Raw genomic sequence first — 576,716 nt, forward strand, 5'->3', positions numbered from 1 at the left:
TTTAGCAGTAATACTATCTCCAGTCACAAACTACACAACAGTATACACAGGCCAAAAAAAAATCTAAACTGTGCATACTCGGCTTGAAAACCAGCCAGTCCTAACATTTTTCAGCTATGAAAGTGTTTTCCATATTGTAGCTGACATTTTTTATGAGCAATCCATTAGAATTTGAAAATCTTTTTCCAATGGTGGGGGATGTTTTTCACCTGACAAAAGTTGCATTGCGGTGTGCAGGAAGTTATCTCAGTGGATGTGGCATAGACAATGCGTTTAGTGAGGCTGAAAACGCTGGAAGCAAAACTGTCCAGTCAGTATTGAGCAGAACTCATAATGTTAGTTCGATATAACTTATGCTCATCATTTTTGAGGCTATAGAAACATTGTGTTGGAATGCTTTCAGGAACCACAATGACAAATTAGGTTTTGCATATCTTATCTCAGAAGTGAACAAGGCACAGGGTGCACTTCATTCAAAAGAGATAATGCAAAGCCAGGCAATGTTCAATACATTCAGTTCAAAATCAGAAACTCTTAAAACGAAGTTCATAGAGTTTGTCAAAGAATGTAAAGAAAAGTCAGAAGTTTGCAAGTACTGAGGAAACGTTTTACACATGATAGCTCCAATAAAAAGCTTGGTATATTTTGATTGGGATGGTGACTTTGAGCTACACGTGAACACGGGGGAGTCACTGATTATTGTGTTTCAATAATTTGATTACATAAACTACCTGAGGTTTGGTTCCTGGTATTTGGAAACAGTGAGGAAGCTAGAGGTGGAAAAACCATACCTCTATGAAAATTTATCCAAATATGTTTTGTGTTGAAAGGCAGAGAGGGAAAGTACTGATTGTCACATTTGATGGTCTTTAAAGAGATCAGTGGGAGACTTTCCACTAACATCATATTCAGTGAATGGACACATTAAAAGAGCATTCTACTTGATCAGAAGATGTGTAAATGTTTTGATCATGCATCTGTAGAGAAAGATCCATGGGAAATCAGTTGGGAATATATTGATGGGGTGCTAAAATCTATGAAATTTCTAAGGCCTTGTAGGAGGCTGGCCTGGCTTATAGTGGGTACCTAGTGGTACTTACACCTTGTGCCAGGTCCAGTTATCCCTTATTAGTAGATTAGAAGAGTTCTAGCAGCTTAGGCTGATAGAGGTAGCTATAGCAGAGCAGCTTAGGCTGAACTAGGAGACATGCAAAGCTCCTGCCATACCACTTATATCATACAGCACTAAATCATAAGAAAACACAATACTCAGAGTTACTAAAAATAAAGGTACTTTATTTTAGGGACAGTATGCCAAAAGTATCTCAGAGGATATACTCCCTTAGCAGGTAAGTAATATACACAAAATATACACACAAACCAAAATCAGGTAAGTAAACAGTTAGAAGAGTAGTGCAAATACTGTAGAACACAATAGAATGCAATAGGCGACAATAGGCCTAGGGGCAACACAAACCATATACTCCAAAAGTGGAATGCGAACTACGAATGGACCCCAGGCCTAGTGCAGTGTGTAGAGGGTTGCTGGGAGTGTAAGAAAACACTAAGGGTGTCCAAGACACCCCACCCCAAGACCCTGAAAAGTAGGAGTAAAGTTACCCTACTACCACAGAAAGACAGTAAAGTCGAGATAGGGGATTCTGCAAAGACAACAACTGACTACAAAGCACTGAAGACGGATTCCTGGAACTGAGGACCTGCAAAGGAAGGGGGCCAAGTCCAAGAATCACGCAAGTGTCCAGGGGGGGCAGGAGCCCACTAAACCCCGGATGAAGGTGCAAAGGGGCTGCCTCCGGGTGGAAGAAGCCAAAGATTCTGAAACAACAGAAGGTGCCAGGAACTTCTCCTTTGGTCAGAAGATGTCCCACGGCGTGCTGGAGGATGCAGAAGGACCACAAACAAGCCTTGCTAGCTGCAAGAGTCGCAGTCGAAGATTTTGGGTGCTGCCAGGGCCCAGGAAGGACCAAGAGGTCGCCCCTTGAAGGAGGAGACAGAGGGGGCGCTCAGCAACACAGAGAGCCCATGCAGAAGCAGGCAGCCCCCTCAGAAGCACCTGAAAAGGCGATCAGAAGATCTGAGTACGGCAGTTGTCTCAGCACAACAAAAGCAGGTCCCACAAAGTCGGAGTCCAACTCAGCGAGTTGGGCAATGCAGGACGGAGTGCTGTGGACCTGGGCTAAGCTGTGCACAACGGAAGTCTTGCAAAAGTGCATAGAAACCCTAGCAGCTGCAGTTCACGCAGTACACAGGATTACTGTCTGGTGTGGTGAGGCAAGGACTTACCTCCACCAAATTTGGACAGAAGGGCCACTGGACTGTCGTGGACACTTGGACCCAGCTCCTGTGCTCAAGGGACCACGCTCGTCAGGATGAATTGGGGACCCAGAGGCCCGGTGATGCAGAAGTTTGGTGCCTGCGTTGGCAGGAGGAAGATTCCGTCGACCCACAGGAGATTTCTTCTTGGCTTCCGGTGCAGGGTGAAGGCAGACAGCCCTCAGAGCATGCACCACCAGGAAACAGTTGAGAAAGCCGGCAGGATGAGGCACTACAATGTTTCTGGTAGTCTGCTTGCTACTTTGTTGCGGTTTTGCAGGTGTCCTGGAGCAGTCAGCGGTCGATCCTTGGCAGAAGTCGAAGAGAGAAGTGCAGAGGAACTCTGGTGAGCTCTTGCATTAATTATCTGATGAGAAACCCACAGGAGAGCCGCTAAATAGCCCTCAGAGGAGGATTGGCTACAAAGGGAGGTAAGCACCTATCAGGAGGGGTCTCTGACGTCACCTGCTGGCACTGGCCACTCAGAGGTCTCCATTGTGCCTTCACACCTCTGCATTCAAGATTCAACACTGGAGGAGCTCTGGGCACCTCCCCTGGGAGGTGCTGGTCAGGTGAGAGGTCACTCCCCTTTCCTTTGTCCAGTTTCGCACCAGAGCAGGGCTGGGGGGATCCCTGAACTGGTGTAGACTGGTTTATGCAAGGAGGGCACCATCTGTACCCTTCAAAGCATTTCTAGAGGTCAGGAGAGGCTACTCCTCTCAGGCCCTTAACACCTATTTCGAAAGGGAGAGGGTGTAACACCCTCTCTCAGAGGAAATCCTTTGTTCTGCCTTCCTGGGACCTGGCTGCCCAGGCCCCAGGGAGGCAGAAACCTGTCTGAGGGTTGGCAGCAGCGGTAGCTGCAGAGAAAAGCCCATAGAGATAGTTTGGCAATAACCAGGCTCTATGCTGGTGCCCTGGGGATGCATGGAATTGTCCTCCCAATACCAGAATGGTATTGGGAGGACAATTCCATGATCCTAGACATGTTACATGGCTATGTTTGGAGTTACCTTTGTGACACTACATATAGGTTGTGACCTATATGTAGTTCACACATGTAATGGTGTCCCGCACTCACAAAGTCTGGGGAAATTTCCCTGAACAATTTGTGGGGGCACCTTGGCTAGTGCCAGGGTGCCCTCACACTTAGTAACTTTCCACCTAACCTTCACTAAGTGAGGGTTAGAAATATAGGTGACTTATAAGTTACTCAAGTGCAGTGTAAAATGGCTGTGAAATAACGTGGGCGTTATTTCACTCAGGCTGCAGTGGCAGTCCTGAGTAAGAATTGTCTGAGCTCCCTATGGGTGGAAAAAGAAATGCTGCAGCCCATAGGGATCTCCTGGAACCCCAATACCCTGGGTACCTAGGTACCATATACTAGGGAATTATAAGGGTGTTCCAATGTGCCAATGGGAATTGGTAAAATTAGTCACTAGCCTGCAGTGACAATTTTAAAAGCAGAGAAAGCATAAACACTGAGGTTCTGGTTAGCAGAGCCTCAGTGATACAGTTAGGCACCACACAGGGAACACATATAGGCCACAAACATATGAGCACTGGGGTCCTGGCTAGAAGGATCCCGGTGACACATATCAAACACACTGACAACATAGGGTTTTCACTATGAGCACTGGGCCCTGGCTAGCAGGATCCCAGTGAGACAGTAAAAACACCCAGACATATACTCACAAACAGGCCAAAATTGGGGGTAACAAGGCTAGAAAGAGGCTACCTTCCTACAGGCCTCTACCCACAGAACTTACACCTACAATTATTTGCAAAACCTGTGCTACAAAAGGATGTTCTTGTCGATATGCTCTTCTCAAATGTTCAACATTCTGCAAATGTACCACGAGCAATTGCCAAAACAAATAAATACAGTAAACTATGAACATGTTTCTAAAACAGGTGTGATAAACATTATCTTTTTTCATATGCAGATCATAAACATTGTTTTGTGTTTGCATAAAAGGATTCAAAACTTTATTATGTGTTTTATTTCTATATATGTTTTTCTTCCTCTATTTTAGCCTCCGTTTTAGAAAATGGTGGAAGGGTTGCTCTGAGGAGTTATTTTCTGTCTCTATAGACTACTTGACCCCCAAAACCTATGTTTTGACACCAAAATGAAGTGTATAGGTCTCATGGTTCCTGAAATACTACATCATCTCTGCAACTAAACTGCCATTTTTAAAAATGTCCTCCAGAAAAATTGGGCCGGATCAGCAATGTCTACCTAAGCTAAATTACTTCTTTAATGATTCAAAAACACAAATCAAAAATGAAGGTCTCTGGACAACAATTTTTTTATGAAGGCATATCAGGAGGCCGGAATTAACAAATGAACTATTTAATCTAATGGATACTCTCATGCAGTGAATGGTGGATGTGCCCATGTGCATGGCCTGATCATACCAAAACAATAATTAAGTCTTGCAAAGAGGCAAATCAACAGTTTGGTTGGAGAGACGTGCTAATGCTGGGGAAATGCATATGGGACGCAGTGATATTATTGAATGAAGTACAGGCCCTGTGAGATTTTCGTGAAGGGTATTGTTAGCCCTCTCAGTTTCTGCATTTTTTCTTCTGGCCTCCTAGTTTGATCCTGTGCTGATTTTGTTTTTGCTAGCCTTAGGACTCTGGGCACTTTACCACTGCTGACCAGTGCTAAAGTGCAAGTGCTCTCTGTCTTAATTGTATTGGTGATTGGTTTATCCATGATTGGTAAATAAGCTTTACTAGTAAGTCCCTAGTAAAGTGCACCAGGTGTGCCCAGGGCCTGTAAATCAAATGGTACTGATGGGCCTGCAGCACTGATTATGCCACCCACCTGAGTAGCCCTGTGAACATGTCTCAGGCCTGACATTGCAGTGCCTGTGTGTGGAATTTTTAACTGCCATGTCGACCTGGCAAGTGCACACACTTGCCAGGCCAAAACCTTCCCTATTACTACATGTAAGTCACTCCTATGGTAGACCCAAGGCAGCTCCATGGACAGGGTGCAGTGTAGTGAAAAGGTAGGACATGTACTGGTGTGTTTTCCATGCCCTTGATAGTGAGGGTAACCTGGGGATTGCCTTGAAATATCTTTTAAGTGTAATTTCCCATTGTGAGAAGCTAGAGATATGGAAGTTGAGGTATCTGAATTCACAATGTGAAAATACATATTTTGGTGAACTTTTAGAAAGTGGGCATTGTCTTGCTTAACCATTCTGTGCCTCTTCCTATCTGAGGATACGCTTCTAGGTCAGGATAATAGTTGGGCTGTTTGTGCATTCACTCTAGACATTCACACAAAGAGAGTTGAGGTGTGGCGGTCATATCCTGATGTCCCATCACCAGTCTTCCTGTGAGTCTGGGATAAAAAGCAATTGGTATTAATGGGGAACAGTGGATCAATGAGATATCTACGTCTTGGTATACCTTTTTACAAATGAGTTACTTGACTTTTGCCATTTGAAATGTATCTTCATTCATTTTTAAAAAAGTACTCCCAGCTGCTGGCACTGGCCACTCAGAGGTCTCCATTGTGCCTTCACACCTCTGCATTCAAGATTCAACACTGGAGGAGCTCTGGGCACCTCCCCTGGGAGGTGCTGGTCAGGGGAGTGGTCACTCCCCTTTCCTTTGTCCAGTTTTGCACCAGAGCAGGGCTGGGGGGATCCCTGAACTGGTGTAGACTGGTTTATGCAAGGAGGGCACCATCTGTACCCTTCAAAGCATTTCCAGAGGTCAGGAGAGGCTACTCCTCTCAGGCCCTTAACACCTATTTCAAAAGGGAGAGGGTGTAACACCCTCTCTCAGAGGAAATCCTTTGTTCTGCCTTCCTGGGACTGGGCTGCCCAGGCCCCAGGGAGGCAGAACCCTGCCTGAGGGTTGGCAGCAGCAGTAGCTGCAGAGAAAACCCCATAGAGATAGTTTGGCAATAACCAGGCTCTATGCTGGTGCCCTGGGGATGCATGGAATTGTCCTCCCAATACCAGAATGGTATTGGGAGGACAATTCCATGATCCTAGACATGTTACATGGCCATGTTTGGAGGTACCATTGTGACACTACATATAGGTTTTGACCTATATGTAGTTCACACGTGTAATGGTGTCCCGCACTCACAAAGTCTGGGGAAATTTCCCTGAACAATTTGTGGGGGCACCTTGGCTAGTGCCAGGGTGCCCTCACACTTAGTAACTTTCCACCTAACCTTCACTAAGTGAGGGTTAGAAATATAGGTGACTTATAAGTTACTCAAGTGCAGTGTAAAATGGCTGTGAAATAACGTGGGCGTTATTTCACTCAGGCTGCAGTGGCAGTCCTGTGTAAGAATTGTCTCAGCTCCCTATGGGTGGAAAAAGAAATGCTGCAGCCCATAGGGATCTCCTGGAACCCCAATACCCTGGGTACCTAGGTACCATATACTAGGGAATTATAAGGGTGTTCCAATGTGCCAATGGGAATTGGTAAAATTAGTCACTAGCCTGCAGTGACAATTTTAAAAGCAGAGAAAGCATAAACACTGAGGTTCTGGTTAGCAGAGCCTCAGTGATACAGTTAGGCACCACACAGGGAACACATATAGGCCACAAACATATGAGCACTGGGGTCCTGGCTAGCAGGATCCCGGTGACACATATCAAACACACTGACAACATAGGGTTTTCACTATGAGCACTGGGCCCTGGCTAGCAGAATCCCAGTGAGACAATAAAAACACCCTGACATATACTCACAAACAGGCCAAAAGTGGGGGTAACAAGGCTAGAAAGAGGCTACCTTCCTACAGGCCTCTACCCACAGAACTTACACCTACAATTATTTGCAAAACCTGTGCTACAAAAGGATGTCCTTGTCGATATGCTCTTCTCAAATGTTCAACATTCTGCAAATGTACCACGAGCAATTGCCAAAACAAATAAATACAGTGAACTATGAACATGTCTCTAAAACAGGTGTGATAAACATTATCTTTTTTCATATGCAGATCATAAACATTGTTTTGTGTTTGCATAAAAGGATTCAAAACTTTATTATGTGTTTCATTTCTATATATGTTTTTCTTCCTCTATTTTAGCCTCCATTTTAGAAAATGGTGGGAGGGTTGCTCTGAGGAGTTATTTTCTGTCTCTATAGACTACTTGCCCCCCAAAACCTATGTTTTGACACCAAAATGAAGTGTATAGGTCTCATGGTTCCTGAAATACTACATCCTCTCCGCAACTAAACTGCCATTTTTAAAAATGTCCTCCAGAAAAATTGGGCCGGATCAGCAATGTCTACCCAACCTAAATTACTTCTTTAATGATTCAAAAACACAAATCAAAAATGAAGGTCTCTGGACAACAATTTTTTTATGAAGGCATATCAGGAGGCCGGAATTAACAAATGAACTATTTAATCTAATGGATACTCTCATGCAGTGAATGGTGGATGTGCCCATGTGCATGGCCTGATCATACCAAAACAATAATTAAGTCTTGCAAAGAGGCAAATCAACAGTTTGGTTGGAGAGACGTGCTAATGCTGGGGAAATGCATATGGGACGCAGTGATATTATTGAATGAAGTACAGGCCCTGTGAGATTTTCGTGAAGGGTATTGTTAGCCCTCTCAGTTTCTGCATTTTTTCTTCTGGCCTCCTAGTTTGATCCTGTGCTGATTTTGTTTTTGCTAGCCTTAGGACTCTGGGCACTTTACCACTGCTGACCAGTGCTAAAGTGCAAGTGCTCTCTGTCTTAATTGTATTGGTGATTGGTTTATCCATGATTGGTAAATAAGCTTTACTAGTAAGTCCCAGTGAAGTGCACCAGGTGTGCCCAGGGCCTGTAAATCAAATGGTACTGATGGGCCTGCAGCACTGATTATGCCACCCACCTGAGTAGCCCTGTGAACATGTCTCAGGCCTGACATTGCAGTGCCTGTGTGTGGAATTTTTAACTGCCATGTCGACCTGGCAAGTGCACACACTTGCCAGGCCAAAACCTTCCCTATTACTACATGTAAGTCACTCCTATGGTAGACCCAAGGCAGCTCCATGGACAGGGTGCAGTGTAGTGAAAAGGTAGGACATGTACTGGTGTGTTTTCCATGCCCTTGATAGTGAGGGTAACCTGGGGATTGCCTTGAAATATCTTTTAAGTGTAATTTCCCATTGAGAGAAGCTAGAGATATGGAAGTTGAGGTATCTGAATTCACAATGTGAAAATACATATTTTGGTGAACTTTTAGAAAGTGTGCATTGTCTTGCTTAACCATTCTGTGCCTCTTCCTATCTGAGGATACGCTTCTAGGTCAGGATAATAGTTGGGCTGTTTGTGCATTCACTCTAGACATTCACACAAAGAGAGTTGAGGTGTAGCGGTCATATCCTGATGTCCCATCACCAGTTTTCCTGTGAGTCTGGGATAAAAAGCAATTGGTAGTAATGGGGAACAGTGGATCAATGAGATATCTACGTCTTGGTATACCTTTTTACAAATGAGTTACTTGACTTTTGCCATTTGAAATGTATCTTCATTCATTTTTAAAAAAGTACTCCCAGCTGCTGGCACTGGCCACTCAGAGGTCTCCATTGTGCCTTCACACCTCTGCATTCAAGATTCAACACTGGAGGAGCTCTGGGCACCTCCCCTGGGAGGTGCTGGTCAGGGGAGTGGTCACTCCCCTTTCCTTTGTCCAGTTTTGCACCAGAGCAGGGCTGGGGGGATCCCTGAACTGGTGTAGACTGGTTTATGCAAGGAGGGCACCATCTGTACCCTTCAAAGCATTTCCAGAGGTCAGGAGAGGCTACTCCTCTCAGGCCCTTAACACCTATTTCAAAAGGGAGAGGGTGTAACACCCTCTCTCAGAGGAAATCCTTTGTTCTGCCTTCCTGGGACTGGGCTGCCCAGGCCCCAGGGAGGCAGAAACCTGCCTGAGGGTTGGCAGCAGCAGTAGCTGCAGAGAAAACCCCATAGAGATAGTTTGGCAATAACCAGGCTCTATGCTGGTGCCCTGGGGATGCATGGAATTGTCCTCCCAATACCAGAATGGTATTGGGAGGACAATTCCATGATCCTAGACATGTTACATGGCCATGTTTGGAGGTACCATTGTGACACTACATATAGGTTTTGACCTATATGTAGTTCACACGTGTAATGGTGTCCCGCACTCACAAAGTCTGGGGAAATTTCCCTGAACAATTTGTGGGGGCACCTTGGCTAGTGCCAGGGTGCCCTCACACTTAGTAACTTTCCACCTAACCTTCACTAAGTGAGGGTTAGAAATATAGGTGACTTATAAGTTACTCAAGTGCAGTGTAAAATGGCTGTGAAATAACGTGGGCGTTATTTCACTCAGGCTGCAGTGGCAGTCCTGTGTAAGAATTGTCTGAGCTCCCTATGGGTGGAAAAATAAATGCTGCAGCCCATAGGGATCTCCTGGAACCCCAATACCCTGGGTACCTAGGTACCATATACTAGGGAATTATAAGGGTGTTCCAATGTGCCAATGGGAATTGGTAAAATTAGTCACTAGCCTGCAGTGACAATTTTAAAAGCAGAGAAAGCATAAACACTGAGGTTCTGGTTAGCAGAGCCTCAGTGATACAGTTAGGCACCACACAGGGAACACATATAGGCCACAAACATATGAGCACTGGGGTCCTGGCTAGCAGGATCCCGGTGACACATATCAAACACACTGACAACATAGGGTTTTCACTATGAGCACTGGGCCCTGGCTAGCAGAATCCCAGTGAGACAATAAAAACACCCTGACATATACTCACAAACAGGCCAAAAGTGGGGGTAACAAGGCTAGAAAGAGGCTACCTTCCTACAGGCCTCTACCCACAGAACTTAAACCTACAATTATTTGCAAAACCTGTGCTACAAAAGGATGTCCTTGTCGATATGCTCTTCTCAAATGTTCAACATTCTGCAAATGTACCACAAGCAATTGCCAAAACAAATAAATACAGTGAACTATGAACATGTTTCTAAAACAGGTGTGATAAACATTATCTTTTTTCATATGCAGATCATAAACATTGTTTTGTGTTTGCATAAAAGGATTCAAAACTTTATTATGTGTTTCATTTCTATATATGTTTTTCTTCCTCTATTTTAGCCTCCATTTTAGAAAATGGTGGGAGGGTTGCTCTGAGGAGTTATTTTCTGTCTCTATAGACTACTTGACCCCCAAAACCTATGTTTTGACACCAAAATGAAGTGTATAGGTCTCATGGTTCCTGAAATACTACATCCTCTCCGCAACTAAACTGCCATTTTTAAAAATGTCCTCCAGAAAAATTGGGCCGGATCAGCAATGTCTACCCAACCTAAATTACTTCTTTAATGATTCAAAAACGCAAATAAAAAATGAAGGTCTCTGGACAACAATTTTTTTATGAAGGCATATCAGGAGGCCGGGATTAACAAATGAACTATTTAATCTAATGGATACTCTCATGCAGTGAATGGTGGATGTGCCCATGTGCATGGCCTGATCATACCAAAACAATAATTAAGTCTTGCAAAGAGGCAAATCAACAGTTTGGTTGGAGAGACGTGCTAATGCTGGGAAAATGCATATGGGACGCAGCGATATTATTGAATGAAGTACAGGCCCTGTAAGATTTTCGTGAAGGGTATTGTTAGCCCTCTCAGTTTCTGCATTTTTTCTTCTGGCCTCCTAGTTTGATCCTGTGCTGATTTTGTTTTTGCTAGCCTTAGGACTCTGGGCACTTTACCACTGCTGACCAGTGCTAAAGTGCAAGTGCTCTCTGTCTTAATTGTATTGGTGATTGGTTTATCCATGATTGGCAAATAAGCTTTACTAGTAAGTCCCTAGTAAAGTGCACCAGGTGTGCCCAGGGCCTGTAAATCAAATGGTACTGATGGGCCTGCAGCACTGATTATGCCACCCACCTGAGTAGCCCTGTGAACATGTCTCAGGCCTGACATTGCAGTGCCAGTGTGTGGAATTTTTAACTGCCATGTCGACCTGGCAAGTGCACACACTTGCCAGGCCAAAACCTTCCCTTTTACTACATGTAAGTCACTCCTAAGGTAGACCCAAGGCAGCTCCATGGACAGGGTGCAGTGTAGTGAAAAGGTAGGACATGTACTGGTGTGTTTTCCATGCCCTTGATAGTGAGGGTAATCTGGGGATTGCCTTGAAATATCTTTTAAGTGTAATTTCCCACTGAGAGAAGCTAGAGATATGGAAGTTGAGGTATCTGAATTCACAATGTGAAAATACATCTTTTGGTGAACTTTTAGAAAGTGGGCATTTTCTTGCTTAACCATTCTGTGCCTCTTCCTATCTGAGGATACGCTTCTAGATCAGGATAATAGTTGGGCTGTTTGTGCATTCACTCTAGACATTCACACAAAGAGAGTTGAGGAGTGGCGGTCATATCCTGATGTCCCACCACCAGTCTTCCTGTGAGTCTGGGATAAAAAGCAATTGGTAGTAATGGGGAACAGTGGATCAATGAGATATCTACGTCTTGGTATACCTTTTTACAAATGAGTTACTTGACTTTTGCCATTTGAAATGTATCTTTATTCATTTTTAAAAAAGCATAAAAAGTCAAATGTGTTAAAAGATGCTCAAAGCATCTGCATGGACAAATCCCTCGCACTTCTGACCTCCAGATCATCACATTATCATCCAAATCGTCCAGGATTCCATATCATTCCCAGTCCTTGTGATGTGTTTGAATGATACATTCCCTGGATTTATTTTCTGAACACAGCCCATAAATACGTTTTCTAGACTCTCTGGTAGGAAGAACTCAATGTACCAGCCTGAGACAAAAAAACAAGTGGTCTGCAACCACCATGCAAACCACTAAGCATTACTTGAGTTACATGTGTTCTTAGGTAACAATCAATCCTGTAAGATCTCACAGAGATAGTGGAACCCAAAATCTCTTTCATCATGGAAAGGCACACTCAAGAGCACTGGGAAACAACACATATTTGAAGAGTTATTCAAACCCATAATTATTTTCTAGTGCATACAAAAGAAAAGGCAACATATAAAATACACAAAATAGTGGCAATAACACTTTTTTGGAATCATGCTGTTGGTTTTTAGACTCTAAACTGACCTAAACCTTCATTTTTAAGATCTAAAAGGCATCTAAAGAGCAGACCCTAAGGGGGTCATTCTGACCCTGGCGGTAGACTACCGCCAGGGCCAACGACCGCGGATGCACAGCCAACAGGCTGGCGGTGCATCCATGGGCATTCTGACCGCTGCGGTGCAGCCGCGGTCAGAAACGGAAAACCGGCGGTGTCCCGCCGGTTTCCCGCTGCCCTGGGGAATCCTCCATTGCGGCGCTGCAGGCAGCGCCGCCATGGGGATTCCGACCCCCTTACCGCCAGCCTGGCTCTGGCGGTAACGGGTGTCGCGGGGCCCCTGGCATGGGCACTGCAGGGGCCCCCTAACAGGGCCCACCAAGATTTTCAGTGTCTGCCAAGCAGACACTGAAAATCGCGACGGGTGCAACTGCACCCGTCGCACCCCTTCCACTCCGCTGGCTCCATTCGGAGCCGGCATTCTCATGGAAGGGGGTTTCCCGCTGGGCTGGCGGGCGGCCTTTCCCAGCGGGAAACTCAGAATAACCGGGGTGGTCTTTTGACCGCGCAGCGGTATTCTGGCGGTTCCCGCTTGGCGGGCGGCGGTGTCTATATGGCACAGTGCCTGGTATTTAAAACGTAGGACACGTACTCAAGTTGTTCATGCCCTAGAAGTGAAAAATCTCCAACGTCTTTTTTCACTGTAACTTGTCTGGCTCTTTTATAGAAAAGCATTAGGTTATATTATAAAATCTTATAATCCTTGACTTAAGTTTGGGAATCACTAGAAAAATGATTCAAGGGCTCAAATTAATTGTCATTTTAAATCCAATTTAATGCTCAAGTTGGATTTTTAATTTCTATATTTAAAATGTGGCTTTTAGAAAGTTGGCATTTTCCTGTCTAACCAAAATGTTCCTTCTGACAGTGTTTAGTGTCACCTGACTGGCAATGGCTTGCCTGCGGTGAGATGCATATTGCTACCAGACAGTGGACAAAAGGCTTGGGTGTGGAGATATGCTTTTTTCCATGACAAGATGGGCTGTGCCTAGGAACGTTATTAAATTTCAAAACGTACCTACCCTGTCACAAGCAGATGTTACTTGCATACAGGCCTACCACTTAATTGTCCTGCTAGCCAACCAAACACCATTAACAGTGAGAAAGGGGCTGCCCCTAGAACCAGCTTTGAGTGACCACAGGGTGGGGGGGTTTGCCCATTATCCTAGCCACACCTCTAGATGCCCACACCCACAGGGAGCTCTGCACAAGGGAAGACATGTTCTGCCATGTTGGTTTTAGGTTGAGAAGGATACTATGAGATATTTTACCTAATGACCCGGAGCAAGTGTGGCAAATTTAGGCAGGGGCACCATTGTGAACCAGCCCATTGGCTAAAGAGTGGGCAGGAATTTTCCTAACCCACAGTCTGGCCCTGGACTCAAAATTGGCACCTCCAGGACCCTCTGCAGAACACATCTGGACCTGTGGAAGATAGAAGAAGGACTGCACCTGCTGTTGAACCTGTGTAGAGAGACAATATTGGACTCCAAGGGCTAGTTGATAGCTCCTGTTAAGCTGCAGGAACTCACAATCTGCAAGAAGCCCAAATTGTTGATGAGCTCTGTTGACCAGGTGCAATTGGGGTTACCCTGGACCCTTCTGGTGGCTTCAAGGTGATTACGTTCTAACCCTCAAGTGGTACCCTAGCACCTTTGGCTAGTGCTGAAGTGTACTCATTCACCTTCACAAATGCAAGACTGGACACTCAAAACCTTTTTCTGGACTTTAGCCCAAATTATTCACAGACTACCATAGAACCACTGATGAGCCACAGCTGCAGTCACCACCATTGACCTGCCAGTTGGACTCAACTTGCTGGTTTGCCCTGCTGAAAGGATCCTGACATCCAGAAAAGTTTCTAAGTCCAAACATAAAAAACACAACCGGGACCAATGGTGAACAGCACCCTGCCTCTCTGCGTTGGAACCTAGGACTTCACCCGCTTGGTGTTTTCCAGCCTTTTGCATTGAGAGCCTTGAACATTCCGCTAGAGCCAAGGCTCCCACCGAGAAACTGCACTTCAGCTGGCTGCTGTCAATGAGCTACTCTTCAGATTCAGCCAGCAGCCTAAGTCCGAAGGTAAACTGTCCACCAGGACGAACTTAATCCCTGTATCTGTCCCACACTCTGTCGGACTTAACTTGTGGCTTTGGTCTGGCATAGCGCAACTAGATATCTGGGATTGGAGCTTTGTCCTTTTTGGCACTAGACCTTTCTCCAAACTTTCTCCATACGTTTCCCTACATCCGATTATGTCATGTTGGCACCTCTCTGTTCATTAAAATTTACTCTATATTTATAAATTGGAGTGGGAGTTTTATTGTGCTGTGTTTTCTACTTTTTAATTGTTTTAGTATTGATAAATGCTTTCCAATTATATGTGCACTTTTATTCATATTGTTATTCACTGCAATGTGATATAAGTCTGCTTGAACTTTAACATATTGATAAATTTCTGTACAGACTAAGGCCCTCATTACAACATTGGCGGTAAAAGCCGCTTACCGCCGTGCAGAAGACCGCCAACACACAGCCACGGCCACGGAATTCCGCCACAGCTATTATGACCCACAGCACGAAATCTGCCAAAACTCAGACACCCACACAAGTCCGCCACACCAAAGATCAGTGCTAAACTGGCAAAAACAAAACCTCCACCGTCATGCCAACAGAAATACGCCCACACTATCACGACACACCAATCCACGCAGCGGACTTTCAACCGCGGTATTTAATTGGCGGTACATACCGTTGTGCTCAAAATACACACACATATACAAAACACAGCCACATTGGACAATTCGAAACACACACACCTGAAACACATACACATACCACACCCACATACCCAATACAATATAAAACACACACCCACATCACCCACAAACCCCCACGACCAAAATCCTGAATTACGGCCAGAGAGAGACACCACAAACAACTACCAAGCATCCACAGGCACACAATACCATCACCTACAGAACTTCCACGCACCTCACACAACACACCACTAAATATCACCCCACTTATCACTACAAACACCACCCCACACATCACCCACACCACCCCATGGCACGGCAAAGACACCCCAGGTTCTCTGAGGAGGAGCTCAGGGTCATGGTGGAGAAAATCGTCCGGGTAGAGCCACAGCTATTCGGATCACAGGTGCAGCACACCTCCATTGCTAGGAAGATGGTGCTATGGCTCAGAATAGTGGACAGGGTCAACGCAGTGGGACAGCACCCAAGAAATCGGGATGAAATCAGGAAGAGGTGGAACGACCTACGGGGGAAGGTGCGTTCCGTGGTCTCAAGACACCACCTTGCGGTTCAGCGGACTGGCGGCAGACCGCCACCTCCTCCCCCACAACTAACAACATGGGAGGAGCAGGTCTTGGCGATTCTGCATCCTGAGGGCCTCGCAGGAGTAGATGGAGGAATAGACTCTGGTAAGTCAAATCTTAACTATTACATCCCCCACCCTTCCTGCATGCCATCACATACCCCCACCCTCACCCTCACCCCCATCACTCATACTCCTCACAAATGTCCCACTATCACAACCCACCCATCCCAACACCAAGCCCTGCATGCAACAACAAAGCATGGACACCCATCACCAAAGCATGCCCACTGCACATACCCATACACCCCCCTAAACCACCATCACACAAGGTGATGTCCTATACAGGAATGCAAGCACTGGGGTACACGGACACCCACCCATTGCACACCATGGCACACACAGATGTAATAAACATCATTTTCTACCCCTGCAGGACCTCTACCCAACGTCACCGGACAGGAGGGTCCACACATGTCTACACCACCAACAGAATAGGCCCACAGTGATGACAGCAGCTCTGTCCACCTGGATCTAGATGATCAGCCCGGCCCATCGGGGACCTCGGGACAGTCGGTTCCCCTCACACAGTCACAGGCCACTACAGAGCTTCCCCCCTCTGGAAACACCAGCACAGCACCCACCCAGCGGGCCCATACCTCTGTCCCCAGGACACGCCAATCAGCAGTGTGTCCACCACTACAGGTAACCCAGGCTAACCCACCACCCCAACAACAACAGGGACCTGGGGGCAGTGGTAGTGGGCACACGGTCCAGGGGACGGAGGCCCAGGAACACAGGGGAACTGGGAGGGCTGCTGTGTGACAGAGATAGGACAGGCCAAGGGAACCCACTCTCCACGAAGCCCTCTCTAACATCATGGGAGCCTACCACCACTCCCAGGAGACGATGGGAATGGTACTGGCCAAGTTTCAGGAGACCCAGCGCCTTCAGGAGGAACAGTATTTGGGCTTCAGGGAGGAACTCAGAGCCATCAGTTCCACCGTGGGCACCATCATAGGGGTGCTGAAGGAAGTACTCAACACCAGGAGGGAAACTGTGGCACAACAAGGGGCCCCTGACACTAGCATGGACGATGAACTGCCCACCACCCCCGCTGGCACTATTGGACAGGAGGCACCCCCACAGGACCACCACACTAGCACCCCACCCCCTGCAGAGGGAGAACCACCCTTCAAACGGTCCCTGAGATCCAGGACAAAGACAGAGAACAATGCCAAGACCCCCGCCAAGAAATGAGACCACCCTGAATGTCATCCTTCTGTCCCACTTTGTCACCCTGTCCATCCTCAAACTGGCCCAACTCCACTTCCTATGCCCATTTGGGGAATGCACTTGTGAGGCTAATAGACTGGACTCTGCCATGGACATTCCTCCACCATCACCCCTCACCATGTTACAACCCCCTCCAATATTGAGCACTTAAATAAACACCCTTGAAGCACAAAACAATCTGGAGTCAGTCTGTGATTTTGGAATAGTGTATTAGCAATTATTGTGGCAAAATGCTCTTTCAATTGTAATGCCAACATACCTATGTCACACAGCTCTATTCCATGAGGAAACAAAGCAGATGTCACACTGTGGGACCCACATCTATGAAATCGAAAGGGAAAGTGACAACTCAGTGACCATACACTGGGTGAAAACGACAGACAGTAGAGAGGTAGTAGTGTTAAAGTACATGTGGTAGGCAGGTTTGTATTCTTACCTGTGTCTCACTGGAAAATTGCAGGATCACTGAGTTCCTGTTGTCCATGTCCTCTTCTTCTGCTTCCTCGTCTTCACTGTCCACAGGCTCCACAGCTGCAACAACACTGCCATCTGGACCATCCTCCTGCAGAAAAGGCACCTGTCGTCGCAAAGCTAAGCTGTGAAGCATACAGCAGGCCACGATGATCTGGCACACCTTCCTTGGTGAGTAGAATAGGGATCGACCTGTCATATGGAGGCACCTGAACCTGGCCTTCAAGAGGCCGAAGGTCCGCACTATTATCCGCCGAGTTCACCCATGGGCCTCATTGTAGCGTTCCTCTGCCCTTGTCCTGGGATTCCTCACTGGGGTCAGTAGCCATGACAGGTTGGGGCAACCAGAGTCACCTGCAAATGGCGAGGGACAACTGTTAGACAAACACTAACCTGGAGGGATATCCCCAGACCCACCCAACCATTCCCACTGACTTGCTTCCAGGTGCTCACCTATTAGCCACACACGGTGCCTCTGGAGTTGACCCATCACATAAGTGATGCTGCTATTCTGCAGGATGTAGGCATCATGCACTGAGCCAGGGAACTTGGCATTCACATGGGAGATGTACTGGTCTGCCAAACACACCATCTGCACATTCATGGAATGATAACTCTTCCGCTTTCTGTACACCTGTTCACTCCTGGCCACATGGGTCCCATCAATGGCACCTATGATGTTGGGGATATGTCCCAGGGCATAGAAGTCTCCTTTCACTGTAGGCAAATCCTCTACCTGAGGGAAAACGATGTAGCTCCGCATGTCTTTCAGCAGGGCAGACAACACTCTGGACAACACGTTGGAAAACATAGGCTGGGACATCCCTGATGCCATGGCCACTGTTGTTTGAAATGACCCACTTGCAAGGAAATGGAGTACTGACAGCACCTGCACTTGAGGGGGGATTCCTGTGGGATGGCGGATAGCTGACATCAGGTCTAGCAACAGCTGCGCACACAGTTCCTGGATTGTGGCAAGGTCAAGCCTGTAGGTGATGATCACATGTCTTTCCTCCATTGTCGACAGGTCCACCAGTGGTCTGTACACCGGAGGATGCCGCCATCTCCTCACATGTCCCAGCGGACGATGCCTATGAAGGACATCAGCCAGCACAAAGTCAAACAACTCAGAGGTACGCACCCACAGCTTACACAGAACACGAATCATAATCTGAAAATTGGCCTGTATGTGTGCTGAGGCTAGGCCTAGGTATGTGTGACACAGTTAAAAATTAAGCCATGTGGGCCCCTAAAATGGCGGCTGCCTGACCTGTAAAGTGGGACAATGGGAAGTGAGGTAACTGTGCTGGAGTTGTACACCGTTGCGGTAGGCGGTCGAAGACCGCAGCGCAATGCTGCATTGGTTAACATTGGACTCTATGGCTCCCAGGAGCCAATGACCATGTACGCCGGCGGTGATGGTACGCACCGCCGCGGACGTGACCGCCATTTTCTATCTGTTCAATCACTCGATACCTGATCTTCGACAGGAGAGGACCTACACTGCAAGTGCTGCTGTGACCTCGGTCTGGAAGAGACAATGGCTCGTACGACTGGGGAAAGGGCCCCTGCCTTCACATCGGAGGAGTTGGAGAAACTCGTGGATGGGGTCCTCCCCCAGTACAGGCCACTCTACGGTCCTCCAGACAAACAGGTAAATACACTGAGAGCATGCTGTATCGGCTATGCCGGTGTGGAGTGGGGTGGATGAAAGATGGGGGTGCATGTGCATCATGGCAAGGGTAGGGATGGGGGCCAATGACTGTGACGGTGCATTTGGTAATAACTTTTCTTTTCCCCCTGTACAATTCATGTAGGTCAGCGCCCACCAGAAAAAATATATTTGGCGTGCCATCGCCAAGGATGTCCGGACCCTGGGGGTCTACCACAGACGGAGCACCCACTGATGGAAAAGATGGGAGGACATTCTCCGCTGGAGCAAGAAGACGGCGGAGGCCCAGCTGGGGATGGCCTCCCAACGTGGGAGGGGTGCCCGTCGCACCATGACCCCCCTGATGTTCAGGATCCTGGCGGTGGCGTACCCGGAGTTGGATGGTCGCTTGGGGGCATCACAGCAGCCACAAGGGGGTGAGTACACTCTCATTCTGCTGATTTTGTGCGCAGTGGAGGTGTCTGGGTAGGGGAGGTGGGCTGTGTGTTTCCCTAGGCCAGGGCGAGATTAGGAGGCAAGGTCCCCTTGTTCTGGCAGAGCCTGTGACACCCCACCCGACCCCACCTGTGTGACAGTGCAAAGTACACCTAGTCAGGCTCCTGTGTCATCCATGTGCGCAGATGTTGTCCATAGCCTTGTAGGCCATGTCCCAGGGATTGAACAGTGGAGGCCAAGTGCGCGGCGTAGTGCAGGGGCTTCTGTGTCTGTCGTGTCCACCAACGGTAGCGGTAATGCATGCACTCAACATGTCTTTCTTCTGTCGTCCCCCCATTTTTGTGGGCTCCATGTTCTTGTGTGCATTAGCATCATCAAGCGGAGGTGTAGTAGCAACGAAGCAGGAGGGAGCTGCATCCCACATGACTCTGGAGGGTGAGACAACGGACTCGGAGTTCACCAGTGGGACGGAGGGCAAGGGGAGCTCCACGTGGGGGACAGGAGCTGACACCAGTGACACGGACTCGTCCTCTGATGGGAGCTCCCTTGTGCCCTCCCAGAAGCCCCTCAGCCTTTTCCCTGTGCCTGCTCACGCAGGAGGGTGGGCATCACCTTCGCCCCAGGCACCTCAGGCCCTGCCCCAGTCACCCCTGCTGCCCTCAGTGAGGAGGCCATTGACCCTCTCAGGTCCCTCGCTGTTGGTCAGTCTACCATTTTTAATGCCGTCTAGGGTGTAGAAAGGAAGTTGCAACAAACAAATGCATTCCGGGAGGGCACTCATTCTGGTCAGGCGGCCCTTCGGCGAGCTTTTCAGGCTCTGGCCTCAGCATTGTTGGCAGCCATTGTCCCTGTGTCTAGCCTCCCCCTCCAACTTCCTCCACCAGGACCCAATCCCCTCTACCTAAGCCTATCCCAAGCACACCTTCAGACCAGCATGCACACACGTCAACACACAAAGGAAGGTCAGGCAAACATAAGCACCACACATCCCACAGGCACCCACGCAAGCATCACACACATGCAGACACACCAACATCCACTGCCTCCACTGTGTCCCCCTCCTCCTCGTTTCCCTCCTCCCTCCCAGTCTCGTCTCCACTCATACCTGCATGCACTACATCTACAGCCACTACTGCCATCACCAGTACACACACCACCACACCCCGCTCACGTGCAGTCACCACTCCCACTGCTATTCACACGTCCCCTGTGTCCGCTCCCAGTGTGTCTGTGACACCACCTCCCAAGATACACAAATGCAGGCACACACCCACCCAACAGCCATCCACCTGACAACAGCCTCCAGCGCATGCACCTTTACCCAAAGTCACCAAACGAACACCTCCTACAACCACAACCTCTTCCTCCACTCCCAAACCCCCTCCAGCTACCCGTCCCAGTGTTTCCCAAAAACTTTTCCTGTCCAACTTTGACCTCTTTCCCACACCTCCCCCACCCCGTTCGTCTCCTAGGGCCCTACTCTCCAGGTCCCAACCTAGCACCTCAGCCACAACATCTCCGGGACCAGTGGTGCCTGTAGTCACCGGAATCTGGAGTGCACCGCCCACCAGGGCAGCCAGTGTGGCACAGAGCCACAGCACGGACAGTCCCCCACCTGTGAAGCATCAAAAGTTGGCCAGTGCCCGGCGGGAGAAGGGGAAGACTCCAGCCACCAAAGCCGCTCCCAGGGGTACAGGTGGGAGTGTGGAGTCAGCTGCGACACCTTCCAAGGTGGGGAAGGGCCACAAGAAGGTCAGCAGGTCTTGGAAGAGCAGCACGGCGGAGAAGACCGCCATCATCCCTTCTGCTCAGGAGCCCACCGCCATCATCCCCGCTGCCCAAGAGGCCACCGCCAGCACCTGCCCTGCTGCCCAAGAGGCCACCGCCAGCACCTGCCCTGCTGCCCAAGAGGCCACTGCCAGCACCAGCCCCGCTGGGCCAGACAGGACCGCCAGCACCAGCCCCGCTGGGCCAGACAGGACCGCCAGCACCAGCCCCGCTGGGCCAGAGAGGACCGCCAGCACCAGACCCGCTGAGCCAGAAAGGACCGCCAGCAAAGGACACCGCCGCCACATGCACCGCTGAACAGAGCACCGCCACCACAAGCACTGCTGAACAGGGCAGTGCCGCCACATGCACCGCTGAACAGGGCACCTCCGCCACAAGCACTGCTGAACAGGGCACAGCCGCCGCTGAACAGGGCACCGCCGCCACAAGCAATGCTGAAGAGGGCACCGCCGCCACAAGCACAGCTGAACAGGGCACCACCGCCACATGCACCGCTGGCCCGTGAGCGCCAAGGGCACTGACGCTACTGAGTCCGTCACGAACAGAATGAGGCACTCTGGGCACCAAGCGCCCTCCAGAACCAGTGGAGAGATCCATCCACTACCTCAGTCCTTGGCAGGATGAAGCACTCTGGGCACCATGTCCCCTCCAGAACCAGTGGAGAGATCCATCCACTACCTCAGTCCTTGGCAGGATGAAGCACTCTGGGCACCATGCCCCCTCCAGAACCAGTGGAGAGATCCATCAACTACCTCAGTCCTTGGCAGGATGAAGCACTCTGGGCACAAGGCCCCCTCCAGAACCAGTGGAGACTGTTATCCACTTGAGAGACTGTGGCTTTGCACTCCCCAGGATTGAACAGTGGGCAACCCACCCACTGTAGAGACTTGTGAGACTGTGGCTTTGCACTCCCCAGGATTGAACAGTGGGCAAACCACCCACTGTAGAGACTTGAAAGACTGTGGCTTTGCACTCCCCAGGATTGAACAGTGTGCATGTGGCCCCCTCGTGGATTTGGCGTCGTGCACTCAACCGGCTGAGGTGCCCCCCCTTTCCCTCCCCCTGAGGTGCCTGTTTCATTGCTATCTGATGCCCCTGCAGTGTTCTCTTCGTCATGGTCGGGTATCATGTGTGGGCCTCGCCCATACCATGTGTGCCCAGTGTTCCACGGACTTCAATGGAGCACTACCTGGACTACTATTCTTGGTGTATATTTTGTTTATAGTGTATATATATATTTTTGCGTACTGGATTTTATTATATTACAATGGTTACACTCATTTTCTTTGGTCTTTGCATTCTTCCGGGGGTGTTGGGGGTGTAACTATAAAGTATCATATGATGTATTAGTGTGTGTGTTGTCGTGGGTGAGGGTGGGGGTGGGGGTGTTGCGTGCTGCGTGTGTGTGTCCCTGTTTTTACCCTCCCCTGTGTCGTAGGTGCAGTACTCACCGTGGTAATTGCCGCCGGCATTCGTGCTCCTGGTAGAGGAGCAAGAAGATAAGGGCTGGCAGGATCTGCAGCTCTGGTTCCATGGCGTCCTGGTTCCTCGTGGGGTGTGTAGAGGTGAGCGTTTTCACTTCGAGGTCCTGTTTCCGCCGTGTTTTTGTCCGTGATGAATCCGCCCCGGAAAAGGTGGCGGATTGGTAGGTTGTGATACTGTGGGCGGTTCATTGTCTCCCGCCTGTCTGTTGGCGGTGACCGCTGCGCTGTTTGTTTGTACCGCCGTGGCTGTCGGAGTGTTAAAGTGGCTGTCTTTGTTGGCAGTTTCTGCCACGTTCGTAATTCCAATTTTTTTACCGCCGGCCTGTTGGCGGTCTTACCGCCGCTTTAACACCGTCCGCCAGGGTTGTAATGACCACCTAAATCTCTTTCCAGTGATTATTTTTAAATAATGAACAGGGTTTAATAGAAATCAATATTTTCACTACTCTCACACTTTTTGAGCAACAGTCAAGGTTTCACAGGATAAAAGTAAGGGAAAACTGCAAATACTGTTTTGCTAATTGTGTACTATGAAAATGTTCAGCAATGTTCAGATACAATATATAAAATAACAAAGTAAAATAGGGGAGAAAAGAACTGTATACCAGGGACTCAAGACTAAGGGTCATTCAGAGATGAAATCATGTTCCTTTCCTGAAGGCCACAGGTAAGGCCCATCCAGACTTTATTCGGCAGGGTTACCTGCCTGCCACAGAGGCAGAGAAGAATAGCATTTGCAATTTGTTTGCTGGATATAGATTCTATTGTTCATGAGGGGAATGCAGGTTTTAACCATCTCCAAAACTGAAAGTAGGCCTCTTTTGCTTAGTTAGCCAAGCGGAAGGTGGGATTGGAGATGCTGATATAAAGAAGCTTTATGATGTCATAAAAATTTTACTATATTTTTTATCACTTACTACTCACCCTCCTGGCAAGTATTTTTGCCACTATTTTCATAATAATTACTAGTCATACTGTATGCACTAAGAAAGGATTTGAATTTTAAATAAATCTTTAAATATAGTTATAATTTCTTAGAGTTCTTGAGTGTGCCTTTACATTATGAAAGAGGTTTTTGGTTCAACTAACTATCCCAGTAAAATCTCACAGGTTTGATCATTACCTAGACCACATCTTGCTCAAGTAATGCTCAGTGGGTTGCAGGATAGTTGTAGTCCATCACGTTTTCTGTCTCAGGTTGGTGCATTGACTAAGGGCCTCATTACGAGTTTGGTGGTCGGACCTATAGACCGCCATTTTGGCAGTCCCAAAAAGACCTCCATGTTGGCGGTCTCCCAGACCACCCTTTTACGAATCACACAGACAGGACTGCCAACCACCAACCAAAAAAGGCAGACCACCAGCTGCGCACAGACCCAGAAATAGGTGGATTGAACTCCAGCACTGATGGCCCAGCGACCAATCACTGGCCATTATACAAGTGCAAAGTCGCAATGGTGGGCAGTCATGGCGGTCAGCCAATGGTAGTCCGAACCACAGGGGTCAGTGGTCACCAAAGTAACAAACAACAGCAAATTGGATGGATTTGGAAACAACAGAGGTGACACATATTGCCACACTCGACACACCCGCAAAGCACATTATAAAACACACATTATAGTCAAAGCACTAAACATGTCAACCAAATGCTATGTCATGCAGGCTCATGGCTCACCTTGTGCCACCTTCACTGTCACACCACTTACCAGCCCAGTGTCCTCCTCACCAAATACCCTTGTTTGTCAACTGCCAACTGAGCTGGACTCTCCTGGGAGAATGCCATTTGTATACTGTGTGTTGTACAGGGGCTGACATGACTTCTAAGGCCAGGAGGCTCCGTTACTGTTACCCCACTCAGCCAGCCCAGTGTCCTCTTCTCCAATACCCTTGTTTGTCAACTCCCAATTGGAGTGGACTTACCTGGGAGGATAAAATGTGTATAGTCTGTGTAGTACAGGTACTCCCTTGACTACAACTCACAGCAAGCACTGTTACTGTCACTCCACTCCACCCAGTTTCCTCTTCTTCAAATACCCTTGTTTGTCAACTACCAATTGAAGTGGGCTCAACTGGGAGGATAACATTTGTATAGTCTGTGTAGTACAGAGATTGACATGACTACAACTCCTAGCAAGCACTGTTACTGCCACATCACTCAGCCAGCCCAGTTTCCTCTCCTCCAAATACTTTTATTAATCAACTCCTAATTGAGGTGAACTCACCTGGGAGGATCACATTAGTATAGTCTGTGTAGTACAGGGACTGACATGACTACAACTCCTCGCAAAGACTGTTTCTGTAACTTCAAACACCTTAACAGTGCTCACTTTCTTAAATACATCTGTTACTGAAATCTCAAGTGGCGTGTGCACACTAGGAGAACACCATAGTTCAAGAGTGTTGTAGGAACGTACCCTCTTTCTTTGCATGGTTACCCCCATTTTCTTCCTGTTGTCAGTGTGTTTGACTGTGTTCACTGGAATCCTGCTAACCAGGACCCCAGTGATTGTGCTATCTCCCACCTAACCTGGTTACTTGTACCATTTTCACCCCGCAATTGGTATACTGGTTCCCCTATATAAGTCCCTAGTAGTTGGTGCCCTGGTACCGAGGGCATTGGGCAGGGGATCCCCATGGACTGCAGCATATATTATGCCACTCATGAGGAGACCATGCTAAGTATTCTGCAGGCCTGCCATTGCAGTCTGTGTGAAAGGGTGCATGCACCATTTTCACTACGGGTCACTGCACCAGGCCACTGTAAGTCACCCCTATGGAACTCCATTTCCATTTTCCTGGACTTCCTAAGTGTGGGAACGCCATTTTATGCGTGTACTGGATATAGGTCACTACCTATGTTCAGCTGCATAATGGTAACTCCAACCATGTCAGAATCATACCCCAATACTGTTGCCATTATTGTAAGTATGATTCTATGCACTCTGGGGGCTCTTTAGAGGACCCCCAGCATTGCTCCTACCAGCCTTCTGGGGTTTTCTGGGCAGCCCAAGCTGATGCCGCCCCTCAGACATGTTTCTGCCCTCCTGCTGCTTGAACAACTCAAGCCCAGGAAGAAAGAACAAAGGATTTCCTTTGGGAGAGAGGGGTAACACCCTCTTCATTTGGAAATAGGTATTAAATGGCTTGGGAGGGGTAGCCTCCCCAAGCCACTGGTATGCTCTGAAGGGCACATTTGGTGCCCTCCAGGCATACACCAGTCTACACCGGTTCAGGGACCTCCAGTCCCTGCTCTGGTGTGAAACTGGACAATGGAAAGGGGAGTGACGACTCTCTTTTCCATCACCCACCCAGGGGTGGTGCCGAGACCTCCTCCAGAGGGTCTCTTGGTCCTGCCACCTTGAATTCAAGGTGATGTCAGAGCCGCTTCCTGATAGGTGGTCACCTATCAGAGCTATTTAGGGTCTCTCTCTTGAGTGGGTCTATAAGATTCAGCTTGCAAGATTCAAGCAGTACTCCTCTGCAACCTTACTTCGACTTCTAGCCACTGGAACAGTGACTGGACCTTCTAGGAACCGACAATCTGCATCCACGAGGTAGAATCTTTTTGCAACATTGTTTCCACGGCTCCTTCCAGCTTCTGCAACATTTCCCCAGCTGTGCATCTTCTGAGGGTGGCAAGTCTTTGGTCTGCATGAGAAGGAAGAAGGAATCTCCCTTGGAGTGAAGGAGTCACTTTCCTGCATCCGCAGGCACCTACTGCACAATGACCGGTTGCGTGGATCTCCTCTCATCCTGAGCTGCGTGGATCCTGCATCACGGGTGGTAGTCCAGAGTAGTCCTCTTGGTCCCCTCTGCCAGCTGTCCAGCTTTGGTAGAGTTAAGCCCTTGTCTTCCCACGCAGGACAGTACCCCTGGGCACTGCATCTCTTGCAGCTGCCAAGGCTTGTTTGCATCTCCTCTAGAGGATCTTCAGGCTAAGTGCAGCTTCAGCCCCCAGCACTCCTTCCTGCGATGCACAGCCCTCTGCATGGCTCTCCTGCGGCATGGGATCTTTCTCCAGTTGTGTTGTGTGGGCTCTTCTGCGACTCCTGTGTCCCCATACTGTGTGGGACTCCTGTGGGTGCTGCTTCTGCTCTTGTGGGCTCTCAGTGTGGCTGAGGGTCCCCTCTGACTGTCCTTCCTGGGTTGACTCCTTCTGGGCCTTGCTGGTCCCCTGCGACCCCACTTTCTGCCAACTGTGACATTTGCCTTTGCCAAGGCTTGTTGGTGAAATTCCTGCACTAACACCTGGCTGCAATTCTTCTTCCAGAGTGGGACATTGTCTGCATCCCTCAGGAGCTCTTCACCGACTCCAGGGATGCAGGGCTGACCTTCTTCACATCACAGTCAACCAACTCCTGTATCCATAGCTGGGTGGATAGTGGCTCCTCCTCCTCCTGGACTGTTCTGTGGCTTCTGGACTTGGTCCCTTTCTTCTACAGGTCTTCCTCTTTAGGAATCCACAGCTGGTTTCTTGCAGTCTTGTCTGGGGTTTGCATTTTCTTCCTTTTGGGTGGTTTGGGGAAAATACAGTAATTAACTGTCAGTCAGTCAGTCAGAGTACTTTATTTCGATAAATAAATATCATAAAAAGGAATAAAAAAAGTACAATCAAATATTACAGGCAATCAACAATTCATATTATCTATAATGTTTAAAAAGGGGGGTCAGTAAAGTAGAAACATCCTAAAAACATCATTTAACGTGAAACATTAATATTCTCCCAGATTCGTAGAAATTAAATTTCCTATAAAAAGTTAATTAATCACTCAATTCATTACAATAAAATAATCGGATTGATGGCGAACTTCTTTTTCTTAACCCTAACAGCTCCCACTAAAAAACTAGCAACATGGAACATAATCCTAGGGGTCTGCAATAACTGTAAGAACAAGAGGGCAGGTTTGACCTGTATAAACCCCTCCTCCTTTAAAATTGGGAACAAATATTTCTTTCTTAAGGCCGCGTAATGGTCACAGAATAACAGAAAATGCATTGTATTCTGGATCGAAAAATTATCACAATTACACGGCGTTCCTTTTTCCGGAGGAGACCAGGTTTGAAAGTAGCCAAGAGTTAGATGGATCAGGTTAAACCGGAAGCGTGTGAGTAGAAACCGGTGAAAGGGTTGATTTACAATAGACAAATATAATTCAGGGCCCACATAAGTACTCAAAATAATACTGGCCCGCACCAATGGTTTCTCATATTCAACTTGTTCTCTTTCTAAACATAACAGATCTTTCATCATGCTTTTAATCAGACCAATATCTTTAACAGTTATTGATTCCAGGAAATAAAAAAGATCCGATCTCCCTAATCTAGCAAAACAATTTTTAATATAAACTAGCCACGCTATTTTATTTACTTTATCCAGCTGCAGGTAATCTTTTAGAATGGAGTGGTTGAGCGGAATTTCTTGATTCAGCCAGATCTTTAGCCAGGCTAGAACGGGGGCCAGTTTGATCAAGTCTGAAATGTAGCCCACACCCAATTCAGTATGGACAATGTGTGTGGAAGTAGACTGGGGAAGAGAGAGAACCGATCTTAGAAATTTATTTTCCGTAATCTGTATACTTTCCATAGAGCAATAGCCCCATATCGCACTTCCATACGTTGCTATTGCAAGGCATTTTGCTTCGTAAATTTTTAGCAAACTAACAATTGGCCTCGCCCCGAGTTTATTCATAAAACCCGAAGAGCAGAAGACGACTTTACAAGGGCAACATTTCTATTTTTTAACTGGGGACCCCAGGAGCCTTTCTCATCGAAAGTGATCCCTAAGTATGGAAATATTGCTACTCTACACAATTCTTGCCTCCCACAAGTAAAGATTTTGGGGAGTTTATTTTTATTACCCTTACCCATAATCATAATCTGGGACTTTTTAACGTTGATCTTTAAATCCAGGGAAGTCAAAAAACCTCAAAGGTGTCCAATAATCGTTGAAGACCAACACCAGTACGAGAAAGCAGGACAGCATCGTCCGCGTATAGGAGAACCGGAATACCAAGTTCTCCTATCCAAGGGGAGTCCTGGGTAGCATCTTTTAATGTGGATTCCAAGGCATTTATATAAATAGTAAAAAGGAGGGGAGACAGAATGCACCCCTGCCTGACTCCCCTTTCTGAGTTAAAGTGGCTAGTGCAGCGTCCCGCAGTAGTAACTCTAACAGAAGCTGTTAGGTCAGTATGTAAATCTACTAAGAGGTTAACAAGAGCCTTGTCCAGTCCCATGTCAAGTAAGATTTTCCATAATTTAGATCGATTTACAAGATCAAAGGCTGACGAGAGGTCCATGAACCCCAGATACATGGAACCCTCCTTCGCCTTTGTGTATTTCTCTATTAATAAATACAAATTCAAACCTTGATTTATAGTACTCCTTTTAGGTCTAAAACCATACTGCACATCTGCTAGGACCCCTTTCTCTGTTAACCAATCGTTCAATTTATTTAAAATAACTCGACCTAAAATTTTCACTGAGGAATCAATCAGTGAAATCGGCCTGTAACAGGATGGGTCTTGCCTATTACCCTTTTTAAACACTGGTATAATTATAGATTTCTTCCAGGAAGACGGGATTTTATCAAATGCAAGATTATTAAAAACCTTGCATAATACCTTAGACCAAAATTTTGGAAAACTTTTAAAAACGTCCCCAGGTACCCCATCTGGGCCCGGGGCTTTGTTTTTTGTGGTTAGGTCTATAGCCCTTTCAACATCTGCAACTGCAAAAATAACTGCATCCTTGTCAGGGGAAGTTTCCCCAACTTCATCTGCTAAAATTCCACCAGGAGGACCAATATTAGAGTATATCTGACTAAAGTGTTTTATCCAGCCCTCCTCTGGAATATTTGCCTCTAAAGGAGTATTAGTTTCATCAGAAAAAAAGGGCTGATTTATAATTTTCCAGAATAAACCACTGTTTTTTAGGGTATCTGGATCCAAGAGTTGAGCCAAGGCATTATCTTTCAGAGTCCTTTTCCTCTCTAGAATAGTTTTTTATACACTTTCCTAGCATTTACTATTTTTGATCGATCTTTAGGAATAGTTTTTAATGCCTTAAGTAGTGCACCATGTGCTTTAGAGCATTCCTTATCAAACCATCTATTGCCCTCTAGCGCCTTCTGGCTAGATTTAGCCTGAAGACTACGATTAATTTCTAGGCAAATCTGATCAAATGCTAATATAACCTCCTTAGGATCTGGATCTTCCGCTAGACATATAGAGATTTCATCCTCCACTTTAGATAAGACCTCCTGAAAAAAAGTTTCAGGGACTATTTTTGTCCACTTCAACCTACGATTCTGGTCTTTGACTTTAAGGTTCAAGCCCCCACTCTCTGCGACTGATTTGAGAGAAATCAGTTCAGTGTTCTTAAAAACAAGTACAACAGGATTATGATCACTAAAAACTGACACCTCAGTACAATAATTTAAAACACTATTTAACAAAAAAGAAGACAAAAAAATATAATCTATAATAGTACCATTTTCTTTGCCCTTAAACGTAGGGGACCTACTATTCCCGTCTCCACAGCCAGACTCATATAAATTCCATTTAGCGAGGAAAAGCTCAAGATAATCCCCCTGCCTAGTATGTTCTGGATGAGCAGTTGAGGAAAAGGGAGGGCCTTCCTCATCCCTCCTAATACATGGTAGGGTACATGGATGTATGTTAAAGTCCCCTAGTAATATTAACTCAAAAGTATTAACATTTATACTATAGACTGACAAGAATTTATCCAAGTCATCCAGGTTTTGACTGGTGCAATCATTAGCATGCGAATTATAAAAATTTATAAAAAGGATCTTACCCTTATCCTGGGTAGAAAGCTCAACAATTAGACAATTTACTGAGCCCGAGGGGCATTGAGTTAAGGTACCTTTCATATCCAATTTGAAAAGGCTTAATAGTCCCCCCTTAGGTCTTCCTGCCACACTGTTTGTAGCTGGAACGCAAAAATGACAGAAGCCATCTAAGAAAAAGCTATTCGTTTGATCCCAAGTCTCTTGTAAAGCAATGACGTCAAAAGATTTTAGTGTCCTTTCCCATTCGGCTATCCCAGACTTGCTCTTTAGACCAGCAATGTTCCATGTAGCAATCTTGATGGACGATGCTGAAGACTGGGAAGAATTTCCCAAGACATTTGGCAGTCAATCATTTTCCTCCATAGAAGATAAGGCAGCATACCGATTGTGAAGAGGTAAAGTGTTAACGGTCTGCCTGTAAGACAACTGATGACGACTTGGCTCCCCCCTACTTTGAGACCGGGACATATTCACAGTTACATTCGGGGTACAGGCATCCATACCTCTTCCGTTCTCATTTGAACATTGCCCTTGCACATACAACGAGCGACATTGAGTATTGGCCCCATGATTATAAAAGAAGCCAAGAGATCTAGCAAGAACCGCATTTTCTAGAGTTGGCAAAATTGCAGCTCTCAGAAGCACTGTTGCCACGTGTTGGGGGTGTTTAAAATTTATAATAATACAGTCTCCACCTCTATTTTTAGGGCCATTGCCAATCCAACTAACTCTGCGGGTAAATAAAATATCATTTGCAAGGGCACAAGGAAATCCACAGTTCTTATTCAACCAAGCAAGCGTCTTGTTTTTAAGAGCAGGATACGTTTCTACCCCAGAACCATTCAAACACAAGTCAACCTCTGGGACATTTGTTAGAACCACAGTATATGGTGCACATTCTGGCGGGAGATTAATAGAATTAAGTCGCCTAGTTATACTTCTTCTATCAATGACTGTCCCTCTTATAGTGTCCTGTGTACTCCTTTGTATTGATCGTGGTTGACTAAATGTATTTTGTGCACTAGCCGACCCTACTGGCGATGTAGACGAGGATGAGGCGGTCGGCACACTTACAGTCGGTGGGGCCTGGGCAGTAACCCCCAAGCCCTCCACCCTATTACTGACTATAGAGTGTGTAACTGAACCCACTGGGCGATTATCCATAGAGCCTATTAAGTCTAAATGGGTACTCAGTGGAACAGTGGACCGAGTCAGACAAGATTCTACAAGGCCTTCCAGTCTAGTAACCCTAAGAAGCACTAATTCTACCTTGGCCACCAGGGGGCTGATCAGTACTTCCAATTTAGATTCAAGAATTGTAACCAGAAGATCAATTTGACTTGAGTGCAGACTAGACCCCTCAATAATATTGGTGGGCTCAGGGACATTTCCCCTATTGGTAGCTGTTGGGCCAGCTTTTTTTGGCTTCCGACACCCTGCTTTCTTGACAGGCCCCTTCCTACAGACACGTACCGCTCTCCTAGTGGGAGATTGAATAAGAGGAGACCTTGATGGTAATGTCCGATCCTGTACTTGAATAGGTTCGGAACAACAAACCTGCTCTACCACAGAAACATCAATATTTAAATCGATCTCATTGTTGGAAATAGTCGAGACATTCTGAGACATTGATGTAGAGGGTAAGCACTGCCTTATGGGAGATGTTTCCGGACTAACCCTACTTAATGATGATCTCCTATCTTTGTTAATTTTACTAACTACTTTAAAAAGATAGTTATCCAAGGTCTTTGAGTCATTATTTGTAGCCATTTTAGAGGACCTCAGTTTGGACATGATGGGAACAGCGGAGTCGTTGATTATCTAGTGGAAATATTCCTCAATGAGTTGACTGGTTGCCTATTTATCAAAGTGCCTCCACAACAATACACGTAAGCCGGTTATATCATATACAAAACAAACATTAATATTATTAGCTGCTTACGTTACTGTCAACCCAAGGACCAGGGTACTCTATGTCAAAGGACCTCGACAATAGTGCATGGCCCTGCCCTGCCTCCTCCTGCCCCGCCCGACGCGTCCCGTGAAGCGAAGCAGGCCTCTGGGCGATTTGTAGGCGCCTCCTGGCGCTGGCGCCGCGTCAGAGCCGCGCGCCGCTGCAGAGGCTACCGGGAGTTAAGGTCCCGGGGCGGCGACGCGGGAGATGGTACTTGCTGGCGCGGTAATGGCAACCCTGGACTCTTGGCAGTGGTGGTGGCAGTGATGGCAAGTGGCGTGGTTCAGGTAAGTTCAGGTAAGTTCAAAAACAGCTTACATCAAGAGTGGTAGAAAGGTCAAAGGGTTTTGGAACATCATAGAAATCATTTAGAAATTCTCACCACGTCTTAACCCCAAATAATTAATTACCAGTCTCCAAGTGCACCAGCGCGGAGCAAACCCCGTTTGAAGACGAGGTGGCGGCCAGGCGGGACACACGGGGGGATCCCTCTGCTCAGCCGGGGGGGGCCCATGCGGCGACGGCTCGGCTCTCGGAGGGGCCTAGGTTGGGAACCCCCGGTGCTCGGAACCAGCGAGCGGGGGAGGGTGAAGGCCCCCAAGGAAGCGACGCGCTCAAGAAGATGGTAGAGGCCGGGTGACAGTAGGCGGCAGAGCACGCCACAAAAAGCTGCAGAGACGAAAACGCGGCGTCCGCTCAGGCTGAGCCCGCCTTGGGAAGGGTCTCCTCACCAGCGCTCCCCCCACGACCGCCGGAGTCCTGCTGCCTGCTGCTGCTTCCGGGTAGTGTAGAACACTTGGTACCCCCACGGAGTCTGTCTGTTTATCGCCAGTCCGCTGCTCGTTTAGCAGTTCCTCTTGTCCTGGTCGCTCGGTACACCGCAGTAACTGGGGGATCGTTTTGCAGAGATTTCTGCTTCCTTGTTCCTTGCTTGACCTCCCGCGTAGCTGCTTGACCTCCCTTCACAGATACCGGGAGGAGTCACCGGAGCAGGACCCCAAGGGGACCCCGGCTGAGGGCAGACAGGAGCCCGCCAAGGTCTCTGAGGACCGAGGCGGTCCCTGGGACCGAGGCGGCGCCACTACCCACAGGCGTCGCGGAGGCGCTGGAGGCCGAAGACGGGGGTCCCAGTCCTCGGAGGGGCCGGTGCGGGACTTGCCTGCACACGCTGTCCCTGAGCTCCTGGGCCCCGCGGAGAGGCGGCGGGCGCTGCGGCGGCTGCTTCTCCCCTACAACCGGCTCCCGGCGCTGCGGGCGCGGGTGCGCTGCGTGACCTGCGGGACCTACGGCTGCTGGACGTGAGCGGGAACCCTCAGCAACTCGATACCACTAAATATTCCAAGGTCAGCACCCTACTAATCAAAGAGTGGCAACAACCTCAGATCCTGGGTTTTCATGTCGATGCCTAAACCTGAGAGGTGCTGTGTCATACCAGTAATTAACTGATTTCCTCCTGGTTGCTAGGGGACACTGTGGTGCACACCTTTGGGTTTTTCAGGTACCCCCAGCTCCCCTCTACATACTCCACTTACCTAGGTGGGGGTCCTGTGTTCACCTTGCACTTTTTTTAGTATATGGTTTGGGCTCCCCTAGGGTCATTATTGTCATTTGCTCTATTTTCTATCACCTTCCATGCCTCTCTCTGGTAACACTTGTATATATTTGGTGTGTTACTAACCTCCTATTAAAGGGTTGCCTCTCTAGTACTTCTTAGTATTGTGTCACTAAAATAAAGTACCTTTATTTTTGTAACACTGAGTGTTTTCATTCATGTGTGCGAGTGCTTTGTGAATACAGTGGTTTTGCATGTGCTTTGCATGTCTCCTATAGAAGCCTTGTCTGCTCATCTACAGCTACCTCTAGAGAGCCTGGCTTCTAGAAACTGCCTACACTACACTAATAGGGGATACCTGGACCTGTACTCACCTGGGGGGATGAGATTTCTCAAGTATATGAAGTAGAGGGAGTGACATGACTGCTAAGTCCAGGAGGCTCAGTCTCTCCAACTCAAAACACAAACCCAGTGTACAGCTTTCTAAATACCCATGTTTGTTAACTCACACTGGAAGTGTACTCACCTAGGAGGATCACCTTTGTCTAGTGTTGGGAACTAGTTGGAGGGACCTGAATGTCAATGCTAATGGGCCCTGAGTTGCTAACTCCAATCACCAGGCCAGTGCACATTTGCCCCAGTGCATCAGTTAGTGAACTCTCAAAGGACGTTTACTGACCTGGGAGAATCATATGTGTCTAGTGTAGAGAGCTAGGTGAATGACCTGAATGCAACACCCAGGAGGCACTGTTCAAGTGACTCCAAATAGCAGATCTGGGGGTCACTTGTCCAAAAATCCAAACCTAACCACTCCCAAATCATGTTAGCTTACCTGGGAGGGACAAAGATACAGGCCATGCTCAACTCAGAGGTGTGACTGCCCGCCTTGAACTGCTAAGCCAACATAAAACTATTGAGGACAGGGAGGACAGCTCACATAGGTGAACATAAATGATCAGGAAGGCCTCAAGATGCATCACCAGAATGGTGTTGGTTGTAGACACATTCACAATGCACTGATGACCCCAAGCACAAATACAACAAACTCCTGGGTTGGCTTGCATAACATTCAACTAGGCCTCAAAAAGGCCAAAGCCACATTCTGCCCAGCTGTTCTGCCTACACTACTGGCAAGATGTAAATCTCTTCCCACTTCCCTAGTGAAAATTAACTGCTAAATTCAGCAGCTGCTGGACTTTACTGGAACTGGCATGCTTCACAAATGTCAGCTCAATGCAAACAATACCATGTGTACCTGTCACAATGGGATCACCTACAAATCAACTATGTACCCCGGCTTAAACTTTTGGAAGTAGATGTCACAATATCACCAGTAACATTAATTCTTTCACATCAACAGGTCAGGCTGGCACTGGCCACATAGATGCCACAGATGAGACTGCCACTATCTCTATGGATGAAGCCCTCACTGATGATGACACTCCTGGACGTCTGGGTGTGAAAGACGGTTCTGGCTCATCTGGAGAACTTGGTGAGACTCCCTAAAGTGAGTCTCACTGTACCCACATCAAGACCTCCCAGCCAGGTTGCCTTGAGCTCACAGCCATTCGCACCACAATCTGTGTCCCTCGGACAGTGGGAACCATCTCTTGCCCTTAAGTCCAGGATCATGAGTCACAGCACAACATCTTGGACAATGATGGTCCTGGAGCCAGTAGTAGGGGGCACCCTGTGGAAAGGGCACAGGCCTGTGGGGGTAGGGTGCATGGGAGGGATGCTGTTGGCCACAGGGATGAGGCCACTGTGGATGGACCATCAGCCAAGTCTTAGGGGTCTATCAGGAGTCCCAAGGCATGATGGGCCAGGTAGTAGCTGAACTCTGGGAGATCAAGCAGCTGCAGTGGGAGGGACATCCACAGGGATATGGTTTAACAGTGCAGACCACCAATACCAACCTGGCCTCCCTAACAGGCATGTTGAAGGACATTAGCAGTACCCTGATTAGGGATCGTCAGCAACACTCTACCCCTTCCTTTGGTGCAGCAACACCAGGCCCTTCTTCATTGGTGCCATCCAGTGGAAGGGAGGCCCTGTCAGGGGAAGAACCTGCCACAGACCCCCCTGTCTCTGTAGCAGCAGCTCCCCCATGCAAGCAGGGATGTCCAGCTAAGAATTCAGGGGATGCAGATGGCCAGACACTGACCACTGCCAGCAAGTGACCTCTTCCTGAAGGAACTCCTTTGTGTGCCACATATTCACTCTGCTGGCTGTCCTTCATCCACCTTTCATTTCCTATCTGAGGAGTACACTGAATTTTTGACTTACAATGCTGTGACATCCACTACAATGATTTCATCCCCATGACTGAACCCTTCCCTATTCTGTTCCGTCATGTCCCTTATTTTTATTCTATGCACAAATTTGCAATAAATATCACCTATTACAAAGATTTTGTCTGCTTGCTTCAGTTTCAATTGTTGCTATGTAGAGATGTGAGACCATGTGAAATGATGAGGACACAAGATATTGGTGCAAGAAGGGTTGTGTTACAGGTACAGTGTCCTGCTGAGGATTACAACCAAAACACACAAGCACATTGGTACAGGTGTCTGGTCACACCAAACATTTTATTTCACTATACAGCACATAGGCCCTCATTACGACCCTGATGGTCGGTGACAAAGTGGTGGTAATACCGCCAACAGGCTGGTGGTAACTACTGACAAATTATGACCATGGTGGTGACAACTCAGATAGACAACCACTTTACCACACAAACCACCAGGGTGGAAACAACACCCATCCTCGGCGGTAACCGCCTACAGCCAGGCTGAAGCCAATGTTCCGCCCACCATATTAGGACCCTGGAAAACCGCCACCTTTTCCGGGTGGTATCAATGACATCAAAAGCCTGGTGGAAACCCTGCACAGAAGAGAAAAGACTCACCTTTGGAGACACAGGGAAGAACCATGCCGCCATGGAGCTCGAACTTCAAATATTACCACTGATTTTCTACGTCTTGCACCACCACGAACACCAATGACAGCGAAGACGAGCACTGTGAGTCCAGCCGCCTAGCACACAGGGAAGGGAGGGAGAAAAAAGAGAGTGACACACACATTCAAAACACCCCCTCCACACCCATACCATACACACAATCGGATGCAGTAATAAAACATATTTACCCGTGCCCCTGAGAAATAATGCAGGGACAACAGGAATGTGCACAAGTGAGTGTAATAATAACAACACAGTAGAAATACGAAAATGCAATGTAATGGTATATACATATGTACAGTTCAAGGGACACTGCGCAGTCCACATTGTGTGTGGGCCACAGGCCAAAGTCCAAGGTCCTACTTGTCACCTGCACCAACACTGAGAGAACACTGCAGGGGCATCAGTTGGAAAATAGCCAGGCACCTCAGGGGGACAGGGAACGGGGGGCACCTCAGCTGGCAGATGGAACAAGACCACTGGTTCTGGTGGGGCAACATGCCCTGTACTCAGCCCTGGGGAGTGCAAGGCCACAGTCTCTCAAGTGGGTGACTTGCCCACTGGCTCTGGAGGGGGCAGCATGCCCTGTGCTTGGTCCTGGGGACTGCAAGGTCACAGTCTCACAGATGGGTGACTTGCCCACTGGCTCTGGAAGGGGGCAACATGCCCTGTGCTCAGTCCTGGGGAGTGCAAGGCCGCAGTCTCTCAAGTGGGTGACTTGCCCACTGGCTCTGGAGCGGGCAACATGCCGTGTGCACTGTGCTGGTGAGTGCAAGGCCACAGTCTCTCAAGTGGGTGACTTGCCCACTGGCTCTGGAGGGGGCAACATGCCCTGTGCTCGGTCCTGGGGGGTGCAAGACCACACTCTCTCAAGTGAGTGACTTGCCCACCTTCTCTGGAGAAGGCAACATGCCCTGTGCTCAGTCCTGGGAGGTAATGGGCCACAGTCTCTCAGGTGGTGACTTCCCCACTGGTTTTGGAGGGGGCATTGTGCCCTGTGCTTCTGATCCTGTGGAGGCTGGGGTTAGTGGATGTCTTCCCCTCTGGTTCTAGAGGGGGCATCATGCCCTGTGCTTCTGATCCTGGGGAGTGCGGGGTCACCGTCTCTCAGCTGGATGTCTTACCCACTGGTTCTGGATGGGGCATTGTGCCCTGTGCTTCTGATCCTGGGGAGGCTGGGGTTGGTGGGTGTCTTCCCCACTGGTTCTGGACGGGGGATCGTGCCCTGTGCTTCTGATCCTTGGGAGGCTGGGGTTGGATGGTGTCTTCCCCACTGGTTCTAGAGGGGGCATCGTGCCCTGTGTTTCTGATCCTGGGGAGGCTGGGGTTGGTGGGTGTCTTCCCCACAGGTTCTGGAGGGGCATTGTGGCCTGTGCTTCTGATCCTGGGGAGGCTGGGGTTGGTGGGTGTCTTCCCCTCTGGTTCTAGAGGGGGCATCATGCCCTGTGCTTCTGATCCTGGGGAGTGCGGGGTCACCGTCTCTCAGCTGGGTGTCATACAGGAGTTGCAGGGGGCAGGCGGCACAGAAGCCCATGGAGGCAGGGCTACATACCGTCTGCCGGTGGTGACAGCTGCTCAGTGGTGGTGGTGCTGCTGCTGCAGCTGCTGGTGGGGGGAGGCTCCAGCCCAAGCCCTGCAGCCTCAGATGACTGCCCACTGGTGGTGGTGCTGCTGGGGGGAGACTCCAGCCCATCCCCTGCAGCCTCGGGTGGCTGCCCACTGGTTGTGGTGGTGGTGCTACTTCTGGTGGGAGAAGGCTCCAGCCCATCCCCTGCTGCCCACTGGTGATAGTGGTGCTGATGCTTCTGGTGGGGGGGAGGCTCCAGCCCATCCCCTGCAGCCTCAGACGGCTGCCCATTGGTGGTGGTGGTGCTGCTGCTGGTGGTGGTGGCAGAAAGCTCCTGCCCACCCCCTCGGATGGTTGCCTACTGGTGGTGGCGGTGCTGCTGGTGGTGGTGGGGGGAAGCTCCTGCCCATCCCCTGCAGCCTTGGACGGCTGCCCACTGGTGGTGCTGTTGCTGCTGGTGGGGAGAGGCTCCAGCCCATCTCCTGCGGACTCGGACGGCTGCCCACTGGTGGTGGTGGTGCTGCTGCTGGTAGGGGAAATATCCTGCCCATCCCCTGCAGCCTTAGACAGCTGCCCACTGGTGGTGGTGGAGCTGCTGCTGCTGGTGGGGGGAAGCTCCTGCCCATCCTCTGCAGCCTCAGATGGCTGCACAACCATGGTTGTTGTTGGGGGCTCCGTCTCAGTCCCTGCACCAGGCCCCTTGTCCTTCCTGCCTGCTGGTGCTGACTCCTTGCCCTTCCTGGCAGGGGAAAGCTCCTGCCCATCTCCTGCAGCCTCGGACGGCTGCCCACTGGTGGTGGTGGTGGTGCTGCTGCTGGTAGGGGCCTGCAGCCTTGGACAGATGCCCAGAGGTGGTGGTGCTGCTGCTGCTGGTGGTGGGTAGCTCCTGCCCATCCCCTGCAGCCTCGGATGGCTGCCCACTGGTAGTGGTGGTGCTGCTGCTGCTGGTGGGGGGATGCTCCAGCCCAACCCCTGCAGCCTTGGACAGCTGCCCACTGGTGGTGGTGGAGCTGCTGCTGCTGGTGGGGGGAATCTCCTGCCCATCCCCTGCAGCCTCAGATGGCTGCGCAACCATGGTTGTTGTTGGGGCTCCGTCTGAGTCCCTGCACCAGGCCCCTTGTCCTTCCTGCCTGTTGGTGCTGACTCCTTGCCCTTCCTGGCAGCAGCTGGGGCAGGCACCTTGCTCTTCCTGGCAGCAGCTGGGGATGGCTCCTTGCCCTTTCTGGCAGCAGCTGGGAATGGCTCCTTGCCCTTCCTGGTAGCAGCTGGGGATGGCTCCTTGCTCTTCCTGGCAGCAGCTGGGGCTGGCTCCTTGCCCTTCCGGGCAGCAGCTGGGGCTGGCTCCTTGCCGTTCTGGGCAGCAGCTGGGGCAGGCACCCTTTCCTTGAGGCTGCCTGGTGCCCTGGATCCTTTCCCACCATGAGTGGGTGTGGAGACTACTGGGCCCGTGGACTGGGTGGCTGAGGAGCTTGCCTCGGTTTTTGCCACCCTGGCCAGATGTGAAGGGAAGAGGTCAATGGTGGAGAGGAAAGATTTCTTAGGGACATTGGGGCGGGAAGAGGGAGAATGTTTGGGAGTGGAGGAAGAGGTAGTGGTTGTAGAAGGTGTCTGTCTGCTGTGTTTAGGTGCAGGTGCATGGGCTGGAAGCTGTTGTGAGGTGGATGGCTGTTAGGTGTCTGAGTGCTTACGTTTGTGTACCATGGGAGTGGGGGTGACTGACACAGTTGGAGAGGACAAAGGGGATGTGTGCATGGCTGTTGTGGAGGTGTCTGCCAGTGAGGTGTGTGTTCTGCTAGGTGTGGTGGAGATGCTGGTAGTGGATGAGGATGTATTGCATGCAGGTGTGAGTTTAGATGCAACAGGGAGGGAGGTGGAGGAGGAGGAAGGGGAGACATTGGAAATTGTGGATGTTGGTATGTTTGCATCTGGATGGTGTTTGTGTGAGTGCCTGTGGGATGAAGTGTGGTGCTTGTGTTTGCCTATGCCACTCTTGTGTGTTGTCTTCTATGCATGCTCATTTGCCTGTGTGCTTCGGATAGGTTGGGGTTGAGGGGAATGGAACTGGGAAGAGGAAGTTGGAGGGGGGAGGGTGGAAACAGAGACAATGGCTGCCATCAGAGAGGAGGCCAGAGCCTGGATTGATCTCTGTTGGGCCGCCAAGCCAGTGTGAATGCCCTCCAGGAATGCATTAGTCTGTTGCATCTGTGCTGCCATCCCCTGGATGGCATTCCGAGTGGTTGACTACCCTACAGAGATGGATCTCAGGAGGTCTATAGTCTCCTCACTCAGGGCAGCAGGGCTAACTGGGGCAGGGCCTGAGGTGCCTGGGGCGAAGGAGATGCCCACCCTCCTGGGTGAGCGGGCACGGGCAACTCGCTGACGGGCTGCTGGGTGGGCAGTGCTAGTAAGGGGGTGGCGGCTGTAGCTGGGGTGGTCACAGAGGTGTCTGTCACCACCAGGAAGCTTCCATCGGAGGAGGTATCTGTGTCTGAAATGTCCCCTCCTGTCTCCGCTGTGGTGCTCCCCTCGCCCTCCGTCCCACTGGTGCCCTCAGCATCGGCAGACTCTGCCTCCTGGGTCCTGTGGGATGCAGCTCCCTCCGTCACCAGTGCTTCTGCTCCTCCGCCAGATGATGCTAATGCACATAAGGACAGCGTGACAAAACAAAAAGGGGGGAAGAAACAAAGGATACACTGGGTCAATGGCTGCGCCAACACCACCGTTGGCGTACACACCACCCTCACAAACAAGGAACAGCCCTACGCACTATCCATTGCAGTACCAGTTATGATGCTAGCCACCAAGGCATGGGGAGGGGCACATACTGCCAAAATGCAGCACCTGGGACCCACACAGCCCTGACCAGTTGTGGATGCCTATGAACTAGGTAGCAGGATTATCACTTCAGAACCCTGGCCAACATGGGACCTACTCTGCAATATCAGGCCTGGCCCAGGGGCACCCACTGACACACATTCCCCCACCCGGGTACCACCCTACCATGCGTAAGTTGTAATGATGGGCACTGTACTCACCCCCTTGTGGCTGCTGTGATGCCCTCAAGCGCACATCCAGCTCCGGATAGGCCACCACCAGTATGCAGGCCATCAGGGGGGTCAGGGTTCGATGGGCACCCATTCCTTGTTGGGAGGCCATCCCCAGCTGGGCATCAGCCGTCTTCCATGCCCAGCGTCCCAGGTCCTCCCACCGTTTCCAACAGTGGATGCTTTGCCTGCCGTAGACCCCAGGGGCTGCACATCCTTGGCGATGGCACGCCATATACCCTTCTTTCGATGGGTGCTGACCTGCAGAGAAATACACACAGGAAATGGTATCAGTCAGACGTCCTGCCTGTTACACTTATGGCCCACCATACCCCTTCACATCGCCATTTGCTCACACATGGCCCAGCACACAAGCTGCACGCCTCCCAGGGGACATCCACCCAGACCCCCTATATGAGGCCTTCACACACACCACTCCATGCATTCATGCCACATGCATCGTACTCACAGTGTACTCACCTGTTGGTCTGGAGGCCCAAACAGCAGGCCGTACTAGGGTAGGATCCCCTCCACCAGTCGCTCCAACTCTGCCGATGTGAAGGCAGGGGCCCTTTCCCCAATGACACGAGCCATGATAGGTTCCAGACACAGGTCACAGCAGCACATGCAGTGTATGTCCTCTCCTATGGAGGGTCAGGTAGCAAGTGAGTGATCAGATATAAAATGGCAGTCACATCCGTGGCGTTGCATACCATCACGACGGGCGTACATCACCATTGGCCACTGTACCACTTAGGGCCCAATGTTAACCAATGAGGAGTTGCAACGGCGCACAACATCAGCGGAATTACCTCACTTCCACCTGTCCGCACAGGACAGGCGGACGCCATTTCAGGGGAGGGAGCAGGCCCTGGATAATAACTGCGGTACAGTTAAAAATAGGACATAAAAGACAAATACCACTTAACCATTACAAATTAACATCACGCATTGCACTGTTGTGGCTCCGATGTTCAGTTTGTGACCGGCTCCTCACTCTTTTGTCCTTTAGACTGCAACTGCTGCAGATGAATAGGAGATGGAGACATACCCCGTGTACAGACCCCTGTGGGACTTGGCAAAAATGGAGGACAGGCACATTATTCTCACATATAGACTTGACAGGGCTACAAACACAGAGCTGCGTGCCCAACTGGAGCCTGACCTGATATCTGCTATCTGTCACCCCATTGGGATCCCCCCTCTTGTGCAAGTCCTATCTGTGCTCCATTTCTTGACAACTGATTCTTTCCAAGTGACAGTAGGCTTGGCAGCAGGAATGTCACAGCCAATGTTCTCAATAGTTTTGACAAGAGTGTTGTCCGCCCTGATTAAACACGTGTGCATTGTTTTCTACCAGGTGGAGGATTTGGCCACAGTGAAGGCTGACTTCTAAGCAATGGGACATATCCCCATCATAATTAGGTCAATTGATGGAACACATATTGCATTTGTCCCCCCATGGTAAAATGAGCAGGTGTTCACAAATCAAAAGAGTTTCTATTCCATGAATGTACAGATGGTGTGCTTGGCGGACCAGTACATCTCCCATGTCAATGCTAAGTATCCTGGGTCGGTGCATGATGCCTTTATCCTGAGGAATAGCAGCATCCCAAATGTGATGGCCCAACTACAGAGGCACCGAGTGTGGCTAAGAGGTGAGCCCTGGTTCCCACCCAGTAGATGTTGGTGTATGGGAATGATGTGGGCCATATAGGATAGTGTGTGGCTAAATTTGTCCCTCGATGTTTGCAGGTGACTCAGGTTACCCCAACGTATCATGGCTACTGACCCCTGTGAGGAATGCCAGGACAAGGGCCGAAGAACGTTACAATGAGGCACATGGGCGAACAAGAAGGATAATCGAGAGGACCTTTGGCCCCCTAAAGGTCAGGTTCAGGTGCCTCCATTTCACTAGGGGATCCCTGTGCTACTCACACAAGAAGGTCTGCCAGATAATCGTGGCATGCTGCATGTTGCACAACCTTGCCTTGAGACGCCATGTGCCTTCTCTGCAGGAGGAGGAGGCTGGAGATGGCCGTTTGGCAGCAGTGGACCCTGTGGACAGTGAGGTTGAGGAGGCAGAGGATGAGGACAACAGAATTGCAGTGATACTTTCAATGGCACACAGGTAAGACAGTATTACTTCTCATTTCAATGTCATTATTTAGATTATCTTTGGCACTGGCATACTGTTATTTCCCACTTCTATGCCGACTCACTGTACCCTTTGGCAACCCATTTTGCAGATGTTGGTACCCCACTATCGCTCCTGGTGTGATCACTGCAGCCAACTACAGGTCTTTCCTATGTGAACATTACTGTACATTTGAATTGCAATGTTTGAACCTGGTTAAACGAATACATACTTAAATAAGTTTGACATACTCCATACTTGTATTTTTTCAAAGGGTGTTTATTTAAGTGCTAAGAAGAAGAGGGGCAAGTGCATTGGGCTGGGGCGATGATGGGGGAGAATCCAGGGTATTGTTCCAGTCTGTAGCACAGGTGCATTGTCCAAGGGGACATTGGAAGGGGAGAATTGGCAGTTCAAGGTGGATAGGGTGACAGAGTGGGACACAAGGGTGACAATTGTCAGGAATCCCCAAGGTGCATCCTGCATTATATGTCAACATCCACAGGGATTAGGGTTAAATCATATCTCTGTTCTTGGTTAAACCTTCATGTTTCTAATTAAACATAATGTGCTGTGTTACACAATTGGTTTTTATCAATACTTGTTTTACCAATGCTTGTTTGCTTATGTGGGCAGGTGTAGATATGTGCTTCTAAATTGGGTGTGGTGTAGACATGTGCTTCTAATTGTTGTGGTGACTCATCCACATGTGGAAACTCAACTGCTTTCCTGATTAGCTATAAATAACAGAGTGAAGCATGCCTCCCTGCTTGGCTTTGTTTTGCTTCCTGAGCTCAGCATCTGATTTGGCAGTCCAGCGCCTGCTGTCTTCCTCATATTCAGGACTTTTGAGGCAATTTTTTTCTTTGTTCCTGCACCAGATGACACCAGGCATTCCTCCAGCACTCCGGAATAGATTGCAGCTAAGTGACTAGTATTCTCCAGGGAGTTTGTTCTTTGAGCGCTGTGCTTTCCTAGAACAGCTAGTGTATTTCAGACCTCGTATTTTGTCAGAGTGCTTATCTTGAAGAGACAAATGCATTTCTGAACACTCTACATTATTACTGTAGTTACTTGCCTAAATGTGCTTCAGTAAATCTGCTTGAGCTAAAGTACTACAAAAAGTGACAGTGCAATTTTAAAAGAGCATTTACGTGACTTTTCTTTCTCTAATAGCACAACTCTTGGATTTAAATTGTGTCATTCATGCCTGTGATTCAGGTTTGAGGAATTTGCTTTTGAAGGGTTTTTCACACACACAGTGAAACCAAATCAGACTGTGCCACCCAAACTCTTTAAACCCAGAGTGGACATTTCTATATCTTGGATTGTTTTTGTTCCTTTTAGTTTAACCCTATTGTTGCAGGAAAGTTATATATGATATACTTAATGCCATTGTTTGTCTTTCTTGTGCATGATAAGTGCAACCACAGTTCTAATTGTAGTGTGCAACAGTTATTATTATCCAAGAAAAGTGCTGGAGCATCCCGGTGTTCTTCTACCGCTCCCGTGCCCATATCAGAGAGAGAGATTCAGTTTCAAGGAAGTTGAGTGCACAAACTCTACTATCATTCTTTCAACAATGACCTGCCACCCCGAAGATACACGTTGCCTGGCAGTACCGGCAAGTGTTTTGTCTCTTATCCTCTTCCACTCCCCCTTTCCTTTGGGACACCTGCTGGGGTTTCTGTGTCCACCAGGAAGTGCTGAGAGGTGTTCCAGGAGGTCGGGGGCATACCATCACCCCTGCAGACATCCTGCTTTTCAGGTGAGTGGCCCGTCTCGACAACAATCAGGAGAGTCTCATTTCCTGGCGGGGGTCTTGGCAATAGTCTCTGGCTTTTGCCTAGATCGCATGGAACATTTGGGGTGGTTTACCTTCTGCAGGGGGAGGGGTGCTGGTGGCCTGTTGGGCCTCCTGACCAGTAGCGGAGGCAGTTCAGATGTCTGGCTAGTGGCAGGGGCCCGCTGTTGTGGGGCTGCCTCCCTTATAATTTTGGCCATGTCTGCCAGAACCCCTGCTATGGAAACCAGTGTGGTGTTGCAAGTCCTCCCTGATCTCCTGGTACTGTCCCTCCTGCAGCCGCCTGTTCTCCTGCACGTTGTCCAGGATCTGGCCCAGCATATCCTGGAAATGTTGATAGGCTCCCAGGATCTCTGCAAGTGCCTCCTGAAGAGTCTGTTCCCTTGGCCTGTCCTCCCCCTGTCGCACAGCACTCCTCTCAGTTTCCCTGTTGTCCTGTGACTCTGAAGTCTCAGAATCCCTCTGTGCCCGGTCGAGCATCAGGGCTGCAGCCTCTCATTCCTGCTTCTTCAAAGCCTTGCCCATGGTGCTGACCTCTACCACATTGGCCGCCAAGGCAGGAGTGAATGTAGTGTGGGTGGGAAGGGAGGCTCCTTTAGTCAGTTTTTTGTGGGGAACAATTTTTACTCAGTCAAATCCTCTGCCTATGGGAGAGAAGTGGTGTCTCAAGCGAGCCTGGAAACCGGGAAGATGGGGTGAGCGATCAGCAGGTTTCTGTCCCTCGCAGCCTTCCCCATGACTACTGTTATTGGAGGCAGGCACCAGGTGCCCCTGTGACCATAATTTTTCCGTTGCGGCCATATGCTTGAGTCATCCAGAGCACCTTTCTGGGGCACTGTTATTACTGCAGCTGAAGGCCAGTTATGATCTTGGTAACATTTCCTCAGACCTGGTAGTGTGGCATATGGTCATCATTTATTATTTTATTTATGAGCGTTTTTAATTTACTTACGGGCCCCTCATGTAACCAGTTTCCATGTGCAATCTGCATACCCCTTCTCATGCACCCCAGTGTCAGGACTCCAGGAAGAATATCTCCCCCTGGATTTAGTGTGCCGAAGTAGAGGAGCAGAGAGAGGCATACACCAGGAAATAACACTTATGATTTGAGCACAGGAACAGGATAGTGAAGGCAGAGCAACCTTAGCGTGAGAAAAGAGATAACCAATAATAGACAACACACAGGTTACCACTAAGGTAAGGCTCAGAACTCCCCACTGTAACAGGGAATGTCCATGCCTCTGTGCAGATTACGTTTGCAGTAAATCTTCCCTCAAGTCCCATAGAAGGGAGGAAGCAGAAGCATTTCTGTCTCTGAACCCTTAGGGCACAAACAAGGATTGTGCTTGCATAAAGAAGACAAGCCCTTGTGGGTCCAGTTGGAGACACAATGGCAACTTCTAGAAAACAGCAATGGCACACTGTCACAGATCAACTACTTAAGACTACATATAGCACAAGGCAAAGGATGGGGCAGACATTGCCTCCTGGAAACCTTGAGCCAACCCCTGTACAAAGAAAAACATACACAGGTGAGAACTAATAGTACTCATACCACACACAATAGCTTAAGAGACAAATACAGAGCAAGCACTAGAAAGGAGCATAAGAACTGTAGCTAATATTTCAGGGAAAGGTTATGCAAGGAACGAAACTAGAGAACAGGCAAGTCAAACAAGGAGTTTCGGAACCTGTATTAAGCCAGAGACTTGAACTTCAGGAGAACTAAAGACTATGTAAGAATCACAGCGAAAGGGAACATAAAACAGGGGAAAAATCTAAGACAAAAAGCAGAAATTACAAGCATTAAGGTAGAAGCAAAAGCAATAAGTCATTGGAAAATAATAGCAGAAGCAGAAAGAACCAACTAGGAACAATTAGAAAGGGAGCAGCTCAAGAGCTGCACCAAGAGTATAAAAAGCCAGACTAATGAAAAAGCAAAATCAAGCAGGGCTGGGCTGGGGAAATATGTAGCAGGCCGCACAGGAACAGGACACAGCAAACGGCAGCTAAAAAGCTGAAGCAGCAGATCAGGAACAGATCACAGCAAACAGGGCTGAGGCAAGCAGGAACAGGACTGTAAAACAAACCAACAAGAGGTCTGATACACATAGAACAAACTTCAATGCATAAACCGGGAGCATCCACGAATTGCAGCTTATAAGCAGTTCAAATGGCAACAGCAAGCCTAGGGCGGAGTCAAATGGCTGGGATACACAAGACTGATCACAGGTGTGTGCAATTCCAGTCTCTCACTAGTCCTGGAGGAGAGAATCCAGTACAGAGTAACAGCAGGACTATTCCCATAGGAAGCAGTGAACAGCATATTCCAGGTCTTATTGACTACTAGGCAGTGCATTATGAATCTCGAAGTCCATGGAAACAAATGTAAGTTTTCGTTAGCAAGCAATATCAAACGTTTTCAGTAGCAAGCAAGCAAGCAATAATACAGACCTCTATAGCCTTCCAATAACAGATATGCCATGTCTACTCAGAAACAAATGCAACCACTGTTTCAACTCATCCAGTTTAACTGAAGGTGGCACATTTCCCTCTAATGGCAATAAAACCTCAGACTCACCCCCTTGCACCCTTTTCCTGAATGCCTCCTCATTGCACCAAGGGGTGCTAAACTCTACACTTGGAAAACATGTGCTTGAACCTACAGAAGGGGTGAGTACAGAACTCTTTATTAAAAGTCCACCATGCCCTGGCTTTTCCCACCCCTCTTCCTGCAAACTACCCCATTACCCCTGATTACAACACTTTCTGTCAGGGACGTCCCATGATGGGCCGGCAAGGTAATGGCAAACCGCTCACTGTATGGGTGGCTGAGGATAGCCACATACGTACCACATAGGGGAACCATAGATCCTGGTTTGACTCACCCAACATAACCACATAATCTCCTGATTCTCTTAAATCCTTGCCCATCATAGTGAACCCACAGCATTCCACAACAGCTCATGAAAGCCTTAACAATTACATTCATATTCTTAAACAGCACAATGTATTGTCCAGGATAGTTTTCTCATATTTTATCACAGACACAAATCAAGCTCACTTTATTAATTTCAGTAAGATGACAAATCTGTAACTTGCTGGTTAACCCTGTGACTGACAATTTCATATATTTAATGGGTGTCCACAGGATGCCATTATGGTGGATGTATATGTCAATAGGGGGAAAGGTCACCCTTGCCACTAGTGGCATCTTTTTTGAAAAACTTTTTGGGGGACAACATCTGTCAATTCCTAGGGGAAGAGGTTTGCCACTACTCGATTATTTCTCAACAACATATAAACTCTTAATGAAGTGGTTCGGTGTTCCCTTCTGGGCCACTTATTAGCATGCATGTAACACCATTAATGACATCACACATATATAGGGTGGACCTGCAAGGGATTTCTTAACCCTTCCCAGGTCCATCCAAGGATTGAGCTAGTGGGTAGGATTATGAGCGAAGCTAAGGACAGCTATTGCTGTCCTCAGCCCTATCCTATTTATGCCTTGCATCTGGAAGCATCTTTGTGGATATGAGCGAGGTAGGGCAAGGGCAGGAGGAGTGACCCACCTCTTTCCACCTTCCTTCTGATTGAACGTACTACCCCATCATAGGAAATGCAAATTAGGAAGTGGGTACTCGACTGGAAGGGATTTAGATCTTTCCTGATCCCTTCAATTCCAATTCTCACTTTCTGAATCAATTTCAGACAGCTTCTTCATCTCCCATTGTTTTTCTGTCTAGGAGAAGAATTGATACAGTAAGAAGCTGTGTTTCTGTGCCCTAGGAAGGAGCCAGGTGCTATTTGAATTTTCTTAAGTGTATGGGAAAATACACACAGTGTCTAGTTTTTTTCTGTGGTGCCGACACACGTCTGCACCCTAAAGAGGAGATTGGATGCTGTTTTAAAATTTTCTTAAGCTCAGAAAGAATCCAAACAGTTCCTGGCTCCTTCTTAAGGCAAAGGTGCAAACACTTCTGTGCCCCATTGAGGGGTCCTGATGCTGTTTTAATTTCTTCATGTCCTTTGAGAAAATCAAAATGATGCCTTGTTCCTCACTGGAACACAGACACACACACACATGTCTGCACCCAAGCAGGGAGCCTGAATGTTGTTTGATTTTTTTCTTATCCTTAGAAAAAGACAAAAATTGTCTGATTCTTTTCGTTGGTATAGGAGCACATGTCTACACCCCAGCGAGTACTGTGGATGCTGAAACACTTTTTTCTTATGCTCAGAAAAAGTCCAAATAGTGCCTGGTTACTCACTGGAATGCAGAGACACACAAATATCTGCACCTCAGTGAGGAGTCTGGACACTGTTTGAATTTTTTCATATTCCTATAAAACAAACTGCTTGGCTCCTCACCAGGGCACAGACCCACATATATCTGTGCCAAACCAAAGAGCCCATACACTGTTTGGATTTTGTCTTATGCTGGGACACACATATGTGCAGGTATCCAAAGAGTAGGCCTAGCTGCTGTATGGATGTTTTGTTAACTTCAGAAAGAACTCAAACACCACTGGATCTTCTTGCTTTGGCACAGACACAGTTCTGTACCCCAGTAAGGAGGCTGGATGGTGTTTTGTTGTTTTCTTACCCTTAGAAAAAATACAAACAGTTTCTATTTCCTCACTGGGACACTGACACTCACACATACATATACACAGACAGCTGGGCACCCATACTAAAAACCCAGAAACTGTTTTAATTTTTCTTAGCCTCATAAAAAACTAAAACTGCACTCACATCATTCTACAAACATCATCATCATAAAAACACACACACACACACTTAGTCCTAAAGTCCGCATCCCAGGAGGTTCCTGGATTTTGTTTTAGCCTCTATACCTATCTTCTCAGTAGGGTGCAGTCACGCACACAAACACATACACACACACTAACAAACACATGCACAAACTTCACACCCACATGCACTAACATACACACATCTGTGCCCCAGCGAGCAGCCTATAAGCTGTTAGGATTTTTCTTAGTCTCAGAAAAATTCTAAACAGTATCTCTCTCCTTGCTGGAGCACAGATACACACAAACACACATGTGTCTGCCAAAGGGAGGCACCCGAATAGCAGCTGGATTTTTCCCTAACTTCAGAAAAAAAAACAACTCCATGCTGGGGCAAAGTCGCACACACATATCTGCACACCAAGGGGAATCCTGGACCAGTTCCTGGCTCCTTGCTGGGACACAGATTCACATGTTTGGGCATGTGGTTGTGCAGCACCTCTGGAGCCCTACTAACTTTATACATTCTTGAACACTAGAAACCAGTGCTAGGTGCTGTGATATGCATGAATACCACATTGATCGCTGTGCCCTGCACACATCCAATATTTGGTTAAAAAAAAAAAAATATCCTCACATTTCTATAATTGCAAGTTTTTAATTGTGTGGAGGACAGCAAAACTCTTACCACCTAGTGTTTCTACACTTCTGTCAATATAAATGTATCTTATATGTGCGAGTAAATGACAGGAGCAGGCCAGATGGGGGCAGGTAGACTCTACAAACAAATGCTTAAGATATCCTGTTGGAATCTTCCCCATCAAAATCATCCTTTGGTGTCTAGTGTGTGGATGCCTGTTCCAACCTATTTAAAAGAAAACCCACCCATATCTGATAAAAATACACTTTGATGACCTCAGAACATACAGATTTGGGGTGCACCTTCAGATAGATATGTTTCTATGCAAGGGGAACTGGAGAAAACTACTGTGTTTTGAGATAACATCGTAACAATCTGGCAAACATCATGTTCAATGTGATCTAGAAGCCAGGCAATCAGGGTGAGGTAGGTCTGGCACTGGCAATAGAAATCTTAGGAAGTGTAAATGTCAAACACATTTGTGGTGGGAGGTTTCCAGACAGCCCAAATGTGATATCTTTGATCAAAGAACAGGTAGCCTAAACTGGAATTTGCCTACAAGTGTTAATTCAAATAAAATATCTGAAAAGCTTCAAGGAGATATTGATGTGGGTTTTGCACTAATACGGACCTCTGAATGTGCTGAAAAAACATATAGTTTGCATGGATGCACAAAGAGACAAAAGAGGTATATATACTTGAACAACCTAATGCCAATATTTTTCTAAATAATCTGCAGCTGAAAAACACCTCTACAGTGAAATTGTTAATACAATAGAAATGTATCTCTGCAGTTAAACAATTTCTGTGAATCTGACCTCCCGGTCAGCGTATGCTGCCCTCCCCAGCTCCTCTGGCTGCTGCTGCTGTCTCCGCCTCTTGCCTGGGACGAACTAAGAATCTCCTGAATCTCAGTTTGAGGCCCTCCTCCACCCACAGCCTCATCCCTGCGCCTCATCCCTTGTGGTCTAGTGGCCATCACAAGTAAGTATTTTCCTTTTCTTTTCTTCTCCCTGTCACTCTTTCACTCTTGCATTTTCTCCCTTTTTCTTCTTTCATTTGCCTTTTTTCTTCTCTCTCTCTATCTGTCTTTCATTCTTGCATTTTCTGCCTTTTTCTTCTATCACCCCTCATTTTTTCCTAGTGCTTTTTCCTTTCTCCCCTCTTCCTCTGCCCCGCAAAGCACCTTTCTTCCTCCTGCCTCCTGGCTGACTGCTCTCCCCGCCCCCTCCCCCTCCCCTTCTTAATGGCAGCCATGCACAGCCGTTGCGCCACTGGAGCGCAGAAGGCAAGCTCGTCTGCGCCTGTACGTGCCTGGACCGCACCCAGCGCCGGGAACCCTGGATCTCTGTTAAACCACCCACTGGACTTTCTCTGTTATAACTCCGAGACCCTCCTCCACCTCAACACCAGACGTTTCAACAACCTCTGCACCATCTCCCCAAATACACCTACGGACCTTTCACCTGTCGGAACTGCAACTTCAGAGGCAACCTCAACAAACCCAAGGTACTCTCCGCACACAAAGATACCAACAACCTCCACAACTCCATCAACTGCCTGCTCCTGAACATCCGCTCCCTCCACAAACGTGCTACTGAACTCTGGAACCTGATCGGCACCACCTGACCGGGCATTGCCTTCCTCACAAAGACCTGGGCCAACCCCACTTCGGGTCCAGACATCGCCATCGCCATTCTCGATGGTTACAACATCCTAAGGAGGGACCGGCCCTTCTGCCCGGGTGTAGGAGTCACCATTGTACATGAGTCCTCACTACGTGTCAAGGCCATCCAAGAATGTCACTGCACAACCATGGAACACCTTCACTTTCTGGTCCACTCCAACCACAACTCCTCCATCTGTGGCACCCTGTTGTACAGGCCACCTGGCTCCCGCCCAGCTTTCATAGACGACGTTGTGGACATCGCTACCCCCAGGCCATGGCGTCAGTCAACTACCTCCTCTTCGGTGACCTGAACTTCCAACTTGAGGACCGCACCAACCCTAACACCACCGCTCTACTTGACTATCTCGCCCCTCTCGGCCTCAGACAGCTGGTCTCCACATCCTCACACATTGCAGGACACACACTGGACCCCATCTTCACCTCAAGTGACCTGATCACCATCAAGACCATCTCCACTCCAGACTGGACCGACCACCGCTGCATACACTTCACAATCATGGCACACAGCAGCCGCACCCGCACATCCAGGACCCACCACAGGAAATGGAACGAAATCACCAATGAGCAACTCACCTTATTGCTCGCCAAATCCCTCCCTCCCCCTCTGACGATGCCAACACAGCAGCGCGCAACCTCAACGCATGGATCACCAAATGTGCTGACACATCGGCCAAGAGTGTACCTAAGAGGGCCAGATGGTTCACCACTGAACTCCAAGAATCAAGGCATACCAGCAGACGTTTAAAGAAAAATGGAGGAACAGCCAATCCAGTGAGGACCTCACCTCATTCAGAGCCGCAAACCCCGCCCACCCATAAAAAATCAAGAACGCAAGGAAGGACGGACTCCTGGAGTGCATCAACTCCTCCACACACAACTCAAAGGAACTTTTCTCAGTCACCAACGAGTTCACAGATCCCCCCTCCGAAGCTACCAGCATCCCCAGTCACAGGACCTCTGCGACAAACTCACCTCCTTTTTACACCACAAGATCCATGACATCTACAACAGCTTTCTGTCACCTGGCACCGGAACCTGCGACTGACCTACCCCCCCAAAACCTGCACAGACCATCAACGACTGGTCCACGCTCACCACAGAGGAAACAGTCAACATCATGAATAGCACCCACTCTGGAGCCCCTTCGGATCCCTGCCCGCACCACATATACATCAGAAGCAGCGCAGCCATCGCCCCCAAGCTTCGTAACACACTCAACTGCTCCATCAGCACGGGCACCTTCCCTTAGGATTGGAAACACACCGAAATACACCCTCTTTTGAAGAAACCTTTGGCCAACTCATCAGAACTAAGGAATTTGCATCCCATCTCGCTGCTACCCTATCCCTCAAAGTACTAGAGAAAGCAATCAACGAATAACTACGGAATGTCATTGAGGCTAACAACTCCCTGGACAGCTCCCAGTCCGGCTTCCGCGTGATCCAGCATGGAGTCAGCACTCCTGGCAGCCATCGACGACATCCAATTACTCCTAGACCGCGGCCACACCTCAGCACTCACAGTCCTCGACCTCTCAGCGGCTTTTGACAGGGTCTCCCACAGCACTCTGCACTCTGGATCCACTCCCTCTCCGGGAGTACACAGAGGGTCAGACTCCCACCCTACACCTCCAGACCCACAGGAGTCAACTGCAAAGTCCCCCAAGGATCCTCACTGAGTCCCACACTGTTCAACGTATACATGGCCCTTCTTGCTGCCACCGTCAGAAGCCATGGTATGAACATCGAACTCACACAACTCATCATTTCCCTCACCGAAGACCCGGACACGGCCAAAAGGAACTTTCATGCAGGAATGGAAGCTGTAACCACCTGGATAAGAGAAAGCTCAACTCCGACAAGACGGAGCTCATCACCTTCCGAAACTCCATCTCAGCTTCGGGCGACTCATGGTGGCCCACGTCCCTCAGCGCCCACCTGCTGGCACACACTCTGCAAACTCCGGAAGATCTTCAGATGGATCCCAGCAGACTGTCGTAGGACAGTCACCCACGCCTTAGTCACAAGCAAGCTGGACTACAGCAACGCCCTCTACGCTAGCACGTCAACTAGGAACATCCAAAAACTTAAACTCATCCAGAACACCACTGCCAGACTTATTCTGGACCTCCCTCACCGAGAACACATCTTCTAACACCTGATGACCCCCCACTGGCTACCGGTCGAGAACCGAATCACCTTAAAGCTTCTCACCCACATGTACAAGGCCATACACAACGCAGGACCAGCCTACCTGAACCACCATGTCTCCTTCCACACCCCTGTCAGACCCCGCCTGTTCGCCCAGATGGTCCTGGCCACCGTCCCTCACGTCTGAAAAACCACCGCCGGAGGATGATCTTTTTTCTACACTGCAGTGAAGAGCTGGAACAACCTCCCCCTGCACCTCAGACAAAGCCCGTCGCTCACCATCTTCAGGAAGAACCTCAAGATGTGGTCCTGCAGATGAGGTCCCTCTCTCCCCCCCCAGTGCCTTGAGACCCTCACATGTGAGGAGCCACACTTTACAAATACTGATTGATTGATTGACTGTGAGCCACTGCAGCTATCTATTAAGATTGACCTGTAAAGATGGGAGAATAGCTTGTGGTAACTTGATTAATGCTTGCTCTCACCACACTTTCACACATATGTTGTCCTGCAGACCTAGAGGTGCCACAAATTCATGAGTCCTTATTTTAAAACTGTCTATTCTCTTCACAGGTTTTTAGTTTATCGGGCCGCCCATTTGACCCAACATATCACCTTATAAAACTTGGGGAGAGGGTCCAGCCATGAATTAAAAACAACAAAAAGTCAAAAGGTTCCAGAATAAAGGCGACCTGTATTAGCTAATGGGTAAACTTAGGGACAGGCAAGAGAATCTTCTTTTCAGTGAAGCAGGGTATACTCCTGGTGGGCAGGGACCAGTATTAATGCTGCTTTTGAAACATTGGTACAGCCAAAGGTAAGAATCTTTTGAGTTAGAACATTCTCACAATTTTTAAATAGAACACATGCCTCTGATTTCTTCCCAGGCATTGTGATGGCACAAACTGAGCCTGGTAACTGGGTAAGCTGCTTGTATGGGCTTAACTGAAACCAGATGCTCTCAGCTATGGTCTCAGGTAGGCAGGCAATGCTCTGTACAACAGAACAGAATGAGGGAGAGTTTAGGAGGCTTTACAAGGAGCTGGTGGCTGGACGGCTGCAGAACTATAGTCCCCTGCCCACCGGACATGTACAGGTCCCAAAGTCAACTCCTTTGGACACAGTGAAGGCAGATTAATAATTGCACAGGATGGGAAAGGATAACATGAACCGAACTCACCATTTTGTTCACACATACTCTGTGGCCCCCATAGGAATAATGGCCTCTGAGTCACAGAAAACCCATGCAACATAACACACACACAAAACACACATTTATATTCTGGGTCATGTAAAGTTACCAGATATGGAGACTTTTATGCATTTTACAGCAGAGGAACTGCCTCCCCAGGTAAGGGTCCTATGGTAGTATTTTAGAATCTTTTACCAATCTCCCCATACCATGTTTTGAGAGAGGGAGTACTCACCCTCTGCACTTAATGGGAATACAATTTTGCTAGCAAATCTTTGTGCTCTGCTGGTATAGTCATCAGATATCATGAAGCATACCCAGTGGACTTAAAGACTGTCTTGTCCATTGAGGGAGTGTAGCAAGACTAAATAGGCAAAGTCAAACAAGTGTATGGGATGAAGCGTCTTCAACCCTAAACATAGATAGGCATTACAAAGCAAAGATCATATCGGCTAATGTTATTCAGGGGGGCAGAGATTTTATTTTTCTATGTAAAAAATTAGTGTACTAGATTAATTGAAAAGAGCCTATAAACTTGATGTGATCCAATATTGAACTCTCACAACATCCCAACAATCTGACACAGAGGCAAACTGGTTTCTTTGAAGAATACTGTGTTCATTATAATGGGTTGGCTGAAACTCAAGGCCTTTTTCTGGGAAAGCGTATGTTTTACATATGCAATAACTAGGTGTACACAAGTACAGTTAACAAAATGGTGAACTAATGTGAAATTTGCAACCTATTCAAGTTAAACAGACAACAATCAAATAAGAACAATATCACAAAAATAAACATTAGTTTTTTAAGGAACTGGAATTAAAAGTTGCTAACAAAACAAAACCTGCCCCAAAGAAACACATTGAAAAGGGGTGTTTAGTTTTATACTATGAGAAATGCAAATAAATGACAGTTTTCCTCATGCTGTTGGTTGGGCAGAGGACCTTTTTTTATAATTGCACCAAACGAGTTTGGATACAAGTTCATGGTTTGACTTACTAAAACATTTCATCTTAGGGCTTGGAAACCTTTGGAGAGGAACATTTTTCTAATGGAGCAAATCTGAAGGTCTTGTTTGAAAAAGACTGATATGAGATACTAAGAATGTGTGTCCAACATTAGCTCAAATGTCTTACCAAAGGTTTAGCACAGTAAAGGAATAAAGCATGGCAAACAGAGGTCACTTCCATTTTTTGAAGTTCTGGCAGAGTGCTTCAGTCCTGAAAATTGAATAGTTTTACAGGGCATATTTTTTGACAGGTTCTAGTAGCAGAGCTCAAATCTTAGGGACTGGATCATTAGACTTAAGTCAACTTCCTTCAGTTGTGATAGGAAAAGTCCAAAAACCTTAAGTTCCAGGGACACAGGAAATGTCCAGTACCAACATAAGAGAAGGATCCCTGGTCAGTAGCAAGTTCCTCATATCAGGACTTTCAACTTCATCCACTCTCCAAAGGGTTGTTCCACGCATGGAGTGTAAGTTGGTAGACTGTGAGCCCCATTTGTTCGTAGCAGACTGGTACCACGGGTCCTGGAGCAAACTGTCAGAAGCAGAAGTTCAGACAGAGCAAGAGCCTACAATGATCTCAGGTCCACATATGTTTCTATGGCATGAGGCAGGGAAGTTGTCTATCCTCTATCCTCTGACATTTTCTTCTTGGAGAGGGTCAAGCATAGTGTTTTAGTAAACATAAGTTACAAACTAAGGCCCTCATTACAACCCTGGTGGTAAATGCCGCCGACCGCCATGCTGACAGCCGCCAACATACTGTGACCGATGCGGTATACCGTTATGGGTATTATGACCCACACAAAGAAATCCGCCACTATACAGACACCCACACAAGTCCACCAGCCCAAAGGTCAGTGATAAACTGGCAGTACCAAAAACCCACACCGTTACGCCAACAGAAGTACGCCCACAGCATTAGGACCCACGAATCACCTCGGCGGACATTCAACAACGGTAAACCATTGGCGGTATACACCGCCCCACTCAAAATACACACACACTAACAAAACTACACCACATTGGACAATTCAAACTATACACACCTGACACACATACACACACCACACTCACACACCCCATCCAATATAAAACACACACCCGCAATACCCACAACCCCTTACAACGAAAAACAATATTGCCAACTGAGAGAGAGACAAGCCAGGAGCACCCACTGAATCTGAGCCAAATAACACCATCACCCATATACCATCCACGCACTTCACAACACACACCCTAACACATCACCCCACACCCTCACACATAGCACTCACACTACACCCATGGCACCTCAAAGACACCCCAGGTTCTCTGAGGAGGAGCTAAGGGTCATGGTGGAAGAAATCATCCGGGTAGAGCCACAGCTATTCGGATCAAAGGTGCAGCAGACGTCCATTGCAAGGAAGATGGAGCTATAGCGAAGAGTTGTGGACAGGGTCTACGCCATGGGACAGAACCCCAGAACAAGGGATGACATCAGGAAGAGGTGGAATGACCTACGGGGTAAGGTGTGTTCCGTGGTTGCAAGACACCAGGTAGCCGTACAGAGGAATGGCGGTGGACCCCACATCCTCCCCCACAACTAACAATTTGGGAGGAGCAAGTCTTGGCGATCATCCATCCTGAGGGCCTCGCAGGAGTAGCAGGAGGACTGGACTCTGGTAAGTCAAATATTTACTACTATATCCCCCACCTGCATGACATCACAAACTCCTACCCCTACCGTCACCCCATCACTCCACCATCTCACATATACCCCACTATCACAACCCACCCATCCCAATACCAAGCCCTGCATGCAACACCAATGCATGGACACTCATCACAGACCAGCATGGGCACACATCACCACAACATGCACACTAGTGACAATCACCTAGCCAAACCAATAACATCTCACACAACCCAAATGTGCCTTGCTAATAACAACCATAGAGGGAAACATATCCATGCACAAGATGGCACCCGCAGATACAATAACAATGCATTTACATCCCCACAGCACCCCCACTCAACGTCACCGGAGAGGATTTGCCACCAACATCCAGTCCCCCCTGAAGAGGCCCACAGTGATGACAGCAGCTCTGCACACCTGGATCACGATGACCAACCTGGCCCATCAGGGACCTCTGGACAGTCGGTTACCCTGCCACAGTCCCAAACCACCACAGAACCTTCCCACTCTGGAAACATCAGCACACCACCCACCCAGCTGGCCCATACCTCCGTCCCCAGGACACGTCAATCAGCAGTGTGTCCACCACTACAGGGACCCCAGGCGACCCTACAAACCCAAGACAATCAGAGACCTGGGGTCAGTGGCAGTGGACACACCGTTCAGGGGACAGAGGCACAGGACAACAGGGAAGCTGGGAGGACTGCTGTGCGACAGGGGGAGGACAGGCCCAGGGAACCCACTCTCCAGGAGGCACTCACAAACATCCTGGGAGCATACCACCATTCCCAGGAGACCATGGGCCAGATACTGTACAAGTTGCAGGAGACCCAGCGGCTGCAGGAGGGACAGTACCTGGGGATCAGGAAAGACCTCAAAGACAGCCACACCACCCTGGTCACCATTGCAGGGGTACTGGAAGACATGGTCAACACCATGAGGGAGGCAGTGGCACAACAGCTGGCCCCTGACCCTAGCCAAACCAAAGAACAGCCCTCCACCTCCGCCGGCGCTAGTGGGCAGGAGGCCCTGCCACACGAACAACAGGCCACCAGCACTCCACCCCCTACAGAAGGAGAACCACCCCGCAAACGGTCCCTGCGATCCAGGCAGAAGTCAGAGAACATTGCCAAGAACCCCACCAAGAAATAGGACTCTCCTGATTATCACCCTGCTGTCCCACTCTGTCACCCTGTCCACCTTGAGCTGCCATTGCTCCACTTCCTATGCCCCTTTGGACAATGCACATGTGATACAAATAGACTGGGCTCTACCCTGGACTTTCCTCCATCAGCAACCCAGCCCATTGCAATACCCCCTCCACTTATTAGCACATAAATAAACACCCTTGGAACAAATACAAGTATGGAGTCTGTCAAATGATTGAAATATCTATAAGTTTAACAAGCTGTAAACATTGCAATTCAAATGTGCAGTTATGTATACATAGGTATGACCTATAGTGGGCAGCAGTAAACACACCAGGAGCCAGAGTGGGGCACAGAGGTCTGAAAATAGAGATGCCAAAGGGTACAGTAAGTGGCCATAGACATTGGTAAATCTGGCTTCCATGTTCAATGTCTAACACAAAACTGCAATGGAAAGTGAAGTTACAGTGTCCTACCTGTGTGTCACTGGAAGTACTGTTGAATGAGTGTTCTTCTGTTGTCCACATCTTCTTCCTCTGTCTCCTCTTCCTCACTGTCCACAGGCTCCACTGCTGCCACAAGACCATCTCCAGGCTCATCCTCCTGCAGAAAAGGCACCTGGCGTCTCAAGGCCAGTTTGTGCAACATGCAACATGCAACGATGATCTGGCACACCTTCTTGGGTGAGTAGTACAGGGATCCACCTGTCAGATGGAGGCACTGGAATCTGGCCTTCAGGAGGTGAAAGGTTCTTTCAATTATCCTCCTTGTTCGCCCATGTGCCTCATTGTAACGTTCCTCTGCCCTTGTCTGGTATTCCTCACTGGGGTCAGTAGCCATGAGAGGTTGGGGTAACCAGAGTCACCTGCAAATATCGAGAGATACCTGTTAGACACACACTCACCCTTAGGGAGGTGTGTCCCAGACCTCTGCCATCTTGGATGCAGAGGTGTGAGGGCACAATGGACAGCTCTGAGTGGCCAGTGTCAGCAGGTGACGTCAGAGACCCCTCCTGATAGGTGCTTACCTTTCTCTGTAGCCAATCCTCCTCTGTGGGCTATTTAGGGTCTCTCCTGTGGGCATCTCACCAGATAACGAATGCAAGAGCTCACCAGAGTTCCTTTGCACTTCTCTCTTCGAATTCTGCCAAGGATCGACCGCTGACTGCTCCAGGATGCCTGCACAACCACAACAAAGTAGCAAGAAGACTACCAGCAACATTGTAGCGCCTCATCTTGCCGGCTTTCTCAACTGTTTCCTGGTGATGCATGCTCTGAGGGCTGTCTGCCTTCACCCTGCACTGGAAGCCAACAAGAAATCTCCATTGGGTCGACGGAATCTTCCCCCTGCTAACGCAGGCACCAAACTTCTGCATCACCAGTCCTCTGGGTCCCCTCTCATCCTGATGAGCGTGGTCCCTGGAACACAGGAGCTGGGTCCAAATGTCTTTGACAGTCCAGTGGCCCTTCAGTCCACATTTGGTGGAGGTAAGTCCTTGCCTCCCCACGCCAGCCTGTAATCCTGTGTACTGTGTGAACTGCAGCTGCTCGGGCTTCTGTGCACTTTTGCAAGACTTCCATTGTGCACAGCCTAGCCCAGGTCCCCACCGCTCTGTCCTGCATTGCCCAGCTCGCTGAGTTGGACTCCGACATCGTCGGACCCTCTTTTGTCGCTCTGAGTCGACCGTCGTCCTCAGATCTTCTAAGTGCCTGTTCAGGTGCTACTGCAGGTGCTGCCTGCTTCTGCGTGGGCTCTCTGTGTTGCTGAGTGCCCACTCTGTCGCCTCTTCCAAGGGCGACCTCCTGGTCCTTCGTGGGCCCTAGCAGCATCCAAAATCCTCAACTGCGACTCTTGCAGCTAGCATGGCTTGTTTGTGGTCTTTCTGCGTGGAAACAACTCTGCATCCTCCAGCACGCCGTGGGACATCTTCTGACCAAAGGAGAAATTCCTGGCACCTTCCGTTGTTGCAGAATCTTCGGCTTCTTCCACCCAGAGGCAGCCCTTTTGCACCTTCATCCGGGGTTTAGTGGGCTCGTGCCCCCCCTTGGAGACTTGCATGACTCTTGGACTTGGTCCCCTTCCTTTACAGGTCCTCTGGTCCAGGAATCCGTCTTCAGTGTTTTGCAGTCAGGTGTTGTCCTTTCAGAATCCCCTATCTCGACTTTACTGTCTTTCTGGGGTAGTAGGGTAAATTTACTCCTACTTTTCAGGGTCTTGGGGTGGGGTATCCTGGACACCCTTTGTGTTTTCTTACACTCCCAGCAACCCTCTACACACTACACTAGGCCTGGGGTCATTCATGGTTCGCATTCCACTTTTGGAGTATATCGTTTGTGTTGCCCCCTAGGCCTATTTCTCCCTAATGCATTCTATTGTCGTCTACGTTGTTTGCACTACTTTTCTAACTATTACTTACCTGATTTTGGTTTCTGTGTGTATATTTTGTGTATATTGCTTACCTCCTAAGGGAGTATATCCTCCGAGATACTTTTGGCATATTGTCACTAAAATAAAGTACCTTTATTTTTAGTAACTCTGAGTATTGTGTTTTCTTGTGATATAGTGCTATATGATAAGTGGTATAGTAGGAGCTTTGCATGTCTCCTAGTTCAGCCTAAGCTGCCCTGCTATAGCTACCTCTATCAGCCTGAGCTAGATACACCTCTATTCTACTAATAAGGGATAACTGGACCTGGCACAAGGTCACAAGGTGTAAGTACCACAAGGTACCCACTATAAGCCAGGCCAGACTCCTACAGTATTGACCTATATGTAGAGCACGCATGTAATGGTGTCCCCACACTCACAAAGTCTGGGGAAATTGCCCTGAATTATGTGCGGGCACCCTGGCTACTGCTAGGGTGCCCTCACGCTTAGTAACTTTACACCTAACCTTCACCAAGTGAGGGTTAGACATATAGGTGACTTATAAGTTACTTAAGTGCAGTGTAAAATGGCTGTGAAATAATGTGGACATTATTTCACTCAGGCTGCAGTGGCAGTCCTGTGTAAGAATTGTCTGAGCTCCCTATGGGTGGCAAAAGGAATGCTGAAGCCCATAGGGATCTCCTGGAACCCCAATACCCTGGGTACATAGGTACCATATACTTAGGAATTATAAGGGTGTTCCAGTGTGCCAATCAGAATTGGTGAAAATGGTCACTAGCCTGCAGTGACAATTTAACAAGCAGAGAGAGCACAAACAGTGAGGTTCTGGTTAGCAGAGCCTCAGTGATACAGTTAGGCACCACACAGGGAACACATATAGGCCACAACTATGAGCACTGGGGTCCTGGCTAGCAGGATCCCAGTGACACAGGCAAAAACAAACTGACACACAAGTAAAAATGGGGGTAACATGCCAGGCAAGATGGTACTTTCCTACACTGAGCACAATGTCTGTGCCCAGGATTAACTAGAATGTCCCCTGGTGAACCCTTAGATGGTGGCCACCAAGTTACTAAGCTCTCTCCTGTTTTGGTGGGCTCTCTCAAGCCTCTGCCACCACAGACAAGAGTCTGCCCTCCTGCTGGTGGTGTTAGCACTTCCCCAGGATGGAGACAAAGGACCTGGGCAGGTAGGAGGTCACGCCTCTCCCCTCCCAGGATGGCTAGTTTGAAAGGAAATCAAGGCGGTGAGCCTCAAAGGTTTCCTTGCACATTATACATAATTGCTTACCCTCCAGTTGAGGACAAAGCTCTTTCTACCCTGTCCAGCTTGACAGGTAGGAAATTTAGCTATGCAGGGGGCTTACAACTCCAAAAGACTAGCTACACCTTTGGGGTGGGCAAGGATGTCTGTACAGCTTAGGAAGGGTTCTGCCATCTTGGCAACCCTTAAGATTAATGGGTTCTGGGTGGAAAGTGACTTCCTCCCACAAGAATTTGTCACTGCACGGGTGGACTAGCCATTATGATGAGTAGCCAGTTGACTACTGTCCCTCACACTGTTAATGCCCCCTCAACTAGGATTTAAGGGCTCCCCTGACACCAGACCCTCAGTTCTGACTTGCAAAGAAGAAGAGGCACAAAGAAGACATCATCACAGACAACAAGGCCTGGACTCCAGCCGCAGAGTGAAGAGAGGACACCTAAGTGACCTAAGAAGACCATTACTGGAACTGAGTGATCGATGTGTGGCAGTGGTAGAAACTCATTTATTCCAGCAAGAGTGACCCGTGTGAACACTGAGAAGCCAAGAAAGACTCCTGACTGATGCTATCAGTCCCCTGCAACTTGCAGGAATAACTCTGTGCTGAAGTCAAAGAAGTGCAACCTGATGGGTCCTGTGTGATGGAGCCCAACGCTGGCGATGGCGGTAGTGCCGTCGCCAGGCTGGCGGTGAAGATGGCCAAATTATGACCATGGTGGTGATCCCTCCCATAAAGAGCCAATGTATCACCTGAACTGCCAGTGTGGTGCGTCCACTGACCACGGCAATAGCCATCTTCAGGCAGGCGGAAGACAATGACCCACCCACCATCTTATGACATGGCAAACCACCAGGATTTCCGAGGCGGGATCTGTGCCACCAAAAGCCTGGTGAAAACACATCATATAAAAGGAGACACTTACCTCCAGGGACACAGAGGAGTCTGAGGCCGCTGTGGAACCCAAACTGGAATTCATGCTGATGCTGTACCACACAATGGCAGTCCAGGAGCACCAACCCCTATGAAGACAATGACGGTGAGTACAGCTGCCTAGTACACAAGGGAGGGAGGAGAGTGACACACACACACACGCACAACACACACCAAACACACATACCACACACTGAGAACTATCTACAGCATTAATCAACATCAAAATAACCCAGGAGCAAAGAAAGCCAGTACACATACCTCTGGTCCAACCACTGTAATTATGTGGGAGTCAGCATACTAAAATATATACATATATACAAATATACATATGTACATCAATGGCCATTGACCAGTCCAAAGTTCCCAAATGGCCTCAGGGCAACGTCCAAGGCCCAACTTGACTCCTGACAGCCCAGTCACTCCACTGGGCAGGGGCATCATGGAGATGGTGGGCAGGCACCTCAGGGGGTGGAGGGTGGGGAGGTTTTCCTCTTGGGAGGGGTTCCTCGGGTGTGGGTTTGGGAGGGGGCAGGTCTTTGCCCTTTTGTTTAGGGGCAGAGGAGTGACCTTTTGGCGGGCCGGAGTGCCACTCTTTTTCTCTTAGTGGAAGGTGTAGACTTAGAAGAGAGTTGACTGCGAGCTTGAGGTACTGGGCTGGGGGGGTGGGACCTTTGTCTTATGGGCAGGACAAGGGGGAGGGAAGAGGTCAAGACAGGAAAGGAAAAGCTTCCTAGGACCAATGGGTCGGGTGTGGGAGGAGGATTGGGAGTGAAGGTAGAGAGAGTGGTTGGAGGAGGAGGAGGTGTGCTGGACTTGGGTACAGGTGCATGGACAGTGTGCATGTGTGAGGTAGATGGCTGTTGGGTGTCTGAGTGGGAGCGTTTTTGTGACTTTGACAGGGTGGGAGAGGACAAGCAGGACGTGTGTATGTGTGTATGTATGTTGTGGTGGTGACTGCAAGTGAGGTGAGTGTGCTGTATGGCGTGATGATGGTGATGGTGGTGACTGCGCATGTGGTGTGTGGGGTGCTACTCTGCGTGTCTGCTGTTGTGGTGACTGTGGGCAAGGCTGTACAGGTGGCAGGATCTAGGACTGATGATGCAGTGTACGCAGTTGTGAGTGCTGATGTGACTGTGAGGGAGGAGGAGGAGGGGAGGCAGTGAAGGCAGTGGTTGTTGTAGTCTGTGTATCTAGGTGTTGGCTGTGTGTGTGCTTGTGGAGTGAAGTTTGCTGCCTATGTTTGTCCGTGCGAGTCCTGTCTGTTCTTTTGTGTGTGTGCTTGTCAGATTGTGTGCTTGGGATGGGGTGAGGAGAGGGCAATGGGACTGAGAACAGATAGTAAGAGGGGGGACGGAAGAACCAGGGACACTGGCTGCTGTCAGAGAGGAGGCCAGAGCCTGAAACAATCTCTATAGGGCAGCCAAGCCACCCACTGTGAATGCCCTCCAGGAAGGCATTGCATTGCTGCATCTGTGATGCCAGACCCTGGATGGCATTCACTATGGTTGACTTCCCTACAGAGATGGATCTCAGGAGGTCAATAGCCTCCTCACTGAGGGCAGAAGGACTGACTGGGGCAGGGCCTGAGATGCCTTGGGGCGAAGGAGACGCCCACCCTCTTGGGTGAGTGGCCACGGGCAACTCGGTTGGGGGCTACTGGGAGGGCAGTGCTGGTACGGGGTGGCGGAAGATGACTTAGCAGGGGTGGTCTCAGAGGGGTCCGCCAGCATCAGGAAGCTCCCATCAGAGTAGGAATCTGAGCCTGTAGTAGTCGCTCCTGTCTCCCCCGTGGTGCTCCTCTTGCCCTCCAACCCACTGTTTCCTTCGGCGTCTGTGCTCTCCACCTCCTGGGTCCCGTGCCTTGCAGCTTCTCCTACTCAGCAGTGCCCCTGCTTCTTCACTAGATGATGCTAATGCTCACATGGACATGATGACAAAAGGAGTGAGGGTGAGGGAGATGGAAAGGTAGCACAGGGTCAATCACAGCACCAACAGCACATATGACATACACATCACAATCACTCACTGGGACTTACATTGCTCAGTATGGACCACAGTTACAAACCATTATCTAGGTAGAACAGCAGTGAGGAACCCAAACACTACCAACTGCACACCTACTGGGACTAACTAAGCCCTGTCTGCCATGGTATGCTAGCTACTTAGCAATACCAAATATGCATACCACCCTACTTAGCTAGGCAGGACCACACAGGAATAGCTGAAACATTATTTTGGTGCATCCACTGACTAGAACCTTGCACCTAAACCCCATGATAGCCAACAAATACAAAATACCACACAGTCTGTACTCACCCCCATGTTGCTGCTGTGCTGCCCTCAAATGCCCATCCAACTCCAGATTGGCCACTGCCAGTATGCAGGCCATTGGGGGGAGTCAGGCTGCTACAGTTACCCCTCCCTGTTGGGAGGCTGACACTAGCTGGGCCTCTACAGTCTTCCATGCCTAGCGTCTCAGGTCCTCCCACTGTTTCCTGCAGTGGGTACTCTGCTGGCTATGGATCCCCAGGGTCTGCACGCCCTTGGCGATGGCACGCCACAACCCTTTCTTTTGATGGGAGCTTACCTGCATAGGAGACACAGACAGAAGGACACTATAAACTATACAATCCAGTGTGTCACACAAATGGCTCACATTCTGCATTTGCCCTCATCAAGCACACACATGACCAGTACCTCTGTATGCACATTGCATGTAGCCAAACCCCCCAAATGACACACTGCAGGTACACACACATACATCTACATGCAGCTATTTCCCATCCAACATACCTATGATGTACTCACCTGTTGGTCTGGAGGCCCATACAACTGCCCATACAGTGGTAGGACCCCATCCACAAGCTTCTCCAACTCCTTGGATGTGAAGTCTGCTGCTCTTTCCCCTGTAGCATGGGCCATCGCAGGTTCCAGACACAGGTCACAGCAGCACACACAGTGGAGATGTAGTACCGTGGAGAGTCAGGAATCTAGTGAAGTGGTAGAAAGAAAATGGCGGTCAGGTCCGGTGGTGAACACCGTCACCACCGGCGTTGATCATCATTGGTTCCTGTACTTCATACAGCCCCATGTTAGCTCCATGAGGAGTAACATGGCGGTGCAGACCACCTTCCGCAATGAAGCCTAACACCTACGGAGTGAGGTCACTTCCACCTGTCGCTGCATACAGGACAGGTGGTTGCCATTTCCTACTGCTAGTACTCATGCTGGGAATAAATATGTGCGTCATTGGTATTGACTGTTCACACCTAGCCAATTCCAATCTCCTACATACAAACATGCTGTGTGTACTATGATGTTGTGAGTCCATAGGTGCATTTTACTTTTGCCTCACTTAGATACCAACCACTGCAGAGGATCAGGATGAGGAGGCAAGCACCCGTGTACAGACCCCTTGTGGACTTGACTACACTGGAGGACCGGCATATCATACTCACCTATCGTCTGGACAGGGCCACCATTGCTGAGCTGTGTGCACAATTGGAGCCAGATCTAATGCCTGCTATCTGTAGCACTACAGATATTCTCCCTGTAGTACAGGTACTCTCAGTGCTCAACTTCCTGGCTAGTGGTTCATTCCAGGTGACAGTGAGCTTGGCTGCAAGAACGTCACAGCCAATATCTTTGTTAGTGTTTGGAAGGGTTTTGGCTGCCTTTCTCAAACACATGAGCAGCTACATCGCATTCCCCCATAGTGAAGATTTGCCTACTGTGAAGGCTGGATTCTATGCCATGGGACACATACCACATGTGATCGGGGCCATTGACGGGACCCATATTGCCTTGGTCTGTCCCAGGGCAAATGAGTAGGTCTACAGGAATAGGAAGATTTTCCACTCAATTAATGTCCAGAGGGTGTGCCTTGCAGATCACTACATCTCCCACGTCACTGCCAAGTATCCTGGATCTGTGCATGATGCCTATGTCTTGAGGAATAGCAGTGTCCCACGGGTGATGGCATGACTACAGAGGCACATAGTGTGGGTCATAGGTGAGCATGGGTTTTGCCACAATGTATGTCAGTGTATGGCAACTGGAGAAGTACTCTATGCCATTGTAAATTGGTAATGTGTGTCCCTCCCTACTTCCAGGTGACTCCGGATGCCCAAACCTGTCCTGGCTGTTGACCCCTGGTAAGAATCCGAGAACAGGGGCTGAAACGCACCACAATGCGGGACATGGCCGTACCAGAAGGGTTGTAAAACGCACATTTGGCCTACTGAAAGCCAGATTCAGGTGCCTCCATATGACAAGTGGGTCACTATGCTAGGCCCCTAAGAAAGTCTGCCAGATTGTGGTGGCATGCTGCACAATTTGGCCCTCAGACGCCGTGTGCCCTACCTGCAGGAGGAGGAGTGTGACAATGCACCTGTGGCAGCAGTGGACACTGAGGACAGTTAAGAGGAGGATGTGGACAACAGGACACATATCATACAGCAGTACTTCCAATGACACTCAGGTAAGACTGTAGATCTCTTCATGTTTCCATTTCTTTTGAGTGCTGTGTGCCAGCTGTGTTGAGCTAATCACTGCCTTAACCTTTCTGGCTGTCACTTATGCCTTTCCTTTTTGCAGATGTTGGTGTGGTCACAATAGTGTACTGATGTGATGGCTACAGATTGCTCAACAACATTTGTTTGATGGATTCACATTTTACAGAACATTTGTACAGAATAATACAGTTCATTACATTGCACATTTCCGTCTGATAAAGCACTGTTACTCCGGTTGTGTTCAAAGGTGTTTATTGAAGTGACAATAATGAAGGTATAGTGTAATAGAGCGGGGTGATAGTTGAGAAAAATCACAGTGTAGTAGTCCAGTTGGTCTGGAGCACAGGTACAATGTCCATGGGGTCATAGCATGAGAAGCAATGGCAGTCCAAAGTGAACAAGGTGACGCAGTGGCACACAAGGGGGACATCCTGGAGGGGCTAATTTCCTGGCGGTGGTTTTGGTCTTGGTAACAGTCTCTGGTGTCTGTCTGGGTCGCAGGGAACATCTGTGGGTGGTTCGTCTGCTGCAGAGGGAGGGGTGTTGGTGGCCTGTTGGTCCTGTGGCAGGTCCTACTGTACACTAGCTGCAACAGATGTTGATGGCTGCTGAGTTGCAGGAAAGTACCATCCTTCTTGGCATGTTCCCCCAATGTCCACCTGTTTGTCAGTGTGTTTTTACTGTCTCACTGGGATCCTGCAAGTCAGGACCCCAGTGCTCATAGTTTACGGTCTATGTGTCAGTGTATTTTACTGTGTTGTCAGTATGTTTGACTGTGCCACTGAAGTTCTACTAACCAGAACTCCAGTGTTTATGCTCCCTCTGTTTTCCAAATTTGGCACTAGGGTCTAGTGACTCCATATTCCAATCCAGATTGGCACACTGGACCTCCCTTATAAGTCCCTAGTATATGGTATCTAGGCACCCAGGGCATTGGGGTTCCAGGAGATCCTTCTGGGCTGCAGCATTTCTTTTGCCACCCATGAGGAGCTCATACAAACACTCATTCAGGACTTACATTGCAGCCTGATGGAAATAGTATACGCACTATTTAACAGCCATTTTCACTGAACCAGGTAACTTATATGTCACCTATATGTCCAACCTTCAATTACTGAAGGCGAGGTGCAAAGTTACTATGTGTGAGGGCATCCCTGCAGTAGCAGAAGTGCCCCCACATTGTCCCGGACCAATTTCCCGGACTTCGTGAGTGCGGGGACACCATTATAAGGGCGCACTACCTATAAGTCAATTCATAGATGTAGCTTCACAATGGTAACTCCGAATATGGCCATGTGAGGTGTCTCAGATTGAGAAATTGAACCCCCAATCTGATTCTGGTGTTAAGGGGCCACTTTCATGCACCCTGGAGGCTCCACAATAGACCCCCAGTACTGCCAAACCAGCTCTCTGAGGTTTCCACAGCAGCCCAGCTGCTGCCACCTCACAGACAGGTTTCTGGCCTCCTGGGGATTGAGCACCAGGAAGGCAGAACAATGCATTTCCTTTAGGAGACTGGTGTTACACCCTCTTCCATTGGAAATAAGTGTTACAGGCATGGGAAGGATATCCTCCCAGAGCCTCTGGAAATGCTTTGAAGGGCACAAACGGTGCCCTCCTTGCCTAATACAGTCTACACCGGATCAGGGGCCCCCAGTCCCTGCTCTAGCATGAAACTGGACAAAGGAAAGAGGAGTGACCAGTTCCCTGTCCATCACCACCCAAAGGGTGGTGCCAAGAGCTCCTCCAGAGTGTCCCTGGTTTCTGCCATCTTGTTTTCAGGATGGTCAGGGAACTCTAGGAGCATCTGAGTGGCCAGTGGCAGCAGGTGACATCAGAGACCCCTCCTGATAGGTGCTTACCTGGTTAGGTGACCAATCCCCCTCTCAGGGCTATTTAGGGTCTCTCCTCTGGGTGTTTCCTCAGATTTGGTTTTGCCAGATTCCAGCACGACTCCTCTGCAACCTCTGCTTCACCTACCATCAGATCAACCGCAGAACGGCTCCAGGAACTCTATAACTCCATCAAAGTATCCAAGAAGGCTACTGCAACACTGTAACTCCAGCTCCTGCTAGCAACTCCAACAGTTTCCAGGTTGTGCACACTCTGATGTCTGCCCGTCTTCATCCTGCACTAGAAGGACCAAAGGAATCTCCACCGGAGTGACAGAGTCACTTCCCTGCTTCAGCAGGCACCTCTTTGCAGCGACAATGGATACTCTGGGACTCCTCTCCTGTCAACGAGCATGATCCTTGGAACACAGGTGGTGGACAGAATTGATTCTGACTGTCCAAAGGTCCAGCTGTCCAAATTTGGTGGAGGTCAGAGCTTGCCTCCCCGAGCCAGACAGTACCTTGTGCACTGCATGTTTTGCAGCTCTTAGGCCTTCTGTGCACTCCTTCCAGAAATCCTTTGTGCACAGCATAGCCTAGGTCCCCAGCACTCTGTCCTGTAACTCTCAGCTCCTGAGTTGTTCTCCGGTGGTATGGGATTCCTTTGTGTAGTGCTGCAATGACTGCATTTTGCAACTTCTTTGTACCCATGTCCTGGGACTCCTGTGGGTGCTGCCTGGTCTTCTGAGAGCTCTCTACAGTGCTGAGAGCCCCCTCTGTCTCCTCAGTCTGAGTTGAGACCCCTAGGTCCCTCCTGGGCCCAGGTAGTGCCTTCTCCCAACAACCGCAACATTTGCATGAGCCAAGGCTTGTTGGCAGAATCCAATGACGAAAATCAGCCTGCTTCTAACGACTCAACGTGGGGAATCTCTTGCACCAAGCAGGAACCCGCAGCTGTCTTCTTTTGTGCATTACTGACTTTTTCTTCTTGCTGGAGATTCCACTTTTGCACCTTCATCCGGGTTAGCAGGGGCTCCTGTTCTTCCTGGACACTTCATCTGTTCTTGGACTTGGTCTCCTCTCTCCTAAGGTCTTTAGGTCCAGGAATCCATCATTGGTGTCTTGCAGTCTTGCTTGGTTTTTGCATAATCCTTCACCACGACTTCTAGTGTGTTCTGAGGAAACCTGCTGTACTTTACTCCCATTTTCCTGGGCTCTGGGGTGGGATACTTTACTTACATTTGGCGTTTTCTTACACTCCCAGCCCCCCTCTACACACTACACTTGCGGAGGTGGGGGACCAACTTTTGCATTTCACTATTTTAGTATATGGTTTGTGTTGCCCCTAGGCCCATTCTAGCCTATGGTGATTTTCACTATTCGCACTATTTTGTGACTGTGTACTAACCTGATTTTGCTTACTAGTGTCTATTTTATGTGTGTTACTTACCTGCTAAGGGAGTATAGCCTCTATGATATTTTTGGCCTTGTGTCACTAAAATAATGTACCTTTATTTTGGTAACACTGAGTATTGTCTTTCTTGTGTGTGAATACTGTGTGACTACAATAGTATTGCAAACACTTTGCATGTCTCCTAGTTCAGCTTTGGCTGCTCCGCCTACAGCTACCTCTAGACAGCCTGGCTTCTAGACACTGCCTACATTTCACTAATAAGGGATAACTGGACCTGGTATAAGGTGTAAGTACCATTGGTACCCACTACAAACCAGGCCAGCCTTCTACATTGATGGCAGCGGTGGGATAAGTACTTGCAATTGCCTTATCACTCTGTCACTGGTGCTTTCCACAAGAAAGAGAACTCTAGTACTTAGAGCTATACATAGGTATACCTAGCAGTCTCACTTTCACTCTAAAACTTCTAAAAAGTTAGATAAAGTAGGATTTTTCTTTCTTCCAACTTTAACCTAACTTTTTCTATCACTATGTCTTCTATTGATGCCACCCCTAGGGTTATCAAGACAACCTATGAGAACCATAACTTTAAAGGTATGAGGGGGCTGTGCTTAGAAAAAAGCTTAGGGGTCGTAGGGATTGGGAAGAAACCCAGTAAGAATTTCCTCTTAAATCTCCTCTTGCAAGATGACCAGGAGCATTCTGATGGTCATGTACAACCAGAGGGGGAGTTTGAGGGGAGTCTAATTAGGTAAATTCAGGAAAGGGTCCTGAAGATCCAGGGGAGGGTCCTTCCACAGATATTTCCATTAGCAAACCTCCTAGTGTAGCTGGTGGTGGGAAGGGGTCACACACAGGTAGGAAACCCTTCACACATAGAGGTCAGCTCACTAGGGTTACACAAGTTAGGGAAAGATCAGCCTCTGCTCTTTCCCATGTCACTTCTGTCCCAGAGGTGTCCCACCCATCCAACCCTGGTCAACAGCCTAGATAGGGAACTCACAAAGCTGAGGTTGGAGGAGGCCAGACTGAGGCTTCAACAGCAACCGTTTGCCTAGATAGGGAATCCCTAGCTATGGAAAGGGAAAGATATGGGTTGGTGTTAGTTCCCCATGGTGGCAGCAGCAATAGCAGTTTTAGAAGTTACAATGTCAGAGAAAACACATCTGACTCTAGAAACTTGAAAGAAATTGTTCCCCCTCACAAGGCGGGGGATGACATCTACAAGTGGTTTGCTGCACTTGAGAGGGCCTGTAAAGTTCACAGGGTCCCTCAGGTACAGTGGACTGCTATTCTATGGTTGTCCTTCTCTGGCAAGGGGAGAGATAGACTCCTTACTGTCAGAGAAGACGATTCAGATAATTACAATGTTCTGAAGATTGCACTCTTGGATGGATTTGGCTTAAAGACTGAACAATATAGGATTAAATTCAGAGAAACCAAAAAAGAGTGTTCACAAGATTGGATAGACTTTGTGGACTGTTCAGTGAAGGCCTTAGATGGTTGGTTGTATGGAAGAAAGGTGTCTGATTATGAAAGCTTATATAATCTAATCTTGAGAGAGCATATTCTTAACAATTGTGTGTCTGATTTGTCACACCAGTATCTTGTGAATTCAGATCTGAACTCTCCCCAAGAATTGGGAAAGAAGGCAGACAAATGGGTCAGAACAAGGGTGAGCAGAAAAGCTCACACAGGGGGTGACAAGGACAACAAGCAAGAAGAAGGATGGTAAGTCACATGACAAGGGTGGGGACAAATATAAAAAGGCAGAGTCTTCATCAGGCCCATAAACATCATCTGGGGTGGTGGGCTCAAATCCTCTTCTAACCATCAGAAAAAAGCATTGGTGTTATTTGTGTAAAAGCAAAGGCCATTGGGCTAGTGACTCCACTTGTCCCAAGAAGAACACCAAAACTCCTACAACCACAACCCCCACTGCTTCCACTAGTAATAGCAGTGGTAGTGGGAAAAACTCTACAAATAGCCAATCAAAGGGAGTAGCTGGGCTCACTTTTGGTAATGTAGTGGGGGTTGGTCTAGTTAGGTAGACCACTGAGGCTGTTTTCATCTCAGATGGTGGCATTGAACTTGCCACCTTAGTTGCTTGTCCCCTTAATATGGATAAGTACAAGCAACTACCCCTAATAAATGGTGTTCAGGTTGAGGCCTACAGGAACACAGGTGTCAGTGTCATTATGGTGGTGGAAAAAACAGTTAAGCCCGAGCAATACATGCTTGGCCATCAGTGCCAAGTTACTGACGCCCATAACAACACTGTTAGCCACCCCATGGCTAATGTGAATCTCAACTGGGGGAGGGTTACTGGTCCTAACCGAGTTGTAGTATCAACTGACCTACCTGTAGAGTTTCTACTGGGCAATGATTTAATTTGAAGACTTCAGCTTGGGCCGAAGTGGAGCTGGAGGCTCATGCAGCCATGCTGGGCATTCCAGGACACATCTTTGCTCTTACCACGGCTCAGGCCAAGAAGAAAGTGTAGGAGGCTGGCCTGGTTTGTAGTGGGTACCAGAGGTACTTACACCTTGTGCCAGGTCCAGTTATCCCTTATTAGTGTAGAAGAGGTGTTTCTAGCAGCTTAGGCTGATAGAAGGTAGCTATGGCAAAGCAGCTTAGGCTCAACTAGGAGACATGTAAAGCTCCTACTATACCACTGGTATCATATGCACAATATCATAAGAAAACACAATACACAGATGTACTAAAAATAAAGGTACTTTATTTTTATGACAATATGCCAAAAGTATCTCAGTGAATACCCTCAGTATGAGGATAAATTATATTCACAAGATATATGTACACAAACCAAAATTATGCAGTTAATATCAAGAAAAGTAATGCAAGCAGTGTAAAGTTACAGTATATTGCAATAGGAGCACATAGGTATAGGGGCAACACAAACCATAAACTCCAAAAGTGGAATGCGAACCACGAATGGACCCCAAACCTATGTGAGCTTGTAGAGGGTCGCTGGGACTGTAAGAAAACAGTGAGGGTTAGAAAAATAGCCCATCCCAAGACCATGAAAGGTAGGTGTAAAGTGCACCTACTACCCCCAGAGAGCACAGAAGTCATGATAGGGGGATTCTGCAGGAAGAACAAACACCAGCTATGCAACAACAGTGGATTTCCAGACCTGAGTACCTGTAGGACAAGGGGACCAAGTCCAATAGTCGCGACAGTGTTGAGAGTGGGCAGGAGCCCAGGAAATGCCAGCTGAGGGTGCAAGGAAGTTGCCACCGGATGGAAGAAGCTTGAAGTTCTGCAAGAAAGAAGAGGACTAGGAACTTCCCCTTTGGAGGATGGATGTGCCACGTCGCGATGAAGCTTGCAGAGGAGTTCCCATGCAGAAAGACTGCAAACAAACCTTGCTAGCTGCAAGGGTCGCGGTAGAGGTTTTTGGGTGCTGCTGTGGCCCAGGAGGGACCAGGATATCGCCACTTGGAGGAGGAGACAGAGGGGGTGCCCAGAAAGTCAGAGAGCCCTCACAGAAGCAGGCAGCACCCACAGATGTACCTGAACAGGCACTTGGAAGAAGAGTGATCCGGAGTCCATGCGAAGTCACAAAAGGGGGTGTCACGATGCCAGAGGACAACTCAGAAGGTTGTGCACTGCAGGTAGGAGTGTCGGGACCCAGGCTTGGCTGTGCACAAAGGAAATCCTGGAAGAGTGCACAGGAGCCGGAGCAGCTGCAAATCATGCGGTACCCAGCAATGCAGTCTAGCGTGGGGAGGCGAGGACTTACCTCCACCAAACTTGGACTGAAGAGTCACTGGACTGTGGGAGTCACTTGAACAGAGTTGCTGAGTTCCAGGGACCACGCTCGTCGTGCTGAGAGGGGACCCAGAGGACCAGTGATGCAGTCTTTTGGTGCCTGCGGTTGCAGGGGGAAGATTCCATCGACCCACGGGAGATTTCTTCAGAGCTTCTGGTGCAGAGAGGAGGCAGGCTACCCCCAGAGCATGCACCACCTGGAAACAGTTGGGGAAGCAGGCAGGATGAAGCGATACAAGGTTGCTAGTAGTTGTTTTGCTACTTTGTTGCGGTTTTGCAGGCGTCCTGAGCAGTCAGCGGTCGATCCTTTGGTAGAAAGTGAAGAGGGAGATACAGAGGAACTCTGATGAGCTCTTGCATTCGTTATCTGGTGAGATCCCCAAAGCAGAGACCCTAAATAGCCAGAAAAGGAGGTTTGGCTACCTAGGAAGGAGGATTGGCTACCAAGAGAGGTAAGAGCCTATCAGAAGGAGCCTCTGACGTCACCTGCTGGCACTGGCTACTCAGAGCAGTCCAGTGTGCCACAAACACCTCTGTTTCCAAGATGGCAGAGGTCTGGGACACACTGGAGGAGCTCTGGGCACCTCCCCTGGGAGGTGCAGGTCAAGGGGGGTGGTCACTCCCCTTTCCTTTGTCCAGTTTCACGCCAGAGCAGGGCTGGGGGATCCCTGAACTGGTGTAGACTGGCTTATGCAGAGATGGGCCCCATCTGTGCCCTTCAAAGCATTTTCAGAGGCTGGGGGAGGCTATTCCTCCCCAGCCCTCACACCTATTTCCAAAGGGAGAGGGTGTTACACCCTCTCTCAGAGGAAGTTCTTTGTTCTGCCTTCCTGGGCCAGGGCTGCCGGGACCCCAGGAGGGCAGAAACCTGTCTGAGGGGTTGGCAGCAGCAGCAGCAGCTGCGGTGGAGACCCCGGAAAGGCAGTTTGGCAGTACCCGGGTTCTGTGCTAGAGACCCGGGGGATCATGGAATTGTCCCCCCAATACCAGAATGGCATTGGGATGACAATTCCATGGTCTTAGACATGTTACGTGGCCATGTTCGGAGTTACCATTGTGACGCTGTACATAGGTAGTGACCTATGTACAGTGCACGCGTGTAATGGTGTGCCCGCACTCACAAAGTCCGGGGAATTTGCCCTGAACGATGTGGGGACACCTTGGCTAGTGCCAGGGTGCCCACACACTAAGTAACTTTGCACCCAACCTTCACTAGGTGAAGGTTAGACATATAATTGACTTATAAGTCACTTAAGTGCAGTGGTATATGGCTGTGAAATAACATGGACGTTATTTCACTCAGGCTGCACTGGCAGGCCTGTGTAAGAATTATCAAAGCTCCCTAAGGGTGGCAAAAGAAATGCTGCAACTCATAGGGATCTCCTGGAACCCCAATACCTTGGGTATGGGTACCTCAGTACCATATACTAGGGAATTATATGGGTGTACCAGTATGCCAATGTGAATTGGTAAATTTAGTCACTAGCCTGTTAGGGACAAATTTGGAAAGCAGAGAGAGCATAACCACTGAGGTTCTGGTTAGCAGAGCCTCAGTGAGACAGTTAGGCATCACACAGGGAACACATACAGGGCATATACTTATGAGCACTGGGGCCCTGCCTGGCAGGGTCCCAGTGACACATAGACTAAAACAACATATATACAGTGAAATATGAGGGTAATATGCCAGGCAAGATGGTACTTTCCTACAGAAAGGAGGACAGGGAAACTTGGATCCTGGAACAATGGACCAAGTGCTCCCAAGAACTAGGAGTAGAAAGGGCAAACCCTTGTCCACTATCCCTCCCTCTCTAGAAGATTCCCCTTTTGATGAGGAGGAGTCAACTCCTTGTGCAGAACCTACACCAGAGGAGCTTCAGGCTGACACAGCTGAACTATTGAGTTCAGGGCGGCCTGCCAGGAAGGAACTGAGTGTGGCACAGCAGACCTGTCCCTCACTAGAGGGTCTAAGACAGTAAGCTGTCAAGCAGCAAGCTGGGGATATCAGTGACTCACATAGAGTTTATTGGGAGAACAATCTCCTTCATGCTGAAGCAGGGGACCCAAAGCCTGGAGCTACCAGGAGACTGGCAATTCCCTTGCAGTATAGGGAATTCCTCCTAAATCTTGCACATGATATTCCCCTGGCTAGACATCTGGGGAAAGGTAAGACCTGGGATAGACTTGTCCCTCACTTTCAATGGACTCACATATCAGAGGACACAAAAGAGTTCTGTCACTCTTGTGTCACTTGCCAGGCCAGTGGCAAAACTGGTGGCACCCCCAAAGGCCCCCTTAACCCCAATGCCTGTGGTTGGGGTACACTTTGAAAGGGTAGTGGTTGATATTGTTGGCCCCCTTGGCCCTCCAACTGCTTCAAGAAACAGATTCATTTTAGTGGTAGTGGACCATGCCACAAGATACCCAGAAGCAATCCCCACAAGCACCACTACAGCCCCTGCAGTGGCAAAGGCCCTTCTAGTAATATTTTCCAGAGTGAGCTTCCTTATAGAGGTAGTATCAGACAGGGGTAGTAACTTCATGTCTGCATACTTAAAAGCAATGTGGAAGGAATGTGGTGTAATTTATAAACTCACCAAACCCTATCAGCCACAAACAAATTGACTGGTTGAGATATTTAATAAAACTCTCAAAGGCATGATCATGGGACTCTCTGGAAAACTCAGAAGGAGATGGGAGGTCCTCCTACCATGCTTCCTTTTTGCTTATAGGGAGGGACCCCAGAAAGGAGTGGGCTACAGCCCATTTCAACTCCTATTTGGTCACCCTGTTAGGGGTTCACTTGCACTTGTCAAAGAGGGGTGGGAGCAACTCTTGAAGCCCCCCAAACAAGACATTGTGGAGTATGTGCTTGGCCTAAGATCAAAAATGGCTGAATACATGAAAAAGGTCCCTAAAAACCTTCAGGCCAGTCAAAAACTTTAAAAGCAATGGCATGACCAGAAGGCTTTCCTGACTGAGTACTACCCAGGACAGAATTAGGTATTGGAACCTTTGGCACCAAGAGCACTCCAGGACAAATGGAGTGGACCACATCTCTTTGTGGAAAAGAGGGGTGAGGTCACCTATTTGGTAGACCTTGGCACTCCAAGAAGTCCCCTCAGGGTACTTCATGTCAACCACGTTTATCCCTACTATAATAGGGCAGCTTTGACCCTACTCATGGCCACTGATGAGGGGCAGGAAGAAGAGAGTGACCCTCTCCCTGACCTCTTCTCCAACACTGAAGCTGATGGCTCAGTAGAGGGGGTTGTCCCTGAAGACTGCCTTACAGCAGAGCAAAGGGAGGACTGCAAGAGCCTCCTAGGCCAATTTTCTGAACTCTTTTCACTCACACCTGGTCAGACTACTTGCTGTGAACATACTATTGATACTGGAGACAGTTTGCCTGTCAAAAGTAAGATTTATAGAGAGCCTGAGCAAAATCAGAGGTTCAGAAAATGTTGGACCTAGGTGTCATTGAGCACTCAGACAGCCCCTGGGCAAGTCCAATGGTGCTTGTCCCCAAACATCATAGTCAAAATGGAAAAAAGGGGAAATTAGGTTTTGTGTCAACTGCAGAGGGCTCAATACAGTTACAAAAACAGATGCTCATCCTATACCCAGGGCAGATGAGCTGATAGATACACTGGCATATGACAAGTATCTGAGCACCTTTGACTTGACTGCAGGGTACTGGCAGATCAAGCTATTGGAGGATACTAAACCACAAACTGCGTTTTCAACCATTGGAGGGCATTATCAATTCACAGGTATGCCCTTTGGTCTGAAAAATGCACCTGCCACTTTCCAAAGGGTGGTGAACACAGTCCTCCAAGGTCTGGGAGCATTCAGTGCAGCATATCTAGATGATATTGCTGTATTTAGCTCCACTTGGGATGACCACCTGGTCCACCTGTGGAAAGTTTTGGAGGCCCTGCAGAAGACAGGCCTCACTATAAATGCTTCTAAATGCCAGATAGGGCAGTGGAAAGTGGTTTATCTGGGGAACAGATGGCGGGGAACAAATTGAACCACTACAGCGGAAGATCCAGACTATTTTAGACTGGGCTCCCCCTACTACTCTGACCCAGGTCACAGCCTTTCTTGGTCTCACTGGGTATTACAGAAGGTTCATTAAGATCTATGGTTCCATTGTGGACCCTTTCACTGACTTCACCTCTAAGAAAAATCCCAAAAAGGTTTTATGGACAGTCAGCTGTCAAAGAGCTTTTGAGGAGCTTAAGCAGGCTATGTGTACTGTACCTGTCCTAAAAAGCCCAAATTACTCTGAAAAATTCATTGCCCAGACAGATGCTTCTGAACTGGGGGCTGGGGCAGTGGTCTCACAACTAAATTCAGAGTGCAAGGTTCAACCTTTTGCTTTTATCAGTAGGAAGTTGACCCCTAGAGAAAAGCTTTGGTCAGCCATAGAGAGGGAGGCCTTTGCTGTGATCTTGGCCCTGAAGAAGCTGAGACCCTACTTATGTGGGACTCACTTCATAGTTCAGTCAGGCCACAAACCTCTCTTATGGTTAAAACAGATGAAAGGAGAACACCCTAAATTGTTGAAGCGGTCCATTTCCCTACAGGGTATGGACTTTACAGTGGAACATAGACCTGGGAGTAACCACTCCAATGCAGATGGAATCTCCAGATATTACCACTTAGACAACGAAGACTCATTTGGGGCAAGGTTAGCATTATTGTCCCTCGTTTAGGAGGGGATGTGTAGGAAAGTACCATCCTTCTTGGAATGTTACCCCCAATTTCTAACTGTTTGTCAGTGTGCTTTTACTGTCTCACTGGGATCCTGCTAGTCAGGACCTCTGTGCTCTTAGTGTGTGGCCTATATGTCAGCATGTTTGACTGTGTTGTCAGTATGCTTGACTGTGTCACTGGAGTTCTGCTAACCAGAACTCCAGTGCTTATGCTCTCTCTGTTTTCAAATTTGTCACTATAATCTAGTGACTCCATATTCCACTCCAGATTGGCACACTGGAGCACCCTTATACATCCCTAGTATATAGTACCTAGGTACCCAGGGCATTGGGGTTCCAAGAGATCATTATGGGCTGCAGCATTTCTTTTGCCACCTATAAGGAGCTCATACAAACACTCCTTCAGGACTGCCATTGCAGCCTGAGTGAAATAGTATAAGCACTATTTCACAGCCATTTTCACTGCACTTAAGTAACTTATAATTCACCCAAATGTCTAACCTTCATTTACTGAAGGCTAGGTGCAAAGTACTACATGTGAGGGCACCCTTGCACTAGCAAATGTGCCACCACGCAGTCCAGAGCCAAATCCCCAGACTTCGTGAGGGCAGGGACACTATTACATGCGTGCACTACATATAGGTCAATACCTATATGTAGCTTCACAATGGTAACTCCGAATATGGCCATGTAAGGTGTCTAAGATCATGGAATTGTCCCCCCATTCCAAATCTGGTATTGGGGGGCCAATCCCATGCATCCTGGGGGCTCCACCATGGACCCCCAGTGCTGCGAAACCAGCTTTTTGAGGCTTTCACTGCACCAGCTACAGCTACAGCTGCTGCCACCTCACAGACAGAGTTCTACCCTCCTGGGGTCTGAGCAGCTCAGTCCCTGGAAGGCTAAACAAAGCATTTCCTTTGGGAGGAAGGTGTTACACCCTCCCCCTTTGGAAATAGGTGTTACAGGCTTGGGAGGGGTAGCCTCCCTGAGCCTCTGGAAATGCTTTGAAGGGCACAGATGGTGCCCTTCTTGCATAAGCCAGTCTACACCGGTTCAGGGACCCCGGTCCCTGCTCTTGCATGAAACAAGACAAAGGAAAGGGAAGTGACCACTCCCCTGTCCATCACCACCCCAGTGGTGGTGCCCAGAGCTCCTCCAGTGTGTCCCTGACATTAACCATCTTGTTTTCCAAGGTGTGGGGACACTCTGGAGATCTCTGAGTTGCCAGTGCCAGCAGGTGACGTCAGAGACCCTTCCTGATAGGTGCATACCTGGTTAGGTAGCCAATCCCCCTCTCAGGGCTATTTAGGGTCTCTCCTGTGGGTTGCTCTTCAGAATCAGCTTGTAAGTTTCCACCAGACATCCTCTGCAACTCCTGCTTCAGCCTCTGACCGTCGGATCAACCACAGACTGCTCCAGGAACCGCTGTAACTGCAACAAAGTATCCAGAAAGGCTACTGTGACTCTGCAACCTCAGCTCCAGCTAGCAACTGCAATAGTTTCCAAGGTGTGCACACTCTGGGGACTCCCTGTCTTCACACTGCACTGCACCAGAAGGACCGAAATGCATCTCCTGTGGAGTGGCAGAGTCACTTCCCTGCTCCAGCAGGCACCTTCTAAGATGACGACCGGGTCTCTGGGACTCCTCTCCTGGCGATGAGCTAGCTCCATAGAACACAGGTGATAGACCCCTTTGACACAGACTGTCCTATGGTCCAGCTGTCCAAATTTGGAGGAGGTAAGAGCTTTCCTTCCCCGTTTGCGACAGTACCCCTACGCACCGCGTCATCTTCACCTCCTGAGGCCTCTGTGCACTATTTGCAAGAATCCTTCATGCACAGCCTGGCCCAGGTCCCCAGCACTCTATTCTGTGATGCTCAACTTGCTGAGTTGTTCTCCGGCGGCGTGGGTTCTTCTTTTATAGTGCTGCAGCAACCACAATTTGCCCCTCCTTTTCCCCATGTCCTGGGACCTCCGTGGGTGCTGCCTGGTCATCTGTGGGTTCCCTCCAGTGTTGGGAGTCCCCTCCACCTCCTCTGTCAGAGTTGAGGCCCCCAGGTCCCTCCTGGGTCCAGGCAGTGCCATTTTGACACAATCTGCAACATTGCTTGAACCAAGGCTTGTTGGACGAATCAAGCACTGCAACTCACCTGTATCCAACATCTCCATGTGGGACATCCTTTGCATCATGCAGGAACCAGTAGCCATCTTCTTTGGTGCTTTTCTGCAGACTTCTTCCATCCGGAGAATCCTCTTTTGCACCATCTTCTAAGTGGGCAGGGGCTCCTGTCCTTCCTGGAATATTCTGTGACTTCTAGACTTGGTCTCCTCTCTTGGTTCTTGCAATAACTCTAATCACAACTTGAAGTGTGTTCTGAGGAAACTTGTAGTACTTTACTCCTACTTTCATGGGCTCTAGGGTGGGGTATTTTACTTACCTTTGTGGTTTTCTTAAACTCCCAGTGACCCTCTACACAATACACTTGCCTAGGAGGGAATTTGTGATTCACATTCTACGTTCTTAGTATATGGTTTGTGTTGCCCCTAGGCCTATTTCTTCCTATTGAATTCTATGGTATTTTCTATTGTTTGCACTATCCTATCACTATTTACTACCTGATTTGTGTGTCTAGTGTATATATTGTGTATAATACTTACCTCAAGAAGGAGTATTGCCTCTAAGATATTTTTGGCCTTGTACCACTAAAATAAAGAACCTTTATTTTTGGTAACACAGAGTATTATCTTTCATTGTGTATAAGTACTATGTAACTATAGTGGTATTGCAGGAGCTTTGCATGTCTCCTAGTTCAGCCTAAGCTGCTCTGCTACAGCTACCTCCATTAGCCTAAGCTACTAGAACACTACTGCATTTCACTAATAAGGGATAACTGGACCTTGTATCAGGTGTAAGTACCCAAGGTACCTACTATAAGCCAGTCCAGCCTCCTACAGTGTCTGTCTGGGTGTGTGAGTGGGTGTAAGAGTATCTGGTTGGGTGTGGAGTTTGTGTGATAGAGTGTTTGTGGTTGGGTGTGTGAGTGTGTGGATGAATGAGTGGATGTGTGCGTGTCTGGACGGGTGTATGAGCAAGTGTAATAGAGTCTGTATGGGTGTGTTGCTCTGTGAGTGGGTGCAAGAGTGTCCATATGGGAGTGTGAGGGGGATGCGGTAGTGTCTGTGTGGGTCTAGGAATTAATGTGAGAGTGTCTGGCTGGTTGTGTGAGTTGGTGTGAGAGTGTTATTTTGGTGTGTGTGTGGGTGTGAAAGTGTCTGTGTGGGTATGTAAGTTGGTGTGAGAGTGTCTGCCTCTGTGGTGGGTGGGAGAGTGTCCGTGTGGGTGTGTGAGAGGATGTGAATGTGTCTGTGTGGGTGTGTGAGAGGGTGTGAGAGTGTTCGGACATGTGTGTGAGTGGGCTTGAGAGTGTGTGTGTGTGGATGTGAGAATTCATGCGTGTGTGAGTGGATGAGAGAGTGTCTGGCTGGGTGTTCCAGTAGGTGTGAGAGTATCTGTGTGTGTGCGAGTGGGTGTGAGACTGTGTGGGTGTCTGACTGGGTGTGAGAGTTCATGACTGGTTGTGTGCAAAGGTGTGAGAGTGTCTGTGTGGGTCTGTGAGTGGGTGTGAGAGTGTCTGTCTGGGTGTGAGAGTGGGTGTGACAGTGTCTTTCTGTGTGTGGGAGTGGGTGTGAGAGTGTCTCTGTGGGTCTGTCTGGGTGTGAGAGTTTCTGTGTGGGTCTTTAAGTGGGTGTGAGAATGTTAATGTGGGAGTGTGAGTGAGTGTGAGAGTGTCTGTCTGCAAGTGTGAGTGGATGTGAATGTTTCTGTGTGGGTTTGTGAGTAGGTGTGAGAGTGTCTGTGTGGGTGTGTGCCTGAGCGAGAGAGTCTCTGTGTGAGTGTATGATTGGCCGTGAGAGTGGCTGTGCGGGTTTGTGAGTTTGTGTGGGAGTGTCTTTTGGGGTATGAGAGTGGGTGTGAGAGTTTCTCTCTGGGTGTGTGAGTCTGCGTGAGAGTGTCTGTGTGGGTCTGTGAGTGGATGTGAAAGTCTCTGTGTGGGTCTGCTAGTGGGAGTGAGAGTGTATTTGTGGTTGTATGAGTGGGTGTGAGTGTGTGTGTTAGTGAGTGGATGTGAAAGTATCTGTGTGGGTCTGTGAGTGGGTGTGAGAGTATCTTTGTGGGTCTATGAGTGGATGTGAGAGTGTCTATGTGGATGTGTGAGTGGGTGTGAGAGTGTCTAGGTGTGTGCATGCATGTGAGATAATCTGTCTAGGTGTGTGAGTGGATGTGAGAGTGTCTTTCGGTGTGTGAGTGTGTGTGAGAGTGTGTTTGAGGGTTTGTCAATGGGTGTGGGTGTGTCTGTGTGGGTCTGTGAGTGGGTGTCAGAGTGTCTGTATGGGTCTGTGAGTGGATGTGACTGTGTCAGTCTGGGTATGGGAGTGGGTGTGAGAGTGTCTGTGTGGGTCTGTGAGTCGGTGTGAGAGTATGTGTGAGGGTCTGTGAGTAAGTGTGAGAGTGTCTGTGTGGGTCTGTGAGTGATTATGACAATTTCTGTCTGGTTGTGGGAGTGAGTATGAGTGTGTCTGTGTGGATCTGTGAGTGAGTGTGAGAGTGTCTATGTGGGTCTGTGAGTGGATGTGATAGTGCCAGTCTGGGTGTGGGATTTGGTGTGAGAGTGTCTGTGTGGGTCTGTGAGTGGGTGTGAGAGTGTCTGTATGGACCTGTTAGTTAGTGTGAGAGTGTCTGTGTGTATGTGTGAGTGGGTGTAACAGTGTCTGTGTGGGTGTGTGAGTGAGGGTGAGAGTGTCTATGTAGGTTTGTGAGTTTTTGTAAGAGTGTATTTCTGGGTGTGTGAGTGGGTGCAAGAGTGTCTTTCTGTGTGTGTGTGAGAGTATATGTGTGGGTCTGCGAGTGGATGTGAAAGTGTCTGTGTGGGTCTGCAACTGAGTGTGAATGTCTTTTGTGGGTGCACAAGTGGGTGAAAGATTGTGTGCAGGGGTGTGTTAGTGGGTTTGAGAGTGTCTGTGTGGGTCTGTGAGTGGGTATGAGAGTGTCTGTGTGAGTGTTTGAGTGGGTCTGAGAACACCTAGCTGGGTGCATGAGTAGGTATGAGAGTGTCTGTGTGGGTGTGTGAGTGGGGTGATATGGTCTTTCTGGGTATGTGAGTGGGCATGATGGTGTCTTTCTGGGTGTGTGAGTCAGTGTGAGAGTGTCTGTGAGGGTCTGTGAGTGGGTTTTAGAGTATCTGTGTGGGTCTATGAGTGGGTGTGATAATCAGTGTAGGTCTGTCAAAGGGTGTGGCTATCTCGGTGGGGACTGGGCATGAGAGCGTCTGTGTGCAGCTAAGATTGGGTGTGAGAGTGTCTGTGTGGATGTGGAATTGGGAGTGAGAATTTCTATATTGATGTGTGAGTGGGTCTGTGAGTTTCTGTCTGGGTGCATGAGTGGGTGTGATTGTGTGTGTGTGTTTGTGTGTCAAAGTGTCTGTCTGGGTGTGTTGTTGGTATGAGAGTATATGTGTGGGTATGTGAGTGAGTGTGAAAGTGTCTGTGTGGGTGTGGGAGTGGGTGCAATAGTTTTTATGTTGATGTATGTGTCAGTGTAAGAGTGTCTGGGTGCATGAGTAAGTGTGAGTGTCTGTGTGGGTGTGTGAGGATGTGTGAAACTGTCTGTCTGGTTGTGTGGTGGATGTGATAATATCTGTGTGGGTGTGTGAGTGGGAATGAGAGTGTCTGGCAGGGTGCATAAGCAGGTGTGAGAGAGTCTGGGTGTATTAGCGGGTGTGAGAGTATCTGTCTGCGTGTGTGACTAGGTGTGGGATTATCTACCTGGGTATAAGAGTAGGTATGAGAGTATCTGAGAGGGACTGTGTTAGAGTGTCTGTGTGGGTCTGTGAGTGTGTGTGAGTGTCTATGTAGGTCTGTGAATTGGGGTGACTGGGTGTGGGTGTGAGAATGTCTGTGTACATCTGCAAGTGTATATGAAAATGTATGTGTGGATGTGTGAATGAGTGTGAGAGTATCTGTGTGTGTGAGTAGGTGTGAGAGTGTCTGGCTAGGTGGATGAATGGGTGTGAATGCATGTGTGGGTGGGTGTGAGAATGTCTGTGTGGATGTGGGAGTGGCTGGGCGTGTGACTAGGTGTGAGAGAGTCTGTGAGTGTTTGGTGGTGCAAGAATGTCTGTGTGGGTCTGTCAGTGGTGTGTGAGTGGGTGTGAGAGTATCTGTGTGGGTCTGCGCATAGATGTGAAAATGTCTGTGTGGGTCTGTGAGTGGGTGTGAGTGTTGATGTGGATCTTTAAGTGGGCGTGAGAGTACCTGTGTGGGTCTGTGGGTAGGTGTGACAGTGTCTCTGTGGGTCTGTCAGTGGATGTGAGAGTGTCTGTGTGGACTTGTGATTGGCTGTGAGAATGTCTGTGGGGGTGTATGAATGAGTGTGAGAGTGTCTGGGTGTGAGAATCTCTGTGTGGGTGTGTGAGTGGATCGGATAGTGGCTGTGTGGGTGTGTGAGTTGGTGTGAGAGTGTCTGTGTGGGTCTGAAAGTGGATGTGAAAGTGTCTGTGTGGGTCTGTGCATGTGTGTGGGAGTATCTTTGTGGGTCTATGAGTGGGTGTGAGAGTATCTATATGGATGTGTGCATGGGTGTGAAATTGTCTAACTGGGTCTATTTGTAGGTATGAGAGTGGCTGGGTGTGTGCATTCATGTGAGTTGTCTGTCTAGGTGTGTGAGTGGATGTGAGAGTGTCAGGGTGGGTGAATGTGTGTGAGATTGTGTGTCAGTGTTTGTGTGTGGGTGTGGGAGTGTCTGTGTGGGTCCTGTGAGTGGGTGTCATAGTGTCTGTGTGGGTCTATGAGTGGATGTGACTGTGTGTCTGGGAATGGGAGTGGGTGTGGGAGTGTCTTTGTGGGTCTGTGAGTAGGTGTGAGAGTGTGTGTGAGGGTTTGTGAGTCAGTGTGAGAGTGTCTGTGTGGGTCAGTGAGCAGGTGTGAGTGTGTGTGTGAGGGTCTGTGAGTAGGTGTGATAGTGTCTGTGTGGGTCTGTGATTGGATGTGAGAATGTCTGTGTGGGTCTTTGAGTGGGTTTGAGAGTGTTTGTATGGACCTGTGAGTTGGTGTGTGGATGTGTTAATGGGTATAACAGTGTCTGTGTGGATGTGTGAGTGAAGGTGAGAGTGTTTATGTAGGTTTATGATTTTTTTTGAGAGTGTGTTTCTGCATGTGTGAGTGGGTGTGAGAGTGTCTTTCTGGGTGTGTGTGAGAGTGTCTCTGAGGGGCTGCAAGTGGATGTGAAAGTGTCTGTATGGGTCTGCAAATGAGTGTGAGAGTGTCTTTGTGGGTGTACGAGTCAGTGTGAGATTGTTTATGGGGTGTGATAGTGGGTGTGAGAGTGTCTGTATGGGTCTGTGAGCAGGTGTGAGAGTGTCTGTGTGGGTGTGTGAGTGGGTATGAGACTGTTTATCTGAGTGCGAGAGTAGGCGTGAGAGTGTTTGTGTGGATGTGTGAGTGGAGTGAGATTGTCTGGCTGGGTATGCAAATGGGCATGATGGTGCCTTTCTGGGTGTCTGAGTCGGTGGGAGAGTGTCTGTGAGGGTCTGTGAGTGGGGGTTAGAGTGTCTGTGTGGGACTATGAGTGGCTGTGAGAGTGTCAGTGTAGGTCTGTGAGGGGGTGTGATGGTCTGGGTGTGGGACTGGGTGTGAGAGTGTCATGTGTATCTGTGATTGGATGTGAGAGTGTCTGTGTGGATGTGGGAGTTGGTGCAAGAGTTTCTATATTGATGTGTTTGTGGGTGTGAGATTGTCTGGGTGCATGAGTGGGTGTGACTGTGTGGGTGTGTGAGTGTGTCTGAAAGTGTCTGTTTGGGTGCATGAGTGGGTGTGACAGTGTATGTGTGTATATGTGAGTGAGTGTGAGAGTGTCTGTGTGGGTGTGGGAGTGGGTGCAATCATTTCTATGTTGATGTGTGAGTGGGTGTCTGTCTGGGTGCATGAGTGAGTGTGAGTGTCTGTGTGGATGTGTGAGTGTGTGTGAAAGTATCTGTCTGGGTGTGTGGTGGGTGTGAGGGTATATGTGTGGGTATGTGAGTGAGTGTGAGAGTGTCTGCGTGGGTGTGTGAGTGGATGTAAGAGAGTTGTGTGTGGGTATGTAAGTGCCTGTGTGAGTGTGTGAATGGTTATGAGTGTGTGTGTGAGTGCAGTGGGTGCAAGAATGTCTATGGGTGTGTGAGTTGGTGTGATAGTGTATGTGTGGGTGTGAGAGTGTCTGTCTGGATGTGTGAGTGGGGGGTGAGAATGCCTGGGTTTGTGAGTGGGTGTGAGTGTCTGTGTGAGTGTGTGAATGGATGTGAGAGTGTGGGTGCAGTGGGTGCCAGAGTATCTGTGTGGGTCTGTGCCTGGGAGTGAGAGTGTCTGTGTGGGTGTGTAAGTGAGTGTCAAGATGTCTGTTTGGGTGTGTGAGGGGCTCTGAGAGTGTTTGTCTGGGTGTGGGAGTGGGTGTGTCTGTGTGGGTGTGTGAGTGGGTGTTAGAATGTTTGAATGTTAGATTGATGTGTGGGTGGGTTTGAGAGTGTCTGGGTATGTGAGAGTGTCTGTGTGGGTTTGTGACTGTAAGAGTGCTTGTCTGGGTGTGTTGTGGGTGTGAGCATGTCTGTGTGGGTGTGTGAGTAGGTGTGAGAGTGTCTGGTTGGGTGTGTGAAAGTGTGTGTGTGATTGTGTGGATTTCTGAGAGTTTCTGGCTGGGTGTGTGAGTAGGTGTGGGAGTGTCTGTCTGGGTGTGTGAATGGGTGTGAGAGCTTCTTTGTGGGTCTGTGATTGGGTGTTAGAGTGTCCGTCTGTGTGTGTGACAGAGTATGAGAGTGTCTGCATGGGTCCATGAGTGGGTGTGAGAGTGTCTGTGTAGGTGTGGGAGTGGGTGTGAGAGTGTATCTGTGGGTCTGTGAATAGGTGTGAGAGTGTCTATGTGGATGTGTGAGTGTCTGTGTGAGTCTGTGAGGGTAGGCCAGAGTGCAGTCCAGAGTGTGTGTCTGAGTGTGTGAGTGGGTTTGCCCAGTGTGAGTGGGTGTGAGAGTGTCTGGGTGGGTGCATGTAGGTGTGATAGTGTTTGTGTAGATCTCTGAGTGGGTGTGAGGGTGTCTATCTGGGGCTGAGAGGGGTGTGAGGGTGTCTGTCTGGATGTGGGAGTGGGTTTGTGACTGGGTGTGAGAGACTCTGTCTGGGGTGTATGACTGGGAGTGAAAGTGGCTTTGCGGGTGTGTGCGTGGGTGTGAGAGTGTCTGGGTCCATTAGTGGGTGTGAGAGCATCTGTGTGGGTCTGTGGGTGTGTGGGAAAGTAAGTGCTTATAGATTAGAAAACATTTGCTATTCTTAACTCCAGATCAACGTACCTTGAATATATATACATGTGTTTTATGTGTTTTGCCATGATATTCTGTTAGATCAATATTTTTGCAGTCATTATTAGGATGGTATACCTGATGGATAGCAGATCAGTGCTATATCTGGTGCCGGGACAGTCAGCAGCAGAGGGTGTACCACTAATGTTTGGTGGTGGAAAATGAGTAAGATCAACCTAGCATCAAAAACCAGAAGAGAGGCCCTTATTGATGTATGAGTTGATTTGAGAGTGCCTATCTGGGTGCATGAGTGGGTGTGAGTGTCTGTGTGGGTGTGTGAGTGTAAGAGTGTCTGTCTGGGCGTGTTGTGGGTATGAGGTTGTATGTGTCAGTGTGTGAGTGAGTGTGAGCATGTGTGTGTGTGAGTGGGTGTGAGAGCATCTGGTTGGGCGTGTGAGTGTTTGAGAGAGTGTGTGTGATTGTGTGGATGTGTGAGAGTTTCTGGCTGGGTGTGTGAGTAGGTGTTAGAGTGTCTGTCTGGTTGTGTAAATGGGTGTGAGAGCTTCTGTGTGGGTCTGTGATTGGGTGTTAGAGTGTCCGTCTGTGTGTGCGACAGGGTGTGGGAGTGTCTCCATGGTCCATGAGTGGGTGTGAGAGTGTCTGTCTAGGTGTAGGAGTGGGTGTGAGAGTGTAAATGTGGGTCTTTGAGTGGGTGTGAGAGTGTCTGTGTGAATATGTGAGTGTCTGTGTGAGTCTGTGAGGGTATGCCAGAGTGTCTGTCTGAGTGTGTGAGTGGGTTTGAGATTATCTGAGTGTGAGTGGGTGTGAGAGTGTTTCGGTGTGTGAGTGGGTGTGAGTGTCTTCATGGGTCTGTAAGTGGGTGTCAGAGTGTCTGTGTGGGTGCATGTAGTTGTGATAGTGTCTGTGTAGATCTCTGAGTGTGTTTGAGGGTATATGAGTCTGTGAGTGGTGTGAGGGTGTTTGTTTGGATATGGGAGTCGGTTTGTGACTGGGTGTGAGAGACTCTGGGGCTGATTCTAATTCTGGCGGGCGGCGGAGGCCGCCCGCCAGAATTCCGCCCCCATAATACCGCTCCGCGGTCAGAAGACCGCGGAGGGTATTATGAGTTTTTCCCTGGGCTGGCGGGCGGTCTCCAAAAGACCGCCCGCCAGCCCAGGGAAAAACTCCCTTCCTACGAGGATGCCGGCTCGTAATCGAGCCGGCGGAGTGGGAAGGTGCGACGGGTGTAGTAGCACCCGTCGCGTATTTCAGTGTCTGCAAGGCAGACACTGAAATACCTTGCGGGGCCCTCTTACGGGGGCCCCTGCCGTGCCCATGCCATTGGCATGGGCACGGCAGGGGCCCCCAGGGGCCCCGCGACCCCCCCTACCGCCATCCTGTTCATGGCGGCTTTCCCGCCATGAACAGGATGGCGGTAGGGGGGGTCAGAATCCTCATGGCTGCGGAGCGCGCTCCGCAGCCATGGAGGATTCAAACGAGCAGCGGAAAGTCGGCGGGAGACCGCTGACTTTCCGCTTCTGACCGCGGCTGAACCGCCGCGGTCAGAATGCTCGTTGGAGCACCGCCAGCCTGTTGGCGGTGCTCCCGTGGTCGGTGGCCCTGGCGGCCACCGGCCGCCAGGGTCAGAATGACCCCCTCTGTCTGCTGTGTATGAGTGGGTGTGAAAGTGGCTTTGTGGGTATGTGCGTGGGTGTGAGAGTGTCTGGGTCCGTGAGTGGGTGTGAGACCATCTCTGTGGGTCTGTGGGTCTGTGGGTGTGTGGGAAGGTAAGTGCTTATAGATTAGAAGAGATTTGCTATTCTTAACTCCAGATCAACTTACCTTGAATATATATACATGTGTTTTGTGTGTTTTTGCCATGATATTCTGTTAGATCAATATTTTTGCAGTCATTATTAGGATGGAATACGCCAGTGGATAGATGATCTGTGCTATATCTGGTGCAGAGGAAAACAGCAGCAGAGAGTGTACCACTATCGTCTGGTGCTGGAAAATGAGTAAGATCAGCCTAGCATCGACAACCGGAGGAGAAGCCCTCATTTCCAACCTAGGCACATTTCTGACTGTTTCAGTGCACCATAGTGTGCATGCAAATATGGCATGTGTACCGTGAGAGGTACTCATCATGTCACTGATGCCCATCATTTGATGTTAGTGCTTGTTTGACATCATCATCCTTAGTCCAGGCTAGCTGGTAGTTGCTTTGGACACTGTCAGTTACCAGTGATGTTTAAGGACCTTAGGTTCTATTGGGATCCAACTAAATAATTATGTTACTCCATTTACATGGGTAAATTTCCAATGGTAGGTAGGACATGTAGCAAGCCTATCCTGAATGTAGAGATGAAGAGCTCATTCACTGTATGACAAAGTACTTACACGCAATCAACTTAATGTGCATTACCCCTGTAGCACATGCTGCACACTGCCACTTTTTGCACAAGGGCCAGAGGTCAACATACGTGGGGGCTATTTAGAGCTTCTTCCAACGCTTTTTTACATTTTATGAAAATAGTTTCCATATGTAGGAAGTTGGCTCTGTATGAACTATTTCAAAGTAAGAAATAGTGTGCACAGAGTCCAAGGGTTCCCCTTAGAGGTAAGATAGTGGCAAAAGTAGATAATTCTAATGCTCTATTTTGTGGTAGTGTGGTCGAGCAGTAGGCTTATCACAGGGTAGTGTTAAGCATTTGTTGTACACACACAGGCAATAAATGAGGAGCACACACTCAAAGACTTACCTTACTCCAGGCCAATAGGTTTTTATATTGAAAAATATATTTTCTTAGTTTATTTTAAGAACCACAGGTTCAAGATTTACATTAAACACTTTAAATGTAAGGTACTTCACTTAGATACTTTAGGAACTTTGAATGAAAACAATATCATGTACAGTCTTTGTAAAAATGGCAGGTTGCAGGAATCTGATTTCCTGGGATCTGGGGAGCCCCTAAGTACTGAATTTAGGGGGTGCTTAGGTCTGGGAGGGCAGTAGCCATTGGCTAATGTCCTTGAGGGTGGCTACACCCTTTTTGTGCCTCCTCCCTGAGGGGAGGGTTGCACATCCTAATTCCTATTGGGGGAATCCTCCAAAACTAAGATGGAGGATTTCTAAAGGCAGTCAGGACAGCCCCTAAGGTGTCCTGAGCTAAGGTGACAGTGGTCACCTCAGCTCAGGACACCTTAGGGGCTGTCTTGACTGGTGGGTGACTCCTCCTTGTTTTTCTCATTATCTCCCCTGGACTTGCCACCCAAAGTGGGGGCTGTGTCCAGGGGGCAGGCATCTCCACTAGCTGGAGTGCCCTGGGGCATTGTAACACAAAGCCTGAGCCTTTGAGGCTCACTGCTAGGTGTTACAGTTCCTGCAGGGGGGAGGTGTTAAGCACCTCCACCCAGTGCAGGCGGTGTTTCTGTCACCTCAGAGAGCACAAAAGCTCTCACCCCAGGAGGGCTGAAACTCGTCTCAGTGGGAGGCTGGCACTGTCCAGTCAGCCCTGCACTGAAGGATTGGGTAAAATACAGGGGGCATCTCTAAGATGACCTCTGTGTGCATTTTTTAAAATACATCCAACACTGACATCAGTGTGGGTTTATTATTCTGAGAAGTTTAATACCAAACTTCCCAGAATTCAGTGTAGCCATTATTGAGCTGTGGAGTTCATTTTTAACAAACTCCCAGACCATATACTTGATATGGCCACACTATACTTACAATGTCTAAGAAAAGACTTAGACACTGTAGGGGCATATTGCTCATGCATCTATGCCCTCACCTATGGTATAGTGCACCCTGCCTTAGGGATGTAAGGCCTGCTAGAGGGGTGACTTACCTATGCCACAGGCAGTATTTTTTAGGCATGGCATCCTCAGGGGGATGCCATGTCGACTTTGCCTTTTTCTCCCCACCAACCACACAATCTACAATGGCAGTGTGCATGTGGTAGGTGAGGGGTCCCTTAGGGTGGCACAACATATGCTGCAGCCCTTAGGGACCTTCTCTGGTCACAGGGCCCTAGGTACCATTGGTACTTTTTACAAGGGACATATCTGTGTGCCAGGGGTGTGCCATTTGTGGAAACAATAGTACATTTTAGGTGAAAGAACACTGGTGCTGGGGCCTGGTTAGCAGGGTCCCATCACACTTCTCAGTCAAGTCAGCATCAGTATCAGGCACAAAGTGGGGGGTAACTTCAACAGGGAGCCATTTTCTTACACCATACTTTATTTTAAAGAATAATTGTTCCTGGGTCTCCTTCCTGTTTAGTTGAACTATTTTTCACTTAAGGTAAGTGTATTATGTTTTGTATGCAGTTGCTCTTGATGAACGTCCATCAATATAGCTATAGAATGTTGTTCTTTAGGGCCGTGCGCACAAAGCACTCCGTCCCTGTTGTAATCGCTCTGTGGGCTTTCAACCACGCCCACGTCACGCCCATCATTTTGTTTGGTTCGTGGGTTTGCCTTTTAAAATTCGCTTGATTTCATTAGTGAAAGGCATACACTGTTTTTAGCCCTACTCAACTGTACTCGCCAACTACTGAAAACATACGAGGTTCCATGTTTTCCGTATGGTTTTTGGACTACTTTTTCTCATAGGCAGTGCAATCTCGCTGGGCAGTAGTCGAGCGCTTTGCATGACATCCACTCTGTTACATGGCTATTTGCACTTTTGCGGGTTACATGGATAATTGCTCTTTTGCCAATATGTTGCACTCTGAGCGAACTTCTGTTTACTTTTGTGTGTCTGCTTCGCACTTATGGCGGCAGTCGGCTGGCTTATGTGAAACAGTTTTCCTTTTTTATTTTCAGTTTATGTGGCAAGAAAAGTCCGATTAGGAGTTTACAAAGCTAATACCTTTAACTTGAGCAAACGTGAGACCCATTGCATTGCAAATGCTTGTTTTAGTTATCTAATCAGGCCCGACACTCTCTGACGCTGCCCCCATTGTGCTCAGGATCACAGTTACCATACTTTTTTGTGCTCTTCGACCAGTGACTTGGGCTTTGTAGCGGGAGATTTTGACCACTCCTTGAGGTCATCTTGATTTACTGCAATAACGAGGTAGAACTGTTCGGTGGCGATTTTCAACCCTCTCCCATTCCAATGAGCAGACAGCAGCATGGTCACCTCTTCTAGGTGATAAAACACACTGCCTGGTATTTATGAAACTGCATGAACCGAGCGCCCTGTTAAATACGTCAAGCAAATGTTTAACGACAGAGGTGAAAAGAGCTTCAGGAATCTCTTTTTTGCTTTCAATTGCTCACCTGAATATGAAGTTCACAGCTTCACAATTTGTTTCGCTTGTTCTATAAATAGTGCATTGCTGAACATCGCGCCTGAGAAGAATATGCCATCCCTATTTTTCTTCATAAATGCAATCACTCTTTACTTGATTGAAACTGACAGCAATTGCACTAATCTTTTGAAAGACGGTTTTGTCATTGTACAATGCAAGGCTTCATTGCATATAATTTCCCGGTTTGCCTCCGTGTTTTTTGTATGTGCACTTAAACTTGCATTCAAACCTGTTCTTTGAAAAATAATCAATGTTAAACATTTGAGTATATAATTACAGCATTAATGGCAAGCATGTGTGAGATGAAATAAGGTGGGTGTGGGCTTAATGTGAACGCTGGTACAGAACTCTAGCGGCGCCAACTAATTCACATTACCTTGAACAAGTGTGAAATATAGCAAGAATCTTAAAATGTAACAAGGCAAGTCTCTATTGTGAATTCACGAAACAAACATGCTAAGGAAACCTAACATTTCCAGTGACCTTTTCAGTTTCCATGGTACTGATGCAAACTGTGGGTCACATGAGTTTTCCTTTTACTTGTGAAATTGATTTATCATTCGAATACCAAGGGCCACCTCCAAATGAAGGGTGCCTCAGAAGTATTCTTAATGAGATCAGAAAAACAATAAAATACGACACTCCAAAATAGAGACAGCTTTTAGAAACAAAAAAGTGACCCCTTGGTCTGATATTAAAGTAGAGATGGCGAAGGTTCAACTAATTATAAAAATAATGAAGAAGCGGGAGTGTTCATTGGTGTGGTGAGTTGTTACATTAAGTAATTCTGTTGTTGTGGCAGACAGTAACTTTAAGCTTTGGGCCCTTGTTACAGCTATTGTAGTTTACATCCATGCTACTCCCATGGCAGAAGATCACGGCTTTGCAATTTTTGGCATGGGGGGATTAATATTGACTCACTGCCAAGGATTAAGGTTCTTTCACCTTGTGCTGTGTTATCAGTGCCCCCAGGGCGCACACACTTTTTCAGTTCTCTGTGACACCTACTAAAGTAGCCACGAATCAACGCCCACTAAAAGATCGACAAACGGCAATGCACATTTCTGTCCCATTTTTAGTCCTGTGGATTTTTTTGCTTTACAGAAAATCCTCGGGAATACGTGTAGGGATCGCGCGCCGCTCGTGAAATATTGCAGAATCAATTTCAATCAGATACACACCCACACCACTTACCTCGTGAAGTCCATCACTTCATGAATTTCAAATCAAGGAAAAAATAACAAACAATAGCCTAGGGACTTTCTGCTGGGATCCTAAAATAAACGGTTTCCTTGTTAACTCTTGAATTCCTTTCTTGTATTGAACATGATTTGAGTGCTGACCCTAAATTTACATTTCACTGCCATCTGTTAAGGGAGACCTAGGTTGAAAGAACTATGATGTCAATCATCTGTGTTTTAAGTGTGCATAAACATTGCTATTCAGTGCTTTTCAGGCAAATCTTAATATTCTCAAATTTATAAATCCAATATTCTATCCCATCAGAAAGGCTCAATCACTAATGTCAATAGGAAGAGATGTGATTTGTTAATTCATTTAATTGTTATAGTGCTTTCACCTAAGTGGTGTACAAGTATGTTAAAAAGAAAAATGAAAACAGAACCTTGCTTGGCTTTTCATGGCCTTGTAAATTTGGACCCCTTTCAGGCATAACACTGTGCGAAAGGGACATTTCATTATGTGCTGCTTGGGGTGTTCCCACGCAACACCCATGTAACCCGAAGGAATCTGGCACGTTCCAAGATTTACAAGTCTGGGAGTATGTCAGATTCCTATGTCACCTCGGAGGTGGCGTGTGATGCAACAGGGAGAAATATCTTTATTTCCCCCGTTTTTGACTCTTTCTACAGAAAAAGGAAAACACCTCTTGTGATTGTTTTTTTGCAGGAAGGTGTCACTTCCTGCACAAAAACAATCACCCCCACAACACAGGCGCCTAGCACCATGGTGCAAGGGTGCCTGTGTTGGAACTAGGCAGCAATTTGAGCGACAGGGCAGGGGGAGAGGACAGAAATGCACTGTATCTTGTAGATAGGGCATTTTTCTGCCCTTTCCCGGTGGCGCAGGCTGACGTGGCAAGGCCCCCCAATGCCAGAATCAGATTGGGGATATAATTTCCAGTTCAGGCCCAGGTGCATTTCCTTTAGAGTTTTACCTGTGGGATGATCCTTTTTGTTCAAACATTTGGAATGATTTGGGGTTGGTCCTAACTGTTTTTGTCAAGAACCCCTCTTGTGCCCTCTGTTCGGTAGGATTTATGCACAGGGCTCATGTCACTTTATCCCTGAGGCACCTACAGTCCCTGAAAACCATTATTTCCCTCCCAGAGCTCTTCACCCTCTTGAACCTCCTGTACTGTTGCTCCCACTGGTTACATGCCTGTAAGAGTATCATGTGTGTCATAGTTTTCATTTCCACCTGCCTTTACCTATTGCATGCAACCATTAGGCATACTTTTCCACTCGCCTTGGTTATTGGAGCCAACTGGCGTCACCTATTGACTCTAACAGCTAATGCTCTTGGTTCTGGCAGTTACACCTACATCCATTAGGTTAACACGTATTTTCACCCAGGTTTCTATTGGGATTTTACAGCCCTTCCACGTAAGCCACATGCCCTTCTGGAACAGTTTTCCTATCAGGTACATAAAGCCCATCTAAACCTGGAGTCGGCACTTAGCCTTGTTCCAGTCCAGCACAAGCATCTTCCCTGCACCCAGAACCTCTAGCGTTGTAGTTTTCCAAGCCTTCCTGTGATCCTGTGATTCTGACTCCGTCCACATCTACAGTGTCTTCACATCCAGAGCAATGACTCAACCTCCTCTTGCAGCTTCTTGCTCCTCAACCTTCAGTCTCCCCCCCGGATTCCAGTTAAACAACCTAATTCTAGGCTAAGTACTGTTTCTCATTTTAGTACGCTCTAATCCATAGTTCAGTCTTGAGTATTGTCTATGACTGAGTTCCTTTGAGGAGATCAACCCATTCTTGGAATATGGACATAATGTGTTCCTGTTTTGAAAGTCCTAGCGCTCCAAACACTTTACATTGGGAGCGTTCCAAACTTTATTTGACTCTGAACTGAAGGTCTTCATGTTTGTATTCTCAGCAACCTTTTTGTACTCAGAAAGACTTTGAGCGTATAATCATGATTCTCAAATTCTTCAATTGAACCTCTTTGTTTTGGACATTCTGTGAAGTGCCAGAAAACTATTTTTTTTCCTTTTGAATTTGTATCTCCTCTCAAGCCTTATTTATGATGAATCCTGTAAGTGGTATTGTTGTAAATAACTGTTTAAACCCCATATTTTAACAACTGTTAGTTGTCTACTCTTCTTGTTGTTGCTAGGGCACCCCACATCTACACACAAAGGTTCAGGGAGTACAGATCCTCCTGTGCAGTATTACAAGACAGAACAGCAAACCCAGTGAAGCAAGTCGATTTTTTCTTGTATTATCCCAACCGCCCTCCGCTCAGAGGCAGTTAGTGAATTAATGTTGTAATTACTTGAGTTCATTCTCTGCCTCAGGTGGGGTTAGAGGTCCAGCATCAACTTCATGGTAGGAATGAGGTGAGCGCCGACGCTTGTGATATCTTTCTTTTCTTTATTGTTCTCCTGTGTTGGAAAATGGCCCTCTCTGAAGGGCTCAAACATTTTTGCCTTCCTCCTTCTCATTTTTGTTGGCTTTAGGACTCTGGACACTTTCCCACTGCTAACCAGTGCTAAAGTGCATTAGCTCTCTCCCCTAAACATGGTAACATTGGATCCTACCCAATTGGCAAATTTAATTTACTTGTAAGTCTCTAGTAAAATGCACTAGAGGTGCCCAGGGCCTGTAACCTGAATGCTACTAGTAGGCCTGCAGCAGTGGCTGTGCCACCCACATAAGTAGTCCCTTAACCATGTACCAGGCCTACCATTGCAGGTCCTGTGTTTGCGGTTTTACTGCCACTTCAACTTGGCATTTAAAACTACTTGCCACTCCTTAAACTTTCCTTTTTTTACATATATGTCGCCCCTAGGGTAGGCCCTAGGTAACCCATAGGGCAGGTTGGTATGTAAGTAAAAGGCAGAACATGTACTTGTGTGTTTTACATATCCTGGTAGTGAACAACAATTCAATTAATTTCTCACCACTTTGAGACCTGCTCCTCTCATAGGCCAGCATTAGAACTGTCCTTATATACTTTTAAGTAGTAGATTCTGAACTGGAAGGAGTAGCCCTGTCATGTTTAGTATGGCCAGAATGGTAATATAAAATCCTACTTACAGGTGAAGTTGGATTTAATATTACTATTGTAGAAATGACACTTTTAGAAAGTGGGTATTTCTCTGCACTTACTGCCACCTGTGCCTTACAACCTGTCTCCAATCCATGCCTGGTCTATGCTTTTTGACAGCTCTCCTTGTGCATTCCACCCAGGCAGCCACAAACATAGGACACTCAATCACATCTGCGTTAATCTGCTTTTTGAATGGGTCTTCGTGGGCAGGAAGGATGGAGAGACTCCTCTTACACTTCAAAGGCCAGATGCCTGCCCTCACACAAAGGATTGATAACACCTCCATAGGGATCCTGGCAGACAGGACTGGGCTGTTAGGGAATCCTGAGCACTTCCAATCCACTCTTTGAAGTTTCCCCCACTTCAAAGGCATTTTTGGGTATATATCCTGGGTCTCTGACCCCACCAAATCAGACACATCTGGATGTACACCTGGACTCTGTCAGAGGGACTACCTGGCTGCCCAAAAGACTCATCTGGACTGCTTTGCTGAGAAGTGCTGCTGCCATGCTTGTTGCCCTGTTGTCTGATGGTCTCTGACTCTGCTAGAAGGACTTTCCCTTCCCCACAAGTGCTTTCCAAGGGCTTGGATTGAGCTTGCCCCTTCTGCCGGCACGTTGAGAATTTTCAGCGCACCGTTCCTGGGCATCACAATATCCTCGCATCGCAGGTAGGAACCAAGACTGCGCTCCTAGAAATTGACGCATCACCTTGCAGCGTGGAAAGAACCAACGCATCGTGTGTGCCGCGCTGGAGATTCTGGCGCAGCGCCTAATTGTTTTAATGCATCTCCTCTTCTGCGACCCCTGTGCATATTTATTTTTGATGCATCCCAGGTACTCTGTGTTACAAAGATAGAACCACTCGTTCTTAAGGATTGAGACTAATTTAAAGCTTTAAAAAGTTATATCGCAACTCGTGCATATTGGATCTATGTTGTTTTGATGTTATTTTACTCAGATAAATATTATCTATTTTTCTAAACCTATGTGGTGTATTCACTTTATTACTGTATGAGTTTTTGCACCAATACTTTACACATTGCCTCCTAAGTTAAGCATGCCTGCTCTGTGCCAAGATACCAGAGGGTGGGCACAGGATAATTTGGGTTGTGTTGTGACTTACCCTGACTATGACTGTGGTCCCAAGTGGGAAGGATGCAGTCCTCTGCCAACGAGAGACACAGTTTCTAACATCCTGAAGCTGTATTTATAAATTGGATTTCATCTCCCCTACTTTCACTTGCTAGAGATACGAGACAAGGATGTCCTTTATCTCCATTTCATCCCCACTAGTTTCACTTGATAGAGATCTAATACAAGGATGTTTTTTTATCCCCATTGTCATTTATTTTGACTTTGAAATCGTTTTTCATGTGCATAAAACAGAATGTTTACATAAAAGGTTTTCTTTTGAAAGATGCTTCACCATCATTATCAGCATATTCTGTATAAATTCTACTGTATGTTTGGGACCCAGTACATCCTTTACAAGATTTTTTCAGGAGTTTGACCTTTATATCCATTTTATCAGGATACAGGCTGTATATTGATAAATCAGTTATTCTCACATTTAATAAAATCTTTTTCAAGAACAAGTTTGATAACTATGATTTAGTTTAATACACAAATAAATTAAATCTGTGCAAAGATAAAACCAGTTAGAATCATGAAAATCTAAATGGTCCACTCTTTGTCATTCAAGGTGGGTATGACTGGATATTTGTAAGATGATATTGTCTCTTATATTTATATGTACAATTTTTAGGCCGTCAGTTTAATTCTGAAAAAACATTTTTTGAAATGTATTGAAAAATTACAATCTCTATATTATGGAAAATAAAAAGGTGAGAATCCCAATGTCTAACTTGAACACAATTAAAACAGCAAAATGAAATTAAGTACCCAGGCAATATCCATATTGCGAAGCTTTCTAATACCATTAGGCATTTATTGGTGTAATGCTTTACCAGATATGAGTCAACAAATTTAAGTGACTATAGAGAGTTTTTATAGCTTCTTTTTCTTTAAAATAAGTGACTTTCTTGTATATAGTCGTTATTGAATGTTTACAATAGCATGTAGAACACTGTCTCCATGCCATATAATGTTTTTAGTCAACGACAGTTTCCCCAACTTCCACCCACTCCTATTAGTACACACATATGTTGTCTAGACTGTGCCAGTGGTGAAGGTAGTTGTCCCACTTTCCAGTCACCACCACAACATTCAAGAGCAGGTCTACTTGTCAGGCAGATCAAAAGACACTCTACCACTTTCAGAAGATTTCATAATATTTATCAAGCACTGCAATACAAGGATAAGGACTCAAAGTGTCATGTCATGCCACATCCACTCCTTTCTCATTTGAAGCTCTCAATGTGGTCAGGCTTCAGAGTGGTCTCTTAACACCGCTAGTATAGCTGCCAACGCTCGCAGGGCATCCTCCATTTTTTCATTTAACATTGTGTGCATCATTTGCATTTCCTCAGCCACCTCTAAAATGCCAGACTCTAAAATGTTTCTAGGCTAATCTCTATAGCATGGGGGCTCTGGTGCCAGTCATCTAACAGCAATGCAACACTTAGCCAACAGTAGCCCAAGGAGAAAACATTTTCTACTGAGCTTTCTACCTGCTGGGTACAGGAGTAAACCCAACAGGATCTGCTTAACAGTGAGTTGTACAGTCCAGTCAGTCGCTCTTTTTAGCTTTTCTACCTCTTCCTGCCAAAAAGTAGCAAGTTACAAACAGGACCAAGCCACAAGCAGGAAGTCTGAATCAGGCTTCCTGCAATGAGGGCAGCACGCTGAAAAGAAGTCATATTGATCCCTTATAAACGGAAGTCTTCCATTCTACTCACTGTCAATTATACTTGTTCTATTTTACCTCAAATTCGAGACCTGGTCTTGATATCTGGTCTTTCAGAGAGAGAACGTTTTTCAATTCTCCTTTGTGGCATGATAAAAATGTTAAAACATGCAAGAGAGTTATGTATTGGTAAGAAAGAAAAGGTGTATTGAGCGGATATAGCAATTATTACAGGTTGTTACATTGCTATTTTCACACATTTAAAGGACATCTATAACTTATCTAATAGTTCTTTTGCTCAATACACCAAACTCTGCCTTGTTGTGGAAAGCTTTACAAAAGTATTCAATATAATCTATTGCTGGTGCTCATATGTGGTCAGGTATTTTTGTGGCCCATCACAAAATACAAATGCTTTAATACTTTCTGAAACTTTAATCTTGAATGCTGATATTTGTGGAAACCCTATTATAGAAAAGCACTTGGAAAAAACTTAATGTTATATCGCCTCTGCAGTTGTGGGAAAAGGTGGTTGAAAAATCATTCAATATCTAAAATGGCAAACACAACACAAACACTTGTTATATTTAGGGTAGGTTGTTAATGGCTCCGTAATTTTTGAATAAACAATACCCTTATTTATGATAAATGCTCTCATCGTTTACAGACTAAAGCAGACATCATTCAAATAATCTATAACTGTAGTGTAGTTAGGATTTTTTTTGCTTAAAGCTTGGTGATTCATTAGTTATATGTTTACTAAAAGTATCGCAGAATTGGGAGCCAAATTGTACTGTCTAGTTAGACACTATGACTCAGATTTACTAGAGTTTTCCTCAAGCACTTTGAGACACAAAGCAGTGTAAACGGCAGAAGTGATCAAGTTTCATATACAAAAGATATTTTGCGTTGCAGAGTTAAAAAAAAAAAAAAAAAACGTATGCAAAAGGTAAATATGAGGGTGGGCTCAGTGCAAGTACTCATAGGATTCCCATAAAATCAAATTTACTAAATCAGCAAGATGTGGCTTTGCATGAAAAACTAGTGCCAAATGAAATTGGGGTGCGAACAATGAGCAAGCGAAATTTCCAGTGATGTTCATCCTTATAAATTAATATGGCTCTCAAGTGACACATACGATGTGGCATATACTTAGGTAGTTGTGTTTGAGTCTAAATTTGTGGTGGAGGGTGTCCTTAAGGAATAAATTACACGCTAGACACAGCTGACCCATCTCTGTGACATGACGCAATGGTTAGAGTTGCATTAAAATGTAATTTCTGCCCAAACATTAGCACACAACTCTTTGCAAGTTAGTTACTGATGTCCAGATGTACTAAAATATTGTGCTGCCTTGGTGCCACGCAAGGTGACTGAAGGGCAATGCAATCTTTAATTCAGACTTACCACACAAAGGCATCTTGCATGGCCTTGCGTGGCTTGGTAAATCTAGAGTAATGCCCCCCAGAGCAAGCCGTTGCCTTGCAGTACTATGTGCCAGGAATTCCTTACATGGGTAGAGAGTGGGTGTTACCATTCATCCACCCATGTTTTTGAGAATTCCCAGAATTATTAAGAGTAGTAAACCTGGGAATGCGTCAACATTGTATGCCTTCTGTTGGGTGCGCAGCACGTGTCCCGAGGTGTGGCCCCTTTAAGGGTGGCGTGTGAAGCTTATAAGGCTGCGCGCTGCTCCCTGATGACTGCTCAGTGTCTGAGTTCCCTCGTCCTCCCATACTCACCGGTGGTTGGGCGCAGTCCTTGCCTCATCCACTGACTTCCATATTCTGAGTGCTTAACATCATCATCTAGAGTTGCTACGGGTCTCTCCTCTGCGTCAGAAGGGTTGGGTTCCTGGCTTCTGCATTTCAGTTTCCTCAGTATTCCTGCAAATGATAAACAAAGACATTATTCATGAGGCAATCTAAGAAACCGATAACCTTTAAGAATTGTATACAAGTCAAAAGATAAAATACAAAATACTCACCTGGTGTAGTCTTGTTGAACGAACTGGTGAATTTAACCATTTTCTCTTATTTTCTACAAGAGGAGAAGTTATAAATATATTTTTTTCAATTTTGTAAAAGTTGTAAGCGAGCAGAGACTTTTATTTAGGTATCTAATGTTACAGGAGATAAACTCTAAGCTTAAGTGTATGAACTTTGTGTGAACCTGTAGGAGGCTGGCCTGACTTGTAGTGGGTACCAGAGGTACTTACACCTTGTGCCAGGTCCAGTTATCCCTTATTAGTGTAGAAGAGGTGTTTCTAGCAGCTTAGACTGAGAGAAGGTAGCTCTGGCAAAGCAGCTTAGGCTGAACTAGAAGACATGTAAAGCTCCTACTATACCACTGGTGTCATATGCACAATATCACAAGAAAACACAATACACAGAAGTACAAAAAATAAAGGTACTTTATTTTTATGACAATATGCCAAAAGTATCTCAGTGAGTACCCTCAGTATGAGGATAAGTTATATACACAAGATATATGTACACAAACCATAATTATGCAGGTAATAGCAAGAAAAGTAATGCAAGCAGTGTAAAGTTACAATAGATTGCAATAGGAGCACATAGGTATAGGTAACACAAAACCATATACTCCAAAAGTGGAATGCGAACCACGAATGGACCCCAAACCTATGAGAGCTTGTAGAGGGTTGCTGGGACTGTAAGAAAACAGTGAGGGTTAGAAAAATAGCCCACCCCAAGACCCTGAAAGGTAGGTGTAAAGTGCACCTACTACCCCCAGAGAGCACAGAAGTCATGATGGGGGATTCTGCAGGAAGAACAAACACCAGCAATGCAACAACAGTGGATTTACAGACCTGAGTACCTGTAAGACAAGGGGACCAAGTCCAATAGTCGCGACAGTGTCGAGAGTGGGCAGGAGCCCAGGAAATGCCAGCTGAGGGTGCAAGGAAGCTGTCGCCTGTTGGAAGAAGCTTGGAGTTCTGCAAGAAAGAAGAGAGCTAGGAACTTCTCCTTTGGAGTATAGATGGCCCACGTTGCGATGAAGCTTACAGAGGTGTTCCCACGCAGAAAGACCGCAAGCAAGCCTTGCTAGCTGCAAGGGTCACAGTAGAGGTTTTTGGGTGCTGCTGTGGCCCAGGAGGGACCAGGATGTCACCACTTGGAGGAGGAGACAGAGGGGGCACCCAGCAACGTAGGGAGCCCTCAAAGAAGCAGGCAGCACCCGCAGAAGTACCTGAACAGGCACTTGGAAGAAGAGTGAACCGGAGTCCATGCGAAGTCACAAAAGGGAGTCCCACGACGCCGGAGGACAACTCAGAAGGTTGTGCACTGCAGGTTAGAGTGTCGGGGACTCAGGCTTGGCTGTGCACAAAGGAAATCCTGGATGAGTGCACAGGAGCCAGAGCAGCTGCAAATCACGTGGTACCCAGCAATGCAGTCTAGAGTGGGGAGGCAAGGACTTACCTCCACCAAACTTGGACTGAAGAGTCACTGGACTGTGGGAGTCACTTGGACAGAGTTGCTGAGTTCCAGGGAGCACGCTCGTTGTGCTGAGAGGGGACCCAGAGGACCAGTGATGCAGTCTTTTGGTGCCTGCGGTTGCAGGGGGAAGATTCCGTCGACCCACAGGAGATTTCTTCAGAGCTCCTGGTGCAGAGAGGAGGCAGGCTACCCCCAGAGCATGCACCACCTGGAAACAGTCGAGAAAGCCGGCAGGATGAAGTGATACAAGGTTGCTAGTAGTCGTCTTGCTACTTTGTTGCAGTTTTGCAGGCGTCCTGAGCAGTCAGCAGTCGATCCTTTGGCAGAAGGTGAAGAGGGAGATGCAGAGGAACCCCAAAGCAGAAACCCTAGATAGCCAGAAAAGGAGGTTTGGCTACCTAGGAAGGAGGATTGGCTACCAAGAGAGGTGGGAGCCTATCAGAAGGAGCCTCTGACATCACCTGCTGGCACTGGCCACTCAGAGCAGTCCAGTGTGCCACAGACACCTCTGTTTCCAAGATGGCAGAGGTCTGGGACACACTGGAGGAGCTCTGGGCACCTCCCCTGGGAGGTGCAGGTCAGGGGAGTGGTCACTCCCCTTTCCTTTGTCCAGTTTCACGCCAGAGCAGGACTGGGGGATCCCTGAACCGGTGTAGACTGGCTTATGCTGAGATGGGCACCATCTGTGCCCATCAAAGCATTTCCAGAGGCTGGGGGAGGCTACTCCTCCCCAGCCCTCACACCTCATGGCACCTCATGCCAGAATGGCAATGGGGGGACAATTCCATGATCTTAGACATGTTACATGGCCATGTTCGGAGTTACCATTGTGACGCTGTACATAGGTAGTGACCTATGTACAGTGCACGTGTGTAATGGTGTCCCCGCACTCACAAAGTCCGGGGAATTTGCCCTGAACGATGTGGCGGCACCTTGGCTAGTGCCAGGGTGCCCACACACTAAGTAACTTTGCAACCAACCTTCATCAGGTGAAGGTTAGACATATAGGTGACTTATAAGTTACTTAAGTGCAGTGGTAAATGGCTGTGAAATAACGTGGACGTTATTTCAGTCAGGCTGCACTGGCAGGCCTGTGTAAGAATTGTCAGAGCTCCCTATGGGTGGCAAAAGAAATGCTGCAGCCCATAGGGATCTCCTGGAACCCCAATACCTTAGTACCATATACTAGGGAATTATATGGGTGTACCAGTATGCCAATGTAAATTGGTAAATTTAGTCACTAGCCTGTTAGTGACAAATTTGGAAAGCAGAGAGAGCATAACCACTGAGGTTCTGGTTAGCAGAGCCTCAGTGAGACAGTTAGGCATCACACAGGGAACACATACAACGCACATACTTATGAGCACTGGGGCCCTGTCTGGCAGGGTCCCAGTGACACATAGACTAAAACAACATATATACAATGAAATATGGGGGTAACATGCCAGTCAAGATGGTACTTTCCTACACCCCCCCCCAAACGAAGGACAATAAGACTAGCCATGACCTGATGAGTCTTCATTGTCTAAGTGGAAATATCTGGAGAGTCCATCTGCATTGGAGTGGGTACTCCCAGGTCTATGTTCCACGGTATAGTCAATTCCCTGTAGAGATATGGAACACCTCAACAATTTAGGGTTTTCACCTTTCATTTGTTTTAGCCAAAGTAGAGGTTTGTGGTCTGTCTGAACAATAAAGTGAGTGCCAAACAGGTATGGCCTCAACTTTTTCAGTGCCCAGACCACAACAAAGGCCTCCCTCTCTATGGCAGGACAACGCTTTTCTCTAGGGGTCAACCTTCTGCTGATAAAAGCAACTGGTTGGTCCTGGCCCTCAGAATTCAGTTGTGATAAGACTGCCCCTACCCCTAATTCAGATGCATCAATTTGAACAATGAATTTCTTGGAGTAATATGGGCTTTTTAGGACAGGTGCAGTGCACATGGCCTGCTTGAGCTCCTCAAAAGCTTTCTGACAGCTAGCTGTCCACAATACCTTTTTAGGCATCTTTTTACTGGTGAGATCATTAAGTGGGGCTGCTATGGAGCCATAGTTTTTAATGAATCTCCTGTAATACCCAGCAAGGCCTAGGAAGGCTCTCATCTGGGTCTGAGTTGTAGGGGAACCCAATCCATGATTGTCTGGATTTTCCCCTGAAGTGGTGCAATCTGTTCTCCACCTACCAGGTGTCCCAGATAAACCACCTTTCCCTGCCCTATCTGGCACTTTGAGGCCTTGATAGTGAGGCCTGCCTTTTGCAGGGCCTCCAAAGCTTTCCAAAGGTGGACCAGGTGCTCATCCCAGGTGGAGCTAAAGACAGCTATATCATCTAGATATGCTGCACTAAAAGCCTCCAACCCTTGCAGGACTGTGTTCACCAACCTCTGAAAAGTGGCAGGTGCATTCTTCAAACCAAAGGGCATCACTGTAAATTGGTAGTGCCCTCCTATAGTTGAAAATGCAGTTTTAGGTTTAGCATCCTCAGCCAATTTGATCTGCCAATACCCTGCAGTCAAATCAAAGGCACTTAGATACTTGGCAGATGCCAGTGTATCTATGAGCTCATCTGCCCTGGATATAGGGTGAGCATCAGTTTTTGTTACCTGATTGAGACCTCTGTAATCAACACAAAACCTCATCTCCCTTTTTCCATCTTTTGAGTGAGGCTTTGGTACAAGCACAACAGGACTCGCCTGTTGGGCTTTCAGAAGGTTCAACCACTCCTAGATCAAGCATTTTCTGAACCTCTTGTTTTATGCAGTCAGGTTGCCTATAGATTTTACTTTTGACAGGCAAGCTGTCACCAGTATCAATTGTGTGTTCACACCAAGATTTGGTGCCTGGCACAGTAGAAAAGAGTTCAGAAAATTGTCCAAGGAGATTTATGCAGTTGTCTTTCTGTTCTGCAGTCAGACAATCTGCCAAAACTACTCACTCCACTAAAGCATCTTCTTCTGTGGAGGAGAAGAGATCAGGGAGAGGGTCACTCTCTTCTTCCTGTCCCTCATCTGTTGCCATGAGCAGGGTGAGATCAGCCCTGTCATAGTAGGGTTTTAGGCGGTTGACATGAATCACCCTAAGGGGATTCCTGGCAGTGCCCAGGTCTACCAAATAGGTGACATCGCCCTTTTTCTCAACAATTAGATGGGGTCCACTCCATTTGTCCTGGAGTGCTCTTGGTGCCACAGGCTCCAATACCCACACCTTCTGTCCTGGTTGGTACTGGATCAGAACAGCCTTCTGGTCATGCCATTGCTTCTGGAGCTCTTGGCTGGCCTGAAGATTTTTGCTGGCCTTTTTCATGTACTCGGCCATTCTGGATCTTAGGCCAAGTACATAGTACACTATGTCATGTTTGGGAGCTTTTAAATGTTGTTCCCAACCCTCCTTCACAAGTGTTAGTGGACCTATTACAGGGTGTCCAAAGAGGAGTTCAAAGGGGCTGAAGCCCACTCCTTTCTGGGGTACCTCCCTGTAAGCAAAAAGGAGGCAAGGTAACAGGACATCCCATCTCCTCCTGAGTTTGTCAGGGAGTCCCATTATCATACCTTTGATAGTTTTATTAAACCTCTCTACCAGTCCATTAGTCTGTGGATGATAAGGAGTGGTGAATTTGTAGGTTACACCACATTCCTTCCACATAGCTTTCAAGTTTGCAGACATAAAGTTGCTACCTCTGTCTGATACAACCTCTTTTGGAAAACCCACCCTGGAAAAGATTCCCAGGAGGTCCTTTGCCACTGCAGGAGCTGTAATGGTCCTTAGAGGAATTGCTTCAGGATATCTTATGGTATGGTCCACAACCACCAAGATAAACCTATTGCCTGAAGCAGTAGGATGGTCAAGGGGGCCAACTATGTCAACCCCTACCCTTTTAAAGGGACCCCCAACCACAGGTAGTGGAATAAGGGGAGCCTTTGGTGTGCCACTAGTCTTGCCACTGGCTTGGCAGGTCACACAAGACTTGCAAACATCTTTAGTGTCCTCTGACATCCTAGGCCAGTGAAACAGGGGGACAAGCCTTTCCCATGTTTTGATCTGGCCCAAATGCCCAGCCAAAGGAATGTCATGTGCCAGAGTTAGGAGGAACTCTCTGTACTGCATGGGAATGGCCAATCTCCTGGCTGCTCCAGGTTATGGGTCCCTTGCCTCTGTGTACAAGAGGTTGTCCTCCCAGTAAACTCTATGTGAGTCACTGACATCCCCATTTTGCTGCTTGACAGCTTGCTGTCTGAGACCCTCTAATGTGGGACAGGATTGCTGTGCCACACTCAGCTCTTCCCTGGCAGGCCCCTCTCCACCCAAAAGCTCATCAGTGTCTGCTGCCAGCTCATGTGGTGAAGGTTCTGCACAGGGAGGAAAGTCTTCTTCCTCAGAAGGAGAATCATCTGTAGAGGGAGGGATAGTGGGTAGGGATTTACCCTTGCTACCCCTAGCTTTAGGGAGCACTTGGTCCATTGTTCCAGGATCCAAGTTACCCTGTCCTTTTTGCTTCTTGGCCTGAGCCCTTGTCAAAGCAAAAGTGTGCCCAGGAATGCCCAGCATTGCTGCATGAGCCTCCAACTCCACTTCTTCCCAAGCTGATTTCTCTAAATCGTTCCCTAGTAGACAGTCTACAGGTAAATCTGAGGCAACCACAACTTTCTTTGGACCAGTAACCCTCCTCCCCCCCACCAGTTGAGATTCACAACAGCCATGGGGTGGCTAAGAGTGTTGTTATGAGTGTCTGTCACTTGGTACTGCTGATGAAGTAGGTGTTGTTCAGGGTGCACCAGTTTCTCTATTACCATGGTAACACTGGCACCTGTGTCCCTGTAGGCCTGAACCTCAACACCGTCTATTAGGGGAAGTTGCTTGTACTTATCCATATTAAGGGGACAAGCAACTAAGGTGGCCAAATCAATGGCACCTTCAGAGACTAACACAGCCTCTGTGGTCTCCCTAACAAGACCAACCCCAACTAAATTACCAAAAGTGAGCCCATCTACTCCCTTGGATTGGCTATTAGTAGGTTTGCTCCCACCACCACTGCTATTACTAGGGGCACTATAATTTGCAGTAGGGTTGTGGTAGTGGGAGGTTTGGTGTTTTTCTTTGGACAACTGGCATCAGTTGTCCAATGGCCTTTGACTTTACACAAATAACACCAAGGCTTTTTAACTTGATTATTGGAAGAGGATTTGGACCCACCACCCCCACCAGAGGATTTTTGTGGGGCTGGTGAAGACTCAGTTTTAGTTTTGTCGCCACCCTTGTCAGAAGACTTACCATCCTTCTTCTTGCCATCCTTGTCACCCCCTGTATGAACTTTTCTGTTCACTCTTGTTCTGACCCATTTGTCTGCCTTCTTTCCCAATTCTTGGGGAGAGGTCAGATCTGAGTCCACTAGATATTGGTGTGACAAGTCAGTCAGACACACAGTTATTCAGAATATGCTCTCTCAGAATAAGATTATACAGGCTTTCATAGTCAGAAACTTTACTGCCATGTAACCACCCTTCCAAGGCCTTCACTGAACAGTCAACAAAGTCTATCCATTCTTGTGAGGACTCTTTTCTGGTGTCTCTGAACTTAATCCTGTATTGTTCAGTGGCTAAGCCAAATCCATCCAAGAGTGCATCCTTCAAAACGGCAAAATTGTTAGAATCACTTTCTCTAACAGTAAGAAGCCTATCCCTACCCTTTCCATTGAATGATAGGCACAATATAGCAGCCCACTGCCTTTGAGGAACCCCCTGTACCATACAGGCCCTAGGAAAAAAGATACCCCTACTATGATGGGACCCTCCATTACTACCAGCATTACTAGGTGGCCTGCTAGGGGGCAGATTTGGAACAGAACCCTCCCCACCTCCCTCAAGGAGATCCCCTGAGTCAGAATGGGAGCCTTCTATTAACCTCTCATTTGAAGTGCCTCCTAGGGACTCATCATTCACAATAAGCATGTTACATAGAAACCTAATGTGGGGTTCTTTCCTATCACTAAACCTCTATCTAAGCAGATACTCCTTAGGCTCTTGTAATTAAAATTCTCATAAGTAGTATTGACCATTTTAAGAGCAGACTCTATATCAGACATGATAGAAGAAGGTTTAGAGACAGTGAGAGGAAAGAAAAAGTTTCAGAACTTTTTAAAGAACAGAGAAAAAAAAACTTTTTCTAACTTTTAGAAGTTTAGAGAAACTTTTCAGAACTTTGTAAAAAGTTTGAGAGAAGAAAAGCAAAACTTTCTGGTTAGGTGTACATACACTGAACTTGTTTTGTATATTATTCTCTTATGAAAAGTACACAATGACAAAGTGGTAAGTAGTTACAAGTACTTATTCCACCGCTGCACAACCAATGTAGGAGGCTGGCCTGACTTGTAGTGGGAACCAGAGGTACTTACACCTTGTGCCAGGTCCAGTTATCCCTTATTAGTGTAGAAGAGGTGTTTCTAGCAGCTTAGGCTGATAGAAGATAGCTATGGCAAAGCAGCTTAGGCTGAACTAGGAGACATGTAAAGCTCCCACTATGCCACTGGTGTGATATGCACAATATCACAAGAAAACACAATACACAGAAGTACTAAAAATAAAGGTACTTTATATTTATGACAATATGCCAAAAGTATCTCAGTGAGTACCCTCAGTATGAGGATACGTCATGTACACAAGATATATGTACACAAAACATAATTATGCAGGTAATAGCAAGAAAAGTAATGCAAGCAGTGTAAAGTTACAATAGATTGCAATAAGAGCACATAGGTATAGGGGCAACACAAACCATATACTCCAAAAGTGGAATGCGAACCACGAATGGACCCCAAACCTACGTGAGCTTGTAGAGGGTTGCTGGGACTGCAAGAAAACAGTGAGGGTTAGAAAAATAGCCCACCCCAAGACCCTGAAAGGTAGGTGTAAAGTGCACCTACTACACCCAGAGAGCACAGAAGTCATGATAGGGCGATTCTGCAGGAAGAACAAACACCAGCAATGCAACCACAGTGGATTTCCGGACCTGAGTACCTGTAAGACAAGGGGACCAAGTCCAATAGTCACGACAGTGTCGAGAGTGGGCAGGAGCCCAGGAAATGCCAGCTGAGGGTGCAAGGAAGCTGCCACCTGTTGGAAGAAGCTTGGAGTTCTGCAAGAAAGAAGAGAGCTAGGAACTTCTCCTTTGGAGGAAGGATGTCCCACGATAAAGATTGCAAAGGTGTTCCCACGCAGAAAGACCGCAATCAAGCCTTGCTACCTGCAAGGGTTGCGGTAGAGGTTTTTGGGTGCTGCTGTGGCCCAGGAGGGACCAGGTTGTCGCCACTTGGAGGAGGAGACAGAGGGGGCGCCCAGCAACGTAGGGAGCTGTCACAGAAGCAGGCAGCACCCGCAGAAGTGCCTGAACAGGCACTTGGAAGAAGAGTGAACCGGAGTCCACGCAAAATCACAAAGGGAGTCCCAGGACACCGGAGGAAAACGCAGAAGGTTGTGCACTGCAGGTTAGAGTGTCGGGGACCCAGGCTTGGCTGTGCACAAAGGAAATCCTGGAAGAGTGCACAGGAGCCGGAGCAGCTGCAAATCACGCGGTACCCAGCAATGCAGTCTAGCGTAGGGAGGCAAGGACTTACCTCCACCAAACTTGGACTGAAGAGTCACTGGACTGTGGGAGTCACTTGGACAGAGGTGTTGAGTTCCAGGGACCACGCTCGTCGTGCTGAGAGGGGACCCAGAGGACCAGTGATGCAGTCTTTTGGTGCCTGCGGTTGCAACTTATGGTGAAAAACTTTCAAAACTCTATTCAAATTCTTGCTAATGACTGCATTTACCATGATGCCTTGGGGTCACAAATGCTGGAATGGAAGACAGGGTGCTCCCCATTTTGACTGTTGTAATTAAGGCTCCCGTGAGCCTCTGAGCTGACGAGCTCGGGTGAAGCACCTGTGCGCCTTCTTGAGTGGTACTTAAACCTGTGAATACTTTCAAGGTGGCATTTCAAGCAACCCCGCCAGCTACACGTTGCTCTTCGCTGATGACGGCCAAATAGCCAGAAACACGTGTCCGGCACTCGCCGCACCAACTTATGGTGAAAAACTTTCAAAACTCTATTCAAATTCTTGCTAATGACTGCATTTACCATGATGCCTTGGGGTCACAAATGCTGGAATGGAAGACAGGGTGCTCCCCATTTTGACTGTTGTAATTAAGGCTCCCGTGAGCCTCTGAGCTGACGAGCTCGGGTGAAGCACCTGTGCGCCTTCTTGAGTGGTACTTAAACCTGTGAATACTTTCAAGGTGGCATTTCAAGCAACCCCGCCAGCTACACGTTGCTCTTCGCTGATGACGGCCAAATAACCAGAAACATGTGTCCGGCACTCGCCGCACCAACTTATGGTGAAAAACTTTCAAAACTCTATTAAAATTCTTGCTAATGACTGCATTTACCATGATGCCTTGGGGTCACAAATGCTGGAATGGAAGACAGGGTGCTCCCCATTTTGACTGTTGTAATTAAGGCTCCCGTGAGCCTCTGAGCTGACGAGCTCGGTTGAAGCACCTGTGCGCCTTCTTGAGTGGTACTTAAACCTGTGAATACTTTCAAGGCGGCATTTCAAGCAACCCCGCCAGCTACACGTTGTTCTTCGCTGATGACGGCCAAATAGCCAGAAACACGTGTCCGGCACTCGCCGCACCAACTTATGGTGAAAAACTTTCAAAACTCTATTCAAATTCTTGCTAATGACTGCATTTACCGTGATGCCTTGGGGTCACAAATGCTGGAATGGAAGACAGGGTGCTCCCCATTTTGACTGTTGTAATTAAGGCTCTCATGAGCCTCTGAGCTGACGAGCTCGGGTGAAGCACCTGTGTGCCTTCTTGAGTGGTACTTAAACCTGTGAATACTTTCAAGGCGGCATTTCAAGCAACCCCGCCAGCTACACGTTGCTCTTCGCTGATGAAGGCCAAATAGCCAGAAACACGTGTCCGGCACTCGCCGCACCAACTTATGGTGAAAAACTTTCAAAACTCTATTCAAATTCTTGCTAATGACTGCATTTACCATGATGCCTTGGGGTCACAAATGCTGGAATGGAAGACAGGATGCTCCCCATTTTGACTAAGGTCCATCCCTTCATCCTGGTCGATGAAAAGTGAATTCTTTGGAGTCCGTTTTGGTTTGCAGTTAAGTAGGGAACTACGCCATGTTCATTTCACTCCTGCAAAAAAGGTATCACGCCTGACAGAACGATTAGCCCACACTGAATGTTCGCCTGAGTGAAATGGAGACATGAGGTCACACTACCAGATCTAGCTCATATGATTGAGAACTTGCAAAAAGAAACTCAGACACCAGTGCAGAGGGTTGATGCCTTACAAGGGGGAGTCGTTGCTACACCTACTGCTTCAGTTGTGGACCATGGACATAGATCCTTAGAAGGAACTTTTGCACAGTAAGAGGGAAGCGGATCTAGTTAGAGCACAGGTGCACCTATAATCCACGTTACCATTCAACCTGCCATTCCTTTGGCTCATGTTTAGGGTTTTTCTGGGGATTCCGTAAAATGTGCTACTTTCATAAATCAGTGTAAGATACATTTTATTTGCAAATCAGCTTGCTTTCCTAAGGATCATCCTAAGGTGACCTCCATCTTATCCTATTTGGTGGGCTGAAACTGCTACATGGTTGATTCCTATAGAAGAAAGAGATGACCCACTGTTATACAATTATCCTGCATTTAAGGCTGAACTGAAAGAATTGTTTGACCCTCACACATTCATTCACTCAGTAGACACAGAATTATTGAATTTACGACAGGGCAATAAAGATCTATTAACATACATTACTGCATTCAATCAACTGGTAGCAGAATCTGGGTGGCCGGAGAGCAAAAGAAGTTCCTTGTTTTATAAGGGATTGTGTGATGAATTATAAGACCTACTGGCCCAAGTGGTTGACCCTCCAGATAATTGTAGTGAACTAATAGATTTAATTGTGAAATTGGATTATCATTTCGCTGGGCGCCGGTGAGCTAAAAGCTGACCAGGAACTAAGACAGTAGTATTAAAGGAAAAAAGAACTGACCCAGACAAGATGACAAACCAGAACTCATGCAGAAAGGCTGTTTAAGAGGTCCATTAAGTGATGAAGAAAGACAACAATGTAGAACATTGAGCCTCTGTCTGCATTGCGGAAACCAGGGTCATTTCTTATATAAATGTCCAGTAAAACCTAAGTGAAAGGGGTAGACCGGAAACTAGGACACCCGGAACCTGGTGAGGAAAGTGTTTCAGTTGTACAGACTAATATAGCCTACAGAACTCAAGCACAAATGATCTGTATCCAGTATTACTGTCATTTCTATGTAACTGCTCATTTGTCTTAGACTGGGGGTTTGGTTACCTTTCAGTTAATGATCAATTCAGAAGCCACCTGGAATTACATGGATCACACTCTTGCTTCCTTTTATGGTATTTCATGCAAACAGAAAGAGCAGGCTGATGAACTAAAAACCATTGATGGGCGTGTCCTTAAGTCAGGCTCTATAACACATGCTACTACTGCTTTGTGGCTTAGCATCCAGGGAAACCATATAGAGCAGATAACTATAGTGCAAGGGTGCCTGCATTTAAAACAATTATAAATATAGCCCAAGTTCTTTAACTGCATGGGTGGAAGAGACCAATCTTTTCATAGTCAGATCAGCCTGGTTAGCACTCAATATGATGTGGAAAAGTATCACCAGAGTGGGGTTTGCTCCTTAGCAAATTGCACCATCTGATGGGCTACAAAATGAAAATGCCATAAATCTAGCCAGGCAGAGTTGAATGGTGTGGCTTCCACATGGTGTGATCCATTTGCCATCTCACAAAGTTACCCTGATGTAAAAAACTATCCTATAGTGCCTTGTAATAAAGCTTTCAAAATAGCACCTCTAAGCCTTGCTTAGTTTTTCCCTCGCTGACTAAACACCGTCCAAAGTCAGATGACCTCTCATCTCAGAGTATTATCCTTGTGGCCCAGGATGTTCAGCTAGTCAGCAGGAAATAAGCCACCAGATCAGACTAATCACAAGTTTAGACATAAAATTTACAGCCTTAGAAATGCCAATTTTGGAGTGTAAATAATACACATCGAATGTACCTCTTGATTTTTTTAATCCCACTCACCTAATGCCAAAGTGGAATTTCTTTCCTTTTTAAAGAACACGACGGTGCTGCTTTGTGGATGTTTTTAAGTCCATGTTGCAGTTTACGTTGCAGATGTAAGCATAGTGAGCTATCTCTTCATCTTACATCTAGGATTTGACGTATGCAAATATTACAGGTGACTTCCAAATTGGATGACTATGCCAATTGAAAAACTGTTTTCATTTATATGGAAATGCAAGTTGTATTTAAAGTTGATATAAAAATAACTATCCTGGTGCAATATAAAAATAAAAATATAATATACTTCTCCACATACGTAGACATGAGGGCAAGTTATAGAAACGGGGAAAGTGGAATAGGTTAAGGGCAAAAAAAGAGACAAGGGATTCCTCATCTGTGCCTCGTCACATATGTTGGTGAAGGAAGTCTGCAGAATGTAGTTGATCTCTACAAGAAAAAAGGATCTCAATTAACCTCTCATTAGGTATGACTGGAATTGTGAATGGATATACTTTAGCAACATCTTTATGTAACCAACTGTATTTTGACATGAAATTGGAAAATAAAACCTATGAAAAATATGTCTCAATTGAATGTACATACTGGACCTTTAATACTCCATTCTAAGAATCTTTCCTTTTTCTTCATGGGTCGACCCTTAGTAAAATAAGAGTTAAGGTATATGTTCAAGGAAATTGTTCAATGATTGCTTTCATCAACAACACAACTTCCAGGATACTTCTGTGTATTTTTAATGTCGATTAAAGCAATCCTTAAGAAAGCAGTAGATCTTGGTAAGCAGAATCCAAGATCAAAATAGGGAGGTTTTCACTGCAGAAATATTGTATCGCACTTGTCTAGCAAAGGATGCTGTGACCCACGAGGAAAGTGATACCCCATAATCAAAGATGGCTACCATCTCTTTAAAATGTGCAAGAGTTTGGGGCCTGCTAGGAATCGTAGTTCATTGCCAGCATGCTACTGCAAGTGTGTTTTTCAGACACACAACCTCAGTCCAGACAGTGATAGTACTCTGTGATGACTGCCAGCCATTCTTTGCCTGAAAGGAACCTGGAGTGATTGGATATGGATATGGAGTACTACTTCCCGGTGCATGAGCCACAGTAAATGGTAAGCAGTAATTCCAGCACCTCTTCCTGACAAATACAAGTAATAATGCACATCAAAAAGAATGTCAAGGAAACATTCAATTATAATATACTATCAACTGATTAACAAATATGTTTGCTGAATACTCATGATCAGAAAAAATATAACTCTGATAAAACGAATTTAAAAAATAAAAGAGAAAAAATAGAGGGTTTTGAAAAAAAAGAAATTGAATGAAAATTTGAAGAAACAATTAATAACGATGAGAAAAGGTGAGAAAGAATTTAACAATTCTTACAGGTGCTCTAATAGGAATGACAATCCTTAACTATCTTATTCAAATGCCTACTGGATTTAATTTAAACATGAGTTGTAAAATACATTAATATAATACATATTAAAATAATCCATACAACACTTATACAACAAATATTCAGAATGGTCTATTACTCTCTTCTACCACAAATTAAACAGAAACTAAATGGTTCTTATTACTTGACAAATACAATATGAATAGCCTTCATATCTCTATTTCTTGTATGTTGCTGGGGAGAAGAGTAACTGCATTCAGTCCATGAATATAATTGATGCTGTTTCAAGAACTTCTAAAATAAATCCTACAAAAGGAGTTTCAGTTTGATGAAACCTGTTGGAAGCTATTGCAATAACAGATCCACCAATTTACCCAACGTGAGGCTAGACTTACTAACCTTTCACGTAACGTGTGCAGCAAGGCAAATTGCTGCTCTGCACTCTGTGAAAGGGAGAAAGCAGAAATGTGCCATATCTACTAAGATAAGCTTCACTTCTGCTCTCTCATAGCACTCGCAGATGTCAGGCTGCTTAGTGCCAACGCAGGTACCCTTGCACCAGGTGTGGGAGTGCTTCTGTTACAAGGAGAATTTAAGGCATTTTCCTCTTTCTATGTGTGCTGTAGATTTATTTCCTCATTGTATTATCCTCTGGGAGGCTTTGCAATTTCATGCAATCCCAGGTTTACAAACCTTTGTAAATCTGGATTGTGTGAAATCAATGGGTGGATGCAGGGGAATACCCATGCTCCTCACCCATGGAACACCTCCCAGACCAAAATGTAATGCAATGCAGCACCAGACATTTTGTTGCATTACACTTTACAAAGCCACGCAAGGTGGTGCAAGTCACCACTTGTGTGGCTTTGTAAATATTTATTAGCACAAACTTGGTGCAACCATGGCATAAAATGTTAGTAAATCAGGCCCATTGTTTGTACTTTTCTATGGACAGGATGGATGCATGTTCCTCACAAAGTATCATGAGAAGCTGTATCTCATACACATTCTGAAGTATAGAAAAAGTGATGGATGTAACACATAAATGAATCTCAACCTCTCCTAATTACTTGGAGCCACAGGCCTGTCCATTGTTATTTTGCACACCATTCCACCTCAGTTTGGACCTAGCCAAATGCACATCAGTCTTAACCCTGCTCCAAAGGGGACAGTTCAGGATGAATTGCAAGGCCAAGTCCTCCCTGAACCATAACACAAGCAACCAGGGATCAGTTTCTCCATGATTAGGGATTATCAGCCATATAGATTGGTTCTAGTGACACAGTGTGGACAGGACTCATGTCTAGGGATCTCACCATCCCACTTAGGGTCACATACTGAAGTATACAAACAGTGATGGATGGAATGCTTGAATCACTTTCAGCCACTGGTAATTAGTAAGGTGAAACTGGTCCTGGATTGCTTGTGTTTCAGTGCAGAGAGGACCTGTTCTGGGAGCTTGAACTGGACTGTTCTCACTGGAGCAGAATCAAGACTGATTTCCATATGGCTGGATCCAAACTGAGGTTGCATGGTGTTCAAAATAACGATGGATTGGGATCCGGCCCTGAGCAGCAACCGGCTGAGATTATTTCAAGCATTCCACCATCACTTTTGTATACTTTAGTGTCTCATACTCCTTCTTCATGTTTAGTTAGTTAGTTACACTCCTGCGATCCAATTAAACCAGGCTTCAGGGGTATGTGGTCATGAGTTTGCTGGTAACACTTCATATAGGAATCATGTTATCTGCCTTCTCCTAGTCAGTGATAAAAATCTTTATTTTATACCTCCTCAGAGCAATCAGAATGTGCATGGCCTGAACTAGCAAACAACCCTGTGTGCCATGTCCCTAAGCCATTTAAATGTATCCTGCTGCCTGTGAACTATAATGCGGTTTTGGTTGTTGCCCCATTATCTTTGTTCACGCAGACACGACAAGGAATAAGGCAAGGGACATAAAACAAATGACTTCACATATTTTCATGCTCTCCCCAGCCCTAGATGACTTCTTGCAAAATTTCCCCTTGATTTGGCTTGATGAACTTCAAGAGGGGTCAAGTTTAAACCCTTTAGGACTATCTGGGCCTAATAGGACAGTCTTATCTTTTTATGTGGGGACCCTTCTCAGCCATTAAGATCCTACTAGTAAAATACCTTTATGAATAGCGAACAATTGTAAACTTCAACGAAAGTTTAAGTTTATCTTTATGAATCAGGCCCCTGTGTTTTAGATCCTCATCTGTGCAGGCTTTACCATCCTCTGGAGTACCCCTGTAGCAGCAGGTAAGCTTATTTGTAGGTTTGGGTATAGGCCTGGCACTGTTATGCTGATAGACACTACTATTTGTGGCACCATTTCCAATAGTATGTGAGCATCGCTATAGATTAATGCTAATGCTCATATCCATATTCTGGAAGATGTTTAACTACAGTGCATATTATGTGCTCCTCATTTTGATATAATTGTCTGTTCTGTTTATAGACGCTTATGGAAATGCACATTACAGGCTCATTCAGCTCCAGTATTTTGCATGCAGAACTTGCCTTTGTATGTTGCTAAATTGTTGTCTCTGCACAATTCTCAGCGTTTCTGGAGTGTTGGCAGTTTCTGCAGTGATATTAGCGATACTATAGAACCCAGCTAGTGCATTTCGGAAATGTACAGAATGTATGCAATCAAATTGACTCAGGACTGGCCGGCATAACACCTAGGAGACAAATTTAAAAAAAAATGATGAAACGCAGCGAAACAAACAAAATTGAGCAGTGTTGAGGGCAAGGGATATACCAGGACAGCGCCATATCTACAAAGTGGCCCTACTCCTGACATTCTCTACTCTAGTGCACTTTAGGCTTCCTTGCGTCAGGCACACACCTTTGTACCATTAAGCAAGGGTGTGTGTGTGTAGTGTTTGTCAAAGATTTTGTACTGTATGGCTAGCCTTCAAGTACAAAATGCTGTACATAGATACCGTTTGAAAGCTTTGTTACTTGTATCTGTGCTATACAGCACAGCATACATGCAAAGAAAAGTTTTGAGAAAAGAAAACATTTTTCAAAGATACGCCTGCCTCCACGAAGTGTACATTTTTGGCGCGAAGCCCTGGCTGCCTTTTTCAGTAGCTAGAGCTTGATGTGAAAAACCCATAGTGGTAACGTAGGAATGCCAATGTACCACCAGTGGGACGACTCTTTGACGCACCTTAACACAAAGTAACACGAAGATCCATTTTATATTACTTTAGGACTACTCCACAGTGCAAATCGGGATTTCCGCAGGAAAGTAAATCTCAATTCAAGACTATACCAGTTTGCAGTACCTTTTAACACTGCACCTGTGCGTTGTTTTATAAAATTTCATCTCATGTGTGTTTTGCTTTGTCTTATATGTATTACATTGCTCTAACGAATGTAACTGTGTCTCTGGAATTTAGGTCTCCTGAAATTTCTTTACTTTTGTTTTCTGTCGACAACATAGTCTGTCTTGGCAACTGGCACTGCAGAGGCTAAGTGGACTCCCAAAACTGGTAGACAGCTAGTTTTGAAGGTAAAGGTATGACCCGTCATTTCCATTTAACTAGTCAATGACACAGTTAAGTAAAAGGTAAATAGAGACTTGTGGGAGCTTTAGCTGACTTTGCTCATTGACTTTTTTTCCAGTCACAACTGATTTGTGTATTTAAAAACGGGTGTAATCTTGCTGTGGGAAGAAATTTGAACAGGACAGAAGGCCCAACAAGACGACATGCTACTATCTGCCTGGTGGACTTTGTGCACCGACTTTCTAAGTTTTCTTTCATTTACAACTGAGTAGGCATTATGATAGATCTTTATGTTTAGAGGGCATGTGAACATAATGTTCCCTTTTATTTTTTCCATGAATTTCATAGAGATGCAATGTTATTCACAGAGGAAGGGACCTCACTTTGTAAGCAATATATCTGAGGATAAATCGACCTGAACTGTTTGAGAATTCCTGAAAAAAGTATCGGTGGTTAGGAAATTATCGAATATAAACAAAGAAGGGCTAATATGTTGGGAGTGTTTAGACAAAGGTTGGTCCTGTGTACGGTACTCCCATCATAATACCAAAAAAACAAAAGTACACAGTTCCAGCCAATAGACTAGTACAAATGTATACAGTAAGTAATAGTGTATATGAGTCTGCTCTTATTAGAACAAGAGCCCTCACTCACCAAATGGTGAGATGCTTCATCATCTGGCTTTTGCTCCTCGTCAGGCCGGCACTACAATGCCTGACGGGCCCCTCGTGGGGGCTCTTTGCCAGAGATCTTTTAAGTGCAAAGAATGCCGGTAGCTGAGTGCTAGTATTTGGGATTGGTATATGGGTATGTGAAAATAAAAATGGCTAGAGGTCTGGAAATATCGTATTTAATCAACCCAGACCCCTGTCATGATTAAAAACAGAGTGTGGGTAAGGATTAGAAGTAATGTCTAGTCCACCCTCAGAAACAAAAAAACTGTCAGTCCCTGAATTGGGGGAATGTGGAGAGTTAGAGTACAGAACTAACTATACTTCTATCATTGAGGTCAACATGTTTCTCGTAAAAAATGTCTGTTAAGATCGGTGCGATTCGTCAGGACCAATAAACGTACCTAATCCACATGTTATAACCCAATACGGGATTTCTTAGTACCACAAAAACCCTCCTTGTATTAAAAGATGGGCCCCATCGGGATAGCGATAAGCATCGGTGGTCCAGTCAACCCGCTCGTGTGGCCACCGGGTGGATAACCTACCCCTGCTCCGCGTCCCAGGGGCCCATCCTTTAACACAAGGAGGGACATGCTGCTTCAAATCTGTAAGCAAACTAACAAAGTAGGGAGAAACGTTTTCTCTTCTCATCTTGCTTGTAATATGACTTTCCTGGATGCTTGGAGGTACTTGAATTACTGAGAAATAAACTACAAAAAATTTCCTGAGAGTTTTGACTTGAGATTTTACACTTCTGAAGGACCAGGACAAGTTCACATGTACTCAAGTAAGACACGTGATCTTGGTTTGAGGCACTGGTGGACCACAACAATTACATATTAAACTTTATGTAATGCTGCCCAGTTGGATTTTCTAGCCTTACTTTACTGATTATTTCAAACCTACAAAAAGTTTTAAACTCTGAGGGGCATATTTATACTCCGTCTGCGCCGATTGTGCGTCAACATTTTTGATGCACAATCAGCGCAAACGTTGCCCCGTATTTAAACTTTGACGCCCGAGCCCGCGGACTACAAAATTCCGCCGTGTGCGTCATTTTTTGGATGCGGCAACCCGTCTAGCGTTAATTATATGCAAGGTAGGCGTTCCCGTCCCAAAAATGGCTTAAACAGCCGTGCGTCGTATTTATGCTTTCGGGCAAAAATGACGCACGGCCAGGAGGCGGAGCCAGAAAATGACCCACAGCCCGATTTGCATAAAAAATTAACGCCTGGGTCAGGGCAGGCATTAAAATGGGGCAAACACACCTGTATATAACCAGAACACACAGAACAAACAGCAGAGCAGCAGAGCAGCAACAGGGAGCCATGGAGGTGATTCTAATCCAGCATGCACGCAGACGCAGAGCCCAGCAACAACAACAGCAGCTACAACAACAACAGCAGGGACCCCAAAGGCAGCGCAGAAGGCAGGAGAGGATATTCCGCCCAAGAACAACCCTTCAGGGCCTCAGGAAACACAACATCATACAGAGGTACCGGTTGAACTGGCAGGCCATTCAGTAGCTCCTGCGAAACATTGAACAGCAGTTGGCCCCCACTTTGGTGACACCCCGCACCATCCCAACAGAAACAAAGCTGCTTGCCGTACTTCATATGCTGGCAAGTGGCTCTTTTCAACCAACTGGTGCCCTGGTTGGCGGAATATCACAACCCTCATTCTCGGCCTTTTTGCCCAAAGTACTGGATGCCATCATTCAACTGACACCCCACCACATCTGCTTCCCTAACACACTGCAGAAGCAGCAGGAAAATAAACAGGGGTTCTACGCAATCAGCGGCTTCCCACACGTCCTTGGTGCAATCAACTGCACACATGTACGCCTTGTGCCAGCTGCTGCAACTGAACACCTCAATCGCAACAGGAAGCACACACATTCCATCAACGTGCAGGCCATAGTCGATCACCAAGGATTGATCACCAACATCGTGGCTAAATATCCTGGGAGTGTACATGACTCATACATCTTCCGTCACTGCACCATCAAAGAACACTTCCAGGAAGGACGGTATGGCAATGGACCACTTGTTGGTAAGTACAAAAACCTACTTATATACACACTGCACAGCAACCCTCTAGGACAAACAACACATACACCACAACAGCAACATCTACACAGGAACACACTGAGGTCGTGACATCACTAGCCATGTTTCTTAAGTCACCATTGAACCTGTCACACATTGGATTTTACTGTACAGCCTAATGTGAAGACATTAATGAGTGTGGTTGCCGAAATGTCACCTTGCAAATTGTAAGTGTCCCAATGACCTTTACATTGATACATTGCCTAAGTCTAAAGGAATGGGATGTCCAGGGTACTTTGATATGAACGTGTTAACAACACTTTCAATTTTAACTCTGCATGGAACTATCATCTCACCCCCAGTGAAGACTCACGGACACCTGTATCACAAGTCACAATGCTAGGGAGGGCACACTGTACTGAAAATCCCAAAACATACTGCTGACAAACGGTTAGCAGACAAACACTTGTTCAGCCAAGGAAACAACACAATGCAGATGGTATAGCTTACAAACATAGGATGTCACATTAGTACACAAAAGAGTCACAGACAACACAAGACAACTACTGCCATTAAAGGTCTTTTCAATAGTGCCATCTACATCAACATGATCCCATTCATTTTCTCTTGCAGCTGATCAGGGGTATGGCATCCAGCCATGGATTATGACACCATTTGGCAACCCGAGTACAGCTGCAGAGTGAGCATACAACAAGGCCCATAGGAGCACACGCAGCATTGTCAAGCGAACCTTCGGCATCCTCAAGTCAAGGTTCCGCTGCCTCGACAGCACTGGTGGTAGCCTCCTATATTCCCCCAAGATGGTCTGTAGGATCATCCTCACATGTGCAATATTGCACAACATTTGTGTCAGAAGAAACATTCCCCTCCTGGAACCAGAGCCACACATGCCTGAAGAGGAGGAAGAGGAGGATGATGGCCTGCAACAGGAGGGGGAACTACAGAACACAGCTGCTGGTATACGCAGGCGGCAACAGATTGTAAATAATTTCTTCGATCACCTTCACCACTTTAGTTAACTAATGTAAATAAACACCTATTATAATCACCATATCATGGTCTGGCTATTCCTTTTCACACACCTTCATCTCTACTTATCATTATATTGGAGCATTGCTGAGATACTGAGTAGGACACGGAACATCCCAGAGCTTATGTGTTGCCTAACATACAATGGTCACATACACACACACTCTTAATGACATATATCATGTACATATCTCCTTTGAAGGCCTATAGCAGAGGACCACAACTATTTCACACATACATGTTGAAACCATGGTCCAACGCAGCATATGGCACACAACTATGACACCATCACTCAATAAGGGGAAAACAAGCCTCATACATGAGGCAGTCAATGTGCTTTGGCATCACTAACAGGAATGTCTGACAAGACCCTTGACAGCAGTTAGTCCAACTGCATCCAATATTTGCAAGGAATATCTGTGACTAGAGTTCCATAGAAGCAGAACATAGACTGCACAAGTGCCACACATATGACATGTATTGCGCACATGACATTCCATGTACATGTCAGCCCATTTCCGAACTCATCACACACCCATGCACCTGGTCACAACCCACCTGTCGGAAGAGGTCCCTGGAATATAAAGATGTGTTCCCTGATAATACCTCCTCTACAAACACAGACCAACATTAGCAAACTAGCGTGCTACACCCTTTCCTAAGGTATGCCATTGTCAAAGAACATCTGACTGCATGGACGTCAGGTCAATTTATACACTGTCTTCTAGTTTCAAAGCCCTGTTAGCACATGTAGATTGCTTCCCCTTGTGAAACTGTCTGTTGGCCTTTAGAATGCAAGTCTCACCTACAGGACTGGTGAGAAACAGATGCAGCCCACGCCTGTGAATACCTCCATGCACACCACCCATTACAAAAAGCACTGCCCCTGATGATGCCTGGAACAACATTGTAGTAGCCATTATGTCAAATACATCGTCAACCATTGATAGTAATTAAGCTGTGTAACACAGCCCTTGGGTTCATTTGTCACCTTCAAAAACACAGGGCATACACAGATTGACATGTCAACTGTCTAGTTTGTCCTCCAAACAGTCTCAGTCAGACCACTGATTATGTAACTTGTCCAGTAGCTGGATCCTGAATCATCTTGCATTCTGTCAGCCTGACTGGCAACTGTCTGTGCGTCACACTAAAGTATCCCTGTGTCTACACATGTACCACACTTGTGTGGGCAAACCTCCCATTCATCAGGGGGCATTGGGCATGGGCTTCTACCATGCATACACAAATACATTGTATAGCATCATCTGCCTTTTAACTGTACCATTTGAGTTAAATCCTCTTGGAAATGCAAAAGTCATGGCCCATCCCTTTTCTGGGTTGCATTTATGTATGAATGACAAAGTGTGACAGTGTCCCAGGGTCACAGGCAGGGCTTGGGTACGGGGCTTTCAGCACAACCAGCAACCTCTGATAATGTACATGACTAATACACAAATGTCAGAACCATGACAGTTCACACACAGCATCACAGTGCGCACAACATAGTGATGGGCCGTGTGTGCTGAATAGCTGCTAGAATAAACAGCACAAAGGCTATGATGTTCCCAGATGCAGTGGGAAGTGCAGAGGCCAACCTGTGTACTAATGTTGTAATGACACCTACCGGAACATGACAATTGAGACATTATCTCACTCAGCACACCAAGGTTGCCCTGTTGACTGTCTCATTACACGTCGTTAGTGACAGGGTGGGACCATCCACATGTTGGTTCACATGTCCACATCTACTTTACTCACATTGATCAACAAAGGATATCAGTAGTTACAGGAATAGCTGCCACTGACTCATGATGAGTCCTGGTCCGAACTGTGACAAATTACATCCCAAAAAATCTACAGGATCATCATTGGAGCACACACATGAACAAGACACCTATGTGCAAATGATCACTGGAAATATGTGGACACGTGCTGTGTTGTATGCTCGTCCACCACAGCCACTTGATAGCTGGGGCTTACTTCTATGGCCTCAACTGTGGTGTCATCATACATATGAGATTGACCCTTGTCTGTCTGTGCAAGCAACATGGTACCCACTTCCTCAATGCATGTGTATGATTCACTGTGGGATTCATCAACTAGTGCCTAGGAAGCTCTTACCAATACTCTAGGACATAGGATGTAGAAATTGTGGACCTTTGACATGAACATGTGTCTGCCATCCATCTGGTGCCTGCTATGTCACATGTGGTGTCTGCGTGACCCTAAAACTTGGAAGTATACTTTGCGGGTGTTATTACATGTATGACTAACACATGCCCTTGCTCATTCCAATTTTTACTTGCATCTTAGGGTTGGACACATGGACGTCACATTCATACAACCAAATGTACAATAATACTTCATGTGATGTACACACACACCTGGTCAACCAACAAATTAGTTGTCAAAGCACACACTTTGAGGCAAAGGCAATTAGGTATTGTGCATATGTTCGTCACATTGCTATCCTCTCCTTATGGCAAACATGCACAATTTGTGCCATACATATATGTGGGCCACACATATGACCATCTATGACGTCACCCAACTGTAAACATACTGTGAAGGGTGTAGTGGATGATGTTCCGCTGCAGTATGATGTCACACATGTGAACATACACCATCAACACCATACTGTCTTCAATAAGCCAATCTCTGATGTGTTCCAAATGTAAATTAACCAAAAAACATGTAAAAATGCCCCAAACCAGTTAATGCACTGTAATTTTGACGTCCCTAGCGGTGTGGTCATTTTTTGTTGCACATACAGTTTTGTGCAACAAAAAATGACGCATAACGTGAAAAAGGGGGTACTTTTCATTCAGGAAGTGATGTAATAGGATATCCTGTTTACAGATCTTGTACAGTGGGTGTACTTTCACTTTGCAGCCTATGATCCTTCTAGACTGTGTGGCTGTGTAGAGAGTGTTGTCCAGAGATTCTGTGCTGTATTTGTCCTGTGTGCTATCTGTAAAGTCCTTTTGTGAAATAAATTTTGTTTGTGTATACTGTAGTACTGTGTTTTGTCTACATTTGCCCATTTATCTTGTGTATTTCTTGTTTGTGGGAGTCTGTTGTGGGTAGTGTTAATTTGGGGATAGTTGGGCTCTTTTAGTGTTTAGGTTTACTTTTTTTCTGTCTTTTTACCCCTACTTTCACCCATTTCCCCTTTCTATTTCTTTTACCCCTATTCCTTCTCTTCAATTAGAAGTATGTCTGGTAGGCCACGGCTTGGCAGGATGGGGGAAGAGGAGTTGGGGGGCTTCATCTGGCTGGTGACACATTTCTTGCCGCTCATGATCCATTCAGGGGGCAGGGTCATACAGGGCTACCCGACAGAGGCGCGCAGAATCCAGTGGGGAAAGGTTCTGCATCACCTGCAGCGTGTGTATGCCAACCAGAGGAGTGACCACCAGCTGAAGCACCAGTGGGCTGACCTCATCACCAGGGAGCAGGATCTCTTGGACCACCTGGGAATCATGATTGGTGGCACTGTTGGTGAGTACGACTATTGTTATTGTGCACAAATGAATGCTGTGTTGTGACATCAGTGGATTAGTGCAATGTCTGCCAGCTAACTTGATGACTGTGTGTAATTTTGGGGATATATAAGGGGATCATTGATGCACTATGGCAAGGATCCCAATTGCTAGCTGTCAGGTAGCACGTGCTCCGCAAACTTACAGGTAACTTTACCATGAAGGAAATTGGTGCGGCCTTTCTGTCAGCACAGCTAACAAAATAGGAGCCAATCATGTCTATATAGGGTATTATTGACAGAGAAGTACAGATGTACCAACATTTAGGCCAACTATGTTGATGCAAATTGCTAGACTGACTTTAGAATCACTAAATGATGCTGAAAATGAGTGCTGCCTTCATGACAATTTATAATAGCAAAGTGGCTCAAACATTGGTCTCATGCGAGTCTGGTGATTGTGGAAGGAAAGCGTTCACAGAAGTACTATGAATGTGTGGGATTATTGTGTTTCTTAATCTTTTAGGATAAATGTCAGTTCATGATTTGAATACATCGTGTAAAGGTGTAAAGTGCCCTCAGCTAACATCGTAAGATGTTTGTTTGAATCGGTTGAGCCACAATCCAAATATGGATGGCAGACCAAGTGTATGCACATGTCTTTACATCTCCATGGTTGGTGCAAATCACCATAGCTGGGCCACATCAATTGACTATACTCTAACAACAGGATGGCTTACAGGAGTCCTTGCCCCTCCCTCTGTACATTGGGCCTATGTGCACTAAATGTGTCATGGCCACAAGGCATGTTTGACTGGTAATGCAGTCCTCAAGTAACCAGGCGTTGGATGTTTCTCTTGGATGCACATGATGAGACGATTACACTCCATTTTTTTTCGTGCTCACCAATTATGGGTCAAGTTTGCAACCACATGATAGTTAGGGCCAATGTATGTGTGCAGATATGTATGGAACTGTCACAGGAGACCCATGCTATGTACAAGTTGGGCGTGAAATATCAGATGCAGTACCATCATGTCTGAATGGCTGCCATTTACTTATTCAGCCTACACATTGTAAATGATACTGAAAATGTTGCACTGTGCACAGATTTTGAGCACATTTCTTCCTTCCATACCTTACAGGTGGACCGGTGCTCTACACTGTGAGAGAGGTGGCGACATTTGAGGACCCCGACCACTACAGTAAGTGTTGATATGTCTGTTATGTGTTGTGTTTGCTGGTTATGGACTCGTGTGAGTTGGACGCATAGCAAGGTGTGATGCTGTGGTCAAGTTTTTCACTTGTTCCATGAGTGGGAATGCAGTTTTCACATGTTTTGAGTTAGCCAATGCGTATCCAATGGTATCATGTAGGGATTGTAGGACATCCCTGTAGGCCCCACTGTGAGTACAGGGGATAGTCATGTCTCTGACACTTGTATCACCAAGAGTCGCACTGGAATTCAGCCCCTATTTAGTCAGCCTGTCAGACCCACATTCTCTAAGATTGGTGGAGCTAATAGCTTCCCAATAGACTTCTGCTTCACTATTTACCTACGTAAGTTTGAAACAGTAGGTAGAACCTCCTAGCATCATGTACTTCCACATGTAGTGCATCAAGTCTGTGGAACCTGAGTGTAATGGCCTAGGTGTGCATGCAATTCATGATCATGGGTGTTCTACCAACTCTGTGTCTGATGTAAGTCAGGCCTCACTGGAAATATATGTTCTGTACTAAGTTCTGATTTTCCTGACATGTCTGACCCTATGAGTGCTCTAGGGTTTGCTGACTCCAAAATGTAGATAGACCTTACCTGTGGTGTGTCTGTAGAGACAAACATGTGTGGATTAGCCTATACACTCCTTGGTGTACATGTTGTTGGCAAATTATAGTTGTATATCCACCGCCTCCCCTCAAACACGGCCATGGGTTTGTGAAGGGGGTACCTAGTATTGATGCTACCAGTATGTTACACATACCTGTGAATAAGTGACGGTTTGGTTGCATACTAGTATACACACTCAGGTTTGGCACTTGGTACCATACTGGAAAGTCCAGTTACAACTTGCAGACCATGTGGCTTTAGTTTTGCTTTCCGTACACTGACATTTGTAGACCAGCTCTTGGTGGAGGATATGCAGCATGATTCTTAGATGTTAACTGTCAGAACTCAGATTGCAAGTCAAGGCCAGTTGTTACCCATCTTGTGGGTTATGAATGTGCTTTGTGTGATGTGACCTTTGTTGTCTGGCCTGCCATGTACTTCCTCAGGGACATTCGATGCTCTGTATCGTGATATGAGCTGTTAGAAGTACAGTAGATGTATTGTCTGATTAACTTGCTGTGTTGTTTCACACAATGCAGTTACTAATGTGGCATATCTGCACTTGTCTTCACAGCAGCTAACATGACTCCAGACCAGGTCCGTGAATTTCAGCGTCGGGCCATGCAATACCAGCACATCCTGCTGATGGAGTAGGGGTTCCGGAGGATGGCCCGGCGATTTCGCCATGAACGTGCCTCCGGGGCATGGCGAGCCTTCCCACAGGGTGGGCCTACTGTGCCCACCACAGCCACCACAGAAACAACTACCAATGAGAGCCAGGTGGCCCCACCCACAGCTGCCTCTGTTCAATCTACATCTGCTGGACTTCCTGGCCCCAGCATTGCCACCGGTGCAGGACAGCCCACACAGACCTCCTCCACCGGTACCCAGACTGCCACTGCTCCAGCTGTTGACCCTGCCGCCTTCAATAGACTTGAAAACAAGATGGACAAAGTGCTGCGCAAGGTGAGCCACCTGAGCCGGGACGTGCAGCACATTAAACGGCGGGTCAAGGATATCAAGAGGACCCTCCGGAGGGCCAACCTCTAGACAGTTGAATAGATGGACATGATACCCTCCCCTCCCCTCCCTCCTCTTTCCTTGTTCATATACTTAGTGGGCTTAGGGGGCTTAGTGGTAGGTTAGTATAGGTTGTTAGTTTAGTCAGTGTTAGTGGGTGAGGGGTAGGGGGTCCTGCTTGTTTCTTTTTTGACTTATTACATGTGTGGGTGGGTGGGTGGTGGGCTATTTTGGGGTTCTTGTGTGTAAAAAAAAAAAAAAAAAAAAAAAATAGCAAAAAACATAAAAAAACAATTTACCTACAAAATATATATTTGTTTCGGATAGTTTAGTATGAGTTTAGGTTAGTATGTGTTGTCCTCAATGTGTCCCATCTCATAAGGGGGGTGGGGGGTAGATGTTTAGAACGTTTCGTTACATGTGATAAGTAAGTGTAGCTTAGGTTAGTTAGGGACAGTTGTGGGTAATGAGTAGTCAGGGTAGATTAGGGTAGGTAAGATTTTTCCCTCAGTTTCCTCATCTATGGTTAGCTTTTAATAAATATTTGGTTACCCCTTAATAGTATGTGTTGAATGGTACTTGATTGTGGGTTTGGATTCCGCATACATCTCTTTTGTACTATAACATCTGTGTCCAATGCTACAAACAAATCCCAACTGAGCTGTACGATTGGCAGCTAACCCAGATCTACCTTGCAAAGTGTCTACTCTTTGTTGCAACCACCAATCACAGTTAATATGGATGACAATGTGTTTCTGTTGATAAGTGTGTTTTCAAAGTCACTAACAGTGCTTCCAGACTTGATATTGGGGAAACAGTTTTAGGTCTGACTGCAGTGTGATGATCATGCACACCCTTATAAGATGAGTTCTCATTGGCAATCTTGTATTCTTGTCTTCATGACCCTCATACATCATTTGTGACAAAGTTCGGCATGATTACCTATTTGTACGTTAACTCAGACACCTTCATTTGTGCAGTTTTTTTAGTGTTTAGTTAGATTAGTGTGGCATGTTTATTGTGTTATTTTTGCACGTTGACAACATTTAGCGGGCACTATTTGATGACTTAGTTATCCCCTGAGGAAGCATTCTTCTGTCCAACACAGCATGGTGGTGTATGGTTTCTCACTTCATCAGATTATTCCCTCAGGATGGGCAGAGTATGATGCAATCATGGTCACTGTGCAGATTTCTCTAACTACATAATATCTGGACAGTTGTATTGACAAGCTACGTTATTTGACAGTAGGGACATTTCAATTATCTACTGCGCAGTTGATATGTCACATTACCCAGGGACAGATTTGTTGTGTAAGTGCTATTTATTGAAAAGTGCTGTAGTGCTATATGTACATTGTCCATGACTGTGAGTCCATTATAGTGATATCTTCCATTGTGATCCAACACAAGGGTTTACCAAAATGCTTTTGTCATGCTGGGGTTGCTGTTCCAGACAGTGCAGAGGGACAGACTTAGCAAATGAGTAGGAGAAAGACAATCACTGGGCTGGGTGACAAGATATACAGTGGTTTGCAGAACAGTGCTTGAGTACAGTTGTTGCAAGACTGGCAAGTTACAAAGCGCAGTACCTTGGTAATAGTTGGCCATGTGGCAGGGACTAGTGCTTCTGGGTCATTTTCCTTGTGAATGTGATCTGTTCCATGTCTTCTTCTTCTGATGTGTGTGTTTCCTGCTTTGTCCTTGTTGTTGGTTGTGAAGGGGCAACACACACCTCAGTGTTAGAAGACGTGGAGTCAGACATCCTGGTCGCTGCTCCCTGTGAAGGTCTTAAGGGCAGTACTGCTGCAAGGAGGGCCTGCTGGTTCTTGAGAATAGCAGCCACATCACGATGGCAGGCAGCCAGGTCGACCCTGAGGGGTTCAATGTTGCATTCGTGCACGCGTTGACAGGATTGCTGTTGTAGGTGTTGGGTCAACTGTATTAAAGCTGTGCTGATTTTCTTCTGGGTTTTCTGCAGTTCCTGCAAGATAGATGTTAGGGCTTGCATAGCTGCTGCCTGATCTGCAGATGACATCATGCACGAACGCACCCCCTCAAGGTTGGCTGCAATATTTTGCATCCCCACCCGCACCTCCTTGGCCAGCTCCCGCTGTACTCCAACTACAGTTCTCTCAAAGCTGGTGCCAGTGTCGTCTGAGTCCTCAGCTGTATTGGAGCTGGCAGGTCTTACAATTGGGGTGGTGGGTGGATCCTCTGCGATGGCTGCTTGTTCTGTGCTCCTCCTTGTGACTGAAGGTGGGGTCTGGAGGGTTTCAAAGACCTTTTGGATAGTCTCCTGGGGAATGTTTATCGGCTCGTCATCCATGTTATCAGGGAAATCTGGGACAGGCATATCGGCAGGAGATCCATCTTCCTCTGCAATGAAACAGGGTACAATTAGTGTGCCTGTGTTGTGACAATTTTGACGTGACGTGTCTGCCTTTAGATGAATTCACTTTGTGATCTTGTTTTGTATTAATATCTGCAGTCCTTCAGATGGGCATTGTTTGAGGCCTATGGCCCACCTGTGTGTTACATGTATGTTATTGAGTTATCAGACTTGTCAGCCTCATCGCCTCTAGGTGTTGGTTTATGCCAAATAGAGAATTGACACCTTCTTGTCCTACTCGACCCTCCGTGTATATCCATTCTCATGGTGAGACCTTTCACTGGCTGTGGGTGTTCTGATGGCCCTGGCAGCACACTTAACAATCTGGACCTGCCCCAATCCCTGATCGTTCACATTGGCTTAAATGTAATTGACATGAGGCATATCCTAAGCATGGCAATGTTATGATCTGATATGGATGTTGACATTGTTAATGTGACCTGCTGATGTTGGGTAATGTGTGTTACATTGGATTGCCCTGATAGTCGTATCAGTGTCCTATTTCATCCTCTGACTGTGCAGGTGTATTTCAGTGACCAGTTACATGTGTCCCCTCCTCAATGCTGTTGTCCGAGCAGTATGACATTTGTGATGTTGCCTTGTTACCCAGGCACAGGATGGACCCTGACATATGCAACATGGGTGTGTCCTTAGTGCTGTGTCGCTCCTATTGTTGATTACTTTGGCTGATATTTGTGACAACTATGGGCATTGACATTTGAGAGTACTGGGGCCTTTGTCTTGTTTCAGGAGATTGTTGCAGATGTCATCCTCACCCCCTAATTTAGGTGTGTATGTTCCATGGGGAGGTTACTGCCATTGGCTACTTGAGCTGCACACAGATCAGAGGTGGTAGTGGCAACTGTTGTCACAGTTACATTGCAGTTGTTGGTTTGGCTAGAGGATTGCTAATAGGGCCCTAGTTAATGTAGGAGGTATGTTGGCTGACGAGTGCCAGGATGTCAGTTTGACGTAGTGGCCTTCCCTCCTTGCGTGGCTTTCCCTTTGCTCCATCGTTGGCATGACAGCATGCCCCCATGGGACTGTTGTTGGTGTTGTGTAATGGTGTGCCCCAGGTCTTCTCAGAATGGGCCATGCCCCCCTGCCTTGCCCCTTTACCCATGCCACTCCATGTATATGATGACTTACATGCAATGTGTAGTAAGAAGTTGACATTAGTGCATTTCAATTCCCCATGCGACTTACCCTGCATGTGCGTTGTCTCATGGTAGTCTGCGCTGTCCTGTCCTTGAATCCCTGTGACGATCTCCTCAGGGATGACGGCTGCGACCATCTCCTCCATGTGGTCCAGGGCCTCCTGGTGTGCTGGACTCCCACCTCCATTCTGCAGTGCTGCCTTCCTTTTCCTGGCCATCTTTTCCTTGGTCCTGCGTTTGCAGTCATGCCAGCGTTTCTTGCACTCAATGACTGTTCTACGTACTTCAGCCACACTGTTAATCTTGTCGACAATTTGTTGCCATATAGCCTCTCTCCTACTGATTGGCAACTTTGAGGTGACAAACAGTTGGTGCTGATGTTCCGTCACCTCTTTAACCAGGATTTCCTGCTCCTCTGCACTGAAGTGACACTTTCTTTTCTTCTTAAAAGTGTCCTGGTTCTTGTGTGGGTCCTCCTGGCTGGTTCCTGGTCTGCTGTCATCTTCCTGGGGTCTGTAGTTGCATCTGGGATCCATGTTGGGTCTCCTCTGGTGAACTGGCAGTGTTCGCTGTTTTTTTTTATGCTATTGCGTCAAAAAACTGCCCATATCCGGTTTGCGGTGTCGTAAATCGACCCACAGGCATTTCCGCCACGTTAACGTCGTTTTCCTTTACGACTTGACGCCGCGGTGTGCGTCAAAAATAATGACTCCCACCTGTTGTTTGCGCCGCCGTGCGTCAAAGTATAAATATGACGCCCGTACGGCGCACCAAAATGGTGTTAGCCAGCGGTAATATTTTTGACGCAAAACTGCGCCGGCGCAGTTTTGCGTCAAAAAGTATAAATATGGGCCTTAGGCTTTATGCCCATATTTCTCATTTTTTTCATGTAACACAAAACACAGCCAGATAACTTGCTATGCTGCGCTGCATGAAAGCGAGAGAGCAGGAATGCACCATCTGGAACATTTCCGTTCTCTTGTGCTGGCACTTTCAGTGCAGCCTAGCACAAATGAAGGCACCCTTGCCTCATGGTGCAAGGGTGCCTGTTTTGCAGGTAGGATTGTTTTTGTGCCGAAAGTGATACTTTCTTGCACAGAAAACAAACCTTAGAGGCAATTTCTTCTTTTCAAGTGTGCTGCAGAATGCAGCTCACTTAGAAAGTGGAAACTACAAGGATTGAGTGTTAGAAATTGGCTTGACTGAAATGTGATCCTTTGTCAAGCAGCAACCACAATTCTAGTCAGGGTAAGGCACAAGCAACCCCCCAAGTTAACCTGTGCTCACCCCCTGGTAGCTTGGGACAGAGCAGTCAGGCTTAACGTAGAGGTAATGTGCAAAGTATAAAAGATCCCTCACCTGGTTAGAAAGCTAGAGCAAAATTTAATAAATAAAACAGGACCAAAATAACAAAAATCCAAATAGTACAACTGGAGCTATGAATTTTTACAGAATAAACTGCAATATAGTGCATAAAAGCATAAAGCCCCATTCGTGGCTATATTGTCTTGCTATACCAGGTCAAAGTCAAAAGTTCCTGCCGACTGCGAATGAGAGCAAGTCAGATATTGTCTCAGACTAGTCCTAATCATGTTTTAGCTTCTCAAGGTTTGTGCCAAGAGTCCCATTCACATTGGAGAGGGTCATGAGAAGGAAGGAGAGACTTTGCAGGTGAAGGTTGATGTTAGAAATGGGGTCTTTGGATGTCAGGTTACCCCCTGTCCAAGCGAGGCCCCTCACTCTAGTCAGGGTAAAGGAGAATCACAATCAGTTAACCCGCTCACCCCCTTGGTATCTTGGCATGAGCAGGCAGTCTTAACTTCCGAAGCAATGTGTAAAATGCAAATGTGCAATGCGCACCAACACACACAGTAATACCTTGAAAACACTACAAAATGGACACCACACCAGTTAAGAAAAATAGGTAATATTTAGGTAATTATCTAAATCAAACAACACCAAAATGGATAAAATCTAACATACACAAGTCACACAAGTCAAGATATGAATTTTCAAAAGAATTAGACCCTCATTTTAACCCTGGCAGTTGGTGATAAAGCGGCGGCAATACAGCCAGCAGGTTGGCGGTAAAAAAAATGGAATTATGACCACAGCAGAAACCGCCACGGCGGTAGAAACAAGCAGCATGGCAGTAACAGACAACAGCCAGGCAGAAGACAATGTACCACCCACTGTATTAAGACAGGCCTATCCGCCACCTTTTCTGGGGCGGTACCAACAACATCAAAAGCACGGCGGAAACAGAACACAGAAGTCAAAGGACTCACCTCTGGACACTCAGGGAACAACCATGATGCAATGGAGCCAGAGTTGCACATTTTCCCCATACTTGTCTACCTCTTCCTGCATTATGAGCAGCAATGCCAGTGAAGACGACTACGGTGAGTACTGTGGCCTAGCACACAAGGGAGGAGGGAGGAAAGAGAGAGTGACACACACACGTAACATCCCCACCCCCACCCCCATCACCATACACACAACCAGATGCAGTAACATTACATATTCTCCCCCTCAGGAATGATGCAAGGACAAAAAGATTGGAAGAAAGTGAGTGTAATAATATAAAATAACATGAAGAAGTGCATCAAAATACAAACATATATACATATTTACAAATGGAGTGACACTGCCCAGTCCTCAATGTCCGTGGACCACAGGGCCACAACACATAGGCCAAAGCCCCACCTCACTCCTGCAACAACATGGAGAGAACACTGCAGGGGCATCAGGTCAAAAACACACAGGCACATCAGGGGGAATGGGAATGGGGGGCACCTCAGCTAGAAGATGGCACAACACCACTTGTCCTGGAGGGGGCTACATGCCCTGTGCGATGTCCTGGGGAGTGCAAGGCCACAGTCTCTCAAGTGGGTGGTTTGCCCACTGCTTGGTCCTGGTAGGTGCAAAGCCACAGTCTCTCAAGTGGGTGGTTTATCCACTGCTTGGTCCTGGGGAGTGCAAAGCCACAGTCTCACAAGTGGGTGGATTGCCCACTGCTTGGTCCTGGGGAGTGCAAAGCCACAGTCTCTCAAGTGGGTGGTTTGCCCACTGCTTGGTCCTGGGGAGTGCAAAGCCACAGTCACTACTTGGTAATGGGGAGTGCAAGGCCACAGTCTCTCAAGTGGATGCCTTCTCCACTGTGCCCAGTCTGCTTCATCCTTCCAAGGAGAGGGTGAGTGGACGTATATTTCCACTGGTTCTGGAGGGGGCCTTGTGCCCAGTCTGCTTCATCCTGCCAAGGATAGGGTGGCTTGGTCCTGGGGAGTGCAAGGCCACAGTCTCTCAAGTGGATGGCTTCTCCACTGTGCCCAGTCTGCTTCATCCTGCCAAGGATAGGGTGAGTGGATGCATATCTCCACTGGTTCTGGAGGAGGCCTTGTGCCCAGTCTGCTTCATCCTGCCAAGGATAGGGTGAGTGGATCCATATCTCCACTGGGTCTGGAGGGGGCCTTGTGCCCAGTGTGCTTCATCCTGGGAAGGATGGGGTGAGTGGATGGCTTCTTCCACTGGTTCTGGAGGGAACATTGTGCCCTGTGATGCAGATCTTGGGGAATGCAATGTCACAGTCTCTCACCTGGGTGTCACACCTACAGGATTTGCAGGGTCCAGGATGCACTACAGCCCCTGGAGGCAGGACTACACACTGCTCACCTGGGGTGACGGCTGCTCAGTGGTGGCAGTGGCGGGGCTGGTGTTGGGGCTGGCAGTGATGGGGATAGGCTCCAGTACTTCCCCTGCAGCCTCGGACGGCTGCCCACTGGGGCTGCTGCTGCTGACAGTGGTGCTGGTGGTGGTTCTGGCAGTGGTGGGGGGAGGCTCCAGCCCTTCCCCTGCAGCCTTGGACGGCTGCAGACTGGGGCTGCTGCTGCTGGTGGCGGTGCAGGTGTCGGTTCTGACGGTGGTGCTTGTGGCGGTGCTGGCAGTGGTAGGGGGAGGCTCCAGTCCTTCCCCTGCAGCCTCGGACGGCTTCCCACTGGGGCTGCTGCTGCTGGCAGTGGTGCTGGTGGTGGTGCTGGGGCTACTGCTGCTGGCAGTGGTGCTGGTGATGGGGCTGACAGTGGGGTGGGAGGCTCCAGACCTTCCCCTGCAGCCTCGGATGGCTGAACCGCCATGGTTGGTGGTGGGGGCTCCGAATGCTGGCCCCTTGCCCTTCACTTTTGCAGCTGGTGGTGCCTCATTGCCCATCCCTTTTGCAGCTGGTGGTGCCTCCTTGCCCTTCACTTTTGCAGCTGGTGGTGCCTCCTTGCACTTCACTTTTGCAGCTGGTGGTGCCTCCTTGCCCTTCTCTTTGGCAGCTGGTGGTGCCTCCTTGCCCTTCACTTTTGCAGCTGTTGGTGCCTCCTTCCCCTTCCTTGATGCACCTGGTGCATGCACACTTCCAGTACTGCTGGCTGGTTCCTGGGATCCTCTCCCACCTGCAGTAGCTGTCGACACTACTGTGGCCGAGGACTAGGTGGCTGAGATGCTCGCCTGGGTTCTGACCACCCTGGCCCGATGTGAAGGACGGGGGGAGGGGTAGGGAAGAGGTCAACAGTGGAGAGGAAAAGCTTCTTAGGGACACTGGGGCAGGAAGAGGGTGAAGGTTTGGGAGTGGAGGAAGAGGAAGTGGTTGTCGGAGATGTCTATCTGCTGTGTTTGGGTGCAGGTGCATGGTCTGGATGCTGTTGTGAGGTGGATGGCTGTTGGGTGTCTGAGTGCTTACGTTTGTGTACTTTGGAAGGAGGGGGCACAGACACAGTGGGAGAGGACACAGGGGATGTGAGCATGCATGTGGGGGTGGTGACTGCCAGTGAGGGGTGTGTAGTGATAGGCGTGATGGTGATGGAGGTAGTAGATGAGGATGTAGTGCATGCAGGTGAGTGTGTAGACGCTACTGTGAGGGAGGTGGATGAGGAGGAGGAAGGGGACACATTGGAGGCAGTGGATGTTGGTATGTCTGCATCTGGATGGTGTTTGTGTGAGTGCCTGTGGGATGATGTGTGGTGCTTGCATTTGCCTAAACCACTCCTGTATCTTTTCCTGGGTGCATGCTGGTCTGCTTGTGTGCTTGGGATAGGTTGGTGTTGAGGGGAATGGGACTGGGTAGAGGAAGTTGGAGGGGGAGGCTAGAAACAGGGACAATGGCTGCCATCAGAGAGGAGTCCAGAGCCTGGAGTGATCTCTGTTGGGCCGCCATGCCAGAGTAAATGCCCTCCAGGAATGCATTTGTTTGTTGAAATGGGCTGCCAGCCCCGGATGGCATTCACAATGGTTGACTGCCCAACAGAGATGGATCGAAGGAGGTCAATAACCTCCTCACTCAGGGCAGCAGGGTTAACTGGGGCAGGGCCTGAGGTGCCTGGGGCAAAAGAGATGCCCACCCTCCTGGGTGAGCGGGCATGGGAAAATCGCTGAGGGGCTGCTGGGAGGGCGGTGCTGGTACAGGGGGGTGGGGGTTGTACCTGTTGTTGGGGGGGCCACAGAGGTGTCCGCCACCACCAGGGGATTCGGAGGAGGTATCACTGTCCGAACTGTCCTCTCCTGTCTCTGCGGTGGTGCTCCTCTCGCCCTTTGTCCCACCGGTGCCCTCACCGTCGGTGGATTTGGCCTCCTGGGCCATGTGGGATGCAGCTCCCTCTGTCACCGGTGCCTCAACTCCTCCGCCAGATGATGCTAATGCACAGAAGGACAGGGTGACAAAACAAAAAGGAGGGGGAGAGACAAAGGATACACTGGGTCAATGGCTGCTCCAACACACACACACACACAGGGAACAGCCCTACACACTAGGCAATGCACTACCAGTCACAATGCTAGCCACCAGCCCATGGACAGTAATACCTAACGCCACTAACAGCATACCAGAGACCCACAGACCCTTGCCCAGTAGTGGATGCCTACTAGCTTGGTTGGAGGTGGTTCACATCATACCCTGCCCAACATGGGACCTACCACGCAATGTCTGGCTTGGCCTAGGGGCACCCACAGGCCCATATCCCCCACCCGGAGACTACCCAACCACCATATTTGGAAACTGTGCTCACCCCCTTGCGACTGCTGTGATGCCCTCAAGCTATGGATAGGCCACCGCCAGTATGGGGGCTATCAGGGGGGTCAGGGTTCGACAGGCACCCCTTCCTCATTGGGAGTTCATGCCCAGGTGGGCATCCACCGTCTTCCTTGCCCAGCGTCTCAGGTCCTCCCACCATTTCCGACAGTGAATGCTCTGCCTGCCATAGACCCCCAGGGTCTGCACGTCCTTGGCGATGGCACGCCATATACCCATTTTCTGATGGGCGCTGACCTGAAGAAAAATGCACACAGCTAAAGGTATCAGTCAGATTGTTCGGCCTGTTACACTCTTGTCCCAACATAGCCCTCCCATTCCCTTATGCACAGACATTGCCCACCATACATGCAGCACGCTGCACAGGACCCTTCTACCAACGCCCCTCCTTACACAAGGCCCTCACACACAGCACTCCATGCATTCATGCCCCATGCATCGTGCTCACAATATACACACCTGTTGGTCTGGAGGCCCATACAGCATTCAGTACTGGGGTAGCACCCCATCCACCAGTCTCTCCAATTCCACAGCGGTGAAGACAAGGGCCCTTTCCCCAGTCACACGAGCCATGGTCGGTTTCAGACACAGGTCACAGCAGCGCTTGCAGTGTAGGTCCTCTCCTGTTGAAGGTCAGGTAGCAAGTGGGTGAACAGATAGAAAATGGAAGTCACATCCGTGGCAGTGCGTACCGTCACCGCCGGCATACATCACCATTGGCCACTGTAACCCATAGGGCCCAATGGGATCCAATGAGGAGTTTTCGACTGCCTCCCGCAACGGAGCACAACGTCAGTGGAATTACCTCATTTCCACATGTCACTCCATACAGGACATGTGGACGCTATTTCAGGGGGGAGGGCAGGCCAAGGCAGCTAACTGCATCACAGTACACATATGCACCATTTGGGCCTATACAACAATCTTGTGTTACAGTGACAACATGCAATGCAGTGTAGTGTTTTGAAATATGGGATACTGACCAGCTACTCACCGTTTGCCCCCTACATTGCAACAGCTGCTGATGAATCGAAGATGGAGACATCCCCCCGTGTACAGGCCCCTAGTGGACTTGGCAACAATGGAGGACAGGCACATTATCCTCATCAATAGACTGGACAGGGCCACAATCACAGAGCTGTGTGCCCAATTGGAACCTGATCTGAAATCTGCTATCCATCAGCCCACCGGGATCTCCTCTCTTATGCAAGTCCTATCTGTGCTCCATTTCTTGGCAAGTGGTTCTTCCAAGTGACAGTGGGCTTGGCAGCAGGAATGTCTCAGCCAATGTTCTCAATAGTGCTGACCAGAGTGTTGTCTGTCCTGATTAAACACATGTGCAGCTACATCGTTTTCCCCCAGGTGGAGGATTTAGCCACAGTGAAAGCTGATTTATATGCAATGGGACATATCCCCAGCATTATTGGGGCTATTGATGGTACACATATTGCATTTGCCCCCCCCCCCAGGAGAATTGAACAGGTGTTCAGAAATCGAAAGAGCTTTCACTCCATGAATGTGCAGATAGTGTGCCTGGCAGACCAGTACATCTCCCATGCCAATGCAAAGTATCCTAGGTCTGTAGATGATGCCTTAATCCTGAGGAACAGCAGCATCCCATATGTGATGGCTCAACTCCAGAGGCAACGGGTGTGGCTAATAGGTGCGCCCTGCTTCTCACCCAGTGGATGTTAGTGTATGGGTATGGTGTGGGCCCTAAAGGTTAATGTGTGTGTAGCAGTTGTCCCTCAATATTTGAAGGTGACTCTGGTTACCCCAATCTCTCATGGCTACTGACCCCTGTGAGGAATCCCAGGACAAGGGCATAGGAAAGTTACAATGAGGCACATTGGCGAACAAGAAGATTTATAGAAAGGACATTCGGCCTCCTGAAGGCCAGATTTCGTTGCCTCCATGTAACAGGTGGATCCCTGTACTACTCACCCAAGAAGGTGTGCCAGATCATTGTGGCATGCTGTATGTTGCACAACCTTGCCTTACATCGCCAGGTGCCTTTTCTTCAGGAGGATGAGGCTAGAAATGGGTGTGTGGCAGCAGTGGACCCTGTGGACAGTAAAGTTGAGGAGGCAGAGGATGAGGACAACAGAAGTGCTATTATAAGACAGTACTTCCAATGACACACAGGTAAGACACTGTAATTACACTTTACATTGACAGTTTTGTATTTGACATTGTCACTGGCTGGCAAGTTGATTTTCCAAATTCTAGGCCCACTTACCCTTTAGCATCTCTATTTTCAGATATTTTTGTCCCACTATCGCTCCTTGTTTGTTGACTGCAGCCAACTACAGGTCATTCCTATGCATACAATACTGTACTGTTATATTGCAGTGTTTAAAGCTTGTTAAACGAATACATGGTTGAATGATTTGACAGACTCCATACATGTATTTTTTCAAATGGTGTTTATTTAAGTGCTAATGATTAGAGAGGGATGTGCAATGGGCTGGGGTGATTTGGAGGAAAGTCCAAGTTGTAGTCCAGTCTATATGTATCACAGGTGCATTGTCCAAGAGGGCATAGGAAGGGGAGCAATGGCAGTTCAAGTTGGACAGGGTGACAGAGTGGGACACAATGGTGACATTCAGGAGAGTCTTATTTCCTGGAGAGGGTCTTGGCAATGTTCTCTGGCTTCTGCCTATATCGCAGGGACCTTACGCAGGGACTTTACAGGAAACCGACAGCATGCAACTCCATCCTACATGCCAAAAGCTCACATCCCCCCTCGCAAATCAATGATATACCATATGGGGAGCTCACTAGGATCTGCAGAAATTGCAGTGAAGACACGGTTTTTCAGGAAGAATTAAAACAAATTAATACACGGTTCATTCAGAGGGGTTTCTCACCTAACACGTTACTACGAGCTAACAATAGAATTAGCCATGTTAAAAGATCTGATCTGTTGGTTTCTTCTATTAAAAAGAGTGAATCACCTAGACCTCTCTCTTTCATCAACCCTTACAATGCACTAAGCTCCAATATATTCAAAATTCTCCAGAAACATTGGTCTTTTTCTGTTAGAAGATGAGTACCTCAAGAAAAGTCTCCCTCCCAAACCGAACATCACCTACAGCAGGGGACCGGCCTTGCGAAACTATTTGTGTCATAGTTTCCTAAAGCCTGAGCACAAAGAGACTTGGTTGCCTGCAGCACCACATGGATCCTCCAAATGTGGACATTGTAATATGTGCTGTTATATTAAAGACAAATTGATGAAGTTTCAATATAACACGCCAGTTACATATAGGATCAATAAGTTCATCAATTGCAACACTAAGCTTGTGGTTTACTGCTTAATCTGCACTTGCAACCTCATTTATGTGGGTAGCACTATTCAACCACTTAAGGAGAGACTACAAGAACATATCAGAGCTATTCGTAAGAACAACCTCAACTACCCCTTTGCGGTCCACTATAACGCCAAGCATGGGCAACGAGAGGTTCTAGGCATTAGCATACATGGTATTGATGCGGTCAACACACTACCTAGAGGTGGTAAAAGAACCCTGATTCTGAGACAGTTAGAAAGTAGCTGGATTATTAGACTCAGAGCTGTGGAGGAGGGTATCAACATTGATAAAGATTTACACACCTTCCTATAACTCACTGTTCATGTCTGTTTTGCTTCCTTGATAGTACAATATCTTGTTTGTTTGGTTCTTTCAATTTCTGTGTATGTTACTTATATTTGTTTAAATTCTATGTAAAGATGGCTAATTTTCAATGACGTTACTCTGTCTCTACGGATGTTTTATATGATTGCATTTTTGACCATGCTAATTAATCCAACCCATACCTACTTGGTAACGTTATTAGTCACGTTACTCCACTGTTGCCTCAAAAAAACTTATGCTGCCTGTGAGTTACTTACACACTATACACATTTCTATTGCACTTTGTTTGTTCTTACACCACCTATTCACTTTATACTTCTTATATGCGTTTACTCCATTTCAAAATGGCCCCCATTTCGGTTCACTGGATCTTCTCCTTTTTTGCTCTTAGTCCCTTTTCAATTTCCATACCCATTCCCTCCATGCCCGGCTTTAAGATTCCAGCCGTACATGCAGAGATGGCACACTTACCAGATACCGACGCGACCGGCGCGGTATTGCTCCACTCGTAGGTAAGAATTTATGGCCTACACTAGCGCGATCTCTCGCTCATTCCCTGCATGCCTTGTTATATATACTAGCCGGACACGCTCGGACGGCATACTGGCCGTATACCGACGCGACCAGAACAGAGTTACTACTTAACGCTTGCTAAGAAAAAACCTGTGATACTACGAGCTTTATCACCGCCCGGTTACTCATTGTCTTTTCACTTTCACACTAGCACCACTCGGTGCCGTAATTTGCACTTCACCTCATACAGTTGTTTGTTCACTTTAATAATGTTGTCTTCCCTAACATTAATCTAATCGGGTTTCCTATCACACTGGCTTAATTTGTTGGCAATTCACTCAGGTAAATTTAATATAATTTACTAGTTGGTAGTCTCTACTTTGGGAGAATATGTTTAATTTTTTATTTTTTTTACCATGTTTGTTGGTGTTGCACCCTTACACTGCCTGCTGCAGTTCATTCAGCGCACCAGTTGGCCCCTACATACCACATCCTTGGGTGTTGTGACCAAGTTAAGTCATATTACATATGGTTACCTCTTTTGATTCAACATGCATTTGACTCTTATCGATCTCTTTTAGTGCCAGTGTGATTTCAATAGTTCTTTTCTGTTTTTTATTTTTATCACATTAGGCTTTTCATGGTCATCATTGCTACCTTTACTCCTTATGATTGATTCACCGGGAGTTCAACATCAACCATTTGTTTGGAACTCCTGTGTACTTCTCTCCACTTACATATGTCCGCATAGCTGAAGGTATTTGACTTCTGACTTAAATCTCTTGCACTTGTTGACCAATCCGCTTTCTAATTTTGCTTGTTCATTTTAAAAATATTTTTTCTTTTTTTGATGCACCGCTTGACCTACACAATCACCTCTTCCATATGGCACGGTTCACCCTCTTGGTAGACTGCCTTCTATGTGTTCATCGGTGCACTATCACCCCTTGGTGCTGTGCTCGTTCCTACTCGCTTACTCTTATTCGTTTGTCTATTACTCTCATACTGCTCACTTTTTTCCGTGCATGATTTTTCACCTGTGGTGCGCATCCCCCTCTCTAAATCGTCTGAACATTTTAGTCACACTGGTTTCAGTTGGTCTGGCCTTTCCCCCCTTTTTTCCTATAATGACATTGATGTTGGATACCCTATTGTACATTTCCCATCTCATCTACTTGTACATATTGTTCATCTTTTTCACAGCCTTGACAAAGTCTAGAAGACGAAACACGTGTTGGCTGTTTTGCTGTATGGACTTGTGTTGTATGTGGTCATTTGACTGGAACTTTGACCACTTATTCTCACCTATAATAAAAATCCAGTGTCACCTGTTTGCCGGACTTCGACTCAATTCTTGAAATACCACTTGGATCCACTACTACACAGAGTTTGACTTTGGGTGTGCCCTGGCCTTTGTGTTTTTTTATATTGCAGGGACCGTTTGCAGGGTGGTTCTCCTTCTGCAGCGGGTGGGGGACTGGTGGCCTGTTGGTCCTGTGGTGGGGCCTCCTGTCAACTAGAGGCAGCGGAGGTGGAAGGCTGTTCATCGGTTTGGCTAGTGTCAGGAGCCCGGTGGTGTGCCACTGCCTCCCTCATAGTGTTGGCCATGTCAGCCAGCACCCCTGCAATGGTGACCAGGGTGGTGTTTATGTCCTTCAAGTCCTCCCTGATCCCCAGCTACTGTCCCTCCTGCAGCTGCTGGGTCTCCTGCAACTTGTCCAGTCTCTGGCCCATCGTCTCCTGGAAATGGTGGTATGCTCCCAGAATGTTGGTAAGTGCCTCCTGGAGAGTCGGTTCCCTGGGTCTCTCCTCCCCCTGTCGCACAGCAGTCCTCCCAGCTTCCCTGTTGTCTTGTGCCTCTGTCCCTTGAACTGTGTGCCCAATGCCACTGACCCTAGGTCCCTGATCATCCTGTGTTTGTGGGATGGCCTGGGGTCCTTGTAGTGGTGGACACACTGCTGATTGACGTGTCTTGGGGACAGAAGTATGGGCCCGCTGGGTGGGTACTGTGCTGGTGTTTCCTGAGGGAGAGGCTCTGTGGTGGTAGGGGACTGTGTCTGGGTAACCGACTCTCCGGAGATCCCTCATGGGCCAGGTTGGTCATCCAGATCCAGGTGTCCAGAGCTGCTGTCATCACTGTGGGCCTCTTCTGGGGGTGGACTGGAAGTTGCTGGCAGCTCCTCTCCAGTGACGTTGGGTGGGGGACCTGTGGGGAAGTAAATGCAGTGTTATTGTTTCTGTGTGTCATCTTGTGCATGGGTTTGTTGCCATGTATGGTTGTTATTGCCCTGGCAGATTTGCCTTTGAGTGAGTAACTATTTGGTGTGCTAGGTGATTCTGTCTAGTGTGCATGCAGTGGTGATAGGTGTCCATGCAGGTCTGTGAGTGGTGTCTGTGCATTGGTGTTACATGCAGGACTTGGTATTGGGATGAGTGTGGTGGGATGGTAGGGTATGTGGGAGGTAGTGAAGGGATGGGAGTGAGGGTAGGGGTTTGTGATGGCATGCAGGTAGGGTGGTGATAGTAATAGAGATTTGACTTACCAGAGTCCAGTCCTCCTCCTACTCCTGCCAGGATGCATGATCGCCAAGACTTGCTCCTCACATGTTGTTAGTTGTGGGGGAGGAGGTAGGGGTCCACCGCCAGTCCTCTGTACAGCTATTTGGTATCTTGCTGCTGTGGAAAGTGCCTTCCCCTGTAGGACATGCCACCTCTGCCTAATGTCTTCCCTTATTCTGGGCTGCTGTCCCACGGCGTTGACTCTGTCCACGATTCTCCACCATAGCTCCATCTTCCTTGCAATGGACGTCTGCTGCACCTATAATCCGAATAGCTGTGGCTCTACCCAGATGATTTCCTCCACCATCACCCTTAGCTCCTTCTCAGAGAACCTGGGGTGTCATTGCGGTGCCATGGGTGTATTGTGAGTGGTGTGGGTGAGGGTGTGTGGGGTGCTGTGTTGGGCTGGCTGACTTGTGTGTGTGGCTGTATAGTGACTGATTGCTATGTGTGGGTCATAATATGGGTGGCCGTAATCCACTGCGGCGGCAGTATGTTGGTGGCAGTAAGTGGGTTTTACTGCCAATGTCATGAGGAAGGCCTAAGAGTCTTAGGCCTCATTACAACCCTGGCGGTCAGTGTAAAAGCGGCAGTAATACCTCCAACAGGCCAGCAGTAACAAAAATGGAATCATGACCACTGCGGATACTGCCAACACATACAGGCACTTTAACACTCCGGCCGCCACGGTGGTAGCAACAAACACTGCGGCGGTAACCACCAACAGCCAGGCAGAAGACAATGTACTGCCCACCCCATTACAACCTGCCCATCTGCCAGCTTTTCCGGGCGGTACCAATGCATCAAAAGCACGGCGGAAGCAGTACTTTGAAGGGAAACCACTCACCTCTCGACACTCAAGGAAGAATCAGGATGCCATGGAGCCCGAATTACGGATGTTAACCATGCTTGTGTATCTTCTCATCTACCAGGAGTATCAACGCCGGCGACAATGACCACAGTGAGTACTGCACCTAGTACACAGAGGGGAGGGGGAGGAAAAAGAGAGTGACACACACATGCAACACACAACAACTTCACCCCCACCCTCAACCCCAACACTATACTCACAAACACATGCAACAACATTACATATACACCCCGAAACCCTCTGGAATAACACAAGGACAAAAGGAATGGAGTCAAATGAGTTTAATATAAGAAGTTTAGAGAAAAACGTTCATAAATAAATAAACAATGTCCACATACAAACAGTCCGTGGCCCACTGGGCTATAACACATAGGCCAAGCCCACACTTGACTCCTGCCTCAAAACGGAGAGAACACTGCAGGGGCATCAGGTAAAAAACACACAGACACCTCATGGGAAAGGGGGGAGCACCTCAGCCCACTGTTTGGTCCTGGGGAGTGCAAAGCCACAGTCTCTCAAGTCTGTGGAGAGGGTGGTTTGCCCACTGCTTGGTCTTGGGGAGTGCAAAGCCACAGTCTCTCAAGTCTCTCAAGTGGGTGGTTTGTCCCCTGCTTGGTCCTGAGGAGTGCAAATCCACAGTCTCTCAAGTCTCTCAAGTGGGTGGTTTGCCCACTGCTTAGTCCTGGGGAGTGCAAAGCCACAGTCTCTTGAGTCTCTCAAGCAGGTGGTTTGCCCACTGCTTGGTCCTGGGGAGTGCAAAGCCACAGTCTCTCAAGAGGGTGACATGTTCCACTGGTTTTGGAGGGGGCTTTTTGCCCAATGTGCTTCATCCTGCCAAGGATAGGGTGAGTGGATGCCTTTCTCCACTGGTTCTGGAGGGGGCTTGGTGCCCAGTGTGCTTCATCCTGCCAAGAACAGGGCGAGTGGATGCCTTTCTCCACTTGTTCTGGAGGGTGCTTGGTGCCCAGTGTGCTTTATCCTGCCAAGGTTAGGGTGAGTGGATGCCTTTCTCCACTGGTTCTGGAGGGGGCTTGGTGCCCAGTGCTGCAGCACATGGGGGGTGCCAGGTCACAGTCCCTCACCTGGGTGTCAGAGCCACGAGATTTGCAGTGGCCAGGATGCATGATAGTCTATGGAGAGAGGGCTACAGTCCATCCGCCGGCGGCTACGGCTGCACAGTGTTGGTAGTGCCAGTGCTGGTGGTGGTGCTGCCAGTGGTGGGGGGAGGCTCCAGCCCTTCTCCTCCAGCCTTGGACGGCTGCCCACTGGGGCTGCTGCTGCTGGCAATGGTGGTACTGTCAGCGGTGCAGGTGGTTGTGCTTGCAGTGGTGCTTGTGGCAGTGCAGGTGGTGGTGCAAGCCGCTGTGCAGGTGCCGGTGCTGCCAGTGGTGGGGGGAGACACCAGCCCTTCTCCTGCAGCCTCGGACAGCTGCCCACTGGGGCTGGTGCTTCTGACAGTAGTGGTGCTTGCAGCGGTGCTTGTGGCAGTGCAGGAACTGGTGCTGCCAGTGGGGGGGGGGGGCTCCAGCCCTTCTCCTGCAGCCTCGGACGGCTGCCCACTGGGGCTGCTGTTGCTGACAGTAGTGGTGCTTTCGGCGGTGCTTGTGGTGTTGCAGGTGGCGGTGCTGGACACGGTGCAGGTGCTGGTGCTGGCAGTTGTGCTGGTAGCCACCAGGCCTTCACCTGCAGCCTCAGATGGCTGACGTGGCTTGTCTGTTGTTTTGTGCCCCTTCCTGCCCTTGGCAGATGGTGCTGTCACCTTGGGTCTGGCAGCTGGAGTCTTTGAGGTGGCTTTGCTGGGTGGTTGTGGCTCCTTCCCCTTGCTGGATGCTGTCCCCTTCTTCACCTTGCCAGGTGGTGGAATGTTCTTGCCCTTGGCAGGGGTTGGTGGTACACTGGCTTGGCTGACGGGTGCCCCCTTTGAGCCTCTGACAGCTGCAGACACCACAGCAGACGTGGATGTGGTGGTTGAGGTGCTGGGCTGGGTGTTGGCCACCCTGGCCCGAGGTGAAGGATAGTGGAGGGGTAGGGAAGAGGTCAATGTTTGCTAGGGAGAGCTTCCTATGGACATTGGGGAGGGAAGAGGGTGAAGGTTTAGGAGTGCAGGAAGAGGGAGTGGTTGTAAGAGGTGTCAGTCTGCTGTGTTTGGGTGCGGGTGCATGAGCTGGATGCTGTTGGGAGGTGGATGGCTGTTGGGTGGGTGTGTGCTTACGTTTGTGTACTTTGGGAGGAGGGGTCACAGACACATTGGGAGAGGAAACAGAGGACGTGCGCATGGATGTGGGGGTGGTGACTGCCAGTGAGGGGGGTGTAGTGATCGGCGTGCTGGTGATGGAGGTGGTGGATGAGGATGTAGTGCATGCAGGTGTGATTGGAGACGCAACTGGGAGGGAGGGGACACAGTGGAGGCAGTGGATGTTGGCTGCATGGGGATGGTGCTTGTGTGAGTGCCTGTGAGATGAAGTGTGGTACTTGTGTTTGCCTGAGCCACTTCTGTGTGTTGATTTGGGTGAATGCTGGTCTGAAGGAGTGCTTGGGATAGGCTGGGGTTGAGGGGATTGAGACTAGGTAGAGGAAGTTGGAGGGGGAGGTTGTATACAGGGACAATGGCTGCCATTAGTGCAGAGGCCAGAGCCTGAAATGCTCTCTGTTGGGCCACCATGCCAGAGTGAATGCCCTCCAGGTATGCATTTGTTTGCTGCAATTGCCTCTCGACACCCTGGATGGCATTCAGTATGGTTGACTGCCCAACAGAAAGGGATCTCAGGAGGTCAATAGACTCCTCACTGAGGGCAGCAGGGCTGACTAGGGCAGGGCCTGAGGTGCCTGGGGCGAAGGAGATGCCCACCCTCCTGGGTGTGTGGGCACGGGAAACACGCTGAGGGGCTGCTGGGAGGGTGGTGCTGGTAGGGGGAGAGGCAGCTGTACCTGTTGTTGGGGTGGGCACAGAGGTGTCCGCCACTGCCAGGGAGCTTCCATCGGAGGAGGAGTCACTGTCTGTAGTGTCCCCTCCTGTCTCTGATATGGTACTCCCCTCTCCCTCCGTCCCACTGGTGCCCTCACCCTCGGTGGATTCGGCATCCAGGCCCAGGTGGGATGCAGCTCCCTCAATCGCCGGTGCCTCTGCTCCTCCGCCAGATGATGCTAATGCACACAAGGACAGGGTGACAAAACAAAAAGTGGGGGAGAGACAGAGGATACACTTGGTTAATGCCAGCAACAACACTACCGTTGGCGTACACAAAACACAGGGAGCAGCCCTATGTACTAGGCCATGCACTACCAGTTACAAAGATAGTCAACAGCCCATGGGGTACCTAGCATAAGGCCATCAGCTGCACACCTGAAACAAACAGGGCCCTTACAAGTAGGAGATGCCCACTAACACCATTGGGGTTGGAGTGCTTCAGAGCCTGCCCAAAAAGGGACCTACCCTGCAATGTTTGGCCTGGCCTCGGTGCACCCAAAGTCCACATCCCCACCCAGGTAAAACCTTAACACGCGCAAAGTCATGATTCTGAATTTGTACTCACCCCCTTGTGGCTGCTGTGATGCCCTCAAGCGCCCATCCAACTCCGGATAGGTCACCCCCAGAATGCAGAACAACAGGGGGGTCAGGGTAGGATGGGCACCCCTTCCTTGTTGGGAGGCCAGCCCCAGCTGGGCCTCCACCGTCTTCCTTGCCCAGCAGTGCAGGTCCTCCCACCATTTGCAGCACTGGGTGCTCCGCCTGTCAAAGACCCCCAGGTCCGCAACTCCTTGGCGATGGCACACCAAATACCCTTTTTCTGATGGGCGCTGACCTGCAGGAAAAATACAGAAGAAAAGGGATTAGTCATACCGTCTGGACTGTCATACTCATGGCCCACCACATCCCTCCCATCCCCTTACACACATACATTGACCACCATACATGCAGCACTCTGCCCAGGACACCTCAGCCCCCCCATACATGTGGCTTACACACAGCACTCCATACATTCATGGCCCACTCATCATGCTCACAGTGTACTCACCTGTTTGTCTGGAGGACCATAGAGTAAAGTGTACTGAGGAAGGACCCCATCTACCAGTCTCTCCAACTCCTCCGAAGTGAAGGCAGGGGCCCTTTCCCCAGACACATGAGATATTGTCGCTTCCAGACACAGGTCACAGCAGCACTTGCAGTGTAGGTCCTCTCCTGTTCAAGGTCAGATAGCAAGTGAGTGAACAGTTAGAAAATGGAGGTCACGACCGTGGCGGTGCGTACCGTCACCACCGGCGTACATCGCCATTGGCTCCTGGAACCCATAGGGCCTAATGTTAACTAACGCGAAGTTGAGCGGCAGTCATTGACCGCCGACCGCAACGGCGCACAACGCCAGCGGAATTACCTCATTTCCACTTGCACCTCCTCACAGGTCAGGCAGCTGCCATTTTAGGGGAGCACAGGCCATGGCACCTAACTGCGTCACAGCAGACACTGGCACATCAACTGACTCTCAGATTCACATACTGTTTCTGTAAATGAAGAGATGCATCATTATTACAATAGATGTGTGAATATGACCCTCGGCTCACCGTTTTCCTCCCTAGACTTCAACCGCTGAAGATGAATATGAGATGGAGACATCCTTCTGTATACAGACCCCTGGTGGACCTGGCGACAATGGAGGACAGACACATTATCCTAACCTACAGACTTGATCGGGCCACAATATAAGAACTGTGTGCCCAATTGGATGGAGACCTGATTTTAGCTATCTGCTACCCCACAGGTATCCCCCCTCTAGTGCTGGTCCTGTCAGTGCTGTATTTCCTGGCAAGTGGTTCCTTCCAAACAACAGTGACCAGGCATCAGGTATGTCTCAACCAATGTTCTCCAACGTGTTGACCAGAGTGTTGTCTGCCCTGCTGAAACACATGCGCAGGTACATCGTATTCCCCCAGGTGGACGGTTTGGCCACAGTCAAGGCTGACTTTTATGACCTGGGACATATCCCCAACATCATTGGTGCAATTGATGGTACCAATGTAGCATTTGTCCCCTTACCGCAGATATGAACAAGTGTTCAGGAATCGAAAAAGCTATCATTTCTCTGAATGTACAGACGGTGTGTTTGGCGGACCAGTACATCTCTCATGTGAATGCCAAGTATCCTGGCTCTGTGCATGACGCCTTTATCTTGAGGAATAGCAGCATCCCATATGTGATGGCTCAACTCCAGAGACACCGGGTGTGGCTAATAGGTGAGCCCAAAGTCCCCACCCAGTATATATTAGTGTATGGGTATGGGGTTGTCCTTCAGGGTGAATGTGTGGCTAACAGGTATCCCTCGATATTTGCAGGTGACTCTGGTTACCCCAACCTCTCATGGCTACTTACCTAAGTGAGGAATGCCAGGACAAGGGCAGAGGAACATTACAATGAGGCACATTGGTGAACAAGGCGGATAATTGAAAGAACCTTCAGCCTCCTGAAGGCCAGGTTCCTCGCTCTGACTGGTGGATCCCTGTACTACTCACCCAAGAAGGTGTGCCGGATCATCATTGCATGTTGCATGTTGCACAACCTGGCCTTGATGCCTTTTCTGCAGGAGGATGAGTCTGGAGATGGTCTTGTGGCAGCGGTAGAGCCTGTGGACAGTGAGGAAGAGGAGGCAGAGGATAAAGATGTGGACAACAAACTTTCTCTCATACAGCAGTACTTCCAGTGACATACAGGCAAGACACTGTAACTTCACTTTACATTGCAGATTTGTGTTGGACATTGGACATGGCTGCATGATTTCCCTATGTCTATGGCCACTTACTGTACCCTTTGGCATCTTTATTTTCAGATCTCTGTGCCCACTCTGGCTCCTGGTGTGTTTACTACTGCCCACTAAAGGTCATACCAATGTATATATAACTGTACATATGAATTGCAATGTTTACAGATTGTTAAACTAATAAATTTTTCAATCAATTGACCGACTCCAGACTTGTATTTGTTCCAAGGGTATTTATTTAAGTGCTAAAAGGTTGAGGGGGATGTGCAATGGGCTTGGGTGATGGTGGAGGAATGTCCAGCTAGAGTCCAGTTTCTTTGTATCACAGGTGCATTGCCCAATGGGGCGTAGGAAGGGGAGCAATGGCAGTTCAAGGTGGACAGGGTGACAGAGTGGGACACAAGGGTGACAATAATGAGAGTTGTATTTCCTGGTGGGGGTCTTGGCAATGTTCTCTGGCTTCTTCTGCAGGGGGTTGGGTGCTGGTGGCCTGTTGTTCCAGTGGCAGGGCCTTCTGTCCACTAGCACCAGCGGAGGTGGAGGGCTGTTCTTCGGTGTGGCAAGTGTCAGGGACCTGTTGGTGTGCCACTGCCTCCGTTACGGTGTTGCCAATGTCAGCCAGCACCCCTGCAATGGTGCCCAGGATGGTGTGGATGTCCTTCAGGTCCTTCCTGATCCCCAGGTACTGTCCCTCCTGCAGCCTCTGGGTCTCCTGCAACTTGGCCAGTACCTGGCCCAAGGTCTCCTGGAAATGGTGGTATGCTCTCAGGATCCCTGCAAGTGCCTCATGGAGAGTGGGTTCCCTGGGCCTGTCCTCCCCCTGTCGCACATCATTCCTTCAAGCTTCCCTGTTGTCCTGTGCCTCTGTCCCCTGAACCGTGTGCCCACTGCCACTGACCCCAGGTCCCTGATTGTTGTGGGTCTGTGGGGTTGCCTAAGGTCACTGTAGTGGTGGACACACTGCTGATTGACGTCTCCTGGGGACAGTGGTAAGGGCCCGCTGGATGGGTGCTGTGCAGGTTTTTCTTGAGGGGGAGGGTCAGTGTTGGTATGGGACTGTGCCTGGGTACCCGACTGCCAAGAGGTCCCTGATGGGCCAGCTTGGTCATCGTGATCCAGGCGTGCAGAGCTGCTGTCATCACTGTGGGCCTCTTCTGTGGGCGGACTGGATGTTGGTGGCACCTCCTCTCCGATGACGATGAGTGGGGGATGTAAATGCAGTGTTATTGTATCAGCGTGTGCCATCTTGTGCATGGGTGTGTTTCCCTGTATGGTTATGATTGCCCTGTCAGCTTTGCCTTGTGTGCGTGGTGATTGTGTGGGCTAGGTGATTCTCTCTAATGGGCATGCTTTAGTGATGGGTATCCATGCAGGTCTGTGATGGGTGTCCATGCATAAGTGTTACATGCAGGGATTGGTATTGCGATGGGTGGGTTGTGATAGTGGGGTATTTGTGAGGTGGTGGAGTGATGGGGATGAGGGTAGGGGTAGTAGTTTGTGATGGCATGCAGGTAGGGTGGGGGATATAGTAGTCAAGATTTGACTTACCAGAGTCCAGTCCTCCTGCTACTCTTGTGATGCCCTCAGGATACATTATTGCCAAGACTTGCCCCTCCCATGTTGTTAGTTGTAGGGGAGGAGGTGGGGGTCTACCGCCAGTCCTCTGCATGGCTACCTGGTTTCTTGCAACCACTTAACGCACCTTCCCCCGTAGGTCATTCCTTGTTCTGGTGTGTTGTCCCACGGCGTTGACCCTGTCCACGACTCTCCGCCATAGCTCCATCTTCCGTGCAATGGACGCCTGCTGCACCTGTGATCTGAATGGCTGTGGTTCTACCCGGATGATTTCCTCCACCATGACCCTTAGCTCCTCCTCTGAAAACCTGGGGTGTCTTTGGGGTGCCATGAATGTGGTGTGATGGTATGTGTGAGGATGTGTGGGGTGATGTGTGGTGGTGTGTGCTGTGAGGTGTGTGAATGGTGTATGGGTGATAGTGTTCTGTGGCTGAGATTGAGTGTGTGCTCCTGGCTTGTCACTCTCTCTGTAAACTATCTTTGTTTTCGTTGAAAGAGTTGTGGGTAATGTGGGTGTGTATTTTATAGTGGTGTGGATGTTTGTGGGTGTATGTGTGTCAGGTGTGTGTAGTTTGAATTGTCCAATGTGGTGGGGTTTTGTAAGTGTTTATGTATTATGAGCGCAGCGGTGTGTACCGCCAATGGTTTACCACGGTTGAAAAACCGCCACAGTGATTTGTGGGTCCTGATACTGTGGGCGTATTCCTCTTGGCCTAACGGTGTGGGTTTTTGGTACCGCCTGTTTATCACTGACCTTTGGTCTGGCGGACTTGTGTGGGTGTCTGTTTATTGGCAGATTTCTCTGTGTGGGTCATAATACCCGTAGCGGTATACCGTCGCGATCGCGGTATGTTGGCAGCCGTCAGTACGGCAGTAGGTGGCATTTACTGCCAATGTTGTAATGAGGGCCTTAATCCTTTGAAAACAATAAGAATGCTGTTGTTACAAAAAGTACCTGGGTAGCATCAAAAATAAAGCCGCATGGGTGAGCGTGCGTCAGAAAAGGGTAGCAATGCATCAATTCCTTACTCACAAGTGAGGCCGTGTGTCATTTCCTTCTGTGGTTGGGTTGGTTATGCGTTGTTTTTCTCCCTTGCAAGAGAGCAATACATCAATTTCCAGACGAGGCACCTTGGATCCCCGCAGAGTCGGGTTGACTTGGACACCCAGGGCGATGCGTGGAAAATCTGGTCACACGGTACCATAAAATCGCTCTGCCTGGGACTTGCGTCATTATTAGCCTACGTAAGTGGCTTTTGTGCGTTGTTCTTCCAGCCGCAATGCAGGTGGAGTGTCAATTTTAGCCGCAAAGCTCATGGCGCGTCGTTTATCAGCCATGTTGCGGAAGGTGCATCGAAAATGTCCCTGCACAGCGTTCTGTGCGTGGATTTTCAGTTCTTGTCTGCTGATTTCACCTTTCAAGGGCCCAGGGACTGGATAGGACACCACTTGACATGACAGGAGTCTCAGTAGAGAGTCCAGGTGCTGGCAGGGAAAGCCTTTGATTGCCATGAGACTTCAACACAGGAGGCAAGCTCCTCTGAAGCCCTTGAAGATTCTTCTCAAGTAGGAATGCACAACAAAGTCTAGTCTTTGTCACCTTTCACAGGCACAAGCAGCAACTGCAGGATAGCCTAACAAAGCACGGTCACAGGCAGGGGCAGCACTTCTCCTCAGCTCTTCAGCTCGTCTCCTTGGCAGAGGTTCCTCTTGATTCCAGAAGTGATCTAATTCCCAGGGGTTTTGGGTCCAATGCTTATACCCCTTTCTGCCATTGAAGGTGGCCTACTTCAAAGGAAAGTTTCTGTTGTTCACAAAATCCTGCCTTGCCCAGGCTAGGCCCCCCACACACACCAGGGGGTTGGAGACTACATTGTCTGAGGGCAGGCACAGCCCTTTCAGGTGTAAATGACCACTCCTCCCCTCCCTCCCAGCATAGATGGCTCATCAGGGTATGCAGGCTACACCCCAGCTCCCTTTGTGTCACTGTCTAGAGGAGAGGTGCAAAAAGCCCAACTGTCAAACTGACCCAGACAGGGAATCCACAAACAGGCAGAGTCACAGAATGGTTTAAGCTAGAAAATGCCTACTTTCTAAAAGTGGCATTTTCAAACACACAATATAAAAACAACCTTTACCAAAAGATGTATTTTTAAATTGTGAGTTCAGAGACCCTAAACTTCAGATTTCTAACTACTCACAAAGGGAATCTGCACTTTAATAATATTTAAAGGCAGCCACCATGTTAACCTATGAGAGGGATAGGTCAAAAACAGCACAATCAGAGTCCAGCACAGATCAACAACCTGGGAAAAGAGGCAAAATGTTAGGGGGGACCATGCCAAGGATGCCAAGTCTAACAGTTGGCATATCACGAAGAGCCAGCTGGGTGTCACAGTTGGGCAGACTAAAGCTTTGCAGTGGCGATCCTCTGCTGGCAATCTATGCTTGCTGTGCAAAGAAACGGTCTGGCAGCGGCTCATGCTAAATTTCAGTGTGAATGTGAGGTTCCGGTGTGAACAAGCATGTTTATGGTCTCAAAGAGGCCATAAGTTTGATTTTAGGATCTTGAGCGCCACACCAGGGAGCCAAGACCAGAGAAGCATTCACTGATGATGGGTCCAGAAGTTCTTGGGGGCCATTTATGTCCCTGGGGCTCAGATCAAGATGCCAGCAGACTAGACCTTAGAGTCACTAGAGGGTCCTGAGTTCAAGATGAAGTTCCAGGTCCAGTTTTTCTTCCTCAGGCAAGAGGGCAGCAGGCAACAGGCCAGCACAGCAGGACAGCAGTTTGTTAAGAGCAATAGTCCAGCAGAGGGACTGTCCTTGCAGTATCACAGCAACCGTTCTTCCTGGCACAGTATCCACAGATCCAGAAATATACTGAAGTGTTTGTGTCTGAAGCCCTTCTTTTATTGGCTGTTGCCCTGGTTCTAGAAGATGGGAGAAGATTCTAGACAGTAGCTTTGAAGTGCATGGAATTTTCTGCATTCCTTGCTCTGGCTTCAAGCTGGCTGAAGTCACAATGGAGGTTTGTTAGGCTCTTTGTGTAAAGGCACAGCACAGGCTTTTCAGGTATAAGTGGGGCTGTGCTCAGCTGCACCATCCACTCCTGCAAGCTGATAACTCACTCAGGCACACCTAGTCCCTCTATTGTGCGACTCTCTGGAGGAGTTCTAACTGTAAGTAACACCCAGTCATGTGACCTAGGCCAGGTTATAGACATAAAAGTGCTAAGGACAGAAAAATACCAACTTTCTAAAACTGACATTTTTTTAATTGTGGTCAAAACCTGGACTTCACCACTGAATAGAGCTTTTCACCCCAATTCAAAAGACACCAAACATGAATGGGTTATCTTTTTCCATTTGGAAATTGCAAAATGTAATAAGGCAACTCCAGTGTTATCCTGTGGTTGAGAAAGGCCTTGCACTAGTAAAAAAACAAATTTAGGAGTTTTTCACTACCAGAACATGTAAACTTAAAAGTACATGCCCTACTTCTTAAATACACAGCACCCTGCTGTTGGGGGTTTCCAGGGACTACAGTAAGGGTAACTTACATGTATTATATAGGAAGGTTTGGGCCTGGCAAAAGGTTTACTTTGCTAGGTCGATATAGCAGTTTACATCTGCACACACACACAGGATGCAATGGCAGGCATCAGACATGTTTGAAGGGCTACTTAATTGGGTGGCACATTCTGTGCTGCTGGACCATTTCAAGCATTAAATTTACAGGCCCTGTTACATGTAGTACCAGTTTACTGGGGACTTAAATATGCAAATTGGGTGTAAGCCAATCTAACTTGTTTTAAGGAGAGAGCACTAACACTTTAGAATTGTTTAGCAGCGGTAAAGTGCACAGAGTCCTAAGGCCAACAGAAATAAATTCAACAAAAAGTAAATGGAAAAAGGCAAAATGTTTGGGGCATGGCACTCTGCAGAGAGGAAACTGCGGTCAGAATGCATGGGTGGATGCATGTGATCACCCACGGTCCACCCATGTAACGCCTCAACCATGCAGTTTAATGCACAGCGATGCTGTGTAACACAAATGATCACACAGTGTAACGCAAAGCAGGGCAAGGCAGCGAGGGGAGACCATGTAACGCACAGCCTTGCGTGGCTTGGTACATCTTACTCTAGGTTTTGCTTCACCCTACGTTGCATTGAGGGGTGCAAGGGTGATGCAAAACAATGCTAATTCTGCCCCTTAAGCTGGAAAAGGCACCAAAGAAGTGTGCTAGAAGATACTTGGTAGTTATATTTTCCTGGTTTCTCTGACTTGAACATCTTTGCCTTTAACTTCAATGCTCTTCTCAGACTTTGCTGCTTGCCTTGCCCTGCAGATAACACTTGATTTTCACAAACCTGACATAGTCAGAAAGTAAAACTTTAGACCAAGATAAACTTTGAACTCCTGCATTAACTTGCTTTGTCATCGGTCGGTTGCAAACGATTTCTGGGACTCACTCTTTTATAACTCTTGACCACGGCAAACAACAGGTGTATCCAACCTACATTCAAACGAATGATGAATGTTTATTTTATTAGTTAATTAAAACCATAAAAATATTCCTTCAACATAAAATTAAGTGATAAAACATTAGTAGTGGAATAAAACTGTGAAAATGAAAATAATTTAATCCATTCTGCAGGTTTGTCCCCACTTAACTCCAAATACTAGCACAGGACTTAATTACAGGGTTGGTTAGATGCGCAACTACATTAACTAAGTGCCCTTCCTCTTTTCGATCTGTTTATTTATAGTAGGTAGGTTTCATACTCCGTGGTGGAGTAATTTTATTATCGCTGGCATAATTCCTATCTACCATTCAGTATGGCGTTTCTTGGATTAAATGCTTCAATTAGAGCTTGTCTGCCGGATCTGACCCCTAATTCATTTAGTTCTTACTTCAATATCAGTCTTCTTTCAGCGGCCAAAGCTGGACAAATGCAGACCACGTGCACTAGATTTTCTACTGTCAGATGACATAGGCAGCATTCTTGAATGTCTGCTAGCGACCCCTTCTTCCATTTTGGCATGAGGTCTAACGTTGCCACTTCACCCAGACTTAGCTTTAGAAAGCATTGTTTGATTTTCAATGAATAGGGGGCAGCCAAAAGTGGTGATTCTTTTGGAGCTTTATATGAATTAAGAATCAACCAGCCATGCAACCTTTTAGCCAGAACTTCCTTGTCTTCTAGCCAGCTGTATAATTTGCTTGATTTATTCACTGCTTTCTTAAAAGCCAAGGTAGGAAGCGACTGATCCCATACATCTCCTAGGTTCAGATGGATTAGGCTTTTTTCCAGATGCTTTTTGTAGTTACTATTACCTCTTTCTAGATTAATTTCCTGCCAAACTAAATTAGCCAGCGTCCCTTTTAGGACATAGCACAATTTGTAGCAACATTTGATAAATGCAGCAGGTCGAGCCAGTGACTGCTTGGCCAACATAAATTCCAGGCTAACCTAGGCTGGGGAAACATGTCCTGGTAACCGAAAGACACGCTTATATGCCTTTGCCAAACATTTTTCCAGGAGATCTTCCTCCGTCCCCCTCATTATATCAGTCCCATAGACGAGAGTTGGAAGTAATTTTGCTCTCGTTATAGCTGTCAGTGGGTTCAGAGTGTGGTCACGAACAGTATTTGCAAGCATACCAAAAGCGTGAGAAAGGGCATGCTCCTTATTTTTATAGCTTCTTTTTGAGGCACAAAAGTGCCTCTATCATCTATCATAACTTCTAGGTATCTGTACGAGGTTACTTCCTCTATGGTCTTTCCATTCAGATAGCATTTACGTTGGCTGGTGGGTCGACGACTGAGAGCAATCATTTTAGTTTTGCTATGATTAATTACTAATTTGTTTGTTCTTGCATGTTCATCTAGGTTATTTAGCAGTTTTTGCATGCCAATTCTGGTGCTGCTGAGCAATAACAGGTCATCTGCATATAGCATGTCAGATAGTTGATGGCAACCAAGAGAGGGGGAGTGGGCTGACTGATTGTTTAGCTTGGCAGAGAGGTCTGCTATGTACAGATTAAATAGAGTTGGCACCAGTACACAGCCTTTTTTTAAACCAACTGTTGTTTTAACTGACCTAGATAGGTGTGAGCCTCCCCCCAGTTTAACCTTCACCCATGTGTCAGAGTAAATCAATTTGATGGCATTGAAAATAGCTGCTGGTAACCCCCATTGCTGTAGTTTGGTCCATAGTTTGCAACGGGGGACACAATCAAAGGCAGCTTTAAATCAACAAAGCAGAGGTAAGTGGGAGTCCCTGTTGCTTATCAGTCCCAGTGCGGTAAGGTTTGTTAACGTCCCCTGATACATGGTGAAACCACTTTGATTTAAGAGAAGTATGTTGTTGTCTGCAATCCATGCCTCTAAATGGTGTAGCAGGCAAACCAAAAAATACTTGAGATCAATGTCTAAGAGGGCGATTAGTCTGTAATTGCTTGGCGAAGCAGCGTTCCCTCTCTTATATATATATGGGGTGGATTTTTGAACCCCTCCAAGTTGCTGGGACAATTCCTGTTGCAAGCACGGAAATAAACATTGCAGCAAGGAAGTCAGCGCATCTTTCTGTTGCTTGTTTAAACAGTGCTTGCGGTAAACCATTGGGGTCCGATGCGTAATCGGATTGTGACTTCCAGATGATTTTTGTTAACTCTGATGCCATGTTAGAGTATTCAAGACATTGGGATCCCAAGTGTTCGGGACCACCTGTGTTAACACTCCTTCTCTGGTCAGCAGCTCCCTTAGATGTGACTTCAAGTGGGATACCCAAGCTTTCTCTGTTAACTTGGCATTGTTAGCTGCTTTTGGACCCTTGTCAATAGAATTAATAAGTTTCCAGAATCTTTTTGAGTCTGATGATTTGGATGCATAGTGCAACTTGGCCCAGAGCATCTCCTGCTGATGTTTTTTAAAGGACCATAATTCCTTTTTCAGCGGTTTCCTTTGCTCTCGCAGGGCAAATTTCTGGGAATTTGCGCAGTTGTCTTAGCAGCCTGCCTACTTCTGCTTTCCTCCTATGAACTGGCTGCGGTATGTGTATACGATTTCGATAATTCAATTGTGCTCCCTTTCTTGGGTTTCCCGAGGGGCCTTGGCTTGTAAGGTCAGTGACAAAGCTCTCCCAAACCGTTGTCAAACTTGCTTGGTCCATGGCCATGGATTCTAGCCACGACAGAGCCTTTTCTGCTTGACCTTTGATGGTATTGGGTGACTATTTCAAGCTTTTAAAGTTTTCATTACTGATCACCCCTTCCAGGAAAACCGTTTCTTCTGGCTTATGTGGTGAAGAGCGAATCCTGATTGTCTGCGGCTTATGGTCACTTTCCACATGGTCCTTGATTCTGAAGTCACTCACTAGTGTATACAGTGCAGGATTTACCAGGGTGTAATCTAAGTAAGGAACCATTTTCCCAGAGGATCTTGTCCATGCTGGCAGGATATTGGCCAAATTCTGACCATTTAGCGCGAAGAGGCCTCAGACTCACAAGTACGTATTAACTTCTCCCCTAACTTATCTTTGCTACTATTTACTGGGAGAGTTTGGCCGGGCACCATTGCTACTGTTTGAATGTGATCTTCACCGGGGTTATGGAAAAGATAAATATTAAAATCATCCAAAATTAGCCAATATGCTGGGTGTACTGTACTTTTTGTAATTACCAGACTCTTTAGTAAATTGTTAACTTCAACTGATTTCTTTTTTGGATTAATATATATGTTGATTAGAATCTGTGGTTCCTGTATATTCTTTCCCCATCCATCAAGCCTGACTAGTTGGAACGGTAGGTCTTCCTCCTTAAGCTCTGTAATCTTGGCGAGAATGCTTGTGCTGACATAAATTGCCAGGCCTCCCTTTGCCCTGATGGATCTGCTAGTTTTTGTAGCTGGTTTGAAATTTTCTGTAAATCCTATTGGTGGTATTGATTCCTTAGCCCAGGATTCCTGTAGGAGTACGATATCGAATGGCTAAAGAATTGGATTATTGCTGGGTCCTCCAGCTTTGCCCGTAGGCCACCTATATTCTGCAAGCAGATGTTTAATGCCCCTTGTGGGGGTTGTTTCTTAGCTATTCAGCTTTTGCTAGTCGCTCCTGTGGATAATGCCAGCGGTAACCATTTCCAATCAGACTGAGATTTCTGACTTGATACTAGTCCCTTTCTCCCTTCTTCCTTCCATATTTGAACTCTCAAGGGGACTAAGTTGCTTTCCTTTCGCTAGTCATTTCTTCAGTGGCTGTAGTGGGGTTGATGACAGCATGTACTCTACGCAGTACTGACCATGCGCCCTTGGGCATTTTGGAATGTTGAAGTTGTAGTAACGGGTTGGATATCCCTCACCTTGATAAATGACCACCTCAATACCCCAGGCTCTCAAAGGGTCCTTCCTCTCCATGATTTGTTTAGGGAGATCCAGTGCTGAAAAGATAATGAGCATTGGCTCAGTAACCTGGTTGCCTCTTGTTTGGATTAATTTTATAGCAGCAATGTCATCCGTAGACACATATTGGAGGTCTGGAAGTGCTTTTATAAGTTTTAAGATAGTGGAGGGGTTGATAACATCTGTGGGGGAACTTGAGATGAATTCCGGGATCCAAAACAGCTGACGATTCAGCTCATGGCTATTTGTGCATTTATCAGTTGGCCAGTTTTGCTCCGTGTGTCAGTTTTGTTCCGTGTGGCAGGATTAGCCCTAACACATTGCTCATTTCTCTTGCTCCTTACGTTCAGTTGTGTTAGTGGGCTAGGGTCTCCTGATATTTTGTTTTTTGGCCTTGCACTCTGCTGACCCCTTGAGGGACTTGCTCTTTCATCCATGTGGTCGCTGACCACTGTGGGCAAGTGGTGCCCTGGGTGGGTCCTTGATGACGAAGTAGCAACTACTGGGTCAGGGGTGTTCTTTACTTCTTCATTTGAGTTGACACTTGAATTGACATAGGCAGTAGTATCCATGTTTTGCTTTCCACTGAGGGCCGTGCCATCGTTACTTGATTCTATAGAGGTAATTTCAGCGGCCTTTACAGTGGTTAGATGGTGAAACCGTGCTGACTTCCTTCTCTTTCTTGCACGTTTCAGTTCTCTTTTTGATAAAATCTGGGTTGTGGGGTTATCAGAGTTCCTTGGATTATTGGCAGCTAGTTCCTCCGAGGCTTCCATACTAAGGCTTACTGTAATATTACTTTCTGCTGAGTCCCTTTTATCTGCTATGAATGGGGATGAGGCTACTTGAAGTGAGTGAAGCACAGGGGGAGCGGATGTTAACATAGTAGCATGAGAGTTGACATATGTGCATTCATCATTTTGGGTGGTGCAAACTTCTTTTAATATTCCTTCCAGAATTGGCAGCAGTTGAGATAATTCATCTACCACCTCTTTGCAAGAGCAGATGGTAAAATCAATGGTTTGTTTAGCTTGCGCCCTTGTTATCAAGGCATTTAGTTCTTCCAACTTGTTGTCTATTCCGGAGACAAATACCGCCAGTGTATTTAGCAAGTCTACCTGGATGTCCATTTTATTTGAATGAAACTGAAGTGCCAAAACTGTTGCTAGCATTGAATTCAGGATTGCAGCCCACATTTCGTTCGCACTAGTTACCTTTGAGGATTGTAAGTTGACCTTGTGGTCCCTCTTGGGACTCCTTCAGTTGTATTTGCTTTGAAAAATTAATTCTGTGAGGCTGTCACTTTCTCTTCCTCTACCATCCTGTTTGAAGCGTCTGGTTTTACTTCCTGAGGCTCCTGCTCATTGCTTTCAAATCCATACGTCAGGAAGTAATAAAGCTTGGGACTGGGGCACATTGGGCCGTCTTGCTGGGAGTCTTGTTCTAGGACTTCTGCAGTTGCTTGTTTGGAGGTATGGGAGGCTCCTGCTGTGAGAGTCGGGACCACTGGGGCAATGGGCGACATGTCTACTGTAAGAGGCTGCCTCCCCCTAATAGCTACTGTTTGTGAAAGGGGAAGGGGGAGTGGATTCTCCCTGGCCGTCTTTCCAAGGCTTCCTTGAGTTTGCAAGGCTTGAACAAATGATGAACCACCCCCTGAGTTTTATTGGATTGTTGCAGTGTTGCCAGTCACTCTTAGTTTCACCATAGATGCTTGCACCAAAAAGGTAGTCAGTTATCTTACTATGATTGAGTGGGGCAACGTAGTTTGTTCACCCCTTCTGGGAGGTCCCATTTTTCTGTTTGTCGCATTCTCCCCAACTTGTTTTTTCCATGCCAATATTTTACTCAGCCGGGCTCCTGCCTGCTTTGTTGGTTGAGCCCTGACGGGCAGAAGCGGTCTAAATCACTGCTCACTCTTCTTTTTGCAGTTACTTCATCCAAAGTCTGTTCTCTTTTCCTTTTCCTCTTGGTTTGGTTGGTGAAGTTGTTTTGTGCTTCTCCTGACCTCATACTCCTTTTCCTGATTAATCAATCTGTGTACTGAACAGGAGGATAATCCACTCTGGGGACCTTCCACTGTATAGGTGTGGACTGTAGATATGGTTATTCTCTGGGTCTGCTCCAATACTGTTCGACTTTATTCCAGAGAACTCTCCAATTGCTGGACTGCGCACCAGACTGATTATGCGTTTTGACTATGACTGTCCTGGCACTTTCACATTCTTATGTCCCATGAGAGTCGAGACAGGAGAGGAATCAGGAGAACAAGCGGGGCTCGCTAGCCACCCCGCAAGCTGCACCTGGACCTAGCTGGACTGCTTCTGCAGGGGGCTACAACTCACACTTTGCTATAGCCAGCTATGGCTATCGAGCTTGGATTCACCTGGCCACTCAATGCCGGTCCAATGCCAGCTCAGCTCAGCCCAGTGCCGTGCCATGCCGCAAGCTGTGCTGTGATGTACTAAAGGAGGCCCCTGTACTGGTCGGTACTGGTCCGGACCTGATGTAGCTGCTGGTTGTTAGAAATGGGGTTTTTGGTTGGCAGTCAGGTTACCCCCTGTCCAAGCAAAAGCCCTCACTCTAGTCAGGGTAAGTCACACACAATCCAAGATTATCCTGTGCCCACCCTCTGGTAGCTTGGCACGAGCAGTCAGGCTTAACTTAGAAGGCAATGTGTAAAGTATTTGTGCAATAAATCATACAATACCACCATATAGCACCACAAAAATACACCACACAGTGTTTAGAAAAATGTATAATATTTATCAGGATAATTGTAGGTCAAATAGAATAAAGTTTGCAATGGAAAATTGTAGAGATATCACTGAAAAGTGATATAAAGTGTCTTAAGTCTTTAGAATATAAACAAAGTCTCTTTCAAGCACAAGTACCTGGTTTAGAGTGTCAAAATCTCCTAAGAGGGCCACAAAAGAAGAGGTGCGTGGAAAAAGGGTGTGTGCGTCGATTTCTCCACAGCACACACCGACTTGCGTCGTTATTTTCCACGCGGGGAAGTCGTGCATCGTTTTCCGGCACGCGGACAGTCTCTTTTCGGGGATCGCGGGGATTACCAGATGTCCCGGGTCTGTGCGTGGATTTTCCTGCTTGTTTTCCGGCTGCGCGTCGTTCTGCGGGGCTGCGCGTCGAAATTACGATCTCACGGCAGGCGTCGCGTCGATTTCTCCTCTAGAGGTCGGGCGGCGTTGTCCTTGCGAAGCCGGGCGTCGGATTTTCGGTCGTCCCAAAAGCGTCACGTCGATCAGCGTCGGTGTGCAGCATTTTTCTCGCCGCGGAACAAGCTGTGCGTCGAAATTGTCGGCGCACGGAGCGTCCAAGTGAAAGAGGGAAGTCTTTTTGGTCCTGACACTTCAGGGAACAGGAGGCAAGCTCTATCCAAGCCCTTGGAGAGCACTTTCACAGCCAGACAAGAGTTCAGCAAGGCAGCAGGCCAACAGCAAGGCAGCAGTCCTTTGTAGAAAGTAGACAGGTGAGTCCTTTGAGCATCCAGGCAGTTCTTCTTGGCAGGATGTAGTTTCTGGTTCAGGTTTCTTCTCCAGCAAGTGTCTGATGAGGTAGGGCAGAGGCCCTGTTTTATACCCAAATGTGCCTTTGAAGTGGGGGAGACTTCAAAGAGTGGCTAAGAAGTGCACCAGGTCCCCTTTCAGTTCAATCCTGTCTGCCAGGGTCCCAGTAGGGAGTGTGGCAGTCCTTTGTGTGAGAGCAGGCCCTCCACCCTCCCAGCCCAGGAAGACCCATTCAAAATGCAGATGTATGCAAGTGAGGCTGAGTACCCTGTGTTTGGGGTGTGTCTGAGTGAATGCACAAGGAGCTGTCAACCAAGCCCAGCCAGACGTGGATTGTAAGGCACAGAAAGATTTAAGTGCAAAGAAATGCTCACTTTCTAAAAGTGGCATTTCTAGAATAGTAATATTAAATCCGACTTCACCAGTCAGCAGGATTTTGTATTACCATTCTGGCCATGCTAAATATGACTTTCCTGCTCCTTTCAGATCAGCAGCTGCCACTTCAACAATGTATGAGGGCAGCCCCAATGTTAGCCTATGAAGGGAGCAGGCCTCACAGTAGTGTAAAAACGAATTTAGGAGTTTTACACTACCAGGACATATAATTACACAGGTACATGTCCTGCCTTTTACCTACACAGCACCCTGCTCTAGGGGTTACCTAGGGCACACATTAAGGGTGACTTATATGTAGAAAAAGGGGAGTTCTAGGCTTGGCAAGTACTTTTAAATGCCAAGTCGAGGTGGCAGTGAAACTGCACACACAGGCCTTGCAATGGCAAGCCTGAGACAAGGTTAAGGGGGCTACTTAAGTGGGTGGCACAACCAGTGCTGCAGGTCCACTAGTAGCATTTAATCTACCAGCCCTATGCACACAGGGTGCACCTTACTAGGGACTTATAAGTAAATTAATAGCCAATCAGGTGTGATTCAAGGTTACCATGTTTTAAGGGAGAGAGCATATGTACTTTAGCACTGGTTAGCAGTGGTAAAGTGCGCAGAGTCTAAAAACCAGCAAAACTGAGGTCAGAAAAAGAAAAGGAGGAAGGCAAAAAGTTTGGGGATGACCCTGTCAAAAAGCCAGGTCCAACATGACCCCCTCCCAGCCTAAAGCCAGGGTAGACTAATCAACACTCTGATGGACTTCCCTGCTTAAGGCGATAGAACATGGACAATGGCCCACTACTGCAGGGGCACTCGCCAGTTCTACGCCTTTCTGAACTCAGTGAGGCTTCTTTGTCTATACTCTCTGGGGCCACTGATCTGGCCCATGGGGAACCCTTCTCATCACCTGAGGACCCCATCTGTACAGCTCCTAACTTTAATTTGCTTACAGATGCATCCCAGTATGCAGACAGTATCACCATGGCCAACAAAGTGATGTGGCCCATTCCATTCCTTGGGTCTGACTTCTGTCCCCAACCCAGGGAAAACTCTGCCCACAAGGACAGAAACCAACAGATGCCACTGACAGCTGTCAGTGTTATGAGCCAGGCCCCTGACCATCCACTGCTAGGTGGAGACCCTGAGGGGGGCCGTTGGCTGAGCTTCTCCTCCAACTGGGGGGCTGGTAGGGAGCTCCCAAGGGATTCCTGTAGTATCCCAGAATGGGGGGTAGTAACCCCAGGGGTCTTGCACCCCTTCTCCACTCTCACCAGGTCAGGGGTGGGTCCTTGATACTGGTCCCTCAGCCCAGGGTCTGTACTCTGAGGCTGAACAGAGGACAGGGGTGAGTCCTTCCTCCCCGTGCCTCCCCATCGGGGCTTACATACCCTCCTCTGGGGAGTGGTACTGCCAGACATCTGAACTGTTAGGGCACCCTTGGGGGTTGGCCCTCTCAGCTCTCCTGACACTAAGGGAAACTCATTCCCCAGAATGCAGTCAATGGGCAGCTGGGGACTAACTATGACCCGCCTCTGGGTCACCTCCCCACCCCACTCTAGGGACACCCGGGCCATTGGGGAAGAAATCTTCCCCAATGGCTGGAGTCACTCTACACACCTGTCCGGTGTACTGCTCTGGTGACACTAGTCTCTCCACAATCATGGTAAGACTAGCCCCTGTGTCTCACAGAGCGGTGACTGGGATCCCATTCACTCCCACCTGGTGGAAGTGATGGCTCCCACCCTCAGGGATCACCAGATTACCCTCTGAGTCCACCTCCCAACTAAAGGAGATGTAGGCATGGTCTACGACCTGCCTCTGGGGACTACATTCCCCTAAGGCCACCTGGGCCACCCCTGTAGAGGTCCCAATATTGGGTGAGTTCTTTGTACAGACAGAGTCCCCCTTCCTGTGTCCTATCTGGGAACATTCAAAGCAGCGGGGTTGGGTATGGGATGCTTTGGGCCACTGCCCACCAGAACCCCCACCCTGTTTCTCAGATGAGGTATGGGAACCCTTTCTTCCCCCCTTACTCTGGGACTCGTCTGGGTCATTTCTAACCTCCCCCTCACTTTGTTGGGGGAACCGGAACTACCCTTCTCGGGGTCACTCCCAGATACCTTTTTGGACACTCTGGTGCTTGCCCAGAGGTCCGCCTCCTCAGCAAGCTTCCTGGGATCAGTCAGCTTACTATCTACCAAGTGCTGGCGCAACTCTGTAAAAGTAGTATTAAGCATATGCTCTCTCAGAATCAAGTCATATAACCCTTTATAGTCATTTACTTTGTTGCCCCGCACCCATCCATTCAGTGCCTTACTGGAAAAGTCAAGGAAATCTACCCATGTTTGTGTGTTTTGTTTGGTGCTGTCCCTGAACCTCTGACGGTATCCCTCAGGGGTCAGCCCAAACTTGGCAAGTAAAGTGGCTTTCTGAAGTGGGTATGTGTTTTGATCCGGTTGATCCAATGTGAGAAGTGTGTCCCTCCCCAATGGCGGCACATAACCCCACATAGCTACCCCCCATTGCCCTTCAGGAACCTCATGAGCCCTTAGTGCAACTTCATAAGCAGCTAACCATTTATCTATGTCATCTCCCACCACAAAACTGGGCACCTCATTTTTGGGTATACGAACCTTCTTTTCTCCAGCAGGTCCTGTCTGTATGCTGCCACCATTATTGCTGGATTCAGACTGTCTCGCCTTGATCTCCAGCTCCTTGAGACTCAGTTCATGAGCCAACAATAGTTTCTTTTCAGCCAAAGCTCTTTCAGCTTCCACCTGTTTGGCTGCTCTTTCAGCTTCCGCTTGTTTGGCTGCCCTTTCAGCTTCTGCTTGAATCTGTTTGGCTGTTCTTTCAGCTTCAATCTGTTTGGCTGCTCTTTCAGCCTCAGCTTGTTTGGCTTCTCTCTCTGCCCTTCTCTCCTCCTGTTGAGCCTCAATTTTCAGTTTTGCCATTTGCAATTGGAACTCCCTTTCCTCTCTCCTTTCCTCTGCGGTCAGGCTTTGCATAGAGACACTGCTCCCTGGTCTGGAAGGGGGCACAATTGCAGTGGTAAAACCATCCACAGATAGTGAAAATTCCTCTGAGGTGCCATTTTCTGGCTCCTCTTCCTCATCATCCTCTAAATGGGCTTCTGCCCAGGCCCTCAGCGCCACTTGAAAGTCCTCCTTTCTGGAGGCCCCTTGGGTGGGTACCCTCAATGCCCTGCAGAATCCTCTTAGTTGTTTGACCGTATATGTATCCAACTGGACTAGGTCAAAGTCCCCTGTCTGAGAACCAGTCAGAGACATGTTGAGTGAGGATTTAATTTTTGAAAATTGTCAGGAAAAAACAGATTTGCAAAAAGAGATAAAAAGCCAAGTTGACCTTCAACTGTGGGTAGGTAGTGAAATACTTAGCTACTGTATGTCACTGCACAAATACAAGTCCTATCCTCACCGCTGATCACCAATGTTAGAAATGGGGTTTTTGGTTGGCAGTCAGGTTACCCCCTGTCCAAGCAAAAGCCCTCACTCTAGTCAGGGTAAGTCACACACAATCCAAGATTATCCTGTGCCCACCCTCTGGTAGCTTGGCACGAGCAGTCAGGCTTAACTTAGAAGGCAATGTGTAAAGTATTTGTGCAATAAATCATACAATAACACCATATAGCACCACAAAAATACACCACACAGTGTTTAGAAAAATATATAATATTTATCAGGATAATTGTAGGTCAAAAAGAATAAAGTTTGCAATGGGAAATTGTAGAGATATCACTGAAAAGTGATATAAAGTGTCTTAAGTCTTTAGAATATAAACAAAGTCTCTTTCAAGCACAAGTACCTGGTTTAGAGTGGAAAAATCTCCTCAGAGGGCCACAAAAGAAGAGGTGCGTGGAAAAAGGGTGTGTGTGTCGATTTCTCCCCAGCACACACGGACTTGCGTCGTTATTTTCCACGCGGGGAAGTCGTGCATCGTTTTCCGGCGCGCGGACAGTCTCTTTTCGTGGATTGCGGGGATTACCAGATGTCCCGGGTCTGTGCGTGGATTTTCCTGCTTGTTTTCCGGCTGCGCGTCGTTCTGCGGGGCTGCGCGTCGAAATTACGATCTCACGGCAGGCGGTGCGTCGATTTCTCCTCTAGAGGTCGGGCGGCGTTGTCCTTGCGAAGCCGTGCGTCGGATTTTCGGTTGTCCCAAGAGCGTCACGTCGATCAGCGTCGGTGTGCGGCGTTTTTCTCGCTGCGGAACAAGCTGTGCGTCGAAATTTTCGGCACACGGAGCGTCCAAGTGAAAGAGGGAAGTCTTTTTGGTCCTGAGACTTCAGGGAACAGGAGGCAAGCTCTATCCAAGCCCTTGGAGAGCACTTTCACAGCCAGACAAGAGTTCAGCAAGGCAGCAGGCCAACAACAAGGCAGCAGTCCTTTGTAGAAAGCAGACAGGTGAGTCCTTTGAGCAGCCAGGCAGTTCTTCTTGGCAGGATGTAGTTTCTGGTTCAGGTTTCTTCTCCAGCAAGTGTCTGATGAGGTAGGGCAGAGGCCCTGTTTTATACCCAAATGTGCCTTTGAAGTGGGGGAGACTTCAAAGAGTGGCTAAGAAGTGCACCAGGTCCCCTTTCAGTTCAATCCTGTCTGCCAGGGTCCCAGTAGGGGGTGTGGCAGTCCTTTGTGTGAGAGCAGGCCCTCCACCCTCCAAGCCCAGGAAGACCCATTCAAAATGCAGATGTATGCAAGTGAGGCTGAGTACCCTGTGTTTGGGGTGTGTCTGAGTGAATGCACAAGGAGCTGTCAACCAAGCCCAGCCAGACGTGGATTGTAAGGCACAGAAAGATTTAAGTGCAAAGAAATACTCACTTTTTAAAATTGGCATTTCTAGAATAGTAATATTAAATCCGACTTCACCAGTCAGCAGGATTTTGTATTACCATTCTGGCCATACTAAATATGACTTTCCTGCTCCTTTCAGGTCAGCAGCTGCCACTTCAACAATGTATGAGGGCAGCCCCAAGGTTAGCCTATGAAGGGAGCAGGCCTCACAGAAGTGTAAAAACGAATTTAGGAGTTTTACACTACCAGGACATATAATTACACAGGTACATGTCCTGCCTTTTACCTACACAGCACCCTGCTCTAGGGGTTACCTAGGGCACACATTAAGGGTGACTTATATGTAGAAAAAGGGGAGTTCTAGGCTTGGCAAGTACTTTTAAATGCCAAGTCGAGGTGGCAGTGAAACTGCACACACAGGCCTTGCAATGGCAAGCCTGAGACAAGGTTAAGGGGGCTACTTAAGTGGGTGGCACAACCAGTGCTGCAGGTCCACTAGTAGCATTTAATCTACCAGCCCTATGCACACAGGGTGCACCTTTCTAGGGACTTATAAGTAAATTAATAGTCCAATCAGGTATGATTCAAGGTTACCATGTTTTAAGGGAGAGAGCATATGTACTTTAGCACTGGTTAGCAGTGGTAAAGTGCGCAGAGTCTAAAAACCAGCAAAACTGAGGTCAGAAAAAGAAAAGGAGGAAGGCAAAAAGTTTGGGGATGACCCTATCAAAAAGCCAGGTCCAACACTGGTCATCCGTGTTTTATTGCTGTTTAACCTTGGAGAGTGCTTAGATGACAGTTGAAGTGACCCCACTTGTCAACATTGGATTTTGATTTCATATTTTATGGAATTATGTTTGCCTTGTGGGAACTCCTGATCTGTACCTCCCATTTTAGTTAACTTAGTGTACTCTTTATTGTTACATTTTTAAATATCTTTTTTTGGAAAGCTTTGATTTCATAATTTTAAAACTGCAATATTTTTTGGTGTTACTGCACAGGTATGACAGGTACGTCTCTGAGAGAGGTTGGACCACTTCTGCCAGCCTCTGAGAGAGGTTGGACCACTTCTGTCAATTTATGAAGGGTAAACTGGAGATTGCTCACAGAAACCGGTTTTCTTATTAAGAGCTAGATTGCTCTGATTATTTGGAAGTGCAGTCATAGTTCACATTAAGACTTCAGCCAATCTCTCCCTTGTTTAGTAATTTGATTTCTTACACCCTTATTTTGGATAAGTACTTGCTCTCTAGAAGTGATACCTTGTATTGGATTTACTTTGGCCTTAAGGTCATCAGTGCCAACTCATAAGAGTATGCTATCTGTCACAAACATCTTGCTGCATCATGATTTTCAGGTGGCAGAGGTACTCTTTGGACTTGTTGGCATCCACTGAGAATAAGGACGCCAAACATTAGGTTTGATGTGACATCATATGTTCTGACTCTGGTAATCCTAGAGTCTTTGGCTGTAGGATGATAGTTACAAATATTCTTGGTTTAGCCTAAACAGACCTCACCAACAGAACACATCACAGGTGCCTAGGTTGACGGTTCATGTCAGAAAGGCATGACACAGTATCCCAGGAAGCATGATACAGGTTCCCACTATGTCAGAGGAACTCTGCAACCCTTTTTAGGCCATTCTCAATGCCCAATACCGAGTTATGAGCTCACTTCTTACTTAGGACTGTGGGGGGAGCATACAAGGAGGTAGGTCGAGAGGGAATCAAACACTCATCAGTGAGCACACCCCTTCAATGTATCTAGTATGTCATCATTACCCTTATGTGGTAGATATTGAACTTGATTCTCAACTTCAGTCCATCCCAGGCCAGCTTGGTTGGTGGTTCCCATGACTTCTACAGTGACTGTCCTCGAGTCATCCTGTACACAGATCTCAACCAGGTGGGCCTTGTGCTTGTCCTTGATACATAGGCAGATTATTTACACTAGGAGCAATTACACTGCTCATCTCCCAGGCAGGAAACAGCAGCAGGCTTTCTTCATAATCCTAGGTAGGAAGATGCCAATCATTTTGCTACCTCTGCATTTGCCGAGAAGTAGATTGTGGTGCTTGTTGTATTTGCAACCTTGCAATCTGTACAGCACAGTGATACCCCTAATGGGTCATATATAATAATATATAAATAACTAGTTAAAATTCTGCTTTTTAGGCAGCATGAGAGATCTCAGTAAATGTACAAAACAGTATAAATATTATTTCCTACAACACTTTACATAGGTTTCTTAACCTTTAATTATGTATTTTTTTATGTCCGGCTAAAAGCAACTTTAGCCATTTTCTAAACTATATACAATCAACACGGAGTCTAAAGGGAGAGGAACATTATGTTAGCCTCATTCAGCCATTGATTGTTGTAAATGTCATTCAAGTGTTAGAGCAGACCACAGCAGGGTCGGACTGGACAGAAAATATGCTTGGGCACAAAATAAAAATGTCCTCCATTAGTGAGTCACTTAACTGAACGTAGCCAATGATTGCAAACAGGGGCAGTTTTTAACTTTTTAAAGACACACTGTAGAAGGTGTTTGCAAGACATGGGAAACTGTGTGGATTTAAGTTTGCTGCAGGCAGTGTTTGTTTTAATATCAGAGAAATCAAAAGTAAATAACTGCTCACCAGACCACAAAACAGGCCCACAAACAGCTAAACAAGCATTTGCAATTCAATACGTCTTGCATTGTCTTGCGTTAGAGCTAGTGGCATTGTAAATGTATTAACTGGACTTTTCTTGCAACAGAAGTTGGTCAACCCTGCCTCATAATTTCATCTTTTCCTGCCATATAATTCCAGTGGACCAGACTTTAACTAAAGCACTTCCATTTGCCTTCTTCCTCTATCTTAAAATATATGCAATTATATAAACCTTTACCAGAAATAAACTTTTGGCATTAGAGTGTAGTGTTCAAAACACCATAACAAAAATTTAATTTGGGATGGTTTGGAGGGTGAAAGGAAAGAGGGAGTCTAGAGTAAAAATGGAGAAGACAAGTGGCATAGTAACGGTGTCATAGTCCTGGAGTAAGAAGGAAAATGGTTAACTGCAATTTTGGTAGAAAAATACATCAGTAATTAGGGTGGACTGAGGTACCTATGGCTGTGGGCCCCTGCACATTTCCCACAGATACAGAATGGGAAAAACACTTGGACACCTCGGTCCCAACAAGTAACTTGTTGCTTCTACATACAGACAGGAAAAAGTGGGATTTACAGTAAAACGTAAATTGACAGATTAAGATAAGAAAAACATCAGAGAAAGGATATAACCCCTATACAGCAATATTGGCGCGCTTCAGATCAGGATTGGGGGTACAGGCAGAGCTGTGTCTCGGCCCAGTGCTGGAATAACAGAAAGGCAGCAGGTGAAGAATGAGAAATGGAGCACCGTGTAATTCCTTGTATTGGAATAATGGGGCGCTGCAGGTTAGGGTTGAGGTGCACTGACAGAGTTGTATGTGGGCTGCAGTAATGGAATCGTAATAGTTACAAAAGGTCAGAAGTGAGGTAGCTATATGTGGAACCTAGCACTGTATGTGGAATGCAGCTATATGTGGAACCTAGCTGCAGCTATATGTGGAACCTAGTACTGGCATGCCAGTGTTGCTGAGTGTTAGCCTGGAGGCACCCTGGTGAAGCTGCAATTGAGGCCCAGTATGGGAGTGGCATTGTCTCTGAACCACAGAAGCGAGGAGTTCTGAAGGGCGTGTGTGTGAGCCTTAGTTCTGAGAAGAAATGTGCGCTGAATGTTAGAATTGGTGGATTATGCCTGAGCTGTGAGGGTTCCGCTCAACAGTGGCATTGGATGTTAGACCTGAGGTGCACTGGCTGAGCTGTGTTTTGCTCTTTTGGGACCAATCTTGGCTTGGCAGTGGGACTTAATATTAGAATTGAGCTGCTGTAATGGAACTGTATGTGAGCGGGGTCCCAGTATAGGAAAGAAAGTGACCTCTCTGGGGTGGAACTGAGGTGCACTGATGGAGCTGGACCTGAGGTCCTAGTACTGCTATAGCAGAGGGTTCTGATTAAGAACCGAGGTACTTTGGCAGACAGCATATGTGCGGTCTGGCACTGGCACAGCTAGGGCTCATAGTGTGTGAACGGCGGTGAACTGATGGAGCTGCGCCTGAGGTCTCAGTACTGGAGCAGCAGAGTGTACTGGCTGCGAGAACTGAGATGTTTTGACAGATAGAGTGTGTGGGGATCCTGGCACAGCTGAGGGCTCGGAGTGTGTGAACTGTGGTGCACTGTTGGAGCTGCACCCGAGGTCCCAGTACTGGAGCAGCAGAGTGTACTGAGTGCAAGAGTGGAGGTGCTCTAGCAGACAGTGTGTGTGGGGTTATTGGCACTGGCACGGCTGAGGGTTTGGAGTGTGTGAACTGAGGTGCACTGATGAAGCTTTGAGTGGGATCCCACTATGGAGAAAAAGTGGACACTGTCTCTAAGGATTGCGGCATCCTGGTAGAGGTAGGTGCTTAGGCTGTAAGCAATTACAAGTGATCCTATGACCTTGCTCTCAGCACACAGGCAGGCACTCTTGGCAATGAAAATCTAAGCCAAGGAAGGGCGGGAGCCAGGCAGCTGAAAGAGAGTGCAGAGAGCCCACAAAGACCAAATGTGACCAAGATAACAGCCTGATTTATAGCCTTGTTTACAGCTAAGCCCAGCGCAAGAATGCTCTGCAGATGAAAAGGGAAGCTTCCCTGGACAGGAGAAGGAAACAAAGTAAAAAAGTTTCCTACAGATCAGATAAACAGGACAAAGTGTAATTATACAGTAATTGGTCCCTGCTCCCACAAAAAAAGAAGATGGGGCAAAGAGGCATGACTGACCTCTAGCAAGCAAGGATTTTCAAATGGCACTGAAACTAACAAGTGAAAAATGCTGGAAGCCCACAAAAGAACTATACTTAAAAATATACAAGAGGTCATACGCTTAGGCGCAACTCAAAATGGCCCACACACTGACCTGTCAAACCAGCACTTCGGGCACTGCCTGACTACTGTCTATAGGGCTCATCCGACCCTGGACCACTGATATTATTGCTCTTGTGGGCAAAAACAGTTATTTCATGTGGAACCTTCCCTCTTTACTGAGATATGCCCTTGTCGTTGGTGGAGCAGTTGTGAGTCTGTATAAGGAGCCGAGTCCTGTTTCTGTTTTGTGATGGTTACACTCATTGATCTTTGTACTCAGGTCCAAAAAAACATAAAATGTATTACAAAAATATGAACTCCTTAACAGTTTCTGAAATATTATTTGGACAAGTATGTAATAAAACACAATAGGAAACGTCACTGTAATACTATCAGTTCAACATCAAATGTCATTCAAAATTCATACTCATAGCCAGGGAGCAGAAATTTTGGAAAGTCCGTTTTATTGGCATTAATCGCCCCACAATATAGAGTGCTAAGCTCTGGTATCGGTTTGCTCTGATATCTAATATAGTGGACTTTCAAGGAGACAATTTCAGAAAATTTGAACTTAAATAGCTATCCATAAAACAAGATATATGTAGATCTCAAATGCAGCAGACAGTTGAATCGTCTGTATGCTACGTACATACGTCACCGTGCATGTTCTGATGTCCTCCGTTAACTTTGTCAATAATTGTTAGTTCCCTTGTCTCGCAGAGTACTATATTTTTGGAAGTATCATAATATGAATGCTCCTGCTCACTTCAAACTTGTTTTGGCATTTTCATAAGAAACTGTTTCTACCAACTTGATTTTGGTAAGTGTGTAATACTTTTATTACGTAGATAAGCACAGCTCACAAGAAGCATTGCACATAGCATTGCCTGTAGCTCCTTATCTGTCTGATGAGTAGCCTGGGGCTTCTGTGTGCCAGCTGTAACGGCATCTTGGTTGTATATTCCATGGTGAGGATGAATAAAATATGGGACGGTGGTTCCAGGGGAGGCGTACAAGTCCTTTTTCCGCTTTGGAGAGGCATCATTTAAGTTTGTCAAATTACAATGACTGCTGTGCAGATGCGCCAGTGTTTTATTCACCGCATTAAGTGATGCTCCATTGTTCTTTGTGATGAAATGCTCGCCTTCCATTAGGGCATTTTAATGATGACTGCTGAGATGAGCAGCGATTTGGAAAGGATTACCGGGTATGTTTTGTGTTTCAGCAGAGACAGGCCGTTTTAGTAGTTTGTTCTTTGACCCTCACAAATAGCTGTGCAATTTCTGTGAAACCTCATAACACCCCTGGGCTTAATCATTGCTTTCCCATTTCAAGAATCCATGCTGCTAAACAGAAGCTACTTTAAAACAACAAAACACCATGAATCGTGCCGTGTAAAGCTTTTCTTAAAATGTACTACAGCAGCTTCTTTTATTTGGAGGGCAACTATACCAAATAACAACAGCAGCCCTAGCAACTAACTTGTGAAATACAGGCAGAGAACATGCTGGAAGCATTGCTTTTTGTGTTTTTTAAATGGCTAAATGTTCACACGGATGAAATACACAATCAGATTACGAGTCGTCACCCCGTGATAAGCCTTAGATGTTTACTACTCCATTAAGCAGGGTTATTTTCCAGTTGGTTGGAAAGATGCATTTTATGGTCATTATCTAAAACACTCAATTAGGGGTTAGCATAAGGCCCTCATTACAACCCTGGCGGTCGGTGTTAAAGCGGCGGTAACAGTGCCAACAGGCGGCGGTAAAAAAAAAATGGAATCACGGCCACGGCGGAAACCGCCAACATAGACAGCCACTTTAATAGTCCGACTGCCACGGCGGTAGCAACAAACACCGCAGCGGTCACCGCCAACAGACAGGCGGAAGACAATGTACCACCCACACTATTATGAGAGGCCAATCTACCAGCTTTTTCGGGGCTGTACCAACGCCATCAAAAGCACAGCAGAAACAGTACATCGAAGGGGAACCACTCACCTTTCGACACTCCACGACGAACCAGGACGCCATGGAGCCCAAATTGCAGATCCTCCCCATGTTGGTGTATCTTCTCATACACCACGAAGTAGAAAGAGGGCGGCGACGATGGTGAGTACTGCACCTAGCACACAGGGAAGGTGAGGAGGGAAAAGAGAGTGACACACACACGCGGCACGCAACCCCCCAACCCCCCACCCTCACCCTTAACAAAATACACACAAACACATCCAACAACAATACTCATACACCCCGTCAGCCCCTGGAAGAACGCCAGGACAAAAGGAAATGAGTCTAACCAGTGTTATATTGGAACATTCATATATAGCAGTATAATTTAAATAAACAGTATATATAATATTTACAAGAAAAACACAAGGCTGTACACTGTCCCTTGTAAATGTCCAGTAGTCCAAAAAAGCATGGGCGAAGCCCACACATGACACCTGCCTCAAAACGGAGAGAACACTGCAGGTGCATCAGGTCGAAAAAAACACAGCCACCTCAGGGGTAAGGGGAGGGGGGGCACCTCAGCCGGAAGATGGTACAATGCCACTGCTCCTGGGGGGGACTCCATGCCCACTGCTTGGTCCTGGGGAGTGCAACGCCACAGTCTCTCAAGTGGGTGGGTTGCCCACTGCTTGCTCCTGGGCAGTGCAAAGCAACAGTCTTTAAAGTCGGTGACATGTTCCACTGGTTCTGGAGGGGGCATTGTGCCCAGAGTGCTTGATCCTGCCAAGGATAGGTGGAATGGATGAATCTACCCACTGGTTCTGGAGGGGGCTTTGTGCCCAGAGTGCTTGGTCCTGCCAAGGATAGGGGGAGTGGATGCATCTATCCACTGGTTCTGGAGGGGGCATTGTGCCCAGAGTGCTTGTTCCTGCCAAGGATAGGGGGAGTGGATGCATCTATCCACTGGTTCTGGAGAGAGTATTGTGCCCATTGTGCTTCACCCTGCCAAGGATAGGTTCCCAGTGATGCTGCATCTGCGGTGTGGCATTTACCCTGCTGTCACCTGGGTGTCTGAGCCACGAGATGCACATGGAACAGGTAGCACAATACTCCATGGAGGCAGAGCCACACACCATCCTGCAGCAACTTAGGTTGCAAACTGCTGTTCGTGTCAGTGCTGGTGGTGGTGCCTCAAGTGGCGTGTCCAGGGTCCAGGACGTCACCTGCAGCTTTGGACGGCTGCCCACTGGTGGTACCGACTGGGCACGTGGTGGTGCAGATGGTGCTGCAGGTGACGGCCGGTGACAGTGGCTGCGGCGGTGGCTGCTGCCGGTGCTGGCCGGTGCTGGCCGTGGTGCAGGTGTCTGTTGTGTTGGAGGGGGACACCAGACTGTCTCCGGCAGCCTCGGCTGGCTGATCCTTGGGGAGGATGCTGTAGACTGACGTTGTGGCAGCGGCGGTGCAGGTGGCGGTGCAGGTGGCGGTCGTTGCGGCGGTGGTGACTGTGGTACAGGTCGCTGGCATTCCTGAGGAAATGGTGGTCACCAGCCCCTCACCAGGAGGCATCGTGCCCTGAGGTGACATGCCCTTTGTCTTGTGTCCCTTCCCCACCTTGGCAGTCGCTGCTGGGACTTTGGCACTGTCCTCTCTGTGTTTGGCTGTGGCCTTGCTGGGTGGGTGGTGCGACTTTCCCCTGCTGGAAGCTGGCCCCTTGTTGAACTTGGCAGCTGGCGGTATCAGGTGGTCCTTCCCATCTGTAGGTGGCACACTGGCAGCTCTGACGGGTGCCCCCTTCGATCCACCCGGACTTGCACGGATCACAGCAGATGCAGATGTGGTGGCTGAAGTGCTGGGCTGAGATCTAGACATCCTAGCCCTAGGGGGTGGGCGGGGGGATAGGTGTAGGGAAGAGGTTAGAGTTAGCTAGGAAAAGTTTTTTAGACACACTGGGACGGGAAGATGGAGGGGGTGTGGAAGTGGAGGAAGAGGTAGTGGTTGTAGGAGGAGTACGTCTGCTGAGTTTGGGAGAAGGTGCATGGGCTGGAGGCTGTTGTGAGCTGGGTGGCTGTTGAGTGGGTGTGTGCCTGCATTTGTGTACTTTGGGAGGAGGGCTCACAGACACACTGGGAGAGGACACAGGAGACATGTGAATGGTAGTGGGGGTGGTGACTACACGTGAGTGGTGTGTTGTGATGGGCGTGCTGGTGATGGAGGCAGTGGCTGATTATGTAGTGCATGCAGGTGTGAGTGAAGACAAGACTGGCAGGGAGATGGAGGATGTGGAGGAGGGGGACACAGTGGAGGAAGTGGATGCTGGTATGTGTGCATGGGTATGGTGCTTGTGTGAGTGCCTGTGTGATGTGTGGTGCTTATGTTTTCCTGAGCAACTTTTGTCTGTTGATGTGTGTGCATGCTGATCTGAAGGTGTGCTTGGGATAGGCTGAGGTAGAGGGGATTGGGTCTGGGTAGTGGAAGTTGGAGGGGGAGGCTGGACACAGGGACAATGGCTACCATCAGTGCTGAGGCCAGAGCCTGAAATGCTCTCTGTTGGGCCGCCACACCAGAATGAATGCCCTCCAGGTATGCATTTGTTTGCTGCAAATGCCTCTCGACACCCTGGATGGCATTCAGAATGGTTGACTGCCCAACAGTGAGGGATCTCAGGAGGTCAGTAGCCTCCTCACTGAGGGCAGCAGGGCTGACTGGGGCAGGGCTTGCGGTGCCTGGGGCGAAGGAGATGCCCACCCTCCTGGGTGAGCGGGCACGGGAAACACGCTGGGGGGCTGCTGGGAGGGCAGTGCTGGTAGGGGATGGTGGCTGTACCTGTAGTTGGGGTGGGCATGGAGGTGTCCGCCACCGCCAGGGAGCTTCCATCAGAGGAGGAGTTGCTGTCACTGGTATCCCCTCCTGTCCCTGTCATGGAGCTCCCCTCGCCCTCCGTCCCACTGGTGCCTTCACCCTCATGGGCCATGTGGGATGCAACTCCCTCCGTCGCCGGTGCCTCTGCTCCTCCGCCAGATGATGCAAATGCACACAAGGACAGGGTTACAAAACAAGAAGGGGGGGAAGACAAAGGACACACATGGTCAATGCCAGCAACACCACTACTGTTGGTGGACGCAACACACGCTGAGCTGCCCTATGCACTAGGCCTTGCCCAACCACTCACTATGGTAGTCACCAGCCCATGGGGTACAATGCCTAACACCAGCACATGCACACCTGACACCCATAGGACTAGTAGCTGCCCAATTGTACCATTGGGGTAGGGGTGCTTCTGAGCCTGCAAACAAGGGACATACCCTGCCATGACCGCCCTGGCCTAGGGGCACCCACAGCCCCCACCCCCCACCCAGATACTTCCTAAACCATGCAGAGTCAGCTTATGACACTGTACTCACCCCCCTTGTGGCTACTGTGATGCCCTCAAGCGCCCATCCAACTCCGGATAGGCCACCGCCAGGATGCAGAACATTAGGGCGGTCATGTGCAACGGGCACCCCTTCCACACTGGGAGGCCAGCCCCAGCTGGGCCTCCGCCGTCTTCTTGCTCCAGCGGAGCAGGTCCTCCCATCTCTTGCGGCAGTGGGTTCTCTGTCTAAGATAGACCCCCAGGGTCCGCACTTCCGTTTGCGATGGCACGCCAAATACCCTTCTTCTGGTGGGCGCTGACCTAGAGGGAAGGTACAGGAGGAAAGGAAATTATTCACCCATCCGGACCGTCTTACTCATTGCCCACCAGTTCCCACCCATGCCCTGACGCACATACACTGACTGACCATCCTCCCATGCTGCACTCAGCCCACCCCTCCAACATGTGCCTTCCATGCACACCACTTCAAGCAGGCATTGCCCACGTATCATGCTCATAGTGTACTGTTTGTCTAGAGGACCGTAGAGTAGCGTGTACTGGGGAAGGACCCCATCCACCAGTTTGTCCAACTCCTCCGCAGTGAAGGCAGGAGCACTTTCCCCAGACAGTGTAGCCATTGTCTCTTCCAGACTCAGGTCACAGCAGCACTTTCAGTGTAGGTCCTCTCCTGTTGATTGTCAGGTATCAAGTGAGTGAACAGATAGAAAATGGTGGTCACGTCCGCGGCGGTGCGTACCATCACCGCCGGCGTACATTGTCATTGGCTCCTGGAACCCATAGGGCCCAATGATAACCAATGCGGATTTGCGCACCAGTCTTTGACCGCCTACCGCGATGCTGCACAACGCCAGCACAGTTACCTAATTTCCCCTTGTCCCTCCTCTCAAGTCAGGCAGCCGCCATTTCAGGGATGCACATGGCATGCCACCTAACGGCATCACAGCACATATTGGCACTTATAGGGACTCACGATTTCACACACGGATTCTCTAACATGACTTCTGACAAAGTTGTGCTACCTATATGGTAAATTACCTTCTGCTCACCGTTCTCCTCCATAGGCTACAACCGCTAGGGCAGATGACGAGATGGCGGCATGCTCCGGTGTACCTGTCGACAATGGAGAACAGACACATTATAATCACATACAGACTTGATCATGCCACAATCCAAGAACTCTGTGCCCAATTGGAGCCAGACCTGATGTCAGCTATTGGCCAACCCACAGGTATCCCCCCTCTAGTGCAGGTCCTGCCTGTGCTCCATTTCCTGGCAAGTGGCTCCTTCCAAACTACAGTGGCCATGGCATCTGGGATGTCGCAGCCAATGTTTTCTAACGTATTGAGCAGGGTGTTGTCGGCCCTGCTGAAACACATGCACAGCTACATCGTGTTCCCCCAGGTGGATGATTTGGCCACAGTGAAAGCTGACTTATATGCCCTGGGACATATCCCAAGCATCATTTGTGCCATTGATGGTACACATGTGGCATTTATTCCCCCCGCAGAAATGAACAAGTGTAACCCTAAACTGGTTGCATCCTACTTAGGTCATATCAGTGAGCTATAGCTTGAGCCCTATGTCACAGGGAGCAGGGACCCATGTCTAGGCATAAACTGCAACAACAACAAGGAGATGGGTAGAATGCATGAATAAATCGCAGCCACTGGTAATGACATGGGCTGATTTCCAATCAATAGTTCTTTGCCCACCACCCCTCTAGAGAAAGGCACGCCTTATGCAAATTAGTAATAACCCAGCTCCTCATGGGAACAGTCTGTCCTGAACTGCCAAAAATGTTTAAAAAAACATTGTTTTTATAATATTTTTGTAGCACAACATTGTTATCGACCATAATCTGGCATGCAATCATCTTAATACAATTGTATGATGAAGTTGGAAGCAGCTTTCTAATTATCGCTGTTCAACAACTTAATGCTTTTTCCCCAAGATTGATTTGAAAAAGTTTTTAAATACCTGTTAAACTACGAATGTGATATTTGACTAACCTGTTGACCTTTTAAGGTCACCTGAATATTTATGACAAAAACCTTTACAGCCAAACCTAAATGGGGTTATTTGTTGTAATACAACAGATATACAATCACAGTTCACTCTGTGGAGTGTATTTCAGCTGGATATTCGATTTAATTTTCAATGGGGTTTGACTTTTTAGTTGTCTTGTAGAATAGGATAACTCATTTTATTATGGCTTGATATCTCACTGAGCAAGGATTAGCATTTCATATTATTGTGTTTAGCAAGTAGATTAAAACCTTGGGCCAGATGTAGGAAACTTTTGCTAGTCGCAAATGGCCCGAATCGCTATTTGCGACTCTGCAAAATCGGAAATGGGATTCAAAAACCACATTTCCGACTTGCAAAAAGCGATGCGAGCCGTTTGCGACTCGCAAAATTTGCGACCCCATTTTGCGACCCGCAATTAGCAAGTCGCATTTTGCGAGTTGCAAAGCTTATGCAATTGCAACTCGCAAATTGCGACTAGTCGCAAAAAGCCCATTTTGCACTTGCAATTTACCACTAACTCAGAGCAGGTGGTAACCATAACCAAAGTATAAAAGAAGAGCCAGAAAGCATCTGGGTTACTCAAGATGGCGGAGATATACCTGATAGCAGTGAGGAGGAGAGTCCATGCCGCACAGCAGAGGAGGAGGAGGGGCCACAGACAGGAGAAGATATATAGAACAAGGCAGACTCTTTTTCAGCAAACTGAGGAAGAGATATACGATAAATATCGCCTTAGCAGTGCAGCCATACTAGAATTAATTGATTTACTGAAACCACAGCTAGAACACCAGACTCTGCGTGGCTGCGCCATCCCTACGCATGTGCAAGTGCTATGCTCACTGCACCTCTTGGCCTCAGGAAGCTATCAGGGGGTCATTGCTGTGGCAGGTGGGGTATCCCAAAGTGCAGTGTCAAGGTTCCTCAGGGCCTTCCTAGATGCCTTAGTCACACACATGTCTCACTTCATATACCTACCAAGGAATGAGGCAGAAATAAACAGCACCAAGCTGGACTTTTACAGGATTGCAAACTTTCCCCATGTCATAGGATGTGTAGATGGGACACATATTCAAATATGCCCCCCTGGAAACCTGGAACATCTTTTCCGCAACAGAAAGTGTACCCACTCACTGAATATTCAGGTTGTTTGTGACGCCCATTATGTCATCACTGACATTGTAGCTAAGTTTCCAGGCAGTACCCATGACTCATACATTTTTAAGCATAGTGGGATACATCAACGCCTGGAACGTGGGGAATTTGGAGACGGATACCTCCTAGGTAGAGCTACAGACACCTTGCAGACATACACACAGGTCACTGTGCACACCAACCAGGACTTCCTAACAGTGTACTTTTTGTGCCCAACAGGTGACAGTGCATATGCTCTAAGGCCATGGATCATGACTCCGTTTTTAACACCCAGCAATGAATGTGAGAGGCGATACAACAATGCACATAAGAGGACCAGGAACCTTATCGAGCGCACCTTTGGACTCCTGAAAGCAAGATTCAGATGCCTCCACCGCAGTGGAGGTGCCCTCCAGTATACCCCCATTACAGCATTCAAAATTGTGGTCGCATGCGCCATCCTCCACAACATAGCCACCCGACGTGGGCTACCTCTCACCCCTGCAGACCCAGATCCTGATGATGAAGAGCAAGAGCAACCACATTGCCATCATGGGGATCGGAGTATAGCTAATCAAGGCACACTGAGACGGGAACACTTCGCAAGCCAATGCTTTGGAAGGTACGTGTCAACTCCAACCATACTCACCTATTGACCAAAAACACCATTTGGAACAAAAAAACTATTTAATTAGTGCAGAAATAGAACTATATACAAGTAATGAATGTTCATGGGCATGAAAATGCAAACCAGGCATGTGGCACATTGACGTCATGTGCCACTTCAACAGGACCAGGGTAATCTCTATGTCCTTCTGCGCCTCCTGCCAGCCTGGCTGGTCCCTGGTGCTTCTGCTGTGCTCTGCCTGGTACTCCTGAGCACCCTATTGTCAGTGGCAGAGACACTGCTCACTGTAGAGCCCTCCTCACTGTCCTGGGGTGTTTCCCCTGTGCCCCTGGACAGATGCCGTGCCTCCATTAAGTCTATGACGTGGGTGAGACGTCCCAGGCCCCTAGCCACATCCCCTGCGAAATGGCCCATTTCGACCTGGAGGCCAACTGTCCTCCTCGACAGGCCTGTGGTGTTCATCGCCAGCCTGCCGATGGATGTGGCCATCCTGTCTAGTCTGTGCAGAAGCTGACGGTCCCTGCGCCGCCCACCCTCGGCCTGGGCCAGTAGTCCTGCCGCCAGTTCCCTCATGGCTAGGGCAAGGTCCCCAGTGTTTGTCACTATCATGTCCATCCTGGAGTTCAGTTGCTGCATGCTGGCCTCGTTAGTGCGCACGAAGCGGTGCAGCACACCACTAAATGTTATTTTGTAGGCGCTGACCACGCAGCAACTGTGCCTCACTGGTGCTGGGAGGTAGTTGGCCGGATGCAGACTGCAGCCCTGATGTCCTGGACCTGCGTTGCATGCGCAGCGGTGGCTGCCCTGTGTGTTCCAATGTCTCACTCCTGCCTGTTGCTGGCGCAGCCTCTTGGGACACAGTTGCAGCAGGTGTGGATACTGCAGGGATGATGTTTGCCGTGCAGGTGGGAGTGCTGGCGGGTCCTGAGGTGTCCTCATGGGGCTCGCTGATTTGAGTTGTGGTGGTGTCTTGTGGGAGACCTGTGGGACATGGGGAACAGACTGTCAGTGTCTACTATCTGTTGCACACTTCCAAATAAACAATTGCCTATGAACTGCCTACTTGACTACATTTCCCATAATGCATCATTCTGGTGTTTGCTACCCTGAAATGGAGCTATCTTGGTTGAGCATGCCCCTGTGTACATGGTGGGTGGGGGTATGGCATTGATAGGGGTGCAGGCATGTCACATGGTACTCACCGGTTGATGTGCTGGGCTCTGAGGTGTCCAGGTCCCCAAATCCTGATACTGCCTCCTGCTCCAGGGTTTCCTCCACCCTTTCTTCCAGGGGTGTGGGTGGTGGCACTGACGATGGTCCCCCTCCTGTGCCTCTCATCTCCCGGAGCCTTTCAGCCACCCTCTCCTTGGTCCGGGAGCTGAGGTCATACCACCTTTTTTTGATGTCATCAATACTCCTGTGGCTCCTGTGGCTCACCCACAGGGAATTGATTTTGTCCTGGATGTCCTGCCACAGCTGTCTCTTGGTGGCTTCTGGCACATTTAGGGCTGCCTTCCCAAATAATTTGTCATAGTGCTGACAGCATTCGTCTGTCAGCACCTCCAGCTCCCTCTCTGAGGATTTCAGTTTTCTCTTCCTTGGAGTTCCTTCCATGGCAGCTGCTGTTTCTCCTGTGTGCAGTTCAGCAGTTATAAAAGGGTGTGGTCCTCCCTCCTCCCAGGTGTATTAGTAAACTTCCTGGCTGTGATGTCATCATCATGTGCCAGGAAGTGTTTCCAGAGTGTTCTGGAGTGGTTTCTGGAGTGTTGTGCAGCAGCTGTAAGCAATTAACAAGCTAATCGCAATTTGCGACACCCACTCGCAAATTGCGAGTTTGTTTTTTGCACGGTCGCAAAAAGCGACCTCGCAATCGGCGGACTCGCTCACTGCGTTGCGACTCCGGGTGCGAGTCGCTATTTCGGCCCTGTTATTTTACCTGCATTTCGATAAGCGACTCGCATTTTGCGAGTCGCATCAACTCGCAAATTGCGAGTCACAATTTTTTTGTTTCCTACATCTGGCCCCTTATATTTACAATGTGCAAGCAAGAGGTAGGCCAATTTGTGTGTGATAGTGGGTTACACAAGTCATTAAAAAAAGATAGTGTACAAAGGTTCAAGCTCTGGTCCTTTACATCTTTTAAGATAGTGGCTCCTTGGTTGTTGAAAGTACAGTAATAAATATCCTAGACAGTACACGTTTAGAAGTAGCTTCAAAGCATTTGTAGGATCAGAACAGAAGACAATTTTCTTGAGTGTATGTTACTTTTACACATTTAAAGCTTTATGCACTGATGGGAGAAAAGGGCTAATTGGAGCAGCCCTGTCCAATGTAGTTTTCAAAGAACTACAAAAAAGTTAATCTGAATAAAATTATTTGTGGTAGTCACCCAGGTGTGGTTTAACAAAAAATAATTAGATTTACATAGTTCCTGGCAATTATTTGTGAGGCTCATTCCAATGAGTAGCAGAGAATTACTAAATGCATCCCTGCAGGGGTTGTTTTCTCTCCAAGTATTTCTTCCCCTCCGACCGTAAACCTGCTCCAGTGTTTCTTGTTCCTCAGGTGGTGTCTGGGTCCGACCAGCTGCCTCAGGCACTTGCATATTTAAAGGCAATCATGGTGGGCCTATATTCTGAAGAAGATGAAGAAGGCCAGCACTTTTGTCCTTAAGCCCAGGAAGGCAGTTTTTACATAACACCTAGGTTTGAGGAGTTACTTATATTTATTTTAGACTTTTGACTATTACTTTGAACTTGAACATTGTTTAAGGATTTAACACTTTGATTTGCACTGTATACTGTTTGAACATTTAATCATTTATTGTGAACATTGTTTCCATTTGACTTTGTATATTGACTGGTCCCCAGATATTCCCAATGCTTTTATTTATAAGTTTCCTCCCCTTCATATTGAGTCTGCCATGTACTCCTGCTCTATTTATGTTATTTATCCCTTTCACAAGGACAGTAGACTTTTTAATAAGCAAAAGCTTGAATATTCATTCTCATAACTTTTTGATATGGCTTATAAAAATAACTTTTAATTTTCAAACCTATAAGCAATTGAGTTCTTACTTTTCAATGTGTAGATATATGTGGTGGTGCTTAGGGACAGTGTGATAGTTCTGTACTAAGGGCATTGTTGAATGTTTCACACTCTGTTACTGCAAGAGAAATGGGTGGATGTATAGCTTCGGAGGCTTGGTTCATTACTGAATCTTGGCCTTTATTTAGTTACAACAACAAACATTTTGACAAGGTTTCACTGGTAAGATCATGCCTAATGTCCTTGTAAATGGGCCCAGAATGATGATTTCATCTCCCTTCTCTCTCTTTGCAGGATTTTTCCCAGTTTGGTGCCGCTGCCAGTCCCCAGTTTGGTGCGCTGCCAGTCCCTTCAGAAAAAGGAGCACATACAATGTGGTATATTGTTTTTTATGTAGGTGGTGTCACTGTCACCATAACACCAGTGGTTTCCTGTGAGGGCTAGTTCCCTACTTCTGTGGATGGTCATAAAAAGCTGACAAATGGGTTCGGGGTCAGGACGTAGCATTAAGAAGAAGGGGTGCTCTATGCACACAGTGTTGTGGAGAAATAAAATAATAATAAACATAGGGGTACTACTACGTGGTATACTGTGGAGTGCCCGGTTAACCGAAATTCCCTTAAGTTCAGGTCTCCCACTGCCCTACACATCATCCCTGTATTGCATTGTGGCAGGCTCTGGGGCTTCAACTGGCGGTGTCCACCAGTCCTCACACCAAATTTCTGTCATCTCTTCAGTTTCAGCCCCTGTCTTGGTTTCCTTGTCTTGGGGCTGTGCGAGTGGTTTGCCTTCTTTCCCTCCATCTTGTTGCTAGCTCTGGACTTGGCTTACACTTGTCGCTCCCTACAGGGCTTCTCCAAGTTCTTCTCTCTGTATCTTTCTCCACACAGAGCTTCTCCTGCAATGTTCCAGTCCCATCTGACTGACCTGTTCCTCCTTTTAGGCGCTCAACTCTGCCCTGTGTCTCCTGAAAGAGCAAGTCCTTCATTAGTGTTGGTGACCTAACATGGGTTTGCTTCCTTTTCTCTAATATTTTGTCCTTCTTTCTTTTGATCTTGGCTGGAATACCAGGTAAGGAGAGGGTGAGGAAGGAGGTCTCTTTACAATTACACAATGCTTTTATCATTTGATTGCACACATATCAATTTCTAGACACACAGAACACAATACTATGGTTAAAGATAACTGTAAATGATATTTAGTGAAAGAGATGAACATTAAATTGTTTCCAGGTATACCAAATATTGTGGGATAAGTGATGTTAAAAATTAGTGAATGTTTTGTGAGCCAGGTTAAATGAGTGGTAAATTAATAGTTCATATGGATAATAGTTGTTGTCACACCCACATGGAGAGTTGAAAGGGGGGGGGTGTTCTCTTGTCTGGCTACACAATAATGGGCTCATTGGATATTGATGTTGTGGTAGAGACTGTGGTTATGGATGGTATCTGTGGGATTGTAGTGATGTAGATGGGTTTTTAGGATTTGTGGGTGGGGTAAGATAAATATGTTGCCCCAGTTTACTGAAGCTTTGCTCTTGCCCTGCTGTTGTGGCATGTATCACCTCCATGGCTAAATCATGTCACCTTGCATTCTTCTCCCTTGACAAAGAGATGATCCTGGTGCAACTTTGCCATGTCTTGTAGAGATGTCTAAATTTCCTCTAAACCATGGGTATGTTTCTCCATCAATCTTTCTGGTGAAATTCGATGTTGCACAAGGTCCCCCTACATTTGACCAATGCATCCCCTCACAGATGACCGTTGTTGGCAAAACTTATACTCCCAGAGAACAGAATTTGCCCATGCAGATCACCCCACATTCGTAGCTGCCTAAGAATGCCAGCAGGATGCCCATTACATTGAAGGTTGACACATTAAAGGTTGTGGGGTGGAGATTGTAGAATGGAGGAGTAGTCCTTCTCACCAGGGGTCTCATCTCGGATATGCATTATTTAGGGCAGATGATTTCTGATTTCCTATACTTTTCCTTTCTGAGTTTTCCACAGTGGAGGAAGAGATCTCCGTCTGTGGGCCTTGATCAGAAATCTGGTCTTAACAGAATGTAAGAGGATGGAGGCTTGTAAATCCTTTAACTAGCCAGAGAATTATACACAAAATTTGTGAATACTATCTGGAAAGAGATCTGTGCCCAGTAGTGGGTAGAATCCTATATGTGTGAAAATCTCCTTACATACATTTCCCATTGTGATTAGTTTGGCCATATTAGGGATCAGTGTTATCAGCAATATTAGTCATTCTTGGGCATTTGTGCAAGTAAAAAAATGCAAGTCGTAATCTACAATGCAGTGCAGTAACTACTATCAAGAACTACTACTTTCCAATCAGGTATGAGAAATCAGAGACCATCTAAATGAATTGGATTGTTTAAAATTGTACTGCCCTAACAAGGTGTATTGATTCTCTCAAAAGTAAATGGTCACTTTTAAACCACTTCCCCAGGATTACAGCTTAAATTTAGGAATGGAGAAGCCAAGCAGAGAGGAAGGAGAGTGTTCTACTTCCTGAATTCTCTGCTGTGGCTCGAGACAGATTAACCTTTCCATTACAAGCCATCATTTGTTTAGCCTATGCCTCCAAGTAGAATAGCCTCTGCAGACTATATCACATGGTGCTCAGAAGGCAGTGTGACTGATGCAGGGCAGCCTACACCTGATTCTGCGTTGCCCTTCACTCCATATTACATGATGTGACCCCTAGTATTTTATTTAAAGAGAAGAGTTTAAGTTTAATTATTTTTATTTAAATATTTTCACTAAATATTGTCTGTATGCACAATAAACACCTGCAAAGGTAAATTGATCAAGTATTGCTTTAAGAGAAAATAGAAAAAGAAACATATTTGGGTGGACAGAAAGGATAATAGTGAGGGGGGGGGGAAATTGACTGTTATAAGATATAGCCCGTTTTTTACAAATTAGAAATTATAATTAGCCTCTCCTCTGCAGGATTCTCATTTTTTTGCATAAGACTCAGGCCTGTGTATGATAGTGTCTGATAATATGTTTTATAAGTCCTTGAAGCAAATTATCCAGTGCAGTATATAGCTGCCTGTTCCCTCAGTTTTGTATGCTACACTCTGTTGGAAACATGGACAATTTTTTTGCCAACACAATGCTGTAGAGCCTAAAGCCAACAAACAGTTGTTTAAAGACATTGAGGCATCCATGATCTATATTCAATATCTGCAACATAAGCAGATAAGAATCATGACCAGGAAGATGCAGAACATGCAAAAAAGCATATCATTTGGGTTTGATATTCTTACATAATTGGCAACAATGGACACTAATGTGGTCAGCATTACCAGTGCCATACAAGAATTTTGCCAGCCCATGAAGGCCTCGTGATCGCATTGCTGTGGCTAAAATGAATGGCCTAGCCCATCCATTGGTCATTTGGCCAATGGCACTTCCACCCTTTCAAGGAGCACAGTTACACTGCTTCTGGGAATGGCATACTTTAGTGTTGATGTTGTAAGGGGCCTAGGGCAGATCACGTCTGCAGTTGAAATGCTGCAAAATGCACAGATAGCAGGGAGTGTTGGAGATGCCCCTCAGTAAAGTGTTAGCAGCGTATCTGCCAGTGATGCACATGCCCTGCAACACAGCAGCAACTGTGCTCCTACTGGAGAACAAGCAAGCACAGGCCATGTTGGACATAGCTGCAAAAAGCAGAGATGGACATATCATAGTGTTCTGTCATATTGTTGTGGTTGTAGTTATTTGGTGATGTACCCAACATTGGTTTGTACCATACTGAATACTTGCTTATCATGCAGTTTAAAACGAAAACTATGGATATAGTAGCCTGACATTGAACATTGCTTTAGTTTGCTGCATTGACTGTGCTCTCGTTATTTCAGTGAGCGTAGTGTCACATAGAATTTACCTTGGAAAGTAATTTGTTGCAATGTGATCCCATCTGTGTCTTCCCTCCACTACTGTAATTTGATCTTCAGGTTGCTGAAGAGGTGGTTCCTGATCCTCATCTTCAAAATCCATGCCCTCAAAAGTGATGGGTAATCTGCACCTGGTTGCTATGTTGTGCAACATTGCATCTGTTACCACAATTTTGTAGGCTGTCTCAAGAGCATACTGTTGTCAATCTCCACTTTTGTGAAGACACCAAAATCTTGATTTGAGCATACCAAATGTTTGTTCAATCACCACTCTGGTACATTGATGGGATATACTGTAATGCCTTTTGTTTTGGTTTGCTGGGGCTAGGTATGCGGTCAGTATCCAAGGCCTTAACACATACTCACTGTCACCTAGAACAAAAAAACATAACTGTGATCATGGCAGAGCCTGGGATTTGACGGTCACATTAGTATGTGTTGCATAGCAGCATCACATTGCCTAATACATACTCACCCTCAAGATGTCCTATTTTCAGGCGTTGGTGTATTCTATTGTGCCTGAAGATGTATGTGTCACGGGTGCTCCCTGTTTATTTTGTCACTGTATCTGTGATTACATTATGGGCATCACATATAACTTGGATGTGGAGGGAATGTGTATTTTTCCTATTTCAAAACAGGTTTTCTATTTGGGCTTGAGGACAAATAGGAACATGTGTTCCATCTACACACCTTAAGACATGGGGGAATTTGGCCAGCATGTAAAACTTTATTTTTGTAATTAGAATGTTCTCTACATTCCTGGGTAGGTATAATATAAGTACCTGTTGATGTTTAGGAGCATAGCATCTAGGAACTTCCTAAAACAAAATGATACAGTGCACTTTGTGATACCACATCAGCAGCAGCAAGCATGGCATGGTTGCTGCCCGATGCTAAAAGATGCAGTGTGAACAACACCTACATATGAGTGGCGATGGAAGCACCACACAGGGTAGTGCTATCAAGATATGGTTCAAGTAATTCAATGAAATCTAGTATCACTGCACTATGTAGCGTTTATTTTTCAAAGACTTCCTCCTCTCTCTGTTGGAAAATGGTAAGCCTAGTTCTAAAGAGCCTCTCCTTTTCCTCTGCTGCGCAGCTAGTAGTCGCTTCCTCCTCGCAATCCCATAAAGGTCAGCAAAAGTGGAAATCACTGATGCATTCTGGGCCAGACTTTATAGTTTGCACACAGTTACCACCTGATAGAAATCAGTGCAAAATTGCATGTACAAGCGTGTGTTTTTGCGAGGAGTCGCTAATTGTGACTGCCTCAAACATAAGATTTGCAAGTCGCACATACCAATTCTGTACTTGTGCCTCACAAATATCAGTCACAAAAAATAGCAATTTACAATACAGCGCCGTCGCTGTTTTTAGTTAGCGAGTGGCATTTGTACAAACTGAAAATAATTTTTCCGGTCGCAAACCTGTGTGAGACCGAATTGCGAGTCACAATCGCTCGTACATCCGGCCTATAAACTCTTAACCTTGGTCCTTTCACTGTTATTCTTTTTGTAATGTATTTTAATCTTGGGGACAGGACCAGTCACTGGCCCTGGTACAGCGCCTTTCTGGTTCTACTTTTACTTGAATCAATGGTGATTTTCGTGGCACTAAGGGGAGCAGCTAGAGCTTTTTTACACTGGAACACATGGTTTCCTGTGCCCTATGAGTTCCTGCAATATGTGTTTCAACAACCAAATGTGGTGATAAAATAAATAAGCATGGCTAAACCAATAAATGCAGCGTTAGAATCTGGCTGAAGAGCTATTGGATTTGGCAATGTCTTTTTGGTTTGGCACAATATATGGCAAAAACTTTCAAAAGTGGCCACACGTGTATAAATGTGCATGCACACGCATTCAGCATGGATTTTTCTGTCATAAAATGTAACAAAAAACATTCAAAGATGGTCACCCGTTTGTCTACACGCAGGCGCACGCGCAGGTGGGCATCTTGGAGTGGTTTTTGTTGTATATAATGATACAAAACCTTTAAAGAAATCTGTATGCACAAACATGAGTAGTCATTTTTAAATGACTTTGTAATGAAGTATAACAAAAAACAATGAAAGAAGGCTGCGCATGCGTACACACTTATGGGCATGCTTGCACAAGTACAGGCATTCAGCATTGAAAGGTTTAGCATATTTTAAATTGAGTTTACTATTCCAAGTCGGTCTCCTGACATTTTCAAATGGTATAATAATAATAAAGTATGCATGAAATGCTGCGCACATTAAGCAAATTGAATGACCCAGTAACATTGTGAGGAGCCCTTGCAATACAAAAATTAAATAAAGGAAGCATTGTCCCACTGGCTTTGGCTCCTGCTGCCACTCACACAGAAAACAGTCAATGGCTGAAATGGGCTGACTGGTTGCGAAATGCTAAGTCGTGTAGTGAGCAAAGGCCAAGAGTGATAGACAATTATAACAAACCAACGGAGAAAGACGTACATCAAAATCCTCTATATGCATGTATATCATCTATATGTTTTTAAAAGCTATAGTTTGGTAGATATCTCAAGGGCCAGAACTAAAATGCTGGTCTGCTAGTTCATACATGATGAAGCAGCATGGAGGCCACACAACTAGCTGGTGCCAAATGCTGGAGCTGCCTGGTTAAGTTAAAATTATTCCTCAAAAAAACATTTTTAGTCACAGAATAAAGTGCTCCTTGGATGAAAACCAGAATGGGCAATGCCTAATGTTTTTGTCCCGTGCCCTACATAGGCTTTAGCAGGCTTGCAAATGTGTTTCTGTTCTCAAGGAACCACAGAAGGTGGACTTTGCTCTTCTAATCTGTATAGTGATTGCAAGGACGCTGGTGATGTCAAAATGTATGTGTGAGGGGTGTGGAGATCCAGAGGAAAGGGAGAACTGCGGGGAACTGCAGGGGAGCCTGGATTGGAGCTCATGCGTTGCAGCTGGGATGCCGAACCACTAAGACCACCAGGGGCACCTCTGACTCTTGGACGTGCATACCTGCGTGGACAATTTGTAAGGAGGAAGAGCTACATTAGTTAGATGTTGGCAGTGCAAGGTGGAAACCTGGGTGGAGCACAGTTTCTGGTGCACCTTTTGTTCGTAGAAGCCCCTCCCACTCCCTTTCTTTATATTTACAAGACTTCAAAAGGTGCTTGAATCTTACTCTCAGCACCCCAGCATCCAAGCTGCTAATTGCTATATTAGGGTATCTCCAATCTAAACAGCAAGAGAATAGCGAGGAGCAGGGGAAAAAGTAGAAAACTACATTTTATTTAAATGTGCGATTTTAAAAACTGGAAGCCAATTCAAGCTCATTTTAATCTCATCTAACAGCGTGGGGGGTTTGAATGGAGTGGGGCAGAGTTACAGCAATATCTGCATCGATTTAAGCTAAGTAAATTATCTGAAGGCTCCTGAGAGGGTGTAAATGAGGTTAGAGTTGTGTATTACACTGCTATAATATTGTCCAGGTGGCTGGGTGTGATTGAGCACCAAGACTGCAGGGTTCTCTCTGTCAGTTCACCTCCTGATACTCGGTACTGTAGTTGGTTGCAGCTAACATCAGCCAGTTTGCTGAAAGGGGACAAGCTGGCGAGGCCACATTTCCAGAGAAGGCAAACTCAATATAGTCTGTGACATCTAAATCACCCCACCCTTCTCATTGACAAGTCACCATGAGCCTGCTTCATTGAGACGGCTGCAATAGTCTTATCATAGTCTGAGCATCTGACCATATACCATCTTTCCTGCATGGCTTATGTTTGAGCCTCATCTGTTCTACATCGGGATAGTTGAGAAGCTGTGATAGTGCCTAAGGGAACTCTCTAAACCTTATGATATACTTACTAATTAATTCTGTGGTGCTCCAGACTGTCTTCTTCTATTTTTTTAAATAAAGTTCAGTGTTTCTCAGTCTCTGTATAATGACTAATCCTAAACTTCATTCATGAACCATCATCCAGTGGAGGTAGTTGCTGATTTATAATAAGCTATTGCCATCATTGCTGAAGGCTGCCAGAACTACAAACTTTTTGAGTACTGTGAGTGGGTGCAAGCGGTTGAACCAAAATGGTAGGAGAGAACCACCATCCAAAGCATACAATGTAGTTAGCAGAGGAGAGGCATTGAAAACAAGATCTAAGACAGAGGGTAAAGTAACAGTAGGGAAAAATACTAACCCTAAATATAATACAAAGTGGATGACTGACTTCTACTGAGCGGAGCCTTAGCATGACAATCATGATTGCTCTGGGGGGCGTGGCTTGATACCACCGGGGATGGCCGTCTGACTTCTCAGATTCAGATTTATTTGCACAATTATTCAAGATCATTACAAATTAGAAACTTCATTTACTGATAAAAACCACTGTAATAAAGATAAAATACTGACATGATAAAACATTCAGAGAAAGTCAGCATGAGCTCCATTTTGACCATAAAAACAGCTATGGTAACTTGAAGTTAAGTTGAAGTGATCTAAAGTCTGTAGTTTTGGGTGAACTTCTTATACCCATTTTGCCCTTTGAAGTAGGCTTACTTCAAAGGAAAGTCTCTCTTGTTTGTGAAATCCTGCCTTGCCCAGGCCAGGCCCAGACACACACCAGGGGGTTGGAGACTGCATTGTGTGAGGGCAGGCACAGCCCTTTCAGGTGTAAGTGACCACTCCTCCCCACCTCCTAACACAGATGGCACATCAGGATATGCAGGCTATGCCCCAGCTACCTTTGTGTCACTGTCTAGAGAGAGGTGAAAACAGCCCAACTGTCAAACTGACCCAGACAGGGAATCCACAAATAGGCAGAGTCACAGAATGGTTTAAGCAAGAAAATGCCCACTTTCTAAATGTGGCATTTTCAAGTACATAATATCAAAACCAACTTTACTAAAAGATGTATTTTTAAATTGTGAGCTCAGAGACCCCAAACGCCACATCTATCTGCTCCCAAAGGGAATCTATGCTTTAATCATATGTAAACGTAGCCCCCATGTTAACCTATGAGAGCGATAGGCCTTGCAGCATTGAAAACCGAATTTGGCAGTATTTCACTGTCAGGACATATAAATCACATTAGTATATGTCCTACCTTAAGCATACACTGCACCCATCCCTTGGGGCTACCTAGGGACTACCTGAGGGGTGTCTTACATGTAAGAAAAGGGAAGGTTTAGGCCCGCAAGTGGGTACACTTACCAAGTTGAATTGGCAGTTAAAATCTGCACACACAGTCACTGCAGTGACAGGGGTGAGCCATGTTTACAGGGCTACTAATATGGGTAGAACACCCAGTGCTGCAGGCCCACTAGTAGCATTTTATTTACAGGCCCTGGGCACCTCTAATGCACTGTACTAGGGACTTACCAGTAAATAAAATATACCAATTATGGAAAGCCAATTACATACGCATTTTATACAGGAACACTTGTGCTTTAGCACTGGATAGCAGTGGTAAAGTGCCCAGAGTAACAAAAACAGCACAAACAGAGTCCATCACACATCAACAGTCTGGAAAACAGAGGCAAAAAGTTAGGGGAGACCACGCAAAGGAAGAGAGAGCCTAACATCCGGTTAGGACATATTTCTTGGGGGAGGCTAAGCAAAGGCTGTTTGCTAGGAACTAGAACTGAGGGCTTTTGGAAGCTATGCCCAATCCACAGATCTCTGTACTTGCACGGTGCAGTGTCTCCATCTTTGTTTGTTGGTACTGATAAAGACCCTTCTATGGTCGGCAGAGGTCTAAGGCCCTCTCTGGTGCCCCTTAGCACTGAGTTGGTCATATGCTTTAATTTGTTGTTTTTTACCTTCCCCTGGCACCGGAAACAAGGTGAAACAAGATGGATATTAAGGTAGAATCGCATCTCTTACTTGTATTCCCCAATTTTCTAAGAGCTTTTTATTTCTTTTTGTTGCACATACTGTTGCACAGTTGGTAAGAGTTATTTCCAGATGCTCATTTTTTTCCCCTGTGTCTGGGGGGAGAAATGCCACTCCGTCTATGTTGGCAGGTGAGATGTTTGCTAAGTCTGGCATGTGGGTACACAGCTTCATTATGTTTCTTCTACTGAGTGTACCATGTTCCTTGTGATATGTACTCAGGATGTAGGATCCTTATAGTCACAGGAGTTTGTTGTTGTTAGCTGGAGGCATTGTGTCTTGTCCTGTGTTTCAGCTACATTGGGAAGCTGGGTTGAATTATCGTTGCTGTGGTCCTGCTCTGGCTCTCGGCGTTCTGTTGGTGGGAGCAAACTGTGAGATCAAAGCCATAAGGGTAGGCTGAGGTGAAGGCTGCTTGCCAGACTGTTCCACAACCTCATGTGGCCCATTGTGTTGATGGCTAGGTGATTTTATGTTGCTTGGGCCAGCTGAAGTTTTATCTGTTTGCATCCACACTGTGGAATTACCTGGCATGGTTACCATATTCAGACACGGAGATACTCTCTTTGTAGCAGGGCTGGTAGTTTGAGGTATGCTTTTTATCTCTTGGGGGCCATCCAATGTTCTGGATTGTTTAGTGTTAACATCCTCTCCTTCTTGTATTGTGTGGGCTCTGGCTTGGAGTGGCTAGTTTGGGTTGTTGTATTGCAGGCTTTGTTACCAGCTGGAGCCTTGCTATCGGGGTGGAGCCAGTGAAGGAGGTTCGTGTTTTTTTGCTCTGGTTCTTTTATTCAACTTTTAAAATTGCTTCTTGTGTTTTCTTGAAAGGGGCCCCCTTCCTGGGTCCCAGGTCTTGATGGTGCTACTTGGAACACTAATGTCCTCAGGGGCCAGCTACTGCTCCTGTCCTTGGTTCTGGTCCTGACCTTGTTTATACTCCTGTGGCTACTCCAATCATTCTACACTGTTGGCTGCTTGGCAGGCAATTTGTTTGTTCCTGTGTTTCTGGATCATTGATTGGGGGTGTGAACATTGGCCCTGAGGGCTCACAGGTTGGGTTTGGTGAGGCAAACCTATTTTCAGTGGGTTGATAGTTTGAGTACTGATGATGATGTTGGGGGGAATCATTCTTGATTCCTGCACCCTTTGCTTCCTTTTTTCAATCCTCTATCAGAGAACTAATTACGTCCAGGAGCAATTCTAGTTTTCTTATTGCAGCTCTACAACAGTTTGGGAGGGCTGTCAGCCTCCTCTTGAGCAAATTACTTGAGCAACTTGGAAAATGGGCTTACTCACTCCATGAATGTCACCTGCACGTGGGCATTTATTGCTACTTGTCTGGTAAGCTGTATATACCGCTTTTTCTTTGATGTTTTGGCCAGTGAGTCTCCCTCACAGGAGTCGCGCCCGCCATTTTGTTTCTCCCGCATCAGGTTTCATCTGCATCTCTCAGGCTGTAGTGTGCAACGTGTTACAACTTGATATTGTTTGGAGACAATTTCTTCAATATTTTATATTTATTTCACAAACATTATCATCCCCTCAAAATTGAACTGCTTCAACTGCTGTTCATGTACAGGACATGACAAAAAGTATATGTGACAGATATAAAGAACGTCTACTAGACCTCCTCACTGCCTAAAAATGAACCCTGCACCAGAAATCTCTCCAGCTTGAATCTTTGGATTGCATAAAATTCAAGTCTTTGTAGTTGAGGAAATGTATTAACAATTCTTCATGAAATTACTACTTCTCTAAACTTTTCATTACTGTCTATCATTGACAACTATTTACTTATGATGTTGGGAGCATATGAAACTTGCCACTGTATGCAATCTCATATGCTGTCTTTCATTCTGTAGTTCTTGATACCTGTTTCATATTAATTTATTGATAACAAGAAGACAAGATGTGAGACAAGCATAGGAAATTGTTGCTTTCGCAAATATTTGTGTTTATGGGGAAAACAAAATGTCTAAGACACAACTGCATATCTTCATCATCACAAGCCATGTCTCCTATTTTGTTGGACTCTAACCAATACAGGACGTCATGGAAGACTCCGAACATGGTAGCCCACATTCCTCCTCATCTCAGGAGCTGCAGTATCAAATATTCCACTCCCAGCTATTAAACATACTTCTAAATTGGTTGCTTCATCAAACAAAAGGTTAAAAAAAGATCCCCCTTCACCTACTAAATTTCCTTCACCAGTATCTAATGAACTTCTTTTAGAAGAAATGCAAGCCCTTAATCATATGTGGAAGAGAAAACTGACAAATGGTCCACTATTTACAATAAACCTATACAAATGGTAATTTCTCATCAACTTCCTCCTTTGCAAGTGGAAGGATCTCAGCTTAAGAAACAGGTGGAGGAACTTGTGAATTCCAATAGACGAAATAATTTGCGCATTTATGGCTTAGCAGAGGGTTGGGAAAGATTCAACTCCTTCTCCTTCTTTCAATCATTCAATCATTTCTCCTGAAAGTTCTAAACCTTCCTGAAGCACCACTATTACATAATCAATGAGCACACAGAGTAGGTAACAGGCCACGTACCTCATCTTCCTCTCACAAACCAATAAATGTAATTCTTTACTTTTTGAAATATATTGAACTATTAAAAGTCATGCAGGCAGCCGGTCTAAAAGGTCAAATATATAAGGCAAGGGACTACATTGTTCTTTTCTCAAGACTATTCCAAAGTTATGGTGGATAAAAGGAAGCCATTTCTTGATATGCGGCCAGCACTTCGGAGTCGTAATGCCAGATTAGGGCTCATTATCCTTGTCTTTTTAAAGTAACCTACAAAAATAAAACTAAGATCTATGAGGATACTGCATTATCACAACATTTCTTAGACAACTGCAGAGAAAACAAAATGGATGTTACAAATGTTTCCACTACTTGACGAATGATACATTTCAATGATTTTTTTTCTTTATGAATATTACGTAAAGTTCTATTATCAAATGTGCTATTTGTTTTATGTTTTCACAAGATCTCCTGAATAAAACTCACTATTTTCCTTTATTTGTTCTTGATAGCTGATGTCTTCTTGTTTGATCAATGTTCGTTCTTTGCTTGTTTGGATGGTCCGCCCTCATTCTGACCTGCTCTGGTGCTCGATCCAGTCATGTCGTATTACCAATGTCGCTTTACCACCCTCAATTTATGTTTGTGTTTTTGATGTGTCATTTTGTTTATTCTCTATATGGACTGTATCTTTTTCTCTCTCCTTTCTTTATTCCTTTTCTTTCTTCTCATTCTTCTTCCTCTTTTATGTCCTTTCATAAATTTCCACTGCATCTATTATTTGATGTTATATTTCTTTCTTCGTAGAGAGTGTTTTCCATGTTATAATATATATTCAATGTATCATTTTAACTACAATTTGTATTGAATAGGTTTTGCTTTTTGTTAAATTACATTACGCGTAATCTCATGTAATGTTAAAACTTTGGGTTCACCAATTAAATGGCAAAGAATACTCACCCACTTATCCAAACTTAAGGCAGACATAGCATTTTTATAAGAAACTCATATAGTTCATCATCATCATCATCATCAAACTTTAAAGGTGTATGATATAGCTGCTTCTGAAGTTCCAAAAATTAAATGCCAATGGGAGGGCACTGGAAAAAGGAATGGAGTGATTATTCTTTGCCACAGAAAAACTTCAAGTTATGCTCCTCTCCCAGGAATCAGATGATGAAGGAAGATGGGTGATTACACATCTCCAGATTAGTAACATTCCTGTTTCTTTATTTAATGTTTATTCTACTACTAAAACTGACAATGTGTTTTGGCTTACCATATCTGCTAAATTATAGTCTATACCTGCAGAATATGTAATATTTGGAGGTGATTGCAATTTAGTTTTTGATATTTATATAGATCACACTTTGTCCCGTCTGCCATGCATAAACAATTTACTACAACCATTGACCAACATAGTCTGTTGACTGCTGGAGATAATGTAATCCACTACTACGAGAATACACATTTTTCTCTCCTGCACACCTTTCCCAATCTCGAAATGATTATTTGTTTGTCTCCAGACCATTAGTACAACACATCATACATGTAGACATTGGTTTTATTCTGACGTCAGACCATGCCCCAGCAACACCTGATTTAGAATTACTCCCTCTTTTTGCTGGCAATAGAAGATGGCATTTTCATACTTCCTTGTTACTAGATCGGGTTTTTAACTCCACTTTTGAATCTTTCTTTTCAGATTTTTTCTCTCTTAATTTATCCTCCAACCTTCCTTTTCACATTGGATGGGATTCATTCAAAGCATCGGCTAAGGACTGTATTATCTCCTATGTCTCTACAAAGAAAGAAATAAACTCTCAAAAGGCACTTGATATGAAACATATCAGATACTTGGAAACTCTTTATACTAGAGTTAATTCCACTACTCATCTTAAAAATCTAATTGTAGAAAAAGTTAAATACAATAAGGTCTCTACAGAAGATGCTGCATCCTATCTTCTCAAAGGAAGTGCTCAATACTATGGGGGTCCAAACAAAACAGGTAAATGACTTGCTCTCTACCTTAAAATTAAAAAGGAGCAACCCTAAATTGAATTTATTCTGAAACCACATTTTCATCCCGTTTTTAAAGATGCAGAAATTGTAGAAGAATTCAAGTCATTTAATGCCCCTCTTCATACCCATGACTCCATTTGCAATCCAAATATCATACAGCAATATCTATCCTCCATTCAGAAAGATTTTGATACCAATATAGATCTTTCTTCCATAGAAGTTGATGTATGCATTAAATATATTTGTCAAACAATTGGATTAATTAAATGGGAAAGACCCCAGAACCAGATGGATTTCCTATTGAATTTTATTTGCATTTTTCCAAATTTTACTCCTAAAACTTCATGATCTCTTCACTCATTTTATATCTTCTAAGGCCTCAAATGGCACCTTCCAAGAGGCACTTATTTGCCTCATTCCTAAAGATGGATGGGACCCACACTTATGTAAAAATTATAGACTGATTTCCTTTGTAAATTTTGATTATAAAAGATTTGCTAAAATTCTTGCCCTTTGTTTAGATCCCTTTTTTAACACTTCTTATTGGTAAAGAACAGTCCGGTTTCATCAAAGGTAGATTTATCTCTGATAAAACTAGAGTATTTTTCAATATATTAAGTAAGTCCAATAAATATCCCACTCACTAGTGCTGCTTCCCTGTATGCTCAAAAAGCTTTTAATCGCATGGATTAGACATTTATTTTTCATACGCTCTCCTGGTTTGGTTTTGGCCCTAAATATATCGCTTATATATCCTTGTTATCTTCTACACCCAAAGCCTTCATATTTGCAAATGGTCTCATTTCTCCTTCCTTTTCTTTGCAAAGAGGTGTGAGGCAAGGATGTCCCCTCTCCCCACTTCTCTTTATTCTTGCACTGGGGCCTTTTCTTGCAAATATTAGACAAAATTCTAATACACTTGTTATCCATAAATGGAAATGTTCATACTTAATTGAGTCTTTACGCTGACAATATCTTTCTGTTCTTGTCCAAATCTGATTCCTCTCTCCCAGCATTCCTGGTGGCCATTGATTCCTTTTTTTACTCTTTGCGTCTATAAATCGAATGGTAATAAGTGTAACATTCTCCCACTGAACATTTTGTGTTTCAGACATGACTTTTCTCAATCTAACTTTACATAGAGCCCACAATTTTTTTTATATCTTGGAATGTGGTTTTCACCCACTTTTAAAAATAGTATATCTCTGAATCTTAATGCAGTAATCACCACCATATCGACTTCAACTGCTAGATGGCATCCTCTTTATTTATCCTGGTGCGGTAGACTTGATACAATCAAAATTATGCTTGTACCCATCGTTTTATACCATCTCTGACATGTCTTTTACTATTTTTCCTTACTTTTTTAAAATGATTTACTCTATGCTTTCCATCTATATATGGAATAATAAAAAATCCTGTAAGGCCTATCTCAAACTCAAGTAAAGATCAAGGAGGTGTGTATTTTCCTGATTTTCAATCTTATCATACACGATTTCTACTGAAACAAACTTCCAAATGCTTAATGGAGTCACCTACAGATTTCTCTCCCCTTTGGAAAAAATATTGAGGTATCCTTTTTATTACCCTTTTCCTTCAAATAATTCCTCTGTTTCCTCATAAAAAATACTTTCTGTCTTCCCCATCCATAAAACTACCTATAAACTACTAAACTCACTACTTTTCTCACATCTTCCAGACAGAGACAAATTTCTCCTTTCTTCTATTTGACACAATAACCTTCTTAAAATCAATAATAGATCTATTCTTTGGAAATCATGGAGAGATAAAGTTCTCCATGGGTTCGTCAACTGCACTCAAACAGATCTTTTATTACTTTTCCACAAGCACAATTGCTGTCCAATTTCCCAAAATCATATTATAATAAATGTACTACTTTAAACCAAACCATTACTTTAAACCAAACCATTACTCGGACCTTAGCATCATTAACATCACATAATCCTACTCATATATGTAATAGTAACCTTTTTCCTCTATTATCAGCTCATCCTATTGTCTCATCCATTTATAAAATACTTACCAAAAATCTAGAGTACAGAGATAAATCAGAAGTTGAATTACAATGGGAACAAGATTTCCAGATTTCATGGCCCACCGAACTTTGGGATAGGTTGTGGTTGAAAATATGCAAAACATCAAGATCTGCCACCACTACTCAAACATTCTTTTTTTATATAATAGACCCATGTTTACCCCAGCTAATTTGCATAAATTCAATCAAGAATCATTGTCAAATTGTTGCCCATGTAATGCTACCTCTGCAGACATATACCTTATTTTTTTTACTTACCCATATTCTCACCAGTTTTGGCTGAAAATATGGTCTTTAATAAAGGCTATTTTCCATATAAACATTCCTTTTTCATTTTCAAATATTTTTCTTGGAAGCCTTTCAGAGGTGTGGCAAAATGTCACTTCCAAAACTGTTACACTAGACATTCATTGCAATTGTCTTTCAACAGATTACTAAAAACGGGAAACACTCTTCACAAATTTATTTTAAAGCATGTGGTATAGTGTATATTATAATCATCGATTAGATAGAGCATATGTTACCCCAGATTCACTTATTTGGTCACCTGATCCTATCCTTTTAGATAACTGCACTTGAGCTGCGGCTCGTCACCAGCCTCTCTAGGAAGACATCCCCAAACCTCTGTGAACTGTACCAATATACTTTTTATATATGTTTCCTCTAATAAAAACTTTTATTGATGATATGTTATAAGGGGCTTGATGCTTATGCATTTCTTTTTCACTCTCTTCCTCTATTCCTTTCAATAGATATTCAGATATTTTCCCATATCTGTCCCCTTTCTCTCTCTCTCTCTTTCTTGTTCTTATTATACAATGAATTATATATACATATATATATATATATATATATATATATATATATATATATATGCAACCTTTTTAATTCTAATGAGGTACCGTACCTATTTATGATATATTTTGCTGTTCATTTTACATTTTCAATCTTTAATATAACTATGTAATACTTATTACAATTTTCTTCAATACACTTTCTTTCAAAATCACATTCTTGATTGCTCACCCTGCAATACTTACATCAAAAGAGCCCCTAGGGCTTTAGTGAAAGGCCTTCGGCTTGCAACAGTAGACGTACTGATGAATAAATTAATCAGTGAGCCTTAAGCACAAGGCAAGAAGATTCCTCTCTGTGTGCTGTTGTACCAGTTGTAGCAACGAGTCCCAAGGTAGTCACTTCCTGTACATGTAATGAAATTATGCTCTTAAATATCACCGAGCTGGGGAATGGTAAAACCACTATGAAAACTGGCAATCCTTCCATTAATACACTGGTGTGGAGCAATTGCAAGAAAGTGAGCATGAACAGAAATGTAGATGGTTTGCAATGAAGTAACATTGTAGAGCCCCTATGAGAATCAAAGTACTGACCAGCATTATAGATCTGGAGACCACATTAATGTAGGAACTGTTATTGTAGGTGAGCCTGACTTTAAAGCAAACTGTAAGGAAACAGGCTTTGCGCAGGTTTGTTCCCACATTTTGCCCCCACTTGGACTATTAGCTGCTGGATTTTTGACTCTGAGACTGCGCTGAGGGCTGCTGTCCAGGCCTTAGTGACAGTGTTGAGCCCTTTTGCAAAAGTTATATTGATTGGGTGTCCCCAGTCGTCAAGTACTGACTTACTTATAAGTCCCTCGAATATAAGTTACCTAAGGTATGTAAGGCATTGTGTCGCCTCAGAGCAGCAGCACTGCTTGTGTCACCCTGTGTGTGACAAAGTGAAAACGTGGTCTCCAGACTGCCACTGCAGACTGCAAAGGCAATGTCACATTACTAGTTTGACTTTGCCATTATCAGCTGTATTTTGTTAAGTAGGACATATATGTTTCATATGTCTTAGAAGCAACACTTCAAAATTGTAATTTTGCTGTGTGTAAAGTTAGTAGCCCTGTTGGCCAACACAGGGTACCCGGCTGACAATCCAACCTGACTAACTCCCGAATGGGACTGCCTAACTAGGTCATGTAAGGTATAAAATTAATTGTGGCAGAGAACGAAATCTAGTGTCAGACCCATATTTCCTGTGGGCATGTAGCCCTTTGTTAGCCACGCTCCTGATGACGAAAGTAGGGTTGTGCCATCTTGGAAGGGGCAAGAATGTTGCACTCTGGGATATTGAGATGCCACACCAGACAGGAACTTTGTCACCCAAAAGGAGGGGACCCACTAGTCCATTGGCTAGTGATTGGATTGTTTCTTTAGGATTCTTTTCTGGAATAAATATGTCAGCCCCGGAACCCTAGATTTCAGACCACGTCGGAATTGGAGAGAAGATTAAAGGAGGACTTCTCACCTGTCCTTGAACCTGTAAAATGACAGACTGCGCACTCAGAAAGACTGCACCTGCTGCACTATGGACTTGCAAAATTTGGACTGTGCCTACAACTCCTGGCTTGGGGAAAAGTTGATTCCTATAATCCAACAAAATCAGTGACTCCAAGGATCAGTTGGCTGATCCCCTGGAAGCAGCTCCAGGGACAAAAGAGCTGAAGTTCTCCAAATCGCCAAGTTTGTAACCACCACAGAATTTTTGCCACTACCAGTCTCCGGGCACACAAGAGGACAAATCTGAGATAACTAAAATCTTCCCCCGAGTCTGCCTCACCCAGGAGTGCTATCCAAGTCTGGATTCATCAAACCCAATATAACTCTAGCCTCCACCTAAGGATTTCACCCCAACCGTGATGCAGACTGATGAAAAGTCCATCATCGGCTGGCCTACTACTGCAACATAAAGGACTTGGAGGGATCCTGTTATCTAAGATCAAGTAAACCCCGCTTCACCTATGGACCAAAAAGTACCCACAAAGTCACCCCTATCGACCTCACCACAACCGGAGCATCCTTTGAGCACCTTTTGCCTGCATTCCTCAGCCTCAGAATCACTCCATTGTTGTCTATGGCATTTATCCTGCAAAGTTTGGATTTTGGCTAGGTAAACTGTCCTAAATGTTCACTCTGGCCCCCAAGACAGGTGTCCTTCCAGAATTGGTCACCCAACCCGAGCTGGAGTAGTCAAACTAACTGTTTCAAACTTTTCTAAACTTTCCAAAGTTTTTATTGATCAATGCTTTTTCTGTTGTTTTTTGTTGGCCAGTGCTTTTTTTTCCATATCTCCAGAACCCTCTGGTAGATTTTGATGATCAAGGACTCTGAAAAATCCATAAGAATATGCTCTATTTTTATAAATTGTTTTGGTGTCTCTTTCTTGCTGTGTGACTTTCTTATTCCATTGTCTGGTGCTGTTAAATGCTTTACACATAGTTCCTTTGCTAAACCTTAGTGCTCGCAGCCAGAGCTACCCAGGGCTGAGCTTAAGGTTAAGTGATCGTACCTGACTGGACTCAAGATAGCGTTTGAGAGTGTACTGCACAATACGGCCCCACAGCTATACCACATAGTAACCCCAAATCCTCGCAAAAGCATTGTCCTATTGTCCCTTTATCTTTATTGGTGTGGCCTCTTCCATGATGAAACACATCCAGCCAAGGGATCTTATTGAAACAATTAAGCCCTGCTCCTCTAGTAAATTCATTGTTGTGCAATGCTTATACTTGGATGTGCCAGCCCAATTATTGAATACCTTGATCAATACACTCGAACATAATTTTATTAAATGTGAATCTCTAAGGCCATCAATTACTAGAAAGTTCAAGAGAGCAACTCACTAATCAAAGCTACTTCTTGTCATCTGACATACGTGTTTTTCCAGTAGGTGGTTTGTTAGCACACAGTATACCGTGCTGAGGAGACAAGGATACTTTAATTTCAAGATCTCTACAAGCACTTGAGAGGATTTTGAGTTCCTTTTAGCAAATTCAATACTGGATATGGGCTATTACTCTGATCTGCTATCCCTAATCATGAAAGCTATAACTACAAAAACTTGTAGAGTAAAAGTTGCAAAGCAGGTTACCGACCATATACATGTTCTTGCTCCTCATGAAACTAAAATAGCACCACCTGGAGTTCTTGTACGGGGGTAGGAAAAGGAAAATAAATCAATTTATTCCGAATCCTAAGGGAGCAGTGGATGATCAAGTGTTTTGTCTAAGGGATCTATTTAACAAATCATGTTAAAACTGCAAAGGGCCCCAGTGGATGTACCCTATATAGCTACCAAGAGATACATGTGAACCCCTCAATACTGTCTCCTCCCCAGCTATCAATGGAAATGAGCCCAAACTTAAACTGAAAGCTAAAAGGAAACAAAAATTCATAGGGGCTTTCAAAAGCCTAAGAAAATCCAATAACAATGCAAAGGCAGGTAGGAGAAAGAGAGAACTATAAAGATGAACAAGATAAATTATGCTGCATGAACATCCAGTGAAAACTACCACTGAGCAAGTGACTGATGGAGTACTATGACCAAGTGGGCAGAGGAATGGAATCCAACTGAATACCCTAATGGAGATACCACTGACCACGCAAATCTACTCAATCCTCTGTTGGAACCTCTAGGATTAGAAAATTCTGTTCCTATGAGGGAAGACCATTCCTCCAAGGACACAACATTTCATCCCATCCCACTACCTTTCGCAATATCAACCTCATTTTCTAGACTAATTTCCTGACACATTTTATGTGCATCTCTTATAAGGTGCACTTACTGGATCTTTTTTACGCAATTCCAACTCTGAGATTAATTACCTTGCGCAACATAAAATAAACCCAGTTACTACTATAACATTCTGTGCAAGAATCAGTATAGTGAGGCTAGAAGTGAAGTAGAACTCTATACATCAACCATCCCATAGCTACTCATGGACAGTGTAAACCAACTAAATCACATGGGTATGGACATGATTTCCCACCAGAATGGTTGGAAAATCAAGTTAGGGCAAAAGGGCCACACGGCGGTAAGGTCTCAGCTGTTAGTACCAATCAGAGATTTGGGGACAGTCTTGTACAACAGAAGGTGAATACAAGTTGACATGGCACATCATCTCAGAAAATAAGTACATGACGAGGCACATCATTTCAGAAGCTAAGTACATGACTGTCACAGAGAAAATTATAGTAGAGCAGAAGTGAAATCCTTGCTGAATAGGGCTGATCTTGTGAAGAATGTAATAGCACAGATAGGGGGTCATTCTGATCCCCGCGGGCGGCGGGAGCCGCCCGCCTGGAGGGAGCCGCCATATGGCCGCTCCGCTGTCGAAAGACCGCGGAGGCCATTCTGGCTTTCCCGCTGGGCTGGCGGGCGACCGCCAGAAGGCCACCCGCCAGCCCAGCGGGAAACCCCTCCCCACGAGGAAGCCGGCTCCGAATGGAGCCGGCGGAGTGGGTATGTGCGACGGGTGCAGTGGCACCCGTCGCGTATTTCAGTGTCTGCAAAGCAGACACTGAAATACACAGTGGGGCCCTCTTACAGGGGCCCCTGCAGTGCCCATGCCATTGGCATGGGCACTGCAGGGGCCCCCAGGGGCCCCACAACTCCCCATACCGCCATCCTGTTCCTGGCGGGTGACCCGCCAGGAACAGGATGGCGGTATGGGGTGTCAGAATCCCCATGGCGGCGCAGCAAGCTGCGCCGCCATGGAGGATTCTGCAGGACAGCGGAAAACCGGCGGGAGACCGCCGGTTTTCCTGTTCTGACCGCGGCTGAACCGCTGCGGTCAGAATGTCCTGAGGAGCACCGCCAGCCTGTTGGCGGTGCTCCCGCATCCCCGGCCCCGGCCGTCCTTGACCGCCGGGGTCGGAATGACCCCCATAGTCCTGCAACCCAACCACCTACACAACAGTCCACACTCATGTGCATGCTTTCTCCTCAACATCCACTCTCTCATCAGACACACCATGGAGATCTGTGACTTGCTGCACGACTATACCCCTGACTTACTTTTCCTCACAGAAGCCTTGCTGATCGCTGCATCAGTACCTAACATTACAACAGCCATCTCCCTTGCTACAAGATTGTCAGGCAAGACAGACTTCACAAGCCCCGAGGCGGAATCACCATCATCCATAAGAACACCATCAGCTGCACCACATCAATGGACACGTCATCCTCCAACATGGAATACCACAGCCAACTTCATTCTATGTGGCACTCTCATCTACAGAGCACAGGGACCATGTCCCAACTTCACCAACACCATCACAGACTATGTTGCACCATTTGCCCTCAATGCTAGCAATTGCATCCTATTTGGAGACATGAACTTCCGACTGGAAGACCACACTGACTCCAATTCAAGAGTACTGATTGTATTAAAAACCTTGGAAGCCTGGATCTCACCCAACAAAAAAGGGACCTACCCAAGTCACTGGACACCTCCTGGACCCTATTTTCACCATCACTGACAATACCTGAGTCAACAAGCCCACACCAGTCTCTTGGACAGACCACACCCTCATCTTGTTCAGCATACCTGTCCCGGACCAAGGCACATGACCACAGACAGACCAGCCTGCCGAAACTGAAACAGCATCACTGACAAGGGCTGGAACACCACTCTCAACACCCACCAACCCGAACACAGCAACTGCCTCCAATTGTCATCACAAATTTCAACAATTGGATCACCTCTTGCGCCACCACCCTGGCTCCCTCAAACACAGCAATACAAGAAGATCCAGACCTCAGACCAGTTGGTACATATAGAACTCAGATTGATGAAATGGCACTGCAAACAACTGGAGCACAAATGGAGAACGAGCCAGGACAACACAGACAGGAGCATGTTCAATTCTGCCCTAACATGCTACCACCAAATGATCCAGACCACAAAATACGCCGCCCTGGTGGACAGCATTTATGCCAGCCCCAAAGTAGCAAAGAAATGTTTGCCATTGTGAAAGATTTCACCTCACTTCATCATTGGCCTCCTCAAGCTCAATCACCCCCTCGCAGGTCCTCTGCAACAACCTCTCTCAATTCATTAGCAAAAAAATCACTGCCATTTACAACAAATAAAGGCCACAACTGGACCCGACAGAACTCACAATACACCACCCGATCTTATTCAAAGAACCAATGCTAACCACATGGTCATTCATCACCTCAGAAGAAACCATCACCCCTATGAAGTCCATCCACTCTGGGACCCATTCTGACACCCATCCCCCACATCTATTCCAAAGGTCTGCGTCCCATCACTGCAATGCTCACACCCATTCTGAAAGTAGCTCTTCTACGAACTTCCAAGATGCTTGGAAAAATGCAACTGTCTTCCCATTGCTGAAGAAACCCTCTGTTGACCCTTCAATGCATACCGACTATAATCTGATTTCCCTGCTACCATTCCCGGCCAAGGTCTTAAAGAAAGGCATTAACGGAATCTCACCGAATATGTAAATGACCACCAACTCCCCAACAGAACTCAGTCTTGTTTCAGACCCAACCACAGCAAAGAAACTTCTCTTATCGCTGAAGAAATCCACATGACTCTGGGCAGAGGGGACTTGGAGGCCCTCTTCATCCTGGACATGAGACACAGCCTCCCACCCCATCCTCATCCAATGACTACATGACATTGAAATACAAGGAAGTGCACTTTGATGCATCTGTTCCTTCCTGCTGCAAGGACACACTCAGTCAACCTGGCACTTTACACCTCAGACACTCACAAACTCACCTGCAAATTTCAGCAAGGATCCTTCCTGAACCCGACCCTCTTCAACGCATATATCATCCCTCTAGCCAGCATCATCTGCTCTCACACCATCAACATCCCTATCTATGCTAATGTCACGTAACACATACTTTCCTTCTTGTGCAAGACACCCAGCACCTGAATCAAGTTTATTGCCTGCATTACTGAAATCGCCCATCAGATGAAGATCAACTGTCAAAAGCTAAACACCAACACGGTTGAAATCATGCTCTTTGGGAAGAGCACATCACTGTGGAACTCTACCTGGTGACCCAACAGAGTTAGGGCTGACACTCACCACCACCACTGAACCTCAGGATCATCATCAACAGTAAACTCAACATGATCATCCAAATAACTACCATCACCATCTCATGCTTCCATACCCTGAAGATGCTGAGGATGATTTTCTATATGGCTCCCAATCAGCAACTGGAAAACTATCATGCACACCCTGGTCACAAACAAGCTGAACTATGGGAACACCCTCTATGCCTGAATCAAAAAGAAATCACCAAAAGGCTGCAGACCATTCAGAACTCAGCAGCCAGACTCATTCTCAGTCTTCCACACTGAAAGTGCTCCACTGGCTCCCCATTCAAAAACAAGCACGATTCAAACTCCTCACCCACACTTTCAAGGCACTGCATAATACTGGCCCAGGATACTGTGCCTGTTTATCTGCCTTAAAAATATCTTCTAATATCAATAGCATTAAGAAACCAACGTGTTCTTTCTTGTTTTGACACTGTAGGTGCCCTGCCTTGTGGGAACACATACTGTAAATTCTCTGGAAGCAGCAATTTAGGTTTTTTGATGGAAGCTTTGTCTTGTAATATTGCTGGCCTCCAAGCAAAGTATGAACGCAAGGACTGGTTGTCCTTTGTGAGTTCCCATGAGATCTGTTGCTTCCAGAAGACATGGGTGGCAGATAGTAATTTAGTTCCCTATGCACCAGCCGAACACCTTGACTTTACAAATGAGGAAATTAAGTGGTAGAGCGATAGGAGGTCTTCCTACCTGGAGCTCTGTAAAGTTGGATTGCAAAGCTACTGAAATCCTTACTGTCACACTGTTCTCATACCCCCTCCATGTGCGATTGTCCTAGCAGTTGGAGCAAATGCAAATAGTAGTCATTATGAATGTGTGCCTAACTTCCAATATGTATGGAGAAGCAGTTTGCCAGCTGGAGCTATTCGATGAGACACCATGGCTCATGTGACTGGGGAAAAGGCCCCTGCCTTCACCTCGGCAGAGTTGGAGCGTCTGGTGGATGGGGTCCTACCACAGTTCAGACTGCTGTATGGGCCTTCAGACCAACAGGTGAGTACACTGTGAGCACGATGCATATGACATGAATGCATGGAATGGTGTGTGTGAAGGCCTCATGTAGGGGTGGTGGGTGTATGTCCCCTGGGCGGCGTGCAGCTTGTGTGCATTACTCTAATGTGGTGCAAAACTAACTCCATATTTATACGTAGGCGCTAGACCCGTCAAGCGCCAGATTTATGGAGTTAAAGTCATTTTTTGGACGTGGAAACCTACCTTGCCTTAATGAGATGCAAGATAGGCATTCCCGTGCAAAAAATGACTCTATGGCCTTAACGCCATATTCATAATCCTGTGCAAAAATGGTGCACAGGAAGGAGGAGGGGTCGAAAAATGGTGCAAAGCTTGCTTTGCCCCATTTTTTAACGTCTGGATCAGAGCAGGTGTTAGGGGACCTATGGGCCTATTTCCATGGTGGAACACCATGGAATAAGCCCACAGGTGCCCTCCACAGGCCCCAGGGACACGCCCACCCACACCAGAGGGACAGCAGAGGATGCAGGACCCCATCCCAGGTAAGTACAGGTAAGTATTTTTTTTAAAGTGTCATGGGGGCACTGAAATGGGCCCCCATACAGGGCACAGGGTGTAATGGCCATGCCCAGGGGACCATTAGTTTTAGACTTGAGAATGCATCAAAATGCTATTCCTCCTCAGGTGAGGCATAATTAGGATAAATATCTTGATGTGGCCTAGTTTTTGCCTCTTTCGAAGTGGTAGAAAAGGACAAGAATGAGCCATAAAATGTTACATATATTCCTGTTCTTTCCTGTTCATGCAATGCAGTGTAGATAGGTGGCTTTTTGTGTTGTGCTGCGCGAAAAATAGACAAATATGCCCCATAATTTCTTAATTTGCTGTTTAACACAATTTTAGAACTGGACAGGTTTGACTAATGCATTTTGCAGCATTATTGTATTGTTCCAGCCATAAAGAACAATACATTTGTGCTCATTAACCCGTAGGGTGTCTTGGACGAGGAGACCTCGTCCAAGGCACCGGTTCCCGGGTGCCTTGGACGATGTCACCTCGTCCTACACCCAGGAACTGGGGGGAGCGCTACTGCTCCCCCCCTGGGTGCTCCCCACCCACCCCCCCAAAGCAGGGATGGAAGCCCTTCCCCTTCCACCCCGAACCCCCCCCACCCCCACTGTGACATCAGCGCGCGATTGAGCGCTGATTTGTCACAGGGTCTCCTCCCATCACGCTGGAAGCTCAGCTTCCAGCGCGATCGAAAGAGAAATGCTTTGCATTTCTCTTTCAATCACGTGGGGGAGGCCCAGAGAGGCTTCAAAGGGAAGGAAATGTATTTCCTTCCCTTTGAAGTGTCTCTGAGCATTTCAAAAGCCGGATTGCTTGCAATCCGGCTTTTGAAACGCCCACTAGACACCAGGGATTTTATTTTTTTGGTTGAAATTGCCATAAGGGAGCGACCCCTTGGGCAAGGGTCACTCCCAATGGGGGGCATTTTTTGGGAAGGCCTTTTCTGCCCCTCCCGGAGGCAGAAACCTCTAGGCACCAGGGATCTTTTTTTTTTTCTTTTTTTTTAGGTGGGGAGCGACCCCTTAGGCAAGGGTCGCTCCCCCTAGGGGGAAAATTATATTTAGGCCATTTCTGCCCCCCTTGGGGGCAGATTGGCCTATTTCGATGAGGCCAATCTGCCCACAAGGGGGACAGAAACCACTAGACACCAGGGAGTTTTTTTTTTATGTGAATTTCACGCAAGGGGAGCGACCCCTTAGGCAAGGGTCGCTCCCGTGGCGGGGGGGAATTATTTTAGGCCATTTCTGCCCCCCTCGGGGGCAGATCAGCCTATTTTGATTAGGCTGATCTGCCCCCAAGGGAAACCACTAGGCACCGGGTTTTTTTTTTGTTTGTTTTGTTTTACAGATGGGGAGCGACCCCTTGGACAAGGGTCGCTCCCCTGGAGGGGAAAATTGTATTTAGGCCATTTCTGCCCCCTTTGGGGGCAGATCGGCCGATTTTTGCTACGCCAATGTGCCCCTAAGGGGGGCAGAAACCACTAGGCACCCGGGATTTTTTTTTTGCGCCAATGTCACGCAGGGGGAGCGACCCTGTAGGCAAGGGTCGCTCCCGGGGGTGGGAGAGCAAATTTATTTTAGGCCCTTTCTGCCCCCCCTGGGGGCAGAAACCACTAGGCACCAGGGATTTTTTTTGGGGCGCCAATGTCACGCAGGGGGAGCGACCCCATAGGCAAGGGTCACTCCCGGGGGGGGGGGGGTAATTTATTTTAGGCCATTTCTGGTCTCCCTGGGGCCGGCTGAGCTAGAGGCCGAAATCCACAGGTAGGCACTTTGCAAAAAACACCTCTGTTTTCTGTGAAAAAATGTGATGTGTCCACATTGTGTTTTGGGCCATTTCCTTTCGTGGGCGCTAGGCCTACCCACACAAGTGAGGTACCATTTTTATTGGGAGACTTCCGGGAACGCTGGGTGGAAGGAAATTTGTGGCTCCTCTCAGATTCCAGAACTTTCTGTCACCGAAATGAGAGGAAAAAGTTTTTTTGGGCCAAATTTTGATGTTTGCAAAGGATTCTGGGTAACAGAACCTGGTCAAAGCCCCACAAGTCACCCCATCTTGGATTCCCCTGGGTTTCTAGTTTTCAAAAATGCTCTGGTTTGCTAGGTTTCCCCAGGTGCCGGCTGAGCTAGAGGCCAAAATCCACAGGTAGGCACTGTTTTCTATGAAAAAATGTGATGTGTCCACGTTGTGTTTTGGGCCATTTCCTTTTGTGGGCGCTAGGCCTACCCACACAAGTGAGGTACCATTTTTATCGGGAGACTTGGGGGAACGCTGGGTGGAAGGAAATTTGTGGCTCCTCTCAGATTACACCACTTTCTGTCACCGAAATGAGTGGAAAACGTGTTTTTTTAGCCAAATTTGGAGGTTTGCAAATGATTCTGGGTAACAGAACCTGGTCAGAGCCCCACAAGTCACCCCATCTTGGATTCCCCTAGGTCTCTAGTTTTCAAAAATGCACAGGTTTGGTAGGTCTCCCTAGGTGCCAGCTGAGCTAGAGGCCAAAATCTACAGGTAGGCACTTTGCAAAAAACACCTCTGTTTTCTTTAAAAAAATGTGATGTGTCCACGTTGTGTTTTGGGGCATTTCCTGTCACGGGCGCTAGGCCTACACACACAAGTGAGGTATCATTTTTATTGAGAGACTTGGGGGAACGCTGGGTGGAAGGAAATTAGTGGCTCCTCTCAGATTCCAGAACTTTCTGTCACCGAAATTTTAGGAAAACGTATTGTTTTAGCTAAATTTTGAGGTTTGCAAAGGATTCTGGGTAACTGAACCTGGTCAGAGCCTCACAAGTCACCCCATCTTGGATTCCCCTAGGTCTCTAATTTTCAAAAATGCAAAGGTTTGGTAGGTTTCCCTAGGTGCCGGCTGAGGTAGGGGCCAAAATCTACAGGTAGGCACTTTGCAAAAAACACCTCTGTTTTCTTTCAAAAAATGTGATGTGTCCACGTTGTGTTTTGGGGCATTTCCTGTCACGGGCGCTAGGCCTATCCACACAAGTGAGGTATAATTTTTATCGCGAGACTTGGAGAAACGCTGAGTGGAAGGAAATTTGTGGCTCCTCTCAGATTCCAGAACTTTCTGTCACCGAAATGTGAGGAAAACGTGTTTTTTTAGCCAAATTTTGAGGTTTGCAAAGGATTCTGGGTAACAGAACCTGGTCAGAGCACCACAAGTCACCCCATCTTGGATTCCCCTAGGTCTCTAGTTTTCAAAAATGCACAGGTTTGGTAGGTTTCCCTAGGTGCCGGCTGAGCTAGAGGCCAAAATCTACAGGTAGGCACTTTGTAAAAAACACCTCTGTTTTCTGTCAAAAAATGTGATGTGTCCACGTTGTGTTTTGGGGCATTTCCTGTCACGGGCGCTAGGCCTACCACACAAGTGAGGTATCATTTTTATTAGGAGACTTGGGGGAACGCTGGGTGGAAGGAAATTAGTGGCTCCTCTCAGATTCCAGAACTTTCTGTCAGCGAAATTTTAGGAAAACTTATTTTTTTAGCCAAATTTTGAGGTTTGCAAAGGATTCTGGGTAACTGAATCTGGTCAGAGCCTCACAAGTCACCCCATCTTGGATTCCCCTAGGTCTCTTGTTTTAAAAAATGCAGAGGTTTGGTAGGTTTCCCTAGGTGCCAGCTGAGCTAGAGGCCAAAATCTACAGGTAGGCACTTTGCAAAAAACACCTCTGTTATCTTTCAAAAAATGTGATGTGTCCACGTTGTGTTTTGGGGAATTTCCTGTTGCGGGCGCTAGGCCTACCCACACAAGTGAGGTATCATTTTTATCGGGAGAGAGGGGGGAACATAGAATAGCAAAACAAGTGTTATTGCCCCTTGTCTTTCCCTACATTTTTTCCTTCTAAATATAAGAGAGTGTGTAAAAAAGACGTCTATTTGAGAAATGCCCTGTAATTCACATGCTAGTATGGTCACCCCGGAATTCAGAGATGTGCAAATAGCCACTGCTCCTCAACATCTTATCTTGTGCCCATTTTGGAAATACAAAGGTTTTCTTGATAGCTATTTTTCACTCTTTATATTTTAGCAAATTAATTGCTGTATACCCGTTATAGAATGAAAACGTACTGCAGGGTGCAGCTCATTTATTGGCTCTAGGTACCTAGGGTTCCTAATGAACCTACAAGCCCTATATATCCCTGCAACCAGAAGAGTCCAGCAGACGTAACTGTATATTTCTTTAAAAAATCTGACATTGCAGGAAAAAGTTACAGAGTAAAACGTTGAGAAAAATTGCCGTTTTGTTTCACCTCAATATCAATATTTTTCTTTTGCAGTTGTTATTTTCTGTAGGAAACTCTTGTAGGATCTACACAAATGACCCCTTGCTGAATTCAGAATTTTGTCTACTTTTCGGAAATGTTTAGGTTTCTGGGATCCAGCATTGGTTTTACACCCATGTCTGTCACTGACTGGAAGGAGGCTGAAAGCACAAAAAAACGTACAAATGGGGTACGTCCCAGTAAAATGCCAAATTTGTGTTGAAAAATTGGGTTATCTGATTCAAGTCTGCCTGTTCCTGAAAGCTGGGAAGCTGGTGATTTTAGCACCACAAACCCTTTGTTGATGCCATTTTCAGGGAAAAAACCACAAGCCTTCTTCTGCAGCCACTGTTTTGAAAAAAATCGAAATTTTCATTGTATTTTGGCTAATTTCTTGGCCTCCTTCAGGGGAACCCACAAAATCTGGGTACCTCTAGAATCCCTAGGATGTTGGAAAAAAAGGACGCAAATTTGGCTTGGTTAGCTTATGTGGACAAAAAGTTATGAGGGACTAAGCGCGAACTGCCCCAAATAGCCAAAAAAAGCCTTGGCACAGGAGGGGGAAAAGGCCTGGCAGCGAAGGGGTTAATAAACTATAGTAAACTTTCAGTAAAATCAGCACTTGACTAAAAATATTTCTTCTTCTGACCTAAGCTAAAGTTGAGAAGCCAAGGTTTACTCCAGTTGGCAGTAATAGGTTTGGATGACAATTAGGCCCATATTTACTCGATTTTGGTTCAGGGGTGTGCAGTAAGTCACCTTGCTACACTGCCCTGTTCCAAAAAGAAAGAGCAGGAATGCACTGTATCTATCGCATATGGCACATTCTTGTCCTTTCCCACTGCACTGGTGTCATTTTGTCAGCCTAGCGCCAATGCAGCAATCCTTGTACCACGGTGCAAGAGTGTCTGCATTGTAGGCAGGATTGTTTTTGTGACAAAAAGGGTACCCCACTGCACAAAAACAATCTTGGGAGACTTTTTCCAATTTCTATGTGTGCTGCAGAAGATAATTATATTTCTTCTTGTTAGGCGTCCCCTGGGGAGACATACATTTTTGGCACATCTCTAGGTTTAGAAGGTCTTGTACATCTGGAAATCTGTCAAAATCCATGGTTGTTGAGTGGCAACATTCACCAGAATGCCCATGGAACACATCCCTTGTACAGAGTAAGGAAGGACAGCGATTTGAGCTGCTTTGCCTTACTCCATATCTGCGAGGCCATTCAAAGCCACACATAATGGCTTTGGGTGACATCACAGATATGATTTAAAGGTTTGTGCCACCCTAACATTACAATCAGTGATGGAACAGCAGGGCATGGGGCTTGTAAATATGACACTTAGGCCCTCATTCCAATGACCGCCAGGGTGGAGGGCAACGGATGCACCGCCAACAGGCTGGCGGTGCTTCCAGGGCCGCCGCGGTCAGAAAAGGGGAACCAGCGGTTTCCCGCCGGTTTTCCCCTGGCCCAGGGAATCCTCCATGGTGGCGCTGCTTGCAGCGCCGCCATGGGGATTCCGACCCCCTTCCCGCCAGCCTGTTTCTGGCGGTTTACACCGCCAGAACCAGGATGGCGGGAACGGGTGTCGTGGGGCCCCTGCACTACCATGCCACTGGCATGGGCAGTGCAGGGGCCCCCTAACAGTGCCCCATGAAGATTTTCACTGTCTGCTCTGCAGACAGTGAAAATCGCGACGGGTGCTACTGCACCCGTCGCATCCCTGCAACACCGCCGGCTCCATTCGGAGCCGGCTTCTATGTTGCAGGGGCTTTCCCGCTGGGCCGGCGGGCGGCCTTTTGGCGGTCGCCCGCCGGCCCAGCGGGAAAGTCAGAATGGCATCCGCGGTCTCCTGACCGCGGAGCGGCCATTTGGCGGTGACCGCATGGCGGCCGGCGACCGCCGCCCGCCGCGGTCAGAATGACCGCATTAGTGTATTGCATAGGCAACACATACACTAAACTCAGCATCCAATCAGATTTACATCTGTTAAAGATTTTTGTCTTTCTTTCCACATGGGAGATGTAGGGTTTTTAAAATGATGCACACAAAAACAGGAGGTCCTGACATTTTTTCAGGGCTTGTTGTAATTTAGCAGTGATTAGATTAAGCATTAGCAGAAGACATCTTGTCTTTAGTAACTATTATGAACATTTTGCGGAATCCATTTTGTATTCATGGCAGCTATTTTCTCTGCTACATGCTGCCATGTCCTCACCATGTGCTCTGTCCTACCTTTCTGTTAACTGCTCTTGAAATCTGCCTAGTGACAAGTTATATTTAGCATCTCTTACTTTCGCACATGCTCAGTAAGGTCTGCAGCTGTTAGTCCTTGGAAACTGTTAGCTCCTCCTACCTGTCGACTGTGCATTTTCCACATGACCTTACATGTATACAAGTCTTGTTTCCATAATTGTACCACCTCCTTTTAGCCCCTGCGTGGGTATAAAAGTACCATGCTCTCTCAGTTCAGTGTGCTACTTCAGACATTACCCAACGGTGCTGTCTGAACTGTAGTACCACCTCATGAGGTTAATAAACTTTTGTCTTTTATTCCAGTTTCTGTGCCAACTTCTTCCTACATGGTCTGAGGACTTTGTGCAGAGAAAGGTGAACCCCTTGCACTAGTAGGCCTTGCTGAGGCTTACTTCAACAGGCTGAGCTACAACCCAAACCGATTTATATCACCGAACCAGCACAGCACTATAAGAGGGCATACAAATGTCCACCTGTTCCACTGTGGTAGATATTCCTTGCCATGGTGAACAGTTTTCCACTAACAAACATTGCATTTGTGGGGGACTATTTTATAGAAGACATTCAGACCACACAGTAGGTGAAACCTCTGTTCTGTAGATTGCTTTTCACCCTAGTTGTGGTAAACTCTGATATTTCAATGTGAAAGAAGTGCTACATCTGCTACAGTAGCTGACAGAACACCTGACAATCAGACTCTAAGGGCCAGATGTAGTAAGCCGTTTGCATGTCGCAAACTGCCAAAATCGCAGTTTGCGGCATGCAAACGGCCGAACGCGACACTCATTCCCAAATTGCGAGTCGCGACTCGCAAATAGGAAGGGGTGTTCCCTTGCTATTTGCGACCGCATCGCAATTCAGAGTTGCTTTGTGACCGCATCGCAATTCAGAGTTGCTTTGTGACCGCGAATGCGGTCGCAAACCAACTTGCAGTTACCACCAGTGTCACACTGGTGGTAACTCATTCGCAAAAGGGAAGGGGTCCCCATGGGACCCCTTCCCCTTTGTGAATGTCGAAAAAAGTATTTTTTCAGAGCAGGCAGTGGTCCTATGGACCACTGCCTACTCTGAAAAAAACGAAACCAAATGGTTTCGGTTTACTTTTCATTTTGCAACTCGTTTTCCTTTAAGGAAAACGGGCTGCAAAATGAAAAAAAAAAAACTGCTTTATTTATAAAGCAGTCACAGACATGGAGGTCTGCTGACTACAGCAGGCCACCATCCCTGTGAGTGCAGGGAGTCGCTATGGGGTCGCAAAATGCGACCCACCTCATAAATATTGATGAGGTGGGTCTTTGCGACCCCATAGCGAGTCGCAGAAGGTGTCTGAGACACCATTCTGCATCCAATTTTGCGACTTGCAAATTGCGAGTCGGTCAGACACGCAATTTGCAAGTCGCAAAATTGGATTTTCCTACATCTGGCCCTTAATCACTGTGCACCAATGAGGCCAGGTGCAAAAGTGTGGGTTTGAGGTGTCTCAAGAATTCACCACCATAACTCCACATCTTGAATTCTATTAACGGATGCCATATCTTCCATTGACAAACAGTGCTTATTACCTTGCACGTTATGTTATTGTTCTGTTATGTTATGCAGATTTGTAGAGTGCACTAACACTTGGGTGGCGCTAAGCAGGTGAGAACTCTGCCAAACCTAGGACCTAGTGGGACTCCTTGAAAAGCCAGGTCTCCAGCTTCATGCAGAGTTAAAAAAGTGAGAAGAAGGCTCTTATCTGAAGTGGCATGTGGTTTCATGCTTTAGGAGCAATGGAGGAGAAGGTTCAACCACCGGATCTGTTTTTCCATATGCGTGGGATTTGTGTACATAGGAGGCCAGATGAGCAGAGATGTCTGGAATGTTTGTGAGAGCAAATACGATTGTTGCGGTATGCTGGGCCAGTGTTATGTAGTGCCTTGAAAGTGTGGGTGGGGAGTTTGAATTGTGCTTATTTGTATATGGGGAGTCAGTGTAGCTCCTTCAGGTGTGGTGTCATGTGAGTGCAGCTTGGGAGGTTGGGAATGATTATGGCCACAAAGTTCTGAATGTTCTGCAGCATTCTGGTGGGTGATATGTTGACCCTGCATAGCCAGTGTTCTTGTAGCCTAGCTTCTTGCAGCAAGGGCATGAGTGACAGGTGCTGATTTGGAGCCATTTCAATGTCTTCATCAGCATCTTCAAGGCATGGAAGCATGGGGCAGTATTGGCGTTGACTTGGGCGTACATGTCGAGTTTGCTGTTGACAGTCCTGAGGTTCTTGGCTTGGGTTGTTGCAGTGGGTGTCGGTCCTAGCTCTGTGGACCTCCAGGTGGAGTTCCACAGTGGAGTGCCCTTCCCAAAGATCACGATTTCGGACTTATCGTTGTTCATTATTAGGCAGTTAGTTTTCATCCAGTGGGCAATTTCAGTCATGTCGGCATTGAACTTCATTTGGGTACCTGGTTTCTTGTGCGTGAGGGAGAGATTGGGTTGCATGTCATCGGCATAAGAGAGAACGTTGATGTCATGAGAGCGGATGATGCTGGCTAGAGGGATCATGTATGTGTTGAAGTGGGACAAGCTCAGGCAGGATTCTTGGGGAGCTCCGCAAATTATGTTGTGAGTGTTCGATGTGAATCCTGCCAGGCTGACTGACTAGGTCCTTCCAATCAAGAAGGAGCTGATCCATAGAGTGAGTGTGTTAGCACGTCTGACCTAATAAGTAAACTTATAAAGCGACGCAAATAGGTTGATTAACCTTTTTGATCGCAATTAAGATGTTCTTACCATAGCTCAAGTACATGCAATCAATAATCAATAACCACTACACAATATCAATAATCAACAACAATCAATAACAGTAATATCAATAAAGTCAATAATTGTCATGTACCATGGCCTTTCAGTCATGAATAACCACACCTTTTAGTAAAATATAGAATATTTATTTCCCTATATTAACAATGCTAAGGTTATGTAGATTAATCTCAAAACCAAATGAAACAGACACAGAAACAGTACTGGCTGTCCAAAGTGGCGGAAGAAACGTAATCTAATCAAAGCGTAAACTACAACACATTCTAAGGTTATGGTAAAAATAAATAACAAAATCAACTGCTGCAAAGTGATTACATGCATTCGAGTTCAGCAGAGAAATTAATCAAACATTATTCCCTATCAGCACAATTTCATGAGTGAGGATCCTTAACTAACACCAGATTAGCATCAGCATGCTGGGCTTCATGCAAAACAATTTAGCAACACAAATTTGGAAAAACATTTAACTATGACTCTATCAAAACAGTGCAGTTGGCACCTAGAAAGAAAAACAAATATGCATGATAATCAATAGTCTAATTCATAATACATATCCTCAGTGTGGATCAGCAAGCAGAGTCAGTCTTTGCCCACAGGACATCAGTCGATCAGCAAGGCATCAGAATTCAGCATCAAAGTTCAGGAAATGCAAAATCTTTATGCATTAAAGTTAAGCACATCTCTTGACAAGACGCACAAAAAAATATTAGCCTTTCGGAGAGCAAGAGAATGGGCAATGAACATGTCTTCTCTCAGTGAAGTGTCATTAAATCAAAACCAGTGAAACTATTTCCCACCTCCCTATTGGTCAATTATTCGCATGTTCACATTTTGTTCAATAAAACTAAAACTCCAAATCTATGAATTCTACTATTACTCCGTTCACATGTCGTTGATTGGTTGTCCTGCAATGTCCTCATCATCCAGCTCGTCAGGTAACAATATTGTTGCAGCTTCTACTCAAGTTAATGTCTCTATTGTTCTCCTCCTGAAAAAGTCAGTCTCACACGCATTACACACAAAATGTTACAGTAGCAAGAACAGAATCTTCTAGCAGTCGATTCTCATGAGAAACTTTCAGTTATGAGCATGTTTAATCAATGCAATGGAAAATCACAGTTTAACTCTCCAAGGCAGCCATTTATTAAGTAGGCCAAGACCTTTGCTAAGTTAAGGCCTTCAATTAACAAAACTAAGACATAATGAATAACCCTTAGTGTGACATATTAGTACATTAGTCAAACATATATTCAACATTTCACAGCATTAGACTATTAATTAGTACACTTCATGAACATTGACGGCCACTTATCGCAATCACATTTTCAAAAGCGTGCATTATTTTTCTATGTTCTTATTTTCTACACAAACCCATTAGTCAGAATACATGAACACTCATTAATAATATTTTTTATTAGAACACCTGCGCTAGCAATCCCTCCTCTGATGACGAAATGTGTCATCACATGAACTAAAACCCACAAATATTTGCATCAGCTAAAATTCTGTCAATTCAATCCCTTCATGCTTTTGTTCCCTTCTTGAATTTTCCTTGTACAATTTTTCTCTTTTCTTTTCTTCCCTCCTCTGATTATTTTTTCACCTTTTCAATTTAATTCTTTTGCATAATTTATACATTCCCCATATTCCAATTAGGCAAACCACAATAATTAATACTTGTGGTAATATTTTCAAAAGACTCTGATTCCAAATGTTGCTGAACCAATTTCCCACTGAAGCAAAACGTTTGCCATTCTTTTCCCAAACACCTGGTTCTTTCAATTCTTTCAAATCAACACTTTCATTAGTCAGATTACTAACTAAGCCTCTAATTTCTCTACTGTTATCAGGAATATACGAACAACAATGCCTAGAATTAATCATTCTACAGACTACGCCATCCTTCGCTAAAAGAATGTCTAAAGCAAAACGATTCTGAAGAGTCATATCTCTATCAGCAGCTAACTCAGTATCTATCAGGAGTATGGCTCCTGAAAAATTTGTCAGCATGTTATCCACAATAGTAGACAACTTTCGAATCTTTATCAAATTCAGAATGACTCCCACTGAGGGAATCACTGCTCCAAATATATCTCCCAACATACCAGAAAAGGACTCCCTCCTCTGTCTCATATGATGTAATTTCAGTCACTTTGATAAATCTTTCGGAAAACTATCCCCAAATAACATGTCCCATACCATCCTCTTGGAAGACGGTAATAAGCGTTAAGACCACCGATATAATAAATTCTGGGACTCGCCGGGTCCTGTCCATTCAACATAAACATCCATTTACTCTGAAACAAAAACACACACTTACATTTACTCGTTCCCACAAATAAAGTGTCATTGCGTGATTTAGGCCTGTATATACAAAGTCTCCATACGTGTTGTGCATATAAAGCTAATTTCTCTTGCATTTTAATTGCACTATAAGCATAATCATTCCTGTAACTCCTTTTCTCTAAGCCTTTTTCTAACTTCTCCTTCAATGCCTTTCTCCTTTCATCTGTGTGATCTAAGAAGCTTCTCTCTAAAGGTGTAAGCAAGCATGTCAGGTTATTCCTGTGCGCATAAGCTGTGCCAAACGTCAATGTAGGTTCAAAGAAACCTCTAACTATTACTATATCATTATCCCTAGCTTTTTTAATCCAATACCTAATTATAGGAAAAAATGAAAACACCATATCCTAATTTGAATAAAAGTACTGAATGTACTCCTGGTTATAAAATTTTGTTAGTAGCAGACTACAACTTATTCCATATGTTAGTGGCAAGCTATGATATGTAACTCCTTCCTCAACTGATGAAGGAATCTGCGTACACACATAATAATTCCTCGCATCCATCGTCTCAACATACTCACTCAATAAGAAATAGACGACATTAGAAGAAAGTTCTCCTTGCGCATTAGTATCCCCATGCAAATACTTCTCATCTAACCTAAACTTCTCTATTGTCGCTAGTGCAGTAGTTGTCTCAAAAGCAGAAGTATGGTCGTCTTCACTCTTATCAAGAACAGACATACCCACCATCAACACCACAAACAATATCCCACACATAATCGCCAAACCAATACTCATATATTTACAGCGCCTAATATTCCTATCTTGCTGGCTAATGTTACCAATGATCTGTAAAGAATCAGAAATCAGAGGAAAATTTAGAAAAACTGCAGCAGAAATCAAAAATAGACAACTCTTCTTTTAGCAGTTATCTACAGTTCTCAGTCTCACTTCCAGGATCCCTTGTCAAAATTGGTAAACAGCTTGTCAAAATCAGGTTTCAAAAAGTCAAATCAGGTTACAATGTCTCTTCCGGTTACTTTCAACAGTCTCATTTTCTAAAAATATTTTCCTCAGATTGTTTGAACAGTTCAGTTTATCAGCTTCCTTCAGGTGCCAAAATACTGACCCAGAATGTCTCTATCAAAACAAAAAGACAAAAATTATTTCTGCCATTCACTTGTAGTTGCATGCGCCCATTCAGGTCCTGCGTATCTCCGACTTGCTATTCTCTTTCTTTTCAACTTTCAATCACTATTCAAATCTCCTTCACTTAGATCTTCTCTCCTTGTTGTACTCGATTGTTGCCTCAACAATCACTTATTTTTCTCTTTCTACTTGCGACTCCGACCACTTATCTTCTTTCAGTGGACGTTTTGTCAGGGTTCTCTTCAATGTCGAACTTGAACCTTCTTCTTATTCTGTGGTGTTTTCTCTGGATGGACCTGCAATTGGTTTTGGAGGAGTCAGATCACAGTGGCTTTGATCTACCTCAACTCCTTTCCCCTCTAGGTATGGCAATTGTTCTGTTTGTCTCTCAAAATCATCTGCCTCTGGGAAAGCCCTCCTCTGACAAGGCTCTCTTGCTGCCTCAATTGAGGCTCTCCGTCACCCTCCTGGAGGTCTTCTCCTTCATCTCTCACAGGAGTGAAAGAACAATCCTCAACGGGCTCAGATCCGGTCTCAGTTCCTCTTTGTTCTCTCCCAGTCCATGAGACTTGTTTCACTGTTGTTGGTACTCTTAACAACTCTTCTTCCTCATGCTCCAGTGGACATGCCACTTTCTTCGTGTGACTCGCATGAATCCAGTTCAGAATTCCAGCACACTTCACAGCTGTGGCAGTTATCAGAACTACATGGAAAGGACCCTTGCAACGAGGCTCCAAACACATTTCCTCACATGTTTCTGGACGACAACCCAGTCTCCAGCGCTCAGATTGTGCCCTGGGTCATGGATCAGTGGCAGAGTGGTGGCTTCCACCTGCTCAGGGAAAGAGCGAACCACATCAGCCAGACCATTGCAGTAGTCATCTGTAATGTTGACAAGTGCATTTGCAGGCACCGGTGGCAACCTCATGGCTCTGCCCATAAGGATTTCATGCAGCGTCAATCCTGTCTTCCTGTTGGGTGTGTTTCTCATTGACATCAACACTAAAGGCAATGCGTCAGGCCATTTAAAATTTGTGGACACACACACATCTTTGCAGCTCTTGACTTCAAGGTACCATTCATCTGTTCCACTAGCCCTGATGTTTCACGGCGGTAACTAAAATGCAACTTCTGCTCAATGTTCAGTGCTGCACACACAAACTTAATTACTTCATTGTTGAAGTGACTTCCCCTATCTGATTCTGAAGAGATCGGAAACCCGAAATGCGGCATCAGTTCCCTAAGCCGTAGTTTTGCTACTGTGAGACTATCATTTCTTTGTGTAGGGTACGCTTCAATCCAGTGACTAAAAATGCAATCACCAACACATATCTCAAACCTCCACATGCAGGCATCTTAATAAAATCCATCTGCATTCTGCTGAATGGACCTCCAGCTCTTCCAATTTGGCTCAAATTAACCACTGTCCCTTTCCCCGCAGTCAACTGTTGGCAAATGACACAACAATGGCATACTGCTTCAGCAACCTGTCTAAACCTTGGGTTGAACCAATCATGTTTGAACAATGAAATCATTGCACCCCTCCAAACATGTGCTTGACCATAATAGTATCTAGCCATTTGAGACAACAGACTATTTGGAAAAACCAATTGACCCTCTTCTGGCACCCAGAATTCATCTTGTCTTTGCGCACGTTTCATTTTGCTCCATGAATGATTTTCCTCCCTGTCAGCATTATTCTGCAACATTTTCAACTCCTCCAAGATGTCAATTACTTTCAATGCAAAACTTAGACATGTTTCATCTTCTTCAGATAACAGTTCCCATTTGTCTTTGAACGATATACAGTTCAATGCACAAAACCGTTCGACTTGATCCGCATATCCATTTCCCAATGATACAAAGTCCTGCGACTTCAGATGTGCACTGAATTTCACCACGGCAATCTTTTCAGGTAGGCATTTGAATAACATAGAGTGGTTCTTTAATCCTTTCACCATTTCTCACTGGTGAACCAGAAGAGGTCATGAAACCTCTCTGTGACCATAACTGGCCCAAATCATAGACTATTCCAAAGCCATACTGGCTATCCGTATAGATTGTGACTTTCAGCTGAGCAGAAACATGGCACACTCTGGTAAGGGCTACTAGTTTTTCTTCTTGGGCAGAATACACTCCTCAAAGACAAGAAGCTTCCAAAATACCAGTAATTGTACACATAGCATATCCTGCTCTCAGTGTCCCTGCACTGTCACTCAGACAAGAACTATCAACAAAGATAATTTGGTCATTTTCTTCCAATCGGGTGTCTCTAATATCAGGTCTCGGTTTTGTGAACAAGTCAGTTACTTCAAGACAATCATGCTCAACATCTTCCACTGGGGTAAGGGTGCGGGTTCAGCACTGTACATCTTTTCAATGACACATTTGGTGACCCTAGAATATTTGTTTCAAATCTGGTCAACCTCGCACCAGTCAAATATTGTAAGTAGAATCTCAATAGAGTGAGGGACTATTACAGTCAGGGGATGTCCCATCACAATGCCTGCACACTGTGTAAGGATTTGACCAACTGCTGTAACTGCACACAAACAACCTGGTAAGGCTGCTGCAACTAGGTCCAGAGTAGCTGAAAAATATGCTACTGGGTGATTCACACCTCCATGGACCTGTATCAAGACAGACAAAGAACATGCATTGTGCTGATGACAAACCAGTGTAAACGGTTTTGTGTAATCAGGCATACTCAAAGCTGGAGCACTGCACAGACTCTCTCTCAATTCAGTGAATGCTTTCATTCCAGCCTGGTCTAACACTATAAGATCAGTGACTTCCTTATGAGTCAGCCTCTGCAATGGTCTTGAAATGCTTGAAAAATCTGGAATCCATTGGCGACAATAGCCTACCATCCCTAAAAACATCCTAACATCTCTCTGTGTGATTGGGGAATTTATCTGCAATATGGCTATAATCCTTTCTCTTTATATCTTTTTTGACCCCTTCTCAATCTGGTGACTCAAGTATTTCATTACTTTTTGACAGTACTGCAATTTAAGCGGAGACACTTTGGGCCATATGTACGAACACTTTTTCCCATAGACACAGAATGGGGAAAAACTTTTGCTACATCTGGCCCTTTATGACGATTCTTTCCCAAATGGCAAAATAAGGCAATCGTGTCATACTTGCACTCGTCCCTTGCTTTGGACACAATCAGCAAGTCACCAATGTAAAGCACCAAGGTCGATTGGAAAGGCACTTCCAACGACTCAAATTGTTTTTCAAGATCTGATTAAATATGGAAGGTGACTGAAAACCCTTGAGGAATTCTGCACCAACAGTAAACTTGATCCAGAACTGTGAAACAAAAGAGAAATTGAATATCTTCATGAAGAGGCACAGAAAAGAAGGGTTGCGACAAATCAATGACAGTGAACCACTCAGCATCACATTGAATCTTAAACATTACCAAAGCTGGATTTCGCACCACGGACAACATTTGACCACAATCTCATTTATTTTTCTCAAGTGCTGGACAATTGGAACTCTCCCACAGGGCTTTTGCAAACACATAATCAGTGAATTACATGGACTGCTCAATAATTCCTTCAAAACCCCTTGCTTTACAAAGTCTGCAATTATCTGGGCAACCTTCATAAGGACATTTTGCAGCATGTGGTACTGTGGAAGTTGAGGAAAAACTGCATTCTGCTTCACAGTAACTTTAACTGGCTCAACTCCTTTTATCAGACCTACTTCTTTTCCTATCAAATCCCACACTTTCTCCTTAACCATTCCCTGCAAATCAGGATGAAGCTCTTTAACAGTGAACATCGGGAAAAATTCAATCTGAGGGTATTCCTCATTTAGAGTTTCCCCCTCTATCTCTGGGGCTTTGTCATCTTCATTGTCACTATTTGTCTGAATCTCAATTCCATCATTTGAACAAGTAATCGAACATTTCGTTTTGCACAGCAAGTTTCTTCCCAGTAGGGATACAGGACTTGAATTGCAGACTATGAATTTGTGCAATCCCTGAAAGTTGCCAATTTTGACCTGAACCGGCTCTGTAATCGGGTTGGTCAAATATTGATTTGCTACTCCTACAATCTGAACTGTTCTACCTGAAAGGGACAAATTTGGAACTTCTGCACTTCTCACTGTAGAGCGTGTAGCTCCTGTGTCAACCAAGAATGAAACTCTGTGACCCATAACCTTTCTCTTCATATAGGGACCTCTTTGATCTACTTCTAAGGAAGCTGCAAGCACACACGGCTCCTCATCTGAACTGTCGCTCATTCAATCATCATTTATTTCATTCTCACTGTGTAACGGGAATTGGTGCACTGTGTTATTACTTTGGTTAAACCTCTGACCTGGTACCTGTTGAGAAAGCATCATCTGTTGCTGTTCCATTGGGGCTTGAGGTATTTGAATTTGCTGACTAGGTACAATGGGAACCTGCTATTCCATTGGCTGCAACTGTGTCATCTGTACCCGTGGCATTTGCACCTGCTGCATGCGATTAAAATGCTGCATTTGAGTCACATTATTTTGAAAATTTAGACTAGGATCTCTCACTCTTGGTCCTTTCACATTTTTAAATGAGTTGATGTCATTACGTTGCTGAACGACACCTTCCTGCACCATCATTGGACACTCCCGTTTTCAATGTCCAACGGCTCTGCAAACATGACACAGCAATAATTTCTTCATTCCCTGCACATCATTCTGAACCCCTACAGTACCCAAGTCTGGACTATGAGTCATATTTCCTCCTTGACCTCTAACTCTCATCTGGGGCTGAAACATCATGTTCCCCTGCGGCGGCAACTGCTGAGGAAAATTCCCTTGCATTCCTGTTTGAGCTGCTTTGATCTGCATCACCATCGCCTTCTCTTTCAACTTTTTCTGCGTCAACTCAATCTCATCACTACAGTATTTTGCATACTGCAACGCCTCATCAATCAGCTTGGCGTGCCAGCAAATCAAATGACTCTTAATCATCTGGCCAAGGTCTCTGTATCACTGTAATGTTTGAACGCCTGCAAAAATCTCTCATAATACGCATGAATTGACTCCTTTGCCTCCTGAGCTGTCCTGTCAATCCTCTGCCAATCAATCTTCTTGGGCAAAATCCTCATTTTCAAAAACTCAATTACCTTATATAATATTTCCTTACCTCAGGAGATGGTGCACATGTATTTTTGTCTCTCTCTGGTTCACTTGTTGGCCAATCTACACTCCTCTGACACTCGATCCACAGATCAGCTGGAACCACTATCTCTAGTAATGTGTTCAAGTCCTCCCACAGGCACTTTGTAAGTTTCACAAACCTGTCTGTCTGCTGATACCACTCTACTGGCTTCTCTCTCAATTTTGGATAATCATTTGTAAATGATAGAATGGCACTTCTGCTCCAAAAGACATGAACAAAGTTCCCCCCTGGAATATCTCTCAATGGACAATTTTCACTGGATCTTTATCCTGGTGCACATTTGCAGTCAGCTCCACAGAATCCCTTTTTCTCTTGTCTCTTTTCTTTACCCATCTGCCTTCCCATTTGTCTAATGCTCCCCAAGTCTGGGCACTTTGAAGCAATTCCTTAAGGTGCGCTTTCATTCCCGCAGATCTCATGTGTTCAAAATCTTTAGCCTCAAAATCTAATCTGTAAATCTTTTTCAAATGCTTAATTTTCTCTATTTCTATGCCATACTTCTCTGCAAGGTCTGCTAGTTTCTGATGAACATTGCTCACTTCCCTTGTAATCTTTGGGCACAAATATCTCAATTCAGCCTCTGTGTAGGATTCTAACCTGTTCACCCCCATAGTTCCCTCACCGCTTCCCTGCTTAGTCTAGCATAATTTAAACACTCCTCTCCCTTAGGAGCACTCTGTGGGGTATTCAACTTGTCTAACCATTCAGCAAACCTTGCTACGAAATGTTACCTCCTTGGACTGGTGGCACTGAATTCGGGGTCTGCGGAGTCAACAATTTCAAACTCTGGCTAACGTTGACCCTGCCATAGTATCTGGAAGTGCTACAAATGGACTAAGGTATAACAATGATCTTGATCAGTCAAAAGTCTGTCCCACAGGAGAGACTATACAAGCACCTTCATTATGACCTACCCTCATTGTACTCTGGGACATTGCTCCCTGTTCACCTACCTTAGGGTTTTTCTGTGCAAATAAGGGTATGGCTGGACCAACAGTAACAGGTAGCGATATAGCATCTGGGGTTGGTCTGGCATTTACGCTGTGTGGGAGAGTAACTCCCATATTCTGATTCATCATCGGAGTCATATCTGACTGTGTCCATGTTACTGGAATAAATCTTGGCATTACCTGTGGCTGCACTTGGGGCAGTAAAAGTGGAGATGGTTCAGTCTGATTCAACATCGGTTTCAGGAAACCCTGTTCCATAGGAACCCTTAATTTCAAAGTAATTTCCATAATGGGCACAATGGGATAAATTCTCTGAACCTGTGGCAGTTGCATCGGATTTTGCACTAAAGGAGTAGTAAGACCACTCTGCATCGCATTCTGTGTCAGGCTAGCATTAACCTGCATCGGACTCATTGTTCCATGAACCTGTGTCTGGGCTGTCGGATCAGCACTGGTACTTGGACCACTCTCCTGTGCTGTATATGGTGGTGGGCGATTTCTCAATAACTGTGAAATAAACTCATAATCATCTGATTTTATCTCCACTGTTGAAGACTTTCTAGCCTCCCTACTCTCGGACGGACTTCTGTTAGTCTTCGTAGTAGCTTTCCTTCCTTCCTTCTCATTGTCCTGCATAATTGCCGGAAACAACTTAATTCCGTGCAAAGTCTCCATCCTCCAAACTCTCTGATCACTGTCCCAACTATCCTCTGTTAAAGTCTTCTCTGCCTTTCTCATCCTCCTCTCAAATTTCTGTTGCTGTTGCTGTCTGGCTACTAGCTCCCAAACCGTTAATGCTTCAAACTGTGCTGGTCTCTGAAGTGACTGCGATTCATATAGCACCATCCTTAAATGCTCCAAACCCCTCAAATTGAGTGTCCCATTTGTAGGAAACGCTAAGTTCCCATCCTTCTCTGTCACTTTGCACCATTGCTTTAGCAAAAGTCTTGGCGTGACACCCTTCACTTCCATTACAATGTAAGCTGGTGTATTTTCTGGTGGTGTAGCCTCGCCTATACATGTTGTAATATACGTATCTCCCTTTAAGGCACTCTTTAAAGCTTTGAAGATTTTCATATTTTCGACCTTTTTGTTATTCAAAATCAAATGAGGAGGTGACTTTTAAACCCAAGATTCTTTTCACCTACTTTCTCAACCAATTGCCTCTCATGAACAGCTGGTAATCTGTGCGCAACCCTTCTAACTAACAGACCTACCCCAGCGCAGCTCCAATAAAGTCACACTCACACGTATTGAGGTTAACAAAGTCTTGTGGCTGGTCCTCCCAAACTCGGATTCACACAAACTAATACAAAATTGTGAGCACAAATCAAAAACCAAATCTGCTGGTTTACTACAGGAAAGGTAAAACAATCGCTTCAAAAACCTTACGGATTTTTCACTGATGGCTCTCGCTCTAACAGCTACTCCTTCTTTCTCAGGCTCCCAGATTCACAAGCAAAATTTGACCCGCAAATTTTACTCTAAACTGATCAGTGGGTCTGTCCTGGTGCACATAGGACTCGCCAAATCTCAGTTAAAATTTTCTTTCACTCACTTTGACTCACACTCTGACTTGTCAACCATGCCAGATCAACCTACTAAACAAAACAGATTATAACATAAAACTAAGGCCCTCATTCTGACCTTGGCGGTCGGCGGAGAGGCGGCGGTCGGACCGCGAACAGACCGGCGGTATTAAAAATGGCATTCTGACCGCGGCGGTCACCGCCGCGACCGACCGCCACTTCCCCACTCCGACAGCCACGGCGGTCATGACCGACGGGCTGGAGTCTGCGCACTCCGGTCCGGCGGTCGACCCAAGACCGCCAACGGTATCATGACCCTGCTTACCGCCGCGGTTTCAGGCGTCCGGGAACCGCCATGCGAACCATGGCGGTAGGCACTATCGGGGCCAGGGAATTCCTTCCCTGGCACTGATAGGGGTCTCCCCCACCCCCACTGCCCCCCCGAGTCCTCCCCCCACACCCTCCACCCCCCTGCCACCCCCCAGAGGTGGTACGAACCCCCTCCCCACCCGCACCCCGACATGCACATACACGCACCCCGACATGCACACACCCCCAACATGCACATATACACACCCCCTACACACACACATACACAACGGGGACACATACCCGCACACATACATGCCGACATGCGCACCCGCCGAACTAAACACATTGCCCATAGGCACAGCAGCACTCCCCGCCCGCCCGCATGCACGCACTCACACACCCCCTCTACACACTCACACGCACACCCCCATGCACGCACACATCACACAACACCCCCCCACCCCCTCCCCTCACGGACGATCAACTTACCTTGTGCGTTGGTCCTCCGGGAGGTGACAGGAGCCATGGGGAGGTGACCGCCAACAGAAGACCGCCACACAGAAATGTGGGTCGTAATTCTGTGGGCGGTGTTTTGCTGGCGTGGCGGTGGAGGTTGACCAGTCTCCACTTTCCCGCCGACCGCCAGTGTGGCTGCTGGCGGTTTTCCGACGGAACGCTCCCAGCGGTCAGAATGCGCACAGCGGCATACCGCCGCGGTCGGCGGTCTTCACCGCGGCGGTAACTCGGCGGTCTTGCGAAAAGACCGCCAAGGTCAGAATGAGGGCCTAAGTGTCTTATTCACTTTTCAATATGCTCCATGGCCAATTTTTTAGCACAAAGTGCAACACACATGTGAAGCTTGATGACTTCCCTACTCTCACACCTCGGAGTATGCACACTCCCTCTACAGCTTCATTTTGAGTACTCAAACTCCCTAAACCTCACAAACCTCACAATTCACCTGCGATTTGCATAAGCTGTGCAAGCCCAACCTACTTCATTCACACTGTCATTAGAATGCCGAAAACATCCTCAAACAACCATTAGCAGGATCCAGGATTCTGGGAAAGTAATTTCTGGACTTAAGGGAACATTTTCTCTCCCATTAGCAGCGTTGAAAAGTAAAATCCAAATCTCAATAACAATGAAGCTTCACCTCTGTTACTATCTCTGGACATCTATTATGGGCTCTTAAGGAGACAAACCTTCACCTTTCTCTGCCAACACTGTTAACACCTGTTACTCCGTACCGGACGTCTATCATACGCTTTTAAGGAGACTAACCATTACTTCTGCTACCAAAACACTGTTAGCGAGTCTGCCCTAATAAGTAAACTTACAAGGGGATGCGAATAGGTCGATGAACCTTTTGACTTGCAATTAAGATGTTCTTACGTTAGCTCCAGTACATGCAAATCAAAAATCAATAACCAATACACAATATCAATAATCAACATCAATAACAGTAATAATCAATAGAGTCAGTAATTGTCATGCACCATGACCTTTCAGTCATGAATAACCACACCTTTCAGTAAAAGTTAGAATATTTATTTCCCTATATTAACAATGCTAAGGTCATGTAGAATGATCTCAAAATCAAAGGAAACACATACAGAAACATACAATACTGGCAGTCCAAAGAGGTGGAGGAAACGGAATCTAATCAAAGCTATACATATACCTACACACACAAACATATATACATTTAACCATAAGTAAAATATACATATTTTAAAAAGGCCTAATGTGTATGCATGTATTTTAAGATAAAATAGTTATTATACCTATTTGTACAAAGAAATACACGTCTAGATATAGACAGATAATCAAATTATAAATATTTACATACATGGGGATATGCAGTCCATTAATGTTTGAGTATGGTAGTTATGTAGGAAAGAGCCAACTCTAGGGTAGTCTTCTGAAGATAATATAGTTATCCATGGATCTTATATTTGGGGGTAATGAATTCCATAGTTTGGCCGCTTGAATAGAGAAAGATGTACCACCTATTGTCTTTTTCTTGTATGATGGTGTTTTGCGGCATGGTGGCGATCTTGAGTGGAAGTTTATTTGTTGAATGTATTTGGTGATTTTATTCCTGATAAAAAGCGGTCCTGTTCCATGTATTGCTTTGTGGGTGATACTAAGCAACTTGAAGGTGGATCTTCTGGAAACCGGTAATCAACATAGGGCCCTCAAGGGAGAGGAGATTTGGACTTGTGGCTTTACATGTAGGAGTAGTATGGCAGCTGAGTTCTGAATGCGTTGTACTTTTTCATGGTAAATGGAAACGGTCCATGGTAGCGGCCACAGAAGTAATCCAGTTAAGGTAGTACAAGAGAGATAGTAGCCTGCACCTTGTGTGGAAATCCAAGGTGGGGGAAGATGCGTTGCAGAGTTTTGAGGGTGATGAAGCTTGATCTTGCTAATTTGTCCACTTGAGCATTTATTGTTAATTTGGAGTCCATGTAACTCCAAGGTTTCTAACTCCCTTAGATACTTTAGGAAGTGGTCCCAGACTGCTAGGCCAGGAACAGAGTGGGTCATAATTTTTCCAATCGCTGCAAGTGAGTTTTTCTGTTTTGGAAGCATTCAGTTTGAGAAGGCTCCATGTCATCAACTGATCAATGGCTCTGAGGCAACTGAAGATTTTGGGAGTTTCCAATGTCTTTGGGGCATTCCAGTTTAAAGAACATTTGTGTGTCATCTGCATAGTTCTAACAAGTGAGTTGAAATTCATTGATCATTGCCGGTAATTACATCATGTAAATGTTGAAAATCATGGGTGAGATGATTGAGCCTTGAGGGACCTCTGCTTTTGTGAAGTAGGATTTGGATGAAAAAGGGGAGTAGGGATGAAAATGTGTTCTGTTGTGAAGGTGGGATGTGATTCAGTTGAGAGCAGTCCCCTCTATGCCAGCTTCGTACAGTCTTTGTATTAGGGTGTCATGGTCAACTGAGAGGTCCAAGAGAAATAGTGCAGCAACTCCATTGCAGTCTATTATGTTTTTAAGATAACAGCAGATGTCCATGGGGGTGGATTCAGTGCCTCTTCTTGGGCGGAACCAGATTGGTAGTCTGAAAGTATGGAGGTATTGTCAATGAATTGTGACCTCTGGGCAAAAGCTGCTCTTTATGGCAGTTTGCCCAGGACAGGTCCATTTGTAATAGGTCATGAAGGTCCTGTAGTTTAAGAATTATTGATGATTCTGGTGGGGCAGCAGAGGTTGATAAAAGAATGTTCTTGAATGTTCTTGAAGATGCGTGGTGGACAAGTGTCAGAAGAGCAGCCAGAAGGCCTGCTTGCTTTGTCCAGGTCCATAAATGTACTTTGTTTCCAAGCATCTGGGACGGTTGCAGAAGAGGTGGAGGCATTCAGAATGGGTGTGAGCATGGAGCTGATAGGTTGCAGTCCTCTGGAGTAGGAGTGACGGGGACAGGCATTTGGTGGGCTCCTGAGTGGATAGAGTTCATACTGGCGGGATTTATTCTGGGTTAATGATGGGCCATGGAGCTTTGGATACGATAGGAAGGCATTTGGTGGGGTATGTCGGGTCAGGAGGAGGGTTGAGGATGCTGTAAATGGAGGTAGTTTTGTTGCTGAAGAATGGATAGAGATTATTGCAGGGGGTTGATCAAGTTTAATGCAGTCACTGTTGAGATGAAATTCTTTCTAGTAATGAACATTTCTTTGTTTCTGGCTTCATAGCCAATGCCAACTACAAGCTTCCATTAGGCAATTTGTTCTACATTCATTCAATTATCTTATAGTTAAAATATTTTAGAACTCTTGGTACAACAGAACAATGAATCATTGAGAAAGAGACAAAAGAAGCAGTTAAGGAGAAATAGCTTTGTGGACATCATAGAGAATTTGGCAATAATGAGGCCAAATGTGACAGCTGCCCAGGCCTCCTATCCCCCACCATTTTCAGAGTACTCAGAAATGTGGGTGTCATAATTGCCGAGCTACAGAGTTGCTGTTGTGAACAAGATACAGGACTGCTGTCAACAACAATGGCAGGAAAGGCTATCCTGTTTAGGGCTGCCCCTCTGCCGTCACTCCCACATGAGTTTATGTTGACACAGTCTCTGACAACAATATTGCAAAATATTCACTGATGCTACGATAATACACCATGCATCAGTAATAGTTTATTTTGCCAAACACTACCCCCACTTTAGGTGTTTGTTTTTATAAAATCATAAAAGTGTCAACCAGACTGATATGCCAGCATTGTATGGTGGCTGGTCATTAGTCATTTTTTGTGTTGAAATTACTCATTCTAAGTTACCAAGCACAAAATTGTTAACAAAGCCTGCTGGTGATTAAATTAAAATGTGGTGGCACTAGCTTCAGCTGAATTGAAGATGGGGAATTAGCCATCCCTGCCATACTGCAACCAGCCCAGCATACTACAAATAAGACCCTTTGTCTTTTTTTAATGCCAGCACACGTGATTTATTGTGCTTGTGTACAAGCAGTGATTCTATAGCTTGTCAAAACAGTTTACATCCTCTGGTGAAACATCAAGTTGGAGAAATTCGAAGTAGGCAGAGATGAGCAGATTGCATATTTCACTTCAGAGCAAGTGTCATCTTAATTGGGGATTAAACACAGAGAAACTGACAAGCGCATGTTGTTTAGACATAGACAAGGTGGGTTAGTCCCATGGGCCAATGTGGTAAGGTTCAAAGGTCTGATCTATATTAATAAGCCTGGAACCCTCGTCCCCACTAGTCTACACCTTCCATCCTTCCTTTGGTTTACCAGCATCACTCTCAGACATGGAGACTATCTCACTAAGTGCAGGGACACCAAATTGGAGCCATCGGGCCAAGACTCTTATCAAAGTAATTACCCTCCCAACCTAATAAAAAATGCATCCAAGGACTTAAAATTAAAAAATAGACTCCTCACATTCCACCCAGAAACCTTAATTTCGAACCCCTACTTATGCTCAAATAAAGGAGCCACCATTAGAGACCTTATCCTTTATATGAAAAGACGGGCACAATGGAGGAAAGACTTGTATTCTTTGCTCTCAATCACAACATCCAGCTAAAAATAATTCCCACAGAGTATTTCAAACCATGATACAATGGGACCCTAAATGCTGGAAGATGTAATCTGAGACTAGCTTAACAACTGTGGAGCTCCTAACCATCACTCAAACATGTCAAGCATTTGAGAGCTCTGAGGAGCACATACTACAAACATTGTGAAGTTTGAAAGCAAAATTCTTTAGAATCCAACTTGAGCAAGCTAAAATCAGACCAAAAAAGTTTCAAACTGATCAAACTACAATCAAATAGTCAACCAAACCCTTCCCCATCTGGACCTAGTCCACAAAAAACTGTGAAGAATTTGCCTCCTTCTTTAAAAAAGACAAAAGAATTGAAAATAACTTGAAGATGGCATAAGAGCATCATCCTGTCATACCTCATTTCAGCTTCTCTTCTCAGATATCTGTGCCCTTATGACTTTATGGGCACACACCTAAAAACAACTATTGGTGGATCCTTTTTACAACTATCGAAGAAAGCGTTGTTTTCAAAATTCTAGCAACACTGAAACATTCTAACCATTTAATCGACCCTCTATCTTCTTCAGTGAGCTCAAATTGTCCATACTCCCACTTTGGACCAAGATATTAAATGCCTCTCTACTTCAAGGCACTATCCCAGACTGCCTAAAGTCTGGTCAGGCTTTCCTCATCCTGAAAAAAATTACGGCAGATACCATGGACCTAAATAACTTCCGCCCAATCTCCAACATTCCGACTCTGGTGAAGCTCGTCGAAAAATGTGTTTGCATCCAACTTGGTAACCACATCAAACAATTCCAACTCCTAGACCAATTCTGACCCAGCTTCCATCCTGTTACTGCACCGAATGGATTCTTACACACATAGTGAATGCTGCATTAAAAATATTAGATCAGAACAAATCCTGCCCACTAATCCTCCTCCACCTACCATCAGCAGTCGATACGAGTAGCATTATAACCTATTAGACTTATTGGAACATAGGATTGTGTTATCAGGTTCCATCCTAAACTGGCTCATCTTGTTTCTCTACAACAGAACCCAAATGTTTAAGGTTAATAATCAGTACCTGTCTAGGTTCACTCTGGTCCTTGCTCGCATCCACTCTCTTTACCCTGTTCATGGAGCCTTCAATGGAAATTCAGAGATTATTTAACATCTACTATCACAGTTAAGCTGATGACACACAATTGTACCTGAAAGTCTTCTCCACATTAGACATCAGGTTCCTCAACTTAACTTTTCAAAAACCCAAAATTAACTTACATGCAATCAACTCCAACTAAACACTCACAAAACAGAATTTCAACTAATTGCCTCGCCCAAACAGACACCCGTTATCAAGGGATGGATCAAGCAACTAACAGCTTTTAACTGCTTGCCACTTGTTATAGATTCTGCAAGATCACTGGGAATAACTGTGGACAAGAACCTAAACATACAGAAGCACCTCAGTGCTGCCACCAAAAGGAGCAAACATCTTAAGAAAAATAAAACCCATCCTACCACTCAATGAATTCAAGTCTGGCCGTGCAAGGCATAGTGATTCCCAGGTTGGACTATGGAAGTACAACCCTTTTTGGACTGCCCAGATCCAAGACTGATCCTTCAAAGGGCCCCTCTAAATTGTGCTGCAAGGCTCAACACTGGATCTAAAAAAAACAACCACATCACCACTGGTTTGAAAACTCTGAACTAGCTCCTGTATGAAGCAAGAATACAGTTAAAGGTTGCCTGCATGACCCTAAAGCCCTACACTTCAATACCCCGGTATTATTCACAGAGAAATTGGAATTTTCTGGCAGCTACAGATCCTCTAGAAGTTCCAGCACCTTACTGCTGAAGCCACAGAAATTCTATAAAAAGAAAACTTACAACCCAGCATTCTCTGGAATCACCCTGAGAATTTGGAACTCCTTGCCTCCTGAAATCTGACTGAATCCCTCAACTACATCTATCAAGAAGGAAGTTAAAATACTACTAATGAACACATTTCTGCCCTAGAACCCTTGAATTCGGCTCTCTGTGACTGTCATGGCACGTTTATTACACCCATGTCTACCTCTTGCTTTTTATGATAATGTTAAGACTACCTCAAAGAGAGGTAATCTCTCCCTCAATCGGAGAGTTGCCACATCTGATAATGCCTTTGATTATATTTTTTTGGCTCTCTGTTCTTTTTTTTATCATTTGCAAAGTACTCTGATACCTGCAGGGGTATTGTTCGCACTATATAAAACTTTTCAAATTAAAAAATACATATTAGGCCACAATACCCTTTGCTGTACGGAAGAAGTGACTTGCCAATATTTTGCCTGTCTCTGAATAGTGATTTGAAGTTTTGCCTTTCATTACCATTTGTTAAACAGGATTATTGTTTTGTGAAGAACATTTTAGAATATAAAGGTGTTCATGGGCATCACTTAAAATGGTGCACCAAGTGCAGCTTCACTAGAGCCCAGGGTTTTCAGGACCCTTCTGCAAGCCAGGTATAGCAGAAGTTCCACATCCAGTCAGGAGTAGAGGTGGGGCATTTCCCTTGCTTGCATTAGGGCCTATGACATCCTTGCCATGCCACTGACGGTGTAAGACTGCAATCATACAGCAATGCTATTTTCCCATTTTTGCATGGACGCCAAGAATGTAGTCAATTTATCAAAGAGCTTTGAGATTGTCTTTGCACTAATGGTGTTTTCCATCAGGGGTGTACCTTCCAGGCGGGCGATGTGACACTCCCAAAAAAATTGCATTCTTGGTTTTGTAGTTTCGTCTTGGGGGCTTGTGTTGGGTCTGCTATGTCTGTGTTGGTTTTTCTAGCAGTCCTGATTTCACTACAAGCTTTTCATTTGTTCACTTTTTGGATCAGGAACTTAAATATATATATGGTTTGCCAAAAATAGAATATCTGCACCTATATAAGTACTCCTTGAATGTATGCAAATGTACTACTTTTTTTAATTTAAAAACGTTCGCAGTAGTAGGATAGGAAAGTCTAGCAAAGGTGCCCCAGTCCCAGGTTTCTAGGCATACTACTGTTAATTACACCCCCAAAAGTTGATGGAACGAATGCTTGCAAATAGTCTAACATCTGGCAATCACTCACAGCGGCATTGCAACCAGATACTTCCATCAAACATAACAACAGGCCATCAAACAATTCCAAAGTTTTAAATTTTTCAAACACAAACTCCTGAAAAAGGAATTTTTTATTGGGACATGGCCTGACCACCATCCAAAATTATTGCTTGGCCGTGAAACTCTGTGGAAACTGGCTCAATATCTTTGCAATGCAGATGCAATATGGACTGTACTGGTCCACAGATGTCATGAGCCGCCCTCCTACATTGCCTGGGGTCTAATAAATCTGTCATTAACATGCCCAACAGGTGTTTCCTGCTACAGCACTGAGGACCGGCTACTGCGGCTTGCCGCGGCCCTCGGAGACCCCACAGCAATAGGGGGCCAAGGGTGAGCCTGACGGAAGAGCTGTGGCAGCCTGTCTTGGGCAGACTGAGGAGTGGGCTCCCACCTGGCAAAGCTGATCTTTTGGAGGTGCTGCTGACCCATGGGGGTGCCTGGGCCCCCCAAAGCCTTTGGCTGCTTTGAGCCTGGTTGTCGTGGGCCATCCCTTTGGACCTGGGACTACCTGCAGGTTCTGGGCCTGGAGGGGTGCCGCTCCTGTGTCTCAGCCCGCTGCTGATTTTGTTTCTGCCTACCGGCCCTGGAGGCTGTCACGCAACCTGCTCTTGGGCTGCTGAGCATGCCTCGGGATGGCTGGGCTGCTGCCGGGGCCTTTGGACTCCTGGGCCAGGCCTGGTGCGCTTTGGCTTTGTGCCTCCATTTGGGTGCTGACCACACTCCCACCATGGGCAGTGTGGCAGCTCCATGGGCCGACCAGACTCAGGGAGTGTCCTGTAGCCTTGGCCACAGACTGTGGTGGTGAGTCACTGGACCCTCAATTTCCTTTTGTTCTGCCAGCATGCTGGTTTCCCTTTGGCTCCATGGCGCCCAGCTGTGGTGCCTGCATGGCGCATCTCTCTGCAGTTGACTCCATTTTGCTGCTTTTAGACTAGAACTCTACTTACCTACTGAGATGTCACATCCTTGTGAATCCTTTGCTTTGAAGCCTCAAAGCATCTATTACTTGTTCCCTTCCGCAAAGGAGCTGCATTGCATGCCTGGTGCATCAGGGTTGGGGTAGGCGACTGCACCTCAGCATTTCCCCCCGGTGCATTGCCTTGAGTGCCTCCATTGCAGGGGCATGAAGTCCCTAACGCTGTGCTACAACATGGGTTGGGGCGACCCCAGACAGAAGAACTAACATTTGAAACCAGCAAAACTCCTAAGTTAGCTTGTATCTGTATGCTTTGAATCTGGTGCTACCCCTGCCCCTCTTTCCGATGGCACGGTGGCAATCATGGCTGATCTCCAGGCAGGGTTCCAGGCTATAGACTCCTGCTTTGATACCCTTGCTGCGAGGCTTGTTCACATGAAGGAACTCATTGATAGCCAGGCTGCCAGAAAAGATGGGGCAGAGCATCGGATATCTGAGCTGGAGGATGGCTGTGCTGACACCCAAAACTTCTTTGAAAGAGTGGAGCATCCCCTGAAAATGATGGCATAAAAAAATGAGGACTTGGAGGCGCGGCCGCACCGCAATAACCTTCATATTGCCTGGGTGGCGGAGTCCGGCCGGATGGACAGCTTTAAAGAGAAGATGTTTGTGGATCTATTTGGAAGGGAATCCTTTACTAGCTCCCTCGTTGTGGAGAGGATGAATAGATCTCTGGGCCACCACCCCATCCTGGGGGCACCCCATAATCACTAAGCTTCTGAATTCCCGTGACAGGGAAACTGCCTTACGTCTGACTTGTGAAATGGGGCCATTGCAGTATACAGGCATGTCTATTGCTAGATTCCCAGACATTACACAGCTGGTCCAGGATGCGTGTCACAAATATGCAGACATTAAGGTAATATGCGATGCTGTACCCAGCGTGATGGCGCATTGAGCTGGACAGCAAACATCACATCACCTCTCCCTCTGAGGCTACATCCTTCTGCCTGCTGCTCCAACTTGGAAGGTGTCTGTGTGTTCAATGGAGTTCCACAGACTCTGATCCATGCATCGCTGCCTCCTGTGCAAGACGCCCGGGCTTCAGATGGAGGCCCTTCGACCTAAATCTCCCTCACTAAAGCTGCTGAGACAATGCATGCTCTGTGACTTGGAAGATGATACTACTCTAGGGCTCTAGTTGACTATTTCACCTATTGCATGTTCTGGCACATTGTTCTTAACACTCTTATGCTATTGGCAACTTCTCCATCTTGGGAGCATTGCCGCAACCCCCTGTGTATGCCAATATGCTTACTTGTTTGGGTTTTCTATTACTTTTTGGGATTCACTGGAGATTATATTCACTGGTGTGGGCGGGGGAAGTTGGGCTTGGTTGTTTTTGTTATATATTACCACTAAAGCTATCACCTTCTCCTCATTGTTGCCTTTCTGGTTGTTTAATTCACCTGGCTGATCCAAATTCTTCATCGTCACTATACCGTGACACAATGCTCATAATCAGTTACATGTCTGACTTGGAATATTAGCGGAATTAACAACCCTAAGAAAGGGAAGCAGGTACTATCTTATTTCAATAGCCATGGCATAAAGCTGGCATTTCTCCAAGAAACTCACCTTGCTCCTCATCCTGATCACATCTGTGCTCCACAATGGGGCCCTCACTGCTACTTTGCATGTTATAGCTCTTATTCCTGAGGAGTATGTTTATTGATCCATAAGAGTATCCCCTTTAACTGCTGCACTGGTGATTCTGATCCAGAGGTGTGGTATTTGTTGCTAAAGGGTGACCTGGTGGGTGTTCAGTTTTACAAGCCAATGTCTATGCCCAAATGTTGATTCCCATGACTTTTTTCTACTCTTCAGCCTCGATTGGATCACATGGTTGCCAACTATATTCTTCTTGGTGGAGACTTTAATATTGCCTGTGATCCCTTGTTGGACACTACAGGCTCCATTGGAGTAAGTAAACTGCACTCTTTATGTGTACTGACAAACATCTTGAGCACTTTTTAACTTTCGGATGCATGGCAGGCCCAACACCCACACATCTCTGATTTTACCTTTTATTCATCACTACATAACACCTGGATGGGCATAGGCCACTGGTACTTGCCCCTCTGTATTCTTGTGGCTAACTGATATTTTCCATCTTCCCCGCACTTTATCGGACCACTCTCCAGTTGTAGCCAGACTTAACATTCCTTCTACCACTCTGTTGTTTAGGATCTGGTGTTTACCAATAAATGCTCTACTGGGTGAAGTATTTCGTGCTGAGCTTTGGGAGGCCATTATTGAATACTTCACATTGAACGCCGGCTCCATCCAGCACCACTTCACATTGTGGGAGATCTGCGAAGCCTCCATAGGCTGCTTGCAGGTAGGTCGCTCCCCGCTTTCCCTCACCGCGCCACCACCACCTTTACCGTTCTCTGCTTCCCTCCTCTCTTCCCGCTGCTGCGTCCCCTGCGTCCCCTCCTGCCTCCCCCCTAGTTCTCTCTCCGTTTTTCTCCTCCTTTTCCCCACCGCTGCGTCCCCTGCGGCCCCTCCCGCCTCCCCCTCATTTCTCTCACCTTTTCGCTTCCTTTTTCCCCGCCGCTGTGTCCCCTGCGGCCTCTCCCGCCTCCCCCTCGTTTCTCTCACCTTTTTCGCTTCCTTTTTCCCCGACGCTGCATCCCCTGTGGCCCCTCATGCCTCCCCCCCAGTTCGCTCACCTTTTTTCACTCCCTTTCCCCGCCGCTGTGTCCCCTGCGGCCCCTCCCGACTCCCCCTCGTTTCTCTCACCTTTTTCGCTTCCTTTTTCCCCGCCGCTGCGTCCCCTGCGGCCCCTCCTGCCTCCCCCCAGTTCTCTCACCTTTTTTCACTCCCTTTCCCTGCTGCTGCGTCCCCTGCTGCCCCTCCCGCCTCCCCCTCGTTTCTCCCACTCCCACCCTCCCCTCCTCTTATGACAGCCGCGGCTTGCCAAAGGCAAGCCCGTCTGTGCCCGTCCACGCCTGGAACGCGTCCAGCACCACCACCCCCGGTCCACAAGACCCCTGCGCCACCAGACGGCGCTACACGGCCGACCAACTCAACGCCCTCAACCCTGGCTGCACCACAGAATGCTCCAAATCCTCACCAAGGACCACCCACGGACCCTTCGCCTGCCGCGCCTGCAAATTCACCTGCGACAAAACAAGGAATCCTACAAAGACCGGAGCAAACCACCTCCACTGCATACTCCTTAACACCTGCTCTGCACGCAAGCACGCCATCGAGCTCTGGGACCTGCTCGACTCCACCGCCCAAGACGTAGCCTTCCTGACCGAAACCTGGTGGAACGACTCCTCGGCGCCCGACATCGCAATAGCCATCCCGGACGGCTACAAGATCATCCGTAGAGACCGCAACAATGGAATCGGAGGAGGTATAGCCATCGCCCACAAATCCTCCCTCAAATTCAACACCCACACGACGACTCCCTCAAGACCGCCGAATACCTACACTTCCGCATCCACACCGACCCCAACACCACTCTCAGAGGAACGCTCATCTACAGACCCCCCGGACCACGAGCACCCTTCAGCGAACCCTCGCCGACCTCACCAGCACCCAAGCACTCACCTCAATGGATTACATCCTCCTCGGAGATCTAAATTTCCACCTTGAGAATAACAACGACACCAACTCCACTACTCTGATCGACAACCTCGCCAACCACGGCCTCAGACAACTCGTCAACACACCAACCCACATCGCCGGCCATACGCTTGATCCCATCTTCTCCTTAAGCGCCCACATCACCTTCAACCATACCACCGTACTCCACTGGACCGACCACCACTGCATCCATTTTACTTACAGAAAACATACCGAGCACCATCCCACCCAACAACCACCCCGCCAATGCTGGAACAAAGTTACTGAAGACCAGCTTACCAACGCCCTCGTCCAGAACCCACCCCTCGACTCCATCGACCTAGACACCGCCGCCAACAACCTCACCCAGTGGATCAATGACTGCACCAACACCCTTGCGCCGCTCAAAAAAACCACCGACAACCAAGCCAGAAGAAAAGCCACCTGGTTCACCGAAGAACTGCTAAATTCCAAATGCGACTGCCGGAAGCTAAAAAAGGAATGGCTCCTCAAACGCACACCTGACAGCCTCACAGCCCACAAGGACGCCACCCGCAAGCACCACCAGCTCATCAGACAAGCCAAACGATCCCACTTCAAAGACCGCCTGGACAACAACGCACACGACAGCAAAGAGCTCTTCAGCATCGTGAAAGAAGTCTTCAACCCCAGCGCCAACGTCAATGACATCCCTCCATCCCAAGAACTCTGCAACGCACTGTCCACCTTCTTCCACCAGAAGATCATCAACATCCACAACAGTTTTGACGCCACTCCCACGCCAGACCCCAACCCCGAACACTCCACCTGTGTAAACCACCTGACCTCCTGGACCAACGCGAACGACACAGAGACACGCAAGACCATGAACTCCATCCACTCAGGATCTCCGTCAGACCCCTGCCCACACCACATATACAACAAAGCTGACGCCACCATCGCCCCCCATCTACGGAAGGTCATCAACATCTCCTTCGAAACAGCGACATTCCCTGAAAAATGGAAACACGTCGAAATCCGCGCCCTCCTCAAGAAACCTAAAGCAGACCCCAACGACCTCAAAAAATTCCGACCCATCTTCCTGCTCCCCTTTCCAGCAAAGGTGATTGAAAAAATCGTCAACACACAACTAACCAGCCACCTCGAAGACAACAGCATCCTAGACCCCTCCCAGTCCGGCTTCAGATGAAACCACAGCACCAAAACCGCCCTTCTCTCTGCCACAGACGACATCAGACGCCAAATGGACAACGGCGAAACATCAGCCCTCATCCTCCTGGACCTATCTGCCACCTTCGACACATTCTGCCACCGCCCCCTGGAATCATGCCTCCACGAAACCGGAATTCAAGGAAAAGCCCTCGACTGGATCGTCTCATTCCTCTCCGGCAGAACCCAGAGAGTCCGCCTCCCCCCCTTCCGCTCCAAAGCTACCGACATCATCTGCGGCGTCCCCCAAGGCTCATCCCTCAGCCCGACGCTGTTCAACATCTACATGGCCCCCCTCGCACAAGTGGCCCGACAACACAACCTCAACATCCTCACCTATGCCGACGACACCCAGCTCATCCTCTCACTCACCAAAGACCCGCGCACCGCCAAAACCAACCTCGACGAGGAGATGAAATCCATCGCTGAATGGATGAGAATCAGCCGTCTGAAACTAAACTCGGACAAGACGGAGGTCCTCATCCTCGGACCCACCCCCTCCGCCTGGGACGAGTCCGGGTGGCCCACAGCACTAGGAACCCCACCGACACCGACCGACCACGCTCGCAACCTGGGCTTCATCCTCGACTCCTCCCTTACCTTGTCTAAACAGGTCAACACAGTTTCCTCCTCGTGCTACAACACACTCTGCATGCTCCGCAAAATCTACAAGTGGATCCCGACAGAAACAAGAAGAACAGTGACACAGGCTCTCGTCAGCAGCAGGCTGGACTACGGCAACACACTCTACACAGGCATCCCAGCGAAAGCACTACTACGCCTCCAACGCATCCAAAACGCCTCCGCCCGACTGATCCTCAACATACCCCGCCACATCTCCCACCACCTGAGAAACCTTCACTGGTTCCCCGTGGACAAAAGGATCACTTTCAAGCTTCTTACCCACGCTCACAAAGCGCTCCACGACACAGGACCAGCCTACCTAAACGACAGACTCAGCTTCTACACCCCCACCCGTCAGCTCCGCTCCTCTAACCTCGCCCTGGCAGTCGTCCCCCGCATCCGAAGAAAGACCTCCGGCTCTTACCTCGCCGCCAAAACCTGGAACATCCTCCCCACCAACCTGCGACAGACCCAAGACCTTCTCACCTTCAGAAGACTCCTCAAGTCCTGGCTCTTTGACCAGTAACTCCAGTTCCCCCCACGATCGCCTTGAGACCTTCGCGGGTATGTAGTGCGCTTTATAAATCCAATGATTGATTGTTTGATTGATACATAAGAGGCATCTGTATAGCCAAACACTCTGGCATGCTCTGTGCTATCCGAGCGGATCTCACCAGGGTGGAGAAGCAGCTTACCAACATCGATACCCAGACACGCTTGCAGGCAGGACGCTCATTCATGCTTGCTTGATGGGAGCTTTTGCAGGAATTTCCTATCTATGTGTGAGGCTGCCCACCTCATAAATATGTTAGAGCCTGCCGCTATAGAGAGGGGGAGAGACTTGGGCCAACACATGCTTGTCTCTTACCCCCCAATATCAGGCCTTGTATATTACAGCCTTACACAGTGAGTATGTCGCGTAGGCTCTCATTATTCTAATGAGACTACTGGATTTTGAGCAGCAAGATCGTCCACAGTGTGGGGGACTGAGTCTGACCCACGGCGGGTGACACTTGTCTCTCCAAATCCGGGCTTTGCTCCGGCTAACTAGCAGTGCCTCATGTCTCCCGAAAGGTAGAGATGATTGGGCAGCCGGGCGCATCACATATTTGTACTTCTCAGGGAAGTCGTGGTCACTCAGTTCACATCTGGTTCTCTCATTCACAATTCGGTCTCATATATAAATGACAATAAAAGCAGTATAAGTTTTAAAGATTGGTTTAATAAAACAACAGCATTTTGGATAGCAAAGTGTGAGCTCCAATAACCAGAACTACACAGCACAACAATATTAAAATGGTGACAATGAGAGTGAAGCATAAGAATAATGCTATCATATTGCCACTAGAATCGATGGACTATTCCCTATCTAAATCATATTTCGAGCACAGCATGTTAAGCTTTAATCCTATCTTTCAGGTTCCCCCGGGAGGACATCAACCCTCATACCTGAGCAAAGGCCTGTAATCTGCATCAGCATCTGCAGCAAAGCATTCAGCATACAGTTGTGGTTCCCTGGCTGGTATTTCCCTCTTGATGTGTAATGGGACGAGAAAGTGTTTTTATAATTAACCCAGCAGATGTTCTAAGAAAATGTCCCTACGTAAGGATGTGTATTTTCTACGAATGTTGGAGATTAAACTTCTACCACATTTACCAGCAATGTACCAGATCGTAGCCTTGACTGAAGCACAGTGTGATCAAGAATGCATTGTTTGATAACACAATGCTGAACTAAGCAAAACAGTTAGATAGAAGAAATTAAAACAAGACCGTAAAACTGGTTATTTTAAAAATAACAATGCAAAGCTGAATAAAATATATCTAGGTCAAGGTGCACAGTGGCCTAATGTATTGAACTAACGTGCATGGAGCTATAACTAAAATGGCTACACAACAAGGACAGCACAGAGATTACGGCAAATGCTGCCATTTTTGCTGAATTTATGGCATACTACCAACATCTATACACCTCTCTGGTTGATGCGCCAGGTGCTGCTCTGGCAGATTACCTGCCAGATGTCACCATAGTGTGGCTGGATAGTGGTCAACAACAATTTCTAGCCACCCCTATTACATGTGACGAGATATCCCAGGCCATAGATTCCTTGAGCAGATCAGAGGCCCCAGGACTTGATGGATTTACAGGAGATTTTTATAAGACCTACAAGGATATTCTGATGCTCCATCTGCTTGAATTACACGCAGAATCTCTATAGCTATCGACTCGCCCTCCCTACCCTTAGCAAGGATGTTATTACTTTACTGTTGAAATGTGGCAAGTCATCTTATCTCTGTGCATCATATAGGCCACTATCGCTGTTAAATCATGATAATGAGATATTAGCTAAGGTTATTGCCACCTGCCTTGCCCTTCTCATGGACCAAATCATCTCCCCATGCAGTCTGGTGTTGTTCCTCACCGCTCAACAGCGATAAATCTTCTCACTATTTTTGTAGTGATCAATCAAATCTCCCCAGGCCTACCAGCAGTAGCAGTGGTCCTGGATGCTGAAAAGGCAATCAATTCTCTTGAATGCCCCTTCCTCTATGCCACCTTAAGGTTCCAGTGAGTGCCCGTTAGCCTCCTTATACACTGATGATATTCTCCTGTTCTTCTGTCATCCCTCCATGACCTCCCTCCCTTGATTAGGGAGGTGATACACTTTGGTGCCTTCTCCGGTCTGTCCATAAATAGGAGCAGATTGTAACTGTTTCTGTTAACTGATGCAACTATTCCTTGCTCCCTTGAATAGCCATTGCACTGGTGCGAGGAGCTGCCAAAAAGATCTTGCCATCTATCTGCATAGAAGTAGTGCTGAGGTTTTCCAGATGAACTATGGCTCAGTGATCAACAGTTACATCCCGGATAGAGCACTGGATTAAACTCCCCCTCTCTGTGCCCAGTAGAATAGCTATCATTAAAATGGCGGTCCTTTCATGCTTTTTATATTTATTTCTCAAGATTCCTTTACAACAGTTTTTTTTACACTCTTCGTAGCCTGCTCAAGAGACTCATATGGGCTGGCCAGTGCCCCAGTGTGCAATGGGTCACAAAGACTCTTCCTTACGAATGGGGATGATTTGCAGTGCCTGACTTGCGTCTCTAATATTTGGTAGTCCAGGCACACTTTGCCTTTTTCTTGTAGCATCCAGATACTCAGCTTCCATATCTCAAACCCAAGCACACGCAGGGCCTGCCATTTTCCCTCTCCACGCTATTGCCACACAGACTGCCTAGGAACCCGGTGGAAATCTAGCTGCTTCCCACTACATGCTGGGCATGGTCCAAGCTGGTTTGTTACCTAGGTCACAACACTCTGTACTCCCCCACCTTTCCTTGTCAGGGTACCCATGGCATCCACGTGCTTTGGAATGGTTAACCCGGCGAACATTAACTGAATATCAGTTTTACACTGTGGGTGACCTCTTCATTGAGGCCACCCTGAAAAGAGTTGCAATGCTACTAGAGGGGCACAATGCAACATACCTGAATAGTTTTATCCTGCACTGCTTACACAGTACCTACGTGCTATGTTGCCTATGTACCCACATAAACCAATCAAATTATCTACTCTTTCTTTACTTATTTTGGCTCCCAAATACACACATCTGATATCTCAACTCTACAATACCTCCCTCAAGTTGAGGCCAGTTGGTGCAGAGAAATCCAGATCTGCATGGGATCGCGACTTGAGACATTCTGTGTCCGATAAACAGTGGTACTATTGCTGTGCTCAGAATACACTTATCTTCAACAATCATTGGCATAAACTGTTGCACTACAAATAACTGCACTTACTTAACGCTGCAGAGGCTAGTCAGATTATATCCCTCCAGCTTGCATTCCTGTTCGAAGTGCTCTGCCAAACATGCTGATTTAGCCTGGACTTTTTCCATGAGCTGCACATTTTGAGTCTCTGTTCATACCACCCTCAAACAAATGACAAGACATCTACTCACCCAAGCCCGCTCCTGGCATTGTTTGGCTATGCTGAGCCATTGTCCTTGCATAGCCAATGCTTTGTTGCCTTGGCTTTACTCCTTGTGAAGCGACAGATTGCACTCAACTGGGGTAGCAGTACAACCCTACCACATCTGCCTGGCTGCGAGATACATCTTATTGTTACACCACTAGCGAAATCTATGCAGCACTGCAGTCGCCATCCTTCCGACCTAAGAAGATATGGCAACTATCTCTTGACCCTGACTGTCCAGTTGACGGTGGGTTCGGGAGAGACTGACACACATCTCATCCACACACTGACACCTTCACCCCGCCATTTCTGTAGGGCACTACACAGAGAGTTTTCCTTGGAAGTTAGGTGTCCAACGCCCCCAGCTTTTCCTAACCTCTTCCTCTCTGTCTTGTTTGTCACCCATGATGAGCACCACTCACTGCGCCCCCTCCCCACTATGCTCTTTTGTCCCTTATTCATCTTTACTAGCTACCAAATTGTTGTAAGCATATTTCAAGATTTAGACTGACAGTGATGTTGCTGTTATCCTCCAACGTGTAGCTTCTACATGTGTTTCCAATGTTTACTATGTTTGTTACATTGCATAGCATCAAAAAAAGTTGACCCACACACATAGGTGTTTTCTCCCATGATTTGGAGGTAATTGTTCTTCTTTTACAGTCCCTCACCTGGCAGTGAAGGGCAGTTAATAAAAAAGCCGTACAACCTTCAACCCTAAGCAGGGAGGATGGTTGGATGGCTTATCTCTGACAGCTCCTACTCCAGGGGGCTGTCAGTAATTTTTAAAACTTGTGGTCTGCCTGACTCAAAATTGGACCTACTAACCTTGATTTTAGTAGACAGGATACTACTCCTAATCTCAGTGAATTAGCTCTTCCCCTGTTTGCAATACTTTGCTGATTCTTTGTGAGCTTGTGCCTCTTTGAAGTGTGGCATTACGAGATACTGTGACACATAGCTAATTAGTCATGATGAAATGTCATGATGAGATGTAGGACACTTCTGCACTGACTGGTACCATAAAAGCTGCCATGCTAGCTTGAGCATGCTGGAAGTAAGAATTACCTATTCACAAAGAAATGTTGCTTAATTATAGATCATAGCCTGTTTAAATCAGATGAAAATATGGAAAAGTGCGTATAAGTCATGCAGTATCTTGGATACCGTTGACACTATTTGCAGCTTTCAACAAAACAATTTTGCACGTTGACACACAGCTCCTGCTTTCTGAGAGAAACACAACAGAGGCAGATTTGATGATCAGAAGCAATGCATTTGATGTGTGAATTATGGTTTGCATTGCTGTTCGGCTTTTTATAGATTGTGCTCCCAATCAAAACTTGTGAATTTCTGTGTTTTAGTTTATAATCATAACTACACGTTTACTATGTTTTAGACGAACTTCTGAGGTCCTTCTAAAATATATGTTGAAGTGTTGTAACCAAAGATAACCATAATCATTGAAACATTTGCCTTTTTCAGAGAATCTTTTCTATCATATTCCACATCCAAGAGTTCCTTCAACCTGATCTTCCATGGATGGTCAAGCTTGAATGCGCACACCTTTGCCTTTGGCGTAGACATCGTTTGGGGGTTGTCAGAGCAAGTACCCATGGACTTCATCTTGCAATCTCTGGCAGGTTTCCTGCGACCCTTCTGTTATGAAAGTATCCTGCCATCCTTAATAAAGTGACAGGAGACACCAGGGCTGCAGTCCTGTATTGCCAGGAGAGCATGAACATTCTGTCATACTTTATCAGTACAGTGCTTAATTTGCGCTTGTTGTTTGCGGTGAGGAGCACCGCACTTATTTTTGGGGGCTGAATTTTCTGCCCCAAGCATTTATTGCGATCAAAAGACACATTTGGGAAAGACGGAGGAAGAGAAAAACGCAAAAGCTTCACAAAGGGAGAGAGCAGAAAGCTGCAGGAGTGAGCAGAAGGGGCAGGGAGTGGCTATAAATGGAGTAAAGAAGCCTGAGATGACTTCAGGATTACGCTGCCTCAGTATTCCCTGTTCGCACATTTAATTGCAGCAGCCGAGTATTTAAGAGGAGGGCTTTGGGCACCAGCACATTTTTATTTACAAATTAAGCACTGAGCACATATATACTGCTGAAACAACCAAACGCCGTGCTTTATGCTTATGCACCCACAACTTTATCAGTGCACTTTGCCTTTGACAAGCTACACAGCCCCAGGTCGCAGAGAAACCTATGTGTATTTGTTAACTGGTGGCAATCACATGATCGCCTGTGAGAAGCAATTTGATAAAAACCAAAGCAGAGACAAATGAGTGAAAGAGGCATAACGTGTTTTTTCGATTCCCATTGTCTATAGTTTTTAATTATTTGAAGTATAATTTAAAGTTCACGAAACTCTATAGTTTACTACAAAATACAGCAAAGATCATTGATGATCATATTCCATCATAAATCAGCAACTATTGCAAAAGTTTCTTCCCCTATAACGTTTTTCCAAATTTCTGCAACTCAGCGAGTCTCCCCTGTTTGTCGGTAAAAATCGATATCCAGATAAAGGGCTACTGTGTTTACCACCGAGGACACCAGTTGGCATTTTTTCTGTTTTCCTTGTTTCTATTCTGAGAGGTGTTTACTACAGATGCTGAAAAAGAAAGGCACATTTTGGGCCACATTTACAAGGCCCTTGTGCCTCCTTGCGCCACACTAGCATAATTTTTTTTATGCTAATGTGGCGTTAAGGAGGTAATTTCCCTGTGCCGTATTTATAAAGTGACGCAATGCTTGCGTTGCGCCACTTTGTATCCAATTGTGCCACATTATCCTTGCTCCAGGCATAATGTACGCAAGAGGGGCATTCCCACGCAGGGAGGCCGCAAAAAATAGCTCAGCGTAATCTACAAGATTTCATTGCTACATTTTTCACAGTTATTTTTAATGCCTGCTAGGGGCAAGCGGTAAAGGGACGGTCCCATATTAACCTATGGGCCTCCCAAGTGCTTTGCTGCACTAGCGCCCTAATTTATACAGCTAATCCAGCAAAGCACCACAATAGCATCATGAATTATGATGCTATTTTGCTAATGACAGCAATGGTGCGCCGTATTGTAAGGACAGCGCAACCATGGTGTCTTTAGTTGCTGGTAGGGGGTGCAAGAAAAGTGGTGCATCATCTATGGTGCTTGTAAATATGCCCCTTTATGTATTACTAAAGAAGCCTTGAGACCACAGAGTTAGCCAAAAATTTCTAGTCAACCAAATCTTTTGCAACTCAAACTCGCTTATAAGCGCAAGGCACCATACAGAAAGCTTTGCCAGGTATTGCCAGTGATATGATGCTCTTGGTACTGCCTCTTTAATCGATACTACCTACTAAATTTACCTGAGATCAAACTGAATTCATCCTTCTGACCTATTTCACAGATAACTATTTGCAATAAGTGTCTTCATTGAGAACAACACTGACCAAATGGATTGTGACATGTAAACTAAAGTGACATTGTAAAAACAATAGATTTGGCATTAATGTTTTAATGCATGCAAGCACAGTCACGTATGAGTGCACATTTGCATAACCCTCTGTGTGCATTAGTCACATCTTCATAAAACATGCTTAAAATAAACATTTTGCATTTGTGGTTAATTTGTCCAGGTTGGTTAGAATCCATGACTGACTGAATTATTTTTTCATCCTTCGGAAGTCAATTAAATATGATGTGCTTTCAATACCTGTTAATTCAACTCAAGTGACAATTTTGTTCAAAGCTTGTACTTTATACATGACTAAAATAATGAGTGTAAAGAAAGGCTCCATCCAAGCCAAATTATTTATGACATCAACGTAAAATAATTTTCAAAAAAATTAACCAAATGCAACTATTATTTAGTGATTATGTGACAAATTTGACACGAATACAGCAATACTCAGGGGGTTATTCTAACTTTGGAGGAGGTGTTAATCCGTCCCAAAAGTGACGGAAAAGTGACGGATTTACCACCAGCCGTATTACGAGTCCATTATATCCTATGGAACTCGTAATACGGCTGGTGGTATATCCGTCACTTTACCGTCACTTTTGGGACGGATTAACACTCCTCCAAAGTTAGAATAACCCCCTTAATCTACTTTGAATACCATGTAACCACATACAACCCAGGTAGAATTGTTATGAAATCCACAATTCAGTGATTAAATAAGCTGTTCCAAAAATAGGCACACGGGTTTCCTGTGTAGGCAGATTCTTGCAAAAGGGTAGGGTCAAAGGAGAGGAAATAGCGCATGAGCTGGATGTCTTCCTTTTTGCTTGGACATATTTGTGCCTAAGGCCAGATCTGTTCAGGCTAGCTGTAGATTGTCTATGAGAAGGAGAACCTGTACAAGGGTTTTTTGCCTTTATTTAATGATTATACTCTAATGATACATACAGGGCATTTGGGGTTACGTGTTGGCTTTGTGCTTAGTGGTTAGCTATACAACCTTTATGGCTGGTCTCATGGAAATGATGGTTGTGGTTAGCACATTATGGTGCTGCCTCGGCATCCATATCTGTACCTGAGCATGAAGCTATGTTTGGTAGTATGATGGCTGTAGTTCATCTGCGATAGCTTTATGTCAGCTTTTTTCTTGGTTGCAGGCCAAATATATAATGGAAGCAGCATAGTTTTTTAATGATTTGTGCGAAAAAATGCTCTATTTTTTGGGGGCTCCTCCATTTTTAGGCTTTGCACACTGGGGCACTGCTTTCCAGTACACCTACACATCTAAACATTAACGAATCCCTGACTGGCATATCTAACTTTCCTATAAGGCCATAATAGATGATACAGAAATACACCCATAGCATGGAAATTTTAATATGACATGTGGGCTGCAGCACTTATTATGCCATCCACTAGCGTGACAAAGGAAAACATGACTTTAGGCCTACAAGTGAAGCCTGACTGCTGCAGTGCAACCTCCACCCGATCTGTAAAAATAGCCCTTTTTGACAGAGAAAATCTTTTAAATACCCACAAGGTAGGGTGTACTGTATTTAAAAGCAGGACATATTGAAACATCCTCTTCAGAACATTTCCTGGACCTATGGAAGATTAGAAGAAGGATGTCACCTGCTGTTTGAGACCAGTGAGGGGGACCAGAAGAGCTAGACGTGTGAGATAAGAGAAATAGCAAATAGCAGCCCCACTTTCTCTTGCCACCCATATGATGGATCTCCTGCCATAAAGAAACTAAAGTGGGTGTACTTTGTTTAGAAAGTTTAATGCACATTCGGCAAAAAATGCCAAAGTTATTAAGAAAGCAAAAACACCTTTTTAAATGAAACTGTGACCTAAGCATAACAACTCTGGTGCTTTAACTTCCATGACATTAAAAATAAATCTGTCCCAATAACATATTGTTTAGAACTTCTGTACTAACAACACATATTCACACATTCATGACTACAAGTCAAATTAAAGTTTGTAACCCAAGTACAGCAACATTAATGTGAGAAATTGGGTTGTTAGTTGAGGAGAGAGTGATTCTTTCTAAAGCAACAGTCACAATCCCTGTTAGGATGTACCACTAAAGTCATAAAGCAATTTATGCTTAACCCTCTGGTAACTTGGCACAAAAGTAGTCAGGCTTAACTTAGAGGCAATGTGTAAAGTAATTATGCAGCACTTTAACAGTAATGAAGTGAAAATGCAACACAAGAATTATCCCACACAAATTTATAAAAGTAGATTAATATTAATAAATGATTTGACAACAAAATGACAAAAACCCAATCAGTAAAACCTGAGTAATGAATTTTTTAAGTTTAAAGTGAAATGTAGCGGCTAAATGATTAAAGTGCCAAATCTGGACATTTATCTGTGCTATTCTGGGGCTAAGTCAAAAGTTATGGGTGACTGTGATGGAGCAGATGCAGGAAGTGGGTTCAGCCTGGTCTCTGCTTACCTTCAGACTTAGATGTAATTTCTTAGAAAATGTCTGAGAAGGTAAGGTTTAGTGGGGCATGGCAGCTGGCAGTGTCCGGGAGGAGGAAGTCTCTTTGGCGAGACAAAGTCACATGAAGAATCCTTTGTTCAGACTAAGGCCCATTTTTTTACTTTTTTAGCACTGCATTTGCGTCATTTTTTACGCAGAAGTGGCACAAACATACAAAATACAATTACATTTTGCAAGTTTGCACTGTTTTTGCGTCAAAAAATGATGCAAATACGGCGCTAAAAAAGTATAAATATGGGCCTACGTGCCTGATTTAGAATTTTGTGGATGAGTTACTCTGTCATAAACATGACGGATAGCCCATCTGCCATATTATGATCCCATCATTTCCAATGAAAATCTTGATGCGGCGGATGGGATATCCATCAAGTCTGTGAATAAATAGGCTGTCCTCTAAATTCTAAATCAGGCCCTTAGTCTGGTTTTTGGAAGTTGAAGATCATCAGCAGGATGAAGCTGCAAGTTGTAGTTGATGAGGGCTCCACAAGGCTGGATACCGCTTTTGTGAGGAGCCCCTGAACAGGATTTGTGGATGTGGAGAACAGTCTACAGGAGCTACCACAAAGTCAGGCATCTGGGGTAGCACCTTGGGCGGAACAATGAGCAGGTTGGTCCCAGTCTCCTCTTGGAGTATTCTTAGTTGAAAATTTTCCAAGTCCCAAGTTTTGGATTTGGGCTATCTGGGCACCTACAGAACTACTTCCAAGAGTCAGGACAGGGGAAACACTGCTTGGAGATTCAGGACTCAGTCAGATAGGGTCCCAGTGTGGGTTCAAGATGAGTTGAGCAGTGGCAGCTCCTCTGCTATGGTGGAGGAGTGCTACCCCCCTGCCAGCAGCAAAAGCTGCAAACCTTTTACAGTATCCCTTGCTGTGAACAGCGCTCCCAGCTAAACCTAACGCTGCTCTAAGCAGCATCAAGATTGGCCACAGGGCAGGCTGGGAGCCTGCGCATGCACTGCAAGACAGAAGAGCGGCGGCATGTCAAGAAGTGGAGCGCAGGTAAGTTAATTTTTTTTTGTTTATTAAAAAATTCCTTCCCCCACTCCCCGACTGCGCGCCACCCCACACTGCTCCCTGTAGCCCCTGGTGAGCTGCGACTGGGTTAGAGGCATTACTTTCTCTAAGGCTATGAGCAGGAGGCTAGCCAACTAATCCTGGGAGTCACTCTGGTAGTCCTTAGTTCAAGGTGAAGTACAAGGCACAGCAGCAGGGCAGACATCTATGGGCTCAAGGAAGGCTTCTGGTAGCAAAGCAGTCCTTCTTGATGTAGCAGAGTATACTGTACATAGCAGGCCACAGCAGCAGGCAGTCATCTGGGAGACCTTCTGCAGGTCCTCAAAGTAATCTAACAAGTGGGTCTGATTGTTCTTCTTTTATACCTGGTGCCTCCTGTAAAGTAGGAGAAGTTTCTAGAAGCTCCTTTTCAAAAGTGCTTGGAATTCCCTGCCTCCCTGTGTGATGCCACGTGGACCGGCGGCACCCCATTTGCGGGCCGCAGTCAGATCAGGCGCCCACGTCTCGGCCAGCTGTTTCTGCTGCTGGCCGCTTTTCAGTCCGCAACCTGTTTTTCAGGCTACAGCGTGACCTGAGACTTTTTCTTTTGGCTCGGGTTCTCGCTGCATCCCCTTTTTGCCCCCCTAATTTTTCTTACCTGTTCGTTGCTGTTTTTTCTTCTCTTCTTTATCGTCTTTTTTCTTTTTGTTTCTTCTTTGGCCATATTTTCTCTTTCTCAGAAGCCTGTATTCTTCCCTGCATGCTTTTCTTCCTATCTTATACTATGGTTATTTTTCCATTTACCTTTATGTTGCTCTTCCCAATCAAAGATGGTGTTTTCATTACTTCCTGAGTGTCACTTCCTGTCTTGTCTGTATGTAAGCACAGTTTGTCTTCTGTTCCTTGCGTTGCAAACACTTCCGTTCCGGTTGTGCTCCTCGCTCCTGTGTCCCGTGATTTGAATGCTACCTTTTCCCTGATTTTAGTTTCTGTTCCAGTCCTTTTTGTGCCTCAATATATTTTCTTTTCTTATTTTTCAGGAGTTCCTTGATTAGAGGTTTTTCCCTACATTGTTTTTTTTTTCCTCTGGGACTCCTTCTGGAGGTTACAGTCTGCTTGGTGTTTTATTATCAGCAGCACCGTGGATACTGGAAAGGGTTGCCCCTACCTTGCTCAATCTAGAACAAGCAAGAAACCAGGCGGTGCACAGAGACTGGCGGATTACTGCAGTAAGAAGCATTCAAGTCATGACCCCCTGCCCTGGCTTTAGCCTGGTTACAGGTGCTATGGACTAGGTTGGAATTATTTGTGTGAAGGCGGGGTACACCCTATTGCAGGTGGGACTATGCCCAGCTTCACCATCCTCATCCTGTCTAAGATGGTCTATCCAGCCACACCTAAGCCCTCTATTGTGTGGCCCTCTGAAAGGAATATCCAAAGGTCAACAGTTAATCACACCTAGTGATGTGAGCCAGGAACATTCTACAGACCACAAGTAATACGGCAGGAAAATGCCAACTTCTAAAAAGTTGCATTTTCAAAATTGTGATTTAAAATTTGACTTTACCATTAAAGAGGATTTTACATTACAGTTTCCAAGACACCAGCTATTGCTTTCCTATCTGTTCCCAATCAAAGGTTAGCATGTATTAATTGTAATAATGTAACCCAATGTCATCTAATGGGAGAGGTAGGTCTGATAGTAGTGAAAACTAAATTTGCAAATGTTTCACTACCAGGACAAGTATAACGTAATGGTACATGTCCAAAATTTTATTGACACTGCACTCTGTCCTCTGGGTTGTTTCTACCTTAGTAGTAACTTAAAATGGAGTTTAGGACTTGACAAGGCGGTAATGTTGCTAAGTCAAATTTGGCAGTTTAAACCTGCTAACAGGCTGCAATGGCAGGCCTGCGGCATGTTTTAAGGGATTTACTTAAGTGGGTGGCACAATAAGTGCTGCATGCTCTCTGGTAGCATTTAATGTACCAGCCCTGGGTATCTGGTATATCACTTTACTAGGGACTTGTGAGTAAATTAAATGTGCCAATCAGGTGTTATCAAATCCCACCATGTCTAAGAGAGTAAGCAGGAACACTTCAGCACTGGGTAGAAATGGCAGAATGTGCAGAGTCCTAAGGCCAACCAAAACAAATTCAGCAAAAATAGGAGGGATAACAGCAAAATGTTTGGGGGAAACACCCTAAGGCTGACAGGTCCAACAATTGATCTGAAAAAATATTGTCATTGCCTTGCAGATTGCATGTAGCCATTTCTTGACTTAAGGAAACAACTCTCCCAATAGCTACAAGCGCCCACCAGCAATTCCTACTTGCTGCACCAATGTATCCAATTTTTCAAATAAACAAATGTATTGTTTCATAGCAACACAACAACTACCACATCCAGCCATTGCTGATTGACACTAAAAGAGAAAACAGCTTTATTATAGCCGTATTCGCAAGTCCACTGTCACCCCCTGGGGCACTTCTCCAGATAAGAATTACAGTGGGCCCAACCCAATAAATTCCTACCACTTGCACAAAATCTTGACATGTTTGTTAGGGCATCCTCTGGTCTTATAGACCAATTTTCCCTGACGGGGCCACAAATTTACTCCCCTGTGCCACTGTGACAATGGGGGTGGACCAGAGGATTTCCAGTTATTGGCTATATCTCTTTTAAGCACCATGATGGCCACTCCCAACATTGTTTGGGTGGCCCTCGTGCCTCCAATCCCCTCAAAGATACCCAGGAGAACAACTTTGGCAACAGCTCCACTGTCCAACCTAACACCTTTGTCAGCTCCCCAGCGATGGCCATCCAGTACTTCAAAATAATTGGAAATGCCCAGATCATATAACAGAAATCTGCAGGAGTACTCAGGCATCTGAAGCAGGTTGGGTTGGGAAGTAGGTGTGCTTTGTGTAGACAGGTGGGGATTAATTAAGTAGTGTGTAAATAGTATGTCTGTACCAGCCGCAGTTTAGAAGAAATTGCAAAGGTGTGAGGGACCATCAAAGCATCTCGCCAAACCTCATCGTCCAGCTGTCCCACCCAGTCCCCCCACTGTGCACTTAGGTGCAGAAGAGTATCAGGAGTGTTGTTTATCAATGCCCAATAAATCTGAGAGATACCACCTTTCAATAGGGCACCCATCAGGAGCTTAGCCTTTAAGGGACTGAATTTCGGAAGCACCATGTCTAGTGAGATGTGAGACTTCTGGGCATGTCTCAATTGGAGGTATTTATGGTATTTATGGAACTGAGTGTGTGACAAAATATATGTAACCTGGAGTTCTTGAAAGGACCACATTCAAGACCCAGTCCAGACATCCCCCAAAAGGGAGATACCTATTATTTCCCATGGTCAAAACTCCTCCACGCCAGCCATCTCTGCCAACCACCTACTGGTCCTCAATGGCATTTGATGGGTGAGCTTGGAGTCCAAGCCGGTATGGAAAAGTGCATCCATAATCCCAGAAAAAACACTGTAGTCACTTTTGAGAGGGCCTGCGGAAGTCATGCTCCAAATAGCATTCCCAGTACCCCCTCAAATCCTAGGGAGTACAGCTCCACTCTCTATGCCCGGTCCGACCATCCACCCTTGAACCAGTTGTTTATGACCAAGGTTTAAGATGCTAAGAAGTAAAGGTACAGATTGGTCATACTCAGTCCACCCTCATAACGGCACCCATTTACATTTAGTAAGAGCCAATCGTGACCTGTTTTGTGCCTGAGAAAGGAAGCTGCCAGAGATTTCATCTCCCTAAAACAATATTGAGATATAAATTGTGGGTAGTTCTGGAAGAGTTAGAGGTATTTTGGCAAAAATATTCATCTTAAAGAGAGCGATACACCTCATTACGTTAAATGGGAGGGGTTGCCATCTTTTCAAATCTGCCTTCACATTGTGGATGAGCGGTGTAAAGTTGAGATTCCTGGTCAGAGCAGGGTGAAATGCCACCTGGATGCCCAACTATCGAAAGCTTTATTGCAGTATCGGTATGGTATCTTGCCAGGGAACAGAACCACAAGTAGGATGAAGAGTAACCTGTACCAACTTTGTTTAGTTCATTTGTAGACCTGAGGCCTCTGTAAATAACTGGAGGAGATGGAGGCAGCACAGGCCTGTCTCCTCAGGTCTGGAAAGGAGCAAAAGGACATTGTCCACTTATAGGGGCTGATTTAAGAGCTCCTAGCACCTCCTTGAGCCACATTAGCATAATTTTTTTGTTTACGGTAATGTAGCCCAACGAGGCCAAAATCATCGCACCCGATTTACAAAGTGGCACAATGTATGCATTGCTACACTTTGTAACCCTTTGCACTATATTATGCCTACCACAGGAATAATGTATGCAAAGGGGGGCTTTCCCCATTAGGGGGGGGTGAAAAAATGGTGCAAAGAAATCTAAGAGATTTCTTTGTATCATTTTTTTCATCACTGAGAAGGCATCAAAAAGAGGCACACCATTATTTAAAATGGGCCTCAAGGGGCTTGCAGTCCTGCAAAGCTCTGTACTAGCGTCAAACATTTTGACGCTAGTTTCCCTAACTACCGCCATGGAGCACCTTATCTTAAATATGGTGCACACATGACGGTGTCAGGGGGGCGTTAAGGGGCACAAGGAAAGTGGCACTGCACTCAGTGCAGCGCCACTTTCCTTAAATCATGGTCATAGTGTGATACAGTCATCATGTCCCGTATCCCACTCCCAACACGCACGTGTGCATTACTGTGTGTAAGTCATGTGAGAGGGTTGAAGACAAGAGCAAAAAGAAGAGACAGGGGGCATCCCTGTCAGGTACCAGGGCAAATGGGAAATGGAGCTGAGACCACACCATTAATTTAAACCTGTGCAGTTGGATTGGAGTAGTTTGATGAAAATGCAGAAGCGACGCCCCAGTCTTGCGTTTTGGAGGACTTGTGCCAGGTAAGATTAGTCTACTGTATCAAAGACCCTTTAGAAGTCTATTAACAGTAAAGCCAGGGAAGGGATGGGATGTGCCGGCACGCTAGTGCATCATGAAGGCCCCTGGTTGGCATAAAGCCACATTGGTCCGGATGTATGAAAGTACCATGGACCGTCTTGAGACATGAGGCCAGAATTGTGCCAAAAATCTTTATCTCACTATTGATACACAAGATAGGCCAGCACGCTGCATAGTCATTGGATGAGGGGCTCAACTTTGGAATGACCACAATGGTGGCCATGTCCAGCTCCCATAGAAAATGCATGATCCCTGCAGCCTCAGTGTAAAGGGCAAGCAGACACGGGCAGACAATCCCCTGGCACGTACAGTAGAATTCAAAAGGGAATCCTTCAGGCCAGGTGTTTGCTGGTGGCTAAAGCATAAATGGCATTAAAGATTTCCTCAATTGAGAAGGGCTGTTCCAAGGCCTGTCTCTCACTGCTAGACACCCAAGGTAGAGAAATGTCACCAAACAAGGGAGATTCATGCTCCACCTGCTACCACGAGACCTCTGCATAAGGACGCTGGTAATACTCTGCAAACATCCGTACTATACTCTGGGTAGTATGCTAAGGGAAACCAGAGACATCAATTATTTCAGGAATCACTTGAGTGGTCATAGGTAGGGAGGCAAGCCAGTGCTATAGCTTGCTGTTTTTTAACCCCCACTCATATACGTGTGCCAGAGATGCATGCCACAATCAATTCACCTGTTCTAGTGATAAATGGTGAATCTCAGCATGGGTCAGCTCCAGCTGACAGGCCTAGGAGTATATCTCGTCTTGAAGGACCTTGCATTAAAGTGCCAAATCAGTCGTCAGGCGGCAGCTCAAAAGCCCAGTCAGAGGAGTATCGGTGCATGATCAGAGATTCCCAAAGGGAGAGTCTGTACCTCGGACAGTGGGAGACAATCCGCAGCTGGCAGGAGCACTAGATCAATTTGAGCGTAGGAGTGGTGAGCGTCTGAGGTGTGTGTATATTGTCATTGTTTAGGATTTCACAAGAGTCACAACCCAAGAGCATCTACCCAAAAGGAGAATCAGTGAGCCCCTGCACATCTATGACAGACAGGACACTGGTGGCATCAGCAGCAGGATCTAGCACCGCATTAAAATTGCCTCCCATCACAGTGATTACATCAAGGAGTGTCAAAATCGGATATGTAAGAGTCCACCGAGGGAGGCATGTCGAGACAAAAAAGATTTAAATTGTGACCGTCTTCCCCACCTTTAAGAACAAGGTAGCATTACTGAGGTCAGACACTACACAGTTAACCACTATATAGAAGAATTAGTGGAGGAGGATGGCCATTCCACGGGAATCTCATCTTTAACCAGCATGGAATACTCTATAATATCCCTGGCACAGCAGGACGGGGCAGTGGGTACCCAGCAAGTGTGTTTCCTGGAGCAGCTGAGCATACCGAAGGACCGCTGAGCATTTAATTTGGCCTAGCAGCCAACTAACATTCCATGATATTACCTGAAAGTCCAGGAGAGGGAGTACCCAGCACAGGTAAAAATGGAGGAGAAAGGCATGCACAGTGTGCAGCAGGTGTTATGTTACCAGGTGGGGTAATGGGCCTTGCAAATGCTATGATGCAATGGAAGTGTCATTACAGGAAGTGTGGTGGAGTGGAACTAATGAGTGAAAACAATAGCAAACAGTCAAACACATACATAACAAACCTAGAAAAAACTCCCCCCCAACAACCCATTCACCCCATACTTCAACCCGGAAGCATCAGTCACCCTCATAACTAAAACACAACCTGAAACATCATATTTTGAACGTGAAATGGTGGACCCCTCCTAGTTGCAGAATCTCCTACTGGTCAGTTCCTTTAGAAAGAAAGAAACAAGAGAGAAAAAGAGTTACATAAAGGAGCTCTGACCAGTGGCTCAGGGGTCGAATCCCTTCTCGTTGTTGGAAACCCTAGTCAGATCACAGGACTCAAAGTCAAACTTTCATCATCATGAGTGGGTGGAGGAGGGACAGAGCTCACCAGGGGTTTTGCTAGCCCCTGAAAATCAGCCCTGGTCTGGAGCGAATGGTCCTTTCCAGTCAGCTGCAATCCAGATGCATCAAATCCCAGGGAGGTTAAACCAGTCTGCGATCAACTGCAGCCCCTATGGGAGTGGGTCTGCATCCTTAGCCCCACCTTAGATTTTTTGTTCAAAGGTTGCTTCTCTGTGGGGCGGCGAGAACGGTTTAGAGGTACGGAGCTGCCTTTCCTCAGTGAGCCACTCCCACGCCGCCTCTGTTATACCAAAAAAGTTTGTTTTGCTTTCATGAATCACTTTTAGCCACACCTAAAAAGTAGCAAGTAAGAGAGATTGAGGGCCCTCAGTTTATGCTTGACTGCTGAATACTATTGACTTTTGGTTTGCAACTCTCTAGCATAGTCTGGAAAAACAGTATTTGGAGCCATTGCAGTGCAGATTCGGGGGGTGCCTTGCCTCTCACAGGATGGAATCCCTGTAACAGACCCTAAGGATGCAGTCAATCATGGGTCTATGGGGACGCCTGTGGGGCTTAGGTGCCAGGCCCCTGTGCGCCTGCTCCACCACAAACCAACTTGATAACTTATCCATCCTGTCCGGAAATCCAATAAATCTCAAGTTGTTGCACCATGATCTATTTTCAGCACCCTCTGCTCAATTGTGCAACTTGGCGGTTTGGGACATGAGGAGAGACCCATTGGTTTTGAGTTCAGTTATCTCATCTTCTGCAGTTGACAGTCATCCTTCAGCCACAGTAATTCTGCCAGTGACATTGTGTAAGTCCTGATGCAGAAGTGCTACATCCACACAGACCTCACCAATCTTGTTTTCAACCGAGATAGCCTGAAGAATTTGAATAGTTGTATATGTCCTGCTTGCGGAAACCCTTTATAAGGGGGGGCACTCCCAGATTTGTGACATATTTCTCAACACGAGTTTGAGATGAGTGCAGAGGAGGGGGGCTTTTTCCTTCCCCATCAATACAAGTTGCAAGAGCCCCTAAGATTGACATCCTAGGTGCCCAGCTTGCTTGTTACAACAAGCGCAACAGCACAAGCAGCTGTGGTGCACCAGCAGGAGGAAGAGGCATCAATCAGTTCGATGGCAGGTAAAAATCGAGGCTGTAGACCAACATGGGCGACAGGAGGGACCATCGCCAGCTGGCCACACGGCACAGTCTAGCGAGCTGTTGGTACCTTATCAGTGTGACTCATGATTTCACGAGTGCACATAGTCGTGTTAATCGTCTTGGGGGGAGCAAGGGCTGAGGCACACACAAAGCAGCAATAAGAAGGCCTCAGTGGGAGCACAGCACTGTGCATGGTCCAGAGGAGCTAGTCACCATCAGTGCCTCGCAAGTCCTTAGCATCCCCCAAGGCACTGCAATGCAGGAATAGTCCACCTACCAGAGTCACAAGTGAATTTCGGTGCTTATGGTTCTCCACATGAGGGCTCACCTTCATAGGGTCGCAGCACGGGTGTTCTTGGCTTAATCCTTCATTTAAGGCACTCTCATGCCGAGTGTTCCCCTGCTGCCGCCACCCCCACAGCCGCACACCCACCAGGAATGCAGGAGGCCACATGCTGAGAGTACCTCGATGATCTGGCTGGCTGCAGGCACCTTAATATGTAGCCCACAGCCTCATGCAGCAACTAGGCCCCAGGAGGCAGCACATATGAAGAACTCTACCTCTATTCTTCACATAGAGTTTTCAAGGCCTGGGCACCACATCTTGTTGAAGCCATTCTTCACAGCCTCCAAAGACCTCAGGCCCCTTGTGTAGGCTCGTTGCTGGCTTTGGCGGAAAGGGTGTCATTCTCTCATGGCAAAGATCACCAGGTCATAGGCACAGTCAAGGATGGTACATCAGTTGGGCATCCCATTTGCCATGATAGTCGACTCAGCAGGTGCCTTTAAATGGCTCTATTCTGGTTGCAAATGGGACCTCAGGTGGTGTAGAGGGCTGCCACAACTGATATTCATGGTAAAGGGCTAGATCAAGTTGAGGTTTGTAGGCCAATGGCGGCGGATGAAGGAGGAGTTGCAAGCACTCTTAGAGTGCAATTGCCATCTTGATGCCCCATGCCAAGACCCCAAATTTATTCAATTTTATTGTCATTTTGGTTAAATATCTTTTGTTGAAACAAGTAAGCATGAAAAAATGCCATGGCATAAAACAAATATGCAAATGTGCAAGGTATAATATTGTATTTTTTCCTATGGCAGAAGGTGTGGAGGGGCATAATGGGTCATGGCTGCTCCCCATACTTAACAATGATGATAAATAGCATATTACTTCTGCACATTATATATTGTATTGCATATGAATATATATTGCACATGTAGCACAAATATAGTTATAGCTAGGGCAAACTTTCCAGAAGAAAGCAATTTTTTGTCATCGTTTGAAGAATCGGAATGAAACTTTCCAAAAGAGAATGTATCCATTTTGGTTACTTCATGAAATGTTTTAGCTAATCTGTCAAGCAGAGACTATGAAAAAGGAGAGTCACAAATGTGCAATTTTCCATTTTAATTCCTGTAGGAATGTTTGTTCTCTGACACAGAAAAAAACAGCTTATCTGAAATCCACCAAATTTGACACAAATGCATTTTGTTATTTGATGTAAATCCGTACTGTGGTTTTTGAGAAAGTAACAATTAAAGAGGTCCTCAGGTGGCTAGAAATGGCTTAAACGTTGGTACTTCTGTGGTCTAAATAGCCAAATGCTCATTCTGGTATGCTGACCACAACATAAGAGAAAATGTTGCAGCCTCCATTTGCAGGACTATGATATTCGGTCCACAAGCCCTCAGAAAAGAAGAGAAAAGGCAAATAACAGAGCAGAGTGAGCACACCCTGACCCATGCACCCATGGGTGGATGCCAAATGCACTCTCCCATTTGTTGAAATATAAAAATGTAATGTTCATTTTTGTGCAGAATCTATGACTTCAGCACCTAGAGCCATGGAACCCAGTAAAGCATCCTACATGGCTCTCCAGATCCTCTCCATTGACATGGACTGAACAAAATAGAAAACAAATATAAGGGTCTAACAATAGACCACGCCATTGGACATCTTGCCATTGTGCTGCGTATGTATAGTGGTTTTGGCTGCCCATGTAGAGTTGGCCACTCGGTCTGGTTCTAATCAGCAATTTCATCAATAATGTGATTTGGGATGTAATCAGTTATGTCATCCATAATGTCATTTAACTTTGGAGACAGTCTTCCACTGGCCCTTGAACATATGTTTTATTAACTTCCTCAGAGGCTACTCTTTTATGACAGTGCCTGCAGCATTTTCCCAAATGCTGGAAGTTGTCATTATTTTTTTCCTGTCCTACATGCATCATTTTCTGTGAAGTGGTTGGTTTTCCTTCTGTACACCTTGTCTGCATCTGTGTACTAGCTATGCTGCTGGGGTGTACAGCCCTCAGAGGCTTCCTTGTCCTACTGCTTTACTTGCAATATTGTCCAGGCTTTCTTTTATGCAACACCTGCTTGCATAATGTACATGTACCCTCCTGCCAGGTGGAAGTGTGAAAAACTGTCATCCCACTGATTCTTCTACATACCTTGGGTGTTGTGGTGCTGCAGACGTTGATGGGACAACAGTAATATCATTATCTTGAGAAGATGTGCCTTTCAGAGACCTGGTTACTGATAAACTTGATGGTTTCTGGTGACCTTTTTTGTCTGAGGCCTTGACAGTTTCAGATTGCATTTATAGAAATATGTATTTTTTAAACACCAGTCCTGTAAAGGTAGTCAGGAAAATAATTTGAATTTGTTTTCTAGAGGGTCTGAGCTTATTTCTTAGTAGTATTTCCTTAGTGGCCAATCAAATTGTTGTTTTTATTTTTTTTGACTTCTCATAATGAACCGCAGTATTCCTTTAGAACCCACTGAACCAATAACATGGTGCCAAAGGAATCCTGCATGGATTGGACTTCCTGTTCCAGGTACCATGGTAAAACTGCTAAAATGAAAACTTAAACTTTGAGCATAGAGGTTTCCCCAGAAACTCAAATGAGCAAGATATGTTGCTGCTTTTTGATAACTGTCTTATCAAAGTTTTTAGATGTTGCAGTACAGCGGAGCCTGTAGATTGTACAGTGGTACCTGTAAATCATAGTATAACTTTTTTGTTTGGTTGTTAACATTTTCCTTCTTCATCTGAAAGAGGTTCCCAACTCATGACTTTTATTACAGATTTGAACTTGAAAAGTTCACATCTAGTACACTTTTCCGTTTTTGTCCTGTCTTTTCTCAGTTTTGGTAAGTCTACATAATTATGGTATCAGGAGTAGACCAAGATGAACATCAGGGGCCTGAGGAATAAGAAGCAGAGTAGAAGACCACTCATCAGTCTATAGTGTGGGAGTTCTTCTCAATCCCCACAGATTTAGCCATGGAACTGGCAAAATACGAATGTGTGACTCACGTAAACCTCAAACACCTTGGGGCATGGCATTCCCAGAATTTCAATGTAGCAAATGCATCTTCTGTGGCTCTCAAGAGTCTCCAAGCTGGAGATGCTGTACCAGTTAATGTTCTTCCAACACAACCAAGGAACACAAATCACTCCTACAGAAGATTTGGACTGTCTTTTGAAAACAAATCTCTAGGGGATAATAGGTGGCTGATCATGAAGCCATTTAAAAAACATATTTGCAAACATATTTTTGTTAATTTATCTAGTTAATCCCCACAAAGCACTTACACAAAAAGTTTGAAACACTTTTTTGTTATTTTTGTCCTGATTAATCTTTTTTTATTTTTTTAGTTAATCCCTACAAAAGAAAGAAAATTTCACAAAAAATGTTTAAACGTTTAGAGAAACCTACAAAAAAGGTTCATGTTAGAACCACCTTCCGTGGTCAAAAGAAAGAAAAAAAGTATGTGGTTAGTCATGTGTGTCTCCAAATGTTAACACACCCTATAGCCTGACATAACAGGCCATTTTGGTCATTAAAGGCCCACTCTAGTGTTATAGGTCCAAGGTAAAGCCGAAAACCTATAACAAGTGATGGGAGTGACTGGCTGCAATAGTTGTCTGTAATGCACCGGTCTATAATGCTATTAGAATATTCTGGCTCATGAGAACAGAATGTCCTATTGCAGATTAATAGCCTAGCATACTAGGCTGTGACTGCCATTAAAAGCCCAATCCAATGTTATAGATCTGTGGCAAAAGTGAAAGCCCTTAACAAGTGAATGGGACTTTAATGACTGTAATACCCACATACAGTTGGTTAAAATGCTTTTAGAACATTCTACCCCACGAGGACAGATGTTTGTAATACAACCTTGTACCCTGTTGCAGTGGATTGTATCAACAAGTAAAGGCCTGTCCCAGTGTTATGAGCCTGAGTCAATGGTGAAGGCATGTAACAAGGGAATGGAAACTTTATGACATGTATAAGCTACTACAATGAAGTACAAGGTATTATAACACTCTGGACCATAAGGATGTAATGTCCTAATCAGAGACACTATAGGGTGGTCAGTTAGAGTTTAGCTGACAGGGTACTCTGTTACAAATATGCCAGAGCACTTTCTGTGCCAAACCTTCATGTGCATACCCCATTTAAAATTGTGTATTTATTACGGGTATTCTACCATGATGAAATCGGACAAATAAAGAACAGTATTTGCTCTTTGTAGGGTGCTCTATGTAGCGTGGACAGTGGTATGGTTAGTATTGAGGGACAAGGAGCCTCACGTCCTGTGAGAAAAGTTATGGACTGTGAGAGCTAGCTTTTTTTTCAAAAGGAAAATCTAGGTTTTGGACTTTCTTTTTTTTAAAAACAAGAATCTTTTGAAAATTTTGAAGGATGGCTATCATGTGTCACAGTACCATTAAAGTTTTCTTACATTTTCAGGAACTGCCATGACAGTGGTGCCTCTTAATATAGATAAATATCCATGGTGTTGAGTCATCTTTAAATTTCTAGGACATGATACACGTTGGGGTAGTGGAGTAAAGTATTCCATTCCTGTGACGGGCATTAAACCATCTTCCAACGTCTAAATCAAGCACAAAAGTAGTTTAAGAGACAAAGAAGTTTCTAACCTCTTGCAGTGCTGAAATGTTTGTTTCCTATATTTTGTTTTTATTTGTTATTACCTTTCTCACTTTGCATGTGTGCTATGGTGTTCTATACATCCAACGCTGGAAAGTTTTAAAGTTACTCTATGCGGGATATGTTTTACTGGATTCTTATTCTTCTAGTACAAAAAATATGGCACACATGACCCAGACTCCTTTGCACTATGTTGTAAAAGTCTGTGAGACCACTTGAAAGCCTGATTCTGTAGCAGCACTAGGAAGAGAGCATGGCCGTGACATATTTTTAGTAGATATGACATATTCCTCCTCTCTCACATAATTCAGCACAAAGCATCTTCTTTATGTGTAAGTTTGCTTTTTTGTGCCTCTCGTCCATTGTACTCCACTGTGAGAAGTGAGAAAAACATTAAATAATATTTTTTTTTTCATCCTGCCAAAGTTCCTGTTGTGACTTGTGCAAACATCATAACCATATGTCAAACAGAGTTTATGTATTAACCATTTGAAATAAAAAAAATGCATTTCTATTAAAGACCAAGCTACTGAATTGTTTAATAACCAAGATTTCGACATCATGTGATAGTCATTTCTCTCTCATCATCTAACAGATGTTTTTCTTCGTTTATTACAGGTTTTCACATCTAAAGTATTTAAAAAAGACAAGTGTAGCAGTATTTAGCTATTTTCACATATTTTGCCAATCAGTCCAGATCTGAGCTTGTTTCTTTGGGCAGCCTCTAGACTTCTAAACAGGCAGTTAAAGGGCCATGCAGTAGTCTAGCACTTTAGCCCACCTCTCCAGGGATAGGCATGACATACTCCCCCACTCCAATGCATTGTCACTCTTTGCCATCAAAAACCCAAATAGAAGAGAACCACCCTGTGTTTACTGGAGTCAAGATCTTCAGTAATGTGAAGCAGTGTAAGTTTAGACTCTGAGCTTAGGGTATAACCCAACACTTCACCTATTGTCATCAGTACCCTACTCTAAAGTGTTGCCGAACTGGGCAGGACAAAATGGCATGGAAGAAATCACCCTCCATGCTCCCACATATAAGATAACCTGGGAAGGGCATTCTCCCAAAGCACCACAGTATAGACTGAATCATATAGACTATGCAAAATCTGCAATTGTATTATTCAAAACTGCACAGTGATGGATATCACTCTAGGGGCCATCCTAGTATCTCTGCAGTGTTCATCTGATGAGGTACCAAGATCTCTTTCTCATGCTGATCTGAGTAAATCAATAGTATCAGGAAAAATTACCCCAATTGTATGATAAATTAAGGGTATTTGCACTTAGCATTGCCCAATAATAGTCGAGATTCCAGGGAGTTAAACTTACATGTGTTCTCCTCAATTTTCTGAATAGGAGGAGTAAACTGAAAAATAATAACTACAGTTATGCTACAGTAGCAATTTAATCCAGATAAAGTACAACATTGAGATCCCACCATATTCTTTAATTCATCCATTTTTACCTTTTTCAGTTGGTGCTGGTCTTCCTCTGTGACCTTGGTGCCTTTCGTATCTACTGTACTCTTCTCAACTTTCCATTTGTTAGAGCATTCACACTTTGGAGGAAATGACCCACATAAAAAGAATAGAAACTTCTCAATCAGTTTTACTCTCCAATACATGAGATGTCTACATTTACTTTTCTCTCATCAAAATCAAGAAGGTACTTCTCAGAAAGTGAAGTAACTCATGATATATAAGACCTCCCTTCCTTTAGCCTATATACATATATCTCACTGGTGCATCCAGACTTAATCCTTGTGATTTATGTAAGGTGATAGCATAAGCTAAACACAGAGGAAACTGTTCTCTGTGCACATATAGATCATTCACTAATAGCACTGAGGCACTGCACCTACCCATATGATTAGGTTCCTCTATATAATCAAACTTCACAAAAAACCTTAAAGTCAGTTCTATTGGTATAGGTGTGTAAGTCTACCACATTTCCAATAACGTGATGCACTAGCCCTTGCTCCACATTCAAATTATGCCACAAAATAATCCTTGAATTTTCCTAAACTGGCTCTGTGTGAAACTGACTTTTGTAGGTCATCAGGTTTCTTTACCAACTTTTGACACAGTGGTATGTTCAATCCTTAGTGGTTCATTTTGACTATTGAGGCAAGCTGAATAATTTCCTACTGTGCGCACTCACCCAGCGTTGCATAAGGAACACAATTTGTTTGTCATTTTTCTTGAGCACCTCCATCACACATGGAGATGATTTTTATCTTGAAAGAGAACAGCTAATTTACAACTTTGGAGAACCATTTTACCTGCTTGCCTTACTATGCCTATTCCAATGTCTCTCAGCATGTTACCATACTTCACATCTGCAGCCTGTTTCATGTTCCTAGTGAATTCTGTGTATTAAAAATTTAGCCCTATAATCTCATTTTTAATACAACCTAAAAGATGCCTTGTTCGATTGTTGAGCTGCTTGTTGAAAACTGGCTCACATTTTACAGAGGCAGCTGAAGAATGCCATCATGACATGTTTTCTCCAAATAGCACATCATAGTTTCATCTGAGAACATTGTGCATTCTCAGGTGAATGAAGGCTAGCATCCAATTTGAAACCATGCTGACCTCATCAATAATGAGGACCTTCAGTTTCTTAAAAATCCTATGAACTTTATGGCAAACATTGACATGAATGCAAGGCACTCCAGTTTGTTGCCTTCTCCACTGGCAACACTAGAAGATGATGCAAAGTTATACCATTTATGCTGTGTGCTGCTAGACCATTGGGTGTTGTCACAACACAAGAAAGGTTGTAATCTGTCTTTTATTTTTACATATGCAGAAAGCACTTAAATACAGAAACATTTTCCAGTGACTGTCTAATCACTAACATATAAAAGTGTTGGCTTAAATATGTTGAAGGTACACTCAGATTTCTCATGCAGAATTTAATGGCCAACTGTTGCTGTTATGTCCCTGAAAATATTTAACTGCTCTTCATTAAGTTAAGCTACAAGACTATTAAAATCAATAGACTTGCTTTTCACCTGTTCCATGGCGCTTTTTACTTCATTCATAGCTGTGGCTGACTAATTTTCTACAGTAGGCTGACCAAGTGAATCTTGAGTACCTGTCCTCGAACTCTGGCTCCTTGAGAACTGTCTTTCACAACCGCTATTGTATTCTGTTCATCATTTAACCTTGTTATGTAAGTCTGAGTAACTGGACACTTGATGTGATCTTTCACTGCATTGAATGCACCTTCATAACAGTCACAGTGACCTAAACATGCTTCCTCACTATGGTAAGGTTTAAACAATTGGAAAAGAGGCATGTAAAACCACCTTTTTCCTGCTTTCTGGCAACTTATCTTAGGACAATTAATGAGGCTTGCTTTGCTGTCTCACTAAACAAGAGTTACATCCTGAAACTGCAAAGTGAACTGCTTCTACATTTCCTCAACATTGCTTCTGAATGAGGAGAACTGAATTACTTCATAGAGACAAGTTCTCTAAATGAGCACTTCAATTGGGATAATGAGTGTCAGTTATGCTTGTTTTCACTATGTGAGTACAACCTGGTTCTGAATGATTGAGATACTGTATCTTAGCAAAGGACTTCATCATGCTTTCTATTGTTGCGGTACTTAAACTGACCCGAAGAGTATCCTTACTCTTGCTGGATAAGCTAGAAGAACTCAGTTGATCACACATTTCAAATAAGCCTCACTATTTGTGTGAAAGCCCGCTATGACTGAAGCTATGCAGCTTCTTGGATAAAGATAGCTCTGCTGAAATCTCTTCCCATACATCTTTCATTTCTGTTTTTTCAGACTTGGTTATATTGGAAGTGACATATCATGCAACAGAAATGCAAATGTCTGCAACAAATTGAATGACCATATTTCCAACTCACATAGGCCAAATGACAGGGATGTAGTCATTAATAGGCTTACAAGCCACATTCCTTCTATTGTTGTAGGTCTTTTTTTATTATTTGCCAGTGACAGCATGTCTGACGACAGACAAGCAACTGTTTACTCTTCCTTAGGGCCACTGGACTTATGCGGCAGGGTTGAGTATATTATGCAGCAGGAAATGGCAAATTATACAGTGTAAAGCAGCACATTTTATCATAATATTACTTCAGTTTTTGTAATTTTTACACTTGTTAGCTAAATCTATGCATTTGTGTCACTTCATTAGTACCTGTTTAAACCCCAATTATAGTAATAAGCAACATAAAGGTGACCGGTCAAGCTTTACAAAGGGCATTCCACTCCACAACATGTGTTGCTGTGTTTTTAGTAACTTTTGAACTGTTTGAGCTAGAAACATTTTTGTTAAAGTCTGCAGATTATGCAGTAAATGATGGATTGTATGGCAAATGCGGAAAACTTATAATTATAGGAAAAATGCAGGGGCCACAAAATTGCTAAATTTCAGTGACCCTGTTCATCCTTTAGAAAAAATAGGCCTACGGGAACCAATGCAGCACTTTGTGAAGTATTTCCCTTCTGCTATGTATCTGCAACAACAGTACTTTCCACATTTGTGGAACTGAAACCACAACACTTGCAGTCCAATGGTTTTCTTGTGAGATTCATTTGAAATCTCACAAGTAATGCACTGGTCACTAAACGACTAAACTGAATCATCACTACTCTTTGTGTACTTTGTTACACCTTTTACCCACAGTAACATTCAAATATGTAGAGTGCATCTTTTTTGATATACCTTCCTCCAAAAAATAGTCAGTAACCTTACCAAGTGGAGGATTATTTTTGTTCAGATCAAGTGAAGTATGGTTTGAAACCTATACATATTTGCTTGATCTCGGGAATGCAATTCTCCAAGTGTCTTAAAACTGATACTAGTAATATTTGAGTTAGGTTGCTTGAGAAACCTGTGGAGATCATCCAAAGTATGTTCTGTACTGCAGAGAGTTACAAACCAGTATGTGCACCTAAATTATGCAACATATACACTGATTCAGCATACAAGTGGAACAAGTACTTATTTGCACCATGTTGACATTCATGAAATTCATGAGGTTGCACTCAAGAATTTCATCTGTATTGAAAACTTTCAATAGAATAGCACGAAATAGCCAGTTGACTTTCAAACAGAAGATATAAAAGATATTCTATGTTCTGTCTAAATCATGGGTCTTCAGAGTATAGTCTAGTTGACCTACACTCTGAAGCATGGATCTGTACGGGACTATCATTGTAAAGACAAGTGGCAACAACAGGCATCTAGACTATTTTTCCACACACTAATTAGCTCGCCTTTTGCCTGTCTCTTTTTATAACTCTCTGACCAATCACCCATAGCATCTCTAGAGAGTAGTAGGTGAATACTGTAGTACTCATAGATATCTTCTGGTTTAGAACAATCTACTCTCTCAAACTCACCACCCTCTCTAGACTTTGAAGACTGTATGCCAAGTGAAGACAAATGTTGATTTATATCTACATCTTTGTAATACTTGAATTCTGCTTTCACATATAGCATACCTTTCTTCACCTTCTCTAAACTAAAAAGTTCTTGCCAAATGTTTCAATTTTTTTGTCACACCATTCACTGAAGCCAATAATGGTTCTTCATTTTCTTTGGTCTACACTAATAGTTTCAATGATCTCCTTCATGTCTAGTGAAAGATATACTATTTTCTTTTTCCAGCCATTCAGTTATTCAGTTTGAGGTAACATTGCAGTTTTTGGCAGCAGATGTGCTATAGCTTGAAGCGTATGTGAAGTTTGGATGGCATTACTCTCATGAAATGTTCAGCAGCAATTGCAGTGATTGGAGTGATATGCAAGTTTTTAGGAATGCCTCTTGTAAACATTTTATTGTCGTCCAGTTTACTGACACAGTATTTGCCGACAACTTGATTGATTCATAGATGAAACCATTCCTCAGCTATTAAATATAGAGCAAGAGACAACCACTGTTTTAAATCTCAGGCCTCAGTTTTTGCAGTAATGTCTTCCTTTTTGCCAATGCATTGTAGTTGATGCAGCTGCAACATGTACATACTTCATTTTCTATTGCTGTTGCTGTAAATTCAGGGTTTAATTTCCTAAACTGTCTAACATGTTTTGTCTAATGATTCTCCCATTAGTAATCTTCCGTACTATTTAATGGTCCTCACTCTCTCTTTCTGGCCCACATTATGTACTTTTAATTATGTCTGAAATAATTATTACATCAGAGTGACTACCATGTAAAAGTGCACTATTCAATTCTTCTACATGAATAACTGGACTTTTTACAACTTTCTAACTAGACTATGCATCTTTGCAGGATACATTAATAACATCCAAATTTGATTGCAAGTACAGTCACATACTTGCTTTGGTAAGCAAACCACTGGATGTCCGTACAAAAATGTCCATGGATCAAGACTTAGTAGAGGTCTTAGTTTCTACTTTACAGTTTCTCTGCTATACTTGTTTAAGACAAATCATAGTTTCTTAATTGTCTGCACTACCACTCATATAGAGATGGAGGATGTCTTTGCAACAATTGATCCTTAACTATATCTGTATTTCTTGGCACTAACCTTTCCTTTGGAACTATTTACCTCTTTTACTTCAAATGCATGCACATCTCTAACAACAGCAAGGTGAAAGTATGCTGCTGAAAAAGTTCTTCTAAAAAAAATCCTCAGTGCTAAAGGAAAGTTTCCTGTCTCCCTCAAACATGGCACAAACACTGACTAGTTTACATTCTGCTTTCTGCTATCGGAGGCATTTCTCATTCATTCAAATAACTAACCTATCAAATGTTTTCATTCTATTAACAATATGAATGATCAACGTCCTCTTTAGAGCAAATGGTTTTACTACACGGGTTTCCGCAAGTTGTTTCTGCTTATATCTAGCAAATCTCATCTTTATCTACTTTGTTGACATCATAACGTTGTTTACTACCTTATTACAAAAGAGGTTGTCATGAAATTTATTACATTTTTACATTTTCTTACAGAAGTATCCTAATTCCTACATTTGGACATATTGAATTTTCCTAATCAACCTAGAACCATTCTTGATTTTGGTGCAACATGTGTCTCACTAACACCATCAGCCCAGGCTCGTGTTTTTTCCCACCAATTTTTTAAATAAGTGCACAACTTCTCTTACCTACATTCTGGTTTGTTTCCACACTTCTATCTTTGGACCCATCTATATGAAAATAACTCTTGACTGCTCCAATGGGGACAGTCAAGCCTGAACAGCCAAGCCAGATTCTCCCTGAACTGAAACACAAGAAACCCAGGACCGGTTTTGACCTAGTTATGGGCTCATCAATATTCCATCCATCATCTTACTGTTTTTGCATTTAATACCCCAAGTGCACTGAAAATGCCCATTTGTGGGTCACTGGCTCAATGTGCCACTGGAATCAAGCTAAACAAGGCTAAAGAGCTCATAACAAGGGTGATACTGGTCCTGGGTTGCTTGTGTTTCGATTTAGGGAGGACCTTTCCTGGCAGTTCGGACAGGGCTGTTTCCATGACGTACACAGTGATGACTGATTTGCATATGGCTGGGTCCAAACTGAGGTGGCATGGTGGGCGAAAAACTATGACTTGGGATGCAGCCATAGAAATTGCCAGTTGCTGAGATTAAATCAAGAGTTCAATCCAGCATCTTGTTGTTTTTATGTATGATGCCTTAAGTGGTTCTAGTATGCCTAAATGTGGCCCCCGGCTCACTGTGCCACTACAAGTAAAGCTAGACTTTTTGTCTTAGTTTAGACTTTTGGTCTAAACCTAGATCAAGAGTCTAACTTTACTACGGTTAAAGTTAGACTTTTGGTCTAAACTTAGACAAAAAGTCTAAATGTAGACCAAACCTCTAACTGTACTATGAGTAAAGTTGGACTTTAGGTCTAAACTTAGACTTTTGGTCTAAGTTTACCTTTGAGAATCAGGCCCCTAGTACATTATCCCAGGACAAAAAATCCTGTCCATTTGCCACTTCCTGTGGTACCACAATTGCACCTATTAGAGCCTCTAAGACTTTTTCATGCATCACAGGACCACCATCCATTTAAGAAACCCTTGCCTGCTTCAAATCATGATTCTTGAGTACGCAATTGTTACATATGCTGAATCTGAGTATATGGTAAATACCTCTCCTGCTACTGACTTGAGGGCTGCTATTAATGCTGACAGTTACAGTGCCTGGGCAGAATACTGTAATGTTAATATCAATTGTTTTATGATCTGTAGTGTGTCAAAGGAACCATGTTGCTGAGCTTTGACTACTGATGTCCCTGTGTGTCTAATTCCTTTCTCTTGGTCAATTGTGGAAGAACCGTCAACAAAATTGACAATGCTACCTGGTATAGGGCCCTCTGTGGCTTAACTGCATTTGTTAGGACTATGTGTTGCACAGATGTGCTTACCCTCCTCAGGGTTTAATATTGGGTGGGCAAACAATATTGCATGATTCACCGTATAATACTTCACAACCTTCATACCCTGACACTTCATGAGTAGTCAAAGTGGTCTTGGCCTTCTGAATGATAGCAAACACAGCATGTTCTGTGTAAAGCACCAAGGGTTCCCCCGTAACTATGGGGATGCCCTTCTGTACTGCAAAAGCTGCCATGGCTAGAGTTTGCTCACAGGGATGGTGTCCTTTCATGACTGATCCAGCAGTCCACTGAAGTATGCGATCAGTTTGTGCCTGAGCAGATACTTCTGTGTGAAGACACCTGTCATCACCTGACTGTTGCAATGGCAGAATAGATACAATTCCTTGGTGTTATCTGGAGTTCCCAAGACTGGAGCATTTGTTATTTCATTTTTCAATTTTTGAAAAGTTATCTTCATCTCTGGTGTCCAATTTATCTTGTCCTCCCTATCACTTGCCTGTTTGATAGCAGCTAACAATGGGGCTATTAGCATGCTGTAATCAAATATCCACTGTCTCACATAGTTACAGAGGGTTAGATGTTGAAACCACGAGTGTTTCAACCACCCATGGCTCAACAACGAGTTTGGAACAAAGACCTCATTGGTATCACTAATGCCTTTACCACGAATGCCTTTACAATGATTTTTCATTGTAAAGGCATTCCTGGTAAAGGCATTAGTGATCAGCAGGCACGGTTCCAGCATGTGTCCCCCGTAGCCCCCCACCCCTAAATATTACTGTGACCCCCGACCACCACAACCACCCCAACCCCCACCCCCAAAACTACCACAACCCTAACCCCCTTTCCTAAAACCTAAAGCACCCCAACCCACCCCTAAAACCTAAACCCTGACCCCACTTCCCCACCCCTAAACCCTAATCACCCTGAGCCCCCACCCCCAAAAACTAAAAATAACCAGAGTCCCCACCCCACCCCAAAAACCTAAAGCACCCCAACCCCTCAACCCACCCCTAAAACCTAAACCCTGACCCCCCCTAAACCCTAATCACCCCAAGCCCCCCACCCCACCCCCCAAAAAACAGCCCCAGTCCCAGCCCAACTTACCTCCTCCTTCACCGCGATGATTCCCTTCTTGTGTGCCTTAACCACGCATGTACGTGGTTCACACATGCATGGTTAAGGCCCTAACAGGAAGTCGTGGAAAACAAAACCGTTGTTTTGCTTTCGTTTTCCACAACTTTGTGGTTTGGGAGCCGTTGTTCTGGGTGTTTCCTGTTACAGAGGACCAGAAACTTCTGCCTTCCACTGACAATTCCTATCTCTGTCATTTGCCGGATGGATGCTGTGTTTTCAGGTGTTACACGTCTACCAAGGTTAACAGTAATTGTCCTAAATATTGGACTTCTTTGTGGCAATACACAATTTTCTCTTTGTCCATTTTCTATCCTCTCTGGGCAAGAGTAATCAGAAGAGACGTAGGGCCAGATTTCATGGAAAATGACAGTGCATGATGCTGCACCGAATTTGGCAGGGTAGTGCACCGTAATTTAAAAAATGCAAGGATACGCCATATTTAGTAGAATACGGCACATCCCTGTGTTTCCTTCACGCTGGTGCTAAATTTTCTGCTGCGTGCCAATGCAGCCACCCTTGCACTGTAGTGGAGAGAACACTTTGCTTCACAAAAATAATCTTAAATGGCGATTTGCTCCTTCGATGTGTGCTGAAAAAGGCAGCACACACAGAAAGATAAAAAAACAAGGAGAAATGAAAGCCCGGGGTGGTTTTAGATTTTGGCACTGCCTCAGGTTTACGAAAACTCGTAAATCCAAGGCATTTCCACAGCAACACCCTTTGCATGCTCCTTCCAAAGTGTTGCGTGTGAAGGGGCCATACTTAAAAGGTGGCGTTAAGCCGCAAAAAGTGGCTTAACGCCACCTTGTAAATATGGCACAGGGCAAAGTGCCACTGGTGCGTCATGAAAAGTGATGCTCCTGTGGCACTGGGGCTCTTAAGTATGCCCCATAGTATCTCTTCAGCACTGTTGTTCAGTAGGACTACAGATCAATATTTCATCAACATATTGCAACAGAGTGCTGTCCCTTTGAAAATTTGATAGATCGTTCTTTATTGCTCTGTTGAATATGCTGGGGGACTCGCAATACTCTTGGGTCAAACAAGAGTACAGATGCAGAGTCCTGCAATAAGCACACACTTTCAAATAGTGGCTATCTGGATTGAGTGGCATGCTGAAGAAGGCATTCATAAGATCTGTGACTGAGAAATATCTGTCATCCTAAGGGATATTATTTAAGGTGATGGATGGGCCAGGGACAATTGGGAATTCTGGTAACACTATGTTGTTCAAGGGGTGCAGGTCTTGAACCATACTCCAAGTATATGATGGTGTGTGCTGCTGCAGTAAATGCCCCCACATCAGCGGGTCATGCTCTAATTTTGTCTCTGCTGGAGAAATCCTCTGTTTGTGGCACGATCCTGGAAAGTGGAATGCCAGGTGTGGAACAAGTCCTGCTACCGCCTGGTTCAAATGAATGGTCATATTTAATTTGGCCATCAGATCTCTTTCTAACATATAGGCCCAGGCATAGAACTCCACTCCGCCGGTGAAGTTTGAGGAATTCGGGAACTTCATGCTACGCAGAGTAGTGCGGAGTTCCTGAATTCCACACTCCGGCGTGGAGCAAAGTTTGTTTGTGCTCGTGGGATTGGGTGTTAGCACTCTCTCGCTAGTTCCACAATACTCTAGAGCTGCAAGCGAGCACCTGCAAGACTTCACATTCGCTTGCACTGCTTCCGGTCTGGCCGAAAGCCAAAACTGCTGCTCACAAGCATTAGTTCGTTTCTGGAGTAGATTTTCTACTCCAATGGACCCTGCAATTTGTTTTTAGGATTGAGAAGTCTTATTTTCAAACAGGAAGGAAGACTCCAACTTCCTATTCTGGTCCAGCAGGCACCTCCCAGTGCTTTGCCCATCTCCTGGTCACTTTTCACTTGAATTTCAAGGTGAAAGGATCACTCTCTTTGTCTCCTAGATAAACCCTTGGGTTTAAGGACTTTTTTTTTTTATCACCCAAGTAAGTTAAAAAACTATAGTATAAGGGTGTTTGCTTGGGCATGGAGCAGTATTTCTTTGCACTATAATTAGATTTTTTAATTTTATAGTGGTGGTGTCCTAGAGTTTTAGTATAGGCCTAGGTATTTATTTTGCATTTAATTGATTTTTCGCCTTTTGCAAAGGAAAATTGTTGCACAGCTCAGTACTTTTTCTATATGTTTGTAACATTTGCAATATTATTTTAGTACGTGGCCTAGATTTCCAAAGGACCATCTAGCCAGTAGAATCCATCACTGGTAGTCATTCTTGCATGAGATAAATGTTTAGTAGTATATGTTTTTAAAACTTTAATTAGGGCAGGGATAGCATTGGATTAATTTAAAATGTTGCCTAGTGTTTGCATTTCATGTTTTTGTTTTTTTGCAAAAAGTGTATATGTTCTGGGGTAATGTTTGATAGTATAAGAGGATGTGTGTTGGTGTGACATTTTTATAGCATTGTTAATTTTCATGTTTTGAATTGCTTAATTAACGTTGGTCACTTTTTCAGTGTTACAACCACCATGCCTTCGTATGGCTAGTGTGTGAATGTGTGTGTGTGTGTGTGTGTTTGTCATCGTTCACCAGTTCTCTTTGTTCTCCATGCAGTGTGGCCAGGGGCCATTTTCTGTCCATAGGCTTGCATGTGTTCTTTTTCTCCATGCCTCTTTGTTCACAGTTTTTCTTTGACCATGTGGCTGGTGGTAATTTTGTCCATCCAGCCAGTGATCCATTGCCATAGGCTTGTGTGTTCTTTGTTCCCCATGCCTCCTTGTTCACAGTTGTTGTTTGACCATGTGGCTGGTGGCCATTTTGTCCATCCAGCCAGTGTCCCTTTGCCATAGGCTTGCATGTGTTCTTTGTTCTCCTTGCTCCTTGTTGTTGTTGTTTGTCTATGTGGCTGGCAGACATTTTGTGCATGCAGCCAGTGTCCGATGCCATAGGCTTGCATGTGTTCTTTGTTCCCCATGCCTCCTTGTTCGCACTTGTTTTTGTTTGATCATGTGACTGGTGGCCTTTTTGTCAATCCAGCCAGTGTCCCTTTGCCGTAGGCTTGCATGTGTTCTTTGTTTGTCATACCTCCTTGCTCCTTGTTGTTGTTATTTGACCATATGACTGGCTGGCAGCCATTTTGTCCCTCCGTACAGTGGGACATGCCATAGGCTTGCATGTATCCTTTGTTTGCCATGCCTCCTTGCTCCTTTTATTTGTTGGTTGACCATATGGCTGGTTGCATTTTTATCCACCAAGCCAGTGTCCCTTTACCATAGGCTTGCATGTGTTGCTTGCTTGCAATGCCTTTTTGTTGTTGTTTGACCATGTGGCTGGCTGGAAGTCATTTTGTGCATGTAGCCAATATGCCTTTGCCATAGGCTTGCATGTGCCCTTTGTTTACCATGTCTCCTTTCTCCTTGTTGTTGTTGTTTAACTATGTGGCTGGCTGGCAGCTAATTTGTGTATGCAGCCAGAGTGTCTTTTCCATAGGCTTACATACAAACATCGTTAATTATTGATCATTTGCTTTTCATGCCTTTATATTTATTTTTATTTTTTTCTATTTTATTTTCTATTTGTATTTTTAATTTTAGTGTTTTTATTTCATTTTCTTATTTTTAATTTTTTTAATTTTGTTTTCTTTGCATTTCTATTTTTTAATTTTTTTCATCTACTTTTCTTTTTAATTTCTAATTTCAGTTTTTTATTTTTGTCTTTAATGTCTTTTATTTTAATTGTTTTTATAATTTATTTCTTTTATTTTAGTTCTGTGTTTTGCCTTGATTCATCAATCCACATCTATCCATTCCTCCATCCATCTATCAACCAAAGATTCACAGCTGCAATACAGCAATACAGCAATACATATTGCTGTGTAATACTATTTCCTCCAGGACACCCTAGCTATGGAGCACTGCAGAAAATCAACAGCATAATTCATATTGTTAATGATTATTCAATTTCCCCTGGACCACCTTGTCGCCATAGGATTTTTAAAGGATTGTTCCATTTACCCAAGAACCTCTCTTTGACTACCCCAGGTGTCTCCTTTAAAACAGATGGAGACACACCAAAGAGCTAGAACTGCATTTAGTGCTGTCTAATTTGAAATAGAATTGTTTTATTGTATGGTGGTGTGGTTTAACTTTACAATGTTTGATTAAATTGGTATTTATTACATAAGTAACTAACTGTACCAAGATTGCATTTGTCTGTACTTTTTCAACTTGCAACAATGCTAAGTTTCACTATGTACATATTTTTCTTTCTTGGTTGTTTTTAGGTGCACAAGAGAAGATACCCAACATCAGCCGCTGTAGGGCCAAAGGGAAGGCCTTGGAGTTACTACGGTCATCAAAACTCTTTCATTTGTGCATCTTAGTGCCACTGTCAACCCAAAGCTTAAGATGGCCCAAAAGAAAGTTGCACCCAAGAAGGTGGCCAGTGAGAAGAAGAAGCAGCTTTCTGCTAGTGGCATGCCAACCGCAACCTTTTCTGGGAGATGTGTGCCTGCCCCACTGGCCTCCGGGGAGGAACCTGGGAGCAGCATTCCCACATCAACAGCACCACCCCAACCTATGCCCAAGACAATATCTGTCAGTGAAGCAGCCACTGCAGTCATGGTGACGCCGAGGAGCAGTGACGTTGAATTGGATGTGTCCCGTTTACAAAGTAGTACCCAATCATTTCGGCAAACAGAGCAAAGTGGACAGCAGCCGCAGCCGCAGCCAGCAATACTAGATCTTTCCAAAGTTGGAGTAGAACAGGAGGTCCAGCTTCCTTTCAAGCAAGAACCTCCTCTTTTAGAATCAGTGGCTCTCAGATGTTCAGCAAGAAAAAGCAAGGGTTCTACTCCACCATCTTCTCCAAGCACCGCTTCTGATGATGGGGACATGGAGTGGACCCCTATAGAGTCCGGGAGATGCCAGGAGTGGCAAGGGAAAAGTAAAGGTCCAGAAAGCCTTAAAATCATGGAAGGGGATTATGATGAGGAGAATGATGACGACAAGGCCGTTACTGTGGAATCTGGCACAGAAGAGTCCGATATTACTATCCAACCTTCTCTGAGGGTTGTGGCACAGGCAGCACCACCAGCTTTTATATTTGTACGGCCCAAGCAGGGACCTGCGCCAACCAGTACCTCAGTAGAAGTATAAACTACAGAGAGGCAATCGACATACCCACCTATCTCCAGTTCTACTTCAGGCATTGGCAATGGCCCAATAAGAAAATACTTCTCCCCAGTTTGGGACCTTTTACGATTAGCAAGGAGGAGGTGAACATTGCCATATGCTCCACTTGCCACACACGTGTTCTTCGAATTCAGTCTGGTTCACATTATGGGCCTGATTCTAACTTTGGAGGACGGTGTTAAACCGTCCCAAAAGTGGCGGATATACCACCTACCGTATTACGAGTTCCATAGGATATAATGGACTCGTAATACGGTATGTGGTATATCCGCCACTTTTGGGACGGTTTAACACCGTCCTCCAAAGTTAGAATCAGGCCCTATGTTACTAGAGACCTGACAGCCCCTTTTGAAAAAACATCATGCATTCCGGTGGGAGAAGCACCTTAAAAAATGGCTGACTGTGGTTGCAGTGGTGAGGGGGAAGAGAGCCAGGAAACAACAACTACATCTGGTCAACTCCTGGTGGAAGGTGAGAAAGAGGAGGGTGAAATCCTCATGCAAAGCAGCCCTGTCACCAGCAGTGTGCCAGAATCACCTGCCTCAGCAACCTCACAATGGCACAGGAAGACTCAGAGTCAGATGGAGACACCACGGCATACAGTGACTGCACCACAATGCACATTGAGTCAACCACCACCTACCTTTCAAACATTGCTTGCATCAGAGGCCCCACAAAATAAGAAAATCCAGGGTACAATTACAGGCATGTTTAGGCAGGAGGGACCCTATGACTGCAACCACCCAATGGCACATTTGTACAATGGGAAACTGGCAAAAATGTTAGCCCTTTTTCTTTTATGAAAGGAGTGGGATTCTTAGAGTTTGTGGCAGCCATCTGCCTAAAATGGAAGGTTTCAAGTCGTACCTATTTTTCCAGAGTTGCTGTTTTCAGTGCTGCATTATGATGTGCTGCAATTGGTTGGACAAGCTTTGCAGCAAAGTGTTGTCCACACTATCCACCGGACGACAGACATGTGGAACAGTTGTCAAGTGACTGATTACATGTGCATCATTGCACACTGGATCTCTTTTGTGGGGGCAAAGCAAAAGCTATCTACAAGTTTTGTCCATGAAGAAATTTTTAAGAGCATTTGGCGGCATGCAACAGTAGTCATGTTCACCATTGAGAAATCACACACAGCAACAGACGTCTCGGGCGAATTTAATTGCAAGGTGTCTGAATGACTGTGTCCCAGTCTTCAAATTGGATTTGTTGCCTCAGACAATGGCAGTAACATAGACTGGAACTGCAAGTCTTTCCTATGCTCTTCTAAGTCAGGTTCCACCTGGAACAACAACACAGACGAAGATGATGATGGTGAGTACAGCCACCTAGCACACAAGGGAGAAAGGGAGGAAAACAAGAGTGACACACACACGCACAACACACACCCGAGACACACACACACCATACACACTACCAGCTGCACACAAAAAACAATGGCATACGATACACGGCAGAATAATGCAAGGACAACAATAATGCACTAAGGAGACTATTGATATCAGCAGCTAATAAATAATCCAATTGTATGTGAAACAGATATGTACAAATGTATACAAAGCCCAGTCCAATGTACTAAGGGCCCACATGGCCACAGGGCACAGTCCAAGGTCCAACTCAAATCCTGACTTCATCCGGATAGAACTCTGCAGGGGCATCAATTTGCAAGTGGGCAGGCACCTCAGGGGGATGGGGATGGGGGGCACCCAAGACAAATAAGGGAACAAGTCCACTGGTTCTGGAGGGGGCTCAGTGCCTATTTCTCTGTCCTGGGCAGTGCACTGCCACAGTCTCTCGAGTGGGTGATTTTCCCACTAGTTTTGGAGCGGGCTCCATGGCCATTTCTTTGTCCTGGGTAGTACAAGGCCACAGTCTCTCGAGTGGCTGACTTTCCCACTGGTTCTGGAGGGGGCTCCATGCCCATTTCACTGTCCTGGGAAGTGCAATGCCACAGTCTCTCAAGTGGGTGATTTTCCCACTGGTTATGGAGAGGGCTCCATGGCCATTTATCTGTCCTGGGGAGAGCAAGGCCACAGTCTCTCGAGTGGGTGACTTTCCCACTGGTTCTGGAGGGAGCTTGATGGCCATTTCTCTGTCCTGGGGAGTGCAAGGCCACAGTCTCTCGAGTGGGTGACTTTCCCACTGGTTCTGGAGGGGGCTCTATGCCCATTTCTCTGTCCTGGGAAATTCAAGGCCACAGTCTCTCGAGTGGGTGACTTTCCCACTGGTTCTGGAGGGGGTCCCTCATTCAGCAGCCCCTGGAGGGTGACCTACATGGCTTCCGCTGGTGATGATGGCTGCACTGTGTCGTCTGGAGGTGAGGGCTGGACTGTGGGGGCAGATGGTTGTGGCTCCTAGGCATCCTCTGCTGGTGGTGAGAGCTGAACTGCGGTGGCAGGTGGTCATGGCTCCTGGGCAGCCTCTGCTGGGGAAGAGGGCTGAACTGTGGTGGCAGGTGAAGGTGCCTCCTGGGCAGCCTCTGCTGGGGAAGAGGGCTGAACTGTGGTGGCAGGTGAAGGTGCCTCCTGGGCAGCCTCTGCTGGTGGTGAGGGCTGAACTATGATGGCAGGAGGAGGTGCCTCCTGGGCAGCCTTTGCTGGTGGTTAGGGATGCACTTCCTCAGCAGAAGGTGGGGGCCCCGTGACCACTGGTGGTGGTGGAGGTGTCACGCTGACAGCCTCAGCTGGAGTTGTGGGGTTCTTCCCCTTCATGGCATGAGGTGTGGAATCCTTACCCCTCCTGGCAGGGGTTGAGGGCTTCTTCCCCTTCATGGCAGGTTGTGCAGGTTCCTTAGCCTTAGCTTTCCTGCTCTTATCTCATGACCGAGCTTACAGAACCTCTCTGGAATGCACTTCTGAGTTTAAAGAAGACATTTATTTTTATTATTACTTCACCACGAGGTTCCTGAGAGACGAAATTAGTAGACTGGAAGCACCCGATCAAAAGTAGTCGCAGCAATGAAAGCAAAATATATCAAATTACTTCTCAGTTGCAATGTACACAGCAAATACATGTGATTATATTATAGCATAACTTAAAAGCAAAGCATAAAAGTAAAAATTGCATCACCGTAGGGCCTATAACTCAGCTTCACCTTTGTGCGACCTGCAAGTTGATAACCCCGGTTCAACTGCGAGAAAGAGATTTTCTACCCAAACGGGGGACAGGCAGCTGACGTCTCCGTTCCTTTCTGAAGTCAAGAAAATTTCAATCTAACTCTGCTGCTGTCCAGAGCCATCCTTAAAGGCAAATTCAGTGTGAGAACCGAAGAAACTTGGAGAGTGGCTAATTCTCTGAGCCTCACTCGTTCTCAGACTGGATTGAGAGCTAAACACAAAATCTATGCGCTCTTATCAGCTAGGGTCTGGTGTGGAAAACACAGCTTGGTTTATCATGTGGAAAAACACAGCTTGGAAAAACACAGCTCATCTGCAATGTCTCAACTGCAATGTCTAACTCCACGTTAAAGCCAATAGGCAGCTAACCTAAATATCGGATGTAATGTCTAATGCCATGTCAAAGCCAATAGGCAGCTAAACAGAATACAGAATGTAATGGCTAATGCCATGTCAAAGCCAATAGGCAGCTAACTCAAATACCAAATGTAATGTCTAATACCATGTCAAAGCCAATAGGCAGCTAAACTGAATACATAATGTAATGGCTAACGCCATGTCAAAGCCAATAGGCAGCTAAACTGAACAAAACATAAAGGGGGTTATTACAACTTTGGAGGAGGTGTTAATCCGTCCCAAAAGTGACGGTAAAGTGACGGATATACCACCAGCCGTATTACGAGTTCCATAGGATATAATGGACTCGTAATACGGCTGGTGGTATATCTGTCACTTTACCGTCACTTTTGGGACGGATTAACACCTCCTCCAAAGTTGTAATAACCCCCATAATGTGCTACTGGTGTACATTGAGCAACTAATATGCGCAGTGGTGAAACACAAAGTCATTGGCCAAACACAATTAATAGCATCACAGTGCATGGGCTTTATGCTGATGCAAGGTGGATGGCTTTTGGGTGTGTGAGTGCTTGCGTTTGTGTCCTTTATGAGGGGGGACAGACAGGGTGGGAAAGGACACAGAGGACATGTGCATAGATGTTGTGAGGTGTCTGCTAGTGAGGTGTGTCGGCTGCTTGGTGTGGTGATGCTGGTGATGGATCTTGATGCAGTGCATGCATGTGTGGGTGTGGACGTGACTGTGAGGGAGGTGGAGGAGGAGGAGGGGGAGACAGTGGAGGCAGTGGATGTGGTTGTGTCTGCAACTGTCTTGTGTTTGCATGAGTGCTTGTGGGATGAAGTATGGTGCCTGTGTTTGCCTGTGCCACTCTTGGGTGTTGTCTTGTGTGCATGCTTGTCCGTATGTGTGAATGGGATGGGTTGGGGTTGAGGAGACTGGGCCTGGGAAGTGGAAGTTGGAGGGGGGACGGTAGAAACAGGGGCTGCCATCAGAGAGGAGGCTAGAGCCTGTATTGATCTCTGTTGGGCCTCCAATCCACCGTGGATGCCCTCCAGGAATGCATTGCATTGCTGCATCTGGGATGCCAGCCCCTGGATGCACAACCTGGCCCTCAGACGGCATGTATCCTTTCTGCAGGAGGATGAGACTGGAGATGCCCCTGTGGCAGCAGTAGACCCTGAGGACAGTGAGGATGAATAGGCTGAGGATGAGGACAACAGAACATCAATAATCCCTCAATACTTCAAATGACACACAGGTGAGACAGTGTGACTGACCATTCCTATTGTTGGTGTATTTTGTGTGGCTGTAGCATGATGGCATTAACTTCCTTTGCATCTCAACTTACTGTCACCTATGGCTTGTCATTTTACAGATGTTGGTGATGTAACAACTGCGTACTGATGTGCTGACTACAGACAGCTATAGATCCTTATTTCTATGCTCTTATAGTATTCAGATCATTTGCACTAGATGTGACTGTTTTCATAAATGCACATTTTCAAAACATAAAATACTAGTAGTCAAGTTGTGTTCAAGGGTGTTTATTGTAGTGCTATGAAATTGAGGGAAAGGTGCAATTGAATAGGGTGATGATGAGGAAGGTCCAGGGTATTGTTCCAGTCTGTTTGTAGCTCAGGTCCAGTGTCCAAGGGGCCATATGAAGGGGACAAAGACAGTTCAAAGTGGACGAGGTGACAGTGTGGGGCACAAGGGGGACAATCAGGAGAGTCTCAATTCCTGGTGGTGGTCCTGGCAATAGTCTCTGGCTTCAGTCTAGTTCGCAGGGAACGTTTGTGGAGTGGTTCACCTTCTGCAGGGGGAGGGGTGCTGGTGTCATGTGGGTCCTGTGGTGGGGCCTCCTGCCCATTAGCTACAGCGGGGTGGAGGGCTGGTCAATGGACTGGCTAGTGGTAAGGGCCCACTGCTGTGCTGTTGCCTCCCTCATGATGTTGGCCATGTCTGCCAGCACCCCTGCTATGCAGATCAAGGTGGTTAATGGCCTGCAAGTCCTCCCTGATTCCCTGATACTGTCACTCCTGCAGCCATCTCTTCTCCTGAACGCTGTCAAAGATCTGGTCCATCGTGTCCTGGGAATGTTGGTAGGCTCCCAAGATCTCAGAGAGTGCCACCTGGAGAGTTGGTTCCCTGGTCCTGTCCTTCCACTGGTGCACAGCAGTCCTCCCAGTGTCCCTGTTGGCCTGTGCCTCTGTCCCCTGAATGGTGTACCTACTGCCACTGACCGCAGGTCCCTGATTGTCTTGGGTATGAAGTGTGGTCTGGGGTCCCTGTACAGGTGGGCACACTGCTGATTGATGTGTCCTGGGGACAGAGGTGTGGGGACATTGGGTGGGTGCTGTGGTGTTGGATACTGATGGGGGAGGCTCTGTGGTGGACTGTGAGTGAATTGGGGTGGCCAACTGACCAGTGGTCCCTGATGGGCCAGGAATTTCACCCAGATCCAGAAGTCCAGAGTTGCTGTCATCGCTGGGGGCATCTTCTGTTGTGGGACTGGTTAGAAATGGCACCTCTTCCCTGCTGAGATTGGCTGGGGCACCTGTGGGGATGCAAGTGATGTATTATGCTACATGTCTGACAAATTGTACATCCCTAGCTTCCCCTCTATTGTTGCTGTTGCCCTGCCACCTTTGTTTGTGTATGGTGATGTATTGTGTGATTTTTAGTTCTCCATGCTGTGCATGCTTTTGTGATGGGTGTACATGCATGGCTAGGGGGGCTGTCCATGCATTGGTATAGCATGCAGGGCTAGGCATTGGGGTTAGTCATATGTGTAGGTGCAGTGTGTGGGATGGAGTGGAGTGATGTGAGTGAGGGTGAGGGGGTGTGATGGAATGGAGGTACGGGGGGTGATAAGTAGTAAATATTGACTCACCAGTGTCAAGTCCTCTGGCTACCCCTATGAGTCCCTCAGGACACAATATTGCCAATACTTTCTCCTCCCATGCTAGGAGCTTTGGGGGTGGAGGTGGGCTTCAACCGCCAGTCTTCTGGATGGTGAGCTGGTGCCTTGCTGCCACACAATGTACCTTCCCCCGCAGGTCATTGCACCTCTTCCTGATGTAATCCCTTGTTCTTGGATGCTGTCCCACGGCATTCACCCTGTTCAGGATTTTCCGCCATAGCTCCATCTTCCTGGAAATGGATATTTGTTGGACCTGTGCTCCAAACAGCTGTGGCTCTACTTTGACTATTTCCTCCACCATGACCCGGAACTCCTCATCAGTGAAACGGTGGTGCCTTAGTGGGGACATGGGTGTTGTGTGGTGTGTGTTGGTGAGAGGGTGTTGAGTAATGTGGTGGGGTGTGGGATGTGGGATGCGTGACAGATGAAAGGGTGTTTGTGGTGTGTGTCTAGTTGTCTCACTGGTCTTGGTTTCAGTTTGGTGGCAATAATTGGTGGTCGTAAAGGGTTGTGGGTTATGCGGATGTGTGTTTTATAGTGCTGTGGGTGTGTGTGGTGTGTGCATCAGTGTCAGGTGTCTGATTTCGGTTTAGGCCAATGTAGTGTTGTTTTGTATTTAGGTGTCCGTTCTGAGCGCTCCGGTGTGTACCGTCAGTGGTTCAGTGCCATTGAATGTTCACTGTGGTGATTCGGGGGTCATAATGTGTTGGGTATTGTATTGTTGGCGTAACGGTATAGATGTTGGTACTGACACTTTAACACTGACCTTTGGGCTGGCGGTTTTGTGTATGTGGCAGTAGTCTGTCGGATTGGTGTGTGTGTGTGTGTATCATAATATGGCGATCGGATATCTGCCACGCAGCGGTATGTTGGCGGCCGTCACCGCAGTGGTAAGTGGGATTTACCGCCAGTGTCATGATGAGGAGCTTTGTCATTTAAACAGGAGGGAATGCAATTGGGAAAGCTATGACCATGAAAGCGGAGAAATGGGGCATAATCAAATGCCTAACACAGATGCTGTTCCTTTTTTGAGATTTTCACATGGGACGTTAGCAAGGAGGGCAGTTGAATGGGCCAAGCTATCCCATTATTGCATCTGCTATGGGAGCAGCTAAAGAGAGTGTCTGAAAGGTCTGCATTTGGGGGTGCGAACGAAAACCCAGAAGCTTCACTTGTAATGCAAGGCTGCAAAATGACATTATCTCCTCCAAAGAGTACATCTGTGCCACCCTACTTGATCCACATTACAAAAATAATCTTCCCACTTGCATTCCTTTTTCTGAAGGGGAGGTTTCACAATACAAGTGGTGGATTGTTGAGCAAGCAGGAAACTGGAAGAAGAACGGTTGGAACTTAGGCCCTAGTTATGACAATGGCGGTAAATGCCGCCTACCGCTGCAGCAAAGGCTGTCAAAAGACTGTGGCTGCGGCTAACATCTGTCCGACAAATTATGACCACAGCCAGATTTCTGCCACAAGATGGGCAGACATCCGGCTGTGGCCATACTGGTGGACGGTGTTAAGGTGATGCTGCTACCACCAGCAGCGCAACACCAGTAGACCGCCGCCAGCCGGATTATGACAAATAATACGGCCTTGCTGTGTTCTGCTGGTGGGCGCTGCTGGCGGTAGCAGTACCCCGTCTCGTCCCCTGCCGGAAGCCCCCCTGGATGCAGGTAAGCTGGGTTTCTGACAGGGCAGGGGGGGTGAGGGGTGTTGTTTGGGTGTGTGTGCATGAATGTGTCACTGTGTGCATGAATGCGAATGTGTGTGTAGTGTTGTTTGCATGTGTGTGTGCATGTGTGAGAATGCGTGTATGAATGGAAATGTGAATGTGTGTCTGCATGTCAGTATGAATGTGTGTACAGATGTGTGGGTGAATGAATGGATGAATGCATGTATGAATGCGTGTATGCCTGTGTGAGTGAGTGTGTGTGAGTCTGTGGTGTGTGTCTGCGAGTGTGTGTGTATGAGGGGACTGGAAGGGGGGCGCGTGGATGGAGGGTGGTGTGGGGGGTGTTTGGGGAGTGTTAGAGGGGTAGTTGGGGCTCCTACCAGTAACAGGGAATGAATTCCCTGTCACTGGTGGGGCCTACCGCCATGGTTTTTGTGGCGTTACGAACACCACGAAAACCATGGCGGTAGGCAGGGTCAAAATGGCAGCAGCAGTACAATAGCGGCCACCGGGCTGGAGATTATTATCTCTGGCCCGGTGCCTGCTACCGCCATGGCGGTCGGGTGGTATATTGGAGGGTTGGCTTCAGCCACCCTGCATAGGTCATATTGTGGCGGTATGTACCGCCAGCCTGTTGGCTGTACTACCGCCACATTAACACCGACCGCCGGGGTCATAATGACCCACATAGAGTCCCACTCCACAGTTTTGGCGTGCCCACTTCAATTTCTTGTGAGGGCAATCTTGTCTCACATTCACCAAACCCACCAAGTAGAGATCCGGTGACAAAAGCAACAGAAGTGGCAGGTCTTAAGTCCAGTGCAGAGGTAAAGGCAAAAGTGGTTGAGCAAGTGGCAGCACCAATGACTATTCAAAGGATGTTCTAGGAGTATCTTGATGACCCAAATGAGGTGTATGTGGATCAAAACCCATTGGCATATTGGTATGGGAAGATGCACTAATGGCCAGAGCTCAGCAGACTGACAATAAAGATTCTGGTTTGTCCTGTAGCCAGTGTGTCTGCTGAAGTGTGTTCAGTGCAGCTGGTGCAGTTTTTACAATGGGAAGGACCAGTCTCTCACATCAAAACATCGAGAGATTACCCATGATCAAAATGAACCAGCATTATATGCCACCTGATTACACCATTCTCGAAACACCACAGAAGGAGGAAGAGGATGATTGGTCAGAATCAGGTGTGTTAGCTGACCAACTTCTGGGTTAACCCCCAGAGTTTCAGGACAAACTCTACTTCCTGGAACTTTTAATTATGTCTTGTTGAACTTCTTTTTTTTCTTTCCTTTGGAAAAAAAATGCTAGTGGAACATTATGTTTGTGGAAGATTTATGCTGTCCCACCATTGTAAAGTCACATGTAAGCCTGGAGTGGAGTTGGACCCGGGTGCAGTGAAGAACCCCCCACATACCATTCAGCACATTGGAGACAATGCCTGCCTCCCTCACATGCCATTGCCTATCCTATTGTTTTACATCACCTAGAAGGCCTGCCCTAGAAGATCATCAATTAAAAGACTGCCAGTGCCAATGCCAAATTTCAATGTGTTGATACTATCAAAGAGGGGATATTTTGTTCAACCACGTGCTTCGATTGAAAGAGAAAACCACTAAGTAACTATTGCACCAATGAGTGGTGGTATATTGAGTGATTATGAATTTGTGAGTGATGACTGATGTATGTGGTAACTGACAGTGAGAGAGGGAGTGCAACACATTTGTAAACATGTTTTTAATGAGTTGCAATGTTTGGGGGCTGATGGGTGATAATTTTTTTCTGAAAGTGATTGGCCTTTCAAACTTTGTGAAATTTACCTGCAGGGTCAACTCCTTTTTTCTGATTCCTCAGAACAAGCACAAATCTACACAAAATATGGGTTTATCTATTTGTTCTTCAACAGCAACACACTTCACAGGTCTACCTTGCTCATTTTGGGACTGGGGCAGAGTTACTTGGACCCTGGAGGAGGAAGATGGAAGGACTGAGGGTGGGACTACCCCAACAGCTAGAAGGAGAAAGTTATGGACTTCAAAGAGAAACCATGATGATGGCGAAGACTGAGGCATAGTACACAGCTGCACACTCAGCTCTGTGAAATGGAGAGAGGTGCGTTGATTCGGAAATGCTGCTGAGAATGTGTTTCCTGCATTGCTGTCTCAAAGGTGAAACTCCTCTGTTATGTTCTTGCTCTGCCTCTTCTTGGTACACTCTTGCCTCCTCATGAAGCTTACCTTGCTTCCCTTGTCCTTCTCCTTCACTGTATAATACTTGTTTTTTCAATACACATGCCTTTTTCCTAGTCCTCTCCTACACAAACAAAACTTTGGAAAAGCTCAAGACTCCAGCTTATCTACTGGGCAGTTTCAGACAGGCACCCAAGAGTGAGAGACATTCCAAGAAGAATGGAGATGCACTGCCCAATTTGGCAATACAGTAGCTCTTTCCTTTTAACAATCATAATATTTAGAACTGGGTGGGTTAAATTCAATATTCTATAATGTGTATATTTCAGAGCTAGAATACATAACATTTAGGATAGTCTATCTGGGGTCTTTCTGGGGTAGAAAGATTTGCAAAGCATTTATCTGAACAGTCTAATGCTTATTCCTCTGTTTCATTCCTCAACAGATTGATGATGGCGTGCTGCTCAGGGCCCCAATGAATATTGTTGTGGTTTCTTTTGTGTAATGTTTGTTTTTGTCACATCTTTCTCCAAATTCCCTTTCCCATCCATTCATCGAGTCTCTAACCATCTTCACCCGTGCTATGTTTTTTATTGAGGTGTGACTAAATTTTACACCATAAATGAATCACACACTTTCTGAAGTGGATACTGTGAAAGCGCACCAACTCACTGCATGATATTCTAACCTTCTATTAACTGAGCAATATTCCTCATTGGCCCCATCAACATCATCATTCCTGCCATGTGTGTGTTCCATAAACACTTAACCTGGTCCACCCACTCTTGTCTAAGCCCACTTCTTCTGGCTCCATGATTTCATTTCTTAAGTTTAGTTTTATAGCTCCCCACCAATGGTGAGAGGACATTGACATTGCTAAATTTTATTATCATATCAGGTCTTTTTTGTTGTGTGTCTAATGCTGTCATGGTGGTAGTCTGGTCTCAGTCTACCTAAAATTATGATATATAGGTCACTAACTCTCTGTTTTCTTTCAATCTAGTTGACAGTGATATTTAACCCTTTGATTAATACTGATGTTGGAGTTCACATAGGTGGGATGGTACCTTCTGTCTTTCCTGTTAGTGCGCTAGCCTGCTACTTATGCCTACCAGCCTCTCAAGATGCTACCTTAGGAAAAACCCTGCAGTAAGAAGACTCCCTCACTTCATCTATTCAGGTGAGAGAACAACTATGGATTAAAGTGAACTTGTTTAGTTAGTGATTGACTGCTGCTGAAAAAGATGTTGTCTGTGTACTAGAATTTTGTAGGCAAAATAGGCAATAGCAGTCATCCCCTAGTGGTCAATATATAGTTGCAGAGGGCACTAGAGCAAGGGTATAAGTAAATAACACACACTTCTTTTAGCAGATTGAAAGAAACAGGCTACACTAAAAGACAGCAGTGCAAACTAAACCACCAAAATAAATATTTGAGGTGCAAATGAAGAAAAAAATCCCCTTGAATTATTTGCAAATAGAAAACTCTCACGCTCTCCCCAAAACAGTCCCACCCCTCTCCCTCAACAAAAAAATAACCTCATACCGAAAAGTCTAACATCCACCCCAACTCCCTCCACACCCACTCCACCCACAAGTCCCTCCTACCAAAACAAAAATTAAAAAAGAGGATTTAGCAGAGGACACTGTCAATATGGGTCTGGAGCTGGTCCAGGCCCTGCTCAATGCTGGTGAGCCGGCTCTCCATGTGGTTCATTCCCTACAGGATGGGGTCAGCAATGTCCTGTTGGAGCGGGAGGGTGCAGCAGCAGGTGCAGTCAGAGACCCTGACTGCTGGTGCCGGCGACGTACTGGCTGGGAGGCTGGGGTCTATCATGCTGCTCTGATGGGTCTTGGATCCAATGCAGCTGTTTTTGCTTCTTCCTCCTCCAGGACCACCAGTCACTGGTATTGGTCCTAAATATTCCCCTGCCTCTGATTCTGCATAAGGGCTGCTATCTCCTGCCTGGTTGATGGGGGTCGTCGAGCAAGTGTAGCTATATAGAGAAAAAGGAGAATAAAAAAGACAAATTGTAAACAATGCTCTGAACAAACACTTCTTCAAAAGTAGGTAGTGGGTGGAACAGTGGCACTACATTGCTGATCCCCTCGAGACATTGGAATTTGATGTGATTATTATAAGGAGAGTCAGAGGGCCAATTTTATTTGTTTACCTACACATGCTTCACATTAAACGCACTAACTGTCTGCTAGAAAAGAATTAAGGCAGAATAACACCAGATTAAAAAAACAGTAATTTCATTTTTTTCTTTTAAAGGCTTTTCTAGTAACTAAAGAGACACATTTAATAAATAAAAATGAATGAACTCTCAGGTATGATGAAGAAGACATTATGCACTATGGAGTACAAGTTGTTGTGCCAAATTATCGGGGCATGCTAGCCAGCACTTTGCTACTGTCTGCAGCTCAGACAGCTGACAATTATCTATCTTTAATTGCAATGGCCCTGCTCTTCCCAAATGCCTTTCACTTAGTTTCTACCCTGACTCCAAAGAAGCAGATGAATAAATAAGATATGCCACACATGTCATGTATAAAATGTGGATATATTTATCCCTTCTGCAGCAAGTGGACAGTTGGGAAAATGATGCACTGCACTACAGGTAAAGGAATGGTCTATATAGATTGAATTTGGCTCATTCATCACAGAGTATCCCTTACACTGACCTCTCCCACCATCACAAATTCTTTCCAACAATTTCATTTGCTGGGTAGTAAGGAAAGGGAACTTGGCTTACTCTAGTGCAGAATAAGGCAGAGGGATTAGGCGGGTAAGTACAGCTTTTGCTATAGAAGAATAGAGGGGCATCACTGATCATTGATTCATCATGTGCCTAAGCTTTGGCTTATTCAGTCACTGTTCAGCCAAAGTCTAAAGGGAAAATTTTGAACAGGTGTAAAATAAATATGTTATAGGAATACAGCACTACACATCTTCGGTCATTGGTGGCAGAATGCCATGGGCAGGGAGGGGGTTGATGAATGATGATAGGATACATATCTGCCTCATTTAACAAATACAATGAGTCAAGGGATTAGAACACACATTAAAATACTCCCCATTTTTAACCACAGCTTTGACAACCATAAATGATAAAACATAAGGTAAGTGAAGTAGGTGAGCAGCATGCCTCTCGACAGAAGAGCTCCCTTCTTTATTCATCCTAGCATCTATTTAATCATCCTTTCATTCTTGCTACTATATTCAGCCGCAGCTACTATGATTTAAGCTTTACTTTCTCTCATCCAGTCTTTCACACAAATTCACAATCCTTTAACCATACATTTAGTACCCACTATCTACCCTTTAAGGTCAATCATCCTTTCATACATCCATCCATTTACCCAATACTCACCCAAGCATTCCTTTTTCATCCACCCACGCATCCTTTACCTTCACTCTTTTCACCCATCCTTTCTTTTAACCTTCTGTTCTTTCACATTTCCATCAGGCCATCATTTTCAGCATACATTATGTGTGCTCTTTGCTGAGTTGCAGATAGAAGAGGCCATAAGTAACCCAACCAACACTGTAGTTTTAATGCAGGTGTTCACAAATCTGACCATGACAACACCCTTGTAGCAAGTGAGTAATAGTAATTGTCAATAAGCAAGCAATGTGACTCATCATCACCCCCTCTGCTGCTGCGTCTCCCCCTGCTCCCCTTGCTCCTCCAGTGATGGAACTTGAGCCAGCTCCACTTGTCTCACTGGTCGGTGTGGCTAGATAAAATAGTATACAGTTTTTAGACATCAGGTACACCTCCCCTTCTTAATTTTTTTAATCAATCAAATACAACCGCAATACATTGTTACAGTTCAGTTAGCACTGCAGTATCATCTATCAAAAATAAGAACCTCAGAATTTTGTTGGAATGTTAGAAAAACCAGGTAGTCAAGCCAACCAAAAGCTGCATAATTGAGGGGCAGAGCGATAGCCTATGATGATGATGACTCGGAATCATTGAAGCTCAGTGAAGGGGTGGAATACAAAATGGTCCATGAAAGAGAGAAAAAAAAGATAATGCAGGGATAACAAAACTTGGATGGGGAGTTGTTAAAAAATTTAGATAGTATAAAAAAGTAAACAAGTCAAAATAAAAGTAGTACAAAAGTGGGGAGCGGTACAAATTAGGGAAATAATAATAACAATAACAAATAATAGGACTTAATGGGATGACCAGAGCCATGAGTATCAGTGCTGGTGGTCGGCGCCTCCCCAGCTCCTGCCGCACCCGCCTGTGTACTGCTCCTCTTCTTGCCCTTGGGTGGAGATGTAAGAAATAAAGAAGATAAAAGAAATACATTAGTGGCACAGTTAATCTCCACAAAATAATTATGTAACAGGCAAGTGCAATAATATTGTGCTTAAATCAGATCACCTAATGGTACTGGTATGATTCACTATTGTTGAGTTGGCTATACTTCTAAAATCCCTATTTCAAACTTCCTTAAAAACTACATTTGGAACTAATCCATTGCAATTAATGATCTTTGATTCTATTCTCATTGCTCAACCCTCTTGATGGACCAACTCAGTCTCCCTTTTTTGCAAAGCATAGATGCATACTCGTATCCCAGTGAAATTGCTTGGGACTGTACAAGCTACATGAAGTTACAGAGAACGCTAACTCACTGGTATCACTAATACACCATGGAGACAGGAGGACAGAGGAGGCTGCATTACAAAGGCTTCTTAAATAATCTGCCAAAGCAAGTGCCTATGAGTACAATGATGTAGCACTGATCACCTGCCTAGCTCTAACTGGATCACATAATCAATAATATTCTTAACGTGAACTACATGTAACTTAACTCTGACTGCAAGTGGAATGCTATTCGCAAACAAAGTTAGCGTTTTAGAACACAAACACAATAATATAATACTCACCATGCCCCGAAATCTTGATGCCTAGCAGGTCGAGCAGGTCCTGCTTGTGTCGATTATTTCAGTCCAGCAGTGCGTCAGCTGCTAGATGGTGGCCCTGACACATAAGTGCACCCTATACCAATGCAGCCGACGTTCCTGCAGGGGCGAATTGTTGCCATGTATGCCGCCTGCTGGCAGCATAGAGAGGAGCTGGCGTTGCACATAAAAGACCAGTGTAGCCACCTCCTCTTCAGAACAAATTGGTCTGGGCTTCACCTCTTGGTGGCGCTGCCGTCCACAAGGTAGGCAACTGCTGACTGTCCAGGGGGGCCTGGCACTGCCGCTCCCCTAATCGCCGGTGCTGCCCTGCTCTGCCATGCTGGGGGAAGAAGAAAAAAATTTATAGGGGGAAGGAAGGAAGAAAAGGGAAAAATAAACAAAAATACAAAAAGTCACAAAAAAATGAAAATAAAATAAAAACGTATAAAAACAGAGGCACAAAAAGAGATGCTAATAAAATGAATTAAAATGAGGGGTAGATTAATTAGGTAAGATATATAAATTGGGGATGAAAAAAACAGGCCCAGCACCAGAAATAGAGTGAAAAACATGATGGCCGCACCTATGTGAACCAAGTGGTGTTGTTCACGTGCAATTTTGAACACGCGTACGTGCTTTGATGGAGAACTCTGCCCACTTGCAGAACAACGCATGGGGCGGTGGAGTTTTTTAAAACTTTGCAGAGTTCTGTGTACCATGACTCTACGCACTCCACCCAGGTTTACTAACAATCTCCTGTATCTATGAAGAATTCATATCTCTTGTGACTGATAGATACCATCACAGAGGGTTCTTCATCTGGCCTGTACATTACTGACAAGACTGGACACTTAGAAATACTCTGTGGGCACCCTCATTGGCTGTTCGGTCCCACAAGGTGCACTTGGAAAGGGTTCCCCCTTTACAACTTCTCCTTCCTGTCCAGTTTATAGTGGGATCTCCATAGAGGGTGCTTGGTAGTTCTGCTGAGGCAGCACCTGCTTGGTAGTTCTCCTAAGGTAGCCCCTGCTGCGCTTGGGGCATTCCTGACAACTGTACATTCTGCAAGGGTGTCTGGGGTATGTATGTAATTTGTGCGCTTTGCTGTGGCTGTGCTGTTATATTTCCTGATTGACCATAAATTCCCATTCTTCCATTTTGTTCATCCCATCTCTTGATGTTGCAATCTCTAATAAGATGCCCAAACCTTTGACAATAATACCATGCCTGATCTCTTCTTGGAGGACCAATCCTGTCTCTTCCTATTCCTTGTCGTCTTCCTTTGTTACTTCCCTGTGTCCTTACATCATTCTTCTGCTGCGGGTACTGTTGTTCGGTGGCCCCTGGTTCATTCCTGCAGACAGTGCAGTAATCTGAGTGGCCACTGCCACACCAGCACCTTCCATTGCTCCTTTCTTCGCTAATTTCTGCTGCACCAACTTGGCTGCTGCTTTCTCTGCTACTTCCTGTTTGCTTTTCTCTTTTTCCAGCTGTTTTTTTTACAAAAATGAATTATGTGTGCTTGAATTTCAGCCCAGGGCTTGGCTTCCAGTGCCACTATGTTGTCTAAGCTGCCCTGTACCCTTTCTTTACTACATTATAAAACAGTACAGCATTAACTGCTGCCACTTCCCAGCACTTACCTGCTTCCTGGGTCCATTTTGTATTTAATCTTATTGATGTATTGCGCAGCATCCTCATTCGGTTATATAGACTGTGTCACAGGTGATCCGATATCTGGTCTATCTGGGTACTTTTTCCACAGCTGATCCCACAATACTGATTTAACCAGGTTAAATGGAGACCCATCACACCTGGTATCAGTGAGGGTCACATATCTAACTCCAGCCTTTTGAAATACTGTGTCTGTTTCATCCCCTATAAGGGAACTAAACAAGCTTTTTACATCCCCCACTGCCATGGTGAAACCTGCAGTTTGTTTCTCAAATGCCCTGATCCATTTTTCTGCTCCCACTGTAAGTAGTGACAACTATTTTCTGAGATTTTCCTTGCCCATTTCTGGCCAAGGAACATAATGTGGTGCCCTGGGTCCCTTACGCATCAGAGGCATTTGGTCTAAAGGGGAGACGGCACACTGGGGCTAGTGCTGTCTGACGTACTTCTGCCATTTACACGACATTTCCTGCTGCAGACATAGGCCCTCATTCTGACCTTGCGTTCTTTTCGCAAGACCGCCGAGTTACCGCCGCGGTGAAGACCGCCGACCGCGGCGGTGTGCCGCTGCGCGCATTCCGACCGCTGGGAGCGTTCCGCCGGGAAACCGCCGGCAGCCAGACTGGTCGGTCGGCGGGAAAGTGGAGACTGGTCAACCTCCACCGCCACGCCAGCAGAACACCGCCCCCAGAATTACGACCCACATTTCTGTGTGGCGGTCTTCTGTTGGCGGTGTGCTGTCGGCGGTCACGTCCCTATGGCTCCCGTCGCCTCCCGGAGGACCAACGCACAAGGTAAGTTGATCGTCCGTGAGGGGAGGGGGTGGGGGGGGTGTTGTGTGATGTGTGCGTGCATGGGGGTGTGCAGATGTGCATGTTGGGGTGCGTGCATGTCGGGGTGCGTGTATGTGCATTTCGGGATGGGGGTGGGGAGGGGGTTCGTACCACCTCTGGGGGGTGGCAGGGGGGTGGAGGGGGTGGGGGGAGGACTCGGGGGGCAGTGGGGGGTGAGGGGGGACCCCTATCAGTGCCAGGGAAGGGATTCCCGGGCCCCGATAGTGCCTACCGCCATGGTTCGCATGGCGGTTCCCGACCACCAGAAACCGCGGCGGTAAGCAGGGTCATGATACGGGTGGCGGTCTTGGGGCGACCGCCGGGCCGGAGTGCGCAAACTCCAGCCCGTCGGTCATGACCGCCGTGGCGGTCGGAGTGGGGAAGTGGCGGTCGATCGCGGCGGTGACCGCCGCGGTCAGAATGCCATTTTTTGGACCGCCGGTCTGTTCGCGGTCCGACCGCCGCCTCTCCGCCGACCGCCAAGGTCAGAATGAGGGCCATAGTCTCAATATAGATCACCCTCACCGTACGGAATGCAGTCTACAGCATTCACCATGTCATGTGGGTCAAAAGAGATATCTTGTGGCCATGGACTTATTTGTGGAGCTAATCGCTCAGTCCAGTCTGCTAAGTTATTTACAAATAGTACGAAGAAAAGCCAGCTACCTTCTTCTTCAGCGACAGTCTCACTGGGAGTGAGGCCTACGCTGCGTGAATTTGCTTGGGCACTCATTTGATATGATTGTCTATTGTGGAATGTCACCCAATCCCCTAACCTCGTTGGACCATATTCTGGGGTCCAGCTGGCTATAGGTGCTTTGAAATTGTAAACACTTAAATTGTGTGGCTCGGACTTCCTACTTCTTGGGAGTATGTCTCGTTCTCTTTCCCTTGTATCAGTTAAATTAGACAGTCTCCATGTGCCCCTTGTGCAGTCTAAGTCAATAAGTGGTCTCTCTTGGATATCATAAGTAGGATGACTTCCTTGTCAAGTTTGAAGAAGTTCATCCATGCTCTCCACAGGCTGGTATATGGAATCTATCATGTTGGATAATTTCCCAAAACTTCTCTGAGTTTGTCCTGTACAGTCATCATCATGTCCTTTCCCCTTACTTCCTTGTCTTTCTCTTAATCTCGCTGTGCGATAGACAGTCCTGCACCCTCACTGGTAAGACTACTATGCCCCACTTCTCCTTCTGCCAAGAAGGGCAGACTATCTTTGGTCCTTCTACGGTCCTGTTCCCTTCCTTGAGATATTGGCTGTTCTGTCAGATCTACAGTCAAATGCACATAGTCACTCAATCCTGCATTCTCTACGTCCCTTTGTTATGGGATGAATACCTGTCCTTTAATTATTCTACCTGTAGTATCTCTTTTCAGAAACAACAGTGACATTGCTGATGAAATATGTAATTGGTGATCACTATCCGCTGAACTCTGTTTTTCGCTGTTATGCTGCAGAGGAAGGATAGGATCCAGATGCAAACTGTGCCTCTAATTGACCTGAAATTTGGGGGTCCCCCATGCTAGTTTGCTGTCTAAGAGGGCTTGCCCTCCTTGGCTTTGGTGTGCATGGGGTTCCCTTGGAGGTAGCTGTCGGGGAGTGTGGAGGGTCCCAATCTCAGGGTTCTCAAACTCTGCTGTGGCTTCCTGCAGCTTCACTAATGGGTAGATACTGGGCACTGTGGGTGCAGTGCTCATAGGGTGATATAGGGGCTGGGGAACAGAGGGGTGTTAGGGGTGCCTCCTTGTGAGGAGTCTTTTATATTTTTACAAAGTACTTTCCATAAAGCTATGGTGGCTTCTCTTTCCTTTAATTTGGCCCCTGAATATTTACTTCGGAGGCGTGTGTTAAAAGTGCTCAGTTATCTTATCATTGAACATTCCTTCTTTTGGCCAGGCATTTGGGTGGCTTTAATTAACTCTAAACTACACTTTTGGTCTGATTGCTGCTTCTTAGTTATAGTTAACATTCCCAAAGATAGGAACTGTCATCTATTCACCTTGATGGGATTACCCTCTTAGAATGCACATGCCCGAAGGGGCGTGGCTGGGCCACGAAAGAAGATGGGCGCCTAAGTCCCGAGCTCTGCGCCGCAGTGGCCCGAGGAGGCGGCGGGGGCCCTATGGAGGCCGAAAAATCGCCTTAACGCACGCTGAAACCCTCCCACAACCTCGAGCTTCCTTCCGAACCTCAACAACTGGCCGCCGAGACCCTATCGGCCGACAGCGTGCCTCAGAGGGAAAAGGGGAAAAATGGCCTACAGAGAGGGTGGAGCCGCGTCTCCTCGACCAGAAAACCGGCTCTCTTAAGGACGGAGGAACCCAGTCCGGAAGACCCTGAGGAGCCTCCCAAAGCCCAGGACCTCCGATCTTGAGTGGGGACACGCTCCGGAGCATCAGGGGATCTAAGGTGCACAATATCGAGGTAGGCCCAACTGCGGGGGAGGAGACGCGCTCTCGAGCCGAGAGAGGAGCCGGCCTCCCTACCATTACGGCGACTGGAGTCGCAGGCACAGTCCTTTGAATCCTATTTCCAAAGGGAGGCGGTGAGCATTTATCCTCTATTTGGCCCGGGAGAGGAAAGAAGACAATGCCGCGGAGCAGCGAGGGGAACAAGGTGAGGTGGCGAGGAGGCGAGGAGGGGCGAACCAGGACAGTAAACAATAGAAAGGAATAAAGACACGGAAACAAGAGAAGAAGGGGAGTAAGGGAAAAATAAAAGGAAGGAGGAAGAAAGAGCAAACAGAAAAAGGGAAGAAGAGAGCTAAGAACCAAGCTAAACAAAGAAGGAGAGGTGACGCGAAAGGGGGGGAAAGAGGGAAAGAAAAACAAAACAGGAGGAGAAGACAGAAAGAAAGAAGAAACACACCAAAAAATTCCCCCCCCAACACATCCGGGAACGGAAAAAGGACCAAATAAATTACCACCTCAACCCTAAAATCCCCCCAAAATAAAACAAAAAAAGAAGAGGAGGGGAAAAAGAAAAGGGGAAAAAAAAAAAAAAAAAGAGAGAATATCAAAAGTCAGAACAAAACAAGAGCCGGCTGACTGCGTAACACTGCTTTCGCCAGACTCCGAGGAAAACTCCTGAACCAGCTGGACAACACACGCAGACGGACGAGGCGATGCCCGGCAGCAAAACAAACCAGAAACCCACTGGTAAGTCGGCACGACAATTATTATTCTCCGAAGCTCTCCATCACAAGCGTCCAATATCTACGATAACAGGACCTCACTCACCACCCTCCCCAACACAATCCACCACAACGTCTGACAAGGAACAATCCATAACCATGGAAAAAATACTACAGGAGATCACCGCTGTGAGCCGCCGAATAGAGGGAATGGACGCTTCTCTGTCTTCACTGACCCTGGAAACCAAATCTATGAGATTAGACATTGCAGGTTTTCAAACCAGGGTGACAGGCTTGGAACACCGCATGGGCTCATTAGAAACGCAGATGACCACTTATCGAGACAGAGACCAAGACCTCCTTTACCTTAGGAGTAAACTCACAGACCTAGAGGATAGGAGCCGAAGAGATAACATTCGCCTACTGGGAATCCCGGAGCATGAAGAAGGTACAGACATGCAGGCCTTCCTGGGCTCCGTTCTCCCCAAACTAACCTCCCTGGACTTCGACCCACCGCTGGAATTCCAAAGAGCACACAGTGTAGGCCCGAATCGTTCTGATACATCTTTAAGACCCAGACCGATAATCGCTTGTCTATTACGCCACAACCATGCCCAACAGATATTACAAACGGCGCGTAAACAGGGCCCTTTCCGGATAGGCCAACATGACATCCGAATAACAGCTGATTACTCCAAGGACACCAACGAACGAAGAAAAGCCTTCCTAGCTCTAAGACCTCGACTTCGCCAAATGGGGATGAAATTCGGCCTCTTCGACCCCGCCAGAATGTGTGTCACCAATAACAGTATATCCAAAGACTTCTATAATCCAGACCAACTGAGCCTTTTCCTTGACTCTTTTCAACATCAGCCTATGGACTCTACCAATCCAGACTGTTCACAAGATACCGGGAGAGAAAACGAAGGGGGAGGACTCTTACCCCCGGGCCCAGAGAAAGAAGGCCCGCTCCATCATGACACCGACCTCAATCAAAGGGGCAGGGACGCAGAGAGGTTAGCCAGACTACACGACGACAGGGGTCAGGTTCTCCACGCTGTGGCAACCTACACCCAACTGTCAGAAAGAGACAAATCCAGATCACCTCTAAAACCAATGACTGTACCCCCCTGAGACACCGATCCCTCGTTGGGTGCATGTGAGATGATTACAAGACATTGAAAATGGAACGACGAGAACTCACGGAAGGATGAGTACAAGCCCGGGTTTTGTTTGTAACCATTATTACCTAACAATCGTCAATAACCTTTTTAACAACATTAGATGACCATAATGTTTACATGTTCTACAAGATAACACAGGGCTTTATTCTATAACACTGTTGCATAGACATCCACTGTATAACACGAAACGCACAAGCCAGATCTTGCAGACCCCACAGGTGATGCAAACACATACATCGGGACCTTGCTCAGTAGGGACAAGTTCCAACACCTAAAGAGAAGCTACCATTCAACCCCTCACAGCACTACTACAATATAGAATATTCGACAACACAACACCACACAATAACAAGACTACATGAACAGGCCCGATCCTGCAGACAAGTCGTAATGCTGGCCCCTCTCAGCTAAATCTACCACCCTCCACTTCTCCCTTAAATGGCCGTTCCGGGAAATGAAACGAATGTAATATAATCTACACGCAATAATACACATCCCGACGATCACTAGAGTACTGCCACAGGGGACGATAAGATATAAAACAACACAACATTACATATTACGGAGATGCACCACTACTTCTTACGGGAACACTATGGGCCTGATTCAGACCTTGTCGGGCGGCCAAAGACCTCACCGCGGTCAAAAGTCCGCGGCGGCCATTCATACATTTCCGCTGGGCCGGCGGGCGCTCTCCAAAAGAGCGCCCGCCGGCCCAGCGAAAATGCCCCTGCAATGAGGATGCCGGCTCCGAATGGAGCCGGCGGAGTTGCAGGGGTGCGACGGGTGCAGTGGCACCCGGCGCGTATTTCAGTGTCTGCATTGCAGACACTGAAATACTTTGTGGGGCCCTCTTACGGGGGCCCCTGCAGTGCCCATGCCATTGGCATGGGCACTGCAGGGGCCCCCAGGGGCCCCGCGGCACCCCCTACCGCCATCCTGTTCCTGGCGGGAGACCCGCCAGGAACAGGATGGCGGTAGGGGGTGTCAGAATCCCCATGGCGGCGGAGCGCGCTCCGCTGCCATGGGGGATTCTGCAAGGCAGCGGGAAACCGGCGGGAGACCGCCGGTTTCCCGCATCTGACCGCGGCCGAACCGCCGCGGTCAGAATGCCCTGCGGGGCACTGCCGGTCTGTCGGCGGTGCTCCCGCCGACCCTGGCCCCGGCGGTCAGAGACCGCCGGGGTCAGAATGACCCCCAATATCTCCATGGAGACATGACAAACAGGTCGACATTCATACGTATTCCCCAGAATCCTCCCCATGAGGGGGATGCAACCCCCCCATATACTCGCGATGACACCTGACCACGTAGATGATGAGCAGTAGACCAACCACTTGTATACACAACCCATGTTCCACCCTTCAATAACAACACCCACCCCGAGGCTGGACCCACGACATTTAAACGAATAGAATGTAATAAGATTACCTGTGTGGAAATAAGTTATATTGCGTTACGTTATGCTATATTATACTATGTTATGTTATACAAATTAACAGATTGCAGTGACATTATGCTGTTTGACATTATGTTGTTTGACATAGCGATATTATGCTATATAAGTATTGTAATATTTCAACTGTTATTATGTGCAAATGTACTCCAATATCCTGATCTGAACCGGCATTATGTTACTTAGCTCCCTCCCCCCCCCCCCTGCCCTCTCCTCTCCTCCGGCCCATTAGACACCCACCCCTTGATCCCACAAATCACTTCTCCCCCCCCTTACACAAATACCAACACCTACGGTAACATCTACATTACAACCATCACCACATTTATATCTATCATTATAATCATGATTACAAATACACACCCTGATCCACACCCACCCCCCTCCTCGACCAATATACCCTCACAACATAGAACCCATTGCGATGACATACATCAAGTACAGTGATCGCTAGCCCCCTTTCACTCGAAAATAGGATAAACATCTACCCTATTAACTTAGACACTGGACACTGCGAGGTATCAACTGGATCCTTCTCCATCTCTTAATCCAGGCCAGTGCGAACTCCCCCTCTACCAACTTTCCCACTGTACCCACCCTCACCATATTAATATTATGTCACCAAATCCCCCCCCCATTATCTACACATCATACCCTCCCTCATCAACATAGCTACTACCCTCTCCCGGCCCACCCCCCCTTCCATAATATGCCCATGGCTTCCCCCCATATCCGTTCCCCTCCTCCGGAGCTCAGCTCAGAACCTGTGCATTCGACCACCTTGGATCAATACTGGCCTCCCCCTGCCCCAACGCCACCTCCTCGGCAGAGAGGCTGCATCGATGGCATTAGGAGGTCGGATAAGTCTCGGACTCGCCGTTTACAGACCGTCCCTAAGGGAGCATAGTGCTCCCGATCCTCCCTACATCCCTCTAACCTCTTCCCCTCCTAATCATCACATCCATTCCCCTTTACAGACAAACGCTAACTCTAGCCTTCTTTCCTCCCATATTATCCCTTTCCCCTCCCTCACCAACCCCTACACGTTCTTGTTTCTCCCCCCCCCCCCCCTTTTCTTGTCGGGGTACCCGACCCTCATCAGCTGCCTCTGTCTCACCCCTCGAACTCCCAAATATTCATATTACAGCAAACACAGTACCACACGACTACCACCCCCAGTATTGCTGAAATTCCTTCCTCCAACTCAGTATGCCAGCGACAACCCCCCACATAGTACACCCTCTACGAATCCTCTCCTGGAATGTTCATGGCATGACGAATTACATCAAACGGAAAAAGATCTTGTCATATTTCCAATCTAAAAAAGCAGACATAGCCCTGATCCAAGAAACGCATCTTGATAATATAGAGTCCGACAAACTTAGACGTGACTGGGTAGGAAAGGTCCTCTTCAGCTGCTGTCCAGAAGATCAGGGAATCAAGGGAGGCACACCCCGTAAATGTGGCATAGCGATACTAATACGTAAATCCCTGCCGACCATGATCATTAAAACATGGAATGACACAGAAGGGAGATATACATTTGTCAAACTGAAAATAGGAAATACCTTCCTATGTGTGGGCTCTGTCTATGCACCAACCGGACCAAAGCGTTCCTTCTTCCTACAACTCAATCGCATACTGACCGAAATAGGGACCACGCGCTATATCATCGGAGGGGATTGGAATCTTACTAGAGATGCCATACTGGACAGGACAGGCCCCATCGATGTGGGCAATAATCCTGATAGGGCCGTACTGACGGACATCACAGCAGATGTAGGTCTAGTCGACTGCTGGAGACTAACACACCCAAAGGACAAGGAATTCACATTCATTTCGTCCGTCCATGGCACCCAATCACGCCTGGACTATTTTCTTGTATCGCACACCATAATCCCCCAAATACTAGACACTAGCATCTTAGATAGCGGACTCTCAGACCATTCCCCGATTTCACTCTCTATTCAGGTGGGCTTGACCTCTCCTGGTCGTAAACCATGGCGCTTTGCCATACACAGATACCGTTCCCCCCAGGGGAAAGAGCAACTCTAGGCCCACATATCCACATACATGACCGAAAACATAGGCTCTGTGACATCCAAGCGGGTATTATGGGCAGCGGCTAAGGCCACTCTGAGAGGGAACATGATGAGGGACGCAGCTCTGGCCATAAGAGATAGGGAGGTCCGCTACTGCACCCTAGAAGACACGATCCAACGCCTCACCAAACAATACACTACTCAGCCGTCCCCAGCGCTACGCCGCTCCCTCGAACAAGCCCGAATGGCACACAACGATCTTTACACAACGCAGGCAGAATATGCACTACAAAGATTACGTCACCGCCACTATGAACAAGGGGAAAAGGCCGGACGCCTCTTAGCGGCACAGCTCCGACAGAGAGATGCTGCCTCAGCTATCCCAGCTACAACTTCTACCTCCGGAGCAGTACTGACCCGCCCGCAAGACATTGTGAATGAATTTGCTACATATTATCAACTCCTTTACACCCCTGAAACCCCGACCAACCAGGCACAGACAGAGGCATTTCTCACTGCGGCAAAATTGCCCTGCCTATCAGAAGCCGGCCAAGCTCTCCTTGAGGGCGATATAAGCAAGGAAGAAATTATACAGGTTATCACAAAATTCCCATACCATAAATCCCCGGGCGAAGATGGATTCCCAGCGGAATTTTACAGATGGTCAGGAGAGGAGACAACCACGGCAGTACATGAGGCACTCATGGAGGCGTGCCAGGAGGGCTCTCTGGGTGCCCTGTCCAACAGGGCCACGATTGTCGTCCTGCCTAAACCTGGAAGGGACCCCCTACTTTGCAGTAGCTATCGCCCCATCTCCCTTTTAAACGGAGACGTTAAATTACTAGCTAGTGACCTTGCAGCACGTCTACGCAAAGTCATACCGTCCCTAATCCATCATACCCAGGTGGGATTCGTACCGGGCCGCACTTCCAGAAACCATATGCGCACACTATGCCACACCCTGCTTGAATCGTTAAACCTACCAGAAGAAGCCTTGGCACTATCCCTCGACGCGGAGAAGGCATTCGACCGCATCGAATGGCCCTATCTATTCACCACCATGAAACATTTTGGTCTCGGAGATCAATTTATTTCTAAAGTCCGATTATTATACGATCACCCTACGGCACAAGTTAACTGCGGGGGCTTTCTGTCGGACCCATTCCCCATCGGAAGGGGCACTCGACAGGGCTGCCCCTTGTCTCCGCTCTTATTCCTACTAGCAATGGAACCGCTGGCGGCAACTATAAGGAATTCTCAACAGATAACAGGTATCTCCTTACCAGGGGGTTCCTCCAAAATCTATCTATATGCAGACGATATCCTGTTAACCTTGTCTGACTTAGAGAGATCCATCCCATCCCTACTCTCTATCATAGAAAGCTTTGCACCCTTGTCCGGGTATCGAGTAAACTGGGACAAGAGTGAATCGTTGCCCCTATCTCGCGTAACAATGAGAGCTGCAATCCATGGCCGCCCATTTAAATGGACCCCAACCCACCTCAAATATCTGGGGACATATATTAACCAAGGCTTAGAACACATGGTCAGGGATAACCTAGACCCTCTTATATCCCGGATGAAACAGGACTTTGCCAAGTGGACCTTTCTCGGCCTATCTATGTGGGGCAGAACACAGGCGGTTAGGATGGTCACCCTCCCCGCTTCACATATGTTTTAGGCATGCTCCCCCTACAGATTCCGCTCTCTCTTCTCCGAAGGATTGATACTTTGATACGGTCCTTTGTCTGGGGTTCTATACGGCCAAGACTAAAACCGGGGACAATATTAGCGTGCAGACCCTATGGAGGACTAGGTCTACCCTCAGTAGAACAATACGCTCTAGCCCTACAACTATCACAACTAGCCTACACACTACCAGGCACTCCAGACCCCCCACAATGGACAATCACGGAGAAACACATACAGGGACAACACTCCGAACTAGGCGGGATATATACTGACTACTCTCACTCGTCCAATCCTATCCTCGCGGCCACAAATACAGCGTGGCGCAGAGCCCACCGGCTACTGGGAGTGCACCCTTCTCTACATGCTCAAGCCCCTTTAGCAGGAAACAAATGTATAAAAATAGGGGGAAGTACCCTAAGATGGTCCCAGTGGAACGACGCTGGTATCCACAACATAACTCAAATAATAGATGGCAATGATTTCCGGTCCTTTGAATCCCTACGGGAAGAGTTCGGAATCCACAAAAATCAGGAATGGAGGTACAGGCAACCCATGCACTGTATGCGCAAGGCCCTAGGACCCCCCCCGTGGACGATCAAAACCTCACCCGTTGTCACTTACCTGCAGAAATGGGGCCGGCACAGAGGAGTTATGGCCGGTCTATACGCAGAGATTACGAACCATCTTTACTCGCAACCCCTCCTAGAACTACTGCGTCTCAGATGGCAAGATCGACTAGCGATAGCCTACACAGTAGAAGATTGGCAAGACATAATCGAAGCCCTAGACAGAGGGGTCCGCGAGGCCCATCTGAAATTCTGTCTCTTCAAAATCCTCCAGGACTGGTACTGGACCCCCACAAAACTCTTCAGGGCAGGTCTGATACCACATGCGAGGTGTTGGCGATGCGCAGAGCTCCATTGTGATCTACTTCATATTCTGTGCCACTGTCCGACAATACAGCCCCTATGGGAAGCTGTGTTCCAGACACTTAGGGATTTCATATCAATACCAAACCCATCACCGATAACACTCATTATCTTACACGACATGCGCCCATACCCCTCCCTATCACGCCCCCATAAACGACTACTTCACACGGCAATTGCCACAGCGAAAATCTGTATTCTTCGACACTGGAGGTCTGCTGTTGCCCCAACACCAACGGAATGGATGACAGCCATGTTCCAAACAGCTACCCATGAGCGAGTCATTTATAACCTACAGGATCAAGCGGCCCTATTTACAGAAATTTGGAGCCCCTTCCTGACAAGACCATGAGGCAGCCGGCTGATGGTCAGTGGATGGCAGTTGACACCCCACCATCTTCCTTTCTCTCCTTCCCTCGCTTCCCTCCCTGCTCCCGTACCCCTTTCCTCCACTCCAGAGACTATTCATACCAGAGAACATCCTTTACACCATGCCATATCGACCCGCTTAAATACGTACTAGAAACTATCCTTCTTGGTTTTGCTCGATCAGAGGCTAACTGTCCAACATTAGTAGGCAAAACCGGATTCTTTATACATCTAATCCTGAATCTACACAGATACTCTCCCTTGTCTACCCTCCCCTGGAATGGCCCTCCCCCCCCATAAATATATCCTCTTGGCCCACCCTACAATACACGTTGATAAATGTATCACATGGCACAATCCTATAAGATCGTCGGCAAATGACGAGGAACAACCGGAATATTCATCTAATAACCCAGAAACACGGAGCCAAAATATTTGCCTTTCCCCCCTAATATTCTACCTAACCCTCCTACTTCCCCGTTCTCCTCTCTATCACTCTTCTCTCTCTCCTGCTCCCCTCTATTACAATTTGACCCCCCAATAACCTCTACCCCCTTCCCCGCACCCTCCCTAATTTTCAAACCATAGTCTATGTCGACGAATCAATGTACCTATTAGACAATGTACATTCAGATATCATTTGTAAAATTACCATCTGAACCACGGATTACTGAAAAATGTCAATGCATACTGTGTATCGTCTTATATTTTTCTCGAATAAAAAAAAAAAAAAAAAAAAAAAAAAAAAAGAATGCATATGCCCCACAATTTTAAATCAAGAGGTCGACAGGAGTATGTTTGTCACTGAAAAGACACCTGTGAGGCCTCATAGACAACACTCCTTAGTTTAGTAAAACATATTACACACTTTCCAGAGATGGGTACAATGGCATGCATCCTTAAACCCATGCTTACAACACCAATGTGAGATAAATCACCTCTAAGTGGGGTGCCACTGCATTCTACATTATTTAGCAATCTGTAAAGCCTCAAAATCTTCAGTGAAGTTCTGTAAATAAACATCCAAGCCTTATAAATGTTCTTGCTACATAGTATTTGTCTATAGCACTGTGTAACAACAATTGAACATGAGCGCATGCCCATATATCCACTGGTTGATAATCTATTGTCAATAGAAGCTTTAGCCTTTCTCACATATTTTTGGGAAAAGGCTTTAAGTTTTAGCTTCAACAAATTGCAAGAGCAGCAACGTAGTGTATGTGTTGATTTGAACATGTGGCATGGAATATGTCGGCATGACAACGAGAAAGGCAAGGATTCGCATTAATGAACAATGAAGCTCTTTCCGATGTAAAAAGACTAAAACCAGGTTGATGTGTCATTTTTAATCTACTGGACACACAAAGAATGATTTCTCATGGCACATTATTGAAAGATTTTCCCAATCTCTTACCGACCAATTGTTTGGATATGAACAAAGATGAATGAACAGATTATCCAGCACAACCACTGGGCTCAACAGCAAAATTCCATGGACACAGCACCAAGATAATAACATAGGGGCCCCCTATTAACATGACAGAAATAGTAAGGAATTTCTCCTTGTAGCTGAACACTATTTTTAGGTCCCAGGGAAATGATTGGAGTAGTCACAAGATTACAGGAATACTAGGGAGTTGCCTTGGATACATGAATACTATTCTAAAGGTGTCAAAGAAAATGATTGGAGTAAACATCAAGCACACATCTTCCTCAAGCACCAAGATATACCTCCTTGACATCATCTGAAAATAATGATGTTCAGTGCATGTCTAATGGGATACATGCAGATGTACAACAAATGTTACACTCAGGTTTTTTGATGACCACCGTGAACACTTTAGTCAATACTATTTCTCTAGACATGAAAATGTTCCTCTGTGTTTTGGCAATATAACATTAGCAATGACTCTTTACCCTACAAAAGTCCTTTTAGGCTAATAGATTAAGCTCACGCACTCATATTATACCGAGTGATTTTCCATGGTTTCCATGAGCTTAATAACAGATTTGACCTGAAAAAACTACATTTCCTGAGGCTGCACATAGTAAGACGAGCTGCGAGAACGCTTGGCGGGAGCTTTGACTCAATACATATATATTGTTACTATCAATAACTGGCAGTCTGTATGCTTGCATTATCCTTGGTGATACCTTTCATTTCTGGTAGTCATCATGAGATATCTAAAGCCTGAGTGTGCCAGGGAAATGTTTCTGACTTTCAGTGAGATTATCTTTCCTTCAGTTATTAACACGTTTTCATTTGGAAAGGTCCCTTTTATAAATGGAGGGATTAATGGGAAAGGTGGCAGCATTTTATTTTGGCAAAAACATTTAAAAACTGTACAGTATAAAACTCTTTGTGAAATGGTGAATTAAAAGCCTTGAGTGTGCGAGCCTCAGGTTATTTAAAACAAATGACATCAACTTAACCCTCTGCGGCAGCTCTGACTATTTTTTCCAGAAATGTTGAACGACTAATCACAGAGAAGGGTCCCTAGTACAGGTTGAGGCATGTGTAAATACATGATTCTAAAGGGTTGCATTTATATATATTTCTTGAAGTGTGTGGCAATAGGACGGTCACCTACCAGACGTGTATGTTTCCCAAAAAAAGAAGAATTGGGGTAAGAGATTTGATTGTATTGACAATATCGAGTCTCGATGAGAATGAGCAATCACATGCATGTTTATAGTCTTTTCTCAGTAAAATATCACACATGTTTTATAATATTATCCATATGTGATTGGTTTTGAAATTGAGGTGGTTTTTATTAACAAAATAACCGGGTGATGATGATTTCTAAAGATAGCTAACACAATCACTAATCATTGACTAAAGCTTCAACCCCATTGTAAGTCAATTTAGGACCCCACAAGAGACACATATGAGACATTATCCCACTGTGTTGTGTTTTATAATACTGTGCTTTATACACGTAGGTACCACTGAAATACAGAAGGACCCACTTTCAGGTGAGAGCCTTATGTCTTAAAACCCAAGGAACGCATGCTTAAATAAGCAGGGACACACACATATAGCCCCGAGGAAGGCTCCAGACCCATTTGGGCTCTTTGAGAGGGCAAAAACATGTCAGCGAGAATCAGGGAAGGCTGAGAAATAATGCTCAATCGCATCCCTGTAGTTAGTGTTTTATTAAACCCAAGGTACCCTACCAATACATAGTAATTCTGACAGGGTATACCACAAGGTTTTTTTAATATATTTATTTAGATATAGTAAGCATTCCCAAAGATAGGGATTCCTCTCCCTAATAACTTTCCATCCATTTGATGAATCACCACAAAACTTTCCAGATTTCTAGTATTTTCTACATTTTGACATGATGTAAATTTTTGTGGTGAATCCTTAAGGGAGTGCAAAGATAGAAGGTGGTCCCAAAATATGGTTTTCCACCAATGCATTTTCCATATACTATTGTATTTGACGTAGCATGAAAACTGCTGAATGGATTTACATGAAAATGTGGCAGAATTATACATTATGATACAGAGGTGATGCTTTTTGGGTACTGTGTAGGATAAGTATGTTTTAAGTTATAAGGCATTTAAACTTAATGATATCTGTCTCTGTGGCGCATTTGCAGAATTTCACACAATTTTGTGAAACTACTGGCGGTACATGTCTGTAAACCTATTAAAAAAAATATAAATATATTTCCCTACCAATTACCCCTAAATAAAGTGGTAACAGATAGGGATCTACTTCTTACCTATATCTAAGTCCCTAACACTGAACACAGCTAAAGTTTAGTAAAAACAATATGGTTGCCTTTCCATTCTCCAAAAACAGCCATTACCCAAATAGATACTGGCATTTCATCGCCATGTACCACAGTATTCTGGAAAGTTACCACCGTATACCTTGCCCCAAAACATATCTAAGTCCGAGTTGTATTATTATACGGTATCCCTGTGTTTTACAGAGGAACTTTGCCCTACGTTGATTGGTAAATCTGGAGAAATGCAAGGCAACACAATTCATTGTTTTGTGCTACTCTGCACACCATATTCTATGTTGGGGCTATATTTAACATACATCTGTAGGCCACTGCAGCCACTCCACTATACGCTATTCCACTATTGTATTGTATTGTATTGTATTGTAATAGTATTTATATAGCGCTTATTACCCCTGACGAGGCGTCGAAGTGCTTTTCGGCGAGTAGCACGCCACTCCCGAACCCAACAAGAATTAGTGATGGATTAGTATAGGGAAATATGAGTACAGTTTTATTATTATTATGAGTTAATTTGAGCCACGGATATGAGAGATAGTGAGATAGATTGACTGGAGTAATGGAGGGGTGGAGGAGGAAAGAATCTAGAAGTGTTAATTGGGAGTATATGGTAACAGGATTTAGGTTTGGGATGAGTAAAGGAGGATGGAAGAGGGAAGAGTCTGTGGAAGGGGTTAGGGAGATCATAGTAGAAGGGTGAGATAAATGAGGGAGAATTTACTAGGTTTGTTTGGGAGATCATGGTAGTAAAGTGAGGTTTGGTGAGTTAGATAAGGAAGCAGAGTGAAGAGCTTAGGCAGAGTTATTTAGGAGATGAAAGTAGAATGGATTTGGGATGAGTCAGAGTGGGAATGGAGGATAGATTGATAGAGACATGACATATGGTGATGGATAGATAAGTGTGATATAAGATGAGAGCAGGGATTCATAAGTATCTAGTATAACAACTTATCTATAAGTTATGCAATGACCTATGAACATGTAAAGCATAGAATAACACACACACACACACATAAATATATATATATATATATATATATATATATATATACACACACACACACACATACATACACACATGAATACACACATAAGCAAACACATATGTACATACATACACACATATGTACATACATTTTGCAATAGTCTGGAGATGAGCACCTAGTTATTGTACTATTTTCCCTGGTTGCACTGTTCGTCCTTTTTGATGGTGCTTCACTTGGAACTGGCTCTCGTTTTCTCTTGTTGGAAGATGGAGCTTTGCCTCTTGGTCTGCCTGATCTCATTCTCGGGTGCTTGGGTGATATTTAGGATTTTAACAGTTGACACTAATGCTGGACTACTTTTCCTTCCTCACACCAGCAGTCCTACGGTCCTGTAGTCCTGTTAACACAAGTGGTGGAGAGGCACGGAAATGCTGGGGAAGCAACCAGACCCGATTGCTGGTTCAGACAAATATTACTTTGTACTGCCTCGCCTCACTGAGCTCCCTCGCCAGTAATGCTGGTTGCACCACCTTACTCAGGTGGTACAAGGACCCAGGAGGAACGGGGGCATGAGCACATTAGAGGCGCCACCTCAACCTCTTGTGCCACTACAGGAGGCAGATCATAGAAGATCCCAGTTGCTGGATGCTAAATTCTGGCTCACTGGGGCTCTCTTAGCACCTCTTCACCCGCTGGTTGCCCTTTTGATTATGCTGCACCTTGCTCTGAGGCTCAAGGCTCGGGCTCAGGGGGGCAACAAGCACACTGGCGGCGCAGACTCACCATTCCTGCAGTAACCCCTTGTTCCTTTGTGTGTGGTGTGGCTCAGGTGACAGGGAAGTACAAGCACACCAGAGGCAACGCCTTACCCTCTTTACAGTCGCCCCTTGTTCCTTTCCTCGTGTGTGCTGTGATGAGATGACAATGCACCAGAGGATGCGCCATCAGATAGAGTCCTGTGTGTCTCCTTTGCATCACCTCACACCTGCTCATTGATTGTAAGTCCTCACAGATCATGAGTTCACACAGGTTACACAATACTCTGCACAGCCTTATAACCTTATGAACCTGTACCCTTATTGGCACGCCACACAGAGCTCTTGCGCACTTTCAGGTGCTTTCAAGTTGTTTTCAAAATACTTTCAAAGTGCTTTAAAAAAATAAAATGTAGAGTGGCACTTTCTAAGAGATATATAAATATCAATAAACAACAGCCAATGTCAGTAGGCCACGAAGGCGGGAGGCTGACAAGGTCACATGCTGAACCAAGACCTGGCTGGGCCACTTCTGTGACGACTGCATGTCGCTTCCGTGACAACTAGATGCCTCAATGAATCGAGATGCAGACTGGCTTTCTCTCTACTGCCTTTCCCCGCTCCTCTGGCTCCTTGGAACGCCAATGCTAGATCACCAGCGTGTGGCGGTCATGCAGCGGGCTTGCAGTAGTGAGAAAGTGGGTCTGCAGCTGTGGGAGCACGGGTAGGAGTATGACCGAGTACGACTGATCAAAGCGGGCAGGTCAGTGTAATGGCAGGCCAGGATGACGACAATAGCAGGACTAAGGCGGGAATCAGGCCAGGTCAGTGAAAAGGCACACAGACCTCTCCTAACCCCTGGCCCCTCAAACCCACCAACCTGAATTCCCATGCTCCGCATCCTCAAACTCAAACCTCCACAGATTCAAATGGCAGAAACTCCGGAGGCCCCAAACGCGAAGTCCGCACCATGTCTGTACTACTGTTCTGACTCCGCCCCCCTCATGTACGTCTGTGTCCAGCATCGTTTTACATGAGCATTCTAAATAAATGCTGTAAGCTTGGACTGCGCTACCAACAGTAGCTCCAGTAGAAAAACGTGTACCCACGTCCGCAAAGCCTAAAACACGAGGCCATGCACAATGCTCCCAAAATAGCTCTGTGTAAATGCAAACATTTGCGGAAGCCCCAATGCAAGATTGACAATTTCCTTGCACTCAAAATAAAATGTTCACTAAAGAAAACAAATGTTTTGCTAAACTACTCTGAAATCCCAGGTACCATTTCTTTGAAACATCACCTAGTAAAACGTGTCCATGCATGCTAGCACTGCCAAAAAATATTCACAATGGAAAGCCAGCCCAACCAGCCTCAACAAGACCAATGGAAACATGATTGTAAAAAAGCACCGGCAAAGCCAACAGGTCCAACAGTGGTGGTCAGGCTCCTTCATCTCGTCAATGGGTTCTGACATGTCTTTAGTATAAATAAATAAAAAAAACATAACTGTTGTGGGAGCTGCTGGGCCCCCGGCCAATATACAAATATTAGCAGAAGGAAAAAATTTTTGGTTGCAAAAAGCACATATTGCCACAGTACTTCCTGGCACTGAACTAAACTACTGTGTACGCTGATATGGTCCTTGAGAAAGACCAGATTGCAATAATTATAATGTAATGTAACATGGATCTATAGAGCGTGGAACTTGTCGTGTGCGAGTGTATCCAGGTAATGAGTAGGAGCAGGTTCTGCAAGTAGGACAGTGAAGCCATACAATAGATGGATAGAGACAGAATTTTTATAAAAACAAGAGGTCTTGGTTAACACCAGACCTAATTAGGGGCCAAATTCTTGAAGAAAGACCAACATGCAACAATGGAATATGTTCATGCATTAGTGTAGATTTACAGCTTTCATGAATTCTCAATAATTCAAAAATCAATCCTCAAAACTGATCTACCATACAAAAAAGTCACCCTGAAGCAAAATGTGCCAAGATCCAGGAAAAATATCAGCAAAACAAGGTATTTGATAGTACAGACTGTGTTTTCTGGGAGACATGCTTGGTTGGGACACAAAGCAACAAGATTTTGTGGCTGATGCATACTAGTGCTTCAAAAATAATCAGGAGAAGTATCTCTCCTATATATACACATTGCTGCAGTGCGGACGTGTACAGCGGCACTGGCGCGCCGAAGGCAAGCCCGTCTGCACCAGCCCGCATTCGACTGCAGCTAGCACCAGCCGTTGTGGCAGATGGTGACCAAGGGATTCTCAAGTAGGACCTATACTGCAGCAAGATTAAAAAGGTATGAGACTTGCCTACTTCATGTGGCAAATACAGGTACAGCCTTTTACCCCCTGAACCAGAAGGCTCTAGGAGTCGTCCAAGGGAATTGAAGGAGCAATTGCATAATGTCTATTCTATGCATAAACACGCTCTGAACATTTATGATCTGCTAAAGGATAATAATCTGGATGTGCTTTGTTGACAAAATCTTTGTCCGAATGAGGACATTTATCCTGATTTGCATTTCACCTTTCATGAGATGTACGTCTATGTTCATCTAGACAGGGTGGGAAAAAGAGGGGGTGGGATTGCTATTGTTTATAAAAAAGGGTTTATAAGTGCAAGCTTTCGAACTAAATGGGTTGAGAGGAGCAGAAGCTTTGGGCTTTAGCAACTCCATTGGCGGCAATGTTCCTTTTCTGTGGCATTGGCCTATCATCCTCCAGGTTATGCAGGTGATTTTTTTTCATCCCTTGATCAAGCATTGGCCCTGAAATGTACTTCTTATGCCAAATTCACCATGCTGGAGGATTTCAACATCCATTCAGGGGTATGGAATTTAATACAATATGTATTTTGTCTATGGGACAGGTTGCTACATAAGTCTACTTGTCCTGTTAAAAAAAAAAAAAAATACACTTCTGTAAAAAAAACACTTGTTCCTTTGCTGCCATGTAATTCAGCAATAATTTATGTCAGCAATCTCTTTATATAAGAGCTCTGTAGTTTCTCTAACTATGCCAGGGCTCATACTATAGCAGGGGGTTGAATTCTGGAGGAGCAGTAAGCAATAGTTCCAGGGTTGGAATGCACTTTGGAATCTGTGCAAACCTAACTTGCTTTTTCCCCAAATCCCTTTGATAATGGTGAGGGTCTGGCAGCTCCCACAACATTAAAGTTTTACAAAAGCAATGTAAAAAACAAGACATGCATTGACAAAACCAAAAGGCCAACCACCAACTTCAGACATAATGGCCCTACCACTGATTGCTGATCCTCAGGCCCTCCACAATCTTCCCAAAACTAGTCGCACCGAATTCCCACCTATATGCTATTCCACTCTATGCCACGCCACAGCATTCTTTGTCTCGTCACTATACAAGACTCCACTCTGCACCACGCCACCCTATGCTATTACACTGTGCACAATGCCAATGTATGCCACTCCAGCCTACAACACTCTGCTGTATGCCACTCCACTGAACATTATCCCACTATGTGCTATTCCACTGTATGCCATTCTACTGCATGCTACTCTACTCCACTCTACACCACAACTGTATGCTATTCCACTGTATACCACTTCCCTGTACTGTACTCCACTCAACAGAACTCCAGTGTTTGGCACTCCAATCTGTGCCACTTCATTCTAAGCTTTTCGATTGGACCCCACCCCAATGTATGCCACTCCACTGTATGCTGTTACACTCTACCACACATCACAGTATGCCACTCCAATCTATACCACTCAATTATATGCCACTCCACAATACACTTCTGTACTCTATGCCACTCCATTGTACAACATTTCACTCTACACCACTCCACTCTACACTATTACACTGTACACAACTCCACTGTATGCCAATCAATTCTACAACATATCACCCAATTTGAAAGTGGTAGATACATTGAAAAAGAAAGTTAAAACTATACCTTTAGAATTTTTAAAGTTTCTGTGGTTTAAACATGTTTTATATATGGAAAATATATTTTCCTAACTATAACTGAGCTTTCCCCTTTGTTTTTTTAAAAAGAATTTCAATGATTTTTAAATTGGTAATACAAATCTGTTTGAAATAATGGAGGCCAGTGTTGCATGTGGAGTGTCGTACAGTGCAGTGAGGAAAGGGTTGTAAAATCTATTGTCATAGACTGAAGTATTGTAGATTGCAATTGAGTGGAGTAGAGTACAGTGTAGTGGCATATCATGCAGTGAAGTAAAGTATAATATAGAGTAGTGGCATAGTGTGTCATATAGTGGAGTTAAGTATTGTACAATGGAGCAGAGATTTGTACAGTGGAATGGCATGTTGAACCGTAGAGTAGGATGTCGAAGACTGTCATAGAGTGGAGTAGAGTGTTTTAGAGTGGGGTACGGTGAAGTAGAGTGTCACAGTAGAGTATCATCAAGTGGAGTGTTATAGAGTACAGTGAAGTGTGGAGTGCGGTGTCATATAATGGAATGATGTATCACAGAGAGAAGCTGGGCGGCGAGTCACTCAGTGTCATACAATGTAGTAAAGTGACATAAAGTGGATGGGCATAGAGTTGAGCAGAGTGGTATTGAGTGCTGTGAAGTCCTGAAGACTTTTGTAGAGTGGAATTATGTAAAGTGGAGGAGTGTTATACAGTGGAGTGGCTTAGAGTGGGGTGGTGTACACTGTAGTGCATAGAGCGGATTACTGTAAAGTGGAGTAGCATGCAGTGAAATACTGTAAAGTGGAGTGCAGACGAGTAGGGTGGCATAGAGTGGAATAGCAAAGAGTGGTGTGGTGTACAGTGGAGTGCCATACTGTGGAGTAGGGTACAGTGGATTAACGTAGAATGGGGTCCCATACATTGAAGTGGCACAGCCTAGAGTCCAGGAAACTTATACATTGGAGAGCTGTCTCATACAGTATATTGGAGTGCTGTGCCATAAAATGTTGGGAACTTTCATAGAGTGAAGTAGAATGTTGTAAAAGAGAGCTTATGGACATAGAAGTGAGTGCAAATTTGGACAGTGGACTGTACTGGGGCAGAGTGGAGTTGAGTTTAGTAGAGTGGCACAGAGTGTAGTAGAGGTTTGTAGAGTGGAGTTATATAGAGTGGATGAGAGTATACTGGACTGGTATAGAGTGGAATAGCGTACAGTGGAATTGGCATACATTGGAATAGTGTAGCATGGAGTAGCATTAACTGGAGTGTTGTAGAGTATAATAGCATATAGTGTAGTAGCATAGAGAGTAATGGCATACAGTGAATTGCTTTAGACTGGAGATGTATATTGTGGGGTGGGATAGAGTGTGATAGCATACAGTGGAGTGGTGTATAGTGGGGTGGGGTAGGGTGGAATACAATTCAGTAGAGGGTCAAAGATTGAAGTAGCATACAGTGTAATAGCATATAGTGAAGTGGCATACAGTGGAATACCATTGGGTGGAGTAGAGAGGAGTACAACAGCATACAGTGGAATAGAGTAGAGTAGAATAACATATAGTGGCTACACTGTAGTGGTATAGAATAGAGTAGTGTACAGTGGAACGCCAATGCTAGATCACCAGCCTGTGGCGGTCATGCAGCAGGCTTGCAGTAGTGAGAAAGTGGGGCTGCAGCTGTGGGAGCACGGGTAGGATTATGACCGAGTAGGAATGATCAAAGCGGGCAGGTCAGTGTAATGGCAGGCCAGGATGACGACAATAGCAGGACTAAGGCGGGAATCAGGCCAGGTCAGTGAAAAGGCACACATACCTCTCCTAACCCCTAGCCCTTCAACCCCACTAACCTGAATTCCCATGCTCCTCATCCTCAAACCTCCACAGATTCAAATGGCAGAAACTCCGGAGGCCCCAAACGCGAAGTCCGCACCATGTCTGTACTACTGTTCTGACTCCGCCCCCCTCATGTACGTCTGTGTCCAGCATCGTTTTACATGAGCATTCTAAATAAATGCTGTAAGCTTGGACTGCGCTACCAACAGTAGCTCCAGTAGAAAAACGTGTACCCACGTCCGCAAAGCCTAAAACACGAGGCCATGCACAATGCTCCCAAAATAGCTCTGTGTAAATGCAAACATTTGCGGAAGCCCCAATGCAAGATTGACAATTTCCTTGCACTCAAAATAAAATGTTCACTAAAGAAAACAAATGTTTTGCTAAACTACTCTGAAATCCCAAGTACCATTTCTTTGAAACATCACCTAGTAAAACGTGTCCATGCATGCTAGCACTGCCAAAAAATATTCACAATGGAAAGCCAGCCCAACCAGCCTCAACAAGACCATGGGAAACATGATTGTAAAAAAGCACCGGCAAAGCCAACAGGTCCAACAGTGGTGGTCAGGCTCCTTCATCTCGTCAATGGGTTCTGACATGTCTTTAGTATAAATAAATAAAAAAAACATAACTGTTGTGGGAGCTGCTGGGCCCCCGGCCAATATTCAAATATTAGCAGAAGGAAACATTTTTTGGTTGCAAAAAGCACATATTGCCACAGTACTTCCTGGCACTGAACTAAACTACTGTGTACGCTGATATGGTCCTTGCGAAAGACCAGATTGCAATAATTATAATGTAATGTAACATGGATCTATAGAGCGTGGAACTTGTCGTGTGCGAGTGTATCCAGGTAATGAGTAGGAGTAGGTTCTGCAAGTAGGACAGTGAAGCCATACAATAGATGGATAGAGACAGAATTTTTATAAAAACAAGAGGTCTTGGTTAACACCAGACCTAATTAGGGGCCAAATTCTTGAAGAAAGACCAACATGCAACAATGGAATATGTTCATGCATTAGTGTAGATTTACAGCTTTCATGAATTCTCAATAATTCAAAAATCATTCCTCAAAACTGATCTACCATACAAAAAAGTCACCCTGAAGCAAAATGTGCCAAGATCCAGAAAAAATATCAGCAAAACAAGGGATTTGATAGTACAGACTGTGTTTTCTGGGAGACATGCTTGGTTGGGACACAAAGCAACCCGATTTTGTGGCTGATGCATACTAGTGCTTCAAAAATAATCAGGAGAAGTATCTCTCCTATATATACACATTGCTGCAGTGCGGACGTGTACAGCGGGTGCGCCACTGGCGCGCCGAAGGCAAGCCCGTCTGCACCAGCCCGCATTCGACTGCAGCTAGCACCAGCCGTTGTGGCAGATGGTGACCAGGGGATTCTCAAGTAGGACCTATACTGCAGCAAGATTAAAAAGGTATGAGACTTGCCTACTTCATGTGGCAAATACAGGTACAGCCTTTACCCCCTGAACCAGAAGGCTCTAGGAGTCGTCCAAGGGAATTGAAGGAGCAATTGCATAATGTCTATTCTATGCATAAACACGCTCTGAACATTTATGATCTGCTAAAGGATAATAATCTGGATGTGCTTTGTTGACAAAATCTTTGTCCGAATGAGGACATTTATCCTGATTTGCATTTCACCTTTCATGAGATGTACGTCTATGTTCATCTAGACAGGGTGGGAAAAAGAGGGGGTGGGATTGCTATTGTTTATAAAAAAGGGTTTATAAGTGCAAGCTTTCGAACTAAATGGGTTGAGAGGAGCAGAAGCTTTGGGCTTTAGCAACTCCATTGGCGGCAATGTTCCTTTTCTGTGGCATTGGCCTATCATCCTCCAGGTTATGCAGGTGATTTTTTTTCATCCCTTGATCAAGCATTGGCCCTGAAATGTACTTCTTATGCCAAATTCACCATGCTGGAGGATTTCAACATCCATTCAGGGGTATGGAATTTAATACAATATGTATTTTGTCTATGGGACAGGTTGATACATAAGTCTACTTGTCCTGTTAAAAAAAAAAAAAAAATACACTTCTGTAAAAAAAACACTTGTTGCTTTGCTGCCATTTAATTCAGCAATAATTTATGTCAGCAATCTCTTTATATAAGAGCTCTGTAGTTTCTCTAACTATGCCAGGGCTCATACTATAGCAGGGGGTTGAATTCTGGAGGAGCAGTAAGCAATAGTTCCAGGGTTGGAATGCACTTTGGAATCTGTGCAAACCTAACTTGCTTTTTCCCCAAATCCCTTTGATAATGGTGAGGGTCTGGCAGCTCCCACAACATTAAAGTTTTACAAAAGCAATGTAAAAAACAAGACATGCATTGACAAAACCAAAAGGCCAACCACCAACTTCAGACATAATGGCCCTACCACTGATTGCTGATCCTCAGGCCCTCCACAATCTTCCCAAAACTAGTCGCACCGAATTCCCACCTATATGCTATTCCACTCTATGCCACGCCACAGCATTCTTTGTCTCGTCACTATACAAGACTCCACTCTGCGCCACGCCACCCTATGCTATTACACTGTGCACAATGCCAATGTATGCCACTCCAGCCTACAACACTCTGCTGTATGCCACTCCACTGAACATTATCCCACTATGTGCTATTCCACTGTATGCCATTCTACTGCATGCTACTCTACTCCACAACTGTATGCTATTCCACTGTATACCACTTCCCTGTACTGTACTCCACTCAACAGAACTCCAGTGTTTGGCACTCCAATCTGTGCCACTTCATTCTAAGCTTTTCGATTGGACCCCACCCCAATGTATGCCACTCCACTGTATGCTGTTACACTCTACCACACATCACAGTATGCCACTCCAATCTATACCACTCAATTATATGCCACTCCACAATACACTTCTGTACTCTATGCCACTCCATTGTACAACATTTCACTCTACACCACTCCACTCTACACTATTACACTGTACACAACTCCACTGTATGCCAATCAATTCTACAACATATCACCCAATTTGAAAGTGGTAGATACATTGAAAAAGAAAGTTAAAACTATACCTTTAGAATTTTTAAAGTTTCTGTGGTTTAAACATGTTTTATATATGGAAAATATATTTTCCTAACTATAACTGAGCTTTCCCCTTTGTTTTTTTAAAAAGAATTTCAATGATTTTTAAATTGGTAATACAAATCTGTTTGAAATAATGGAGTCCAGTGTTGCATGTGGAGTGTCGTACAGTGCAGTGAGGAAAGGGTTGTAAAATCTATTGTCATAGACTGAAGTATTGTAGATTGCAATTGAGTGGAGTAGAGTACAGTGTAGTGGCATATCATGCAGTGAAGTAAAGTATTATATAGAGTAGTGGCATAGTGTGTCATATAGTGGAGTTAAGTATTGTACAATGGAGCAGAGATTTGTACAGTGGAATGGCATGTTGAACCGTAGAGTAGGATGTCGAAGACTGTCATAGAGTGGAGTAGAGTGTTTTAGAGTGGGGTACGGTGAAGTAGAGTGTCACAGTAGAGTATCATCAAGTGGAGTGTTATAGAGTACAGTGAAGTGTGGAGTGCGGTGTCATATAATGGAATGATGTATCACAGAGAGAAGCTGGGCGGCGAGTCACTCAGTGTCATACAATGTAGTAAAGTGACATAAAGTGGATGGGCATAGAGTTGAGCAGAGTGGTATTGAGTGCTGTGAAGTCCTGAAGACTTTTGTAGAGTGGAATTATGTAAAGTGGAGGAGTGTTATACAGTGGAGTGGCTTAGAGTGGGGTGGTGTACACTGTAGTGCATAGAGCGGATTACTGTAAAGTGGAGTAGCATGCAGTGAAATACTGTAAAGTGGAGTGCAGACGAGTAGGGTGGCATAGAGTGGAATAGCAAAGAGTGGTGTGGTGTACAGTGGAGTGCCATACTGTGGAGTAGGGTACAGTGGATTAACGTAGAATGGGGTCCCATACATTGAAGTGGCACAGCCTAGAGTCCAGGAAACTTATACATTGGAGAGCTGTCTCATACAGTATATTGGAGTGCTGTGCCATAAAATGTTGGGAACTTTCATAGAGTGAAGTAGAATGTTGTAAAAGAGAGCTTATGGACATAGAAGTGAGTGCAAATTTGGACAGTGGACTGTACTGGGGCAGAGTGGAGTTGAGTTTAGTAGAGTGGCACAGAGTGTAGTAGAGGTTTGTAGAGTGGAGTTATATAGAGTGGATGAGAGTATACTGGACTGGTATAGAGTGGAATAGCGTACAGTGGAATTGGCATACATTGGAATAGTGTAGCATGGAGTAGCATTAACTGGAGTGTTGTAGAGTATAATAGCATATAGTGTAGTAGCATAGAGAGTAATGGCATACAGTGAATTGCTTTAGACTGGAGATGTATATTGTGGGGTGGGATAGAGTGTGATAGCATACAGTGGAGTGGTGTATAGTGGGGTGGGGTAGGGTGGAATACAATTCAGTAGAGGGTCAAAGATTGAAGTAGCATACAGTGTAATAGCATATAGTGAAGTGGCATACAGTGGAATACCATTGGGTGGAGTAGAGAGGAGTACAACAGCATACAGTGGAATAGAGTAGAGTAGAATAACATATAGTGGCTACACTGTAGTGGTATAGAATAGAGTAGTGTACAGTGGAACGCCAATGCTAGATCACCAGCCTGTAGCGGTCATGCAGCGGGCTTGCAGTAGTGAGAAAGTGGGGCTGCAGCTGTGGGAGCACGGGTAGGATTATGACCGAGTAGGAATGATCAAAGCGGGCAGGTCAGTGTAATGGCAGGCCAGGATGACGACAATAGCAGGACTAAGGCGGGAATCAGGCCAGGTCAGTGAAAAGGCACACATACCTCTCCTAACCCCTAGCCCTTCAACCCCACTAACCTGAATTCCCATGCTCCTCGTCCTCAAACTCAAACCTCCACAGATTCAAGTGGCAGAAACTCCGGAGGCCCCAAACGCGAAGTCCGCACCATGTCTGTACTACTGTTCTGACTCCGCCCCCCTCATGTACGTCTGTGTCCAGCATCGTTTTACATGAGCATTCTAAATAAATGCTGTAAGCTTGGACTGCGCTACCAACAGTAGCTCCAGTAGAAAAACGTGTACCCACGTCCGCAAAGCCTAAAACACGAGGCCATGCACAATGCTCCCAAAATAGCTCTGTGTAAATGCAAACATTTGCGGAAGCCCCAATGCAAGATTGACAATTTCCTTGCACTCAAAATAAAATGTTCACTAAAGAAAACAAATGTTTTGCTAAACTACTCTGAAATCCCAAGTACCATTTCTTTGAAACATCACCTAGTAAAACGTGTCCATGCATGCTAGCACTGCCAAAAAATATTCACAATGGAAAGCCAGCCCAACCAGCCTCAACAAGACCATGGGAAACATGATTGTAAAAAAGCACCGGCAAAGCCAACAGGTCCAACAGTGGTGGTCAGGCTCCTTCATCTCGTCAATGGGTTCTGACATGTCTTTAGTATAAATAAATAAAAAAAACATAACTGTTGTGGGAGCTGCTGGGCCCCCGGCCAATATACAAATATTAGCAGAAGGAAACATTTTTTGGTTGCAAAAAGCACATATTGCCACAGTACTTCCTGGCACTGAACTAAACTACTGTGTACGCTGATATGGTCCTTGCGAAAGACCAGATTGCAATAATTATAATGTAATGTAACATGGATCTATAGAGCGTGGAACTTGTCGTGTGTGAGTGTATCCAGGTAATGAGTAGGAGTAGGTTCTGCAAGTAGGACAGTGAAGCCATACAATAGATGGATAGAGACAGAATTTTTATAAAAACAAGAGGTCTTGGTTAACACCAGACCTAATTAGGGGCCAAATTCTTGAAGAAAGACCAACATGCAACAATGGAATATGTTCATGCATTAGTGTAGATTTACAGCTTTCATGAATTCTCAATAATTCAAAAATCATTCCTCAAAACTGATCTACCATACAAAAAAGTCACCCTGAAGCAAAATGTGCCAAGATCCAGAAAAAATATCAGCAAAACAAGGGATTTGATAGTACAGACTGTGTTTTCTGGGAGACATGCTTGGTTGGGACACAAAGCAACCCGATTTTGTGGCTGATGCATACTAGTGCTTCAAAAATAATCAGGAGAAGTATCTCTCCTATATATACACATTGCTGCAGTGCGGACGTGTACAGCGGGTGCGCCACTGGCGCGCCGAAGGCAAGCCCGTCTGCACCAGCCCGCATTCGACTGCAGCTAGCACCAGCCGTTGTGGCAGATGGTGACCAAGGGATTCTCAAGTAGGACCTATACTGCAGCAAGATTAAAAAGGTATGAGACTTGCCTACTTCATGTGGCAAATACAGGTACAGCCTTTACCCCCTGAACCAGAAGGCTCTAGGAGTCGTCCAAGGAAATTGAAGGCGCAATTGCATAATGTCTATTCTATGCAAAAACACGCTCTGAACATTTATGATCTGCTAAAGGATAATAATCTGGATGTGCTTTTTTGACAAAATCTTTGTCCGAATGAGGACATTTATCCTGATTTGCATTTCACCTTTCATGAGATGTACGTCTATGTTCATCTAGACAGGGTGGGAAAAAGAGGGGGTGGGATTGCTATTGTTTATAAAAAGGGTTTATAAGTGCAAGCTTTCGAACTAAAGGGGTTGAGAGGAGCAGAAGCTTTGGGCTTTAGCAACTCCATTGGCGGCAATGTTCCTTTTCTGTGGCATTGGCCTATCATCCTCCAGGTTATGCAGGTGATTTTTTTTCATCCCTTGATCAAGCATTGGCCCTGAAATGTACTTCTTATGCCAAATTCACCATGCTGGAGGATTTCAACATCCATTCAGGGGTATGGAATTTAATACAATATGTATTTTGTCTATGGGACAGGTTGCTACATAAGTCTACTTGTCCTGTTAAAAAAAAAAAAAAGACACTTCTGTAAAAAAAACACTCGTTCCTTTGCTGCCATGTAATTCAGCAATAATTTATGTCAGCAATCTCTTTATATAAGAGCTCTGTAGTTTCTCTAACTATGCCAGGGCTCATACTATAGCAGGGGGTTGAATTCTGGAGGAGCAGTAAGCAATAGTTCCAGGGTTGGAATGCACTTTGGAATCTGTGCAAACCTAACTTGCTTTTTCCCCAAATCCCTTTGATAATGGTGAGGGTTTGGCAGCTCCCACAACATTAAAGTTTTACAAAAGCAATGTAAAAAACAAGACATGCATTGACAAAACCAAAAGGCCAACCACCAACTTCAGACATAATGGCCCTACCACTGATTGCTGATCCTCAGGCCCTCCACAATCTTCCCAAAACTAGTCGCACCGAATTCCCACCTATATGCTATTCTACTCTATGCCACGCCACAACATTCTTTGTCTCGTCACTATACAAGACTCCACTCTGCGCCACGCCACCCTATGCTATTACACTGTGCACAACGCCAATGTATGCCACTCCAGCCTACAACACTCTGCTGTATGCCACTCCACTGAACATTATCCCACTATGTGCTACTCCACTGTATGCCATTCTACTGCATGCTACTCTACTCCACTCTACACCACAACTGTATGCTATTCCACTGTATACCACTTCCCTGTACTGTACTCCACTCAACAGAACTCCAGTGTTTGGCACTCCAATCTGTGCCACTTCATTCTAAGCTCTTCGATTGGACCCCACCCCAATGTATGCCACTCCACTGTATGCTGTTACACTCTACCACACATCACAGTATGCCACTCCAATCTATACCACTCAATTATATGCCACTCCACAATACACTTCTGTACTCTATGCCACTCCATTGTACAACATTTCACTCTACACCACTCCAGTCTACACTATTACACTGTACACAACTCCACTGTATGCCAATCAATTCTACAACATATCACCCAATTTGAAAGTGATAGATACATTGAAAAAGAAAGTTAAAACTATACCTTTAGAATATTTAAAGTTTCTGTGGTTTAAACATGTTTTATATATGGAAAATATATTTTCCTAACTATAACTGAGCTTTCCCCTTTGTTTTTTTAAAAAGAATTTCAATGTTTTTTAAATTGGTAATACAAATCTGTTTGAAATAATTGAGTTGCATTAACTGGTGTGTGTAGAGTATAATAGCATATAGTGTAGTAGCATAGAGAGTAATGGCATACAGTGAATTGTTTTAGACTGGAGATGTATATTGTGGGGTGGGATAGAGTGTAATAGCATACAGTAGAGTGGTGTATAATGGGGTGGGGTAAGGTGGAATACAATTCAGTAGAGGGTCAAAGATTGAAGTTGCATACAGTGTAATAGCATATAGTGAAGTGGCATACAGTGGAATATCATTGAGTGGAGTAGAGAGGAGTACAACAGCATACAGTGGAATAGAGTAGAGTAGAATAACATATAGTGGCTACACTGTAGTGGTATAGAATAGAGTAGTGTACAGAGGATTGGGGTAGAGTGAAATAGCATATAGTGTAGTGGCGTAGAGTGGGGTGGTATAAAGTAGAGTGCCATCCAATGGACTAGCATAGAATGGAGTGGCATACACTGGAGTGGGTAGAGTAGAGTAGCATATAGTAAAGTGGCATACTGTAAAATACCGTACATTGGAATATTATATAGTAAAGTGGCATAGACCGAAAGAGTGTATAGTGGAGTAGCCTATATTTTAGGTCCATACAGTGAAGTTGTGTGTACTGAAGTGGTGTACACTTGAATGGGGTAGAGTGTAATAGCCTACAGTGGAGTAGCATTCAGTGAAGTGACGTCCAATGGAATAGCGTAGAATGGAGTGGGTGTAGAGTGGCACACACTAGAGTGGTCTAGAGTGGGGGAGAATATAGTGGAGCGGCATCCAGTGGAATAGCATAAAGTGGAGTCATTGCTCAATTTGTGCTAGCTGTTTCCGGTGCGGAGCACCAGCACTTATTTCTGAGGGCCGGCGCTTAATTTTCTGTCTCAAGCATTTACTGCAAGCAAAAGACACGCGGGAAAGAGGGAGGAAGAGAAAATTGAAAAAGCGTCAGAAAGGGGAAAAGCAGGAAGCTGCAAGAGTGAGTTGAAGGGAGAGTGGCTGTAAATTGATTGAAGAGGCCCGAGATGGCTTCAGGATTACGCTGCCTCAGTATTATGTGCTCACACTTTTAATTGCAGCAGCCTCGTGTTTAAGAGGAGAGCTTTGAGCACTGGCACCTTATTATTTACAAATTAAGCACTGAGTGGAGCGGCACATACTGGAATTGGGTAGAGTGGAATAGCATGTACTGCAGTAGCGTATAGTGGAGTAGAATACAGTGGAGTGGCTTAACTGAAGAGACTCAGAGTGAAGTTGAGTAAGTATAATAGCGCGCAGCTGACTGGTGTAAAGTGGAGTTGTGTACAGTGTAACAGCGTAGAGTGGAGTGGTGTAAAGCAGAGTGTTGTACAGTGGAGTGGCACAGAGTGTAATAGTGCACAGTGGACTAGTGTACAGGTGAGTGGTGTATAATGGAGTGATGTAGAATGGAGTGGCATACAGTGGCATGGGGTAGAGTAAAATAGCATACAGTGGAGTGATGTACTTTCAATTGGGGTCCAATCGTATAGCATACAATGAAGTGGTGTACAATGGAGTGCCATACACTGGAGTGGCATAGAGTGGAGTAGCATACAGTGGAATACCATCTAGTGGAGTGGAATACAGTGGGATGATGAAGAGTGGAGTGGCAGATACTGGCGTAGGGTATAGTGGGGTAGCATACAGTGGAGTTGAGTGGAGTAGACTCGAGGCGTAGAGTGGAGTTGCGTAAAGTGTAATAGCATTGAGTGCACTGGGGTGGATTGGAATTGTGTACAGTGTAATAGCGTAGAGTGGAGTGGCATAGAGCAGATTGTTGTACAGTGGAGTGGAATAGAGTGTAATAGTGTATAGTGGACTAGCATACAGTAGAGTGGCATGTAATAGAGTGGTATGGATTGGAGTGGAGTGGCATACAGTGGTGTGGGGAAAAGTGTGATAGAAGACAGTGGAGTATCGTAGAGTGGAGTAGGGTCCAACTGAATAGAGTGGAATGAAGTGGCATAGAGTGGAATGCATTACACTAAAGTGTCATAGATTGGAGTGGCCTAGAGTGGAGTGGCATACAGTGTAATAACATAGAGTGGAGTATGGTAGAGTTGAGTGGACCACAGTAGAGTGGGGTGGCATACAATAGAATGGCGTAGATTGGAATAGCGTATAGTGGAGTGGTGTACAGTGAAGTCATGTAGACTGGAGTGGTGTAGAGTGGCACTGCACACAGTGTAATAGTGTTGGGTGGAGTGGTTTAGAGTGGAGTCTTGTACAGTGAAAAGGGATAGAGTGGAGTTTCGTATAGTGGAGTAACATACAGTAGACTGGCTACCGGGGTGTGGCATACAGATGTATGTGAAATTTAGCAGCAATGTAGATTATGGTGTACAGAGTTTGGGTTTTATGAACTCACAATTTAAAAATACATCTTTTAGTGAAGTGGTTTTTAGATTGTAGGTTTGAAAATGCCACTTTTAGAAAGTGGGCCTTTTCGTGCTTAACCATTCTATGCTTCTGCCTGGCTACTGAATACACATCTGGGTCAGACTGACAGTTGGGCTGTTTGTGAATTCACTCTAGACAGGGGCACAAAGGGAGTTAAGGTGTGTCCGGCATATCCTGATGAGTCTTCTCAGGCTAGAGTGGGAAAGAGGTGCTGACACCTGCATTTGAAAGGGGTGTGGCTGCCCTCACACAATACAACCTGCAACCCCCTGGAGTGTGTCTGGGACAGGGCAAGGAGAAGGCAGGATCTTGTGCACTGCAAAGACTTTCCCTTGAAGTTTGCCTTCTTCAAAGGCAGAAATGAGTATAAGTATTGGACTGCTGGCCCCACAACTTCAGAGTGCTTCTGGATAAAGAGGAACCTCTGCCAAGGAGAAGAGCTTAATGTTTGTGGAGGACATGCCACGCTGCCCGTTGCTTTGCTGTGATGGCCTGCTGCTTTTGCCTTCAGAGGGAAAGGAATGGACTTTGCTTTCCGAAATCCTCCTTGTGAAGTTTCTTGAAGGGCTTGGACTGAGCTTACCCTCTGTTCTGAAGTCTCAAGGCCATCAAAGACTTTCTCTGGCAGCACCTGGGCTCTCTTGCTGCGACCCCTACCTTGCCAATTCGTCCCACATCCAGTCCCAGTGCCCTCGAAAGGAGAAACTGGTGAACCCAAGGTGAAAATCCACACACACGGAGCTGAGTGACAGAAACATTGATGCAGTGCCTGCACCACAGCTGAAAAATTGATGCAGCACTAGTGAAATCGACGCATCGCCAGCTCATCGCAGATTCATAGCTGCTGTGTGTCTGGATTTTCCACGCATTGTCAGTGGGCATCAAGACATTCAACATCACCGCAAAGATCTGCAGCTGCTTGTCTGGAAACCAAAATATCACTTACCCGATGGAGAAACAATCAACACACTGCCTCAATTACTAGTAGGGAATCGATGCATCACTTGCTTTTCAGACACACACTCGCCAGTGCCGCTTTATTTGTAATGCATACCAGGTACTTTGTGCTAAAGCAATGCATCCATTGACTTCTATGGATTAAGCCTCAATTTACTATAAAAATTCATATCTGTGCTTATGTATGTTGGATTTTTGTCATTTTAGTCTTGTTTGATTTAGATAAATATTGGCTACTTTGCTACCTTTATGAAGCAGTGTGGAGTCCTTTTGTGGTATTTTCATTGTGTTATTGTGTGTGTTGTTACAAGTGCTTGACACATTGCTTCTGATATAAGCCTGACTGCTTGTGCCAAGCTAAAAAGGGTATAAGCAGGGGTTATCTTAGGTGTGTGACTTCCTTAGACTGAGTAGAGTGACGGTCCCTTGGACAGAGTGTAAACTGACTGCGAACTAGAGACCTAGTTTCTCACAGTAATGCAAAACAGCGAATTGCACTTCCATGTGTTTCTCCAGATTTACCAGTCAACGCAAAGCCACACATGGTAGCCTTGAGTTACTTTGTAAATTTGACTTAAGTATTTTATTGCCCATGCTACACCATGAGTGACGCAAGGGTACCACTATCCAATAATACAGCTAGGCCTTAGTTATATTTTGGGCCATGGCATACTGTGATAACTTTGCAGTAAACCGTGGTACCTGGCGATGAGGAGCCAGTATATAATTAGGTATAAGAGAGTAAAAAGGCAGCCATATTGTTTTTTTCTAGACTTTAGCTGTGTTCAGTATTAGGGCCTTAGATATAAGTAAATAGTATATCCATACCTATTAACACTTTATTTAAGTGGTGATAGGAAGGGATAATTATTTCTCTATTTTTATATTTTGTTAAATAAGTTTGCCACTATGTACTGCATTATTTTCATAAATGTTTCTAAAATTCCATAGAAATATCATGGCAACAGAAATCACTACGTTTAAATGCCTTATTACTTTAAAAGGTACTCACCCTACCTAATTGCAGTACCAAAAAAGCATCATCTCCACACATAATGTATAATTCTGCCAAATTTCATGTAAATCCATTCCAGCTTTTTTGCACTACATCAGATACAATAGTCTGTAGAAAATGAATTGGTGGAAAACCATATTTTGGGACTTCCTTTTTTCTCTCCATTCCCTTAAGTATTCACCACAGAAAGTTACATCATCTTGAAAGTGCACAGGAGTGTGATTTACAATCTCTCATTTGACTGATCTTTTTTTAAATTTAGAGAAATATTGAGAGAATCAACAATATTAAACAATTTAGATTTCTGTGGATCCCATCAGGTCACACAATGAGGCCAATAAGTGCCAAGAATCAATAATTGAAGTTAGGTGAGTTATTTTCAATCAGTAATCAATCCAAGATATATGTAAGTCATTAAAATGTTGGAAAGGTACAGAATTACAGTGGGCAAGCTGAAATATTGCAATCGGTTCAATCTCATCAAATTAAGCAATAACAACTATAACAATTAAAAAACTGAGAACGAAGAATAAGTGAACCCTAAAGAAAACATGCAATGATTCTAAAATCATCTAGTCAAAAATCTAAGTCAGATATAAGGATGGTTAGAATGGAATTTCAAGGAAATTCAGAAATGCAAGCAGGTGTCAGCGTAGTGAAAGCTTCAGCAGACTTCCTCCAGGAAAAGGAATAAGGGGCTCATTTATGATTTGTGTCACTTTGCTGAACCACTCAGCATCAAAAGGATAGGGCCTGAATGAGTGCTATTAATGAAATATGGCACATTCATGTCCCTTCTGACTGTGTTGTTGGCACAATTGATTTTGTGCCAGAACGGACACCTTCCTGTACACAAACAACCAATGGAAGCATTTTCCCCTTTCTATTCGTATTGCAGAATGGACAGTTACTGTAATCTTGAACATCCCCCATTCCTACTACCAAATGAATAGGAGACTTCAGCTGCTCATTAAGGGGGTCATTACGACCTTGGTGGGCGGCTTCGCCGGGTGGCCGCCAATGCGGACGCACTCCCGCCGCGGCCATCAGGATGTCCCCGCTGGGCTGGTGGGCGGAAACCTGGTTTCCGCCGCCGGCCCAGAGGGGATCTCGGCCGCAACAAGGTGTTGCGGCCGTGCGACGGGTGCAGTTGCACCCGCCACCCTTTTCACTGTCTTCATAGCGGACAGTGAAAAGCTGCACAGGGCCATGGCAGGGGGCATCTGCACTGCCCATGCCAGTGGCCCGCGACTCCCCTTTTCGCCAGCCTTTTTATGGCGGTGCAAACCACAATGAAAAGGCTGGCGGGAGGGGGACTCATAATCCCCTAGGCAGCACTGCAAGCAGCGCTGCCCTGGAGTATTACTCCCGCCGGGACTAAAGTGGCGCGAAACCGCCGGTCCTGGCAGTGTGACCGCGGTGCGTCCACCGCGGTAGTAATACCAGGGATTTCACCGCCAGCTGCTGGTGGTGAAATCCGCCACAACAACCCTGGCGGTCTTTGACCGCCAGGGTTGTAATGACCCCCTAAATATTCTCGTCTCTTGCTGAGATTTCTTCTCTCAGACTTTCCTATCATCAATCTAATACATCAGACAATACTCCTTTTCTCTAGTTAAAAAGCCTTAAAACAAACCTGCAAAAAAATAACACTGTATCCAAGCAAATCATATTTCTGAATTCAGACTTCCAGTATGGTAAGTTAACCTGACTTTAACTAAACATTGAATGTGCATTTCAAATACATGGTTATGTATGCACATGTTAACTTTAAGAATAAACATAAAATGTGAAGAAGACGGATATAAATTACTTTAATAAATTCAACTTAAAGAATAAATTTAAAACGTGAATAATGAATACATGTAAACACTTTGGCGGTCCCTGTTAGGGGGGGCCCTGCACTGCCCATGCCAGTGGCATGGGCAGTGCAGGGGCTCCCAGGGGCCCCACAGCACCCGTTCCCGCCATCCTGGTTCTGGCGGTGGACACCGCCAGAAACAGGCTGGCGGGAAGGGTGTCGGAATCCCCATGGCGGTGCTGCCCCATGGCGGAAACCGCCGGTTCCCCTTTTCTGACCGCGGCTTTACCGCCGCGGTCAGAATAGCCCAGGAAGCACCGCCAGCCTGTTGGCGGTGCTTCCGCCGCCCTCCGCCATGGCGGTCATGGACCGCCAGGGTCGGAATGACCCCCTTTATGTGACCTTTAGTATGCATGTTTATAAAACTTCAGTCTTTATAGTGGTTATGTTTCTTAGCCCCTCGGATGCCCGGGACAAGGTGGTTACGTCCTCGGTGCTCAGGTGCCAAGGACGTAACCACCTTGTACGGCACCCTAGCACTCCCCCCATGGGCCTCCCACCTCCCTCCCATGGGCAGGGATGGAAGAGGAATCACTACCCCTTCCACCCCCACCCCTCCAGTGACGTCTGATGACGTCAGCGCACGATTGCACGCTGACCTCATCAGAGGCCTCCCCCCATTGCGCTGGCAGGTTAGTTTCCAGCGCAATCAGAAGAGAAATGCTTGCAGGCAGAGAAGCATCAAAGGAAAGGAAAGGATTTTCTATTCCTTTGATGTCTATCTGAGCATTTCTGCAGCCCGATCGTGAGGCGATCAGGCATCAGAAATACCCACTAGACACCAGGGATTTTTGTTTTTTCACTGTCTACAATTGCTCAAGGGGTTGCTCCCCTGGGGGACATTTTTTAAGGCTTTTTCTGCCTCTCCACAGGCAGATCGGCCTATTGTAATTAGGCCTATCTGCCCCCAGGGGGTGCAGAAACCTCTAGACGCCAGGGATCATTTTTTATAATTTTTTTATTATACATGTGGGGAGCGACCCCTTAGGCAAGGGTTGCTCCCCTGGGGGTACCAATTGTATCCAGGCCATTTCTGTCCCCCTGGGGGGTAGATCGCCTATTTTAATTAGGCTGATCTTCCCCCAGGGGGACAGAAACCACTAGGCACCCGGGATTTTTTTTTTTTTTTTTTTTTACATTTGGGGAGCGACCCCTTAGGCAAGGGTCGCTCCCCTGGGGGGAAATGTTATTTTCGGTAATTTCTACCCACCTTAGGGGCAGATCGGCCTATTTTTCTTAGGCCTTGGGAGCAGAAAGCACTAAACACCATGGATTCTTTTTTTGCACCAATTTCACGCACGGGGTGTGACCCCTTAGGCAAGGGTCGCTCCCCTGGGGGCAAATTTATTTTAGGCCAAATTTATTTTAGGCCATTTCTGCCCCATTTGGGAGCAGATCGGGCTATTTTAATTAGGCTGATTTGCCCCCAAGGGCGGGGGGGGGCAGAAACCATTAGGCACCAGGGATTTTTTTATATGTTTTACAGATGGGGAGCGACCCCTTAGGCAAGGGTCACTCCCCGATGGGCACATTTATTTTAAGCCATTTCTTCCCCCCTTGTTGACAGACCAGCCTATTTCTATTAGGCCAGTTTGCCCCCGGGGGGGGCAGAAACCACTTAGGCACTAGGGATTTGTGTGTATGTTTGTGTTTTGTTTGGGGGGCATCCCCTTGGACAAGGGTCACTCCTTGTCTAACTCTCAAAATCGCCCCACTTGGAATGGTGAGGCTGCACTTTTTGGACTTCGGGATGCTGCCATGTAGAAAAATCTATGAGACCTAGACACATCGGAAAACTAAACATCTGGGTGAATCCAGGGTGGTGTGGTTCACATTCACCCGTACCATTTTCCTACCCACAATGCCCTGCAAGCAAGTTCGCTTGAAATCACACATTTTCCCCCCATTTTTGTGATAGAAGCGTGTGGAATCTGCAGGAATTCACAAAATTCCTACCACCCAGCATTGTCGCATTTATAACGATAAAAAGTCTGCTCCACTTGTTAGCCTAAAAATGCTTTTTTTTAAACTGCCCTTTTGGACCCGCTTTGGTTTCCCCTCAATTTTGACATGTTTTTGGCTCTTCCCTGTCACAGCCACTTGGCCCACCTCCACAAGTTTTATCAGGAGACCGAGGGGAACGTTGGGTGGTAGGAAATTTGCGCTGGTGCAGTGAGCCCACACAGAAATGTGGGAAAAATGTGATTTATTTTAGCTAAATTTGAGGTTTGCTGAGGATTCTGCGTAAGAGAACACTGGGGGGATCCATGCAAGTCACACCTCCCTGGACTCCCTCGGGTGCCTAGTTTTCATAAATATCTGAGTTTGGTAGCTTTCCCTAGATGGGTGCTGAGCCCAGGACCAAAAACACAGGTGCCTGCCCCTGCACAAACAGGTCGTTTTGTATTTGATAATTTTGATGTGTCCAGATAGTGTTTTGGGGCATTTCCTTTCGCGGGCACTAGTCCTACGCACACAAGTGAGGTACCATTTTTATCAGAAGACTTAGGGGGATGTTGAGTGGAAGGAAATTTGTGTCTCTTCCCAGATTCCAAAACTTTCTGTCATCAAAATGTGAGGAAAAAGTGTTTTTTTGACCAAATTTTGAGGTTTGCAAAGGATTCTGGGTATCAGAACCTGGTGAGAGCCCCACAAGTCACCCCATCATGGATTCCGCTAGGTGTCTAGATTTAAAAAAAGCACAGGTTTGGTAGTTTCCTTAGGTGCCGGTTGAGTTAGAGGCCAAAATCCACAGCTAGGCACTTTCCAAAAAACAGCTCTGTTTTCTTTAGGAAAACTTGATGTGTCCATGTTGTGTTTTGGGGTACTTACTGTCGAGGGCACTAGGCCTACCCACACAAGCGAGGTATCATTTTTATCGGGAGAGTTGGGGGAATGCTGGGTGGAAGGAAATTTGTTTTCTCCTCTCAGATTCCAGAACCTTCTATCACCGAAATGTGAGGAAAATGTGTTTTTTGACAAATTTTGAGGTTTGCAAAGGATTCTGGGTAACAGAACCAGGAGAGAGCGCCACAAGTTACCCTATCCTAGGTTTCCCTAGGTGTCTATTTGTCCAGGTTTGCTTGTTTTCCTAGGTGCTGGATGAGGTAGAGGCCAAAATCCACAGCTAGGCACTTTGCAAAAAACAGGCCAGTTTTCTTTGGGAAAATGTGATGTGTCCATGTTGTGTTTTGGGGTATTTCCTGTCACAGGCACTGGGCCTACCCACACAAATGAGGTAAATCTTTACTGAGAGACTTAGGAGAATGCTGGGTGGAAGAAAATCTCTTAGATTCCAGAACTTTCTGTCACCGAAATGTGAGGAAAAAGTGTGTTTTTGCCAAATTTTGAGGCTTTGCAAAGGATTCTGGGTAACAGAACTTGGTGAGAACTCCACAAGCCACCCCCTCCTGGATTCACCCTTGGTGTCTAGTTTTGAAAAATTCACAGGTTTGGTAGTTTTCCCTAGGTGCTGGCTGAGCTACAGGCCAAAATCCACAGCTAGGCACTTTCCAAAAAACACATCAGATTTCAATATAAACATTTGATGAGTCCATGTTGCATTTCCTGTTGTGAGCACTATGCCTACCCACACAAATGAGGTACCATTTTTATTGGGAGACCAGGGGGAACACAAAATAAAAAAACTAAGTGTTATTGCCCCTTGTCTTTCTCTCCATTTTGTCCGTGCAAATGTAAGACAGTATGTAAAAAAGCGTATATTTGAAAAATGCCCTGTAATTCACATGCTAGTATGGGGACCCTGTAATTCAGAGATGTGCAAATAACCACTGCTTCTCAACACCTTATCTCATGCCCATTTTGGAAATACAAAAGTGTCCTTGATACCCATTTTTCACTCTTTATATTTCACCAAATGAATTGCTGAATACCTGGTATTCAATGAAAACCCATTGCAAGGTGCAGCTCCTTTATTGCCTCTGGGTACCTATGGTTCTTGATGAACCTACAAGCCCTATATATCCCCACAACCAGAAGAGCCCAACAGACATAAGGGTATCTTGCTTTCAAAAATCACAGAAGACAGAAATGACTCTTTTTCACCTCAATTAAATTTTTTATTTATTTTAGCTGTTACTTTCTGTAGGAATACCTTGAAGGAGCTACACAAATGACCCTTTGCTGAATTCAGAATTTTGTCTACTGTTTCAGAAATGTTTAGCTGTCTCGGATCCAGCATTGGTTTCACACCTATTTCTGGCACTAACTGGAAGGAGGCTGAAAGCATAAAAAATAGTATAAAATGGGGTATGTCCTAGTAAAATGCCACAATTGTGTTGAAAATATGTTTTTCTGATACAACTCTGCCTGTTCCTGAAAGCTGGGAAGATGGTGATTTTAGCATCGCAAACCCTTTGTTGATGACATTTTCAGGGAAAGAAACACAAGCTTTCTTCTGCAGCCCTTTTTCCCATTTTATTTAAAAAAAAAAAAAAAATGTTGCTGTATTTTGGCTAATTTCTTGGTCTCCTCCAGGGGAACCCACAAACTCTGTGTACTTCTGAATCCCTAGGATGTTGGAAAAAAGGGCACAAATTTGGCGTGGGTAGCTTAGGTAGATAACATTTTATGAGGACCTAAGCACGAACTGCCCCATATAGCCAAAAAAAAGGCCGGGCACCTGAGGGGGAAAAGACCTGCCAGTGAAGGGGTTATGCAATCACATATTCACATGTTAATTTTAATAAGGCACAAAGAAAATATAGTGTGAAATGTAAATGTGTATTTTGCACAATGATATTGTGTAAGGGATAGAGTGTAATTTGTGCTACTCCAATCACACCTCTGATGGCGATGTAAGCTGTCACAATATTACACATATGAACCCATATCAGGTGAGTTCAAGTCAAAACTTTGAAGCTTTCAACAAATTTGGTCTAGTATTTTCCAAATGTCGCAGCTCATCATAAAATCTACACTGACTCTCTTCCATTTTCGTATCATATCTAAATCTTTCCAATCCCTTGTTGTCTTTACTTCATTGCCCTTACATACTTATATCACATGAAAATGATGCATAGACATATCACACAGATGCCAATAACAATAAGATTTCTCAAGATAGAACACACTATTCCACTTCCTAGGCTTCCAAACCATCTGCCAATTCTAGAAAACCCATCTCTGATTGCTTTCCAAACACCTTTATCTTCAAATTTCTGTAAATCTCCTTTCAGGTCTGTAATTTTGTTAATGTATTTCTTCAAGCCCTTCCTCTTGTCAGGGATGTGGTTGCAGCATTTCTGGACCTTTACAATCCTGCAGACTCCATCCTCTTTTGTGAGAAGGATGTCTAGCTCAAGACAATTTTGCAAAATCATGGATCTCATAGCCATCATTTTAGTGTCTACAGCCAACAAAGAACTTGCTCTACTTGTGGGCAATTTATCCACTATGGTGGACAGATTTATAATTATGAGAGCCCTGACCTGCTTGAAGGCCAGGAACCACTCTGTGCGATAAACAGCTCCACCGGACTGCCCTCGTGCTCCTGGACTCACCCTCGCTGCTGCCACTAGTTCGAGGCCCTCCACCACCCGCAGGCACCCGCCTGCGCCTCATCCCTGGTGTCTAGTGGTAGGCATTGTATCGTGTTTAGTCTTGTTTTCCTGTGTTTTTAATTTCTGCTTTTTGTGCCCATTTTTCTGTTTTGCTCCGTTTTGCTCCGTTTTGTTCAGTTTGCTGTTTTGCCCATTTTCCTTTTACTCTGATCTTTCTGGCTTCCTCGTGTCTGTCGCTGCGTCTCCGCCCCCCTCGAGTCCCCATTCGACACACCCTACCGCCTCCTAGCTGCTCCTCCCTCCCACCTCCCCTTCTTAATGGCGCCCGCAGCGCGCTGCCCAGAATGACCCCTGATCTGCTTGAAGGCCAGGAACTACTCTGCGCGATGAGCAGCTCCACCGGACTGCCCTCGTGCTCCTGACCCCGCCCTCACTGCTGCCGCGATTTCGAGGCCCTCCACCACCCAAAGGCACCCACCTGCGCCTCATCCCTCGTGTATAGTGGTAGGCATTGTATTGTGTTCAGTTTTGTTTTCCTGTGTTTTGCATTTCCGCTTTTTGTGCCCATTTTTCTGTTTTGCTCCGTTTTGCTCCGTTTGCTGTTTTGCCCATTTACCTTTTCCTCTGGTTCTTTCTGGCTTTCCCATCCCTGCCGCTGTATCCCCTGCGGCCCGCTGCCCTCGAGCCCCAATTCAACACACCCTCCCACCTCCCAGCTGCTCCTCCCTCCCACTTTCCCTTCTTAATGGCGGCCAGAGGCAAGCCAATCTGCGCCAGTCTGCGCCTGGACCACGCCTCAAAATGCTTCTACACCACCGCAGAGCTCCATGCTCTCAACCCCAGCCGGTGCACCGCTTGCGCCCAGGCTGATCCCAGACACACCCATGGACCGTTCGCCTGTCACTCATGTCGCTTCTCCTGCAATCAAGCCAACAAGCACCACAACAACAGCAGACACTCCAACCATCTCAGCTGCATCCTCTTCAACACCCGCTCCGTCCACAAGCACGCCATCAAGCTCTGGGACCTACTCACGACAGCCTCACCCGACATCTCCTTCCTCACTGAAACATGGATGAACCCCTCATCTGAACCGGACATCGCCATAGCCATCCCAGAGGGATGCAAAATCACCTGAAGAGACCGTATCAACAAACCAGGAGGAGGAATCGCCATAGTACACAGAAGTTCCAGAAGGATTTCCACCAACACCAATGACACCCTGGATGCCGCAGAGCACCTACACTTTCAGATACACATCAACGCCAACACCACCTTGAGAGGAACCCTTGTCTACAGACCACCAGGCCCACCCCCAATTCTGTGATGCCATCGCCGATGCTATCAGCTCCCATACCCTCGCCTCTCCGGACTACCTGCTCCTCGGCTACCTAAATTTCCACCTGGAAAGCGCCAGCGACTACAACTCCACTGCCCTGCTGGACAACCTCGCAAACCTCAGCCTAAAGAAACTGGTCACCTCGCCCACCCACTCAGCGGACACACGCTTGACACCATATTCTCCTCCAGCAGCCACATCACCTTCACTCACACCACTGAACTCCATTGGACTGACCACCACTGCTTTCACTTCTCCTTCCTGAAGCCCACCACCAACAACATCCGATCCCTCACTCAAGTGGAACAAGATCTCCAAGGAACAGTTGATCTCCAACCTCGCCCAATCTACACCACCCAAAACCAACGACACCCAACACCGCCGCCCTCAACCTTAAACGATTCAACGATGGCTCGATGACTGCGCAAACACTCTTGCTCCACTAAAAAAAAACAACAACACCTGCATCAACAAGAAAGCTCCCAGATTCACCGCAGAACTCCAGGCTTCCAAATGAGAATGCCAGAAAACTGAGAAAGCCTGGCTCCAAGAACAATCAGTAAGCAACTTCACCACCCTCAAATCAGCCATGCACAAACACCATCAGCTCATCCGGACCACCAAAAGATCCTTCTACAAAGAGCTGATAGACAACAACGCATACAACATCAAGGAACTATTCAACATCATCAAGGAACTCACCAAACCCAAATCCTGCACCATCGACCCTCCCCACTCGCAAGGCCTCTGCGACTCCCTCTCCAGTTACTTCCACTGCAAGATCACAGACATACATGAAAGCTTTGCAACGCCGTCCCCCACCACCACCACCACTGACTCGGTCAACACCACCGCACCCTGCTGCACCAACGTACTGAGTACCTGGACCCCCACCAACGATGAAGAAACCACCAAAACCATGAGCACCATCCACTCAGGCTCTCTAACAGACCGCTGCCCCCACCACGTCTTCAACAAGGCCAGCCAAATCATCGTTCCCGAGCTCCGGTCCGTCATCAACAGCTCCTTCGAGACCACCACATTTCTGGATATCTGGAAACACACTGAAGTCAACACCTTGCTCAAAAAACCCAAAGCCGACCCCGAAGACCTCACAAACCACCGACCTATCTCTCTACTCCCCTTCCCCGCGAAGGTCATAGAGAAGATAGCCAACAACCAACTTTCCCTCTTCCTGGAGGACAACAACATACTCAACGTCTCCCAGTCTAGATTCCGCAAAAAGCACAGCACCGAGACCGCCCTCATCGCCTGCACCGCCGACATTAGGACCAGACTTGACAAGGGTGAAACCGTTGCCCTCATCCTTCTCGACCTTTCCGCAGCCTTCAACACTGTATGCCACTAAACCCTTCACACATGCCTCTTCAATGCCGGAATTCGCCACAAAGCCCTGGACTGGCTCACCTTCTTCCTCCCTGAAAGAACCCAAAGAGTTTGCCTCCGCCCATTCCGGTCAAAAGCCACCAAGACCATATGCGGAGTGCCCCAGGGATCCTCACTCAATCCCACCCTCTTCAATATCTACATGGCTCCGGTCACCAGCATCATCCGACCCCACAGGCTCAACATAATTTCCTATGCCGACGACACCCAGCTCATCCTCTCCCTCACGACGAACCCCTCAACCGCCAAGAACAACCTCTACACTGGACTTCTCGCCATCGCTAATTGGATGACAGCAAGCCACCTCAAGCTGAACTCAAGAAAAACCGAGATCATCATCTTCGGACCTAACAAGTCAGCATGGAACGACTCATGGTGGCCGGCCATCCTGGGACCACCCCCGACACCCATCACCCACGCACGCAATCTCGGCTTCATACTAGACTCTTCTCTCTCCCTGACCCAGCAAGCATATCGTCCTCTTGCTTCAACACCCTCCATATGCTCTGCAAGACCTTCAGGTGGATTCCTGTAGAAACCAGAAGATCAGTCGCCCACGCCCTCGTCAGCAGCAGACTGGACTAAAGCAACGCCCTCTACGCGGGGACTACGGCCAAGCTACAGAGAAAACTCTAGCGCATCCAGAACGCCTCAGCACGTCTCATCCTCAATCCCCATCACCACGAGCACATCTCCGCCCACCTCAGAACCCTACACTGTCTACCCATCAACAAAAGGATCGTCTTCAAAATCCTAATCCACGCTCACAAAGCCCTCCACGACACAGGACCGGCCTACCTCAAAGATCGACTTAACTCTCACATCCCGACATGCCAGCTCTGCTCCGCTGACCTCGCCCTCACAACAGTCCCTCGCATTCAACGCACCACATCCGGCGGCAGGTCCTTCTCCCACCTCGCCACCAAAACCTGGAACTCCCTTCCCACCAACCTACGCAAGACCCAGGACCTTCTGTCCTTCAGAAAGTGCCTCATGAAATGGCTCTTTGAGCAGTAGCACTCCCCCACCCCAGCACCTTGAGACCCTACCGGGTGAGTAGCACGCTCAACAAACTTATTGATTGATTGATTGAGATCATTCAAAATTACACCTACATTTGGGATTACTGCACCAAAAATGTCTCCCACGATTTCAGCATCACTAACCCCTCACTTAGTTCTAGGTTTCATCTCCCGTACAAGATCATTCAGATGGTCCACATGATAGATCTTTGGGAACACCACACTCAAATAGTATGTACCATACCACCTTTTAGACAATTGAAATATGCATGATCCCCACAAACAAAATTTACTCCAGCAATGACAGGATATTGTCCTCCCAAGAGTGCAAGCCAAATGTATCCATATTTGAAATCATGGTCACACTCACTCTAACCAATGAACATTTTTTAAGAGAAGATTAATTCCTACTCACATATAATTTCCCTTTGTGCTCCTAATCTAACAGTAGTATTGGCATGATTCCAAAGTCTTGATGTTTTGCTTCTTCCTCATCCCATTGTCCCTTATATCTCTCATCCCATTCTGTTTTTCACCTTTCATCGATTGCTCTCTTCCAGTTTCCTGTTGAATCCAAAAATGTCTTCCCAACTTCAGTTAAAAAACATGTCAAATTATCTCTGTGCATAAACTGTGTCTAGTGTCAATCAATCAATCAATCACAGTATTTATAAAACGCACTACGTACCCGTTAGGGTTTCAAGGCGCTGGGGGGGTGGGGGGCTGCTGCTATTGGTCGAAGAGCCAGGTCTTGAGTAGTCTCCTGAAGGTGAGAAGGTCCTGGGTCTGTCGCAGGGGGGTCGGGAGGGAGTTCCAGGTATTGGCGGCGAGGTAGGAGAAGGATCTGCTGCCGAAAGTCTTGCGTTGGAAGCGGGGGATGATGGCGAGGGAGAGGTTGGCAGAGCGGAGTTGGCGGGAGTGGATGTAGAAGTTGAGTCTGTCATTCAGGTAGGCGGGTCCGTAGTTGTAGAGTGCCTTGTGAGCGTGGGTGAGGAGCTTGAAGGTGATCCTCTTGTCCACAGGGAGCCAGTGGAGGTCTCTCAGGTGGTGGGAGATGTGGCATCGGCGGGGTACGTCGAGGACCAGTCGGGCGGAGGCATTTTGGATGCGTTGGAGTCGTCGGATGTCTTTAGCTGGGATGCCTGTGTAGAGTGCATTGCCGTAGTCTAGTCTACTGCTGACGAGGGCCTGCATCACCGTTTTTCTGGTTTCCGTCGGGATCCATTTGTAGATTCTGCGGAGCATGCGGAGGGTGTTGTAACAGGAGGAGGAAACTGCGTTGACCTGTTTGGACATGGTGAGGGCGGAGTCGAGGATGAAGCCCAGGTTGCGTGCGTGGTTGGCTGGCGTTGGAGGGAGTCCCAGCGCGGTGGGCCACCAGGAGTTGTCCCAGGCCGAGCGGGTGCGTCCGAGGATGAGGACCTCCGTCTTGTCGGAGTTCAATTTCAGGCGGCTATTTCTCATCCACTCGGCAATGGACTTCATTCCCTCGTGGAGGTTGGCTTTGGCGGTGTGGGGGTCTTTAGTGAGGGAGAGGATGAGCTGGGTGTCGTCGGCGTAGGAGAAAATGCTGAGGTTTTGCTGACGGGCCAGTTGTGCAAGGGAGGCCATGTATACGTTGAAAAGCGTCGGGCTCAGTGAGGAGCCTTGGGGTATGCCGCAGATGATGTTGGTGGCTTCGGAGCGGAAGGGTGAGAGACGGACTCTCTGGGTTCTGCCGGAGAGGAAAGAGGAGATCCAGTTGAGGGCTTTTTCTTGTATTCCGGCTTCGTGGAGGCGTGTTAGTAGGGTGCGGTGGCAGACCGTGTTGAAAGCAGCGGAAAGGTCCAGGAGGATGAGGGCAGATGTTTCGCCGCTGTCCATTTGTAGTCTGATGTCGTCTGTGGCGGCGAGGAGAGCAGTCTCGGTGCTGTGGTTACGTCTGAAACCAGACTGGGAGGGGTCCAGGATAGAGTTGTCCTCGAGGTGGTGGGTGAGCTGAGCGTTGACGATCTTCTCGATGACCTTCGCCGGGAAGGGGAGGAGGGAGATCGGGCGGACGTTTTTGAGGTCGTTTGGGTCAGCCTTGGGTTTCTTGAGGAGGGCGTGGATTTCTGCATGCTTCCAGCTGTCCGGAAAAGTCACGGTTTCGAAGGATAAGTTGATGACCTTTCGAAGTTGGGGGGCGATGATAGAGTCAGCTTTGTTGTAGACGTGGTGAGGGCAAGGGTCTGAAGGGGATCCAGAGTGGATGGAGTTCATGATCTTGCAAGTTTCGGCGTCGTCTACGAGGGTCCAGGCGGTAAGGAGGTTAGCGTAGGAGGAGTTGTCGTCGGTGGGTTCTGGCGGAGGAGTGGTGTTAAAGCTGTTGTGGATGTCGGCGATTTTCTGATAGAAGAAGGTGGACAGGGCGTCGCAGAGTACTTGAGATGGTGGGATGTTGTTGACGTTGGCGCTGGGGTTGGCGAGCTCTTTCACGATGCAGAAGAGTTCTTTGCTGTCGTGTGCGTTGTTGTTTAGTCGTTCTGTGAAGTGGGAACGTTTGGCGAGCCGGATTAGTTGGTGGTGCTTGTGGGTGGCTTCCTTGTAGGTTGCTAGGCTGTCAGGTGTGCGTTCGAGGAGCCATCTCTTCTTTAGTTTCTGGCAGGTGCGTTTGGAGGTGATGAGTTCGTCTGAGAACAAGGCTGCTTTTTTCTTTTCTTGGTTGACGGTGGGCCTCTTGAGTGGTGCGAGGGTGTTTGCGCTGTCGAGGATCCACTGATGTAGGTTGATGGCGGCAGTGTCCGGGTCGGTAGGGTCGGTGGGCGGGTTGTGGGCGAGGGTGCTGGTCAGTTGGTCTTCGGAGACTTTGCTCCAGCGGCGGTGGGGAGGTAGTGGGGTGCGGTGGTGTTCGGTGTGTTTCTTGAATGTGAGGTGGACGCAGTGGTGGTCGGTCCAGTGGAGTTCGGTGGTGTGGCTGAAGGTGACGTGGTTGCTTGCGGAGAAGATTGGATCGAGCGTGTGGCCGGCGATGTTGAGCAGTTGTCTGAGTCCGAGGTTGGAGAGGTTGTCAGTCAGCGATGTGGTGTTGGCATTGTTGTTGTTCTCCAGGTGGAAATTGAGGTCTCCAAGGAGGATGTAGTCCATAGAGGATAGGGCGTGGGCGCTCGTGAGGTCGGCAATGGTGTCGCTGAAGGGGGCTCGTGGTCCTGGGGGGTCGGTAGATTAGCATTCCCCTGAGGGTGGTGTTGGGGTCGGTGTGGATCTGGAAGTGCAGGTGTTCAGCTGTCTTGAGGGTGTCGTCCGTGTGGGTGTGGATTTTGAGGGTGGATTTGTGGGCGATGGCTATTCCTCCTCCGATTCCGTTGGTGCGATCTCTTCTGGTGATTTTGTAGCCGTCAGGGATGGCTATTCCGATGTCAGGGGCTGAGGAGTCGTTCCACCAGGTTTCGGTCAGGAAGGCTACGTCTGGGGCGGTGGTGTCGAGCAGGTCCCAGAGCGTGCTTTCGTGCGGAACGTGTGTTGAGGAGTATGCAGTGGAGGTGGTTGGTGTTGGTTGTTGCAGGCTTCTTTGTACTGTTGCAGATGAAGTTGCAGGCGCAGCAGGAGAAGGGACCTTTGGTGTTCTTCGGCGTGGCCTGGAAGCAAGCTGTGGCGGGCCCGGGGTTTAGGGTGAAAAGTTTGCTGGCTGAGTAGCGACGTCTGGGGGTGCAGGGGGCGTGAGGGCCAGGGGGGGTGGCGCTGGGCTCGGTCCAGGCACGGACGGGCGCAGACGGGCTGGCCTCTGGCGCGCCAGAGGCGCGCATGCGCAGCGCCAGCCATTAAGAAGGGAGGGGGGAGCAGCTGGGAGGTGGGAGGCGGGAGGGAGCGGCGAATGGGAGCGTGAGGGGGGCGGGGCCGCAGGGAGGCAGCGGCAGGGGAAAGCAGCAAGGGGGAGCGCCCAAGGGGTGAAAAAAGACACAAATGGAAGCAAAACGCAGATAGAGGCAACATGGAGCAAAAGGTACAAATAAGCAAGGCACAGAATAACAGTCACATATACGGCGAAAACGGCACAATGCACACACGTCTAGCGACGCAAAAGGGGCCAAAAGGTGGATTTAAGCAGGGATCAGAATACAGTCACAGAGCTTACCAGAAGCCCACTAGACGGGCCTCGAACACGCTAGCAGCAGCGTGGGCGGGGGTCAGGGACACGGACACAGCAGTGTGGTGCTGCGGACGTGGGGGAGCGAGTTCTTGACCGAAATCAGGTCAGAGGTCGCTCACCCTCAACGCGCAGCGCCAGCCATTAAGAAGGGAGGGGGGAGGGAGTGTTGTGATCGGTTTAAGATAACTGCCAACTGTTTCTATTGTCTTAGCATTGAAGTGGCTATTCAAATGCTTCAACAAAGGAACTTCAGTAAATACCCAATCGCAATTGGAAAAACATTCCTGGAAAAATCTTGTTCCATAAAACAAACGTTAATAGAAGTCTACATGTAACACCATATGGAAGAGAAATATGGTGATAGGTAATTCCTCTGAAGCTGACTCGGGTAACTGCGTACAGACATAACAGTTTCTTGTATCCATAGTGTCAACATATGCATAAAGCAATTTAAAGGAGGCATTTGATGAATAATTTCCTCTAGATACATCTACATGTAAAGCCTTATAATCTAATGAATGCAAACTATTATCTAGAGATCTCAGGGTCAAAGGGTTAAGACTAGGCTTAAGCTCAGACACTTTAGTAGGTGTGGGACTACAAAGAGAACAATACAATACTACAATTATGACAGGCAGCACTCCTCCAAACACATATCTATCAGTTCTATATGTGTTATTATTTTCCATAACTTCTCTAGAATCGGCCTGTTGAGTAAAATTAGCAGCAAGCAGAGCAAATTGTAAAATAAAGACACTGTGCAGTGAATTTATGTGCAAAATCTTTCTGAGACTTCCTTAGCCCTACTCCATCTTCTTCTAAATGACACCCTTACTGTCCTCCTGGTGCCTTAGCTCTGGGAACTCTTCTTAATTCTTTTAAGCAATGTCCTTTTATTATTTGCAAATCGAAGTTCAATTCAAATGATCAAAATGTCCCAACTGAGTTGGTCCAATGAGAGTGCAGTTTAAACAGTTCAGGTTACAGTTCAAATTTATGGAGGCTTGACTGGGATCTCACTTTTGTTTTTTAAATCACAGGCTTCCCCCATCATCATTAGCAGCAAAGTATATCCACTCAGGGAATGAGTACCTCCCACATGGCACCCTATCTCTTTTTGATCTTTTGAGTGCTGGTTGCCCACTTTCATTGTCACTTAGGTCAGGCTCCTCAGTATCCTCTGGGACCGTGCTCAGTCCTCATCCAAGAGGCAATGGCAGACTCTCTTTCCTGCCTCCTCGGCCCACTGTCCTCAGTTTCCACTCAGTGTGGCACAGCACTAGGCCCTTTGTCAGGATATGAGTCTGGCTCAGTTTGCAGTGCAGGCCAGGACTCCTCAAATGTCAGTTCATCAGGACCCCATCAGGCTGAAGATGTACTGTCACAAGCTCTTACTGAGTCTCCTTACTTTGTGTACTCTCATCTCTCCCCCTCCCAGATGTGGGTTGTACTTCTGGAAGAGATAGTGTCACATCATCAAGGGGTACACTCCACTCTTCAAGTGTGGGCATACTCTTCGAGTGTGGGCTGCATAAACCACGACACATTGGCTACTGCACCATCCATTCCTTCAGGTTGGGCCACATTATATGGAGGTGGACATTCTGATAGCAAAACATCTAGTATATCATCACTAGAATCACTATCACTTTCTTTGCCTGAACTCTCTGGTTTTCCTGTCTTTTCCTCCTTCTTCTTCTTTTCTCTCTTCTTCTCAAGTTTGTCACTCATCAATGCAGGGTGCAACTTAATACCCTCCATCAAACCAGTCCTCCATTGCTTCTGTCCTGCACTCTATCTAGTATCAGCACAACTAAGCACTGCCTTTGTAACTCTCCCTTGACAATTTTCACTTCCCTAACATGAGCTGTGTGCTCCCAAGCATTGAGTGTTTCAAAATGTGCAGGTCTAGGAGGTGGCTTCATTTCATACAATACCCTTCTCAAATTTCCCATGATTCTCAAATTAAATGTGTCTCAGCGTTGAAACAACAATGTACCTTTCTTCCCTGTGATCTTATGCCATTGATTCTTTTCCCTCTCAAACAGGTATTCTCACATCTCCCCCATTAACATTTTGTATGGCCTTAAATAATCTCAGTTTTCCAATAGTAATGTCAACAATCACGGATAGAGTTTCAATTTCAACAGGAAATATTTTTTTGCCCGACTTTAACAACCAATAGCAGTGAAGCCCTCTATGATGTAATCAACCAACAACAGCACAGTACCAACACCAAACATCCAATCTCAGCGCAGCACACTGTAATGTCTTTCTCACTTCTAGTGGAGGCTCACTCTCCTTTACAGATCTTCACAAATATTGCAATACAAGCACAATAACAATGCAAAGCAAACTGTCAACGAATTTGTCGGCTCCACTAAAGAATTAATAGTATTCAATCACACAAAAAATGGTCTGGATCGGCACGTTCTGGCCTACTCTGATTCTCACTTGAGTGAAACCTCAGCCAGCGGGGAATCACCTGGATTAGTGTAGCTTCACCCCTGTACAAAACCACACCTTACTCTCACACAAAGATATTTCTCCCCATCAGTTATGTAGCAGAAGCAGCCCGATGACTAACACCACTTAACTTAGCAGACAATTACAACACAGTGTATTCTACACTGATAACTTATTACTATCCCAGGATTGTAGGCTGAGTCAAGCCTGATAACGACTTCAACTTGTTTGCATTAAGCACTTCCACATCTGCAAAACAACTTAAAACATCACCACATCACACCACACAATCTCAGCGGAACACTGCAAGCTAGACAAAAGCAACTGCAATACGAGACCCTATTGATACTCACTTTCTGCTGATATAACTTAATTCCAAATTTCTAGAATACTGCTGCTCCTCTGAATTGGGAATGGGTTTGGGCAAAACTGCGCTCTCATAGAAATCAAATGACTCCCTCTGTCTCAGTAACAGAACCATCTTCTGGTACAATTGGAGAGTGCACAGAAGCATGATTTATCTGGTAGATGTGTTTTTTTTTACGTTGACAGAAACATCAAGGGAATCAACAGTATTAAACAATTTCGATTTCTGTTAAGCCCATTTGGATACAAAACAAGAACCAAGAATTGATAATTGGAGTTCGATAATTTATTTCAAATCAATGATCAATCCAAGATACATACAAGTCATGACAATGTTGAAAAGGTACACAATTACAGTTGGCAAACTGAAATTTCACAATTGGCTCAGTCTCATGAAATTAAGATACAAAGAAATACAACCACAGCAATGAAGAAACTGAGAATTAGGAATAAGTGTCCCATAAAGAATCCCCTGCTCTCTATTCTAAACATGAAATGGCTCTAAATTTATCTAGTCAGATTCCTATGTCAGGAATGAGAATGGTTGGAATGGATTTGTAGGGGAAAATGCGAGGAGGTGTCAGCATATAGAAGGCTTCAGAAGAAGTCTTCTATAAAAAGGAATAATTGTTCAGCATACAGCTTCAGACAAAAGTGAATGAAAGCACATCATTGTTGTTATAAAATTTAAGATTATTAGTGTTTTACCTAATAGCCTATTATCATGGCCTCCAAATAGTAGTTTCTGTGGCTCACTGTTAGGTCAATGTCTCATATTGTTGCAAAGAGGTGCATAAGAAAGAGGACTTTTGTTTGGCTTGTTGTGCCAGTTTTATTTTGTGAGCTGGAGTGCATGCAAAGAAAACTTATGTAGGTTAAGATGTATTCTATTCCTTGTGTGTTTATTTATACGTTTCCATTAGATGGACCATAAAGGGGTCTTTCAGTTGTTCATCTAGTGAATCTGAAACTTTGCATATGCAGTCTAGTTTATATTTTGGGCTTCCTTGCTTATTAGTATTGTGCTACAAGATAACACTATTTTGAAAAACCTTATAACCTAAGAAATAGGTAATCTACTTATCTGCATTACCTAAAGGAATTATCTGTGCTTCCTAATATCTAATGCTGCTAAATTACAGCAAAATTCAACTGGCCGTTTTTGTGCTACGCAAAATACAAGTCTTGGATTTCAAACCTGTATTGGGACCCCCATTTTTTCTTTGCACCCCCTTGACTAAATGGCATAAAACCTTTAGTCCTCCAACAATGAAATGGTTTGAACAGGTGTGCAAAGTTTCGCAGACACTCGCTAAACAGGTGAAATTTTATTAAGTGAGAAACACCAAAAAATCCCTATCTCTGGTCACCCTAACTCAATCAATCAATCTTGACCTGTAGAGCACGGCAAATCACCTGTGAGACTCTCCAGACTCTGAGGACTGGCGTGGGTGAGGGACCAAGTACAGAAGGCCACCAGGAGCCGTTCCACGGGGAGGTACTGTTTCCAAAGGTCAATACTTCTGTTATCTCTGAATTGAATTTCAGGCAGTTGTCTTTGATCCAGTCTGTGATGCTCACCATGCAACTATGGAAGTTGGCCCTTGTGGTGGAGAGCTCTTCAGATAGCAAGAGAATGAGCTGGGTGTCATCTGTGTAGGATATGATGTTTAGTCAATGTGTTTTGGCAATGTCGGCTAAGGGGGTCATGCAGTTGTTGAGCAGGGTGGGGCTGAGTGATGAGCCTCGAGGGGCACCGCACGCATGCATTTGTGTTTGGAGGTGTAGGGAGGCAGGCAGATTCTCTGGGTTCTTGAGGTTGACTTTCTTGATAAGGGTGTTGTGGGATACAGTGATAAATGCTGCTGAGAGGTCAAAGAGGATCAGGACTTCAGTTTATCCTCAGTCAAGGAGGGCTCGAATGTAATCATTGGAGAAGATGAGGGCAGTTTAGGTGTGGTGGTTGATGCAGAATTCAGACTGGGATAGGTCCAAAAGGTTGTTGTTCTCAAGGTGTCCAGTGAGTTGGCAGTTGATGGCTTTCTCAATGACCTTGATGGGGAAGGGGAGCAAAGAGAGGGAACAGAAGTTCTTGAATTCACTGGGGTTGGAGGGAGGTTTCTTGAGGAGGGGTTTGACTTTAGCACGTTTCCATTCATCGGAGAAGGTGGCAGTGGCGATCAATGCGTTGAGGATGGTGGTGAGTTCATTGCTGATCATCTTGCTCCCAAGGATGAGGTTTGTGGTAGGGGCAGGTATCTGTCTGTGCTGCTGAGTGGACAGAGTTAATGATGGCTGTTGAACTTTTTTGCTTATGCAGGGTCATCCCCAATCTTTTTGCCTCCTGCCTCCTATTTTGTTCTGACCTGTTGCTGTTGGCTTTTGAACTCTGAGCACTTTAACACTGCTAACCAGTGCTAAAGTGCATATGCTCTCTGTGTAAATTGCAATGTTGATTGGTTTATTCGTGATTGGCATATTTGATTTACTAGTAAGTCCCTAGTAAGGTGCACTAGATGTGCCAGGGCCTGTAAATCAAATGCTACTAGTGGGCGTGCAGCACTGGTTGTGCCACCCACACAAGTAACTCTGTAATCCTGTCTCAGACCTGCCACTGCAGTGTCTGTGTGTGCAGTTTTAACTGTAAATTCGACTTGGCAAGTTTACCCACTTGCCAGGCCAAAACCTTCCCTTTTCTTACATGTAAGGCACCCCTAAGGTAGGCCCTAGGTAGCCCCAAGGTCAGGGTGCAGTTTATGGTTAAGGTAGGACATATAGTAATGTGTTTTCTATGTCCTGACAGTGAAATATTGCTAAATTCGTTTTTCACTGTTGCAAGGCCTATCCCTCTCATAGGTTAACATGGGGGCTACCTTTAAATCTGATTAAAGTGTAGATTCCCTTTGGGAGCGGATGGACATATGGAGTTTGGCGTCTCTGAGCTCACAATTTAAAAATACATCTTTTAGTAAAGTTGATTTTAAGATTGTGTGTTTGAAAATGCCACTTTTAGAAAGTGAGCATTTTCTTGCTTATACCATTTCTGTGACTCTGCCTGTTTGTGGATTCCCTGTCTGCGTCAGTGTGACAGTTGGGCTGGTTGCACCTCACACTAGACAGTGACAGAAAAGGAGCTGGGGTGTAGTCTGCCTTTCCTGATGAGCCATCTGTGCTAGGAGGGAGGAGATGGAGTGGCCACTTACACCTGAAAGGGCTGTGCCTATCCTCACACAATGCAGTCTTCGACCCCCTGGTGAGTGTCTGGGGCCTGGCCTGGGCAAGGCAGGATTTCACATTCAAAAGAGACTTTAGTTTGAAGTAGGCCTACTTCAAAGGAGAAATTAATTATAAGAAGGGCACCCAAAACCACAGACTTCAGAACACTTCTGGAAACAAGAGGAACCTCTGCCTGGAGAAGAGCTGAAGAGCTGAGGAGAAGTGCTGCCCAGCCTGTGACTGTGCTTTGTGGAGCTATCCTGCCGTGGCTGCTTCTGCCAGAGTAAGAGGGCTAATACTGGACTTTGTGTGCCGTCCATCTTGTGCAGAAATCTCCAAGGGCTTGATTTAGAGCTTGCCTCCTGTTGTTTGAAGTCTCAGGGACAGCAAAGACTTCTCTCTGCCAGCACCTGGAGTCTCTGGAGAGACTCCTGCTCTGACAAGTGGTGCCCTATCCAGTCCCTGGGCCCTTGGAAGGAAAGCTGGTGGAAATTCAAGGAAATCCACTTCGGACGACTTCGGACCGCCGCCGCTGCTGAATCGGGTGACGCCGCCTGCACCCAACACCGTGATCTTCGCTGGAACGCGACGGCCTTCGCAAGCCCTACACCGCTGCAGCCCCGCTGAAGTCCGCGACTCCGTGGAAGTCGCTGCACCTCATCTTGACCGACGCCGCTCGAAGTGCGCGGATTCAATGTTTTGCACAGACGCCGCGATCCCCGACTTCGCGCATCGGCTTGTTTTCACTCTTCACCAAAGATACTGTACTTGGGGGTCTATGCGACTCCGTGTCCGGTGCCGCTGGTGTCAGCTTGTTGGGAACGAGTCCGTCACAACGCCGTGTTAACACCTCATCAAAGCATTTTGTGTTTCTAAGAGCTATTATTGAGTTTAATCTTTAAAAATTCATAACTTGACTAGTGTATGTCGGACTTTTGTCGTTTTGGTCTTGTTTTGTTTAGATAAATATTTCCTATTTTTCTAAACTGGTGTTGTGTCATTTTGTAGTGTTTTCATTAAGTTACTGTGTGTGTTTGGACAAATACTTTACACCTTGCACTCTGAAGTTAAGCCTACTGCTCTGCCAAGCTACCAAGGGGGTAAGCAGGGGTTAGCTGAGGGTGATTCTCTTTTACCCTGACTAGAGTGAGGGTCCTTGCTTGAACAGGGGGTAACCTGACTGTCAACCAAAGACCCTATTTCTAACAATGGAGGTGGTGTTTTGAGTGGTGAGCTGGTCTCAGGTGGTTATCAGGTGGTCTGGGTTTGCCTCAATGGGAGAGATGAGGCTGAAGATGTCGGTGGCAGTAGGCTGGGATTCAAAGTTTTTGTAGATGTCGGGAATCTTGTTGTAGAAGAAGTATATATATATATATATATATATATACGAATCAACAAAAGAATAAACCATTGCACTCCAGGAAACATATTTTCCAAGCTTATTTATTCAGCACAGTGTGAGTGCCTCAACCACCCGATGTGTTTCGACCTCCAAGGTCTTGATCACAGATAACCTTGTCCCGTTACTCTGTTTGACTTATAACATCATATGACCACATGTAATTCTGGGGCATTGTGGATGATGTAGTTTCAAAATATTTTTGGAGTTTAGTCGTTAACTCCCGCATTGGCACCGGCAGCAAGAGCGCGCAGGTTGAGATACGGCCATCTGCTGAGGAAGTAAAATAGCTAGCAACGTATTGTGTACTTACACGCATCAGGAGAGGATCCTGGGACAAGAATATTGATCTGGGTGTTGTGCATCGAAAATATAACGTTTTAAATGAAGGAAGCGACAAACGCACAAACACTAAAGAGGTCACACACTCAAAGAAGGTAGAGTGCCAAACAAACCGAGTCAGAGGACACCGATCGAATGGGAGTCTCCCTCCCAAAAGGTATGTGCTGAATCGATGCATGCGTAAAGGAATACTGAACAAGTTATAATACCTATGCACTCTGATTAATGCGATGGACCGGGAAGTTTTAAGCATACAGTAATAAGCAGCAATACTATTGGTGAGTGCCAACGCCAACAAGTGTGAAGATACATAGGCCCTCATTATGTCAACGGCGGCCGCCAAAACACTGTCTCCGAGGCTACCTACCACCCGCCATAATATGACCATATCCGGAATCCAGCCAGAAGGATGGGGGAATTGTGGCTGCGCCAATGGTGGCGGATGGTGGACGGCAGACGGCAGATGGCAGATGGTGGTAAGGTGGCACTGCTGTCAGCAGCAGTGCCATGCCAGTAGACCACCGCAGACCGCGTCATGACCCATGATATGACTTGGCGGTGTTCTGCTGGCGGACGCTGCTGCTGGCAGCAGCGCCCCATCCTGTCTCCTGACGGAGGACCCCCTGCAATCAGGTAAGTCGGGTGCTCCGACAGGGGAGGGGGGTGGGGGTGTTGTGTGTAATGCATGTGTGCATGCATGGTTGTGAGTGTGCATGTATGTTGTGTTGTCTGAATGCGTGGGTGCGTGTATGTCAGTGTGTGTTGATGTGTGTGTGAATGGATGTATGCACGCATGGGTGAATGTGGGCATGAGTGTGTGTATGCGTGTGTATGATGGTGTGTGAATGTGCGTGTTTGTCTTCGGGGGTCTGGAGTGGGAGGGAGGGGCTGAATGAGGACTCTGGGAAGGGGGAGAGGGGCGGGGGAGACCCCTATCAGTGACAGGGAAGGTATTCCCTGTCACTGATAGTGCCTACCGCCATGGTTTTCGTGGCAGTAAGGAAGCCACGAAAACAATGGTGGTAGGCAGGGTCATTATCCAGCGGGTGGAACAGTGATCGCCGACGGAGTGGTACATTGGTGGTTTGACTTGAGCCAAACCACCAATGTCATATTTTGGGGAGGCATACCCCCAGCCTCTTGGGTCCGAATGAGGGCCATAGTATCGAACAATTTTTAAAGGGGCAGTGTCTCACATAGTTAAGAAACTACGAAAACAGAGTGCAAGAATTCAGCGTGCGGAGTGCAACATTGAAAATATAGTATAGATATGAAAAATGTTACAATAAAAACAACAAAAAGAACGTTTAAGAAAACAAAGGGCAATTGAACACACAATAGTATCAAACTTTTTTAATGAACTTTTTTTTAATCAATGGGTCCAGGTGATTGAGCCACGTGGGTGTGAGGCAGCAACACATGTGGTAATTGTTGGAACTAGGGGAACGTGGAGAATTGAAAAATTCAAACAAGTGTTGGAATAAGAGTTACTTTTGGAAGTATTACAAGTGCAGAAAAAGAATTGAAGCGAGAACAGCTAGGAGGAGACAAAAAGCAGAAGTTCTATTCAATAAAGAAAGTATGACATTGCCAGTCAAGGAAGCAACAAATAAAAAAGAAAATGACCTCACCTATAAACAACTATTTTGGCAATTAGAAAAACTTCCAAGAAAGGATATCACCAAAAGTTGGGAGATAATTACATCGGAAAAATATATTGAAGTAGGCAGAATACCTCGTGGCTTAAGGATCTTCACTGTCCGCTATCGCCCAGATACAAAACCAGAAATGCTACATGAGTGGGGTGAAAATAGTATGCAATGTTCCAAGATCATGATTTTAATAACCAGTAAATATGCAAAACTGAGTTTGGAAGAAATGCATGAAGAAACAAAGGACATGGAAGGCAAGATTAGTAAAATGGCAGCAGAAGAAGAAAGTATAAAATTAAGGCTGGCAATGGATAAAAGATTCGATAAACATGAGACAGAAGTTGAGAAAAGGGAACAACAAAAATTTGTTAGAGATGAACAAGACTATATTAATGGAACAATACTGATATTTGCCAGACGATCTGACAGTTTGAATGAACCATTTGCTTCAGGGAAACTATCAGCAGTAATGGCATCCAATGACACCATGAGTGAATCAGATGCAGAGGGCTATGAGAAGGAACAACCAAGCAAATCAAATACAGAGACAACTTTCTTAGAGGAACTACAATTGCTATATATCGATCAACGAACCCCGAGAAACAGTGGATGGGGCAGAGGTCATATACAAAGATCAAACATAGGAAAAGGAGAAGAGGAAATGGGAATAACAAAATACCAACTTCGAGAATGCCAGAAAAAATAGCAATAACAACAGCAAGTAATGATCTAGTAGTAAATCTGTCAAACTGTGAACTGAATACAAATGAATTATGTGTACTAAACAAAGGTGTATCCTTTTGTCCATAAACACATTTTGATGATACAGAACTGAGAAGTGAGATATACAAATTTGTTAGAAAATTGAAGTTAGACTTTGCGAAAAAAGAGAACGCAAATTAAAATCAGGGTCAGAGTTGAGTGAAACCAACTTAAACATTTAACAAATTCAGGATTTGAAAACATGTGCTCTTATGTATAATCTGGGAGACAATGAACTCTGAGACTGATATTTTGGAATTATTAAATATAAGAACCGATGAACATAAGCATAGCACACTGAAAATGAAGTCGAAATTTTGCCCAACATAAAGTCCATGCAATAAAATTTATATTTTTTATGAATTAGTTGGAAAGGATCTGGACAATTTGAAGAACAATTATGTAGAGGGTAAAAGAGAAAACCTCACTGTTAATTAACACAAACCTTTGAAACATTTAAAAATGGTTGACACAATAGAGATAAAAACTGCTGACAAAGGAGGAAACATAGTCATCATGAACAAAAAAGACTATAACCAAGAGGCATATAGACAATTAAATTAAATTAAAAATTATCAAGTACAGGAAATAAATCTTATCAATGATCATATAAAAAATCTGGAGGATATGTTGAAACAATGGCATGAGGAAACCCTGATTAATGAGAATTATTATCAGTATCTGTTGAATGAATTCCCAGTGATACCAACGATTTATTTTCTCCAAATAAATACACAAGTCATTAACAAACCCACCATAAAAACCGATCATATCAAGCTGTGGCTCACTGTATGAGAATCTGTCATCTTATATTGATTATTTTCTGACACCCCTTGTTCCAACTTTGCATTCTTTTCTGAAGGACACTGGCAATTTTTTAAGAATACTAACAGGCATCACATGGCAATCTGAATATCTAGTGGTGTCTTTGTACACGTCCATTAAGCAAGAAGTGGGTCTTAAAGCTATAGAATACTTTTTAAGACACTGCAATGTACAGGAATTGCAACACTCAAAAAAGTTATTGTCAATAATTGAGTTATGTCTCCCCAATAATATTTTTATGTTCAATGATGAACTATTCTTACAAATACTGGAAACAGCGATGGGAGTTTCCTTCTCTCCAAGCTATGCCAACCTCACTTTGGGTTGGTGGGAGAAAGAAGTGGCTTGGAGAGAGGAAAACAACAAGTACATGGAAAAAATAGTACTCTGGCAAAGATTCATTGATGAGCTGCTTGTCATTTGGCAGGGAACGGAGCGGTAATTTCAAAAGTTTTTTTAATTCTTAACACCAATGACAGTAGTTTGAAGTTTACACATAAAACGAACAAAACAGAAATAGAAATTTTGGATAGCAAAGTTTATGTGCAAGGTCAAACTTTGGAAACAAACCCACTGCAACAAACAACATCTTGCATAGGAGTAGTTTTCCTATACAAAACCTGTTAAAAAGTATCCCCTATGGGGAATTCTTGAGGGTGAAGCACAATTGTTAAAATGATTCAGATATGACAAAACAGTTTGAGGATGTCAAAAAAAGATTCAAAACAAGAGGTTATCTGAGATAATATATTATTCAAGGAATGACAAAGGTGAGAAATATTCCCAGAACTCCAACTCTGATACAGAAAGGGTGTAAAAACAGAAATGTAAAAGAGGCTCAAGAAATAAGAATGAAAATGACATATAATAAAGAGCATAAACAAATATTCAACATTTTGAAAAAACATTGGAATTTGGTGAGGAATAATACTGACATAGATGAAATGGTAGGGACAAGACCAAAATGATCACCTATAGACATGCTCTATCTATCAAGGACCAACTTGTGAAGAGCCATTTCACCGAAGAAATATCCCATACATGGCTAAAGGAAAGAAGTGTTGAATTCACCAAGTGTTTGAAATGCAAGGCATGTCATATTGGTGAAAATAGAAAAGAAGTAAAGGACACCTTAAGACGAACTTTTAAGATCAACCAGAAAATAACATGCTGGACAACTCATGTAGTATATGTACTGAAATGTAAATGTGGCATGAAATATGTGGGCAGTAGAACTTGCAAATTGAAAAAATGAATACTGGAACACAGAAGAGTGGTGAACAATAAAGATCAAAGTTATGCAATGATCAAACATCAAGGACTACATCATGAAAGTGACCGGAAATCAATGCGATACTTCGGAGTAGCCCATGTCCCTCAGAATGAAAGGGGAGGGAACAGAATTTTAAAACTCCAGCATTTGGAATTTAAGTACATAATCAAACTAAGGACCAAGGTTCCTTTTGGCCTGAACACTGATGAAGAATTGTATGTACATTTATGAAAAAAAATCATGGTAGAGGACAAGTGTCATGTAGGAATGTGGGATTTCATCTTGCTGCCTTCTTGAAAGAATCACTGGTTTTAAAACACTTTGGGGATTTAGAATAACCTCCCTTATCTCCTTACTATAAGGTAGATATTGACTAATCTGTATTTGAAGGAAGGGAATGATTCAGAATAACAACAAATTATTGAAGGAAAATGGTAATTTATTTCTCAAATATTGTTTTTATCCATTTGAAAAATGACGTTTAGTAATAAGTTCCTATTTAAAGGAAATGATGTGAGCAATGAAAGCAACAAATGTGTAAAATTAGAATTGATTATTAACATTACGGTGGGATAATACAGTTATAGAACATAAAGAGTGTTTTCTATAACATCCAGTCACCCTGTGTAGGAATATAACCGGTAAATATATAGGAAGAGGATTTAGTTGTGGACTTGTACGGAGGACAATATATTTAATAAATTCTAGTTGACCATGTTTAACTTTTGGGGCATTAATTTGGAATTGCTTCACTTAGAAGGTTAGTATTGATATAAAAAACTTGAAATATTAAAACAAAAATATTTTGAAACTACATCATCCACAATGCCCCAGAATTAAATGTGGTCATATGATGTTATAAATCAAACAGAGTAAAGGGACAAGGTTATCTGTGATCAAGACCTTGCTGGTCGAAACGCGTCAGTGGTTGAGGCACTCACACTGTGCTGAATAAATAAGCTTGTAAAATATGCTTCCTGGAGTTAAATGGTTTATTCTTTTGTTGATTCATGGATTGGAGTTTGGCCGTTAACTCCTGCACTGGCACCGGCAGCAAGAGCACGCAGGCTGAGATACGGTCAACACATGTGAATGTACAGCCTGTTTTGAGGCAAAAAGCGTTCTGTGTCATCCGATTGACGAGTTGCAGCTGAGTCAGTGGCACTTAAGTCTAGCACACAACCCAGAGCCAGGGCTAAATTGGGACCAAAAATAGGCCCGGCCACCCTAAAAAAAAGTGTCCCACTTTCTAGGAGTGTGACCTTTCACAAATCATTGCTTAGTTAGTATCCGGGGGCTAATTTTTGGAGAAATGTCTGGGACATTAAGAATTTTAAAGCTTGTAGGGTGAGTAATATTGGTCAAGACTAAAGTCACTCACTTTCAGTCTCAACACCTTATGCAACAGAGTGAGAAGCACGTGCCAAATTAGCTGTGTCCTTGACACTGATTATCAGATAAATCTGAAATTTACTACAAAGTGAAGGTGAAATATTTGGCCACCTTTGCTACAAGCCAAGTTACTAAATATGGCCAATGGCTGGCATTGACAAACAGTAGGACCTGCAGCAGTCATTAGAGAGACTGACCAAAACTAAGTCCTAGCTTTGGCTAGCTTTAGCCTCAGTGATCTGCAAGGCCTCAGGGCCTGTACTAGTGACATGCTGTAGTGTCACTGACACAGGTAGCCCTGAGTGCTTTTGCTTTAATCCCTACAGGGCCCGTGCTACCCATCAGTTATCCTGTCACCACACCCTCTCCTATATCATCACAGGGGAGGAGGGTGTCATAAGTTTCACTGACTTCCCCTCCCCTTCTGACAAGATAGAAGAAGGTGAGATGAAAAGACAAGAAACTTGACAGCTGGAGCCTGTACTTCACTGCAACAACGCCAGCTTTATGCTTCAGCTCTCAAGGTTGGAAGAACCTGTATTCCTGCCCCGAGAGTCTACTCAGTACCATCAGCTAAAGCACAAGAGCTCAGGTACCTGAACGTAAGTAACTAAAATAGAGCCCTGTGAAATGTTGAATATGTGTGTTTGTTTGTGAATGAGTGAGTGTAACACAATCAGTAGATTGGTAGAGCACTTCTTGTCACCCGAGAGGGTATCCAGGTACCGGCAGAGTCCAATTGATTAGCCAAATAGCCAGGTTTTTAGGAAAGTTTGGAAATCTGGAAGAGATGAGGAGATCCAAAGATGAAAGGGTAGGTTGTTCCTTGTCTTCGCTGCTAGGTAGAAGGACCGTCTTCCACATCTGCTATGTCAGATGGGAGAGATGAGGGGTAGAGAAAGGGAAGCAGAGCAGAATTGTCTGGTGGGCTGATGGAAGTTTAGGTGATGGTTCAATAGGCGGGTCCGCAGTTGTGTGGAGACTTGTATGAGTGGGTCAGGAGCTTGAACTGCCATCTTTTCTGTACAGGGAGTTAGTGGAGTTCCCTGAAGTAGGGGGTGATGTGGTGTCATCTAGGAAGATTCAGGATGAGTCTGGCTGCAGCATTCTGTCTGGACTGAAGTTGTTGGAGGACGCAAGATGTGATCCCTGCATAGGGAGCATTGCTGTAGTGAAGATGAGGGCCTGGGTGATGGTGCACCTTGAGCTTCGGGGTTAGCCATTTGAATATCTAACACAGCATGAGGAGGATGAAGAAGCAGGAGCCTGTCATCCAGAATGATGCCTCAGTTCCTAGCATGGTCATTGAGGGTAAGTGAGAATGAGTGATTCAGAGTAAGTAAGAATAGGTGAGACTAAGAGAGTTAGTAAAGCTGTACATGGATGTGAGCTAGAGTAACTGAGAAGGTGAGAATGAATAAGGGGGAGGAAGGTAATTCTTAACACAAGAAGTACCCAGAAGAAATGCATGCACAAGAAATGTAATTCTTGACTTGTGGAACAGCTGTAGCAAAATGGTGGTGCTGACATACTAACATAAATCTTAGTATAAGGAGAACCTATGCTGGGTTGGCATCCTGAAGGTAATTCTTGGCATATAGGGTAAGGCATCCATGGAAAAATGCTGGTGTTGGCACACTAGATGTAACTATTGGTCATGTGGCAAAATTCTGGCACTGGCATAATGGAGATCCTTCTTGGAATATGGGACACCTGTAGCAAACTGCCGGTGCTACCATACTAGGAATAATTCTTAGCATTAAGGAGAGCAACCATGGCCTATTGCATGAGGGGTGGAAGCAGGCATCCATGATGAAAATCTTGGCTTAACATACCAGTAGAATTTGCTTACATTTGGACAGATTCAGCAGTGACTGCATGTTGTCTGCTTTCCATGCAATGAGTGAGGGATATTTCATATTTTCATGTGCTGACGGTCCAGGCACAAAGGCCTCACTCGAAGGGCCATCAGCTCTTTTTGTTGCAGTGTCATCCTGGCTGGGAGCTATCTGTAGCCTAACACCTAAATGCTAGTGCGATGGATGGAAACAAATGCACTCAGCGTGTTATCTCTTCATAAATGTGTACAATGTACTCTGATCTGGAGGCAGGTTTGTGAGTGTGTTCAACCCCTGTGTGCAAGAGAAATACATATTTTAATTTAAATTATTTTATAGCACTATTTATCTCTGTGTAGGTGTCAGATTGATTTGCATCATGCTCACAAAGTGTACACATCCAAGAATCATGCAGGTGTGTAAACTAATATGTAGGAAATGTTACATAAGACAATGAGTGTTACAGGGTGTAGGAGTAACATATGTTCCAGATTGGTTGGCATTATATGTTAAGTACTCTTGGTCTGGAGAAAGAATGTCAGGATTTAAAATAGAACATAGCGAAGGGGATTGTCTTTATTAAGAACACAAACCATTTTAGCAATTTCATAATAATGAATGATTGATTAAAAAAGCAATACGTTTCTAAACTCATGTTTTCTAATTTGATCGATGCCGGTTCATAACTCACTGTGACGCAGTGGAGAGATTATGGGGGTTATTCTAACTTTGGAGGAGTGTTAATCCGTCCCAAAAGTGACGGTAAAGTGACGGATATACCACCAGCCGTATTACGAGTTCCATAGGATATAATGGACTCGTAATACGGCTGGTGGTAAATCCGTCACTTTTCCGTCACTTTTGGGACGGATTAACACCTCCTCCAAAGTTAGAATAACCCCCTATATCTTATAAACTGCAAGAAACAAAAGGACCTATGTGACAAAAGCAGTAACCCTTCGAGCTATCTACATACATTTCAAATCTGTGATCTGCAAGCTTTGCTTTGCAGCAGCCACACTAACTCCTTGTGCTAGCTGATATTGGGCCAAAACTGTGACTAGACAAAACAAAAATCTCTCCAGCAAGTACATAGTCTCTCTCTGGAAAACTGGGCATGTGGTGTCACTTGGCCTTGCTGAGACCGCTTCGCCGTTGTACAACACACACTCCCGCACACTACGGCCTTAGTATGAAGGCCTGTTGGAGGAGGGGTTAGGTGAAAGACATTGCTTCAGCTTTTTAGGCACTACAGGGGCTAAGGTGAGAATGGCCACAACAACACAGCACCCCCTCCCCTCTCAGTGAGGCCTCTACACACGTTCCCTATACCCCGACTTACCATGGGCTAAATGTGAAGCCACAACGGGGATGGGACACAGAAAGGATCCAATGTGAAATGGTGCAATAGCCAAAATGTCAATTTGCTTCCCAGAGAGGCCCCTCAGCCTTTTCACACTTCTCCTGCCCTTCTCATCATGGGGTCAGTCTCATGACTGGCTAAGAAGGACACTGCTTCTCGTATTAGGGCCAGCCCCCGCTTCTCCCAGTCAAAGGTGCAGCTCGCCCCAGCACAGCCACAACACTGAGCTTCCAACGATGCAGCTGCTACCTCTCAGCTCTTCACCTCTAAGTATCATGATGGCCGGCTACCTGCTTTTCCAGTACGACCCTGCCCAGGACCAGTGGCAGCTGATACATTTTAAAGGTAGTGGGGCAGTTGGAGGGTGTGTTGGGGGGGAGCGTGCTGGGGGGTAGCATGCAGGGGTTTATAATAATTAAGACAAAACTTACCTAGTGCTACTGGCTGTCTCATGCTCCTTTTTCTGTTCCCAGCAGCATCAGACTCCTTGTGCAATCCCTGTGCAGATCTCATACTATTACCAAGCATGAGAGCAGTGCGGGGATTGTCCTGAGGGGGCTGGTTTACCGCTCGCTCAGGCACAGGGAGTCTGTACTGTTTCTCCAACCCTGCTGTCAAACACAGCAGGGTTGGAGAAACCTAACTGCGCATGTCTGTTTGGCTGGCCTAAGACGTCCAGCCCAACAGCCATGCACAGTTAAGTGCACTCCAAACCCGCCTCCCATGTCCCGGCCCCACACCTCCCTACACAGGCTGGCTCAGCCAGCAGCTGAAAAATAAAACAATAGCAAAATATCGTTTCATTTTTCAGTCTCTAGCTCTGGACCAGCAGGGCGAGACCATTGTGGAGGCGCCACTGCTGCCCACAACTCATTACAAATGACCACATGACCATCACAACCATTCTGTCTTGTTTAGCAAACACAAGAACCAAAAAATGTAGAAACAAACCCTGATCACCGCTTGTTCTTAAGCAATGACTTATTTAACCGAGCTGATCATTTTGTTTACAGTATGGGACTATTCAGGTTATTTTAAACGTTTGTTTTTTAGCTGATTTGTATTCCATTTGTCTCAGATAATGCTATCCCGTTGTCTCATACTCGCATAGCCATTAGCTTCTCTTCTTTTCTATTCGTTGGACTCCGCTATCAGCAATACATGGGGACATAATGGAAATATGTGTGTATCCCGAGTCAGAGCCCCCTGGAAATTGAAGTGACATGAGCTAAGAACAGGCAGCCCTCTGCGAGGAAGATGGATGTTCTGGTTTCGGCAGCATTACTCAGTGCCATTCAGCGGCTTACTCCTTTCCGAATAAACGTAAACATTATTTAACACCTAACGCTTCATTTTATCTCTGCGAAAACAATGTAGGTTTGATATCAGCCGTGTCAAAACAAATTAAACCATCAAACATATTTTAATTTCAGCTTGCTTAGAATGCATTTTAACTGGCAGCAAAAGCAAGGAACTATCAAGTACTAATGCAGGGGGGTGCGGTTGCCATAGCAGCAATCAATCTGCTAAATAACATGTAACATAACCCTATTTGATGGGAAAGACTGATTTAGGTCAGGCTCCACGGAAAGAGACTTTGTTTGACTTGTGATGCCTGTTTTGCTGTGTGAATTCGTGGAAGGGCACACTTCTACTGACTCTGCGTCTAAGAGATGGTAATAAGATTGTCGTGGGCCTAATAAGTTGTGACAAAGTATACCAATAACGATTTCCAAACGACAGAGCTGAGCTGAAAATATTACACAATCGTGACCGCTAGAGGCTTTCAAATACCAATTAAGCAAGCAAAGACAAGCAATGGGTGTTGGTTCGATTCTAATTCACTTTGTGCTTATTTCGCTTTACAATATCAATCTGCCTTGGAATAAACATGAAACAATAGAGCTTCTATCAGTCCTTCTACTGTGACCACCCTAAGGCTGTCAGGCCTAACAAAGAGATATGCATGCAGAATTACCTGAGGTGATGGAGGCACTAGATGATTTTGGTGGAGCCTCTGGCTTGAGGTTGAACTGATCTAAGTCCTGTCTTTTCCCCCAACATAAAATCATTGATGCGTAACAGGAGGGTGCCTGCTACTCCAGTTGGCTTTGGCAATATGACACCTTTTTTTCACCTCAAAGCTAATGTTTACCATGCTGAACGGGATCTAATAGATAGCAATCTGCATGGGGCCCTGACAGGGACATACTCTTCCCTCATGTTCTGGAGCACTTTGCCGCTCTCCCCAATGGGCGGGGAATCCATTGCAAAGATGCTGGTATTACCTCAGTTGCTTTATCATTTCTCAGCCTTGCTTTTCTCCCTGTCCCAGCACTTCATTAGAGAATTGAACTCGCTCATTTCCAACTTGATCCGGGGCACCTGAAGGAAAAGCGTGGGCTTGCATAAGCTGTTTTTCCCTCTGGAGAAAGGGGGCCTGGGCGTGACACAATCTGAACTGTACTATGCTGCTGTGCAATTCCAGATGCTCATGTGGGGGCTTGTGATGGGTCCCTCTCCTAAGCAGGCTTGCATCATCTGGGAGTTGGATGGACAGGACATCATTGACTGTCTCATGGGTCCTCGGCGAATCATGCAGTGGTTAGGGTGCCTGGCCAGAGTGGCTAAACACTGTTGGATAGATACATGACCCCGTGATGCAGTCCAGTACTGCATGCCCCTGCCTTACTGCTGTGGGTGCTTCCGGAATTTCTTGGGATTGCCAACCACCACGGCACAGGTGCATGGATTGAGGCGAGTGTTCTCATGTTGGGGAACTGTAGGAGCACCAACTCCTGATGTCTTTTCAGGCCCTGTGGTAGAGATATGAGATTCATAAGGGCCAGTTCTTGAGGGACAATGCCTTGGAAGCAGCTAGCAGAATTGTGTGGGGCTGGATGTGCTGAACCAGCCACATTCTGGCTCTACAGATACTGTTGGAGCACAGTTTGGGTAGGCACGCAATTAAACTGCTCTACAGCGGGTTGTTGTAACTTCGCATCCTCACCCTCCAGGCCTTAATGGATAAATTGACTCATTCTCTTGACCAGGAACCAGTAGACAAGCAGTGGATCCGTGTGTTGGAACAGGTACAGGGTATCTCCAGGAACTCCCACCTACAATACACCCAATTCAAATATGTCCATCAGACCTATCTGACTCTGGTGCGTCTTCATCATATCTTTCCAGGTGTTTCCTTCGGATGCCCCAAATGTCCCTGTCTCGAAGGTGATTTTTATCATATGGAATGGGCATGTCCAGAGATTGCTCGCTACTGGAGGGAAGCCATTCAGACGCTGTCTGGTATTATGGGCTGTCTTTTATAATGTGATCTGCTTCACTGTCCAATGGGGCTGATCACATGGCAGGAAAGAATGAATACATAATCAGGTTCATCGACTTGATGTTCATTCTCATGAGGTGCCGTTTAGCCATGGCTTGGAAGTCCACGCTACTGCCATTGATGTCACTTTGGCTGAAGAACCTTCTGAAATGGACATCCACTGAGACAATGACATGGAGGTCACTGCACTTGCAACACGGGGTGGTGCCCTCACTGGACTCTTGGGATGTGTATATTGTGAAATTGTCGGTTAAGACACATGAGAGGCCCCCCATATAGCTGGGTGTTTATTGGGTGGGTGCAGCTGCTAGGATTGGCAGCTGCCTCTCCATATTCATACTCCACCTAGACCCTGGGTGTTAGGGAAGGACCCCTAAACCCATTGATTTCTCATCTGCATTCCCGGAGGCAGCATTCAGGAGTTCGTTCTCTTTGGTCCCCCCTTAGAGGGCTGTCAGTTTGTTTCTCATTTGTTTCCTCCTTCCCCTCAACCAATGACTGACACACATCATACTATGGTGTCTGTCCCTGGTACCATACTTGGTGATCTAGCCTTCAAAGACTCTTTTGGCTATCTTTCATACTTGGCTGTTATTGCCATAGTAAAGCTCCTTCCTGTGTGCACCTGGTCCCTTAGAAGGGTCATACATAGTCATTCCCTCTACTGCCGGTAAATGGCAGAGTTGCTCTTTGGTTTTAAAGATATCACACTGAGTGCATTCTGTTTATGTAAGACTTTGCGTTACAATGTTGGTCCATTATGAGCTCTTTGAGTATGATGCAGGGAAATGTAAAAGTGTGTTGCATAAACCTGTTGTCCTACTACATTTTTGTGATGATCACGATGTTTATATGTGTAACCAAAACATAATAAAGAGCTACATGGAAAAAAATAGATATGCACTTTAAGAATGTCAGATGCATTGGTCTTTATGAGCATTTACACACAAACATGTAAATACCATTTTTTAAATGAAATTCTTTCAAAGCAATTCCAATCCCAAATAGGGTGTCTGAGTGTTTTACATAACAGCCACGCATTTTAAATTGGCAATAAGTCATACAAGTGTTTACAATATATGTTCAGAATGCATTACGTACAACTGAGGGTTACAAGATGTAGGAGTCATAAATTGTCCTTCATAGATCACTGTGCTATATTAGAAGGATTGCAGTTTATCAAATGCAAGTAACAAAATGATCTCTGTGTTAAAATCAGTAACCTATTTACCTATTTACATAAACTAAAAATCTGTCATCTGCGTGTTACAAGATATGCTTTGCAGGAAATACATTAACCCTCTATAAAACCTTCAAGTCAAAACTGTGACTAGAGAAAACATAAATCTCTCCATCAAGTGCATTAACCACCAGAGTTATCCTACATCGCTATTTCTGCAGCAGGTCCCTCAACCCCATAAGATATTTTAAAATGAAGCCTTTGCAAGCAACCAATTAAGTTAGGACAGTCTTACTGCATACTGCTGCATGCAGCACACATATTAGGAGGAAAAATGAGGAGAAATAAAGGAATTTCTCCTCGGTGCACAGTTTCGATGCATTCCCAAGTTTAAAGATCCTTCAAATGTGAGAATGTGTAAAAACCCATGAATGTTGCATGGCAAAACTCACGGTAGCGCCCATGGAATGCCTCCTTGGCGTAGAGTAAGGTAACACAGTGCTTTGCGCTGCCTTGCCTTACTCCATACCTATGAGGCCACGCAAAGCCATGCAGGTTGGCCATGCCTTGCCTCATAATTATGATTGAGAGGCCTGTGCCACTAAAGCACCATCAAAAGTGACGCCCCCACGACGCAGGCCTCTTGTGAGGGCCCTGAATTATAAGTTGACTGTCAGACTGCTTTCCATGACTCTGTCCCGCATGACTCCACCCTCTTTTCATTGCCACCTTTTGACTCCCAAAATATGGGTTCTTGAGTAAAGTGTTTCTAATTGCAGCATTCCTGTAAGGATTACACACAGGACAGTAGCAAAGCTAGAAAACCGATTCAAACCTGCCTCATGTCCAACCACAGGGACTTAGCTTTAGAGTGGCTTATGGGGTGTGACACACTCTTAATACTTTTATGGTCAGGTCTTTGCCTAACAGTGAAAATGGGATCAACCATCTGTAGTAACACTGACATTAAATTACTGTTGCTGTAGACTGGGTAGTAATGGGTGAGCCACTATGTTAATAGGGAGAGCGGAGCAAAGGGTCTGAGTTGGTTTTATGGGCCCCACATGAGCAGTGCCATGAAGATATGTGCATGTAAATAAAGTATGGAACAAATATCATTTAAAATATGATAAAATTGCTTCAAAATTTTAAACAGTATATTTCTGTTACATGTGGAAGCTTTTCATCTTAGTTCTTGAAATTACATCCCTGCATTTCTTAGAAGTGATAGTTTGAAAACATGACCTTAACATGACCTTAGAAATATTGATGGCTCCCCCATCCTGATGATAATGCCATTGAAATCAGACAGAAGTCTATAAAAAGTGATGGATGTGAATGCTTGAGTTAATCTTAGCCACTGGTAATTACCGGGCCCCAACTCAGTCCATCATTATTTCGCACACCATGCCACTCAGTTTGGATTTAGCCATATGCAAATCAGTTTTGACCCTGCTCCAGTGAGAACAGTTGCACCTTAACTGTCAGGCCAGGTTCTCCCTAAATCGCAACACAAGCAGCCCATGAGACTAGAACGTGGATGGAAGGCAGAAGCCACATGAAAGCTCAGCTCGTTCTGGGCATGAGGGTCCAGGAAGACCTTGAGCTAAGCAGGAGCCATGCATTTGGTTCAAGCTTTCAGTGGCCTGCCATCCTCTAAGACTGGATGTAGAATGGGAGAGTGGCCTATGATGTGTGTGATTTGCATGCAGGGCCAGGGGCACAGAGTTGATTGGGCCCTGGCCTGTCACTTACTCCACATCAATCTGCTGCCTGCAGGGCTTTAAGTGGGTTGGGTGTGACGGGTTGCAGATGGGGTAGTAATTAAACTGCCTTTAAAATTGATCCTTATCAGGCCCTAACTTCATGTGCCTTACAGTCAAAAGCAATGCTAGAATTCCACACATGTAGAAAGCATTGAGGTATTCCATAACAGCAATGCAGTCCATGTTACCTTTATGGTTTTACATCTTCTTCAATTCTCTATAGGTATTTTTTTCTACACGTCCTGTGCTTCTCATGAAATATAGAACTTTTTTTATGAACAAGTTGTCATTACGTATCTCGGGGAGTGTTCATGTTGGAGCATAAGTGAGAGCTGGAAACAAGTTTAAAGTTTGCTTAGTTCAGCATCAAATTTTCAGAAATGAAACATTTTGATTCTAATTATTTATAAATCAAATATTGGTGTTATTCATTTATTCAATACCGTTAACAAACATTGGCAATACCATGTGGCTTTACTTGATTTTTAGGCGTAGGTCTGTTGTGTTATATATCTGGATGCAATAACATATATCTCATAGAGAGGTACTAAAATACTGGCAAAGAGGCATTCTTTGTAAAGCACAAGATTTTAGTATTCGTGTTTTCAGCCTTGTCCTTCCTTATGCAGGCCAAGCCTCTTGGAAAGGATTCCTCATTACATTTCTTTGAAAATGTCCTTTTTAGAATCTCCATGTCTTTTTCATCCCACCTAAAGTACTTGTCACCTGGGATACGGACTACAGTGATCTGATCAATGAACAGCATTAGACCCTCATGCCCCTCGCAGGTTTTTTGTGAGGTGCTTCAGCAAATGAAGTTATCTCTTAAATTATGTGTTTCCCACTGCATCATCAGTTGTGGAAATCATGTGCTCTTTTCTTCTCCTATCTATGTTACAACTGTCTCTTTCCCCCTTCAAATAAGGAGCGTCTGGCAGAATCCTGTTTTCTCCTCTCTGATCCAAGTATTTTGTTTTGTGCAGAAATATCTTAAGCCGTCATACTACAACAAAAAAAGACTTCCAAACAGTTAAAATTAGTTGCTTTATTTACTAGTTGTAATCACTAAGGGCCCAATTTACAAAGGTAAACTTAGATCTGAAGTCTATGTTTAGACCAGAAGTCTAAGTTTAGACATGGAGTCTAAACTTGGACTTTGAGTCTAAAGTTAGACTTTAGGTCTAAACTTAGACTTAAAGTCCAACTTTAAATCTGAAGTCTAAGTTTAGGCCAGAAATCTGAACTTAGACTTCAGGTATAAAGTTAGACTTCAGGTCTAAACTTAGACTTCAGATCTAAATTGACCTTGGTTAATCGGGCCCTCAATTTTGAAGAGTTGTTTTCCTTGAAAGGAAGATACGTTTCTTTTTTATTGCTCTGGGGATTCGAGAGCACTAGATATGGCCATACTAGAGTTTGCCAAGGTATTACCCTGCCTGAGTCTGGCTGGTTGTGTTCTTTGACCTTCTCAGCCATACCTACTGCTGTAATGCTGCAGAGTTTTTGATGTACTGTATTATAGGCTAGTAACACAAAGCAGATTTGCTGTTTTGATGATCTTAGGTCTGACAGGCTGATCTAATTCAGAGCTATGCTATGTATGAGATGAAAGATCATGTGTGCTTGCATAGGACTGACTCCTTCAGGACGAGGTTACAGTAAATAGGCAAGGCCAGAGGTCAGTGTTACTGTCAACAAGTAGGCATTTTCCATTTCACCACGCTGGCTGTGTCACATTTCTAGAATGTTCAAAGTTCCTATTAGCAAGTGTAGGCTAATGTAGATTCTGGCCGTAGTTTCTAGTGTCTATCAATGTTCTTAAATTTTCACACTAGTATAATTTGTCTATGCAAACTAGCGATATTTCCTTGAAAAGGACAGTATTTACTTGAAAGAGCTTGTTGGGACTGGAATAGCCGCTGCCCTTTTCTTCTAAGTTAACTTTATCACCATTTCCTTCTTTTCCTTGTACACTAAGAGGCTTACACATATTTTGATGTGGAGCGGACACCGCTTCCATTGTGGGCATTCTTTCTGTGTATATTCTGGAGGTACTGATTCTAGAGTAAGCGGATTGAATGGTGAATGTGAGGGTAGATTACCCATAGTTATGGCAACAAGAAGAACATGAGAAATGTCTGCTGTTAAATATAGGAGTAACAATCTTTTGGGGGCAGTGTGTGTGTCTAGCATGTAGCACTTAATGGTTTATCTATTGTAGTTAGTGTGAGCGCCAACATTTTGCGTGAATTATTATCTTTTATGTAATCATACTTGTGTACTAATGTGTGAAATGCTTTAATGATAAAATTAATACTGACACAAAAATTTGCCTTCATTATTGGCCACCATCGAGTGCACAGCCTCCACATGCTTTTGTAAAAATGGACTAATATTGTACTGAGAAAGCATGGCTCTTTAAGAGCATGTTCTCTGCTAAAATAAATGCTGAAATAATATGAGTATTTCTTGTTTTCTGCTGGGCTTCAATCAGACAAGGTCACAGTGGGAAGTTATCTAACTCCCGGTGTTCTTACTGTTACATTTGTATGTTCTCATGTCCGTTGCATACCAAACTTCTTTTGTTCAAGTCACAAACTTTTTCTGTGCATGTGTTAATGAAAATATATTTTTCTCGAGGAAATGGTGCGACAAAAATGTTTCCATATCTTTGCAACTACTGTCCAGAAACAGCATATTTGGAATGTGCTAAACAAAAGGGCCTACTGACAGTCATCAGATGCAAGACTGAAATGCAACAATTAGTATAGATTGGAGTTACTTAAAAAGAGAAGAACGAATCAACGTTTTGCAAATTCTTAGTGTGTCTTTTCAAATGCATTGCTGATATCTAATGTTTTTGTAATAGGATGTTCTTTCTTCGTCTGATGTTTTTAACCAATAGCAAATGTGTGTGTATTTTAACTTATCAAACTGTGCATTGAGAGAAGTATATTCGTTGCTCTCTGGTGTTCCAGAGACTTACATTTCCTTGTCACTTTGACACTTTGTGCCTTACCAGTTAGTCTACTGACTTTCTGGTGCTTTATTATTTTCTGAATTTACTATGCCTGTTCATTGCTGAACTCATTCTCTGATGGTTAAGTGATCTTATAGTCCAAATTCTGAACCGGCCCCCTATCCCTGTTCCTGTCCTGATGCTGGCGCTGTTGTCCCCCTGATGAAGTTGAAGCTGTACTGCTGATTACCTTAGGGATAGGTAAGTGTATGATCTGTGTATTGTTGTTTGTCTTTTGTTTTACAGGTACCAACTGCTACTGTTTTAAGTCTGCTGCTATTTTGGTAGCACCATAGCTAGATGGTTTCTAAATTAATGTTACTAAAATAATTGCATGAAGCCCAACATGCTATTGCTAATCTGAAGTTAGTGAAGTGTTTTGTTTATACCTATGACCTGATGTTATTTTATTGCTGAACCAATGTATGTCATTTCCCTGGTCAAATATTATTATTATTAATTAGTGTTTCCGCTATTGAAATTGTCATTCTTATTGTTTTGTTTAAGCTAAGAGTCTTTAGGAGATTTGGACAGCCTGTGATGTTTCTTTACCTGTACCATTTGGTGTTGATAATAATTTACGTGATCTTAGCGTTGTTAATATAGGGAAATAAACATTTTAATTGATACTAAAGCGTGTGGTTATTCATGGCCAAATGGTCATGGTGCATTCTTTACTAATTCTTTGGTGATTGTTATTGTTTAATACTGCTGTGCTACATGACACCTAATAACAATAATTTAAACGAGTCAAAAGGTTCATCGACCTTAAAGCTGCATCCGCTTACTATGATAAAATAGATAAGCCAAGCTTCTTACTTGGAAAAAATAGTATTTTCTTGTAATCAGTGATCCACACACTTAACGTGGGTCACCAGCAAAACCAGTGATCCAGACTCGTTTGTGCACCATTTCAAAAAAGGCCCTGGAAAGGGGCTAGGTGGGGAGTGTAAATTAAGCGAATGTATCCTTTGTATTGTTAAGCAGTGTCATTCTGTATTATTCACATTTGTATGGTTTCAGCACCCTAAACCACTACATTATCCCATTTTACTGATCTGGACATAATTTTTCACAGATTCTCTTCTCTCACACCACGCAGAACATTACCTCACCACCATTTATCTTACTTAATGCTGGAGAACCTCCAATGATTTGGAGTAAATGGAAAAAGGTATTCAACAAGTAAGTCGTGGACTATGGTTCAAATCTGTTCATTGAAACAAAAAGTAGCAGCCCTGTTACACTGCTTAGGTGTTGAAGGGCAAGAGATGCTGGACCACCTAACGCAGCTAAGCGATATTGATGTAGAGGAGCTAAACTAAACTAAACGAGGAGCTAAAGGCATCTGAAATTTGTTTAAAAATTAGATAACCATTTTTACCCAGGATAACCACTGTTAAAAATGGGGTTTTTGGTTGGCAGTCAGGTTACCCTCTGTTCAAGCAAGAACCCTCACTCTAGTCAGGATAAGTCACAAAAAATCCAAAATTATTCTGTGCCCACCCTCTGGTAGCTTGGCACGAGCAGTCAGGCTTAACTTAGAAGGCAAGTATTTGTGCAATAAATCATACAATAACACAATATGGCACCACAAAAATACACCACACAGTGTTTAGAAAAATATATATAATATTTATCAGGATAATTGTAGGTCAAAACGAATAAAGATGCAATGTGAAATTGTAGAGATATCACTGAAAAGTGATATAAAGTGTCTTAAGTCTTTAAAAAGCAAACAAAGTCTCTTTCAAGCACAAAGTACCTGGTTTAAAGTGGAAAATCTCCGCAAAGGGCCACAGAAGAAGAGATACGTGGAAAAATGGTGTGTGCGTCGATTTCTCCCCTGCACACACGGACTTGCGTCGTTATTTTTCACGCGGGGAAGTCGTGCGTCGTTTTCCAGCACGCCGACAGTCTCTTTCTGTGGGTCGCGGGATTACCAGATGTCCCGGGGTCTGTGCGTGGATTCTTTGGCTTGTTTTCCGGCTGCGCGTCGTTCCGTGAGGCTGTGAGTGGAATTCTCATTCTCACGGCAGGCGTTGCGACGATTTCCCCTCTGGAAGTCGGGCGGCGTTGTCCTGGCGAGGCCTTGCGTCGAAGTTCCGGTCGCGTCGGTGTGCGGCGATTTTCTCGCCGCGGAGCAAGCCATGCGTCAAAATGTTTGGCGCACGAAGAGTCCAAATGAAAAAGAGAAGTCTTTTTGGTCCTGAGACTTCAGGGAACAGGAGGCAAGCTCTATCCAAGCCCTTGGAGAGCACTTTTACAGCCAGACAAGAGTTCAGCAAGGCAGCAGGGCAACAGCAAGGCAGCAGTCCTTTGTAGAAAGCAGTCAGATGAGTCCTTTAGGCAGCCAGGCAGTTCTTCTTGGCAGGATGCAGGTTCTGGTTCAGGTTTCTTCTCCAGCAAGTGTCTGAGGTGGTAGGGCAGAGGCCCTGTTTTATGCCCAAATGTGCCTTTGAAGTGGAGGAGACTTCAAAGAGTGGTTTAGAAGAGCACCAGGTCCCCTTTCAGTTCAATCCTGTCTGCCAGGGTCCCAGTAGGGGGTGTGGCAGTCCTTTGTGTCAGAGCAGGCCCTCCACCCCCCCAGCCCAGGAAGACCCATTCAAAATGCAGATGTATGCAAGTGAGGCTGAGTACCCTGTGTTTGGGGTGTGTCTGAGTGAATGCACAAGGAGCTGTCAACTAAACCTAGCCAGACGTGGATTGTAAGGCACAGAAAGATTTAAGTGCAGAGAAATGCTCACTTTCTAAAAGTGGCATTTCTAAAATAGTAATATTAAATCCAACTTCACCAGTCAGCAGGATATTGTATTACCATTCTGGCCATACTAAATATGACCTTCCTACTCCCTTCGGATCAGCAGCTGCCACTTCAACAATGTATGAGGGCAGCCCCAGTGTTAGCCTATGAAGGGAGCATGCCTCACAGTAGTGTAAAAACAAATTTAGGAGTTTTACACTACCAGGACATGTAAACTACACAGGTACATGTCCTGCCTTTTACCCACACAGCACCCTGCTCTAGGGGTTACCTTTGGCACATACTAGAGGTGACTTATGTGTAGAAAAAGGGGAGCTTTAGGCTTAGCAAGTACTTTTAAATGCCAAATCGAAGTGGCAGTGAAACTGCACACACAGGCCTTGCCCTGGCTGGCCTGGGACAAGGTAAGGGGCTACTTCAGTGGGTGGCACAACCAGTGCTGCAGGCCCACTAGTAGCATTTAATCTACAGGCCCTATGCACATAGAGTGCACATTACTAGGGACTTATAAGTATATTAAAAAGTCCAATTGGGTATTATCAAAAGTTACCATGTTTACAGGGAGAGAGCATATGCACTTTAGCACTGGTTAGCAGAGGTAAAGTGCGCAGAGTCTAAAAGCCAGCAAAACAGAGTCCAAAAAGTGGAGGGAGGCAGGCAAAAAGTTAGGGGTGACCACCCTAAGGCATGTCAGGTCTAACATGTGTCCCCCCAGCTGAAAGTGGGGAGAGCTACCCGACCTCCTGGGAGCTCTCATCGCTAAGGCGGAAGTATCTGGAGAGACCATCAGCATTGGCGTGGTCAACCCCTGGGCGATGCTCCACTGTAAAGTCCATCCCCTGCAGGGAAATGGGCCACCTCAAGAGTTTTGGATTCTCACCCCTCATCTGCATGAGCCATGAGGGGCCTGTGGTCAGTCTGAACCCGGAAGTGAGTCCCAAACAGGTAGGGTCTTAGCTTCTTCAGTGCCCAGACCACAGCAAACGCTTCTCTCTCAATAGCACTCCACCTTTGTTCCCGTGGTAATAGTCTTCTGCTAATAAAGACTACTGGTTGGTCTGTGCCCTCCTCATTTAGCTGTACTAGAACAGCCCCTATGCCATGCTCGGAAGCGTCTGTCTGCACAATAAATTCCTGGGAGTAGTCAGGGGCCTTGAGCACGGGGGCCGTGCACATGGCTTCCTTCAGAGAATCAAAGGCTTTCTGACAAGCCTCTGTCCAATTCACCAACCTAGGTTGTTTCTTGGAAGTGAGTTCTGTCAAGGGGGACACAATGGTACCATAGCCCTTGACGAATCTGCGGTAGTATCCAGTGAGGCCCAAAAAGGCTCTCACCTCAGTCTGTGTTCTAGGTGGTTGCCAGGCCTTGATAGTTTCAATCTTGGCCTGGAGTGGCTGCACCTTGTCACCACCTACTAGGTGTCCCAAGTACACCACGGAACCCTGCCCAATCTGGCACTTACTAGCCTTGATAGTCAGGCCTGCCTGTTGCAGAGCCTGAAGCACCTCCTTGAGGTGGAGCAGGTGTTCCTCCCAGCTGGAACTGTAGACAGCTATGTCGTCCAGGTAAGCTGCACAGTAGGCATCTTTACCAGCTAGGACCCCGTTAACCAACCGTTGGAAGGCAGCGTTTTTCAGTCCAAATGGCATCACCCAGAATTGGTAATGGCCATCAGGGGTGGAAAATGCTGATCTTTCTTTAGCCCCCTCAGTCAGGCCGATCTGTCAGTACCCTGAAGTAAGATCGAACGTACTCAGGAACTTGGCAGCACCGAGTCTGTCAACGAGCTCATCAGCTTAGGGGATGGGGTGAGCATCAGTCCGGGTGACTGAGTTGAGACCCCGGCAGTCCACACAGAACTGGAGTTCTGGCTTCGCACCTGGGGCAGTAGCCTTAGGAACCAGTACCACAGGGCTGGCCCAAGGACTATTAGATTTCTCAATAACCCCTAAAGTCAACATCTTGTAGACCTCCTCCTTGATGCTGACCTTCACCTTATCCGACAACCTGTAAATTTTGTTCTTCACAGGGGGACTGTCACCTGTGTCAATGTCATGAACACAGAGGTGGGTCAGTCCAGGAGTAAGGTAGAACAGGGGGGAGAACTGCTCTAACAGCTCAAAGCAGTCTCCTCTCTGGGTTAGAGTCAGGGAGTCAGAGAGAATGACACCCCCCACTGACCCATCCCCTTCCTTGACAGCGAGGAGGTCGGGGAGAGGTTCACTCTCCTCTTCCATGCCCTCATCTGTGACCAGGAGCATACTTACCTCAGACCTCTCAAAGTGAGGTGTGAGCCAGTTGTGATGGAGGACCCTTAGGGAGGGCCTAGGGGTCTTGAGGTCCACGAGGTAAGTGGCCTCCCCTTTACGCTCCTTGATCTCAAAGGGGCCAGTCCAGCGGTCCTGGAGAGCTCTGGGCTCTACTGGCTCCATCACCCAAACTTTGTCTCCAGGTGAGAACTCAACTAGAGTGGCCTTCTGGTCATACAACTCCTTCATCACCTCTTGACTAGCCTCGAGGTTACTCTGGGCCTGCTTCCAGAAGCGTTGGGTTTGGTTAAGGAGGGCCAGCATGTAGCTGACCACATCCTGGGGAGGTGACTTGGGAGCTTTCTCCCAGCCCTCCTTAACAATGCTTAGGGGTCCCCTGACAGGGTGACCATAGAGAAGCTCAAAGGGGCTGAACCCCACCCCTTTCTGGGGCACCTCTCTGTAAGCAAACAACAGGCAGGGTAAGAGGACATCCCACTTACACCTCATGGCATCAGTCAGGCCACCAATCATGCCTTTCAGGGTCTGGTTGAATCTCTCAACAAGCCCATTGGGTTGGGGATGATAAGGGGTGGTAAACCGGTAGGTCACCCCACACTCATCCCACATGGACTTCATGTAGGCAGACATGAAGTTGTGCCCTGTCGGACACGACCACCTTAGGGAACCCCATAAGGATAAATATTCCCAACAGGGCTCTTGTCACCACCAGTGCAGTCACTGTTTCTCAGAGGGATTGCCTCTGGATAGCGGGTGGCATGGTCCACCAAAACCAGGATAAACCTGTTGCCCAAGGCAGTTTTGGGGTCTAAGGGACCAACAATGTCGATGCCCACCCTTTCAAAGGGGGTGCCAACGACTGGGAGTGGGATCAGGGGAGCTTTAAGCCGTTTCCCTTTCTTCCCACTAGCCTGGCAGGTGTGGCAAGCTTTGCTGTCCTCATTCTGGGCCAATGGAAGTGGGTGTCAAGCCTGTTAAAGGTCCTGTCTTGGCCCAGGTGGCCTACCAGGGGGATGTCGTGAGCCAGGCCCAGCAGGAAGTTCTGGTAGCACTGGGGGACCACCAGCACCCGGGGCGCCCCAGGACCTGGAACCTTACGCTCACTGTAAAGGAGATCATTCTCCCAGTAAATATGGTGAGCGCCAGAGGCGTTACCTGCTGCTTGGGCTGTGGCTTGTTGCCTCAGACCCTCAAGAGCCGGGCATTCCTTCTGCGCCTTGCAGAATGCTGCCCTGGTTGGCCCCCACTATACTTGCCAGCCAGCAAGTTCAGGTAGATTACCCAGGTCAGCTATGTCCTCCCCAGTTGGCTCAGGGGCCTCCTCCTCCTCAGAGGCCTTGTCCACCATCACGGGAACATTTGAGGCAGGTTTCCCGCGCCTCTTGCCCTTTCTCTTTGCAGCTGTCTGGGCCATCTTTCCAGGCTCCAGACGCCCTTGACTCCCTTCCCGGGCAGGCATGGACCGTGTGGTCATGCAGACCCACTCATGTAGCCCTAACATCTCCAGGTGAGATCTGAGCTCTACTTCTTTCCAAGCAGTATGCTCAAGATCATTGCCTAACAGACAATCTACAGGCATGGCAGGGCTCACAGCTACTTTCAGAGTACCAGAGCCCCCCCCCACTCAAAGAGAATTAGAGCCACCGGTAGGTGACTCTCACGATTGTCAGCGACTATGACCTGGTGGAATGTATTAGGGGCTATCTGCTCTGTTGACACCAGCTGACTTTTGATAGTAGTCATACTGGCTCCTGTGTCACGCAGAGCCTCCACCTTTTGCCCATCAATGGTGACCCACTGCCTGTACTTGGAAGTATTGTGGGGCATGTGGGTTTTGGGCACCATTTCTCTTTCTCCCAGGGACACTAGGGAAATCTCTACCTGCTCCCCAAAGCTATCTGGGTCTATCTCCCCCCGAGCGCTACACTAGTCAACCCAGGTGTCTGTCCAGTAGTGGACGGTGCCCTCTTGGAGCACTCAGGGTCGCCTTTATAGTGACCATACTGGTAGCACTCTAAGCATTTGGGGTTGGATCTCCCTGATTTATCATAAGTCCCTGGCTTTTTCCCAAATCTGGAAAAGGAATGGTTGCCACCCCCTCCCTGGGAATTCTTTTCGGGGGCCTTTGGAGAGTTCCTTATCTGTAAGTTTATCTCCCCCCTCTTTCTTCTGTTGGCAACCCTGACCACCTTTGTGGGTGTCCCCCCAGGTACCTTTTTGGACACTCTGGTGCTAACCCAGAGGTCCGCCTCCTCCGCAAGCTTCCTAGGTTCAGTCAGCTTACTATCTACCAAGTGCTGGCGCCACTCTGTAAAAGTAATATTGAGCATATGCTCTCTCAGAATCAAGTCATATAACCCTTTATAATTATCTACTTTGTTGCCCCGCACCCATCCATTCAGTGCCTTACTGGAAAAGTCAAAGAAATCTACCCATGTTTGTTTGGTGCTGTCCCTGAACCTCTGACAGTATCCCTCAGGGGTCAGCCCAAACTTGGCAAATAAAGTGGCTTTCTGAAGTGGGTATGTGTTTTGATCAGATTGATCCAATGTGAGAAGTGTGTCCCTCCCTCCCCAATGGCGGCACATAACCCCACATAGCTACCCCCCATTGCACTTCAGGAACCTCATGAGCCCTTAGTGCAACTTCATAAGCAGCTAACCATTTATCTATGTCATCTCCCACCACAAAACTGGGCACCACATTTTTGGGTATACAAACCTTCTTTTCTCCAGCAGGTCCTGTCTGTATGTTGCCACCATTATTGCTGGATTCAGACTGTCTCGCCTTGATCTCCAGCTCCTTGAGACTCAGTTCATGAGCCAACAATAGTTTCTTTTCAGCCAAAGCTCTTTCAGCTTGCCTTTGTTTGGCTTCTCTCTCTGCCCTCTTTTCTTCCTGTTGGGCCTCAATTTTCAGTTTTGCCATTTGCAATTGGAACTCCCTTTCTTCTCTCCTTTCCTCTGCGGTCAGGCTTTGCTCAGAGACACTGCTCCCTGGACTGGAAGTGGGCATAATTGCAGTGGTAACATTACCAACTGATGGCAATAAATCTTCTGAGAGGCCATTTTCTGGCTCCTCTTCCTCCTCATCCTCCTCCAAATAGGCTTCTGCCCAGGCCCTCAATGCCATTTGAAAGTCCTCCTTTTTGGAGGCCTTTAGGTGGGTACTCTCATCACCCTGCAGAACCCTCTTAGCTGTTTGACAGTATATGTCTCCAACAGGGCTAGGTCCAAATCTCCTACTTGAGACCCAACCAGAGACATGTTGAGTGAGGATTTCGTTTTTGAAAATTGTCAGGAAAACGAATTTGCAAAAAGAGATACAAATCAAGTTGACCTTCAACTGTGGGTAGGTAGTGAAATACTTAGCTCTGTATGTCACTGCACAAATACAAGTCCTATGCTCACCGCTGATCACCAATGTTAGAAATGGGGTTTTTGGTTGGCAGTCAGGTTACCTTCTGTCCAAGCAAGAACCCTCACTCTAGTCAGGGTAAGTCACACACAATCCAAAATTATACTTCTGCCCACCCTCTGGTAGCTTGGCACGAGCAGTCAGGCTTAACTTAGAAGGCAATGTGTAAAGTATTTGTGCAATAAATCATACAATAACACAATATAGCATCACAGAAATACACCACACAGTGTTTAGAAAAATAAATATAATATTTATCAGGATAATTGTAGGTCAAAACGAAAAAAGATGCAATGTGAAATTGTAGAGATATCACTGAAAAGTGATATAAAGTGTCTTAAGTCTTTAAAAAGCAAACAAAGTCTCTATCAAGCACAAAGTACCTGGTTTAAAGCGGAAAAAGGGCCGCAGAAGAAGAGATACGTGAAAAATTGGGGTGTGCGTCGATTTTTCCCCTGCACACACAGACTTGCTTCGTTATTTTTCACGCGGGGAAGCCGTGCGTTGTTTTCCGGCACGCGGACAGTCTCTTTCTGTGGGTCGCGGGATTACCAGATGTCCCGGGGTCTGTGCGTGGATTCTTCGGCTTGTATTCCGGCTGCGCGTCGTTCCGTGAGGCTGTGCGTAGAATTCTCGTTCTCACTGCAGGCGTCGCGTCGATTTCCCCTCTGGAAGTCGGGCGGCGTTGTCCTGGCGAGGCCGTGCGCCAAAGTTCCGGTCGCCCCGAAGGTGTTGCGTCGATCAGCGTTGGTGTGCGGCGATTTTCTCGCCGCTGAGCAAGCTGTGCGTCAAGTTTTTAGGCGCGCAAAGAGTCCAAATGAAAAAGAGAAGTATTTTTGGTCCTGAGACTTCAGGGAACAGGAGGCAAGCTCTATCCAAGCCCTTGGAGAGCACTTTTACAGCCAGACAAGAGTTCAGCAAGGCAGCAGGGCAGCAGGGCAACAGCAAGGCAGCAGTCCTTTGTAGAAAGCAGTCAGGGGAGTCCTTTAGGCAGCCAGGCAGTTTCATCTTGGCAGGATGCAGGTTCTGGTTCAGGTTTCTTCTCCAGCAAGTGTCTGAGGTGGTAGGGCAGAGGCCCTGTTTTATACCCAAATGTACCTTTGAAGTGGGGGAGACTTCAAAGAGTGGTTTAGAAGTGCACCAGGTCCCCTTTCAGTTCAATCCTGTCTGCCAGGGTCCCAGTAGGGGGTGTGGCAGTCCTTTGTGTCAGAGCAGGCCCTCCACCCTCCCAGCCCAGGAAGGCCCATTCAAAATGCAGATGTATGGAAGTGAGGCTGAGTCCCCTGTACTTGGGGTGTGTCTGAGTGAATGCACAAGGAGCTGTCAACTAAACCTAGACAGACGTGGATTGTAAGGCACAGAAAGATTTAAGTGCAGAGAAATGCTCACTTTCTAAAAGTGGTATTTCTAAAATAGTAATATTAAATCCAACTTAACCAGTCAGCAGGATTTTGTATTACCATTCTGGCCATACTAAATATGACCTTCCTACTCCCTTCAGATCAGCAGCTGCCACTTCAACAATGTATGAGGGCAGCCCCAATGTTAGCCTATGAAGGGAGCAGGCCTCACAGTAGTGTAAAAACGAATTTAGGAGTTTTACACTACCAGGACATGTAAACTACATAGGTACATGTCCTGCCTTTTACCCACACAGCACCCTGCTCTAGGGGTTACCTAGGGCACATATTAGAGGTGACTCATGTGTAGAAAAAGGGGAGCTTTAGGCTTGGCAAGTACTTTTAAATGCCAAGTCGAAGTGGCAGTGAAACTGCACACACAGGCCTTGCCCTGGCAGGCCTGGGACAAGGTAAGGGGCTACTTCAGTGGGTGGCACAACCAGTGCTGCAGGCCCACTAGTAGCATTTAATCTACAGGCCCTATGCACATAGAGTGCACATTACTAGGGACTTATAAGTATATTAAAAAGTCCAATTGGGTATTATCAAAAGTTACCATGTTTACAGGGAGAGAGCATATGCATTTTAGCACTGGTTAGCAGTGGTAAAGTGTGCAGTGCCTAAAAGCCAGCAAAACAGAGTCCAAAAAGTGGAGGGAGGCAAGCAAAAAGTTAGGGGTGACCACCCTAAGGCATGTCAGGTCTAACAACCACTATCTTAGAAAATACCATTTTGGAAAGAGGGTACAGAAGGAAGGAGAAACTATAGATGAATTTATATTTGCATTTAGAAAGATGGCTGCAACATTTAAGTCTGGTGCATCCCTTGAAGGACGCATACATGACCTGTTTTACTGACATGTAACATGGATAGGGTAAGGTAGAAGGTATGGTTCAAAGGTAACTCTCCATTAAATGAAGTCCTCATTGTTTCCAAGCAAGTGGAACCCATGTTAAAGTGCAAAAGAAAATGATAACAGAAAATGCACCACCAGTAATGCAAAGGGAGAGATAAATGCAATAAAAGATAAAAAAGATTCATTTTAAGCGGGTAATCAAACATTCAAAGGGCAATGCTACAGATGTCGGATGATCAGCCAAATGGCTAATTGAAAGGAATGTCTCAAATGGAGAGACATTTGCAATGGCTGTAGTAAGAGGGGACACTTTATTGCATGTAGTAAAAACAAGAAGTGTGATAAATGGAACAAGGTTCCATGGTGTCTGAAATATGTAATGAAATAGTGTTACAGATGGAAGTTTCAGATGATTGCAACCAGAAAGATATAGTAAAAATAGAAGAGGTAAATGTTGAGACAATATTTGTTCCAGGTTAACAATAATTTCTGAAAAGGTCTTTAATTCAGAGAAAAGACCCCACTAAGTGAAATGGACATACAGCATGGCAGATATATGGGCCAACTGATTAGCACAAAAGGCTATTTTCTGGGGAGGGATCAGTATTAAGGGAGGGAAGCTCAAACAAAAGTCTATGTATCTGAAAAGGATGGTAAGATCCTAAGAAGGCCTGTCCAAAAGAGGTTTTGGGATACACGTAGACGCTAATGCTTGTCCTCGAATCCAAATCCAAACAATAAAAGACAACACCAATTTCATAAATAGATTCCCTGAAGTCTTTTGTGAGAGACTGGGATGCCTCAAAACTTATGTTAGCAAAATAAAGTTGAAAGAGAATGCAATCCCAGTGTTTTCCAGAGTGCTACCAGTAAATGTGATTGATGCAGTAAAGAGTGAATTGGAAAGCTTGTGAAAATGAGATGTAATAGAACCAATTAAAGTCACAAAATGGCTTGCACCCAGTGTAGTCACTCATAAGACTGACATAAATGGCTAAACATTATTACCAGAGTTAATTGCTCTCCTAGGCGAGACATATTGGCTTTACCAATGCTTGCTTTAAAAGTTTGTTTGAGAGTTGGCAGTGATGCTGTGGACCACTACGTACTCCAAAACTAACTTTTTTTTTAACATTCATAAGGAGAAGGAGTCCACGTGGGACTCGTTCCCTTTTGAGATTTGGGTTATCACCTCAACATGGGGGTTAGTAACTTTTTAATGGTTTATGACTGCTATTTTAGTTCTAAACCATTAATACTTATGATTAGGAATAACTGTTTGAAAGGGACATCTACAATCCACCCCTTTCAAATAGTGATTTCTTATCCATTTCTAAACCCATTTTAGGAGTTGCGAAAAAGGTACTGCTCCTAAAATGGGTTCAGTACACTGCAGAAAGCATTTTTGCAGTCACACATAATGAAACCCTGCATTTGGGACCATAAAAAATGCTTTGTGCATCTGCCCTATACAGGTTGAGCTGTCAGGGATTACTTTTGGAAGGGGATGCAGGTTTAGGAACATGGATATAGCTAAAACTTGTATTTGTTTAGTTTTTATATTTGTGACACAAGTCCCACCCTGCCAGTTGTTGAGAGGGAAATAATAACACGTTTACTGGGACAATTGTATATATCACCTTCTAAAAAACAAACATAGAATATAAAAACAATCCAAAACATACAATTTAATACCGATCTAGTGGAGTCAATTCTTAAAGATTTTCTTGATAAAAAGCATAAAACTTGCAGTTCGTACTACAACATCCATGAAGCATGTAAGACAAATGTTCTGTTGTTTTTACTGTAGAATAGGTTTGAGATTTTAAAAATGGGGTCCCAAAGACTTAGGCCCACATTTATACTTTTTTTAATGCGCATTTGCGTGACTGTTTGACACGAACTCTGCGCAAACTTACAAAATACAATTGTATTTTGTAAGTTTGCGTGGATTTTGCGTCAAAAAATGACGCAAATGAGGCGATAAAAAAAGTATAAACATGGGCCTTAATACATGCAGTCTTATAAGAAGCACAATGCTTGAGATCATGACAAAATTAAATTAAGTGAGCACACACAGCAACCGTTTCCAACGTGTACTACCCTATGAGGCGTCCCCATAGAGGACTTGAAAAAATTGCGTTACACCTCGTTCTCATTCGTAAAATTTCATTAAGTAATCTAGTGTCTGGTAAATGTATCCAGCAGGAAAAGATGTCATCCTGACCTAGGGACTTCATTGTGAAATATACATTTATAGAGGGCTTCTCGCTCAAGTGGGCTGTACCTAATACACAACTTATTTTCTCATGTGATTCCCTCAATGCTTACTTACTTGGAAAGGGAGCCCATGCTTCTATTGTACACCACACCGTGAGCATAGTTTCTCCATCTCTTATACTCAACCGAACATCCCTGGACCACCGCCTCTTACTAACAGAGATATCTTTCCACCCTTAACGTAGAGATCTTTGGTACTTCTTCATCTTTAGGTAAGTTCTTTAAAAATTTTAAGGTGTGGGAGATGCCCGACAACTGCCAGGATACCAATTTCAGTTCTCTTCTTAAAACCTGTATCATATTTCCTGATGAAAGGATTAGTAACCTCTTGAAGATTGCACCCTCCAGCGGTACAAGTGGAATCAAGTGGAAGAATCTCAGCCCTATACAGGGAGGGAGGAGGTATTTTCTCTTCATAATCTTTAATGGGGGGGGGGAGGGGGGCAAAAGAGACAGGCCACCATAACGTTGATTGAACATAACTAAGAATCCTGCTTGTAACATGGCCCTAGACTTGACACTCCCCATATGTGCACCCCATTTAAAATCCCTATAAAATGTCAGTCTCAGATTATTTGTAATGGTTCACCATTTCTTTGGTTTGTCTAGACTGATTTTTAGAGGCTTCTTTTTACTGTAATCATCCAAAGACTCCAATTTCCTTTTTTAACATTGGCAGCTGTTTAAATCGTCCTTCACAGACATAAAAAGGCACAAGTATTTTCAGGTATATATTATTATGTCAGGTTAGAAACAAACAAGTGAATAGTCTTACATTAGAAAAATGGCACAATAATAGACATTTCTGTAGGAATCAGGTGCTCAAAGACCTAATCAATTTAAAACAACTTAATTGTGGTGTTTCATATATTGAGGAGTCAGAAGAGGACTGGGCTCGAGACAGTCTTTTTACCCTGGGGTAGCTTTGCTGTTTAAGTGATAGGTGATATTTCATGTAGAGTTTGAATTGTGTGAGAGTCTGGCTTTGTCGAACATTATGTTATTATGTTCCCTATGTTTGGCTATGAACTACCAAGGTATGTTATGCAACAATTGTTTTTTTAACACTTAATTGATTCGCAATAATTTAAACGGCAAGTGAGTGTTTTTTTTTCTAAAAACACTATACGTTTATTTCCTTGAGATTCTAATAGTTCAATAAAATAAGACAGTCTACGAATAACACACTGTCCACCAATTGCGGAGGTTGAATTATGTAACATGCTTCGTCAATGAGGATAGGTCTGGATTTGCATTGAGAGCGGCGCTGCGCTCAGTGGTGTGTTCAAGAATTTGAAACCTCTGTCACTCAACTTTCCATTCATGCACCTACGTATAAATTAATTGATTCACTCTTGCATCCACTCACTCGTCCACCCACAACAAAACACATAAACTCAAAAAGCATGTGAAAGATAGGAGCTGAATCCCAATTCCTTTTTGTTTCCTACTTTTGACCTGTAGCTTCTTTCGTAACAGAATCACCAATCAAGGTTCTGGAATCTGCATTCTTTGATCTAGTGGTTAGATGCCAGCGGGAGTTAGAAGCTGAATACTGCTACCATTGTGATTCCAATAGTTGTATAACTCCGGTTTACCAATTTCTGGTGCACCAAAATAAATATTGGTGACAACATTTTTGGAACCAAATTGTGCCAACTTTTCGGCTCATCTTCGATACATCTCAGAGGTTTCTAGGGTGCTGTACTGGAAATAGTCACCGAAGGGTATCATGGACCACTGGGAACAGGGTGTCCTCTGTCTGCATCACCTCAATTCTGTTTTTCTCCACGTCGGGAGTGAGACTTTCATGTGCAATCTACTCTTCACCCAATGCAAGAGTCAGGCAGCAAGCAGTCAGGTTCTAGCAACGTCGGCAGGAGGGGTGTTTGTTAGTATGCAACCAAAGCGGATTACACACATTCTTTCTTATTCCTAGATTATTGGAGTCACATCTGGTAGATTTCCTAAGCCACAAGACAAAACTGCATCCTTGTCACAGAAAAGCAAAAGTGACAGGTGTCTCTCACACCTTCCATATCGAGTATGCTCAAATAGACAAGAATGTTACCGTCAGACAAAATCTGTCAAAGAATTAAGAAAAACAAGTTTATACATCTGGAGGCACGAAGCCTTCGCAAATACTTCTCATCTTGTGCAGAGAACTGCAGCCAATTTGAGACTCAGCTTCAGCTGAGTCTAAAACAAAAACAAATAAACAGAATATGGGTTAGGGTACTGCTACTCTACCCTTCTAGCCTTTGTGCAAGGCTTAGAATTATTACTTTTAAAATCACAGCGCAAATTGCAGTGGATCTTCAAATTTCACTGAAAATAAATTAAAAGCATGCGTGGTCTCCCGTGCTTGCTTTTATTTTTTGCCCCCAGGTGGGCTAGGTCCTTTGGCACTGCCATGAAATAGGAGAGGGGGAGCACAGGGCCATTCCTTTTAGGGGTTATCGAAACCCCAGGGACCACCACCTCCCCGGGGCACTGGTGGTTGAGTATTCAGGATGTGCCAGCACTGCACCACCTGCAGCCCAGGGACAGCCTACTCCCAGGGGCAAGCCAATAATATGTATGAGGGTGAGCCTACTTGTGCCCTGGACCGCAACCTCCCTAGGGCAAATCATTTACTATAATAAAGCGGGGTCCATATGGCCTCTCCCGCAGTCCTCGGGAAGACCACCTCCCCGGGGCCTAACATTAAATTAATGTGGGGGGACGTGCGGCCACCCACGCATTCCTGGAGACCGCAACCTCCCCAGGGCCATTCAAAACACACATGGGGAGCTGAGCACCCCGCCATAGCCATGAAAGGCCTTAGGGACCGCCACCCCCCAAGGTCGATTTCTGCTACCTATCAAGGTGCCTACCCTCAGATGTAGCTGTTTGCTTTTGCTTGGTGGAAGCTCACAGCTCCCACCAAACAAAAGCAAACATAATGACTTGAGGAGCCGGTTAGGACCGGGGGTCCTTGAGGCTTCTCCCGCCATCTTGTCAGCATCTTGCTTGTGTATGTCTTTGAAGTCATAGAATTACTTCAAAGCAGTCACACAAGCAAGATGTTTGATTCAAATGTTGCTTCTGGCCTACTGGTAAAGCTCATGGACTGTTACTCAGTAGACTGGGGGTTCAAATCCCGTAATCTCACAGCAGTGTGTCTGCTTATAATGTTTTGAATGGTAAACATTCCTTCTGATGAAACATTGAAGTCTTTTTTCCCCAGTAAAATCTTTGGGTAGAATGTTATAATGATGTCTGGACACTTCATTATCAGGAATAAGTTGTGGTGTAGTGGTTAAGATCTTAGACACCTACACTGAAGGTTGAGGGATCTAGTAGAGGTGTGTTTGTGCTCATTTCCCTGCTTAGATTTATTTCAACTTCAAATGTTTAAGATACATAATGAAAGGTGATCTCACTCTTTTTAACTGACAAATGCATTTTTCTTTTCAATTTGACCTAAAATATCTCATTACAAGTATATCATTCATCAAAATCTAGATAAACTTTCTAGTTGGTTATAGGGGTTTGTCTGAAAGGCCTGGCAACAGGCCAGTACCTGCAGCCAACCTTGGCCTTGCGCGACATGGGGTTGGGTGATTATAGGGGGTTGGCTGCAGGGACTGGCCAATATATATATATATATATTACCTAGTGGCAGTCACCACTAGGTAGTTATAGTTAGGCCCATTTTTCATAGAAAAAGTGTATTTTCACTTGCTTAAATCTTTGGCGACGTTTGACAAATCATCATGAAATTTTCCAAAAGAAGTGTTGCAGTGATTCTTGTTGTGCACAGAAAGTTTCACGGTGATCTGACAAGTGGGAGCCAAGTAAAAGGGGAGTCCCAAATGTTGCATTTTCCATGTTAATTCCCAGGGAACCTTTAGACACGTCTACAGCCTGAACCACTGGACAGAATTACACCAAATTTGGCAGAAAGCTAACTGTTGTTTATGCTTTTGCTAATTTGGTATCAATCCTTTCAGTAGTTTTGGAGAAATTTAGGGAAATCCAAATTTGTATATCTCTGCCCGCTCAGTATTCGCAAAAAAAGATAAGCTTGGGCAGGGAAATGTGCAGCTCTGATTGGCTGGCAACCCTTCAAACCATGAAGTGTTGGCAGCCATATTGGGACTCAACTTGCGTGAAGTCCCAGTAAAAAAAGAAAAAGACAAGGGGCCAGAGTACAGAGACACTGACCCCTTAGCTCTGGTGGTGGGGTCTCAGAGGGATTCTCACAGAGCAAATAAGTGTTTTTAAAAAATATATTTTGCTGCAAATTCGTGATATTGATGAATTTGGGACTAAAAAACAATCGCTCATGGTACATTTGCAGAATGTTGAGCATTTGAGAAGAGCATATTGACAGGGATATCTTTTTGTAGCACAGGTTTTGCAAGTACATTTACATGTAAGTTCTGTGGGTAGAGGCTTTAGAAATTTTGTAGGTTGTAGCACCCCATCAATATCTTCCCAACCAAGTTCACATGGATCTTTCTCTACATATGAATAATCCAAAACATGTATCCATCTTCTGATCATGTAGAATGCTCTTTTAATGTTTCCACTCCCGGAATATGATGCCAATGAAAGGTCACCTAGCGGCACTGATCTCTTGAGCTCACTGTACAGAATATCATCAAATCTGTGACAATCAGAACTTGTTTTCCACACATGCACAAGGTATTTGGATATGTCTTTAAAGTCACATTCTGCTTCTGTCTCAGCAAATCCTTTTAGAAACTTCACAGGTTCAACAGTTAAAGTTCCAAGTTTTGCTCCAATGTTGCTTATATTGACATCACCCATAAGAATATGTGCCTTGAAAAGAACACTGGGCATCTCTGGGTCAAGTTTCTTGTACAGAATATGAAGCGGGAATAAGTGTCTTTACTCACCTGTCCATAACATGTCCGTAAGTCTGACAATCCCTGACTTATGAACATTGCAACAAATCTAAGTAGCACAATAATAACATCTGTAACATTTGACAATACAATGACTCAATTGGAACCATTTCAAACAGCCCACTCAACATGTGGCACAACATGTGATCAGCTTCCTCAAATTTGCTATTAAGTTCTAGAACAAGATGGCCTGTACCTTTTTAATATATCTCTGCAGGCACCAACATCTCATTGACAATCTTTCCACTTGCAATCATTGGAAATTCAGTGTTCACTGAAGCATCACAGTCTTTTGGCATGTTAACATCTCTATGTTCATCTTGTTCGATGATGATGACCAGAATTTATCAAGGTACACAGGTAAAGGTGTACATTTTTTGATGCAGGAAATGTCAATTGTTCCACTTGTAGACATTTGTTTGATTCTCTCACACTCTTTGACAGATAGTTAAAGATAACTGTCAAAGACAATGTGCAGTTCTGGCAAGATGCACACTGACTTTTATATCTGTAGAACAGCCTGAATGACCTCTCCAAAGTTTTGCATGGATGAAATCTTGACTATTCATAATTGTGTTATATAGCCCACACCAACAGCAGTTTTCAATGAGGAAATATCTTTTCAAATTGAAATTCTTGAGGTGAAAGGTTTTTTCAAGCTCTTTTGTTTGTGTTTCACTGGTTTTGTTGCAGCATCTCCACCAAATCATGCGTTTGTTGGAAGAAGATCATGCAACAGAACATCCTTGATAAATTCACCCCTTTTTTGCTACATCTATCTTCCCATGTGCTTGAAAAGTGATTTTTTTGTACCTCGTTTTTTAGTGACTGGTGGACAAAACTCTTACTATGGCAATTACAGCGTAGAAGTTTAGCTTTAGTGATTATGTCAAACAGCCTTTTCTCTTTCAATACAAATCTCTCCTGCTTCAGTTCTGCGTATATTTTCAATCCATGTTCCAGAACATCAAGAAGACGTGTCTTTATAGGGTTATCCACACATTGTTTGTCACAAAGTTGTGTAGTCCCACAGCTCAGTCATTTCAAAAGGGTTTCCTTGCTGCTGCTTGAAATGAAAAGGGCTGTCAACATGTGTATTAAAACATTCCCCTGTCTTTCCCACAAGTTTGTGGTGAGGAAGAGTTTAACAATGGTCCATTAATTTTGAATTTGTCCTCTCTCTGAAAACATTGCAAATACAAAGGACTTCAGGATAAACTAGCTGCCAGTGAACAACAGATTTACTTTTACATGTCTGACCAATAATTCCTTTGGAGCTTTTATGTGATCTGTGGATTGTCTGTTCCAGTTTCAAATCTGGAGCCATTGCATTGAACCTTCCTCTCTCTCTTTCACCACAAAACGTCTTTGGACAATTTTTTTGTAGAGGTATGGTTTTTCCACTTCTAGCTTCTTCACTCATTCCAAATACGAGGAACCATATCTCAGGTAGTTTATGCAATGGAATTCGCATAACACAGTAATCAGTGACTCAACAGTCTTCATGTACAGCTCCCAATCACCTTCCCAATCAGCGTGTTCCAAGTTTTTCACAAGAGCTATCATGTGTGAAACAGTACCCCAGTACTTGCAAAATTCAGATTTTTCTTCACATTTTTTGACAAACTCTATGAAACGAGTTTTCAGGTTTTCTGATGCTGAAGCTTGTGTATTCAACATTGGCTTTTCATTATGTCTTTTGAATGAAGTGAACCCTGTGCCTTGTTCACTTCTGAAATAAGATATACAAAACCTAATTTGTCATTCTTGTTCCAGAAAACCTTCCAACACATGTTTCTATAGCCTCAGATATGATGAGCATACATTGTAACGAACGAACATAATGAGTTTCACTCAATTCTGACTGGACAGTTTTGCTTCCAAAGAATTCAGCCTAAATGATTGCCACATTCACTGAGATAACTTCCTGTACACCGCAACACACCGTTTGTCATGTGGAAAATGCCCATCATTGGATAAAGTTCATCAAATTCTACTAAAGTGCTCAGAAAAATATCAGCTAAATACGGAAAACACCTTCATCGCAGAAAATTGGCAGGATAGGCTAGTCTTCAAGATGAGTATGCACATTTTGGAATTTTTTTAGAGATGTGTATACTGCTAGGTAGTTTGTGACTGGAGATTGTACTAATGGTAAAAATCCAACATTCTTCAGTGGGATGGTATTCTGGGAGATCAGAACATGAATTCAAGCCCACAGAGGAATAAGAGGCATGATAAATTCAGTTAAATCACCTTTGGGACTGCAGCATCAGGTAGAAGAAGATCCATGTTCTCAGCTACTTTGAAACTTTCTGGTAGACTGGTACATGTTGATGGCTTGTAGTGATTTTGCACATGGTGGCAAGGCAGTTGGGTTATAAGTTTGAAGTTTGCTACTTCGTTTATGCCTACAGCAGACACCACTTGTTTTCCAGCAGCTACTTCATTGGTACAGTGTTGAAAAAGCACCATGGCAGATATCATGGGTGCTGCATGTTCCAGACAAAGAAGAGCTGTCTTCAAAATCTAAATTATCAAGAGCAGAAATTTTACACCCTTTCCTGGTTAAGTGACTTGGAAGTGGTGTGCTCTCAGATTCACAAGATTTTACAGCTTAAGCTGCTAACTAGTGCCTGCTCCGTACTATGTCATTATAAATTGTTGATACACCTATCCTATTCATCGAAGTGATTAGCTCTCTACTTTTGAACTTGTCGTAGGTTGCGTGGGCAGTCATCATGTGTAGCGGAGTTTTCTTTTTGCCCTGATGCAACTCATAAAATATGATTTGGAAAAGATAGTACATTTGCACAGCATAAGCCTGTTGGTTCATGGGATTGTCTTCCATTTTTTCGCCATCATCAATGTTGTTGGCTTCTGTTCTGAACTCAGGAACTTTAGTTTGTAACAGTTTTGCTTTGCTGATAATAAAGAATGATGTAAAAAATGTTAAGACAACACGAGGCAGGGGGGCGTGGCTTGGCGCCAATGGCGTGAGGAGCAAAAGAAGAGAGCTCTGGCACGGAACCCCTGTCTGAGCCTATCCTGCAGAGATGACCCCGGAGCTGCGGCAGCCCTGACCCACTCAGTGGGGTGTGGGGGCGAGGAGCACGAAATTGAGGAGCGAGGCACCGTGGCAGGGCAAGAAACTAGGCTGCAAAAGAGAGAGGACCTGAGAGCGGCCATTACTAAAATGGCGGTGTGGCTTGAGCCACATAGTGGAGGCCGAGCGGGGTCCTACCTGCCTCCAACGTGGGCGAGACCTGTGCGTGAAGAGAGCGGAGAAGGCCAAGCGGCACCACCTTGGACACAGGTGAATGGTAACCAAGGACGCCTGCCCCAAGTGAGGCAGGGGAGAGCGGGCCCAGCTGAGATAGGCAAGCCTACCTCCCCCTATCCAAGCCCTGACAGCGTGCGAGGAGGCCCGGGGGCAGGAACCTGTGGTAGGGACCTTAGTTTCCTCACCTGCCCTGGCATTGCCTGCAGGCCAAGAGGAGCAGGTGGAGGTGGCCCCCATGTGGAGGAGCGGGGGAAGTGCACCCGCAGAAAAGGCTGCATGCGGTGACTTCCCCAGGCTTAGACTGCCCGGATCGGGGATATGACAGCCTCAGCAGTGACCCAGCAGCTCAGCAACCAGTGGTCACTGGCCCTGGAGGTGGAGTGAGCCTGGCCTTGTGAGCGCTACAAGTGGATTGGAGCGGGGTTGACAGCCCCTGCTCCCTACCCCCACTGGGATGCGCAGAAGGACAGCAGGATACAGGGGGTGCAAGGGACTGGCAGTGAATTCCCCCCCCTGAAATGTATTTGGAACGGATCCGGTGACAAAAAGTTCAAGAAGGAGGCGTTGAGCTACCCTCCAGTAACTGAGAGTGAGCACTCTTCATTGATGCAAAACGTGCAGCTCCATACTGTCAGGAGCAGGGGAGGAGGGGTGCCGGGGAGCTAAACCTGTGTCTAAGCTGCCCCTACTAAAGCCCCTGGTGTGACTCTCCGCAGGAACCTTAGGTGCTTCTGCCGCTGAATATAGGAAAACTCAATAGGAAAAGAGAAATGGCAGGGGATACAGGGTTGTAGCCCGGCTGTCCTGAGACACCCACTACCAGACCTGAACAATTGGCCTCCGTGGGCAGGCTGTCTGCAGACCCCTCCCTTGGAGACATACTGCAGGCTAGCACAACCTCTAGGGGGGTCCTGGAGTCCAAGATAGATGCACTGACAACCGATCTGGGAGTGTTGTGTGAAGATCAATGACATCTGGCAGAGAGAATCACAACGATGGAACAAGAAGTGGTAGACATCAAACCAGCTCTATTAGCGGCAGGGGACCAATTAATCTAATTGGAGCAGCATGTGAAGGCCTGATAATAGGTTGCACCAAAATAATATCTGAATAGTGGGGCTGCCCGAAAAGGTTGAGAACAGTGATCTGACCGCTTACCTGGAGATCTGGATCCTAACAGCGGTGGCCCCAGACTATAACATTTCTATGCCTTTGAGAAGGCACAAAGAGTACAGACTAGGCCCTCTCTCCCTGTGGTCCCACCGCAGCCGGTGGTGGCCCGGGTACTGCATTACAAATATCGCGACCACATCGTCCGGCAAGCCCAGAAACAGGAAGAGATAAAAGTGGAGAGCAGCGTGGTCTGCATTTTTCTGGATTTCTCCAGCAAAGTGCAAAAACAACAGGCCACATTCCTGGAGATCAAGAAGCAAATGAGGTCACTAAACATTCCATATGCTATGCTCTTCCCTGCCACGCTGAGGGTGGCGGAGGGGCAGGGAGCGCGATTCTTCTGAACTCCGCAAGAGGCACAAGAATGGCTGGATGGGGGATCAGGGGCAGTTGCCACCTGCACACACCGGAGAAATCGACCCAGGAGTCAGCGTCAGCAGTCCAGGGACCCCGGTGCTGCGAAGCAGCACCTTCTCTGGAAGAGGCACGGAGAGAAAGAATACATGCTACTGCAGCTGTGGCATTGCTGAGCGGGAAGAGTCCAGCCCCCGCTCGGTGGCGACAGGGGGAGATGTGCGGCAATCTGATGGAGAATCTGGAGACTCGACAGCACCTAGTGTGAAGTTACCGATAGCGATATCAGGGACCTCTGAAGACATCATATGAAACCCCTACGAGGGACTGGGACATACATTGAGAGTCCCGACACAGGGTGCCTATGAGTGGACAGGTTCCTTGGCTCCGGGATCAGACGAGACTGGACGGAGTGTGACCTGGAGCCGAGGGTCCTGCACAGCCACAGGTTTGGTCAGACGCACCTCATAAGTGCATTTCTTGATCACAACCAATTTGGATGGGGGGGTTGTTTTTTCACCTGTCCTGGGGTAGGGGAGTTGGGAAATTTGTTGGTTGCTGTTTTAAGGGAACCCGGCCACTGTACCTCCCGACGAATAGTCCTGAAGAATACTTTGTCAATATCACCTAGCCATGGAAAGGGGATGCATAATAACAGTCTCATAACAAGCAAACCTAATGGGGTACTCACAAAACTATAAGGTTGTATCCTGGAATATCAGGGGTATGCACAATATGACTAAACAGTACAAGGTATTCTCCTAGCTACAAAGAAGAGGGACCCATATAGCGACCATACGGTGGCAGAGGGGGTAGCACTGCAGAAGAGATGGAAAGGCCAGGTGTACTACACAACCTACATAGCCTACATACGGGGAACTCCTATAAGGATCAGGACGGGAGTCCCTTTTCAGAAAACAGGAACACTCATTGACACAAATGGTCACTATGTAGTGGCCACAGGCTGCCTAGGGGGAAAGGATATAGCACTTATCAGTATATATGCACCAAACATAGAACAGGGTACCTTTTTTGAAGCACCTCTCGGGAACATTGGCCCCTCACCTACTACACGCAATATTGATTCGGGGGGGAGATTTTAATTGTGTGGTCAAATCGCACCCCCCACTAAGGGAATCACTGGTAGGCAGAACGGCTAGAATTTGTCGAGGGTGGCAATCTGAGTGGCGGCTGATAGACTCCTGTAGGCACCTTTACCCAAACACCAGAGATTATTCCTTCCTTTCCACTATGCATGACTTACATATATGCCTAGATACTTTTCTCTGCACACCTGAAGTACATAATCGGGTCCAGGAAGTGGAATATATAGGGAGGACAATATCTGATCACAAACCTGTCCTTCTCCAACTGGCCCAAGAGAGGACCAACCCACGAATTCCAACCCCTTGCCTCAAGCCGAAATCCTTAAGAGACCCAGCTTTTCGGGAGCAGGTGGGGGACACATCAGAAGCTATTTTCAGGACAATGAGGCTACTGCACCATCTCCACAGATAATGTGGGATGCATTTGAAGTAGTGATTAGAGGGAATTGCATCGCCGCATTGATGGGAATTCGGAAGTCACTACTAGGGGAAGTCAGGTCAACAAAAGATGAGTTACGCATGCTAGAAAAACAAAGACCAGAACACCCTGAGCTGCAAAGGGAGGTGACCGAGGCCAGAGAAAGGTAGCAGAGTACACTGAGAGACTCTGCTGCTTCACCTATAAAAATTACATGGTAAGAGCCCATGCTAAAAGGGACAAAGAGAACCAGAGCCACCGGTAGGTGACTCTCACGATTTTCAGCGACTATGACCTGGTGGAATGTATTAGGGGCTATCTGCTCTGTTGACACCAGCTGACTTTTGATAGTAGTCATACTGGCTCCTGTGTCACGCAGAGCCTCCACCTTTTGCCCATCAATGGTGACCCACTGCCTGTACTTGGAAGTATTGTGGGGCATGTGGGTTTTGGGCACCATTTCTCTTTCTCCCAGGGACACTAGGGAAATCTCTACCTGCTCCTCAAAGCTATCTGGGTCCATCTCCCCCCGAGCGCTACACTAGTCAACCCAGGTGTCTGTCCAGTAGTGGATGGTGCCCTCTTGGAGCACTTGGGGTCGCCTTCATAGTGACCATACTGGTAGCACTCTAAGCATTTGGGGTTGGATCTCCCTGATTTATCATAGGTCTCTGGCTTTTTCCCAAATCTGGAAAAGGAATGGTTGCCACCCCCTCCCTGGGAATTCTTTTCGGGGGCCTTTGGAGAGTTCCTTATCTGTAAGTTTATCTCCCCCCTCTTTCTTCTGTTGGCAACCCTGACCACCTTTGTGGGTCCCCCCCCCATGTACCTTTTTGGACACTCTGGTGCTAACCCAGAGGTCCGCCTCCTCAGCAAGCTTCCTAGGTTCAGTCAGCTTACTATCTACCAAGTGCTGGCGCCACTCTGTAAAAGTAATATTGAGCATATGCTCTCTCAGAATCAAGTCATATAACCCTTTATAATTATCTACTTTGTTGCCCCGCACCCATCCATTCAGTGCCTTACTGGAAAAGTCAAAGAAATCTACCCATGTTTGTTTGGTGCTGTCCCTGAACCTCTGAAGGTATCCCTCAGGGGTCAGCCCAAACTTGGCAAGTAAAGTGGCTTTCTGAAGTGGGTATGTGTTTTGATCAGGTTGATCCAATGTAAGAAGTGTGTCCCTCCCTCCCCAATGGCGGCACATAACCCCACATAGCTACCCCCCATTGCACTTCAGGAACCTCATGAGCCCTTAGTGCAACTTCATAAGCAGCTAACCATTTATCTATGTCATCTCCCACCACAAAACTGGGCACCACATTTTTGGGTATACAAACCTTCTTTTCTCCAGCAGGTCCTGTCTGTATGTTGCCACCATTATTGCTGGATTCAGACTGTCTCACCTTGATCTCCAGCTCCTTGAGACTCAGTTCATGAGCCAACAATAGTTTCTTTTCAGCCAAAGCTCTTTCAGCTTGCCTTTGTTTGGCTTCTCTCTCTGCCCTCTTTTCTTCCTGTTGGGCCTCAATTTTCAGTTTTGCCATTTGCAATTGGAACTCCCTTTCTTCTCTCCTTTCCTCTGCGGTCAGGCTTTGCTCAGAGACACTGCTCCCTGGACTGGAAGTGGGCATAATTGCAGTGGTAACATTACCAACTGATGGCAATAAATCTTCTGAGAGGCCATTTTCTGGCTCCTCTTCCTCCTCATCCTCCTCCAAATAGGCTTCTGCCCAGGCCCTCAATGCCACTTGAAAGTCCTCCTTTTTGGAGGCCTTTAGGTGGGTACTCTCAACACCCTGCAGAACCCTCTTAGCTGTTTGACAGTATATGTCTCCAACAGGGCTAGGTCCAAATCTCCTACTTGAGACCCAGCCAGAGACATGTTGAGTGAGGATTTCGTTTTTGAAAATTGTCAGGAAAACGAATTTGCAAAAAGAGATACAAATCAAGTTGACCTTCAACTGTGGGTAGGTAGTGAAATACTTAGCTCTGTATGTCACTGCACAAATACAAGTACTATGCTCACCGCTGATCACCAATGTTAGAAATGGGGTTTTTGGTTGGCAGTCAGGTTACCCTCTGTCCAAGCAAGAACCCTCACTCTAGTCAGGGTAAGTCACACACAATCCAAAATTATCCTGTGCCCACCCTCTGGTAGCTTGGCACGAGCAGTCAGGCTTAACTTAGAAGGCAATGTGTAAAGTATTTGTGCAATAAATCATACAATAACACAATATAGCATCAAAGAAATACACCACACAGTGTTTAGAAAAATATATATAATATTTATCAGGATAATTGTAGGTCAAAACGAATAAAGATGCAATGTGAAATTGTAGAGATATCACTGAAAAGTGATATAAAGTGTCTTAAGTCTTTAAAAAGCAAACAAAGTCTCTATCAAGCACAAAGTACCTGGTTTAAAGCGGAACAAGGGCCGCAGAAGAAGAGATACGTGAAAAAATGGGGTGTGCGTCGATTTCTCCCCTGCACACACAGACTTGCTTCGTTATTTTTCACGCGGGGAAGCCGTGCGTTGTTTCCGGCACGCGGACAGTCTCTTTCTGTGGGTCGCGGGATTACCAGATGTCCCGGGGTCTGTGCGTGGATTCTTCGGCTTGTATTCCGGCTGCGCGTCGTTCCGTGAGGCTGTGCGTAGAATTCTCGTTCTCACTGCAAGCGTCACGTCGATTTCCCCTCTGGAAGTCGGGCGGCGTTGTCCTGGCGAGGCCGTGCGTCAAAGTTCCAGTCGCCCCGAAGGTGTTGCGTCAATCAGCGTTGGTGTGAGGCGATTTTCTCGCCGCTGAGCAAGCTGTGCCTCAAAAATTTTGGCGCGCGAAGAGTCCAAATGAAAAAGAGAAGTATTTTTGGTCCTGAGACTTCAGGGAACAGGAGGCAAGCTCTATCCAAGCCCTTGGAGAGCACTTTTACAGCCAGACAAGAGTTCAGCAAGGCAGCAGGGCAGCAGGGCAACAGCAAGGCAGCAGTCCTTTGTAGAAAGCAGCCAGGGGAGTCCTTTAGGCAGCCAGGCAGTTCTTCTTGGCAGGATGCAGGTTCTGGTTCAGGTTTCTTCTCCAGCAAGTGTCTGAGGTGGTAGGGCAGAGGCCCTGTTTTATACCCAAATGTGCCTTTGAAGTGGGGGAGACTTCAAAGAGTGGTTTAGAAGTGCACCAGGTCCCCTTTCAGTTCAATCCTGTCTGCCAGGGTCCCAGTAGGGGGTGTGGCAGTCCTTTGTGTCAGAGCAGGCCCTCCACCCTCCCAGCCCAGGAAGGCCCATTCAAAATGCAGATGTATGGAAGTGAGGCTGAGTCCCCTGTACTTGGGGTGTGTCTGAGTGAATGCACAAGGAGCTGTCAACTAAACCTAGACAGACGTGGATTGTAAGGCACAGAAAGATTTAAGTGCAGAGAAATGCTCACTTTCTAAAAGTGGTATTTCTAAAATAGTAATATTAAATCCAACTTAACCAGTCAGCAGGATTTTGTATTACCATTCTGGCCATACTAAATATGACCTTCCTACTCCCTTCAGATCAGCAGCTGCCACTTCAACAATGTATGAGGGCAGCCCCAATGTTAGCCTATGAAGGGAGCAGGCCTCACAGTAGTGTAAAAACGAATTTAGGAGTTTTACACTACCAGGACATGTAAACTACACAGGTACATGTCCTGCCTTTTACCCACACAGCACCCTGCTCTAGGGGTTACCTAGGGCACATACTAGAGGTGACTCATGTGTAGAAAAAGGGGAGCTTTAGGCTTGGCAAGTACTTTTAAATGCCAAGTCGAAGTGGCAGTGAAACTGCACACACAGGCCTTGCCCTGGCAGGCCTGGGACAAGGTAAGGGGCTACTTCAGTGGGTGGCACAACCAGTGCTGCAGGCCCACTAGTAGCATTTAATCTACAGGCCCTAGGCACATACAGTGCACATTACTAAGGACTTATATGTATATTAAATAGTCCAATTGGGTATGATCAAAAGTTACCATGTTTACAGGGAGAGAGCATATGCATTTTAGCTCTGGTTAGCAGTGGTAAAGTGTGCAGTGCCTAAAAGCCAGCAAAACAGAGTCCAAAATGTGGAGGGAGGCAGCCAAAAAGTTAGGGGTGACCACCCTAAGGCATGTCAGGTCTAACAACCACTATCTTAGAAAATACCATTTTGGAAAGAGGGTACAGAAGGAAGGAGAAACTATAGATGAATTTATATTTGCATTTAGAAAGATGGCTGCAACATTTAAGTCTGGTGCATCCCTTGAAGGACGCATACGTGACCTGTTTTACTGACATGTAACATGGATAAGGTAAGGTAGAAGGTATGGTTCAAAGGTAACTCTCCATTAAATGAAGTCCTCATTGTTTCCAAGCAAGTGGAACCCATGTTAAAGTGTAAAAGAAAATGATAACAGAAAATGCACCACCAGTAATGCAAAGGGAGAGGTAAATGCAATGAAAGATAAAAAAGATTCATTTTAAGCGGGTAATCAAACATTCAAAGGGCAATGCTACAGATGTCGGATGATCAGCCAAATGGCTAATTGAAAGGAATGTCTCAAATGGAGAGACATTTGCAATGGCTGTAGTAAGAGGGGACACTTTATTGCATGTAGTAAAAACAAGAAGTGTGATAAATGGAACAAGGTTCCATGGTGTCTGAAATATGTAATGAAATAGTGTTACAGATGGAAGTTTCAGATGATTGCAACCAGAAAGATATAGTAAAAATAGAAGAGGTAAATGTTGAGACAATATTTGTTCCAGGTTAACAATAATTTCTGAAAAGGTCTTTAACAAAAAAATTCAGAGAAAAGACCCCACTAAGTGAAATGGACATACAGCATGGCAGATATATGGGCCAACTGATTAGCACAAAAGGCTATTTTCTAGGGAGGGATCAGTATTAAGGGAGGGAAGCTCAAACAAAAGTCTATGTATCTGAAAAGGATGGTAAGATCCTAGAAGGCCTGTCCAAAAGAGGTTTTGGGATACACGTAGACCCTAATGCTTGTCCTCGAATCCAAATCCAAACAATGAAAGAAAACACCAATTTCATAAATAGATTCCCTGAAGTCTTTTGTGAGAGACTGGGATGCCTCAAAACTTATGTTAGCAAAATAAAGTTGAAAGAGAATGCAATCCCAGTGTTTTCCAGAGTGCTACCAGTAAATGTGATTGATGCAGTAAAGGGTGAATTGGAAAGCTTGTGAAAATGAGATGTAATAGAACCAATTAAAGCCACGAAATGGCTTGCACCCAGTGTAGTCACTCATAATACTGACATAAATGGCTAAACATTATTACCAGAGTTAATTGCTCTCCTAGGCGAGACATATTGGCTTTACCAATGCTTGCTTTAAAAGTTTGTTTGAGAGTTGGCAGTGATGCTGTGGACCACTACGTACTCCAAAACTAATTTTTTGTTAACATTCATAAGGAGAAGGAGTCCACGTGGGACTCGTTCCCTTTTGAGATTTGGGTTATCACCTCAACACGGGGGTTAGTAACTTTTTAATGGTTTATGGCTGCTATTTTAGTTCTAAACCATTAATACTTATGATTAGGAATAACTGTTTGAAAGGGACATCTACAATCCGCCCCTTTCAAATAGTGATTTCTTATCCATTTCTAAACCCATTTTAGGAGTTGCGAAAAAGGTACTGCTCCTAAAATGGGTTCAGTACACAGCAGAAAGCATTTTTGCAATCACACATAATGAAACCCTGCATTTGGGACCATAAAAAATGCTTTGTGCATCTGCCCTATACAGGTTGAGCTGTCAGGGATTACTTTTGGAAGGGGATGCAGGTTTAGGAACATGGATATAGCTAAAACTTGTATTTGTTTAATTTTTATATTTGTGACACAAGTCCCACCCTGCCAGTTGTTGAGAGGGAAATAATAACACGTTTACTGGGACAATTGTATATATCACCTTCTAAAAAACAAACATAGAATATAAAAACAATCCAAAACATACAATTTAATACCGATCTAGTGGAGTCAATTCTTAAAGATTTTCTTGATAAAAAGCATAAAACTTGCAGTTCGTACTACAACATCCATGAAGCATGTAAGACAAATGTTCTGTTGTTTTTACTGTAGAATAGGTTTGAGATTTTAAAAATGGGGTCCCAAAGACTTAGGCCCATATTTATACTTTTTTTAATGCGCATTTGCGTCACTGTTTGACACGAACTCTGCGCAAACTTACAAAATACAATGGTATTTTGTAAGTTTGCGTGGATTTTGCGTCAAAAAATGACGCAAATGAGGCGATAAAAAAGTATAAACATGGGCCTTAATACATGCAGTCTTATTAGAAGCACAATGCTTGAGATCATGACACAATTAAATTAAGTAAGCACACACAGCAACCGTTTCCAACGTGTACTACCCTATGAGGCGTCCCCATACAGGACTTGAAAAAATTGCGTTACACCTCATTCTCATCCGTAAAATTTCATTAAGTAATCTAGTGTCTGGTAAATGTATCCAGCAGGAAAAGATGTCATCCTGACCTAGGGACTTCATTGTGAAATATACATTTATAGAGGGCTTCTCGCTCAAGTGGGCTGTACCTAATACACAACTTATTTTCTCATGTGATTCCCTCAATGCTTACTTACTTGGAAAGGGAGCCCTTGCTTCTATTGTACACCACACCGTGAGCATAGTTTCTCCATCTCTTATACTCAACCGAACATCCCTGGACCACCGCCTCTTACTAACAGAGATCTCTTTCCACCCTTAACGTAGAGATCTTTGGTACTTCTTCATCTTTAGGTAAGTTCTTTAAAAATTTTAAGGTGTGGGAGATGCCCGACAACTGCCAGGATACCAATTTCAGTTCTCTTCTTAAAACCTGTATCATATTTCCTGATGAAAGGATTAGTAACCTCTTGAAGATTGCACCCTCCAGCGGTACAAGTGGAATCAAGTGGAAGAATCTCAGCCCTATACAGGGAGGGAGGAGGTATTTTCTCTTCATAATCTTTAATGGGGGGGAGTGGGGGGGCAAAAGAGACAGGCCGGCATAACGTTGATTGAACATAACTAAGAATCCTGCTTGTAACATGGCCCTAGACTTGACACTCCCCATATGTGCACCCCATTTAAAATCCCTATAAAATGTCAGTCTCAGATTATTTGTAATGGTTCACCATTTCTTTGGTTTGTCTAGACTGATTTTTAGAGGCTTCTTTTTACTGTAATCATCCAAAGACTCCAATTTCCTTTTTTAACATTGGCAGCTGTTTAAATCGTCCTTCACAGACATAAAAAGGCACAAGTATTTTCAGGTATATATTATTATGTCAGGTTAGAAACAAACAAGTGAATAGTCTTACATTAGAAAAATGGCACAATAATAGACATTTCTGTAGGAATCAGGTGCTCAAAGACGTAATCATTTTAAAACGACTTAATTGTGGTGTTTCATATATTGAGGAGTCAGAAGAGGACTGGGCTCGAGACAGTCTTTTTACCCTGGGGTAGCTTTGCTGTTTAAGTGATAGGTGATATTTCATGTATAGTTTGAATTGTGTGAGAGTCTGGCTTTGTCGAACATTATGTTATTATGTTCCCTATGTTTGGCTATGAACTACCAAGGTATGTTATGCAACAGTTGTTTTTTTAACACTTAATTGATTCGCAATAATTTAAACAGCAAGTGAGTGTTTTTTTTTCTAAAAACACTATACGTTTATTTCCTTGAGATTCTAATAGTTCAATAAAATAAGACAGTCTACGAATAACACACTGTCCACCAATTGCGGAGGTTGAATTATGTAACATGCTTCGTCAATGAGGATAGGTCTGGATTTGCATTGAGAGCGGCGCTGCGCTCAGTGGTGTGTTCAAGAATTTGAAACCTCTGTCACTCAACTTTCCATTCATGCACCTACGTATAAATTAATTGATTCACTCTTGCATCCACTCACTCGTCCACCCACAACAAAACACATAAACTCAAAAAGCATGTGAAAGATAGGAGCTGAATCCCAATTCCTTTTTGTTTCCTACTTTTGACCTGTAGCTTCTTTCGTAACAGAATCACCAATCAAGGTTCTGGAATCTGCATTCTTTGATCTAGTGGTTAGATGCCAGCGGGAGTTAGAAGCTGAATACTGCTACCATTGTGATTCCAATAGTTGTATAACTCCGGTTTACCAATTTCTGGTGCACCAAAATAAATATTGGTGACAACATTTTTGGAACCAAATTGTGCCAACTTTTCGGCTCATCTTCGATACATCTCAGAGGTTTCTAGGGTGCTGTACTGGAAATAGTCACCGAAGGGTATCATGGACCACTGGGAACAGGGTGTCCTCTGTCTGCATCACCTCAATTCTGTTTTTCTCCACGTCGGGAGTGAGACTTTCATGTGCAATCTACTCTTCACCCAATGCAAGAGTCAGGCAGCAAGCAGTCAGGTTCTAGAAACGTCGGCAGGAGGGGTGTTTGTTAGTATGCAACCAAAGCGGATTACACACATTCTTTCTTATTCCTAGATTATTGGAGTCACATCTGGTAGATTTCCTAAGCCACAAGACAAAACTGCATCCTTGTCACAGAAAAGCAAAAGTGACAGGTGTCTCTCACACCTTCCATATCGAGTATGCTCAAATAGACAAGAATGTTACCGTCAGACAAAATCTGTCAAAGAATTAAGAAAAACAAGTTTATACATCTGGAGGCACGAAGCCTTCGCAAATACTTCTCATCTTGTGCAGAGAACTGCAGCCAATTTGAGACTCAGCTTCAGCTGAGTCTAAAACAAAAACAAATAAACAGAATATGGGTTAGGGTACTGCTACTCTACCCTTCTAGCCTTTGTGCAAGGCTTAGAATTATTACTTTTAAAATCACAGCGCAAATTGCAGTGGATCTTCAAATTTCACTGAAAATAAAATAAAAGCAAGCGTGGTCTCCCGTGCTTGCTTTTATTTTTTGCCCCCAGGTGGGCCAGGTCCTTTGGCACTGCCATGAAATAGGAGGGGTGGAGCACAGGGCCATTCCTTTTAGGGGTTATCGAAACCCCAGGGGCCACCACCTCCCCGGGGCACTGGTGGTTGAGTATTCAGGATGTGCCAGCACTGCACCACCTGCGGCCCAGGGACAGCCTACTCCCAGGGGCAAGCCAATAATATGTATGAGGGTGAGCCTACTTGTGCCCTGGATCGCAAACTCCCTAGGGCAAATCATAAGAAAATAATATGGGGGCCTGCGCTGCCCCCACACAGCCCAGGAGACCGCCACCTCCCAAGGACAAAACATTTAATATAATAAAGCGGGGGTCCGTATGGCCTCTCCCACAGTCCTCGGGAAGACCACCTCCCCGGGGCCTAACATTAAATTAATGTGGGGGGACGTGCGGCCACCCACGCATTCCTGGAGACCGCAACCTCCCCAGGGCCATTCAAAACACACATGGGGAGCTGAGCACCCCGCCATAGCCTTGAAAGGCCTTAGGGACCGTCACCCCCCAAGGTCGACTTCTGCTACCTATCAAGGTGCCTACCCTCAGATGTAGCTGTTTGCTTTTGCTTGGTGGAAGCTCACAGCTCCCACCAAACAAAAGCAAACATAATGACTTGGGGAGCCGGTTAGGACCGGGGGTCCTTGAGGCTTCTCCCACCATCTTGTCAGCAAACATCTTGCTTGTGTATGTCTTTGAAGTCATAGAATTACTTCAAAGCAGGCACACAAGCAAGATGTTTGATTCAAATGTTGCTTCTGGCCTACTGGTAAAGCTCATGGACTGTTACTCAGTAGACTGGGGGTTCAAATCCTGTAATCTCACAGCAGTGTGTCTGCTTATAATGTTTTGAATGGTAAACATTCCTTCTGATGAAACATTGAAGTCTTTTTTCCCCAGTAAAATCTTTGGGTAGAATGTTATAATGATGTCTGGACACTTCATTATCAGGAATAAGTTGTGGTATAATGGTTAAGATCTTAGACACCTACACTGAAGGTTGAGGGATCTAGTAGAGGTGTGTTTGTGCTCATTTCCCTGCTTAGATTTATTTCAACTTCAAATGTTTAAGATACATAATGAAAGGTGATCTCACTCTTTTTAACTGACAAATGCATTTTTCTTTTCAATTTGACCTAAAATATCTCATTACAAGTATATCATTCAAAAAAATCTAGATAAACTTTCTAGTTGGTTATAGGGGTTTGTCTGAAAGGCCTGGCAACAGGCCAGTACCTGCAGCCAACCTTGGCCTTGCGCGACATGGGGTTGGGTGATTATAGGGGGTTGGCTGCAGGGACTGGCCAATATATATATATATATATTACCTAGTGGCAGTCACCACTAGGTAGTTATAGTTAGGCCCATTTTTCATAGAAAAAGTGTATTTTCACTTGCTTAAATCTTTGGCGACGTTTGACAAATCATCATGAAATTTTCCAAAAGAAGTGTTGCAGTGATTCTTGTTGTGCACAGAAAGTTTAACGGTGATCTGACAAGTGGGAGCCAAGTAAAAGGGGAGTACTAAATGTTGCATTTTCCATGTTAATTCCCAGGGGACCTTTAGACACGTCTACAGCCTGAACCACTGGACAGAATTACACCAAATTTGGCAGAAAGCTAACTGTTGTTTATGCTTTTGCTAATTTGGTATCAATCTTTTCAGTAGTTTTGGAGAAATTTAGGGAAATCCAAATTTGTATATCTCTGCCCGCTCAGTATTCGCAAAAAAATATAAGCTTGGGCAGGGAAATGTGCAGCTCTGATTGGCTGGCAACCCTTCAAACCATGAAGTGTTGGCAGCCATATTGGGACTCAACTTGCGTGAAGTCCCAGTAAAAAAAGAAAAAGACAAGGGGCCAGAGTACAGAGACACTGACCCCTTAGCTCTGGTGGTGGGGTCTCAGAGGGATTCTCACAGAGCAAATAAGTGTTTTTAAAAAATATATTTTGCTGCAAATTCGTGATATTGATGAATTTGGGACTAAAAAACAATCGCTCATGGTACATTTGCAGAGTGTTGAGCATTTGAGAAGAGCATATTGACAGGGATATCTTTTTGTAGCACAGGTTTTGCAAGTACATTTACATGTAAGTTCTGTGGGTAGAGGCTTTAGAAATTTTGTAGGTTTTAGCACCCCATCAATATCTTCCCAACCAAGTTCACATGGATCTTTCTCTACATATGAATAATCCAAAACATTTATCCATCTTCTGATCATGTAGAATGCTCTTTTAATGTTTCCACTCCCGGAATATGATGCCAATGAAAGGTCACCTAGCGGCACTGATCTCTTGAGCTCACTGTACAGAATATCATCAAATCTGTGACAATCAGAACTTGTTTTCCACACATGCACAAGGTATTTGGATATGTCTTTAAAGTCACATTCTGCTTCTGTCTCAGCAAATCCTTTTAGAAACTTCACAGGTTCAACAGTTAAAGTTCCAAGTTTTGCTCCAATGTTGCTTATATTGACATCACCCATAAGAATATGTGCCTTGAAAAGAACACTGGGCATCTCTGGGTCAAGTTTCTTGTACAGAATATGAAGCGGGAATAAGTGTCTTTACTCACCTCTCCATAACATGTCCGTAACTCTGACAATCCCTGACTTATGAACATTGCAACAAATCTAAGTAGCACAATAATAACATCTGTAACATTTGACAATACAATGACTCAATTGGAACCATTTCAAACAGCCCACTCAACATGTGGCACAACATGTGATCAGCTTCCTCGAATTTGCTATTAAGTTCTAGAACAAGATGGCCTGTACCTTTTTAATATATCTCTGCCGGCACCAACATCTCATTGACAATCTTTCCACTTGCAATCATTGGAAATTCAGTGTTCACTGAAGCATCACAGTCTTTTGGCATGTTAACATCTCTATGTTCATCTTGTTCAATGATGATGACCAGAATTTATCAAGGTACATAGGTAAAGGTGTACATTTTTTGATGCAGGAAATGTCAATTGTTCCACTTGTAGACATTTGTTTGATTCTCTCACACTCTTTGACAGATAGTTCAAGATAACTGTCAAAGACAATGTGCAGTTCTGGCAAGATGCACACTGACTTTTCTATCTGTAGAACAGCCTGAATGACCTCTCCAAAGTTTTGCATGGATGAAATCTTGACTATTCATAATTATGTTATATAGCCCACAACAACAGCAGTTTTCAATGAGGAAATATCTTTTCAAATTGAAATTCTTGAGGTGAAAGGTTTTTTCAAGCTCTTTTATTTGTGTTTCACTGGTTTGGTTGCAGCATCTCCACCAAATCATGCGTTTGTTGGAAGAAGATCATGCAACAGAACATCCTTGATAAATTCACCCCTTTTTTGCTACATCTATCTCCCCATGTGCTTGAAAAGTGATTTTTTGTACCTCGTTTTTTAGTGACTGGTGGACAAAACTCTTACCATGGAAATTACAGCGTAGAAGTTTAGCTTTAGTGATTATGTCAAACAGCCTTTTCTCTTTCAATACAAATCTCTCCTGCTTCAGTTCTGCGTATATTTTCAATCCATGTTCCAGAACATCAAGAAGACGTGTCTTTATAGGGTTATCCACACATTGTTTGTCACAAAGTTGTGTAGTCCCACAGCTCAGTCATTTCAAAAGGGTTTCCTTGCTGCTGCTTGAAATGAAAAGGGCTGTCAACATGTGTATTAAAACATTCCCCTGTCTTTCCCACAAGTTTGTGGTGAGGAAGAGTTTAACAATGGTCCATTAATTTTGAATTTGTCATCTCTCTGAAAACATTGCAAATACAAAGGACTTCAGGATAAACTAGCTGCCAGTGAACAACAGATTTACTTTTACATGTCTGACCAATAATTCCTTTGGAGCTTTTATGTGATCTGTGGATTGTCTGTTCCAGTTTCAAATCTGGAGCCATTGCATTGAAGCTTCCTCTCTCTCTTTCACCACAAAACGTCTTTGGACAATTTTTTTGTAGAGGTATGGTTTTTCCACTTGTAGCTTCTTCTCTCATTCCAAATACGAGGAACCATATCTCAGGTAGTTTATGCAATGGAATTCGCAAAACACAGTAATCAGTGACTCAACAGTCTTCATGTACAGCTCCCAATCACCTTCCCAATCAGCGTGTTCCAAGTTTTGCACAAGAGCTATCATGTGTGAAACAGTACCCCAGTACTTGCAAAATTCAGATTTTTCTTCACATTTTTTGACAAACTCTATGAAACGAGTTTTCAGGTTTTCTGATGCTGAACCTTGTGTATTCAACATTGGCTTTTCATTATGTCTTTTGAATGAAGTGAACCCCGTGCCTTGTTCACTTCTGAAATAAGATATACAAAACCTAATTTGTCATTCTTGTTCCAGAAAACCTTCCAACACATGTTTCTATAGCCTCAGATATGATGAGCATACATTGTAACGAACGAACATAATGAGTTTCACTCAATACTGACTGGACAGTTTTGCTTCCAAAGAATTCCGCCTAAATGATTGCCACATTCACTGAGATAACTTCCTGTACACCGCAACACACCGTTTGTCATGTGGAAAATGCCCATCATTGGATAAAGTTCATCAAATTCTACTAAAGTGCTCAGAAAAATATCAGCTAAATACGGAAAACACCTTCATCGCAGAAAATTGGCAGGATAGGCTAGTCTTCAAGATGAGTATGCACATTTTGGAATTTTTTTAGAGATGTGTATACTGCTAGGTAGTTTGTGACTGGAGATTGTACTAATGGTAAAAATCCAACATTCTTCAGTGGGATGGTATTCTGGGAGATCAGAGCATGAATTCAAGCCCACAGAGGAATAAGAGGCATGATAAATTCAGTTAAATCACCTTTGGGACTGCAGCATCAGGTAGAAGAAGATCCATGTTCTCAGCTACTTTGAAACTTTCTGGTAGACTGGTACATGTTGATGGCTTGTAGTGATTTTGTGCATGGTGGCAAGGCAGTTGGGTTATAAGTTTGAAGTTTGCTACTTTGTTTATGCCTACAGCAGACACCACTTGTTTTCCAGCAGCTACTTCATTGGTACAGTGTTGAAAAAGCACCATGGCAGATATCATGGGTGCTGCATGTTCCAGACAAAGAAGAGCTGTCTTCAAAATCTAAATTATCAAGAGCAGAAATTTTACACCCTTTCCTGGTTAAGTGACTTGGAAGTGGTGTGCTCTCAGATTCACAAGATTTTACAGCTTAAGCTGCTAACTAGTGCCTGCTCCGTACTATGTCATTATAACTTGTTGATACACCTATCCTATTCATTGAAGTGATTAGCTCTCTACTTTTGAACTTGTCGTAGGTTGCGTGGGCAGTCATCATGTGTAGCGGAGTTTTCTTTTTGCCCTGATGCAACTCATAAAACATGATTTGGAAAAGATAGTACATTTGCACAGCATAAGCCTGTTGGTTCATGGGATTGTCTTCCATTTTTTCGCCATCATCAATGTTGTTGGCTTCTGTTCTGAACTCAGGAACTTTAGTTTGTAACAGTTTTGCTTTGCTGATAATAAAGAATGATGTAAAAAATGTTAAGACAACACGAGGCAGGGGGGCGTGGCTTGGCGCCAATGGCGTGAGGAGCAAAAGAAGAGAGCTCTGGCACGGAACCCCTGTCTGAGCCTATCCTGCAGAGATGACCCCGGAGCTGCGGCAGCCCTGACCCACTCAGTGGGGTGTGGGGGCGAGGAGCACGAAATTGAGGAGCGAGGCACCGTGGCAGGGCAAGAAACTAGGCTGCAAAAGAGAGAGGACCTGAGAGCGGCCATTACTAAAATGGCGGTGTGGCTTGAGCCACATAGTGGAGGCCGAGCGGGGTCCTACCTGCCTCCAACGTGGGCGAGACCTGTGCGTGAAGAGAGCGGAGAAGGCCAAGCGGCACCACCTTGGACACAGGTGAATGGTAACCAAGGACGCCTGCCCCAAGTGAGGCAGGGGAGAGCGGGCCCAGCTGAGATAGGCAAGCCTACCTCCCCCTATCCAAGCCCTGACAGCGTGCGAGGAGGCCCGGGGGCAGGAACCTGTGGTAGGGACCTTAGTTTCCTCACCTGCCCTGGCATTGCCTGCAGGCCAAGAGGAGCAGGTGGAGGTGGCCCCCATGTGGAGGAGCGGGGGAAGTGCACCCGCAGAAAAGGCTGCATGCGGTGACTTCCCCAGGCTTAGACTGCCCGGATCGGGGATATGACAGCCTCAGCAGTGACCCAGCAGCTCAGCAACCAGTGGTCACTGGCCCTGGAGGTGGAGTGAGCCTGGCCTTGTGAGCGCTACAAGTGGATTGGAGCGGGGTTGACAGCCCCTGCTCCCTACCCCCACTGGGATGCGCAGAAGGACAGCAGGATACAGGGGGTGCAAGGGACTGGCAGTGAATTCCCCCCCTGAAATGTATTTGGAACGGATCCGGTGACAAAAAGTTCAAGAAGGAGGCGTTGAGCTACCCTCCAGTAACTGAGAGTGAGCACTCTTCATTGATGCAAAACGTGCAGCTCCATACTGTCAGGAGCAGGGGAGGAGGGGTGCCGGGGAGCTAAACCTGTGTCTAAGCTGCCCCTACTAAAGCCCCTGGTGTGACTCTCCGCAGGAACCTTAGGTGCTTCTGCCGCTGAATATAGGAAAACTCAATAGGAAAAGAGAAATGGCAGGGGATACAGGGTTGTAGCCCGGCTGTCCTGAGACACCCACTACCAGACCTGAACAACTGGCCTCCGTGGGCAGGCTGTCTGCAGACCCCTCCCTTGGAGACATACTGCAGGCTAGCACAACCTCTAGGGGGGTCCTGGAGTCCAAGATAGATGCACTGACAACCGATCTGGGAGTGTTGTGTGAAGATCAATGACATCTGGCAGAGAGAATCACAACGATGGAACAAGAAGTGGTAGACATCAAACCAGCTCTATTAGCGGCAGGGGACCAATTAATCTAATTGGAGCAGCATGTGAAGGCCTGATAATAGGTTGCACCAAAATAATATCTGAATAGTGGGGCTGCCCGAAAAGGTTGAGAACAGTGATCTGACCGCTTACCTGGAGATCTGGATCCTAACAGCGGTGGCCCCAGACTATAACATTTCTATGCCTTTGAGAAGGCACAAAGAGTACAGACTAGGCCCTCTCTCCCTGTGGTCCCACCGCAGCCGGTGGTGGCCCGGGTACTGCATTACAAAGATCGCAACCACATCGTCCGGCAAGCCCAGAAACAGGAAGAGATAAAAGTGGAGAGCAGCGTGGTCTGCATTTTTCTGGATTTCTCCAGCAAAGTGCAAAAACAACAGGCCACATTCCTGGAGATCAAGAAGCAAATGAGGTCACTAAACATTCCATATGCTATGCTCTTCCCTGCCACGCTGAGGGTGGCGGAGGGGCAGGGAGCGCGATTCTTCTGAACTCCGCAAGAGGCACAAGAATGGCTGGATGGGGGATCAGGGGCAGTTGCCACCTGCACACACCGGAGAAATCGACCCAGGAGTCAGCGTCAGCAGTCCAGGGACCCCGGTGCTGCAAAGCAGCACCTTCTCTGGAAGAGGCACGGAGAGAAAGAATACATGCTACTGCAGCTGTGGCATTGCTGAGCGGGAAGAGTCCAGCCCCCGCTCGGTGGCGACAGGGGGAGATGTGCGGCACTCTGATGGAGAATCTGGAGGCTCGACAGCACCTAGTGTGAAGTTACTGATAGCGATATCAGGGACCTCTGAAGACATCATATGAAACCCCTACGAGGGACTGGGACATACATTGAGAGTCCCGACACAGGGTGCCTATGAGTGGACAGGTTCCTTGGCTCCGGGATCAGACGAGACTGGACGGAGTGTGACCTGGAGCCGAGGGTCCTGCACAGCCACAGGTTTGGTCAGACGCACCTCATAAGTGCATTTCTTGATCACAACCAATTTGGATGGGGGGGTTGTTTTTTCACCTGTCCTGGGGTAGGGGAGTTGGGAAATTTGTTGGTTGCTGTTTTAAGGGAACCCGGCCACTGTACCTCCCGACGAATAGTCCTGAAGAATACTTTGTCAATATTACCTAGCCATGGAAAGGGGATGCATAATAACAGTCTCATAACAAGCAAACCTAATGGGGTACTCACAAAACTATAAGGTTGTATCCTGGAATATCAGGGGTATGCACAATATGACTAAACAGTACAAGGTATTCTCCTAGCTACAAAGAAGAGGGACCCATATAGCGACCATACGGTGGCAGAGGGGGTAGCACTGCAGAAGAGATGGAAAGGCCAGGTGTACTACACAACCTACATAGCCTACATACGGGGAATTCCTATAAGGATCAGGACGGGAGTCCCTTTTCAGAAAACAGGAACACTCATTGACACAAATGGTCACTATGTAGTGGCCACAGGCTGCCTAGGGGGAAAGGATATAGCACTTATCAGTATATATGCACCAAACATAGAACAGGGTACCTTTTTTGAAGCACCTCTCGGGAACATTGGCCCCTCACCTACTACACGCAATATTGATTCGGGGGGGAGATTTTAATTGTGTGGTCAAATCGCACCCCCCACTAAGGGAATCACTGGTAGGCAGAACGGCTAGAATTTGTCGAGGGTGGCAATCTGAGTGGCGGCTGATAGACTCCTGTAGGCACCTTTACCCAAACACCAGAGATTATTCCTTCCTTTCCACTATGCATGACTTACATATATGCCTAGATACTTTTCTCTGCACACCTGAAGTACATTATCGGGTCCAGGAAGTGGAATATATAGGGAGGACAATATCTGATCACAACCCTGTCCTTCTCCAACTGGCCCAAGAGAGGATCAACCCACGAATTCCAACCCCTTGCCTCAAGCCGAAATCCTTAAGAGACCCAGCTTTTCAGGAGCAGGTGGGGGACACATCAGAAGCTATTTTCAGGACAATGAGGCTACTGCACCATCTCCACAGATAATGTGGGATGCATTTGAAGTAGTGATTAGAGGGAATTGCATCGCCGCGTTGATGGGAATTCGGAAGTCACTACTAGGGGAAGTCAGGTCAACAAAAGATGAGTTACGCATGCTAGAAAAACAAAGACCAGAACACCCTGAGCTGCAAAGGGAGGTGACCGAGGCCAGAGAAAGGTAGCAGAGTACACTGAGAGACTCTGCTGCTTCACCTATAAAAATTACATGATAAGAGCCCATGCTAAAAGGGACAAAACGCCTGAATGGCCAACCCCTAAAAGAGAGGGACACCCATTACGGAGATTACCACTACCACGGGCACAGATTATTCCGACAGGAAGTGCTCAACCACCATTTCCTAGAATACTACACCTCTCTTTACACAAGCGTCACGCAGGGTGAGGAGTGAGACATGAGGGCCTTCCTGGAACCTCTCCCACGCCAGCACCTCACTGAGGATCAGAAAGAAAATATAGGAGGAAATATAGAGGAGACAGAAATTAGAGCCATCAAGGGGCTAACACGAGGGAAAACCCTAGGCACAGACGGGCTCCCCATAGAAATTTATGCCACGTATATTAACGATCTGGCCCCTAAACTTGCACAGTTATACGGTGCAGCAAGAGAACAGAATTGCCACCCAGAATTGACCAGGGAGGCACTGATAGTTCCACTACTTAAACCAGGTAAGCCGGCAAATGACAGTAGAGCTTATAGGTCGCTATCCATGCTTAATACAGACTACAAAATTCTCAGCCATATACTAGCGACAAGATTGCTGCCATTCATGACTCGCATGGTCCATACAGACCAAGCAGGATTCATCCCCACCCGAAACACAGACCAGAATATCTGCCGGGTTCTCCCCCTATTAGACACTGACATACCAAACAAAAGAGTAGCAACGGTCTTTGCGGGTAGACATAGAGAAGGCATTCTGTAGCCTGGAATGGAAATACCTACATGCAGCTCTAGAACATATGGGGCTGGGCGAGGGATTCGTTAGATGGACACAGTTGCTATACACAGATCCCAGAACCTGGGTTAAAACCGGGACTACCAGCTATAAAGAGTGGAGAGGGGCACAATGTAGGGGTTCCCCCTCTCACCCTTGTGTTTTCTGTTGGCAATGGAGCCATTGCTGTCCAAGCACAGACTGCTACTTGGTACCATTCTATACAAGTGCAACCCTCACCGAATAGCGCTCTACGCGTTCGATGTATTCATCTTCTTATGGGATATGGTACCAGACATTAAGGGAGCCCAGGCACTTTTAGAAAATGTTGGCAGACTAAAAGGGCTCCCTGTAAGTGTTAGGAATCCAACCCATACCCACTTTCAGCAGACTATGGCCTACCGGGAGAGCTGGTGCATGTTTCTTGGTAACCTCGGTGCATAGCCTAGCTGGGAGCCAAGGTTTATTACACCTGGGCTGACATTCTAGAGGATAACATAGGTAGCTCCATTAGGGCGCTGAAAACCAGTCTGGACTTTTGGAAGACTCTTCCCTTGTCAGTAGCTGGGAGGATAGCACTCCTTAAGATGGTGGCACTACCAAGACTCTTATACTATTTTGCGATCTTGTTGCTCTGGACCCCTGCCACTCTTTTCAAGGAGCAGGACTCCCTGATAACTGCGTTCAAATGGGGGGCCGGGAGATGCCTGGTGGCTCTCACAACACTGAAAAGACTGTGAGCGGAGGGAGGCCTGGCGGTTCCGGACTATGAATCATACTATCCGGGATCCCAACTACAATGGCTGACACAGTGGACGGTGGCGCCGGGGTGACTTCAACGATTCCTCCTCTCTCTAAATTAGTGGGACTACTCTTTCACTTTACTGGGACTGATCCATTGGATACTCCGGGAGGTCCGTGTCATTCGTAAATGTTGGAAAGATGTCTCCAAAAGACTAACACAGACATGCTTTACTCACCTGACATCCCAATGACTTAGCTACGATGGATTCCCCACAGAGGCAATTGAAAAGGACTGGCAAATTGGGTGGAAGCTGGGGTCACACAGGTTGGGAATTTGTACCGGGATGGGAGCCTGTTTCCCTTTGGGGACCTCAGACAGGAATATGATCTTCCACAAGGACAATTCCTGTTACACCGAGTGGTCACCATGCCATCCAAACACAGTGGCATCTTGGAGGCGTGGAACCTCAACCCCATGAGGTCAGCAACTATATAAGAACCTTGGTAGGTAAATACAAGGCCATAACCAGCTTGTACGGGGCGATTGCACCCCCTGGAAGGCCTGCGAATGAAATGGGAAACGGAACTGGGTATGCCGATACCGGAGAAATCCTGGGGTCACATATTAAAGAGGGCACCAAAGGTGTCTCAAAATGCCCGATTTCAACTAATACGCATTTTATGTAATACACAGGGCATATCTTACCCCCAGGTGGCTCCACGACCACCTTCGAGTGGTGGACGCACAATGTCCACGCTTTGGAGAAGCAGCTGCTACCTTCATACACATGATGTGGACTTCTGGGAACTTAACCGAGTACTGGAGTGGAGTGATGACACATGTAGCGGAGGTCATAGACTGTGATATTTCTTGTACACTGGTTTCCACATACCCCCAAGATTAAAGCCACTAATAGACTGCAGGACCTCACATATATTCTGGCCAAAAGAGATAACAAGGAACTGGAAAAGACCGCTAGGCCCGAGGGTCCATTGCTGGAAGAGTGAGTTAGAGAGATGGGTAGAGTACCAAAGCTTAGTATTAAAAAGAGAATTCAAAAAGGGTAGGGGCTCACCAGAGCTAACACATGCGTGGGAGCAACTTATTACAGGCCAAAAGGATGTGACTAGGATATCCCTTATTGACACCAGAGAACTCACACCACCAGCCACCAACTAAGAATGAACACCTCCTAGAATAGTGTAAGAACTAGTCTGTTGCGGAACTCGCCCAACAAGACTATTGATATTGACACCTCTAGCAGCACAGTGGACAACGCACATGCTTACACAAATCGCATACAACAGGATGTAGGTTGGGATGGGGAGGAAGCACAGGAAAGGGAGGAGGGAAGTGGGAGGGGACATCAGGAAACTGTTTTTAAATACAGTATGATTATTAAATACCATGCCAAAGCAACAAACCTAGTCTCAGTATCATCTGAGCAAGCAATGGTTCAAGGGCCACTCTAGGGGAAGGGGGATGGGATTACTACTCGTCAGCAGTATCACCTAGCCTTGCAAGAAATCCATAAGGTGGTAGACAGAGAACACCTAACGACCTTGGAACAGTATATATAACCCATACAGCCGCCAAAATCAAAGAATTGCAGATGAAATACAATGGCTACAGTAGGGATACATGCTCAATTGTTGCAACTTGGCACAGTTATGATGATGAATATATTTGTACTTAAACTTTAATAAAATCTGTTAAAAATAAAAGACAACATGAGGCATTCTTGTTGATTCCCATGATTTGTGGACCTCTTGGGCATCACAAAATATGTCATTAAATTCAAAATGTAAATCTTTTTCATCAGGTTTTCTAAAATTGTTCCTGCTGATCTTACTGCATCCTGTGATCTTATTTTGGCAGCAAGAATATCAGGAGTCAAATCAGCTGACAACACCATAAGTGGCTCATTCTTTTTGTTAGACTGCCAAAAATTCTGTCATTGTACATTTTTCACCAGAAAATTTTTAATTTTATTATTATGGATCAATAAAGTTTAATCAATGTTTATCATTATTTCTCTGATCTAACTGGGTGTGAACCCGTAGCCAACACTCAAGAGTGGCTTTAAAACTTAATTTGCTTTTTCAAAGAATGGAAACTTAACTGAAGACTTGTGGCTACATTGCGGCTGGGAGCTAATTGTACAATCATATTTTCTAATGTATGCACACACGCAGTTCCGGTGGGCATGCAAATCCACTGCAAATACATTCAACTTGCTGTTTAGATCAGCTACTCGGCTGAAAACGTCATCTTGGAATGCAGATAAAAACATGTTTGCTCTTTGAGACTCATATACTCTGTACTTTGTTCTTTCAGTAATCCCTTTGGCCCCCTTTCTAGCTAAACCACTTTTTTCAAGGCTTTTTTTCCTTTGAATACAATTTGTAGCACTTGTTACAATGATAAAATATTTGATCCTCTTCACCTATCAGTTTCAATCTTTTGTGAACTTCGTCTTGCCATATTTTTGCAGCATCTTGAACTCTCTTCTGTGCAGTCACAGCTGATGTTAGCTTTTATTTCAGACACATTTTTCTTTGTTGAAGGAGTCCTCAGATTTTGCAGTTAGTACCACTCTGTCAGGAGATAAAGATCATCTGCTACCAACTTCTTCATTCATGTTTAGGAATTTGAATTAATGGAAAACCTGAAACAAAAACAATACTAAAATAAATTATGAATATGATGGCTAAAACAGATCATGATAGAGCAGCCATTATGAGGAGTGATTTTCTGTCTCTATAGGAATGTGCGACTCCCAAAACCTATGTTTTGACACCATAATGAGGTATATAGGTCTCATGCTTCCTGAAATATTAAACCATCACTGCAACATATCCGCCATTTTTAAAAATGTCACCTAGAAAAAAATCAGCTCAGATTAGCAATATCTACTTAAGCTAAATTACTTCTCTAATGATCCAAAAACACAAATAAAAAATGAAAATCTCGGGACAGCACATTTTTTAGGGGGGTATATCAAGGGGCCAGGACTAAGAATGGCATAGAGTGGAATAGCATATAGTGGAGTAGCATCCAGTGAAGTAGTGTACAATGTAGTGATGTAGACTGGAGTGGCATACAGTGGAGTTGTGTACAGTGTAATAGTATAGAGAGGTGTGACATAGATGGAGTCTCATACAGTGATGAGACATAGAGTGGAGTGGTGTACAGTGGAATAGAGTATAGTGAAGTGGCTATAGTGGTGCGGCGTACAGATGTATGTTAAATTTAGCAACTGTGTAGAATATGGTCTGCAGATTAATACAAATCAGTGTACTGCGCTGCTTTGAGTTTCTCCAGATTTACAAATCAAGGCATGGTGGCCTTGCGATCCTTTGTAAATCTGAATAAGTATTGCATTGCCCATGCAACACCATGACTGACGCAAGCGGAGCAAGGGTAACGCAATTCAGTAGACCTTAGTTATATTTTGGGCCATGGTATCCTATGACTAATTTGCAGAATACCATGGTACCTGACGGTGACAAACCAGTATATGATTGGGTAATGTCTGTTTTTAGAGAATGAAGAGGAAATTGTTTTTACTTCTCGTTGGCTGTGTTCAATGTTAGGGCCTTTAATATGGGAAGTAGCAGGTTCCTACCTATTACCAGTTTATTTTTAGTGATGACGGGTAGAGGAATGTATTTATGTTTTTTATATTATTTTAAATAATTTTACGACCGTGTACCATGGTAGTTTCACAAAATTTTGTGAAATTCAGTGAAAGTACCACAGTGACAGATATCACAACTTAAAAAATACTTACTCTACTTAACTGCAGTACCCAAAAAGCATAAGATCTGCGCCATAATGTATAATCATGCCAAATTTAATATAAGTTTATTCAGCCATATTCGTGCTACGTCAAATACAATAGTTTATGGAAAATACATTGGTGGAAAAATGCATTTTGGGTTCCTCTTTTATATTTGCACTCCCTTAAGGATTCACTTCAAAAATGTACATCCTCTGAAAATGTAGTGAATGCTATAGGTCTGGAAATTTTTATGTTCATTCGTGAAAATGATAGAAAGTTATTAGGGAGCTAATATTTGAGTAATTCCTATCTTTGGGAATACTAACTATACCTATTAAGTGACTACCCCATTTAATGTGATTTCTTTCCTATTGTACTTGTATGTATTCACATATTTGTGTACATAACCAAGTGTTCATAAATGTGTCTTTTAGTTGCTCATGTAATAATTCTGAAACTTTACATATACACCTTAGTTTATTTTTTGGGCTTCCTTGTTACTTTAGTAGGATTGTAATACATATGAAGCCGAAAGTGATTGAACGACAATCATTGTCATAATAACAATTAAGATTATTATTATTTTTTCCTAGCTCATTTTTCCATTTTGTTCCACAGGAGTACAAAGAGGAGATGTCTTTGTTTGGCTTGTTTGGCCAGTTTTACTTTGTGAGCCAGAGAGTATGCTAAGAAACTGCATGTAGATTAAGGTTTATTCTATTCATTATAAATTTGTTTCCATTAGCACCTGACAATAAATGGGTTTTTCATTTGTTCATGTAGTAAATCTTAAACTTTACATTTGTAGTTAAGTTTATTTTTATGGCTACTTTTAATAGTATTGTGCTTCAATATATCAATAACTTGAAAACCTTATATTTTAAGATTTAATTACTTTACTTACCTGCAGTACCCCCAAGTTTAAAATGCATTTTACTACATATAACTTTAGAGCTGTTCGAGAAACATCCATGCAACTTTGAAAACAAAATGCTTGTCCACTTTGGGTTCTTAATGATACATTTTTTGAAGCTCCATCAAGTGGCGGCCAAAAACAGGGAAGGTCCCTGAAGTGAAATTTCCCATTTTAACTCCCAAGCATTTTGTTTGCTTAATGATAGAGAAAAAAATGGCTGAAGGGAGCAACACTAAATTTGCCATGTAACTAGATTTGTACTTTAGAAAGTGTATTTGCAAATTATGGTGACTATAAGTCTGTTTAGTAGTTTAGGAGCACTTAGCATTAGAAAGTGTCTACAACGAAACAATACACCCATTGTGCCTTCCAGTATTGGGACCAAAATCATGGCTTCAACCATTGCACCCTGACTGGTGCAGTATAAAGGCTTCAGTGTGACCTGTAAAAATAACCCTTTAAGACAGAGGAAAGTCTCCCTTTTAAATATGAAGTAAGTCACCCACATGTAAGCTTTATAGCCCACAGGGTAAGGTGAATGGTATTTAACCTCTTAGCTGCTGGGCCTTTTCCCCCGCCCCCTCCCCTCCAGTGCTGAGCCCTTTTTTGGCTATTTGGGGTATTTTGAGCTTAGGCCTTCATAACTTTTTGTCCACATAAGCTATCCATGCCAAATTTGCGTCCTTTTTCTCCAACATCCTAGGGATTATAAAGGTACTCAGAGTTTCTGGGTTTCCATGGAGGAGACCAAGAAATTAGCCAAAATACACCTAAAATTTAGTCTTTTTCAAAAAAAAGGGAAAAAAGGACTGCCGAAGAAGGCTTGTGTTTTTTTCGGTGAAAATGGCACCAACAAAGCGTTTGTGGTGCTAAAATCACCATCTTCCCAGCTTTCAGGAACAGGCCGAGTTGAATCAGAAAACCACATTTTTCAACACAATTTTAGCATTTTACTGGGAGATACTTCATTTTTACTATTTTTGGTGCTTTCATCCTCCTTCCAGTTAGTGACAAGAATGGGTGTAAAACCAACACTGGATCCCGGGAAGCTAAGTATTTCTGAAAAGTAGACACAATTCTGAATTCAGCAAGGGGTAATTTGTGTAGATCCTACAAGGTTTTCCTAGAGCAAATAACAGCTGAAATAAAAAATTATTGAAATCGAGCTGAAAAAAACAGCCATTTTTTTCCATGTTTTACTCTGTAACTTTTTCCTGCAATGTCAGATTTTTTAAAGCAATATACCGTTACGTGTGCTGGACTCTTCTGGCTGCAGGGAGATATAGGGCTTGTAGGTTCATCAAGATCCCTATGTACCCAGAGCCAATATATGAGCTGCACCTTGCAATGGGATTTCATTCTATACCGATATACAGCAATTCATTTGCTGAAATATAAAGAGTGAAAAATAGGTATCAAGAAAACCTTTGTATTTCCAAAATGGGCATAAGATAAGGTATGGAGCAGCAGTGGTTATTCGCCCATCTCTGAATTCCGGGGTACCCATACTAGCATGTGAATTGCAGGCCATTTCTCAAATAGATGTCTCTTTCACACACTGTCTTATATTTGGAAGGAAAAAATGTAGAGTAAGACAAGGGGCAATAACACTTGTTGTGCTATTCTGTGTTCCCCCAAGTCTCCCGATAAAAATGGTACCTCACTTGCGTGGGTAGGCCTAATGCTTGCGACATGAAAGGCAACATGGATGCATTACATTTTTAAATTGAAACCTGACGTGTTTTTTGGAAAGTGCCTAGCTGTAGATTTTGGCCTCTAGCTCTGCCGGCACCTAGGGAAACCTACCAAACCTGAACATTTTTTAAAACTAGACACCTAGGGGAATCCAGTATGGGCTGACTTGTGGGGTTCTGATCAGGTTCTGTTACCCAGAATCCTTTGCAAACCTCTAAATGTGGCCAAAAAAACACCTTTTCCTCACATTTCGGTGACAGAAAGTTCTGGAATCTGACAGGAGCCACAAATTAACTTCCATCCAGCATTCCCCCAAGCCTCCCAATAAAAATGATACCTCATTTGTGTGGGTAGGCCTAGTGCCCATGACAGGAAATGCCCCAAAACACAACGTGGACACATCACATTTTCACAAACAAAACAGAGCTGTTTTTTGCAAAGTGCCTAGCTGTGGATTTTGGCCTCTAGCTCAGCCTGCACATAGAGAATCCTAGCAAACCTGCACAGTTTTGAAAACTAGGCACCTGGGGGAATCTAAGATGGGGTGACTTGTGGGGCTCTGATCAGGTTCTGTTACCCAGAATCCTTTGCAAACCTCAAAATGTGGCCAAACAAAACACTTTTTCCTCACACTTTGGTGACAGAAAGTTCTGGAATCTGAGAGGAGCCACAAATTTCCTTCCACCCGCATTCCCCCAAGTCTCCTGATAAAAATGGTACCAACAGGAATAGATCACACAACGGTCAATGTTGGTACTTACATGAGGCAACTGTTGACCCTGGGGTGATCCATTCCTTATGCAGGCACTAGGTATAGGCACTCAAGTGGGGTAGTGTTTTTATCAGGACAGGTGAGGAATCACTGGGTAGTAGGGATTTTGTGGATCGCAGCATATTCCTGTAGTTTGTGTGACAGAAATGCAAGAAAAATAGAGTTTGTATTCAATATTTCAGCTTTGTAGGGTATTGTGGGTAAGAAAACTTTGGGGAATCCACACAGGTCACACCTCTGTGGACTCCCCCAGATGTCTAGTTTCCAGAAATGTTTGGGTTTAGTATGTTTCGCCATATGGCCGCCGAACCCAGGACCAAAAACACAGGTGCCTGCCTTACAAAACCAGTTTGTTTTGTGATAGATAATTTTGATGTCTCCACAATACAATTTGGGCAGTGGAATTTGGGGCTGAACTAAATTGGGGAGCTCCCAAGAGAGCACCCTCTCTGTGCTTGCCCCCGCATTCACCTGCTCTCTGGGTTGGGCTAACCCACTATTGCCCCGTTGCACAGACTGTGCTTGCGAAGGGACAACAGGACAGCCCTCATCACCTCCCTCACAATTTACTGGAAGGAGTTATCCAATGGGACTCCTGCAACTGAAAAATCACTCCCAGAGTCTGCGCCATTGTCCTATCCCTCAGATGCTGTCTCAGTATTTGCTGTCTCAGTCTCTGATCCTATGACAGAGCTGTCCACTATAACCCAAGTGACAACGTCAGCAGCAGTCATCCATCAAGATGCCATCTCTGCTATTGGCTAAACTGTTGCTCTAAAACACTAGCCTACATAGACAGTCACAAAATTGCTGGTGTGTGTGTGTGATAAGTGCAACAGTAGAGGCCACCTTACCTGCGCTTCTTCCCTCAATCAGCACATTCTTTCAAGACACTCAAACACCAAGGTGGTCATTATGACCCTGGCGGTATTACAACCGCAGGGCCAAAACGACGAGAGCACCGCCAACAGGCTGGCGGTGCCTCCTGGCGTATTTTGACCGCGGCGGGGCCGGCGGTTTTCCGCCACAATGGCCCCGGCGGATGTAATCCGCCAGGGCAGTGCTGCTTGCAGCGCTGCCCAGGGGATTACGAGTCCCCGACCGCCAGCCTTTTTCTGGCGGTCTGAACCGCCAGGAAAAGGCTGGCGGTACAGGGAGTCGTGGGGCCCCCTGACAGGGCCCCATGCGGCTTTTCACTGACTGCTGTGCAGACAGTGAAAAGCGCGACGGGTGCAACTGCACCCGTCGCACGGCCGCAACACCGCCAGCTCCATTTGGAGGCGGCTCCTATGTTGCGTCCGTGATCCCCGCCGGCGGCCCAGCGGGGATCTCCAAATGGCCGCGGCGGGGGTGCGGCTGCATTGGCCAGATCAGATCAGCCGCCCGCCAAGGTCGTAATGACCCCCCATGTCACATACCATTCATCACAGTCTTTAGCACCTCCTGCGCCCAGTCCAACAATCATTATTGGTGTTCCCACTCCCATGTCCTCCTCCTCGGATTCCCTCATTACCACCCAGCAAACGTGCTCTTCATCTCTCCATAGCCACCCCCCACCCCGCACATACATTTCATTTGTATTATAATGCAGGTAGTGGCTGACTTTACTAATGTACTCAGCTATTTACATAAAATACAGATTTGCTCTTTGCAGTAGGCATATAAACCTTCTGCGCTTCTTTATGGCACTAAAACTGCTACTAGACAAAAGATTGATCCTTTTGTAGCAGAAACATAATCACAAGACTTACTTGACTTTTTTATTGCTGCCTAAAAGCTACAGTTGAAACGCGTCAGTTGAAGTATGTGCATTGCTTTGAAGACGCAAGCTGCAACTGCTAGACAACTGGTGGCAAATATATATATATATATATATATTGATCACTTTTATATGTGGGTCTGGTTTTCCTGGGGGCCGATCGCAGCCCCCAGGGAAACCACACATGCATTGACAAAAGTGATCTATATATATATATATATATATATATATATATATATATATATCATAGATATATCTATCTACATGGATATATCTATAGATAGATCTATATATATCTCTCTATATATATACACATATATGTATAGATCTATATATACAGTATATATATAGATCTATCTATAGATATATCCATGTAGATAGATGTACCTATCTACATGGGTTGATATATCTATATATATATATATATATATATATGTATTTTTTTTGGTAGTTGTAGGGTTTCCTTGGGGGCCAAAAAATGGAAACCCTACAACTACTAAAAAAATGTTTTTCCCCCACAGGGAGTCGTCCTGCCCACGGACGACCCCCAGTCAATTTCTTTATTTAAAAAAAAACAAAATTAGCCCCTGGGGGTGGTGCGATCACGCGTGATCGTGCCTCCCCAAGGGACACCAACCTTGAAATAAAAAAATGTGGCCCGGGGGCGGGCCATTTTCCGACGGGGGCCGACCCCCCCAAGTGAAATCCCTGGTGTCTAGTGGCGTTTCCTGGCCAGGGCCGGGAAATGCATTCAGGAAGGCCTCGTATGAAAGGGGAGAGTCTCCCGTTTCATATGAGGCCTTCCCGAGCATGGGGAAGGCTGTTAGGGCCGTTTTCCCCATCGGAGCAGGAAACGGCCCGTCGGCCGCTTCCTGCCCCGATGGAGAAAACTACAATGTGACGTCAGCGCACCTCGTGGCGCTCTGATGTCACAAAGGGGTGGGTGGGGGCTGGTAGAGACATGGAAGAGCTTCCGTGTCTCCCAGGGGTTTAAAAAAAAATAAAAAATCCTCAGGTGCAACGCACCCGAGGATTTTCTAACCCCCTCCCTGGTGTAGGCCACTGGTTGTGACCCGCACCAGGGAGGTAGTGCGGGTGTCGGTCAGTGGCCGACGCCCCACTTAACGGGTTAAAAGTATGAAGTGTAGAAAATGAATGTTATCACATCCCTGCAGTGACAGTGCCCAAGAAGCTATTTTCACTGTGACAGGCCTAGCTGTCCTATGCAGAACCCAGAGTGCAGATTAAAATGCAAATACTGCTAAATCCAATTCAATAGTGAATTTTGAATTGTAATAAATATTATGGAAAAGTAACTTTTAGAAAATTGTTTTTTACTTGCCTCAAGTTCCTGGAGGCTGATTTATTTGAACTCTTCAACAACCCTCAGCCTGTTTTCAACTTACAATAGGTGTGGATGAGGTATGAAATGCCTCTCAGGGGGAAACAGCCTTTCTAACTTGGCCGTTACCACGCACTACCTTTACCATGCATCCATACTACCCATATATCTTTACCATGCATGCCTTTACCACTCAAAAGTTTACCATGCATATGCCTATACCACACATGCAATTACAATGAAAATTTAAGTTTTTCACAGGTAAAATATATATATTAGGGCACGTGTGTTATTTAGGGTTTAGGGTTGGTAAGGGTATTTGGGTGGCAAAGGTATTTTTAGGGTTTAAGATAGGTGAACTATTTGGGTGGCAGAAGTATTTTTACGGTTTAGGGTAGGTAGGGGTATTTGGGTAGCAGGTTTTTTTTAGGGTTTAGGGTGGGTAATGATATTTGGGTGGCAAGTGTATTTTTAGGACTTAGGGTGGGTAGGGTCATTTGGTTGGCAAGGGTATTTTGGGGTTTTGGGTTAGTAGAGGTCTATGAGTAGCAAGGGTATTTTTAGATTTTCAGGTGGGTAGGGCATTTTTAGGCTCTAGGGTGTGTAGTGGTATTTGGGTGGCAAAGGTATTTTTGGGCTTCAGGGTCAGTAAGGGAATCTGGGTGGAAAGGGTGTTTTAGGGACTATAGTGGGCAGCGGTATTTTAGGTGGGTAGTGTAATATTAGGTTTTAGGGTGGGTAGGGGTATTTGGATAGCAAGGGTATTTTAAGATTTTAGGGTGGGTAGGGTAATTAGGTGGCAAGGATGTTTAAAGGGTTTAGGATGGGTAGGGGTCTTTGTCATTTGCACATGATTGAGACCACCATGTACAGAAAACCGACCATTACGAATAGTATCCTGCATGGGACCAGTTTCCATCCAAGATTTCTAATGAAGAGCATTCCATTTGGTGAGTTTTTAAGAACCAGGCGGCATTGTTCAAATGACAAATACATGGAGGTTCAATTTGAGGAGGTAACGAGCAGACTTTACTGGAAAATATATCCATCCTTCTACATTGCGAGAGGCTTAAGCAGCGCCAGATTGAGATCACAAACACAGACACTTACTAATAATAACTCGAAGATCAAGGGTGATGAAAAACAAGATGAAAGATGATTGATTATCCCATACAGCAAGGAATGCCACAAGATAGTAAAAATATTTAACAGACATTGGAATATTTTACGCAGTGATGTAGACATCCTTAAATAAATAGGTCCAAGACCTATTTATTTCACTTATAAAAAGGCATGATCTATATAAAACAGATTGGTAAAAAGCCACTTTAGTGATGAGAGGCCTCAGAATTGGTTGACCCAAAGCAAGAAGGGCTCTCTGAAGTGCAATTATTGCAAAGCCTGTCAAAGCAGCAAAAATGTGAAGTCAAGTCAACGATTTCAAAGGTAAACAAATCACCATTGAACATAAACTCACCTGCAATATGCAATTTATTGTGTACATTGTAGAGTGTGATTGTGGCTTACAAAATTATGACAGTACAATTTGTCCATTAAAAAAGGGAATTGGAGCACATCTCTTCAGTACAACATCAGGATGCTAGCTATGCAATTGCCAAACATTATGTGGAAACACATATTGAACGACTAAGAGGTATTATGGGGTGGCCCATATACCCAAGGATGAAAGAGGAGGACATAGAATCCTCAAACTACGTAGCTTGGAGAGCAAGTTCATAGTGAGACTACGAACAAAGATCCTGTTTGGGCTGAACATGGATGGAGAACTGCATGAACATTTGTAATTTGATCCATGGTATTGCAAGACAAATGAAAATCATAAACATGTGTGTTACACTATTGACGTTCCTTTTCAATTGCTTCTTTTTGGATTCCTCTTGAGGCTAATGTGAACAAGAAATTGATAAATTGTTTGAAACTTGATATAATAGACTTTGAATAAGGCCTCTATTACTATATGTACGATCAGCTCAGTCAATCATAATCACATGTTTAGCTTGGTCTTTGTGAAATGCTCAACTTATGTGTCTAATGGATGTACAGGACAATACTCCTTGGGAACCAGCAAGAATCTTAAATCACTTGCATGTCTTCCACACTACGTATTTAGGGGTATAATTCATTACTAGGAACAGCATGCTGACCTCCATAACCCCGTCCAGTAGTAATGTGTATGGTACATTTAAGTGGGCAGATCAGGCACTGCAGGGGATACTTACATATTACAGCATGAAATTAAGCAATACCTAGCACTAACTTAACAAGAACAGGAGTACATCATAAGGGCACTTAGCACATGATTGTAGGCTTTGTCCCATGCATATGAGTTTGCCCACAGTGGACACTTTTTATACTCTCCTCCAGTAGTTAAGAGCATACATGCACATTGTAAGGGGGGTTGGCCCACGAACATATCTATGTAGCATCTGTCACATGACACACCCTCAGGGTCAAATTAAAGGATCAATTATACATGCAAGATCCAATAATTGAGGTTACACCCCAGCTCATGATCATTCTTAGCGGATACACCTAATACAAGGCTGCAATACACAAGACAGGAGGGGCAGTGCTATGAAACATTAATTGAAATCAAATGTGTTTCATAATAGGCTTTGCATCATGATGTTATGGTGGTTTTATAATGCAAAAAATATTAAATGTCCCAGAATGTCACATGGTGGGGCAGGACAGGAAGAATGTATTATGAGTGTCAGAAACAAAGGACTTACTGACCGTTACCAAGGCTCTTGATAAGTCAAAACACATTGGTGTTTGCTGTACGTTAAATACACCTTCAATATCGGATACACTGGATTGGGGTAGCATTTCCTTTGATTGTACATGCTGCAGGAGGCTTGGTCTCCCTCCACCACCAACGCCAGCAGCTGAGTGTGCAGCTCTCTCCTTGACTGCTTTGCCTTGGATATATACAGTGATTGAAATGGGCAGGTACTGTCCGGTTCTGAGTAGCTGCACCTCTTTATTTTAAAGGGGAGAGTACCTGTACTTCTCAGCACTGTTGCAATACATTACAATAGATAAGTATCCGAACTTCTCAGGAGCAAACAGGTACTCTAAATAGAGAGTACCTGCTCTCATATTTTTCTGTTTAAAGCACTGGATATATATATATATATATATATATATATATATATATGAACACACATGCACAGTCATATTTAGATGTGTATGTGTGTGTGTGTGTATATATATATATATATATATATATATAGATAGATAGATAGATAGATAGATAGATAGATAGATAGATAGATAGATATACATATATATATATATATATATATGTATATATACTCATATTTACACAAAAAACAAAGGTTACAAGGATGTTATATTTAGGCTCAGATTATAGACACACAAAACCATCGAAATGCAGCTGTTATAGAGTTATTTCAAGTAACTATAACTTGTGCAATGCACAATTTTATCATCAATAATTTTACTACAAATGTTACAGTGATATTATCAATGATGTCATAGAAGAAGTTATGAGTGATGTAGTATCTGGGTAATAAGCAGTGCAATAGCGAAGGCACCAGTTATAGTAACCTTAGGGCACAAGTTATAGTTACTTGAAATAACTATAACAGCTGAATTTCTATGGTGTTGTGTGTGTCAAATCTCAACCTAATTATAACGTCTCTGTAACCTTTGTTTTTTTAATGAATTTCTAAGGTTTCTTTTTAATCTATTACCTAACTATAATGTCCCTGTAACCTTTGTTACAGTGGGGGGTTGGACGCAGGGCCTGGCCTGCCATTGTGCTGTGACAACCCAAGCTTGCTGCTCCTGCTCCCTCTCCTCCTTGCCATCCATTGTCCAAGCTCATGCCCCTGCTACCTCATTGCAGCCCTGTGTGGCCGTTGCTCTACTACTGCCCTTCTCATCTGCCCTGAACAGTTAGTTTGCTGCCCCATCCACCTCCTCCCTACCCTCTGATGTCCAAGTCCATGCCCTAGCCCCCTCCCTCCTGCCCTGCCTGCTTCATTGTGCTGCTAGTGCTCTCCATTTAGGTTGATGCCCCTTCCCACTGCTCCTACCCTTTGAAGCCCATTTCTATGCCCCATCGTTGCCCGCCTGCTTAGCCTCTGTGTTTAGCTTTCTGCCCCTACCCTCATTCCCTTGCTTCCGATGTCTGTGTGCATGCCCCTGCTCCCTCCTTTTTGGCCATTATATTCTATAGGTCTGCCACAGCTCCTCCTATCTCCTCTGAGTGTTCTGTTGAGCTGCCCCAGCCCCTCCTACCTGCCTAGCATGATCAGGTGGCTGCCACCTCTACCTGCCTTTTTGATTTCCATGCCCCTAGCCCCTCCCTCCTGTCTTCCATAGTCCATGTTGCTGCCACTCCCTTCTGCCTACATGCTCTGTGGCACTGTAACTGCTCTTCCTGTTGCCCTGCGTGGTGTGTTGTGAAGCCCCTTCCCCTGCCCTCTCTTGTCTGTGTCCAGCCCCTACTCCTTACTTCTGTCCTCCATGGTCCTTTGTGCATGCCCTTGCCTGCTCCCTTTTTCCCACCATGGCCGTTGTGCGCCACTACCCTTCCTGCTTGCCATGCATGGTCATCTGTGCTACCACAACCCCTCCCACCTGTCCTGTGTGGTCAGCTTGCTGCCCCCGAGCCCCACCCACCTTCCCTCCGTTGTCTGCGTGTATGCCATAATAGTCTCACTGTTGCCCTCCAAGTTGTGGTGTGCTTCAAGTGCCAATCCACCTGCCATCCAGGGTCAGGTTGCTGCTCCTGCCCCCTTGACCCCTACCCTCTGTTTTCCATTTATAGGCCCCTATCCCGTCCCTCCTGCATTGTTTGGTCCGTTGTCGTTCCCCTGCCCCCTTCCTTCTTCCTTTCATGGTCTGTTATGCTGAAACTGTCTCTCCTGTCTTTCCGATATGGTCAGCTTGCTGCCCTTGCCTCTTTCCCCAGCTACATGCTGATGTCCATGTGCATGGCCCTGTCCTCTACCTTTTGCTTTCCATGGTCTGCTGTGCTGCACTGCTGTACCGATTGCCCTACCTGGTATAATGTGCTGCTGCAACCCCTGATACCTACCCTGAAAGGCACGTTTCTTGCCCTGCCCACCTCTCTCCTGTCCTCTGTTATCTAAATCCATGTCCCCACCCCATTCCCCCTGCCCTCCATGATCCAATGTACCATACTTGCCAACATTTTGAAGTTGGTAAAAGGGAGATTTTGAAAAAGAAACCTAGGGAATTGATTTTCCTGTTTGACTAACATTGAAAAAGAGGAACCTTTAGGCAGGAGACAGTTAAAATAAAGCCTATTTGGGCTTAAAAACATCGGGTGTCTCCTGCCTGAATCAGGTCTGTTGGCATGTATAGCTGTACCACAGCCTCCCTTGCCTATCCTGCACGGTTGGTTTGTTGTCCCTGCCCGCTTTTCCCTGCCCTCCATGGTCCTTGGTGTTGCTACTGCCTTTTCTGCCTGCTCATTGAGGTCAACTTATTCCACATGTATTCTCCTCCCTGTCATCAATTATCAGAGTCTGTGCCCCTGACCTCTGCCTCCCCAAAGTATTCCAATGAACAACCAGATTCTAACATTCTATATTTATTACAAAAGTGTGGCATGCCTGCCGTCATCTTGATATCATCAAAACTGTAATACCTAAAGAATTTCCTTTGGAAATTATAAAAAATTAAACAATCTTATTTCCTTAGAAATTATGTTAGTGCTCTAAAAAAAAAAAATGAGGACATATTGTCTGAGTTCCCAAATAGTGAAAAGGCACTTTTAAATTATTTGCTATTTATATATTTTCAACCTGTTGATCACATGATTATATGTTTCACTTAGGGGAGAAGATGTGGCGTTACGGTCAGAGTTGAAGACTTTACAACTAGGAACCAGGTTTGAGTTTCAGCATCAGTTTGACATCCTGCAATTCTGAGCAAATCACTTAATCTCCCCATGCCTAAAACCAAAATGAAAGTGTCCTTGTGTAATGTAACTGATGCTCAAGTAAAGCGCTCCAGTCCCTTCGGGTCAAGTTTGAGCTATGTAAAACTGCAAAAAACAAAGAAATTAAGGGGAAGATTTAAGAAAAGTTCCTTATGCCCCTTAGTGCCCCACTACCGCCCGACTACTGCCACCAAGTGTGAGCCATTTTTTAAATATGGCGCACCATGGCACAGGGTAAGTGGCAATAGAGTCAGTATTTTTAATGCTATTGACAAACTGGTTAAGATGAGCCACAAAATGTTGGCATTCACCTTGAACAGTTCATAGGATCCTATCTTAACCAGTGGTGTGCCCTCCTGTGATGAGTGCTCTGAGCAGGCATTAAAAATGTCGAAATGATGCAAATAATTATTTTAGATTTCTTTGCACCATTTTTTCGACCCCCCTAACAGGGGAACATCCCCCTTGAATACATTATGCCTGTCGCAGGCATAATGTACAGCAAGGGGGTTACAAAGTGGCACAATGCATGAATTAATCACTTTGTGAATCTGGTGCAGAGTTTTTGCCATAATATCACCACATTAACATAAAAAAGGATGCTAATGTGGCAATATTAGGCGCAAGGGGCTCTTAAATATGCCACTAATTGTTTTACACACTTCTGTCATTAAGCTACACTTGGGCTACATTTGGGCTCTTTTTTCTCTGGTGGCCATCTTGCGAGACATAATCTCCTCATTTACTACAGTATTCTCAGTAGAAAATGCTTTCAGTTTTTGACTTTGATTCCATCCCAATGGCATTCAGATGTATCAAATGTTTGGCATAAATTGAGAATGTTAGCTCTCTAGGTGCTCATTACATGATTGTAGTAAAGCCGCTGGTCACCAGCGAGTTAACTGGTAGTCTGCTGCTGTTGTTTAAAGTGCATGTCTCCATGTCAGAATTTTTCAATGAAATAGAAAAGGAAGAAATTTGAGAACTGACTTAAAATGTGTTCTTTGTACAGCACTAACCATAATTTCTATAACAAAATGAACCTCCCCATTATGTTCCTTTCTAAATTAAATGTTTTGAGCTTTACCAGTTTGATTCAATCAAGATGGCTTCAGGTATGTCACAATTTTATCATAAGGAAGACTGTTAGTGCTTTAGTTGTTTTTAGAACTCTCTGGGAGGCTATGGTAGAAAACAAGGGAATCAACTGACAGACCGTTTCTGTTGGAAGGTTCAATGTTTTACAGAGAATGTCAGATTTCATTCTCCTATAGCTGAGAAAGATAGTGTGAATTTACAGAAAATATGCTCTCATTTTTACTCCTGTAGCACCTTCCATAATGTCTATGGGAAAATCAGAAAACAGTTTTCTCTCAAACATGATTCATGAAATCCCAGCAAGGTAAAACCACTTTAGAACACACCACAATTCATAAAATTAGTATGGTACCATCAACAAATGAAATATATTGTAAATTTGTTTTCACTCTTTGTACAGTCTCCTTTTTGTGATCCTCAAATCCTTCCATTCACTAAGATGTGTGTTAATGGTGTGATAGCATGTATATTGGTCCCAAGATGACTGCCAGCACTTTCTGGTTAATGTGCTGACAGCCAATCAGATCTCACAATGAGATCTATGCTTACGCTCCGCCCAGATATACAAATTTGGATTTTCTTTAATATCTCAAAAGTTACTGAATGATTCTACACCAAATAAAAAAAGCGTGATCTCTGGACCAAAAGCTACTCTTCTGTCATATTTGTTGTTATTCCGGCCGGTGGTAAAGGGCTGCAGGTGTGTCTAAAGACTATTTGAATTAACATAGGAAACACATTTTTATTGCCCCCCTCCTTTTTCTCTCTCCCTGCTTGACGGATCATCCTGAAACTTTCCAGGCACAACAAGACACTTGAGGGCACTTTTTTGGCAAGGGTGGCCGTGTTGCATGCAGGATTGTTTTTGTGCAGAATGCAGCACAGATAGAAAGAGGAAAAAATGAAGTGAAATAAACATATTTTTCTCTTTACACCTTTCCTGGGGAGGTGTATTATTTTTACATAGTCCCAGGTTTACAAATTCTTGTAACACCCACGCAACACCCATTCAAACCCCTCCATGGAGCAGAGTAATGTAATGCACTGATTTGTGATAGTGGGAGCCCTCCGGACTCATTGATGAGCATTCCAGACTGCCCCACCCTCCACGTACTTCACGTCGGATCAGCAGACTCTCCTAACAGAAGTGGAATGTCGGCGGCTGCTGCCACACTGTAAGAACTATGGGCCCCAACGGGCAGAAGTAGAAGACCTCATTTTATTCCAATTCAAAATCCTCAAGTTTGCTGACAGAGGCATGTGGCCATGATGAAGTTCGGGCTTCTAAAAAGGATTCTCTGACTAATGGTCTAGCCCCAGGATGCGGAGCTGAATGGGAAGCAGGGACTTGGGAAGCGAACTTGCTGAGGTAAGGAGGCAGACGCACCGGGGAGTCAGCACTTATGTTTTTCCCTTCCTTGCAGGAGGGTATTGTCCCTGATCTGTGGTCTATGCAATTATGTATTTTGGGCTGATTCTTGGACCACGCTTTTTTTTGGCGACATTGCGGTCCTGTTGAGACTTCTTGCTGGTTCGGTGCTGTGTCTATATTGGGCCTCTGCTGGGCCCTGACTGTTGACTGTTGAAGGGGCCAAGAATGTAACAACACATTCCAGAGGCACAGGGACCCCTGAGTCAAACTCAATGTCCTCTAGACAGAAAGTAAAAAAAAACGTGCAGCACAAGCGCACCTAGTATCTACCAAAAGGGAGAAAGCTTTAATAGCTCGAGCCAAGCGGTCATTTAATACTCCCTATTCAATGGATCCCGTTCCACCAACTGCCGGACTGTTACAGATTCTTTGACCAGTATGCCTTCTTTGGGCAACACCAGCACAGGCTTGGACATTGATGCCAGGGTTGGGGAATTAGCCACTGATCCTTCACCTCCAGGTGTTGGAATGAACAGTGACTCTCTGGAATAACAGGCTTTGGACCTAGATGATCAAAGCGGTAATAATAATCTTCAGACACTTAGAGAGTATACTTTGTTCTTCAAGTGCCACAAGGGGAATGTCGAGTGTTCACATCTGTGATGGCACCTTCAGCTTCTGAGTCTGGTGTAGATCTTATCGTACCGAATGAACTACATTAAAGACCAGTGTTTAGACACTCATGGCGGCAGCTCTGGAATACAATAATTCACTGCATTTATAAACTATAGGTGCACAGTCTAATGTTTCTGATTTGTCAGACCTGCCGAGTCCTATTTTGCAGGATGCAATGCTCTTAGGCCACAGCAGGAATACTTTGCTTTATCAGGGGGATCCCATTCCTCGGGGTCCAGCAGAGTTTGACTTGAACATCATACCATCCAGACAACTGGATGCAACTAATTTTAGCTCATCTCAACCATCAATGCTCCAGATTCAGAGCTTCATGGCGACTATCCTTATTGAAATTCGTGATTGTAAGAGGTCTTGAGTCATGGGACTGCATTGATTCATCATAGACTTGACAAAATTGAGGAAGTCCTATGGCAAACTCCAGAGCGAACTAACGAACTTGAACATACAGGCCCTCATTCTGACCTTGGCGGGCGGCGGAGGCCGCCCGCCAAAGTCCCGCCGTCAGGTTACCGTTCCGCGGTCGAAAGACCGCGGCGGTAATTCTGACTTTCCCGCTGGGCTGGCGGGCGGTCTCCTTCAGACCGCCAGCCAGCCCAGCGGGAAAGAGGCTTCCACGATGAAGCCGGCTCGGAATCGAGCCGGCGGAGTGGAAGCTGTGCGACGGGTGCAGTTGCACCCGTCGCGTATTTCACTGTCTGCGCAGCAGACAGTGAAATACATGTAGGGGCCCTCTTACGGGGGCCCCAGCAATGCCCATGCCAGTGGCATGGGCACTGCAGGGGCCCCCAGGGGCCCCGCGACCCCCCCTACCGCCATCCGGATCTCGGCGGTCCGACCGCCGGGATCTGGATGGCGGTAGGGGGGGTCAGAATCCCCGCGGCGGTGCAGCAAGCTGCGCCGCCGCGGAGGATTCAATGGGGCCGCGGTACACTGGCGGGACCCCGCCAGTGGTGCCGGTCCGACCGCGGCTTTACCGCCGCGGTCGGAATCCCCATTGAAGCACCGCCGGCTTGTCGGCGGTGCTCCCGCGGTCCTCCGCCCTGGCGGTCAAAGACCGCCAGGGTCAGAATGAGGGCCACAGTGTCTGACCTGGAGGACTGCGTGCTTCATTGGGATGCGATCATTGAATTGTTACAGAAAAGTCTTCAGGCTTCCCAAATGAACATCGACAATGTGGAGAATTATGCACAGATATCAAACCTTAATTTTGTGGGAATTCCTGAGGGGGCAGAATCTAGCGAAGGCAGCGGTAACGCATTGCAGTATATGGACAATTTGATCAAGAACCATTTACTGGATAAAGCTCCCACTGATTCCATAATAATGCACGTCCTTCGGGTTCCAACCCAGAACGATGAACATAAATTTCTTGGAATATCATATTAAGGAGATTATTTTGTCCAGGACTATTGAAAGGAAATCTTTCTCTCTCCATGATGGTTCCCAAATCAGGGAATTTCAGATATGTCTGTTATCCCAGACTGTCAACGCAAGGAATTTATGGGGTTAATGGGCCAATTTAAGAATGCAGCAGCTAAGACTTCAATTGTTTAACAATCTAAGCTTAAAGTGTTATTTAAGGGTCAGTTCCATTGTTTGCAAGGAGCTGCTGCAGAGTATTACAAGCCAGGAAAGAAAATAGGATATCATTCAGCTGGGGGCGATGACTAGTTCACAGTTGAGAATAAGTTAGATGGACTTCTAATAAGGCGATGGGAGGATGGAACATAAATGTCATTTTAAAGAATGTTTGGTATTTTGATAAGGAGTCAGATCTCTATGTTTGATTGGTGGGATATTCGTATTTTGACTCCTTGCAGGGATTGTGCCTCAGTTTTGTATACTTTGTTTTTCCTATGCTCTCATTGCCAGAAAGATTCAGTGATAATGTATCTTAGTGGAAAGTGGAGGGTGGGCAAGCGTGTATTAGGGTGCAATGTCAGTGGACCACCAAACTCAGGGTGGGTGTGGAAGGGCTGTACTCTCTCTCAGACAGATTGGAGGAGTGTGGAAGGGGGCTGGGGCTGGGGACCACTTTGGGGGTGGAGCTTCAGGAGGTGATGTGCCACGCTAGCAGGGGGAGAAAAAATTAGCAAAGTTTGTTTGACAAGTTGGAAGAACAATGTAGGCATCTCCATTTGGGGGGGTCTATCTCTCAATACTGATAAGTATGGTGCACCGTGATGTTTTGGAGGATCAGAGACTCTGTGGTTCATCCAGCCTTAGTTAATTAATATATGAACATCCCCTCCTATAATGTCAATGGGCTTCTGAATAAATGGAAAGCCCATGCGATTTTAATCTGGATGATCACGTTTAACTGGCAGAAATATTTTACAGGAAACTAATTTCAGGGACAACGCTCCTATATTTTATATCTCCCAAAAATATTCGTATGCTTTTTGTCCATCTGTGGTGGCATCACTTAGGGGTGTTGGTATTCTTTTGGCCAGTACGGTCAACTGGACAATACATCATGTTAAAAGGGATGTCAAGGGGAGCTGTTTGTGGCTTAAAGTGGCAGCAGATGGTAATGATAAATGTAGTCAACTATTAGTCCTATCTCTGATGACATAAAGCCATTAACCCACATTTATAATCTGGCGATAGTAGTAAGTGGCCCAATGTATGGGGTGTGGAATTTAATGTCATCCAGCACTTGGCACTAGACAGTTCTAATATCACCAAGAAACAATTGAAACCACATACACTCCATCTAATTCAGACACGGAAATTGCATCTTGGTTTTAGGGATCCAGGGCGTTACAGATTTTCCTCAATGAAGGCTTATACTTGCCATTTGCACCAGTTCTCCTCTGCAACTTGTATTGGGTTTTTTTTGGTCACCAAGCCAGTACAGTGTTAAAATGTGAGTATTATAGCAAATCTTTTTTCCTACCATTCTGTTGTTTCTATTGTTATACCAGCCAGAGTAGATATAAAGTAAAGTTCTAGATGGTATATGAACCTGAAATTATTAACAGATTCAATCTGGCTTGAACAAACTCATACTTTTATTGAAGAGTTTTTTAAGATCAGCTCTGACACAGCAGACAATCTGGTGGTATGGGAAGCATTTAAAGCTGCCTTCCGGGGCCATGTAGTTACTTATCAGGAGCACAAAAATAAAGAACGGGTTGTTTGAATACAGGCACTTCAGAGGGATTTTGACAATGCCACTGTGAAGCTCACAACTTCAGAAAATTAGAAAAGAGAATGAGTAAAAGCTAGGCAGGCTGTGGCAGATTATTTTTTTAATTTAGGGTATCAGTAGCCATCAGGCTTTCCAACAGAGAATATAAGAAGACAGCTAGCATGTTGGAAAGTTTCTAGCATGGGCCACAAAGGTTCAGAAGAATAAACAGACAATTGAGAGGATTTTTAACAGTGTGGGCAGTCAGTAGTCGATAAATGCAATAAGGTCACAGGGGTTTTTACACAACACCTTCATAGGATTTGTGAGAAAAGAGTGGACAAACCTAACTATAAGTTGCCAAATTTTTTTGAACTTATCAATCTTCCACAGGTAACTGTAGAACAGAAAGATGAGATGCTAGAAGATTATGCTTGCTTTAATTAATAGGTCGCAGGGCGTATGGCAGTGATTGTATCACAGTAGAAATACTTAAGGCCTTTTCCAAACAGTTAGTACCCTTTCTTCTTAGATTATTTAATCAGTTCATGTTGGGTAAATCAGATTCAGCTCTTTCCCAGGAATATGTTATCATTACTTTTCAAATGAAAGGTAAAATCATTCTAGACGTTAATTCTTATAGATTGATAAGCTTGCTTAAATCAGGCTATAAGTTATTTACTAAAGTCCAGTAGCTAATCAATCAATCATCGGGATCAGAGCATTTTTTTTTTACCTGGGATGCAATTATTGGCTGGCACCACCTTCCTGATTCTAGCAATCAACTAGTTTTCTAAGAATAACATCAAGACGGTCATTTGTATGGTTGATGCTGAAAAGGCTTTTGACCTTGTTAATTGGGTTGCACTTTTTTATATAATAATTACATTTGGATTCCCAATGCAATTTGTAAACATCTTGTGTAATTTATACCTTTAGGCTACAGCAGAAGTAGCTACCAATGCAATCTCAGCCGGACAGATTTCCATTAATAGGCATACATGGCAGGAGTGCCCCTTGTCCCCAGTGTTATTTACCCTCTATTGAAACACTTGGCATTAAAATCCGAAATGATGTCTCAGTAAGGCCTCCGATACCAGGGCTGCCCAAAATTAAGCTTTTTGATGATGATATTATTCTTTATCTTCAGACAAGTATAGAAAATATTTCAAATTTGTGGAATTTTGTTACTTCTTTGTCTGAGATTTGTGGCTACAAAATCAACCAACAAAAAACTGAAATATTATTTAATTCTCCTATCAGTAATCTTCCTATAATCTACGCTCTCAATATGCGTCCCATACAAAATCTGGGTATTTTTGTCACTCATGACTTTTCTCAATTGTTTGATCTTAATTATAAGGCAGTATTACATAAAATCAAGGGGCTACAGGATGGATGGTCGTATCTTCCCCTATTGATCATTGGCTGGGTAGCGGTAATAAAAATGTCAATTCTTTTGTTATTGCTTTTTCTCTTTTCCGCTCTATCTATTACTATTATTAAAATGTTTTTCAGGGAACCTGATCAACTGTTTTTAAAATGTATTTGGTAGAATGAACAGCCCAAGATAAATAGCAGTGTTACAAATAGGTATAACTAAGGGTAGTCTAGCTCAACCTCAATGCTAAACTTACCATCATGCTGCACTCCTAAATTATTTAGCTTACATTTTGTCTAACACACATGCTTTAGACACTTCTCCTTTGATACAGATGTTAAGAGAGTCTTCCATTGCGTTACCTTGTTTTTTTAAATTAAAAATCCCTAAATTACCCAAACGTAGTAGATATAAGTTTCTACATTCGTTGGGGTATTGGTTAAATCATCAGTTTTGAAATTGGGATATTCCCAGATGTCATGCATGGATTTCCTTAGAGAAATGTTGGGCTTGGGTTATCATTTCTAAGGCTACATTACTTTAGAGGAAGCAGAAAGGTTTTTATATGCTTGGTGATTTTGTTAACAATGAAAGGTGTTTAACCTGGCTGGTAATAAGCCACCATTTAGGGATCAGTACAGGATATTTGACTACAGATTCTTAGCTTTCTGACAGCCACATACACGACTGCAAGCCCTGAAAAATTTACTTTGTTACGCTTATTATATAAAAGCCATCTCACCCATATGGGTAATTGGTATCGAGCCATAAGAGTAAATGCTCAAAATACTTTGTTGGAGGAACAATTGATTAAAATCAGCCGAAATACAGGATGTTTGACCACCAAGTCAGATTGGCAATATATTTCAGAACTAGGGCATAAAAACCCACAGGTTGCCAATATTAGAAGAATGGGGATGTTTTTAAGATGGTTGGCCTATTACACACCACCTAGGCTGCATAGAATGAATGCCACAGTCCCGGATCAGTGTTTTTGATGTGAACTAGATGGTGCTGGTGAGTGGCCCACATCTTTTCCGCTTGCCTGCATTTTCAAGAATTTTGGGGTAAGGTTTATCAGAAACTTACGGAGTTGACCAAGACAGGCATACCCCAAGATCCTATGCGTGGGTTGTTTGTTTTTTGTTGGAGTCTTACTAGGGAGTCAGGCAAACACATTCATTCCATAGCATATATTGGTATAATAGTACCACAAAGCTTGATTCTTGAGCATTGGCGAATGGAAGAAGTTCTTCCGTTTGATCATTGGTTGGCCAAAATGGAAAGAATCAAGAGGTTTGAGTAAGCGTATGCCACATGTCCAGGACAATTAGATACATTTCCAAAAATATGGAGGTCAGTTAACAGTGATGTAGCTAACTCGTCCAACCCCTCAAATGACTTATGTTAGCAAATTAGTTTGGTCCCATACAGTGCTCATTTTGTAAATATAAACATTGTTGGCATAAAATAGTAGGGAGAAAGATTGCACTTTATTCAGCTTTTTTGGGGCAGAGTAAGACACTATAATCTGCACTTTGCACTTTCTTTGTTGGCACTTTAGGAGGCATGCAAACTGTGTATAATTTTTGGATATTGCAGTAGCGGTATACATTTGGAGTGGGTGACATAATTTTGATGCACTAGCACTTGTTTTTGTAAGTATAGTATACTGTTCATTGGGTAGAGTAAAATTACATTTCAGATAACAGTTTGCCATCTGTGTCAAATTGATATCTTTATGGCTCTTCCATGTATTATTGTTTGAATCATTATTATGAATTGCTCAATCAAACGAATTTAAAAAAAGATTTGTGCTGCATTACATTACTCAAGATTTACTCAAGATTTAGTAAATGGCCTTGTGTGGCTTCATAAATCTCACTTAAGGTTTGTGTCACTCTTGGACCATGTTGCGTGGTGCAAGAGTAACACAAACCTTGTCATAAATATGCTCTTAGTGTTTTTTGGTGCTTTTACTACTTAAAAAATCATAAAGTTTACTCCCTTTCTAATTCTATTTCGTATTTTTATTGTTTGACATTTTGACTTTATTACTGTTTTGGTACTGCACGAATACTTTATACATTGCCCCGAGTTTATCCTCTCTGCTCTGTGCCATAGCTACCAGGAGGTTGAGCTCAGGTTAGTTAAGTGACTTGGAGGGCTCACCCTGGAAACAGGTGTGGTTATTCCTTGGAGTGGACAGTCGGCCAACCCAAATAATACTCTGATTTCTTACATCCTCTAACTGCAAACACTCAAAAAGCTTCATGTGCCCCTGCTAGTAGTTTTAAGAGTCTTGTGAATTCAGAACTAGGTTGCTGACACCAATGAAATGTCCAAAACAGGCCCACAAGTTGGTGGGTGCTTGCAAAACCTAAGAAAAGATTTGCACATCTGAAAAAAGGAAAAACAACAGAGCACGTTGAGGTTCATTCCTATTGTGGTTGGCTGCAAGAGGGGCTGGGTACCCATGGTGGGTTGGACATGGAACATGGCTGTGTCAGTACCTTAGATATGATTGTAATTCAGGGACACAGGCTCAGAAGCCTAAAATTCTCAGGCCCATATTTCTACTTATTGATGTAAAACTGCGTTTGTGCAGTTTTGCGTAAAAAAGTATAGCACTGGCTTGCGCCATTCGAGGATGCCAGTCGGTGCCAAATTTATGGAATGGTGCAATCTGGCGCTAGGGGTGGGCTAGCCTAAAAAAAATGATGTTAGCAGGGTGGGGTTGGCGGTATGGGAGAAGGGGGTTTTGCACCAAAAAATTATGTTAGGCTGGTTAGCGGCAAAACACATGAGCTAACCAGCCTACCATCATTTTCTGATGCAAAACCATCCATACCACACAACTCCTGTATTAGAAAAGACAGGCATCATGCCCACCACCCCAATGGCGTGCACAGGGGACAAGGGTGCCCTGGGAATGGCCATTGCACCCTGTGCCATGCAGGGAGCCCCAAGTTGGGCCCCTGATGGCACTTTAAGTAAAAAAACTAATACTTACCTATACTTACCCTACCTACCTGGGATGAAGCCCCCATCCTCCGGTGTTCCTCTGGTGTGGGTGGGGGTGTTCCTGAGGCTTGAGGAGGGCACCTGTGAACCCATTTCTATGGTGTCCAACCATAGAAAAGGGTCCACAGGACCCCTAACATCTGTTCTGACCCAGGCCTTAAATAATGGTACAAGGGAAGCTTTACACCATTATTCAGCCCCTCCTCCCATCTGTGTGTCATTTTAGCAGGGGGATAAATATGGAGCTATGGGGTTAGCACTATTTTTTAGATGGGAATGGCTACCTTGCATCTCTTTGACTCATCTAAAAATTGTGCAAACTCCAATATTTTGACTTTAGACAGTCTAGCATCAAAATATAAATATGGAGTTAGATTTGCGCCGAATTATTATGAAAACATTATGCAAATTCAGCACAATTGGAGTATAAATATGCACCTCAATACTGACACTGGAGCTTCCATCTGTAAATAAAAGGTATTACACAATGAGGCTCAAAATACCTTTTTGCATGTCTGAACACTCAAGGTAATCTGCAAAGTTAAAAATACAGTGGGCCATATTTATACTTTTTGACGCAAAACTGCACCGGCGCAGTTTTGCGTCAAAAATATTACCGCCGGCTAACGCCATTTCGGTGCACCGTGTGGGCGTCAAATTTATACTTTGACGCCTGCCGGCGCAAACCACAGGTGTAAGTCTTTTTTTTTTACGCACACCACAGCGTCAAGTCGTAAAGCAAAACGACGTTAACGTGACGGAAATGACTGTGGGTCAATTTACGACACAGCAAACCAGATATGCAGCGTTTTTTGACGCAATAGCGTTAAAATTCCCCGCAAACACAGCCATTTCAGCAGAGGAGAGCCAAAATGGATCCCAGATGTCTGTACAGACCCCGGATAGATGACAACAGACCAGGAACCATCCAGGAGGACCCACACAAGACTAAGGACAGTTTGCAGAAGAAAAGAAAGTGTTGCTTCAGTGCAGAGGAGCAGGAAATTCTGCTTAAAGAGGTGACGGAACACCAGCACCAACTGTTTGTCACCTCAAAGTTGCCAATCAGTAGGAGAGAGGCAATATGGCAGCAAATTGTTGACAAGATTAACAGTGTGGCAGAAGTACGCAGAACAGTCATTGAGTGCAAGAAACGCTGGCATGATTGCAAGTGCAGGACCAAGTAAAAGATGGCCAGGAACAGGAAGGCAGCACTGCAGATTGGAGGTGGGAGTCCAGCTCACCAGGAGGCCCTGGACCACATGGGGGAGATGATCGCAGCCGTCATCCCTGAGGAGATCGTCACAGGGATTCAAGGACGGGACAGCGCAGACTAGCAGGAGACAACACACATGCAGGGTAAGTCACATGGGGAATTAAAATGCACTAATGTCAACTACAACCGGGGGGGGCGGGATACCGACTACAAAATGCATGGAAGTCATCATATACATGGAGTGGCATGGGTGAAGGGGTACAGCACGGGGGCATGGCCTGTACAGAGAGAAGCTGGGACACACCATAACACAACACCAACAACAGTTCCATGGGGGTATGCTGCCATGCCAACAATGTAGCAAAGGTAAAGACACGCCAGAGGGAAGGGCACAACATAAAACTGACATCCTGTCACATGTCAGCCACTATACCCCCTACATTAACTAGGGCCCAATTAACAACCTCTAGCCATACCGACAACTGGAATGTAACAGTGACAACAGTTGCCACTACCACCTCCGCTGTGTGTGCAGCTCAAGTAGCCAATGGCAGTAACGTCCCCATGGATCATACACACCTAGATTTGTAGGTTGAGGATGACAACTTTAACAATCCCCTGAAACAAGACAAATTTTCCAGTCGTGTCAATTGTGAATGCCCATAGTTGCTGCAAACATCAGCCAATGTCATCAACATTAGGAGCTACACAGCACTAAGGTCACACCCATGCAGCATATGCCAGGGTCCAGCCTGTGCCTGGGTCACAATGGAACATCCCAAATGTCATACTGCTCAGACAACAGCATTGAGGGGGAGGACACATGTAACTGGCCACTGAAATACACCTGCACAGTCAGAGGAGGAAATAGGACACTGCTACGACTATCAGGGCAATCCAATGTCCACACATTCCCCAACATCAGCTGTACACATTACAAATGCTAACATCCATATTGTGCCATAACAATGCTATGCATAGGATACACTACATTTCAACTACATATAAGTTGTTGTGAAAGATCAGAGACTGGGGCAGGTCCAGATTGTTAAGTGTGCTGCTAGTGCCATCAGAGCACCCACAGCCAGTAAAAGGTCTCACCATGAGAATGAATGTAGACGGAGGGTTGAGTAGGACAAGAAGGTGGCAATTCACTATTTGGCCTAAACCAACACCTAGAGGTGATGATGCGGACAAGTCAAAAAAATTACCATAATACATGTGACGTGCAGGTGGGGCATAGGCCTGGGAGAATGCCCATCTGAAAGACTGGATCAATGAACAGGAACCAACTTCACAATGTGAAAATCATCACAAGGTAGGCATGTCACATCACAAATGCCACAACACAGATACACTAAGTGTACCCTATTTCATTGCAGAGGACGATGGATCTCCTGCGGATATGCCTGTCGAGGACTACCCTGATGACATGGATGACGAGCTGACAAACGTCAGCCACCAGACCCTCCAAGATGTCTTTTGAACCCTCCAGACCCCACCTTCAGTCACAAGGAGGAGCACAGAACAAGCAGCTATCACAGAGGACCCACCCACAACCCCAATTGAAAGGCCTGCCAGCTCCAACGCAGCTGAGCACTCAGATGACACAGGCACCAGCTTTGAGAGAACTGTAGTCGGAGTACAGCGGGAGCTGGCCAATGAGGTGCAGGTGGGGATGCAAACTATGGCAGCCAGCCTAGAGGGGGTGCGTTCGTGCATGATGTCATCTGCAGATCAGGCAGCAGCCATGCAAGCACAAAAATCCATCCTGCAAGGACTACAACAAACTGTAAAGGAATTCACCACTGCAGTAAGGGAGTTGCCACAACACCTCGCACCCCAAACCTTTCTCTGCATGTTCGAATGCAATCATGACCCCCTCAGGGCCGACCTGGCTACCTACCATTGTGATGTGGCTGCTATTCTTAAGAACCAGCAGATCCTCCTTACAGCAGTATTGCCCTTAAGATCCTCACAGGTAGAAGCGACCGGGATGTCTGACTCCACGTCTTCAAACACTGAGGTGTGTGTTGCCCCTTCACAACCACCAAGGACAGAGGAGGTAACACACACATCAGAAGAAGAAGACATGGAACAGATCACCTTCACACATAAAAGTACTCGGAAGCACTAGTCTCTGCCACATGGCCACCTATTACCAAGGTCCTGCACTTTGTAACATGCCAGTCTTGCAACAACTGTACTCAAGCACTGTTCTGCAAACCACTGTCTATCTTGTTAGCCTGCCTTGTAATTGTCTCTCACTTACTCATTGGCACATCCTGTCCCTCTGCACTGTCTGACACATCACCCCAGCATGTCAAATGCATTTTCCTGTAGCACTTGTGTAGGAAGTTGGCTCTGTATGTGCTATTTCAAAGTAAGGAATAGCATGCACAGAGTCCAAGGGTTCCCCTTAGAGGTAAAATAGTGGTAAAAATAGATAATACTAATGCTCTATTTTGTGGTAGTGTGGTCGAGCAGTAGGCTTATCCAAGGAGTAGTGTTAAGCATTTGTTGTACATACACATAGACAATAAATGAGGTACACACACTCAGAGACAAATCCAGCCAATAGGTTTTTGTATTGAAAAATATCTTTTCTTAGTTTATTTTAAGAACCACAGGTTCAAATTCTACATGTAATATCTCATTCGAAAGGTATTGCAGGTAAGTACTTTAGGAACTTTAAATCATAAAAATTGCATGTATACTTTACAAGTTATTGACAAATAGCTGTTTTAAAAGTGGACACAGTGCAATTTTCACAGTTCCTGGGGGAGGTAAGTTTTTGTTAGTTTTACCAGGTAAGTAAGACACTTACAGGGTTCAGTTCTTGGTCCAAGGTAGCCCACCGTTGGGGGTTCAGAGCAACCCCAAAGTCACCACACCAGCAGCTCAGGGCCGGTCAGGTGCAGAGTTCAAAGTGGTGCCCAAAACACATAGGCTAGAATGGAGAGAAGGGGGTGCCCCGGTTCCGGTCTGTTTGCAGGTAAGTACCCGCGTCTTCGGAGGGCAGACCAGGGGGGTTTTGTAGGGCACCGGGGGGGACACAAGCCCACACAGAAATTTCACCCTCAGCAGCGCGGGGGCGGCCGGGTGCAGTGTAGAAACAAGCGTCGGGTTCGCAATGTTAGTCTATGAGAGATCTCGTGCTCTCTTCAGCGCTGCAGGCAGGCAAGGGGGGGATTCCTCGGGGAAACCTCCACTTGGGCAAGGGAGATGGACTCCTGGGGGTCACTTCTCCAGTGAAAGTCCGGTCCTTCAGGTCCTGGGGGCTGCGGGTGCAGGGTCTCTCCCAGGCGTCGGGACTTTGGATTCAAAGAGTCGCGGTCAGGGGAAGCCTCGGGATTCCCTCTGCAGGCGGCGCTGTGGGGGCTCAGGGGGGACAGGTTTTGGTACTCACAGTATCAGAGTAGTCCTGGGGTCCCTCCTGAGGTGTTGGATCTCCACCAGCCGAGTCGGGGTCGCCGGGTGCAGTGTTGCAAGTCTCACGCTTCTTGCGGGGAGCTTGCAGGGTTCTTTCAAGGCTGCTGGAAACAAAGTTGCAGCCTTTCTTGGAGCAGGTCCGCTGTCCTCGGGAGTTTCTTGTCTTTTCGAAGCAGGGGCAGTCCTCAGAGGATGTCGAGGTCGCTGGTCCCTTTGGAAGGCGTCGCTGGAGCAGGATCTTTGGAAGGCAGGAGACAGGCCGGTGAGTTTCTGGAGCCAAGGCAGTTGTCGTCTTCTGGTCTTCCTCTGCAGGGGTTTTCAGCTAGGCAGTCCTTCTTCTTGTAGTTGCAGGAATCTAATTTTCTAGGGTTCAGGGTAGCCCTTAAATACTAAATTTAAGGGCGTGTTTAGGTCTGGGGGGTTAGTAGCCAATGGCTACTAGCCCTGAGGGTGGGTACACCCTCTTTGTGCCTCCTCCCAAGGGGAGGGGGTCACAATCCTAACCCTATTGGGGGAATCCTCCATCTGCAAGATGGAGGATTTCTAAAAGTTAGAGTCACCTCAGCTCAGGACACCTTAGGGGCTGTCCTGACTGGCCAGTGACTCCTCCTTGTTGCTTTCTTTGTTCCCTCCAGCCTTGCCGCCAAAAGTGGGGGCCGTGGCCAGAGGGGGCGGGCAACTCCACTAAGCTGGAGTGCCCTGCTGGGCTGTGACAAAGGGGTGAGCCTTTGAGGCTCACCGCCAGGTGTCACAGCTCCTGCCTGGGGGAGGTGTTAGCATCTCCACCCAGTGCAGGCTTTGTTACTGGCCTCAGAGTGACAAAGGCACTCTCCCCATGGGGCCAGCAACATGTCTCTGGTGTGGCAGGCTGCTGGAACTAGTCAGCCTACACAGACAGTCGGTTAAGTTTCAGGGGGCACCTCTAAGGTGCCCTCTGGGGGGTATTTTGCAATAAAATGTACACTGGCATCAGTGTGCATTTATTGTGCTGAGAAGTTTGATACCAAACTTCCCAGTTTTCAGTGTAGCCATTATGGTGCTGTGGAGTTCGTGTTTGACAGACTCCCAGACCATATACTCTTATGGCTACCCTGCACTTACAATGTCTAAGGTTTTGTTTAGACACTGTAGGGGTACCATGCTCATGCACTGGTACCCTCACCTATGGTATAGTGCACCCTGCCTTAGGGCTGTAAGGCCTGCTAGAGGGGTGTCTTACCTATACTGCATAGGCAGTGAGAGGCTGGCATGGCACCCTGAGGGGAGTGCCATGTCGACTTACTCGTTTTGTCCTCACTAGCACACACAAGCTGGCAAGCAGTGTGTCTGTGCTGAGTGAGAGGTCTCCAGGGTGGCATAAGACATGCTGCAGCCCTTAGAGACCTTCCTTGGCATCAGGGCCCTTGGTACTAGAAGTACCAGTTACAAGGGACTTATCTGGATGCCAGGGTCTGCCAATTGTGGATACAAAAGTACAGGTTAGGGAAAGAACACTGGTGCTGGGGCCTGGTTAGCAGGCCTCAGCACACTTTCAATTGTGAACATAGCATCAGCAAAGGCAAAAAGTCAGGGGGCAACCATGCCAAGGAGGCATTTCCTTACACAACCCCCCCCCAAACGAAAGAGGATGAGACTAACCTTTCCCAAGAGAGTCTTCATTTTCTAAGTGGAAGAACCTGGAAAGGCCATCTGCATTGGCATGGGCAGTCCCAGGTCTGTGTTCCACTATAAAGTCCATTCCCTGTAGGGAGATGGACCACCTCAACAGTTTAGGATTTTCACCTTTCATTTGCATCAGCCATTTGAGAGGTTTGTGGTCAGTTTGAACTAGGAAGTGAGTCCCAAAGAGGTATGGTCTCAGCTTCTTCAGGGACCAAACCACAGCAAAGGCCTCCCTCTCAATGGCACTCCAACGCTGCTCCCTGGGGAGTAACCTCCTGCTAATGAAAGCAACAGGCTGGTCAAGGCCATCATCATTTGTTTGGGACAAAACTGCCCCTATCCCATGTTCAGAGGCATCAGTCTGCACAATGAACTGCTTAGAATAATCTGGAGCTTTTAGAACTGGTGCTGAGCACATTGCTTGTTTCAGGGTGTCAAAGGCCTGTTGGCATTCCACAGTCCAGTTAACTTTCTTGGGCATTTTCTTGGAGGTGAGTTCAGTGAGGGCTGTCACAATGGATCCATATCCCTTCACAAACCTCCTGTAATACCCAGTCAAGCCAAGGAATGCCCTGACTTGAGTCTGGGTTTTTGGAGCTACCCAGTCCAGAATAGTCTGGATCTTGGGTTGGAGTGGCTGAACTTGGCCTCCACCTACAAGGTGGCCCAAGTAAACCACAGTTCCCTGCCCTATCTGGCATTTGGATGCCTTGATAGAGAGGCCTGCAGATTGCAGAGCCTTCAAAACCTTCTTCAGGTGGACCAGGTGATCCTGCCAGGTGGAGCTAAAGACAGCAATATCATCAAGATAAGCTGTGCTAAAGGACTCCAAGCCAGCAAGGACTTGATTCACCAACCTTTGGAAGGTGGCAGGGGCATTCTTTAAACCAAAGGGCATAACAGTAAACTGATAATGCCCATCAGGTGTGGAGAATGCTGTTTTCTCTTTTGCTCCAGGTGCCATTTTTATTTGCCAGTACCCTGCTGTCAAGTCAAAGGTACTTAGGAATTTGGCAGCACCTAATTTGTCTATGAGCTCATCAGCTCTTGGAATTGGATGAGCATCTGTCTTGGTGACAGAATTGAGCCCTCTGTAGTCCACACAAAACCTCATCTCTTTCTTTCCATCTTTGGTGTGAGGTTTGGGGACTAAGACCACTGGGCTAGCCCAGGGGCTGTCAGAGCGCTCAATTACTCCCAATTCCAGCATCTTGTGGACTTCCACCTTGATGCTTTTCTTAACATGGTCAGATTGTCTAAAGATTTTGTTCTTGACAGGCATGCTGTCTCCTGTGTCCACATCATGGGTACACAGGTGTGTCTGACCAGGGGTTAAGGAGAAGAGTTCAGGAAACTGTTGTAGGACTCTCCTACAATCAGCTTGCTGTTGGCCAGAGAGGGTGTCTGAGTAGATCACTCCATCTACTGTGCCATCTTTTGGGTCTGATGACAGAAGATCAGGGAGAGGTTCACTCTCTGCCTCCTGATCCTCATCTGTTACCATCAACAGATTCACATCAGCCCTGTCATGGAAGAGCTTAAGGCGGTTCACAAGGATCACCCTCTTGGGGCTCCTGCTTGTGCCCAGGTCCACCAGGAAGGTGACCTGACTCTTCCTTTCTAGTACTGGGTAAGGGCCACTCCATTTGTCCTGGAGTGCCCTGGGAGCCACAGGCTCCAGAACCCAGACTTTCTGCCCTGGTTGGAACTCAACCAGTGCAGCCTTTTGGTCATACCAAAACTTCTGGAGCTGTTGGCTGGCCTCAAGGTTTTTGGTTGCCTTTTCCATGTACTCTGCCATTCTAGAGCGAAGGCCAAGTACATAGTCCACTATGTCTTGTTTAGGCTCATGAAGAGGTCTCTCCCAGCCTTCTTTAACAAGAGCAAGTGGTCCCCTTACAGGATGACCAAACAGAAGTTCAAAGGGTGAGAATCCTACTCCCTTCTGTGGCACCTCTCTGTAAGCGAAAAGCAGACATTGCAAGAGGACGTCCCATCTCCTTTTGAGCTTTTCTGGGAGCCCCATGATCATGCCTTTTAATGTCTTGTTGAATCTCTCAACTAAGCCATTAGTTTGTGGATGGTATGGTGTAGTGAATTTATAAGTCACTCCACACTCATTCCACATATGTTTCAGGTATGCTGACATGAAGTTGGCACCTCTGTCAGACACCACCTCCTTAGGGAAACCCACTCTGGTAAAGATACCAATGAGGGCCTTGGCTACTGCAGGGGCAGTAGTCGACCTAAGGGGAATAGCTTCAGGATACCTGGTAGCATGATCCACTACTACCAGGATATACATATTTCCTGAGGCTGTGGGAGGTTCCAGTGGACCAACTATGTCCACACCCACTCTTTCAAAGGGGACCCCCACCACTGGAAGTGGAATGAGGGGGGCCTTTGGGTGCCCACCTGTCTTACCACTGGCTTGACAGGTGGGGCAGGAGAGGCAAAACTCCTTAACCATGTTGGACATATTGGGCCAGTAGAAGTGGTTGACTAACCTCTCCCACGTCTTGGTTTGTCCCAAATGTCCAGCAAGGGGAATGTCATGGGCCAATGTTAGGATGAACTCTCTGAACAGCTGAGGCACTACCACTCTCCTAGTGGCACCAGGTTTGGGGTCTCTGGCCTCAGTGCACAGGAGTCCATCTTCCCAATAGACCCTATGTGTTCCATTTTTCTTGCCTTTGGACTCTTCAGCAGCTTGCTGCCTAAGGCCTTCAAGAGAGGGACAGGTTTCTTGTCCCTTACACAGCTCCTCCCTTGAGGGTCCCCCTGAGCCTAAGAGCTCAACCTGATAAGGTTCAAGCTCCAAAGGCTCAGTTCCCTCAGAGGGCAGAACTTCTTCCTGAGAAGAGAGGTTCCCTTTCTTTTGCTGTGTTGCAGTTGGTTTCCCAACTGACTTTCCTGTTCTCTTGGTAGGCTGGGCCATTCTTCCAGACTCCAGCTCTACTTGTTCACCCTGTGCCTTGCATTGTGCTCTTGTTTTCACACACACCAGTTCAGGGATACCCAGCATTGCTGCATGGGTTTTTAGTTCTACCTCAGCCCATGCTGAGGACTCCAGGTCATTTCCAAGCAGACAGTCCACTGGGATATTTGAGGAGACCACCACCTGTTTCAGGCCATTGACCCCTCCCCATTCTAAAGTAACCATTGCCATGGGATGTACTTTTCTCTGATTGTCAGCGTTGGTGACTGTGTAAGTTTTTCCAGTCAGGTATTGGCCAGGGGAAACCAGTTTCTCTGTCACCATGGTGACACTGGCACCTGTATCCCTCAGGCCCTCTATTCTAGTCCCATTAATTAAGAGTTGCTGTCTGTATTTTTGCATGTTAGGCGGCCAGACAGCTAGTGTGGCTAAATCCACCCCACCCTCAGAAACTAGAGTAGCTTCAGTGTGGACCCTGATTTGCTCTGGGCACACTGTTGATCCCACTTGGAGACTAGCCATACCAGTGTTACCTGGATGGGAGTTTGGAGTGGAACCTTTCTTGGGACAGGCCTTGTCTCCAGTTTGGTGTCCATGCTGCTTACAGCTATGACACCAGGCCTTTTTGGGATCAAAGTTTTTACCCTTGTACCCATTGTTTTGTGAAGAGGCTCTGGGCCCACCCTCCTGTGCAGGTTTTTGGGGGCCTGTAGAAGACTCTTTACTATTTTTAGTTTTGGTTGTCTCATCACCCTTCCCCTGGGGAGTCTTTGTGACCCCTTTCTTTTGGTCACCCCCTGTTGAAGTCTTGGACACCCTTGTCTTGACCCAATGGTCCGCCTTCTTTCCCAATTCTTGGGGAGAAATTGGTCCTAGGTCTACCAGATGCTGATGCAGTTTATCATTGAAACAATTACTCAATAGGTGTTCTTTCACAAATAAATTGTACAGCCCATCATAATTACTTACACCACTGCCTTGAATCCAACCATCTAGTGTTTTCACTGAGTAGTCTACAAAGTCAACCCAGGTCTGGCTCGAGGATTTTTGAGCCCCCCTGAATCTAATCCTATACTCCTCAGTGGAGAATCCAAAGCCCTCAATCAGGGTACCCTTCATGAGGTCATAAGATTCTGCATCTTGTCCAGAGAGTGTGAGGAGTCTATCCCTACACTTTCCTGTGAACATTTCCCAAAGGAGAGCACCCCAGTGAGATCTGTTCACTTTTCTGGTTACACAAGCCCTCTCAAACGCTGTGAACCATTTGGTGATGTCATCACCATCTTCATATTTAGTTACAATCCCTTTAGGGATTTTCAACATGTCAGGAGAATCTCTGACCCTATTTATGTTGCTGCCACCATTGATGGGTCCTAGGCCCATCTCTTGTCTTTCCCTCTCTATGGCTAGGATCTGTCTTTCCAAAGCCAATCTTTTGGCCATCCTGGCTAACTGGATGTCCTCTTCACTGGGGTTATCCTCAGTGATTTCAGAGGTGTTGGTCTCTCCTGTGAGGGAACCAGCATCTCTGACTATTATTTTTGGAGTCAGGGTTTGAGGGACCCTGTTCTCCCTAGATAGGACTGGTAGGGGGGAATTGTCCTCCAAGTCACTATCCTCTTCCTCTGAGTTGCCACCCTCAGAGGGGTTGGCCTTTTCAAACTCTGCCAAAAGCTCCTGGAGCTGTATTTTGGTAGGTTTGGGGCCCATTGTTATTTTCTTTATTTTACAGAGTGACCTTAGCTCCCTCATCTTAAGATGGAGGTAAGGTGTGGTGTCGAGTTCCACCACAGTCACATCTGTGCTAGACATTTTGCTTCTAAAAGTTGGAATACTTTTTAAGAATCTACAACTGGTTCTAGAATCTAATTCAAACTTTTACAAACTTTTAAACTCTAAAAGAAATGCTAAACAGGATCTAACACAAGGCCCTAGCAGGTCTTTTAAGAATTTAGAAAACTTTTCAAATTGCAAAAATCAATTTCTAATGACAATTTTGGAATTTGTCGTGTGATCAGGTATTGGCTGAGTAGTCCAGCAAATGCAAAGTCTTGTATCCCACCGCTGCCACCAATGTAGGAAGTTGGCTCTGTATGTGCTATTTCAAAGTAAGGAATAGCATGCACAGAGTCCAAGGGTTCCCCTTAGAGGTAAAATAGTGGTAAAAATAGATAATACTAATGCTCTATTTTGTGGTAGTGTGGTCGAGCAGTAGGCTTATCCAAGGAGTAGTGTTAAGCATTTGTTGTACATACACATAGACAATAAATGAGGTACACACACTCAGAGACAAATCCAGCCAATAGGTTTTTGTATTGAAAAATATCTTTTCTTAGTTTATTTTAAGAACCACAGGTTCAAATTCTACATGTAATATCTCATTCGAAAGGTATTGCAGGTAAGTACTTTAGGAACTTTAAATCATAAAAATTGCATGTATACTTTACAAGTTATTGACAAATAGCTGTTTTAAAAGTGGACACAGTGCAATTTTCACAGTTCCTGGGGGAGGTAAGTTTTTGTTAGTTTTACCAGGTAAGTAAGACACTTACAGGGTTCAGTTCTTGGTCCAAGGTAGCCCACCGTTGGGGGTTCAGAGCAACCCCAAAGTCACCACACCAGCAGCTCAGGGCCGGTCAGGTGCAGAGTTCAAAGTGGTGCCCAAAACACATAGGCTAGAATGGAGAGAAGGGGGTGCCCCGGTTCCGGTCTGTTTGCAGGTAAGTACCCGCGTCTTCGGAGGGCAGACCAGGGGGGTTTTGTAGGGCACCGGGGGGGACACAAGCCCACACAGAAATTTCACCCTCAGCAGCGCGGGGGCGGCCGGGTGCAGTGTAGAAACAAGCGTCGGGTTCGCAATGTTAGTCTATGAGAGATCTCGGGCTCTCTTCAGCGCTGCAGGCAGGCAAGGGGGGGATTCCTCGGGGAAACCTCCACTTGGGCAAGGGAGAGGGACTCCTGGGGGTCACTTCTCCAGTGAAAGTCCGGTCCTTCAGGTCCTGGGGGCTGCGGGTGCAGGGTCTCTCCCAGGCGTCGGGACTTTGGATTCAAAGAGTCGCGGTCAGGGGAAGCCTCGGGATTCCCTCTGCAGGCGGCGCTGTGGGGGCTCAGGGGGGACAGGTTTTGGTACTCACAGTATCAGAGTAGTCCTGGGGTCCCTCCTGAGGTGTTGGATCTCCACCAGCCGAGTCGGGGTCGCCGGGTGCAGTGTTGCAAGTCTCACGCTTCTTGCGGGGAGCTTGCAGGGTTCTTTCAAGGCTGCTGGAAACAAAGTTGCAGCCTTTCTTGGAGCAGGTCCGCTGTCCTCGGGAGTTTCTTGTCTTTTCGAAGCAGGGGCAGTCCTCAGAGGATGTCGAGGTCGCTGGTCCCTTTGGAAGGCGTCGCTGGAGCAGGATCTTTGGAAGGCAGGAGACAGGCCGGTGAGTTTCTGGAGCCAAGGCAGTTGTCGTCTTCTGGTCTTCCTCTGCAGGGGTTTTCAGCTAGGCAGTCCTTCTTCTTGTAGTTGCAGGAATCTAATTTTCTAGGGTTCAGGGTAGCCCTTAAATACTAAATTTAAGGGCGTGTTTAGGTCTGGGGGGTTAGTAGCCAATGGCTACTAGCCCTGAGGGTGGGTACACCCTCTTTGTGCCTCCTCCCAAGGGGAGGGGGTCACAATCCTAACCCTATTGGGGGAATCCTCCATCTGCAATATGGAGGATTTCTAAAAGTTAGAGTCACCTCAGCTCAGGACACCTTAGGGGCTGTCCTGACTGGCCAGTGACTCCTCCTTGTTGCTTTCTTTGTTCCCTCCAGCCTTGCCGCCAAAAGTGGGGGCCGTGGCCGGAGGGGGCGGGCAACTCCACTAAGCTGGAGTGCCCTGCTGGGCTGTGACAAAGGGGTGAGCCTTTGAGGCTCACCGCCAGGTGTCACAGCTCCTGCCTGGGGGAGGTGTTAGCATCTCCACCCAGTGCAGGCTTTGTTACTGGCCTCAGAGTGACAAAGGCACTCTCCCCATGGGGCCAGCAACATGTCTCTGGTGTGGCAGGCTGCTGGAACTAGTCAGCCTACACAGACAGTCGGTTAAGTTTCAGGGGGCACCTCTAAGGTGCCCTCTGGGGGGTATTTTGCAATAAAATGTACACTGGCATCAGTGTGCATTTATTGTGCTGAGAAGTTTGATACCAAACTTCCCAGTTTTCAGTGTAGCCATTATGGTGCTGTGGAGTTCGTGTTTGACAGACTCCCAGACGATATACTCTTATGGCTACCCTGCACTTACAATGTCTAAGGTTTTGTTTAGACACTGTAGGGGTACCATGCTCATGCACTGGTACCCTCACCTATGGTATAGTGCACCCTGCCTTAGGGCTGTAAGGCCTGCTAGAGGGGTGTCTTACCTATACTGCATAGGCAGTGAGAGGCTGGCATGGCACCCTGAGGGGAGTGCCATGTCGACTTACTCGTTTTGTCCTCACTAGCACACACAAGCTGGCAAGCAGTGTGTCTGTGCTGAGTGAGAGGTCTCCAGGGTGGCATAAGACATGCTGCAGCCCTTAGAGACCTTCCTTGGCATCAGGGCCCTTGGTACTAGAAGTACCAGTTACAAGGGACTTATCTGGATGCCAGGGTCTGCCAATTGTGGATACAAAAGTACAGGTTAGGGAAAGAACACTGGTGCTGGGGCCTGGTTAGCAGGCCTCAGCACACTTTCAATTGTAAACATAGCATCAGCAAAGGCAAAAAGTCAGGGGGCAACCATGCCAAGGAGGCATTTCCTTACAACTTGTGTAGGATCACAATGGAAGATGTCACTAGAATGGACTCACAATCATGGACAATGTACATATAGCACTACAGCACTTCTCAATAAATAGCACTTACACAACCACTTTGTCTCTGTGTAATGTGACAATCAACCGTGCAGTGGATCACAGAATTTTGCCTCCTGTCAAATTACCTAGCTTGTCAATACAACTATCCTGAAATAATGTACTCTGATAACCATGTACAGTGGCCTGTATTGCACCATACTCTGCCCTTCCTGAGGGTAATAACTGATGAAAAGAGAAACCATACACCATAATGCTGTGTTGGTCAGAATAATGCTTCCTCAATGGGCATCTAAGCCATTAAATAGTGGCAGCAAAATGTTGCCAACATGCGATACTAACACATATAACATTGCCCACAAATTTAAGCAAACAGTCAACAAGCTGCATGAATGAAGGTGTCTGAGTTTACATCCAAATAAGTAATCATGCTGAACAGTGTCACAAATGATCTATGTGAGTCATGAACACGATACTACGAGAGTGCTTACTACCACTCAGCTAATAAGGGTTTCCTTGAACATCACACTTTAGTCAGACATAACATAGTGTCCCCAATACCAAATCTGGAAGCACAGTATGTGACATTAAAAACATACTTATTGAAAAAAACACGTTGGGATCCGTAGTAAATGTGATTGGTGGTTGCAATGAATGGTCAAATATTTGCATGGTAGCTTTGTGGTAGCTGCCAATGTTACCTCTAATTTGGGATTTGTTTGTAGCATAGGACACAAATGTAATTCAAAAGAAATCATGTACACTCATGTCAAGGCCCTGATCTACAAGCATTTCACACATACTGTAAAATGCATTACTACATATTTATGGTTTACTACATATTTATTAAACTGTAAAAACAGAAGAGAAAACTCGGGGAAAAGTCTTACCTACCCTAATCTACCCTAACTACTCATTACCCACAACTGTCCCTAACTAACCTAAGCTAAACTTATTTATCACAAAACGTTCTAAACATCAACCTCCCACCCCCCTTATGAGACGGGACACATGGAGGACAACAGATACTAACCTAAACACATAATATCCTTTACTAAACAAATGTATATTATTTTGTATTTTTTTATTTTATAATTTAAAAAAAAAAAAAATTCAAAACACACAAGAACCCCAACATTGCCCCCTATTCACCCACCCACACACTCAAAAAGAAACAGTAGAAATAATCAGGACCCCCCACCCACTAACACTAACTAAACTAACAGCCTATACTAACCTAACACTACGGCTCCTAAACCCACAAAGTTTAAGAATAAGAAGAGGAGGGAGGGGAGGGAATAATGACCATCAAAATGTCTGGAGGGTGGCCCTCCAGGGGTTCCGCTTAATGGACCGCACCCGCCAGTTAATATGGTGAACATCCTGCCGCAGGCGAATCATTTTTCTGAGGACACAGTCCATTTTATGCTGCATGTCCACAAAAGCAGCAGGGTCAATAGCAGCAGCTGGGGTGGCATGTGTGCCAGCTGAGGAAGTGTGGGGCCATGTAGGGTCAAATATCTGTGGGCTGCCCTGCAGGTGGTCCTGTGCTAGGGCCTGGAGCACTTGCAGATGTTTTTGCCACAACAGTCACATCTGTTGGTCGTGCCACCTGGGTGGTAGTGGTGGTGGTGCTGGTGGTGGCTGTGGTGGGCAAAGAAGGGCCACCCTGTGCCCGTTCATTTCGGTATCTGCAGGCCATTCTTCGGTACCCCGACTCTACCTGCAGTACATGCTGGTACCGCATTGCCCACCTTTGGAATTCGTGCACCTGGATGGGTGTCATATTAGCAGCTGTGAAGACAAATGAAAAAAAATACATTAGGAACTGAATTGGTGTGAAATGGCACAAGAAGTAAATCAAACAATACATCTACTGTACTTGTAACAGCTCATATCATCATACAGATCATTGAATGTCCCTGAGGAAGTACATGGCAGGCCAGCATACAAAGGTCGTATCACATATAGCACATCCTAACCCTACAAGATGGGTAACAACTGGCATGTTTTGGCATCAGAGTTCTGCCAGTTGTCAGCTAACAATCATGCAGCACATCCTCCGCCAATGCCAGGGCTACAAATGTCATTGTACGGGATGGAAATCTAGGGCCACATGATCTGCAAGTTGTAAATGGACTTGCTAGTATAGTACTCGTGCTAAACATGAGTGTGTATACTAGGTTCAGACAAAATATTCACTGATTTACATGTTTGTGTACCAAACTTGTATCATCAGTCCTAGGTACACTATTCACAAACCCATGCCTGTGTTTGACAGTGGGGGGGTGGACTAACAACTAACAATTTCAAACAACCAGGACACCCAGGAAGATTAGGAAAGCTCTACATGTGTTTGGCTCAAAACAAACACCACAGGTAAGGAGTATCTCCAAATAGGAGACAGCAAACCCTTGACCAATCCCAGCGCCACACATGTCTGATAATGCAGACCTTTGTCCACATCATATACTTCCAGTAAGCCACGACATACAACTAACACAGAGATGCAAGAACAGCCCTGGCCATGATTAACATGCACACCTAGGCCATTGCACTCAAGTGCTACATACTCGTAGCACTACATGTGGAGCTACATTCTGCTAGGAAGTTCAACCTACAGTTTAATCAGTACATTAGTGAATAGGAAAGCAGGAGTCTGTTGGTAAGTATTTTGCAGCCCCCTTCTGGGAGAATGTGGGTCTGACAGGCTGACTAAATCACAGATTAGGTCTAGTGCAACTCTTGCTGATACAAGTGTTATCCACATGACTCATCCCCATTCACATTGCGGGGCCTACAGGACTGACCTAGAATCCCTAACTAAGACAAGAGGATAAGCATTGGCCAACTCTAAAATTGTGAGAAAATGAAATCCCACTAATGGAACAAGACAAATGATGGGCCAGCACATCACACCTTGCTATTTGTTCAACACACAGGAGTCCATCACACATCACCAGCAAACACAACACATAACAGACATATCAACACTTACTGGAGTTGTCGGGGTCCTCGAATGAAACCACCTCGTCCACAGTGTAGGGTGCGGGTCCACCTGTAAGGCATGGAAGGTAGAAATGTGCTCAAATTCTGTGCACTGTCCAACAATTCCAAAGACAAATAGTATGTGTAAGATTACATAAGTAAGTAAAGCCACTCAGACATGATGACACTGCATCCGATATAGCATGGCTAACATGTACATGCCACGGGTCTCCAGTGAAATTTACACACATATCTGCACACATGCAGTGGCCCTAACTATCATGTGTTGGCAAACATGCTCCTTCATTAGTGAGCAGACATAATAATGGAGTGTATTCGTCTCATCATGTGTATCCAAGAGAGACATCCAAAGTCACTTTCCTTGAGGAGTTCATTACCATTCAACCAGCCATTGTGCCCATGACAAATTTATGACACGCAGGTACAATGTACACAGGGGCAGGGACAGTTGTAAGCCCTCATGTTGTTACAGTTGCTTCATTTGATGTGGCCCAGCTATGATGAGTTGCACCAACCATAGAGATATGAACCCATGTGCATACCTTTGGCCAGCCATCCCTAAACGAAAGGTGGAACAACAAACACCAAATACCAGTCTAAGATGTTAGCTGAGGGCACCTTGCACTTTTTCCCTATGTCTCCAAATCCAGATCTGACATGTATCCAAAATGACCCTAACATATATAGAACTTCCGTGATCGCTTGCCTTACACACTCACCACACACACATGAGACATGTTTGGGCCACATTGCTATCATCAATTGACGTGAAGCCTGAACTCATTTTCAGCATCATGTATTCTAATTGTATTGTATTGTAATAGTATTTATATAGCGCTGACGAGGCGTCGAAGTGCTTTTCGGCGAGCAGGACGCTACTCCGGAACCCAACAAGAATTAGTGGTGGATTAGTATAGGGAAATATGAGTACAGTTTCAGTATTATTATGAGTGCATTTGAGCCGTGGATATGAGAGTTTGTTAGTTAGATTGACTGGAGTAATGGAGGGGTGGAGGAGGAAAGAATCCAGAAGTGTTAATTGGGAGTTTATGGTAATAGGATTTAGGCTTGGGATGAGTAAAGAGAGGATGAAGGAGGGAAGAGTCTGTGGAAGGGGTTAGGGAGATCATAGTAGCAGGGTGAGAATAATGAGGGATAATATAATAGGGTTGTTTGGGAGATCATGGTAGTAAAGTGAGGTTTGGTGGGTTAGATGTGGAAGCGGAGGGAATAGGTTAGGCAGAGTTATTTAGGAGATGAAAGTAGTAGAATGGATTTGGGATGAGTCAGAGTGGGAATGGAGGATAGATTGATAGAGACATGACATATGTTGATGGGTAGATAAGTGTGATATAAGATGAGAGCAGGTGATTGACATTTTTCAGCTTTTCGGTGATCAAGGATTTTGGAAGCCCACAGATCTCAGTACTGGCTTTTAATAGAAATTAGGTAATTTTCACCCCTTGCTGAATGCTCCTTTAGTAACTATCACTATGTGGGTTCTTATAAGATTTTTTTTTAGAACTAAGTTAGAGAACTAGGGGACCAGATGCACAAAACCATTTTGAGGTTGCAAACGCTGAAATTTACAAAAACACAGGGGTTAATGCCACAGAATGGCATATGACCATGTACAAAAGTCCTTTTATGACTTGGAAAACACTTTCTGTATCATAAAAGGGCTTTTGAAAGTGTACGTAGCACTGCCTGACCTACATTAGCGTGTTGGTGTGCTAGAACACCCACACAGTAATGTTTTGTGAAAGTAAGTTGTGTAGACCATGTAGCTACTTTGTATATGTCAACTATTGGAATGTTTCCTAGGGAAGCCAAGGACGCTCATTTCTTTCTAGTACAGCGTGCTCTAGGAGCTGCAGGTAAGAGTTAATTTGGCTTCAGCGAAACATGTTTGAATGCACTTAGCTATCCATCTGACAACACCTGATTTGGATATAGGCTTTCCTTTGAGGTAGTGAAAAAGCAACAAATAGTTGTTAAGTGTCTCTAAAAAAAATTCCACAATCAATTCTGGTTGAGAGAAAAAACTGTAACCCAACTGATTGAGGTGAAAGTCAGAAACAACTTTTGGTAGAAATTTAGGTTTGGTGCATTGGTCCACCCTGTCTCCTTGGAGATGTAAGAAAGTTTGTTCCAAGGTATATGCCTAAAGCCTGCTAACGCATTTAAGTGAGGTAATAACAATTAAAAATGACTTTCCAATAAAGATATTGAAGGAGACAGGTATGCAGGGGCTCGAATGGAGAGCCCATGAGTTGTGTAAGAACAATGTTAAGATTCCATGAAGGTGCAGCTGGAACCCATGATGGAATTACTCTCAGGCCCCTCCATGAAGGCTTTAATGACTGGTATTTTGAACAGACACGTGTTGCTTATTTTGTAGATAGACAGCTAATGCAGTGAGATGTACCCATATGGAGGTGAATGCTAGCCCAGAGAGTTGTAAATGAAGCAGGTAAAAGACAGTGTTTTGTACAGTGGCATTAAAAGGATCAATTTCTTTTGAATGACAATAACAAACAAACCTCTTTCATTTAGCTGTGTGGCATGACTAAAAGCTTCCCTGAGAATAGCCATAAATTCAGGTGGTAGATTCAGGTGACCAAATTCTATGACCTCAGGAGTCAAATCGCCAGGTTGAGAGCCTTGGGATCTGGGTGCCTCATGGTTCTGAGTGCAAAGGTCCGGACTTTTAGGAATCTCCTTGTGGGGGACTACAGAAAGGTCCAGTAATATTGGGCCCGTCAGCCCTGGTTCACATGTCGGAGCCACTAGTACTAGAGTGAGCAATGTCTGTCTGAGCTTTGGAGCTAGAAATGGAAGGAGGGTGGGAAAAGCATAGGCAAATATCCCTGACAAATTAATCTACAGTGTGTTGCCCTTAGATGGTGGGTGTGGGAACCTGGATGCGAAATTTGGGCATTTGGCGTTTTCTACAGTTACGAAGAGATCTACTCGAGGGAAACCCCACCCCTAAGAAATTTTAGAAGGAGGACTTAGGGGTGGAGTTCTCACTTGTGGAAAAGTTGCTGCATCCTGCTGAGGACGTCTGCAAAGTCATCTGTTACTGGAAGGTACTGCCCTAACAGGTGAATGATGTGATGCAAAGCACATCTCCAAATTATCTGAGATAGGTGAAATAATTGTAGAGAATGTGTCCACCCTTTGTTGTAGATAATGGTTGTCATTGTTTGTCCAGACTAGGACAACCTTGCCAATTAGGTGAGGTAGGAATTCTTTCAATGCTAGGTGAATAGCTTGAAGCTCTAGATAGCTGATGTGGGGACCCTGGTGTTTGGTTTCCTTGAGACCCTGTAATGTGAGATCCTGCAAGTGTGCATCCCATCCCATGAGTGATGCTTCCTTTGTGACAGTGAGGTGGGGAACAGGGCTGAGGAAACGCTGTCCTCGTAATAAATTTTTGGTATTCCACCACTGCAGGGAGATATGTGTGGTGGTCTGTCATCACTAGATCTTCTAACTGACCCTGTAACTGAGACCACCGCCCTACTAGGCTTTGGAGTAACAGATGCAAGGGGTGCTATGGCAGCACAGGAGGCCATCATCCCTGGGAGATGCATGAGTCTCCTCACTGCAAGTTGTTGATCTGTCTGAAACAACATTTGGAAACTCTTGATTCTTGCACAATTGGGATAGGCTAATCCTATTTGTCTGTTTAGAATAGGCCCTAGGTATGGCTGAAACCGCAGAGGTTGAAGGTGAGATTTTGTGATAATGATGGAGAACCCTAAGCATTGGAGCAGACCTATTGTAACTTGAGTGTGTTGTTGACACTATTCATGAGTGCTGGCTTCGATAAGCCTGAGCATGCACTTTTTGTCTGCGTAGATGGGCTGCTACCACCACTAGGCATTTGGTGAATACCCGAGGTGCAGTAGTTGCCCAGAAAGGTAGGACTTTGAACTGATAATGTTTGCTGCCCACTACAAACCTGAGATATTTGCTGGGTATATTAGTATGTGAAAATAGGCGTCCTTTAGGTCTAGTGTAACCATAAAGTCAGTGTGTTGGAGAGGTGGCTTCATGTCTTGCAAGGTAACCATGTGGAAGTGCTCTGAACGGATGTACTTGTTTGGGGGCCAGAGATCTAAAATTCACTGCAGCCATCCGTCCTTTTTGGTATTAGGAAGTATAGAATGTATACCCCTGAACCATTATGACGTAGAGGAAGGATTCTGTAGCTCCTTTGAGAAGAGCTGGCACATACTGTTTGAGCAATGCCTGATGTCTCGTTGATAGCCTGTGAGTGTGAGGCAGAATGTTGGGAGGTGTGGTAATGAGCTCCAAACATAACCATGTTGGATAATGTCCAATAACCACTGGTCAGATGTAACTATTTGCCATGTGGGTGGGAAATCTTAAAGGTGACCCCCGAAAGGTGTTATATGGCTGGGGGTAACATGGGGGGGAGGAGAGTCACTGTCTAGGAGTGGGTGTTGACCCACGTGGGAAAGCACCCTTATCTCTGCCTTTGTAGTGTTTCAAAAGTCAGTCTAGCTGTTGCATCAACAAATGTTGGTAATGATTTTGAAAATCTATACCTCACAGGCAAATGTGACCTATATATACATAATTGGCTCCTGATTTGTGTTTCTGTTTGATACAAAGGCGGCACCAGCTTACATTAAGCAAAATTATTCAGTAAGTTTGCAGAGCACTTGCTTCCTGACAGCTAGCAATTGTGGTCCTTAACATAGTCCATCAATGACCCTGTATGTTTTCAAAGCATTCCACACACTCAAAAACATTGCCGGCAGATATTGTACAAATCATCTGATGTCACTACAGAGCATTTACACATTTACATGATTTTTACTCACCAACAGGGCCACCAATCACAATTCCCTGGTGGTCCAGCAGATCTTGCTCCCTGGAGATGAGGTCAGCCCAGCGGTGCTTCAGCTGGTGGTCATTCCTCTGGCTCCGATATACGCAAGTGATGCAGAACCTTTCCCCACCGGAGCCTCCGTGCCTCAGTGTGATACCCCTGTATCACCCGCCCACCTGCCTTAATCATAAGGGGGAGGAAATGGCACACCAGCCATATGAACCCCCAAGCTCCTCCTCACCCATCTTGCCAAAACGTGGCCTACACAACATCTTAGCACAAAAAAGGGTAATAGGGGAGAAAGGTGAACAAAGGAGAATGGGGAAATGGCTAAAAGAGCCCAACTATCCCCAAACTATCACTACCCACAACAGACTCCCAAAAACAACAAAGACAACACAATAACAAAACATTTTGAAGCATACAGTCTGGGCGTCATTTTTTCAATGCACAGGAGTAAAAATGTAAAAATGAGGCCGCATCCATATATTTTGAAATAGTCGAACACTAAACCAATTTTCAGGGCATAATGCATGGTTTTTTCGGGCATAAGCATCATTCTTTGACGCATATGCGTCAAAATTTCAGTGCATTAACTGGGTTCGGGTCATTTTACCATTTTAATGTAATGTTACATTTGTGACACAACTGAGATAGGATGATTGCACCCACTTTGGTCTTGACGGTGTATGGGCACATGTGAGACATCATACTGCTGCAGACCATGATCCGCTACTTCCTTAACATGATTTTCACTCTTGGCTGACGCACTAGATGGCCATATGTGTGGCCTATATATATATGTATTGCACAAATTGGGCATGTTTGCCGCCAGGAGAGGATAGCAATGTGACGTACATCAGTACAATACCTCAATGCCTATGGCTCAATGTGTGTGCATTGACTACTAATGTAGTTGTTGACCCAGTGTATGTGCATCACAAGATGCATTATTGAAAATATGCTTGTATGAATGTGAAGTCAATGTGGCCTAACCTTAGATGCAAGTCAGTGTGGAAATGAGAGAGGAAATGTGTTAGTCATACATGTAGCAACATCTGTTGTGTGGACTTCCAAGATTCTGGGTAACGTAGACACCACAAATGACAAAGCATGCACAGGATAGATGGTAGACGCTTGTTCATGTCAATGGTCCAAAAGTTGCCCATCACATGTGCTGGTAATTTGGAAACTGCTTCCTAGGCACTTGTTGGTGAACCCGCCATGAGTCAGGCACATGTATAGACTAAGTGGGTACCATGTTATTGACATGGAAAGCCAAGGGTGACCCACAACTGTAATATCACGCCACAGTTGTGGTCATATGACTGATCCATAACTCTCCTGTGACAGTGGTGGACCAGCAGACGAGGCAGCATGTGGCCACATATTTCCAGTGATCAATTGCACAGGGGTGTCTGGTTCATGTGTGTGGTCCAATGTTGATCCTGTATAATTTAAGGCGTCTATGTTGTCACAGTTACATCCAGGTCTCATCATGAGTCAGTGGTGGCTATTCCTGTATCTACTGAGTATTCTTCGGAGATCAATGGAAGTAAAGCCACTGAGGACAGGAGAACCTACATGGGGATGGTCCCACCCTGTCACTGCAGACTTGTTATGAGACTGTCAACAGGGCAACCTTAGAGTGCTGAGTGAGATCATATCTCAGGAGTCATGTTCCGGCAGGTGTCATTACAACATTTGTACACAGGTTGGCCTGTAAAGATCCCACTGCATCTGGGAACATCATAGCCTCTGTGTTGATTAATCTTGCAGCCATTCAGCACACACAGGCCATCAATATGTTGTGAGCAATCTCATTCAGCGTGTGAACTGTCAGGGTCCTAACATTTGTGGAATTTTCATGCACATTATCAGAGGTGCTGGAGGCACCATACCCAATCCCTGCATACGGCCCTGGTACACTGTCACACTTTGTTGATCATGCATACATGAGACCCAGCCAAGGGATAGGCCATGATTTTGGTATTACAAGACAATTTTACAATTATGGTACAATGAACAAGCAGATGATCCCATACAATGTATTGGGGTATGCATTGAGGAAGCACCTGACAAAATACCCCCTGAGGAATGTGAGGTTTGGGAAAGCAAGTGTGGTACATATGTAGCCACAAGGAACCTTTAGGGTAACGCACAGACAGGTGCTAGTCAGGCTGACAGGATGCAAGATCAATCAGGATCCAGCAATTTCACAAGGCACATACTCAGTGGTCTGACTTACACTGGTCGGAGGAAGAACAAGACAGTTGACATGGGAAACTGTGTTTGTTCTATGTTTTGGAAGGTGACACATAAACCCAAGGGCTGTGTTACACGGCTTATTTTCTAGCAATGCATAATAGTGTATTCGACAAAATGGCAACTTCTATGCTGTTCCAAGCATCTGCAAGGGCAGTGCATATACAAATGGGTGGTCTGCATGGAGGTGCTCACAGGTGTGTGCTGCATCACTTTCTCACAAGTCCTGTAGGTGAGATTCAAGTTCAAATGGCCAACAGTACCTCTCACATGGGAAGCATTCTACAGGTGATAACAGGGCTTAGAAACTACAAGCCAGTGTAATAATTTACCTGACGTCCATGCAGTCAGATGTACTATGACAATGGTGTACCATAGGAAAGGGTGAAGCACACTGGATTACTATTGTTAGTCTGTGTGTGGAGAGGAGGGAATATCTGGGTACACATTTTACCATTCCAGGGACCTCTTCAGACATGTGGGGTGATACCAGGAGCATGGGTGTGTCAGGAGTTAGGAAATGGACTGACATGTACATGGAATGTCATGTGCGCAATGCTTGTCATAGGTGTGGCACTTGTGCTGTCTATGTTCTGCTGATATGGAACTCTAGTCACAGATAGTCCTTGCAAAGATAGGTGCTGTACAACTTACTGCTGTCAAGGGTCTGGTCCTACATTCCTGTTACCAATGCAATAGCACATCCACTGCCTCATGTATGAGGCATCTTTGTCCCTTATAGACTAATAGTGTCTTAGTTGTGTGCCATATGCTGTGATGGACCATGTTGTCAACATGTATGTGTGAAATAGGTGTGGTTCTCTGCTTTTGCCCTTCAAAAGTGAAATGTACGTATGTCATTTACAGTGTGTGTGTATCTGACTGTTGTGTAATACACATCACAATTGCTTTGGAATGTTCTGTGTCCTGATCGGTATATCAGCAATGCTCCATGAGGCTACACTGTTATTCTGATAGTTAGAGATAAAGGTGAGCAAAATGATTACCCAGACCATGATATGGTGATTATTATTGGTGTTTATTTACATACGTTGCTACAGTGGTGATGGTAAATTGTTCTAAAAGAAATTGTTCACAATATGTTGGCGTCTATGCAATCCAGCAGCTGTGTTTTATTGTTCCCCCTCATGTTGCAGGCCAGCATCCTCCTCTTCCTCCTCTTCAGGCATTTGTGGCTCAGGTTCTAATAGGGGAATGATCCTTCGTATACAAATGTTGTGCAGGATGGCACATGTTAAAATGATCTTACAGATTATTTCTGGTGGATGTCGCGGCACCTGAATCTCGACTTGAGGATGCCGAAGGTCCTCTCCACTATGGTGCATGTCCTCCTGTGTGCCTAATTGTAGGCACACTCTGCTGCAATGCTTGAGTTGCCAAATGGTGTCATAATCCATGGCTGGATCCCATACCCCTGATCGGCTGAAAAAGAAAATGATTGGGATCATGTTGATGTAGCTTGCACCATTAATATCACCTTGCATGGCAGTAGTTGTCTTATGTTGTCTGTGACTCTTTTGTGTTATTGTGTTGCTTCATAGGCTTCTAGGATGTACCATCTGCATTGGGTTGTTTCCTTGGCTGAAAAAGTGTTTGCCTGCTGACCGGTTGTCTGCAGTATGTTTTGGGATTTGCAGTACAGTGTGTACTCCCTAGCATTGTGATTTGTGATACAGGTGTCCCTGTGTCTTCACTGGGGTTGAGATGATAGTTCCATACACAGATTCAAATTGACAGTGGTGGTAACACGTTAGCATCTATGTACCCTGGACATTCCATACCTTTAGACATATGCAATGGTTTAATTTAAACATCAGTGAGACGCTTACATTTTGCATGGTGACAATTAGCCAAACCTCTCCATACGTTGTGATCATTGACGTATTGACATTAGACTGTACACTAATTTCAGATGTGTGACAGGTTCACTGCAGACCTATCAAACATGGCAAGCGGTGTGACAACCTCAGTGTGTTCCTGTCCACATGTTGCTGTCATGGTGTATGTGTTGTTTGTCCTAGAGGGTTGCTGTGCAGTGTGTATATAAGTAGGTTTCTGTACTTACCAACAAGTAGTCCATTGCCATATCGTCCATTCTGGAAGTGTTGATTGATGGTAGAGTGACGGAAGATGAATGAGTCATGTACACTCCCAGGATACTTTGCCACGATGTTGGTGATCAATCCTTGGTGATCGACAATGGCCTGCACATTGATGGAATGTGTGTGCTTCCTGTTGCTGTAGAGGTGTTCAGTTGCAGCAGGTGGCACAAGACGTACATGTGTGCAGTCAATGGCACCAAGGACGTGTGGGAATCCATTAATGAGGTAAAAGCCCTGTTTTGTCTCCTGCTGCTTCTGCTGTGTGTTTGGAAAGCAGATGTGGCGGGTGTGAGTCCAGAGGGGACATCCAGTACTCTGGGCAAGAAGGCAGAGAATGATGGCTTTTATATTCCGGCAACCAGGGCGCCAGTGCTTTGAAGGGAGCCACTTGCAAACATGCGAAGTACAGCTAGCAGCTTGGTTTCTGTTGGGATGGTGTGGGGTGTCTGCAAGGTGGGTGCCAACTGTGGCTCTATCTTGCGCAGCAGCTGCTGAATGGCCTGTCAATTCAACCTGTACCTCTGGATTATGTCATGTTCCCTGAGACCATGAAGGGTTGTCCTGGTGCGGAATATCCTCTCCTGCCTTCTGCGCTGCCTTTGGGGTCCCTGCTGGTGTTGTGGTAGCTGCTGTTGTTGTTGCTGGGCTCTGCGTCTGCGTGCATGCTGGATGAGAAGCACTTCCATGTCTCTCTTTTGCTGCTCTGCTGCTGCTTCTGTGTGTTTTGATTATATACAGGTGTGTTTGCCCCATTTTAACGCCTGCCCTGTCCCAGGCATTAATTTTTTACGCAAATCGGGTTGTACGTCATTTTTCGACTCCGCCTCCCGGCCATGCAGCATTTTTGCCCGGAAGCATAAATATGACGCACGGCTGTTTACGTCTTTTTTTGGACGGGAACGCCTACCTTCCATATGATTATCCGGCGCAGACTGAGTAGAAATATGCCCCAGTGTTCGTAACCTAACCCACTACCTGGCGGCTATAGACACATTCACCAACCTAGTGAATCCAGGAATTTTAGGATCAAGAAGCTGGATGAAGAAGGCATAAAGGACGTAACAAATGCATAAACAATTCCTGCCTATGGGAACTACCCACAGAAACATAAGTTGCGAGGCTGAGTCTATCTAAAAGTGCAGCCCTTAAATACTGCTCTGCCTACCATGACTTGGAAGCGAACCCCAATAGGTATGAGCCTTATTCCCTGTGCGTAACATCTAGGATGGTTAACACTCCCCTAATGCATACATGATCAGGATCAGACTGGGACAGAAAATAGGCTCAGGAAACAAAATATGTTTCCCCCTAGTGAATCAGACATTTAAAAAAGTGACTCATGTCTTCAAATTGTGGCAGTTTTTAACTTTTAAGGACATGCTATATAAATATTTAGCATTTTGTATCGAAGACCGTAAGAATTAGAGGTTGCTGCAGGCAATGTTTATTTTATTATCAAGTACGTCAACAGTAAAAACCAGCCAGCAGACCATAAAACAGGCCCACGACAACTAAACAATGGCACACACACTGACCTGTCAGACCTGTCTATCCGGTATTGCCTGATTGTCCTGTAGGCCAGTCGCACCCTGTGCCTGATTCCCAAAATCTCCAACTCCCTGGTAGCCATAGCTATCAAGTCATCTTTCTGTTCAGTTACGTATTCCCAATTCTATGTGAAAAACCCTGTGGAGTCTGTCAATACTCACCCGAGAACGAATTATAAACTGAATACTTTATAATTCATTCTTGGGTGAGTCCTGACAATATCCCCATCCTCAAAAACCTCCCCTGTCTTGATAGAAAATCTATAATGGAAGGATTTGATTAGGGGCATGGCATTAATAAACAAAGCAGGCTCCAATGATTGATCGCCTGGCCCAAACCTGCTCCAATCTCTGAGACAGTGTACCTGTTCATAAACTGGACAAGGACTGAGAAAAGCACCGCTTTTATACTCAGGTTCCTTGATATCAACTAGTGGCAGAGTTGTTTAGAGTAGAAGGGAAAGAGAGGGTTTTAGAAAAGTGTCATGGAAAACTGAATGTATGGGGGAATGGGAAGGAAGAGGTGCACTGCAACTGGGTTGATAATCTGGTAAACTGGAGGGGACCAACAAATCTAGGTTTGAACTTCACATGGTATCCTGGAATATGCAGATGATGAGTGCAGAGACAAGTAAAATCTCCCATGTGTAGGCTGAAGCAGGTTAACAATGATGTTTAGAATGATATTTATAGGCTCTCTTCGCTACATTCAGAACTTCTGTATAGGCTGTTTATGTGATAGAGGCAATTAAATAAACAATAATAGTCATTTATATGGTCAACCTTGTTCTAAAGGAGAGAGCAAGGGCTGTAAAATACCTACAAGATTTCTACATAAGTTTTTAGCTTGTAACCAAGAAACGGAGATTGCTAAGTACTCTTGAACCGATTTTCCCATGCGTGGCAACCAGAAGGAATCAGCATGATTGGCTGAAGGAGCATTATTACATCATTAACATATTTGATTTTTTGAATTATTTTGTTGTCACACTTCCTTGTCTCTGTACAGAATGTTCTATGTGCCTTAACTCTGGTTCTTCCAGCAAATATTCTTTTATTGAGCATTTTCATTGTGGAGGATTTGGAATACATCTCAGAACAAATTAGAGGGGATGGCGTTTGTCAGTGTTTGGCTCATGGCTGAACTTAGTGTTAAATGCGGGTATGGGTTGTATGTCGGAACCACAGGTGCTTCAAGCACCCGTGGCCCAACAATGAGGTCGGAACAACAACCTTGTTCTAACCACTAATGCCTTTACCATGAATGCGTTTACAACGATTTTACCATTGTAAACGCATTCCTGGTAAAGGCATTAGCGATAAGCATGCATGGTTCCAGCATCCTTTCCCCCCTCCCCCAACCCTAATCACTCCCAGCCCCCCACCCCACCCCAAAAACTAAAAATACCTGAGTCCCCACCCCGCCCCTAAAACCTAAAACCCCAACCCCCAACCCACCCCTTAAACCGAAACCTTAACCCCTCTCCCCCTAAACCCTAATCACCCCCAGCCCCCCTCCCCACCCCACCCCAAAAACAAAAAATACACTGAGTCCCCGCCCCGCCCCTAAAACCTAAACACCCCAACCCACCCTTTAAACTTAAACCCTGCCCCCCTAAACACTAATCACCCCGAGTCCCCCACCACCCCCCACCCTCCCAAAAGCAGCCCCAGTCTCAGCCCAACTTACCTCCTCCTTCACCTCGACTCTAACTCCCTTCTTCTGTACCTTAACCACTCATGTACGTTGTTCAGACATGGGTGGTTAAGGTACCAAAACAAGGAAGTCGTGGAAAACAAAACCATTGTTTCGCTTTTGTTTTTCACGACTACGTGGTTTCGGAGTCGTTGTTCCAGGTGTTTCCCGTGGGTATGTCACCTTTACCACACATCCTTTATCACGTGATCTTTATCACACTATTGTTTACCACCCAGGTAAGTTCCACACAGTCTATTTAAATAGCATGCTTACAACACAGCACTGTACCGCACAGGTAAGTATTACGTTTTTTAAAATGACATAATACCCACACACAAACACACACCCACATAGACACACAAACACACACACACAGATACATCTTCACTTGAACAACCAAGGGTTGAAGTGATATTATAATTAGGTCTGTTAATAATTTCTTACTTTACATGTTAAAAAAACCTTACCAATTCACTGAGAAAACAAAAGTTAATGTGACATTAGAGTTATATGAAAAGTAATGTTTTAAACAATAAAACTCACTGAAATTCACCAGTTATAATCAACTGAAGTAACTATAACACATGCCCCCACCATTCACTGTGGTGTAATTTCAGATGCCATCAGTGATGATCACAAAGATATCATAGAACATGTCATAAGTGGTGTAATGTGAGGTTATAAGTAGTGCATAGCAAGAGCCCCATGCCCAGGGAAGTCAGTGTATCTTTACACTGCCCCCATATGTTTTTTTAATATTTTTTCAGACATTGTGACTAAGAACCTGAGTTCTAAAATAGCTACAGCAACATTTTGTTGATGTTGTGGCAGCCAAACAGATCTGATATTTTAATCTGTTGGCTTCACAGATCCTCAGCGGCATGACATATACAAAACATATATGAACATTAATTTCACAAAAAAATACTGAACAGATTTACACGAAATCACAAAAAGCACACTTTCTGGATGAAGATCTAGCTTTCTGACAAATATGGTGTAATTCTGTTCAGCTGTTTTTGCTATTTCACTGTTAAATTTTTCAATAAAAAATTGCATGGGGAAAATGCATTTTGGGCTGCCGCCTTTTTCTCAGCCACCGTTTGACGAATCACCGCAATTCTTAGAAGGAAGGAGCTGAGATAGATGAAAAGTTCATGAATAATCATCAAACAGTGCCAAAGTTACTAACAAATTAAAAAATCAATTTCCTCTATATATTCACTGAAAAGACAACAGTTAAAGTAATGTTATAGTTAGGTGTGATACGAAGGTCTAGTTTTCTAAAAAAAACTAAGAAATTCACTGAAAAAAACAAAAGTTAAATTAATGTTATAGTTAGATGAATTTGTCAACAACAACATTAACCTTTTGCACTAAAAAACACAGAAATTCACCAGTTACAGTTTGCAACACTAACTATAACATGCGTCCTCGCCATGCACTGCTTATGACCTCACATATAACGTCACTCATGACATGTTGTATGACATCATTTATGGCACCACTTATGACAGCTCAAATGACAAAATTGACGATATCACTGATGACATCATCCAATAAGAGTTTGTTTTATAGTTTACATAGAGGCGGGTAAGTACCATGTTACTTGTCTGCCTAATTTTGTACAGCCTTGGTCCGGCTAGTGGATGTAAGTTTTCATACAACGCGCCTGCTCCTAATGCGCTGTAGGTGTGTAGAGGGACTGAACACGTTAAAAAAAAACTTTGTATTGAAGACTAAGGGCCTCACTACGAGTTTGTCATTCTGAGGGTAAGACTGCCGTGCTGGATAGCTACCTGTTTGTAACCACATGTTTCATTATAATCTGTAACTGACTGTTCCACTCCTTCAACAGGTCTACTTGCCAATGGGACCATGGAGAGGACACCTGAGACACTTCCCCCTGGATGAAGCCCACAGTGAGGAGAGCACTCCTGGAAGTGTGGACAATGAGGAAGACTCTGGCCAATCTAGGATACCTGGTCAGTCTACAACTGTCCGCCTTACCCTACCAACATTGACTCTTCCTAGCCCTGTTGCATCTACATCCCAAGCAACCAATCCCCGCAAACCTGTGTCCCAAGAACAGTTACAAATATCACGTGCCCTCCCGTACAGGTACCGGAGTCACAACTAGAAAACCTTGACAATGAAGAACCTGGCACCAGTTGTGGTGGTCAAACTGTGACAAGGGCAAAGGCATTTGGGGGTAGGGTGCGTGGGAAGGATAGTGTGGGCCAGTGGATTGAGGCTGCTAGGGCTACAAGTGGCCAAGACACAATCTCACAAGTCTTGGGAGCTTATCAACAGTCCCAAGGCGTAATGGGCCAGTTGGGGAGATCAAGCAGCCCCAGAGGGACAACCACCAGGAAGCCATGCAACAGTGGGAGGCCCTCAATGCCAACATGGCCTTCCTAACAAGGGTGCTGAGATACATTAACACCACCCTGAGCAGGTTATGTCCACAACACCAGTCCCCTCCAATTGGGGATGTAACATCAGCCTCTTCTACATCTGTGGCAGCCAGTTGAATGGATGGTCTGCCAGGGGAAGGACATGCCTCAGTCACCCATTCCTCTGTAGCTCAAGAACCCCCCCCACACAAATGTGGACGTCCACCCAAACAACCAAGAGGGCCAGATGCCAAGACTACAACCACTGCCAGGAAGTGATCCTCTACTGATTTGTTCCCCTTGTATGCCACTGATGCACCCTGTCAACTCTCCTACAAACACTGTCGATTTTTCAAGGATAGTAGAACACTGGGCTTCAGGCTCCAATGTTGTATTAGCTACCCTGATGATTACATCCATCATGATTAAACCCTTTACTATTTGCACGATATTGCTTTGACCCCATTCATAATATTTTCCTGTGCACATGTAAATAAACACAATTAAACCGCAAAATATGATTGAGAATCATATTTCATCTGTTTTGAAAAGTTAACTGTAAAATTTCTTGCTGACACATGATATAGACAAATGTAGCAAACGTAGGAAGGGAAAGGTCACATGTACTGTTGTTTCTGGGTTCGAGGCATGCACAATGATACAAGTAGACAATCATCAATCCCAGTTTGTAGGACAGTGCTCCACATAGGCTTGCCACATGTCAATGATCACACAGTGAAGTACATCTTCGTGATTGTGTGCTTCAGCATAGGTGCTGTTAACTAACATCCCACAGACCATTGAAGTAAGAGACATATCAGACTTTGTGTATCCAAATAGGCAAACAGATTGATGCGATGTGTCATCAGCAAAACTCTTATCACATACCCATACCAGAACTACCAAATGGACATACCCATAATACAGACAGAGGTCAATACAACTGTCCTCAGTCAGGGAGCCTTCCACTTACCATGGTCAGGTATCTGTAGGCATGTTACTCACCTACGTCAGTCTTCACACAACTGCACAGTGGCCTGCAATGAGGAAACACAGTGACAACTACATACAAGTTAGTTATTATCATTATCAAACCAAGGATAAGTTTGAGGGAATTGATTGCACAGGAAGACATGTGTCATAGACACAAGACCACTCACATGAAACCATTTGGCCCACATACCATGGCAAACAGGTCTATTGGGTGGGGCAGAGCACTGCCATTCCACTGTCCTGAGAGCCTAGGCATGGCACTCAGACACCTCTAGTACAATGTCAGATAGTGCCTGGATCAATCCATGTCCACTTCACATGTTAGACATGCTAAACCCACCTGCCAGTGATACAGGTCAGAAATGTCCACGGAAGGATGACATTGTAAAGAAATCTGGAAAGTAAAAATGTAGAACAAATGGCTTAGGCAGGTAATGGTAAACATGGCCTAGAAATACATGTCCCAAATATAATGGTAACTCTGATTGTGCATTGCGACAAACACTAAGAAAGCAGATCACCATGTTTGTCACAACTCCATGTACTATTTTGCATGGAAAGCTGCAACTAATCACGTGTCTGATGGTCATACAAAGACCCTTCTCAAACATCCCTAACCCCATCCCCCACTGAGTCAATCATTTTAGAGGCCCACACATACATACAGTCAGTTAAAGTACTGATTGATGAGATCAGCCTGGATGTCTCTACCTTCATCGTCATCACTGTCATCCTCACTTGGAATTTCTGCATTCTTACCAGTTGGAACTGCTGGCTCCCTCTCATCTGGGATGTATGGGATCTGACGTCTCAGGGCAAGGTTGTAGAGTATGCAACAGGCCACAATTATTTGACAGACTTTTTTGGGTGAGTAGAGGAGGGCTCCACCACACTTATCAATGCAATAGAATCTTGAATTCAGAAGCCCAAAAGTGTGCTCCACAACATGCAGGTTCCTTCCATGGGCCTCATTGAAGCAGACTTCCCCTGGCGTGGTTGGGTACCTCACTGGTGTCAACAGCCAGGGACTGTTTTAGTAGCCAGAATCCCCTGTGAGGAATCGTTACATGTGAGCAAAATTAAATCTTGAACATCCTTACATTTGGCAGCAGACATTGGATACAGACAAATGTAACATATATGACTTATCAACCAGCAAGGCCCTCTCTGTGTACTAATGTGTCATCAGCAGTGGGATCGTGCTGTTTGGCACGATGAAGGTACGATGGACTGAGCCTGGGTACCATGCACATACGTGGGAAATGTAGACGTCCACCAAACAGACTACTTGGACATTTATGGAATGGAAGTTTTTCCTGTTATGATACACCTGTTCATTGCCATGTGGGATAACCAAGGCTATAACGGTACCATCTGTGGTTGCCACCACATGTGGGATGTGTGCCAGTCCATAAACCTGCCTTCACATGGGCAAAATCCTCACAGTTTGGAAATCTGTTGTAGCTTTCCAGATGTTTCAACAATGCAGACAGTACATCCTTCAAAACCAGACTGAACATCGGCTGGGACATCCCTGAAGTTAGGGCCACTGAATTTTAGAAGGAGCCCGTGGCCAGGAAGTGCAGCACTGACACGACTTTTATAATGGGTGGTATGCTATTTGGATGACGAATGGCATGCATCAGATCTGGTTGCAACTGATGACAGAGATCCATGATTGTCTGCCTATCCTAGAGATAGATCTGAATGACCTCAATGGTCTGCATGGTCTGCTAGTAGACGGTACACTGAAGGTTGTCTGCCCATTCTCATTCTAGGGTAACTACGTGAGAGGAACTAAGAAGGTATGTCTATCAGTCATTGTTTCCCTCGTAAGTCTCAAAATACATATGCCTCACATAATGATCGGACATGCCATATAATACAGTAGAATCATGGTACACAGCACATACTTATAGAAATAATGGCTTATTAGTGATATCTCATCCCCTTCCCTGAATTTTAACATGTAAATGTAAACGCATGCCTCAGTGAGTCTCTGTGATATTGACATTTGGCTATGCTTGTTATTAAAAAGCCATAAAAACTATGGTGGTCATTCCAACCTCGGCGGTAAAAGGAGCTTACCGCCATTCAGAAGACCGCCATAACACCGCCGCGGCAAACCGCCACGGTCATTCTAACCCACAACAGGCAAACCGCCAAAATACAGACATCCACAAAAGTCCGCCACACCAAAGGGCAGCGAGAAACTGGCGATGACCAAACCTCCACCGTCACGCCAACAGAAATACGCCCACATTATCATGACACACGAATCCACGCGGCGGTCTTTCAACCGCGGTATTCCATTGGCGGTACACACCGCCGCGCTCAAAATACACACACACTTACAAAATACAACCACATTGGACAATTCAAAATACACACACCTGAGACACATACACACACCACTCCCACACACCCAATTCAATATAAAATACACACCCATATCACCCACAAACCTCCACTCCTAGAGATTTGTTTGATTTTCACGCACTTCACTCAACACAACAATACACATCACCACACTTAGCACCACACAATCCACCCTACACATCACCCACACCACCCCATGGCACCGCAAAGACACCCCAGGTTCTCTGATGATGAACTCAGGGTCATGGTGGAGGAAATTGTACGAGTAGAGCCACAGCTGTTCGGGGCACAGGTGCAGCACACCACCATTGCCAGGAAGATGGAGCTATGGAACAGAATAGTCGACAGGGTCAACGCTGTGGGACAGCACCCAAGAAATCGGGACGACATCAGGAAGAGGTGGAACGACCTACGGGGGAAGGTGCGTTCCATGGTATCCAGGCACAACATCGCGGTGCAGAAGACTGGCGGCGGACCCCCACCTCCTCCCCCAGAATTTACTACATGGGGGGAGCAAGTCTTGAACATCCTGCATCCTGAGGGCCTCGCAGGAGTAGGCGGAGGAATGGACTCTGGGAAGGCAAATCATAACTACTTCTTCACCCCACCTGCATGCCAACTCATACCCCCACCCTTACACTCACCGCCATCACACCTACTCCTTGCATCTGTCTCACCATCACAACCTACCCATTCCAACACCTAGCCCTGCATGCGTCCACAAAGCATGGACACCCATCACCTAAGCATGCCCACTGCACATACATATACAACCCCCCCAACCACCATCACAACAGCCCCCACAAAGGAATGCCAGCACTGGGGTACACGGGCACCCACCCATTGCACGCTATGACACACACAGAAGCAATAACCATACTTTTATACCCCTGCAGGACCCGAACGCCACGTCACCGCGCAGGAGGGTCCACAAATGTCCACTCCACCCCCAGAAGAGGCCCACAGTAAGGACAGCAGCTCTGTCTCCCTGGATCTAGATGACCAGCCCGGTCCATCGGGGACCTCGGGACAGTCGGTTCCCCTCACACAGCCACAGGCCACAGTAGACCTTCCCCCCTCTGGGAACACCAGCACAGCACCCACCCAGCGGGCCCATACCTCTGTCCCCAGGACACGTCAATCAGCGGTGTGTCCACAACTACAGGGAACCCAGGCTAACCCACCACCCCAACCACAACAGGGACCTAGGGGCAGTGGTAGTGGGCACACAGTCCAGGGGACAGAGGCCCAGGGAAACAGGGGAACTGGGAGGGCTGCTGTGCGACAGGGGGGGGACAGGCCCAGGGAACCCACTCTCCACGAGGCCCTCTCCTCCATCATGGGAGCATACCACCGCTCCCAGGAGACGATGGCGACGGTCCTGGCCAGGTTTCAGGAGATCCAGCTTCTGCAGGAGCAACAGTATATGGGGTTCAGGGAGAAACCAAGAAACATCAGTTCCACCATGGGTACCATCGTAGTGGCCCTGAATGAGGTAGTCACGACATTGCGGGACACTGTGGCACCTCAAAGGGCCCCTGACACTAGCACTGAGGACAGGAGAACCTACATGGGGATGGTCCCACCCTGTCACTGCAGACGTGTTATGAGACTGTCAACAGGGCAACCTTAGAGTGCTGAGTGAGATCATATCTCAGGAGTCATGTTCCAGCAGGTGTCATTACAACATTTGTACACAGGTTGGCCTGTAAAGATCCCACTGCATCTGGGAACATCATAGCCTCTGTGTTGATTAATCTTGCAGCCATTCAGCAAGCACAGGCCATCAATATGTTGTGAGCAATCTGATTCAGCGTGTGAACTGTCAGGGTCCTAACATTTGTGGAATTTTCATGCACATTATCAGAGGTGCTGGAGGCACTATACCCAATCCCTGCATACGGCCCTGGTACACTGTCACACTTTGTTGATCATGCATACATGAGACCCAGCCAAGGGATAGGCCATGATTTTGGTATTACAAGACAATTTTACAATTATGGTACAATGAACAAGCAGATGATCCTATACAATGTATTGGGGTATGCATTGTGGAAGCACCTGACAAAATACCCCCTGAGGAATGTGAGGTTTGGGAAAGCAAGTGTGGTACATATGTAGCCACAAGGAACCTTTAGGGTAACGCACAGACAGGTGCTAGTCAGGCTGACAGGATGCAAGATCAATCAGGATCCAGCAATTTCACAAGGCACATACTCAGTGGTCTGACTTACACTGGTCGGAGGAAGAACAAGACAGTTGACATGGGAAACTGTGTTTGTCCTATGTTTTGGAAGGTGACACATAAACCTAAGGGCTGTGTTACACGGCTTATTTTCTAGCAATGCATAATAGTGTATTCGACAAAATGGCAACTTCTATGCTGTTCCAAGCATCTGCAAGGGCAGTGCATGTACAAATGGGTGGTCTGCATGGAGGTGCTCACAGGTGTGTGCTGCATCACTTTCTCACAAGTCTTGTAGGTGAGATTCAAGTTCAAATGGCCAACAGTACCTCTCACATGGGAAGCATTCTACAGGTGATAACAGGGCTTAGAAACTACAAGCCAGTGTAATAATTGACCTGACGTCCATGCAGTCAGATGTACTATGACAATGGTGTACCATAGGAAAGGGTGAAGCACACTGGATTACTATTGTTAGTCTGTGTGTGGAGAGGAGGGAATATCTGGGTACACATTTTACCATTCCAGGGACCTCTTCAGACATGTGGGGTGATACCAGGAGCATGGGTGTGTCAGGAGTTAGGAAATGGACTGACATGTACATGGAATGTCATGTGCGCAATGCTTGTCATAGGTGTGGCACTTGTGCTGTCTATGTTCTGCTGATATGGAACTCTAGTCACAGATAGTCCTTGCAAAGATAGGTGCTGTACAACTTACTGCTGTCAAGGGTCTGGTCCTACATTCCTGTTACCAATGCAATAGCACATCCACTGCCTCATGTATGAGGCATCTTTGTCCCTTATAGACTAATAGTGTCTTAGTTGTGTGCCATATGCTGTGATGGACCATGTTGCCAACATGTATGTGTGAAATAGGTGTGGTTCTCTGCTATTGCCCTTCAAAAGTGAAATGTACGTATGTCATTTACAGTGTGTGTGTATCTGACTGTTGTGTAATACGCATCACAATTGCTTTGGAATGTTCTGTGTCCTGATAGGTATATCAGCAATGCTCCATGAGGCTACACTGTTATTCTGATAGTTAGAGATAAAGGTGAGCAAAATGATTACCCAGACCATGATATGGTGATTATTATTGGTGTTTATTTACATACGTTGCTACAGTGGTGATGGTAAATTGTTCTAAAAGAAATTGTTCACAATATGTTGGCGTCTACGCAATCCAGCAGCTGTGTTTTGTTGTTCCCCCTTCATGTTGCAGGCCAGCATCCTCCTCTTCCTCCTCTTCAGGCATTTGTGGCTCAGGTTCTAATAGGGGAATGATCCTTCGTATACAAATGTTGTGCAGGATGGCACATGTTAAAATGATCTTACAGATTATTTCTGGTGGATGTCGCGGCACCTGAATCTCGACTTGAGGATGCCGAAGGTCCTCTCCACTATGGTGCATGTCCTCCTGTGTGCCTCATTGTAGGCACACTCTGCTGCAATGCTTGAGTTGCCAAATGGTGTCATAATCCATGGCTGGATCCCATACCCCTGATCGGCTGAAAAAGAAAATGATTGGGATCATGTTGATGTAGCTTGCACCATTAATATCACCTTGCATGGCAGTAGTTGTCTTATGTTGTCTGTGACTCTTTTGTGTTATTGTGTTGCTTCATAGGCTTCTAGGATGTACCATCTGCATTGGGTTGTTTCCTTGGCTGAACAAGTGTTTGCCTGCTGACCGGTTGTCTGCAGTATGCTTTGGGATTTGCAGTACAGAGTGTACTCCCTAGCATTGTGACTTGTGATACAGGTGTCCCTGTGTCTTCACTGGGGTTGAGATGATAGTTCCATACACAGATTCAAATTGACAGTGGTGGTAACACGTTAGCATCTATGTACCCTGGACATTCCATACCTTTAGACATATGCAATGGTTTAATTTAAACATCAGTGAGAAGCTTACATTTTGCATGGTGACAATTAGCCAAACCTCTCCATTCGTTGTGATCATTGACGTATTGACATTAGACTGTACACTAATTTCAGATGTGTGACAGGTTCACTGCAGACCTATCAAACATGGCTAGCGGTGTGACAACCTCAGTGTGTTCCTGTCCACATGTTGCGGTCATGGTGTATGTGTTGTTTGTCCTAGAGGGTTGCTGTGCAGTGTGTATATAAGTAGGTTTCTGTACTTACCAACAAGTAGTCCATTGCCATATCGTCCATCCTGGAAGTGTTGATTGATGGTAGAGTGACGGAAGATGAATGAGTCATGTACACTCCCAGGATACTTTGCCACAATGTTGGTGATCAATCCTTGGTGATCGACAATGGCCTGCACATTGATGGAATGTGTGTGCTTCCTGTTGCTGTAGAGGTGTTCAGTTGCAGCAGGTGGCACAAGACGTACATGTGTGCAGTCAATGGCACCAAGGATGTATGGGAATCCATTAATGAGGTAAAAGCCCTGTTTTGTCTCCTGCTGCTTCTGCTGTGTGTTTGGGAAGCAGATGTGGCGGGTGTGAGTCCAGAGGGGACATCCAGTACTCTGGGCAAGAAGGCTGAGAATGATGGCTTTCATATTCCGGCAACCAGGGCGCCAGTGCTTTGAAGGGAGCCACTTGCAAACATGCGAAGTACAGCTAGCAGCTTGGTTTCTGTTGGGATGGTGTGGGGTGTCTGCAAGGTGGGTGCCAACTGTGGCTCTATCTTGCGCAGCAGCTGCTGAATGGCCTGCCAATTCAACCTGTACCTCTGGATTATGTCATGTTCCCTGAGACCATGAAGGGTTGTCCTGGTGCGGAATATCCTCTCCTGCCTTCTGCGCTGCCTTTGGGGTCCCTGCTGGTGTTGTGGTAGCTGCTGTTGTTGTTGCTGGGCTCTGCGTCTGCGTGCATGCTGGATGAGAAGCACTTCCATGTCTCTCTTTTGCTGCTCTGCTGTTGCTTCTGTGTGTTTTGATTATATACAGGTGTGTTTGCCCCATTTTAACGCCTGCCCTGTCCCAGGCATTAATTTTTTACGCAAATCGGGCTGTACGTCATTTTTCGACTCCGCCTCCCGGCCATGCAGCATTTTTGCTCGGAAGCATAAATATGACGCACGGCTGTTTACGTCTTTTTTTGGACGGGAACGCCTACCTTCCATATGATTATCCGGCGCAGACTGAGTAGAAATATGCCCCAGTGTTCGTAACCTAACCCACTACCTGGCGGCTATAGACACATTCACCAACCTAGTGAATCCAGGAATTTTAGGCTCAAGAAGCTGGATGAAGAAGGCATAAAGGACGTAACAAATGCATAAACAATTCCTGCCTATGGGAACTACCCACAGAAACATAAGTTGCGAGGCTGAGTCTATCTAAAAGTGCAGCCCTTAAATACTGCTCTGCCTACCATGACTTGGAAGCGAACCCCAATAGGTATGAGCCTTATTCCCTGTGCGTAACATCTAGGATGGTTAACACTCCCCTAATGCACACATGATCAGGATCAGACTGGGACAGAAAATAGGCTCAGGAAACAAAATATGTTTCCCCCTAGTGAATCAGACATTTAAAAAAGTGACTCATGTCTTCAAATTGTGGCGGTTTTGAACTTTTAAGGACATGCTATATAAATATTTAGCATTTTGTATCGAAGACCGTAAGAATTAGAGGTTGCTGCAGGCAATGTTTATTTTATTATCAAGTACGTCAACAGTAAAAACCAGCCAGCAGACCATAAAACAGGCCCACGACAACTAAACAATGGCACACACACTGACCTGTCAGACCTGTCTATCCGGTATTGCCTGATTGTCCTGTAGGCCAGTCGCACCCTGTGCCTGATTCCCAAAATCTCCAACTCCCTGGTAGCCATAGCTATCAAGTCATCTTTCTGTTCAGTTACGTATTCCCAATTCTATGTGAAAAACCCTGTGGAGTCTGTCAATACTCACCCGAGAACGAATTATAAACTGAATACTTTATAATTCATTCTTGGGTGAGTCCTGACAGTATCCCCATCCTCAAAAACCTCCCCTGTCTTGATAGAAAATCTATAATGGAAGGATTTGATTAGGGGCATGGCATTAATAAACAAAGCAGGCTCCAATGATTGATCGCCTGGCCCAAACCTGCTCCAATCTCTGAGACAGTGTACCTGTTCATAAACTGGACAAGGACTGAGAAAAGCACCGCTTTTATACTCAGCTTTTATACTCAGGTTCCTTGATATCAACTAGTGGCAGAGTTGTTTAGAGTAGAAGGGAAAGAGAGGGTTTTAGAAAAGTGTCATGGAAAACTGAATGTATGGGGGAATGGGAAGGAAGAGGTGCACTGCAACTGGGATGATAATCTGGTAAACTGGAGGGGACCAACAAATCTAGGTTTGAACTTCACATGGTATCCTGGAATATGCAGATGATGAGTGCAGAGACAAGTAAAATCTCCCATGTGTAGGCTGAAGCAGGTTAACAATGATGTTTAGAATGATATTTATAGGCTCTCTTCGCTACATTCAGAACTTCTGTATAGGCTGTTTATGTGATAGAGGCAATTAAATAAACAATAATAGTCATTTACATGGTCAACCTTGTTTTAAAGGAGAGAGCAAGGGCTGTAAAATACCTACAAGATTTCTACATACGTTTTTAGCTTGTAACCAAGAAACGGAGATTGCTAAGTACTCTTGAACCGATTTTCCCATGCGTGGCAACCAGAAGGAATCAGCATGATTGGCTGAAGGAGCATTATTACATCATTAACATATTTGATTTTTTGAATTATTTTGTTGTCACACTTCCTTGTCTCTGTACAGAATGTTCTATGGATTTGGAATACTTCTCAGAACAAATTAGAGGGGATGGCGTTTGTCAGTGTTTGGCTCATGGCTGAACTTAGTGTTAAATGCGGGTATGGGTTGTATGTCGGAAGCACAGGTGCTTCAAGCACCCGTGGCCCAACAATGAGGTCGGAACAACAACCTTGTTCTAACCACTAATGCCTTTACCATGAATGCGTTTACAACGGTTTTACCATTGTAAACGCATTCCTGGTAAAGGCATTAGCGATAAGCATGCATGGTTCCAGCATCCTTTCCCCCCTCCCCCAACCCTAATCACTCCCAGCCCCCCACCCCACCCCAAAAACTAAAAATACCTGAGTCCCCACCCCGCCCCTAAAACCTAAAACCCCAACCCCCAACCCACCCCTTAAACCTAAACCATAACCCCCCACCCCCTAAACCCTAATCACCCCAGCCCCCCTCCCCACCCCACCCCAAAAACAAAAAATACACTGAGTCCCCGCCCCGCCCCTAAAACCTAAACACCCCAACCCACCCTTTAAACCTAAACCCTGCCCCCCTAAACACTAATCACCCCGAGCCCCCCACCACCCCCCACCTTCCCAAAAGCAGCCCCAGTCCCAGCCCAACTTACCTCCTCCTTCACCTCGACTCTAACTCCCTTCTTCTGTACCTTAACCACTCATGTACGTTGTTCAGACATGGGTGGTTAAGGTACCAAAACCAGGAAGTCGTGGAAAACAAAACCATTGTTTAGCTTTTGTTTTTCACGACTACGTGGTTTCGGAGTCGTTGTTCCAGGTGTTTCCCGCGGGTATGTCACCTTTACCACACATCCTTTATCACGTGATCTTTATCACACTATTGTTTACCACCCAGGTAAGTTCCACACAGTCTATTTAAATAGCATGCTTACAACACAGCACTGTACCGCACAGGTAAGTATTACGTTTTTTTAAATGACATAATACCCACACACAAACACACACCCACATAGACACACAAACACACACACACAGATATATCTTCACTTGAACAACCAAGGGTTGAAGTGACATTATAATTACGTCTGTTAATAATTTCTTACTTTACATGTTAAAAAAACCTTACCAATTCACTGAGAAAATAAAAGTTAATGTGACATTAGAGTTATATGAAAAGTAATGTTTTAAACAATAAAACTCACTGAAATTCACCAGTTATAATCAACTGAAGTAACTATAACACATGCCCCCACCATTCACTGTGTTGTAATTTCAGATGCCATCAGTGATGATCACAAAGATATCATAGAACATGTCATAAGAGGTGTAATGTGAGGTTATAAGTAGTGCAGAGCAAGAGCCCCATGCCCAGGGAAGTCAGTGTATCTCACACTGCCCCCATATGTTTTTTTAATATGTTTTCAGACATTGTGACTAAGAACCTGAGTTCTAAAATAGTTACAGCAACATTTTGTTGATGTTGTGGCAGCCAATCAGATCTGATATTTTAATCTGTTGGCTTCACAGATCCTCAGTGGCATGACATATACAAAACATATATGAACATTAATTTCACAAAAAAATACTGAACAGATTTACACGAAGTCACAAAAAGCACACTTTCTGGATGAAGATCTAGATTTCTGACAAATATGGTGTAATTCTGTTCAGCTGTTTTTGCTATTTCACTGTAAAATTTTTCAATAAAAAATTGCATGGGGAAAATGCATTTTGGGCTGCCGCCTTTTTCTCAGCCACCGTTTGACGAATCACCGCAATTCTTAGAAGGAAGGAGCTGAGATAGATGAAAAGTTCATGAATAATCATCAAACAGTGCCAAAGTTACTAACAAATAAAAAAATCAATTTCCTCTATATATTCACTGAAAAGACAACAGTTAAAGTAATGTTATAGTTAGGTGTGATACGAAGGTCTAGTTTCTAAAAAAAACTAAGAAATTCACTGAAAAAAACAAAAGTTAAATTAATGTTATAGTTAGATGAATTTGTCAACAACAACATTAAACTTTTGCACTAAAAAACACAGAAATTCACCAGTTACAGTTTGCAACACTAACTATAACATGCGTCCTCGCCATGCACTGCTTATGACCTCACATATAACGTCACTCATGACATGTTGTATGACATATTTTATGGCACCACTTATGACAGCTCAAATGACAAAATTGACGATATCACTGATGACATCATCCAATAAGAGTTTGTTGTATAGTTTACATAGAGGCGGGTAAGTACATGTTACTTGTCTGCCTAATTTTGTACAGCCTTGGTCCAGCTAGTGGATGTAAGTTTTCATACAACGCGCCTGCTCCTAATGCGCTGTAGGTGTGTAGAGGGACTGAACATGTTAATAAAAACTTTGTATTGAAGACTAAGGGCCTCACTACGAGTTTGTCATTCTGAGGGTAAGACTGCCGTGCTGGATAGCTACCTGTTTGTAACCACATGTTTCATTATAATCTGTAACTGACTGTTCACTTCTTCAACAGGTCTACTTGCCAATGGGACCATGGAGAGGACACCTGAGACACTTCCCCCTGGATGAAGCCCACAGTGAGGAGAGCACTCCAGGAAGTGTGGACAATGAGGAAGACTCTGGCCAATCTAGGATACCTGGTCAGTCTACAACTGTCAGCCTTACCCTACCAACATTGACTCTTCCTAGCCCTGTTGCATCTACATCCCAAGCAACCAATCCCCGCAAACCTGTGTCCCAAGGACAGTTACAAATATCACGTGCCCTCCCGTACAGGTACCGGAGTCACAACTAGAAAACCTTGACAATGAAGAACCTGGCACCAGTTGTGGTGGTCAAACTGTGACAAGGACAAAGGCATTTGGGGGTAGGGTGCGTGGGAAGGATAGTGTTGGCCAGTGGATTGAGGCTGCTAGGGCTACAAGTGGCCAAGACACAATCTCACAAGTCTTGGGAGCTTATCAACAGTCCCAAGGCGTAATGGGCCAGTTGGGGAGATCAAGCAGCCCCAGAGGGACAACCACCAGGAAGCCATGCAACAGTGGGAGGCCCTCAATGCCAACATGGCCTTCCTAACAAGGGTGCTGAGATACATTAACACCACCCTGAGCAGGTTATGTCCACAACACCAGTCCCCTCCAATTGGGGATGTAACATCAGTCTCTTCTACATCTGTGGCAGCCAGTTGAATGGATGGTCTGCCAGGGGAAGGACATGCCTCAGTCACCCATTCCTCTGTAGCTCAAGAACCCCCCCCCACACAAATGTGGACGTCCACCCAAACAACCAAGAGGGCCAGATGCCAAGACTACAACCACTGCCAGGAAGTGATCCTCTACTGATTTGTTCCCCTTGTATGCCACTGATGCACCCTGTCAACTCTCCTACAAACACTGTCGATTTTTCAAGGATAGTAGAACACTGGGCTTCAGGCTCCAATGTTGTATTAGCTACCCTGATGATTACATCCATCATGATTAAACCCTTTACTATTTGCACGATATTGCTTTGACCCCATTCATAATATTTTCCTGTGCACATGTAAATAAACACAATTAAACCGCAAAATATGATTGAGAATCATATTTCATCTGTTTTGAAAAGTTAACTGTAAAATTTCTTGCTAACACATGATATAGACAAATGTAGCAAACGTAGGAAGGGAAAGGTCACATGTACTGTTGTTTCTGGGTTCCAGGCATGCACAATGATACAAGTAGACAATCATCAATCCCAGTTTGTAGGACAGTGCTCCACATAGGCTTGCCACATGTCAATGATCACACAGTGAAGTACATCTTCGTGATTGTGTGCTTCAGCATAGGTGCTGTTAACTAACATCCCACAGACAATTGAAGTAAGAGACATATCAGACTTTGTGTATCCAAATAGGCAAACAGATTGATGCGATGTGTCATCAGCAAAACTCTTATCACATACCCATACCAGAACTACCAAATGGACATACCCTTAATACAGACAGAGGTCAGTACAACTGTCCTCAGTCAGGGAGCCTTCCACTTACCATGGTCAGGTATCTGTAGGCATGCTACTCACCTACGTCAGTCTTCACACAACTGCACAGTGGCCTGCAATGAGGAAACACAGTGACAACTACATACAAGTTAGTTATTATCATTATCAAACCAAGGATAAGTTTGAGGGAATTGATTGCACAGGAAGACATGTGTCATAGACACAAGACCACTCACATGAAACCATTTGGCCCACATACCATGGCAAACAGGTCTATTGGGTGGGGCAGAGCACTGCCATTCCACTGTCCTGAGAGCCTAGGCATGGCACTCAGACACCTCTAGTACAATGTCAGATAGTACCTGGATCAATCCATGTCCACTTCACATGTTAGACATGCTAAACCCACCTGCCAGTGATACAGGTCAGAAATGTCCACGGGAGGATGACATTGTAAAGAAATCTGGAAAGTAAAAATGTAGAAAAAAAGGCTTAGGCAGGTAATGGTAAACATGGCCTAGAAATACATGTCCCAAATGTAATGGTAACTCTGATTGTGCATTGTGACAAACACTAAGAAAGCAGATCACCATGTTTGTCACAACTCCATGTACTATTTTGCATGGAAACCTGCAACTAATCACGTGTCTGATGGTCATACAAAGACCCTTCTCAAACATCCCTAACCCCATCCCCCACTGAGTCAATCATTTTAGAGGCCCACACATACATACAGTCAGTTAAAGTACTGATTGATGAGATCAGCCTGGATGTCTCTACCTTCATCGTCATCACTGTCATCCTCACTTGGAATTTCTGCATTCTTACCAGTTGGAACTGCTGGCTCCCTCTCATCTGGGATGTATGGGATCTGACGTCTCAGGGCAAGGTTGTAGAGTATGCAACAGGCCACAATTATTTGACAGACTTTTTTGGGTGAGTAGAGGAGGGCTCCACCACACTTATCAATGCAATAGAATCTTGAATTCAGGAGCCCAAAAGTGTGCTCCACAACATGCAGGTTCCTTCCATGGGCCTCATTGAAGCAGAATTCCTCTGGCGTGGTTGGGTACCTCACTGGTGTCAACAGCCAGGGACTGTTTTAGTAGCCAGAATCCCCTGTAAGGAATCGTTACATGTGAGCAAAATTAAATCTTGAACATCCTTACATTTGCCAGCAGACATTGGATACAGACAAATGTAACATATATGACTTATCAACCAGCAAGGCCCTCTCTGTGTACTAATGTGTCATCAGCAGTGGGATCGTGCTGTTTGGCACAATGAAGGCACGATGGACTGAGCCTGGGTACCATGCACATACGTGGGAAATGTAGACGTCCACCAAACAGACTACTTGGACATTTATGGAATGGAAGTTTTTCCTGTTAAGATACACCTGTTCATTGCCATGTAGGATAACCAAGGCTATAACGGTACCATCTGTGGTTGCCACCACATGTGGGATGTGTGCCAGTCCATAAATCTGCCTTCACATGGGCAAAATCCTCACAGTTTGGAAATCTGTTGTAGCTTTCCAGATGTTTCAACAATGCAGACAGTACATCCTTCAAAACCAGACTGAACATCGGCTGGGACATCCCTGAAGTTAGGGCCACTGAATTTTAGAAGGAGCCCGTGGCCAGGAAGTGCAGCACTGACACGACTTTTATAATGGGTGGTATGCTATTTGGATGACGAATGGCATGCATCACATCTGGTTGCAACTGATGACAGAGATACATGATTGTCTGCCTATCCTAGAGATAGATCTGAATGACACGTCAATCCTCAATGGTCTGCAGGTCTGCTAGTAGACGGTACACTGAAGGTTGTCTGCCCATTCTCATTCTAGGGTAACTACGTGAGAGGAACTAAGAAGGTATGTCTATCAGTCATTGTTTCCCTCGTAAGTCTCAAAATACATATGCCTCACATAATGATCGGACATGCCATATAATACAGTAGAATCATGGTACACAGCACATACTTATAGAAATAATGGCTTATTATTGATATCTCATCCCCTTCCCTGAATTTTAACATGTAAATGTAAACGCATGCCTCAGTGAGTCTCTGTGATATTGACATTTGGCTATGCTTGTAATTAAAAAGCCACAAAAACTATGGTGGTCATTCCAACCTCGGCGGTAAAAGGAGCTTACCGCCGTTCAGAAGACCGCCATAACACCGCCGCGGCAAACCGCCACGGTCATTCTGACCCACAACAGGCAAACCGCCAAAATACAGACATCCACAAAAGTCCGCCACACCAAAGGGCAGCGAGAAACTGGCGGTGACCAAACCTCCACCGTCACGCCAACAGAAATACGCCCACACTATCATGACACACGAATCCACGCGGCGGTCTTTCAACCGCGGTATTCCATTGGCGGTACACACCACCGCGCTCAAAATACACACACACTTACAAAATACAACCACATTGGACAATTCAAAATACACACACCTGAGACACATACACACACCACTCCCACACACCCAATTCAATATAAAATACACACCCACATCACCCACAAACCTCCACTCCTAGAGATTTGTGAACACGCACCGAGAAAAGACATCCGAGCACCCAGACGCCCAATTCACTGTCACCAAGCAATATTTTCACACACTTCACACAACACAACAATACACATCACCACACTTAGCACCACACAATCCACCCTACACATCACCCACACCACCCCATGGCACCGCAAAGACACCCCAGGTTCTCTGATGATGAACTCAGGGTCATGGTGGAGGAAATTGTACGAGTAGAGCCACAGCTGTTCGGGGCACAGGTGCAGCACACCACCATTGCCAGGAAGATGGAGCTATGGAACAGAATAGTTGACAGGGTCAACGCTCTGGGACAGCACCCAAGAAATCGGGACAACATCAGGAAGAGGTGGAACGACCTACGGGGGAAGGTATGTTCCATGGTATACAGGCACAACATCGCAGTGCAGAAGACTGGCGGCGGACCCCCACCTCCTCCCCCAGAATTTACAACATGGGAGGAGCAAGTCTTGAACATCCTGCATCCTGAGGGCCTCGCAGGAGTAGGCGGAGGAATGGACTCTGGTAAGGCAAATCATAACTACTTCTTCCCCCCACCCCACCTGCATGCCAACTCATACCCCCACCCTTACCCTCACCCCCATCACACCTACTCCTTGCAACTGTCTCACCATCACAACCCACCCATCCCAACACCTAGCCCTGCATGCGTCCACAAAGCATGGACACCCATCACCTAAGCATGCCCACTGCACATACACATACAACCCCCCCCCAACCACCGTCACAACAGCCCCCACAAAGGAATGCCAGCACTGGGGTACACGGGCACCCACCCATTGCACGCTATGACACACACATAAGCAATAACCATACTTTTATACCCCTGCAGGACCCGAACGCCACGTCACCGCGCAGGAGGGTCCACAAATGTCCACTCCACCCCCAGAAGAGGCCCACAGTAAGGACAGCAGCTCTGTCTCCCTGGATCTAGATGACCAGCCCGGTCCATTGGGGACCTCGGGACAGTCAGTTCCCCTCACACAGCCACAGGCCACAGTAGACCTTCCCCCCTCTGGGAACACCAGCACAGCACCCACCCAGCGGGCCCATACCTCTGTCCCCAGGACACGTCAATCAGCGGTGTGTCCACAACTACAGGGAACCCAGGCTAACCCACCACCCCAACCACAACAGGGACCTAGGGGCAGTGGTAGTGGGCACACAGTCCAGGGGACAGAGGCCCAGGGAAACAGGGGAACTGGGAGGGCTGCTTTGCGACAGGGGGGGGACAAGCCCAGGGAACCCACTCTCCACGAGGCCCTCTCCTCCATCATGGGAGCATACCACCGCTCCCAGGAGACGATGGCGACGGTCCTGGCCAGGTTTCAGGAGATCCAGCTTCTGCAGGAGCAATAGTATATGGGGTTCAGGGAGGAACTAAGAAACATCAGTTCCACCATGGGTACCATCGTAGTGGCCCTGAATGAGGTAGTCACAACATTGCGGGACACTGTGGCACCTCAAAGGGCCCCTGACACTAGCATGCACCAAGAACTGCCTACCACCTCCGCCGGCGCTAGTGGACAGGAGGCCCCGACACAAGACCAACAGGCCACCAGAACCCCACCCCCTGCAGAAGGAGAACCACCCCGCAAGCGGGCCCTGAGATCCAGGAAGAAGACAGAGTAAGATGTCAAGACCCCCGCCAGCAAAGGATACCGCCCTGATTGTCATCCCACTGTCCCACATTGTCACCCTGTCCAACCTTAAACTGCCCCTGCTCCACTTCCCACAGGCATTTGGACAATGCACCTGTGAAACTGATAGTCTGGACTCTGCCATGGACAATCCTCCACCATCACCCCTCACCGATTTGCAACCACCCATCCAATTTAGAGCACTTGAATAAAAACACTTATTGCACAAAACAATCTGGAGTCTGGCTGTGATTTAGAACAAATGTATTAGACATGACAGTGCCAAAATGTTCATTCACATTGTGATGCAAACAAACCGCTGTCACACAGCTGTAGTCCATGGGGAAACAAAGCAGATGTCACGCAGTGGGGCCCACATCTCTGAAAACGGAAGGGAAAGTCACAACACAGTTACCATACACTGGGGGAAAAAGTCAGACAGTAGAGAGGTAGGAGTCATTAAGTAAATGTAATATGCCGGTGTCTACTCTTACCTGTGTATCACTGAAAATACTGCTGTATTACTGTGTTCCTGTTCTCTATGTCTTCCTCTTCGGCTTCCTCCTCTTCACTCTCCACAGGCTCCACAGCTGCTACAACACCACCATCTGGACCATCCTCCTGCAGAAAAGGCACCTGGCGGCGCAAAGCCAGGTTGTGAAGCATACAGCAGGCCACGATGATCTGGCACACCTTCTTTGGTGAGTACATTAGGGATCCACCTGTCATATGGAGGCACCGGAACCTGACCTTCAGGAGGCCAAAGGTTCGCTCGATCACCCTCCTAGTCCGCCCATGGGCCTCATTGTAGCGTTCCTCTGCCCTTGTTCTGGGATTCCTCACTGGGGTCAGTAGCCAGGACAGGTTGGGGTAACCAGAGTCCCCTAATAGCCACACCCGGTGCCTCTGGAGTTGACCCATCACATACGGGAGGCTGCTATTCCGCAGGATGTAGGCGTCATGCACTGACCCAGGGAACTTGGCATTAACATGGGATATGTACTGGTCAGCCAAACACACCATCTGTACATTCATGGAATGATAACTCTTCCGGTTCCTGTACACCTGTTCACTCCTGCTGGGGGGGACCAAAGCAACATGTGTCCGATCAATGGCACCTATGATGTTGGGGATATGTCCAAGGGCATAGAAATCACCCTTCACTGTAGGCAAATCCCCCACCTCAGGGAAAACGATGTAGCTCCGCATGTGTTTCAGCAGGGCAGACAACACTCTGGACAACACCTTGGAAAACATAGGCTGGGACATCCCTGATGATATGGCCACTGTTGTTTGAAATAACCCACTTGCTAAGAAATGGAGTACTGACAGCACCTGCACTAGAGGGGGGATCCCTGTGGGTTGGCGGATGGGTGACATCAGGTCTGGCTCCAGCTGGGCACACAGTTCCTGTATAGTGGCTCGGTCAAGCCTGTATGTCAGTATGACATGTCGTTCCTCCATTGTCGACAGGTCCACCAGCGGTCTGTACACGGGAAGATTCCTCCATCTCCTCGCATGTCCCAGCGGACGGTGCCTATGAAGGACAACAGCGAGCACAGAGTCAAGCAACCCACAGGTACGTAACCACAGCTTGCACATAACACGATTCCCAATGCATTGAATTGCTTGTATGAGTGTTGGTGCATGGCCTAGGTATGTGTGACGCAGTTGGTAATTAGGCCATGTGGGCCCTTGAAATGGCGGTTGCCTGACCTGTGAAGTGCGACAGTGGGATGTGAGGTCAATGCGCTGGCGTGGCACACCGCGGCGGTAGGCGGTCGAAGAACGCGGCGCTAAGCCACATTGGTTAACATTGAACCCTATGGGTCTCAGGATCCAATGATGATGCGCGCCGGCGGTCGCGGTACACACCGCCGCGGTACGCACCGCCGCGGGCGTGACCGCCATTTTCTATCTGCTTTATCACTCGATACCTGATCTTCAACAGGAGAGGACCTACACTGCAAGTGCTGCTGTGACCTCGGTCTGGAAGAGACAATGGCTCATGCGACTGGGGAAAGGACCCCTGCCTTCACTGCGGAGGAGTTGGAGAAACTTCGGGATGGGGTCCTCCCCCAGTATGCGCTACTCTACGGTCCTCCAGACCAACAGGTAAGTACACTGAGACCATGCTTAGTGGGCAATGCCTGGGTTGAGTGGGGTGGATGAAAGATGGTGGGGAGGGGAGCGATTGAGGCATGCATCAAACGACAGATGAGAGCATGTGCCACATGGCAAGGGTGGGGATGGGGGGCCACTCACATCGAGCATGCAGAAGGTGATGACAGTTTTTCTCTCCCTGTACATGTCACATAGGTCAGCGCCCACCAGAAAGTCGCGATTTGGCGTGCCATCGCCAAGGACGTCCTGACCCTGGGGGTCCACAACAGACGGGGCACCCACTGCCGGAAGAGGTGGGAGGACATCCGACGCTGCAGCAGGAAGACGGCGGAGGCTCAGCTGGGGATGGCCTCCCAACGTAGGAGGGGTGCCAGTCGTACTTTGACCCCCCTGATGTCCCGGATCCTGGCGGTGGCCTACCCCGATTTGGATGGGCGCGTGAGGACATCACAGCAGACACAAGGGGGTGAGTACAAATACATTCTGCTGACTTTGCGCGCAGTGGAGGTGTCTGGGTGGGGGAGGAGGGCTGTGGGTATCCCTAGGCCAGGGCGATTTCTGTAGGCTATGCCCCTCTGTAAGGCATGGCCCTGTGCCCCCCCCACCTCTGTAGGGTGCCAAGTACAGGTATCCATGGCCCTGTGTCATCTATGTGTGCAGTTGTCGTCCATAGGCTTGTAGGCCATGTCCCACGGATTGCGTAGTGGACCCCAAGTGCGCGGCGTAGTGCAGGGGGCTTCTGTGTCTGTCTTGTCCGCCAACTGTAGCGGTAATCCATAAACTCAACATGTCTTTATTTCTCCTCCCCCCCTTTTTTGCGGTCTTCCTGTTCATGTGTGCATTAGCATCATCAGGCGGAGGAGAAGTGGCATCGGAGCACGAGGGAGCTGCATCTCACATGGCCATGGCGGGCCATGCAACAGAATCGGATTTCACCAGTGAGACGGAGGGCGAGGGGAGCTCCACAGCACGGACTCGTGCTGATGTCAGTGACAGCGACTCATCCTCTGAAGGGAGCTCCCTTGTGGTGGCGGCAACATCCGTGCCCCCCGCAACAACAGGTACAGCCGCCACCCAGCGCACCAGCACCGCCCTCCCAGCAGCCCCTCAGCGTTTGCCCCGTGCCCGCTCACCCAGGAAGGTGGGCATCTCCTTCGCCCCAGGCACCTCAGGCCCTGCCCCTGTCGCCCCTGCTGCCCTCAGTGAGGAGGTCATTGACCTCCTAAGGACCATCATTGTTGGGCAGTCTACCCTTTTGAATGCCATCCAGGGTGTACAAAGAGAGGTGCACCAGAGTAATGCATACCTGGAGGGCATTCATTCGGGTCTGGCTGCCCATCAGCGATTGTTCAACGCTCTGGCCTCAGCACTGACGGCAGCAATTGTCCCTGTCTCTAGCCTCCCCCCTCCAACTTCCTCCACCCAGACCCAATCCCCTGTACCTCTGCCTATCACAGACACACCATCAGACCAGCCTGCACTCACCTCAACACCCAAGGGAAGCTCATCCAGACATAAGCACCACACATCACACAAGCATTCACACAAGCAACATCCACATGCAGACATACCAATAGCCACTGCCTCCACTGTGTCCCCCTCCTCCTCGTCTCCCTCCTCCCTCCCTGTCACGTCTCCACTCACACTTGCATGCACAACATCTTCAGCCACTACGTCCATCACCAGCACACCCACCAGAACACTCCGCACAGGTGCAGTCACCACCCCACTACCATTTACACGTCACCTGTGTCCTCTCCAAGTGTGTCTGTCACCCCCTCCTCCAAACTACACAAACGCAGGCAGCCACCCACCCAACAGCCATCCACCTCACGACAGCCTCCAGCCCAAGCACCTGCACCCAAAGACACCAGACTTCACACTCCTACAACCACATCCTCTTCCTCCACTCCCATACCAACTACACCTACCCGTCCCTCTCTTTCCAAATTGCTTTTCCTTTCCAAACTTGACCTCTTTCCTACAACTCCCCCACCCGTCCATCTGATAAGACTCCAATCAGCACCTCAGCCACCACAAAACCGGGACCAGTGAAGACTGTTGTCCATGGACTGTGGAGTCCCCCACCCTCCAGGGCATCCAGTTCAGCTAGGAGCCAAGGCACGGCCAGCCCACCACCGGAAAAGCATCCTAAGATTGCCAGTGCCCGGCGCGAGCGACCAAAGACCCCAGGGACAAAAATCCCTACATTGGCTCCAACAGGAAGTCAGGTGCCACCTGGCACACCGCCAAAGGTGGGAAAGGGCCACAAGCGTGCAGGGAAGGGTGGGAAGGGAAGCACGCCCGACAAGTCTGGCAGCAGGCCAGCTGGCCAGGAGGGCCCCACCAGCCCCATCCCAGGTGTGCAGGAGGACACACACAGGCCCGGGACTGCAGCCCAGGAGGGCCCCGCAAGCCACCAGACAGATGGGCAGGAAGGCCCCGCCAGCCACATGTCAGGTGGCGAGTGACATTCATGCCTGGGTCTGATCCGCTGACCAGGACACTCATCTCAAGCACCTCTGCGCTGTGCCCTTCATCTCAAGCACCGCTCCGCTGGGCCCTTCATCTCAAGCACCGCTGAACAGGGCACCGCCGTCTCAAGCACCGCTGAACTGGGCCCTTCATCTCAAGCACCGCTCCGCTGGGCACCACCGTCTCAAGCACCGCTGAACTGGGCCCTTCATCTCAAGCACCGCTGAACTGGGCCCTTCATCTCAAGCACTGCTCCACTGGGCACCGCCGTCTCAAGCACCACTGAACTGGGCCCTTCATCTTAAGCACCGCTCCGCTGGGCACCGCCATCTCAAACACCGCCGAACTGGGCCCTTCATCTCAAGCACCGCTGAACTGGGCCCTTCATCTCAAGCACCGCTGAACTGGGCCCTTCATCTCAAGCACCGCTCCGCTGGGCCCTTCATCTCAAGCACCGCTGAACTGGGCCCTTCATCTCAAGCACCGCTCCGCTGGGCACCGCCGTCTCAAGCACCGCTCCGCTGGGCATCGCCGTCTCAAGCATCGCTGAACTGGGCCCTTCATCTCAAGCACCGCTGAACTGGGCCCTTCATCTCAAGCACCGCTCCGCTGGGCACCGCCGTCTCAAGCACCGCTGAACTGGGCCCTTGATCTCAAGCACCGCTCCACTGGGCACCGCCGTCTCAAGCACCGCTGAACTGGGCCCTTCATCTCAAGCACCGCTCCGCTGGGCCCTTCATCTCAAGCACCGCTGAACTGGGCCCTTCATCTCAAGCATCGCTCCGCTGGGCCCTTCATCTCAAGCACCGCTCCGCTGGGCACCGCCGTCTCAAGCACGGCTGAACTGGGCCCTTCATCTCAAGCACCGCTCCGCTGGGCACCGCCGTCTACAGCACCTCTGAACTGGGCCCTTCATCTCAAGCACCGCTCCGCTGGGCCCTTCATCTCAAGCACCGCTCCGCTGGGCCCTTCATCTCAAGCACCGCTCCGCTGGGCACCGCGGTCTCAAGCACCGCTGAACTGGGCCCTTCATCTCAAGCACCGCTCTGCTGGGCACCGCCGTCTCAAGAACCGCTGAACTGGGCCCTTCATCTCAAGCACTGCTGAACTGGGCCCTTCATCTCAAGCACCGCTGAACTGGGCCCTTCATCTCAAGCACCGCTCCGCTGGGCCCTTCATCTCAAGCACCGCTCCGCTGGGCACCGCCGTCTCAAGCACCGCTGAACTGGGCTCTTCATCTTAAGCACCGCTGAACTGGGCCCTTCATCTCAAGCACCGCTCCGCTGGGCCCTTCATCTCAAACACCGCTCCGCTGGGCCCTTCATCTCAAGCACCGCTCCGCTGGGCACCGCCGTCTCAAGCACCGCTGGCCCATTGGCGGAAGGGGCAGGCCCGCATCTGTGTCGGGCAGGGCCGCACGAAGCACTCTGGGCACTAGTCCCCCTCCAGTACTAGTGGAGACTGTTATCCACTTGAGAGACTGTGGCTTTGCACTCCCCAGGATGGCACAGTGGGCAACCCACCCACTGTAGAGACTTGAGAGACTGTGGCTTTGCACTCCCCAGGATATGGCAGTGGGCAAGCCACCCACTGTAGAGACTTGAGAGACTGTGGCTTTGCACTCCCCAGGATGGCACAGTGGGCACCCCACCCACTGTAGAGACTTGAGAGACTGTGGCTTTACACTCCCCAGGATGGCACAGTGGGCAACCCACCCACTGTAGAGACTTGTGAGACTGTGGCTTTGCACTCCCCAGGATGGCACAGTGGGCAACCCACCCACTGTAGAGACTTGAGAGACTGTGGCTTTGCACTCCCCAGGATGGCACAGTGGCCGTGGAGGCCCCTCATGGATCTGGCGTCGTGGACTCATCTGGCTGAGGTGCCCCCCCCTTCCCTTCCCCCTGAGGTGCCTGTAGTTTTCCTATCTGATGCCCCTGCAGTGTTCTCTCCGTTGGAGGCAGGTATCCTGTGTGGGCTTTGCCCATGTCTTTTGCCCCAGTGGCCCACACTGGCCCACAATGGCTGATGGACATATCGGACTGGACAATTTATGTATTTTAAGTTATAGATGTGTGATATATTTTATACTCAGTTTTACAATATAATTCTATATTTATAATCATTTCCTTTTGCTTTTGCATTCTTCCGGGGGATTTGGGGGTGTAACTGTGATGTGTTGCTATGCATTGATGTGTGTGTTGTAGTGGGTGAGGGTGAGGGTGGGTGTGTCGCATATGTGTGTCCCCGTAATTTTTTGCCTCCCCCCTCCCCTGTGTCGTAGGTGCAGTACTCACCGTTGTCTTCTGTGCCGGCGTTCGTGCTCCAGGTAGAGGAGCAGGAAGACAATGGCTGGTAGGATGTGTAGTTCGGGTTTCATGCTGTCCAGATTCCTCGTGGGGTGTATGGAGGTGAGCGTTTTCCGTTTGAAATGTCTGTTTCCGCCGTGTTTTTATCGGCGGGGCTACTGCCCCGGAAAAGGTGGCGGATTGGTGGGTTGTGATAGGGTGGGTGGTACATTGTCTCCCGCCTGTCTGTTGGCGGTGACCGCCGCGCTGTTTGTTTGTCCCGCCGTGGCGGGCGGTGTGTTAAAGTGGCGGTCTCTGTTGGCGGTTTCCGCCAGGGTCGGAATTGCATTTTTTTTACCGCCAGCCTGTTGGCGGTTTTGCCGCCGCTTTAACACCGACCGCCAGGGTTGGAATGACCCCCTATATATCCAATTACCAAGAGGGTGTTGACTGTGCCACTAAATATACTTTACTTTTTTTATCAACATGACAACATTCTTTTCATTCTTACAATTCACACATGGTTTGTCAAATGCCACCACTAAAGACTATGCAGTAGATATGTTTCCCACCTTGTGATGCATCATTAAATAAACTTTTCCGAGGACCAAAGGGTCATAAAATGGTGACTGCCTAACTTACTGTACTGGACAATAGGAAACGAATTGTGTCTGCTGGTGGAAGTCGTCATGGTGGTAGGCGGATACTACTGCGGGGGACATTGCCATTGGAACACATTGCTGCCTTTGGTGGCCTAGGGCCAATGGCGATGGCCGCCTGCGGTGACAGTCTCTTACATGGTGGATGTGACCACCATCTCATGCATCAAACTCCTGACACTGCTGCCAGCAAGATGTCCATGACCTGAGCTGCTGTGTACTGCTTTTGGGAGAAATCATGCCACATCCTACAGGTGATAGAGCCTCTGTCTTCTCACCCGAGGAGCTGGAGGAAGCTGGTGCAGGAGATTCTACCCCTGTATGGACAGCTCTATGGTGCACCAGAGGAGCCGGGAAGTGCACCATGTCCACTTATGTCTCATTTGCTCGATTATTCTTTGATATGCTAAGCAGAGGCTGATGGGCAATGCTCCTGATTATATCCTTAAAGTATTTTGGGTGCTAACGTTGTGCTAGAATGGGTGACTTCCTGTGCATGTACTTATGTTTGGTAAGCAAGTTAGAGTCCTGAGCCATTGTGGAGAGTGTGTAATGCATGGCCCTGACCCACCTTATGATTGTTGCACATGGTTACAGGAGGTTTTATGCTATAATCTGAAGAAAAATCCCATCTTCATATGTGTTTGGTGTCTGGTCATATGTGATAACATGACTGCTGGTGATGTGGATGCATGTTGTCTGCCTGTTTCGAGCTCACATATGTCCTAAGTGTATATGCTCTTTTATCTTTGGAGAGGATGTACAAGACAGTCTGTGTTTGGCTTGCTGTACTAAGTTGTAGATAACTGCCTGTTTTAGTGTGCTACATGTGGACATGACATTCTTTATTGTCTACATCATCCATGCAAATCAATGCCCATCAGAAGAAGGGGATTGGATGTGCCATCGCCAAGAAAGTGCAGACCCTGAGGAGACACAGCCAACGGAGCACCCACCGTTGGAAGATGTGGGAGGACCAGAGATGCTGGGCCTGGAAGACCACAGAGGCCCAGTTGGGGATGTCCTCTCAACAAGGACGGGGTGCACGTCGGACCCTGACACCACTATTGGCCTACATTTTGGTAGTGGCCTACACTGATGTGGATGGGCGTTTGAAGGCAGCACAACAACCACAAGAGGGTAAGTACAGATATAACATGTTTGCCACTTTAGCAGATGTTTCAGTGATGTGATAGAATGTTAGCTCTGTCAACATGGTAAGTGGAAAGTGTCTCAGATCTCCTGTGAACACATTGATGTACAGTAGCTATGTTTGTACATACAAATGTATTTTGAGACATGTTACTCTACTGTGTTTTTCCCTCACTACAATGGCACATAATGGTGGACATACGACTGCGTCATTTGTGTACCAATATACAGGTTCTTCTACCATGGTGATTGTTACTTCCCATCAACAGGTCAATCCTCCCAATATCATAATGGTATGGTGTGTAGGTCCTTTCTCTTTGTCCTCTGCAATGTCTCAAGATTCATTTCTCTATGCAACATTGAGTCAGACATATTGAAGTCATCTCTAGTTTTCTAAGGGTTTCTGAGAAGTGACAGCATCATGTGAGGCTGTGATGTCCATCTGACATGTTATATGACATACAAGGTTGACATCTTCACACCTGTTGTAAGGTAATACCCCTTGGTAAGTGAGGGATGTGTATAGACATTTGTGAAAATCTCATCAGAGTAGACAAAATGGATACCATTAAGGTGTTGTAACATTTCTATAGGCACACATATGAGGGTATCAGAGGTAGAAATGTAACTATCATGCTAATATTCTGATGGTAGAAAGTGTCCACACAGCTTTGTCCACAGGCATGCTGTTGTAGGAATGATACATGGCTAATGGTAGCCCATTCACAGCTATGGCCCAGACAGTTATTTGTCAACATCATGGGGCAATGGAAATGATCGGTCATGATTCAACAATGGTATTTGTTATGTGTACCTGCTGTTATTATGAAGGATATGTCAAATGAGACTAGGGTGTTTTGGAGCCTCATGTTTGCCATGACACCTATTTGGTGCAGTTGGGGTAATTCATATACACTTACATATGTTAATTGTGTCAAGGCTGTTAGCTTGCATCATGGTTGGTGTAGCAGTCATGTTAGCATCATATATGCTTTGGCCCTAGGATTCCTCCATAGTTAGATGCCAGGCTTGCCATGTCTGATGTGTTGGTAGTGAGGTTGTCACTCAGTCAGTAGCCTCTTGATGGACTAATTCCTTAGTTACCTATGTCTGGTTCTTACCTTCCTGCACAGTACAGTACTCCATTTGTTACATACACTTTATTGCCAACTTGTGATTGTATGTGGGACATTGGTCTGAACTTACTTGGTCCTTACATGACTGATAATGTTCTTTTTCTGGAGACCAAAGCCCTAGATTACTTGGTCCACATTGTATTTTCACTCCTTGGTACCTCACAATTGGTGCATGTGTGTGCGACACATGTGCTCTTACTCTTTAATCTAAATTTGACATGTGTGACAATTTGAGGTGTTACATGTTGGCATGTGTCCATAGTATATGGTAGTAACAATGTGATATGAGGACGGTATAGCTTGTTGGCATAGCCCTTGCTTGCCTTTACTTTATAACATGTGTCATTGGCTGGAACATAACATAAGGGTAAAATATTTGTGTGTTAAATATGTGTCTTGGATTTGTGGAAAGCTACTTCACATTTCTGAACTATTGCTTGATTGGTGCTTGACTATGTTGTTCTGGATAGAGAACCTTTATCAAGTGGCATAGTCACCTTCTCATAGTATGGTCAGTGTGAGATATATATATATATATATATATATATATATATATATATATATATTCTAAACAACTAATAAACTATAAAAATAAAAAAAACATTGTTCAGGCAAAATCAGTGTATAGACAGTAGTTGTTCAGTACTTTGTTGTAGAGACTTTTTAGTTGTTTAGCAGTAGTGGTGTAGGTAAGTAGTTGTTTAGGACCTAGTTGCTCCATCACATATTCCAGCTAGTCATCCCTTGTCTACTGTCCCCCCTCCACCTTCCTCTTCCCAGTCCAAGTCCCCCCTTCCCCAACCCAGCCAAAGCACACAAACAGACAGGCATGCATCCACCTCAACATCCAAGGTTAGCGCAGACAAACATAAGTACCACAAGACACACCACTGGCACGCACACAGACAACATCCACATGCAGACACAGCAATTGGCAAAATCTGCCCTGACACCCCCATCACCCCAAGCATTACAGACACAACACCTGACACCCCTGCAGAAAACACACCAACATTCAGTGATCCAGTCACCACACCTATTCTCCCCACAGACAGCACTCCAGCAGACGCTCAGGCATCCACCCCAGTCACCACACCCACAGACACCACAACCACTGACATACCTATATGCAGCACATCCACCATACCTGCAGTCACCCCCCCAACAGTCAGCCATCCACCCACTGTGGCATCCCTCAGCACCTCCACCCCCTCAGCACAAAACACATAAATGCTCACTCACCCATCCAACAGATACCCACAAACATACCTTCCACAAGCACCCACCCAAGACATCCACACATAAATGTCAGACAACCACTCCCTTACCTTCCACACCCAAACTCCGTTCTGATGATCATCCCTGTGTGTCAAAAAATGTTTCCTTTCAGAGTTTGACCTTTTCCCTACTCTTCCTCCTATGACACCCCTAAAAGAACTGTTACCCTCCCCAAGACCATCCCTTCAACCTCCGAGGCCTCCCCTAGCACCCCTGCTGGCACCCATGCCCCTCTTCTCACCAAAAAGAAGTCCACCCCTACCACAACATCCCACCCCCTCTGACACCAAAGCCTAAAGCCCCCTCTTCTAAGCCCAACGCCCCCTCGGGCACCTCCCTAGAATCCCTGAGGTGCCTGCCTGCCCCTTTGATGCCCCTACCTGTGGACGTTACATGACAGTCAGGAGTTAAGTAGGGGTACCATTATGTGCCTTTGGTGCTGATCATGTGGACTATGGACTGTCCTGTGGCCTTGGGCATTCCTATATATTGCAAGTTTTAAAAACATTAAAGCCAACCAGTTGTTGGTCCTCTGGTTAGACATTTGTCCTGTATTTCCTTTCCTAGGTTTGAGTTCTTCTTGGCTGTCATTGTGTGTATTTGTGCCTGTATTTGTGTGTATGCTGCTTGTGCTTCATGTATTTGAGCAGTATGTGAGTAGTGTGCAGTGCTTTTGTCCCCCAGTGATAGGGTGTGTGTTGATTGATGGGTTATGTATATGTAGAAAAAGATGTTGTCATGCCATTGTGCTATGTTTGTGTTTATATGTGATTATTGTTGTGCTATGTGGCTTAGTGTGTTTTGACTGTTTGAGTCTGCATGTATTGTGCATGACATAATGGTTTCGATGTGTTTTGTGTGTAGTGTTGGTTGTGACTGTGTGACGTGTTCATATTTGCTTGGTTGTAGTGTTGTGGTGACATGTTGGTATGTTGTATGGGAATGTGGGCCTGTGCTGTGTTGCCGTGCATAATCGCGCTATTGACATGTGGTATGTGTGTACTCGCTGCAGTGTGCGTGCTGTTTATGTGTGGGTGTCTTTGATGCAGTATGTGAGCATGTGTGTCACTGTACTGTTATGTGTGTGTGCAGCCCTTGAACCCCCTTCCCTATGGTATGTTAAGTAACTGCACAGAATTTGACAATTTACACATGTAACAGGTGAGTGTTTGTACTTAAGATTGTTGTCTTCCTTGTTGGCGATGATTCAGTTGTCTTTCTGTGAGCAGAAGCAGCGGGATGATGTCTAGTCATGGTTCCATGGCGGCTCCCGAAGTGTATGGCTTCCTGGAGGTGAATGTCTCCTTTTATACTATTTATTTCCACCTGGTGTTCAGTGATGGTTCGACCACGGTGGTTATGTTGGCAGTGTGCAACCTTGTAAGGGGCCTGCTGGAAAGATGGTTTCTGCCGGACCATTTGTACCTCCATTCGACTGCGGCGGTCTGTCCTGCCTGGCAGTGCCGGCAGTGCTTTGTCATTTTTTGGTGGTATTCTCAACCAGCCTGTTGGCGGTCAGACCACCAACATGGCGGTAACGGGACCACCAAAGTCGTTACGAGGCCCTAACTCTGTGTGCATGTGACAGTTCAATTGTGTTCATTATCTTCCACACACTTCCACAACTTTTGTAAGCACCCTTGAGTTATTTGACAGAATAGTGTCAGCATGACAATTTCTACATAACTTAGAAGACTGTGTGAACCAGGTATTAACCTATAAACGTGCTTTTTTGCTTCAGAAGATGAGCTATCTGTAAAAGTTTCTTAACAGTATAAAGGGTGCAGGTAGTAAGATATTTAATAACTTCAGATCTTGGTTATTGTTTGCAAATAGTGTCTTTTCTGACAACTGTTGCATAGAGTGTACACTTTTCTTCATAAATACACTTTAGTACTCAGGTGTGTTTCCTACCAAAGCTTCACTGTTTGTAAACAGTGTGGTATAAATTAAGCTCTCTCTACAGAATAAGCACTGTTTACAGTACCCAGGCCCATATTTATACTTTTTGACGCTAAACTGCGCTAACGCAGTTTAGCGTCAAAAAATTTAGCGCCGTCTAATGCCATTCTGAAGCGCCATGCGGGCGCCGTATTTATGGAATGGCGTTAGCCGGCGCTAGCAGACCGGCGCTGCCTGGTGTGCGTGGAAAAAAACCACGTAGACCAGGCAGCGCCGGCGTTGGGGAAAATGGCGTTAGGGCGTCTTAAAATGGGGCAAGTCAGGTTGAGGCAAAAAAATCGCCTCAACCCGATTTGCGCCATTTTTTACGACGCCCAGACGCCATTTAAATGACTCCTGTCTTAGTAAAGACAGGAGTCATGCCCCCTTGCCCAATGGCCATGCCCAGGGGACTTATGTCCCCTGGGCATGGTCATTGGGCATAGTGGCATGTAGGGGGGCACAAATAAGGCCCCCCTATGCCACCCAAAAAAAATTTTTTTTTTTTTTTTTATACTTACCTGAACTTACCTGAATGTCCCTGGGATGGGTCCCTCCATCCTTGGGTGTCCTCCTGGGGTGGGCAAGGGTGGCAGGGGGGGTCCCTGGGGGCAGGGGAGGGCACCTGTGGGCTCATTTTGAGCCCACAGGCCCCTTAACACCTACCCTGACCCAGGCGTTAAAAAGTGGCGCAAATGCGGGGTTTTTTGCCCCGCCCACTCCCGGGCGTGATTTTTGCCCGGGAGTATAAATACGACGCATTTGCGTCGCCGTCATTTTTTTAGACGGGAACGCCTTCCTTGCATCTCATTAACGCAAGGAAGGCGTTCACGCAATAAAATGACGCTATTTGCCCATACTTTGGCGCTAGACGCGTCTAACGCCAAAGTATAAATATGGCGTTAGTTTTGCGCCGAATTTGAATCGAAAAAAACGACGCAAATTCGGCGCAAACGAAGTATAAATATGCCCCCCAGTTCTCTACGGATACCAACTTAATTTCTCAAGGTAAGTTTCAGATGTCTGATACAACTAAAAGTTGTCTGTAGTTGGTCATTTGTTTTGTAACTGACATTCACTATTTTTAGGAACTTGGCAATCTCTTAGCAGTTTTATACAGATTGAACACTGTACTCATTGAAGGTTTCCTATATACCTGTAGTTAATTGTTAATGTGAACTATGCTAGCTGTAAAGTGTATGGTATAGGGCCAATGTTTTACATAATGCATGCTTTTTACACCTAACGGAGTTATATCTGTGATGGCAGTAATGATGGCTGATATCGCTAATGTCATAGTAATGGTTAGACCTGGCATCCTTGGTGTGGATTCCACTGACTTTTTGCCTTCTGACCTCCTGTTTTGCTGACTTCATTTCTGCTGGCTTTAGGACTCTGAGCACTTTACCACTGCTGACCAGTGCTAAAGTTCAGGTGCTCTTTTCCTAAAGCATGATAACATTGGCCTATACGCAACTGGCATATTTAATTTACTTGTAAGTACCTAGTAAAGTGCACTACGTGTGCCTAGTGCCTGCAAACTGAATGATACTTGTGGACTTTCAGGTCTGATTGTGCCACCCACTTCAGTAGCCCTTTACACATGGCTCAGGCTTGTCATTACAGGCCTGTGTGTGCAGTTTTAAACTGCCATGTCGACCTGGCAAGCAAACCCTCTTGCCAGCCCCAAGCCTTCCTTTTTAATACAAATAAGTCACCCCTAAGGTAGACCCTGGACAGCCTCAAGGGCAGGGTGCTTGTGTATTTAAAAAGTTGGACAGGTTCAAGTAGTAAAATACCCTACATTTTTTTCCACTACTGCAAGATCTCCTCTCCTAGAGGTTAACATTGGGATTGCCTTATTGTATTTTATACGTGTAATGTCCAATTGGGAAGAGATGGGACCCCCATGTTTGGTATCTCTGGAACCACAATTTAAAATCACAACTTACGTGAAGTTGAATTTTAAAATGTAATTTTGAAAATGACACTTTTAGAAAGTTGGCATTTTCTTACTTTAAATCATCTAGAGCTTCTTCCTGTCTCTGAATAAGTATCAGGGGTGGAGGGGGGGGGGGTTGACAGCTGGGCACTTGTGCATTCCCTATAGACAGACACACACAAAGGGAGCTTAGGCGTGACTGAGGGACCATCAGCATCCTGATGGCCCATCCTGAGCAGGATGCGAGGGAGGAACTGAAACACCAGAATGGCTGAGTCCTGAGCCCACACAAAGGGCTGCATACCCCCATGAACTGTGTCTGGAGCCAAGGAAGGAAGGGTAGGAACTCTGTGAACTTCAAATGCCTCTCTTTAAAGTCTCCCCCACTTCAAAGTCACCATTGGGGTTAAGAACTGGACTTCTGACCCCACCAAATCAGTACACTTCATTTTGCCAAGAAGATGGACCAGCTGCGCTGCTGAGGAGATTGCCACTCTGCTGGACTTTGCTGTGCCTGCCCTGCTGCCTGCTGCCCTCCTTGCCTGGGAGTGCAAAGGACTGGACATGTATCTCTACATCCTCAGAGCCACTGACTCCAAAGGCTTTGCTGGCTTGCCTCCTGTTCTGAAGTCTCAGGGACATCAAATACTTCACTCAAGTCTGCTACAGTCTCTGGATTCTGCCAACTGTAAGTCCTACTCTGCCAAGTGGTGCCAATCCAGCCTTGTGCCCTTCAAAGTGCGTTCTGCAGGTGTTTCTGCCAAAAACCTATGCATCACATCACTATGCCAATCGGAACTGACACATCGCTGCTGCAGCTAAGACAAAGGACATCACAATGCTGGCAGCTCGGAATCAATGCATAGCTCTCAGCCCTGGTGCATCGCCTTGGCATCACCAGCTGCCTGACTTGACAAATTACACATCCCCTTTATCGTTAAAGGTTCACTGACAGCACATCCCTGACTGCGCAGATCTGAACCGACACATCATCTACCATTAGCTCTCCAACATTGAGACTTCCTCTATCCAAAAGGTACTTTCTCAGGAGAACAAAGTTGGTCCCTGTACCAGACCCATGCGTCATTACAGTCAAATTGACTTTTCAGATTTAACCCAGTCTAGCATGACCAGATAGCTCTAGTTGGGGCTTTCAGCTTCTAAGCACATGTTCAAAAGTTTTTAGCAGTCACAAATGGTGAATTGGGCAGTTTAGGGCTGCTAAATAGTTTTGGCATGCCCCAACCCTATTTTGTGATTCAGGACCCAATTACCAAATGGCAAATAGGGTTTGCAAGTCAGTATTAGGAAGAGGCGTATTATGGGTGTCCCTTCCTAATAACATGTCGCAGGGACATTTATGAATGTTCTGCAACCGGAATGCGATTGCAAAGCATTTATCTTTCGCTGACTACATGAAGGCGGTGGTAACCCATTTGTAGACAGGAAGGGGGTGCTCCAGGGATCCCTTTCCCTTTGTGAATGTGGGTGCCAACATTGTTTAAGAGCAGGCAGTGATCCCATGGACCACTGCCTACTCTTAAAAAGTTAACTTTTCATTTTAAATCTTGAAATGCACAATTTGAGGAAAATAGACTGCAATAAAAATAAAAATGACGTTTTTTTAAATGCAATGACAGACTTGATGATCTGCGGACTCAAGCAGGCCACCGTCCTTGTGAGTGCAGGCCATTCCCAATGGATTGCAGAAATGCGATCTGCCTCATGAATATTTTGGGAATTGCAAACAATGTCGGAGACACTGTTGTATATCGCATTTGGCGAGTTCCTAATTGTCAGACACAAAAAGTTGCAATTAGCAAAATCTAGCGATTGTACATATGCCCCTATATTTGCAGATATTCTTTAAAAATTCTTATCTCGACTTCTCCTTTTTGGATTTTTTATTGTTTTGGTCTTGTTTCAGTCATTACATTAAGCTCTATTTTTCTAACCTGTATGGATTACTTTTGGATAGTGCTTTCACTTTTTTACAGTTTTAAGTGTTGCACAAATACTCTACACATTGCCTCCTATGTCAAGCCTACCTGCCTGCTCTGTGACACGCTAGCAGAAGGTGAGCACAAATTAATTTATGGTGTGTATCTGACATACCCTGACTAAGATTGTGGTTCCTGCTTGGACAGGATGCATACTTCTACCAACCAGAAACACAACTTCTAACAGTAATGTATAGACCAATATGTGGGAAAGTGAAGCTAGGATGATGTCTTCAATGATGTAATCAATAATGTAATCTCAGATGTCATTGGTTATGTCATAAATGATGCCATTGAACATGTAATGAGTGATGTCGCATGTGAGAGCATAAGCAGTGCATCACAGGGGTCCAATTAATAGTTAGTGCTGATAATGATAACTGGTCAATTCTGTGTTTTTTTAGTTCAAAATGTTGTCATTAACAATACTTTCACCTTTGTTTTATTCAGTGAATTTATTAGGGTATTTAAAAAAAAATGAAAGCAGATCTTTTTATCACACCTAACCACAATCTTACTTTGACCTTTAGATTATTCAGAGAATCTTTAGTTTTTTTAATGTAAAGTAACACTTAATTACCATATATAAATGCAATCCCCCTGCAGCATGGCCTGCAGCTAATCCCACTCCATACATTCAACCCTTTCAGCCTTCCACAGTGGAGGGTTGGCCAAAGGGCTGGGTCCTTGGGACACCATCCCCCAAGGCCATTTGTTTTTTAATTAAAGGGGAGGAACAAGCACCCTTTTCCCTGAGCCTCTATAGGCCCTGGGGACCTCATCCCCCAGGGCTTTATATTTTTTTAAGGTCTTCCCCAAGCTGTTATCGACTTCGGGGTCCCATCCTTGGAGGTCACTTATTTAAATAAAGAGGAGTGTTTCTGTGTGGCCCCGTCAAAGCCATGGTGGCCCTAGGGATACCTGCCCCCCGGACTACTCTTTTAAATATAAGGGAGGTTACATATGTGGCACACTTCCCTGAGTCGATTTCAGCCCTGGGGACCCCATCCCACTGGGCCTAGTGTTATTTTCAGAGGGAGGGCAAAACAGCCACCCTAACTGGGCTGATTTTGGCCAGGGGACCCCATCCCCCAGGGCCCATTGGTATTTTTAGGGAGAGGAGCACAGTTGGCCCCCCTCACCAGGCCTATTTTGGGCCGGGGATCCCACCCCGGGACCTAAGAGCCTTTTGAAGGGGAGGGGATTACGTGGCCCCCTCTCTGTGCCTTTTTCTGCCCCAAGATCCCCATACCCAGGGACCTGGTTGTATTTTGAAGGGGAAGGGGCACAGCTGGCCCTGTTACCCAGGCCTTTTATGGCCCCAAAGACCCCCATTCCCAGCACCTGGTGTTATTTGAGGGAGAGGGGGCTGCACAGCCTCCTTTCCTGAGTTGATTTTGGCCCCAGGAACCACATCCCCCAGGACCTGGCAACATTGTGAGGGGATGGGAGGCATGTATGACCCCCATTCTTGGGTTGTTTTAGGCCCCAGGGGCCCCATCACCTGGGGCCCAGTAGCATTTTTCAGAGGAAAGGCATGTGTGGCCCACATCCTTGATTCAATGTTGTCCCTTGGGACCCCATCTCATGGCTCCTAGCAGCATTTTCAAGGGGGGCATGTGGCCACCCTCCCTAGGCCCATTTTGTTCCTGGGGTACCCATTCTCTGGGGCACGGTACAACAAAAGGTGTCCCAGGGCACACAGCACACTATTTTTGGATGTCCATGGGGGGAGATCCAAGGCTTCTACACTGCCAGCATGCTCCCAGCATCCTTGCAGGAGTTGCCATTGCTTCTGCTCAGTGGGTGCAGCTAATAATGCTGCTCCCTGCAGGGAGTATTTTTATCTGCTTCCCTGCTTGCTTCAGTGTGGGAAGGGAAATTAATGAAACGTTGGCTCCCAGCGGCAGGGAGCATTTTGAAGCTCCTGCCACTGGGAGCAGACAATGTATTTGCTGCCACTTGACAGGATGTTTAAAAAATGTTCCCACCAAGCAAGAGCAAACACAGGTTTCCTTGCCCGCACCGCTGTGGGCAGGGAAATCACTTTGTCCCAGGGTGGTCTCCCTAGGATCTGGGACATAACTTGCAAGACAGACCCGGGGATGGGCTGCTGGGGGCCTTTAGAGGCACAGCGAGGTCCACATTTTTTAAACTTTTGGACCCAAAGGTGATCTCCCTCGGGCCTTTAGAGGCTCGGGGAGGGAGGAAGCTTGGCCCCCTCCCCATAAAAATACATCTCAGCCCCGGGAGTGGGCTCCTCAGGGCTTCATGAGGCACAGGGTGGGGGACCACGCAGGTTTCTTCCCGATAAAAAGAATATTCGACCCCTGATGTTTATGTATTTTTATATCTTGTAGTATCATGAGCACTGGACTTTGAATATATTGTATGATGATCTTACTCCTTATTATATGCAATACAATACTGATTTTGCCCTTGTCAAAATGGAGCTTACGTCTGGCAAATCAGGCTGGTCTGTTGTTTATGTTTTTATTTAGCATTTCTGTTTCACATTGTATTTGTCACTTTAACCCATCCATGCTGAGAATGGAATGGTTCTGTCCTCGGCCGTGGTTCTCGTGTGCTGAGGATTGAACCATTCCGTCCTCATCACATGACCACCAAATCCCTCTGCTGTAAATAGCAGAGGCATTTTATTTTTAATTTTTGAGCCTCAGGAGCAGGGGGAGAGCTTCCCCTGCTGTCTGAGGCAATTTTGTTTGTCACTGTAATGATGATAGGCATGCATGGCATGCTGACGTCATTACAGTGAAACTGAAAGTGAAATGAGCTGATTGACTCATTTCACTAACAGTGTTTCAGTGCTTTAGTGCTCGTAGGGCTATCTCAGTCCCCTAAGCACTGAATCACATGGGAGAGGCTTTGTTGGAAAGAGGAGAATCCCCCATTTCCAACAATACCTTTCCTAAATGGATCCCTACCCAAGGAGGGCAATCAACAAGCAGGTATTCACCCCTCTAGACACCAGGGATTTCTTTTAGTGAAAGGGAGCGGCCATTAGGCAAGACTGCTCCCATAATAGGAGCATTATTTTGGCGGTTTCTGCCCCCCCGGGGGCAGAATGGCCTTATATTTTATGCCGATCTGCCCCTCAGAGGTGGGCGGGGCAGAAAACCACTAATTAACAGGAATTTTTAAAAAATATATCTTAGGGAGCAGGTGGTTGGGCAAGGGCTGCTCCTCAATATGGGGCCATTTTACTGACCGTTTTCTGTCCCCCTGGGGGCAGATGGGCCCTAGTTTAGGCCAATCGTCCCTGGGGGGCAGAAACTCACTTGACACCAGGGTTTATTTTATTTTTGCATTTGTAGGGGTGGGGGCTACCTGGCATGCCATGCCCCCCAAGAAAAAAAGAAACAATTTTCAACCCCTCTAAAGGGGCAGATAGGGGTAATTACCTCATCTATCTCCCGGGGGTGGGGGGTGAGAAAGCACACTAGACACGAGTGAATGTTTTTTGTAAGTGTTGGAGTGGGGGCTACCCAGCATGGGCAAAAAAGGGGAAACTGTCTTTCTGACCCCCTGGGGGAATTGGGAGCAATTAATCCCTTCTAGCCTGGGGGAGGCAGAAAGCCCACTAGACACCAAAAATTACTTTAAAAAAAAAAAAGTATTGGTGAGGATTGCTTGGCTTGGGCATAGCCGTGTCCTCACCCCCCCATAAAAAGGGCACAGTCTTTCTGTCCTCCCGGGGGCAGATGGTGGTTACTACACCCGATTTGCCCCACAAGGGAGGCAGAAAGCCCACTAGGCAACAGAGTTATGTTCAGGGAGTGGCCCCATAGGCAAGGGTTGTTGTACTTATTTAAGCTGCACATTTTGGCTGTTTCTGTCCCCCTGGAGGGCAAATCAGTGATATTTTAGGCTCATCTTCCCCTAAAGGGTATGAAAACCAATAGATTCCAGGGAAAGTTTCTATGTGTATGAATTGGAGTTCGGACGATGTTCTTCATGTACTGGCATTTGGCTGACTATGTGTGTACTGGCGTTTTGCTGGCAGTGTGTGTGGACTTGCGCTTGGCTGGCAGTATGCGTGAACTTGTGTTTGTCTGGTGGTGTGGCTTATGTGAATCCCCCAGTGTTTTCTTATCCAGAATCCCCTGCAAACCTCAAATGTAACTAAAAAGTTACATTTTCCTCATATTTCTGTGTGGGAACGTTGAATGATGACTGCGGTGGCACAAATTTCCTACCACCCAGCATTCCCCTTGGCCTCTCTTGTGTAGGTGCACAAATAATAGTCAGCCTAAAAACACATAAAGAACTGCGCTTATCAACATGCTTGGGGTCCCCATAATCTCTACACATTTGTTTCCCCTCTCTGTCACAGGCAATTGGCCCACATTTCTTGTTGCAGGCACTAGGCCTACCCAAACAAGTGAGGTACCAGGAGTCTTGGGGAAATGCTGGGTGGAAGGAAGTTTGTGGCTCCCCTCAGATTATGGAACTTTACATTACTGAAATGTGAGGAAAATGTGTTTTCTTAGACAAAATTGCGGGTTTGCAAAGGATTCTGGGTGACAGAACCCATTGAAAGCCCAACAAATCACCTCATCCTGGATTCCCTTAGGTGTTGAGTTTTCAAACAATTTACAGCGTTGCTAAGTTTCCCTAGGTGCCGGATGAGCTAAAGCCCAAAACCTACACTTGGGCACTTTGCAAAAAATGCATCAATTTTCAGTGGAAAAATGTGATGTGTCCACGTTGCATTTGGATGATTTCCTGCTGCGGGTACTAGGCCTAACCACACAAGTGAGGTACCATTTTTAATGGGAGACTTGGGGAAATTCAGGGTAGAAAGAAGTTTGTGACTCTCCTCAGATTGCAGTTCTTTGCATCAATGAAATGTGAGGGAAAGTTGTTTATTTAGAAAACATTTGAGGTTTACTAAGGATTCTGGGTAACAGAACCAGGTGAGAGCCCAACAAGTCACCCTATCCTTGATTCCCCTAAGTATCTAGTTTTCAAAAATGTACAGGTTTGCTAGGTTTCCCAAGGTGCTGGCTGAGCTAGAGCAAAACATCCACAGCTAGGCACTTTGCAAAAAACACGTCAGATTTCAGTGGAAAAATGTGATGTGACCACATTGTGTTTTTAGGCTTTTTTCTGTTCCGGGCACTAGGTCTCCCCACACAAATGAGGTGCCATTTTATCGGCAGACTTGGGGGAATGCTGGGCAGAAGGAGATTTGTGGCTCTCCTCAGATTGCAGAACTTTGCATCATTGAAAGTGAGGAAAATGTGTTTTTTAGACAAAATGTGAGGTTTGCAAAGGTTTCTGGGTGACAATAACTGGTGAGAGCCCCACAAGTCACCCTATCCTGGATTCCCCTAAGTATCTAGTTTTCAAAAATGTAAAGGCTTCCTAGGTTTCCCTACGTGCTGGCTGAGCTAGAGCCCAAAATCCACAGCTAGGCACTTTGTAAAAAAGGTGGCAGTTTTCAGGGAAAAAATGTGTTTCCACGTTGCATTTTGGGGGCGTTCCCTGCCACAAGCACTAGGTCTACCTACACAAGTGAGGTACCATTTTTAATGAGCGACTTAAGGGAATGCTGGGTGGAAGGAAGTTTATAGCTTCTCTCATATTGCAGAACTTTGAATCACTGAAATGTGAGGAAAATGTTTTTTTTGTCAAAATCTGATGTTTGCAAAGGATTCTGGGTGACAGAATCTGGTGAGAGCCCCTTAGGTCACCGCATCCTTGATTCCCCTAAGTATATAGTTCTCAAAAAAATACAGGTTTGCTAAGTTACCCTAGGTGCTGACTGAGCTAGAGCCCAAACTCCACAGCTAGGCACTTTGCAAAAAACTTGTCAGATTTCAGTGGAAAAATGTAATGTGTCCACGTTGCATTTTGAGAGGTTTTACTGTTGCAGGCACTAGGCCAACCTACACAAGTGAGGTACCATTTTTATCGGGCAACCTGGGGGAATGCTAGGTGGATGGGAGTTTGTGGCTACCCTCAGATTCCCGAACTTTGCAGCACCAAAATGTGAGGTAAATGTGTTTTTTGACAAATTTTGAGGTTTGAAAAGGATTCTGGGTTACAGAACTTTATGAGAGCCCCACAAGTCACCTCAACCTGGCTTCCCCTAGGTGTCTAGTTTAACAAAATGTTCAGGTTTGCTAGGTTTTCATAGGTGTCAGCTGACCTAGAGCCCAAAATCAACACCTAGGCACTTTGCACAAAACAGGTCAGTTTCCCATGGAAAAATGTGATGTGTTCATGTTGCGTTTTGGGGCATTTCCTATTGCGGGCACTAGGCCTACCCACACAAGTGACATACCATTTTTAACGGGAGACTTGAGGGAATGCTGGGTGGAAGGACGTTTGTTGCTCCCCTCAGATTGCAGAAATTCGCATCACTGAAATGTGAGGAAAATGCATTTTTTAGACAAAATGTGAGGTTTGCAAAGGATTCTGGGTGACAGAACCGGGTGAGAGCCCCACAGGTCACTCCCATCCTTGACTTTCCTAAATATCTAGTTTGCAAAATTGTACAGGTTTGCTAGGTTTCCGTAGGTGCCTACTGAGCTGGAGCCCAAAATCTACAGCTAGGCACTTTACAAAAAACGTATCTGTTCTCACTAGAAAAATTTGATGTATCCACATTGCATTTTGGGATATTTCCTGTCACAGGCACTAGGCCTACCCACACAAGTGAGGTACCATTTATATCAAGAGACTTAGGGGAGCACAGATTAGTAGAACAAGTGTTATTACCAATTGTATTTCTCTGCATTTGTGCCTTCCAAATGTAAGACAGGGTGGAAGAAGGAAGTCATTTTGAGAAATGCCCTGTAATTCCCATGATAGTATGAGTACCCCTTCAAATTCAGAGATGTGCAAACAACCACTGCTTCTAAAGTCCATATCTTGTGCCCATTTCGGAAATACCTAGGTTTCCTTGATACCTATTTTTCACTCTTTATATTTTACCAAATGAATTGCTGCATACCTGGGTACACAAAAAAAAGACATTGCAAGATGTAGCCTTTTGTTCTTGGTGATCCTACAAGTCCTATATATCACCCCAACCAGAAGGGTCCAGAGGATCTAATGGTATATTGCTTTTGAAAATCTGCCATAGCTGGAGAAAGTTACAAATGAAAACACAGGCAGAAATGGCTGTTTTTTTCAACTCAATTTCACTATTTTTTTTAGTTCAACTGTTACTTTCTATAGGAAAGCCTTGAAGAGCATACACAAATGACCCCTTGCTAAATTAGGAACTTCGTTTGCCTTTCGGAAATGTATAGCTTTTTGGGACCCACCATTATCTTTACACGCATTTCTATTACTAACTGGAAGCAGGGTGAAGGCACAAAAATAAATAGGAAGAATGGGGTATGTCCTGGTAAAATGCCAAAACTGAGTTGAGAAATGTGGTTTTCTGTTTCTAGTTTGCGTGTTCCTGAAACCTGTGTAGAAGATCTTAGCATCACAAACACTTTGTTGATGCCAGATACTTTCTTCTGCAATTGTTTTAAATTTTTCCCCAAATACCGACATTTTAGCTGTATTTTGGCTCATTTCTCGGTCCACACCATGGGAAACCACAATCCCTCAGTACTTTTAGAATCCCCAGATTTTGGAAAAAAAGGACACAAATTTGGTGTGGATAGTTTATGTGGACAAAAAGTTATGGGGGCCTAAGCGAGAACTATCCCAAATAGCCAAAAAAGGCTTAGTACAGGGGGTGAAAAGGCTTAGCGAAGGGGTTAAAAACGGCAGTTATGTTTTGAACAAGGCCCTACACATCAAAGCGTGTTGCTTTTCTTCTCTTAAGGATGAAATAAAGATTTTTGCACCAACATTGCCTGGCAGTGCTGTGTTGTTTCCGTAATCATGGAAGAACTATATATATATATATATATATATATATATATATATATATATATATATATATATATATATATACATACATACACACACACCCACACACACACATACACACACCCACACACACACATATATACACAGACATTTATATTTATACTGCCACTAGGTAGTTATAGTTGGGACTTAGACCCAGATTTAAGAAGGCCTAGCACCTCCTTGTGCTACATTAGCTTCATTTTTTTAATGCTAATGTGGCCCAACAAGACCAAAATCTCCACAACAGATTTACAATTACAGATACAGATTTGCATGCATTGCCCCACTTTGTAACCCCTTGCGCCACATTATGCCTGGGAAGACATAATGTATGCAAGTGGGGGCATTCCCACATTAGGGATGGCTGAAGTAATGGTGGAGAAGTGTGGCTCAATGGTTAAAGCAGCAGACCCTGATGCAGAAATCTGGCCCTGGACCAGGGTTCAATTCCCTCCTTGGCGGGTCTGGGGCTCAATCTCCTCAAACCTGATAATTCTTGCATCGGTGCCTAATCTAATTCATGTGTCCCACTCTGTAACTCTGGGCAATAGCTTGCTTAATCTCCACAACGGCCCCAACAGTGCTGGGATGCCTGGCTTCACCTTGGAGGTTGCCAAGGAGTGGGCACCTCACAGGGAAAAGCCAGGAGGGGTTCCACAGCGGTATGCGTACAGCGCCTTGAGACCCTAACAGGTGAGTAGTGCGCAATACAAGTACGAAGTTTTTATGGTGCACAGAAATCGAAAAGATTTCTTTGTGCCATTTTTTTATCAGAACAGGCATTAAAAGGAGGCACACTATTGGTTACAATGGGCCCCTATGTAATGTAAAATAACCAGTAAATCAATAGCGACAAAGATTCAGATGCTATTGCCCCCTATCCTGCATTATGGTGCACCATATTTTAAATACAGCTCACACATTGGGGCAGTAGGAGGGCGCTAAGGGGCACAAAGAAAGTGGCGGTGCACTGGGTGAAGTGCCACATTTCTTAAATCTGCCCTTTCTTTGTATAGAAAAACATTTTTTGACTTGCCTATATTTTTGCGCCGCTTAATTAATCTTCACTAAATGTTCCCCAAAAATTTGACAGTCACCTCAGCTGCTGAAAGTTTTGGGGTGATCCATCAAGTGGTGGCCCAGAAAAAGACAAAGAGATGCGCTTCCAGTGTTAATTTGCATAGGGATTTTGAAAAGATGCACAGCCCACACCACTGGACAGAATGACATTAAATTTGGCCAAAATGTAGCTCTTAGTCCAGAAAGTGCCCTGTTTGTTATTTTGGTGTAAATCCGTTCAGTATTTTTAGAGAAATTAAAGAAATTCCAAATTTACATATGTAGCAATGCAAACCGTCTCATGCTGAGATCTGATTGGCTGTCAACACTTAAGTAAGCAAGTGATGGCAAGTGTTGACAGCCATGTTGGGACTCAGCTTCAGCCAAGTCCCTGAAAGAAGTATGAAAAAACACAGAAGGGGTCAGGGCAGGGATACCCTGACCCCTTAGCTCTGGTGCAGGAACAGCAGCGGATCTGCTGATTTTTTTTTTAAAAGAAACAAGCGTGGGCTTCCGCGCTTGTTTTAATAAAATCCCCCGGTCCCGGGGGGCATTGCAATTTTCAATGCAGGAGGGCTTCCCGGCCCCCCGTAGCCCCAGGGACCACCACTTCACCAGTGCATTGAAAAAATACAATGCGTGGGGCTGCCTGGCCCCCTCCACAGCCTCGGGGGCCATCACCTCCAGGGAGCTTTAAGTAAATGTAATGCAGGGGCACAGTCTGGCCCACCTCCCAGGGCATTAATAAAATACAATGCTATGGGCTGTCTGCCACCCCCATAGCCCCGGGAACTGCTACCTCCTCGGGCATTAATGAAGTACAATGCTGCGGGCCGTAGCCTCGTAATAAAAATTACATTATTTTAAGAAAAACACAGAAATTCAACTGAAAACCCAAAGGTTACGGGGATGTTATAGTTAGGAAATAGAATTTAAAAAAACAGAAATTCACTGAAAAAAACAATGGTTACTGGGACGTTATAGTTAGGCTCACATTGTAAACGTACAAAAACATAGAAATTCGCCAATTACAGTTATGGTTATCTCAACTAACTATAACTCGTGCCATAAGTAAACTACAATTTGCGTCTGGTCTTCAAAGGATGGAAGGACATTTGGAGCAGCTCAGAACCTCTCCCATTTCCTGAAAGCCCAGACAACCAGGTGCCCCCTGGATTAGATTAGGAGAGGGCAAGAAATGGGTATGTTAAGGAATTTTAGCCACAGCAGTGGGTGGATTCAGCCAGACCTAACCTCCAAAATTCAGATGCTGCCATTTTGGATTTTTAAGGAATGTTGCTCTATGGGATTGATTTTTGCTACACTTCTCAGGAAGAGGTCATCCAAGAGGGTAGTGGCCTGCCTGCGATTGGTCAGTTGCCACCCCTGCTCTCTACCCTAGGAGCAAGGATAAATGTGGCAGAGCTGCACCCCACCTCAGATCCCTACAAGGAACAATGGCAGGAGAAGAAGGACTGCCCTGCTGGACCCTTGCACCTGGACACTGCACTCTGAATGACTGCTCCAGCTGCACACTTGGGCTTTACCACAAATAGGACTTTGTCTGGCCTCAAATGGTTCAAGAAAGGAGTCCCTGCTTGTTACAGGTGGAAAATGGCTAACCAGAGTTTTCTGCATCAAATGCACAAGAAACTGACCAGCTGCCCATTGTCCAGTGATCATTTTTTAGTTTAAGCCAGCTGCATTCTGGGAGTTGGAGTCCTAACCCTCAAGGAGCAACTCAGAGCTTCTAGAACCTTGGGGTCAGCTGCGGACCCCTAAAGGACTTCAAAGACCTTCTGGAAGAAGATTCAGAAGTTTGAAGAAGATTGGAGAACTTTTGGAAAAACCTCCATAAAGGGACCGACCCGGCGTTGTGAGTCAAGCTGGTTTACCTCAACCGTGATCCGGCCTGACTTGCAGGTTCATCCCACTGAAAAGGCCCGGAGCCCCAGACTGCGATTTCACAGGGGGCTCCTGGAAAGGCAATCCGATGAGGTTGACTCAAAATCAGCTTGCTGTGGAGGATCGCCCGACATCGTAGAGAAAAAGCTCCAAAAAAAGTGGCAAAGTCCAAATTCAAAACATAGAGTCTTCACTGAGGTCTCCTGTGATGCGTATCTGAAAAGGGCTCCAGAGAGGTCGGATCGGATTGGAGTGAAGAAAATCTTCAAGACAAAAAACTAAGTCCACGGGTAAACTTTGACATTGCCCCAGTCTAGTGCGACTAGATGACCAGACTCGCGCTTTTAGTTTCTATGTGCTAGAAAACATGAATTCTTTAAAAATTCATATCTCCCGTTCCCCGTATCTGATATTAACCAGTTTGGTGTCATTTTAAAGATAAAAATATAGTCTATTATTATAAGTTGGGGTAAGATTTTTCTTGTGTTTTGTGTTTTACCTATTTACTATTTTGTGATATTAAATGCTTTACACACCTGTCTCCTAAGTTAAGCTTTGTTGCTCATTGTCAAGCTACCAAGGGTTGAGCTGGGATTGATTGATTGAGACCCAACTGGACCTAGTGGGGGTTAGTGGCCTATTGCTAAGTGTAAGTACTTACCTGCCCTTACCAATAACGCAATTTCCAACATGTATGACTACATGTCCCTGTAACCAATGTTTTTTCGATGAATTTCTATTTTTTTTAGCATATAGTAATTGTCATTGCTATACGTTAATCCAACCAGTGAAGCGTGTAGCTGTTGGCCATGCCCAGAGCCCAATCCCCTATAAGCAGCCAGCCTTGCCCTGCACGGCCTTCTCCTGTGTGCAGTAGGGGTTGCCCGCAAGGACTGGCCTGTAGCCAGTCACTTCGGCAAACCCCCTCTAACCACCCAACCTGATGCTGTGCACGGCCGTTTGCACATCCACAGCGGAACTTGTCTGCAGCCTCTCTGGGTGTGAGAATAGGTGTGAGAACTGTATCAGGGGTAAGATCGGCTTTCAGAGTGTCTGGGTGTGAGAGTGCATACATCAGTGTTTTAGTGGGTGCATCAGTATGTGTGCGGGTCTGTGAGTGGGTGCATCAGGGTATCAGTGGGTCTGTAAGTGGGTGTGTGACGGTCTGAGTGGGTGTGTGAGTGGGTGCCTAACTGTCTGAGTGGGTCTGAGTGGGTGCGTTAGGGTCTGAATGGGACTGTGAGTGAGTTCATGAGGGTCTGAGTGGGTTTGTGAGTGTCTGAGTAGGTCTTTGAGTGGGTGCGTGAGTGTCTGAAGGGGTCCCTGAGTGAGTGTGTAAGTGTCTGAGTGGGTGTGTAAGTGGGAGATTTGATTGGAAGAGAGACAGAGAGAGCAAAAGCAAGTGAGAGAGAGCCAGAAATGTTTACTCTTTGATGTGTGATATAGTTAGAATGAGTTATTTGTTTCCAATGTAAAATCTTTTTTTATTAGACCTTTATGGGATATCTGGGACCGTGAGGGAGCTCTCGAGGGCTTCCCCGCAATCCCTATATATTTTTTAATTTATTATTTTTATTATTTGTTTAGAATAAAACACCTTTTAAGGGTTACCTAGCACTGCAGTGCCCTTCCCTTGCGGTGCCATTGCTTCAGCAAGCACGGAGCTGCTTTGACAGCAGCTCCCTGCTTGCTGAAGCATTTAATCTCTGTCCCCTGCACGCGTACAGGGTATAGAGATAAAAGCTTCAGATTTTGACAGCCGGACCTGCTTTACAGTCAAAGGGCTGTCAAAACCCAAAGTGTTTGCTGTGGCTTGGAAGGAGCCGGCCCTTGGGGGTGGCAGTCCCCAGGGCCATCAGTGGCTCCTCGAGGGGGGCCCCCACCAAGATTTACAAGGCCCCAGGAGGTGGTGGTCCCGTGGCCACACAGAGGCCCCCTTCACTTTTTTAAGCTGTGCCCCAAGTATTGGTGGTCCCTGGGGTGCTGGCTGCAGCCCAGTCCGCATATATTTAAAGCAAAGCCCCGGCAGTGGTAGTCCCCAGGGCAGTGGGGAGGTCACTGGGACCCCTGCATACATAATAAAGCCCTGGGGAGGTGGTAGTCCCCAAGGCAGCATATGGGCCATGGGCCCACCTGAATATATAGCAATGAAAACCTTGGGGAGGTGGCAGTCCCCAGGGCAGCGGGGGCAATGGACCCCCCTGCATTTTTATAAATGAAAGCCCTGGGGAGGTGGTGGCCTCCAGGGCAGCCGGGGAGCTGTGGCCCCCCTGCATATATAAAGATGATAGCCCTGGGGAGGTGGCTTCCTCAGTACAGTATGGGGGCCACATGACCACTGCATATATAATAAAGCCCTGTGGAGGTGGGGTTCCCCAGGGCTGCAGGTGGGCCGTGGGCCCACCCAATATATAGTAATGAAAGCCTTGGGGAAGGGGCGGTCCCCAGGGCAGCGGGGGCGATGGGTCCCCTTGCATTTTCATAAATGAAAGCCCTGGGAAGGTGGAGGTCCCCAGGGCACCTGGGGGCCACAGGCCTCCCTGCATGTGTAAAGATGAAAGCCTGGGATGGTCGTGGTCCCCAGGGCTGCGGGAGCCACAGGCCCACCCACCTATATAACGATGAAAGCCCTGGGGAGGTGGCGGTCCCCAGGGCAGTAGGGTGGGGCCACGGCACTGCCTAACATTTTTATAAATGAAAGCCCAGGGGAGGTGGCGTCCCCTTGGCAGCCGGGGGAAGTGGGACCCTCATATATAAAGATGAAAGCCCTGGGGAATTGGGGGTCCCCAGATCAGCTGGGGGCTGTGGGCCCCCTGCAGATATCATGATGAAAGTCCTGGGGAGATGGCTTCCCCAGTGCAGCATGGGGGCCACAGGACCCCTGCATCTATAAAGATGAAAGCCCTGAGGAAGTGATGGTCCCCAGGGCAGCGGGGGCGTGGGTGTCCCCACATTTTTAAAAACTGTCAACACCAGAGCAGTACGCGCTCTATTGGCGACAAAAATGCAAAAACCCAGCACTTTCAAAACAACGTAATTTATGCATTGTGCTGATATGTTGTGGTTTAACCTTTTGCATTGCAGAGTTCAATCCTGAAAACTTATTTTTAATATGCTTACAAATACTGTTCCTTTGTAATGTATTGCTGCAGGGTTTCAGAGTATGTTAGGGTGTGGCCCCTTTCCAGGGCCTTCCAGAGACTTTCCCTGCAACATGCCTGGGCGTGGTTCTGGGCTGGGCCAAGACTCTATAAAAGAGAGCCAGCCCAACTCCCAGTGCTCACTATTCAGAGGTCCCGGTGCAGAGCAGCAGCTTCTTCCTGAGCTCCTGTCCCAGCGGCCTATTTGGATCTTCCAGTCTTCTGCCCTTCATCCTTCATTGGTGATCATTGTTCCAGGCGGTAAGACGGTGGTTGGACTGTCCCGACACCGTTATTGAGAATTTTCATATTCTTGGTTTCATTCTTAAATGAGTAACAGATTACTTGCGCGTTTCCATTTCTTAACATTTATATGGTAGTTTACAAATAGGCAAGACGCGCAATTTGTTTCATAAAGGTTTGACTTTGTTATTCATTGCGTGCTACCATTTCTTGACATTGGCATGGTGGCTTAAGAATCGGCAAGACGCGCGATTCATTTTATGGTGTTTAAACATTGTTGTCCATTGCGCGCACCTATTTCTTGACATTTACATGATGTTTTATGAATTGGAAATACGCACAACTCGTTTCATGAGGATTTAGCTTTGTTGTTCATTGCGCGCTACCATTTCTTGACATTTACATGGTGGCTTAAGAATCAGCAAAAGAAACGCGATTCGTTTCATTGTACTTTGATCTTGTTATTTATTGTGAACTGTTATTTCTTGACATTTACATCGTGTTTTACGAATCGGCAAGACACGCGATTCGATTAATGATGATTTGACTTTGATATTCAGTGCGTGCTACCATTTCTTGGTATTTTACATGGTAACACTCAAATCGGCAAGACGCACGATTCTCTCCTTGAGTTAATTTCATGATGTTTATTGTATGCCACTATTCTAAGATATTTATTATGTGATATTCGAGTTGACAAGTTATGTGATTTGTTTCCTGAATCCATATTGTGTTTTTCATGGTGCACAATCCTTTTATGGTGTTTACTATATATATATATGCAATATGCGCAATTTGTGTTGAAACGTTTTGAGAGTACACAGAAGGCCAGAGTTTCTAGATGCAATATTGTATGGTCTTAGTATACATTCTCAAAATAGGCTTTATATGACTGGTTTAAAAATTAGTCAGAATGTTTTTCTGATTCTCATGTAAAGGAAAGTACTGGAATAAGAAAGTTTTCATTTAATTCATCTTGATTCCCCTACAGGTATCCGGCCATCTTGAAACTTAGTCATTTTAAACTTAACTCTTAGATTGTTCATGTTTTCAGAGTGACTAGGCTTAGAATCATAGTCTAGTATTGATTTCAGGAGATATAATTTTCATATTGTGTGTTCTAACCTTTTTCTTACTACAGGTCTCCTTCCCAGCTGTTCCCTTCCTAATCCCCTCTTCCCCCCTTGAAGTCTCTCAGTCTCTGTGATTTATCTATCAGAGTCTTGGAGCTGTTCAGTGGTGGACGTGTTGGGAATGTGCACAGACCCCGAGGATCTGGTGACTGATAGAATAGTGAGCCCACAAATTATTATCCTCCTGGCTTGTGTATGTTCTCAGCATTGCCACCCTAGACGAGTTAGTCAGGGCTATCACCCAGCTCCAAGCAGAGGTGGTATCATCCAACAAATTGACAACTAGCTTAGCAGAGAGAGTGAGTCAGTTGCAAGATAAGGTAGAGAAGAATGAACAAAGTCCACAGATGTGTCTTGGCCACGTACTTCTTCTCAGACTTCTGGAAGTAATCCGATTTCCCTAAATGTTCCTTCTGCAATTCCTTTAGCTCCCCCAGAACGTTTCTCAGGTGACCGTTTGAAAGCGCAATCTTTCCTGGTTCAAGTGGAACTACACTTCACCTGCAGACCAAATACTTTCCGCAATGCCCAGTCCAAAGTAGCTTTCTTGTTATCATATCTGTCTGGGGATGCAGCTACTTGGGCACTTCCTCTTGTGCGTAAAAATAGTCCCTTGTTGTACAACTGGAGAAATTTTGTTCGTGAATTTGAGAGAGTTTTTGATCGTAGAACTGTAACACAGTCAGCAGATCGTGAATTATTAGATTTACGCCAAGGGAATCAAGACCTAGTGTCGAATTTAGCCAACTTTATCGGCTGGTTGCCGAGACATCCTGGCCTGAAGAAAAACAATCGGTCTTGTTTTACAAGGGACTCAAAGAGGAACTAAAAGCTATCTTAGCGCAAATTGACCCACAACCTACAGACTGTCAAGAGTTAATAAATCTTGTCTTGAGACTTGATCATTGTTTAGCAGAACGTAAAGGAACGTGCAAAAAGATTGAAAAAAATTCATGCCGCGTTCATGATAACAGAGACTCAAGAACTCCGAAAGAAAGAACGCCGGAACCGATGGAAATTGGAACCATCAGAAGACCTTTGACCAAAGATGAAAAGGACCTACACAAAAAAAATGGACAATGTCTTTATTGTGGGCGAAAAGGTAATTTTACCAAAGATTGTCCAATCAAACCAAAGAACAAACAAGGTCCAGTTCAGAAGGTCGCAGACAATGCACCAGTCGAGTTGGAAAACTAAAACGCCCAAGATGCAGAGAAGGGTTGCTCTTGGGTGTCACCGTGGACCCTTCACAATCTAGTCATCTTAAACTGGAAATAAGAGTTCAGGTCAAGAAAAGATCTATTTAAAAAAAGCTCTAGTCGATTCTGGGGCTACTGGGAACTTTGTTGATGTCCAATTGGTTCGTGCATGGGGGATCCCATGTATTGAAAAGAAGACCCCAGAAATCATCCAGGCAGTCGATGGAAAACTCTTGAATGGAGGTCCGGTAACTCTTCAGACTATCCCCTTGTCGATGAAACAATAGCAAATAGGAAGATAACCATAGGAATTGAGCGCTCACAGTAAATCAACACAGCAAAATTTTAACCATAATCTTTGGCACGGTGCTCCTGGCAAGAGGATCTTCCTCCCCCCTCCTCTAATGTTTCCAAGGAAACTAAATAGCCATAAAAAAGATGTCAGGGCACTCAGGAATCAAAAGCTCAATCCTTTGTAAATGTTTTTAGTCCAATATTAGTGTTTAGTGCCAGTATCAACATAATGAATTTCGCCGTCGGACCGGGATTCGTGAAAGAAACAGAACTCAATTTATTCTTGAGATAGAAAGTTCATCACAGCAACAATAGCTGTCCTTGAAACCAACATCCATGTAGCAACAACAGCCAACACGTGTTTCGTCCTGTGAGACATTAATCTCAAAGACTTCATCAGGGCTGAAATAAATGAAAACAGTGACTACAGTTGTAGTACACACTCATCCAAATGTTAGAAAATCAAACCCTTTACACCGTGATATTTGTGTGAACAAACTAATGCAATTCGTGACTTTATGTGACAAAGGAAATTCATAGAACAGGACAGAAGGTCACCATTGAGAAAATATAACCAATTGTACAAAATAAAACATCACCAAGAACTTATGTGGATCATATTCATGATCAAATGGTATGCCTGATATAAATGTGCATGTCCTCATCTTAAAATAGTCTAAAGCTGTCCCAAGTGATCAAAGAATAGAAATAAGAAACGTAAAAACACACCAAGTAATACTAAACACACCTATAGTGATAATAAAAGAGCCTTAGTGCCTTATACTACGGCTAAAGTAACAGCAACACATACCTTTGCTAAAACAACTTAAAGCTAGTGAATCCAATCCTTCGACAAATCAGAGTATCTAGAAAATAATAATATAAACCTACTATAATTCCTACTCAATGTGTACATCTTAAGGTAAAATTGCCGAGAAGTGACTAAATTAGAGTTTGCCCATAAGGCCCAGACTAACCTTATTGTGTCAGAATAAATGATTACCAAGTAGTATTGAGACGTAACGTGTAGAGCAATCTAAATGAAAATAAAGCAAAGTGAACGTTAATGTGGTAAAGAATTTGCACCACCTTCTTAACTCTATACTTCAAAGCTGACTCGCTATATAAATAGAAAAATACCAATGACCGGTATTGATCCTATAAACACTCACCTATCAGTCATGAAATTTAAACGATGAGAAAACCGCGTTCAAATATTCGTGCAGCGTTTCGTTGTGTCGGTGCAACAAGTAAAAGCCGGCTATCCGGAGAAAGCTTCATTTAAAGCGTCCCCTCAGACGCTATACTTAGAGAAATAAAAAACGGACATCAAACGCCACGCGGGCGCCAATGTCTATTCATGCATTTCCGCAGTAGAGTAGCTGTTTTTGTATAATTGACTATACTGCAGATATTACTATCCCTTGGTCTAGATTTTTGATTCAATGTATACATTGGCATGTATTAACAGCAGACCTTAATCTCAGGAAGGTGATCCCTGATACCCCGGTTTTTACCTTTAGAAGAGGTAAAACTCTCAAGAATATTCTATGCCCCAGCTATCGTACTAAACAAAATCATGAAAACTGGCTTACTAGCCGTAGTAAAGGTTTTTATAAATGTGGACATTGCGGCATGTGCAGATGGGCCAAATCAGGTACCTCTACGTTTATGAGTTCTACCAGAGTAAGGTTCAACATCAGCCATAACATCACATGTGACAGTAATTTTGTCATTTATATGATCATTTGCAAATGTGGCCTTTATTATGTAGGCAGTACCATTGGGTCACTTAGGGTATGGGCAAGTGAACACTTTAGAGCCCTAAGACAGGATGATGAAAGATACCCTATAGTAAGTCACATGAGACAATGTCCAAAACAGGATCATATATGTGGCATAGAATTTTTGGGTTTGATCACATTGGTAAAGACCCCAGAGGGGGCAATAGAGAATTAGCCCTCAGGAAATAGGAATGCTACTGGATCCTAAAACTTAGAGCGGTGGAGAAGGGTCTTAACACCAATTTTGAAATGGAATATTAGTTAGGGGATTAATGTGATATTTATATTATTCAAATTTTTCTTTACATGTAAACTCTAGATTCATGGAGTGCTTTTTATTTTGTGTTCTATAGGATACTGAATCAAGTATTTGTTTTAGTTTAAGAAGTTATTTTATATTACTGTTGTGATTCCATTTACATTGATATTTGGATTCTGCCTATAGACATTGATGTTAGATATATAGGCCCTCATTCCAACCCTGGCGGGCGGCTACCGCCGCCCGCCAAGCGGGAACCGGCATTTGGCTGCCATGCGGCCAAAATACCGCTTCCCTCATTCCGACATTCCCGCTGGGCCGGCGGGCGCTAACCAAGTTAGCACCGGCCGGCCCAGCGGGAATGGGGGCCGCAACACAGGAGCCGGCTCCGAATGGAGCCGGCGGTGTTGCGACGGTGCGACGGGTGCAGTTGCACCCGTCGCGCTTTTCACTGTCTGCTAGGCAGACAGTGAAAAGCTTCATGGGGCCCTGTTGGGGGCCACTGCACTACCCATGCCAGTGGCATGGGCAGTGCAGGGGCCCCCAGGGGCCCCAGGACACCCCTTACCGCCAGCCTCTTCCAGGTGGTGAAAACCGCCAGAAACAGGCTGGCGGTAAGGGGGTCAGAATCCCCAGGGCAGTGCTGCTTGCAGCGCTGCCCTGGCGGATTCGCCCAGCCGGGGCAAAAACGGTGGGAAACCGCCGGCCCCGGTTTTCTGACCGCAGCTTTACCACCGCGGTCAGAATGGGCTTGGAAGCACCGCCAGCCTGTTGGCGGTGCTTCCGTCATTCGGTCTTGGACCGCCAGGGTCAGAATGACCCCCATAGTTTCTACGAACTATGTATGCCTGTTTGTCCCATATAATTTTAAAATTTATTTCAATGTTCTTGCATTCAACTCAACATCCATTATGCTATGTGAACCTCTCTTTCATTATATTGATAACCTTCTATTGACTTTCTTATTGTAGGTCAAGGGTTGTGCATGGCATAAATGTAGCATGCCCCAATTCATTTCATATTATTTTCTTTTTCAAACACATTAGTGGTTTCTCTACTAGTTCTGTTTCCCGCGTCGTACTTTAAGTCTTTCTCGATTTCTACTAAAGAAGCGTCCTAGTATATATTATAATTAGATTTCCTATTCTGGTTGTCGTTTGTAAATTAAGGTGATAATTACTTAAGTAGTGTGTTTGGCATTTACAATTTGTGCCAGCCAATAGGAGTGCTTTTTTTTTTTTATCGATTTATAACTGTTGCTTACTATCTCAAGATGTCGCTTGCTTGGCGTTTTAATGTCCGTTTTTTATTTCTTTGAGAAGAGCGCCCGATCAGACGTATCAAATGGATTATCTATTCAGGTTGCCGTTTATAAATTAAGGAGACAATGACTTAATTAGAGTGTTTGGTATTTATAAATTTTGTGCCAGCACTTAAAAGGTCTTATGCAACTTTCCATCGATTTATAATGGTCTTTTACTACTTCAAGATGGCGCCCGCGTGGCGTTTGATGTCCGTTTTTTATTTCTCTAAGTATAGCGTCCGAGGGGACGCTTTAAATGGAGCTTTCTCCGGATAGCCGGCTTTTACTTGTTACACCGACACAACGAAATGCTGCGCGATTATTTGAACGCGGTTTTCTCATCGTTTAAATTTCATGACTGATAGGTGAGTGTTTATAGGATCTATACCGGTCATTGGTATTTTTCTATTTATATAGCGAGTCAGCTTGAAGTATAGAGTTAAGATGGTGGTGCAAATTCTTTACCACATTAACGTTTACTTTGCTTTATTTTCATTTAGATTGCTCTACACGTTACGTCTCAATACTACTTGGTAATCATTTATTCTGACACAATAAGGTTAGTCTGTGCCATACGGGCAAACTCTAATTTAGTCACTTATCGGCAATTTTACCTTAAGATGTACACATTGAGTATGAATTATTGTAGGTTTATATTATTATTTTCTAGATACTCTGATTTGTCGAAGGATTGGATTCACTAGCTTTAAGTTGTTTTAGCAAAGGTATGTTTTGCTGTTACTTTAGGCATAGTATAAGGCACTAAGGCTCTTTTATTGTCACTATAGGTGTGTTTAGTATTATTTTGTGTGTTTTTACATTTCTTATTTCTATTCTTTGATCACTTGGGACGGCTTTAGACTGTTTTAAGATGAGGACATGCACATTTATATCATGACAACCACTTGATCATGAATATGATCCACATAAGTTCTTGGTGATGTTTCTCAATGGTGACCTTCTGTCCTGTTCTATGAATTATCTTTTTTCCTTTGTCACATAAAGTCACAAATTGCATTAGTTTGTTCACACAAATATCAAGGTGTAAAGGGTTTGATTTTCTAACATTTGGATGAGTGTGTACTACAACTGTAGTCACTGTTTTCATTTATTTCAGCCCTGATGAAGTTTTGAGATTAATGTCTCATAGGACGAAACACGTGTTGGCTGTTGTTGCTACATGGATATTGGTTTCAAGGACGGCTATTGTTGCTGTGATGAACTTTCTATCTCAAGAATAAATTGAGTTCTGTTTCTTTCATGAATCCCGGTCCGACGGCGAAATTCATTTTGTTGATACTAGCACTAAACACTAATATTGGACTAAAAACATTTACAAAGAATTGAGCTTTTGATTCATGAGTGCTCTGACATCTTTTTTATCCCCTTGTCGATGATTTGTGAAGATAAGAATCAAAGAAAGAAACATAAAGAGAAAATCATCCTTGACGTGATCCATTCTCCCCAATATGGGATTATCCTCGGCTTGCCATGGTTAACTCATCACAATCTGGGGATCAATTGGGCAGAACGAAAAATTGTGTTCTCATCTGCGCTATGTAACGAACAATGTCTCCAAAAGATTCAAGTACCAAAATTTTGCAACTCTTACATAGCTACTGCCGTGGAGAAAGAAATTCAGCTGCCGAAACAGTATTCATCTTACAAAGATGTATTTGATGAGAAAGGAGCAGAGACTCTACCTCCTCACAGATCTTATGACTGTCAAATTGATCTAGCCCCAGGTGCGATACTTCCCAATTGTCGTGTATATGCCCTGTCAGAACATGAAAATCAACATTTACGAAAATACCTAGATCAATTTTTGGAGAATGGCTTAATTCGCCCCTCTAAGGGCCAGATGTAGGTAGCTAAAAATTTGCGAGTCGGAAATTGCGAGTCGTTGCAACTCGCAATTTCCGACTCGCAAACAGGTATCCAACAAGGAAAAGGGACTTCATTTTGCGACTCGCAAATGAAGTCGCACCGCAGATTGCGAGTCCGTTGTTTGCGAGGTCGCTTTTTGCGACCTCGCTAAAAAACGAACACGCAAATTGCGAGTGGGTGTCGCAAATTGCGACTGTGCCGCAAATTGCATGCAGGTGCAGCAGAACAGTCTGGAAAATACTTCCTGGCTCTTGCTGATGACATCACAGGCAGGAAGTTTACAAATACACCTGGGAGGAGGAAGGACCACACCCATTTCCAACTGCTGAGCAACCACCAGGAGGAACAGCAGCAAGAATGGAGGACTCTGGCAGGAAGAGGAAACTTAAGTTTTCAGAGAAGGAATTGGAGGTGCTGACAGATTAATGCTGCCAGCACCATGACCAGCTATTTGGAAGGGCTGCCCTCAGTGTGCCAGAGACTCACAAAAGGAGGATTTGGAATGACATCCAGGAGAAGGTCAACGCAATAGGGGTGAGCCACAGGAGCATTGAAGAGCTCAAAAAGAGATGGTACGACCTGCGCTCCAGGACCAAGGAGAGAGTGGCAGAGCGTCTCCCGGAGATGACGGGCACAGGAGGAGGCCCATCCACCGTCCCACCACCCACACCCATGGAGGAACGTGTGGAACAGACCCTGGAGCCAGGGGCAGTGGCTGGAATTGGAGAGCTGGACACGTCAGCGCCAGGAACATCAACAAGTGAGTACCATGAAACATGCATGTACACCCATATCTGCCATACCCCCACCCACCCAGTACACAGCAGCATGCACAACCAAATTAGCTCCATTCCTGACTAGCAACCACCAGAATGGTGCATTATGGGCAATGTAGTCCAGTACTCAGCTGATAGGCAACAGTTTATTAGGAAGCATACAACAGATGTTAGTTCCCTATGTCCCACAGGTCTCCCACAAGACATCCCCACCAGCCAGTCCGTCCAGGGTGCAGAGGGCTGCCAACAGGCAGCACAGGAGTCAGGAGCAGCCACCACAAGGCCCAGCACCACCCAACCACAGTCCCCTCCAGCTGCACCATTGGACATTGGGGAGATTGACCCAGCACCTGGTCCCAGCCACAGTGCCATCCAACAGGACCCTGATGCTCCACCGCGTCGCAGACGACGTGTCCATGTCCCTGCAGTGTCCCAGGGAGATGTAGGGGACTCTTCCATGTCCGCCACAGAGGCAGCTCTCATCAGAGGTCAGCACCTGCAAACAAGGCAGATGAGTGTCATATCAGGGGCCATGCAGCGTATGGAGCGGAATTTCACCACAGGTCTGGCACAGGTGCACACAGACTTCCAAAGCCTGAACAGTCATGTTGGTGACCTTGCACTCTCCATCCGTCAACTAGTAACTGAACTTGTTTCAGAGAGAGAGAGTGCAAGGTGCCGTGAGCGCCAACTCATACACCGTTTGGACCGCATGGCTGCCTCAATCGTCCCCCTGGCCGTCAATACAACAGGGCTGTCACGCCGTACAGTCAGTTTGCAGGTAGACTTGGGCCACTTTGCAGAGGATGTGGCTCGTGGACTGGGACGGATAAGCCACGCTGTGGACATGATGGAGGCAAGACAGGTAGCTAGGGGCACCGCAGAAAAACCTCAAGATAGTGAGGAGGGCTCCACCGTCAGTAGTGCATCTGCCACGCACACAAGGGTATTGAGGAGTGGTAGTGCACGTCAGGGATCTGCTGACACTCCAGGCACTAGCCATGCTGGGCGTCCCAGGCAGAGGAGTTGAGCTATGCACTTGCGGACAATTGAGGCACATGAGGTGAATGTGTCCTCATTGCAGGTGGACATTTACAGCCCCTGACCAACAGTTCAGTTCTTTAGTTATTAGGTTCACTTAATAAAAGTTCCTGTTTGTTCCACTTCACACATGGCTCTTTGTGTGTGACATTCGTGTGTGTGGTGACAGGTAGCACATACCTTCCAAAGTATTGGTTTGCAATGTGGTCCCGTCTCTGTCTGTCTTGATTTGCAATGCTTCTATCCTCATGATGGAGATGTGGTAGCTCTTGCTCGTCATCCTCCAAATCTGTGTCTTCTAGGGTGAGATGTAGCCCACGTCTGGTGGCAATGTTGTGCAGTATAGCGCATGCGCCAACGATCTTGAATGCTGTTATTGGAGCATACTGGAGCGCACCTCCACTTCTGTGGAGGCATCGGAATCTTGCCTTCAACAGTCCAAAGGTCCTCTCTATAACATTTCTGGTCCTCCTATGTGCACTGTTGTATCGCCTCTCAGTCTCATTGCTGGGTGTTAAGTACGGGGTAAGTATCCATGGTCGTAGCGCATATGCACTGTCACCTGTTTGGCAAAAATGGACAATGTTAGCAGGGCATGGATGGTTTCCACATTGACCTGTGTGTATGTCTTCAGGGCGTCTTTAGCAATACCTAAGAGATATCCGTCTCCAAACTCCCCACGTTCTAGGCGTTGGTGTATCCCACTGTGCTTGAAAATATAGGAGTCATGTGTACTCCCTGGAAATTTGGCTACCATGTCAGTGATGACATAATGGGCGTCACATACCACCTGGATGTTCAGTGAGTGGGTACACTTCCGATTGCGGAACAGATATTCTCCTCCTCCTTGCTATCAAATATATCTCCGCCATCTTGAGTAACCCAGGTGCCTTCTGGGTCTCCTTTTATACTTTGGTTCTGGTTACCTACCTGCTCTGAGTTAGTGGTAAATTGGGAGTGCAAAATGGGCTTTTTTGCAACTAGTCGCAATTTGCGAGTGCCTTTTTCATATGGTTTGTGACTCTCAAATTGCGACTTCCTATTTGCGGGTCGCACAATGGGGTCGCAAATTTTGCGAGTCGGTAATGGCTTGCGTCGCTATTTGCGATTCGGAAATGGGGTTTTTGCATCCCATTTCTGATTTTGCGGGGTCGCAAATAGCGATTTGGGCCATTTGCGACTTGCAAAATTTTGCTACATCTGGCCCTAAGTCTCCTGCAGCTTCTTTGTTTTTTGTTCCAAAAGCTAATGGAGAACTTCAAACTTGCATCGACTATATGGGTTTGAACAAAGTCACCATCAAGAATAAATATCCTTTACCTCTAATTCCGGTCTTATTGAAACAACTAAACAGACCAAAAATCTACAAGAAGCTTGACCTTCGAGGTGCTTATCATTTGGTCAGAATGAGAGAGGGTGACGAATGGAAAACAGCGTTCAAGACAAGATATGGCCTTTTTGAATACACCGTCATGCCTTTTGGTCTGTGTAATGCTCCAGCAGCATTTCAATTTTTCTTGAATGACGTTCTTAGAGAGTACCTTGACATGTTTGCCATAGTCTACATCGATGACATTTTGATCTACTCAGACAATGAAAACGAACATGTCCAACATGTTAAGAAAATTCTTGCAGCCCTTCGAAAACACCATTTATATTGCAAACTAACCAAGTGTGAGTTTCATGTTACCACAGTTGAGTTTTTAGGGGTTATTCTTACCCCTCAAGGTATGGTGATGGCAGAAAAGAAAGTAAAAGCTGTATCTGATTGGCCCACCCCAAAGACTGTTCGTGATGTACAATGTTTCCTGGGGTTTGCAAATTTTTACCGGAGGTTCATAAATCATTTCTCCCAGACAGTGGCTCCAATCACTAAGCTACTAAGAAAGAAAGAAAAGTTTGCATGGTCCCCAGAAGCTGATCAAGCCTTCTCGACTTTGAAGGAAGCTTTCTCCACTGCCCCAGTCTTGACTCATCCTGATGCGAATCAAACTTTCATAGTGGAAGCTGATACTTCAGATGTAGCAATAGGAGCCGTCTTATCACAACGAAATAAAGACACTGGTCAACTTCATCATGTAGCTTATATGTCTCGGAAGTTGAACGAAGCCGAACAGAACTATGTCATTGCTGAAAAAGAGCTTCTGGCGATTCATGACGCCTTTAAAGAATGGAGACATCATTTTTTGGGTGCCAAATACACTGTCACAGGATATACTGATCATCGTAATCTTCGAATCATGAGTTCCGCCAGACTTTTGACCCCTCAGCAATTACGCTGGATGCTTTTTTTGGCCGAATTTGATTTTGTAGTCACCTTCCGGCCTGGTAAAGATAATCGCAAGGCTGACACCTTGTCCCGTCAAGAGTCTACCATGTTGCCTGCATTTCAAGCCTCCAGAGCTATCATTGTTCCTGACAAGGTTCTATGTATCATAAAAACTGAAGATTTCTTTGAAGAAATTTGCAACTCTTTCACTGTTGAAAAATGGCAACCATGGGCCCAAGCAGATCCCAAAAGGTCAAACAAGCAAGGTTTACCCTTTCATGATGCTCGTTTGTTCGTACCCACTACCAAACTTTGCAAGATAGTGTTTCATTGGTTGCATGTTATACCTACGGCAGGTCACCCAGGTACTCCTAAAACTCTTGAACTGATCCAACGCTATTTTTGGTGGCCTACCCTAACAAAAGATGTAAAGGCTATGGTAAACAACTGTGAAGTTTGTGCTCCCATTAAAACAAGTGATTCAAAACCAAAAGGGTTATTACATCCACTTCCAACCCCAAGTCATCCATGGGAGCACATTTCTTTAGACTTTATTACCAGTCTGCCAGTGGTTCAACAGCATTCAGTAATTCTGGTGGTAGTACATATTCTCACGAAATATGGACATTTCATCGCCTGTAAAAAATTGCCCACTTCTAGTGAATTGGCAACTATTTTGCTGAACAGAGTGGTTCGTTATCATGGACTGCCAAAGGTTATCCTCTCCGATCGGGGTCACAATTTTCTTCCAATTTCTGGAAGACATGGTGTAAAACACTCCAAGTGACATCTACGCTATCTACTAGTCACCATCCTCACACAGATGGTCAAACGGAGAGACTAAATCAGACTTTGAAACAGTACCTACGTGCCTATGCTGAAAAGGCACTTCATTCTTGGACATCTATGCTCTGGTTAGCTGAGTTAGCTTACAATAACTCATTCCACACTTCTATTGGCGTTGCATCCTTTTTTGGTTTATTTGGCTATCATCCTGACACCTTGCCCATCGCAATTCCTCAAGAAAGTTCTCTTACTCAAGCTGTGTCAGAAACCATTCAGCATTTACAGCAAACTCAGAAACTGATTCAACAGCATCTAGAAAAAGCCAAACAAAAATATGAAAGGCATTATGACAAGAAACATTGTGAGGGACCGCAATATCAACCAGGTGACAAAGTGTGGCTTTCCACAAAACATATAGGGGTGATTCTGACCCCGGCGGTTCCTTACCGCCGGGGCCAGGGTCGGCGGGAGCACCGCCAACAGGCTGGCGGTGCCCCGCAGGGCATTCTGACCGCGGCGGTTTTGCTGCGGTCAGAGGTGGAAAACCGGTGGTCTCCCGCCGGTTTTCCGCTGCCCTGGGAATCCCCCATGACGGCGCAGCTTGCTGCGCCGCCATGGGGGATTCTGACAGCCCATACCGCCATCCTGTTCCTGGCAGTTCTCCCGCCAGGAACAGGATGGCGGTGTGGGTTGTCGTGGGGCCCCTGGGGGCCCCTGCAGTGCCCATGCCAATGGCATGGGCACTGCAGGGGCCCCCGTAAGAGGGCCCCACTTTGTATTTCAGTGTCTGCATTGCAGACACTGAAATACGCGACGGGTGCCACTGCACCCGTCGCACCTTCCCACTCCGCCGGCTCAATTCTGAGCCGGCGTCCTAGTGGGAAGGGTTTTTGCACTGGGCTGGCGGGCGGCCTTTTGGCGGTCGCCCGCCAGCCCAGTGCAAAAGCCAAAATACCCTCAGCGGTCTTGCGACCGCGGAGCGGTATTTTGGAGGGGGGAAGTCTGGCGGGCGGCCTCCGCCGCCCGCCAAACTTAGAATGACCCCCATAGACTTCAAGAAGAAGCACATGTTTAACCCCAAATTCATAGGTCCTTATACTGTCCTTCAGCAAATCAATCCAGTGACCTATAAACTACAATTGCCCAGATCCTTACGGATTCATTCAGTGTTCCACACTTCCCTCTTGAAAAAGGCAGTCCAAAAGGTCCACCCTCATCCAGCTCCTGTTCTAGTACAAGGGGAAGAAGAATACGAAGTCAAGAAAGTGTTGGATTCTAAACTGAGAGGGTGTAATCTATAGTACTTACTCTCATGGAAAGGTTATGGTCCTGAAAGTAACTCATGGGTTTCCGCATCTGATGTTCATGCTCCAGTACTTGTGAGACGCTTTCATTGTCTTAATCCAAGCAAACCAGGCCCAAAAGCGCGTCTTGGCGAGGGGAGTACTGTCAACACCAGAGCAGTACACGCTCTATTGGCGACAAAAATGCAAAAACCCAGCACTCTCAAAACAACTTAATTTATGCATTGTGCTGATATGTTGTGGTTTAACCTTTTGCATTGCAGAGTTCAATCCTGAAAACGTATTTTTAATATGCTTACAAATACTGTTCCTTTGCAATGTATTGCTGCAGGTTTTCAGAGTGTGTTAGGGTGTGGCCCCTTTCCAGAGCCTTCCAGAAACTTTCCCTGCAACATGCCTGGGCATGGTTCTGGGCTGGGCCAAGACTCTATAAATGAGAGCCAGGCCAACTCCCAGTGCTCACTATTGAGAGGTCCTGATGCAGTACAGCAGCTTCTTCCTGAGCTCCTGTCCCGGCGGCCTATTTGGATCTTCCAGTCTTCTGCCCTTCATCCTTCATTGGTGATCATTGTTCCAGTCGGTAAGACGGTGGTTGGACTGTCCCTGCACAGTTATTGAGAATTTTCGTATTCTTGGTTTAATTCTTAAATGAGTTACAGATTACTTGCGCGCTACCATTTCTTGACATTTATATGGTAGTTTACAAATAGGCAAGACGCGCGATTTGTTTCATAAAGGTTTGACTTTGTTATTCATTGCGTGCTACCATTTCTTGACATTGGCATGGTGGCTCAAGAATCGGCAAGACGCACGATTCGTTTTATGGTGTTTAAACATTGTTGTACATTGCGCACTATTATTTCTTGACATTTACATGATGTTTTACGAATTGGCAAGACGCGCAACTCGTTTCATGAGGATTTAGCTTTGTTGTTCATTGCGCGCTACCATTTCTTGACATTTACATGGTGGCTTAAGAATCGGCAAAAGAAGTGCAATTCTTTTCATTGTACTTTGATCTTGTTATTTATTGTGAGCTGTTATTTCTTGACATTTGCATCGTGTTTTACGAATCGGCAAGACGCGCAATTCGATTAATGATGATTTGACTTTGATATTCATTGCGTGCTACCATTTCTTGGTATTTTACATGGTAACACTCGAATCGGCAAGACGCACGATTCTCTCCTTGATTTTTTTCATGTTGTTTATTGTATGCCACTATTCTAAGATATTTATTATGTAATATTTGAGTTGACAAGTTATGTGATTTGTTTCCTGAATCCATATTGTGTTATTCATGGTGCACAATCCTTTTATGGTGTTTACTATATATATATATATATATATATATATATATATATATATATATATATATATATATATATATGCAATATGCGCAATTTGTGTTGAAACATTTTAAGAGTACACAGAAGACCAGAGTTTCTAGATGCAATATTGTATGGTCCTAGTATACATTCTCAAAACAGGCTTTATATGACTGGTTTAAAATTTAGTCAGAATGTTTTTCTGATTCTCATGTAAAGGAAAGTACTGGAATAAGAAAGTTTTCATTTAATTCATCTTGATTCCCCTACAGGTATCCGGCCATCTTGAAACTTAGTCATTTTAAACTTAACTCTTAGATTGTTCATGTTTTCAGAGTGACTAGGCTTAGAATCATAGTCTAGTATTGATTTCGGGAGATATACTTTTCATATTGTGTGTTCTAATCTTTTTCTTACAACAGGTCTCCTTCCCAGCTGTTCCCTTCCTAATCCCCTCTTCCCCTCTTGAACTCTCTCCGTCTCTGTGATTTATCTATCAGAGTCTTGGAGCTGTTCAGTGGTGGACGTGTTGGGAACATGCACAGACCCCGAGGATCTGGTGACTCTGACAAAAACTAAAGGTCTGCGGAGGTGGTGATCCCCAGGGCTATTGGTGGTCTAGGAGCCCACCCACAAAATGTTAAATGCCCCGGGACCTGGATCACCTGGGGTCCTATAAAAAAAACACGTTTGGGAGCCTCCACATGTTTTCTTTTACATTTTTCTGCATCAAAATCGCAAATATTGCAATTCCACAGAAAAAATATAATTAAAAACTGTTTTTTTGCTCTAGAGGGTGTCCCTCTAGGACCCCCTCACCAGTGCTAAGGGGTCAGGGTGTCCCTACCCTAGCCCCTTTTATTTTATTTTCAAACTTTTTTTCTGTGACTCTGCTCAAGCCAAGATGGCTGCCAACACTTTCTGGTGTGAAGTGTTGGTAGCCAATCAGAACTGTGCATTTCCTTGCACAAGCTTGTCTTTGTTCACCAATAGTTTGCTGCTATTTATAAACAAAATTGAATTTCCCTAAATTTCTCCAAAACTACTGAACGGAGTTGCATCAATTAACAAAAAACACACTCTGCGTGCTGACAGCTAGCTTTCTACCTAATTTGGTGCAGTTCTGTCCAGCAGTTCGGGCTGTAGACGTGTTGACAGATCCTATGGGAATTAAAATGGGAAACATAACATTTTTTGGGCACCCTTTTTCTTGAAACATCACCCCGAATCTTTGCAAGCACACCAAGAATCATTAGGGCACTTTTTTGGGAAATTTCATGAAGATTCTTCAAACAATTCCAAAGGTATAGGCAAGTCAAAAAACGCTTTTTCTATGGAAACATGGTCTTAACTATAACTTTATACTGGAATAAATATATATATATATATATATATATATATACACAAAGCTTAAACTGCACAAACTTTAAAAATATTTAGAACTTTAATTTGCAATTTATCCACCACCTTCAAATTATGATACGTAGCGGACCTCGTTACACACTTTTCCTAGCTCACGTACCACATAACAGTGCTAACTATAACTCGCTGCCTCTTCCATGCAAATAATGTGATTTAAGAAGTTATGTATTGTTATGAATCATATGATTTCACATGCTATCAGTGATCTAGTATGCAAGGGTATAAACATTGCATGGAAAAGGCATGAGTTATAGTTAATGTAGTGTGTCAAGAGAGGTGACAACACTGTGTTTGGAGGTGCACAACCTATAGTCATTTGAAGATGGTGCCTTGTTGGAAAATGGGTTATTGGTAAGGGCAGGTAAGTACTTACACTTAGCAATAGGCCACTAACCTCTACTTAGGTCCAATTAGGTCTCAATATATTAAACCCAGCTCAACCCTTGGTAGCTTGGCAACGAGCGACCAGGCTTAACTTAGGAGACATATGTGTAAAGCATTTAAAAATCACAAAACAGTAAACAAGTAAAACACAAAACACAATAAAAATCCAACACCAATTTATGAAAAATAGATTTTATTTTTATCTTTATAATGACCCCAAAATGAATTAAATCGGATAAGGGGAACCGGAGATATGAATTCTTAAAGAATTAATGCTTTTTAGCGCTTAAAAACAAATAGGTCCAATTTGGTCATCTGGTCGCACCTCGACCCGCGCAAAGTAAAAGTTTGAGGCTGACCGTGATGGAGCCCAGCTCGGCTAAAGTTTGTCGGAGGCCTCGGTCAAAAGTTTACCTTCAGACTTGGTCGTTTTTCTGGAGATTTTCTTCAGTGGGACCAAGTCGCCAGTCCAATCCGGCCTCCTGGAACTCTTCCTTGGATATGCGTTGCGGTAGCCCTCGGTGGAGATTTTTACCTTCGGACTTAGTCATTTTTTCGAGATGAAAATCCTTCAACAGGATCAAACCTGAATCTTGATCCGATGTCCCTGGAGCCCTGTTTGGATACACTGCCTGGGAGGTCCCGGTCAACTTCCTAAGTTTGGACTGAGGGCCAGATGTATCAAAGGATTTTGCATTCGCAAACGGTGCGAATCAGTAAATACCACGTTTGAAAATGCAAAATCGCCTTTCACGATGTATGAAAGGCATTCGCAGTGCAAATGTAAGGAATCGCTAAAATAGAGATTCCTTGCAACTGCAACATGAATTTGCGGCTCACAATCTGCGAATCGCAAATAGCGACATGAAATTGTGAATCGCATTCTGTGAATCACAAATAGCGATCTGAATTTGTGATTCGCATTCTGCGGATTGCAAATTCCGTATCACAATGCAATGCATCAACAAATCGTAAATTGCGAATATTCTCAGAATGGCCTTTTGCACGTGCAATTTTGCACAAATTGAAATCAGGTGGTAAACAGGTGCAACCTATATAAAGAGGCCCAGAATGACTCAGCCTCTTTTCCGCAATGGCTGCAGTCTATGTGATTGTGAGGAGAACGAGGATCCCGGCAGGTTTGAGGAGAGAGAGGACGACACAGGAGCGCATTTTGAGAGTGCGCATTACCCTTTTTGCCAAGAGAGAGGAGAACATATATGATAAGTACACAACAGGACCAATAGCATACCCATCCATGTGCAGGTATTATGCTCCCTGTACCTATTAGCCTCAGTGAGCTGTCAAGGGGTCATAGCAGAAGCTGGAGGGGTCTCACAGAGTTCTCTCTCATGCTTTTTCAATGCATTTCTCAATGCCATGCTGAGCAAAATTCAACAGCACATAAGATTCCCCAACACCCCACAGGACTTACTACAATCAAAATTCAATTTCTACCAGATTGCCCAGAGTATGTTTATCGGAACTGTAAAAGTACACATGCCATGAACATAAAAGTAATTAGCAATCCCTCCAACATTATAACGGATCTTGTGGCCAGATACCCAGGTAGCACACATGACTCCTACATCTTTCGGCACAGTGGAATATACATGAGACTACTTGCTGGGGAGTTTGGCGAAGGATATCTGCTTGGTAATGTTATAGTTGACAATGTCGCCTTGATGTATATGTGATGTCACAAATAACAATTACTCATTTCACTCTCCTGTCATTCTAGGAGACAGTGCCTATGCGGTGCGGTCATTCATACTGAGGCCCTATCTGAATCCTGCAACGCCAGCTGAAATGAGGTATAATGTTGCTTACAGGATAACCTGTGGTATTGTTGAGAGGACCTTTGTCCTGCTGAAGAAACGTTTCTGATTACTACACAAGAGTGGTGGTGCACTACTATACAGCCCTGAAACCACATGCAAAATTGTTGCTACTTGTGCCATGTTGCACAACATTGCAACAATGAGGGGCATACCTGTGGAACTCATGAACTGGACTCAGAAGAGGATGACAATCCCTTACCACCCCTTCAGCCAGCAGACAGAAGCAGTGCAGCAGAGGGCAGACAAAGACGTGCTGAGATGACACGCAACTATTTCTGATGTAAGTAATGAGAACACCATGTCTAATTGTATGTATTGCTGTAGGTAGCATCTTTATTGCCTTGACTTCAGGTAATATATGCGTGATGAGGACATAGGTATGCACTATACACAAACAGGTGCGAGTAACAGTGTCACACTATTAGCATCATAGTATAATTGCTCTGCTAAATGTTATGCAAGTCCGCTGTACCCCTCAACATTACTTCCTACTTTCACGCACTCCACTTGAGTGCTCAGTGGCCTCGGTGGTACCTCTTGTAGCAGGTTCAAAGACAGTACTGTGTCTGGTACTGCAACGCATAGGATCCATCACAGGGGCTGTGAGACTGCTGAGGCTAGAGAGCTTCTCACTATTCCCACCATCCAGTTCACTGTTTGTAGCACTCCCTTCTGTCTGCATTGTCACCAAAACATTGGTTATTTGCATTAATCCTTGTGCAACGTTCCGACTGAAATGTGCCATCTCCACTTGTATGCCACAGCACGCTGTGATACCAAAGCAGTTGTGGTAGTGAGCCGATTGAAAGATCTGCATAACCCATCCATCCTGCCCATCAATTGGTGATGGCGCCTACGGTGGCTGACATGCTCCTGCTGCATCACAGTGCAGAGTTCCCTAATGGGGTTTTTCATCTCCTTTGCATTTTCTGCAGCTATTTGCTGTCCCTCATGCAGCTTGCACGTTTTCATTAAGAGACCCGAACTGCTTGTGCATTGATCCCATGTTTTCATTGAGAGACTTGAACTGCTTGTGCACTGATCCCATGTTTTCTTGAGTGCATCCACCTGCTTGTGCACTGATCCCATATTGTCATTGTGAGACTCAAACTGCCTGTGCACTGCGCCCATGTTATGATCAATTGACACCAACTGCCTGTGCATTGATCTCATGTGTTTACATTGCAGGCGCTGCACTTTCAGCATGGAAGCCTCAAGGCCACCAAACAATGATGGGCCCTCACCTTCCTATGTGCACTGTCTGCCTGCTTCGTGCCACCTTTTGAGGGGAGTGGACTGACGCTGGGACAAGGACTGCTGTGTGTCAGTGCTTCTAGCCTCTGTGGGTGGTGTGGTACTTCATCCGGCATTTCATCAGAGTCTGGGTTATACTCGGGGAGAGGTAGCACCCTTGCCCTGCGTCTAGCTGGTGCATGTATGAAGGACTCACTGGTGTTTGAGTCGGACTGTGGCTGAGTTTCACTATCCCCCACATTTCCACCTTCTGCTGCGTCAGGGCCCGGAACATCTGCAACAACATGTGCAGCATGTCATTTTTGATTAGTACTCTAATAGTTGCGTAATAGTATTAAATGTACACTGGGATAGTATCACTGAGAGTCTTTTGTTTTATTTCTCTATTTGGTTTTACACTATCTTGCTATTTATATGGTATTTGCACTTTAGGGGTGTGGACTACCACTTCCATAAAGCATTGTGGTGTTGTATGTAAGATGTGGCATGGACTACATATCACACTGCATAGTGTCATAGCTATTTTCTAAGGGGCATTTGTGCATGCACATATGCGGAAACACATCAATACTGCCCGTACCTTTGCTGGTGCTGGGTGTGCCTGAGGTGTCAATGTCAGTGACACCACTGACAGCTTCAGGAAGCAGTGGGGACTCCACAATGTCTTCCATAGGTGTAGACGGTGTCTGGGTGGGTGGTCCTCCTCCAGTGCTCCTTGACCTCTTCAGCCTGCTAGCTACCCTCTCTTTGACACATTAATGCAAGTCGTACCATCGCTTGCGTATCTCCTCAAAGGAGTGCTGCGCAACACCCACTGCACATATTTTGGACTGGATGTCTGACCACAGTTTCCTCTTCTCACTTTCAGGTACCTGTAGTGAGTTTTTTCCAAAAAGTTTGTTGTGGTTCCTGACCACCTCCTCAGTAAGCACCTCCCACTCCTGCTCACTGAATTTGAGCTTGCGCTTCCTGTCTCCTTTCTCCTTCACATTCCCATCAGTAGCCATAATCCTGTTTGGTCCTGGTTGGCTCCTAAGGCTACCTCCCTGGTGCTTGGCTGGGTGTCTCTGCCTGCTCCTGTGGGTGGGGCTTCTGGAAACAGCATGGGCTGACTCACTTCCTGGTTGTGATGTCATCAGGCTGTTCCAGGTTACCATTTTCGCAATTTGCGATTTGCAAATACCGATTCGCTATTTTTTGCTAATCAGTATTTGCAACTCACAAATTGTGATCGGGAATTTTAAGAAATCACTATTACCGACTCACAATTTTCATACATCCCATTTTGCATTTCTAAAATAGCAATTTCTTAAAATTTGCTATTTAAGAAATGAAAACCGGGAGCTTGATACATCTGGCTCCTAGTCACTTTTTGGGAGATTTTCTTCACCCCGATGAACCTGCAAGTCAGGCAGGGTCGCAGTTGAGGCAAGCCAGCTAGAGATGCCACAGTAGGTCAGTCCTTTTATGGATTTTTTTCCAAAAGTTCTCCAAAGTTCTCCAAACCGCTGGATCTTCTTCCAGATGTTCCTTTAAGGTTATTTTGAGGTCTACAACTCACCCCAAGGATCCAGAATCTCTGAGATGCTCCTTGCGGGTGCGGACTACAACTCCCAGAATGCACCTGGTCCAAACTCCTTTTTGGCCACTGGGCAGTGGTCAGCTGGTTGGTTTCTTCAGGAGTTGGTGCAAGGGACTCTGGTTAGCAAATTTTCACCTGCAAACAGGAAGTCCCTCCTTGAACCAGTTGAAGCCAGGCAAAGTCGTTCTTCTGGTGGAGCCCATGTGTGCAGCTGGTGCAGTCCTCCAGAGTGCAGTGTCCAGGTGCAGGTCAGGGGTCCAGCAAGGCAGTCCTTCTTCTTCTGTAGTTCTTGGAATCTGGTATGGATCCGAGGTGTGGGTGCAGGTCTGCCAGTGTTATCCTTGCTCCTGGGTGAAAAACAGGGGGGGTCCTGGTTCTCCAATCAGGTGCAGGGTCCTTCCCCTTGTGATGCCCACTTCCTCGGAAGTGTGGCAAAAATCAATCCCAGGGAGCAACATTCCTAAAAAATCCATCATGGCTGAAAGGGATTTTTGGAGGTTACATCTAGCTGAGCCCACCCACTGGTGTGGCTAAAAATATTAGATACTTCCTTCTCCTGCTCTCTCCTAATCTAATTAGGGAGGCACCTAATTGTCTGGGTTTGCAGGATGTGAGGGAGGTGCTTGGTTGCGCCAAATGTCCTTCCTTGCCTTTGGAGACCAGTTTGGCAGCCCTTCCCCCTTCCTGCCTATCCATCTGCTGAGGGAAGATCTCCTCCCCCAGGCACATCTCTTTGTGTTGAGCCAGGCCACTTCACACCTCATCAAGGCAGCCTGGACAATCAGAGAAAAGCAGCAAAAACACTGCAGGGCTGAAGTTGGCAACTTTTCAGGTAAAGTTTAAAACACTTTACCTGAACAAGTTATATTAAACCCACAACTGGAAGTTGTGGGATTTATTATAACAATTAATTTGATACCAAACTTGAGGTATCTTTTACTTAATGGGACTTTAAAAATACAAATAAAGTCTCCCCATTCTAGCCTATGGAGGCCATTCACTACAATGAATGGCTGTTTTACCTCACCAGGGCCTATTAAACTATTCTGTGTATAGTTATATTGCACCCAGCCCTAGGGACACATAGGGCACACATTAGTGGTGACTTACACATAAAAACAAGGTAGTTTAAGAGAGTTTCATACAGCGTAGTGGTGTACAGTGGAGTATCATTCTTTGTGAGAACTAGTGTATGATAGAGTGGTGATTTATAGTTTATGTTATCTGGCTAGTGAGCTGAAAAGAATATGCAATGAGGTCCTCAGTTTATAATCATTTGAAGGTGGTGGATAAATTGTAAATTAATGTCATACCTATAAATTTAGAATTTGTAGTGTTTGTGTAGTTTAAACTTGGTTTGTGTAGGGAAAACATGATTTCCTAAATGTAGCGAAGCTTTCACATGTTATTATTGATGTTATCAATAATGTCATTGAAAGTGTCATGAGTGATGTAATATGTGAGGTCATAAGCAGTGCATGGTGAGAGCACGAGTTATAGTTACTTCCGTTAACTATAACTGCTTAAATTCTGTGGTTTGTGAGTTCAAATTGTTCTGTTTTACTGTGTTTTTCACCAAACTATAATGTCACTTTAAATTTTGTTTTTTTCAGTGAATTACGCAGCTATAAAATTACCTGTTCTCCGGGAATCAATGAGGACAAATGTATAGAGTTATTACTGGCCATGGATGAATTCATCCCTATGGTCTCAGTATGCTGCTTAAGGTGAGAGCTGGTGTTTTCCAGCAAATAAAGAAAACATTGATCAAAGTGCTCCGACTGACCAAAATAGAGACAACGTTTTTTTTTGCAAAGTTTCTTTTCCTCAGAACTAAGCCTTCATCTGACAGTATCAATCTGTATTGGTTCTTCAGCTGACGTTCTCCAATGACTGAAAGAGCAGGATAGCAAATCTGCAAGTATATTTCCTATAAGGTTTTTATCTCATTCTCTTGAAAAATTTCCTGGTGACAAGATGTCATCAAGGTTTAGACAAAACGTGTGTGTACATTCTGCACCAGTCCTAGGAATTGAGATCCTAACCATTCACAACAGACACCATTTTTTTGCCATAATGTGGATATTAGTTTAGCTGTAGATTAATTTGAGCATTCTTGGTGACTCATAGAGTTCTCCTTGTTGCCTGGCATAACTATTACTGAATTAGGTTCTTCAAGTCCGGGAATAAATGTGCCATTTGGAGTCATTAGCCTCAGTATAAGGCCCTAACTTAGAAGACCGCTCAAGTCTTACATATTTTTAAATCACTTTGGCTGCTTTCCTAACCCCTCTGATTCATGGAGGCCACTGGAAGCTTTTACTTTCAATAAAAGATAAATCATTGAAGTTGCCTTCAAGAAAACCTAGATTTTTTTGCCTATTTTGGATATCTTTAAGAAATTAAGGCCCTTATTACAACCCTGGCGGTAAATCCCACTTAGCGCCATGCACAAGACCACCAACATACCGCTGTGGCCGTGGAATTCCGCTACAGGTATTACGACCCACAGCTCGGAATCCGCCACAATACAGACACCCACACAAGTCCGCCACACCAAAGGTCAGTGATAAACTGTCGATAACAAAACCGACACCATTACGCCAACAAGAATACGCCCACACTATCACGACCCACGAATCAACGCAGCAGACTTTCAACCACGGTAAACCATTGGCGGTACACACTGCCGCGCTTAAAATATACACACACTTACAAAACACAACCACATTGGACAATTCAAAATACACACACCTGATACACATACACACACCACACCCACACACCCACAACACTATAAAACACACACCCACATTACCCACAAACCCTTACAAGCAGAAATTTAAAGCAGGCCAGAGAGATACACTACCTTAAACAACAGCAGCACCCACAGACACACAACACCATCACTTACACAACATCTACGCACCTCAAACAACACATACCAACACATCCCCTCACACATCACAACACACACATCACCCACACCACATCATGGCACCTCAATGACACTCCAGGTTCTCTGAGGAGGAGCTCAGAGTCATGGTGGAGGAAATTGTCTGGGTAGTGCCACAGCTATGCGGATCACAGGTGCAGCAGACATCCATTGCAAGGAAGATGGAGCCATGGCGGAGAATTGTCGACAGGGTCAACACAGTGGGACAGCATCCAAGAACACAGGATGACATCAGGAAGAGGTGGAACGACCTACGGGGGAAGGTGCGTTCCGTGGTCCCCAGACACCAGATTGTAGTACAGAGGACTGGCGGTGGACCCCTACCTCCTCCCCCACAACTAACAACATAGGAGGAGCAAGTCTTGGCAATTCTGCATCCTGAGGGCCTCGCAGGAGTAGCAGGAGGGCTGGACTCTGGTAAGGCAAATCTTCACTACTTTATCCCCCCCTACCTGCATGCCATCACATACCCCACCCTTACCCTCACACCCATCACCCCAACAACCCACAGATATCCCACCAACACAACTCACACATCCCAAAAACAAGCCCTGTATGTAACACCAATGCATTGGCACCCATCACCAAAGCATGTCCAGTACAGATACCCACACAGACCCCAAACCAACTATCACACAAGGACCAAGCCAAGAAGGCAAGCACTGGAGTAGAGGGTCCCTCACCCATTGCACACAATGGCACACACAGATGCAATAAATATGCTTTCACACCAGCAGTGTGTCCACCACTACAGGGATCCCAGGCAACCCCACTAACACAGGACGATCAGGGACCTGGGGGCAGTGGCAGTGGGCACACGGTTCAGGGGACAGAGGCACAGGACAACAGGGAAGCTGAGAGGACTGCTGTGCGACAGGGGGAGGACAGGCCCAGGGAACCCACTATCCATGAGGCCCTCTCCAACATCATGGGAGCTTACCATCATTCCCAGGAGACGATGGCAACGGTACTGGCCAAGTTTCAGGAGACCCAGCGGCTGCAGGAGGAACACTACCTTGGGATCAGGGAGAACTTGAAGTCCATTAACAACACCCTGGTCACCATTGCAGGGGTGCTGCAAGACCTTGTCAACACCAGGAGGGACACAGTGGCACAACAAGGGGCCTCTTACACTAGCCTGGACAATGAACAGCCCTCCACCTCCACCAGCGCTAGTGGACAGAAGGCACCGCCACAGGAACATGACACCAGCACCCCACCCCCTGCAGAAGCAGAACCACCCCGCAAACGGTCCCTGGGATCCAGGAACAAGACAGAGAACATTGCCAAGACCCCCGCCAGGAAATGCGACCCCTGCCAGGAAATAAGACCCCCCTGAATGTCACCCTTCTGTCCCACTTTTTCACCCTGACCATCCGTCAACTGCCATTGCTCCACTTCCTATGACCCTTTGGACAATGCACCTGTGAAACAAATAGACTGGACTCTGCCATGGACATTCCTCCACCATCCCCCCAGCCCATTTTACAATGCCCTCCACTTATTAACACAGAAATAAACACACTTCAATCACAAAACAATCTGGAGTCAGTCTGTGCTTTCGCAAATGTGTAATTGCAATAACGTGGGAATATAACAATGTCAATTTACTTGTGCACATACCACTGTGACACAACTGTAGGCCAGGAGGAAACATAGCAGAGGGCACAAAGTGGGACCCACATCTGTGAAAAGGGAAGGCAAAGTGACAAGTCAGGGCCCATATACTGAGCGAAAATGACAGACTTATGCTAGCTCAAACAATAGTATGAGATGTGGGAGTCAGTGACATCTTCTTACCTGTGTCTCACTGGAAATATTGCATGATTATGCTGTTTCGGTTGTCGATATCCTATTCTTCTGCCTCCTCTTCTTCAGTGTCCACAGGCTACACAGCTGCCACAAGACCACCATCTGACCCATCCTCCTGCAGAATAGGCACCTGCCGTCGCAAAGCCAGGTTGTGCAGCATATAGCAGGCCACGATGATCTGGCACACCTTCTTTGGTGAGTAGTATAGGGAACCACCTGTCATATGGATGCACCGGAATCTGGCCTTCAGGAGGCCGAAGGTGCGTTTGATCACCCTCCTAGTTTGCCCATGTGCCTCATTGTAGCGTTCCTCTGCCCTTGTCCTGGGATTCCTCACTGGGGTCAGTAGCCATGACTGGTTGGGGTAACCAGAGTCACCTGCAAATATCGAGGGACAACTGTTAGACACACACTAACCCATAGGGGCAACCACAGACCCAGACACCTATTCACACTGTATTGGGTCCTTGGCCTCACCTATTAGCCACACACGGTGCCTCTGGAGTTGCCCCATCACATAAGGGATACTGCTATTCCTCAAAATGTAAACGTCATGCACTGAGCCAGGAAACTTGGCATTCACATGGGAGATGTATTTGTCTGCCAAACACACCATCTGCACATTCATCGAATGGGAGCTCTTCCGGTTTGTACACCTGTTCACTCTTGCGTAGGGGTACTAATGCCACATGTGTCCCATCAATGGCACCAATTATGTTGGGGATATGTCCCAGGGCATAGAAGTCACCTTTCACTGTGGGCAAATCCTCCACCTGAGGGAACACAATGTAGCTGCGCAGGTGTTTCAGCAGGGCAGACAACACTCTGGACAACACGTTAGAGAACATTGGCTTGGACATCCCTGATGCAATGGCCACTGTTGTTTGAAAGGAACTACTTTCCTGGAAATGGAGTACTGACAGGACCTGCACTAGAGGAGGTATCCCTGTGGGATGGCGGATAGCTGACATCAGGTCTGGCTCCAACTGGGCACACAGTTCCTGGATTGTTGCACGATCAAGTCTGTATGTGACTATAATGTGTCTCTCTTTCATTGTCAACAGGTCCACCAGGGGTCTGTACACCGCAGGATGCCACCATCTCATCACCTGCCCCAGCAGACGTGACCTATGGAGGAGAACAGCAAACAGAGAGTCAGCCAACACTGAGGTATCACAAAATGTAATTTGCTGAAAATGTATTAATCCGCAATGTGCCTGTAACTGTGTGTATTCCAGGCCTAGATAGGTGTGACACAGTTATTAATAATGCCATGTGGCCCCGTGAAATGGCAGCTGCCTGACCTGTAAGGTGGGACAAGGGGATATGAGGTAACTGCGCTGGCGTTGTACACCGTCGCGGTGGGCGGTCGAAGACCGCAGCGCAATTCAGCATTGGTTAAAATTGGGCACTATGGGTCCGAGGAGCCAATGATGATGTACACCGGTGGTGACGGTACACACCGCCGCGGACATGACCGCCATTTTCTGTCTGTTCACTCACTTGATACCTGAACTTCAACACGAGAGGACCTACACTGCAAGTGCTTCTGTGACCTGTGTCTGGAAGTGACGATGGCTACAGTGTCTGGGGAAAGGGCCCCTGCCTTCACTTCGGAGGAGTTGGAGAAACTAGTGGATGGGGTCCTCCTCCAGTACACGCAACTGTACGGCCCTCCAGACAAACAGGTCAGTACACTGTGAGCATCCTGAATGGGCAATGCCTGCTTTGAGTGGTGTGGCTGGAAGTAACATGGGGGGGCTGAGGCCTACATGTGAGGATGCTGAGTGTATCTGCGTCATGACATGGGTGGGAACTGGTGGGTAATGAGTATGACCGTCCGGCCAGGTGAGTAATGTCCTTTCCCCCTGTACCATTCCTCAAGGTCAGCGCCCACCAGAAGAAGGCTATTTGGCGTTCCATCGCCAAGGACGTCCGGACCCTGGGGGTCTATCACTGACAGAGCACCCACTGCTGTAAAAGATGGGAGGACCTACGCCGATGGAGCAAGATCCTGGCGGTGGCCTATCCGGAGTTGGATGGGCGCTTGAGGGCATCACAGCAGCCACAAGGGGGTGAGTACACTCTCCTTCAGCTGACTCTGCACGCATTACGAGGTGTCTGGGCGGGGGAGGTGGGCAGTGGGTTCCCCTAGGCCAGGGCGATCTTGGTAGGCAAGGTCCCTTGTGAGGTAGGCTATGTGGCACCCCACCCCACGAGTGGTAAGAGCCATCGAATACCTAGTCAGGCTCCTGTGACTTCCAGGTGTGCAGCAATTGGGCTTAGGCCTCGTACCCCATGGCCATGTGAAAAATCTAGGAACTATAAGTGCTTGGCGTAGTGCAGAGGGCTGCTCACTGTCTGTTGTGTCTGCCAATGGTAGTGGTGTTGCATGCACTGTACATGTTTTTCTTCTGTCTCCCTCGCCCCTTTTTGTGGTCTCCCTGTTCTTGTGTGCAATAGCATCATCAGGCGGAGGAGCATTGGCACCGGAGCAGGAGGGAACTGCATCCCACATGGCCATGGAGGGTGACGCTACGGAGTCTGAAGCCACCAGTGGGAAGGAGGGCAAGGGGAGCTCCACAACGGGGAGAGGAGCAGAGACCAGCGACAGCGACTCCTCCTCGGATGCGTGCTCCCTTGCGGTGGGGGGCCCCACTGTGCTCACCGCATCAACAGCTACAGCCGCCATCCCCCCTACCAGCACCGCCTTCCCAGCAGCCCCTCAGCGTCTGTCCTGTGCCCGCTCACCCAGGAGGGTGGGCATCTCCTTTGCCTCAGGCACCTCAGGCCCTGCCCCAATCAGCCCTGGTGCCCTCAGTGAGGAGGCTATTGACCTCTTGAGATCCCTCACTGTTGGGCAGTCTACCATTGTGCATGCCATCCAGGGTGTTGAGAGGCATTTGCAACAAACAAATGCATACCTGGAGGGCATTCATTCTGGCCAGGCAGCCCGACAGAGAGCATTTCAGGCTCTGGCCTCAGCACTGATGGCATCCATTGTCCCTGTGTCCAGCCTCCCCCCTTCAACCTCCTCCACCCAGACCCAATCCCCTGTACCTCTGCCTATCCCAAGCACACCATCAGACCAGCATGCACACACATCAACACACAAGAGTGGCTCAGGCAAACATAAGCACCACACATCCCACAGGCACTCACACAAGCACCATACCCATGCACACATACCAACATCCACTTCCTCCACTGTGTCCCCCTCCTCCACGTCTCCCTCCTCCACGTCTCCCTCCTCCCTCCCAGTCTCATCTCCACTCACACCTGCATGCACTACATCCTCAGCCACTACCTTCATCACCAGCACGCCCATCACCACACACTGCTTATGTGCAATCACCATCCCCACTACCATTCACACATCCCCAGTGTCCTCTACCAGTGTGTCTGTGAACCCTCCTCCCAGAGTACACAAACACAGGCACACACACACCCAACAGCCATCCACCTCACAACAGCCTCCAGCCCATGCACCTTCCCCAAACGTCAGCAGACGTACACCTCCTACAACCACTACCTCTTCCTCCACTTCCAAACCCCCTCCATCTACCCATCCCAGTGTGTCTAAAAAACTTTTCCTGGCTAGCATTGACCTCTTCCCTACACCTCCCCCCCACCGTCCTTCACCTAGGGCCAGGCTTTCCAGGTCCCAGCCCAGCACCTCAGCCACCACATCCCCAGGCACAGTGGTGCCAGCAACTGCGGGGTCATGGAGTGCGCCACCCATCAAGGCTGCCAGTGTGCCACGTAGCGAGGGCAAGGACATTCCGCTACCTGCCAAGGTGAAAAAGGTGCCCACATCCCGGAGGGAGAAGCCAAAACTACCAGCCACCAAGGGCTCAGCGAAAACGAAAGAGGATAGTGGCAAGACAACTGCACCACCATCAAAGGTGGGGAAGGGCCAAAAACAGAAGGGCAGGTCAGGAGAGGGCATGGTGGCACGACTGAGGGACCAGTGTCACACCTTCTGTCCACATCCACGCCAACCTGTACGGTGGCGAACACCACGAGCTGCACCGCCACCTGCACCGCCTCCGGCACGACTACAGCCGCTGCAACAGTCTCCAGCCTCTTCACCGGTGGGCAGCCATCCGAGGCTGCAGGAGACATCGTGCTTTCTCCCTCAGCAAGTTCTGACCCATGCACCGCCACCAGCCCTGCTGCCACAGACCCCGCCACCAGCACCGCCACCACAGATACCGCCGCTGGCACGGCCGTCACAAACACCGCTGCAAGCACCGCCACCGAACCCCGCGACGCCCTCAGACAGTGGCACCACCGCTGACATGCCTACCATCCCCAGTGGTCAGTCGTCCGAGGCTGGAGGAGAGTTCCAGGACCCTGGGCATCTTCCATGACGCATTACTGTCATCACTGTTGGCACCTGCAGGTGGAAGACGAAGCCGCAGCAGTGTGGGGTATGTCGCTGCCTCCATGGTGTATCATGCTACCTGTACCTTGCCAATGTCGTGGCACGCAAACCCAGGTGAGGGAATTGTACCGGCCACACTGCACGTGGAACACTCTGGGCACCATGCCCCCTCCAGAACCAGTGGAGAGATGCATCCACTACCTCAGTCCTTGGCAGGATGAAGAACTCTGGGCACCATGCCCCCTCCAGAACCAGTGGAGTATCACATCCACAACCTCAGTCCTTGGCAGGATGAAGCACTCTGGGCACCAGTCCCCCTTCAGAGCCAGTGGATACTGTTATCCACTTGAGAGACTGTGGCTTTGCACACCCCAGGGCCAATCAGTGGGCAAACCACCCACTGGAGAGACTTGAGAGACTCTGGCTTTGCACTCCCCACGATAAAGCAGTGGGCAAACCACCCACTGGAGAGACTTGAGAGACTGTGGCTTTGCACTCGCCAGGATACAGCAATGGGCATGGAGCCCCTCGTGCAGCAGTGGCGTTGTGCGTTCATCTGGCTGAGGTACCCCCCTCCCCCTGAGGTGCCTGTATATTTTCGATCTGATGCCCCTGCAGTGTTCTCTCCATTTCCATTCAGGTATCTAGTGTGGGCTTCGCCCATGCATTTTGGGCCCAGTGGTCCACGGACAATGATTGGTGCACTATCCGGACTAGTGTAGTTGGTGTACATAATTGTATTTACTGGATTTTTAACTTTGATAATGAGCTTTCACATGATTACATTCGTTCAAACATTTCCTTTTGTCCTTGCGTTCTTCCAGAGGGTGGGGTGTATATGTAATGTTGCTGCATGTATTTGTGTGTATGGTGTTGTTGTAGGCGAGGGTGGGGGTGTTGCGTGTGTGTATCACTCTCTTCCCCCTGCTCCTGTGTTGTAGGTGCAGTACTCACCGTGGTCGTCGCCGCTGTCTTTGGTGCTCCTGATAGAAGAGAAGGAAGACCAGCATCAGCAGTATCTGCAATTCTGGCTCCATGGCGTCCTGGTTCCTCGTGGGGTGTGGAGAAGTGAGTGTTTTCCCTTCTGTGTACTGTTTCTGCTGTGTTTTTGTTCACTTTGGTTCCGCCCCAGAAAAGGTGGCGGATGGGCCTGTTGTGATAGGGTGGGTGGTACTTTGCCGTCCGCCTGTCTGTTGGTGGTTACCGCCGCAGTGTTTGTTTCTACCACCGTGGCGGTCGGAGTGTTAAAGTGTCTGTCTATGTTGGCGGTTTCTGCCATGGTCATGATTCCATTTTTTTTCTGCTGGACTGTTTGCGGTATTACCGCCGCTTTAACACCGACCACCAGGGTTGTAATGAGGGCCTAAGTCTATTCACTATTAGGAAAGCTAAATGAAAAGTTGATTGTGGATACACGTTTTTCTCTAGACGCTTCTCTAGACGCCTACATTCCTTGTCACAGGTTATTTTTTAATATTCCACTCTATTCAGATGTGGGATATGGAAGCAAGAAAGGAACCAAGACAACATTCAGACTACTAAATAGTAAAGCTCATGTTTGAAAAATCCATCAAGAAAATTGTAGTTCTCTGTGTTGTTCAAGTGACTGTCTAAAACTAGGTGAGATAGACTTTATTCAGCACATATAGAAACAAGCACCTGAGTATTTGTGCAAGGATTTACATACTGCCCATATTTTGGTGTCTGGTGGTACCTATAAAGCAGTGTTATAGGGCCTAATTAAGGAGTATATGATCAGATCCAAGCACACACAGTAAGAGGTAGAGTCCTTTCTGTTGCAATCTTGATGAATGATCAAGGAAGAACTGGCAGGGTGCCTAGATCGAGACAGAAGATGAAGAGTTCTGTCACAAACGAGTGTAAAGTTAAATATCAGGAATGGCTCTTTCAGTACTCTACTAAGTAATTAGCAGCTCAAAAGAACGAGTTATAGGAATTCTCAGAGTTGTTGTAAAGTGCTTGCATGGCAGTAGAGAAGATATGAAAATAAAAATCACATTGCACTTTCGAGTGTCCTCCCCAACCTGGGTACCGACCATTGAATACACCACACACAGAGCTATTTAACACACATCTGTATTCTTCTCCATGTAACCTCAAACTCTCCATTCCAAACCTACATTCTCTTCACTAGGTTCTAACACTTATGTCATCACTCTAAGAAGTCTTTCAGTATCCAAGAGGGTTCCATCATACACAATCACAAGACACCACATCTCCACTTCTGTTAAATAGAACATGACAATTTTTTACAACATTTATACATTATAACTCTTCAATAACTCATCCTGATCGTCTCTTCAGAATCTGAGAATCAGCGATCAGAGTGCCCATGATCTACTTTGGTGATGTAGAAGAAATAGCAGTCTGGGATTCCCCAGTTGACTTCTCAGAGCCAGTCTCTAATATCACATCAATGTCTGATGAGCGTTGAGACACATGTTTCAGGTGTGAGGAATCTTATGTGATGAATTTCCCTGGACGTTGGGCAGTTACCAGGTGCCCTTTTGCTGGTTAAAATCTGAAATGGCTTAACATCAAAAGGAGCATCAGATGCATGTTGCCTTCGATTGGCATTGGCCTTCATTTTCTGTTTATGACTCAAGTCTATTGTGCATGTCTCTCTATCAGTTCTGAATCTGATATTTGTCTACTGAGGAAACTTGGTCATCATGGCTCTCCCGAACATCTAAGTTGCAGGGCTTTCACCTGTGGTCGAGTGAGTAATTGAAGGGTAAACTTGTAAGGTAGAATTCAAGACAGTCTCAAGGCTGAGCTTCTCTAACGTAGCACAGTGATCAGCTTTCTTTCACGTATTCATGAAATGTTCAACTAAGCCGTTAGCATGTAGCTAAAGAGGTGTGCTCTTCTGAAGCTTCACATTAAGTATATTGGGAAAGTCTCTGAATTCTCTACTATTAAAAGGCGGGCCATTTTCAATTTTCTAAATTGTAGGAATGTCCCAAGTTGCAAAGATGCCATCTAATCTTTCAATGACTCTGACCTGAGAGATAGATGAGAAAATTTCAATAATGGGAAGCAGAAGTATTTGTCCACAATTTCTATCAGTTGATGCCCACTGTCAATAGACCGCAAAGGTCAACAGCAATCCTTTCCCAGGAATGCTGTGGCAACTCTGACATATTTAAGGGGTGTAGAGTGGCTTTCAAAGACAGGCAATTGCATAGGTGACAGGTCTCCGACTGTCTTGCACCCGTTTATCGAGATTAGGAAACAAGACTCAATCTCAGAGTCTTCATTTAGTGGCAACTATTCCCCAATGTCCTCATGGACCACTTCAATCACTTGTTGTCGCAGACTCTGCTGAATGACAATTCTTGAACCCCTCAGGGTAAGTCCTTCTTGTGTCACAGACAGTTCATCTTTGACATTTTGATACTTCTGATACTCAATGTCACTGGTAAGAGTTTGAGTATGTTGATTCCATGACTGATGTGTACTAATGTCTTTAATTTTAACATGTCCCTATCTTGACTCATGGCAGTGAAGATTTGTTCCAATGACATGGCAGCTGATGTGTTTAATCTGACAATAAATTTGATGTAGGAGTTCTGCAGTCTTAGATGGGGTACCCTGACACTGTGTAGGCACTCTTCAGAAGTAGTCAGCAGTGTCTTGATTTTTCCCTGAATGATGCACAAATGTGTAGTTGTACTCTTGCAACCGTAGACCCCAGTGTTCAAATTGTGGAGGCATTTTAGCCTTTGGATTTCCAAAGATAGTCAGCAATGCTTGATGATCTGTCACAAGCATGAAAGGTTTTCCATTCATGAAAACGTGTAAATGTTCACAAGCCCACATCACTGCTAAACTTTCTTTCTCCGGTTGTGAATAAGCACGTTCAGTCTGGGAAAAACTCTTACTTGCATAGGCCACATTAAGGGGGTCATTCTGACCCCGGCGGGCGGCGGGAGCCGCCTGCCTGGAGGGAACCGCCAGAATACCGCTGCGCGGTCAAAAGACCGCCGCGGGTATTCTGGGTTTCCCACTGGGCTGGCGGGCGACCGCCAAAAGTCCGCCCGCCAGCCCAGTGGGAAACACCCCTCCATGAGGATGCCGGCTCCGAATGGAGCCGGCGGAGTGAAGGATGTACGACGGGTGCAGTAGCACCCGTCGCGAATTTCAGTGTCTGCTAAGCAGACACTGAAATTCAGGGTGGGGCCCTCTTACGGGGGCCCCTGCAGTGCCCATGCCATTGGCATGGGCACTGCAGGGGCCCCCAGGGGCCCCACAACACCCCATACCGCCATCCTGTTCCTGGCAGCCGAAGCCGCCAGGAACAGGATGGCGGTATGGGGGTCAGAATCCCCATGGCGGCGCAGCAAGCTGCGCCGCCATGGAGGATTCTACAGGGCAGCGGAAAACCGGCGGGAGACCGCCGGTTTTCCCTTCCTGGCCGCGGCTGAACCGCCGCGGTCAGAATACCCCGGGGAGCACCGCCAGCCTGTTGGCGGTGCTCCCGCCGACCCCGGCGGTCGGAATGACCCCCCAAATGTTCGAGCATTTGGCTATCCAATGTATTGTGCAAGGATAGCGCCTAACCCAACTGGGCTAGTATCAACAACAACTGCTGTATGTAGCTTTGGATAAAAATATGCCATTTAAGTAACTTTTTCTAAGGCTTGTTTAATTCTCTTAAAACGTTTCTTGCATTTCAGTGGACAGTGAAATTAAACATTATGGGCCTGATTACAACTTTGGAGTAGGTGTTAATCCGTCCCAAAAGTGACGGTAAAGTGACGGATATACCACCAGCCGTATTACGAGTCCATTATATCCTATGGAACTCGTAATACGGCTGGTGGTATATCCGTCACATTTGGGACGGATTAACACCTCCTTCAAAGTTGTAATCAGGCCCTTTATTTCATCAACTCTGCATTCTCAGTGGCAAAGTCTTGGATTTAGCTGGAAGAGTAACTGGCCATCCAATAAAAGAGGGCAACATGGAAACATCTTGTTGGGAACTGGCAGTTGACAATGCTTGTACTTTAGCTGGATCAGGTGTCATGCCCCCATCAGAAAAGATGGGGGTCATTCCAACCTTGGCGTTAAAAGGCGGATACCGCTATCAGAAGACCGCCAACATACCGCCGCGGCCGCGGTAAACCGCCACGGTCATTCTGACCCACAACACGCAAACCGCCAAAATACAGACATCCACAAAAGTCCGCCACACCAAAGGCCAGCGAGAAACTGGTGATAACCAAACCGACACCGTCACGCCAACAGAAATACGCCCACACTATCACGACACACGAATCCACACGGCGGTCTTTCAACCGCGGTATACTATTGGCAGTACACACTGCTGCGCTCAAAATACACACACTTTTACAAAACACAGCCACATTGGACAATTCGAAATACACATACCTGATACACATACACACACCACTCCCACACACCCAATTAAATATAAAACACACACCCACATCACCCACAAACCTCCACTACTAGAGAATCGGGACCGCGCACAAAGAAATAGAGATCCGAGCACCCAGGCGCGCATATTACCATCACCCAGCAATATTACCACGCACTTCACACAACACACCAATACACATCACCACACTTAGCACCACACAATCCACCCCACACATCACCCACACCACCCCATGGCACCGCAAAGACACCCCAGGTTTTCTGAGGATGAACTCAGGGTCATGGTGGAGGAAATCGTACGGGTAGAGCCACAGCTCTTCGGAACACAGGTGCAGCACACCTCTTTTGCCAGGAAGATGGAGCTATGGAGCAGAATAGTCGACAGGGTCAACGCGGTGGGACAGCACCCAAGAAATAGGGATGACATCAGGAAGCGGTGGAACAACCTACGGGGGAAGGTGCATTCAACGGTATCCAGGTACGACATCGCGGTTCAGCGGACTGGCGGCGGACCACCACCTCCTCCCCCAGAATTTACAACATGGGAGGAGCAGGTCTTGGCGATCCTGCATCCTGAGGGCCTCGCAGGAGTATCTGGAGGAATGGACTCTGGTATGTCTCATCTTCACTACTTAATCCCCCCCACCCCACCAGCATGCCAACTCATACCCCCACCCTCACCCTCACCCCCATCACACCTACTCCTTGCAAATGCCTCACCATCACAACCCACCCATCCCAACCCCAAGCCCTGCATGCGACCACAAAGCATGGACACCCATCACCAAAGCATGCCCACTGCACAGACCCATCCCCCCCCAAACCACCGTCACAAAAGCCCCCACAGAGGAATGCAAGCACTGGGGTACACGGGTACCCACCCATTGCACACTATGGCACACACAGATGCAATAATCATGGTTTTATACCCCTGCAGGACCCGAACGCCACGTCACCGCGCAGGAGGGTCCACAAATGTCCACTCCACCCCCAGAAGAGGCCCACAGTGATGACAGCACCTCTGTCGACCTGGATCTAGATGACCAGCACGGCCCATCGGGGACCTCGAGACAGTCGGTTCTCCTCAGACAGCCACAGGCCACAGCAGAGCTTCCCCCCTCTGGGAACACCAGCACAGCACCCACCCAGCGGGCCCATCCCTCTGTCCCCAGGACACGTCAATCAGCGGTGTGTCTGCCACTACAGGGCACCCAGGTCAACCCACCACCCCAACAACAACAGGGAACTGGGGGCAGTGGTAGTGGGCACACGGTCCAGGGGACAGAGGGCCAGGGAAACAGGGGAACTGGGAGGGCTGCTGTGCGACAGGGGGGGGGACAGGCCCAGGGAACCCACTCTCCACGAGGCACTCTCCTCCATCATGGGAGCCTACCATCATTCCCAGGAGACGATGGCGACGGTACTGGCCAGGTTTCAGGAGATCCAGCTCCTGCAGGAGGAACAGTATTTGGGGTTCAGGGAGGAACTACGAACCATCAGTTCCGCCCTGGGCACCATTGTAGAGGCTCTGAATCTGGTAGTCACCACATTGCGGGACACTGTGGCACCACAAAGGGCCCCTGACACTAGCATGGACCAAGAACTGCCTACCACCTCTGCCAGCGCTAGTGGACAGGGGGCCCCGCCACAGGACCAACAGGCCACCAGCACCCCACCCCCTGCTGAAGGAGAACCACCCCGCAAGCGGTCCTTGAGATCCAGGAAGAAGACAGAGTAAGATGCCAAGGAAAGGATACCTCTCTGATTGTCATCCCACTGTCCCACATCGTCACCCTGTCCATCCTTAAACTGCCCCTGCTCCACTTTCCACAGGCATTTGGACAATGCACCTGTGATACAAATAGTCTGGACTCTGCCATGGACATTCCTCCACCATCACCCCTCACCGATTTGCAATCCACCCACCAATATAGAGCACTGTAATAAACACAGTTATTGCACAAAACAATCAGGAGTCTGGCTGTGATTTTGAACAAATGTATTAGACATTACCGTGCCAAAATGCTTATTTACATTGTGATGCCAACATACCAATGTCACACAGCTGTAGTCCATGGGGAAACAAAGCAGATGTCACACAGTGGGGCCCACATCTATGAATTCGGAAGGGAAAGTCACAACTCAGTTACCATACACTGGGTGAAAAGGACAGACAGTAGAGAGGTAGTAGTGTTTAAGTATATGTAATATGCCGGTGTGTATTCTTACCTGTGTGTCATTGGAAATACTGCTGTATTACTGTGTTCCTGTTGTCTATGTCGTCTTCACAGCTGCTACAACACCACCATCTGGACCATCCTCCTGCAGAAAAGGCACCTGTCGTTGCAAAGCCAGGTTGTGAAGCATACAGCAGGCCACGATGATCTGGCACACCTTCTTTGGTGAGTAGAATAGGGATCCACCTGTCATATGTAGGCAGCGGAACCTGGCCTTCAGGATGCCGAAGGTCCACTCGATCACCCTCCTAGTTCGCCCATGGGCCTCATTGTAGCGTTCCTCTGCCCTTGTCCTGGGATTCCTCACTGGGGTCAGTAGCCATGACAGGTTGGGGTAACCAGAGTCACCAATTAGCCACACACGGTGCCTCTGGAGTTGAGCCATCACGTAAGGGATGCTGCTATTCCGCATGATGTACGCGTCATGCACTGAGCCAGGGAACTTGCCATTAACATGGGAGATGTACTGGTCTGCCAAACACACCATCTGCACATTCATCGAATGATAACTCTTCCTGTTTCTGTACACCTGTTCACTCCTGTGGGGGGGGAACCAAAGCCACATGGGTCCCATCAATGGCACCTATGATGTTGGGGATATGTCCAAGGGCATAGAAATCACCCTTAACTGTAGGCAAATCCCCCACCTAAGGAAAAACGATGTAGCTGTGCATGTGTTTCAGCAGGGCAGATAACACTCTGGACAACAGCTTGGAGAACATAGGCTGGGACATCCCTGATGCTATGGCCACTGTTGTTTGAAATGACCCACTTGCTAGGAAATGGAGCACTGACAGCACCTGCACTAGAGGGGGGATCCCTGTGGGTTGGCGGATTGGTGACATCAGGTCGGGCTCCAGCTGGGCACACGTTCATGAATGGTGGCTCGGTCAAGCCTGT

This window comes from Pleurodeles waltl, chromosome 1_2, assembly GCF_031143425.1.
Source record: "Pleurodeles waltl isolate 20211129_DDA chromosome 1_2, aPleWal1.hap1.20221129, whole genome shotgun sequence".
In the NCBI taxonomy this organism is placed as follows: Eukaryota; Metazoa; Chordata; class Amphibia; order Caudata; family Salamandridae; genus Pleurodeles; species Pleurodeles waltl.